The sequence below is a fragment of the Dendropsophus ebraccatus genome, chromosome 1 (genome assembly GCF_027789765.1).
Source record: "Dendropsophus ebraccatus isolate aDenEbr1 chromosome 1, aDenEbr1.pat, whole genome shotgun sequence".
Taxonomy (NCBI): domain Eukaryota; kingdom Metazoa; phylum Chordata; class Amphibia; order Anura; family Hylidae; genus Dendropsophus; species Dendropsophus ebraccatus.
In genome coordinates this window covers 69,878,877-70,455,592 of record NC_091454.1, presented here as the reverse complement: position 1 = coordinate 70,455,592, position 576,716 = coordinate 69,878,877, and the positions used below count along the sequence as shown (strand labels likewise).

The window sequence follows — 576,716 nt, the reverse complement described above, 5'->3', positions numbered from 1 at the left end:
CAATCATCAAGAGACAGGTGGACAAACAAAAACCAACCAGAGGGCAGCAGATCATGTGAAAATATAATATTTGTGTCATTCTCAAAACTTTTGGCCATGACTGTACACCATATCTGATGGGCCTAGCATGGGGCACATACAAATGCTGAAGCAAGTTTTAGGATGTATAATAATAATACTCATATATAAAATGTTAATATAAGACAATTATACAAACAATACTTCAACACTATGACTACTACTATCATCACAACATAATGACTAATAACACTATACCAGGGGTGTCAAACTCCCAGCTCCAGCTGTTTCAAAACTACAATTCCCAACAAGCCTGAACGGACAAAGCTTTAGCTGTCCAGGCATGATGGTAACTGTAGTTTTGCAACAGCTGGGATGGAGAGCTGCAGTTTAACACCTGTGCTCTATACAGCCATTAAATAAAGTCCACTATATAAACAAAATATTACTAATAATGCCACATATACAGAACAAATACTGCCATTTTATGACCTCTACCCTTACCATACAGTGACTGGATAATACCACTATACTGTGACTGAATAAAGTCCACTATATAAAGACCAATATTCTTTCTATTCATCTACCATATAGAGGTAGAGCCAGCTGTATACAGTTTCTACATATCCTAAAAGTGATTATAGTGCAGTTACATCCCCCCCCGCACCTCCATACAGAAGATAGACCCCTCTTTGCCCCCCCATATAGTAGTCAGGCCCCTCTTTGCCTTAATATAATAGTTCAGCCTTCTCTGCGCATCCATATAGTAGTTAGGCCTTCTGTGTCCCAATATAGTAATTATGTCGCTCTTTTTCCATGTAGTAGTAGTAAGGAAGCTTTGTTCCCCCATATAGAAGTTAGTGGCCCCTGTGCATTAGCCTGCCACCCTTAATTGTATGTGCTCCTCAGGAGAGCATACAGTTAAACAGTGCGGCACAGCACCCGAGTGGGCCCCCCAGGGGGCCTGCACTTACTGGGTGCTGGCAAGGGGCCCATTAAAGCCAATAAAAAAGGACGCTGGTTGACCTCAGGGGGATCAACCAAAACACTGCAGAGACACCATCACATGTCTCATATAGTTGAAAGTCCAAAAGCACCCGAATTGGTAGAGAATGCCTCTCAACGTTGTAGAAGATGGACGCACGCCCGAGAGTCTCAAATCCCAGTTAGAGACCATGTACTATCATAGAAAAATTGTCCCGACAGCATCCAATAGTGAAGAATTTTTGGAAGTTTATTCAAGCAACATACACCATAGCCCTGATGTATGTTGCTTGAATAAACTTCCACCAATTCTTCACTATTGGATGCTGTCAGGACAATTCTTCTACCATCACATGTCTTAACGTCAGTGTATTCTAGAACATTGCCCCCTGGGAAATCAAATAAGAACACTGCAGAGACACCATCACATGTCTCAATGTCAGTGAACTAGCCAGACCTTCCTCCGGGAATGAACAACCAAGCCAAGGAATGTCTCCAATCAAGGAAACCACCCATGCAAGGTAACCATCCACAAACAGCTGTTTCGGGGTATTTGCCACTCATCAGTGTGAAGTAGGAATCTGGCTAGTGGGAGCAATACCTAGTAAGTGCATGCAAAAGGACCCTGGTTGACCTCAGGGAGATCAACCAAAACACCATCACATGTCTCGACGTCAGTGTATTCTAGAACATTGCCCCCTGGGAATTCTAGAACATTGCCCACTAGCCAGATTCCTACTCCACACTGATGAGGGGCAAATACCCCGAAACAGCTGTCTGTGGATGGATACCTTGCTTAAGTGGTTTCCTTGATTGGAGACATTCCTTGGCTTGGTTGTTCCTTCCCGGAGGAAGGTCTGGCTAGTTCACTGACGTTGAGACATGTAATGGTGTCTCTGCAGTGTTCTTTTGCATATTTGATTTCCCAGGGGGCAATGTTCAAGAATACACTGACGTCGAGACATGTGATGGTGTCTCTGCGGTGTTTTGGTTGATCTCCCTGAGGTCAGCCAGCGTCCTTTTGCATGCACTTTCTAGTCATTGCTCCCACTAGCCATTCCTTGGCTTGGTTGTTTCTTCCCGGAGGAAGGTCTGGCTAATTCACTGACGTTAAGACATGTGATGGTGTCTCTGCAGTGTTCTTTTGCATTAAAGCCAATAGACATTTGTTAAGGCTGCCTGAAAAACAATAGCTTTTGCAGACAGCATTAACTAACAAAATTTTTAGTGGTCCCCCTGCCTGCGTGGGCCTGGGAGCAGCTGCCCCCTCTGCCCCTACCAAATTACACTACTGACATAACCTAAATTCCTCAACCTTACAGTGTGGAGAGCAACCTGACAGAGAGGAAGAGGGAGAAGACTGAGCTGTAACTGCTGTGTGTCAGTCAGTCAGTGTCTATGTCAATAATGTATGTTTGTACATGTTATTGGTGTCTCACATTATTGTGCATAGTGTGTAAAAGAGGGGCCCGCTGAGGCTCTGTTGCCCAAGGGCCCTGCAAAAACCTGGAGCCGGAACCCTGCATAAAATCCAGCATATCACTGTGCAGGTGAGGACACTTATCGAACGCACAAACGTAATATTTTATTGTATGCACAAGCCAAAAAGACAGAAATGGCTGTAATATTTTATTGTAATACTACTACAAATAGATTATGTCATTTACGCTCAATATATTGATCAACATAAGGATCTTTTTCAAGCTGCTTGAAAAAGATCTCAATTAGAGATAGAAATGTTGCACATTGATGGGTGAATAAAACCTTTATATTTTCACTTCATACCGGAGTGCCGCCTCGTTTAAACTATTTGTTGATCTTTTTCAAGAGTATTTGACTATAAAGTCCAAAATACAAAGAAACAAACTATTATCTGTATTTTCGAAAAGTTTAGGTGTTTGTATAATACATAATTCTGCAATAAAACTATATAAAAACATATGTTGGGAAAATAACATGTATGTTGCCCTGTTTGTAGAAGTATACGTATAAATGACAACTAGCATTAAGCATGAGGAGCTGCAAAATGAATGAACAAAAAACCTGGTAAATAGAACAATCATAAATGGGTGAAAGAATAAAAATTACTTTTAAAAAATATGAACCCCATCTAAAGAACAAGTCCCTAACTTTTGTACTATGTAAGCCACATTCAATTTTCAGTGACGGTCTAGAGCCACATTCGATGCAAAAATGTTATGGAGAAACCAGAAATCATGAAAAATATGAAACATTTGCTTCAGAGTTGGCAGTTAAATACCATTACTCTACGCTATAGTATATAAATTGGAAAATACTATTAAAAAAACTTAAAAAGCCTCATGGTATGTTTTACAATATCTGTATAATTGTGACAGACACAAGGGGAGATTTATCAATCTGGTGTAAAGTGAAACTGTCTCAGTTGCCCCTAGCAACCAATCAGATTCCACCTTTCATTCCTCACAGACTCTTTGGAAAATGAAAGGTGGAATCTGATTGGTTGCCAGGGGAAACTGAGCCAGTTTAACTTTACACCATGTTTGATAAATCTCCCCCAAGGTAACTAAGAGATTTCACAGTTCACAGAGAGGTAATTCAATGTAAATGTTATAACAGATCTGGCTTTAAGGATTATTAGAGGTACTTACCGACACTCAATAAAGGAAGGATTTACTCCATGTCATTTGTGCATTGACACATAAAGGTGATTGTGTAAACTATATAATAGCAGTGATGTCTCTAAGAAAGGATTATGGAAGTTTACCTGTAACACTATAGTTACCTTTGTTAAGATCTATCAACAGCATATAAACAAGATTCTTGTTAGGCTTGTAACTGATAATCTCTGTGTAATCTTTACACTGAATTGCTTTTTGATACATTGAAATGAATATGAATTATACTATAATAAAATATATTAATAGGCATATATACCTTTACAGTAGTGCCAGTGTAAAAATTGTGATTTAAGTACAAGGGATTAAATTCTCTAATTCTCTGTTCACATTAGATTTCATTCTTCACGGAGCTGTGATAACTGTGTTGAACTACATAAAATCAGAATGTCTGCACAGTTTTTGCCATCATAAAGCAATAGAACCCTTGCAGAGCAGAGAGCCTCAGTAGTGTGTGCAGACCGCTGCAATGGTATATAGTGTATTGCATATGACTCTTTTTACTGTATATTATATGTACTGTTTTCGTTTTACCTCAATAGTAGGGCAAGGTATCACCCAAATCACACATGGTGACTTCCAAGTGTCACTCACTCCCCGGCGCTCTACTTCCCATGAAGACATGGCCAGCTAGTTTCTATTTGCTTGAAGACAAGCAATGTTGACAGAGCACAGAGCATGTAGCCATTGTGACAGCCAAACATCAGTAACACCATACCCGCATATAGTGGCCAATCACAGCTCAATGTTCAGCACAGCGTAGGATGTGGAGTGCCAGAGAGCAAGGAAAGGTAGTATCTTTTTTATTTGCCTGGACAACCCCCTTTTAATAGAGTTAAAGGGATTATCCAGGATTAGAAGAAACACAGCTATTTTCTTGCAAAAACAGTGCCACTCTGTCCCCAGGTTGTGTGTGGTATTACAATTTAGTTTTATTCGCTTCAAGTGGAGCAAAGCTGCAAAAACACACCCAAACTAAGGACAATAGTGCTGCTGTTTCTGAAAGAAAACAGCCATATTTTTCTGAGCCTGGATAACCCTTCAAGTCGGAAGAAGCTAAACTAGAACAGTGAAAGCAGGAACTTTATCACATTGGTGCATGCAGAATGACAAAATTTGTTAAACTTAAAAAAAATATCAAGCAGAGCCACAAACACATGTAATGGCAGTGTGCATGAGTAAATAAGGACTTCATTCTGCTTATCAGTTGGGCTGCTGAGTGCAAAATCCCTATCAATCAAATGATTATAACCTAACCTTATGCTGCCTTTACTCGGAGCGATAAATCGCCCGATCGTACGATTAACGATTTCGAAGTAACAATTTTTTTTTTTAATAACGATCAGCGTTTAGACAGAATGATATTTCATACAAAAAAATTGTTTTGCGATCGTTTTGCGATCGTTTTGCGATCGCTTAAGCCTATCTCGCACATAGGTAAAATCGGGGAACGACTTGCAAATTTTTTTGCGAACGACGATTTAAGAGCATGTTCAAAGATCAAAATGAACTATTTCTCGCTCGTCGTTTGATCGCTCGCTGCGTTTACACGTACAATTATCTGAAAACAAACGAGTGCCGAGCCGGGGGCGGCGCCATCTTGGAGCGGTCCCTGGCCGGCAGCAGTAACGAAGATCCCGGAGGAGCGATCTCACCCACTAGACACCAGGGAAGTGCTGCATTCAGTAATCGGATGCAGCTGTCATAATTGACAGCTGCATCTGATTACTGTATTAGCGTACGGGTACGTCATGCGTTCTTAAGAGGTTAAACAACAATTTTCTCCATTTTGCTGCAACTAACCCTCTCCCACATTCATTCTTGCCTTTTCAGTAGATGCCGATCACTGTTTCTTATTCACACTACAAGCTCTACTTACCTCTGCTCCCTTACATAGTTACATAGTTACATAGTTAATACGGTTGAAAAAAGACACATGTCCATCAAGTTCAACCAAGGAGGGGATGGATACAGGGAAGGGGGAGGGGTGATAGGTTCTATACATATGCATCTATATTATTTTGGTCTAAGAACTTGTCTAGCCCTGTTTTGAAGCCCTCTACTGTTTTTGCTGTGACCAGATCCTGTGGTAGACTGTTCCACAGATTCACAGTTCTCATGGTAAAGAAGGCTTGTCGCCTCCGGAGATTGAACCTTTTTTTCTCCAGGCGGAGGCAGTGCCCCCTTGTCCTTTGAGGGGGTTTTACCTGGAACATCTTTTCCCCATATTTCTTGTAGGGGCCATTTATATATTTAAATAAATTAATCATATCTCCCCTTAAACGTCTCTTCTCCAGACTAAACAAATGTAATTCTTTTAATCTCTCCTCATAACTAAGATGCTCCATTCCCCTTATTAGTTTAGTTGCCCGTCTTTGTACCCTCTCCAGCTCTAGAACATCCTTTTTATGAATCGGGTTCCAAAACTGGACAGCATACTCCAGATGAGGCCGCACCAAAGCTTTATAAAGCGGTAATATTATATCCCTGTCCCGAGAGTCCATGCCTGTTTTAATGCATGACAATATCCTGCTGGCCTTAGAAGCAGCTGCCTGACATTGTGTGCTGTTCTGTAGTCTATTATCTACAAGTACACCCAGATCCTTCTCTATCAGTGACTCTCCCAGAGTAACTCCCCCCAGGACATATGATGCATGCGGGTTATTAGTACCCAGGTGCATAACTTTACATTTATCCACATTGAACCTCATTTGCCAAGTGGACGCCCAAACACTCAGTGTGTCTAAGTCATCCTGTAACATCTGCACATCCTCCATAGACTGTACTGTACTACAAAGCTTGGTGTCATCTGCAAAGATAGAAACATTGCTGTTAATTCCATTCTCAATATCATGTTGTTATCATGGAGCTCCAGTCCCCTCTGCACAGCGCTTCTGGGTTTAAGGCCAACAGGTGGTATTGGCCGTTAAGCCAAGCTGAGGCAAGACACTGCTAACGCCACTGACTGGCTGAGTGACCAATACCATGTGCCAACCCAAAAAGTTTCTCCCTAGGTACTCCTTAACACATGTAAAACCCATTTAAATAAAATCTATATTTGGATCTTATGTTTATTTTAAAGCGATGTACCGCGTTGTACAGGTCCTCACGCTGTGTCCAGTTCAGGGGTCGGCCTTTCTCGCTGTGTTTTGGAGAAAAAGTCGTTTTATTTCTGCAGCCCAGGGATGTGCTGAAAATAAAGATAGGTGGAGAGAGGTGCTGCAGGCCCAGAACATGGATGCTCTAGGCCCCATTGACTCCTCGCCTCGCCGCACAAATAAAATTACTTTTTCTCCAAAATACCAGGCCTGGGAGTAATGGTGAGTTTACACAGAGAGATTTATCTGACAGATTTTTGAGGCCAAAGCCAGGAACAGACTATAAACAGAGAACAGGTTATAAAGGAAATATTGAAATTTCTCCTCTTTTCAAATCCATTCCTGGCTTTGGCTTCAAAAATCTGTTAGATAAATCTGTGTGTGTAAACACACCATAAGGCCAACTTCGAATCGGACACGGCGCGAGGACCTGTACAATGTGGTACCGGCAGTTTGGGGGGTGCTACATTCGCTTTAATATTTATAGTCTACTTATGGCATTGGTGTTTATTAGTGCTTGGATCACAATTTATGGGGAGGGTTATAAAAGAAATGTAATTCTTTCTTGTTTTCTTTTTTTGTTACTAGGAAAAACAACTCTGATAATTTGACAGGCAGGTATCTTAGCTGGGGCTGTGCTGAATTTAGTTCACACCCAGCTGTGTGGTCATCTGACAGCCATCCTGGTGCCTACTGTTAGCATGTAGCAGATAGCATGCAGTACTATTTCTTCCTTATCATAAATACGTGTTAATAAAAAAAAACATGCATTAACCTTGACTTGATATGTCCTCTGTAAAAGACTACTCTGTTTGGCCTTAGGTACATATTCCTGGTTTATTTTGGCTTCAGTACATTATTTTCTTTGGCAGGGTATATAATATCTTTTTTTGCATAAAGCATTTCTAAATAGCAGGAGTACTGTATGGGTATGTAAAATAAATGTTTATTGGGTGCCTTTTTATTCTCATTCCTTTGTAGTGACTGACTGTACCAAGGACATGGTGCCAAATACAACAATTGCCTACTCACCTCTGTATTGGCACACAATGAAAGAGAAAGAAAACAGACAGAAAAGCTGTTAAATGCTTTATTTTATTGGTATCATCAGGACCCACAAGAAATAACTAGTGATATCTCCAGATAAGGCATGTTTGTCAGCTTGTGTTTATATAAGGGCTCTTATCAATGCAAATTGTCTTTTCAGAGAAAGGTTTAAAACAAATAGCATATAAAAAGATATAAAGTAACATTACATAACAGATCATATTATACAGTAATATTACTAAATAGACCACCGTTAACACATAAAATTTACCTATAACTTCAGGACCATGGCAGTATACACTAAAAAAATCCTGCAGGTACAGTGTCCTCTTATGATGTGAGCAGGGGACGGAACTCCCAGGCACGCCATTTACAGCATTGTGATACACTTACAGTGCAGTCTACAGCATTTCTGGGGATTCTTTCTTTTGTACGGAACAGAGGCCACCGCACACCTGCAGGATTTTTTTTTTACAGCGTACCCTGCCGCAGTTTCAGAGTCAGTACCCTCCTCCACTCCAAGGCGGGTAAAACAGGCGCAGGTCCAAGGGGTAATAGTGATATTAAATATCATAAAATTTGTTAAAAGAATTATGCCAGCGACACAACGCGTTTCAAGACCGGTCCGGTTTATTTATCAAGTGTCTAATGCCTTAGACACTTGGTAAAGAGACCAGACCGGTCTCAAAATGCGTTGTGTCGCTGGCATAATTCTTTTAATAAATGTTATGATATTTTATATCTCTGTTACCTCTTGGACCTGCGCCTGTTTTACCCGCCTTGGAGTGGAGGAGGATACTGACTGTCTTTAATCCCTGTGGGGATTAGTCGGGAGTGGCTGCGGTTCATTCACATGCTGCCAGTAAGAGTTGTGCCTTACACCAGCACAACCTGCTCAGGTGAGAGTTTTTTTTTTTTTTAATTCTTTATTTGTACCAAGACTTAGAGCAGTGTACAGTATAGGCCCACAACAGCCAACATTTTACAACTTATAAAGAACAGGTATGAACAATCAGACAATCTGTCTTAAATACAAGTAAAATTTGCTGAGGACTGTGTATCTTTGCGGCGGGGAGGGCCCACCGACCCCGCCCAAGTCCTGTTTTTACTAATATATAGGGATAAAGAACAGTAGTTAGACCCTAGAACAGGACAGATAGAAGAAGACAGAGCAACAGAGGGGGAGGGGGGGGGGGTGGTTATAGGAATCAGAGGGAGGGTAGAGGGGGGGAGGGGGGATAGGGAGAGGCAGGGGGACATCGTCCAAGCCCCCCGCACCAACCATGCCATGGAAAGATCATAGAGCGTGTTCAGTGAACGGCTCTCAAGAGGCTTCTATATTTGTCTGTTTCTTGAAACTCCATCCATGGGAGCCAGGTGGTATAGAATTTCTTATTTTTGGATTGTATGCTGGAGGTGAGATCCTCCATATACATCAGATCATTAATTTTGGAGAGCCACAAGGATAATGCCGGAGGCTCTTGTTTTTTCCAGCACATTGGAATGCATGCACATGCTGCCATCACCAGGAAGCTAAGAAGGGAGTGCTTGTAGATCCTCTGGGACATTTCACAGTGATGGAGAAGGAACAGAGCCGGTCCCATGGGCATCGAGAGGCCTGTGACTAGTGTAACAACCCGTTGGACTTCGGACCAGAAATGAGTAAGGCGGGAGCACTCCCAAAACACGTGCAGAAACGTTCCCTCCTGGTTCCCACACCTCCAACAGGTGGGATCAACCTGAGGAATCAGAGCGTGGAGCTTGGTTGGTACCCTGTACCACCTTGCGAGTATTTTATAACCTGCTTCTTGGAGTCTGGAGCTGATGGACGACCCGAGCGCCAAGCGGTAAATCCTAACTCTCTGTTCCTCTGTCAGAGTTAGTCTTAAGTCGGTCTCCCACTTAAGCATGAAAGTAGGTGGTGGCTCTAGAGGGGTGGTCAATTGCATGTGGTACGTCAGTGATAAGGTATGGCGTATAGGTTCCGTTTCCGAACACAGCTGCTCGAATGTCGTGAGAGTGTGCTGGAAGGAATGTGGGTCGGGTATGGAGGCAAGAAAGTGCCGGAGTTGGGCTACTCTCCATGGGCCTAGTGGGCTGGGATCAGTCAGGTCAGACAGCGCTATGGTTGTTAACCAGGCTTCGTCTTGAAGAAAGTGTTGTGCTCTGAATTTGCCGTGGGCGATTCAATGTTTAAAAATTTTGTCCGTCACACTAGGCGTGAACTCCGGGTGGCCCAGAACAAGAGACATTGGTGAGTTGAGTGGGACAAAGTGTTGGCGAATCGCCTTCTCCGAACAGGCAGCTAATGTGGGCCCTATGGTAGGATGGTATTTGATATCACTCAAGTGGGCTAAAGGAACCCAGGCCAACCCCTGTACTGGGACTACTGTGTAAGATTGTTCAAGCTACCCACTGTTTCCTTTCACTATTCCTGCACCAGTCCACTACGTGTGTAAGGTGGGTTGCTAGGTGGTATTTTTTAAGGTCAGGAAGCCCAATCTCTCCCAAGTCCTTGGGTCTCGTGAGCAGGGCCTTTCGAATACGTGCCAGCCTGTTCCCACAGACGAATCGTGTTTGAATTGAGGACATTGAACGGAAAAACGCCACTGGTAAACGAATCGGCAGACACTGAAAAAAGAAAAGGATCCTGGGTAGGATGTTCATTTTATAAATAGCGCAGCGGCCGAACCATGTATGCAGACCCTTGACCCATCTCTCGTAGTCGGCCTTGACACTATTAAGCAGGGGAACGTAGTTATGCTGATAAAGAGTGCTGAGATCTGAGGCTAGATGTATCCCCAGATATTTTATTGCAGAGGAGGCCCATTTGAAATTAAAGGAGGGACGCAAGTGATTAAGAAGTTGCTCTGGTAGCGAGACATTGAGGGCCTCTGATTTTGTAACATTGATTTTAAAGTTAGACAATCTAGCATAAGTTGAGAATTCGCGGGTTGGTAATGAAGAACAACAAGTCGTCAGCATAGGCTGCGGTCTTGTATGCAGTTCTGTGGGCTTGCTGACCTTCAATATTGGGGTTGTTTCTAATATAACAAAGGAAAGGTTCTAGGGTTAAAATAAAAATTAGAGGGGACAAGGGACACCCCTGCCGCGTGCAATTATGTATTCGAAAGCTATCAGAGAGAATGCCATTTACTCGTACCTGGGCGGAAGGGGAGGCATATAGGGACAGTACCCAAGTTAGAAAGGCAGGCCCAACCCCCATAGATTTCAATGTTTCCTCCATGAAGGTCCAATTAACCCGATCGAAGGCCTTCTGGGCATCTGTAGATAGTAACATAAGAGGGGAAGCCGATAAATTAGCCTTATGGATCAGGTTAATGGCCTTCATGGTGTTGTCGCGTGCCTCTCTGCCGGGCATAAAGCCCGCTTGATCAGGGTGTACAATTGCGGGCAATATATTCACTAACCTAGAGGCTAGGATTTTAGCGAACAATTTGAGATCAACGTTTAGTAAGGAGATGGGTCTGTAATTGGAGCAATGCGCACTGTCCCTGCCCGGTTTTGGGATAACTGTTATGTGAGCTCTCGTGTCGTCTGGCAGCAGAGGTGTCCCCTGAGATAGGAAGTTAAATGCAGAAAGGAAATGGGGACTAAGAATATCTAAGAAAGATTTGTAATATTGGAGGCTAAACCCATCTGGTCCGGGTGCCTTTCCCGTTTGGGACTGCTTAATTGCTGATGCCAGTTCACCAGCAGTGATAGGGGTTTCTAGGCTGTCCATCTCTTCAGTTGTTATAGAGGGCATGCCAGATTGAGAGATGTACGTACGGATCTTGTCCCTAAATGTGGGGTCTAGAGTGGCTGGGTTTTCTTTATCAGCAGAATACAATTTAGTGTAAAATTGTCTAAAAACCTCTGCAATGTCCGCCGTTCTGTGAGCTCGGGTCCGTCCCTCTATAAGGATAGACGGTACATATGATTGTTGCCGCTGTTCCTGAAGTGCCCGTGCTAGCGTCCTTTCGCACTTGTTTCCATGCTCATAGAAGTGTCGCCTGAATTTAGCTAGCTGTGTTTTTGCCGACTGCGTGAGATGGGCCCTAAGCAAGTCCCGACCCTGCAACAAAGCTGTCCGATTGTCTTCCGACGGAGTTGTTTTGTGACGACTTTCTAAGCACTGAAGCTCCCGTAAAAGACGGAGCGTTTTAGCGGAGTGTTCTTTTTTAAGTCTTGCACCGTGCTTGACCAGTATACCGCGGGCTACACACTTGTGTGCCTCCCACACTATACCCGGGAAAATGTCAGCTGTCACATTTGTAGTGAAGTATTCTTCAAGTGATTTTTTAAGGTCTGCCTGGACCACCACGTCCGTTAGCATGGACGTATTAAGCGTCCACCGCCATTGTTTGGGAATGACTTGGGGTAGTCAGATTTTGATTGTGACCATAGCATGATCGGAGAAGGTGATGTTCCCTATGTCCGCCGCTGTGAGTAGATGAAGGTCTCTATGCCTGAGGAGGAGGTAGTCTAGTCTGGAATACATGTCTCTCACTGGAGAGTAAAACGAGAAATCTCTGTCTCGTGGATGGAGAATTCGCCACGTGTATACTAGTTGGTGTTCTCGGAGTAGTGCATTAAATTTCCTAACTGTTCCCACTGATAGGTGTGAAGTACCCGAGGAGGTGTCTATCTTGGGGTCTATGGCTACATTAAGGTCTCCCCCAAAAACCACCGTCCCCTCGGCAAATTCGTCCATAAGTTCCAAGCACCGTTGGAGTACAGTGGTCTGCCCCGTGTTTGGAAGATACGCCACTATCAGTGTGTGCATTGTGGATGCAATTTTACCCTTCACCATCAGCAGTCTGCCTTCTCCATCACTGCGAGCGTCCACGAACTCCCACGGCAAGGACCGGGATAGTAAGATGCTCACGCCCCTGGCCTTGGTATCATCTGTGAAGCTGTGGTAAACATGAGGAAACCACCTGTTAGAGAGGTTAAACAAAGCTGAGGGTGTTATATGCGTTTCCTGGAGGAAGGCAGCATCAACATGTTGTGCTTTCAGAAAATTCAACAGGATAGACCTCTTACCTGGATCATGGAGGCCTTTTACATTCAGGGATCCAATGGGGATATTTGAGTGTGAGGGTAGTGACATGGTGGATAGGTAGCCTCGGAACAACGTCCGACTGCAATGGAGGGGGTAGGGGAGAGGGGGGGGGGAGAGTGGGTAGAAGAAAAAAGGAGGAAAGTAGAAACGAGAAGAGGAAACACTAGGAAGAGGAGAGTAAAGAAAAGAGGTGAGAAATTGACAAAAACTGAGAAAGGTAGTAGCACCAAGGTGCACGTAGGTCCAACCGGCCTACACTAGGAATAAGTAAAGGAGGATGTAGAAAACCGTGGGAGAGGTTTTCCGCCACAACAGCATATACAAATATCTAACGTCATGAAAACAAGTGGGTCTCTGAAAACCCCTAATACAGCGTTATTATCTAGAAAGAGGAGGGAGGAGGAGGGTTAGTAGAAGACAATTGTATAGAGCGAACATTCAACCCTTTGCCCTATTCCGTTGAGTAAGGTACAGTAACCAGCAATTATCCCAAGAACGAACTACAGTGGTAAAAGGGAGAGGAGTAGCTTGCTTAGGTTAGTGAACGCAATAGCCTGAACTAGACTGTGACTGTGAGGCTATCAACAAGAGGTATAACTAACGCTAACTTATGGAAACCAGAATGTCTTCCTGCAGTGCCTCAGGTTAGTATGATAAACAGAACATGAACCTGCGAGGGGAGGGGAGAGCAGGCGCCGCCAGGGCTATAGCAGAGAGGAGAAGAGCCCGCCCTTGTGGAGAGTAGTTAAGAGAGTCCCTAAGAATCTAGGTTGTAACAAGTCTCAATGTAGCTTGGCCTCTCCTGCAGTCAGAGGTTCATGGGAGGGAGAGTCATTAAGCCATCCTAGGAAATTCCCTGGAAAGGTCAACCAGGGGCTCCACATTAGCCGGACGTGGGTCTGGGCTGCGGGGGCGTCTAGTAGAAGGACATCTTCTTCTGGGGAGTCCAGACGGTTGGTCTTGGCGGCCCAATGCAAGCCAATCTGGTAAGGGGAACTCTGGGATGTTCAGAAACACGAACAGCTCAATCAGTTCATCCGGGTGGCGCAAGATAAAAGTGGTCGAGTCTTTTCTAATGATGACGTGGAAAGGGTGGCCCCATCTGTATGAAGCGGCGATATCGTTCCCAGCTGCTGCGCAGGGTGAGTGAGCGGGTCGGCCGGGTAGGGAGTCTTGGCGGGGGTCTCCTCCTGCTGCCGGGCATTCCAGAGGGGGGTCACAGGGACCAAAAACCGGGCTGAGATATGCTGCTGTGGACGGAGCTCCTCACATGTGCGTCTTCACAGCGCCATGTTTAAGCCACGCCCCCCAGGTGAGAGTTCTATGTGCTTACTTTCACCACTTCAGCCCTGTCTGAGTTACGCTATGGAGCGCTGTCTTATATTTTGTTTCTAGCAGTCCCAAAGTCATAGGTACCCTTGACCAGAAATGTCTTCTGTGTTACAATTTGTTTTTTTTCAACTTTATATATTGTACAATACTGACACCTTGTGGCATATTTTGATTGGGAGACTATATGCCATTTTGCACATTTTGGTTTATTGCATGGTTTATTTAGATAGTTGGAGGCTAAAGCTAAATTTACACATAATGTATAGAAATTACCTATGGAACATACTTTAAAAACCTAGACTTAAGTATGCAACAACATCTGCTTGTGTTGTGTGTCACATATTACAATACACCACAATAGAAAAATAGCACACACCATAAATTCTTATGAACTTTTCTTTATCCACAATATTTTAGGATAAACATGCACAAAGGTATATCACCCAACACTCGTGCTCATCGTCTTCAGATGCTGTGTGAGAGACAAACAAAGTCCTTTAAGGCTCCATCAGAGCTCTGTCATCCTCATGGAAGTGATCGGCGTTGCGGAGGCAGACGCCGGATTCTGCGACGTTTCGTGGAATGGATCCACTTTGTCAAGGCTTGACAAAGTGGATCCATTCCACGAAACGTCGCAGAATCCGGCGTCTGCCGCCGCAACGCCGATCACTTCCATGAGGATGACAGAGCTCTGATGGAGCCTTAAAGGACTTTGTTTGTCTCTCACACAGCATCTGAAGACGATGAGCACGAGTGTTGGGTGATATACCTTTGTGCATGTTTATCCTAAAATATTGTGGATAAAGAAAAGTTCATAAGAATTTATGGTGTGTGCTATTTTTCTATTGTGGAGTACTATTGGAGGTTCACAGGCCCTCTATTTTGCACACCAGTGTGAGAGACCCATGTGCAGCGTATTTGTGCTTTAATTGGACATATTACAATACAGACAGGTTATCCAGGATGAGAAAAACATAGCTGCTTTGTTTATAAAAAGAGCACTACCCTTGTGCTCAGTTTGTGTGTGGTATTGCAGTTCATTTGCAGTGAATTGTCATACCACACCCATCCTGAGGACATGTGTGACGCTGGGTTTTGAAGAAAGCAGCTATTTTTTTTAACTTTAGACAACTCCTTTAATAATACAGTTGCAATGTAATGAGTGAAATTCATAGCATGTCAACAGTCCACCAATAGATTTTATGATTTATATGAATGAGGTTTGTTTAAACCTATTTCACTTGTACTTTGCAGAATTTAAAATTATGTCCGTCATTTTGAGTTTAAAATAACGGACGTCATTTAGCAGCCTGGCCTTCCCTTAGTGCAATGACTGGTGTTTGGTCTAGTTTAGGATTAATAATTGGCCTTTGGATGTGGCTTAATTGAAAAGTCTATTAAATTTTATAGTAAAAACGGAGAAAGAACGGTGGAAAAAGAAAAAACTGTGTGTGAACTAATAAAAAACGTCCGATGTTTGCAAAAGACATCTGAAAAAAATGTTCATGCTCATTATTCTGACGTCAGCGGTAAAAACGTCTGTTATTCAATGCATTGTGTGCATTGGACGTCCGTCTTTCCTTTGACTTAAATGCATTTCCATTGCAGTCAGTTAAATCGGACATTATTTTAAATATCAATATCGTCTGCCTTTTCTTTATTTTTGACGTTGTGTCAACATAGCCAAACATAGCTTTTGATATCTTGGTGAGACTAACAAGTATCTGCCCATGGTGAGACTAACCATTCACGGAACGGCCGGTCTCTGAAAAGATCATCCCGCTCGGTACTGCAGTATCGGCCGGATAATCTTTAGCGCCGCAGAGTTCTGATGCGGGCGCATCCGTGCACGCCCGCATTACAACTCCCCGCCGCACACAATGGAGCGCGTGGCCGGAGCCTTCTGCTCCATAGTGGGTTTTCTGCGGCCGCTATTCAGTGAATAGCGGTCGCAGAAAACTGACATGTCAGTTTTCTACGGCACCACTAGGGATCCTGGCCGGAGTGTATACCGTTCCGGAGTATACCCTGCCATCAGTGTATACCTTGAAAACACAAAAACTTTTCTCTCTGTCTTCCCCTCCTCCCCTTCCTTTCTGAGACAGTTGATGTAAACAATTCTGAGCTGCTGTTTTCTACTGAAAACACAGAAATCTGAGTGTGAGCCTTTCCCTCTGTCTTCCCCTCCTCCCCCCTCCCTTCTGAGACAGTTGAAGTAAACAAGTCCCTGACTCACTTAATCTGCAACATTGTAGCTTCTTTGTAATGCTGGGAGGGTTATTCCGAGGTCAGGTTGTTAATAAACTGACTGTGATGAACCCTTCCAGCATTACAAATGAGCTACAATATTGCAGCTGCAGCCAGTCAGGGACTTGTTTACATCAGCTGTCTCCGAAGGGAGGGGGGAGAAGGGGAGACAGAGGGAAAATAGATTTTTGTGTTTTCAGCATAAAAAGCAGTTGCTGAGGGCTGGGGGAAGAAGAGCGCATCACATGGCTTCCAGCTTGCTCAGCCCTGATTGGCTGAGGTTGCTGGAAGCCATGTGATGCGCTCCAGCCAATGAAAAGGCAGCCTTTTCCATCCCCTGGACCCGGAAGTGAGAGACATCGCTGGACGGCGGCGACGGAGAGGCGGACCGTAGCGAATCGAGTGGGGATCGTCACCGGAGGGATGGTGAGTATGGTGTCTGTGTGTGTCTGTGTTTTTTTTTTTTTTTTTGTGGGGGGGGGGGGTCCCGCGGGAGTTGTCCTTTAGGCTATGTTCACACTGCGTAAATGTCCGGCCGCATATTTTCGGGGCCGGACATATATGCGGTAAACTCCGGGCGGAGATTTACGCTACTTGCGGCCGGCTACGTACGGACCGCAAACTTAAGCCTGTAGTCTACTTACGCTTCCCGAGCGCCCTACGTAGCGATCTGACAGCGGTCTTTTACTTGGAAATCTTCGCCTAGCCCCGGACACCCCACAGAACCTTTTGGATCGGCACAAAAAGCTGCAAAAATGAAGAAATCACCACTACATACGGGACCGCATGTAACGCTATGGGCGTAAGTTACGGCATTTTCGTCCTCAAACAATGGTCTGGTTCATTTTTTACGGCGCCGCGTACGATCCTAGTGTAAGTTCGTACGTAGTGTGAACTGTGCAGCCGTAGATCGTACACTTTACATTGTACGCAAACTACGTAAGTCTCCGGCCGCTTATTCAAGGAACGCGATACAGCCGTAAAATTGCATAGTGTGAACATAGCCTTAAAGTGCATGATATTGGTTCTTATCTTTTGAAACTTAGAGGGTGGCTTACTCACATGGTTTCCTAATGATTCAGTCACTCTCCAAAATGTATAAAAATGTTCTACCTTTTAAATTTTACTTTTTCAAGGTATACATCTACATTCTTCTTCTGTACTGAAATACACTAGTAGCCCAAACTTTCACCATTTACACCCAGGAGTTTCAGGGGCTGCTCTGTGACAAAAACACTTTCTTTTAGAATATTTTATTAGTCACTACAGATGTTCAGAAATTGTCATATAATGCATAAATTTTCCACCTAATGCTGGGTTTACCCGTAGTGATAATTGGCCCGATCGTGCGATTAACGATTTTGAAAGAAAGAATGTTTTTTCCATAACGATCAGCGTTTAGGCGAAACGATATATCGTATGGAAAAATCGTTTTGCGATCGCTTAAAGCGGCATATCAGCAGGTTCTGCCGAGAGAACCTGCTGATATGCCGCAAAAGCCCCTTTACCTGAGAAGGTCATAGCCGTTAGAACTGCTCCTCTGCGCCGCTGCACTCTTCATAAAAGCGCTAATTGCTCTTATGCAAATTAGGGGCCGAAGACCATTTCAGGATGGCCTGGGTCCGAGAGCATTACTGTCCTGTACCCCCACCCCCTCCCCTGCAGTCTAGCTCACATAGGCAGCATCTCCCCATGCTGCTCAGCCCGCCCCCTCCCATACCGTATGTCAGCAGTTCAGGATCCCAGCACAGTAGGCTGCTATCTGCTACATTTTGCATATAGCAGCAGTGTGTTTGGCGCTGTAAGCCTGGGTTGAGTTGGATGGTAAAGCTCAGCCCAGGCTCCCAGCGCAGATCGCGTTCTTGCTATATGCAAACTGTAGCAGTGAGCAGCATACTTTCCTGGGCTCCTGATCGGCATTCATGTGCCAGAAGAGTGTCCCCTGCACTGTCCCACCAGCTCGGCCCGCCCCCTCCCATGCCGCTGAGCTGACAGCCTGCTCACAGCCCGGGACAGTGCAGGGGACACTCTTCTGGCACATGAATGCCGATCAGGAGCCCAGGAAAGTATGCTGCTCACTGCTATAGTTTGCAGATAGCAGGAGTGTGATCGGCGCTAGGAGCCTGGGCTGAGCTTTACCATCCAGCTCAACCCAGGCTCCTAGCGCCGATCACACTCCTGCTATATGCAAAATGTAGCAGATAGCAGCCTACTGTGCTGGGATCCTGAACGGCTGACATACGATATGGGAGGGGGCGGGCTGAGCAGCATGGGGAGATGCTGCCTATGTGAGCTAGACTGCAGGGAAGGGGGCGGGGGTATGGGACAGATGGGGGCGGACTGGGTGGGATGGGAGGAGGCTATGCTGGGTGAAATGGACTGGAGGGGGAGGAGGGAGGGCAGCACAGGAGGGGCGGACTGGGCGGGACGGAGTGATGCTCCCGGACCCAGGCCATCCCCAAATGGTCTTCGGCCCCTAATTTGCATAGGGGCAATTAGCAACTTTATGAAGATTGCGGCGGCGCAGAGGAGCGGTTCTAACGGCTATGACCTTCTCAGGTAAAAGGGCTTTTGCAGCATATCAGCAGGTTCTCTCGGCAGAACCTGCTGATATGCCGCTTTGAACAACTGTTTACGCGGAACAATCTGCGAATTTTTTGCGAATGACCAACGACGATTTGAGAACATTTTCAAAGATCAAAATGAACGATTTCTCGCTCGTCGTTTGATCGTTCGCTGTGTTTACACGTACGATTATCGTTCGAATTCGATCGTTATCGTGCAAATTCGAACGATAATCGTTCCGTGTAAACGCAGCATTATACAGCATGATTAAAAAGTAGACCAAACTTTTTACCTGTGCTGCATTTATAGACCTATAACAAAATTAAGAAGAAGGAGTTACAAAATTTCAATGTTTTTTTTTTTTTTAACCAATAGCTGCACCAGGACGTTATTGAACGTCCTCGTGCCGCTATGGGAGTTCAGAGGGGGGTGCCCGCTAATTAAGTACTTAGAAGCAGCTGTCAAAGTTGACAGCTGCTTCTAAATACTTGCTGTTATACATCCCTGGTGGTCTAGTGGGGGGATCGCCCCCCTGCGGCGCGATTGCGGGGGGGGCGATCCCTGCATCCATACCGGCTGCAGCAGCCAAAAGTAATAGAACACCGATCTCATGGATTCATGCAGTATAACTATACTGCATGGATCTCTATGAGAGATCAGAGTGCATATACTAGAAGTCCCCCAGGGGGGCTTCTAGTATATGTGTAAAGTAAAAGAAAAATTTATTTTTAATAACACAAAATCCCCTCCCCTAATAAAAGTCTGAATCACCCCCCTTTCCCCATTTTATAAATAAAAATAAATAAATAAATTAATAAACAAACATGTTTGCTATTGCCGCATGCGTAATCGCCCGAACTATTAATCACATTCCTGATCTCACACGGTAAACGGCGTCAGCGCAAAAAAATCCCAAAGTGCAAAATTGCGCATTTTTGGTCGCATCAAATCCAGAATAATTGTAATAAAAAGCGATCAAAAAGTCATATATGCGCAATCAAGGTACCGATAGAAAGATCACATCATGGCGCAAAAAATGACACCTGACACAGCCCCATAGACCAAAGGATAAAAGCGCTATAAGCCTGGGAATGGAGTGATTTTAAGGAACATATATTTTCTTTAAAAGGTTTTAATTTTTTACAAGCCATCAAATCAAATAAAAGTTATACATGTTACATATCGTTGTAATCGTAACAACTTAAGGAACATATATAACGAGTCAGTTTTACCCCAGGGCGAACATAGTAAAAACAACCCCCCCCCCCCCCCCCCCCCCCCCAAATAAAAAAAAAACATTTTTTTTTTCAATTTCACCACACATATAATTTTTTTCTGGTTTCCCGGCACATTTTAGGCAAAAATTACATCTGCCATAGCAAAGTACAATTAGTTGCGCAAAAAATAAGGGCTCATTTGGGTCTCTAGGTGGAAAAATGCAGGCGCTATGGCCTTATATACACGAGGAGGGAAAAACGAAAATGCAAAAATGAAAACTGGCTGTGTCCCCTAAGGGTTAATATGTTTATATGTTTGTTTGTTTTTTATTGTACACATACAGGATGTTAGGAGCTGGCCGTCACGCTCGGCTCCTGACACAGTGTACAGCCGGCCTCCTTCCGCCAATGTCCCTGTTAACCGGCCAGGCCGGGTGCACGTCCCTGACAGCTGGCCCGGCCAATTGCAAGGGCGGCACGGTTTATGTTGTAGCCGCCAATCGGCAAAGGTGTTTTGCATTTACATTTATTAAAAAAAAGAAAAAAATAAAGAAATAGACTAGTTGACAAAATAGTGCACAACAAAGGAGTTGTTGGAACTGATTGAAAATTTCTATGTGTGATGTATGATGTATGTAATTGATTACAATATTAGAGCAAAAGAAGAAGTTAATTGGGGTGAAGTAAAATTGAGGGGAAACTCTAGGAACCTGTTGTCTACGTCTGTGAGCATCCAGGAGGGATCTATTAGAAGGTCAGCTGACTCGGGACAGGCCAGTTTCTCTGACATACTAGGCACAATTTTTTATCATAAATAAACAGATAATTGGTGATAGGAAATGTTTAATTAGATAGTTTATACCCCTATGCTGGCCAAACATATGTTATCCTGATAACAGCAACTAATGTGTGCAGGACAGCTGTCTAAGTGAGTTACAGTTTAACTTCTTGTAATTTGTAAGTTGATTTTTTTTAGCAAGAAATCCTCCTTAGCTAAAGTGGTCTTGGTGTATTAACACAAGGTGTGGTCAAATTACAATTTGTAGCAAAAAAGAAAAAATTAAACAAAACACAATGTTACTGCACATTGTGTAATCTACTGAATGTGCAGTTATATTTTTGTGCATTGTGTTTTATTCACTAAACATGGCTATACAACTAATCAACTCAACAATAAAGTCTTTTCCAAGCTTCCTTTAAAGGGGTAATTCACAAAAAAAAATTTCTTTCAAATCAACTGGTGCCAGAAAGAGCCAGAGATTTTTGCTTTACTTCTATTAAAAAATCTCCAGTCTTCCAGTACTTATAAGCTGCTGTATGTCCAACAGGAAGTGGTGTATTCTTTCCAGCCTGACACAGTGCTCTCTGCTGCCACCTCTGTCCTAGTCAGGAACTCTAGTAGCAACTCCACATAGAAAACCTCTCCTGCTCTCTAGACTGGAAAGAATACACAACTGTAGGACATACAGCTACTGATAAGTACTGGAATTGAGATTTTTTAAATAGAAGTAAAGTACAAATCTCTGACACTTTCTGGCACCAAATGATTTGAAAGAAAAACAATTGTATTTGTATAATAGACCCAATATTGCTTACTATTCCATCATGTGGTGTTAGTTGGATCCTAAAATTGTTATATTGAGATGAATCATGTGACATTATGGCCCATGTCACATATCATTTCACACACACAGACTCATTGATTCCTATGGCCCCATACACACAGATAGGTTAGTTTGTAGAGACACATATTAGCTTGCAGAATTAGGTACAGTAATGTAGAAACCAACAATAATCTATGCATTTGGCAGCCCTGATGGTGACTCAGGGATTGTAATCACTGATTTATAAGGTTTGCATCATAGAAAGTAACTATAGATGAGTGAGGCGAATCTGACAAATTCAGATTTGCAGCGAATCGGGCATTAAATTTGGTTCGTAGCAATTTGCGCATTCGCCAGATTCGCTTAACAAATTCGCTAAACATGGCAGCCGCACATGTTACCTCACAGAACTGTCTTTTAGCAGGAGCAAGGTATAATCCATAATCTCTTGTGCCTGTCCAATCAGCTGCAAGCCCCTCTGTGATGTCAGCAAACCCCCCCCCCCCATACCCTCCATATAAGGTGACTGGCATCCTAGAGGCGGCCAGTCGCTGTGTATAGTGATTAGGTTGCATCAGGCAGTTAGAGCAGGGAGAAAAATACAGAGAGATAGGGAAAGAGAGGAGAAGAGGGAGGATTGTGGGTGGTTTTCTGTGGGAGCAGTGAAGCCATTTTTGCAGTATACCAAGTAACTGGGTGACTGTTGTCCATTATACCAAGTCACTGGGTGCTTGGTGTGCATTATAGGAAGTCACTGGGTACTGGGGGTGCTTTATAGGAAGTCACTGGGTGCTGGGTGTGCATTATAGGAAGTCACTGGGTACTGGGGGTGCTTTATAGGAAGTCACTGGGTGCTGGGTGTGCATTATAGGAAGTCACTGGGTACTGGGGGTGCTTTATAGGAAGTCACTGGGTGCTGGGTGTGCATTATAGGAAGTCACTGGGTACTGGGGGTGCTTTATAGGATGTCACTGGGTGCTGGGTGTGCATTATAGGAAGCCACAGTGAACACAGTGTCCATCTTAAAAACTCACTGGGTGCTCATTTACCAATGTCCATTGCTGTCCTGATAAAAAATACATATTGTCCTGCTGATCCACCATTGTCAACTACTGTACATGGCGGAAGTTCAATGATTGACAATTAAAATTTTTTTATATTTTCCAATTTTGACACTGTCACAGCAACAGCTGTTGAAAAAATTGCTACTCTGTAATAGTCCCACTATTGTAGCTACTCTAATTTGCCTGTTTTAATTTAAAAAAAAAATTGTTTGTATGCAAAAGAATATTTGCGAACTTCGCGAAACGAATTTCTGAGTGATTCACTCATCTCTAAATATAACTATGCATCATCCATCAAGGGATTTCTTTTTTTTTACAATTATATTGATGTTTATAGATATGTTATTAGGGGAGAAACTAAACACATAGGTGACAGCAGTTATATACCAGTGATAAGGACAAATTGACAATTCCTTGAAGAGGTTTTCCTTTTTATGCAAATCATCCATGTATATTTGTATATTTACAAATTTATTTAAACATTTATCATTTTTGGCTTTTTTTCACTCCACATTTTAAGCTTGCTCAACCTTATGTCAGTCAAGGTATTTCATCATCGTGGGATGTGGTTTGGACATGTAAGGTTTCCCTTAGGTTGCATTCACACCTTCAATATTGTTCCTGGTCTGTGATTGTGGTCTGCTAGCTACCTCCATGATCCGCGCAAAACCGTCCGTGTTGCCATCCCTTTTGCATCCGTGTCCATGTTTGTTATGGATCTGTTTAACCCCTTGACTATTCAGCCGGGGCCTATTTTTCAAATCTGACCTGTCTCTCTTTATGTAGTTATAACTCTGCGATGCTTTTAATTATCGCGGTTATTCTGAGATTGTTTTTTCGTGACATATTCCCCTTTATGTTTGTGGTATACTTCGTTGATACACTCAGTACTTGAAAAACTTGAAATTTACATTTCTTTATATTCAAAATTCTCTTGTTCTAAGGAATGCCACATGAACTAATTATTACTGCAACATCTACAACATGTCTGCTTTATGGTGACATCATTTGGTAAACGTCCTTTTACTTTTTAGGATGCTAGAGGGCCTCAAAATTTTGCAGCAATTTTTAAAATTTTCAGGAAAATGTCAAATTCTGATTTATTAGGGACCAGTTCATTTCTGAAGGGATTTGTGGGGATATTTTAGTTACCCCCATAAATCTCTCCTTTGTAAAAACTGCACCCCTTGAAGTATTCAAAGTAACATTGCATTAGTTTATTAACCCTTTAGGTGTTTTGTAGAAATTTAAGCAAGCTAGAGGAGAAATTGAAAATTTTCTTTTTTTTTTTTTGGCAGATATTCCATTTTAATCCATTTTTCCCTCATACACAGCAAATATTAACTGAGAAATGGAACTCAATATTTATTTCGCTTATTTCTATGTTTTTAGAAATCCCCCATATGTGGCCCCAGTGCATCACCTGACTCAACCACAGGTCTCAGACATGACAGAGAACTGGTGAATTTTGGGGCCTTTTTTATTTCAGTTTTTCTTAGCCATTATACCATGTGACAGAGGCCTTGCGGTGCCAAAATATTTGTGTAAGATAAGTTGACGTTTCCATCTGTACCATTTGCAGGGACATGTGACACCCTGATCATTTTTTATTAAATTTTGTATGAGGTGGTACTAATAAAAAAACACAATTTAGCAGCTGTTTTTTTTTAATCATTTTTTTGTATGCCGTGTACTATATGTCACATATGACATGTTATCGTTATTCGTCAGTTCGATACGATTACACTGATATTCATTTTATATAGCTTTTGTTATAGCTTATGGCATTTATACTATAAAAACTGTTTGTGTCTTGCATATTGTTAGAGCTGTCATATTTTTATTTTTTCGCCAATGGAGTTATGTGAGGGCTATTTTTTTTAGGCATAAGCTGACGTTTCTAGCGGTACACCTTTTGGCTATGTTCACACTATGTATCTGTGCGGCTGTATTTTTTATGCGGCTGTAAATGTGCGGATGAAACTACGGCTGTGGGAAAAAATAGACATGCGGCTGAAAACATACGGTCATTTACTTGGAAATCTGGTTCAACTAAAAATAACAAATAAAATCTTTAGAAAGTGATGCAAACACTTCTGGATGCATCTGGGAAAGCAGGGAAACAGTTTACATGAATTGCTATTACCGGGGTTTGCGATCCTCTGCACTAATGCCGATGCCTCTCATGGTTAATATATTTAAATAATAAAACACATTTTCATTGTAATAAAGTCCCTTTCGTTGTTCAATAATTAAATTTAAACGAATCCATCATTGTGCAATTAAATATACTGTCAAAAAATAAATATATATATAAATATACATTTATTTATATATATATATTTATTTTAACAGTATATTTAATTGCAAAATGATGGATTCGTTAGAATTTAATTATTGAACAACGAAAGGGACTTTATTACAAAGAAAATGTGTTTTATTAATTTAATATATTAACCATGAGAGGCATCAGCATTCGGCATCATTGCCGGCTATTTTTGAAGTACTCCGTACGGACCGCCTGTCAATCCACGGCCGTGAATTTGCACAGTTCCAGCCGCAAACAATGGTCTTGTTCATTTTTTACGGGTCCGTTTACGATAGGGCCGTAGGTTCATACATAGTGTGCACTGTGCAGCCGTATATCGTATACTTTCCAGCGTACGCATGAACCGGAAAAATCCGGCCGATGATTTACCGCCCGCAATACAGCCGCACAGATACATAGTGTAAACCTAGCCTTAAGGTACATGCAGGGCCGCCATCAGGAATTCCAGGGCCCCATACTGCCAACTTGTCTGGGCCCCCACCTTACCAAAGGCATTTATCCAAGAAAATCTTCAACTCAAGACATACTATTTAAAGCCCATAATATGTGTTAAATTGCGAGTCAGTTAGGCCATGTTTTCAGCCTTAAAAATAACTAATGTTTTATAAAAGAATGGCTGAAAAATGTCATGTTTTTTTCCCACAAATAAGACTGACACATCATAATCACTATAATGTTTTGCCTGACTTCACATTTAATATATATAGACAATAGATGCACAAACCCATACTGTACAAATAGGCAGATACACACATGTATGCACACACACTCACACAGATACATATAGATCCACAATAGATGTATACACACATATAGGCACATTACAAGATACACAAATATACCAACATAGAGAAATTACACAGATACAAACACATGCAGATTCCATATATACCTCTACACAGACACATAGCATAGATGCAGGCACACACATGCAGATTCCATATATACCTCTACACAGACACATAGCATAGATGCAGACACACACATGCAGATTCCATATATACCTCTACACAGACACATAGCATAGATGCAGACACACACATGCAGATTCCATATATACCTCTACACAGACACATAGCATAGATGCAGACACACACATGCAGATTCCATATATACCTCTACACAGACACATAGCATAGATGCAGACACACATGCAGATTCCATATATACCTCTACACAGACACATAGCATAGATGCGGACACACACATGCAGATTCCATATATACCTCTACACAGACACATAGCATAGATGCAGACACACACATGCAGATTGCATATATACCTCTACAGACACATAGCATAGATGCAGATACACACATGCAGATTCCATATATACCTCTACGCAGACACATAGCATAGATGCAGACACACACATGCAGATTCCATATATACCTCTACACAGACACATAGCATAGATGCAGAAACACACATGCAGATTGCATATATACCTCTACAGACACATAGCATAGATGCAGACACACACATGCAGATTGCATATATACCTCTACACAGACACATAGCATAGATGCAGACACACACATGCAGATTCCATATATACCTCTACACAGACACATAGCATAGATGCAGACACACACACATGCAGATTCCATATATACCTCTACACAGACACATAGCATAGATGCAGACACACACACATGCAGATTCCATATATACCTCTACACAGACACATAGCATAGATGCAGACACACACATGCAGATTGCATATATACCTCTACACAGACACATAGCATAGATGCAGACACACACATGCAGATTCCATATATACCTCTACACAGACAGCCACATGACATAGATGCAGAAACACTCATGCAGATTACCCAGATACAAACACATGCAGATGACATATATACCTCTACTAGTACACAGACAGACACACACACATTCATCCAGATTGCACAGATATATGATCAGAGGCTCAAACACACACACACACACACACACACACACACACATTCATCCAGAAGCACACACATGCAGATTGTACAGATATATGATCAGAGGTTCAAACACACACACACACACACACACACACACACTCTCACACACACACTCTCACACACTTACTTTTTATCCTTGAGGCCCCCAGTGAGTGAAGTCTTTACTCCCAGTCCAGCCTGCAGCCCCTCCTCCTTTGCACCGACAGCAGAGCTGTATACTGGAGGGAACAGACGTCACAGGGGGCCCCTTGCATCTGTGGGAGCTGTCCCCTCTCCCTGCACTGTCTGTATTACCAGACTTTTCACAAAGTGAAGTGTGTGGGAGACCCGGGCCCCATAAACCTGTACTGCCAGTAATTCCCTGATGGCGGCCCTGAGTGACACGTCTATAGCTCAGATACAGATATCAGTGACACATCTATAGCTCAGATACGGATATCAGTGACACGTCTAAAGCTCAGATACAGATATCAGTGACACATCTATAGCTCAGATACGGATATCAGACACGTCTATAGCTCAGATACAGATATCAGTGACACATCTATAGCTCAGATACAGATATCAGTGACACATCTATAGCTCAGATACGGATATCAGTGACATGTCTATAGCTCAAATACGGATATCAGTGACATGTCTATAGCTCAGATACAGATATCAGTGACACGTCTATAGCTCAGATACGGATATCAGTTACACGTCTATAGCTCAGATACGGATATCAGTGACACGTCTATAGCTCAAATACGGATATCAGTGGCATGTCTATAGCTCAGATACAGATATCAGTGACACGTCTATAGCTCAGATACGGATATCAGTGACACGTCTATAGCTCAGATACAGATATCAGTGACACATCTATAGCTCAGATACGGATATCAGTGACACATCTATAGCTCAGATACGGATATCAGTGACACGTCTATAGCTCAGATACAGATATCAGTGACACATCTATAGCTCAGATACGGATATCAGTGACACGTCTATAGCTCAGATACGGATATCAGTAACACATCTATAGCTCAGATACGGATATCAGTGACACATCTATAGCTCAGATACAGATATCAGTGACACGTCTATAGCTCAGATACGGATATCAGTGACACGTCTATAGCATATACATCACCGGGTCCCCGTTCCGGCTTGCTTCGGGGCTTCCAGTGTCTTTACATTCCGCTCAGCCAATCAGTGCGCTGCGGCGGGGTAGCGCACTGATTGGCTTAGCGGGACGTGCCGGGAACCCCCGAAGCAAGCCGGAGTGGGAACCTGGTGATATATACGCTCCAGCCGGCGGGGGTTACCGGGGCGGGCTGCTGACAAACTCACAGTGGGATGTGCATCCTGCTGTGAGTTTGTCTGCCCATAGACTGTACAGGGCAGGGATGCACAGCGCAGGGATGCGCAGCGCATCTCGATGCGAATTCACAGCGAGAAACTTGCTGCAGACCCACCCAGTGAGTTTGTACCCTTAATAATAATAAGATACCATAACTGTCATAGTTAATAATATTCATAAATCACCTTTAATTATTCCTATATCATTTTTTTTTTATTTGGAAGGATTGTAAAGAGTTTGACAACACCTTAAAAATGCATGCAAAAATTATGGTGTTTTGAAAATGCCCATGTTTTTCTCAGCGATAATAAAGAGCATTGATCAAAAGGCACAAAATGCAAGCATTTTTTACATACAGTTTTTCTAATGTATTTTAAACACATGCATGTAGTAACAACCAAATTGGTAAATTTAATAGAATTGAACAGTGTTATGTCTTTCCATTTATTGCAATTTGGGTCTTCATATCACAGGAAGTGTAAATAAACAGCGTGGATTAATATCAAATTTGTGGACATTCTCCTTCTGAAATGAGATACAACCCAGCATTCCTACAAAAAAGAAGCAAAAAGAAAATTTTAAGCATCAGATTTTTCATTATACTCATTTTACATTGATATCTTAGTACAGGCCACAAACCATGTTGTTAGTATCATTGACACTCATTTTCTGGGCATTTATTTTATTAGAGGTTTTCTATATATTATTTTTGGACAGAAAGATTTTTTTCTCTTGCTGTTTTTGCCTCCCTGCATATTACTTAAAATTCTTCTTCTTTTTTTTTTTTTCCCAAAACATTGGGAGTTGTGGCAGCATCCCAGACTAGTCATGTTATGGATACATTCTTTAGTTTTCCTTCCTCCGTTATCAATAATTTTTGTTGCACTTAGCATTATTTCTTCCCCATATATGCAGGCTCATGTGAACACGTTTTGATCACAGTTTAATATTTGGTAGCAGGTCTACCTGCATATATGGGGTGGATCTTGCAATTATAATATAGAGAGAGGTCATCTCAGAGCAGGATATTAACCCTTTATGTGACTGTTACTTTTGTGAGTCTGGTGTGCTGCTTTTCTTGTGTATGATTCATTTTGTAATCCTGTTTTAATCAATAAAGTTTACACATTTATATATGGCATAATTGTGTCTTCATGTGTTTGATAGGATATGGTTTATTTTTCTTAAATTGCAGATGTATGACGCTTGCTTTCTGCACTGGGGCTTCCCGCTGAGGGTAGTAGTAGTCGGGAACACCCGGGTAGTCAGTTGTCAGGTCACGGTATTGGCACGAGGGGAGCTGACTAACCCACGGGGTCCTGACCATGCGGGGCCCGAGCAATTCTTCGTTGCTCCTAGTCAAGGCACCAACTAGACCAATGCCAGGGTTCAGAAACAACGGTAGTTGTGCGTTTATTATAACGGTAGTAGTCAATGGCAACAGTCTCTCTGGATGCAACCAAGATTGAGGCAAGCTTGAGTATAACTGAGAAATGGGTGATGTTGCAATAGGCTGTGATGATAGCGTTACTTTGAGCGAGAGGAAACTGGATGATGGGAGTAGCAGTCCCGGAGAATGATACTGAGCGGAATAGACTGAACTAAATACTTGCTGTTGATGAGAATAAATGATGAGAGGAGTAGTGGTTGGAGAACGACACCCAGATCTTTAGTGAGTCTGAGAATTTTGAGAATCTGGAAGGTCCCGACTGGACCGGAATACTTCTGGACAGCCCTGAGCGGGTACCGCAGGGTTGCGGCCTTCTCCCTAAGGAGCAGCAGAGCACACATCCTTCTCCCCTGAAGGTGGAGAGAAGGTCTGAGGTAGACAGGAAGTGACTAAACTAACCCCAGCCAAAGCTCGACGGCTATAGGGGTTACTATGGCAGCCGGGGAAGTCAAGCCAATTGCATCACCACACCATTGAATACCAGGTAAATGAATATATATAGTAAAATAGGAGAAATACCAGACTTGAACACTGAGGGGGTGACATAACATAACCAGTTTGCAGTGGCATTACCTTTCTAGAACAGGAACAGTCAGAATACAGGTGCAGACATACAGTTAAGAGCAAATCTTCTGTTCTGGGACACTGCATAACAATATAATATTAGGGCCCTATTACACGGAGCAATAATCGGCTGAGTCAGGCCGATTTGGCTGATTATCGCTCCTTGTAATAAAGAGAACGATCAGCCGATGAAACGATCATCGGTTCAGCTAAAATAATTGGGCCCCAACCACACATCGCTACGCGTAATAGCAATGCGCGGCCGGTGGCTGATGATTATAGCGTAAAATAATAATTATTAACTCATCTTACCGCTTTCTTAGGCATCCTCAGAGGCCTTCCGTGCTGTGTGCAACTCTACTTCTTCTCTGGTCTTTGCAGTGACAGGCCGCAGCCGCTCAGCTAATCATCGTCCGAGACTGGCCACTCAGCCAATCAATGGCCTGTCTCGACAAGTGATTGGCTTAGTGGCCGGCGGACTGGCAGAGCAGAGGCAGAGCTGCACGCAGCATGGAAGGCCTGCGAGGACACCCGGGAATGTGGTAAGGTTATTTTTTTACACTGAATGCAAGGGCTGCACGGACATCACTTACAATGTCCATGCAGCCCTTGTTGCCCGATAATCGGCCCGTGCAATAGCTCAGTAAATGAGTGCCCATTTAGCAGATCGGCGTGCATTAACTGTTTATTATCGGCCCGTGTAATAGGGCCCTTATTACATAGTACGATCCTATACATTAACCCCCCCCACACACCACATTTACACTGTCCATCACAGGCATCCATTAGCATCTGTTGAGGAATGGGATGCTGATGTATATTGGGGTGTGTAGCAGTTGGTTCCAGCATTCTGCTGGTTTACGCCAAATTAATGAAACTCTCTAGTGTGATCTGCAGGGCTAGTGAGTCTTCTTAAAGGGAATCTGTCACCAAGACAATGCTATCTAATCTATTGCCTAATCTTGAAACAACCACCGTAAGAATCTGCTTTGTGATCTTGTCTAGTTCATTCTGTGGCTTCTGTAACATAGTTATTTATGTATATAAAATTATGAGTAATTATAAAGTAACCTGCAGAGCTGTGCAGCATATAACATTCCTGGATAGTGAGCTGCAGTACACACCAGCAGAATATAACATTTACTTAACTTACATACTGTAGGTTGTGCAATATGCTGCATTATTTGCCTATGTTAATACTGTATAGGTATGTATATACAAAACATAGGACCTTTTGGTGACTTGTTTGTAGAATTGTGCTTGGAGTCTCATATCTTTAACTATCTGTATATATTACTGTCTCTGATCTTTCTCCATCATACAGGTTTATTAATTCAAAAACTGCTTCTTAAGCCATACGTTGTGGCATAGGCACAGGCATAACCCCAGTGACTAATATCTATAAAACCTGCGTTCTTTCACTCACCTTCTCTTAGCACCACAAAAACCACATTTGTTGGGATAGGTATGAGAATCAGATCCACAGACTGGTCTATAATCTAAAGTGCAAATTTCTCCAAATCCTAGGCATTCATCCTGAAGTTGTTCATCCTGAATGAGTGAGATGTAAAACACTGCTGACACAGAGGGTCACAAAGTTGAATTTCTTAGTAGGACAATATAAAACCATTATATGGGTTGTCCAGAATTTTTTCTTAGTAAGTCATTCATGATGAATAATAGGGCTTTAAATTTAATGTGATGAAAAAATTGGAGGGGGGGTTACCTTTTGTTCACATTTCTCTTCAGATACAAGCACTAGGTTGGCCTTTCTGCAATTAAAGACATTGAAATGGTATCAATACTTTTGGTTGAACATCTATTTGGTTGAAGTGCTTAATAAAACAGACAGGTCAGGAGAGACCACACATCCTCTTTAAAAGGCCATGGATTGCCTTTTTTTTTTTTTTGAACCAGATATTCCTTATTCTAATCTGGTAATGTTTTCTGACTGTAATCCTTTTTATAACATTTTCTATACATTATCATTGGCATGAGTGATAAACATGACTAAGGATACTCCTTGACCTTATAGGTCCTGTTTTCAAGTTAGCTGTTACTAATAGTGACTATTCCAGGGCAATAACTTTTTTTAATGTTATTTCAATCATTTTGGTGTCTGCAAAAAATCAACGATCAACGACACATGGATGATTTCTTGTTGGTTGTTTGATCGTTGCCAGCATTTACACAAAACGGTTTGTTCAAATTTGAACCATATAACGTCACAATAATCATCATGTGTAATAGGTCCACAGTCTGCACATATTGGTTAATACATCATGATTTTTATTTTTGATCAAATAAAGTGCTGCAAATTCTACTCTGCTTTGTAATAAGCCGGGGTGTATTATTTAACCACAGTGTAAGCAGGGCTGGCCTTACTTATGTGCGACCCATTGGGAAGGGTAAATAATTAATCTACTTACCCATCCATGCCACCCCCTACAGGGCCGACATCAGCACCCTCTGTTGATATACTACTGGGAGAAGCACACAAGGGGTATATACTACTGAGGACAGCACACAAGGTGTATATACTACTGAGAGGGCAGCATACCAGGGGTCTATACTATTGGGTCAGCACACAGCGATCTATACATTGGGGCTGCACACAGTAAATTCTACACAGGGCACCAACTACCCTATGGTTGGCCCTGGGTGACGGTGCACAGACAGAATACAGGCCATGTGGTGATTTGTTTGGAGTCTATTATCTTTTAACTACTAGTTTGCATGTCTTCCTGTCTTTTTGACAAGGAAACAATACTCAAGTTTATGTCCTTTCAGTTTTCTCTCTGAAACACTCACCTTTTCTTAGCACTGCAAAAAACACATTTGTTGGGATAGGTAACAGCATCAGATCCACAGACTGGTAAATAAATTCTAGGGCACACTTTCCCATATCCTTGGCATTCATCCACAAGCTGTTCATCCTGAAAGGGTGAGGAAGCAAGATGTAAAATACTGTTGACACAGAGGGTCACAAAGTTTTTTACTGTGCTATCAGAAAATTTATGGGGTATGCTGCTGATGAGCTCTTTCTCCCTGTAGCATTTTACAGAGCTTAGTGCTGCTTGGTGTATACATTGCAGTGGTGTTCAGTGTGTACATCACCTTCCCTGCTCTCTCTCTGCCAGTGCAATGTATGGGACAGCCATACATAAGGCAGAGATTAATTCTCTCATTTCAGTTGCACTAAACTCGTCCATGTGACTTTTCATATACAGGTTTTCTAAACATTTAAAATTCAACCTCCTCAAGTGAATCAGCCTTCATTGTACGTGTTGGTCACAAGACAAAAGAAAAGAAAATTTTTTGTAACCAAGCAAATAATCACAAGGTACAGCAGTAGTGATTCACTAAATGCTTGTTAGTAAGGTAATAAACATTGTAATGTAGAGCGTCATAATGAATGAATTGGAATTCTGTCTCTCTAAAAAAGTGCGAATTTTATGCTTTAACACAGAAAAAAAAAGATCTTTTCTGATCTTGTATTGTTCCTGCCTGTTGCCTATCTATTGTATAGCGCTCTGGAACTAAGGGCGCTTTATAAATAAATAATAATAATAATAATAATAATAATAATAAAGATTTTAAGGGTCTGTAAGAAGTAATATACAGTGCCTTGTGAAAGTATTTGGCCCCCTTGAACTTTTCAACCTTTTGCCACATTGCAGGTTTTATACATAAAGAAAAATTTTTAATTTTTCAATGAAGAATCAACAAGTGGGACACAATTGTGAAATGGAACAAAATTTATTTGATCTTTTAAACTCTTTTAACATATAAAAACCTGAAAAGTAGGGCGTGCAAAATTATTCTGCCCCTTTTCAGTGCAGCAAACTCCCTCCAGGAGTAGTCCTAAATGACTGATGATGATAAATAGAATCTACCTTTGTTTAATCAAGTCTCCGTATAAATGCACCTGCTCTGTGATAGTCTCAGGGTCCTGTTTAAAGCGCAGAGGGCATCATGAAAACCAAGGAACAGGCAGGTCCCAGATACTCTTGTGGAAAAGTATAAAGCCAGATTTGGATACAAAAATATTTCTCAAGCTTTAAACATCTCAAGAACAACTGTGCAAGCGATCACATTAAAACGGAAGGCGTATGAGACCACTGAAAATCCACCAAGACCAGCTGTCCCTCTAACCTTTCATCACGAACACGGAGAAGACTGATCAGAGATGCAGCCAAGAGGCCCATGATCCCTCTGGATGAACTGCAGAGATCTACAGCTGAGGTGGGAGAGTCTGTTTATAGGACAACAATCAGTCGTACACTGCACAAATCTGGCCTTTATGGAAGAGTGGCAAGAAGAAAGCCATTTCTCAAAGATACCCATAAAAATTCTTGTTTAAAGTTTGCCACAAGCCACCAAACATTGGGAGACACCAAACATGTGGAAGAAGGTGCTCTGCTCACATAAAACCATAATCCAACTTTTTGGCCACAATGCAAAACAATATTTTTGGCGTAAAAGCAACACAGCTCATCACCCTGAACACACCATCCAAACTGTCAAACATTGTGTTGGCAGCATCATGGTTTGGACCTGGTTTCCTTCAGACTGAGACTGGGATGGAGATTTATCTTCCAACAAGACAATGATCCAAAACATAAGGCAAACTCTACAATAGAATGGTTCACAAATAAACGTATCAGATTCCCGCTGTCTGCCCACTCCGTGCAGCGGGTGGATACAGCGGGAGGACCGCCTGGAAAACTGGGATACAGCCTATGGCTATGGCTGTATCCCAGTTTTCTAGACCGTCCTCCCGCTGTATCCACCCTCTCCACGGAGAGAGCAGACAGCGGGAATCATTGCTGAGAGTTCAGGTTCATACGAACCCGAACCTAACTCGGTTCGGACCATCCCTAGTTAGAATGGCCAAGTCAAAGTCCAGAACTGAATCCAATCGAGAATCTGTGGAAAGAGCTGAAAACTGCTGTTCCCAAACGCTCTCCATCCAACCTCACTGAGTTCCAGTTGTTATGCAAGAAAGAATGGGCAAGAATTTCAGTCTCTTGATGTGCAAACTGATAGAGACATACCCCAATCGACTTGCAGCTGTAATTGCAGCAAAAGGTGGTGCTACAAAGTGTTAATGCAAAAGGACTGAATAATTTTGCATGCTCAATTTTACAGTTTTTGTTAAAAAAGTTTAAACGAACCAATAAATTTCGTTCTACTTCACGATTGTGTCCCACTTGTTGTTGATTCTTCACAAAAAAAAAAAAAAAAAATTTACACATTTTATGTTTGAAGCCTCAAATGTGGCAGTGGAGTTGCTGTCAGTAAGTGCAGTGAGTACACTTATTACACTGTACAATACTGTACACTGAACTATTTTACTTTAAAGTGACCAACCCCTTGAAGAAACAAATGCAAGATGGACCAAGTGAATCAAAACCAATAAATGTGTGATGAAAAATCACATCAGATGTGTATGAAGGTTACAACAAAACTGAATGCTGTTAACCATACCAGGAGTGGAACATAAGCAGAGGTTAATAGTAATTGTTTAGCAGAGGTAATAGTTTGAAGACATAGGATATAAAACAAAAAAAAATAATGAAACAGTTAACCTTTGATTCACATGTCCCTTCAGACACAAGTGCTAGGTCGGCATTCCTGCAATTAAATATGAAAAATTGTATTAATGTTAACATAATCATGGCAAATATACGTAAACAGCATAGCTCACAGAGCAACACCATTTATGCAACTTTCATTAACATGTATGGGAGTTATGCAAATTGCATAAATCATCACCTTCAGCTTCCTGGCTACCTCAGGCCAGGAAGCCATGATTATCTGAGATGGGAACACCCTTTGAAATTTGTTTAAAGAGTCACTGTCGTTTTTTTTTTTTTTTTTTTTTTTTTGCAGAAATCAATAGTCCAGGCGATTTTAAGAAACTTTGTAATTGGGTTTATTAGCCAAATCTGCCATTATCTGCATGTAAAAAGCCTTTTCCCAGGTCCCCCTCCTCTCCTTTATGTCATCCACTGCTCAGAATCAGACTGTTTCTTCATCAGTCGGATCTGTCTGGTCTATCAGTCGGATCTGTCTGGTCTATCAGTCGGATCTGTCTGGAACAAAGGGTTGCACAGCGGGGGAGCTATTCACAGTGCTATTCAGAGGTCAGTGGTGACTGTCAGAAGAGAGAGCCCCTGATGTGAATGTAAATTAACTCTTTCTTGTCCTGTTTTGCTGCCTCTACTTTCTCTCTCCTTAGGAAGACCATAAAGACAGAGGGAGAGCTTCAAACTGCTTTTTCATGATAAAAATTATTTTTTTGGCTAATAAACCCAATTACAAAGTTTCTTAAAATCGCCTTAACTATTAATTTCTGCAATAAAAATTTTGACGACAGTGACAGTTTAACCCTTTGAGGACCAGGCCCAAAATGACCCAGTGGACCGCAAAAATTTTGATCTTTGCGCTTTTGTTTTGTCCTCCTCCCCTTCTAAGAGCTCTAGCACTTTCAGTTTTCTATCTACAAGGCCATGTAAGGGCTTTTTTTTTACAGGAATAGTTGCACTTTGTAATGGAGTCTTTCATTTTACCATAACATGCATGACAGAATCCCAAATATATTATTTATGAAGATATAAATAGGTGAAATCATAAAAAAGAATGCAATATGGTAACGTTTGGGGGGTTCCTGTGTCTACGTAATGCACTATATGGTAAAAGCAACATGATCCTATTACTCTATAGGTCAGTCCGAACACAACCATATGCAGGTTATACAGATTCTCTAATGTTATATATTTTTTTTTATGAAATCCTTTTTTTTGGCAATTAGTTATTAATAAATTGGGCCTATTGTGACGCTTATAACAGTTTTATTTTTTCACCTACGGGGCTGTATGAGATGAAATTTTTTCCAACATGATCTCTAGTTTTTATTAACACCATATTTGTGAAGATCGGACATCTCGATCACTTTTTATAGATTTTTTTAATATATATATATATATATATATATATAGTAACATAAAATTGGTAATCCGTGCACTTTTTCCCCTCTTTTCGTGTACGCCGTTCACCGGTCGCAATGACGCTTGTTATATTTTAATAGATTGGAGAATTACGCACGCTAGGGTATATTATATGTTTATTTATTCATTTATTTTTATATATTTTATTTATATAATGGGAAAGGGGGGTGATTTAAACTTTTATTGGGGGAAGGTCTTAGGGATAGTGTGTTAGTGATTTTAACTTTTTTTTTATACATTTTAAGTCCCTTTGGGGGACTCGTGCATTCATTACTTTTATTTTCATCACTGATCACTGCTATGCCATAGGCATAGCATTGATCAGTGTTATCGGCGCTCTGCTCATTGAGCCTGCCTATGCAGGCTTAGAGAACAGATCTCCGATCGGACCGCGCGGAGGCAGGTAAGAGACCTCCGGCGGTCCGTTTTAAAGATCGGGACCCCCGCAGTGTTACCGACTGGTAAGTGACAGGGGACTCCACCTGTCACCTATACTTAAACGCCGCAGCCGCACCGCGATCGCGGCGTTTAACCTCTTAAGGACATATGACGTACCCCTACGTCATATGTCCTCACTTGCACTTCAAAGCGGCGCCGCGCGGCGGCCCCGCTTTGAAGTGCCGCGATCCCGGGTGCCGCGAGTAGCACGGGACCGCGCCCGCTAATTAGCTAATCGGAGGCAGCTGTCAAAGTTGACAGCTGCCTCCGATTACCGGAGGCAACGTTTCCCTGGGGTCTAGTGGGGGAGATCGCTCCTCCGGGACCTTGTCCCGGAGGAGCGATCTCCGTTACTGATGCCGGCCGGGGACGCGTCCAAGATGGCGCCGTCCTCGGCTCGGCACTCGTTCGTTTTCGGCTGCAGCAGCCGAAAGCAAACGAGTGCCGATCTCATGGATCTCTGCAGCATATCTATGCTGCAGAGATCTCAATGAGAGATCACAGTGTATATACTAGAAGTCCCCCAGGGGGGCTTCTAGTATATGTGTAAAAAAAAAAAATAAAGTGTTGTTAATAGTAAAAAGCCCCCTCCCCTAATAAAAGTCTGAATCACCCCCCTTTTCCCAGGTTATAAATAAAAGTAAACAAATAAATAAATAAACATGTTTGCTATCGCCGCGTGCGTAATCGCCCAAACTATTGATTAATCACATTCCTGATCTCGTACGGTAAACGGCGTCAGCGCAAAAAAATCCCAAAGTGCAAAATTGCGCATTTTTGGTCGCATCAAATGCAGAAAAAATTTAATAAAAAGCGATCAAAAAGACGTATATGGGCAATCAAGGTACCGATAGAAAGATCACATCATGGCGCAAAAAATGACACCTCGCACAGCCCCATAGACCAAAGGATAAAAGCGCTATAAGCCTGGGAATGGAGCGATTTTAAGGAACTTATATTGGTTAACAACGGTTTGAATTTTTTACAGGCCATCAGATACAATATAAGTTATACATGTTATATATCGTTTTAATCGTAACAACTTGAGGAACATGCATAACAAGTCAGTTTTACCCCAGGGCGAATGGCGTAAAAACACATTTCCCCCAAATAAAAGAAATGCGTTTTTTTTTCAATTTCACCACACTTTGAATTTTTTTCTGGTTTCGCAGTGTACTTTATGCAAAAATTCAGCCTGTAATTGCAAAGTACAATTAGTGACGCAAAAAATAAGGGGTCATGTGGGTTTCTAGGTGGAAAAATGCAAGTGCTATGACCTTTTAAACACAAGGAGGAAAAAACGAAAACGTAAAAACGAAAATGGGCCACGTCCTTAAAGGGTTAAGGAGTTAATGTCATGCTGCAGCGTGTCATTAACGGTGAGGCAATTAGCAGCCGGCCCCCACCTGCTATGAAGTGCGGTCCGCTCCGGAGTGCGCTTTATAGCTCAGGACGTACCGGTACGTCCAGGGTCATCTGGGCACAGACTTCCAGGATGTACCGGTACGTCCTAGGTCGTCTAGGGGTTAAAGAAGCACTCTACCAATTTTCTTAATGCACACTCACCCCCAAAAAAATACATGAGCTGGTGCCAAAAAGTTATACAGATTTGTAAATGACTTCTATTTAAAAATCTTGTCTTCCAGTACTTATCAGATCCTGAATGTCCTGCAGGAAGTGATGTATTTCCAGTCTGACATGGTGTTCTCTGCTGCTACCTCTTTCCATGTCAGGAACTGTCCAGAGTAGTAGCAAATTACCATATAAAACCTCTCTTGCAGAGGTGGCAACTGTGAGCACAGTGTCAGACTGTCAATATACCACTTTCTGCAGGACATACAGCAGCTGATAAGTACTGGAAGGCTTGAGTGTATTACAGTAAATAGAAGTTATTTACAAATCTGTATATCTTTCTGACACTGCTTGATTTGAAATTAATTTTGTTTCACCAGTATACCCCTTGTTTGGAGAATTTAAAGTTTCCTATCTTATCCTTTTCTATTTAAATTTATGCATATTTATTTATTAGCTCAAAAAGTGCATCTTAGGTTTTAACAGTGATTGATACTTGTGTCCTTTCTGTTTTTAAGCTCACCTTTTCTCAGCATTGCAAAAAACACATTTGTTGGGATAGGTAACAGCATCAGATCCACAAACTGGTCTATACTCTAGAGTGCAAATTTCTCCAAATCCTTGGCATTCATCCTAAACGAGTGAAAAAATGAGAGTGAGATTGAAAACAATGCTGACACAGGGGGTCACAGAGTATGATATTTGTATATTGTGCTACCAGAAAATTAAAGTGTTTCTCTATCATTATTAATTTTAGGTAACTCTCATAACATTCATAACAAATAATAGGGACTTTACAATGAATGAAATTAAAAAAGAAAATCATGCCTGTGGCATCTCCCAAATTGTGCCTCTCTGTTTACACACCACAGTGATGTTTAGTTTCCTGCTCTCTCCAAGCCTGAGCAATGTCTGGGAAAGCCTTACACAGAAATTGATTTCCCACTATACTGTAGCTGTACATGTACAAAGTGGTACTCGTCCATATGATTGTCTAAATTAAATTATTACTTTAAAGGGCTTGTCAAGGGACATGAACATGTACATATGGCTGGGGGCACACTAGAAATAAAAAAAAAAGTGACACTCACCTACCCTGATCCCCTGCTACAGATGAGCGAACTTGCAGGATTTCTGGTTCGTATGAACCAGAAATCTTGGCGTCTGATTCACGCTGTCTGCTCACTCCGTGCAGTGGGTGGATACAGCATAAGGAACGCCTAGAAAACTGGGATACAGCCAATGCCAATGGCTGTATCCCAGTTTTCCAGGTGTTCCTTACGCTGTATCCACCGGTGCACGGAGCGAGCAGACATCGGGAATCAGACGCAGAGATTTCTGGTTCATACGAACCAGAAATCAGGCAAGTTCGCTAATCGCTATCCCCTGTAGCTGCCATTTCGGACACACTGGTCCTCACGTTTTGTGCGGTATTGCAACTAAGTTGTTTCTAGAAGAAAGTGGTCATGTTTTTCTAAGCCTGAATAACCCCTTTGAATGAATCAGAGATGTCTGTTGTAAAAACCCCTTACACCATACTGAAGCTTTCTGCCTCTGGATCTTAAAACTATAGCAGGAGAGGGGATTTTGGCATAATTTTTCATTACAAAGATTTCCTTATATAAAACTGGACAACCCTTTTTTGGATAATTCTTTGGAGCAATTGTATTGGTTATATCAAAAAATAGAACAGCTAAAGTGTAGCTAGATTACAAAAGGAAACTGACTGCTTAACTGCTCCTGCTCCCTGCGAGCAACATCCTGTCCTATTAGTTGCTGATAAATTCCAGTTTCTCGCATTCCCACTGCACATGGCCTCTGAAGTGGCCCACACACACTAAACACCTTAAAGAGGACATGTGGCCTCTCCTGACATGTTTATTTAGCAAATACTTTTATTCTACCTGAAATATCAAGTCTTAAATATCTTTTCTTATAGCTCTGTGATGTGCTTTGATCTGTTATTGTTACTAGAAGTGTATGACTAAAGAGCCAGGTTTTTGTCTTTTCTGTTTTAAGCTCACCTTTTCTTAGCATTGCAAAAACCACATTTGTTGGGATAGGTAACAGCTAGGGATGAGCGAACCGAATCGGTACGAACCAGATTCGTTACGAACTTTGCAAAAAGTTTGGTTTGGTACCGAACCGAACTTCCAAAAAGTTTGTGACGAAGTTCATTAAAACCGCAAAAGCGTCGCAAAACTGTATTGTTTTCACAGAATGGAAGGAATTATTACTCCTATAATCCCTTTTATCCTTTTATTATGTGAATATCAAGGTGTGTGACGTCACTAGAGGAACAGGAAGTGCCTGAGCGTCCATGCTCTTTCTCATTGTGTGTCTAGACTGCAGAGAGAGAGGAGCTCCGTGCTAGTTAGGGAGGGAAAGCACATAGATAGGCAAACAAGTAGATTTTTACAGGGAGGTAGAGAGAGGGAGAGATAGGCAGGGATAGGAAGTAAAAAACTTGTGATATCCAGAAAATAGTCTAACACCGATATATCACAAAATATCTTTATTACATGCTCGAAATAGTATTAAGCACAGGATAGTGGTTGGGGGGGCAGAGGCTGTGTGACAACCAGGGGCGTAACTAGAAATGGCTGGGCCCCATAGCAAACATTTGATTGACCGACTGACCACTAAACGGTCAAATGAAGTCATAACTACATAACTGCTAGCTCTGGTCAGGAGTGCTTGCAGTTAAAGGGACATTTGCAAAACCCAGGCAACCAGCAGGGCCACCCGATGCTGCAAATGATGACGGCTCAGGGGGCCCAGTGTATTGCAGGAGCAGGCCATGGGGCCCCTGGATGCGGCGGGCCCCATAGCAGCCGCTATGGCTGCTATAGTGGTAGTTACGCCCCTGGTGACCACTAATCACAATCATTTATGCCAACAACAACCTTAGTATAAGGGTATATTCACACGGGCGGGCGAATCTGCTGCAGATCTGCTGCGTATTTGCTGCGTATACGGTGTGTGTGTTTGTACCCTAACAAATATAAATGTATAGTGCGATTTAGAGCTAACCCTTATGGGCAAGCCATAGGAATTGCACACATTCGTAGGGACGTGAACTACTATCAGCAATGTATGGTGACCAAAGTAGTCACACAGGGCAATGGGTGGGGGCAAAAATCCATAATAAACATTTAGCTTCTTCATAAATAAAGATCATCCATGACTAACTTGTAATTGATAAATTAGGAAGGAAAGAGCCTTTAACAACACATATATAAAATGAAGCAATGTAAAGTACCGGGACAGAATGTAAGCATTATTGAGAACAGATATCTGATATATTCGAAGACCAGACCTGTACATTTAATTTTGACACTAACTCTAAAAAATACATCAAGTAACTGTCACACACATCGCTTCTCAGACTCACAATGATAAGCCAAAAAGCGGTAAGCTGTTAGAACTCCACCTGTCAACATTTATTAACTCATTAATGGCAAGGCGTTATCAAATACTTACTTGTAAGATTAGTCCATAAACGTCGATGAGTGATTTATCGATAACCATATTTGCCTCCATCGATTTGCCTTCACAGTTCTAAATAAGCTAATTGAGTGAATTGCTTTCACTCTTCAGATGAGAAAATACAGAAAATGGCGAAATAACCTTGGCATATACACATAGGAACAAAACACGATACATTGGTTTCTCAAAACAATCACGTGACCCCCTAGATGCAATTGTATCATGGCCAGTGAACCTGCTTCGTAGGAGTAGGTAGATTTAGTTTGTCAGAACTTTGTAAGCCGAGGAACAAAAATAGAAATATAATCATCACTAGCAGTAGTGGATTATAATAGGGGCGTTTTGGGCGGCAGCCCGGGGCTCTGAGCTCCTGGGGGGCCCATGACCACCCAAAAAGACTTATACTTTCAATGGTGTACTGTCTCCTGGCTACACTTCTGCCATGATTTGCAAAAAATCACTGTTTTTTTATGGCAATTTTGCACAAATCAGGACATCATGACATTATCTATCCTGTACTATGAACACCAGGCTAGTGCTTCCATAGTTACAGTGGGGTGGGGGGGCCCAGGCTTGGTGAACAGCCCAGGGCCTATGGTAAAGTTAATCCGCCCCTGATCACTAGTAGTCTGTTTTTAATTATACTGGCCTGTAATCGATCAACTGCTGCCTCCTCCTCAAGTAGCCTCTCCTTAATAATACTGGACTGGAATCAATCAACTGCTGCCGCCTCCTCCTGCTGCTCAACTTGTCTCTTCTCAACAATACTGGCCTGAGTGCAATCAAGTGCTGCCGCATCCTCCTTGCAAACTTTTTTTTTTTCAATATTTTTTGTCACTATTTTGGCACTTTTATTCACTATATTTTATTAATTTTATTCCTATTATTATTATTATTTTTATTTTTTATTTTTTTTTTCTCATTATTTTTGGAAATTTTTTTCCCCACTTTTTTTCATTGTAATATTAACTGCAACTAAACGAAACTATACCCTATCACACTCCCACTATTGTAGCTGCAATTATTCAGCCGTTAGAGCAAGGTTCGTTTTCGGTTTGGTTCGAACCGATCCGAAATTCACGAAAGTTCACCGGATCGAACCGAACCGAACTGTTCAAAAGTTCGCTCATCCCTAGTAACAGCATCAGATCCACAGACTGGTCTATAATCAAGAGTGCAAAATTCTCCAAATCCTTGGCATTCATCCTGAAGTTGTTCATCCTGAAGGGGGGGAAACGTGAGTGAGATGTAAAAGGAGAATATTAAAGGAGATGTCTAGAATTGTTTTATTTAAAGGGGAACTCCAGGTAGAGGTTAAAAAAAATGAAACTTCTGAAGAAGCATAACGCATTACTTACCTGTCTATCTCAGTTTTGAAACTACCAAAAATTTGTTTGGGGGTTTTTTGCTCTGTTTTGTGTTTCTGTTCTTCCCGATTTGGAATTTCCCAGAATGCAATGCTTTCCCTCATGCGATAATCACAGCCCCCACCCATTACAATCAGCCCCTGTCTGCATCATCAGCAAACACACACAATGTGAGACAGAGGCATGGAATATTTGTCTCCTAGGGGGGGATAGCAGCAGGAGACAAAGTGAATTGGCACAGGGGCCATTTTTTTCACTTCCTGGATTTCTATCAGCTACCAGTGTGGCAGAACTGTACAGATACAGTAATACATTGTATAGACACATCAATATAACTTTTAATGTAATTTTAGGCTATGTTCACACTATGTGAACACCCGGCCGTTCCGTGACCCCGGCCGGGTCACGGAACGGCCGGTCTCAGCCCGGATCATCCCGACCGGTCTCAGCCCGGATCATCCCGGCCCTGGAGCTCTGATGCGGGCGCATCAGCGAGCGCCCACATCAGAGCTTCCTATAGCCCACAGTGAAGCAAGCGGCCGGAGCCGCATGCTTCACTGTGTGAACTGACAGGTCTTTCTGCGGCCAGAATTCACTGAATTACGGCCGCAGAAAACTGACATGTCAGTTTTTTCCGGCGCCGCATGGGATCCCGGCCGGAGCGCATACGATGTGTGTACGCTCCGGCCGGGATCCCATTGAAAATAGGGCTATGTTCCACCCCTCAAAACTACGGCCGTAGTTCTGTGGCGAGAACAACGGCCGTAGTTTTACGTAGTGTGAACATAGCCTTAATAGAAAACAAGCTTTTCTTATCCGGAGTTCCCCTTTAACTCAAAAACTTGCGGCGCCCCCCGAAAGTAAGGCCATTCACCACCACCTGCCACGGCTCACCCCCTCCCTCCCGGTGCTTGTCCAATGCAGCTCACATCCCTCCCTGTGTCACTTACTTCTCCCCATCCCTCTCTGTGCCGCTAATCTCTCCCCATCCCTTCCTGTACTGCTCGCATCCCTCCCCGTGCCGCTCACCACTCTCCATCCCTCCTGGTGCCGCTCATCACTCTCCATCCCTCCCTGTGATGCTCACCATTCTCTGTCCCTCCCTGTGCTGCTCACAACTCTCCATCCCTCCCAGTGCCGCTCACCACTCTCCATCCCTCCCCATGCCGCTCATCACTCTCTATCCCTCCTGGTGCCGCTCGCCACTCTCTACCCCTCCTGGTGCCGCTCACCACTCTCCATCGCTTCCCATGCTGCTCGCCACTCTCCATCCCTCCCAATGTTGCTTACCATTCTCCATCCCTTGCGCTGCCGCTCACCACTCTCCAGCCCTCCTGGTGCCGCTCACCACTCTCCATCTCTCCTGGTGCCGCTTACCACTCTCTATCCCTCCCTGTGCTGCTCACCATTCTCCGTCCCTCCCTGTGCCGCTCACCACTCTCCATCCCTCCTGGTGCCGCTCACCACTCGCTATCCCTCCCTGTGCCGCTCACCATTCCCCATCCTTCCCAGTGCCACTCACCACTCTCCATCCCTTCCCTTGCCGCTCACCACTCTCCATCCCTCCCTGTGCCGCGCATGGTTCAAATCCCATTCCGTGCCACTTGCATCTTTTCAAAAGTTCGATCTGACCGGACTTTCGGATGGAGGACAGGCAGGAGCAACAGTAGCCAACATGGAGGCCAGGCAGAAGAAACAGTAGTCAACATGGAGGGCAGGCAGGATCAGCATTAGCCAACATGGAGGCCAGGCAGGATCAGCAGTAGCCAACATGGAGGCCAGGCAGCAGCAGCAGTAGCCAACATGGAGGACAGGCAGGAGCAACAGTAGTCAACATGGAGGGCAGGTAGGAGAAGCAGTAGCCAACATGGAGGCCAGGCAGGAGCAGCAGTAGCCAACATGGAGGACAGGCAGGAGCAATAGTAGTCATCATGGAGGGCAGGCAGGATCAGCAGTAGCCAACATGGAGGCCAGGCAGGAGCAGCAGAAGCAAACATGGAGGCCAAGCAGGAGCAGCAGTAGCCAACATGGAGGCCAGGCAGGAGCAGCAGTAGTCAACATGGATGCCAGTTAAGTCCCAGCAGTAGTCAACATGGAGGTCAATTAAGGCCCAGCAGTAGTCAACATGGAGGCAAGGGCAGGCACACCAGTAGTCAACCTAGATGCCAGTTAAGGCCCAGCAGTAGCCAACAAGAAGGCAAGAACAGGCACACCAGTAGTCAACCTAGATGCCAGTTAAGGCCCAGCAGTAGCCAATATGGAGAAAAGGGCAGGCACAGCAGAAGTCAACCTAGATGCCAGTTAAGGCCCAGCAGTAGCCAACAAGGAGGCAAGGGCAGGCACACCAGTAGTCAACCTAGATGACAGTAAAGGCCCAGCAGTAGCCAACATGGAGTCAAGGGCAGGCACAGCAGTAGTCAACCTAGATGCCAGTTAAGGCCCAGCAGTAGCCAACAAGGAGGCAAGGGCAGGAACACCAGTAGTCAACCTAGATGCCAGTTAAGGCCCAGCAGTAGCCAACATGGAGGCAAGGGCAGGCACACCAGTAGTAAACCTAGATGCCAGTTAAGGCCCAGCAGTAGCCAACAAGGAGGCAAGGGCAGGTACACCAGTAGTCAACCTAGATGCCAGTTAAGGCCCAGCAGTAGCCAACATGGAGTCAAGGGCAGGCACGGCAGTAGTCAACATGGAGGCAATGGCAGGCACAGCAGTAGTCAACATGGATGCCAGTTAAGGCCCAGCAGTAGTCAACATGGATGCCAGTTAAGGCCCAGCAGTAGCCAATATGGAGGCCATTGAAGGCACAGCAGTAGTCAACATGGATGCCAGTTAAGGCACAGCAGTAGCCAACATGGAGGCCAGTACAGGAGCAGCAGTAGTCAACGTGGAGGCAGGGGCAGGCACAGCAGTAGTCAACCTAGATGACAGTAAAGGCCCAGCAGTAGCCAACATGGAGTCAAGGGCAGGCACAGCAGTAGTCAACCTAGATGCCAGTTAAGGCCCAGCAGTAGCCAATATGGAGAAAAGGGCAGGCACAGCAGTAGTCAACCTAGATGCCAGTTAAGGCCCAGCAGTAGCCAACAAGGAGGCAAGGGCAGACACACCAGTAGTCAACCTAGATGACAGTAAAGGCCCAGCAGTAGCCAACATGGAGTCAAGGGCAGGCACAGCAGTAGTCAACCTAGATGCCAGTTAAGGCCCAGCAGTAGCCAACAAGGAGGCAAGGGCAGGAACACCAGTAGTCAACCTAGATGCCAGTTAAGGCCCAGCAGTAGCCAACATGGAGGCAAGGGCAGGCACACCAGTAGTAAACCTAGATGCCAGTTAAGGCCCAGCAGTAGCCAACAAGGAGGCAAGGGCAGGTACACCAATAGTCAACCTAGATGCCAGTTAAGGCCCAGCAGTAGCCAACATGGAGTCAAGGGCAGGCACGGCAGTAGTCAACATGGAGGCAATGGCAGGAACAGCAGTAGTCAACATGGATGCCAGTTAAGGCCCAGCAGTAGTCAACATGGATGCCAGTTAAGGCCCAGCAGTAGCCAATATGGAGGCCAGTGAAGGCACAGCAGTAGTCAACATGGATGCCAGTTAAGGCACAGCAGTAGCCAACATGGAGGCCAGTACAGGAGCAGCAGTAGTCAACGTGGAGGCAGGGGCAGTCACAGCAGTAGTCAACATCGATGCCAGTTAAGGCCCAGCAGTAGCCAATATGGAGGCCAGTGAAGGTCCAGCAGTAGCCAAGATGGAGGCCAGGGCAGGAGTAGCAGTTGTAATAGGGCAGAATAGATGCAGAAAAGGTCCTACATCTTGGTGACAACAGGACCAAATTCTACTCTGTGGTATTAGGAGCAGGTGTCACAAAGTCCTTATCTATCCATGTGGCATTCATTTTGATGAAAGTCAAACGTTCCACACTATCACAGGACAATCTGGTTCTTCTGGGACTGACAATATAACCTGCTGCGCTGAAAACTTGCTCGGATGACACACTGCTGGCCGGACAGGAGAGTATGTCCAAAGCAAATTCAGCGAGTTGTGGCCAGACATCAAATTTTCCCACCCAGTAGTCCAGGGCTTCTGGCACGTTAGGTGGCAACGTAGAGTCCAAAAACACCTGGACTTGCTGTTTAAGGTGTGCCACCATGTCCTGCTGCTGTGGGAGTGCTCCTGTTACCTTGGCCTATGGTTGCATCATGGACATCAGGCTCAGATGGTGCCGCTCACCACTCTCTATCCCTCCTGGTACCGCTCACCACTCTCCATTCCTTCCTATGCTGCTCGCCACTCTCCATCCCTCCCTATGTTGCTTACCATTCTCCATCCCTTGCGCTGCCGCTCACCACTCTCCAGCCCTCCTGGTGCCGCTCACCACTCTCCATCTCTCCTGGTGCCGCTTACCACTCTCTATCCCTCCCTGTGCTGCTCACCATTCTCCGTCCCTCCCTGTGCCGCTCACCACTCTCCATCCCTCCTGGTGCCGCTCACCACTCTCCATCCCTCCCTGTGCTGCTCACCATTCCCCATCCTTCCCGGTGCCACTCACCACTCTCCATCCCTTCCCTTGCCGCTCAGCACTCTCCATCCCTCCCTGTGCCGCGCACGGTTCAAATCCCATTCCGTGCCACTCACATCTGCAGTAGCCAACAAGGAGGCAAGGGCAGGAACACCAGTAGTCAACCTAGATGCCAGTTAAGGCCCAGCAGTAGCCAACATGGAGGCAAGGGCAGGCACACCAGTAGTAAAGCTAGATGCCAGTTAAGGCCCAGCAGTAGCCAACAAGGAGGCAAGGGCAGGCACACCAGTAGTCAACCTAGATGCCAGTTAAGGCCCAGCAGTAGCCAACATGGAGTCAAGGGCAGGCACGGCAGTAGTCAACATGGAGGCAATGGCAGGCACAGCAGTAGTCAACATGGATGCCAGTTAAGGCCCAGCAGTAGTCAACATGGATGCCAGTTAAGGCCCAGCAGTAGCCAATATGGAGGCCAGTGAAGGCACAGCAGTAGTCAACATGGATGCCAGTTAAGGCACAGCAGTAGCCAACATGGAGGCCAGTACAGGAGCAGCAGTAGTCAACGTGGAGGCAGGGGCAGGCACAGCAGTAGTCAACATCGATGCCAGTTAAGGCCCAGCAGTAGCCAATATGGAGGCCAGTGAAGGTCCAGCAGTAGCCAAGATGGAGGCCAGGGCAGGAGTAGCAGTTGTAATAGGGCAGAATAGATGCAGAAGAGGTCCTACATCTTGGTGACAACAGGACCAAATTCTACTCTGTGGTATCAGGAGCAGGTGTCACAAAGTCCTTATCTATCCATGTGGCATTCATTTTGATGAAAGTCAAACGTTCCACACTATCACAGGACAATCTGGTTCTCCTGGGACTGACAATATAACCTGCTGCGCTGAAAACTTACTCGGATGACACACTGCTGGCCGGACAGGAGAGTATGTCCAAAGCAAATTCAGCGAGTTGTGGCCAGACATCAAATTTTCCCACCCAGTAGTCCAGGGCTTCTGGCACGTTAGGTGGCAACGTAGAGTCCAAAAACACCTGGACTTGCTGTTTAAGGTGTGCCACCATGTCCTGCTGCTGTGCGAGTGCTCCTGTTACCTCGGCCTATGGTTGCATCATGGACATCAGGCTCAGATGCTGCTCATGCCACCCAAGCTGCTAGAGGAGGATGTGGAGGAGGCAGCGCTGCTGGTGTGGCCCTGGTGGGGATGGTGTGAATGAGAGCGCAGTGTTCCAAAGGCTGCCACTAACTGTGCACCTAGCTCCTCTCTATAATAATTAATTTTTTCCTCCCGTTGGGAAGGGTGAATGAATTTACACAGCTTGTTGCGATACCGTGGGTCCAGTAGTGTGGCCAGCCAGAACTCATCCCGTTGACGAATCCTTTGCAAGCGTGGGTCAGCCCGAAAGCATATCAACATGCGCTTAGCCATTTCCACCAGGGAGTGGGAAGGAGTCCCCACCTCCGTCTCCACAGCATACTGCCAATGGGTACTGCCTCCATCCTCCTCATAGGCCTGCATATCCTCCTCTGGCCCCCTTCCGGTCTGGCAGGAAGGCTTATCTCCATCTCCTCCACCCGTCTCCCCTAAGAGTTCCTGTGCGTTCAGGTCCTCCTCCTCAACTTCCTCTCCCTCCTCTTCCACCAAGCCTTCCTCCAGCGACCCAGGCTGCGACAGTGGCAAGACCTCTTCCCCCTCGCCACTGAGTCGCATCAGCATCAGCTCCAGTACATGAAGCATGGGTATGATATCGCTTAGTCTTGTGTCTTGCTCACTGACCAGAAAGGTGTCCTCCTCAAAGGGTCGTAGCAAGCGGCAGGTGTCACGCATGAGCTGCCACTGGCCGAGCTCCAGGTTACACAGGGGAGTCGCCGTGTCAAGGGAGGAACACTGGCGATTGAGGAGGTATTGGACCTACTGGAGGAGGTGGAGGAGGACCGCGACAAAGGAACCCTGCTGTCACAACGGGGTGGTGTCATCGCCCTTCCCTGGCCAAGTTGCTGGGGGTCCGCCGGCCAGATTACATTTACCCACTGAGCAGTAATGGAGATATAGTGCCCTTGCCTGTAATTACAGCTCCAGATGTCTGTGGTTAAATGTACATGTCTGCTCACTGAATGGCTCAGCGAGTCAGCAAACTTTTCGCAAACATAGCTATACATTGCCGGGATAGATGTGTTGGAAAAGTAGTGTCAATTCGGCACCTTCCACCGTGGCTCCGCACACGACATCAGTTCACGGAAAGCTGCTGAGTCGACAACTTTAAACGGCAGAGCCTGGAGCACAAGCAACTTGGACAGGTGGGCATTCAGCTTGACTGCTGCGGGATTGCTGGGTGCATATGTCTGCCTCCGGTATAGGGACTTCATGATGCCAGGCTGCCTACTGCTAGCAACACAGGGGACACCAGCCGAAGAAGGAAGTGAAGCCACACTCCCTTCCACAGAGGAGGTCTGACTCTGTGAAAGGCCCCCCTGACTACTGCTGCTTCTTGCTGCTGTTGACCGCGGGTCTGCCTGGGCCCGGATGACGAATCCGTCAAATAAGCCAAATCCTGCCGTTCCTGAATCCTGCTGTTCCAGAATGATGCTATCATCCTCATCAGGCTCCTGCCCAGCCCTCTCTCGTCTACTGGCTACTGCTCTCCTGCCAGGCCTAACAAGGGCCTGCTCTGATATCGCCTCCGACACAGCTATTCCCTGCACTTGCTTGTTCCCTGCAGTTCGCTGCTCATAGACGCCAACAGTTCCCTTGCAGGCGGCGGGTCAAAAGTTAGCGGGATGTTGCTGAGGATGTCAGATGGAGGACGTGGGAGAATTGTTGCGTGCCCGTGCCAAGTCAGGGTCGTGTCCGAGGTATCCACAGATACCTGGCTGGCTGTCTCACTACACATCCTTGTGGACATCAAAGTGTGAGCCAGCCACTCCAGGACTGTGGAATTAGACGTGTGGACATGACCCTTGTGTAACCAAAGAAGCTCAGGCCTGCCACTGGATACTCTTCCTGCGCTACTTCCTCTTATGCCCCTTGAGCCAGACTCTCTGCCCTGTCCTCTGCCTGAAACGCTTTGTGAGGTTTCCTGCTGCCGCTATGCCATGACTTTATATTCAAATTCTGATTGCTACACTTGGTAGATGAGAACAGTATTTTCTGTAATATATAGGACTAGTATACAGCGTGTGTATATATATATATATAATATATATATATATATATATATATATATATATATATGAGACTTGTAATATATAGGACAAGTATAGAAATTGTCTATATATATATAGCACTTTTTTAAAGATATAATGCTTTACACCTGCACCAGGTTTTTTCTCTCAGGATAGGACGGATGTGATATACACACTATCAATCAGAAGGGTCCAAGTATAGAAATTGTCTCTATATATAGCACTTTTTTAAAGATATAATACTATACACCTGCACCAGGTATTTTTGTCTCTCAGGATCAGACGGATGTGATATACACACTATCAGAAGTATAGGACTAGTATATCTGTACAGCACGTTTTGTTTCTGTGCACCCTTTGCAGTCCTATGCCTAATTTATCTTTTGCCCTCTCTATATTTCTCTCTCAATCACTAGATGTTTCTCCTCTCCGCTTTACTAATCTTTCCTTTCCTTTCCCACAATATCTTCTCAGTAGTCTGTAGAACACAATAGCAGCAGCACCAGCAACTTGCTTCCTCTCTCTCTCTCTCTACACACTGCGTGGTGCGGTCATGTGACTGCTCCTCTTAAAGCAATACCAACGTCACACGGGGGGGGGGGGGGGGTTAGTGCAAGATCCCTGCTGCTTGGATGTGTTCCGGGCATCATGGGAAAGCGCTTTTCCCGCCCAGAACACTTCCTGCTTTCTAGAATGGCGGCTGCCATTTTAGAAAGCAAGAAAAAAAAAATCGGAGCGGATTTCCAAAAATCCGCATATGATCGGACTTGGATTTTTGGAAAAATCCGAACCGGATCCCATACCGGCCGAACCAGTTCGCTCATCTCTACTCGCATCTCTTCCCGGGCCACTCACCACCCTCTATTCCTCTCCGTGCCGCTCACCACCCTCCATCCGTGCAGCTTGCATCCCTTCCCATGCCACTCACCACTCTCCATCCCTTCCCGTGCCGCTCACCACTCTCTATCTCTCCCAGTGCAGCTAACTGCTCGCATCCCTCCACGTGCCGCTCCTGAAATAAGACAGAGTGCCTCTTTGCGAACAAATAAAAATATGTCTTATTTTCAGGGAAACATGGTAGGTACGCTATATAGATCTTTTAAAATGACAGGTATGCTTTTTTTCTTAACACATAGCAAAATAAAATAATGAAAATGATATACCTTTGGTTCACATTCCCCTTCAGATACAAGCAGAAGGCTAGCTTTACTGCAATTAAAAACATGAAAATGGTATCAATAATAAATTTGGTTCACATTTTGCTAAGGACTTTTCTATGTGGAAGTTGTATGCAGTATTTATTGTGTTCACTATTTGAATTAACAATTTACCCACATTGGCCATGAGCCCACCAACAATCCTTAATTCTTTCCCATTAAAATGTAACTTTTATTTCCTGTTACGATCAGAAATGTTAATGCAAACTGTTCTTTAAAAACACGTCCACTAGGTGGTGCTAATAACTTGTGAGTATGAGCTTGCTAGCACTACTACCCTATAATTATTGTATGATGCGCTCAGTGGTGCTAGCTATATAATGACATGTAAAAGATATTAATATTTCATTTAGTTCACCTGCCTGTTGTATGCACTACATTTGGACACTGAGGGATGCAAAGAAAAAGTAAGAGCAAGAATTTTGGCGCAATAAATTATACAGAAAGAATAGACTTTGGCACTATGTCTGACAGGGGACTCTTATTTATTCTCCCCACTGTGTTCTCTATTTAGCTGAAGACAGTCAGCTGTAGACAGCAGTGCGGGTGTAGTGTACATACTAGTGCTGCCTGTGGTGAAGGAAAAGGCTAACCATACTCTATAGCACAGGCAAAGAAATAACTCCAGCAATTAATACGTATCAATCCCAGGCAAGTTTGCATCTTTTCCGCTTTTAGACTATGCTTACACACAGCCTTTTTTTTGGCTGTTATTTCATAATGGCCGCCACATTTGTACAAATAGCAGCCATCACAATATAATAACAGCCGATATTTGGCTTCAAGATGACGGCCAAAAAGAGACAGTGGGGGGACACAGCCTTACCCTCTTAAATACTCACCTTTTTTTAGCACTGCAAAAGCTGCATTTGTTGGGATAAGTAACCGCATCAGATCCACAGACTGGTTTATAAAGTCGAGGGCACACGTTTCCAAATATTTGGCATTCATCCTGAACCTGTTCATCCTGAAGGGGTGGGAAAGTAAATGAGATGTAAAACACTGTTGACACCGAGGGTCACAAAGTCATCCGAACCCGAACGTTTGGCATTTGATTAGCGGTTGCTGCTGAAGTTGGATAAAGCCCTAAGGCTATGTGGAAAACATGGATATAGTCATTGGCTGTATCCATGTTTTCCAGACAACCTTAGAGCTTTATCCAAGTTCAGCAGCCACCGCTAATCAAATGCCGAAAGATCGGGTTCGGATGGACTCGAACTTGAACCCGGTTCGCTCATCTCTAGTAATAAATCAACGAAATCTGCTGCAAACTCGATACATGTGAACGTATTCTTAAAGTGTACCTGTTGTTATAACTTTCAAAATCTAAATCAACAGTAGATGTGAAATAAAGCAAGTTTGCAATATACTGTAGTCTCCTGAAGGCAGATTTTTAGCCTTGTGCTGGTTGAAAAACAGAGACTAAACACAGGAATTGCGGCCAGTACAAAGAGTCACAGCGCAATGCGTCAATCAGTCACATGACTGCCTTCTCTCTGTGAGCGCTCAGATGGTCTAGGAAACACTGGATGTCCTGTTTTCTGACTCTCTGAGAAAAAAAAGAGTCAGAAAACAGGAAGTGCCGCGTTCTCCATGATAATTAAAAAATAAATAAATAATGAATGTAAATTGCAAAATTGCTTTATGTCACATCTGCTGTTGATTTAGATTTTAAAAAGGTAAAACGACAGGTACACTTTAAGCAGCAACCTATGCAGTTGCCAGAAGTGTGAATATGCATCCTGCCACCACATGTTTTCTTGCTGGCTTCTCAGTTTGTGAAAGAGTTTGTACAGTTTGTTTTTTTGTTAGTTTTTTTTTTTGTTCAGAAACAATTTAAATAAATACAGTTCAGTATAGAAAATCAAAACAAACACAGTGATACCTCAGTTCAGCAGATGGCAGCAGAGAGCACTGTGTCAGGCCCCATTAAGGCCCCATTCACACGTCCGTGTCAGTTTTTACTGTCAGGAAATCCTGATCAGGAGAACTCAAATGTCATCAGGAAGTATCAGGATTTCCTGACAGTAATCCGTTTTTACCATCAGGAAACCATCAGGAAAAACCTTCAGGATTTCCTGATGAGAAAAAAAAAATAGTTCTTAATATGGTCTAGTATGCCAACATAAGGGATGATGGGAGTTGTACTTCTGCAACCTGGATGGCCACAGGCAGCAGAAGTAAAACTCCCATCATGGCCTGTCAGCAGAGGCATGATGAGAGTTGTACTTCTGCAACCTGAATGGCAACAGGCAGCAGAAGTAAAACTCCCATCATGGCCTGTCAGCAGAGGCATGATGAGAGTTGTACTTCTGCAACTTCTGCAGCTGTCCGGTCGGGAGGGGGCGGAGTTGGTGGAAGCTGTCCGGGGCGGGGGTCGTGGCGCCGGGAGGGAGGCCTGTGCTGCCGCTGCCTGTGCGGTGGGGAGGTAGGGGTGCCAGTGGTTGCGGGGGCCGGCCGGCTCTCACTTATCCGGAATCACGGGCACTTTCCTGATGTACTTCAGGAAAGTGCCCGTGATTCCGGCGCTCCCATAGACTTCTATGGGAGCGTCCGGGCCGGAATTCCGGATAAAAATAGGACATGTCCTATTTTTTCCGGATATATTTTCCGGAACGGACACCCTTCCGGAAAAATCCGGAAGGGTGTCAGTGACTAATTAAAGTGTATGGGTCCGGAAATCCGTCCGGATTTCCTGATAGGAAATCCGGATGGTTTTTCCAGGCGTGTGAAGGGGGCCTAACACGTCCGTGTCAGTTTTTACTGTTAGGAAATCCTGATCAGGAGGCCACAAATGTCATCAGGAAAGTATCAGGATTTCCTGACAGTAATCAGTTTTTACCATCAGGAAAACCTTCAGGATTTCCTGATGAGAAAAAAAATGTGTTCCCAATATGGTCTAGTGTGCCAACACACAGCCCCTAGTGTACCTGGATGGCCACAGGCTGCAGACCTACAACTCCCATCATGCCCTTACTGGCAGGTCATGATGGGAGTTGTACTTCTGCCGCCTGTGGCCATCCAGGTTGCAGAACTACAACTCTCATCATGCCCTGCCAGCAAGGTCATGATGGGAGTTGTAGGTCTGCAGCCTGTGGCCATCCAGGTTGCAGAAGTACAACTCCCATCATGACCTGTTAGCAGGGACATGATGAGAGAAGTAGTTCTGCAACCTGGATGGCCACAGGCGGCAGAAGTACAACTCCCATCATGCCCTTAACTGGCAGGTCATGATGGGAGTTGTACTTCTGCAACCTGGATGGCCACAGGCTGCAGACCTACGACTCCCATCATGACCTGCCAACAGGGGCATGATGAGAATAGTAGTTCTGCAACCTGGATGGCCACAGGCTGCAGAAGTACAACTCCCATCATGACCTGTTAGCAGGAAATGGTGGGAGTTCTAGTTCTCTGGTGGTTGCTCTCACATGTCGGCGGCGGCGGCGGAACAGCGACAGCTTCTGAAGAGTCCAGGGTGGTTTTTCCGGACGTGTGAAGGGGGCCTCAGACTGGAAGGAATCCAGTTATTAATGAAAATAATTTACCTTTGGTTCACATCGTCCTTCAGATACAAGCAGTAGGTCAACATTTCTGCAATTAAATACATGTAAAAAGTATTAACATTACATTACGCTTACCTGAATGCTGTATGCAATAAGTAATTGGACACAGAAATGAAATTTCTCTGCGCCGGGACAGGCAGGAGGGGGTAAGTATGGGGGCTCTATCTGGGGGTCGGGTGGGTTACATCTCAGGTGTGGGGTGACAGTTTCCCTTTAACTTAACTGGGCAACAAAAAAGTGCCTGACTTATTTTGTCCAGGATAACCACAAATAGATTACCAATTCTGCCACAGCTATAAGAGACTCCCTCTGACAGATAAGAATTTTTATCCACTCTCTCATGGAAGGAACCTCCGTATTTTCTAAAGCCTAAGAGTCACTGCCATTGATGTCAAGGAATGTCTGAGTGCACCTTTTTTGGTCAAAGTTAAAGGGAATCTGTGGAGCTCGTTTTGACCAAATGAGCTGCAGATTCCCTTACACAGACACCAATACGAGTACATACCAGTGCTGTTTAAGGTGACAAAGAAGGTTAATCAAATTCTGTAGCACATGTGAGGGTATAAGCCCAGCAATTGAAATTTATGAACCTGAGGCAAGTTTGCATCCTTTCTGCTTTTACTCTATTAAGCACTCACCTTTTCTTAGCATTGCAAAAGCTGCATTTGTTGGGATAGGTAACAGCATCAGATCCACAGACTGGTTTATAAAGTCTTGGGCACACGTTTCCAAATCCATGGCATTCATCCTGAAGCTGTCCATCCTGAATGGGTGGCAAAGTACGGTATTAAACACTGTTGACTAGTGATGAGCGAACATGTTCGTAAACGTTCGTATGTTTGTGCGAACATGATGTTAATTGTTCGTGTTCACCGATCATGAACAATTTGTTGGATCATCCGAATGGCTATAACGATCATTTTCGAACATATTCAAACTTGCAAACGTACGCAACTGCTCAATGTACATTTTGCACCTGATAAAGTGTACGCACGTGCCTAAAGGCCCTATTCCACGGAACGGTTATCGTCCGAATTCGGCCGCTACGGACGATATTCGTCCCGTGGAATAGAGTGCAACGATCAGCCTACATCGTTCATGTCGGCTGATCGTTGCAGTCGCTTATTTTTCAACATTTTAATTAACCAAAGCAATTGAACCACCAATAGTTAAGTCCATTACGCATCTACACAAGACATAGCACCTACAAATAAATAATGCTGGACAATAATCTACATATATTGAAAAAAATTACTTTATTGATAGCATACATAGAAATATATATGATTTAAAAACACATATTAAAAAGGGAGCCAAAAACATACAATACATACATCAGATGGTATACGGGGCAAAGCAAATAAATAAATAGATAGTGTAGCTACTATATCTCGACCATTGATGGTATATCAATCAGCCCATAGAGGTAAGAAGGTGCATAGAAAAAATGTAAACCAATATATATAGAGCTGCAAGTGCAGTTCAGAAGCAACCTAGTACAAAGTTACATATAGTGTCAAATTCATACAGATATACTCAAACCTCAGGGTATATAATCCATGATATGTAGTCCTGCCCTGTACCACCACTCACCCAACGCTGCGTTTCGCTGTGCAAGCTTTATCAAGGGTAATAAAGATCAGGTCACTTGTCTTATTTATACAACCAGATACCAATCAAATTGCTCATATGCAGCTGACCATGCATCACAAATCATCCCACAGACCAATCAAAGAATACTTCCCATTTCCAATCTCCCACCCCTTACCAGGTGTATCCTACTTACTATGCTAATCTGCATCATTCCTATGAGACCGTCTCCGGACACGGACCGGAAGTACGTGCGGTCACATGACCGCTCTTAGGTCACATGACTTAAGCGTCATACCGGAAATGCTCCAAGTAGAGAACTCATCTATCGGTTCCCGGAAGTCCCAGTACCATGGTAACATATATACGATCCCGGTCATGTGACCGAGAGCGCACCACGTGACCTCATCTGGTTCCTGGATACATAGACGCCATGGAAACATAAATACACTCCCGGTCACGTGACCGAAACTCATCACGTGACCAAAGGGTCCGGACCCGGCGCATGCGCAGTAATACAAAAACGAGACTTGGACATAAAAAATGAAACACAAAAAAACACATACACAGCCATATAGATATTAAAAGGGGGTATATAAAGAAAGTGACTAGTGATAAAAGATGAATGAAAAAATAAGTATGATGAGAAAAATACATGATTAGTGAAAAACAGTGTTAAAGTGCAAAAGTGCAATGTGCAAAGTGTTAAACGTGACTCAAGTGAACCATAATATATTTAATTGAGCATACCTACCCTAAACTTACCCAATACAGATCAGACATTGAAAAAAACCCTAAGCATACATTAATGAAAAACTGAAAATAAAATATTAATAAGTGTACAAGTGTAAAGAAGGAAGTATGTGTATATGCATAATTATATACTCATACACAACAACCTAACTATATGAAACCCACCACTAGACTGTGTATAGCAATACAGAACTAAAAAATAAAAAATATATATAACTAAAATATATATATATATATATATATATATATACACATATAAATACCATAAGTAAATAATACAACCGTGAATAAACGACAATACGATAAAATTCATGTAAAAACATAATAAATCTAATAGATAATAAATACCAAATTATAAAGTGTAATAAATAAATATATAATTCATAAATACCGTACCCACCAATATAGAATCCACAACAGAACCACATGTCCCAGTAGATAACTAAAAAAACATCTATATATCTATATACACCATAGGTGATAAATAATTAAACTATGAATACAAAAATAAATGTAAAAATCCATATTAATACATAATTAATCTGATGTATATATACATAATTGGTAATAAATACATAAATAAATAATAATAATAGTAGTACCAATAATAATATGTATATAGTTGATAAATCACACTAAACTACACTACCAGTCTGTTCCCTAATGTATAGTTGTACCTATGATGTCTATGTTTCTCATAGACTGGAGTGATATTGTGCTCACAAAAATTTATATATAATGCCTCCACAAATTAACCCCTAGTGCATACACATAAACTGCGCAAGCAGTCAAAAAAATAGAAAGATAAATAAAATAAAGAATGTATATATATATGCATACCCCATGGGCAAGGGCCGACAGAATGGGCTAACTGGTACACCATCAATTCAAAAAAAACCTATATCCTCAAAGGAAATAAAGAAACTGGTGTGTTGTATATACCGAAGATTCAAATAGCCAACTATAAAAAGTCCAAATGACGCAGATTAGAGTGCAAATAGTCTCAAGAAAATATCAGTCCTGGATAACACGCATTAATAATGCCTTTGGGAGTGATAACATACAGACACCGGATACGGTACAGAAGAACGCGGTCAAAAATAATTTAAAAGGTTTACTTCACAAACGAATGAAGACATGGTGGAACAAAACATCATTGGAAAATTATATTCAGAAAGGTTTGATTCCACGTGGTTTAAGGATTCAAGTATTCCCATCCTTTGCGATTGACGATGATGAATTCAAACTAAAATGGGAAGAGGCATGTACAATTTGTTCAAAACAATTTCTCTCCCTAATAGTGGGTCTCAACGCTAAAGCATTGGAGAGTATGGAAAAGGAAATAGAACAAATCCAGGGTGAGTTCTATAAAGACATGACGCCAACTGAACTGGAAACTCTCAAGAATGAAATGGAACAGTGGTTTGATGAGTGGGAAAAACCAATCCAAGCTACTAAGGTTAAGAAATTCCAACGGGATCTGATGGATTTTAATAATAAGAAGGTATATCGCTGGAGGCAACCTCGTTCCAATCTCACACGTACAGCTTCCACTACATCTTTAACATCAGTTGGGGCGGAGTCTAATATTTCTTCCGTGAGTAACCAAAGTCAGAGACGAGATATCCAGAGAGTGGAGAACATTAGAAGACAGGAATATTCAAGGAAATCGCCCAGACGATATGAAGATCAGGAACACCGTGGTGGCACATCAAAGGTAATTAACCTTTCTTCCATCTCTCTTTCCCTTGATCAAATTCGTGTGCTTGAGTTGGGTCTTTCTTTCTCCCCAGCGGCCAAATTCGACCAGTTTTCGGCGCTGAAGGATTTACAGTTATTTGGTAGAAAACTATTTTTTAAGCGTATTTTTGAAAATAAAAAACAAGGTTTAATGCCTACGAGGGAGGAACAACATGCAGTGCAGAATTTGATGGATTTACTGACTGAAAATGAGACGAATATGGATGCAACAGTGACAATGGGTAAGTTTCCACAACATCTACTCCCCCGATCTACCCGGTTTCCGGTATTGGCCACATGCCCGGCCATTGATATGTTTATTAAAATGGTCACCCGAGAATTTGAATGTATCCCGGAAAATATCAGAAATGACAACTTGTCTGATAGAGAGAGAGCAGCATTACTCCAACTCTCCCGACTGGAAGGAGTGATTATAAAGCCGTCGGACAAAGGCGGAAATGTTGTCATCTGGCCTTCAGATCTGTATGAGAGGGAGATGTATAGGCAATTGCGAGATGCATCTTGCTATAAAAAACTTACTTTTAATCCTCTCTCCAAATTCAGGGAGGAGCTGCATCAACTCACATCACAAGCTGTGGAAAAGAGCATATTGAGTAAGAAAGAAGCTATGGCACTGAACATTGAGGAGCCATCCATTGCCACCATATATCTGCTCCCGAAGGTACACAAGGACCAACGAAATCCACCTGGCAGACCCATAGTATCTGGCAACAACAATCTATGTGAACCACTCGCCAAATATATTGATTATATTTTACGCCCTTTAGTGGAAGATCTGCCCTCCTATATCAAAGATACAGGAGACCTACTTCTGAAGTTTGATGGAGTGCAATTGGAGTCTGACATGTACATTGTCACGTGCGACGTGGAATCATTATATACATCTATAAGACACCAGGATGGCCTAAAGGCAGTGGAATTTTTTCTTGGATCTAGTAATATATCTCCGGACCTTTGCGACTTCACGGTGAGAGCCTTATCCTTTGTTCTCACTCATAATTTCTTCTTATTTAAGGGGTCCCTCTTCCTACAGCTCCAGGGGACGGCCATGGGGGCGGCATGTGCCCCCTCCTATGCCAACCTATTTCTGGGGCTGTGGGAGAGGGAAATCTTCCAATCAGAACCAGTGAGGGGAATAGAAAATGTCCAGATGTGGGGTCGATATATTGACGATATTGTGATGGTGTGGCAGGGTTCCATTGGGGACCTAGAGGCATTTATGACATGCTTAAATCAGAACCCATATAACATCAAATTGACCCATAAAATAAGTCGAGAAGTGATTGACTTCCTTGACGTTTCCTTACAGGTGGACACGGCAGGGTTTGTACAAACAGACTTATATAGAAAGAAGACTTCTGCAAATACTGTACTACATGCACAGTCATCCCATCCGAACCACCTGATAAGAAATATCCCAGTTGGTCAATTTCTGCGAGCAAGACGGATATGCTCCAATGATGCCGCTTTTGAACGACAAGCAATTGATCTGACCCACCGATTCCGTGAAAGAGGTTATAGTAATCGCTGCATCAAGAGAGCTTATAACCGAGCAAAGAATGCCGATCGTCGGGAGTTACTAAGACCCAAAAACAAATTAGAGTCTTCAGATTCAAAGGTAAGATTTATATCTGAATTTAGCTCCCACAGTAAGGAAATGGCTGATGCTTTGGATAAACATTGGCCTATCCTTATGACGGACCCAATACTGAGAAATATTCTTGATCCCACAGTGTCGATAACATACAGAAGATCTCGGAATCTCCGGGACCTTCTAGTTCGAAGTCACTATAATTCAGGGAGAATCCCTGGGATCTTTGGCTCAAGGGGTCCCAGATGGGGGTCAGGCCCTTGCAAAGGATGCGTAGCCTGCCCAAATATGGAGAAGACCACTGTCTTTTTTTCATCGGGTGGAACGAGAGAGTTTAAGATCTGCCATTCCATATCCTGCGAAACCAAAACTGTGGTATATTTCGCTACGTGTCCCTGTAACTTAATTTATATTGGAATGACTTCGCGGCAACTCAGGAGAAGAATCCGCGAACATGTGTTGGACATCAGAGCGGCAAGGGATGCAACAGTGATGGAGGAATTAAAGACCATTCCCCGTCACTTTAAGTCTGTTCACAACTGCGATGATTCTCTTCTCAAAGTTCGGGGAATTGAAGCTCTATACCACAGTGAGAGAGGGGGTGACATGAAGAAACGGCTCGCCCAAAGAGAGACCATGTGGATTTACCGATTGAACACTCTAGCACCGTTTGGCCTGAATGAATATAATAGTTTTGCACCATTTCTATGAAATCCTTATATGTACGTTCTTATAGTACTCCGGTCAAGAAATACTCGCTTTTTCAGGTTTGTCTGGTTTTAGATTTATATATTTTAATTGTTTTTAGTGTTTGTATGGTTTCACTTTGAATGATTATGCGTTGGCCGATTGTATTCTTTTTCTTTGTATTATTATTATTATTATTTTTTATTTTTGATTTATTTATTTATATTTCTTTATTTTTATGTTGTCCTATTTTTTCTTCTCTATCTCTTTTATAGGTGTAATATTATTGGATCCTCTGGCATGATATGCATGTATGTGGAATCCCTTTATTTACAGGAATGATATCGGACTGTAATATTTTCTTGAGACTATTTGCACTCTAATCTGCGTCATTTGGACTTTTTATAGTTGGCTATTTGAATCTTCGGTATATACAACACACCAGTTTCTTTATTTCCTTTGAGGATATAGGTTTTTTTTGAATTGATGGTGTACCAGTTAGCCCATTCTGTCGGCCCTTGCCCATGGGGTATGCATATATATATACATTCTTTATTTTATTTATCTTTCTATTTTTTTGACTGCTTGCGCAGTTTATGTGTATGCACTAGGGGTTAATTTGTGGAGGCATTATATATAAATTTTTGTGAGCACAATATCACTCCAGTCTATGAGAAACATAGACATCATAGGTACAACTATACATTAGGGAACAGACTGGTAGTGTAGTTTAGTGTGATTTATCAACTATATACATATTATTATTGGTACTACTATTATTATTATTTATTTATGTATTTATTACCAATTATGTATATATACATCAGATTAATTATGTATTAATATGGATTTTTACATTTATTTTTGTATTCATAGTTTAATTATTTATCACCTATGGTGTATATAGATATATAGATGTTTTTTTAGTTATCTACTGGGACATGTGGTTCTGTTGTGAATTCTATATTGGTGGGTACGGTATTTATGAATTATATAATTATTTATTACACTTTATAATTTGGTATTTATTATCTATTAGATTTATTATGTTTTTACATGAATTTTATCGTATTGTCGTTTATTCACGGTTGTATTATTTACTTATGGTATTTATATGTGTATATATATATATATATATATATATATATTTTTTAGTTATATATATTTTTTATTTTTTAGTTCTGTATTGCTATACACAGTCTAGTGGTGGGTTTCATATAGTTAGGTTGTTGTGTATGAGTATATAATTATGCATATACACATACTTCCTTCTTTACACTTGTACACTTATTAATATTTTATTTTCAGTTTTTCATTAATGTATGCTTAGGGTTTTTTTCAATGTCTGATCTGTATTGGGTAAGTTTAGGGTAGGTATGCTCAATTAAATATATTATGGTTCACTTGAGTCACGTTTAACACTTTGCACATTGCACTTTTGCACTTTAACACTGTTTTTCACTAATCATGTATTTTTCTCATCATACTTATTTTTTCATTCATCTTTTATCACTAGTCACTTTCTTTATATACCCCCTTTTAATATCTATATGGCTGTGTATGTGTTTTTTTGTGTTTCATTTTTTATGTCCAAGTCTCGTTTTTGTATTACTGCGCATGCGCCGGGTCCGGACCCTTTGGTCACGTGATGAGTTTCGGTCACGTGACCGGGAGTGTATTTATGTTTCCATGGCGTCTATGTATCCAGGAACCAGATGAGGTCACGTGGTGCGCTCTCGGTCACATGACCGGGATCGTATATATGTTACCATGGTACTGGGACTTCCGGGAACCGATAGATGAGTTCTCTACTTGGAGCATTTCCGGTATGACGCTTAAGTCATGTGACCTAAGAGCGGTCATGTGACCGCACGTACTTCCGGTCCGTGTCCGGAGACGGTCTCATAGGAATGATGCAGATTAGCATAGTAAGTAGGATACACCTGGTAAGGGGTGGGAGATTGGAAATGGGAAGTATTCTTTGATTGGTCTGTGGGATGATTTGTGATGCATGGTCAGCTGCATATGAGCAATTTGATTGGTATCTGGTTGTATAAATAAGACAAGTGACCTGATCTTTATTACCCTTGATAAAGCTTGCACAGCGAAACGCAGCGTTGGGTGAGTGGTGGTACAGGGCAGGACTACATATCATGGATTATATACCCTGAGGTTTGAGTATATCTGTATGAATTTGACACTATATGTAACTTTGTACTAGGTTGCTTCTGAACTGCACTTGCAGCTCTATATATATTGGTTTACATTTTTTCTATGCACCTTCTTACCTCTATGGGCTGATTGATATACCATCAATGGTCGAGATATAGTAGCTACACTATCTATTTATTTATTTGCTTTGCCCCGTATACCATCTGATGTATGTATTGTATGTTTTTGGCTCCCTTTTTAATATGTGTTTTTAAATCATATATATTTCTATGTATGCTATCAATAAAGTAATTTTTTTCAATATATGTAGATTATTGTCCAGCATTATTTATTTGTAGGTGCTATATCTATTTATTTTTCAACATGTTGAAAAACAAGCAACTAATACAGCAACAATATGCTGCCATCGCTCCGTTGAATAGGAGCATCGGCAGCAGACGCTGCTGTATTCTATGGGCTGCCAGGACGATCAGCGATCACCCGGGCAGCCCCTCACTCACCCGCTCCCGCACTCACCCGCTCGCTGCAGCCGCATTGAATAGTGGTGGCAGCGAGCGGGGAACGAGGAGCAAACGATCGCTGAGAGCACTCGTTTGCTCCTCTTAACGACCCGTGGAATAGGGGCTTAACTCTAGACCGAAATGTACCAATATATATGCAAAGGAATGCAAACGAGATTTAGACTTTGTACCTGATAATTTGTACACATGTGCGTAGACCGAAATGTATGCTTCTACTGTATGTTCGTGATTTTTTTGTGAATGTTCGGTGAACACGAACCGATCACAATAATTTTTGTTTATGTTTTTGTTCGGGATCCAAACCAAACATCGGGATGTTTGCTCATCACTACTGTTGACACAAAGACATAATTTTTGTAACTAACCAAACCACCATTACAGTAGGTAGTAATTCACTAAATGCTTGTTACGCAGGTAACAAACATTATAATTTCAAGCATCACATCCATCCCCTTTCCCTTCATCCATATCCCTATTGGTTGAACTTGATGAATATGTGTCATTTTTTAACCATACTACCTATGTAATGAATAAATAGTAATTTTCTTTTCCTGTAAAACTATGAGATGAATGCTGCTCCTTGTACACAGTGCAGTGGTGCTCAATCCATACATCATCCATACAGAGCATGGAATGAGATTCCTTTACTATGGTGTGGTACTTATACCGTGGGGTGAAGTAAAAATTGGCCATAACCAATCAAAAAAACAGTAGATGATTATCCACTTGGTGCTTTTACTCATGTAAAAGAGAGTTATATATTTTAGGGCATTACAATTAATGATATTTTTTCCTCTAAAAACTTCAGATTTATACACTGTAACACATAAAAAAAATTCTAAATTATTTTAAATATAAAAGATTTAAAATACCTCTTTGGAAGTAATACATCAAAGCCATTTATATTTCCATTAAAGGAAAACTAAAGGGAAACTTAAAGAGGCATCTAACCTGCTAATATGTCCCTATAGCCCACGGGGCGCTGAGGATGATAACCTTTCTTACCTACTTTGTAGTTTAATCCATATGCTAATGAGGCAGTTTGGTGCACCAAGGACGGGACTACAACCCTCAGTGCACTGATCAGCCCAGATTGCTCAGTCTTTTTTTTTTATGAATATTCATCTGGCGCTCTGCAGTGATGAGTGCCAGAATGATGTCATGAGTGTCACCCCAGTAATCGGTGGACAAAGGGTGGTAGTTCCACTCCCAGTGCCCCAAACTGCATCATTAGCATATGGATTAAATTACAAAGTACAAGAAAATGGCACCAAGGATAAAGGTAAGAAACGTGCCTTCATCCTCAGCGCCCCATGGACTATAGGGACATATCAGCAGGTTAGATTAACATTAAAATGACAATGGTTCTTACATTAAAAATGGCAATTGTTCTTAAAGTGTCCCTGCCATTATAACTTTCAAAATCTAAATCAACAGTAGATGTGATATAAAGCAAGTTTGCAATTTGCATTCATTATTTTTTTTTAATTATCATGGGAAAAATCGGACATCTGGAGGGGGATTTACAAAGACCGACGTACAAGTATGCCGGTCTTATATTAGTCCCTGCCCCCTTTTCCCCGCCGAAATCTGGGCCCGGCGTACGAAATCTACCTGCCTGCGAGCCGGTGTAAATCATGATAAATGAGGCGCAAGAGGAGGCCACTACCTCATCCCCGTCTCGTCACGCCCCCCCAAGCTCCCCCAGCCAGCCCATCGGGCAAGCGGGGCGTACACCAGGCATACGCCAGGGAGAAGGGGCAAATCTGCACCTTCTCCCTGGCATACACCTTGGGCGTATCTTTGATAAATGTCCCCCATAGTGTTTAGACTCTGAAAAAAAGGGACTAAACACAAGTCCTGGTCATCTGCGCGTTCACATAGAAAGCAGTCATTTTATCGTCTTTAAACTGTGACACTCTTACTGTTGTAAGTCTCTTTTTTTTAACCAGCACAAGACTGCCTTCAGGAACTGCCTTCAGGAGACTGGACCTGGATTTCAAGTAAGTACAGCTTTGTTTTACAGCCTAATTTAATTAATGTAAACTGTGTTATAAACTTGCTTTATTTCACATCTACTGTTGATTTAGATTTTGAAAGTGATAACGATGGGTTCACTTTAAGTTATCAATGTTTATTATTACAGAATCATAGTTGAAGGGTCGTTCACTGTACTTTACCGTACTACAGAGTTTTATGGTGGCGGAATATAGCATTCATAAAGGTCTATGGAGCCAGATTGCACCTCTATATGTATATATATATAGGCATACAGTTTCTTTTTCTGTAGGATTTATGAACAATGTGACCGAATAGATGTGATTTTCCACAAGCATATTCATTAATATTGTATGAACAATGCTTGTAGGAGAGAATATATCTGTGATACCGTACTATTAGGACTTTTTAGGCTGTTCATATCGGCTCCCGGAACCTGGCCCTGACAATGGAAACATTTTTTAGAGGGTTATAAATGTTTATTTTCCTCAACTGTAGTGTAAATTGTGCCAAAGTTCGCCACATCTTGGTACACCTCAGCATTTAAAGGCCAGTTGACACAGATTTCCTGCAGATTTTGACTTTTCTATTTAAATTAATTAGGAAAATTTGCATAAAATCCATAAAAAATCCACAATAAATTAGCAGCGTGTAAACATACTCTAGACATGTAAAAACCTACCTCATCAGTGCATTCCTGCCTGTACTTGATCTTGATTTTATCTTCACTTTTACTCATTCTCCTGTAAACACAAGAAAAAATAAGTACAATGAAAGGCTATGTTCACACAACATCCAAAAAAGATAAAAGGCGTCGGCTTTTTCTATTTAAAAAGACGTCCGTTATTGCTTCGATTTAACTGACTTGCCCGGAAAACCCCTTTAACCCACAGTACACACTTGACCTTTAAGTCTACACTACTTATATTTGTGACTTGAAGTTCCTATCGTTGACAATTAAAAGATTCCAAGATTAAAACTTCTGACCTATTCATAGGATAGGTAGGCAAGTGATATCTGGGCTTTCAACCATTGGGACCAGTCATGAGAACGATGATTCCTTGTCACCTATCCTATGGAGTCAATGTTTTGGTAGAAGCCCAATAGACAATGAATAAAACTCTGGCTGTTTAACTTCAGTGCTCTCTGTTGATTTCAGGGATTATTTTACCTCCATTCAACTGACTGGTGGGGGTCCCAGTGAATAAGGGATAACATGCTGAGATGGCAATACCCCTTTAACTTTATTATTATTTTCACATTATCTTAACATACACTATATTATACTTTATTGCCAAGTGTGTATACCATTGTGTGAAAGTGGTGTTATATTGCCAGGATATGACATGAAACCACTATATGTAAAAACATCCTATACTGACTCATTTTGGCAGCAGGAGACACTACGTTGATTCAAGAGTTGAATGTCAAGAAAATGGCAAGCACAAAAATCATTTTGACTAAAAACAAAAAAATAATAATACATATTCTGATGTATGACTGCACTGAACTCACATTATGTGCGAACACAGCTCACACTCGTTTGAATAAGTTCTTCCGTTTGTGCCGCACACTGGTTTACGCATTCTGTTGCAAGCCAACCCAATACCAGGTATGGGAATGTATCCATCACAGTTAGGCTGTGCAAAGAAAAGAAGCACAAAACAAAGCAAACAGAATATAGTTGTAAAAAAGGATTCAACAGTTTGAAGATTTTAATTTGAACATACCTTCATAGCAACCATCAGATTTTAGTTGTCACCTTTTCTGTTCACATACTATGTGCATTTTGGGCCTATGTGCAATACTGCCTATGTTGCTTATATTATCCAAAGTGCAGGTGTTCAGATTTTTCAGAGCACTCTCAGCTTTTATCCCAAGTTTTTCTGTTTAAACTTTTTGATTTAGGAGACCCTTTTGATTTTTTAGTTAGTTTAGTATTCTTTTGCTGGTATTACATTTGTGTTTATTAGATCCAAATAATGCAAACATATTGGGGGAGATTTATCCGTCTGTCCTTTTACATTAGCAGATTTCTTGGTCACGGGCTGCCGCAAACAAGCGCTGATCAGCAAAATCGGCCATCTTTTTTTTCACTGTTCTCCTTGAGTTCAGTGATTACTGTGTTTTGTTGACATCTTTTACATGGCACAAAAAAATCGAGCAGCCAAGCTGCATGAAGAATCCATGTATTCTTCGTGCAGCCATAGAAACTGACAGCATGGATATACATATATCTAAGCTGTCAATTTCCAGATCACACAGCACTACATACTTACCTAGTGTGCTGCTGCTGTGATGCGGCATCCCGTTCTTTGGCTCTCCTGTCCAGCAGATTTGTATTTAGGACCCACCTCCTCTGGCTTTCAATCACTTTGGTGGAGGCAGTGATTTTGAAACAGCAGCAGCTGGACGGGAATCGTTAAAATGGATGCCGAATCAAAGCAGTAGGGCACTAGGTAAGTATGCAACTGCTTGGGATCTGCAAACTGACAGCACAGATATATGTATATTCGCACTGTCAGTTTGTCTTTATCATTATTTGACTTACATCCCCTTTTAAAGGAAGATATGTGGCCAGTGACCGTAAATTTTGAAGCTGGTTCTTAAAAGAATATCAGCCAAGGATCGGGCGTTTTTCTGGTCCTCAGGTGATCACTGTCACTTTTACACAGGCCGATTATTGGCTGGATCGCTTCTAGCAACGCTCCTGTATGATTACACTGGTATACATTAATTTTGCTGTCTAGAAGATAACATGTGATCTTTATTAGGGATGGTCGGAACAGAGTTCAGTTCGGGTTCGTACGAACCCGAACCCTGGGTAATGATTCCCGCTGTCTGCCCGCTCCGTGGAGCGGGCGGATCCAGTGGGAGGACCGCCTGGAAAACTGGGATACAGCCACAGCCATAGGCTGTATCCCAGTTTTCCAGGCGTTACTCCCGCTGTATCCGCCCGCTCCACGGAGCGGGCAGACAGCGGGAATCTGCTGCCGAGCGTTCGGGTTCATACGAACCCGAACCTCGGCAGGTTCGGACCATCCCTAATCTTTATGTATCAGTTTTTCCGCAAAACGCTGTTTACTAGTAAACTTTTGCAGTTTTAACGTAACATTATATAAAATTATTTGGAAAAGCTGAGTGTGAAAAAAGATAATAGAGTGCAGAAAGATATGCCGTAGGTATAACTAAATGGAAGTATACTGAATAAGTAGTTTAAAACTGCTGACGTCAGCATTTTGTGGCTATATATATTTATGGAACATAGATATCAGGGCAGATGGAACACAAACATGATGACAGACCACTGTTGGTGTTTACAGCATGACAACCCTGATCATAACTATTCCAGGGCATCAAAAAAAAAAAAAAAAAGTTCCCTTGGAGTTCCCTTCATTACGCACTGACACTGATTGATCCCGGCTCGGCAATCTGTAGATCTGGGCTGCAGCAGCCCAGAGTAATATTGCTCTGATCTAATTAATCAGTGCAGTATTATGTATACTACATTGATCTCTATGATAGATCAGTGCAGTGGTATTAGAATTCTCCCAGGGGGAATTTAAATTAATGTATGTAAAAAAGTTTTTTTTATTAATAAAAAATCCCATGCCCAAGTAAAATTTTAAATCACCCCCCTTTTCCCATATTACAAAAATAAAAAAATAAAACATATTTGGTAAGACCGCGTGCATAATAGTCCAAAGGATTAAACGATCACATTTCTGATCTTGCACGGTAAATGGTGTAAGCGCAAAAACCCACCAAAGTGCAAAATTGCAGATTTTTGGTCACCTCAAATGCAGAAATATTGTAATAAAAAGTGATCAAAAAGTCACATATATGCAAGCAAAGTACTGATTGGAAAAACAGATCATGGCATAAAAATTTACATTGTTTTTTGTTTAATTTTTTTTAAAAGACATCAAATAAAATAAAATTTATAACAGTTACATATCGCTGTAATCGTACCGACTTGAGGAACAGAGATAACATGTTAGTTATACCATAGGGTGAATGGTGTGAACACAAAACCTCTGAAAATAAAAATAATTGCACTTTTTTTCAATTTCAGTGCACAATTTTTTTCTGGTTTTACAGTATATTATATGGAAAATTAAGTCCGTCATTGCAAAGTATAATTGGTGTCGCAAAAAATAAGGGCTCATGTGGGTCTGTAGGTGAAAAAATGCAAACGCTATGGCCTTTTAAACACAAGGAAGACAAAATGAAAGCACAAAATTTAAAATTGGCTCAATTAATCAAACATTTTTCATTTGTGAAAAAATTTGACGTATTGCATATTTTTTGCCTTCAAATATAGAAACAGCACCTTTCATTTGGGTAAAATCAGCAAAAATATTTAGGTCAGTAGAATTTTTTTTTCAAATGTAGACCAGTGTATTCGGCCTGTGTAAATGGTCCTTTACAGTAAGATTTGGAGTGTATCACTTGTTTGCTCTTTGAAATATATATATATGGGTTCTACCGCTGTGATATGCAAATATCTGTAGAACAAGGACCCCTGGGAAACTAACTCTGGAGTTATGATAACATAGCTATACTGTTTCCGTAAACCCATTTACTTCTATATGAGTTGCAGGAAAAGCGTAGAAGAGCCCAATTATCAGTTTTCGTAATTACTATAACCAGGCTGATGGAGTTGTGAGGGGCAAATCTACAGATAAGAACGGGATCCATATCCTGTAAATGTGCCATAAAATGCCCTCAAGTACTATGATACCAACTAGGTTTGTAACCAAGTGGTTATGTTTCTATGTTCACACACTGTTGAAACTGTGTTGAAACAGTCATTGCTTTAAAATAATTATTTGCAATTAAATGACAGCCATCCACTCAATTTAAACAGTGTGTGAACATAGCCTTTCTGTGTTTTCAATCCACTCCTGGCTTTGGTGCAAAATACTGACCAAAATACAGAGCAAAAATATTGTGTGGGAATATAGCCTTATGTTGCAATTTGGCACCAGAGCACAACTTTTGACCAAAAAATGTAATATAAAACACAACACTCAAATGCTGTAGCAAAATTTCTCATATATCTAGTGTGCAACCACAAAACTCAACAAACCTAAACAAAATGAGTGCTGAACATAAATGCCCCCTCTTATGTAACATGGACATGTAACTCATGTATAAAAAAGGTATTCTTGCAACAAATGTTTATGTATATTTCTGAATATATGATGGGGTTTCATTTTAGCAAAACGGGACACAGACAAAATTGAAGTGTATGACACTTAGTTCTATTCACGCCCTCTAAAAAATATAAAAATGTACATACCTCAATCTCGACATCACCAGAGCTACAGATGATACCTAAAATATAAAATGCAAACACATGAAAACACAGTAAACAGTAAACACAGAAAACAATAAAAATATTTCCATCATAGCAGAGAAATGACTTTATCTGATATTGTGCTGGACAGTTAAAAAAAGTCATATTTAAATAATGTAAGGCTATGTTCACACTATGTTTCACAGTGTCCATTGCTGTTAAACTGCCGGCCACCAGGCTACATTCAGGACATTCTTGCAACCGATAACTCTGTTTCGGCTGCAGGAACGTTCTTTTTTTTCATCAGTGACTTGCAGGCATGTCAGGTTTGCCTACAGATCGACTTTAAATTGTGTTCACTGAATATACAGAAAATTGTGTTAATAAAGCACAACATGAACAAAAATAGTGATAAAGATGACAACAATGTAATAAAAGATAAAGTACCTTTGAAACAGGTAAATGCCACAATAGCATAAACAATGATTCCTATGGGCTTCATGGTGATGCGTTACTTCAAACGTAACCAACAAATTACGAAAGTAATTTTTCTACAAGATCGCTGTGCATTTTTGTATCCTGAAGAGGTTTACTTAAGGCAGGGCTAACAGGAGACACCCTCAATACTGGGCTATACAAATATACCATTCAAATAATGTCATCACCAGCTAAGACCTCGCTTTCAATTCTCGATTATAAAGTGGTAACATTTACAAATATTTACTGTAACTTCATTAACAAGAAGACAGAGGAGTGTAAGTTCCAGCCTTAGTTATATTTGTTGTCTGTAATCTTCATCCCTTTAATAAACGGAAGATAAACCAGCAATAAAAAAAAAGGAAAAGTGATTATGATCAACATCTTATACAAAAAAGATCAAAAGTGATAAAATTACTAAAAATCATACAGCCCTATAATATAATTTACAATTAGGTCTTTTTAAAAAAGGTGACAATATGCTAAATATACTTTATGGCAGATAAAACCTTAGTGTTTGTGTGTAGATCTAATACGTTTCATAGACCAAAAAAGTCAACGTGGCAGTGCCTAGTTCTTTTACTCCACCCTGCCAGGCTTGATTGATATATGTCTCCCCATACCTAAGCAGGGAGTGATTTATCAATCAAAGAGGAAGCCACCTGAGACCTCCCAAATAACTTGTTGGGCGGGATAAAAGTGGTGAAAGGTTCCTGGTAAATAATTTCTGTGTCACTATTCAAACAGTGAGAATACAGAAGCCAAGGTCAGGTATGAAGTCAAGGTCAATATTCATCTAAAGTACAACACAGTCACAGGACAGAACCAGGAGGCTAAACTTATAACTGTCACAAATATGTGCACCTAAGATTGAGACAGAGCTCTCAAATCTGTAAACAGCCAGGCGATGGAAGCTCCTAACTGGAAAATAAACAGCTGAGCACACTAATAGGCTGTAAGCTTCTCCTCCAGTCCCAACACAAAATCTATTGGGATGGCTGCTGACGTAAGCATGGCAGGTATGGTAAGGAAATAAATAATGTTAAGCGGAATGTGCTGTTTGGGTTCCGCAACACTCTCCGAACCTAAATGTTCAGCATTTAACTCCCGGCAGCTATAGAAGTTGGATGCCACCCTAGGGAGTCCTGGATAACAAGGATACAGCCATAGGCTGGGGGCATTGGTGCGCTGGGCGTGGGACTTATAACCGCCTTATTAGATACTAGCAGGTTAGATTTGTCCAACCTTCAGATAGTTTCCCTTTAAATACACTCCTAGATGACCTAACAGTGTTAAACAGAGCTTTTAGGGCTTAGACCATGGATGGGGAACCTTCGGCCCTCCAGCTGTTGCATAACTACAATTCCCATCATGTCTGGTAAGGCTATACAGTAAAGTAAAATAAACCAGGGTATCATACCCCGGATACTGGTACAGTGGTACCTTGGTTTAAGAGTAACTTGGATTGAGAGAGTTTTGCAAGAAGAGATCACAGTTTTTCAAAATTGTAACTTGGTTTAAGAGCAGTGCTTTGGTTTAAGAGCTGCCGATACTGGGTGGGAGGGCGAGTGGGGGAGGGTCTACAGCACTGTACTCTGACCCAGGAAGTCTCCCTCAGTGTCCAAATCAGGGGTGTCAAACTCAAATACACAGTGGGCCAAAACTAAAAAATTGGACAAAGTTGCGGGCCAACCTTGATATTTAATGAAGAGTGCATGCAGCGTTTCTGGCACTGCCTATCCTAAAGTAATTTTCCCGACATGACAGTTACCCATTATTTCCCTCAAGCAGTAGGTAATCCCATAATTGTGCCCCATGTAGTAGCCACCCCAAATAGTGCCCCACATACTAGCCAGGCCTACTATTAGAGACCTACATAGTAGCCAGCCCTCCCAATAGTGTCCCATATAGTAACCAGCCCCCAATAGTGTCTTATATAGTAGCCAGCCCTCCTAATTGTATCTTATATAGTAGTCAGCCCTCCTAAGTGCCCAATATAGTAGCCAGCTCTCCCAATAGTGTCTTATATAGTAGCCAGCCCTCCTAATAGTGTCTTATATAGTAGCCATCTTTCCTAAGTGCCCAATATAGTAGCCAGTCCTCCCAATAGTGTCTTATACAATAGCCAGCCCTCCCAATAGTGTCTTATAGAGTAACCAGCCCTTCCAATAGTGTCTTATATAGTAGCCAGCCCTCCCAATAGTATCTTATACAGTAGCCAGCCCTCCCAATAGTGTCTTATATAGTAGTCAGCCCTTCCAATAGTGTCTTATATAGTAGCCAACCCTCCTAAGTGCCCAATATAGTAGCCAGCTCTCCCAATAGTGTCTTATATAGTAGCCAATCCTCCCAATAGTGTCTTATATAGTAGCTAGCCCTTAAAATAGTCTCTTATAAAGTCACCAGCCCTCCCAATAGTGTCTTATATAGAAGCCAGTAACTAAAATAGTCTCTTATATAGTAGCCAGCCCGCTCTAATTGTTTTATATAGTAGCCAGCCTTCCCCAATAGCCTCTTATGTAGAAGCCAGCCCTCCCCAATAGTCTCCTATGTAGAAGCCAGCCCTCCCCAATAGTGTCTTATATAGTAGTCAGCCCTTCCCAATAGTGTTTTATATAGTAGCCAGCCCTCCCCCATAGTCTCTTATATAGTAGCCAGCCCTCCCCAATAGTCTCTTATGTAGAAGCCAGCCCTCCCCAATAGTGTCTTATATAGTAGTCAGCCCTCCCCAATAGTGTTTTATATAGTAGCCAGCCCTCCCCCATAGTCTCTTATATAGTAGCCAGCCCTCCCCAATTGTGTCTTATATAGAAACCAGCCCTCCCCCATAGTCTCTTATATAGTAGCCAGCTCTCCCCAATTATGTCTTTTATAGAAGCCAGTCCCTAAAATAGTGTCTTATATAGTAGCCAACCCACCCCAATAGTTTTTTTTTATAGTAGTCAGCTCTCTCTAGTAGTCTTATATAGTAGCCAGCCCTCCCCAACAGTCTCTTATGTAGAAGCCAGTCCTCAAGAATAGCCTCTAAATAGAAGCCAACCCCTACTCTAGTTGTTCATGACCTTAGCTTGGACGCGTGATGAATTCATCACATTGCCAGTGTTGGTGCACTACTGAGATACTTCTAGGCCACGGACTAAAAACTGCCTGCAGCCTACGAGATTAAAATTTGGGTGGTCCAAGAAGCTCTACGGACCACCCATATTATAATCTGCTGCAAAGTCAGGTTGGCCAAATTTAACACAGCAATGGAAAGGCATGGCGGGCCAAAAATAATGGCACCATGGACCAGATTTGGCCCTTGGGCCAGAGTTTGACATGACTGTTCCAAATCATAGCATATCCACTTCAGGCTGGGGCTTACATCAGGGGACAGGACTGTGGAGGTAATCTCTTCATAGCTGTAACCCCTCTCTCCCTGTATGGAGAATGTGTCAACATATGTCCTGCTCATTCCTTCATGCTCCCTGCAGTCTCTTTCAGTCCTGATTGGTCCATGCTGAACACACGCCCCTTCCCCATTGCTGTCATGTGACCACACAGACTTCTGACAGCAGCCCTGCTTCTCTATTCTAGCCTGTTGTACTACACTACTGCATTATGGGGATCTGCAGTTCCATCCTGTATCTACAAACTGCTGCTGTGTTATCAGGTTTATGCAGTTACTATACATTATACTCCACATGCTGCTAGCTATACTGAACAGTAACTTATAATATGACATAACCAGCTGTTTCTGAATGCTTGTTTCCTTTGTTTTACATGTTATTCAGTATAAAAAATAATCTTTGGGGTGTGGAACCAACTTTCTGCATTTCAATAATTTCTTATGGGAAAATTTGCTTTGCTTTAAGAGTGGATTTGGTTTACAAGCACGGTCCCAGAACAAACTATGCTTGTAATCCAAGGCACCACTGTATAGAAGCTAAGCAACAATGTTAAAACATGTATCTTATTATTTCATTTTGGCTCACAATGCTAAAATGGAGTGGAGTCAATGTGGAGTCAATCATATTACTTAGGCTCCATCTACTGGTAAAATTGGTAGGTAACGTGCATAATGCAGAAAACTGTGATATGCATTTGTCTAACAGGGCCATTATTGTTTCGTGATAAACAAAAAGCACATAGACCAGGGCACCAGTAAAAAAATACAATTTTAAAAAGCAGATATTTAGAAAAAAAAAACATTTCTGAAGCCATATTTCACCAGTATCACAGGGACCCCTGGAACAGCCCTGACACATGTTTTGCAAGTTCTTTGTTAGGAGCTGATATAACTGACATAGCCCCTTCCTCTGACATAGCCCCTTCTGTATCTTGCTGTTGCGGTGAGCTGTTGCATTTTTCTGTGTTTTTGTGTGTTAGCCCCTTCCTCCCCTAACAACCAATGATACAAAGGGAACTTACCAAATACAGTGGTACCTTGGTTTAAAACTAACTTAAATTGAGAGCGTTTTGCAAGAATAGCTCACAGTTTTTCAAAATTGTAACTTGGTTTAAGAGCATTGCTTTGGTTTAAGAGCTCCCTGTACTGGATGGAAGTGCGGGTGGAGGAGGGGCATGGTCGGCATAGCGTGGTCTACAGCACTATACTCTGACCCAGAAAGTCTCCCTCACCTTCCCAATCATAGTAGATCCATTTCAGGCTGGGGCGTGCATCAGGGGACAGGACCGTGGAGGTAATCTCTTCGTAGCTGTAACCCCTCTCTCCCCAGACAGAGAGTGCTGCATTTATAAGGCCACATCTGTTCTGCTCATTCCTTCATGCTCTATGCAGTCTCTGTCAGCCCTTGTGTTTCCCATCCTCTCCACTCCTGCTATAATGTGCCTGCATTCACACTCAGCTATACACACTGCTGCTATAATGTGCCTGCACTTACACTCAGCTACACACACTGCTGTATAGAAAAGTTTCTGTCACTGTTCTCCTGCACAGCTCTGTGATTCTCACTTTCTGATTGGTCCACGCTGCAACCCTACCCCCCCTTCCCCATTTCTGTCATCTGACCACACAGACCACAGACAGCAGCCCTGCTTTTCTATTCTAGCCTGTTATACTACACTACTGCATTATGGGGATCTGCATTTCCATCCCATATCTACAAACTGCTGCTGTTTTTTCAGGTTTATTCTCTTACTATACATTATACTCCACCTGCTGATTGCTATACTGTACAGTAACTTATATTACATATTCAGCTGTTTTGTTTGTTTGTTTGATTTGTTTAACCCCTTAACGACAAAGGGCGTATATTTACGCCCTATTGTCGGTAAGGGGCTTCAGAACGGGACCACGTAGCGAACCCGCTCTGAACCGCCACGGTCCCAGGTGCCGCGTGTAGTCCGGGACCGCGGCTATAAGCGGGCACGGTCCGATCGCCGTGCCCGCTAATAAGGTAATCAGATGCAGCTGTCAAAGTTGACAGCTGCCTCCGATTACCGGATCTGGCGCTTCCCTGGTGTCTAGTGGCGGAGAACGCTCCCCCGTGACGTTGTCCCGGAGGAGCGATCTCCGTGTCTATTGCCTGCCGGGGTCCGCTTCAAGATGGTGCTGACCCCGGCTCGGCACTTGTTTGTTTTTGGCTGCAGCAGCCGAAAGCAAACGAGTGCCGATCTCATTGATCTTTGCTGTATAAGTATACAGCAAAGATCTCAATGAGAGATCAAAGTGTATATACTAGAAGTCCCCCGGGGGGGCTTCTAGTATAAGTGTAAAAAAATAAATAAAGTGTTGTTGTCAATAAAAAGCCCCCTCCCCTAATAAAAGTCTGAATCACCCCCCTTTTCTCAGGTTATAAATAAAAATAAATAAATAAATAAACATGTTTGGTATTGCCGCGTGCGTAATCGCCCAAACTATTAATTAATCACATTACTGATCTTGCACGGTAAACGGCATCAGCGCAAAAAAATCCCAAAGTGCAAAATTGCGCATTTTTGGTCGCATCAAATCCAGAAAAATTTTAATTAAAAGTGATCAAAAAGTCGCATATGCGCAATCAAGGTACCGATAGAAAGAACACATCATGGCGCAAAAAATGACACCTGACACAGCCCCATAGACCAAAGGATAAAAGCGCTATAAATATGGGAATAGAGCGATTTTAAGAAACATATATTTGTGAACAATGGTTTGAATTTTTTACAGGCCATCAGATAAAAGAAAAGTTATACATGTTATATATCGTTTTAATTGTAACGACTTGTGGAACATGCATAACAAGTCAGTTTTACCCAAGGGCGAATGGCGTACAAACAAATACCCCCCAAATAAACAAAATGCGGGTTTTTTTTCAATTTCACCACACATTTATTTTTTTTCTGGTTTCGCAGGGTACTATATGAAAAAAATCAGCCTGTCACTGCAAAGTACAATTAGTGGCGCAAAAAATAAGGGCTCATGTGGGTCTCTAGGTGGAAAAATGTAAGTGCTATGGCCTTTTAAGCACAAGGAGGAAAAAACAAAAACGCAAAAATCAAAATTGGCTCTGTCCTTAAGGGGTTAACATGTTAGTGAGAATTAAAAAAAATATATATTTTTGGGATGAGGAACCAATTTTCTGCATTTCTATTATTTGTTATGGGAAAATTTGCTTTGGTTTAAAAGTGGATTTGGATTACAAGCACGGTCCCGAAACAAATTATGCTCGTAATCCAAGGTAATCCACCACTGTACATGTGTTCACTATGGTTGGAATCAACCTGGAAGGATACCATCATGCCAATCGGACCATCAACACAAAAGGAACGTTGAGACACATGCCCCAAAATGACGCTGCATTTACATCTGCAACTTCAAGAAGATGGATGCCCCATAGGTTTTACGAAGACAGCAGCCGCTACAACACAATATGCATCAAGCATCCAAACATACGTCCCAATACGACACCACTTCCGGAACCACAACGAAAGTACTCCATGTAGTAGTAGTAGTTAGGTCTCTGTGTGCAGGTATCCCCCCACAGCCACAAAAGGGGGGTGATTTGGACTTTTATTAGGGGAGGGGATTTTTTATTATTAAAAACACTTTTTTACTTTTTTTTTTTTTTTTTTTTTTTTACATTAACTAGAAATCCCCCTGGGGGACTTCTATATACACAGCACTGATCACTCATAGAGATCAATGCTGTGTATATACACAGCAAAGATCTATTAGATCGATAATACATTGCTTTGGCCTGCTACAGGCAAGAGCAATGTATTGCCGAGCTGGGATCAGCTTCATTGCGACGCTGATTCCGGCCCGGCCAGAAGAACAGATCCGATTTTTTCAGCTACAGACCAACATGAGCCCTTATTTTTTGTGAAAACAATTATACTTTGCAACAACAGACTTAATTTTCCCATAAAATATGCTGCAAAACTGGAAAAAAATTATTTGTGCAGTGAAATTGGGTGTAAAAAAGTACAATTATTTTTATTTTGAGGGGTATTGTATTTACTTGTTTTTTTAAACTTTTATTAGGGGAGGGGATTTTTTTTATTTATAAAAAACACTTTTTCAATACACATAATTTAACTTTTAGTCCCCCTGGGGGACTCTTATTATTACAGCACTGATCAATTAAGTCAGTGCTGTATTGCTCTGGGCTGCTACAGCCCATATCTATAGATTGCCAAGCCGGGATCAGTGTCAGTCCAGCTCCAAAGCCCAGCCCAGTAAGAGGAAGGGATTCCCCCCCCCCTTCCCGATCCCAACTAGACACCAGGGATGGGGGACAAAGCTATTTAAATGCAGCTGTCATCAGCTGCATTTTAAAAGCTAATTATCTAGGAGCAGTGATCACTCATGCTGACTAATACATGTGGTCCCCAACTGCTAATAGCAGCCGGCAGCAGGGCTGTGGAGTCGGAGTTGTGGAGTCGGAGTTGGAGTCGGAGCTGGAGTCGGAGCTAGTTTTGGCTGGAGTCGGAGTCGGAAAAAAATGTATCAACCACGTTTTTGTGTACGGTTGAAAAATGGATGTGAGGCAGGCAGAGCTTTATTATACGTGAGTAAATGTAATATTTTAGCAATGGTAGGTTTATTTAAAAACAGCTAAAGGATGACCTTTTAATTACGCACAGATCCTTTTTAGAAAGTCAGTTCTATTGACGAGGTTCAGATTTCATTTCTAGAAAGTGAAGATTCTAATATGAAGAATTCTGATTTTAATAAAACCCCTTGTCTCCCCTTGAGCAATCTGGACGGAGGATGTGGAGACCTCTAGGGAATAAGCAAATCTCCACTTCCGGCAGAGTGTCAGTGCCAGGGCAGGACAGCTGAGCTAAACAAGTTGGGGACATAGTGAGGAAGCGAGGGGGGTCTGGCCGGTGGGCTCGGTTGCGACTGTGATTCCTGTAGCTATGGCATCAGCCGTGAGTACAGGGTATTCTAAATTGTACTGCAACTGTAGCCAAGGTTGTCTGAATCCTTCAGAGTGATGTGTATACGTGAACAGGTCTCCTATTCCGGAGCCTGTGCATTTCGATATTGTACCACCACACTACAGAGGGGACATTGGGAACACCTTTAACAGATGTGTGCAGGTACCTAGGGAGAGCTACTACCACTCCCAGCCCCATGATAAGTGCTGCAGCGGTACTGCCACATCAGCTCTTATAACACTTTGCATCTCTGGGACACCACAAATAGACCATCAGTACTGTTATCCGGTAAGGATTTATTACTCCATCAGTCTTTTTCTAAGTACAAGACTCTAATCTACACTATACTGTCTGCTTTCTCTCCTGCTGGCTGAGCTAATTTATGCTCTCTATTTCTTACTACTAGTTTGAACAAGGTTATATTTACATGTCAATAAAATAATGCTTCTATATTTATCAAAGAGGAATGGTTGTCCTTTGTGATACAATTAATGGTTACCAAAAAAACAAGCCTTGTTCTCCTTAATTAGCCCCTATTATTTGCAGTCTTATGGCTCCTGTTCCCTTTCAGCTAATAAGCTTTATTCACATCGCGGACAAGAGGAGAAAATGGTGCTGCACCTTACACCTATGGCTGATACTAATGCTTCTCAGCTACATTTAAAAACCAACTCCAGGATGTTGGTATATAATTTGATCAAACCATATTGCCCCATGTACCAGCGTGCAGGTCTCCTGGCTCACATGGGTCCCTACACTAACTCACCACCGTGTAAGTCAGCGACCGCCATCCCCGCAAGGTGTGCACAACCAGGGAAGGGAGCCTTCCCCGCCGATGGTGCTGGACGGGTTTTGGTGGGGCTTTTTGGGTTTGGTCCTGTGACATTGGGGTTGCAGGGCCGTTCCATGGCCCCCCTTCCCTGCATGTGCACGCTTTGCGGGGGTGGGGGTCACTGACCGACACGGTGTGGAGTTAGCGTAGGAACCCGTGTGAACCAGAGGACCTGCACGTTGGTACACGGGGCTATTATGGCTTGATCAAATCATATACAGACACTCTGGAGTTGATTTTTAATATAGGCCTAGCGGCATTAGTATCAGCCATAGATGGGATGTGCAACCGTTCCTTTCTCTCCAGTCCATCTTTCTATTCAGATCGCACAACTAATACAATAGCCTATAGGAAGAAAAAACATCCTCACTGGATTAATAAATACAAATTACAATTCTAAATTAAGCCTAATATTATCTTTATTTCTGTTTCTTTATAGTCTGTGTAACAAGTCACTAAACCAAAAGGTAGCGTTATAGGGATAAAATAAAAAACAATTTATGATAACAGCTACTGCTACACATTCTCCTTCACATTTTTCTTGTGGAATTTGCATAGTTGTGACAAAATGTCAACAAAATTGTACGTTAATTGTATTTACTAAATATTCTTCAGCAGCATGTAGCATTGCTTACCTGTCTAACCCAGTTCTGAAACTACCTAAATTCTTTTTGTTCTGGAGGTCTTAGTTCTGTATTTTGTGGTTGTACTTCCTGGTTGAGCAGTTGCTTAGTGCTACAAGTTCCAGAATGCATTACTTTCCCTCAGCTGTTCATCACAGTCCTCCACCCTACATAGCCCCCCCTCCCCCTTCCCCCAAACTGTTGCAGAACATCTAGGCTGTGATCATACATTACAGTTTATTGTGTTACTGAATTATTGTGGCCAAAACACGCTGTATTCTCTACCTGTAGCACTACACAGCACGCTGTATTCTCTACCTGTAACAGTACACAGCACACTGTATTCTTTACCTGTAACACCACACAGCACACTGCATTGTCTGCCTGTAACACCACACAGCACACTGTATTCTCTACCTGTAACACCACACAGCACACTGTATTCTCTACCTGTAACACCACACAGTCCACTGTATTCTCTACCTGTAACACCACACAGCACGCTGTATTCACTACCTGTAACACCACACAGCATGCTGTATTCTCTACCTGTAACACCACACAGCACGCTGTATTCTTTACCTGTAACACCACACAGCACACTGTATTCTCTACCTGTAACACCACACAGCACACTGTATTCTCTACCTGTAACACCACACAGTCCACTGTATTCTCTACCTGTAACACCACACAGCACGCTGTATTCACTACCTGTAACACCACACAGCATGCTGTATTCTCTACCTGTAACACCACACAGCATGCTGTATTCTCTACCTGTAACACCACACAGCACACTGTATTCTCTACCTGTAACACGACACAGCACGCTGCATTCTCTGCCTGTAACACCACACAGCACACTGTATTCTATACCTGTAACACCACACAGCACGCTGTATTCTCTACCTGTAACACCACACAGCACGCTGTATTCTCTACCTGTAACACCACACAGCACGCTGTATTCTCTACCTGTAACACCACACAGCACGCTGTATTCTCTACCTGTAACACCACACAGCACGCTGTATTCTCTACCTGTAACACCACACACCACACTGTATTCTCTACCTGTAACACCACACAGCACGCTGTATTCTCTACTTGGAACACTACACAGCACGCGGTATTCTCTACTTGTAACACCACACAGCACGCTGTATTCCCTACCTGTAACACCACACAGCACACTGTATTCTCTACCTGTAACACCAAAGAGCACACTGTGTTCTCTACTTGTAACACCACACAGCACACTCTATTCTCTACCTGTAACACCAAAGAGCATGCTGTATTCTCTAGATGTAACGCCACACACCACACTGTATTCTCTAGCTGTAACACCACACAGCATGCTGTATTCTCTACTTGAAACACTACACAGCACGCAGTATTCTCTACTTGTAACACCACAAAGCACCTGTAACACCCAGATTTGAATAAAGTAAAGAATTTTTTGGCTGTATGGAGGACCTCCTTATACCAGCTCCAGACTGTGATGAAGCTATGAACCTACCAGGAGCCACTCCATTCTAGTCAGTTTAGCAGTGAGACAGCTAAAATGGAGTTGCTCCTGGTGTCTATGGAGCCGGCGGAAAGTCGGCCGTGAGCGCGTACAGGCGACGGAATTTATCCGCGAGAATTCCGTAGTCTGAACCCGCCCTAACAGCTGATTACGCTCAAGAATCCACCAGGGCTGCACTATTACATAACCCAGAGTTTTCGGAGCTCAGTCTGTAACACCTCCTCCCTCCCATACCTTACCCTAAAGGGGACTCAGCTTCCAGGTGTCAATCAAGCAGGGAGGGAGGAGACATTCCAGCTTGCAGCTATTCAGGAGCTTGGAAAAGCCTCTCTGACTCTGTGAGCACACACCCTTATTTTTTTCTGTAGTACACTACAGAATTCGCGCTGGAACCTAAAGCAGAGTCCCTGCTGGCTCCACTTGAATTTCCGCCTGTCACATAGACTCAATGATATTCTCAAACGAAATTCGCTCTCCGACCAAAGGATTGAAATGCAGCCGACGCTGCTTGAAGTTTCAGTGCGCCTTCCGTAGTGTGCACATACCCTTAGGCTCCGTGCACACAGAGCAAAAGTGTCGGACATTTCCACTGTGGAATCCCTCCAGCCTCCGTGTCATAATGAGTCTATGGGGGGCTCGTGCACCTCCTGTCTCAGCATCTCTCCGCACAATGCGAACTCCAGGCAGACACCCACGCTCAGTCCATGGGGGCCTTATTTTCTATTTATTTATGTTTTCTTTTAATATGTGTTGTGTAGGACTGAGCGTGGGTGTCTGCCTGAGGTTTGCATTGTGCGGTTTCGATGCGGCACTGTGGTTAAAGCAGGAACAGGCACTCGCATCAGGATGATTATGAGACTGGACAGCTGACTGGTACTCTAGTCCTGGGTCCGTGCTAATGGGTGGCCAACGTTAACGAATTGCTACAATTGCGGAGATGTAACAACACAATATAGGTAGTTACATTTATTTTGATTTAGTTACCAATATAGATCATATGCATACATTTACATATATGGGCGTTCCCGAGACCAGTCAGAGCTTTTGAGTAACGCGATTGGTGCTTTCTTTGCGCATGCGCGGCCCGTACGTACACGTAGAATCTTGCGTTTCATTCGGGCTTGCGTTCCACAGTCTTGTGTCACACACTATGATGGATTAGCAGTGTGTTCCCGATATTGGGAGAGTGATCGTTACTTGCTCCTTATAGTCCAATAGATATATAGATTTAATGCTTTTTTTACACTGATTACACTATGTAACACAAGTTTTGTTCCCAGGTTTTTAATGTTATATTCCAATTGCTTATGTCTAAAACAAATTAAAAATTGCTTACATTCATCATAAACCTCGCTTTTGTGACCAAGGCAACGAAAATTATGAATTTTTATTATGGAAACAGACGATTTTGCATCTTCTCATTTATAGTCAGACTAAGACTATAGGCATTGCAAATTTATACAGATTACCAAAAACTGTTCAGAAGTGTGTTTTTTTTCGAGATTTATCACTATACTGCAAATTAGATTCACAAATCAATCCCCAAATATAGTTGCCCATCATGTCCTTGTTATATTGTCCCTGCTAATGGCGTTTTTAAACCGGTCTGGATTCTTTCTCAAGTGTCATCTGAGAAAAATATACAATCTGCTGTAAAAATCATTATCGACCCTGCAAATAATAAGATGTGTTTTCATTACGATCTGTTTCACTTTACTCTATTACAGCTTCTCAAACTTTTTCAAGTGGAGCCTCACCCAACAGACCGAGGCTATGCCTGGGCCTCACCAGACTGACCAAGAAGGTGCCTGGGCCTCACTATCTGTGGTGAAAGTCCATTTAAAAGTTGAAAATAATGCTAGGGCTGCCTTTCACCCATCTCCTAAGCTCTATATACTAATAAAGAAAGTACAAAATAAATAAATAATGTTGCTAAAAAGGAGATTTTTGCAAACAAAAGGACAGTGCAGATCATAGTTGCTTTGTGAAAACTGGCTCCTCAGCTGGGCCTCACCAACAACTAGGGGGCGCCTTACTGGTGAGGCCCGCCTCACAGTTTGACGTTTCAATATTCTTCATTGAAGGTATTTTTTAATTTTTACAATAACAGACATAAAGATAAAGCAGTATTTGTCGCTCAGTCAGTCTACGTGTAACAAACAGTATCTAAGCAATAAACATCACAAGTAAATAATTAAACATATGCAGGGATACAGTGCATGTATATAAGGCAGGAAAAGGCTACTTCATTGATAATGAAGGAAGTGATATGAACACAAAACATAACGCAGAGTTTTAAATTGGTGATCACAAAAAGGAACAACTTGCAGGAACTTGAGATAGGGTCAGAGGCAGGGAAAAGCAGGGTTAACAAATATGCAGGGGGAAATGTACACAAACATAAGACAAACAACAGAGAAGACAGAGACTTGTATTGCAGAATAATGTTAGGTTAGAGCATTGTTAAAAACAATGTCACAATACGGAGCAGGAGCTAATGGCAAGGAAAACATAGGTACATAATATACTGTATATAAGAAATTGTCTATATTATGCTAGTAATGATTCAGGAACATCCGTAGAGATACAAAATTGTAAATAACGTAATAACATATCGCAGGGTATCAAGTCGCAGATATTAAGATATATGTATAGCGAATCATAAATCATGAGTCACAGCAGGAGAATACCAGAATAGAATTATTTTAGGTATGCACACGGGAGATTGATGTGTACATAAATAAAACACTACTAATAAGCAGGAGAGAATTCAGGGTGACGTGGTATAAGAACATGCTGGGAATAACACAAATACCAGTGTGCATATGGATAATATAATGTAAGAAGTGTAAAAAACGCTAACGTGGAACACAAAGGAAAATGACTCACGGGTATATAGAGCTAAAAGTGCTCAAGACATATTGACAGAATAGCGTGTACTTCTAATATCTGTGTAAACACGCCAATGGGTGAGGGCACAGAGTCCGACCTATGGCACGGAGCTATGGTGATTTGAATATACTGAAAGGAAACAAAGCAATGCTGTAAGCCGACCATAATCAGTACTGGCTATAAGCAGAATTTCAAGAATTCAGTAGATGGAGTCCCTCCTCCTCCTCAATTCTCTGACAGCCAATTGAAAGTGAGTTTTGCAAGTTGATTAGTTCTCCTAATTTGGTCTCTGCCAACAAGACCCTGTCTTCTGCAGCTTGCACCGAAGATATGAAAGATGAAACAATCTTATCAACACCTTCTAAGAGCGAATCTCGAAATGATGATAGCAAATCTTTGAGAAAGGAAGTGGTCAGCGGGGTACTGGGCGACTGAAGTAAATCCAAGTGTTTGTCAGATGCCATCTTTAAAGAATACCTGTCACCCCCCCCCCCCCGTGCCGGGGTGACAGGCTCCCAACCCGTTAGATCCCCCTATACTCACATGATCCCGCCAGGTCCCGCTTCCTGAGCCGGTCGGGTCACAGAGATTTCAGCGCCCGAAGCCCGTCGCGCGCTGAGAGATGAGTCCGATGCCCATAGAGAATGACGGAGCATCGGACTCCCCATTCATTCTCTATGGGCATCTGACTCTGCTGTCAGCGCACGCTTCGGGCGCTGATATCTCCGTGACCCGACCGGCTCAGGAAGCGGGACCCGGCGGGATCACGTGAGTATAGGGGGATCTAACAGGGGGTCGGGAGCCTGTCACCCCGGCACGGGGGGTGACAGGTGTCCTTTAAGGCTTCAGTAGTCACAGAGACTGAGGAGTATGCAGGAACTAAAGCTGGTGAAATTGACAAAGAATGCTGTATGACTGTCGGAGGTGACTCACATGTCTGTTGAGGAGGAGGAGAGCAGGCTGATGGAGTATGGAGGGGTAGAGCAGAGGTTCTAGTAATGAAAGCAGGAGCATCCGGTGAGAGGGAAGAGGGAGAACTTGCTTCTGTGGTGACAACTGTGCAACCAGTGGCTGCAGAGGACCTTCTGCCGGCAGTATTTACAGCAGCTTGTACCAAAGGAGGAGACTGTAAGATCATTTGAGTCTCCAGGAAGGGAGCTGGCAGATCGCTAGAGATTCCATCGTCACTGTCCCAGGAGACATACAAGGAGCTGTGAGAGGGGGCGGCCGACAGCCTCCCTGCTCTCCTCGAGCGACAAGGAGAGAGCCCGTTCCTCTCAGCAGCCGGATCAGATGCAGCAGGCTGGCCAGGAGAGACAGGATCGCCCCTGCGGTGTGAACCTGTCAGCTCCGGAGCTGTGGGGCCGGCACCATCTTGCCCCGGGGGATCCCTCATCACCTTCTGTGTCCTCTGCTGTGTCAGCCGCTGCCCTTGCATGCTTCTAGGGCATCTTTACTGATCAGGGCATACGCCATGCCTATACGGATAGCAACTAGTGCCTTTTTGTGAGCGCATGGCTCACGCATGCGCAGCGACGACTTGACTGCTTCGCAGCCATACTTACTACAGTCAGCGTGCCATGTTTTGGCAGACGAAAGCCACTGCAGCCATATTGACTACACATGAATCCTCTGGTCAGTATCAGGTCTGTATGTCCATTTCCTGCACATGTGTTTATGCTTATTGACCACTGTATATAAGAGAGTCACCCGCCTGATAACATTTATCCCTGAGGAAGTCCTGGGCACAGGACGGAACGCGTGAGACCTTTCTGGGCCATATCTACATGTTGTTTGCCTCTCCCTTCCTGTCCATGCTCCATTTTAATCTATTTTTTGTCTTTACCCCTTCATATTGTCTGTGCAGTTTTTTGTCCTCCACCTGTGTTGCATTATCTCTATACTGGCATACACATTGCTTACACTTTTGCATTCAAGTGGTATGAGCAATGCAACATTGTGGTGATTACCCTGTGCCTCACTAGACACATTATCTTTATACCTTTTATGAGGACATTTTATACCTTTTATGAGGACATTTTATTGATTAGCTTACGCTTTTTATATACGCTTTGGGGTTAAGACCAACGTGTTACATACCGCATGCACAGGGATGGTGCAATTATTTCTGTATGTGATTATAATGAGGGTATAGGGATTGAGACATACCTTGGGCGTCCACTTAGGGTCCATTTACACAGAAAGATTATCTGACAGATTATCTGCCAAAGATTTGAAGCCAAAGCCAGGAGTGGACTTGAAAAGGAGAAATCTTAGGCTTTCATTTAAGCTCTGTTCTCTTTATAGTCTGTTTCTGGCTTTGGCTTCAAATCTTTGAGAGATAATCTGTCAGATAATCTTTGTGTAAATGGACACTTACTCCTGTATTGGCCTTTAGAATATGATCATTCATTATTCTTCAGCTTAGTGTTTTTAAGTGTTTTCAACCTTTGTGTGCTTTTTGTCTATTGTTGTGATATTTTTATGAGATTATGAGAGGCCTTTTCCTGCACCTCATTTACCAAGGTTTACATCGGTAACCAGGCATAGCCCAGGCCAAAATTTATACCAGCTCCGGAGCAGGTGTAAATTTTTGCACAATCCCTGCACCTGGCACAGGTCCCACCAGATCCACTAAGGCCTAGTTTACATATATTCGGCAGCGTTTTCCCCGGGTGCAGGAGAAAAGCACTGAAGGGAGACGCATCTCTGAACTGATCCCATTGTTTTCAGTGGGACTATTCAGTTGAAGCGTTCTTACATTAGTGCTGCCGGACTGACTGCACGTCAGAACGCTGCTTGCAGCTCTATGGGGTCAGCTCGCTCTATGGAGCGCCGGAGGAATGCCATGTACAGATTATACATCATGCATCCTCCGGCGCTCCATAGAGATGTCCCTATCCCTACCCCCCCAAATTAACCCGTGTGACCCTGGCCCCCAGCTCCTCTGTACAGGAGCAGCACCCTTTAGGACTGGGTTAGGGAACCTTGGCTCTCCACCTGCTGCAAAACTACAACTCTTATGTCTGGGCTATCCAGGCATGATGGGAGTTGTAGTTTTGCAACAGCTGGAGAGCCAAGGTTCCCTAACCCTGGTCTAGGATATGACCCCATGTATTGCTGCCCACAGTAGAGGGCTCCAGTGTGCTGCTGCCCCCTATATAGATGGTCCCCTATAATGCCGTAGAGGAAAAAACTCATGTAAATGAAATAAACGTATGAAAACTGATATTAACTGATAGTTTTTTCTGAAAAAAGGATAGAAAACCTGACAACAACTGGTGCCTTTTTGGCACCAATTGTGACATCAGTTATGGTCAATGCCTTACAAAAAAAAAAAACCCGTAAACGGATGCAACTTACATATGTAAACTAGGCCTAAGAAGCGTGTACCTCTAAGTGGATCTGAGTAAATGGGGACATGGCTTTACCTAAGACTAGCATACATGTACGCCAGTCTTGAAAAATGTCCGCTACATTTTTTTACTTTTTTTTGTAGGGTTTTCAGAAATTACTTCAACGATTAAAGTCACGGATCTCTGAAGAAAATTGCTTTGATCCGTACTGCTTCCAGAACTACCCTAGATGGGGTCCCAATGAAGAGCGCCCACAGCCATGAAGGATAGTGAAGGGCAACTAGGCAATAGCGCCTGGTGTGTGTAACCAGTGCCGAAGTATGCCGACAGTGGAAGAGTATCTGCTGTAAAGAATTTTATGACATCGGTCGTTTCACTGAAAATTTTGATTGTGTGTGTAACCACCCGGAATTTACCGATAGAATTTTGCAACATCATCCAAACAGGTACATTTTTTTTTTTCAATATTAGCTTTTATTTTTCAGTCTTGTCTACACAAAATAAAAAATGTGAGTTTTAATAGTTGACACATATTCAAGTATCAACATTATTTTATCTTTGTTTTCAGGACCTTTCGATGGCTAGCCTACTGTTCTTTTTGCGCCATGATCTATGCGGTATACTTGGAAGAGGCCATAGGGTGCCAGTTCCATCTTGTGTTCTTAAAATAAGAGATACATTTCCAAGTGAAAGAGGTGCTTACACTGGTTTCAAGTGGTTTGGTTCGTTTGCCAGTGGCACTCTCCCTACCACTTTGAATTTTTTTATATGCTATGGATTATGTGGTATAGGTTCTTGTTATTCAATACATAACTGTATTATTGAAAAAAATAATTTTATATTTTTGGGTGTTCAATAAAATATATAAAAATTCAATTAGAAGCAAAATTGTTTTTTTTTCTCCATTATAACAAAAAATATTCTTATGACATTTTACATAAATAAGGTGATGGTAACACATAAGAATAAAACAAAGGAAATTTTAATAGTTAAAAAAATTACAAAACTTTAAAGTTTACAAACTTTTTTTTAAAAAAATTACAAAAAAAATAAAATAAAAAAATGTTATTCTGTATAAATAATCAAATCAGTCCAAAATTATAAATGTTCAAAATCTACTCTGAAATGCTGAAATCAATTCTAACTTGTCCGGTCTAGGCACTGGGGCAATATTTGACTGGAAGTCCAAAAGAGTCATTTCTACCACTTACTTAGTTCAGGATTGAATTCAAAAGACTTTACTCAGGATAGGGAACCCAAAATCCTGACAGGTTTGTTGGTACATGGCTTTCACCGCCCAAGCCTTTCTTCCTTTTGAATACTCCACCCTATACCTTTCACTTCCCTCAGGATCATTGTTGGCAGTTTCCTTTATTCTGCCGAGATTGTTATTGTGATCAAGGGCTGCTAATTGCGTTCTGGCAATCATGCTGTCTATAAAAAAAAAAAAAAAAAAAAGAATCCTCTTTGGCCAATATTTTAGGCATAAACTGTGGAATACTTCAAGCTCACCTGTATGGCAGAAATGCGGTAATTAACGTAAATCTTAACAAAGATGGACTTTCAACAATTTTTCATTTTTTTAAATTTAGAAGCTGCATATAATTTGTTTCCCACCGATTTTGTGAGATGCCATACATCAAATTCATGTTTTATTTCAGGGTATTGATCTTTTAATAATTTTCGGATGCCCACATGGCGGTCTGTCACTATCAATGTGATTTCAAAATTATTCTGCAACAGTTCTAGGCACTTTACGAAGGCTGCCTTTTCCAGAGCAACTGAAGAACTGTGGGAACTAATTGTTGAACGTTTAAAAGTAACTTTTTCTTTTGGAAACCATATCCATGATAGTATAAATGGAATATTTCGCAGAAAAGCCCGGACTGTCGGATTGTTTATCACCAGTGACTAATAGTGGGTCCTGACAAATTTCTTCTATAACTGCTCCTTGTTCATTTTTCCATTCGTTATCAATTGCTGGAAATATATCTATTTTTTTATGGTCTATAGTAAGTTGTTTTTGCTATTCCTTTTACATTGGTCACTATTAATTTTTTTTTTTAATTTAAAAAAAAAATTATTGCCAGATAAAATTGTACCAGCAGAAAAAGGGATATTTTCTGCTGGATGTCCCTCCATCTTGGGTTGTGACTCCTATAAAAATTTGTCATGGTCATATTTGCATTTGACCTGGATGCTTAGATAACTTCCTTTAATACATTTTTTGTACTTGACCAATTTTCCTTGGCATGTGCGCATAGCTGGACATGGTATCAAATTTATTAATTTTTAAAGGGATGATTCAAAAACAATAAATTTAGCTTCTTTGACGAGATCTTTATCAGATTCACATAGATCTTCAAATTTTTCCAATATCTAATTTTTATCATCACTTTCTATCAAAAAGTATTCCTCAGGATCTTTATCACAGTCAGATATATGAAAACTAGAATCTGCTATGTCGTCATAAGTAGAAAATGCTGGTATGTTTTGTGAACAAGATGCTTTGACTGGTGTGGATGACAGCTGTTCAAAGCATGTCTTATGTTTCGCTGGTTGTTTGCTCTCAGCTGTAAGAGGTTCTAAATGTACTTCAGAAATTGTTGCTTGTGGATCCGCTCCCCTCCCATTCCCAGGTCTTACCTCTTCTGAAACTGTAGCTGATGTCTCAGTGGATGTAAGAAGTGAAAATTTTGATTACGGTTTGAGTTTGTTTATGCAGTTTATACATATAAAAAAAATTGGTTCCAACAGCAACATGGACCTTGCGTGGGCTACTTGATATCTTGTTTGTTTGGAGACTGGTAAGTTACAGCGGGTATGAATTCTATAGGTGTTTCTGATGTTGTAATTGTAGTAGTAGTATTAGTAGGAGTTGTAAGAGTAGACCCTGTGGTGGGTGAGCATGACGACATATCCTTGTTTAACATGCCTGATGATATATTTCTGCTTACTTCAGTATTGGCAGGCATTTTTGGTTTTCTTACGGGGTGGATCATCAGGGTGGTTTGTCTTTAAACTTTGAAGGTTAGTGTAGAAAGTGGAGTATATGATGGTATTGGTGAGGCAATACATGTTGTAGTAACAGCAGTAGTTATTTTTGAGAGTGGAAGGCAGTACGAAATGCTGGTGGTGGTTGGTGTCGTTATGTGATAGATACAGCAGGTCATTTAAAGATTTGTATCAGGAAGTTGACTTGTAGTTGGTGAAGGTGTGGCAGAGGTAGCAGTTGTTTCAAAGATGGTAGGCACAGCGTTATGCCGCAGGATCCTCTTATTACCTTCGTAATGGTATGCATCAGATGCAAAATGTTTGGAGCACAAATGATGTGTGTCACTTTTTATTCACTCAACACTTTTTCAACTATTTCATCAAGATTTCATGGATATTGACCAGTGTGCTGTAGCAAAGTATGGATCCTTTGTGGGTCTGATGGAAAGACATGCATAATAACAATGCGATCAAAATTACACCATTTTGTGGTACAACCCTTCACCACACACAAAGGCATTCTGTAAAAAATATGAATGTAATAAAATAAAATTAGTCAACTGGGGTAATGTATTCAAGGCGATTAATGTTTGAGGTAATTTAGACATAAAAATATTAACATTTATCTAAAAGATATTAGTTACCTCAAAAGTCTTTTAAAGCTGGTAGAAGCTTGAATGTTTTTTTTTTAAGTAGAAGTTATAGCACAAAGAAATTCTGAAACCAAAACAACATTATTATAAGTAGACAGTAGTTATGTTAGATAACAGTTAGTGTGAAATAAATAAAAAAAAATAAAAAATAAATATATATATATATATATATATATATAAAACAGAAGTGTGCAAATTGTATAAAAATTTGACAATATAGGAAATTAGACAGTAGGGGCCTTATTACACATTAATAATATTGGCAGATTATCGGTCCACATAATAATGATAACAACCAGCTGATGAAACGATCATTGGCTGATTGTTGTTTATTCCATCCAAAAAATCATTGGCTGCCATGCCATGTGCGCATCATTATGTATAATAGTGATGCACGGACGACGGCTGATTACTAAAAGACTGTATACATACCTCTCCTGCTACCTGATTCTCTTTTCTGCCTGCAGCCACCACTAGAACCTCCGTATCGGTCAATGCAGTGACAGGCCGCTCAGTCATGTCTTGGCCTATCACTTCAGAGACTGGCTCAGATGTTCCAACATCAACTGTAGCTGCAGGCAGAAGCAAGAAGAACACCAGGAGCGTGGACACAGGTATGTATAATGTTTATTTTTATTATTACAGTATTTATTACACTAGGGCAAGAGCTGTATGGATATCTCTAACACACAGGCATCGGGCGCTGAAATCTCCGTCACCGAACCAAGAAGCAGGACCCTTCGCGATCAGGTAAGTATAGGGGGCTCTAGCGGGGGGTCGGGCCGGGGTGACAGGGTTTATTTTAAGTAAATTAGCATATAATTATTCTACAATCTAATCTTGTGCTTCTTGAAAACTTGAGTCAGCGGTCTGTAATTATGGTTACTATCAGTCTTTTGTTCTAAGGAGAGAGTTGTGGAACAATAAAACAAGTGGACAGACTAGATATTTCTAGAGAATATTACTACTATGTCATGTAGATCATTAGATCAGATGAGGCTTTTCAAAAGAAAACTACATAATTTTTTTTTAATTATTTTAATATGGAATGGGCATGACAATATCCATATTTTTCAATTAGGGCAAGGCTTGAAGACCAAAAGAAGCAGGTCTTATAATTGCACTTTACGGTATATGGGGAAAAAATGAAGCACGAGTCATGGTGTCACGGGCAAACACATTCAACAACACTTTATTGTACTGTTTAAAAGGGGCCTGAACTGCACGCAAAGTCAGATATCAGCAAACACCCTAAAGTGCAATCGTAAAATATAACCGTAAAGCAAAGCCCAGACAAGAGCAGATAATCTATCCTGAAAAGGCATAAAGACAAAAGGAACATGCCGTAGGGTCCTCCTATTTTCTAACCCATTCCTGGCTTTGGCTTCAAAAATCTGTCAGATATCTGCATGTAAACGAACACTAAGGCTGCATTGACACAACCCGTAAAATTGTCCGTGGTTGTGGATCCGCGACCATGGACAATTTTAGGTACCATAAAAGTGAATGCACCCATTCATATGATCCGTGCTGCAACCTGTAGGACATGTCCTACTGCGGATTGCAGCATGGATCACCACCAGCAGATATAACAGGAGCACATAATGTGCGCTCATCTCGTTGCATCTACTACTCACTTGTGCTTGCCTGCTTACATGTTCACCAGAAGTGGCCTGGACTATGCTGCCACCTTCTTCTGGCTGCATAGTCCAGGCCACCTCCGGTGAGCGTGTGTAGCCGGCCTGCACGGGGGAATAGGTGAGTAGTATATGCAATGAGAGGAGCGCACGTTATACGCTCCTGTCATCTCTGCTGCCGGGGGGGAATCCGTGTGAATGCAGCATAAGAGTGCCATTTTACAGTGGCAGGTGAGAAATTTTAAAGCACTTTACAATTCAATTGAGTGAGTGGAGGTGAGGGTGGGGATTTGTTGGTGTGGTGGTGGTGGGGGGGGGGTGTTGTGTAACATTTGAAGACCCTATACCAATCTCTCTTTTTAAAAATGTATATGTATATAGAGAACAAGAGAACACCCGAACACTCAGCATTTGGCTCACAACATATAAAGAAGTTGGATGCAGTCCTGTGCCTGCATTGAAAAACATGAATACAGCCTATTGTCATAAGCTGTATCCATGTACTCAAGGCAAAGATAGGGCTGCATCCAACTTTGTCAAACACTGAGTCAAATCCAGTGACCTTGGGTTAGGACACACATACACACACTCTCTAAATAGAAAATTATATACATTGTGCAATATTATTGTTCAATGTTGCCTTTAAGGGTCATATTTTAAAATATATGGTTGTAGCAGAATCATCAAAATATGGCCAGATAGGTAAGTAATAAAATAAACCATATGGCTGTATTTTCATACTCAATCTAACCTTTATAAGATATTTGAAATATACATTTTCAGTATATAAATACTCATTTGCATTGAATTTTGATAAAGAGGTATGCTAATTAGAACATTATATTATAGTGCTGAGGGGAAGAAAAAGCGTGGCAAGCGGAGGAACGGTGCAAAAACGAAATTAGAAGCATATTACAGAATGCTGGTAAGTATGCTTCTACATTTAACTGTCATGTTTTTTTTTATTGCAGAAATCAGTAGTATAAGCGATTTTAAGAAACTCTGTAATAGGTTTCATCAGCCAAAAAAGCCTCCTTCTGTACTCAAGAAGCAATCTCCCAGCCTCCCCCCCCCTGACTTCTTATCTGTGCATTATCAGGCAAACACGTCTTCATTACAGAGAAGCCAGTGAAGACTGGTTCTGCTCTCTCCATTGTAAGCCTATGAAGGGGGGAGGGGCCGAGGGAGATGAGGGAGCAGGAAGAGGGGACATTAAGGTCAGCTGTTTGTAGACTCTCTGGGCACCTAAACCGTGGGATTCAGGTGTCAGAAAGGTCAGTGCTTACCTATGAACTTACTGAGAGAAGATTGCAGGGTGTTGTGCTTTGCAGAAATCCTCCGTGCTCAGTCACTCCTAACAGCCCCTCCCCTCTCCATAGCCACATAATGGAGACATAAATCCTGCTTCATTTGATGTGAGGGGGGAGGCTGGGAGATTGCTTTTTCAGTACAGAAGGAAACTCTTTTAGTACATAAAACCTATTACAGAGTTTCTTAAAATCGCTTGTACTGTTGATATTTAATGTTTTCAGAAAAATGACCCTGAAATGACAGTTACGCTTTAAGGCTGGGTTCACACTACGTATATTTCAGTCAGTATTGTGGTCCTCATATTGCAACCAAAACCAGGAGTGGATTAAAAACACAGAAAGGCTCTGTCCACACAATGTTGAAATTGAGTGGATGGCCGCCATATAACAGTAAATAACGGCCATTATTTCAATATAACAGCCGTTGTTCTAAAATAACAGCAAATATTTGCCATTAAATGGCGGCCATCCACTCAACTTCAACATTGTGTGAACAGATCCTTTCTGTGTTTTTAATCCACTCCTGGTTTTGGTTGCAATATGAGGACCACAATACTGACTGAAATATACCTAGTGTGAACCCAGCCTAAAGGGAATCTCTAGCATTGTTATAAGGTAATGTATGTGCTTTGCCGCTCTAACCTGCACTCCCCACAAGTTAGAGTTCAGATTCTTCTGGTGGTCCGATATCTCTCTTCACACTTCAACCGAGAAAAGATCTCTGCACGGGGCTAAATGAAGAAGGGTCCGGAACAAGAATCTGGTCTTGGCGTAGTGACAAGTGAAATCGGGACACCAGAACAATCCAAAGTTGGACAATGAGACAATACATCTGCCCCAGCCCTCTTAGCCGTCCTACACACAGTCCCATGTAACAGAGCACCCCTCAGCCCATCCAACACAGTCCCATGTAACAGAGCACCCCCTCAGCCTGTCCTACGCAGTCCCATGTAAAAGAGAGCCCCCTCAGCCTGTCCTACACAGTCCCATGTAACAGAGCACCCCCTCAGCCTGTCCTACGCACAGTCCCATGTAACAGAGCGCCCCCTCAGCCATCCTAAATATAGTCCCATGTAACAGAGCGCCCCCTCAGCCTGTCCTATGCACAGTCCCATGTAACAGAGCGCCCCCTCAGCCTGTCCTACACACAGTCCCATGTAACAGCGCGCCCCCTTAGCCTGTCCTACGCACAGTCCCATGTAACAGAGCGCCCCCTCAGCCTGTCCTACGCACAGTCCCATGTAACACATCGTCCCCTTAGCCTGTCCTACGCAGTCCCATGTAACAGAGCACCCCCTAAGCCTGTCCTACGCACAGTCCCATGTAACAGAGCGCCCCCTCAGCCTGTCCTACGCACAGTCCCATGTAACAGAGCGCCCCCTAAGCCTGTCCTACGCAGTCCCATGTAACAGAGCGCCCCCTAAGCCTGTCCTACGCAGTCCCATGTAACAGAGCACCCCTAAGCCTGTCCTACGCAGTCCCATGTAACAGAGCGCCCCTCAGCCTGTCCTACGCAGTCCCATGCAATAGAGCGCCCCTCAGCCTGTCCTACGCAGTCCCATGCAACAGAGCGCCCCTCAGCCTGCCCTACGCACAGTCCCATGTAACAGAGCGCCCCCTAAGCCTGTCCTACGCAGTCCCATGTAACAGAGCACCCCTAAGCCTGTCCTACACAGTCCCATGTAACAGAGCGCCCCTTAGCCTGTCCTATGCAGTCCCATGCAACAGAGCGCCCCTCAGCCTGTCCTACGCAGTCCCATGTAACAGAGCGCCCCTCAGCCTGCCCTACGCACAGTCCCATGTAACTGAGCGCCCCCTAAGCCTGTCCTATGCAGTCCCATGTAACAGAGCGCCCCCTAAGCCTGTCCTACGCAGTCCCATGTAACAGAGCACCCCTAAGCCTGTCCTACACAGTCCCATGTAACAGAGCGCCCCTCAGCCTGTCCTTCGCAGTCCCATGCAACAGAGCGCCCCTCAGCCTGTCCTACGCAGTCCCATGCAACAGAGCGCCCCTCAGCCTGTCCTACGCAGTCCCATGTAACAGAGCGCCCCTCAGCCTGCCCTACGCACAGTCCCATGTAACTGAGCGCCCCCTCAACACACAGTCCCATGTAACACATCGTCCCCTCAGCCTCTCCAATACAGTCTTCATCTTGTTCCTTCCTGCCTAACAAGCGCGCTGCTTTCTGCACAGTCCCACATAACACTCACTGATGCTGCCGCCTCCATCTTGTTGTTGCCGCTCTGTACAGCCTGCACATTAGTCACTGTGAATCCGCGCCCCTTCCTCCATGAGGCCCCGCCCCCACTGTGACATCATACCTAGCAGGAGCCACTCTATTCTAGCCTCTTCCGTTGTGTTTCCGGTACCCAGAGAACCGCAGCAGCTGCACGGCCCGGGGCCGGCTCGTTACCGAGCAGGAAGGTAAAGACTGGGGAGCTGGTAGCGGCTGGGTCCCTGTTAGTAGGGTAACACTCTGGTACGGGCGCTTGGTGCTGTACTGTCGTGCTCTGCTTCACTACACTTGTCATGCTGCTTTACGTCATGTTTTCCCTTTAGCTCCTTATTGTTTATAGTAAAAAGTTATTACAGCAAACAAGGGAGCTGTCAGCCATCACATGGTGGGTGGGCTCCTTGTACACCAGGAGGTGACATCACGTGACCATTGGGTTAGGCTGTTTGTGTAGCTGTAGATGCTTTGTCACTACAAGTCCCAGCAGACCCTGCAGTGCTGAGCTGCATACTATGGCACTGTGCAAGGTGTACAATTTGCCATATGTTTATGGCACAATGTTGGTGTGTGCTCAGTAGCTGAGCCTAAGCCACTGGCAGAGGTCAGGTGTAACCTACAGCTGATGCCCTTATGTGACAACCAGGATCAGAGGTAACACTGATCCCGGCTATTTATCCCACTGGATGCTGTGGTCAATGACCTCGGCATGTAAGGAGATGCCTGCACACGTCCATGATATACCGTCCACCGGCTGACTCTATGTCACAAACCAAACTCTCGACCTGTTAGGAAATGCTGCCATCATGATTAGTTATGATGGCTGAAAGCTCTGAAACAGTTAACCATTTGCTTCTGTATCGATACAGCCATGTCAGTTCAGCAGCAAAGAAAAGTTTTTTTCGGATCTCTCTAGCATAACAAATTATGATGCCAGCGTTACTTAACAGGTCAAGAGTTCAGTCCGTGATATACAGTCCTCTCGCGGACCATATATTATAGGTGTGTGTGTGTGCAGCCTTAGAGCGATAATTGGCAGAATTGGGACGTTTATCGCACCGTGTAATAAAGACTGACCAGCCGATGACAGCGATCATCGGCTGATCGTTGTTTTAGGTTTGGACCTAAAATTGTTGGGCACTGACGCTTACCTAAACACCTCACACCTTACCTCCCTGCTCCTTGTCTTTTCTCCTGTGCTCCACAGCTTCCTGTTCTTGGCGGCTGAACGGTCTGACAGCTGACAGGAGCAGGGAGAGGTAAGGTGTCCAAGTGTTTGGGCAAGGTCTGCATGGACATCGCTAACAATGTTTATGCAGCCCTAACTGCCCGATAATCAGGCCGTCTAATAGGTCCAGTAAACAAGCTAAAATGATGGGTGCAGGGCGCAGTCTGCCCGTGTAATGGTATCCTTAGACAAAGCGACTAGCGATTCTAGTAGCCCCCCATAATGTGATCACAGGGTGCCAATAGATTGTCACAGCAACCAGTTGCCTAATGTATGCCCTAAGTTTGCCTTAGGGCAGGTTCAGACTACGGAATTCTCACGGATAAATTCCGCCAAATACCGTTGCCTGTACGCGTTCACGGCCGGGCACATGTCAATTCTTTCTGCGGATAGCGGAATCAGCCGGCCCATAGAATGGTGTCTATGGAGGCGGCGGAAAGGCGCGCGGCCGTGAGCACGTTCTAGCAACGGAATTCGGTGGAATTTATCCGCAAAAATTCCTCAGTGTGAACCTGCCCTTAGAGCTCAAAATGCTCTGCTGGTGGAAGTATGGAGATGCGTTTTTATTGTGGAAACTGTAAAATGATATATAAATTCAGTATTGCAGTTATCATACTGAGCTTATGGTCAGTAGCATAAAGTGTAGTACTGTACTTAAGACACCACTGCGACCCGTGATCTGCTGAGTAGGCATTTCATGTGTGTCGGAAACCAAGAATGGTAAGGCCCCATTCACACGTCCGTGTCAGTTTTTAGGCCCCATTCACACATCCGTGTCAGTTTTTACTGTCAGGAAATCCTGATCAGGAAACCTCAAATGTCATCAGGATAGTATCAGGATTTCCTGACAGTAATCCGTTTTTACCTTCAGGAAACCATCAGGAAACCATCAGGAAAAACCTTCAGGATTTCCTGATGAGAAGAAAAAAATAGGACATGATGGGAGATGCAAACTGGATGGTCACAGCTTGCAGAACTACAACTCCCATCATTCCCGGCTGACAGGTCATGATGGGAATTGTACTTCTGCAGTCTGTGGCCACCCAGGTTGCAGGGCATGATGGGAGTTGTACTTCTGCAACCTGCATGGCCACAGGCTGCAGAAGCACAACTCCCATCATCACCTGTCAGCAGGGCATGGTGGGAGTTGTACTTCTGCAACCTGGATGGCCACAGGCTGCAGAAGCACAACTCCCATCATGGCCTGTCAGCAGGGCATGGTGGGAGTTGTACTTCTGCAACCTGGATGGCCACAGGCTGCAGAAGCACAACTCCCATCATGGTCTGTCAGCAAGGCATGGTGGGAGTTGTACTTCTGCAACCTGGATGGCCACAGGCTGCAGAAGCACAACTCCCATCATGGTCTGTCAGCAGGGCATGGTGGGAGTTGTACTTCTGCAACCTGGATGGCCACAGGCTGCAGAAGCACAACTCCCATCATGACCTGTCAGCAGGGCATGGTGGGAGTTGTACTTCTGCAACCTGGATGGCCACAGGCTGCAGAAGCACAACTCCCATCATGGTCTGTCAGCAAGGCATGGTGGGAGTTGTACTTCTGCAACCTGGATGGCCACAGGCTGCAGAAGTACAACTCCCATCATGACTTGTCAGCAGGGGCATGGTGGGAGTTGTACTTCTGCAACCTGGATGGCCACAGGCTGCAGAGGTACAACTCCCATCATGGCCTGCCAGCAGAGCATGATGGGAGTTTTAATCTCACCTGTCCTGGTCTCCTGGCCGCCGGGGGGGGGGGGGGGGGGGGGGCGGGTGCCGCGAGTGGCCGTGGGAAGGGGGGGGGAGGGTTCGGGGGGTGCCGCGAGTGGCCACGGGGGGGTGCGGGGGTGCCGCGAGTGGCCGTGCGGGGGTGCCTGGGTGACGCGAGTGGCCGCCGGGGGTACCTGCAGACAAGGATGCGGACGAAGAGGCAGCAGGAGGCCGGGGCAGAGGCGGAAGGTGAGTGGAACTCCGGACGCTTTCCTGATGTGCATCAGGAAGGCGTCCGGGGCCCGGGCGCTCCCATAGACTCCTATGGGGGCGTCCGGGCCGGATTTCCGGACGAAAATAGGACCGGTTCTAAAAAATCCGGTCCTATTTTCCGGAACGGACACCCTTCCGGTAAATTCTGGAAGGGTGTCCGTGTCCAATGAAAGTCTATGCGTCTGGATTTCCTGATAGGAAATCCGGGTGGTTTTTCCGGACGTGTGAAGGGGGCCTAAGCCCTGAGCAGCGAGACCAGCATCATTAGAATGGCATGTTAAAATAATTAAAAAAAAAATCTGGATATATGTTTTACCTTAAATAGTGGCATAAAACTTACCCCACAAAAAACTAATAAAAACCGCTGGTCCTTAAGAGGTTAAATAAGAATATCTGCCTGCTTTGCTAATGTTAAACTAATGGGCACAGCTGTATCCACTGTATCCCAAGCTGTATCCACTGTATCCCAAAAAAGTAGTGCTTCCTGTTTTGATGTCACAGATTGTATGGCGTGCCCCGTCACTTATAATGATTGGCTGAGTAGGATCACGTGGTACTGTTTCTATTGAAGAGAACAGTAAGGGCATGTTCAGGCCTTACTGCATTAGAGGTTCCATTAAGAGCCTCCCTCACATATTCTGGCAAAAATCCCGGACAGAGTAGCGCAGCATTATTTTCCCAGCAGAATGCCAGTTGCCATGTTGGAAACCCTTATGGTCAAAGAGGTCGGGTATAAGTGGGTATAAGTTCCTTGCAACCAACATGTAAAATTTTTCTAAAACCAACAAACAAATATGAAAGGCCCCAGTGTGTTTTCCCAGTACAATAAAAGCTTCATCAGGAGACCATTAAAGGGTTGTCTGGTAAAAAAGGATAATTAAGTATCTAATGATTTAAAGCTAATGATAATTCTATCTAATGATTTAAATGGCAGGGTTTGGCGTTACATCCGTCCTGGCTGTTGCATATCAGATGTAATATACAATGACACATGCCATTGATTGTGTGGGCCTTCTCCTGAATCATCCAAGTGATTAACAGCTCCAGTGGTTTGCACTAAGCTCCATACCCCTTATATCCTGATGATCGGCAGGGATGACAGGAGTGTGCCCCAAACTGACTAATATGGATTGCACTTTCAGTTAAATAGGATTTCCCATTTTACAGCGAACCTGTCATCACTTTAATGCTGCCTGGACCACAGGTTCAGTCCCTGGTGGATTTTTCCTGCTCTACCATCCTTGTTTGATTGATCTCTCCCTGTTTGGGTATAAGGAGAGAGGCTGGCAGGGCAGTCAAAAGCCCCTGGGGGACACAACGATGGTTCAGGCAGCATGAAAGCGATGACTGGTTTCTATAAAAAATAATAATAATTGGAAAAGATTTTCCTAAACTAACAGGATGGGTTCTGATCTGTTCCTTGGCTCTAAATATACAATTAACACATGGGACTGTTTTTTTTTTTTTTTTTTATTTCTTCTTACTTTGTATAAAATGTAGCTATTGTTTTCTTTGTTCTTTTACACTGTTTTGAAATTCTGTTACCTTTTGGCTCCTACTTTTCTAGGAAAATTGTTTAGAGATTAAGGGTTCAAACATGGGGCCCCGTCGGAAATCTGTGAAACCATGCAAAACAACTGCTGATGGTGTAGAGAATGGCAAATCCGGTGATCCTAAGGATTACATGAATCAGCTGTCCCATGAAGTGCTTTGTCATATATTTAAGTAAGTCTTTTCTACTTAGAATTACGTGATCTCATATTTGATAAAACTTTCTGTGCAATGTGGTTAATAATCTTGGCTGTCAATTTTCTTGTTTTGAGTCAGTATGGCCTGGAAGGATGTATTTGATGATAAATGTGTCATAAAGCATAGTTCACATCGCAATTTGTGCCTGCAGAGACAGAGATACGTCAGGAAACCCTCAAAATGATTTGCAGAGTCTCGGCTCAAATGTGCATGGACCATATTTATTTTGGTGTCCCGGGCATAGTCACATCCAGGTTATTTTCTGAGGTCAGACCGAAAAGTGGTGCAATCCATGCTGCTCAATCCAAGTCAAAACTCATACGCTCGAAAAGGCACAAATCATGATGTGAATAAGCCCTAACTTTCATAGCCCAGTTTCTATCTGAAGACTTGGGCCACATTCACATATTCCATAGGCTGTTCATAGCCTCAGACGTCTAACTATAAAAAGTGCATCCGAAGGTAGCCATAGGTTGTCTGCAATACACAGACCTATTTTGTACAGGATCACGGCCCTATATGCATATGGACCTGTAAATGTAAACCTGTAAAAGGATCACAGCCCCATAACACATAGAGATGTGTAAATGGGGCCATTTAAACCAATGGGCTGGTAGTGCTGCCTGTCTGCAATTACAGACGCCTTACGCAATGTTTGAATGTGACCTAAAGGAGTTGTTCAGCTTTAGACAACTTTTAATATGTAGCTGCTGTTATATAGAAAACAAGAAGAGCCCATGGTTAACTCGGCTTTCCCTCTGATGTCGTCCTACAGGTCTTCGGTATCCCCCGCTTATTGCAGCTGCCTCCACTTCCGAGAGGAACTAGACTTGGGAGTGATAGCCCGCTGAGCCAATTACTGGACGCCTTAGTCATTGATTGGCTCAGTGGGCTGTCACTCTCGAGACTATTTCCTCTTGGAAGTGGAGGCAGCTGCGATTAGCGGGGGATACTGGAGACCTGTAGCAGGACATTAGGGGCAGTGCCGAGAGGTAAGCTTGTGCTCTTTTTTTGTTTTCTATATGACAGCAGCTATATATTAAAAGTTATCTAACACCAGACAACCACTTTAATGGAAGTGTAAAAAGCATCTTAGGTTTTGTCCACACTAGCAGTATACTTTTGTCTCGTCACGTTCCTGTTGCCCCTGATGAGTTTAATAGCTCATCTCCACTTTTTTTCCCAGTAAAAACATAACAGCGTTATTTTCATTTGGCAGTGAAACATTGTCATCTGTGTGTGATTCAGTCTGTAAGATTGATACCTTGGTGAATAAGTTTAATGGATGTTCATTTATAAACATGCTTAGTCAGAAAACCGGTTTGTGTTTTTTTGGCTGTACATATATAGCCATTGTTACTGAGACATCAGCTGCGTATGCTGATTTAATTAAAGTTAAAATATCTCCCTCAATTAGATAAATGCCTCCCGTTAGTAGGCAATAACATTCCTAACTCGCGCCCCATCAAAATAGAAAATAATAAAACCCCTACTTTTCTTTCCTCTGCTTCCCTTGCTGAGGTCCACCTTCTTCCTTTGCTCAGTCACCCGGAGCGGTGCAGGTCTTCTTCTACAAACTGTACAATGAAATTACGTCAACGCGAAGAAGACTGGAGCATCTGCTTCTGTTTGTACATTCCGCAGTGCCCTAAGCTATTTGCATAGCACACCACAGATTGAATGTACAGGAGCAGGGACTCCGGTATTCTGCCAGACTCCTTGATCCTGTACAATACCGAGTGGAGTAAATTGTGGGACCAAAGGATCTAAAAAGTTGAAGTTTTCCCACCCCTGCAGCCATTTTTTGTCTGAAGGTCCCGTTTTAGTGGTAATTGTTGACGAAAGAAGGTAACCCATAGAGGTGGTTAAAAAATTTGAAACCTTACTTATATTAACACAAGGTATGGATTTCTTTGGTAGATATCTGCCACTGCAAGACATTATGTGCATGGAGTGCTTGTCAAGGAAATTGAAGGAAGCTGTGACTTTATACCTGCGTGTTGTCAAAATGGTTGACCTTTGTGCTGGACGCTGGTGGGAATATATGCCAACAGGTGAGCAACAGATATTTTAACATTTTCTCGGTTCTTATGGCTAGACTGTACTGTAATTGTATGACCTAATGCTAGAAGCAGATGAAAAGAGTGGTCAAATCCAAATTTACTGCCTCTGAATTATTGACCACATAACAGAAAATGCTACATAGTAATAATAAGACACCAGATATGACGGCCCAGATTTCTCAATGTGTGTGAAAAGGAAACTCATCTTTCATTTCACCAGAACTGAAAACGGAGATGTGATTGGTTAAGTTGCCGTTTACACCAGTTTCTATTTTCCTCTCCTGATCAGACCAGGGAGTTTCCTGTGGTCAATGACCGAGTCAGTCTGAGGTTTTAACATCCAGGATTGGTGGCACCTCTGATCCTGCCTGTGGCAACTCCAGTTTTTAGTGTAAGAGTGGCCGACAGCCCAAACACCACTGAATTGTAGGAAAAGACTGATTACTTGCACCGGTCCCTTCAAAAAGACAGTGGCGACCAAATAAATTTTATGGCAGACTTCTAATTTTTTCATAGAGTTAATGTTACTTATTAATGCTGCTTGTTTTCCATGTGTGAAGGTTTTACTGATTCCAGTTTTCTGAAACTACTTAAGAAAATGCCAGATATTGAACAGCTTTATGGTCTGCACCCAAGGTATTTGGAGAGGCGCAGAGTCCGGGGCCATGAAGCCTTCAGCATTCCTGGTGTGCTAGAAGCTTTGCAGTCATGTCCAAATCTCCTGGTGAGCGCCTTTTAAGCATTACCAAAAACACAGTAACCGGCCTAGTGTCATGTGAACCTGCTGTGATGTCATCTGTCATTCCTGGTTAAGTTTAAAGTTCTTTTAGCTTCAGTTTGTGTTTTATATGGTTTCGCAAGTGTCTTCCTTTGTATGTGGATCTTTTAAATCTATCTTGTGTAACTACGTCTGTAACCTAAATTGTTAGTGACCCAATTTTCTGGCTATTGTATTTTCTTTAATGTCACCAGGGGGTAGAGACATCACATCTTGAACTTGTAGAAGCTATATGGACGTATATGCCACAAGTTCACATTTTAGGCAAGTTTCGGAATCGCAATGGAGCATTTCCTATACCCCCAGAAAATAAGCTTAAAATACCTATTGCTGCAAAAATCCAGACCTTACACTTAGTAGGTAAGTATCTGGTGTTCAAAAAAATGCTCATCCCATGTTGTTTTTCTCTTCGGATGTTAAGCAGTTGTCTCCTTTTAATCCATGTACAGGAGTGAATGTTCCGGAAATCCCTTGCATTCCCATGCTGCGTCATCTGTATTTAAAGTGGGTGCGTCTAACCAAACCTCAGCCTTTTAAAGACTTCTTGTGCATTAGCCTACGAACCTTTGTGATGCGGAATTGTGCTGGTAAGGGAGGAGGCCGGGTTTCCTCTTTATGGCCTTTGAGTTGGTTAGCTCAGCACATTTTATTTTCATTTTGAATGACAAATAATTTGTGTTTAAAACTGTGTTAACAAGGTTATATTTACATGCTTTCAATTGTGGACTACGGACCAATTCATTTGTATAGCCCTGTTCACATACCTGTAGGTGTTACGGGTCCTTACTGGAGCTGTGATCTGTATTGCAAAAAACGCTGGCCTACCCTAGTACTGACCACAATTGTGACACCATTCACCTATGAATTGGTCCATGCGTCCCCATAGTTCTTGTCTTTATAGTGAGACCCAGGGTCATAGACTTGCATTACACTAGAGAGCTAACAGAGGCACAGCTAGGTGCTCTGCCTCTTAAAGAAGCAGTTCACTTTTTATTTTTTTCGCCCCCCCCGGGTAGCCGCAGTCAAGTATACTTACAGAAGATGATCGGTGTCCCGTTCCCGTCGGTCAGTTCCGTCCCGCGGTGCCGTTCACATCGGGCGCGCGCTCACTTCCGCCGGCTGCTGCGAGTCCTCTTCTCTGCCCAGTGATTATACGCCGGAAGTCACTCGCTTCCATGCATTCTCTATGGAAGCGCGTGACTTCCGGCGTTCAAATGACAAGGGAGAGAAGAGGAGTCACAGCGCCGGCGGAAGTGAGCGCGCGCCCGATGTGAACGGCACCGCGGGACGGAACTGACCGACGGGAACGGGACACCGATCATCTTTTGTAAGTATACTTGACAGCGGCTACCCGGGGGGGCGAAAAAAATAAAAAGTGTGAACTGCTTCTTTAAGGTATAATGAGATGCAGCAGGCAGAACAGGCGCTTGAAAAACCAATCCTGGGACTGAATTCAAAATAGATTCACATTATAGAAATGACTATGGGGAACACTGAAAGTATAATTTATTCATTTGGTTTTCAAATTTTTTGTTTTGTGCTAAGAAAGAGTGCCAACTTCTAGGGTCCTTTTCATCTCCTTGCTCAATACCTCTTTTGTTGGACAGTGGGAAAAGTGTCTAAAACTCATAACATGCGCCGTAATTTAAGAAATTACGTTTTTTTGGCCCAAATTTTGCCAAAATTCTGGAGCATTTGCAATGAAAAATCTACCTCTGTTTTTATTATGTGCATGTATGAAAAGGATATACAGAATTCAGGGACCTTATTTACCTAAACTGATTACCAGAAAAAGTGGTGTACAAGCAGCTGAGTGTGGTTCTACTGTGCGTGTCATTTAGGTGAATGAGACATGCTGCAGTTTTAGGGACAGCCACCCATGGATGAGCCCCTGTGGGTAGGAAATGAAAGAGACTTCCAGGTGTACTTTAGAACATTTAAAGCTAAATTCTTAACAACAAAGCCACATAAATATGTATATATAACCTTTTAAAGACTTTGTTTTATCTTTTTATTTCACTTTGTTGTTGAAGGGCCCACAAACTCATTAAAGTATGTACCATTGGTCACTGGTTTGGCATCAGCTCGTAACTTGGAACATTTAGAGCTTGTTCGAGTTCCTTTTCTTGGGGGCCTTATACAACATGTAGTGGAGGACAGCTGGAGGTCTGGTAAGTCATATCTGTAAATGGCATGATTTACTGTGCTTAATAGGGAATATTATGTGTAAAATAATATTTGTATACACTTTCAGCCAACTGTAGCAATAATATTAGATAATTGTGTAGATGTAGTGGTGGTTCTTGTAAGTATGTATTATGTTAAACCTGTTATTAGGCCACTAAAATGTATTCTGTGCATATGAGGTGGCATGTATATTGCATGTCATCATTTCAGTTTGCCCAGTCATCCTTCATGACAACATCACTGGAGGTTGACACCACACCCTACATGGATATAAAACAGAACAGAGAGGCTAAATAAGGCCCTTCCCAGTATACATTGGCAGTATTTTTCTGATCCCTGTAGAGCAGAACAAAGCTGCAATATGGACCCTTTTGCATCCTTGTTTTTCTCCTTTTTTCTTTCTTTTCCCTGGACAGCTTGAATTAGCTGGACTGCAACTGTCCACACCACCACCACCACCTTCCTTCTTTTATGCTGTGTCCTTACTCCTGCACTACAGCAAATCTGGCATGGATTTTAGTTAACCTGTTCCCTCCTGGTTACCTAGTCTCTGACCTAGTTTTTAGTGCTTGGATACTGATCGGTCTCACTCTCATGTGAGAGTACAGTGCTGGGATGATCACAGCATCTCGGTAGGTGTCCTGGCTAGAGATGAGCGAATTTACAGTAGTAACGAAGCGAAGCGCTTCTTAGGGTCCATTTACACAGAAAGATTATCTGACAATAATCTTTCTGTGTAAATGGACCCTAAATCTCAGAAATCTGCTTATCTGCCTGCTGCCTTTTAACTCACTGCTACTCCATGCTGCTCCTCCTTGGGTGCTTGTAAAACCTGGATCTGGTCCTGGGAAACTGGGAGAAGACTGTATCCAGCTTTTCCCAGCACCCAGGGAGTAGCAGCATTGAGTTAGGCTGGGTTCACGCTGTATTTTTGCAATCCGTTTAACGTATACGTTTTTAATTGGCTACTTTTAACGGACAGAAAAACGTAGTCAACACAACTTTTGAGTCCTTTAAAAAAAACATCTGTTTCTATTCGTTTATTTTTTTTATACTAGAAGTCAATGGAAAAACGGATCCAAACAGATTACTCACATCCGTTTTTTCCATAAAATGTATACGTTAAACAGATTGTAAAAATGCAATGGGAACCCAGCCTTAGAAGGCAGCAGCAGATTTTTGAGATAACTAAGCGCTGTGCTTCGTTATTACTATAAATTCACAAATTTTAGTCCTGGCTGCTTATTTTCTTCTTGCACAAATTGGCTGCTTGCATCTTACTTCTAGTAGACACTAGGAGTCGTGGCCTACTTCTTTTCAGACCTTTAGCGTCCAGAAGTGACGTGGCTCATGCAGGAGACTTGGTATGGAGGCCTACATAGGGGAGGGGTTGGCTGTACAGAGTAGACCAGGCAACTCAAGGTCTCATTCACTATTGATAAGTGAGCCCATGCTGATTGGAGTGTCACCCTTCACCTCTGAAGACCTCACTTCATTTGAGCTCTGAAGACCTCACTTCATCTTATCTAGTCTTTCCATATCTGAATATACTGTGACAACACAATGGGGGAAATTTATGAAAGGGTGTAAAATTTAGACAGGTGCAAACTGCCCACAGCAGCCAATCACAGCTCAGCTTTCCTTTCAGCACTGCCTAAAGCTGAGCTGTGACTGGTTGCTGTGGGTAGTTTGCACCAGTCTAAATTTTACACCCTTTGATAAATCTCCCCCAATAACTTCGCCATCAGGGTTCATCAAGATGGAGAAATCTGAAATAACTAACCGCAAGGAATATTTTCGTGGACAGAGTTTATTCTGGCGCCTTTCAGGGTCCACTTAAAAAGGATTACTGAATACACAGGCTGATTTCCTGAGACAGACAAGACTTATCTCTGGGAGAGAGTGCTCATTGAGTGTCATAATCTTCCAACTGCTGGTGGAGAGTGAGGGGCTGTCCAACATAGATCTTTTCTCATCTTAGGAGAATTACAAGATCCCAACATCCCAGAAATTTTCTACCCTATTAATTCCCCCAATACACCTTTTTACCCAGAGTTCTGCAGAAGTTAAAGGGGTAGTGCGGCGCTAAAAAATTATTCACAGAATAACACACATTACAAAGTTATACAACTTTGTAATGTATGTTATGTCTGAATCGCCCCCTTCGCAGTGTCCCACCACCCCCGCACGTGTACCCGGAAGTGTGTGGTGCATTATACATTACCTGATCCCGTGTCGAGCCCGTCCGCCATCTTGTGCCAAACGTCATCTTCGGACGAACGGCCGAATCGCTGCCGCCGCCCCCCCTCCGCCGCGTCATAACTGTGCTCAGCCGCGATTGGCTGAGCACAGTTATGCTCAGCCAATCGCTGCCCCGTCCCCCCTCCGCCGCGTCATCAGCCACGATTGGCTGAGCATAACTGCTCAGCCAATTGTTATGACGCGGCGGAGGAGGGACGGCGGCAGCAATTCGGCCGTTCGTCCGAAGATGACGTTTGGCACAAGATGGCGAACGGGCTCGACACGGATCAGGTTATGTATAATGCACCACACACTTCCGGGTACACGGGCGGGGGTGGTGGGACACGGGGAAGGGGGCGATTTACAGACATAATATACATTACAAAGTTGTATAACTTTGTAATGTGTGTTATTCTGTGAATAATTTTTTAGCGCCGCACTACCCCTTTAATGATGGAATATACCATATGCTAGTGGCTACATGTTGGCCAAGAAGAAGCTGGTGTAGGTTTAGCAACAAAATGAAGGTGTAGGAGCCTTTTTATCTTCCGGTGACAGTAGACCTTCTACTTTGACTTGACAATCTGTTGGTAAATGATCTTTACTTTGGGAGAAAAGTTGTTTTAGCAGTGGTCCTGCCCTGGGTGGTGCTGTCATGGAGGATGACTCGGAAAAATTGGAATAGCTCTTTGAATACTCCATTAGAGCACGAATATTCCCTCCCTTCTCTGTGCTCTGTTTTATGGTTATTTATAATACACTGACATGTGGGGGAGGGGTTTTTTAACCCCTCACATAAATTCTGCTTCCAGTCACTATAGGGCATGGTGCCAACCTCCTGTGGTGCTGTCATGGAGAATTCCTAGAAACTGAATTACCAATAAGAATTCAATTTTTTAAGATTTACTTTCTCAGTTTATTTACAATCAACAAATGCGAGTCTAACATGTAATGACATTGTGGAGACATAGGTGCTTTTTTTCCTAGTACCACTTAAACATGTTTATTATGTGATTTTCAGGTGGCTTCCGGAATTTGCATACCATTGTTTTAGGAGCATGTAAGAACGCTTTGGAAGTTGATCTTGGCTACCTCATAATCACAGCTGCTAGAAGGTAAATTAAAAGGGTGTCTAGGATTTAAAATTGTTAAAAACAACCCTCTAAAAAAAACTGGAACATTACTGCTGCGTGAAGCAATTGGCTTCTTTATTCAACTGGTGTGTGCTTACCATGTACGTTACATCAGAAACTACAAAAATGTGGTGCAAAGTTTAGTTATCCGTGTGATGAGTGTATGTGGTGAAAACTTGATTTTGACTGCGTGCAAGCCCACTTCTTGGGGGGGGGGGGGGGGGAGAAACAAGGCCAGTTGGTTGGAACAAAGTTTCCAAAACTGCAATTCCTATCATGCCCAGGCAGCTAAAGGTTTGGCAGTTGTAGTTTTACCAAAAATGGAGGGCTGCAGGTTGGACACACCAAGGTTGGTCTAAGCTAACAAGGATTATGTTTACTTACCCTTTTTTTTTTTTTTTAAACAAGGTTACATGAAGTACGCATCCAACCTTCATTGACCAAAGATGGAGTTTTCTCTGCATTGAAGATGGCCGAGCTTGAGTTTCCACAGTTTGAAACTTTACATTTGGGATATGTGGATGAATTTTTGTTACAATGTAAGTAAAAAGTTTGAAAAGCCTCCTTTTTAAATTATAATTTGCCTTTGAAGAGGTTGTCCAGCAAAAATTGACTCTTCCTCTATCCACAGGATAGGGGAAAAATAGAAGGTTGCGGGGGGTCTGACCTTTGTACCCCCCTTCCCGTCGCTCTCCGTATCTTTCTCTGCCGGGGCTGTTATGAATAGAGCCGCGGGTCCGGCATGCGACCCTCCGCTCTATTCATTCCTATGGAGCCAACAATAATGCTCTTCCAGCATACTTTGCTCTTTCCATCGCTCCAAAGGAGTGAATAGAGCCATGGGTCGCATGCCAGACCACGGCACTATTCATAACAGACCCAGCAGGGAAAGATACGGAGATCGGCGAGGGTACAGAAGCTGGACCCCCCGCAACCTTTTTTTCTGTCCTAATTTTTCCTGGACATCCTCTTTCAGGCTATGTTTCTTAATTGGGAACATAGCGGAGGAAGGCGTTCTTTTCACAATATGGACAGCTCTAATAATGATCATGATCAAATCTGTGAATTTTTATTTTACCAAAGATCAGAAACTTTTTTTCATTTATTGCCATAAAAAATCATCAATATATTGTGTTTGTACAGGTAAGATGACCAATGCAGATCTAATGAAGTATGGCTTAGCTGATGTGGCTGAGAATCCTGGCATTATTACTGATATTGGGATGAAAGCTGTAAATGAAGTCTTCTCCTGCATCAAATACTTAGTGATATACAACTGCCCCCACCTTCATAATCCCAAAAATTGGATCACAGGTACAGAATATTAAAAGTGAATTTATTTTCCACATGTTTTGTTTGTATCTATTCAGAACATTTTCACTATTTTACAGTTTAAATTGATTACAATTATGATTGTCATCAGAATCTTGAATTTGATTTTTATCCCTGCCCATGTAGGCAGGCCGCTGTTGCTCTGCTTGACATTTGCAGCAGCAAAAGTGAGCTGCTCCCACCTCACTGCCCTAATAAAGGATTGTGGCAGGAGCTCAGCTGTCACATACAGCCGGGCTGCTCTCACTACTGCAATGTCCAGAAATATTCCAGCTAGACAGCCGTCCTTAATAAAATCCACTCTTTATAAAATTGGACAAAGTTAAAACAGATGGACAATGTGACGTGTTTTACTGCATCACAATGTATCACTGCATAGATACATTGTGTGCATGAAACATATAAATAGTGCTCATAACAATTAAAATAAAAAACAAATAGTAGCTCATCTGTGTCTGTGTCCAGCAAACACCAGAGAGTAGTGCTGTATGGAATAAAGGGAAAATCCCAGACTCTCAGCTGGACACAAGACCGGTGAGTAACAACTCCATCTAGTGGTTAGGAGGAATAACGCATAGTGGGGATATCAATATACATACATCAAATCCGTCTTATAATTTACCACCTTGGGAAAACAGCGTACAGCAGTCAATTTGGACAGATGAAACAAATTTTTCACAAATATCTACCCATATTACATCAATATGATAAACTTAATAACATTCTTAAAATGGGAGTTAGTGTAGTAGCTAAGAGGGGAGTTACCATTGGTAACCTAATATCTCCAACTGTCCCTAAAAAACATAACCGCAATAGAATCTGGTTATCCCAAACGGGGTTCTTCCCATGCGATGGAAGGAGATTCAATATCTGCAAGCTAGTTAAAAAAATAAATATTTTTTGTCATTTAGAAGGTATAAAAACATATAAAATTTATTTATTAATTGCGATAGTAATCATGTAATTTATGGGATAGAATGTAAAGCTTGCAAAAAATTGTATGTGGGATGCACATTGCAAAATTAAAAGTCAGAATTAGTGAACATCTACAGACATTACAAAGAAAAGTACTGACATGTCGGGTGCCGCACAGCATTTTGTGGATGTTCACAATGGTAATACAGATTTTTTTCTTTTTTTGGTATTGAGAAAGTTTTTAAAGACGCAAGAGGTGGAGACTGGCAGCGCAAGCTGCTAAACAGAGAAGCATTTTGGATTCTTAATTTGGGTTCTCGTTTCCCCAAAGGGTTTAATTATAAGATTGATTTGATGTATGTATATTAATATCCCCACTATGCATTATTCCTCCTAACCACTAGATGGAGTTGTTACTCACCGGTCTTGTGTCCAGCTGAGAGTCTTTCCCTTTGTTCCATAGAGCACTACTCTCTGGTTTTTGCTGGACATGGACACAGGTGAGCTACTTTTTGTGTTTTATTTTAATTGTTATGAGCACTATTTATATGTTTCATGCACACAATGTATCTATGCAGTGATTAAGACGTGTATACGTCGAAACGATCACACTGTCCATCTGTTGGATGTTTTATCTTTGTCCGATTTAATAAAGAGTGGATTTTATTGAGGACCGCTGTCTCGCTGGAATATTTATGGACATTGCATTTGACTAGCCCGGAGAGTTCCTGGGCACTAGCGATGTCGCCTATACCACTTATCCATCTAGGAGAAGGTTCAGACAGACATAACAGGCATGTATATGGTTGCAACATTTTTTTAATTTTTTATATGCTCTCACGACTGCCAGGATTGCAACTGTGATCTTGGCAGTTTAACCCTTTAGACGCCGTGGTCAATAGCGAGCAGAATGGAGAAAGTGACGTCAGGGACCTCTCTACTAAGTGGGTTCTCCCACATATATCAGAGAGGTCCATGATGTCCCACTAGGACACAGATTGGAGGACCGTTGGCATCTTCTTGGCAGGAGCCTCTTTGTGCTCTCTAAGGCACTGCTCTTAGTCGGAAGGAAGTTTCCTTTTATGCAGTGTGGGCAAACATTATTTACTGGGCACCACCCTTAATTTTACTGTGCTTAGATAGAAAGTGAAGGGGCTTCATTCTTTTAAATGTTCTAATTTAAAGAGTGTTTGGGAAACCCTGATCCACATACTTTACTAAAGACCACATTGCAATAGTCTACAGGTGCTTCCAATAATATAATCTTGTAAAACATATACTGTTAAAGAATCTGTCGTGTATACACAATGCTTTCTCTGTTTCCTTACAGATCACTCTCGGTGGAACCGTTTAGTTGATCTCAGCTTGGTGCGTTGCCATGCCATTAAGCTGGAATCCTTTAGTCAGTTTGTTGAGCTTCTCCCCAGTTTAGAATTTATCTCTCTGGACCAGATGTTTCGGGAACCCCCTAAGGTTAGTTCTTGGGAGAAATTATTTATGTGTTGTGCCAGGAGCTGCAGGACGTTGGTATAACTAGCTCAGTAAGAACTGTAGTATGTAAAATGAAATGTTTGCAGCATTTATTTTATTTTATTTATTTTTTTAATGGCTACTGTTTACATGAAAGAATTTTACAGATTTATTTAAAAAAAAATCCCTACAAACCAAAATGCAGTAGTATTAAGTACCAATTTCCTGACAGGCTAGTAATATTTAATACCGGGTACAGGCCAAGGTAAGAGGAAAAAAAGCTAAAAAGCAAGACTTTTTGTTTTGTAAGCAAAATTTTATTTGTGAAACAGTAATAGAATTTGAATTGAATGTGTATTCTTTGTCCATTTCTTGCTTGTCTTAACTTCTAAAATTAAATATGAATGTACAAATAAACTGCAGAAGGCAGAAAGCTTGCCAATGGGCCTGTATGTCAATGTCTAAATGATGAGAGGCACTGCAGGCCTAGGGCACGGATGCTGTAGGCCCCGCCTCTTTGACAATGCAACAGTATCAGCGGTTGGGAGGGGGAGGGGTCATTTGTGCCTACAGATTTGCTTTAAAATATGACTGGTGGCTATTTTCCAAACAAAACCTAATCCCAAAGTAAGAAGACTCATCTGTAGACAGTGGTTTCATGGGCTTTGGCCTTTGTCAGTATTGAGCAGGGTCTTAGTTGAATGTGTGAAAGGCCTGTGATGTGGCTCTGAGGAGATATAAGGTCTCATTGAGAAGTGCCAAGCTGCTGTGTGTAGTCTTTATAGGCTTTGCAAGGTTATGATGATTACACTCCTTGATGACTTTTCTTTTTTATCAATTCTCTTTTTATTTTTCAAAATATTTATTTCAAAAGCCAGTCCTCTACATGTTAGGAATAGCACAGAGTAGAATGACTTGAACAGGTAGGAACTAGTAAATCGAGATAAACACAGCAAACAATATCAGTGCAAATGAGTGGAAAACAAAAATGGCGGAGATCCAACATGGGTAGCTTCCCAGTAAGTCAATGTCTGACCTTTTATAAGCGCCTTAAAAAAATGCTTTGAACTTATCATCCTAACCAGTGTTCTACAAAAGGAAGCGGACCATAAGTAGACAGCTGTTGTAGGGTTCTTGCCCCTAGTTTGTACAGAACAGGTTGTTGGTTGGCTGGGCGAGTGGCCTATGATTTGGGTTTGAAGGCGTATGGTGTCACCTTGAGGATACCCCAAAGCTAGCATACATAATCTTACTGAAGGAGGGAAAAAACATGCTTCTAGTGTCAACTGTTAGATTGAAAGTCTTTAAAGAAAAGTTACATAAACCATTGAAGTTCTTTGAATGTTGATAAAGAATACAGGAACTAAGGTATATTTTCTGTCTGTTTCTAGGGTTGTGCTCGTGTAGGTCTTAGTGCTGGAACAGGTATTGGCGTATCCTCAGCCCTGGTAAGCAATCAGAACTCCAATAATGAGAATGAAAATAACAACAACCACCAGAACAATAACAACAACCTGCAGCACAATAACCAACAGCCACAGAACATTCCACCACCACAACCGGAGGAAGGAAATGAGGATCCCGAGGTCAGAGCAGAAAACCACGTGGAGGAACAGCACATAGCAGCAGAAGGTATAACATAAAAGACATCCAAATTTGTTTCAGTAATTTAAGATTGGCATGTTAAGTTGGAACCCCTACTGAACATTCAGGTGTCAATTCTTCTGCTTATATTCTTATCGGGCTGTGAGACTCCAGTATTTGGTTTGATGCGTTGAATTCTTTTCTCAAATCACACTTGTTTACCCCACAATTATTTGTATATAGCAGCGATTTTTCACATTCATTCACCTTTTTGCTTACTTTCACAGCTTTAAATGACATGGAAGATATCCCGCAAGATGAAGTTAGACCAGTCGTGCAAGATAATGAAGCTGCAGGCCCTAATTTGGCTGTTATACCAATGGATGTGGATGAGGAGAGAGCAGGTAAGCTTTACAACCTTCTTATTATTTTCCTCTATTAACTGGCCACATACAATTTCACACACATGCAGTTTCATTTATGTTAAACAATTGTAATAGTTTAACCAAAAGAAGCCGTTATATATTTCAAGCAGAAGTTTACATTTGCTTAGTCAATGTATAAAGTCCACGTGTTTGTCAGAAACACTTTGTAAGATATTATTCAGTATAGTGCTACACAGGCCATTATTAAAGAATAATGCAGATTCTGTTGTGTATTACTTGTTCATGTGCCATTTATGGTTCACCTGCCATCTTGATTCCTTCCTTTGCCGTTCCCTTTAAGGGAACCAATCACCTCAAAAACGCATATATAGCTTTTTAAATGTGCTGTTAGAGCACACAGCACACTTTCTATACATGTTTCTATATACTCCCTGCCTCCCCCGTGTAATCCATAAAGTAACTTTATAAAACTGGCGCCCGGTATGCAAATTACCTCAGGTAGTCACCTGGGCGGTGTTCGGCTAGATGGTAGTCACGGTCAGTCCGGGTCCCCTGGGCGTTCCTCGGTGGTAATCATGAGCATGCGCAGTACACCCGCTTCCATTCTGGCTGTACTGCGCCTGTGCCGGAGTTCGAGGCTATTCTGCACAGGCGCAGTACAGCCAGAATGGAAGCGGGTGTACTGCGCATGTGCGGCGGCCTAAGAACGTAGGCGCGCCAACGGCATTCACGGTGCGCTCCTGAGTGACGTTGGAGCTACTGGATGATTTGAATCACGCCCAGAGGGGCGTGATTACCGCCGAGGAACGCCCAGGGGACCCGGACTGACCGTGACTACCATCTAGCCGAACACCGCCCAGGTGACTACCTGAGGTAATTTGCATACCGGGCGCCAGTTTTATAAAGTTATGTTATGGATTACACGGGGGAGGCAGGGAGTATATAGAAACATGTATGGAAAGTGTGCTGTGTGCTCTAACAGCACATTTAAAAAGCTATATATGCGTTTTTGAGGTGATTGGTTCCCTTTTAAGTTTACCTGTCATTAGAAAAAAGCTTTTTACGTGTGACAAGGACTTGCCAAACGTTTTGATCGGTCGGGGTCCGAGTGTTCAGACCGCAACTGATCAGGCAAACCAGTGGGGAGATGACTGCGCTGCCATGTGTTCTTCTCCCTGCCTCCATGTCTGTTTGAGCTGGACTGCTCCAAAGACTTACATTATGTGGCCATCCAGGTCATGTGTCACAGAAGCAGGAGAGAATGCCATGATGCTTCTGATTTTATATAGGGGACAGAGTCTTATGATTATGATGATGTTACCCTGTAGTTCACATAAAGTCAGCCACACAGGAGATACTGACATTCTGTGTACACAGAAGAGTATGTAATTTATGGGTGGCCTGACTGGGAACCACATGGCCCAACTTTAGTAAAGAAGGGGAATAACATGTGTTAGTGTTATATGTCCCCCCAAAAAAGAGTCCTACTATAAATATATATAGCTGTGTTTATAGCCATTAAATTGGCTTTGCAATTACAATTTCTTATATGAAATTCCTGTTGCTTAGGGTCCATTTACACAGAAAGATTATCTAACAGTTTATCTGCCAAAGATTTGAAGCCAAAGCCAGAAACAGAGATCAGGTTATAAAGGAAAGCCTGAGATTTCTCCTCTTTTCAAATCCATTCCTGGCTTTGTCTTCAAATCTTTGGCAGATAATCTTTCTGTGTAAATGGACCCTAAGGAGCACACATCAGAATTTTAGATGGGGCCGGCCCCCTAGGATGTCTACCAATCATGAGAACAGAGTCTAATTGTCCTCCCAAATGAATGAAGCACATTGCACCTGCTTGTTCATTGCTCTTTTCTCTCTCAATGAGGCTTGCAAACGTTGCCTAACACAGGGCTGAATGTTAGGGGTATTTTCTAAAGCATAGAGGTATAAACAGCAAGGAAATATAGAGAATTTTAAGTTCCCCAAAGCCAAACATGTTTATTACTGGAGTGTTTTATATAGCATTAAATTACCACACTTTATTAGTAAACTGCTTAAATGGAAATCTTCAGATAAGTATAGATTCTCTTTAAAGGGGTTATCCAGCGTGGGGGCTATATTTAGCTCTGGCCGGGGAGGAGGTGGCTGAAAGAAAAGACGTCTACTAACCTCCCCGATTCCAGCGGCGGCTCCTACATCGCGGCGCTCCGGTGCCCGGTTCCCGGCCGCTTCCGGGTGTCTGACATGAGCCCGAGACGTGACGTCTCAGGTCCGCTCAGCCACTCAGTGAAGGAGGCAGGATCCCGGAGCGCCGCGATGCGGGAGCCGCTGCTGGAACTGGGGAGGTTAGTGGACGTCTTTTCTTTCAGCCACCTCCTCCCCGGCCAGAGCTAACAATAGCCCCCACGCTGGATAACCCCTTTAATTAAATAAATAACAAAACGCATGACTGCCATGACACTTGTGCATTTACCATAGGTCCCAGTGGTTTGCAGCCTGCCGTAAAAGCTGCACCGATCACAGTCCACGATTCTGACAGTGAGGATGAGGATGATATTGGTGGTGGTCCTAACATCAGTGACACATCTGTCAGCAAATATTCTCATGAGGAAGATAAAAGTTTTCAGTTGTCAGAACCACAGAATGGCACAAATGATTGTGGTGAGTATTTAAAGGTTTTTGTGGGCAAAAACCATTGGTGGCCTCACTACAGAACATGTAATCAATATTTGATTGGTGGGGTACTGATATCTGGCATTCCCACAGATCAACTGATCGTGAGTCGTGGCATATGGAAGCCAAAAGCCTCTGTTCCATACTTTTTATATTAGTGGTGCTGTATAAGTTCTGTCCTGTAAGACAGCGTTTTTGTTTTCTAACTGAGAAACTATCAGAAATCATTTACCATAATACACGGAATGATAGTCATTAGTTACAATCGTATTTATAATAATGATTACGATTGTTTGTAAACAAACGATTGTAACAATGAACAATGTGAACTTACACCCAACGATTAGCATGGTCCACTCAAAAGATGCGATCAACGGCATACAAATTTCAGTTGTTTGATTGTTGTCTGCGTACACAAAAGGAAAGATTATCGCTTAAATTCGAGCAATACAACAATTTTCTGCATGATAATGTTTGTGTTGTAGGGCACATAGTTGTTTCATTTCCCACCGTTGCATGCTCTGAAAAACGTACAGGTTTTGATGTTAAGGGTACAAACCCACTTGACGTATTTGCTGCGTGAATCAGTCTTAAAAATAAGCAGGCAAAACGCAGGTTGGCTTTATACGATTGTTCTGCATTAAAATACGCAATTGCGTATTTTTGAAGCGTGAAGCTTGTTGTTAGCAAAGCATCAGTTGTTAAAATACGCAATTGCATATTTTTGAAGCGTGAAGCTACATGCGTTTTTCGCACAGGTTGTTAACAACTGATGCTTTGCTAACAACAAGCTTCACCCTTCAAAAATACGCAATTGCGTATTTTAACGCAGAACAATTGTATGAAGCCAACCTGCGTTTTGCCTACTTATTTTTAAGACTGATTCACGCAGAAAATTTGTCAAGTGGGTTTGTACCCTAAAGGACATTTTATTTTTTTTTCCGAACTTCTGGCATGTGATGATGTTATGTCCAGAAGTTTTGATTAGTGGGGGTCCAGTGCTGAGATTGTCACAATCGCTAAAACAAATATTTATATATGTTGTAAATACACATACTGCATACACACTATGGGGGGCATTTACCAAGACCGGCATACTTATATGCCAGACTTAACTAAAGCCCTGCTCCCATACAGTCTGCAGGATGTACTAAGGGATGCACACCCTTCTGTAAATCCAGCGTGACCTGCCCCTGCCGTGTGACAGGCCAGAAATCTACACGGGCTCTGGAGCAGGTGTACATATCTGCCATGATTTACACCTGTTTTGAGGCATACACTTTTATAAATCAGGTGTTGGAGGACACTGCGCCTCCTTCCTGCCTTGCTGTGATTAAGGCTTACAACACAGAAAAGGCGCAGATTAATAAATCTTCACCAAAACCTCAATACATCTAAATATATGTATATATACACTAGCCAGACCACTCTTTTTATAGCAGAGTGGTCTGTAACCTAGACAACGAGCTGTCAACAACAGGAGGGAAAGAATGGCAAGGAGGCAAGTATGACTATTAGTATAAGCAAGTATAACTGTTATTTGAGAAGAGAATAATGTATTTAATGTATTGATTTATAGATGGTCTCTAACGTTTTCCTTTTACTCTATACACTTCTTTTATTTTATTCTCTTTCCTTCCAGTGGTAAGTGGAAAAGGTAAAACCCCATTGAGAAAGAAGTGCAGCGTTGCATTCAAGAGTCCAGCACAGCAAAGTGCACAAAGTGAAGAAAATAGCTGTGAAAAGGGATGCCAAGTGACGAGTGAACAGATAAAAGCTGATATGAAGGCAGCCACTGACCCCTCAGACAGGACCAAAGCAAAAGATTGCTCCAATGAAGTGAATGCGGCAGATGGTGTTATAAATGCAAGTGACCCTGATCCCCAAAATATGGATACCGATCAGCCTTTCAATGAGAGTCTTGATTCTGCTGAGGAAGTAGATGTATGTACATGTGGTAGATCAGAGGATGTTGTGCTCAGTGCTGCTCAGGGACAAGAGACAAGTGCATTATGTTCCCATTGCTCCAAAAGTGTGAACCAAGAACAAAAATCACTGAGGAGAAACAATGGGACTTGTGACAGACCACAGCCTTCAACTAGTTGCTCCTCTCAAGGAGATGACTCTGAAAACACTCTCAGGACTCCACAAAATGGAGCAAACAGGACTAATTCAGGTATAGGGGTGGACACAAATGCATCTTCTGCAAGCAGCAGAGTACAGCAAGGAGGCCCTAATTCACACAGGCCTCTCACAAGAGCAAGAACAAGGCTGTCTCAGGTGTCTCTTATTTCTGACGGGGGTTAGTTCCATTTGTAATTTATTTCTTGCTACATGGCTTCTCATTTTTTACTGTGTCATAACCCATAAAGAAGTAGTCCATCTCTTGGTTTTAATGTATAACTATTTTTTTTTTTTTTTTTTCCAAGAATCAACACCAAAAAGTAGAAAAGCTGTAAAGAGGAAACGCACAGCAGATAAATCTACAAGCACCAGTGACCCTGTTATTGAGGATGACCATGTCCAGGTAGCTTTATGATATGTATACAGTACATATCTAAAAATGTCCTTTATTTTTTATTAAATAGTCTGTGCCAAATATAGCAGTTCTCACCAGGTAAAAATATTGCCCTAAAAACTGGACACAAAAACCTGTTTCATTTACTGTCTTTATTAAATATTTTTAGCTTCTTGCCTTCTAAGAGCCATACATTTTATTTTTCCATCTACAGAGCCTCACAAGGGCTTTTTGTTGTAGGACTATTTTTTTACTTTTTAACCCCTTCACGTCAGTAACATGTGTATATATACACGTTCCTATTGCACATACCCCGTGCAGTAGGAATGTATATATACGTTCCTGACTGACAGGGGCTTTGTGATGAGAACGGGATCGCTGCAGAGATAGCGATCCCGCTCTCATCTGAATCCAGCACCGGAGGTAATGAGAATCAGCTGCGATCCCGCAGCCGACCCTCATTAACCCCTTAGTGACCACCGATACGGCGGTCACTAATGGGCCGGTGCCACCGCTGTATTTCATCTCCCCCCACCGTGGATTCACGAAATAAGTAAAATCAGACCCCAGATCAGCCCCACTAGTGCCCCAGTCACTAACCCCCTCCCCGCGGCAGCCATCAGATCCAAGATGGCCGCCGCCATCACTGTGAACAAACTAATGTCTGTTCACAGTGATCAAAAAAGAAAAATGAATGAAAGCCCCATGCTCTCCGCCATCGGAGGTAGCGGAGAGCATGGGGCAGTGATCGGGGACCCCCCCCTATATACTATATATCCCTGATCGCTTGTGCCATGTGCCGCCGGCACTTTTTATCCCCTGCCACCATAAATGATTGGTGTCAGGGGATAAAAAGTGATACTGTGCCCCCCAGTCACCCCCCTACCCCATATACTCACCTGATCCTGGGAGGTCCTTCCTGAAGGTCCTGAAGGTCCTTCCTGAAGTGCGCATGCGCTCCGCAACCAGCCAGAAAATTGAAAGTGACAGAGACCAATTTGCTGAACTATGATTACTGTGATAGAAAATATCACAGTAATCATAGTAATACAGTGAAAATGAATGTATAACCCCTTAAGGACAGAGCCTGAAATGGCCTTAAAGGGGTAGTCCACCCAAATTTTTTTTCTTTCAAATCAACTGGCGCCATAAAGTGCCAGAGATTTTTAATTCACTTCTATTAAAAAATCTTAAGTCTTCCAGTACTTATCAGCTGCTGTGTGTCCAGCAGGAAGAGGTGTTTTCTTTCCAGTCTGGCACAGTGCTCTCTGCTGCCACCTATGTCCATGTCAGGAACTGTCCAGAGCAGTAGCAAATTCCCATAGAAAACCTCTCCTGCTCTCTAGACTGGAAATAATACAACTTCCTGTTGGGCATGCAGCAGCTGATAAGTACTGGAAGGCTTGAGATTTTTTAATAGACGTAAATTACAAATCTCTGGCACTTCATGGCAGCAGTTGATTTGAAAGAATTTTTTTTTGGGTGGACTACCCCTTTAATGACATAGACAAATTTTATGAATATGACCAGTGTCTTTTTATTCATTAATAACTTCGGGATGCTTTTACCTATCCGGCTGATTCTGAGATTGTTTTCTCGTGACATATTGTACTTTACATTTCTGGTAAATTGAGTCGATACTCATAACAAATCTTTATGAAAAAACCCAAATAATGTGAAAAACTGCATTTTTCCAACTTTGAAACTTTTTTGCGTATACAGAAAGTGGTTATACCACATAAATTATATATTAAATAGCATTAGCAACATGTCTACTTTATGTTGGCGGCATTTATTAAACTATCTTTCATTTTTTTTAGACGATAGGAAGCTTAAAACATTAGCAGCAAATTTCCAAATTTTCAGTAAAATTTCAAAATCAGATATTTTTAGGGACCTGTTCAGGTTTAAAGTGTATTTGAGGGGCCTGTATGTTAGAAAGCCCCACAAGGCACCCCATTTCAGAAACTGCACCCCCCAAACTCTGCAAAAGCATATCCAGAAAGTGTTTTAACCCTTTAGGGGAGTCACAGAAATAAAAGCTAAGTGTGTAAGGAATTAGAAAATTTTAATTTTCTGTGCAGAGATTTTATTGTAATCCAATATTTTTCATAATTATAAACCTATTACCAGAGAAATGCACCCCAATAATTATTGTCCCGTTTCTGCAGTTTATAGAAATACCCCATATGTGGCCCTATTGCGCTATTTGACGCAACCACAAGCCTCAAATATAAAGGAGCGCCCAGTGAATTTCAACGCCTCCGTTATATTTGGTCATTTTTGACCGTACCACTTCAGGTTGACAGAGGCTCTGGGGTGCCAAAACCTAAAAAACACCCCTAAAGGGACACCATTTAGAAAACTACACCCCTCAAGGAATGTAACAAGGGGTGCGGTGAGCATCTGGACCCCACAGGTGCTTCACAGATTTTCCGAACAATATGGCGTGAAAAAAGAAAAATTTATTTTTTACACTAAAACGTTGTTCTAGCCTTCAATTTTTCATTTTCTTAAAGGGATAAGAGGCAAAAAAAGACAAAAAAATGTGTAGCGCAGTTTCTCCCGAGTACGGAAATACCCCACATGTGGCGATAGAGTGCCAAGGGGGCGCAGGACGAGCCTCCAAAGGGAATGAGCGCCAATTGGCTTTTGGAAGCTGAATTTCACTGAAAAGGATTTCAAGGGCCATGTCGCATTTACAGAGCCCTCGTGCTGCCAAGACACTGGAAACCCCCCACAAGTGACCCCATTCTGGAAACTACACCCCTCAAGGAATCTAACAAGGGGTGCAGTGAGCATATGGACCCCACTGGTGACGGGCACAAATGTGGAACAATGTGACGTGAAAGGGAAAATTTCATTTTTTCACTTTCATGGCACAAATGTGCCCGTCATGAAGGGGTCCATATCCTCACTGCACCCCTTGTTAGATTCCCTGAGGGCTGCAGTTTCCAAAATGGGGTCACTTGTGGGGGGTTTCCAGTGTTTTGGCAGCACGAGGGCTCTGTAAATGCGACATGGCGTTCATCATCCATTCTAGCCAAATCCAACCTCCAAAATCCAAATGGCGCTCCTTCCTTTGGGAGGCTTGCCCTGCACCCACATGGCGCTTTATGTCCACATGTGGGGTATTTACGTACTCGGAGGAAATTGCTCTACACATTTTGTTTTTTTTTCCTCTTTTAACCCCTTGTGAAAATGATAAATTCAAGGTTAAACCAACATTATAGTGTAAAAAATGTAATATTTCATTTTCACGCCACATTGTTCCACATTTGTGCCAGTCACCAGTGGGGTCCATATGCTCACTACACCCCTTGTTACATTCCCTGAGGGGTGCAGTTTCCATAATGGGGTCACTTGTGGGGGGTTTTCAACTGTCTTGGCAACACAGGGGCCTTTTGAATGCAACATGGCCCCTCAAAATCCATTCCATCCAAATCCAGCCTTCAAAAACCAAATGGCGCTCAGTCCCTTCGGAGGCTTACCCTGCACCCGCCTGGCGCTTTATGTACACATGTGGGGTATTTCCGTACTCAGGGGAAATTGCGCTATACATTAAATGTTTTTTTTTTATCTTTTAACCCCTTGTGAAAATGAAAAAAATCATGACAAGATTAATGATTTAGAGTAAAAATTTTACAAAAATTACACTAAATGTTGGTCTAGCCTTGATTTTTTTTCCATTTCCACAAGGGTTTAAAAAAGAAAATGAACACAAAACGTGTAGGGTAGTTTCCCCTGAGTACGAAAATACCCCACATGTGGGCATAATGTGCAATATGGTCACAGGGCAAGTCACCAAAGGGACAGAGCGCCATTTAGAGGCTGGAATGGAGGATGGAGGCCATGTCTCAATTACAAAGCTCCTGTGCTGCCAGGACAGTAGAAACCCCTGACAAGTGACCCCATTCTGGAAACTACACCCCATAAGGAATCTAACAAGGGGTGCATTGAGCATATGGACCCCACTGGTGACGGGCACTTACGTAGAACATGTGCCGAGAAAATAAAAAATACCATTTTTTTCATTTTCACGTCCCAAATGTGGCCGTCACCAGGGGGCCATATCCCCGCTGCCCCACTTGTTAGATTCCATATCGGGTGTAGTTTCCAGAAAGGGGTCACTTGTGGGGGGTTTCTACTGTCCTGGCCGCACAGAGGCTTTGTAATTGCATCATGGCATCCTCTAATGGGAATGGCGGCCATACCTACTTAGCTGGGAAAAAGGGACAATTCTAATTTATTTGGGGGTATTAGGCCAATTATTAGTTTATAAGGTTGAAAATGACAGGTGTCCATCAAATTCAACCTGTGTTGATCCAGAGGAAGGCAAAAACCCCTCGTGAGGCAGACAACAGTAGCCTCATCACAGGAGAAAAATTCCTTCCCGACTCCATAATGGCGATCAGAATAATCCCTGGATCAACGTGACCCCTGAAATAGGAATAAGGGACAGAATTTAGATAATGTAGAACCCCAATGACGTGTGGTGCGCCTTGGAGCGATCCAGTATGCAGAGGCCGGGGTGATCAGGACAGGTGTCACACTGGTAAATGGTGTCCTTCCTGATCCCCCTGTTACGCCACACTCTGCACTTCTTCTGGGGTCTCCCTTTCTCCAGTGTGGGGGACGTCACCTGGAAAATGTTGTCCTGGTGAGATACGGGGTCCCTCATATGCAGAAGCGCTGGGTCCGCTCCATGGCTGCTAAATATTAGGGTTCTATTACTACTTCTGATATTTTCGGATCGTGCCGCAAGTTACAGTAGCTCGGGCAGCGAGGGACCGGAAGAGGGAATGCTGGTATAAATGTTATCCCCGTACCGGTGGTAACCTTTATCCAGCAGTGGGAAGATCAGTTCCCGGACGATCTTCCCACTTGTTCTGAGGATGGTGGGGGAGGGGGCATCTGGGGGCTGCATTCGGGTGTCCCTTCCTACATACACTCTAAGGGTACGTGCACACTGCGGAATCACGACAGATAACCCTTCGTGCATTCCGCAGTTGGCACCCGCCGGCGGACTGATGCAGGCGCACGTCTCCACACGTGTCATAGACTCCATTCTATGCACGGGCGGATTCCGCTCTGTCCAACGTGTTCATTCTTTGGACGGACGATGGAATCCGCCCATGCATAACATGGAGTCTATGACACGGAGACGCACGCCCGCATCAGTTCGCCGGTGGGTGCCAGCTGCGGAATGTCCAAAGGGTTATCCTTTGCCATTCCGCAGTGTGCACGTACCCTAAATCTGTAAGTGTACCCTGAGGTACTGTCACAGAGTTTGTAGAATTTCACTCCATACCGTCATCTCTTATTGGGACGGTACTGGCGGAAAAGACGTGTCTGGGGGGCAGCGTACGCTGTGCTACCCCCAGACACGTCACAGGATGATGAGGATGAATGGAGGAAAGAAGGATCCCTCCCATTCATCCTCACTGGCTGTTTCGGTGTCGGAGGCAATAACGTATCCCTTTGAAAGGTTCCGATCGCCGCTATTGGCTGATCTGAATTGATCAGCCTATAGCGGCGATCGTAAGCACGGGGGGTGTTAACCACCCCCCGTGCCGTGAAGCTAAGATGGCCTGCTATGATTTATAGCAGGCCATCTTCCCCGATCGCTGTGTGCGAACACACAGCGATCGGGGAAACATCGGGCGTAAATTTACGCCCTGATGCGCCAAGTACCAGGGCGCGAGGGCGTAAGTTTACGCCCGATGTCGTTAAGGGGTTAAAGTACAAAAAGTGACAAACATACAAAAAAATAAAACACACACTTTTTATTATAGTAATAATTGCAGTTTACTCCCAAATTACCCCTAACCCCCCCCCCCCCCCCCCAGATTACCCGTAACCACCGCAGGTTGCCCGTAACCACCCCAGGTTGTCCGTAATCACGACAGATTGCACGTAACCCCCCAGATTACACGTAACCACCGCACGTTGCCAGTGACCCCCCTCCAGATTGCCTGTAACCACCCCAAATTACATGTACCCACCCCAGATTACCTATAAACACTTCAGTTTATCCGTAACAATCCTAGATTGTCTGTAACCCCCCCCCAGGTTGCCCGTAACCACTGCAGGTTGCGCAGAACCACCCCAGCTTGCCCATAATCATGCCAGATTACATGTAACCCCCCAGATTGCACGAAACCACCGCAGGTTGCCTCTGACCACTGCACCTTGCCACTGACAACCGCACCTTGCCTCTAACCACCCCAAATTGCCAATGACCCCATCCAGATTGCCCGTATCCACGCCAGATTACAGGTACCCACCGCAGATTATCTATAAGGACTTCAGTTTATCCGTAACCACCCCAGATTGTCCGTAACCACCCCATGTTTCCTGTAACCACAGCAGGTTGCCTGTAACCACCCTAAATTGTCTGTAGCCACAGCAGGTTGTCTGTATCCAGCCCACGTTGCCCGTAGCCAGCCCAGGTTGCCTCTTACCACCCCAGGTTGCCTGCAACTAACCCAAGTTTCTTGTAACCACCCCAGGTTGCCTGTAACTACCCCAGGTTGCCTGTAACTACCCCAGGTTGCCCGTGACCACCCCATGTTGACCGTAACCACCTCCTGATCACCCGGAACCACCCCAGACTGTCCGTAACCACCCCACATTACCTGTAATCTTATTTTTTTAATTTTATTTTAGTAACTGCGCTATTCTAATAACTATTACTAGCTGCGGTTTTGTTCCAGCAAATTGGCGCTCCTTTCCTTCTGAGCCCCGCTGTGTGCCCATACAGTGGTTTATACCCACATATGGGGTACCGTTGTACTCAGGAGAACCTGCGTTACAGATTTTGGGGTACATTTTTTTTCTCCTGTTCCTTGTGAAATTTTGAAACTTCAAACTAAACCAACGTATTATTGGAAAAAAATGAGTTTTTCATTATTACTGGCCAATTTTGAATACTTTCCTCTAATACCTGTGGGGTCAAAATGCTCATCCTACCCCAAGATGAATTCTTTGAGGGGTGTACTTTCCAAAATGGGGTGACTTTTGGGGTTTTTCATTCTGTAGACATTACAGGGGCACTGCAAACGCACCCGGCGCTCAGAAACTTCTTCAGAAAAATCTGCATAGAAAATGCTAATTGGCGCTCCTTCCCTTCTGAGCCCGGCTGTGTGCCCATACAGTGGTTTATGCCCATATCTGGGGTACCGTTCTACTCAGGAGAACCTGCGTTACATATATTGGGGTGAGTATTCTCCCCTGTTCCTTGTGAAATTGAGAAATTTCAAACTAAAGAAACATATTATTGGAAAAATTAGAGTTTTTCATTTTTACTGTCTACTTTTGAATACTTTCCTCTAATACCTGTGGGGTCAAAATGCTCACCACGCTTCAAAATGAATTCTTTGAGGGGTGCACTTTCCAAAATGGGGTGACTTATGGCAAGATTTTACTCCGCTGGCACTACAGGGGCTCTGCAAACGCACCTGGCGCTCAGAAACTACTTCAGAAAAATCTGCACGGAAAATGCTAATTGGTGCTCCTTTCCTTCTGAGCCCCGCTGTGTGCCCATACAGTGGTTTATGCCCACATATGAGGTACCTTTTTACTCAGGAGAACCTGCGTTACAAATTTTGGGGTACTTTTTTTCTCTTGTTCCTTGTAAAATTTTTAATCTAAACGAACATATTATTGGAAAAATTTGAGTTTTTCATTTTTACTGTCTACTTTTGAATACTTTCCTGTAACACCTGTGGGGTCAAAATGCTCATCCTACCCCAAGATGAATTCTTTGAGCGGTGTACTTTCCAAAATGGGGTGACTGATGTTTTTTTTTTCCTCTCTGCTGACACTACAGGGGCTGTGCAAACACACCTGGCGCTCGGAAACTTCTTCAGCAAAATCTGCAAAGGAAAAGCTAATTGGCGCTCCCTTCCTTCTGAGCCCTGCTGTGTGCCCATACAGTGGTTTATGCCCACATATGGGGTACCATTGTACTCAAGAGAACCTGCGTTACAAATATTGGGGTGCTTTTTCGCTCATGTTCCTTTTGAAAATGAGAAACTTTAATCTAAACGTATATATTATTGGAAAATTTAAAATTTTCTATTTTTTTACGGTCTGGGGCTATGCTCACACTATGTATATTTGAGGCTGTATGTTTGAGGCTGTATAGCAACCATAACAAGGAGTGGATTAAAAACACAGAAAGGCTCTGTTCACATAATGTTGTAATTGAGTGGATGGCCGTCATTTAATGGCAAATATGTGCTGTTATTTTAAAACAACGGCTGTTGTATTGAAATAATGGAAGTTATTAACCGTTATATGGCGGCCATCCACTCAATTTCAACATTGTGTGGACAGAGCCTTTCTGTGTTTTCAATCCATTCCTGGTTTTGGTTGCTATGAGGACCTGACATGAGGACCAAATACAACCTCAAATATACATAGTGTGAACCCAGCCTAATGGTGAATACTTTCCTCCAGCCCCTGTAGGGTTAAAATGCTTATTATACCCCAAGATTAATTCTTTAAGGTGTGTAGTTTCCAAAATGGGGTCACTTATTGGGGTTTCCAGTATACAAACCTCCTAAATCAACTTAAAAAAAGAACTGGTCCCTAAAAAAATCAGTTTTGGAAACTTTTACGAAAATGTGGTAATTTGCTGATAAATTTCTAAGTCCTGTAAGACCCTAAAAAAGTAAAATATGTTTATGAAATGAAGCCAGAATAAAGAGGACATATCGGTAATGTGACTTAGTAACTAATTTATGTGATACGACTTTCTTTTTTTAGAAGCAGAGAATTTCAAAGTTCATAAAATGCTAATTTTTTTAATTTTTCATGATATTTTGATGTTTTTCACAAAAAACACACAAAGTAGTGACCAAATTTTGCCACTTATTTAAAGTGCTATATGTGACGAAAAAACAGTCTCAGAATCGCTAGCATACGTTAAAGCATCACTGAACTATAAGCGCATAAATTGAGACAGGTCAGATTTTGAAAAATGAGCCTGGTCATTAAGGCCCAAATAGGCTTGGTCTTGAAGGGGTTAAATATGCCTTTCATTTTAGAAAAAAAGTACTGTAAAGCAAACAAAAATTTGTTACCTAAAATTTAAAGAAAAAAATAATTCTGCAACTTTTATAAGATTCAGCTTTTTTATGCTGTTTACTTTGCAGCAAAACTGACATGTTATCTTTATTCTACATGTCAGTACAAATAAAACGATACCCAATTTATATTATTTGTTTGTAGTAAATAAAAGATGTTTGAAATGCAACATTCTGACCCCTATAACTTTTTTAGTTGTCTTTTGTCTATGGGGCTGTGTGATGGCTTATTTTGGGGACATGACCTTTAGTTTTTATTGGTACCATTGGGTAGATTCGATCACGATTTTTATAAGGCATAATGACCAAAAACCAATAATTCTGGTGTTTGGTATTTTTCTTTTCTTTTACACCATTTGCCATGTGGAGTCAGCAACAATATATTTTAATTTTTCTGTTTATATTTTAATAGTTTGGACAAATCCATTGTATCAGTACTAAATAGGTTTTCATTTTTTTTCCACTTTACACACCAATTGCAGCTTCATCAACTTCAGTTCAGTTTGTAGAAACATACTGCAAGGGAGGTGTACAGTAGCAGGCTCATACCTGGTGATAGCCGTTTCATGCAGGATGCACTCTTTCTGTCCTGTTGGTTCTTGGTTTGGAGCTGAGGTGTGACTAGATTGCTTAAGACTTGGTGCCAGCTAGCACCTCTACTACAATCTAGTCTTGCACAAATGTTAATGAGAACATATTCCTTCTGATCTCCTCCTTATTTATTTTGTGTAGAGGCAGGACTGGGGCAGTTGTCAGGGAGTGCAGACCTTAGGCCCCATTCACATGTAGCAAAACTAGCAGAAATCCGCGGCGGAATGCTGTTAGCCTCCCTCTCATAATGGGAGTCTATGGGAGGCGCGCGCTGCTGTTCTCACAGCATCTCTATGCCCTGAAGAATGAACATGTTCATTCTTCAGCGCGGGGAGAACAGCAGTGCCCGCCTCCCATAGACTCCCATTATGAGAGGGAGGCTAACTGCATTCTCCAACACGGAATTCCACTAGTTTTGCTACGTGTGAACGTAGCCTTACATATTAAGTACTAACTGAATAGCTTAACCCTTTCAGGACCAGTCCAGATCATGCCTTGAGGACCAGAGCTCATTTTTGAAATCTGATTAGTCTCACTTTATGTGGCTATACCTCCGTGATGCTATAACTTATCCTAGCAATTCTGAGATTGCTTTCTCATGACATATTGTACTTTTGGGTTAGGGGTTAAATTTGGTCGATATCTGTACAATTTTTGTGTGAAAAATGCCCACAATTCATGAAAAAAATGACAAAATTAGCGGTTTTCAGATTTTTTTATTTTCTGCAGTCACCATGCGGCTTTAGTTATGTGATAATGTGATTGCCAGTGTCATTACACATGCGTCAATACTGAATGTGTACTTTTTAATTAATTTTTTCTACATTTATTATTGCATTGGGGGCTATGGGAATTTTGTGTTGTGTACTTTATTAATTTATTTTATTTGTGTGTGTTTTGTTTACTGTTGTACTTTATTTTACTGTCTCACCATGGGGACATCACTATTTGATGCATTGCTTTGTAATGTGCCTGTAATAGGCAAAGCTGACCAGGCTCAGCAGGTTGCGGCAGGTGCCTGGCTATTACTGACATCCGCGACTCACCGCGGGATGACACGAGCACAGCTCCTGTTCCTGTTTCATCCCAGGATGTAACTGGTAAGTCCTTGAGCGGTAACTCACCGCAAAAAAGGATGTACAGTTACGTCCTTAGTCCTGAGCGGGTTAAGAGGTTATCCAGTTAAGTAAAATATATGTTGAGTCCTCCCCCCCCCCCCCCCCCCCCTTTCCTGGAGACTAACAATTCATTCCATACATGTCCTTAACTTTTGTCTCCTTTCCCCAGTTCGGAGCCTGCTGCTTTCTGCTAAAGACAAAGAAAACCTTGTGAGAGCTTCTGAGTCTGTCTCTGCTCTTAATCCCCCTCCTCCCCTCTCCCCTCTAGATGGCTGTAGCAACTTTGTAATGTTAGGGGGATAATCACAGTGAGTTCATCAACAACCTGACCTCAGATTAACCCTCCCAGCAAAACATATAAGCTACAATGTTGCAGAAAAAGCCTGACAGTAACTTGGACTTGTTTACATCAGCAGGGTTGAAGGGAGGAGGGGGTGGATAGGAGAGACGGACTCAGTAGCTCTCTCACAGTTTTTTGTGTCTTTAGCAGAAAGCAGGATCTCAAAACTGGGGGAAGGAGACAGAAAAGGTAAGGACATGTATGGATTCCCTCCCCCCCCCCTCCGGCAGGTTTCTCCTTTAAGGCCTCTTAACGACCACCTTAAAAACCAGTATGGTCAGTCAATAACAGTTTAACTGCACGTGACCCATATAGTCAACCTTACTGGAAATGGATTAAATAGTGTGGATAGACCCAATGACACACCTTACTCACATATTTATATTACTAGCAAAGACATGTCTCTTAGCCAAATGGTTACCCTCACCCTCACGGAGGTCCTGTGTAAGATCAAGCACTTTCTTAAGATGGACTAAATAGAAGCTGAGCAGCAAAAAGATAAGAGGGTGAAATCATTCATGGGTAAATGGAAAACCTTTGTAGTTGCCTTTTTAGAACCTTTAGAGAGAGAGAAGGTGATAAAGCCCTTCCGGGGTACAGAATGGTACTTAAAGGCACATTTGGGAAAGCTGAAGCTACCGATGCTCCCAAGATAAGTTGACAGTGGTAATTCTGGAGTGTAAGGTCAAGTGGCTTTGTTTGGGAGCCCTCAGCAAGACTTGAAGTGTGCGTGCTTGGGGGAGGGGGGAGGTTAAGGGGAAAGTTAAGGGGTTTTATTTTGTTGTTAACAAATCCTTTGTGCAGGGTATTAGTTATCTGACATATATGCCCCTGCAGGAGTCTGTGGTGTTGTATGCTGCCACGTTTCTTCAGGTCTCGTATTTTCAGTGGATACATGTATTCGAGTGCCTACTTTCAATATATCATGTGATGGAGCGCACACACCTGTGTATTTTATACACTTTGGTGGGTGATACGAATTGAAATTGTACCCTTGTTTTGTAAAATGATTTTATTGAAAAATTAATAAAAATATATGAAAAAACAAACGGTGTGGAATGCATACTATACATTAAACTATATGTTTTTTTTCTAGGTTTTAAATCTTAAATCTAAAAATCTTGTGGGTATTACCTTAACTAACTGTGGCATCACAGATTTGGTTCTTAAGGATTGTCCCAAAATGATGTTCATCCATGGTGAGTCTATTTCAGATTGCTGTTAGCGACCCTTTGCCATTAATATTACACATACTTTGTAGGAAAACAATGTAATCCTATAAATGTAAAAATACTTTGGCTACCTACTTTTATCCTCTCCACTTGATAATTACACTTAATCAATGTTTTGAAAAGACCTGTTTCACAATAATAGAATTTATAGGGCTCCATAGCAAAATAACATAGACTTCCACCACCTTATCTGAGGGATGTTCCACCAGACATCTTTTACGTGGAAACGTGTAGTTATCAGTATTATTCACCTCTCGGATGCAATAATTTGAACATAAAAGGTGCTAATGCATCTTTTTCAGCAAAGCCTACGGTTAAGGAGACCTGCTGAGATAATAGCACTCCAGACGAAGTCTGCTGAAACCTGCCACCTGGGTGCTGTTATCCCTGAGGTTTTAGAGCTATGCATTCGTGACTTTCAGTAAAACCTTTTTGTCTCTACATAAAGTGTAATAGCGCTATGTATAACAATTGGCTTGTATTTTGTAACTATACAGGCTTTGGATTTGTACTATTGCACATTATTTTATGTTCTGCCTCATTGTTATAATTGACCTTGTAATGTAACTGTTGTTCGCTCTGCACTGCAGTTATGCTGTTATATCTATTGTGAGACTCATTTTTAATCACCATTTATTATTTAAAATTTTGCATTTATTCTGTGCATTGTTTTGGTGGTAGTGTCTCATATTTGTCGAAGTGTATGCAGGTACTGTAAAGGTCAATGCTTTGTTTTATGTCTGTATTTTACAGTTTAGAAAGCTTACTTTTTTTTTTTTTTCCAGCAACACGATGTCGTGTACTGAAGCACTTAAAGGTAGAAAATGCCCCAATTGTCAATCGCTTTGATTACGCTCAGTGTAAGAAGCTTAATATGGAACAAGTACTTGACCAGATCCTTAGAATGCCCCCTGAGAGAAATCGCATTATCTATCTGCGCCCCATGCAGCAAGTAAGTTTATTTGTCAAAAAAAAAAAAAATAGGGGAGATTTATCAAACTGTTGTAAAGTAGAACTGGCTCTGTTGCCCCTAGCAACCAATCAGATTCCACTTTTCATTCCTCACAGATTCTTTGAAAAATGAAAGGTGGAATCTGATTGGTTGTTAGGGGCAACTGAGCCAGTTCTACTTAACAACAGTTTGATAAATCTCCCTCTATGTGAAGCTTTGCACTGCAGCTGGGATTCCATAGGGTTAAATGCGGTCGCCTGCTGTTGTTTAAAAAAAAAAAAAGTCTGTGATTTTTATCTGTCATCTTGCTGCTTTAGGTATACTATGCCTAAAATTTGATTTATTACTGTACCCAGTACATTTTAAGAGTGTATTTGACTCTATAGCAGTATCGGTGCATGTAATTTATATGAGGATGTTGAATTGTGTGTTGTTTTAATGTTTTTGATCATTTGACCATACTTATAAAGTTATTTTAATATAATTGGTGTACACAAGTTTATATATGCTTCAGCTTTTTCTTTCTAATTTAAATACCTCTGCCAGTTTTGAACGCAGCATCTAAATGGTTAAACAATCAGCATGGACGAACGTTCAGCAGTGGCCCCCTGATAGAGTCACAGTGTATGGACTCAAGCCTGCTCCATACACTGTTGACAGTTTTAGGACAAGCACGCTCATTCTGTGTCTTCAAGCCCTATGGAAACAGACGCAATGATGTCACATTTCTCTGTAGTTCTGTACAGATCACTTTACGGCAGCCCTCTTCTTGTCATCACAGGCAGATGAGGAAGTCTCATCTTAGTATAAGTGTAGCGACCGGTCTGAAAACTGCAAGCTTTCAGGATTATTTCATCATATGAATAGTAAATAAAATAAAAATGTTTTTCTTGCAGACATCGTTAAAAAAATGATTGCATTTCATTATTTTCATTTTCTTTGTTCTCTAAACAGGTGGACACCTTGACATTAGAACGAAAAATATTCAGTGGTCCATACCCTTATCACATCTGTATCATTCATGAATTTAGCAATCCCCCTAATGTTAGAAATAAGGTTCGTGTCCGGAGCTGGATGGACACTATAGCAAACGTGAATCAGTAAGTATATGTTGTATTCCTTGTTCCCTTACTGATACAACTAACTTATCTAAGACCAATATGTTCCATTTTTCTGAATGGGGTTTTTCCTGCAGCACGTGCATTTCACTAAACATTTAGGTTATTAGGGTGTGTGCATACTGAGGAAAACACGAATAGCACTTGCGGCGGATTCTGCAGTTCGTCCCCACGCACTCCCGCTTCACTCGCCGCCTGTGCCATAGACTCCATTCTATGGTCAGGCAGATTCTGCCGTCCACCTGAAGAATGAACCGATTCATTGTTAGGGAGGATGGCGGAATCTGCCTGACCAGAGAATGGAGTCTATGGCACAGCTGGAGAGTGTAGCGGGGACAAGTGGTGGAATCTGCCGCAAGTCCTCTGTATGTTTTCCTTAGTGTGTACATACCCTTAGACTATTGCAACAGTTTCTGCAACAAAATATGCAGTGTGATTCCACCCTTAGGCCGGGTTCACACAGCGTATGACACCAGCCATTCTGTGACCCAGCCACGTCACAACAGCCGGTGTCTGCAGTAGCGGCCAGATCTTCATTTTGTTGCATTGGGATGCGGGCGCACATGCATACGCCCAATTCATCATTGCACACAATGGAGAGTGTGCGGCTGGAGCCGCACTCTTCATTGTGTGAACTGACATGTCTGTGAGGCCGCTATTCAATGAATGACATGTCAGTTTTTCGTACGGCCGGTTGGAATCACGGCCGAACCGTATACTATGTGTATACACACCGGCTGGGATTCCATTCATTCAAATACAACGTATCTTCTGCATTAATCACGGCTGTTGTTGCAAACTGCAACAATGGCCTTGATTCATGCAAAAGATACGTTGTTTATGCTGCCTTAAAGGGAACCTGTAACCCCCCGTGCCGGGGTGACAGGCTCCCGACCCCCCCTACAGCCCCCTATACTCACCTGATCCCGCTTCTGGATCCAGTCGGGTCACAGAGATCTCAGCCGATGCAGCCCGGCACGCGCGCTGAGAGATGAGTCCAACGCTCCTAGAGAATGACGGAGAGTCACTTGTGCTTACGAATATCCAGGAACACTGAGCGCATGCACGTAATGGAGAGAACTACTTATTGCCCTTGTAATTCAGGAGAATATCTCTGAATCAGATACACAGAACAATGTAAGCGATACATTCTGTTCATCTTCTCTGTCACTAGCTTAGGGTATGTGCACACTGAGTAAATAGGACGGAAAGTCGGTCGCGTAATACGACGCTCGCGTCTCCGCCCGTGCCATAGACTCCATTCTATGCACGGGCGGATTCCTTCCTCCGCCCAAAGAATGATCAAGTTCATTGTTTTGGCGGAGGAAGGAATCCGCCTGTGCATAGAATAAGTCTATGACACAGACAGAGACGCGCGCGCCCGCCGCTGCACTGTCAGCGAGCGGGTGCGAGCTTCTGATTAAGTGACGGACTTTTCCATCTTATTTACTCAGTGTGCACACACCCTTATGCTACCCTTAGAAAGAGCAGCATAAACCTACTGACACAGTCTCTTTAAAGAACACTGCATATTCCCTCCCCCATACATTAACAAAGCATTCCACGTTTCGTTTTATTTCTCCCCTCGTTGCAGGCTGGCCCATATACTTACCATTGATGATCAGTGTTTTGCAGAGTGGCTTGGTCCTATGGTGCAGTTCAAATCCCGCTGGCACCCATGTGACCTCTTCGCCGGTTGGCCTGCAGCTAAGGAGGCCGTAAATCAGGGTATCCAATACATCTCTATGAGAGCGCTCTTACAGAGATCCATTGGAGACCCTTACTTCCAGCCTTCAATAGCTCTGTAAAAAGAAGGGATTTAGTAGAGCTGAGATGTGACAGCAAGTGGGTTCCGAACAGCGCCATAGGGCCGGAATGAAGCAGTGCCGCGGGTGGGTGATGTAAGGAGCTCTGAAAAGCCTTTAGTATTTCTCTACATTCTGAAAGTACAGACAAACATTAGAGGTACCTTGTATCTCCTTGACCTAACAGCTATCTAACAGTGTCAGTAGTTTGCAGCTTATAGATACCCTTTTAAAATGGATGAAAATCGACTATTTCTAATTTTAAAATATAATTTTTGAATACCCAGAGTTCCCTTAGAGCTAATAGTAAAAAGTTCAGCCTCCCTTGCCCAAATACCCAACTGTTATGTAATACTATACAGCTACATACCCCACAAAACTTCTGTCTGATCTGTCTTTTAGGGTATATTCACACGGGCGGGCTCGCAGCGAGATTCTCGCTGCGAGCCCGGCAGGTCCTGTCAGTTCCCATAAACTACATACTTGCTGCGGTCTAAACGACCGCAGCGAGTATGTAATTATACCGCGCTTAACCCCTTCTACTCCCGCCGGCTCCCCCGCTGTAAGCAGCATACATTACCTGTCCTTGCTGCACGGGTCCGGCGTCCTGCTCTCCCGCCCGGCCAATCAGTGGCTGCGGCTGGGCAACACACTAATTGGCCGGACGGGAGAGCAGGACGCCGGACCCGTGCAGCAAGGACAGGTAATGTATGCTGCTTACAGCGGGGGGCCGGCGGGAGTAGAAGGGGTTAAGCGCGGTATAATTACATACTCGCTGCGGTCGTTTAGACCGCAGCAAGTATGTAGTTTATGGGAACTGACAGGACCTGCCGGGCTCGCAGCGAGAATCTCGCTGCGAGCCCGCCCGTGTGAATATACCCTTAAAGTGGTTTGTATAGAGTTGGAATAATTCTAATTATCCTTTGGTTTACCCTTGCAAATAATAAGCTGTAGAGCTTTGAATTGTATTCTAGCCATATTTGAGCTAATACATCCTAGACTTCTAATCTTTTCTGATATTTTCTCTTCAGAGAGCTCATTAAATACGAATTCTTTCCCGAGGCCACTCGCACGGAAGAAGATGTAAAGAAATATCCAAAATATCCCTGGGGCCGAGACATCTACACCCTGGAAGGTAATTAACGGTTCCTTCTTAGCCAATGAATCTAGCTAATAACGGAATTGTTCATTGGTTAAAACTGGACACTCATGTGTTAATCAGATGTTGTCTTGAGTGATTGTGCTACAGACAGTTCACTTGAAGGAGCTGTCCGGAAAATATTAAAGAGTGGCTGTCATGAAATTTTTTTTTTTTTCTGGCAACGATATCAAAGGTTTTTTTTTTGGTTGAAGATGCAAAGGTAAAAAAAAAGTTTATCGATCATCTCCTGGCACTGGTCCTGCTGCTTAAACCTTTTTGGTCCCAGTGCATACTAAATGTCCCATCAGCCATTTGCTGGCCACAGCAGTGACCTTTTTCTGGCAATGATTGGCTCAGCAGGCATTTCCAATATGTTGGGACAGAGAATAAAAAGGGCAGACAGGGCTGACATTGGGTTGGCAGTAGCAGGGAATCAGCAGCTGGTGAGGTTTTCTTTTTAACACCTTCAGCATTCTTAAACATAAAAACATTTCTTTGGGTAAACTCTTCAAAGTGGACCTGCCTGCAAAACTAAATGCACTGTGCAATATAAATCATCTTACCCGGATTGCTTACTTACCACTTGTCGTGCTGTAGAAATGCCCTCTTTGGCTCTGCTATATGCCACTTTTTTCTCCCGGGCTGCTGCCTAAAATACCACACGGTAGTAGTTGTAACCATCTCCAATGTAAGCGCAGATCACTCTTTCAGGCTCCAGGGAGAAACCTACATTTCTGCACATACATCAGAGAGTATTACAGTTTTGATCTTAACAAATTCTTCCTATTTTTCAGGTGTTGTGGATGGTGCTCCATACTCAATGATTACAGACTTTCCCTGGTTACGCTCATTGAGAACTGCTGAACCAAACAGCTATGCAAGATATGATTTTGAGGATGATGAAAAAAGTAAGTTGAATAAAAAAATTGAACACCATAAATTAAAAATTATTCTGTATACCCCATGGAAGCGTTTTTGTTGTTGACTGGTTGATTGTAATTGGGGGGGATGTACAATAAAACTATATGATTTTAAAATAATTATTCTATATTAAAAAAAAACATGAACCTTGTAAATTACATTGCACTGTGTGTCTTGTCCAGATGTCCCAAATTACTACACTACATTGTAATTCAGAACTGCTTGTCAGTTCTGTAGGGTTCTGATCTTACAGCTTTCTATGCCAATTTGCCTATCCATAGAAAACTTCTGGTGCTTTGTATTTTTTTTTTAGTACACATTTACTTCAGGAAGCAATACAGATATGTGATACATGGAAAAAAATATTGTTTACAAAGCTACTTGTTTTGTTTAACGCCTTAAGGACACAGTGGATTTTGTCCTTAACCCCTTCCCTCCAAGGCCAATTTTCATTTTTGCACTTTTTCAATTTTTGCCTCGTTTTTAAAAGGCCATATCGCTTGCATTTTTTCACCTACAGACCGACATGAGCCCTTATTTTTTGCAACACCAATTATACTTTGCAATGACATTTTTCCATAAAATATGCTGCAAAACAGCAATTCGTGTTTACACCATCCACCCTATGTCAAAACTGACGTCATCTATGTTCCTAAAGTCAGTATCATTACAAGGATATGTAACTTGTATAACTTTTTATTTTATTTGACAGCTTTAAAAAAATTTTTAAATTACTCTGCAGAACAGAATATGGAGCTTCTGACATCATGAGTCATGTATCAGTACTGTAATGCGAGGATTTAAACTCATTTGGGGCTCCTGGCATCGTAATGAATCATAATTCCAGGAGTTCCGTGATTCCGGTCCATAGCACATCTTCTGTGCATGCACCGCAATCAAAGTGTGAATGCCCTTTAACATGAAGTTTTGACTGTATTAATTTGCATATTGATATACTTTTTCTTTTCCTTACTAGCTACAATATATGCACCAAGAAGGAAGGGGCAGCTTTCTGCAGACATTTGTATGGAAACTATCGGGGAAGAGATTTCAGAGCTACGACAGATGAAAAGGGGCGTTTTTCAGCGAGTTGTTGCCATATTTATCCATTACTGTGATGTTAATGGAGAACCTGTGGAGGATGACTATATTTAGACAGAACTGATTGCTGTGATCTCATCAGTTTACTTTCTCTAGCCGCATAACCTAGAGATGTGGCAGATAGAAGGTTGATCTAATGGTGATTATCATCATTTCCCGTTGGGTCCTTTCGCAGCAAGCTGCAATTATAGATGACGGTGGAGAAGTCGCGTCTGAAGACCAGCAAAGAAAATAAGTACATCAGGGCAGCCCTATGTTTTTCCACCTGCATCAAGTCTTCCTGTGAGCTTGGATACAAAGGTAGTGCTGTATTACATACGGCAGTAGTGTAGTCACGAAGCTAGATTATCAAGGCTGAATCCATTAAGATAATCTATTCAGTGTCATAGGCCCCATCTTAGCCATCTGGCTACATCATTCGCAAGAATTGAAATATTATATGATGTCATTACGGTGGAATCCCTCCATTCCTCAGCTAAAACGGTTAAGCTTTAGTACAACTGTTTAGTACTAGTTAGAATACTAGATGAATACACCTCTTCAGGTAGTGATACACTTAAAGGTATACAGGTAAGGACCAGGAAAGCTTTGTACAAGCATGTCTGTGGTGGAGGCCTGGCTGAACTAGATGTGGTGAATGATGCTAAGACCTCAAGGTATTGTACAATATAAAAAGGATAAATTAGGTTTGCAAGACAGGTGTGCAGCACTGGCAATTCTGTGAGCTGCAAAGTTTTTTTTTTTTTTTTTTTGCTAATTGCAAAGCAAAGTACTTAAGCTGTTTTTTTGTTTTTATGAATCTAAATAATTATGATTCGTTGCACTGAGTTGAAGCCGCCATCTTCTAGAAGGTAAATCATGGTTCCAAGGAGCAGCTTCTAGTTAATGTAAAAGTTTGTATTTTTTTGTAATATGTTTTTTTTTCTAATTGCACAGAGCAGATTGTAAAATGTGTGACAATGTTGTGTCTGGATTTTTAACCATCTACACTCTTCCAGATATGGTAAAACAATGTCAAGTAAAAATTACATGAACTCACGTGTCAGTGTGTATTTCATGATAGATTACATTGGTGACTTATTAAGTGTTGTTAATGTCAGGACTTGTCATTTGGTAGAAACATAGGGGAAAACTTATCAAACCAGAAAGTTGCATTTTTTTGGCATAAAATGGCCAGATGCAAATTAATTTATTCACTATTGGCAGTTTTGCGAATAAAATATTAGCATCTGGCCATTTTACGCCACCTTCGCCAGTGGGGCGGGGAGGGGGTGCGGACTTAGGGTCTGCTTAATTTATCATTTTTCGCAAAAAAAAATGATAAGGAAACCTACCCCAGCTCTGAGCTGGCGTAGGTTTCCTTGCGCACACACTGGTGCGCACAGGATTTATGTAGAGGCAATGCACCTCTACATAAATCTCCGTAGTGTCGGAGCTGCTGGGACATTTTTACGCCAGACTTAATAAATGTCCCCCATAGTGTATGCAAACATACAGTACTCCATGTGTATATGATGTCTGGCTGGATTTGTTACTAAGAAAAAAAATTTAAGTGTCAATGCACTTATGAAAAAAACTATAGACTTGTCAAAAGTTCTGATCGTTTCGAGTGTGAGTGTTCAGATCCTGACCCATCGTGAGAATGAGCGGGGAGAAGACTCGTTTCACTATGTCGGTAAAGAGTCGGGCTCATAGAATTTCATGAGTCCAACTCATCATGTGACATAGAACCTGGAGAGCACCACAGTGAGCGTGGTCTTATTCAGGCTCGTTCTCCCAATCGCTCAGGGTCTGAACACTCAAACATGAACTGATCAAAACTTTTGACATGTCTCTCTGACATAATAGACATTTTTATAATGACAGTGGCACTTTAAAATAAAGGAAATTCCAGCGCCTGTAATATACACCAAAAACCAGGGGCGGACATGCACGAGTCAGAGTTCTGTGCAATAATATGTGGACTCTCTTCTGCCAGTATGGCTGAGAACAGCATTTTATTTTTTTAAATGAAAAGGAAACTAACAGTAGGTTAGAAGCATCTAATCTGCCAATATGTCCCAATAGCTCACAGGACGCTGAGGATCCTCTGTGCCATTTTCAGAATATTAGTAGTTTATTCCCTGTGCTCATGAGGCTTAAAGGTCCCCCCTCCCTAGTACACTGATCTGGCCGTTCTGCTCTGCTACTATTCATCAGAAGTGCACCAAACTGCCTAATTAGCATTGGGAATTAACGGATAATATCACAGAAACTGCGCCAGTGATGAAGGTAAAAACTTGGCACCCCGTGTTCTCTAGGGACACATCAGCAGGTTTGATTCTTCAGACCTGCTGATAGTTTCCCTTAAACATAAATATTTTTAAGACACATTTTCTTATTGCCACTTCATTGCTATGTTCACATAATGGCTCGTGTTCTCTAGGGACACATCAGCAGGTTTGATTCTTCAGACCTGCTGATAGTTTCCCTTAAACATAAATATTTTTAAGACACATTTTCTTATTGCCACTTCATTGCTATGTTCACATAATGGCTCTTTTTGGCCATGCAAAGTAGTTAAAAAAAAAAAAATAATAATTGACATGCCACAGAGACTTGTCAAAAGTTTCGATCAGTTGGGGACTGAGTTTTTAAGCTGCAACCAATCCGGAGAACCAGCGGGGAGCTGCTGTGCACTCCTCTACCTGCTCTGTGTCTGTGTGAGCACAATGGCTACATAGGCTTACATTATGTGGCGTCCAAGTCATGTGTTGCCAGTGGAGCTGCAGCAAGGATAAAAGAATGAGCAGCATGCCTACGTTACAATGACCCCTAACAAAATGGTATAAAATCCAAGACCCTCATAGGACGATGATTGCAAGAAGTAAATGTATACATTTTGTACAGTATAAGAATAAATTACATAGTACAAAGTGAGAACATTAGAATTCTTTTCATCCTCGGCTAACCACACCAGAACTGCCTACCTAGCATGATAAATCAAGTAATTGGAAAAATGACAGACAAAACACACACACACACACACACACACACACTTCCACTGATTAAAACTTTACCTTTACTAAGAGGCCACTTTAGACAAATAAACAGGCAAGCAAAATAAGTGTTACACCCAGGGTCCACCCTAGTGTCAAGAAATAGTGCAAGGGTATAAATGCAGAAAGTCATGAAGGAGGAGAAGGGTGGTATAGATGTGGCCTGGTTTATAGCCCCAATCTGGCTTTGCCATTTGGGTCGCCCACCTTATAACAGGGTGGCCCCAACCAAGGTTGCGGTCCCTTCCTCCACTAAGTGCACAGGAAAACAAAAGAGGTGAAGTGATGATAGAATGGGAGGGTTCCCCACTGGAGTATTTTAAAATGCAATATAGTTGCAACAAGCCGGCATGGTTCCTATGTGTTTTCCCTGTTAAATCAAGTCTATTTAATTTGGGAACAATTGAAGGATTGTCACAAGTGTAAGGTGTTCCTGAATGTAAAATTGACCCACACGAGTGTTTCACAACCGATGTATGGACCTGACCTTAGGAGCTGAGCAAAGTGAACTCATGTGCATTAGGGGCACCATTAGGAGCTTCCGTTACCTTGTTGGAACCTAATAAACCCCATCATAAGTCAAAAGTAGGGATGGTCCGAACCTGGTTCGTACGAACCTGAACCCTCCAAAATGATTACCGCTGTCTGCCCGCTCCGTGCAGCGGGCGGAATGCCTGGAAAACTGGGATACAGCCATAGCCATTATCCCAGTTTTCCAGGCGTCCCGCCCGCTGCACGGAGCGGGCAGGCATCGGGAATCCGATGCCGAGCGTTCGGGTTCAGCTGAACCTCGGCGGGTTTGGACCATCCCTAGTCAAAAGGGGTCCATCAGGGACCTCTCATTTATGTTGCTTAATAGATCTAACACAACATTGTGATGTTCATTATAAACTGCAAATGTGAACAGAATTTTATGTTGATTTAGAAAAAAAAATTCCGAATATACTGCTCTAAATAAAGCAAAAACTATATACAACAGTTGCATGAAACCATCTAAACACTAGATGGCGCTGCTGTACAGTAGGCTGTTTTAGCATAAATTTTTAATTTTCCTGGCATCAAGTCATGACCTTTCATAATACAGTGTAAAATAATTTGGGTAATTGCAATTGATGTGTTCTTTCAATGCGAACAACACAGATGTGCAGCCAAGTTTTCTGGAACAACAGAAGATTGGATAGAATATTCTAGCATCTGGTTTGATTCAGTAGCTTAAGGCAGACTTGCTTAGAGGTAAATCTAGTGAAATTACAACATGATATATAGGACCTGTATCTGGAGAAAATTATCTAGTTACATATTTGCATATGTAACAAGCTGAGACTGCAGAGTTAATTTTCTTTAAAACATTGAGGTGATATGTCCACGGCCTAACTAATATTAGTATGCCGAATAACTAGAAGTGGTTAACCATGTTCTTCCAGGGGCATGCTATTTTTCTATGCATTCCTCCACATGTGCTTTCTAATACCAAAAGATGGAATCTTTTCCTTTTCAGCAAAGATCTATAGTAGGATGCAAAACCACAGTGTCAGACATGAGTGAGTAACAAGGGGACTGTCTGTTGGACATATCGGTGGTCGTTAGAACCACAGGAAGCACCTGTGACCCTCTCACTGTTATTTCCTGCAGTAGTGACATCATTTGTGTCTACTGAGAACTCTGTGCAACAATCATATAATTGCATGTTCTGTAAGCGGGAGCATTAGGCCAAGCACATGTTAATCTTATTTTTATGCAGTGGGTACAGAAAGTATTCAGACCCCTTAAAATTTTTAACTCTTTGTTTCATTGCAGCGATTTGGTAAGTTCAATAAAGTTTTTTTTGCTCATTAATGTACACACTGCTCTCCATTTTGACAAAAAAAACAAATGTAGATATTTTTGCTAATTTATTAAAGAAGAAAAACTGAAATATCCCATGGTCATAAGTATTCAGACCCTTTGCTCAGTAATAAGTAGAAGCGCCCTCCTTTTTGAGCTATTACAGCCATGAGTCTTCTTGGGAATGAGGCAACAAGTTTTTCACACCTAAATTTGGGGATCCTCTGCCATTCTTCCTTGCAGATCCTCTCCATTCCCTCAGGTTGGATGGTGAATGTTGGTGGACAGCCATTTTCAAGTCTCTCAAGAGATGCTCAGTTGGGTTTAGGTCAGGGCTCTGGCTGGGCCAGTCAAGAATGGAGTTTTTACACAAAAGGAAATGGAATTTATTCTAAAACGCTTTATCACTCACTTCAAAAGGATAGAAATCAAACCCATCATGTGTCAAGAGATTCAAATGATCTGTTGCAAACACACTGCCTGGTACCTCAATCACATAGCAAACAATTTATCAGTATATATGAGTCAAATGCACAGTTTTTACTCCAGTATATATGGGAAGTGTAAACAGAGCCTCCTAACTAGGAAAAACACAACTGTGACCACCTATTCCCATATAGCAAAGTATAAAGTCACTAAATTCACTCACCTAGCAGCGTTCACACAGTTTTTCTGAAGAAGCTGCTTTGTTATTTTAGCTGTCTGCTTAGGGTCATTGGGGGAGATTTATCAAACATGGTGTAAAGTGAAACCGGCTCAGTTGCCCCTAGCAACCAATCAGTTTCCACTTTTCATTCTTCACAGACTCTTTAGAAAATGAAAGGTGGAATCTGATTGGTTGCTAGGGGCAACTGAGCCAGTTTCACTTTACACCATGTTTGATAAATCTCCCCCATTGTCCTGTTGGAAAGTAAACCTTCGGCCCAGAGCAGTCTGAAAGAGTTTTTCATACAGGATATCTCTGTACTTGGTCGCATTCATCTTTCCTTCAATTGCAACCAGTTGTCCTGTCCCTGCAGCTGAAAGACACCCCCATAGCATGATGCTGCCGCCACCATGTTATATTGTTGGGATTGTATTGGGCAGGTGATGAGCAATGCCTGGTTTTCTCCACACATACCACTTAGAATTAACACCAAAAAGTTCAATCTTTGTCCCATCAGACCAGACAATGTTACTTCTCATAGTCGCGGAGTTCTTTATGTGTTTTTTGGCAAATTGTATGTGGGCTTTCATATGTCTTGTACTGAGGAGAGTCTTCCGTTGGCACACTCTGCCATAAAGTTCCGACTGGTGGAGGGCTGCAGTGATAGTTGACTTTTTAGAACTGTCTCCCATCAGAGATGTCCTGGATGATGTACAGGGCTCAGTCTCTATACCTGTATGTCAATTAGTCAAGATAATATGATGTAGGAGGAAAGAGGTGTGTATTGTGTGGCTCAGCTTCCAAGAACAAATGCAATTTTATAACTTTGTTAATGGCCATCAACAAAGACAAAGGCATCATTTGTTTTATCTTCCTATCACCAAAATGCCTATGTATACAGCTTTTTACCTTGTACGGACATGACAGATTCACTTTAATATCCACTCCCAAAATCTTAATGGTGCGTTCACACCTACAGGATCTGCAGCTGATTTTCTGCAGCAGATTTCATTTAAATAACTGAACACAGCATCAAATCAGCTGCAGATCCTGTAGGTGTGAACGCACCCTAAAACAGACTGTACTGTATATTTGGTTTGTGGGACACAGGTCTGTAGCTGCCATAGAGCAGGAGATTTTAGTTTTTCCCTCCACTTGCAAGGTAGACTCACAATGCGCCACAGTGGGCAATAGGGCTAGACTGGGAATAAAATGCAGCCCTGTTATTGGAGAGCACACACTTGCTCTAATTTTTTTTTTTTTTTTAATAAATTGTTTATTTATGTGAGGTTTTTCGTCATAAACATATAACATAGTTATAACCATTCAATGGTCATTAGAGTAACAAAATGCAACAATAACAAAGTAAGTACATACATGTGCCTTCAGCAGTCAGGGCGTGGAGGCTCGAAATACTGAGAGCAATTATACTGTAAATGAAAAAAGAAATAACATCCAAGCCCAGGTAAATAGATCTCAGAATTCCCAACAGAGGGAAATGAATCTCAAATTAACCCAATATGATCAGGTATCCCACAGAACGGGGTCGGCACAAACTACATTTAACAAATAACAAGAGGCAACGCAGACGTACATCAACAGGACAGGTACAGTAAGGGGGGGGGCTAGGCATTAGGCACTGGAACACTAGCTGCGGAACGGTGTAGTTCATAATAAGCGTCCCATAAGGACCACACTTTGTTGAAGGATTCCACACGGTCTTCATTAGCGGCAGATAAGTATTCACATCTCCTGACCTCCTGCACCCTGTTGATGAGCTCCACCACTGAGGGGAGTAAGGACTGCTTCCAGTATTTTGCTATTAGGCACTTAGCTGCTGTAAGCAAGTAGAGGAGGAGACGGGCCACAGGTTTTCGCATGTTCTTGGGAGGCACATTAAGTAGGTATGTGAGGGGGTCTAAAGGAATGGTCACATTGAGAATTGTTCGCAAGAAACCCTGGAATGCTACCCAGTAAGGCCTCAGAGCCTGGCAGTCCCAAAAAATGTGTGGGAGGGTGCCCACATCCGCACCGCAGCGCCAGCAGGTAGAGGGAGTGGTAGGAAACAGGCGGTGGAGGAGGTCAGGGGTATGATACCAGTGCATGAGGAGTTTGTATTGGTTTTCCTTATATGTGATACAGGAGGAAGATTTGGCTGCTTGGGACCAAATCACTTGCCACAATTCGGGGGGGATGGGTCTATGTAAGTATTGCTCCCATTTGGTCATGTATGAGTGTTGTATCTGGTTGTCTGGTGTGTGGGTGACAAGGATAGCATAGATCTCAGAGATGAGGCCCTTAGTGGACGAGGCATTTTTACAAAGAAGCTCAAAGCTCGTGGGTTTTGGGAACGGCCTATTGTTTGTGATTTCTGAGGCGAAATAAGACACCTGTTCGTGGAATAGTGCAGCCTCTGGGGGCAGTTCAAATCGCTCCCTGAGGGCTTGGAAAGGCAGGACCTGTCTTTTAATAGGACAGACTATATCCGCAAAGTGGAACAGTCTGGCCGTCTGCCATGGGAATATAGTGGCACGGTCATAACTATTTGGGAGGAGGTCGGTGTACAGAAAGGGGGTAAGTAGAGACGGTTGAGCCCTGAGAGAATGATCCCTATCCCCTTTTAGCCAAATGTCTCTAGTGTGCCGCATAGGCCCCAAGAGCCAAGCTGTGGTACCTAGGTATTGCGGGGACCATATCAATTCACTGGGGTGAATCGGAGCCATCCATAATTTTTCAATTTCGGCCCACTTACTGTAGGCCAGTAGGGACGTCCATGAGGCTACCCTCCGAAGGTGGACAGCTAAGTAATAAAGAAGTACATTCGGCACCGAGAGGCCTCCAGAAGACCGTCTCGAACACATTACAGTCTTGGCTATACGGTGGCGACGGCCACCCCAGATGAAGTGCATCAATGATCCCTGGAACCTGCGTAAAACCGTATTTGGTATAGGGATTGGGAGGGTCTCCAGTAGGTACAGAAAACGGGGTAGAATATTCATTTTAACTGCGTTAATTCTCCCAATCAGAGACAACGGCAGGGTGGACCATTTAGTAAATTGTGCTGAGACCTCTCTGAAAAATTGTGGGAAATTATGTTTATAGAGTGTTGGGAAGGATTGGGTAATGTTAACCCCTAAATACTTTAAGGTGGAAGGCACCCAACGGTAGGGGTAGGAGTGCTGGAGGAGTCTAATGAGGGAGGTGGGCAGATTAACCGGGAGGGCCTCCGTCTTATGAGAGTTGATCCTGTAACCAGACAAAGCACCATAGTCCTCCAGTAAGGTATGGAGGTTGGGCAAGGAAACCAAGGGGTTCCGTAAAGTCAATAAAATGTCATCTGCAAACAAGGACAACTTGAACTCCCTATCTCTGACCTGGACCCCCTGCACATCAGGAGACAGACGTATCCGCGCCGCCAGCGGTTCTATACTCAGAATAAATAAGAGCGGCGAGAGGGGGCATCCCTGCCGAGTCCCGTTATGAATTGGAATAGGGGAGGAAGTAGCATGGGGCATCTTAACCCGGGCTGTAGGGGAGACATAGAGAGCTTGCACCGCTTGAAGAAAAGGCCCGGAAATCCCGTAAGACTGCAGGGCTGCAAATAAAAAGGGCAGACTTAGTCTGTCAAAGGCCTTCTCTGCGTCAAGACTAAGGAGAAGGCCCTGGGAGTGTGTTTTATTCATCACCTCTATTAGGTCGATGGTACGTCTTGTATTATCACCGGCCTGTCGGTTCAGCACAAACCCGACCTGGTCAGCATGTATCAGGCTCGGCAGGAGGGCCCCCAAACGCAGTGCCAGCACTTTAGTAAAAATTTTTAAATCGGCATTGAGCAGGGAGATAGGTCTGTAGCTAGCAGGGTCTGAGGGGTCTTTTCCTTGTTTAGGGATGACTGTTATGAATGAACTCAACATCATGGAGGGAATTTGCTCATCGCCACTCAAAAATGAGTTGAATACGGAGAGCATGTGAGGCAGCAAAATATCATGGAATGATTTATAGTATGCATATGGCAGACCGTCCGTTCCGGGAGACTTCCCAGACGGGAGGTTCTTAACTACCTCTTCCAGCTCCTCCATGGTGATGGGTCCGTTCAAAGAGTCCAGGTCAGCGGGGGAAAGCCTTGGCAGGTCACAAGAGTCAAGATAAGACCGGAGGAGAGTGTTCCTGTCCAGGGGATCGTCAGGGAGGGCGGTAGGGAGAGAGTATAAAGAGGTATAGTAGTCCGCAAAGATAGTGGCAATACCAGAGGGATCATATTGGAGATTACCACGGCCATCTTTCATAACGTATGGAGCTTTTTTAACGGTTTGGTCTCGCAGTTGAGATGCCAAAAGCGTGTGGGCCTTATTGGCCTTATCATAATACTTATGTTTCGTAAATGAAAGGAGGCGACTGGCCTTAGAGACGGCCAGGTCCTTCAGTTCATTGCGTATTGCCACTATGTCTCGGAGTAGGGGGATGGAGGGAAGCCGAAGCATACGGGCCTCCTTTGTACGTAAAAGTTGAGTCAGATCAGCAGTACGCAACTGCGCGTCTTTTTTAATACGGGAGGAAAGAGAGATACAGTTACCCCGAAATACTACTTTATGGGCATCCCATAGTGTGGCCAGGGAACTAACGCTACCTTCATTTAAGCGGAAGTATTCTTTTAACCCTTCCGCCAGGGCATCCCTGTGCGGACGATGCTTCAGCAAACCCTCGTTGAGGCGCCAATGGCATATCCTGGAGGATTGCAAAAGAAGGGATAGGTCAAGGGTCACTGGAGCATGGTCCGACCAGGTAATGGAATGGATCTCCGAGGACGAGGTAGCTCTCAGGCCCAGAATGTTGCTGAGAAAGAGGTCAATGCGTGTATGAGTGGAGTGAGGATGGGAAAAGAAAGTGAAGGTTTTTTCCATAGGGTGACATACTCGCCATAGGTCATACATCTGATGTTGTCTAATCAGCCGGCGGAAGGCCATAGCTAAATGGGTTGTCCCCCGTGGCGGTTGTGATTGAGAAACTGTTTGCCTATCCCAAGTCTCAGAAGGAGCAACATTAAAGTCCCCACCCACCAGGAGTAAGGCCGGGGGGAGACGGGAGAGTTTAGCAAACACCCCCGAGAGGAACCTCATCTGTCCCTCATTAGGTGAGTAGACGTTACATAGTGTCACTGGAGTCCCTCCCAAGGTCCCCGTCAAAATAATAAATCTACCGTGGGGGTCCAGTTCGCTGGTAGAGAGTTGGAATGGACAATTGGCACCAATAAGTATAGCCACTCCTGCCCTTTTTTTGTCCTTTGGGGCTGAGAAAGCTGTGGGGTAACTGTAGTGGGCGAATTTGAAGTTGCTCGACTGGTCATGGTGCGTTTCCTGAATGAATACTATATCAGCCCGCAATGTGGTTATTTCTTTCAGAAGCAATCTCCTCTTAATATCAGAGTTGAGACCCTTCACATTAAAACTAAGTAATCGCACCATGGTCCAAACGGTCAACGCTCAAAAATGTCTTACTGTAGGCAGGCCCTAAATGGTAGGGCAAGTGAAATGTCAGGTCAAGGTCCCAGCGAGCCCTCACCTGTCGGTAGACATGGGGTGTCCGGCCAGAAACTGATCTAGCTAGTGTTCCGTTCCTTCTAATCCAGGACCAAACCACGGTTAGGAATGCCTGTGGGTACAAAAGGGAAGACATACCAAGGACAAGACCAGGGGTTGGACAAGACACAACAGTTAAGTCACAGATAGATCCGTTAAAACAGAAAACAAGAGCAAACAAGTCGTTATACCAAAGAGATAACCCGTATCTCCTCGGTGTCCGGGGAGAAACGGCCGCCCATATAAGAAAGGGCCGAAATTCAGGCCCAGCAAGGAGGAAGCAATAAGAGACCAAGGGCTCGTCATCTCTCAGCGGACTCAGGGGGGAAATGAATAGGAGGAGAGCAAGTAACTGAATAACCATAATAACTAATCTGAAACTGAGCCGCGCTTCCGGCTCCACAACACTGCCAAAACATTATATTATCAACTAGAGCGGTATTTAAGTAAGTAGTAAGACCCAAATTATAGTTAACTAACAATCAATCAAGGAACTCCTTCGAGGACCCAGTGAGGGAGAGACCGGCACGAACGGTGATAGAGTCAGTCCGGACTCCTTTGACCAGAGGATCTCGGGCGGTGCTGGGGAGATCTCTGTGCCGTACGCTTCCTCCTTTCTCGCGCCGGCGTCCACACCGGCGGGGGCGGAGGGGGCGGGGGCGCCATCTCCCAGTTCATCAGGCGTGGGGCAGAGATGTCCAGGGTGTTACAGAACTTCTCCAAATCCTCCGCCACTCTCAAGGTCGCCGATCTGCCATCTCTCCTGGCTGTGAGACTGAATGGGAAGCCCCACCTATAAGGGATCTTTAGGTCCTGTAATACTTGCAATAGCGGGCGAAGTCTCCGCCGCTTTTGTAGAGTAATCCATGAAAGGTCTGGTAGAATCTGTAGGGGGGCACCATCAAACTCTATATCTCTCAGTTCTCTTGCCTTAGCCATGATGGCCTCTTTAATACAGTAGTCAGTAACACAGCAGATAATGTCACGTGGTAGGGAGGATGCACTCCTAGGTCGTAGAGCCCGATGAGCCCTATCTAGTTGTATTCTGTGGTGTGGCGGAGCGCCTAGAATCTGGTTAAATATAGCTTCCACTGTGCATTTTATGTCGGCATCCCTGGTGGCTTCAGGGAGGCCCCTGATGCGTATATTGTGTCTGCGACCTCTATTGTCCAGGTCTTCTAGATGTCGCTGATAGTCCCCCATTATCGCTTGCTGTGCAGAAATAGTAGTGTGAAGGTCATTTACGTATTTGCGCGTGTTATCGTGATCATCCTCCACCATTTCAATTCTCAGTCTCATGGATTGTATATCCTGGCGGACTGCAGCTATTTCAGCCTTACAGGTCTCTCTCACTTCAGTGATAAGCACTCTAAAGTCCTCTTTAGTCGGTAAATTATGCAGGAACTGAGACCAAGGGGGTGCAGGCAGGGTATTAGTGTCTTCCTTATCTGAAGTGGTAGATTGAGATGACCACCAGTCTCCATGATCATCAGGAGTTGTGGATCTAGGAGGGTGAGTGGAGCGTTGGGCGGCCAGTTTGTGAGCTGCTGCGGTACATGATGCAGGCGCCGTGTCTGCAGGGCCATGTGCTGAGAGGCGTTGGGGCAAGGGCGGCAATGCAGCTGTCCCCTGCATGTAACCCCGGTCCCGAGAGTCTCTGGGGTCTTGTGGCGCTTGGTCTGATATGGCAGTCACTGAGCTCCCCACATGCTCCCGGCCTGTCACGTGGTCTGCTGGCACAAACGGGGCGGCAGATGGGCATAATCCACTCGCTCCCGCGCCCTCCGCCCCCACAAGGGCCCCCGCCGGGGCAGCATGAGATGTGCCACCTTCTGCTCCTCTCACCTGGGACTGCAGGAGAAGGTCCGTTGAGGGAGAGCCCGGGTCTGAAGCTCGGCGCGTCCTCCTCACAGGAGTCGGCGCCATCTTGGATCCCTGCTGGGAGGTCATGGGCCGCAGGTAAGTGTCCAGGGTGGCTGCAGCGGGTGATACCGTGCGGAGATTTTTCACCACTAGCTTCCTGGAGCCCCTCCTGGTCATCGCAGGCAGTTTGGGTCACGATGGAGCGGGCGGTACCGCTATATGCAGGCAGTGTGGAACGGAGCTCTCAGCTCATGCGACCGCTCACATCTCCTTCCGGTCACGCCCCCCACTTGCTCTAATTTTAAAGAGGTGTTTACGACAAAATAATACTGATGAACTATCCACAGGACTGGGAAAGACGACAGGAAAGTCCGCATTAGGGCTGATTTTTTCTTTATGTATGGCCAATTTGCATATACATATATATATATATATATATATATATATTTTTTTTTTTTTTTTTTTTCTATGTGCCTCCTTTGTTTTGCCCCGTTGGTGATGTAGGTCATCCTGATTTTACCAACTTTTGCTTTGTGGGAAAACCTCCTTTAACTGTAAATTACAGTATGTTTTCTTGTATAGTCTTCAGCTGTCTGCCACTCTGGGTAAGCTTTTCACTGTGTGACCATGCCTATGATTTGAAATGCCACAGTAAATTACAGTCAGTATATTAAAACATTTGCCGGTAAATTAAGACTATTAATCCCACTTGTCTATCATAGGGAATTTAATTTCTCTTCAGTGTCTAATGGAAAGGAATATCTATTGCACCTTGTGACCTGAAAGATGTCAGTCACTTGCAGGAGAATTTAGCGCTTCTGAATTTCTCTATAATAATAAAAAAAAAAAGCATGAAGGAGTGGGGGTTGGGTGGCGACGTCTGACATGTTATAAATAGCTTTTATTTTAGAAGGGTAATGGAAATTCCACATTCTGAATGGAATGTATGGAACTACCCATAATAGGTCATATATTCACACCTTCCCTTGGACACTTTAGATTTTATCTGGTGTAATATTATTTCACGCTATATTTTACATGTGATTTGATTAATAACAATCTAAATTCATTACAAAAAAACTTTTGTAAAAATAGTTTAGCATGTTTGAACAAGTACAATAAAAGTGCCACATTGTCTTTTAACATTCTTTTACATACAGCTACATTTTAGGCAAGCAGATATTATTTTTTGTTTTAGACTAAGGGCCCTATTCCACAGTAACGATAATCGGCCGGATCAGCCCCATTTGGGGGCACTTGAGAGAACGATCAGCCGATGACACGATTTAGGGCCAGACCTAAAATCATCGTTCCCCCACCGCGCATCGCTATGGTTGAATAGCGGTGCACGGCGGGCGACCGATGATTTGAGAAGAAGCACAGCATCATACATTACCTGTCCAGGCTTCTTGTCCACGCTGTCTTCATCCCCGGGACCGCCGCGGCCTGTGATTGGCTGAGTGTGGCCTGTCAGCTGACCGGCCATTCGGAAGATAGAGCGCGGGGGACCCGAAGCGGAGGACAAGCCCTGCAGCCAGGTAATATATTGCTGCAAGGGCTGCAAGGACATCGGTAACGACGTCCTTGCAGCCCTCGCTCAACGATCATCGGGCCATGGAATAGGCCCAGTAAACGAGCGGCGATCTAGCAGATCGCGGCTCGTTTACATCGTTGATCGGGCCCTCCTCGGCCCGTGAAATAGGACCCTAAGTTGTATTCCTTTGGGTGTGCTTTAACTTTCAAGTTTTAGGATGCAGTCTATGAATCTAAAATTAAGACCCCATTTAAAAAGAAGTATTCTCTATTTTTACTTTATATGTTTGCTTCATTTATGATCTATTCCCGACTTTGGTTTCAACAACTGAGTTTGGGCAGACACCCTTTTGGTTTCCAAATGAAGTACACCTGCAACCTTCTAATTAAATAACTGATCCCATGACTCTCCTCTAATTTGGTGCCATTGCCTGAACATGCTACAGTCATTGCTTTCTCAATCTTGGCGTAAAAACATTGTTTCATTTTACCCAATGCTATGTTCAGACTGGGATTTGTTACTGATTTTCCTGACCCATGCCAGGCATCTTTGAGCAGGCTTATATCATTAAGTCATCTCTACTGTATAAGTGAGACCTCTTGGTGCTGCTGCATTCACGTGTGTAAATATGCAATGGCTTAAAGTGACTGTACCACCAGGCCCAGGCTGAAGCACTGGAGGCGTGCCGACTCACCCTTAGTGGGAGGAAACCCTAGCCCCTCTATAATAGGGTTCCATTGATTCTAATGGAGTCACGTCATGGAGGGGCTGGGGTTTCTTCCCACTAAGGGTGGGTCGGCCCGCCTGCAGTGCTTCTGCCTGGTGGTACAGTCACTTTAAATGTTGCTTTCCTTCCCGAGGCTGATTTACAGACTATTGTCCATGGAGAGAAAGCTGTCAATGAGCAGAAGAAGGGCAGAGAACATAAACATACCAGACTTCTAACTCATAGCATTGGCATTATATCACAACATTACACTACACTACAGCAATTTGTATAAAAAATGTTGCCCAAAACCCGTCTGGGTGCACTCACCACTCGCCCATTTTCCCTGCATTTCTATGCCATTCACTTGTTCCAAACTTCTCCAAACACTGTCCGATTTCTAAGATAGCATCAAGACTAAAAACTAAAAACTTTCTGCACCCAGCTCACCTCCACCTCTTGGATAGCTAGTGAGATGGACATGAACCTGAAGACCTTCCACGTCTAAAGGGGTGGAGTCAGCACCAAAACAAAGGAAATGGTGCAATAAAGAAAATACATGTATAAGGCAAACAAGGGTATTAGGAAAATGCATTACATAACATTAATTATTTCCTGGCCTGAATACCCCCTTTAAAGCAAAAGTACCAGGTAAATTGCTTTTAGAATGGCGCTGGCACAGGGATGCTGATGCTGCGGTCCTTTTTTTTTTTTTTTTTTTTTTTTTATATATAACTGTGGCCCGAATCTTATGCACGGTGCCGGTATATTACAAGGCACCAGCCTGGGCTGAAGCACTGGAGGTGGGCCAGTTGCCCAGTGGGAGGAAACCCACGCCCCTCTGTGGGTACCGGGCCGCAGTTCAAAGAATGCATGTGATGGTACATTCGCTTTAAAGTTTTATCTGATTCCAACAACAACATTTAATTGTTATCAATGAGTGTATATAAGAATGACACTTGTCCTACCTCCCAGTTGTTTTTCTCTAGTACAGAGTCATCTGTTGTGTCAGATAGACTTTCCACTGGAATCTCCTCCAAAAAAAGGCTGAGATTAAAGTAATGCAGATCTTGTCATTAGTGACAGTTTTACTGCATTGGTTTTGAGACATGTCTGGATAATAGGACTCTGAGATTATTCTACCTTACCTGATATATTGCTTAAATTGTAACCTGAGCTCATGGGCTCAGTCATAGAAGTACAAGGAATCCAGACTGGGGAAAATTTATTGTGCCATATTAATTCATTAATCAAGTAGAATATATTGGCCGCAATTGCTATTCCTGGAGGCTGGCAGATTCCGAATTATACTGCTATGTGATGTCTACACAGCCTGAGCATTTCCGTATTTCCACAATGAAAAATGTTGCTTTGACTTGCTCCGCTATTAAATTGCTTTAAAGTAACATATTTCGATTCAGAAATGTGAACACTAGAAGAAAATATTTTTTCTTTTCATTTTTTTCCTGTTTAATTTTTTCATTCTAAAAATATCCACAGTCAAAAATTGCATCCATTTACACACAATCACATTACTAAATAAATCAAGCTCACAATTCTAACATCATTTTATGTTAGATATGTTTTCATTTCCCTCATTACATTTACATGGTCTGAGGCAGGAATATGTGTCTACAGCCTCTTAAGGTTCATAAGTAGATTTGTCAATAATATCGCAGAATCAAGTCCTGGCCCTATGTAAAAACATATTTACTTGGAGAAAATGCAACAGACATATGAAAGTAGAGCACGTAGCCTGTTATCTGTTTTATAAGTGAATGTTTAGGCTCTCCTGTTAGAAATAACATGTATAATTCATTTGCTAGTGTATACAGTGAAAAAGAGCAGGAAGCAGACATCTTCGATTGACCACTACACAATGTCTGCTTCCAGTTCTCTTTCACTGTGTATACTAGCAGCAGTGCTCCAGCAAATAGCTTATCGGTGAGGGTGCTGTGCTCTCAGGTGTCATCGTATATATACACAAACTGTGCCCTCCGTTTCTGGACCTCAGCGGAAAAATTTGAATAAATAGCAATTTTGGCTCCCTCTATGGTTAGATCAGCATGATCCCTGGCAAGACGGAGTATTGTATCCCGGTCCTGGAAGTGGAGAATGCGCATAATGACAGGGCGCGGGGGGCCCCCAGGCGGAGGAGCCTGGAACGGCACCCTATATGCCCTTTCAATGGCAAATAGACTGGACAGCTTATCAGGCCCCATTTTGTCTTTAAACCAAGTCTCGAAATAGGTGACGGCATCCCTGCCCTCTGCTTTTTCAGGAACACCCAGCAGGCGCACATTGTTGCGTCTCAGTCTGTTCTCTAAGTCGTCAGACTTATTAATAAGTAGGGACACATTATGTACAACTCTTTTCAGGTCACGCTTCACAGGCTGAAGTTGATCTTCTAGCTCGCGTTCTTTAACTTTTTTCATGTCCTGCCGCACAAGATCAACATCTTCCTTCACACTCCCTATATGTGTGTGTAGGGAGGCACTGACCTGTGTTAGGGCGGCATACACATCCTTAATGGTGGGGTTATCAGCAGGAGGTGGAAGCTGCGTGGCAGACATGGCTCCCTGCGGCCGCGGCGCTGCCTTTCCCGCCAAGCCTGCAGTGCTCTGACCTGGCTCATTCTTCTCCCCGCCATCTCGCTCGGTGCCCACATCCTGCTGCGAGGAGTCAGAGTCAGAGTCCTGCGGGTCCTCGCCTGCCCATTCCTCCGTTCTGGTGATTGTGCGATGGCAGGCAGCTGTTCCCTTGGTGCTCCGAGTGCTCCCGGCGCCATCTTGCCTCCGCGGTGTATCGGTCCCGCCGTTCTTCTCTTTGGTCCCCCGCCTCTGTCCGAACACCATGGTCTCCGTCGGGCTACTGTGCAGGTTGCAGTAGTCTTTAATCACCCCACAGACTGTTTTCTGCCGGTATAGCGCCACGGGGAGGATGCTAAACAGGAGATTAGGTGCGGGAGCTCTGGGTCAGTGCTGCTGCTTCGCATCGCGCTCAGGCCACGCCCCCCTATCGGTGAGGGTGCTGGATAGCAGACCTGCAGCAATCTGATATCTATGACCTATTTGAGGATAGGTTAACAATAAATTTTCCATGGAAAACCCATTTAATGCTCTCAAGTCAAAAGAGCTTCTTGTTATTATAATTCTTTAAATCCTCAACAGTTCTCTCTAGTTACAGCTGCTACTTTAGTTTGTAAAGTTGGGATTGTCCTGAATGCATGTTGATTCCAAGGTATATAATGGAGAAAGACTTCCACTTAAAGGGGTTATCCAGCGCTACAAAAACATGGCCACTTTTCCCCCTCTCTTGTCTCCAGAGTAGGTGGGGTTTGGAACTTAGTTCCATTGAAATAAATGGAGCTCAATTGCAAACCGCACCTGAACTGGAGACAAGAGAGGGGGGAAAAGAGGCCATGTTATTGTAGCGCTGGATAACCCCTTTAAAGGGAAATTATTCATCAGTAAGGCTGGGTTGACACAACGTTTTTGCAATCCATTTTTTTTTCATCAATTTTTGCAATAAAAACGGATGCATTTGTGTGCATCCGTTTTGATCCGATTTTCCATTAACTTCCATTATAAAAAACAAACAAACAGGAAAACGATCAAAAAGCATCCTTTTTTTTACGTACACATAAATGTAGCTGACCTTACTTTTGTGTACGTTAAAAAAACAGATGCGTTTTGATCATTGGAAAAACGGATCACAACGGATGCACACAAATGCATCTGTTTTTCATCCATTTTTTTACAAAACAGATTGCAAAAATGTAGTGTGAACCCAGCCTAAGAGAGATACTCTGTAGGAAGCCTGGAAAACAGAGATACAGCCATAGGCCATAGGCTGTATCCGCGTTTTACAGGAATCCCTAGAGCTGCATCCAACTTTTTTAACCACCGGTAATCAAATGCAGAGCGTTTGGGTTCAAATGAAACTAAGCATGCTTAAGATTCGTTCATCTCTAGTAAACTATTTTAGTATACAATTATAAAAAAAAATGCCAGTGTAAAGTTATATTTCTGCTGTACTGACCAATACAATAACAATTGCTACCTATAAAATACCAATCCTACATGTTAAACCAATCAATATACTTTATTGAATAAAAAAAATATATATAAAAAATTTACATCTCAATGTAAATCTTAATCTTAATAGTAAAAACGGAGAAAGAACGGTGGAAAAAGAAAAACTGTGTGTGAACAACTAATAAAAAAGGTCTACTGTTTGCTAAAGACGTCCGAAAATAAACATCATGTTCATTATTTTGACATCCGTGGTAAATTCAATGTGGTTATTCAATGCCTTTTCTCTATCTTTGACATTGTGTGAACATAGCCTTTGTCTGAACTGGTTATACTTTGGATTAGTCAGGTAGCTGACTATAACATCGTTATATACTGAGGGGAGGGCATTTACTGCAGCCAGTAGTACTATAGAACCCCGAAACGGCTGTCTGTGGGTGGAAGCCTGCCTTTGCAAGCCCTTGTCATGATCGCAATACTCGCACCTTGAGTTAGACATTGACAAAAGGGGCCACCCTGTTGTTTCCCTGTCTATGTTCCAATACTCGCAACCGAGTGGGACTTAAGGGGTTATTTATCAGGGTGGTGTGGTGCTCTCCCCATCATGGAGGCACCCCGTTGGCAACAGGCTAGAGATATCTGGCTATCCCGTGTTTTGAGACTCGTAACTGAGGCTCCACGGACTCTTGTTTTGCCTATAGAAGTCATAGGCAATATATTCTTTGTGGCTGCTGCACATGTACCATTTGGCCCCCTATAAGATATTTCTTTTTGGTTCGATTCCTGTGGTTACCGGTACTTATGGGATCTATGCAAATTTGTGACATGTTGTAAATTTTTAATATATGATTTTTTGATTCAATAAAGTATATTGATTGGTTTAAATTGTGGTATATTTTCTTGAGCTTACCTTTCTGTAGGATTTTAATGTAAAGTTATGTGATCCTTTTGTGCAGAAATTGTTAGAAATTTCTATAACAGAAATGACCAGTACGATTTCATAGTAATCTAATTAGTCTATGTAAAATCTGAGCCAAGACTTGTTCTGTTCTAAAGAATTCTTCTGTTCTGCAATATGTTAATATTTATATTGAAATGGGAACAGGCTGAACTTTGAAGCCATTTCTATTGCAATCCTTATTGGATCTTCCATAAGCTGTCACAATAAGAAAATATATAAAGCTAGTCCATAACCAGCTACATTGGCTCACTTTCTAGCCTAGTGAGATCAGTGCAGTGACATATTTTATTTAGCCTTTACAAATAAATAAACAGGGAAAATGTGAACAGACACTAATACAGTGTAAGTGAACGTTCAGACTTGCACAGATTACTTTGAAGTGTATTTCCAGTGTTCCATTTAGAAACCTCTGAGGGTCTCATTATAATTCTGTAAACTCTTGTTATCAAAAGGTGGGTTATAAGTTCCTGACTCATTGATGCAAGATCTGAAAAAGAGCAGCCATGCAATCTCAACTGTCATACATTAGTAGTAGTATGGATTGTCCTGATCGATTACTAAACATTAAGCTGTTATAGCAATGCTACCTTTGCCACAAATCAGCTCATGCAGGGGCGTTGCTAGGGTCCTAAAACATCCAGGGCACGGGCCCTCTAAATGCCGTGATAAACAGTTAGCGAAGGAGCCCAGTGCAGAAGTTAGTAATCGACCACTCTATAAGCCCAGCTCTATTGCCAGCACTCATAATAACTGCGGCTAATGGCCCTATTCCACGGGTCGTTTTAGAGGAGCAAACGAGCGCTATTAGCGCTCGTTTGCTCCACGTTCGCCGTTCGCTGCCGCCGCTATTCAACGCGGCTGCAGTGAGCGGGTGAGTGCGGGAGGGGCGGCGGGGAGCTGCGGGGGGGCTGCTCGGAGGATCGCTGATCGTCCGGGCAGCCCATAGGATATAGCAGAGTCTGCTGCCGATGCTCCTATTCAACGGAGCGACGGCAGCAGATCACTGCTATATCAGTCGCTTGTTTTTCAACATGTTGAAAAACAAGCGACTGCAACGATCAGCCGACATGAACGATGTCGGCTGATCGTTGCACTCTATTCCACGGAACGATTATCGTCCGTAGCGGTCGATATCGTCCGAAAACGAACGATAATCGTTCCGTGGAATAGGGCCATAAGTAGACACAGGCAGCCACCTGCCCCTCCTGTCAGGGTGACTGTCATTGGTAGTGGTGCACACCACTGCCCAGGCAGCTCCTTCACAGTTACCCCTTTACACACAGCCTCTGGGAGGTCTGCCCTAGCTCCTATCCTCTAGGTCAGTGTTTCCCAACCTTTTCTACCTCTGGGAACTCCTACCAGATAACGTTCTTCAAAATGCAAAAAACTCATTCAGTGTCTCACATGTGACCAGGGGCGTAGCTCCCTCCCCTATGCACATCACAAAGCACTGTGTGTGTGTGTGTGTGTGTGTGTGTGTGTGTGTGTGTGTATATATATATATATATATATATATATATATATATATATATATATATATATATATTTATTTATGCTTTACTGCTGGTGCACTGATAACCCCTGACCTCTGTATGGAGCTCTGCACATTTTCCTTTCCTACTTGATCCCCTACTGTGCACTCTCATATAGTAATAATGCCCCCTGCTGTACACCTTCACAATTATAATGCCCCCTGCTGTGCCCCCCATATAGTAATAATGCCTCCTGCTGTACCCTTCATATAGCAGTATTGCCCCCTGCTGTGCCCCATAAAGTAATAATGCCACTGATGTGCCCCCATATAGTAATAATGCCTCCTGCTGTCCCCTTTATATAGTAATAATGCCCCCAGTGTGCCCTCCATATAGTTATAATGCCCCCCTGATGTGCCACAATATAGTAATAATGCCCCCTCTGCTGTGCCCACTATATAGTAATAATGCACCTGCTGTACCCTCCATATAGTACTATCATCCCCTGCTGAGCATCCATATAGTAATAATGTCTCCTGTTGTGCCGCCATATAGTAATAATGCCCCCTCTGCTGTGCCCCCATATAAAAATAATGCCCCCTGCTGTGCCCCATATAGCAATAATGTCTCCTGTTGTGCCACAATATAGTAATAATGCCCCCTCTGCTGTGCCCCCTATAAAGTAATGTGCCTGCTGTACCCTCCATATAGTAATAATGCCCCTGCTGTGCCCCCATATAGTAATAATGCTCCCTCTGCTGTGCCCCATATAGTAATAATGTCCTCTCTGTTGAGCCCCCTATATAGTAATAATGCGCCTGCTGTACCCTCCATATAGTAATAATGTGCCTGCTGTGCCCCCATATAGTAATAATGCCCCCTCTGCTGTGCCTCCTATATAGTAATAATGCATCTGCTGTAGCCACCATAGTAATAAAGTTCCCCTCCAGCCTGCAATTAATCTGACTGCCATTCCCACACATACTACCCCATCTGCCCCCACACACACACACACTACCCCACCTGAACGCTTCCACACATACACACAACCCCATCTGACCTTCCTCTAAACACTACCCCACCCCTTCACACACACACACACTACCCCACCTGACCCCCCCACACACACACACTACCCCACCTGACCCTCATCCCCCCACACACTACCCCCCCCACACAAACACTACCTCACCAGACCCCCTCCACACACACACACACACACATGCTACCCCACCTTACCCCCCCCCAAAACACACGCATTACCTCACTTGAGCCCCCTCTCCCCCGGGTTACAATACTCACCAACCTCCACCAACGTGTAGGTCATCCAGGTCGCCATGATTGCCGGTGAAGGTGAGAAGCGGGGCAGGAGCTTGTCATTTGTAGAACCGCCGGGTGACTTCCTGGAGCGTGTGTCTGGTGGCAGGAGAGAGGCTGGGCAGGAGCATGGCGCATCTGCGGCTGGCCACAGCACACATGCACAAGTGACGGGTGATGTCACTGAAGCAGCGTCTGAGCGGTATGTGAGGGCAGGCAATCCAAGGTGTGGGTCAGGCCAGGGATCAGAGGCCGCCGCTGCTGTTATTTCGGCGCTGGCGGGTGGTAAGAGCAGATTTGCATTCCAGGGCTAACAAACGTAGTAAGGGTGGTCAGCGCCCAGTGAGATAGATCATACTTCCTTGCGTCCGATATAGGTTTCAGAGCACAAAGGTATAGCCCCTGGATTCCGGGGTGTATACAGAGAAGAAAAAAGACTGGATTCCTTCAGCTCTCATAAAATCATTGAACTTTATTTCAGCAATTCATAAAAACAGCCGACACGTTTCGAGCCAACCCGGCTCTTAGTCATGGCATCTTAGGTATATGCAATCAATGGGGAAAAAAGATAATTCCTCCCATAACATAGGTCACTGGAGAGTAGGAAAAACTCTACAGACCCATAGCAGCAGGAGACATGCAGATACCGCCGCAAGAGATCGCAGCGTCAACGCATGTCTCCTGCTGCTATGGGTCTGTAGAGTTTTCCTACTCTCCAGTGACTTATGTTATGGGAGAAATTATCTTTTTTTCCCCATTGATTGCATATACCTAAGATGCCATGACTAAGAGCCGGGTTGGCTCGAAACGTGTCGGCTGTTTTTATGAATTGCTGAAATAAAGTTCAATGATTTTATGAGAGCTGAAGGAATCCAGTCTTTATTCCAGGGCTAGACAGAATTCTGGCCCCGAAATGATCATGCCTAGCAACACCACTGCGCTCAGCTACATAGTGAAGTTGAAACAAGGCATTAATCTTACACATTTATGCAAGAGAGATGTGGCTAAACGGGACATGTGTATGCAGCATAACAACGGCATGGAGTCACACCTCACCATATGGCAAGTGACCGGCCGCTCCTCCGGTATAACATCACCCCGGGGGTACACCACATACCTTTTTTTCTTCAGAGTTTTTTTTATTTTTTACATGAAACAGCTTTTTACCATACTTCTGTAGTGGCCGTTTATATGCTTTAACAATTCGATTATGTCTCCCCTTTAGACATCGTTTCTCAAGACTAAACAATTCTTTTAATCTTCCTCATAACTAAGTTGCTCCATGTCACATCAATTTCATTGCTTGCCTTTGAACTTTGTCTAACTCCAGGACATTCTTTCTATGAACCGATACCTAGAACTGCATATTGCTTTGTAAAGTGCTAATTAATGTGCTTGTCCCACAATATTCTACTGGTCTTAATAAGTTCATTGATATTGCATTCTGTTCTGTAGTGTATGATCTATAAGTACACCCAAAACCGTATCTACAAGGTATCGCTCACTTTTGTCTGACATTAAACAGAAATCCTTCCTTCTCCTGTACCTTAGCGGCCCCAAAGCTGCCTGGGAGCACAGCATGTACAAATCCCCTATAAAAAATCTACAGTGTGTCCCACATTGCCAGCATAGGAAAACACAATGCCTCTGTAGTGCCCAACTAGTGTCATAAAGTCACAATAATACCATTCAAGATTAGTGGGCTTTGTGTGGTCTACTTTATGACCGGAAGACTGGGGAAGGCATAGACTGTAGGTAAAAAGACCTAGTGTGTTTTTCATGGCATGACAAAAATATATTCAGCTACTTTTGTTATATCTGTAGCTTCTGGAGACATCACTTACTGTAGGTTTGTAATATTCTTATACTTACAGGTTTGTTTGTTATTTTGTGTGTGTGTGTGGGGGGGGGTTATGGATGGTTGTTACTGAGGGTTTGTGCACATTTGTTTGGTAGTCCATCTTAAGTTTGCTTCGGTGCAGTAAAAAGCATTAGAGGAAAACGAATGTTTGAATTGGGCCCTTTGTTTTCCCAATGTCACAGTTTACATGTCAGGATACCAGACTGCCAGATAGAAGAATGTCTCTTTTATCATTCCTTTGTCTGGCTCCGAAACCAAGAATCTGATACCCTATAAAAGTTGATGGAGCACTAGCAAGGGGACTAGAGGGGACACCGGCTACAGCTGAATTTAGTTTGCAGCATCTGCATTTGCTTCCGGTGCTCCACAGTGTCTTTACAGATTATAGGTAGATAGATACAACTGCAGGTTGTCAGGGCATGCTGGGAGAGATAAAATAGTGTGTGTGTGTATATATATAATTTTTTTTATTTACTTACTTTTAATAAATTTACATTTACACTTCCTTTGGAGAATGGCTTCTTTGCACATTTTTCCCTGTGCGACTCCCATGGCCCATAAGACTCCACCTACCTTATGGTAACCTCCTCGAGAAGATATGTTATTCCTTCAGTCCCATGCTCCATATAATACCTCCGTTGAGCTCTGAGCTAACAGGTACCTAACCAGGCATACAAGAGATATTATGAAAGGGAGATAGTGTGGCATTGGCTGGCTCTGTTACAATGAAGAAAGGTGTCCAGTTAATAAATGTCTTTTCATTTCTTCAATTGAGAGACCAGTATGATGTGTCTCAGGACCACACCGACCTTTAAACAAAACAAAAATAGCATCTAAAACACTGAGAAAGTAAAAACAAAGGCATTACCAAGTGAGCTCCGAATAGTTTTATGGCTGAAGCAGGACATTTGACAGCTACTTAAAGCTTTTAATGGGTGTATTCACTATCTCTATATTATCATTTAAATGCCAGAGCCTAAAATATTATGTCTCTGAACCAACTGGGAATGTGATGAAAAGAACATTTGGAAAAGACTTATCACTGAAGTTTTTATTTCACTCTGCAGTCTTATTAATCTTACATTGAAAATGATACTGCAATACAAGTCTTTACAGCTTATGTCATTAAACCACTCTCTCCATACCCTAAGCTGCTCTAGGCCTCGCCCACATACATTTCTTCATCTGCATGTTTGGAACACCATGCCTTTCAAGCTTTTTGTTTAGACCTGTACTGATCGGGAGAATGAGTGGGAGAGGACGAGCTGCAGCCAGTTCACTCCCACTCTGTGTGAGGCTGGGTTCACGCTGCATTTTCAGCATACGTTTAACGGATCCGTTTTTTTTTAACGGACAAAAAAATTGTGTCAGCAACGTTTCCGTTTTGATCCTTTTTTTTTATGAAAGTCAATGGAAAAACGGATCAAAACGGATGCACACAAACGGATTGCAACGGATTGCAAAAACGCAGTGTGAACCCAGCCTTAGAAAAAAAAAAGAGTCCGGGCTTATAATGTAACTCTATAGAGTCCTCTCCCGTCTCGTTCTCCCGATCGGTACAGGTCTGAACAATAAGAATCGGACTGATCAAAACTTTTGACATGTTTCTAGGACATGAACAATTGTTAGTGGAGTGCTGGCTATTTCTTTGCTTTTTATGTTTCTGTGACATGTCAAAAGTTTTTACAAACGACAGGCACACTTTAAATGTAACATCTCACTGCAGCGTTTTCGGAAAAAAATTCACAAAAAATAAGATTTAGGGTGCGTTCACACGTATAGGATCCACAGCAGATTTGATGGTGCCGATTTGATACTTTGTTCAGTTATTTAATTACATTGATATCTGCGCCATCAAATCTGCTGAGGATCCTGTACGCACCCTAATGCATTTTGTAAAACAACTCAGTGGTTTCTAATGCTTCCCCTAATGATCTATTCTGCTACAATTACAAAACAACATTCCGACCATGAACCATGGGGGTGTTTTACTGCAAGAAGGACAGGTGAGCATTACAAAACAGATGGCATTATAAGGAAGGAAAATTATGACGCAACATCTCAAGACATCACCCCCGAAGCTAAATTGCAACACTGGCCATGATTAATTCAAAATATACATTACATTGAAGTCTATGGAATTCCAGCCAGAGTGCATATGCTCTGTATACACTCCGGCTGTGATTCCTTGTGGCCGCACAAAAAACTGACATGTCAGTTTTGTGCGTCCACTATTCATTGAATAGCGTCTGCACAAATCTGACTGTGCAGACAATGTAAAGTGCAGCTCCGGCTGCACTTTACATTGTGTGCTTTGGGCAATTGAAAGGCCGGCACACTGCAATGCGCCCACATTCCAATTCTAAAGAAATTAACTTTATTTCCACATGCCGTTCTGTGACACGGCCATGTCTTATGTTGTGTGAACGCGGCCATACGCGGTATCCGCACTAAGGTTGAAAACAGACATCAAGTTCAAGATGCCAATTGCCCCATGTTTTCCAGGACTCCCTAGGGCTGCACCCAACTACTTCAACCACTGGTAATCAAAAGCTGCACACACTCGGGTTCAGATTTTCTCCTCATCTCCCGGGACTCATGTTTTTTGTCAGCTTTAAAGTTCTACTGCGCATGTGCCGATATGGACAGGCCAAATGCTAGAGTGAGATCTTCTCTCCCTGCCTGTCAGTGTTCTCAAGCACAGTAGAATGCTAAAGTCAATGGAGAACATGAAGATCAAACAGCGAACACTATTATTCCAGCACCAGTATCACTCTATTTCTGCTGCTGCTGAGTTTTATTTTTTAAAATACACTTTTTTATTCTATTCCCTCTTTCTTGTTCTTTGTTTAACCCGTTTGTGCTGCAGCTAGTTTGGGCCTTAATGATCAAGCTCATTTTCAAAATCTGACCTGTGTCTAGATTTTTTTCGCTTTTTTCATATGTCTCATTTTGATCTCTTTCATTACATTTTTTTTCTAAAGGGAATTAACAAAATGCAACAATTCTTCTTTTTTTTTTTTTTTACAGCGTGGCGTGCACCATGCAGCATAAATAATGCTATAGTTTTATCCCTTGGGTTGTTGTGGCAATATGAAACATGTATAGTTTTTTTTGTTTAATGTAACAATTTATGGAGAAATACAATATTATTTTATTTTGCGCTTAATAATGTTCAATATATATTTAGGCTTTGTTCACACTACAGAATTAGGAGCTGAATTTCAAGCAGAGTTTGTGATGCTGATGTATGCTGCTGATGTATGCCTTGAAAACAGCACAGGCCTAACCCTGGTCATCCATCAGGTGGTGATTCACAGCTACAGGAGGTTTTCTACCTAATTCCTACTTGCTTCAGGAGCTTACAGAGTGTTTTTGGCAGAGAGACATCTTTTTTCTCTTTTATTTATGTGTAGGTTGAGTGTTGTACCACATTACATGTTTTGTTATTTATTTTTTTTAAAGAAATTACTCAGACGCATTGAATTATATGAACACATTTTCCCAATTGACAAAAATATGCAACACTTTATTTATATATATAGAGAGATAAGTATCTCAATGTAGCAGATATGGACAAAGTGCACAACTTGAAACAAGCCATTTTATAGTTTTATCATATACTATACATGTGTGTCTACAGACACAAATATGCTTTAATAAGGAGACCGTGTCACTTTATGAAAAGTTCAACTAGGTCATGAAAAATAGATCCGTTCATTTGTAGAGTTCAATTTACAACAAGAAATAATGACATTTATAATGAGGAAACATAAATGCTCAAAATAAATAAATAAATCATATTTATTCTCTGTTTGTTCCTTTAGGTAACAGCCAAGTAATAACATATAAGACATCAAGAATTGCAACCAAAGAATGACAACAAGAAAGGCACAGGTGGGATTTATGTATGAAACACCTAGAAATAATATGGCAAATCCTGTTGTATAGATACTACAGAAGTGAGTACATAGTAGTTCTGTAGGTCTAATGGAAGTACAGGTCCCAGCTTGCTCTTCTTACTATAAGAGCATGTTAATGAACTGTTCAGTGGCAACTAGGTGTTGTTGGTGTCCAATGAACTGTGTTAATGCCGTGTGGTGGGAACACATTCTGTTGATCTATAACAATTAGTGATGAGTGAACTTGCCAAATATTCAGGTTAGGCCAAACCCAAATGCTTAGCATTCAACTACCAGCAGCTGGAGAAGTTGTAGCCCATGAATCTCTTGGAAAACATGGATACAGCCATGGATACAGCATTAGGCTATGTTCACACAACATATTTATTCAATTAATTACAGCCGTTGTTGCAGACTGCAACGCTGGCTGTTATTAATTGAATAAATACATTGCATTTACTTCTATGGAATCCTGGCCACAGTGTATACACTCTGTATACACTCCAGCCAAGATTCCTTGCGGCCGCACCAAAAACTGACATGTCAGTTTTGTGCGGATGCTATTCATTGAATAGCGGCCATACAAGACTGACAGAGCACATTATGTGCAGATTATACCCATTGCACATATGCAAACATGCACATATTTTCCTGAGCCTAATTGATGGGGCATAAAATAGCCTGTTTATGTGCATCATAACAAAAATGGGAGTGGATTCTGTTAGGATTTAGGCAGGGAATCCGCAAATAAGTTGAGCCTGAATAAGTAATGCAGTAAGGCCAATAGGTTAAAAACTATTGTATTTTTCCCTTTACTTTACAAAAAATACTTTAATTTTTACTATTAAAATAAGAAAATAGATGAAATATGTAGGACCAGTCTTGTTACTCACTAACAAAAGGATTTATATTATATTAAAAAACAAGTATTTTTCTCCAGAAACAGTGCCTTTCTTGTCCATTGACTGTATCAGGTATTGCAGCTCAGTCCTATTCAAGTGAACTGCAATACAAAGAAGAGTTTGAGCATAACAGTGCAGTTTTTTTTTTAGATGTGACATAAATGTGAATTTATACAGGATAATAAATTATAATTTAATAAAAACAATACTCAATTTCGAGGAAACAAAAAGGTCTAAGAGTTGAGCAAACTTCAAGCAAGCATGAGTGTGCATCACTTAATTAGTGGTGGCTGCTGAAGTTGGATGCAGCCCTAGGGAGTCTTAGAAAACATGGATACAGCCGCTAATCAAATGCTACACGCTTGGGTTCGAATGAATCTCTGTGTGCTTGAGGTTTACTCAACTCTACTGTCTACCAATCTAGGTAATGCATTCTAGAAACCTAGAAACATAGATGATTGACGTCAGAAAAAGACCACCTGGTCCATCTAGTCTGCCCTTTTAGTATTTCTCTTCTTATTTTCTTTAAATAGATATTTGTTTATCCCAGGCATGTTAAAATCCAGTTATTGTAGATTTACTAACCACATCTGCTGGAAGTTTGTTCCAAGCATCTACTACTCTAGTAATTATTTTCTCATGGTGCTTCTAATCTGATTATATATCTCAATTTATTGAATCATTGTCATTGAGTAAAGGGGAGTCTAGCTATGCTTCAGCTTAAAGGAGTGTTCTAAAGTAAAAAAAAAAACTTAAATCAAATGATGGCAGAAAGTTACAAAGGTTCTGTCATCAAGTTTGATTATCTTTAGTCAGGAACGGTCTCTCTGGTGGTTTATTCCTGCTCTGGACAGTTCCTGACATGGACAGAGATGGAAGCGTGGAGCATATCAGATTCGAAAGAACTACACGACGTCCTGTACTGTAGTTATAATTAATAAAAGGCTTAAATTTCAAAAGTGGAGGTAATTTACTAATCTATATAAATTTATGGCACCAAATGATTTAAAACTATATATTTAAAAAAAAAAAAAAAAAAAAATCCCCCTCCGAAATACACTGTTAAGACATTGTAACTCAGTGTAACTCCATTCTATTAGGGGAACTTCCACTACCTAATACAATACTGTTTATAAAATAGATCGTCCATGAAGTATTTAGCAATATAAAGTGATTTGTGGCATTCCAATTATAATGTAAGAAAATATGCACGTTAATATGAACATTACATATAAAAGAACCAGAGCAGTTGGATTTTATTTTCATTTTGTTGACAGTTTTCACAATGATAAACATCCCTTTTACATTCACATTCTGAATTATTCATGGAATGGATTTACATACAAAAATTATAATGATTTGTACAAATCAGAACAATCTATGAAACCTTATCTGTGCATGTCAGGTTTATTCTGGAATAATCAACACCATATATATGGGCCTGTGTTTAGTTATAAATAATGAAATAAAGCCAGTTTTTATAAATAAAAGCTGTATCAATGGGAAACTTAAGATTATGGAATTTCCTTCATGTGCAGAGATATATACGAATCATATGGTAATATCCACATACCAGCTTCAAATCAGCTCATGCAAAATACACACAGAAGTGCATGCAGAGAGATGTCCACAATATACGTAGAGTTCAGTTACAACACTGACCGATTCATAAGATTTATACTAGGACATCTTTATGGACCACGTATCCCAAAAACCTATTACACCAATGTGCAAAACAGCAAATCATACTCAAGCATAATTTCTTGATTTCATTAAAAGCGTATGAGGGTACAAACCCACACACCGTATACACAGCAGATACGCAGAAAAAACGCAGCAGATTTGAAGCAGATTTGGTGGTGCAGATTTGATGCTGTGTCTAGTTATTTAGATCTAAACTGCTGCGTGTTTGTTGCGTGTTTGTTGCGTATTTGCTGCATATCGCAGCAGTAAATAAGCTGCATATACGGTGTGTGGGTTTGTACCCTTACGGTAAATAAAAATATATATTTTAAATATAAGTTGTTTTCTTTTTACATTGACTAGTAGCAGTAAGCAACCACATAGCCACTCTGCTGCCACCAGTGGCTGTGTCAGTAACTGCACAAGCCCTGATCCAGATCTTCGAGCTAGTGATACTGAGCCGATGTCTGTTCTAATAAAGGTTAGCATTCGAACAGTCATTAGACTTGGGGAAGCGCTACAGGAGTGCATTGGTGGTTGTGCTGCTCCTTACTGCTGCCACTTAAAACAAAAAATAAAAATTAAAGTGTCACTGTGGTTATAACTAGTGATGAGCGAATCTACAGTAGGACCTAAGCAAATTGCTTAGTTCCTATCTGTATTCTGATCATCAGTCTTTGAAGTGTGTTCAGCTTTCTGTCGCTACTCCCCTGGTGATGAAAAAGGTGGACCCAATCCTGGGAAACTGGGAGAAGCTTCCCAGGACTGGATCCGTCTTTTCCCAGCACATGGGGAGTAGTGGCAGGAAGTGAAGCAAACTTCAAAGCCAGCAGCCTGATGAGCGGAATTCAGATAGGAACAAAGTGCTTCACTTCATTCCTACTTAAATTTGCTCATCACTAGTTATGACTTTTTAAATCTTAATCAACAGTAGATGTGAAATAAAGCAAGTTTGCCATATACATTCATTATTTTTTTTTTTATTATTATTTATCATGGAAAACATGGTACTTTCTGTGTTTAAACTTTTTTTTTGTTTAAAGAGTCTAAACACAGAAAGTCTTGTGTTTTCCTGGTCTTCTGCGCTCTCACAGAGAAGGCAGTCATTTGATTAATGGACACATTGAGTCGTAACTCACTGGTCCGTCTCCATGGGGGAGATTTATCAAACTGGTGTAAAGTAGAGCTGGCTTAGTTGCCCCTAGCAACCACTCAGATTCCACTTTTCATTCCTGACAGACTTTTTAGAAAATGAAAGGTGGAATCTAATTGGTTTCTAGGGGCAACTGAGCCAGCTCTACTTTACACCAGTTTGATAAATTTCCCCCTATGTGTTTAGTCTCTTTTTTTCAACCAGCACAAGACGAAAAAGCTGCCTTCAGGTGACTGGACCTGAATACAAGTAAGTATAACTTTGTTTTACAGCATTAGAAGTACAAAAATAAATAATGAATGTATTTTGCAAACTTGCTTTATATCACATCTACTGTAGATTAAAATTTTATAAGTTATAACGACAGTGACACTTTAAATTTTCTTTTATAAAAGTTAAATTACAAAGTAATATAGAACTTTATTAAATGTAAAATAAATGTTATATACCGGAATACCCCTTTAAATGACCACTATTAGAGATGAATGCGACTCGAGTTGGATCGTTCGGCATTTGCTTCCAAAGGCTGTATCCATGTTTTCCAGGTCTCATTAGGGCTTCATCCAACTAAGTAAGCTAACGGTATTCAAATGCTGATTGATTGAGTTGTGCTCATCTCTAATCTCAATCTTTTCAACAAACTATGTATATAGCAATAGAAGCACATTTAAGAAATGTTGTAATACAGAAGTAGCAAGCCTTATGTTGATCCCTGGCATGATAGGATAAGTTAGGATAGGAGTGATAGGAGTGCAATACAATATCATGGTGCTTTACACAAACCTATGTTTAAAGGGGTTGTCTGGGCCTTACCTGGATCCATGGTGCAAAAGATTATCCTGACACAACACCTTGCTGTGACAGATTGGCACACTCAAGATAACCATGGCTTCATCTGTATCTCTTATTAGAGATAAAGAGATAAATGCCTTTTTTTCCACTTATCAGGCACCCTAAACCTAAACCCAGCATTCACTGTGAAAACCGATGGATCAGCTCACTGAAGTGTCAGGTTTCATGCTATCCATAGAAGTCTACAAACAGGTTCGAGGGAGAATGAGTTTGCTGCAGAGTGAGACTGAGGCAGAGGGACACATCCATTATAGATAGGGGTATTATTCCTCTGCATTGTAAAATGTAAGAAAAGATAAGAAAAAAACTAATATTACATCTTGATGCATGCTTTATTGATGAGCCATAAAATTGTAACTTATATTCAGGGGCAGATTAACTTTACAATAGGCCCCGGGCTGTTCACCAAGCCTTGGCCCCCCACCCAACTGTAACTATGGCTGCACAAGCATGGTGTTCATAGATACGGGATGGATTTTCCTGAAAATCATGGCAGAACTGTAGCTAGAAGACAATACATCACTGAATGTCTAAGTCTGTTAAGGTGGCCGTGGCCCCCATAGGAGCTCAGGGCCCCAAGCTACCGCCCAAAACGGACCTGTTATAAACCGCTGCTGCTTATATTACATTCACTTTTCTCTAAAAAATAAAAACCCACCAGCACCAAGTTGGTGTAAACAGCCAATAGCTTATTTTTTAGTGAATTCACTCAAATAAATTGAATGAATATTCATCCAATGGTGGTACAAGTCCTAGAAAAAAATATTCCAGAGATAAAAAAAAAATATGAAATGGGGGCTTTCTAACCCCAGTTAATATTCTGACAAAATAAGTTTGGCAAACACAGGTTTCCATTTATCTGGTGGACGTTGCAACAAAACAGAGTGGAAATGATTTGGACAAATATTGCTACCAGCTTTGTCCCAGAAAATCTGTATGGGTGATTTTAAATGTGTGTGTCCAGGGATCCCTGATATAGGGGAAAAAAAATCACTGCAGTAATGTAAAGTTTCCTTTACCCTTCTTACCCTTTAAATTTATTCTGTATGAAAGGCTGAGATTCATTGTCTCATTTATAGCTGCTCAATCTGAATGTCTTACTTACAGCCGCAAGACTTGGATAAGCAAACTAGCAGACATAGCGCTTTGGGAGTTTAGGGACAATTCTCATCCCTGTGTAACTGGCAATTGTGCGGTTGTTGGATGACAGCTGTTCCTTCTCTTTGAGCTGTCTGTATATGAAGGGAAAGTGAATAAGGAGACAATTAGTTGCTTCATACCAGGAATGGTTCATCACCCTATGGTAATTATTAAAAGATGCAACATCACCATTAGACATCAAAGACTGTATGAGGCACTGAAACTTAAACATTAAGAAGACCGTAAATAACCAAATTGGGGCTGCTGTCAACAAATCACTAAAATGCTAAATTTATCTAGGGTACTAAATTAGTGCGCAGTGACCAGAGACTTTGGTGAAAAAACAGGTAAGAAACCACCAGGCAACATAGAAATAGGAGAGGTGCTTTACTTTTATGGGATAATTTTGCTACCTTTGTATTGTAATCCCCTTGTTTCTTCCATAATAATCTCCAGCACTTTAGTAGTTCCACAAGATAGTCCCAGCCCACCAACTCAAATGATCTACACATGCCTATGCTGAGGAGTAAATGGAAAGCAATGTGATGTATTGCACGCCCAGAGTGTGAGAGGTGTGTGCCATGTGGGACTTGAGGCATTAAAAACTGAGTGAACGAAATATATGGTAAAATTTGTGGAAAACTGGCAATAATTGTGTTACCGCGAAAGTAGGTTGTATGCATGGTTGTATATGGACGGCTCCTTATAATTTATCCATCAGTAAACACAGTGATTCTGCAACCCGCTCTGTTTGCAAAAAACACATTGCATCGACAATAAGACTCCTCTTACCTTTTTGCCCGCATCAGTTTCTTGAACTTTTATGGTACGTTCACACGTACCGCATCCGCAGCGGATTTTTTGCAGCAGATCCGCAGTAGATTTCATCTATATAACTGAACACAGCATCAAATCTGCTGCGGATCTGCTGCAGATACTGTACGTGTAAACGCACCCTAAAGATATATATTTTTTTTTCCAAGCGAGAATGTTAACATGTCTATACATCAATTTATAGTATAAGCTGCATAGGAATAAAAATGACAAATACAAAGTGTCCCCCCAAGGTGTTTGTTTTCCTGACTGCAACAATGAGGTATTGTACTTGACACATAGCAGGATTGATTCAACAAATTACTGGAAATTTTAACAATTTAACAATTTTGCCAGTTTGGAGAGAATATAATTTCTGTGACCTAAATTTATTGCCACAGTTATTATAGGTATGGCATATCAACAATGTGGTATAATATAGGCCATGTTCACATAACTTCAAAAAAAGATTTTCAGTCAAAGACACACCCAATAGCCATTTAGTCCACCTGAACTAGAATAATATACCAGCAGCTGTTATCGGGGAAGCCAGACAGCTAAATGTTGTCCGTCATTTTAGACCCTAAATGACGTAATTTTAAAAAATGAGAAAATGTTGGGTGAACATAGCCATACAAAGATAATGGCCAGCTATGGGAATGTCTGCGGGAGGGAAGAGTTGAAAGAAGATTTTGTGACCTTTTGTTTAACAAAAAAAACTCTGAAACTAAATAAGAAAACCATGCACATGGGGAGAGTAGCAGCAAATACTATTGCTAAAATAGGGAAGAGAAGTCAGATTGTCTGATGCTTCATAAATACAGCATAGCATGAATTTTTATTGGACTGTCCAACAAAGGTGCCAGCTATAAGATTTATAGAATAATGATAAGGCTATAGTACTGGAAATGGTTCAAAACCGATGGCACAGCTGCCCAGAAATGTGGCCTCATTTAGTTGTGTCTCCATACCAGACTAAATTACTAATAAATGGGTAAAATCCTTTTATATGTGCATACTAGGTCTCCCACATACATTACTATTAGCAGCAACATTTTATTGTGCATGTTAAGCTGACCTTCATAAGACATCTATTACCTGTTGGCAAAACAACATCATAACACCAAAGCTTCTGGAAGATCTTTTGGATTTTGCAAGGCTGCTGAGCAGCCAAGCAGTACGAGCATACATGAGAGGGATGTGCCTCATCTACATAGACTTGAATGATGTTACTCGTAACAAAACCATACATGCAGATACTTCATATGATTTACTGTTACCAACGTCCTCAGTTCCGTTTCATCAATGTCTTTGCTTCCCGTCTGATTATTTTCATCAGTTAGGCACTGAGGGCAGTATATGTATGTGTGCATGTGCATAAGAATATGTTTACATACACTCATATATAAACTTTAGCTGAAGAAAAATAAATGTGCCATGCTGATCCAGTCTTTGGTTGGTTTTCCTTTAGGTTCTCAGGTAACACCTGATTTGCAATGCTTTATGGTCTTTAAAGTCTAAAACTATATATGAACCAGTGACCACTGTAATAGAAATCCAAATAGAAACAATGTGAATGGTCTCATTCACATATACCAGGAGGACTCAGAGTTAAATAGTGCAGGAAGAGATGTTGCAGGAGCAGAAGCACATACTGTGTGTGCAGTGTCTTCTCTTTTGCCCACTGCAAGCTTTATGGTTGCCAACAGCATGGTTGGCTTCTGATTTAGGATCCAGTGCACTGAATTGGCTAGAAACAGGATTCCTGTGATTCTGGATCCATATGGATAGGAAGTTTCTCATTCTCCTGATGATTTCCATTATACAGAACTGTGTACCTAGAGAAAAAAAATAAAACAATTAACATTAATGTAAGATATATTTATAAAATGGTCTGCCAGAGTTCTAGAACAATGGTCTAGTAAGGCATAATATACTACTGCATTATTTTCCCTTTGTACGACATCCACGTTGTATAGAGGTTTAATACAGTACCCATAGAGATTACAATATGTGGCCATATTATTCTTCCATGTGCTTCCGATGTCATGTTTCTTGACGTGTCACACTACAGAGCAACCTATCTAAGGGCCCTATTCCACTGGACGATTATTGTTCAGATTATCGTTAAATAGTTCGAATCTAAACGATAATCGTTCGGTTGAAATGCAGTTAACGATTAACGACCGAACAAGAAATCGTTGATCGCTTTACAAGACCTGGACCTATTTTTATCGTTGCTCGTTCGCAAAACGTTCGCAAATCGTTCGCATTGAATAAGACATTGTTCGGTCTTTCGCAATAGACACGAACGCAATAGCGAATAAATAGCGAAAAAAGCGATCGCAATTACGATAAGTAACGATTATCGTCCAATGGAAATGAGTGAACGTTTTCAGGTCTTTCGCAATAGCGGTCGTTTGAGATCGTTAATCGTTAATGATTATGCAAACAATAATCGTCCGGTGGAATAGGGCCCTAACATGTTGACACACAGTGCTTATAGCTCCATAGGGTACAGGCACAGGGACTCCATATGCCCTGGGCAGGCTCCTTGCCCAGTCTTAATGAGATGTGTAAATTTACCATTCACCTTTCTGCTCATAAACATGAACAGTATCTTGTTTATGGCTTTGCTTCTCATGTTCATCCTCAAAAAGGTTATCCATCCGTCCATCACATAACTGTACTTTGCCTGCATAAAAACTTCATTTTATATTACTTACCAGACTGCTGACAAAAAAGCAACACAGTGGGCTCGGAAGACTTCTTATTATCCCTAAATCACCCTATTTTATGTAATCGGATCCTCGGCACATAATATTCTGTTCCAGATATCCCCTTTAATTATTTGTGAAATGTGTGCAGGATCTGCAGAAGGACGTGCACACATAAAGTCACATGACCATAAACAGTCCCTTTTGTTACTGTTGAAAAACCTGCACAGGTAAGGTCACATGACCATACCACTGAAAGCTCTCAAGCTAGAGAGCAGAGCAGCAAAACTATGCGGGCCAGGGCCGGGACAAAGGGTAGGCCAGGGTAGGCGATGGCCTAGGGCGCCATCTCCTGGTGAATTACAGGGGGCGCAATGTAGCTCCACGTAAAAATCCCCCCACCTGACCTCACACAGCAGCATCCCTTCTCCACTCTGCTCCAGCTCCGCTACGGCAGGACCTGCGCTGCTACTCCTCTCTTCTGCTTGGCTCCGGAGCTGAAGAAAAGCTTCTAATTAATGTCACATGACCTCTGGAGCCAATCAGGAGAGGGGAGAAGTGCAGGGACAAGTGTAATGGCAGATGCCCCAACCCCCGCCCCCCCCCTCCCGACAGAGAACGATGAGGAGACTGATCGGCATCCTCAGAAACATCCTCAGTGTCCTCCTCCACTGCTACTGCTGTGTGGGTGGGTGAGTATTTGTGTACTAATGGAGTGAGTGAGTGAGTGAGTGAGTGTGTGTGTGTGTGTGTGTGTGTGTGTGTGTTAGTGGAATGTGTGACTGAGATAGGACAACTCCCAGCATGACCTGTGTGCAGGGCCGTTTTAATACATTGGTGGGCCCAGTGCGCAGCCCTCAAGAGTGGGCCCCCCCTTCCCTTTCGGCACATTGTATAATGTGCTGAATTTGCCCCCACACTGTATCAAGAGCCCCAATACATACAGTAGTTACCTTATAACACTATTTCCACCATACAGTGATTACATATTACATAAAAACTGCACTAAACAAAACAGAAAGATATCACCAATGATACCATTACATAATACCGCCACATCATGACCCCTAAAACTACAACCCTATAACAGAGTGCAGTTACATCCAGTGACTCACCGGGGGCGTCTTCTCCGATCAGAGACTGTCACCTTTTCTTTTTCTCTGGGCCACCTTGAAGTCTTCTCTTGGCTGTGAATCTTCTCTCCAGAATCTGCCAGACAAATATTTTAGGCTCCAACACATCCAGTAGTTAGGTCCCTTGTACCCCTATACAGTAGTTACACCCCTCTGTACCCCTACATAGTTACACCCCTCTGTGCCTCCATAGTTTTAAGGTGTCCCTGTAGTATATAGCCCCTCATGTGCTCCTCCAGTTATATACAGCCCTCCTGTGCGCTCCCCCATTAGTATATAGCCCCCCTGTGCACTCTCCCCAGTAGTATATAGCCCCCCCTGTGCTCTCCCACAATAGTGTATAGCCCCCCTGTGCTCTCCCCCAATAGTATATAGCCCCCCTGTGCTCTCCAATAGTATATAAACCCCTATGCTCTCCCACAATAGTATATAGCCCCCCTGTGCTCTCCCCCAATAGTATATAGCCCCCCTGTGCTCCCCCAATAGTATATAGCCCCCCTGTGCTCTCCATAATATATAGCCCCCCTGTGCTCCCCAATAGTATATAGCTCCCTGTGCTCCCCAATAGTATATAGCCCCCTGTGCTCCCCAATAGTATATAGCTCCCCTGTGCTCCCCCATAGTATATAGCCCCCTGTGCTCCCCATAGTATATAGCCCCCTGTGCTGCCCAGTAGTATATAGCCCCCTGTGCTCCCCAGTAGTATATAGCTCCCCTGTGCTGCCCAGTAGTATATAGCCCCCTGTGCTCCCCAGTAGTATATAGCTCCCCTATGCTCCCCAGTAGTATATAGCCCCCCTGTTCTCCCCCATAGTATATAGCTCCCCTGTGCTCCCCTGTAGTATATAGACCCCTGTGCTCCCCAGTAGTATATAGTCCCCTGTGCTTCCCCATAGTATATAGCTCCCCTGTGCTCCCCCATAGTGTATATAGCCCCCTGTGCCCCCCCCCATAGTATATAGCCCCCTGTGCTCCCCCATAGTATATAGCTCCCCTGTGCTCCCCCATAGTATATATCTCCCCTGTGCTCCCCAGTAGTATATAGCCCCCTGTGCTCCCCCATAGTATATAGCTCCCCTGTGCTCCCCAGTAGTATATAGCCCCCTGTGCTCCCCCATAGTATATAGCTCCCCTGTGCTCCCCCATAGTATATAGCTCCCCTGTGCTCCCCAGTAGTATATAGCTCCCCTGTGCTCCCCAGTAGTATATAGCTCCCCTGTGCTCCCCCATAGTATATAGCCCCCTGTGCTCCCCCATAGTATATAGCCCCCTGTGCTCCCCAGTAGTATATAGCCCCCTGTGCTCCCCCATAGTATATAGCCCCCTGTGCTCCCCCATAGTATATAGCCCCCTGTGCTCCCCAGTAGTATATAGCCCCCTGTGCTCCCCCATAGTATATAGCTCCCCTGTGCTCCCCAGTAGTATATAGCCCCCTGTGCTCCCCCATAGTGTATATAGCCCCCTGTGCTCCCCCATAGTATATAGCTCCCCTGTGCTCCCCCATAGTATATAGCCCCCTGTGCTCCCCAGTAGTATATAGCCCCCTGTGCTCCCCCATAGTATATAGCCCCCTGTGCTCCCCCATAGTATATAGCCCCCTGTGCTCCCCCATAGTATATAGCCCCCTGTGCTCCCCAGTAGTATATAGCCCCCTGTGCTCCCCCATAGTATATAGCTCCCCTGTGCTCCCCAGTAGTATATAGCCCCCTGTGCTCCCCCATAGTTTATATAGCCCCCTGTGCTCCCCCATAGTATATAGCTCCCCTGTGCTCCCCCATAGTATATAGCTCCCCTGTGCTCCCCCATAGTATATAGCCCCCTGTGCTCCCCCATAGTGTATATAGCCCCCTGTGCCCCCCCATAGTATATAGCCCCCTGTGCTCCCCAATAGTATATAGCTCCCCCTCCCATACAACATTGAAAAAAACAAACACTGTTACTCACCTAGGTCCACGCGTTCCTCTTCTCTTCCCTCCTGTGGCTGCACTTCCTGCGGTCACAAGAGGCTGCACTCCCTTTACCCTCGCGCCGACGCTCCAGTGACGTCGGCCGCTAGAGGGAGAGCGCGGCCTCTTGTGACTGCAGGAAGTGCGGCCACAAGAGGGACTGACAGGGAGGGAGCCAATGGCTCTCTCTCTGTCAGTGTCGCTGCTGCTGCAGCGCTGAAGCGCCGCAGCAGCAGCGGGCGGGCGGGGGCAGCGGCGGACGGGGGGGCCCTGCAGGGGGCGCCATGGAGGGGTAAGTAGATTACCCATCCATGGCGCTCCACCCTGACAGGCTGGTGGCCGGAGCCCTGTGCGACCGCATTGGTCGCACATAGCAACGGCCGGCCTGCTCGGGGGGGCCCCTTTAACCAGTGGGCCCGGTGCACGTGCACCATGTGCCCTCTGGTTAAAGCGGCCCTGCCTGTGTGGCTGAGGTAGGACACCAACTCCCAGCATGACCTGTGTGGCTGAGGTAGGACAACAACTCCCAGCATGACCTGTGTGGCTGAGATAGGACAACTCCCAGCATGACCTGTGTGGCTGAGGTAGGACAACAACTCCCAGCATGACCTGTGTGACTGAGATAGGACAACTCCCAGCATGACCTGTGTGACTGAGATAGGACAACTCCCAGCATGACCTGTGTGGCTGAGGTAGGACAACAAGTCCCAGCATGACCTATGTGGCTGAGGTAGGACAACAACTCCCAGCATGACCTGTATGTCTGAGGTAGGACAACCACTCCCAGCATGACCTGTGTGACTGAGATAGGACAACTCCCAGCATGACCTGTATGACTGAGGTAGGACAACAACTCCCAGCATGACCTGTGTAGCAGAGGTAGAACAACAAGACCCAGCATGACCTGTGTGGCAGAGGTAGGACAACAACTCCCAGCATGACCTGTGTGGCTGAGGTAGGACAACAAGTCCCAGCATGACCTTTGTGGCTGAGGTAGGACAACAACTCCCAGCATGACCTGTGTGACTGAGGTAGGACAACCACTCCCAGCATGACCTGTATGACTGAGGTAGGACAACAACTCCTAGCATGACCTGTGTGGCTGAGGTAGGACAACAACTCCCAGCATGACCTGTGTGGCAGAGGTAGGACAACAGCCCCCAGCATTCACCTGTGTGACTAGGGTAGAACTACAGCTCCCAGCATGCTCCTGTGTGTGTGGGGAGGGGGCGCCATTTGCCTTCTCTGCCTAGGGCACCAAAACTCCTTGTCCCGGCCCTGATGCGGGCTGCTGTATAAAAGTGAAGGGTCTGTTCTGGGTTCTGTGTTAGTTTAGGGGGTTGTTGTCTGTATTTAAGGCTTAATTTTTTTTATTGGTTTTAGCTGCAGAATTGAGGGGTCAAAGATTCTTGGCAGCAAACTGCAGTGGTGGGGAGTAGTAGCCATGTAATGGTGCGTTTACACGTAACGATAATTGTTTGAATTTTCGCGATAATGATCGCATTTGAGTGATAATCAACTTGTGTAAAAAGAAAAAAAAAGGGTCAAGCGACGAGTGAGAAATCATTTATTTTGATCTCTCAACATGTTCTCAAATCATATATCTTATTACAGTAAGTTATAGTCTATCTGACCATAAATATATCAACATTTTGTTGTCAGCATTCAATATTATAATTTTAATTCACCTATCTACAGCATATTTTTACCTGTCAAATATTAGGACCACTGTACAAACAATGTTCCAGGTAATTGTACAAAGTGTGTGTTTAACTAAATGTGGAATCTTTAGAAAAACATTGTTGAGCAGAATATGGTGCGTCAGTGCAGAATACACCAAGTAATGTTGAGAGTAGTTAATTGGCTCTCATGATGATTAGTTTTTCATTATAATTGCATTATTTGGCTGCAGCCGCTGATTGAAATCCCCGCACACAACTTCAGAAATCTCTAAACACCCGGGAATTAGAGAAGCTGGATATATTGTAAACTTTTCAGTAAAAGAGCAAGAGGCAACATATTTCAAGAAATAGCAGATGAAACTAGAGGACATAGCAAAGCAGAACTTGCAGAAAGTGCAGAGTGCAAACACTGCCGACTTCTTCAAGAGGACCGGCCTTCAATATATTGTCCCGGAATGGAACATGAAGGCTGGGTTCACACATGCAGCAATGCAATGAAAATGCAAAGTGAATGCATCATTTCAATGCAATAATTGATCATTTCACTGAAGTGCTGCGGCATTTGATTTTTAAGGCATCACTTCATTGCAGTAATAAGTTATATAATTGATGTCCGATCGTCATGCTTGCGTACATACCCTAAACAGAAAAGATGCCAAGTATTTGATCATATCAATAGGCAGTTGTGAACACCTATATCAGATGTAAATTATATGCTCAACAGCACGCAGCTACCCCTCTTAATTATAAAGTTTAATGCGATTACACGGAACGATTAAATTGTCACAATAACGAGCGCATTGGAGCGATAATCGGCTCATGTAAACACAACGAACGATCAAGCGACGAGCAAGAAATCGTTTATTGTAATCTTTCAACATGTTGTCAAATAGTCGTTGGTCGTTTGCTAAAAATTCGCAGATCGCTTTGTGTAAATAGTCTTTCACAGATTCACCCTATGTGACAGATGGGCTTAAGAGATCTTAAAATGATCACAATAACAATTTTCCAAACGATATATCATTCCGTCTAAACGCTGATCATTATAAAAAAACACATTGTTACTTTGAAATCATTAATCGTTCGATTGGGTGTATTATGGCTACATGTAAACGGATCATAAAAGGGTCCATTTACACAGAAAGATTATCTGACAGATTATCTGCCAAAGATTTGAAGACAAAGCCAGAAACAGACTATAAACAGAGATTAGGTCATAAAGGAAAGCCTGAGCCTTCTTCTCTTTTCAAATCCATTCCTGGCTTTGGCTTCAAATCTTTGGCAGATAGTATTTCTGTGTGAATGGACCTTAAAGGGGTAGTGCGGCACTAGGAAATTATTCACAGAATAATACACATTACAAAGTTATACAACTTTGTAATGTATGTTATGTCTGTGAATGGCCCCCTTCCCTGTGTCCCCCCGTCCCCCGCACGTGTACCCGGAAGTGTGGTGCATTATACATACCTGTCACGTGCCGACCCCCTTCCCTGATCTTCTGTGCCACCACGTCATCTTCGGCCGGCCGAAGCTCTCCGATCGTCCTGAGTGCCGGCCACCCTCTGCCGCGTCATCAAATGCTCGGGCCGCGATTGGCTGAGCATAACTGTGCTCAGCCAATCGTGGCTGAGCGGCTGATGACGCGGCAGAGGGCAGCCGCCACTAGAGATGGTCAGAGCGGTTCGGCCGTCCATCCGAAGATGACATCATTGGCACAAGATGGCGGACGGGGGTCGGCAAAAAGCAGGTATGCATAGAGCACTACACTTCCGGGTGGGGGGAAACACGGGGAAGGGGGTGATTCACTAACATAACATACATTACAAAGTTGTATAACTTTGTAATGTGTGTTTAGTGAACAATTGTTTAGCGTCGCACTACCCCTTTAAAGTTTAGTTTTCATTTTTGTGCTTTCGTTTTTTCCTCCTCATGTTTAAAAGGCCACTGCGCCTGCATATTTCCCCCTACAGACCCACATGAGCCCTAATTTTTTGCGACACCAATTATAGTTTGCAAATACAGACTTAATTTTTCTATAAAATATGCTGAAAAAGCAGAAAAAAATTATATGTGCAGTGAAATGTATAAAAAAGGTGCAATTCCTTTTATTTTAAGGGGTTTCATGTCTACGCTGTTCGCCCTATGGTAAAACTGACTTCTTATCTATGTTCCTCAAGTCAGTACAATTACAACGATATGTAACTTGTATAACTTTTATACTATTGGATAGCTTTTAAAAAATTTAAACCTTTTAAAGAAAACTAAATGTGTTTAAAATCGCTCTATTCCCATCCTTATAACGCTTTTATTGTTTGGTCTATGGGACTGTGTGACGTGTCATTTTTTGCGCCACAATCTGTTCTTTCTTTTGGTACCTTGTTTGCGTATATGCGACTTTTTGATTACTTTTACATTTACATTTTTTTCTGGATTTAATGTAAACAAAAATGTGCAATTTTGCACTTTGGCGAGTTTTTGCGCTTATGCCCTTTACAGTGCAAGATCAGGAATGTAATCATTTAATAGTTCGGGCGATTACGCACGCGGCAATACCAAATATGTATTTTTTATTTATTTGTTTTTATTTATAACATGGGAAAAGGGCATGATTTAAACTTATTAGGGGAGGGGGTTATTTATTAATAAAAACACTTTATTTTTTTTCCCCCACATACAGTAATTACAAGCCCCATAGTAATTACAGGCCGATCTCACATACAATAATTACAAGCTGATCTCCCATTGAGATCAATGCTGTGTATATAACAGAGCACCGATCCATCAGATCGGTGCTCTATTATAATGGTCTGCTGCAGACCATCTACATGGATTGCTGAGCCCCAGCCGACTCATTACAACAGATCTCCCATCCCCGATCGCATCTCGGGGGGGGGGGGGGGGGCAGTTGGAGATCCCCTACTAGACACCAGGGAGAGAGGCCACATACACTATTCAAATGCAGCTGTCAGCTTTGACAGCTGCATTTGAATAGTTAATTAGCCGGCCGTGGCGACTGATACCCGCGGTCCCTGGCTACACATAGCAACTGGGGACCGCGGGCTGCAGAGAGGGCTCATGCCGGGAGCCTTCTCTGATCCCCCTTAATGGCCACATGACAGGTATACCCGTCATGCGTCGTTAAGGGGTTAAAGATTGTCATTCAGCAGTTATGCTCACCATATGCCTTAGACTTGTGTCAGCAAAACCTTGAGGACCGCCTGGAAAACTGGGATACAGCCATAGCGGGCAGACAGCGGGAATCAGAAGCCAATTCATATGAACCCGAACCTCAGCCGGTTCGCTCATCCCTAACAGGGACTGTTCCACAGGATTGATGCTTTGCAAATATGGCAAGAAGGGGTAAAAAAAAAGATCCTGGAAACAGCCCCTGTAAGTTTAATTGGTCTTCATTTTTCTAGTAAATATTTAACTTTCTCAATATGATTTTTTCTTATGTTATACAGCATGTTAGTTTAAGGCAATGGATAAATGTGAACATTTTTATGTAAATGCCTATAGTTTATATATGCTAGACAAAATTATGCTGACCATACCAGTTCAAACAAAAGATTACAGATTTTAAATATTAGGCTGCCGTGTAAAAACGGCAAATATCCAGAGCAACCATTCAGGAGTCTTAGAAGAGAACAAAGAGGGAAGAATAGATATAAGAAATCATCAAACAACACAACTCATATCTAGGCTATGCTCATACAAAGTTGTCCAGAAATAATAGCTGTTCACACAACGTAAAGTCGGACGGCGGCTGCACTTTATATTGAAATGAATGGCTAATTGATTTTTGGGCACACCTGACGGTGCCCACAAGTCAATGTTAAAAAAAAGAATGTTCCCGCAGCCGATCCAGAGGTATCAGCTGCAGGAATATCCTAAATGCAGCCCGGCGACTGGCACTTTACTATGCAACGGACGCTGTTAAACGCTGTTTGAACATAGCCTTATATTGAAGATTTTTAGGTCTAGGTCATGCTGTTAGCCAAGGTTTTTATTTGAAATTATGGAACTGTTTCTGTTTACCCACTGTTTCTTTTAGATATATTGAAATCCCGCTTGCCACCGTCTTGGAAGAAGATATGAGATGTACTGCTGAATATTTCCAGTTTTTAATCTTTGTGAAGAAACACTTGACAGAAAGCAATAAACATATTTGTTTTTCATTACAACGCTAGTTGTGTTCAATATGTTAATTACCGTCATGTCTAAACGAACTTTGTTTACATATTGCTGACAGATATTTGAAGCAGAGCATCTGCTAAGCAAAAGAAAGTGTAAAATGAATGCAAGAACAATGCATTATCAAAACTGTGGCCATATATATTAACCAATTTAAAGGTTGCTTTTCACTTAAAATAGTGTTTATATACTGTAAATACTGGACAATATTTTGTCACTGTGCAAATAAATTAATTTACATATACAGTATGCAAATGGGGGAATATAGGGGAATGTGGTTTCCAGAAGATTAGGCAGTTAGGGGGTCAATGCTTTTGTTGGTGGGGAATTGCGAGAGTACTGCTGCCAGTGTTAATTGAAACAGTACTGTTTAAAGGAGAAGTCTGGTGAAATTTTTTATTAAAGTATTGTATTGATCCCCAAAAGTTATACAAATTACTAATACACTTATGACGGGAAATGCACATAAAGTGCTTTTTTCCCTGCACTTACTACTGCATCAAGGCTTCACTTCCTGGATAAAATGGTGATGTCACGACTCGACTCCTAGAGCTGTATGAGCTGTGGCTGCTGGAAAGGATGATGGTAGAGGGATGCTCAGTGTCCCTTCTGTGCCCTGTGTCCCTCAGTGTCCCTCTACCATCATCCTCTCCAGCAGCCACAGCCCGCACAGCTCTGAGTCGGGTCGTGACATCACCATGTTATCCAGGAAGTGAAGACTTGATGCAGTAGTAAGTGCAGGGAGAAAAGCATTTTCCGGTAATAAGTGTATATTGGTGATTTGTATAACTTTTGGGGGGCAATACAATACCTTAATAAAAATTCTCGCCTGACTGACAGTGGCAAGGGAAGGTGTGAAAGGAGACAGTACTTCTGCTATAGGGTAAGAGGTTGAAATGGGAATAGTGTTATTGCCAGTGGTGTTTAGCACTCCTGGAGAGGCACTGTGCTGTTGTGCTATAGTATAATGTGCTGCATATTGCAGTATTGTGTGTAGCACTGTGCTATTAGCTATTAGACACTTCTGGGGAGTACTCTTGAGCTGTATTGTGGTATTTGGTGCTTCTGGTGAGGTACTTTGTACTGCACAGTGGCTATTGGAGAAGTGCAGTAATATTTATATTCTAGTAAGCCTATGAAAGCCAGGTTTTATTTCATGTTTAGAGTATTTCAGGGGTTCTGAAATGAATTATTTGAAAATAATATAATTTATACTACTTGTGCAAAGGATTTTTTTTTAGAAATAATCCAAGTCCTGTAATTCAGAGAGGGTTAACATTAACATGAAAAAGAAAGAAATCTGAAAGTATAATAACTACTGCAAGATGAGTAGAATGTCAAATGCCAATAAAATCACATATTATTCTCCATATTAAAAACGACCAGTGATTGAATTATAGTTCTTATAAGGCTCATCATCATAGGATATGTAAGTAGAATGGCAGTGTAAGGAGCTTCTAAGCTCTAAATCCCCTTCCATTCTGACTCACTGCAGTTCACTCATGAATTCATCTAAACATACCAGCTGTAATTAAAGTTAGAACAGACTGCTAAAAATACACAGCAATGGTAAAGCAATGACACCATTTTTACATTGCCCCATGTAATAAAAAACAAAACAAAACAACAAATAGATCACTAAATCCTTTGCATAGTGTTTACACCATTTAATATTACTGCATTTAAAAAAAATACACTAGAGCAAGCAGTCACAGAATATTTGCATATATGCAAATTATGTGTAACAGGCAGCGGATGTTGACCGGCTGTGGCATCAAGCAGTTTGGCTTATGGTCACATCAGGGAGGTTAGTCTAAGTGCCCCCTAGGTCTTTACCCTTTATCCCACTCCAGAATGTGGAAGCTGCACTTCTGAGGCTAGAGTACACCAGGTTAACAAGCACGGTCCCAGTGTGGCTAGTAGCTGGTCCTAATAACCTGACAGTGTCAGTGTGGGGCAATGGAGAACAGGTGACATAGATGACACAGTACCAGGAATAAAACAGCAGCATAGTTAATCAGGCGAAGGGACAGGGCAGGCGGTTTCAGATACAGTTCAGAAAGTCCTAGTCGACAACAGAAGAAGCAAATTGCACGAATAGGGTCAGGCAGACAAACATAATCCAAGGAACAAGCACAGGTCAGAACACAGGATAGAAACATAATAGAAATCATAGGAACACACTTTAGCTAAGAACACAAGCATCCAACAATGCTCAGGCAAGAAGGAACTGGTGGAGAAAGTTTAAATATGTGCAGGTGTAACAGAATTGGTACAAGACAGAATTAGGCGGAGCCACGCTGGCCCTTTAAATCATTAGCAAGCAGCCACGCACCCTAGCAGGCAGTGGTGGCATTGCAATAGTGGCCAGAAGAAAGCAGCAGAGGGCGGGAGAAGTGAGAACTAAACTATACCTAGGCTGTATCCCGGAATTCCAGGGCTGTCTCCTCCCTCTCCGTGGACCAGGAAGGCATCAGGAATCAAATGCGGAACATTCTACAAGGTTTGAGTTCGATAGAACCTAACTTTATTCGGTGTTTGATCATCTCTAGTGAGAACGCCATAGGACACCAGCGGGCCTGGGACAGGTAGAGGGGAGATCGGGGAGGAGCGTACAGGACTGAGCCAGAATGGGAGAGCAGGACTTGGAACCAGCCTTGCTGACAGAGGGCTGCTGCGCAGTTACACGAAACAACTTTTTAAATAGTTCTTATTTAAACCAAAAATTCTTACATTATATACAGTATCTTAGAGCTGTTTGAGTTACTTCTTGGAAGCGCACCATTATAAAGCATCCAGTATTTCACGCTGCTATTACCTATGTATAGTAATTAGCTGCCTCTACGCTGCACTCAGAACAATAATCACACAAAACGCACCATTAACAAACTACAGTAGCAAAACATTACTGCAGCCCACACATTTTGTATTGCTGGCAGATGCATTCCAGAGAGATGGCATTAATTACAAAAATATAAGGTGATTCAATTAAGTAAATGAATGGGAAGGGTAGAATAGCACTGTGGTAGGTTAGATTTTGGATCTTGGCAATATATATAATTATCAAAAACACACATTTACTCCTACATAGTTACTACATTGTTACTTTGCAAGTAGCCAAAGTGCTATCAGGTTATTTCCTTATACTGTAATAATCACTTTCTGATTAGTAGTCAATTAATAAAGAAAGTGTTTTATTTATCTTTAGCTTGCTCTTCCATGATGGAATGTGTCACTTTCTGACTGGCACCATAGATTTAATAAGTAACCATATACCATTTAATGTCATATCTGATTTGGTCAGCAGGTGACAGTTCCAGTTTTCCCATGCCCGCAAAGAAGTGCAACAAAACTGCATTTTGAAAAATATATCGACACAACCTTAGATGTACTTTCAATAGCAATGTGCCTTGGAGGAAGTGAAGAGAACACATTTTCATGAGCACAGAGGTCCCTTCAGTAAGCTTATAGAGGGGTATCCCCCTGCCCATACCCCAGACTGTCACCGTGTATTTTCCTGCCCTCAATGCAGACTGGTCACCCTGTATCCTCCTGCCCCGACCCCAGACTGGTCACTTTATATCCTCCTGCCCCCACGCCAGACTGGTCACCCTGTATCCTCCTGCTCCCATCCCAGACTGGTCACCCTGTATCCTCCTTCTCCCACCCCAGACTGGTCACCCTGTATCCTCCTGCTCCCACCCCAGACTGGTCACCCTGTATCCTCCTGCCACCACCCTAGACTGGTCACCCTCTACCCTTCTCTTTACTGATCGTCCTCCCTGTCCCTTTTTTACATACCTGTAGCTTTAATTTTCCTTCCTCCTCCCTAGTGCAGACTGTACAGGACCTGTGGTGACATCATAGTCATGTGTTAAACTCCTTCAGTATGTACTATAATGTTACTGAATTGTCTCCTGGCTGCAGTATTGCCCTGATCTGTGCAAAATTACGGCAAAAAGCAGCAATTTTTTGCCAATCATTGCAGAACTGTAACCAGGAGATACACCACTGTAAGGGTGGTATTACACGTGCCGAGCAGGGCCCGATAATACCTGTAAACGAGCAGCGATCTGCTAGATCGTTGCTCGTTTACTGGGCCTATTACACGGCCCGATAATCGTTTGACAAGAGCTGCAAGGACATCGTTACCGATGTCCTTGCAGCCCTTGCTAAACTGGCATACATTACCCATCCACGTTCCAGGGCTGCTCCTGCCGTCCGCTTCTCCTGCCGTCCGATTCTCCCGGGGTCCCGTGCGCGCTCTAGCTTCACAGCGGCCTGTCAGCTGGTAGGCCGCTCAGCCAATCAAAGGCCGGGACCGCCACAGTAGGGCACAGGCCGGGACCTCAGGTAGGGCCCAGGTGCTGACAGATTCCTTTTAAGCAAACACAAAAGCAGCCACTTACATACAGAAATAAATAAATATATATTTATTTATTTATATATATGCACAATGTCATATTTCTATCATAAACACTCTTTAAAGTGGATTCTAAGGCACATTCTATAGTGTAAAATACTCAAGAAGGTCATGTCTATATACTTTTTACCAGGTTACCTTCTCATTTTACAATCTGCCTTCTAACCCTGCTTTCTTATGGACAGATCTATCAGTGGTGTTAGTGAATGGTGTTTTGTAGAATTCACAGCTCCTCTGTTAGCCAGGATATATCATTTCTTCTTTTTAAATAAGGTTTAAGAGCTGTACAGGATTCTTTATCAGTTCACTTGGCAGCTGATCAAGAAAACGGGAGCTTCAAAAGCTTTCTCACCAGAGAGCAATGTCTCATAAGCCTCTTTCTTTATTGTTACATTTAGCTAACCTACCCGGTGAATTTTGATAGACCATGTAGAACATGAAAAAGAATATGTGAACTGAATAAAAGCTTAAAAAAATTTGATTTCAACAATGTAATAAGTGGTGATATGTAATGAAAGAAGTCTGTATCATTACCAATCTCCGGTGAAGGCGACATGTCCTCAGGAGTGATGTTAGTATATACCACACGCTGATTTGTAAGCACATATGGTAGTACCATTCAAAGAGCTATGACATTGATAGTGTTATAGCTCAGAAAATGGCGCTGCCATCTGCACCACAGTAGGAGGAGGCAAGGTTACTGGTTGCTGGTTACTTGTTACGAGTGGATGTAATCATTGTAGATCTTTTTTGTTGTTGTTTTTACAATGCAAATAGCAAAATCACAATACAGACACATAAAAACCTACTACATGAACAATAACAGTTTCAACATATCTCTTGAACCCTGGTTCATCCATTAATCTTTTAGATAGTGAACCTTAATTTATACCTCCATAGAACGCATATCTACTACACCAGAGTCCAATGGCAGCATGCTTTACACTGCGCTAACAATTTGTATTGTGCATAATAGGTAAGGCAAGTAATCAACTATGGAAACCCATTTCTTGAAGCGGCCAGCATGCGGGTTTCCTGCTGATGTCACTTCCAAGGGGAGCCCTGAACTCTAAGGTTATTGATACAAAAGAGGATGAATGATTTGTACATGCTGTGTGCCTTAGCATTGGGTGTCCCTGCTCTGTGAGAGTTTGTATGGTCTACCACTTTACAGCTGATGAAAGCACATTTATAATATCAGGAATTTCATGAACTGAGGCATCCTATGACATATGTCATGGTTAAAGTCACCAAGCCATTTAGCACAACCCATGCTACCCCTAATCTTTGTCTATGGAGATTGTGCACCTCTGTGCTTGATTTTAGGCACCTTTTTGCAATGAGTGTGGCTGAAGTACCCAAACTCAATAGTTTAAAAAGGTGGCCACCTATATTTAGCCTTATGAAGGGAAAAATATTACAAACAGCATTTCATATAGTGGTATTTAGAAAAAGGATGCTGGAGCAAGATACACCAAATATACACCAAGGCTATTATTAATTCTGGTGCATTTGTGACTGTGCACCACAAAGTAATTTACAACAGCTGCAAGTGTGGCATAAAAATACAGGTTTTTTTTTTGCAAATAAGGCTTTCAAAGATGTGTGACTATAGTACACAGGCATATATGGTTTTATACAGAATCCCTGATAGTGTATATCATGTGAATTAATTAATTAATGCAATAATGTTTTACTATCCAGGTACAGATCCAGAAAAGTATCTAAAAGTCGGTTGCGCAGTTTTCTTTAAACAGAAATATGTAAATAAACATGTTAAGAGCACTGGGGGCATTCCTCAGCTTCCCAGAGCACAGCCCCCCCCCCACCTCTTTTGGCCACGACTACCTATGCATATTTAATTATGCACAATCAGGCTTGTCTTTAAGTAGGCGTTACTGAAGGAGGGGAGAGAGTGGGCCAAATGGTGCTAATTTACATATATATGTTTGATTAAAGTTATCAAAAAAGGCGGGACCGACTAAGGAAAGAAGACCGGCCCGGGAAAGATGAGGCACGCGGCTGCAAGGTGCTGTCAGAAGGTTTATTTGCATGACCCTGCTGATCACTTCCCTTTAAGGTTTACATGTTCATATTTGCTTCATTATTTACTCATATGTATGTCACATTATGCTTCTTTCTACTCAAGAAGAAATTGGATTTAAAGCGAGCCCTAGATGGGAGCATAATAACTATTTTTTGCAGAGACTATCTTATTTTATTACGGCATCTCTAGAGTTTTCTAGTCTAAGGCATCGCAGATGTAAAAAATGGTTATTACTTTACATCTTAAATACTTTCAGAACTGTCAATTAAGAGAGCAAGAAGGAAAATAGAGAACAGCATAAAACATACCAAACACTGGAAACGGTGCTGATTGTCAATCTTAACACGTTAACTAAAACATAAAGACCCTCCAGGGATAATCTTTCTTACATCACGCCTGATGATTTAAAAGGTTTTAGTTATCTCTGATCAAGAGAAAGATGATGATAAGGAAGGTAGGATGTTACAGCCCTATTAGACGGAGCGAGTATCTGCTGAATCAGGCAGATATCACCCCATGTAATAAAGACATTGATCAGCTGAGACCCAAGCAAACTTTCACTCATTGGCTGATCGTCCTCTTTCAACATGTTTAAAAATCATCTGCCGCTGGATGCGCATTGCTCTGTATAACAGCTCAGGTGTGGCCGGCAGCTGATGAAAACAAGGGCTGCATGGACATCGCCAACAATGTGCTGCCCTGCCTACATGATTTCCGAGCCGCGTAATCAGTGTCGGACTGGGGTATCTGGGGCTCACCAGAGGAAATGATACTGGGGCCCACCAATGAAGAAACAGTGAGAAATTACATTTCAGTCAGTAATACTGCAGGTTTTGAGCTGGGGGCCCACCGAGAAATCCTCCGGTCCTCCGGTGGGTCAGTCCGACACTGCATGTAATAGGCTCGGTAAATGAGTGCCAATCTTTTAGATCAGTGCTCATTTACCCAGTGCGTCGGGCCAATAAAAACACTAGAAATAATATCCCTAGAGACTCTATAGACTGCATTGTATACACTATATGAATACAAAAGTTAGGAAAAAAAATATACTATATTAGAACTAATGGGAGATATTTATTAATATACTCCTATGTGGTGAATAAAAAGCTGAACATTTATCAGAGTTGTGTCTCGTAATAAGCCCTGTACAGGGGTCCATTGGCTGCTTTATGGATCCATCATAAATAATATGAAAGCCATAACACTCTTTAATACATGCCCACTAGAAAATTTACTATGGTAAGTAGATACACTACAATAGACTACACTTTTGAGTCTTACAAACAAAACAGACCAAATAAAGTTGCTAGAAATAAGCGAACTTCAAGCACACTGAAGAAGTTGGATGCAGCCCTAAGGTTGCATGAAAAACATGAATACAGCTCTAGGCTATATATCAATATGGCATAAAGAAAATGAACATGCGGCACTCACCCGAACTCATCTTCAGTCTTTATAGGGGTTCTTTGTACAAAACAATCCACTGGGACATCACGCAGGTGAGGGAGGACGAACAGGGGTGCATAAAGTGACGGCCGTTTCGTGCGCAGGCGCACTTCGTCACGGCTAACACAGGGGTGTGTGCAGAGCACCACCTATATCTTCACTATACACTTCCAGCCTCCCACGAGGTCAGTCACAGTGTGCCGAGGACGCAGTCCGTGTCAGTATTAGTGCCGGTCCGTGTTTTCTTTTCTCTCTGGATTCACAGCTCTAGGCTATGCTCAGACTATGTAAGTTTTGTAATAATCACAGCCATTGTTGCAAATTGGCAACAACGTCCGTGATTACTACAGAACTTACGTAGTGCTGCAGTCTATGGAATCCCGGGCGGAGTGTATACACATAGTATACACTCCGGCCGGGATCCCTAGCGGCGCCGCAAAAAACTGACATGTCAGTTTTCTGCGGCCGCTATTCATTGAATAGCGCTGCAGAGAACCTGTCAGTGCACACAATGGAGTGTGCGGTGAATTGGGATGTCAGCATGCACGGATGCTCCTGCATCCCAATTCATCAGAAGTGATGATCGCCGGCCGTGATCTTCTCTGACACCAGCCGTTCTGTGAGTCTTACTCCATGTGAACATGGCCCTGGGCTGTATCATGTTAAACAAGACTCCTTAGGGCTGCATCCAACTTCTTCAGCAACCGCTAATCAAAAGCAGAGTGTTCAGGTTCAGATGAACCCAAGTCTGTTCAAGGTTCAATCTCTTTGCTGGTATGTTGACATATAATGTGATTGGGCCTTACAGATTTAACAGTCTTATTCACATACTACAAAATGCTTGTGTCTTGTAGTAGAAAAAAAAAATATGTACCATTTTTTAATGTCTTAACATTAAACCAAGAGCAAATTTTCGTTTTTCTAAAAAGAATCATTGCATTATAATATAACTCTATATGAATGAAGCTTACAGCAAAGAAAAGTGCATAAAGGACAGTGGGGTTGTTCAGTAATGCGATTCTCAATGTTTCAACCTAATGGGCGTGACAAATAAGTTTGCTTCTATAGGGGCTTCCTGATTCAATAGCTGAATTCATTGTATGACACATCTGGTATACTGAGTAATTCTTTTTTTTCCTGTATGATGCCATACATACAAATTCCCTATCACCTGGGTATGATTGCAAGGGTCATTATGTCTTTTCAGTACCATACCGCACAGGTTACATTCCAGCAGATGTTACATACAATAGTAGTCACACTAGTCACAGCTTGGGTTCCTCCTTGAATGATGCTTATGATATGGAGTCAGTGAAAAGGGTACAGAGGTAAATTATTTTTATGAAGGGTGGTCCCACTGAGACTACAAAGACGAAAGAAGAATGTTTGACAGGGAAATCTGCCATAATAAGGTATGATCCCACGCAATGAGTGGGAGTTTAGAAAAGCAGCTACAGCGTTAACACCGTCTATGCAGAGAAAAGCCAGATAATTATGTATTAAGTCCACCTTATAGTACTACATAAAAACACATTAATTGCTGTAGGTTGCACAGTTACATATTCAGCTTAGTTTACCTGTTTTCATAGACAAATTCCCTATGTTGAGGTAGCATAAATAGGCATATTTATAGGTCTACTACTCTCATTATAGTAATGATAATAATATTTACACCTCACAATGCTCTAAAGACCTATATGTGATAGAAAACTTGCCATACTACTCGCTTGTTAGGTTCTATATCAAACGACTTAGAATCTAATTAGACATGCAGCCTGGTTACTAGTTCTATGCACATTTCTTCTACAATTTAATTAATTAAAATAAATAATACTGAAGACAAAATCCTGCAGTAAAGGCTGAAGTATAATATAGAGAAAACAATAAGGCTCTTGACATCGCGTCATCATGTCTTCCCAGCTGTACAGACGATTTGTACAAAAGATCAATATTTAATCAATGTATCTCAACAGTAGACAGATGAGTACAACTGAGAATGATTGATATGTTACAATTGTCAATAATGCACATATAAAATAAACTATTTTCTCAGCATGTAAAAAATGCACTGAATCTCAAGTGTATTTCCATATGGATTTTTTTTGTTACTTTTGTAAAATGTTACGTTTTTTTAATTCCCTAATGGTACTAATGACTGTAGATAAATTTTCAGATTTGTTTTTACTTCGTCATTAACCCCTTAACGACATCGGGCGTAAGTATACGCCCCCGCAGGGTGGGCTTTAACGCAAACGGGCGTATACTTACGCCCGATGTTTCCCCGATCGCTGTGTGTTCACACACAGCGGTCGGGGAAGATGGCCTGCTATAATATATAGCAGGCCATCGCTGCTCGTCGGCACGGTGGGTGATTAACCCCTCCCGTGCCGATGATCGCTGCTATATGCTGATCAATACAGATCAGCATATAGCAGCTGAAAACAGCTTTCCGGGTCATCACTGACCCTGTGACCCAGAAAGCAATGGCGATTGGTGCTGTCCAAGATAGCACCAATCGCCATTAGTGTACTGTGTAAAGATGGCGCCGATGCCACCCCCACGATCGCCGTGATAGGCCGGCCAGTACCGGCCGGCCCATCATGGCGATCAAACTGTAAAAAAAACTGTTTTGTCGGGTTCTGCACCCCTCAGCTAGGTAGCTGAGGGGTGCAGAATAGGTGTGTGTGGTGCAGGTGTACCATACTCACCTGATCTGGGCGTCCGGAGCGAAGATCTGCGGTCCGCGCCGTCCTCGCGTCTTCTTCGGGTCACTTCCGGGTTCGGTCGTCCAGCGTCGGAAATCATCGTAATCGCTCGGGTCCTCGGGTTTGGCAGGCCTCGGCAATCTCCGGCAGCGTCGCTCTACTGCCCCCTAGCGGCTGATCAGTTGCTTTGGGTTAAAAAGATTTTTTTTTTTTTTCCAATTTTTTTTTTCTACTTTTTTTGCGCCCTAACGCCGCTGAGTGCTGATCAGCATCGCACATAAGTGCGCCTCTGATCAGCAACTCCTCCTTTTTGGCATAGGGGCGTTTTTTCCCCCCTATATCCTACCGCCACTGTCTGCTGATAAGTGCTGCACATAAGTGCGGCATTTATCAGCAGCTCCTTTCTTGGCGTAGGGATATTTTTTCTTACTGTCAAAAAAACACGTAAAAAACACTACACCACACTACATGGAATAAAGTTTTACACTACACCACTACACATTTACATACCCTATATACTAGTCCCGGTATAAAGATGGCCCCCAGGGTGTTTTCGTTGTGGGACGCATAAGTTATTATTGCCTCTGACACCGAAACAGCCAGTGAGGATGAATGGGGGGATCCTTCTTACCTCCATTCATCCTCATCCTCATCATCCAGTGACGTGTCTGGGGGTAGCGTACCGTCCCAATAAGAGATGACAGTATGGCGTGAAATTCTCCAAACTCTGTGAGAGTACCTCAGGGTACACTTACAGATTTAGGGTACGTGCACACTGCGGAATGGCGAAGGATAACCCTTTGTGCATTCCGCAGCTGGCACCCGCCGGCGGACTGATGTGGGCGCGCGTCTCCACCCGTGTCATAGACTCCATTCTATGCATGGGCGGATTCCGTTGTCCGTCCAAAGAATGAACACGTTCATTCTTTGGACAGAGGGCGGAATCCGCCCGTGCATAGAATGGAGTCTATGACACTGATGGAGACGCGCGCCCGCATCAGTCCGCCGGTGGGTGCCAGCTGCGGAATGCACAAAGGGTTATCCTCCGCCATTCCGCAGTGTGCACGTACCATTACAGTGTATGAAGGAAGGGACACCCAAATCCAGCCCCCAGATCGCACCAGGACAATATTTTCCAGGTGACGTCCCCCACACTGGAAAACAGGAGACCCCAGAAGAAGTGCAGAGTGTGGCGTAACAGGGGGATCAGGAGGGACACCATTTTCCAGTGTGACACCTGTCCTGATCACCCCGGCTCTGCATACTGGATCGCTTCAAGGCGTACCACACGTCATTGGGGTTCTACATTATCTAAATTCTGTCCCTTATTCCTATTTCAGGGGTCACGTTGATCTGGGGATTGTTCTGATCGCTATTATGGAGTCAGGAAGGAATTTTTCCTCTGTGATAAAGCTACTGTCGTCTGCCTCACGAGGGTTTTTTGCCTTCCTCTGGATCAACACAGGTTGAATTTGATGGACACCTGTCATTTTCAACCTTATAAACTAATAATTGGCCTAATACCCCTAAATAAATTAGAATGGTCCCTTTTCCCCAGCTAAATAGATATGGCCGCCATTCCCATTAGAGGATACCATGATGCAATTACAAAACCTCTGTGCTGCCAGGGCAGTAGAAACCCTCCACAAGTGACCCCATTCTGGAAACTACACCCCATAAGGAATCTAACGAGGGGAGCAGTGGGGATATGGCCCCCTGGTGACGGCCACATTTGGGCCTTGAAAATGAAAATATTGTATTTTTTAATTTCACGGCACATGTTCCACATATGTGCCCGTCACCAGTGGGGTCCATATGCTCACTGCACCCCTTGTTAGATTCCTTATGCGGTGTAGTTTCCAGAATGGGGTCACTTGTCGGGGGTTTCTACTGCCCTGGCAGCACAGGAGCTTTTTAATTGCGACATGGTCTCCATCCTCCATTCCAGCCTCTAAATGGCGCTCTGTCCCTTTGGTGGCTTGCCCTGTGCCCATATGGCACATTATGTCCACATGTGGGGTATTTTCGTACTCAGGGGAAATTACCCTACACGTTTTGTGTTCACTTTTTTTTTTAAGCCCTTGTGGAAAAGGAAAAAATCAAGGCTAGACAAACTGCAGAAACGGGGCAATCAATATTGGGGTGAATTTCTCTAGTAATAAGTTTATAAATATGAAAAATATTGGATTACAATAAAATCTCTGCACAGAAAATTAAAATTTTCAAATTTCTTACACACTTAGCTTTCATTTCTATGACTCCCCTAAAGGGTTAAAACACTTTCTGGATGTGCTTTTGCAGAGTTTGGGGGGTGCAATTTCTGAAATGGGGTGCTTTGTGCGGCTTTCTAACATACAGGCCCCTCAAATACACTTTAAACCTGAACAGGTCCCTAAAAATATCTGATTTTGAAATTTTACTGAAAATTTGGAAATTTGCTGCTTATGTTTTAAGCTTTCTATTGTCTAAAAAAAATGAAAGATTGTTTAATAAATGCCGCCAACATAAAGTAGACATGTTGCTAATGCTATTTAATATATAATTTATGTGGTATAACCACTTTCTGTATAAGCAAAAAAGTTTCAAAGTTGGAAAAATGCATTTTTTCAAAATTTTTCACGTTATTTGGGGTTTTTTCATAAATATTCGTTATAAATATCGACTCCAATTTACCAGAAATGTGAAGTACAATATGTCACGAGAAAACAATCTCAGAATCAGCCGGATAGGTAAAAGCATGCCGAAGTTATTAATGACTAAAGTGACACATGTCATATTCATAAAATTTGTCTCTGTCATTAAGGCCATTTCAGGCCCGGTCCTTAAGGGGTTAAAGGGGTTATCCAGCGCTACAAAAACATGGCCACTTTTCCCCCTATTGTTGTCTCCAGTTCAGGTGCAGTTTGCACTTAAGCTCCATTTACTTCAATGGAGCTGAGTTTCCAAACCCCACCCAAACTGGAGACAACAGTAGGGGGAAAGTGGCCATGTTTTTGTAGCACTGGATAACCCCTTTAATGTCATTATTTGTCATTTAATTTTTCTATCTTCTCCTATTCAAAAAAAGAACAAGTGGATAAATACTTTTTAAAGGCACTGTAGGACCTTGACCTGTCGAGTGCTTATGTCAAGTGCATAAACATTTAAATCTGTCACTTTTGTATTTTCTTCCCTCAGACTGGCTATCAATAGACATGCCATTAAAATCCTCACAGGGAGGACCAACAGGCTGTGCTGTAGTAGTAAGTCCGACTGATATTCATACTTAAAGGACAAGTGCCATGAAAAACTTTTTCCCAGTAATTGAAGCAGATTACAAAGTTATATAACTCTGTAATATGCTTCAATCACCTATCTGCCTCCCTTCCCTGTCTTTTCCCCCCTCCACCCCCCAGCAGGAAGTGTCCTGACTCACACAGACCTGATTACTGTCGTCACCGTCACCAAGCTCTTCTCTCAGCTCCTTCTCCTGTTACACCAGCCTCCCCCTCCCCTGCCTTGTCAGGTGACAGGCTTGCTCAGCTCCCATTGGCTGAACAACTGCAAGCCATCACTTGTCACATCTCACTTGCTTATCTTCCCTCAGACTGACTCCGCCACATAGGCAGCTCCCCCCTCCCCTCATCCCCTCTCTCCTGCTGCCGTGGACTCAGTGAAGGAGTCATGTCACTAGAGAAGATAAGCTGAGCAAGCAGAGTCACCTGACAAGGAGGGGAGGGGAGGCTGGTGTAACAGGACCTAGAGCAGCCCTCCTGCTGATGACTCATCCTCACAAGAAGGAGCTGCCTGGTGACGGTGACGACAGTCATTAGGTCTGTGTAAGTCAGGACACTTCCTGGTGGGGGGTGGAGGGGGGAAAGACAGGGAAGGGAGGCAGATAGGTGATTGAAGTATATTACAGAGTTATATAACTTTGTAATCTGCTTCAATTACTGGGAAAAAGTTTTTCATGGCACTTGTCCTTTAAATTGAGACTGTCACCCCCTTACTCTTTGTGCGGTTCTCTGCACCATCCACAAGCTTAGATGCTGCTCATTTAATATATACCTGAATAAAACTTGTCTATGTCTTCTTTCTGCTCTAAAATGGTCTAATTTCACCGGTAAACAGTGTCATCTAGATGACAACCCAAAAGAAAGTCCTGCCTAAACAACATACAGTGCAACAAAACCATATAGAAAACCAAAAAAAATTGCACAATGATTTAGAAGTATAACAAAGTCCTTTATTTACATGTACAAAAAATTGATAAAAACTAGGGAATTTCATGGGAAAAGACACAGATAACACAAGGCCAGAGGGGGAGAAAGTTGCAGTTGGTATACATAATATTGCAGCACTTATAGTTTCTAATTTTATATTAATTTACCACACTGAGATCTTTCCCCCTCTGGCCTTGTGTTATCTGTGTCTTTTCCCATGAAATTCCCTAGTTTTTATCAATTTTTTGTACATGTAAATAAAGGACTTTGTTATACTTCTAAATAATTGTGCAATTTTTTTTGGTCATCTAGATGAGACTTCACGGCAGTTGGGCCCTCTACCCACCCAGGAGATGGAGCCCAACTGCTGTGAAGCCTCACCTAGACGACACTGTCCACTGATGAAATAAAGTGATTTTAGAGCAGAAAGAAGACAAAATCGAGTGTTATACAGATATATATCCAATGTGGAGCATATAAGCTTGTGGATGGTGCTCAGAACCGCACATAGAGTAAGGGGGGGAAGGAGACTGACAGTATCACATTAACTTGTTTTTCTTAACTGGAATGAAAAGGCCTTTATTTAAACAATTTGGTATTGTTATTGGTATTAGTCCTATCAGGTATAAAGAAAACTTATTTAAAGGAGAAGTCTGGGCAAAGCTATTTTTTTAACAAGTGCTGGGGAGGGGGAGGATAAAAAAACAACATGCTCTTACCTGCTCCAGCGATGGTGGCCATGTACCGCCACTCTGGTCCCCGGCTGCTTTCTGGTCTGAGCCAGAACTCAGGTTGTGATGTGTGCAGTCCACTCAGCCTGTTATCGGCCATAGCAGCAGTACGCGGCCACCAGCGCTTGAGCGGGGAGATAAGACCATGTTATTTCTTTTATCCTCCCCAGCACTTGGTAAAAAATTGCTTTGCCTGGATTTTTTTTTAATATTTAGCTATAATATGTGACTGGTTGCTTTGCTGATTTAAGGGTCTGAGACAGGCGCACAACCGGAAGAAAGAATTAGAAAATGGAAAACATTTCTCAGCATGTCCACTTAGAGCACTAGTTGATGCTAAGCTATGGCCACATAGACTGACACATGTTTCAGACAAAAAACATGTCTGTGGTGCCTTATCTTTGTTCGATCTGGTGGAAATCTTACAGATGGAACAACCACTTCCCTGGCTCTATTTTCTCCTGACTGAGGAGGGCTGGGGCTCAGTTCAGTGCAAATCTCCAAGCAGATTGATCTGTAAAAGGGCCCTCAGCTTAAAGCACTGTCTCGGAACTCTGTGGAGGCCAAATATTTCTTCCTGACCTGTGAGGCTGACACAACTAACCACTGAAACAACTAGCCATTTTAGAGGTAGGAAATGCCAATACCGAATGAATGGCTTGGAATGTTTTACACTAGAGCAGGGGCGTAGCTAGGGGTTCAGCCTAGGGGGGGCGAGTGAGCCTCAGTGGGCCCCCAACCAATTACAGTATGTTACCCATAAGGAACCTCAGCAGATGACAATGCTTTCCGAACAATATAGGGTATTTTCTACAACATTATTCATAGTGAACAGAAACTGGGAACAGTGGAAAAGACTTTCTACATCTCACATATGTAACCATGTAAAAAATAAAGGGGTTATCCAGCATTGCTAAAACATAGCTGCCTTTTTTCCAGAAACAGCGCCACTCTCCTCCAAAGCTTCGATGTGGTAGTGCAGCTCAGTTCCACTAAAAGAGATTACAACAAGTTGTAATACCACAAACAACATAGAGGAAGCTGTGGTGCGGTTTCTGTTTTCTATCTAGCCATCCATCCATTCTTCTATCTCTTTTTTTCATATCTATCTGTCTAATATCTATTGGGCAGCATGAGGACTACACCATAGCTGATGGTCAATGACCAAATTAGCAACATCCGCAGAGTATACCCACAGTATTAATAGAGTAAATGTATAGTACAAATGCTGGGTAATAATAAATAGTCCCATGCAGTTCAAGGCAACTATTTTAAATAACCTGTATACAAAAAAGCCAGACTGCAACATAACTAAAAGAAATAATTACTATAAATCCATAGAAACAATACGTGAAAAATGTAGGAGAAATCAGCCCAGATAATCATGGTGTACAGGGTATATGAGAGCAGCCAATTTATGCCTCCATGTAGTATTTAGACCCAATTTTAGCCCTCATATAGTTTGCAGGGTTCCTCTATGCTCTCATATTGTAAAAAGCCCACCATCTATATCCTAACATAGTAGATTATCCCCCCTTGTTCATCCATATAAAAGATAGACCCTCCCTGTGCTTCCCCATATAGTATGCTCTCCTCTCCTTGTCAATCACCCTGCTGCATTCAACTGTATCTTCTCCTCGCATACAAGCGCATACAGCTAAATAGTCAGACAAAACATTCGGTAGCCGTGTGGGCCTCCCTGGAGCACTAAATGATGGCCAGGGGCCACCTACAGCCAATAAACATTTGTTAAGTCTGTCTGCAAAAGCAATAGCTTTTGCGGTCAGCATTAACTGGCGAAATCTTCAGTGGGCCCCCTGCCTGTGTGGGCCCGGGAGCATCCGCCCCCTCTGCCCCCACCAAATTACGCTACTGCACTAGAGCTGTTCCTTGCGTAACTGGGGGAAAAAGGAGGACTGCTTTGTCCAAAGATGCACAGATTTGTTCCAAAGAAAAAGTATCACTTGCTGGAGGGGAGCATAATAGATACCATGTAATGCCAAAATCACCTTTCTCCACCCACATGCAGCAGTGGTTAAAACAAGAAAGATTCCTGCAAAAAAAAAAAAAAAAAGCAGGGGGAACCTAGCCATTGTGTTGTTGAAACTCATGCAACAAAACTTCACCTGTTGAGCTGAAATGAGTACAGAATCACATATAACTTGAACACAGTGTCCACTATTATCTCGAGGAAGCAAGCAGGAACACTATGAAAGTGGGAAAATGGGAAGCCTAAAGATAAGCAAAGGCAACTAACATAAAATGAAGAGAACTGATAAATTAGTCTATGTCTGAGTGTCCTTCAAGAAAGAACATTTAGGAGCTTGAAACTAAGGGGCATATGTACCATTCTGCCATTATTTTGGCAGCCATTGCACATTGAGCAGTTTATGCCAGCTGCACCTTTTTGTATGTTAGCTAATTTTTTCAGCCAGGTTTATTATGTGTGCTTTTTTAGTTTTGCGCTAAAATATTTGCGCAGCAGTACTCCAGTCAGATCCTGGCGTAGTTTGATAGCCATGCGCAATATTCATCAAGACCCGTGCTATTAATGATAATGTTTGCGAAAGGACCAGAGATTTTTGCACAGCACGGAAAAAGTGTTCAAACACTTAAGCAATAAGCACTTAAGCAATTATTGAGCAAATGATACATCCCCCTTAAGAGTGTAAACAGCTTGGAGAAAAATGATGCATGAAACATGGATTTAGATCATGTCATCAGAAAAAAACTCAATTCTGTGACCTGTCAACATGAACTCTAACATCTCCTTGAGGAAGAACAGTTATTCCCCTTGACCACAGACTAATTGGATGACAGGACCTTCAAGCTAAAAACAAAAAGACTTAGAAATATAGCGTGGGCTTAGAAGCTGTAAATTAGCTTGCTAGAAAGGTTTGAGCTTGATGGAAGGTATTTAAGAATAGGAATAGTGATTGGTGTTTTCAGTTTTCTGAGAGAAGTTGTGAAAGAAGCAAAACTGCAATTAGCACTTCAAAGTCTCTTGACATCTACAGTCATGGCCAAAAGTTTTTAGAATGATTCAATGATACAGTTTTTAAAATGGCAATTTGCATATACTCCAGAATGTTATAAAGAGTAATCAGCTTAACAGCAATTACTTGCAAAGTCAATATTTGCCTAGAAAATGAACTTTATCCCCCAAAACACATTTCAACATCATTGCATCCCTGCCTTAAAAGGACCAGCTAACATAGTTTCAGTGATTGCTCCATTAACACAGGTGTGGGGGTTGATGAGGATAGGGCTGGAGATCAATCTGTCATGATTAAGTAAGAATGACACCACTGGACACTTTAAACGGAGGCTGGTGCTTGCCATCATTGTTTCTCTTCTGTTAACCATGAATATCTCTAAAGAAACACATGCAGTCATCATTGCACTGCACAAAAATGGCCTAACAGGGAAGAGTATCGCAGCTAGAAAGATTGCACCTCAGTCAACAATCTATCACATCATCAAGAACTTCAAGGAGAGAGGTTCCATTGTTGCCAAAAAGGCTCCAGAGCGCCCGAGAAAGACCAGCAAGCACCAGGACCCTCTCTTAAAAGTGTTTCAGCTGCGGGATCGGACTACCAGCAGTGCAGGGCTTGCTCAGGAATGGCAGCAAACAGGTGAGTGCATCTGCCTGCACTGTGAGGGGAGAGATAAGACGTCTGTGTAGCTGACATGCCGGGAGTGAGGAGAAAGATAAACAAGTGACATGACTCACTCACTCACTGAGTCTACTCGGCAGCAGGAGGGAGTATGGGGGAGGTGGTCCTGTAGCTGGTTATGTGCCGGGAGTCAGTCACGAGTCATTATTGAGTTGCAGAATGTCAGATGGCTTACAGTTGCTCAGCCAATGGGAGCCGAGCAAGCTAATTAGGTATGAAGGAGTTTCTTACACTTCCTGGTGGGGGGTTGAGGGGGAAAAGATAGGGAAGGAGGACAGACAGGTGATTGAAGTATATTACAGTGTTATATAACTTTGTAATGTGCTTCAATTACTGGAAAAAAAGTTTTTCATGGGAGTTGTCCTTTAAGCATCCTAAAACCATTCATGTAGGAATCGGCTCTCTCACAGTCTTGCCTAAAAACACAGCCATGAATAAAGAATGGTACCAGTATGTCCTCCAAGAGCAACTTCTCCCAACAGTCCAAGAGCAGTTTGGCGATCAACAATGCCTTTTCCAGCATGATGGAGCACCTTGCCATAAAGCAAAGGTGATAACTAAATGGCTCAGAAAACAAAACAGAGATTTTAGGTCCATGGCCCCGAAACTCCCCAGATCTTAATCCCATTGAGAACTTGTGGTCAATCATCAAGAGACGGGAGGACAAACACAAACCAACAAATTCTGACAAAATGCAAGCATTAATTGTGCAAGAATGGACTGCTATCAGTCAGGATTTGGTTCAGAAGTTGATTGAGAGCATGCCAGGGAGAATTGCATAGATCCTGAAGAAGAAGGGTCAACACTGCAAATACTGACTTGCTGCATTAACTCATTCTAACTGTAAATATATGATTTTGTTACTCATAATATGATTGCAATTATATTTCTGTATGTGATCAAAACATCTGACAAACACACATAAAAACCAGAGGGCAGCAGATCATGTGAAAATATAATATTTGTGTAATTCTCAAAACTTTTGGCCATGACTGTAGATTGGTTCTGGGAAAGAAGACATTTTCGAAGCAATCTCGCCCCAGAAAAGGTAGCTTTGTGAAGGATCTTTTTGCCCCCAAGAGTGGAATATAGCAACAGGGCTAGCTGTCGTTTGGCAAAGTGAACTTTTAAGTTAAAAGGTTCAAGGTCCTCTTGATCAAGCAGCCACAAATGAAGGGACTTCTAGGGATGAGGGCTATAAGGAAAACTATCAGGTTTGTATATCCAAACCTGCCATTATGTACCTGTAGGCCATGTGATGCAGAGCCCACCAAAGCCCACTGCACCATCCAAATCCCGCACTTCCACAGTAACAGCATCAAACTAGGCGATTTATGCAAGGTTTGCATGAGAGGAAGTGGCAGTGGGATGAGTTGGCAACAAGATGAAAAAAAAAGACACTTTGGGGAAAAAGATAGATAATAGCGAAAAAATTAGGAAAAGGCTTCTATTCTGAAAAAAATGAAGCACCATACTCACCTGTTCATTGTCTTTGAAGTGTGTGTAGCATCACCCCCACTTTCAGCATTAAGTTAAGTTACTTGCACGGGTCTGCAGCAGCAGGGCAAAGGGGGAGGTGACTCATGCGGGGAGGAAGCACAGAGCAGAAGACTATCTAGTTTTTTGACACCCTTAGGAGAGTATGGCTAACCTGGGATAAAATGTGACTAAAAATGCCTCCATCACTCCTTGCAAAGGAAAGAAATAAAATAAATGCAGCAGACCTGCAAACAGGTCATGTCTGCCTCCTAGACTAAAAGTGAAGGTGTATAGTCTACATAGGTGGAGCCAAACTTTTTCACACTTAGGGGTACTTTTATCAATGTATGCCCTTTGTGTACACCACGGAAAAGGGGCAGATTTTAGTGTTGTTGTTTTTTTTTTGTCAGGAGCAAAGGGCTGTCAGATCTACAGTATATCCCAAAGCAGCAGTTCCACAGGTTACAGTATATAGAGAGCAACAACCACCGGCACTACTTCAGGGAAGCTTACTGGAGTAGGGGTTGTTTCAACAGTGAGCCTGAACTCACAGTATACACAAATCACTGGTTGGTGCTCACTTTCCCAGAAATATAAAGTGCAATTGTTACAATCAAAAATAGAGATGAGGGAGGGCACTCACCAATTGTTGTGATCTTCTTTATTTCAGTGCTGTATAAAATAATACACAGGACATATTGGGCTGTTTAGCGGGACGCCAAGCACCTAGATGAAACAAGGTAACAGCTGGTTCGCGCGCTTGCACGCTTCTTTAGACCAGACAAGTTACAGTATATGGGTATGTTCACATAACGTCTTTCTTTGGAAGTCTTGTGGCCGTTTTTGTTGTCATTTTGGCATCAAAAGTGCCCATTTTATGCAAATGATGCCATTATATTCGGAAAATGGGCGTCAAACTGACAGCCATTCAGAAAAATGGCAGCAAAATGGCCAAATAAAGACACTTTGTCAACATAGCCTAAGAGGGAGTTACAAAGGCTCTACAACAAAAAAAGCTGAGCTTTTTTAAATGAAGATTTAGAAAACCAAATGAACAATAAAAAGATCAGTGCAAAGCTCCATTAATTCCATGAACCAATAGCATATAAGACAATGACTTATCCAACCACCCTGCAATTTTGTGTCTATGTAGATAAAAATTTAAACCCTAAGAGGACACCTTAAAGGCCATTTAATGCAAATTAAAATTTGATAGAGGCAGAAGAGTTTATGAGATTATGAAATGATTTGTTCAGCTTTGTGCTAGATGCAATGTTGTTATGGAGACCCTATGTAGATTCAAATTACAAAAGCATATAATTTTCACACATATATAAATAAAACTGATTCTATTTAAACCAGTTAAGAGGCCGATAGAGTTGTATTTGGTAAGTGAAATACTGAAATGTACACAAGGTTTCCATGACAACACTACACTTGACAAAAAGCAGAAGACGATATGTTGCTGTCAGGTTCTCTCTTCAAGTCTTAAGCCCATAACATTTATCAATCATATCTTGGCACAGAATATATTAAACCTCATTTTATATTTTATGTTTTAAAGGGGTATTTCAGGGAAAATCTATAAATTAGCAATGGAAAGGGTTAACCAAGGTTAACCCTTTCCTAATATACTTATCTGTCCATTTTTGGCCCCCCAAGGAGATCTCCGGTCCGGTCAGGTGATGGTCCGGGCTGCAACTCGCGGATCCTCTTCTTCCGGTTCGGTGACATCACCATACCGGGCCGGCGTCGGCTCTCCTATTAGCAGCAGAGCACTAAACCCTGACTGGCTTGGTAGCGTGTAGCCAATCAGGGTTCAGTGCTCTGTGTCCCCCCACCTGCTGTACCAAGTTAGCTGGGTGCTGATGTCCCCGACCCCCTCCTTCAAGTATAATCACCTCGATCTCTCCCCCGGCCCCCCTCCTTCATGTATAATCACCCCGATCTCTCCCCCGGCCCCCCGAACCGGAACCGGAAGAAGAGGATCCGCGAGTTGCAGCCCGGACCATCACGTGACCGGACCGGAGATCTCCTTGGGGGGCCAAAAACGGACAAGTAAGTATATTAGGAAAGGGTTAACCTTGGTTAACACTTTCCATTGCTAATTTATAGATTTTCCCTGGAATACCTCTTAAATGTTTTACTTTCCTGTAAATTACTTCTATTTAAAACTCAAGTACCAGTACTTTTCAGCTGCTGTATTTCCTGCAGGAAGTGGTGTATTCTTTCCAGTCTGAAACAGTGCTCCCTGCTACCACCTCTGTCCCTGACAGGAACTGTCCAAAGCAGAAACAAATACCCATAGAAAAATCTTTCGTGCTTTGGACAATTCCTGTCACAGACAGAGGTGGCAGCAGAGAGCACTATGTCAGACTGAAAAGAATAGACCACTTCCTGCAGGACATACAGCAGCTGTAAGACTTGATATTTTTAAATAGAAGTAAATTTCAAACCCCTTTAGAGTTCCCCTGTAATCACAGTACATTTCCATGAAGCATAAGGCCTTCCACACTAGAGTAAATTATTTGCAAACTGAAAAAATGTGGATCTGTATTTTCTTATGTCTTACGTACATTTCAGTCAGTATTGTGGTCCTCATATTGCAACCAAAACCAGGAGTGGATTGAAAACACAGAAAGGCTCTGTTCACACAATGTTGAAATTGAGTGGATGGCAGCCATTTAATGGCAAATATTTGCTATTATTTTAAAACAACGGTTGTTATATTGAAATAATGGCCGTTATTTACTGTTATATGGCGGCCATCCACTCAATTTCAACATTGTGCGAACAGATCCTTTCTGTGTTTTTAATCCACTCCTGGTTTTGGTTGCAATATGAGGACCACAATACTGACTGAAATATAGGTAGTGTGAACATAGCCTTAATGTGTAATGCATCTGGATATGCGGATCCGTAAAGAAAAAAAAAAGGAAAACGTTTTTAAATGAAGATAGAGGGGGAAGATTTATCAAACATGGTGTAAAGTGAAACTGGCTTAGTTGGCCCTAGCAACTAATCAGATTCCCACACAGTATTTTGCAACCAAAACCAGGAGTGGATTGAAAACAGAAAGGCTATGCTCACATACTGCTGAAATTAAAGGACAACTCCGGCGGCAAATTTTTTTGGCCTATTTAACACACATTACAAAGTTATATAACTTTGTAATGTGGTTAAATACCCGGTCTGGCCCCCTTCCCCCACTTTCCGACCCCTGACCCCCCACCCCGGAAGTTAAAGAATGTATACATTACCTATTACGGTCGTCACGGTCCTCTTCTCGTGTCGGGTGACGTCAGAGCTGGGGGGCGGTCCGGTTCTTCTTCCTCTTCGGCGTCTTCATTGAGAGTGAATGGGAGAGAAAAGGCTGCCAGTGCGCTTGCGCACCGGCAGCCTTTTCATTGGCTGGAGCGCATCACATGGCTTACAGCTTGCTCAGCCCTGATTGGCTGAGCTTGCTGGAAGCCATGTGATGCGCTCCAGCCAATGAAAAGGCTGCCGGTGCGCAAGCGCACAGGCAGCCTTTTCTCTCTCATGGACCCGGAAGCAAGAGACATCGCTGGACGGCGGACGCAGGTGACGGTGAGGCGGACGGCGGGCGAATGGAGTGGCGATCGTCACCGGAGGGATGGTGAGTATGGTGTCTGTGTGTGTGTTTTTTTTTTGGGGGGGGGGGGTCCCGCCGGAGTTGTCCTTTAAGTGGATGGCCGCCATTTAATGGCAAATAATTGACATTATTATTCACATTATTTTAAAACAACAGCCCTTGCTTTGAAATTAATGGACGTTAATGCCATTAAGTGGCAGCCAACAACTCAATTTCAAAAGAGTGTGAACATAGCCTTTCTGTGTTTCCAATCCACTCTAGCTTTGGTTGCAAAATACTGACCAAAAATACTGTGTGGGAACATAGGTCCATTAAAAATGCGTACAACATACAGATTCTGGCTAATAAAGGGAACCAATTAGCCCAATTGGGCTAACTTCGTTCCCTGGAACACTGTATAAAGCACCTGTGCAGCTCGTGGCAGCAGCTTTATACTGGAGAAGATATGTGCCGCGAGCTGCACAGCAACTTTTTACAGTACCCCAATTGGGCTGATTGGTTCCCTTTAACTTCTATGAACAAGTTTGTTCCACAAATATCTGATCTGTAAATATATGAACCGTGAAAAAGAAGGCTCCGTGCAACGTCCCATAGAAAGTAATTGATTCTATACTGTAATTACGGACCACGGACAGTGTACGGATACAAGTATATGGTAGTGAGAAGGAGGCCTTACTGTCAGACTTTATATTAAATCTTTCTACTACAGCGAGGAGAGAAAAGGAGTTAGTTTCGGCACCCAGACCCCAACAGATCAAAAATGTTGACTTCTCTATGACTTTTTTTTTTTTTAAACAACATTACTACTTTAAACAGATAGAAATGAATATTCTTATACTAGATACTAAATATAGACATTATCAACTTTTGCACAACTCTTTTGGCTTAGTTTTGTTTGCAATAGAAATGAAATAACAAGAATTAGTCAAAAACTTAGACACATAAATGACTACTGCAAAAGGGCAACAACAGACAAGACATACATCAAGAGCCAAAATAAAGAACATAATAACAAAAGCAGGGTGCTAAAAGACTTACAGCGCATGATTAGAACTCACACAGGAACTGGTCTATTGCAGAACAGCAGGAGAAACTTGGAGACAAAGGAACAGCCACTTTTTATGTAGAGGGAAAGAGCGAAGAGAGAAGACAGGTGAAAACAAAAGGGTTGGGAGGAAGAAGAAAGACAGACATTATTAGAAAGGGAATCAATAAAAGGGGATATCAGTAACACAATATGAATTATAAAAGATGTTATGTGTTACATCTACAATTGCAGTCAAAATGATTCAACCTCCCCATTGCAAATTTGGTTTATTTCTAAAAAGTACCAACATCCAGGTGTATGCAAAAGCAAAAATATAACAATGTCAAAAAGAAAAAAACAATATTATAAAGAAAGTATTTTTGTCTAATTCGAAACTAAATGTCAAAGCGTCAAAAGAGAGGAATTTTTTGATGAATTTGGAGAGTTATTATATCAGTTGTTATCCTATTTACATTGTTCTTGTTTGTGTTTGTCTTTTTTTTTTGCAAACAGCTGAACGCATTTTAATGTTGCATCTAAACCTGATTTTTAATGTGGATTAAATAATTTTGATTGCAACTGCATATCTGTAAACTCCACTATGCCTTAATCGCCCCAACAACAACATAGAGTTGGCAGATAGATACAACTAGTATAAAAAAGTTAACCAATCCAAGAACGGGCCCCATACACAATAGATGGTTGGCTGTTCAGACCAAAACTGTCATGTTTAGTCTACATTTCAAGTAACCTCTAGTACTGTGGCATGCCAGTCCAACCCTAAACGTAATTCTTCCGAAGGTCTGGTAGCTTTGGTTAAAGAGTTTGTCCAGGAAAAAACATTCTACAAGGCTGTGGTGTAAAAATACCAAACAAATTTTAGTCGCACATCTTAGGCCCCTACAGCAACAATGCTCTTGCTGGTCATCACTTCTTCTGGCTTCTTTTCGGGTGCACATGCAACAGGAACTGCCCCACTCAGCCAATAAATGACTGCAGCAGTGTCCTGCCTCAATCAGTAATTTGTCAGAATGCTGCAATTCCTGAGGAACCAAGAAGAAACAGTGACCTGCAGAGGATCAAAAGCATCAAGGGGACAGGAATAGAGTATAGCTTGTTTGTTATTTTTACACCACCCTCAGCATTGTTGCATTGTTGAATTCTTTTTCCCCTTGACAACTTCTTACCTACATCCTCCCATAATACCAATTTCCTCTGAATCTTATGTAACTAACAGCACACATTATCATACAATTCTTTCTCCCTATAATTTTTCTAAAGGTGTTAATACTAATAATAAGAAATTCATTTAATGTCTGGGTGATGTAGTTTCTGATGCAAGAAAGAAAGAAAGCAGTGACTGTATCTGATATGTCACACAATGTTACTATCCCCTTGCCATTTCAACCTTTCTCAGTCAAAAAGATATCTTTAGAAACTGTTCAACATAGGTGTGTGTGCTTAGTTTTTGTGTGTAGGCCATCTGCCCTACTCTATCCAAGCAGTTTTAATCGCTACAAATAGATGTACAGTTCTGTCTGTGCCAACCAGATGGCATTGCTTTTTTAAATCCTTTCTTTCAAAACCAATTGAGACAGTGTCATATGTAGGTTAAGTAAAGGTTGTGTCCACTAAAACACACTGAACAGCATCAATCGCATTGTAAATAACATTTCTGAATACATCAGATTTAGGAAATATACTTGTAAAAAATTTTATGCAATTAAATTTTTTTGATGTTGCTTATATAGCACCAACATATTCTGCAGCACTGTAGAGACTTTTTTCTATCAGTTCCTGACCCCAACAGTTCTCACAACATAATTGCCCTTTCTTAAAAGTGTCCCTCTTGTTAAAATTTTCTAAATCTAAATCAACAAAAGATGTCATATAATGCATGTTTGCAATTTACATGAATTATTATTATTTTATTATATTATTAGTGGTTATAAAGCTTTAAAACAAAGCTATACTAACTTGTATCCAGGTCTAGTCTCCTGAAGGCAGCTTTATAGTTTTGACTAACTGCAGGAAGTCCTGGACAGTACAGAGTGTCACAGATCAATGTGTCTGTCAATCAGATCACTGATGTGAGTTTGCACATACAGTAACTGGGACTTCCTAGTTTTGGTCTCTTTTTTTTTCTACCAGCACAAGACTAAAAAGCTGCCTTCAGGAGACCTGTATTTCTGGTAAGTATAGCTTTATTTTACAGCATGTTAACAAAAAAATAAATAAATAATGGATGTAAATTGCAAACTTGTTTTATTTCACATCTACTGTTGATTTTGAACATTATAACGACAGTGACACTTTAAAAATGTAATGTAGATTACTGATCAGTGCCAGATACTGAAACGTTCTTATTTTTATATTTTTTTGTATATTATGGAGACTGCCTTATTGCCTGAGCTATTTTAACAACATTTAGAGATATTGTTTCTAGAAAGCACCTGGATCATAGGCAATAATAGACAGTATCTGTCCCATTCAGATGAATGATAACAGTGCTTAGTGACCTTTTATAGAGGTCATTCTACAGGGAAGAGAATGTTTATTAGTGAGCTATTGTGTTCTATTGTGTTATCCATATACTGGTGTCACCTGTCACTATAAAAAACGGCACATTGATAAATGTACTGCTGTATATTTATTCAATTACAATACATAAGATGGACTTTCTATTAAAAGCGTTTCAGTCCAATGACCTCTGTTACTAATCCACTTAGAAAAATATGCATAATGTTACTAACAATGACAGGATGCTGACTCGATGTTATCAAGAAAGTAATTAGTAAAACATAACTAATCAATACATGGAAGCCCTAATTACTGTGAGGATGTCTCACTGATTCTCAAGCAATGAAAAGACTCACGGGAATAGTCAAAGACTGAGAATGCTAATCACAGAAATAATATGCTAAATAAGAAACTATTAATCATCCATAAGATCAAGGATCAGATTTATGTTAGTTCTCAAATAAGCCAATATATCAGATCACAATAACAAGCATAATATTTGGACAAAAGTTGTGCGGTAGTATAATACTACAAAAATTCTACATTTTTTTTCCTCTTTCTTTTATTAGTTCATTATTCTCCTTTTCCTATTTTTCTCTCTATCTTATCAATTAATTATCCAATTCTTTCCCAGTTTTTTTGCACATAAAGTTATATTTCATCTCCAATTCTAGTGTACTCAGTTATTTCATCACCTCTTTTTCTTCTTGACTGTTTTCTTATATCTGATTTTCTCTTCATTGCATTCACATACCCACAGTGACCAAATTTATCAATCTGCAAGAGACAAAAATCTGAAACAATTATGCTTATTGTCTCCGACAGATGGCAACCTATCACATTCCATTCTGAGAAATGAAAGTCAAGCTGGGATTGGCTGCTATTTATCCGAGACAAAAATGTGCCCAAAATCTAAACCAGTGTTTTTACTTTTTAGTGTGTTTTTTTTTTACTCTTGTCTCTTGATTGCCAGCTTTTCTGATAATGTACTGTACCATTTTGACATGTCTTTTGTTACCACTCCTGTTCACCAGTGTGCCAGATATCTTTGGTACCAGCACTTCCAGTCAATCATCTTTGCACTAATCAATTGTATAGTGTATTGAGTAGGGCCTGGAGTTTCTTATTTCGTTTCTTATGGTGTGTTTACATGGAACGATTATCGTTCGAATTTTCGCAATATCGATCGCATTTGAGCGATAATTGGCTCGTGTAAACACAGCTAATGATCAAGTGACGAGTGAGAAATTGTTCATTGTGATCTTTCAACATGTTTTCAAATCATTGTTGGTCATTCGCTAAAAATTTGCAGATCGCTTAATGTAAACGGTCTTTCAAAGATTCATACTATGTGTGAGATTGGCTTAAGCGATCTTAAAAATGATCGCAATAACGATTTTTCTAATGAATTTTCTAATGATTTTTCTAACGATTTATTCGTCTAAACGCTGATCGTTATAAAAACCAAATCATTGCTTCAAAATCGTTTGATTGGGTGAATTTTTCGATTCGTGTAAACGGACCAATAGACTATTCCTTTGAGTCTTTTAATAACTTGAGGGTTAGTGAGGCTTATACAAAATTATGGCTTTTATGTATTGATTACTAAATGTTTTACTAATTACTCAATAACATTGAGTTGGTATTCTGTCATTGTTACTAACATTATGCATATTCACTAAATGAATTGTTGACCAGGTCATTCGACCGAAACATCCTCAGAAGAAATCCATCTTTAACCCTTATGCAGCAATACACGTTACCTTTATTAAGGAGGCTGATTTCTGTTATATATTGTGTTTGACTTAAGATACAAACTCAACATACTGCTTGAGAGTACTCCGTAAAATTCTTTATAAAACCCTATAATTTGTTTATATGTTTAGGCTCCTAATTGCAATAACTGCATACAAAGCAATATACTGTATAATATGTAGAGATGTGCGAACGGGGTTCGGGTTCGAGTCGATCCGAACCCGAACGATCAGCATTTGATTAGCGGTGGCTGCTGAACTTGGATAAAGCTCTAAGGTGGTCTGGAAAACATAGATACAGCCAATGACTATATCCATGTTTTCCACATAGCCTTAGGGCTTTATCAAAGTTCAGCAGCCACCGCTAATCAAATGCCGAAAGTTCGGGTTCGGATCGACTCGAGCATGCTCGAGGTTCGCTCTTCTCTAATAATATGCTCTTAAAATCCACTCCTGGCTTTGTATTCAATATTTCAAAGTAAAAATATAAATATTAGAACACACTGCGATTTTTGGCTGAATACCCTGTATAATAGGCCAAGCAATCAAACAACACAACGGAATTCTAGCGGATAACTTATCACAGATTCTGACGCTTGTCCACGCTTCACTCTCCACCTATCCCATGGACTACATTCTATGCTCAGCCGGATTCTGCTGTCAGCCCAAAGAATTGACATGGAAGTTATCCGCAAGAATTTCGTAGTGTGCATATACCATAAAGCCATAGGTGTGCATGTATAGTCACATAGGTTGCCCAGGGGCTCTGTTCACTATACTGTTATTTGGAGGATGCCTCTATATTGTATAAAAAAAAAATCTACACTTTATGAAAAATTGGAGAAATTTAAGCAAACATGACCACAGCATTCATGGCATATATACTGAACATAAACATAAAAGCTTGATGTGGAGCATGAATATCTTTTGTGTTAACTGACTCATTTGGCATTCCTGATTGAATGATCTATACATACTCCTGTGGATCAGGTGACCTTTCAGCAGGGCACACAGATGGTATGCATGCACACTATAACAAAAGGCATCAACAAACAAGTCATTGTCACAGCAGTTACCAATAGGTCGGTATTCCATTTTCATGGAACTCAAACCAGTATCAGTGATAGTAGCTAAAGCTACTGCATAACAGGAGAAGATTATTAAATATTGTTAACAAGTAATTTTATTTATTCTTCAAACTGAGCTATTTCCCACAATAAGACTCATTAATAGTAACTACAGGTGTAACAATAGAGACCAATAAAATGAGGCTATGAAGCGTTCCATGACTTCTCTTTTCAAAATGAAGTAGCGGTGTCAAAATAATTACAAGCAATTGTATCACCATTCGAACATTTCCCCCAGGCAACAATACAAAGTACCATTGTTCGAACATTTTCCAATGTGATTTTCTTCTAATGAAAGGAAACTCTGGGAAAAGAGCATTTTCAGGTTGCAATCAATAGTCCTCATTGTGCCAAAACAAATTGGTTACAAGGTTTATTCTGATACAACCAATGGCTTCCTAGTGCATTGAGCGGGTATAGGACAACGTCATCTGGGAAAGAATTTTTGTGATTGTTTAAAGACGATACGTGAAGATACATAGATGGGAGCAGAGGACAAGGATAGATTTGTATGAACAATGGTCTCGACACAGTAGATGAACAGCAAGGTTTAAGTGACGTACATGAAATCCATTACGAGAGAACAAAAAATAAAATCTCTGCTACCTGCTGCTGCCATTTGATAATCTATTTCTATCTTTCCTGACATCTTGTCTGAGTGACACAAAAAGAGAGATACAATTAACTTCTTCAGCACTGAATGGGACTACATAAAAGCAAGGCAAATTAATTCATGGTCTGCCACACTGTACGTGCTTTCTCTACTTCGCTTCCAATCCAAATTGGCAGCCCTGGCATGAAATGTGGGATATTTCACTGCCCAAATCCTGCTGCTCAAACAGAAAACAAACAGGAGAGAAATATGCGGAGAAGAAAAGATTAGTCAGAGATCCAAACACAAAGCACCCTCCTCCCTCGTGTTTTATAGACTTCATAAGCAAACATTTCATCTGCGCCAAGCCATTACATGGCTCTCTCCCCTACACAGGACTCATTTGCTCAGGGTTTCGTTATTGTTGTAACTTGGACTCTGCTACATGCAATTACCACAGCCTGCAAAATCACAATCACCGAATCAGAGTCATAACCTATTAAGAAAACATTGCTGTCCTAGTAGCTAATGGAGCTGGGCCAAATCCACACTTGTATGTATAATACAGTACTCTTATAACCTGAATTAAAAATTGTTTAGTTTGTGCTTTGTTTTTCAAGAGGTCTTTTCCTTAGCATAATGCTCAGTTGAAGAGGTAGCAACAAAATTGTATTTCTATCAGCAGATGACATGACTAGAATAGGTTTTATTAGGCTATAGTAAAGCTCCATTATGGAATCACCCGCCAGCAGGCACAGGCTGTTGACAAACACTTTCAGTGTTGAGTCATTCGTCTTCCTAAAAAAAACCCCCTATTTTTCATGTCCTTGTGTTCATCTGTCCGTTGCATAGAAACAAATTTGCTGCACACTTTTCCATATCACAAATATAATTCCATACTGGTACATCAAACTGATGGTTCATACACTTCAATCTACTAGCAAAACCGGTTCAAGTTTTTGCCGCAGGAATACAGAGGCAGGTTGAACAATAGAACAAATGTGTTGTCATACATAGGGACTATATGTGATATGTTCAATTGCTCACAGTTACTTAATTAAAGGTGTTATCCAGCGTTAGAAAAACATGGGCACTTTCTTCCAGAGACAGCAACACTCTTGTTTCCAGTGTGGATGGGGCTTTGTAACTCAGTTCCATTGAAGTTTATGGAGCTTTATTGCAAACCACACAAACTGGAGACAAGAGTGGTGCTGTCTCTGGAAGAAAGCGGTCAAGTTTTTGTATCCCTGGATAACCCCTTTAAAGTAGTTCAATGTATTTTGCCTGTTGTCATTGTGGCAGTCCTAAATGACTTCTGCCTTCCAGCTGGCTTTGGTTGATAATAGAGATGAACACAACTGGAGCATGCTCAATCGTTCAGCATTTGTATACTGGTGTCTAAAGAAGTTGCATGCATCCCTAGGGAGTATGGGAAAACATGGATACAGCCTTGATTGATAATAGAGATAAGTGCAAGTCAAGCATGCTTAAGTTCAATTGTCAAAGCTGGTATTGAGAAGCTGCTGGGGACCGCCCCAATGACAATGATTAGGGCAGCATGAAAGTTATGAAAGGTTCCCTTTAGGCCCAGTGCACACAGAGCAAAAGTGGTGGAATTGCCTCGGTGTCATAATGACACTCTATGGGAGGCTCACTCACATGTTCATTCTTCAGTGCGGAGAGACCCTGAGAGATGCGGCGTGTGAGCCTCCCATAGAGTGTCATTATGACACAGAGGCTTGAGGCATTCCGTGGCGGACAATTCCACTGCAGAATTCCTCCACTTTTGTTCTGTGTGCACGGGGCCTTAAAGGAGAAGTCCAGCAAAAATTTTTTATTAAAATATTGTATTTCCCCCCCAAAGTTATACAAATCACCAATATACACTTATTACGGAAAATGCTTTTAAAGTGCTTTTTTTCCCCCTGCGCTTACTACTGCATCAAGGCTTTACTTCCTGGATAAAATGGGGATGTCACGTCCCGACTCCCAGAGCTGTGCGGGCTGTGGCTTCTAGAGAGGATGATGGTAGAGGGATGCTCAGTGTCCCTCCAGTGCCCTGTGTCCCTCAGTGTCCTCTGCCATCATCCTCTCCAGCAGCCACAGCCCACACAGCTCTGGGAGTTGGGTCGTGACATCACCACTTTATCCAAGAGGTGAAGTGTATATTGGGCATTTGTATAACTTTTGGGGGGCAATACAATACTTTAATAAAAATTTCACCAGACTTCTCCTTTAAGATGTTTTACAATAAGGTCCTTTTACACTGACTTATTATTGCATCTATATTACCACTGTCCTGATTGTGTTTCTAATGACTCAAACCGACAGCTGTCAGTTTAGGTCATCAGACTTGGCACTTGCTGCCATAATACGGATGCAAAAATTTGGTTGTATTATGCTTTAGTGTGATACTTCAGCCATGTGGCTGTGACATCAGCTAGAAGCTAGAAAACCCTTTTTTAATTAATACAAAGTTATAAATTCTACTTCACAAATTAATTACTTACTCTGTAAGCTGTAGTATAGACTGCATTATGCGAACAGGTGAGGTAAGGTAATGGTGAAATTAAATATTTATTTATTGTGTTAAGTAATTAATGCTTGGAAGCGTAAAAAAAAGTTAAGGGGTTTTAAAGTTTCAAAAGTTTCATGGGAGAAGTACTTTTTACAATTAAGCTGAAATGTTAAAGCTGGCAAAAATCTTGTAAAGCTATAAATACAAGCATTCTGGCACCTATGAATATTCACATCTTCACGGTAATGGAGAAAAATGATGTAACAGAAATACTTTTCTATTGTTACATAGAAACGGCTTTTACAAAGAGCACACATTTAATCCCTTTTTTGTACAAAAAAAATAAATCACAGCAAGGTTGTTGCAGATTTAGGATGTTGCTGCGATACAAGAAAACATTCTAAACATGTTATGCTTACCTCTCCATGCTCACCCACTGTCCTGATGCAATGTTGCCAGCGCCTCCCACTGTTTGCAGCAATGACAACGAGCGTGCCTCAGAGGAGACAGTGTCATATAGGCCTGGGCAGCCTCATTCTGAAATACATAGATCGATGTGCTGCCGCTGTGGTAGGTGCTGGTGCCCTCATTCTAAGTCTAATAGTGAGCATATGATTGCCTGAGAAATGCTTGGCCCCGCTCCCAGTAAAATCAGACCTCTCAGATAAAGTTAATAAACTTTTTTCTAGTTTTAGTAATACTCCGCTGGAGATGGCAGTAGCCAGATTTGTTTCAGACTGTTCATACCCCTTTCTTAGTGGCTCAAAAGTGTCTATGAGCCTTGTGTCTTTACTTGCTTTAAAACATATGGGTCATCATTAACACCAGGAGTGGACTCACGGAATAAATAGCGTCCATTAGTAGTACCATGGCTTACCATGCATAGGCTTACACAACATTATATGAATGAATATGAATACGAGAATAAAAAGGAAACCCAAGTTTCTACATGTCGGTTGTAATTGAGTAATTTGTAAAATGATAATTCTGAGAACTGTGTCACTTTAGGATGAGTAAATACTGTATTTAACCAAAAATAAGCCCTATCGCAAAAATAAGACCAGCCTTGATTTTTCAGGGTTCTTGGAGTAGGCTTGAAATATAAGCACTACTCCACAAATGATGCCTAGTTACAGTCAGCACCTCCAGCACTAGACTATGCCATGCGATTTTAATGATGTCATTGAGTAATATAAGACCCCTCCTTATTTTTGGAGAAACACAGTACTTGAGCCAAAAGCCATGTGACCGTTTAACCTATGCGCACTGACATGTGCCAATAAAATTGAGACTTTGTAGTTTTACATTCCCTCTGTTTACGCCCACTCTTATAATTTTAAGTTTATTCTATACTGATTATGGCTATGTTCAGACTTTGTAAGAGACCAGCCGTTCTCTTAGTAAGATTATCCGGTCGGTACTGCAGTAGCGACCGGATGATCTTTAGCCCCGCTGAATTCGGAGCCGCACACTCCATTGTGTGAACTGACAGGGTTTTCTGTGGCATGACATGTCAGTTTCTCGTGGCGCCGCTAGGGATCCTAGTTGTAGTGTATACTATGTGTATACACTCCGTCCGGGATTCCCTCAGCCTTCAGTACAACGTAAGTTCCGTAGTAATCACAGCTGTGATTACTACGGAACTAACGTTGTGTGAACATAGCCTATTACTGCATTTTACATTTTAATACATTTTAATCTGTAGCCACTTGGTCCCTGAGGTGTTTATGTTTTTATGATTTGGTATTAAATATTTTACGGGCTACGGCCATGATCACACATCTTTTTTAGGCCTTTTGACTACCTTTTTTTGGACGGCTCTCATTTTAGTGCGAAAATGCTGCTGGTTTATACAAATTATGCATAAAAGATTTTGGCACCAACATAAAGTCCTTAAAAAAGAACTGCTGTCAAACGGCTAAAATAGGACAATGTGTGGTTGTGGCCTTTAAGAGCATTTACTTGAGGACTGCTACTTTCGGTTTTATTTTGCTACTTTCTTTTTTTTTGCTATCTCTTGGATAGTGCAGTTAACTTCATTTTTTCTATATTGATCTAGGTGAGCTGCCTTGACTTTTGTTATTTGTGTGTGAACATAGCCTCAAGCTGGGAATAACAAATAAAAGGAACAAACTGTCAGGGTTAATGGAGTATTTCATGAGTATCAGAGCTGCTGAATAATCTAATCTTCACAGCAATTATATCACTGAGTAAACGTCATGTAAGTGTTTTGTTTTCTTTCACCTAATATCATAATTAACTGAGCCAAGAAATTTCTCAAAGTAGTATCAGGTCTGTGTGAACTGTGAAAACCTCTGCACTCGGCATACTGGTAGGATTATCAGATACAGTAAATCACACCATAGGCACTGCATTGATTTACACTCTTAAGTCAACATATTAAGCAGCAGTTGTCACACATTACTAGTGCACTGTAACATTTCCTACAGTGTGTGTAGTGCAACATGTCAGAATGTAGTATCAGATTCCATGATAACCTTCATGCAGCTGATCCATGTTAAGGCTGTATTACGTGGCCATAGCTACAACTGGTGCTCGCTTACTAAGCCTATTACATGGCTCGATGATCTGCTGCCAGCCATCAGCCACACATGTGCTATTACTCGGAGATGACAGAATTTTTTTTTTTTACAGGTTTAATTTAAGTGGTCAGCAACCTAGCCTTTGCTCACCAGAGCGCTGATCTCTTGCTCTATAACACAGTGTGATATCTGCCTCATTTGGCTGGTAATCGTGCCAAGGAATAAGGCCTTTAGTGCTAGCACTGCTTCTGAAGTGCCACTAATCTTAATGCAATCCCATAGACAGGAATCATGGGGCTGCAGCCGCATAGTTTTAACCAGTTCAAATTACATAATATGGCCACAACCACACGGTCTTTTTTTTTTGTCCGTCTGCTTTTTTCTTTTTGAGCCAAAACGCAGCCATTTTATGCAATTTATGCTTGTAATTTGCATACATCTGACTCCTTTTGGTCACCAAAATGACAGTCATCCAAAAAAAAGTCAAACGGCCCAAACAAGACTTAGTGTGGTCATGACATGTAACTGTATAAGAGAGTTCTGTTTTTTTCTGGCTTGATACATGCTATAAATCACAAAGGAGGATAACTGTATATAAATCATTGGCGCTAATACTTTACTCAATAGAAAATGTATAATTCTGTAGGCAATAAACTCCTCCTAGGGGTTGCTGCAGGTATCTACTAAAATAGCATTTTTAGAAGCAGGGAAAGCTTTTTAGTTCTCCCATCACGGGCCATCTCTTTCTCCATGGTATGTATATGCCACTGTTGCCTTGCAAGCTTACCATTAAAATGTACATAATGCAGTGTCCCGATACGGGTGGTCTTATGTAACCCGGGTAAAGGTAGTAAAGGTGGTGGTGATAGCTGCCTCTAGCACTTTCACCTCTTGGTGTCTCCCTCACCCCTGTTTGTAAGAGAATAGCTGAAGGACAAGGGTTAACTACTGTATTTTATGTTTACTGTTTCAACCAACCAATCACAGGTGCAGGTACCTCACACGCTATCCACCTATTAGACTTCTTTCCTCTTATCTCTCCTAAACTGTTCCCACCAATGAGAGTTTAGACCCAGTCACCCCTATGAAAGGGTAATTAGGTCCTGGTAGGAGGTCTTTTGTCAGTAGTGGTAGAGTGGAGAGACTAAGCCACAGCCAAAGAAAGATTTCCCTCGAAAAGAAACTACAGAAGATGCAGTGCTAGACCCCAAGAGGGGGTAACCTTGCTCTAGGGAAAATCTTGTCTACAGGACAGTCTACAGGCTTCAAGAGACTGATCCAAAGTAAGACAAGGAGCTTAAGTTGAAGTATCTTATTGATTTCTTATTGACTCTCGGGGAGTCTGCTTCGCCCAGTTGAATAGGCCTGGGGCTCGTACTATCCAACCTGGCACTCTCTTATCTAGTTGGGCAGAAAGTGGTCTTTTATACAAATGAGTACGAGTATTCTCTTCAACACAAAGTACTATTCTAAACAGTAATCCATGCAGAGTACATTGCTAAATTAGACAAGGCCCCCAAGACGGTCCTTATGCCTTCTTCTAAGAAAAGCCACAGTACACATCCTCTAAACTCAAGTACATCTCACTCAAGACAAGCTTCTACCTACTATTCTTCCAAGTCACCTGCACCTGCTAAGTTGTGTATTACTGTTCACTGTATTGCAGTGAAGTTTCTAAGTAAAGCTATTCCCTTGTGCACCTGCACACTCACGACTGTGCTATGATTACAAGTGCCAGTGCCCGTTTGTCCGGAATTTTCCCCAGAATTTTCAGTGAAGAATGAATAGCCTGTACTCTCCATACGTCTTTATGACGTCTCTCCTCAAGTACAAACGTAACCCCTATTTGTAAGCCAAAGTGGAAGTGGAACCTGCAGATAAAAAACTGTAATGGAAAGATTTGTACCTTTTCCATGATTTGGACCCACTCCTGGTATTAGCTTACAAATCCTATAGTGTGAAACCAGTCTTACTATTAGAATGATTTGATAAATAGACAAAACATCGCTGTTTTGACTGCTTGATGTGATAAGCTGAATTGTTGTTTGACAGTCTGCAGGAGTAGAAATTTAAGATGATCGCAATGCTGCCTTATTTTTTATCTTCCTGCAATAAACATCTGTACATTATCATTGTTGTGCATTTCAAAAGAATGAAACCTATTTCTTTCTTTCATCTAAACTGTTGTCACCACCAGAGACATTTACTGCTACTGCAGTGGAAAACTAGAGATAAAAGGGTTGATTAACTAAACAATACTTTATAACTGGATCCATTTTACAGTTTATTCTGACCCAAACATTGAGTAGATTTAACAGATTATTTAAAGGGGTTATCGAGTGCTACAAAAACATGGCCACTTTTTTTCAGAGACAACATGACTCTTGTTTCCAGTTCAGGTGCAGTTTGCAATTAAGCGTCATTCACTTCAATGGAACTGAGCAGAAAAACCCCGTCCAAGCTGAGACAAGAGTGGGGCTGTCTCTGGAAGAAAGTGGTCATGTTTTTGTAGCTCTGGGTTACCCCTTTAAAGAGGACCTGTGGTCAATATAATGTAGCCTCTGGTGCCCTGATGCCAACAAGGTTTTTATTTGATTGCTAGGTCAAACTGCACTGGTCATCCAGTACAATGCAATACTATAGTATTGCAGTGTGCTGTATAAAGAATCTAATGATTACTGGTACAGGTCCTCTGGGGAACTAATAAAATATTCAAAAAGTAAAAAACAAAAACAACCTATAAATCCATCCTCTGGTGGAGTATAGTAGAAGTGCTAACATGACCAGGAGGCCATCACAACCCAAAAGAACACTGCATTCTAAACACAATCTGAACACATGTGGAAATACAGTTAGCACCTGCACGTGAAGCAGGTTTCGCCTCTGAGCCCACTCCGAACTCACTTTGTGTCAATATATGATACAGAGTGTTAACAGTAACTAAAAACTTTAGGCAGCTCTAAAAACTAAGACTTCACTAAGATACTACCTACAATATAATGATTGGATTCTGTAATATACCATATTATAACTTGAAAAGGCAGGCGGAGAGAGAGAAAGCTCTGTAAGGGTGGTATTACACGGGACGATTATCGTTCGAAAAATCGCTAGATTGTTCGGATTTGAACAATAATCATTTCGTGTAATAGCAGATAACTATTAAACAACTAACAAGAATATGGTTGGCTGTTTGATAGAATTTGGACCTCTTTTTATCGTTGATCGTTTGCAAATCATTCGCATGTAATAAGACGTCATTCGCATGTAATAAGACGTCAGTAGCAACGAACGCGGAAGCGACGACAGGACGATCGCAAGAGCGATCATCGTTCTGTGTAATTGGGTGAATGATTTCAGGTCATTCGCCATAGCGGTCGTTTTTAAATTCATAAACAATGTTAAATACATATTTTATGTGCAGGCATTCTACAAGGATCAATTGCTCACAAAAAGATATATCCCATGCCATACACATTAATCAGAACCTCTTAACCCCTTAACGACATCGGGCGTAAATTTACCGATCTGAACCGCGGCGGTCCCAGGTGCCACTTGTAGCCCGGGACCGTAGGTATTAGCGGGCACGGTCCGATCGCCGTGCCCGCTAATACAGTAATCAGATGTAGCTGTCAAACATGACAGCTGCATCCGATTACCGGACGCAGCGTCATCCCTGGTGTCTAGTGGGGAGATCGCTCCTCCGGGATAACATAAGAGCGATCTGCGTAACTGAAGCCGGCCGGGGACCGCTGCAGCAGCCGGAAGTAAACGAGTGCCTAACTCATGGATCTCTGCAGCATATCTATGCTGCAGAGATCTCAATGAGAGATCAGTGCACTTATACTAGAAGTTCCCCAGGGGGGCTTCTAGTATAAGTGTAAAAGTAAAAAAAAAAGTGTCATTATTAGTAAAAAGCCCCCTCCCCTAATAAGTCTGAATCACCCCCCTTTTCCCAGGTTATAAATAAAAGTAAACAAATAAATAAATAAACATGTTTGCTATCGCCGTGTGCGTAATCGCCCGAACTATTAATTAATCACATTCCTGATCTCGCACGGTAAATGGCGTCAGCGCAAAAAAATCCCAAAGTGCAAAATTGCGCATTTTTGGTCGCATCAAATCCAGAAAAATTGTAATAAAAAGCGATCAAAAAGTCGTATATGCGCAATCAAGGTACCGATAGAAAGAACACATCATGGCGCAAAAAATGACACCTCACACAGCCCCATAGAACAAAGGATAAAAGCGCTATAAGCCTGGGAATGGATACAATATAAGTTATACATGTTATATATCGTTTTAATCGTAACGACTTGAGGAACATATATAACAAGTCAGTTTTACCCCAGGGCGAATGGCGTAAAAACACATTTCCCCCAAATAAACAAAATGCGTTTTTTTTTTTCAATTTCACCACACTTTGAATTTTTTTCTGGTTTCGCAGTGTACTTTATGCAAAAATTCAGCATGTCATTGCAAAGTACAATTAGTGACGCAAAAAATAAGGGCTCATGTGGGTCTCTAGGTGGAAAAATGCAAGTGCTATGGCCTTTTAAGCACAAGGAGGAAAAACCGAAAACGCAAAAATCGAAATTGGCTCTGTCCTTATGGGGTTAAAGATAATTACCATACTCAACAATTTTTAAAAGCAGACAATAACTATATATAGTAACATCTAAGGCATAAACCCTACCCAAAAGGAAAGCCATTAGGTAATTTTTCTCATTTAGTTCAATTGGACCTCTAGCTTTGCATTAAGGGATCCATCTAACAGAGGGTTGGGGAGTCATGCCTGGAGTGCCAAGGCTCCAGTCTCCTTATGGTACTTTTTAGTTGATCTCTCCTTTCCTTACCTTTCTCTTTATCTAAAGCCCCATCAACAACCCACTTGTTGAACCCACAGGCTAATTCTCCTGCCAGTTCTAAAAGCAAATAATCATTGGTAATGAGGATGATATCTCCCATGATGCAACAATGAGTGTGTTGCTGTTGGCTTAGGAAAACCTTTTATTTTTAACCTGCCACCATCACCAAATACACTTCCATCCAAACATCTCATAAATCGCATATTTTGGTCTTTAGAATGCCAGTATGTCATAAAATATGCAAACAGTGACCCAGACCACATTGCCCGCACGCTACCTAATTATGTAATAATTGTTACTAGATTAAAGTTTAACCATGTCAGGGAGTATTATATGCACATAATATAAGGCATCACCTGAATTCGACTCTCAACCTTCATGAGGAGTTCTGCAAGAGGGTTTCCAGAGCCAGGACCAAAGAATAATAACAGATTGGAAGCAGTAGCACAGCTGGAACAGTATCATGGTCAGGAATAGTGCCAAAGGTTGGCTTTGAGCAATCAGGATGCATCAGGCCAGAGGATAAAACAGAAGAGTAGTAAGGAGTTATCTGCAGCTCACATTTAGGAGAGACCAAGAGGGAACTGGCAGAAAATTTTAAAGACGAGAGGCTTATTACCCATATTTACCAATATACCTTGCTGTAATATTTTGCATGTACATTTATATAAATATTCTGTAAGGTACTATAAGCTATAAACGTCATCTACATATTTCCAGGATTTTATGTAATTCTTCAGCAGGCGGTTTCCCATCTGCAGAGAAAAAAAGGATTCTTCTCTTGGTGGACGATGACAGAGGTTTTGCATACTGTTACATCTTCATAAAAATCCGACGCCACAGCGGTGTCTAATATCTAATATTTCCAGACTCCAGTTGCTATTTTTGTCCTCTGGGACGCCTTTATCAGTTTCTAATGCAAGATCAAAAGTGTTTTAAATGAGACTATTGTAATACATACTGGAGCTGTAAAATAGATGTGCTTATTATTAGTATGTGATGTGTAGTGTTACCATGAAGACGTGGTGTCATTTCTTTTATACAAACATATTAAGGGTATAAACCCACACACCGTATAAGCAGCGTATTTACTGCTGCGATACGCAGCAAATACGCAGCAAATACGCAGCAAAAACGCAGCAGATTATATCAAAATAACTGAACACAGCATCAAATCTGTACCAACAAATCTGCTGCGTATTTGCTGCGTATTTGTTGCGTATCTGCTGTGTATACGGTGTGTGGGTTTGTACCCTTAAGGTGCATTACATTTCTAAATACTTACTGACACAGGTTTATGCAAATTCCATCATAGCTAGCTGGGTGCTAAAAACACATCTACACCATGTAGAAAAAAACAAGCAAAGGGCACAACTATCTGTATTTTTATAGCAAGAATAGCATAATGTGCAGGTATGTGTGCATAAAAATACTAAGAATACTGGAGGAATAAATAAAGTATCTGGACTTTCTACAAATGCACCAGAAGGAGCTATGTTTACTGGACGGAAAATAACAGCTGTTATTTTAAAACAATGGCTGTTGTTTTAACCCCTTCATGACCAAAGGTCATTGATGCCCGGATGTCCAGGTAAAATTAATGCAACGTTCCTCCTCGCCTCCTATTTTTTCACCTACAGGGCTTGTTGGGGTGTAATTTGTTGCTCCATAATCTCTAGTTTTCATTGGTATCATAATGGTGTAAAAGAAAAAATTTTGATAGCTTTTTATAAATTTGTTTCTTTTTTTTCTTTTTTTTTTTTTTACCATTTCTTTATTTGAAAGTATTTTTAACTTTTACAAACATAAATATAAAAGTATATATATACAACAACGGCAATTAGGTGTGTACATGTTCCTTACTACTCACCTATATAAGAGTACTAAAATTTCTATTTAATCAGACTGCAATGCATTTCGCAAGAATAGATGAAGGAATTTAGAACATCACACACCAGGGTAAACAGAAGAGTATACAACAAAACATGTAAGACATAACCAACTTGCAACCAACAAACATACAAACACAACAAACAGCACAAGGCACTCCCTTTCAGATAGTTAACCTAAATCTCTGAGTACGAGGGAGATGATAATATATAAAAAAGATCCATAAGGGGCCACACTATACAGTGACCCAGTGCATTGTGGATTATGTAAAAGCATTGTGGTTATTATTGAACTCCAAGTCAGAACTGTTTCTGTATTCTTTCCACTTTTCCCAAAATTAAGAGACCTTATTTTGCTTCCCCAATCTCACTCCCACTGCTGTTTCCATTGTACAGTTAAACTGAATTGCCTCTACAATCTCGGCCAATGATGGCAGTTGGTTACTTTTCCATTTTTGTGCTATTTTAGATCTAACTACTGTTAGGACGTGTATAGTTATGGATATATCCCAAGAGTCCATAGATGATAAATTCATGCTTAATAACGCCATTTCAGGTCCCCATTTCAATGGGTACTTTAAAACTCTATCTAAAAGAGTTTTTATCTGAACCCACAATGGTCTAATTGACTTCTCCAACACAATCCCGAGCAGGTGGAGAACATCTTTGCAAGACGGTGCGGGGTAAGATACCACCTATACAACAATTTACGTGCTGTTTCCACATGACTAATACAGCGGGAGTATTTATGATTGTAAAGATAGAACTCAGTCCACTGTTCCTCTGAAAATGTCTTTTGGAGGTCAGATTCCCATTTCTCCTTAAATGGTAATAGTAACTTATCTTGACTAAGGGCATTGTAAGCCTGGGATATACCATGAGCAAAATGAGTAGAGCTATAGAAAAATTTCTCATATATATTATTTTGCACTTTCTTCACGTTTGGTAGGGTTGCTACGAAATGACGTAGTTGTAAATATTTGAAAAAGTCCTGCTTAGGTAAGCAGAACTTTTCCATTAAAAAAGAAAATGAATATAACCCATGTTCATTACTTATGTAATTCAGCGACGCCATTCCTTTCTCTCTCCAACTATCAAAATTAGAGTCTGGAATACTACTCTGTATTATTTTAATAGGTAAATCCAAGTACCGAGTGGGCAGGATTGAGGGGGAAGCAGTTGCTATTTTCCAGGTTTGTATAGCTGCTTTAATGGTCGGGCATATTGGTGACCTCACACTCCCTGATATTCGAGATTTCCATAATAGGAGCTTAAAGTCTGCCACCTTAACTATATGTTTCTCTATATCCACCCACTGTTTAGATTGATCCATTAACCATAAGTATTTTATTTGTTCTAATATTACAGCATGATAATATCTTACAATGTCTGGACAACCCAGCCCTCCATTCCTTAAAGGCACACATAAGATCTTTTCTGATACTCTTGCTTTTTGGCCATGCCACACAAAATTCATTAGGATTTTCTGCATCTGATGTAAAAGGGTTTTCGGAATTGGAATGGGTAGGTTTCTAAAATAATATAAAATTTTTGGCAATAGTACCATTTTAGAGACCGCAATTCGTCCTATCCATGATATAGGTAGTTTGGACAGGGAGTTAATATCACGTTCTAGTGTAGTTGTCAGTATATGGAGATTAGTGGATGCTAATTTAGATGTAGGAAAGGTTAATGTTATCCACAAATAGGTTATTTGGCCCTCTACCCAAGGAAATGGGTGCTTTAATTGTAATGACTGCTGAAGATTACTGGGAGTATTCATGTTTAATATTAGTGACTTACTGTTATTTACTTTGTAAAAGCTAATATTTCCAAATTCTTGCAGGATGTCTATTACCCCTTTAAGAGAAATTTCAGGTGTGGTCATAATGTCATCTGCAAATAATCCGACACGATGCTCAGTCTGACATATCTTAATTCCATTAATAGTGAGGCTTCTCTAATTCATTGAGCTAAGGGCTCCATAACCATTGCAAAAATTAATGGGGATAATGGGCACCCCTGACGGGTGCCGTTGGATATGTGAAAAACTTTTGACAGAGTGCCTAAAGTATACACTTTAGCTGATGGTAAAGAGTATAGTGCCATAATTGCCTTATGGAAATTTCCCACAAACCCAAATCTATTAAAGACCTGTCCCAAGTAGCCCCAGTGCCCTGGTCGAACGCCTTCTCCGCATCCAATATATATTTATAAATTTGTTTCTGATGCATAATTAAAAAAAAAAAAAATCAGCCACCATGTTTTTTTTTGTCTCTGTTAGTTTACGCCATTCACCGTGCGGGGACAATATTGTTATAATTTATTAGATCGGACAATTCCACATGCTGCGATATATAACATATGTTATTTATTTTTTACATATTTTAATTTTTTTATAATGGGAAGTGAGGCAATTTAAACTTTCATTGGCATGTTTTTTAACCTCTTCAGGACCCGTACCGGTATGTCATGGATCCCTGTCACTTAAGGACCCATGACTTATCGGTACGCGGATCCTTTAAACGCCCGCCGCGTGATGTCACACGGTGATCGCGGGAGGATGGCTGCCGTTTTCTCCAGCAGCCCATCTTCCCTACACATGGAGGGAGAAGTTTGACCTTCCCCCCCGTGACGCTGATCGCCGTGATTGGCTGTCCAAGCATGTGAATTCCAGGTCATCTGATACTGGTGACCTGGAATCCAGCGGTGATTGGTGGTGTCCGTGACACTGCTAATCACCACCATGCCTAGGGGGGTAAGTTGGTGCCCTGCGGGGTGCCCGATCGCCCAGTTGCCGCCGGCCGGCCAATCGCGGGTGAACAGGGCTATGTAATTCATTGATCCCTCCCTGCTCGCCAAAAAGTCAAAAACACCACACACACAAAACGTAAAAACAGTACATAAAACACACACTAACACTTACACGTGTAAAAGCATAACACTTACACACCCCCTATAAGGGTGCCTTCACACACACACCGGATCAGCAGCGGATTTCACGCTACAGATTCGCAGCGAAATCAGCTGCGGATCCAGTGTCCAGTGCATCCCTGTGAGAATACATAGTCGCAGCGGGAATGACATCCTGCTGCGAGTATGTAAATTAACCCCCGCTGGCCGGAGCATACATTACCTCCTCCCCGCTCTGGTTTGCTTTGGGCGTTCTCGGCAGGGCGTCCCGCTCAGTCAATCAGTGGCTGCGGCGGGGCAGCACACTGATTGGCTGCACGGGATGAGCAGATGCAGAGAACCCAAAAGCAAGCAAGAGAGGGGAACAGGTAGTGTATTCTCCGGCCAGCGGGGGTTAACTTACATACTTGCAGCGGGATGTCATTCCTGGTGCGTGTATGTATTCTCATAGAGATGCACTGACTTTCGCTGATAATACACAGCATGAAATCCGCTGTGGATCCGGTGTCTGTGAAGGCATCCTAAAGAAAAAAACAAAACAATGGCCCACAGGTTGTTCTCAGCTGAGGAGGCATACGCCTGGATTGCCTCCGATACTGAGACAACCAGTGAGGGAGAAGAGGAAGATCCTTCCTTCCTTCTTCCTTCCTCTTCTTAATCATCATCATCTTCATCTAGTGATGACAAGCCCCCAAGGCACTGCCCCAGGAAGCCCCACAAGCCTCCTCAAGTGACCCGCCCCATTTGAAACACAGATTCCTAAATTCGTTTGGGTCACTTATAGGGGGTTTACAATGTTTTGGCAGCATGGGGGCTCTGCGAACCCGACATGGCCTTCGTCCTCCATTCCAGCAAAATCCAGCTTCCAAAATTCAAATTGTGCTCCTTCCCTTTGGAGGCTTTCCATACACCAGCTTTGCACTTTGTGTCCACATGTGGGGTATTCCTGTAATCTGGGAGAATTGCTCTACATGATTAGTGGTTTATTTTTTCTTTTAACCCCTTGTGAACATGAAAAATTCAAAGTTACGCCAACGTTTTAGTGTAAAAAATTTGTGTCTGTCACCAGTGGGGTCCATATGCTCATTATACCTCTTGTTAGATTCCTTGAGGGGTGTAGTTTCCATAATGGGGTCACTTGTGGGGGGTTTACAATGTTTTGGCAGCACTGTGGCTCTGCTAACCCAACAAGGCCTTCGTCCTCCATTCTGGCCAAATCCAGCTTCCAAAAGCCAAATGGTGCTTCCTTTTGGAGGGGCGTGTCCCGCACCCGCATGGTATATTATGTCACCATGTGGGGTATTTTTGTACTCGGGGGAAATTTCTCTTAAAGTTTTATGGGATTTTTTTCCTTTTAACCCCTTGTCAACCTGAAAAATTTAAGGCTAGACCAAGTCTTAGTCTTTAGTCTAAAAAAATTAAAATTTTTAAATTCACGGCACATTGTGTCTGTCCCCAGTGGGGCCCATGTGCTCACTATACCCCTTGTTACATTCCTGGAGGGGTGTAGTTTCCTAAATGGTGTCCCTTTAGGAGTGTTTGTTAGGTTTAGGCACCCCAGAGCCTCTGCCAACCAGAAGTGGTACTTTGAAAATTGGCCATTTGTAAGGAGGCTTCAAAATTCACTAGGCGCTCCTTTAAATCTGAGGCTTGTGGTTGTCTCAAATAGCGCAATAGGGCCACATATCATATATTTCTATAAACTGCAGAAATGGGGCAATACAATTTTTGGTGCATTTCTTTGGAAATAGGTTTTCTATTATGAGAGATATTGGATCACAATATAATTTCTGCAAAGAAAATTGAAATTTAAAATTTTCTCACACACTTAGCTTTTATTTCTGTGACTTACTTAAAGGGTTAAAAAAACTTTCTGGAATTAATTTTGAACAGTGTGGGGGGTGCAGTTTCTGAAATGGGGTGCTTTGTGGGGCTTCATAACATACAGTCCCCTCAAAAACACTTCAAACGTTAACTGGTCCCTTGAAAAATCAGATATTGAAATTCTTGTAAAAATTTGGAAAAATGCTGCTAAACTTTGAAGCTTTGTATTGTCTTAATGGTGCGTTCACACCTACAGGATCCGCAGCAGATTTTCATGCTGCGAGTTTGCAGTGATATCAGCTGCGGATCCTGTACTGTGAAGCTCAATGGGTCCCATACACGCAGCGGATCCGCTGCCTGCATGGGACCCGGCCCCTTTAACCCCTGCGTTGCCGCCGGCCGGCCGCAGCTTACAGCCCTGGCCCCCTTAAACCCCCGCACCGCCCCCCCAGCACGCCCGATCACCGCCCCGACCCACACGCACGCCCGATCACCACCCCCTCCCCCCGCATGCCCGATCACAGCCCCGAGCATACATCACCTGCTCGGGCCTTGGCTGTGTGATGCTCCTGGCTCCCCTGCACGGCAGCACTGATGCTGATGGGTAGCGAGGGGAGCATCACACGGCCCGAGCAGGTGATGTATGCTCGGGGGCGGGGCTGCGGGTGGCGGCGCAGGGGTTAAAAGGGGCCGGGTCCCATGCAGGCAGTGGATCCGCTGCGTGTATGGGACCCATTGAGGTTTACAGTACAGGATCCGCAGCTGATTTCGCTGCAAACTCGCAGCATGAAAATCCGCTGCGGATCCGGTAGGTGTGAAGGCACCCTAAACAATTGAACGCAAGTTTAATAAATGCTGCCAACATAAAGTAGACATATTGCTAATGCAAATGTAAAAGCATCCCAAAGTTATTAATGGATAAAGTGACATGTCATATTCCTGAAATTTGGTCCCGTCCTTAAGGCCATTTAGGCTCCGTCCTTAAGAGGTTAAAACCCTTTTTCTTTTACACTTTTTTTTTTATTTTTTATATGCAGTCATTAGATTGCACATACTGATCAATGTTATGCCATAGCATAGCATAGTTATGCCATAGCATAACATATTGATCAGTTCAATCGGCAATCTGTGCAAAGTCTGCCAGATATGCATAAATTGCAAATCCGACAGGACGGAGGTCAGTAAGTGACTGGCAGGGGTCCCGATCAGTCAGTGACAGGTGCTTATCCTGTCACTGACTTCCTTAAACACTGCAATTGCTATGAAAGGTATATAGCCGTATGGCTGACATAAAGGGGTTTGAATAACAGCTGTTATTTGCCATTAAATGATGGCTTTCCAATAAAAACGGTCATGTTGATGGTGTGGGAACATGTGAGACTGTTTATAAATCTGAACCATTAGTAACAACACACGCCGAAAACACATTGGTTTTTACACAAGGATGTAGAAAGTATCTGCAAAACAAATCTCAAAAGTTTCAAACTCATGGAATCAACTCGTTTTTAAAATTTTTTATTAGATTTGTTTTTAAGTAATTCGCTCATCTGTAATGTTAACACCAACTCTGTGTTGCATATTTTCACTGTAAGGGAATGTCACAGTTTACAGCAGGGATAACATAGAGGTGGCATAGTGGCTGGAAAAAACCTTTAGGAGTCATCTAATTCATATACTTCAGCCGACTTTCTCAGGATAATGTATGAAAGTGGGAGTTCTCCTTTATTCACGGGTATTGTGGTATCTTTGTGCAGTGTCCTAGAACCTTATAGTGGGTAAGGCGGGAGCTGTACTTTACATTGTGTACACAGGCTTTTTTGTGCGGTTGCTGTTCACTGAATATAGGCTGCACAAAATAGACATGTTAGTTTTTTGTGCGGCCACAAAAAACACCAGTTGTAGTATATACAACGTGTATATACTACGAACGCTGTTCTATAGAATCTAATGTTAAACCACACCGTCAATAAACAGTGGCCGTTGTTGCAATCTGCAACAACGGCCGTTATTTATTGAAAATATACATCGTGTGAACCTGGCCTAAGATTTCATTCTACCAGTATTCTGGCCAAATACACATGACTTTCTCAATGTTATATTTTAAGTTATAAAGAAAGATTTTTTAATTTAAAAAAGGATGACTTTTGTACTTCAACTCAAAGTATGATAATGTTTATATTGTACACATGAATGTGATTGATGCTGTATAACAAAAATAAAATTAGACAGCTATGAAGAATGAAGAACACTTAGCTGAAAGAACGCAGTAGGCAAATACCATGTTCAGAAGTCATATTTTATGTCATTATGTCTGTCAGTCCAGACAACATTGCAATGTTTACTAGCAGCAAGCAATATTTTTTGCTAGGCATAACACTGATTCGTGTGATTCATGTCGGTTATGAGCATTTTTACAGCATATTAGCAACGGACTGGTGAGTTGCCATGACAACAATAAGACTAGTTCTCCTTATCTATCGATTTAGTATTTCTCCAGATAGTAAACAATTTTCTAAAGGATAAAAGCAGCTAATAAAAACAAAAAAAATGTTTTGCCTTGTAAATAAAGCTTTTTTTTTTTTTTTTTTTTTAATCATCTTTCAAGTTTTGCCACAGATGAAAACTTTGTAATAAACTTTCGATCTGACCACAAAAGTAATAACAAGGAATAAGGCAGAAAAAAAAAGAAAAACAAGTAAAACCTTCTTAAAATGGACAGTGCAGCCCACATATCAATGAAACATCATGGACTAATCCGATGTATGTCATGAGGGGAGTTGGCAGAGGCACCCCTGCTAAAAGGGCATCAGAGTGCTAATTAACTGTACGAGAACTCATAGGATGGGAGTTAAAGTGACACTGTCACCCCCTTTTTGCATTTTGACTGCTCTCCACAGGTGTAAAGGGTAAATGTTACAGCTGTCATTACTTATTTTATATCACACTACATGGTGCTCGTTCTGGTAAAAAGTCGTTTTTATCACCTGTGGATTGGTATATGTGGGCGGGGCTTTGCTGCCTTTGTGCCACATTGCTCCGCCCCTAGCGACACGCAGCCCCGCCCCATCCATGACGTCATCGCAGCATTGGCCCCACCCCCTCAGCAGCCATTTGAAGGGTCAGTCTAAAGCTCTAGGCCCCACCCCCCTAGATTGTTCCACACCAATGACAGCTGAGGGGGCGGACCCTATGCGGCGATGACGTCACGGATGGGGAAGCTAAGTGGCGCTAGGGGCGGAGCGATGTGGCACATAGGCCGCAAGGACCCACCCACATATACCAATCCAAAGGTAATAAAAACGACTTTTTACCAGAACAAGCACCAGGAGGTGTGATATAAAATAAGTAATGAAAGCTGTAACATTTACCCTTTACACCTGAGGAGAGCAGTCAAAATGCAAAAAGGGGGTGACAGTGTCACTTTAAGTGCTGCTGGGAGCATTTCCTCCCAGCAGAAGTGCAAAGGGTAAAGTCACTCCTGCACCCTCAACCAAGTGGAAAGTTTACATTTATTATTTTTCCACACTCCACTGCCTTCCTCTATTTTTTTAATTTAGTGGGACTTCTCCTTTAATATCTACAGGGGGAACTTGGCTGCTGGGGATATGATCTACAAAGGGGTAAGTAAGTTTTACCCGAAGTGCTGGTGACAAGATGTTATGGATTGCTGTTTTTGCTGTTCCAAACACATGGAATACTTACCTCCACATAAATACAAACAATGTGAGCTGGAATCACTTTGGAATTACTTAGGGGATACTCAAGGGAACTACCTAATATGGTTAATTATCTATTGGGGGCACCTTTCTATGTACTGGAGCAACCTACCTACCTAACCCCCCCCTCCCCCAGCCTTAACTCACTGATCCACTTTACTGCGAGACACCAGGGGGGGGGGAAGGGATTATTACAGTTTGGGGCACTATACAATATATGGGGAAAGGTAGCCAGGGGAAGAATATAGAGCCTAAGATGTTTGTATGGCAGGTTCTGCAGAGACAAGTTAGGGCTAAAAGAAATTATCCTGGAAGTCTGAGCTGGATAGAAAGGAAAAATGAATGATGCCCTTTGTAAATGCAACTGTAAATGTACCTTAAGCTCTTATAGGGTCTACATGGTCTTTAGTTGTAATAATAGACATGGTGTGGCAGGATGTAGGGTACCATTCTTTGTTTACACTAGACTATGCACTGATCAGGGGCAGTGTTTATATTAGACTGTGCAATGATCAGGAGCAGTGTTTACACTAGACTATGCACTGATCAGGGGCAGTGTTTACATTAGACTGTGCAATGATCAGGAGCAGTGTTTACATTATACTGTGCAATCATCAGGAGCAGTGTTTACACTAGACTATGCACTGATCAGGGGCAGTGTTTATATTAGACTGTGCAATGATCAGGAGCAGTGTTTACACTAGACTATGCACTGATCAGGGGCAGTGTTTACATTGCTCCTGATCATTGCACAGTCTAATGTAAACACTGCCCCTGATCAGTGCATAGTCTAGTGTAAACACTGCTCCTGATCATTGCACAGTCTAATGTAAACACTGCCTCTGATCATTGCACAGTCTAATGTAAACACTGCTCCTGATCATTGCACAGTCTAGTGTTTACATTAGACTGTGCAATGATCAGAGGCAGTGTTTACATTAGACTGTACACTGATCAGGGCAGTGTTTACACTAGACTGTACACTGATGAGGGCAGTGTTTACACTAGACTGTTTACTGTTGAGGAGCAGTATTTACACTACACTGTGCACAGATTGAGGCAGTGTTTACAACAGACTGTGTACTGATGAGGGGCAGTGTTTGCACTAGACTGCAATGATCAGAGGCGGTGTCTATACTAGACTGTGGACTGATTGGGGCAGTGTTTACACCAGACTGTCAAATGACAAGGGGCAATGTTTACAATACACTGTGGACTGTAAATCCTGTTTGCTGCAGCAGACCTGCCACCCCCTGCTAGAGCTGCTATGGTTACTTACCATGAAGTTACCGTTATTATTTGTATTATGACTACAACAGTTAAGGTCCTACTACACATAGCGATTATTGTGTAAAGATTTCCTAGAAGACTGATCGCAAATGAAAACTAGCAATTTAGTAGCAAACGATTCTGAGGTTATTACAATTACCGATCTCTGTTATGAACGATCATTTTTACATAATTATATCGTTGCTAATCTTTCGCAGGACAACCCACACAGCATGTTTTATCGGTGAACAACTTATTAGTCAAACAGATATGTGAACAATCAGGGAACTACTAACAATTTTCCAACATGTTGAAAGACAACGATTAACTACTTTGCGTTTGTTGTTTGATCATTGGGTGTTATTATACAGGTAGATGATTGCTCATTTCAGTAATTATAATAGATTTTTACACAATAATCGCTCTGTGTAATGGGGCCTTCAGCGGACTTGTTTCTGTGGCCATGAAGACAGAAAGTTATATCATTTGAATGACACTTGATGGAGCAGTAAGGGACATAACAGAAGAAGTTGACCCCAACTGTCTTACATATAAGATATTCATAAATAATACAGACTTTAAAATAAGTTTTACACTTATAAATGATAATTACAATTAAAAACTAGATTTGAATTTCCAGGGAAATACATAGTGCTTGAAAAGAGCGCCCCTTTACCAGTGACTTCCAGAGCACCCCATTACCAGTGACTTCCAGAGCGCCCCTTTACCACTGACTTCCCTTTAAAAGAAACTTTAATCCTGGGTGCCGTCCCTTTAAGAGCGACTTGGGTCCCATTCCTTTAAGAGCAACTTGGCTTCCGTCCCTTTAAGAGTGACATGGGTCCCTTTAGGAGGGACCTGGGTCGCTTTAAAAGCTCTTAACGGGACCCAGGTCGATCTTAAAGAGACTCATTTTATAGTTACATAGTTAACACGGTTGAAAAAAGACACATGTGCATCAAGTTCAACCAAGGAGGGGATAGATACAGGGAAGGGGGAGGGGTGATAGGTTCTATACATATGCATGTATATTATTTTGCTCTAAGAACTTGTCTAGGCCGGTTTCGAAGCCCTCTACTGTTTTTGCTGTGACCAGATCCTGTGGTAGACTGTTCCACAGATTCACAGTTCTCATGGTAAAGAAGGCTTGTCGCCTCCGGAGATTGAACCTTTTTTTCTCCAGGCGGAGGCAGTGCCCCCTTGTCCTTTGAGGGGGTTTTACCTGGAACATCTTTTCCCCATATTTCTTGTAGGGGCCATTTATATATTTAAATAAGTTAATCATATCTCCCCTTAAACGTCTCATCTCCAGACTAAACAAATGTAATTCTTTTAATCGCTCCTAATAACTAAGATGCTCCATTCCCCTTATTAGTTTAGTTACCCGTCTTTGTACCCTCTCCAGCTCTAGAACATCCTTTTTATGAATCAATCTTAAAGGGACTCATTTAGCTCTTAAAAGGACCCAGTTCGCGCTTAAAGGGACCCAGATCGCTCTTAAAGGGACCCAGATCGCTCTTAAAGGGACCAAATTCACTCTTAAAGGGACTCATTTCGCTCTTAAAGGGACATATTTTGCTCTTAAAGGGACCCATTTTGCTCTTAAAGGAACATTTTTAGCTCTTAAAGGGACCCAGGTCGCTCTTTAAAGGACCCAGGTCGCTATTAAAAGGACCCAGGTCGCTCTTAAAGGGACCCAGGTCGCTCTTAAAGGGACTCAATTTGCTCTTAAAGGCACCCAGGTCGCTCTTAAAGGGACATATTTCGCTCTTAAAGGGACCCAGGTAACTCTTAAAGGGAACCATTTTGCTCTTAAAGGGACCCAAGTGGCTCTTAAAGGGACAATGGTCGTTCTTAAAGGGACATACTGTATTTTGCTCTAAAAGGGACCAAGGTCGCTCTTAAAGGGACCAAGGTCGTTCTTAAAGGGACATATTTTGCTCTAAAAGGGACCCAGGTCGCTCTTAAAGGGACCCAGGTTGCTCTTAAAGGGACCCAGGTCGCTCTTAAAGGTACCCTGGTCGCTTTTAAAGGGACATATTTTGCTCTTAAATGGACCCAAGTCGCTCTTAAAAGGACACATTTTGCTCTTAAAAAGGACATATTTCGCTCTTAAAGGGACCCAGGTCGCTCTTAAAGGGACCCAGGTCACTCTTAAAGGGACCCATTTTGCTCTTAAAGGAACATTTTTCGCTCTTTAAGGGACCCAGGTCGCTCTTAAAGGGACCCATTTTGCTCTTAAAAGGGACATATTTCGCTCTTAAAGGGACCCTGGTCGCTCTTAAAGGGACCCATTTTGCTCTTAAAAGGGACATATTTCGCTATTAAAAGGGACCCAAGTCGCTCTTAAATGGACATATTTCGCTCTTAAAGGGAACCTGTCACCCCCCGTGCCGGGGTGACAGGCTCCCGACCCCCCATTAGAGCCCCATATACTTACCTAATCCCGCCGGGTCCCGCTTCTGGAGGTGGTCGGGTGACGGAGATCTCAGCCGCTGCAGCCCGGCGCGCGCGCTGAGAGATGAGTCCAACACCCATAGAGAATGACAGGAGAGTCCAGCGCTCCGTCATTCTCTATGGGTGTTGGACTCATCTCTCAGCGCGCGCGCCGGGCTGCAGCGGCTGAGATCTCCGTCACCCGACCACCTCCAGAAGCGGGACCCGGCGGGATTAGGTAAGTATATGGGGCTCTAACGGGGGGTCGGGAGCCTGTCACCCCGGCACGGGGGGTGACAGGTTCCCTTTAAAGGGACCCAGGTCGCTCTTAAAGGGACCCAGGTCGCTCTTAAAAGGACACATTTTGCTTTTAAAAGGGACATATTTTGCTCTTGAAGGGACATATTTCGCTCTTAAAAGGACCCAGGTCGCTCTTAAAGGAACCCGGGTCGCTCCTAAAGGGACCTGGGTCGCTTTAGCAACATGGGTCTCTTTTAGAGCGACATGTGTCCCATACCTTTTGGAGTGACTTGGATCCCTTTAAGAGCGACTTGGGTACCGTCCCTTTAAGAGCGACTTGGGTCCCGTCCCTTTATGAGAGACTTGTGTCTTGCCCCTTTAAGAGCGACTTGGGTCCCTTTAAGAATGACTGGGGTCCCTTTAAGAGCGACATGGCTCCCGTCCCTTTAAGAGTGACTTGGGTCCGTTTAAGAGCGACTTGCATTCCTTTAAGGGCGACCTAGGACCCTTTAAGAGCGATTTGGGTCCCGTCCCTTTAGGAGCGACTTGGGTCCCTTTAAGAGCGACTTGGGTCCTGTCCCTTTAAGAGCGACTTGGGTCCCTCTAAGAACGACTTGGGTCCCTTTAAGAGCGACATGGCTCCCGTCCCTTTAAGAGCGACTTGGGTTCCTTTAAGAGCATTATTCGTCCGGTCCGTTTAAGAGCAACTAGGGTCCCATCCCTTTAAGAGCGACTTGGATCCCTTTAAGAGCTACATGGGACCCTTTAAGAGCGGCTTGGGTCCCAGTCCTTTAAGAGCGACTTGGGTCCCTTTAAGAGCTACATGACTCCCGTCCCTTTAAGAGCGACTTGGGTCCCTTTAAGAGCAACTTGCATTCCTTTAAGGGCAACTTGGGTCCCTTTAAGAGCGATCTGGATACTTATAATGGTAAAGATCATTACTCGGTTACCATGACAATCTTACTCATGTCAGTGAGACAAAATTGTTAAGGACCTTCCATATATTACATCTTCTATTGGCCAATAGTGGACATGTGACTGTGGATGGTGTGATACAGTGCCTGACAAGACCTTAGAGTTCCTATTGGCTGCTATATTTCAGCTATTTGCATATGTGCTGTGATTGGCTGTTAGCGGTTAGAGTGTGGCCATTATTTGGAATGGGCCATTATTTTCTATGGGAAATTTGGGGTCTGCTGCACCTGCTGCAGACATCTGATAGTGAATGTTATATGTACTATGGAAGGACTACAGCTGTGTTGTGCTGGGACTTGTAGTCCTCCCCTCAGTGACTTACCCACTCTCCCTCATGTAGTACATTGGAGTCATGGTGGCATGTGCCTCCTGGGTGAAGCACTGGAAACACTTGTCCCTCCATCCATCTCCTCCCCTGCGCTGCTCCTCACACACAACACCCTCAGCTCTGCTTAGTCACCTCTGTGAGGGGAGAAGGGAGGGGGGAGAGCGTGCTGCTAGGAGGTGGGGGAGGAGGTTTTGTTTATGTTTCTCTCTGTGTCAGGGCTGTTATCTGATCCTCCTGTCACAGTCTGTACACTCAGGACGGATCTCCAGGGAGGGGGCGTGTCCAGCAGGAATGCAGAAATAAGTCAGAGCCAGAGAGGGCTATAAGGGCATGATCAGCCTTATGTATTTAAAAAACTGTTCATTTTAGGTTATTAATGTATATTGCAAAAATTCTTATCATGCCCTAAGCTAACTAAAACTGAAAAGTCAAAATATTTTATAGTTACGCTTTAAATAACTGCTCTGGTAATGGACCACAGCAATCCAGAATCCTGCAAATTTTGAACAAGGAGAAAAAGTTTATAAATTATATGGAGGCAAAACAAAGAATCAAAGCTTTGATATTGAGTGAGTTCCACTTAATTGTTAAGCCAATAGTGAGCTGTTCATTTTATTTTTGGTACCATATTGCCAAGTCTGTGAATGATCATATACTGCTTGCTGCAGATAAAACATTTCTTCTCGACTATTAAGTGAACAAAGAGATGTATTGATTTTCACAACAACCATGGTTACGGGCAACTCATAAGGTAAACAAAAATCCTCACTGCTGCACTATGAAAACCTCTCTTTTTGTTTTTCTTATCGTACCTGGCACCTGTTTTTCTTATTTGGTCTTCTAGTTTCAGACCAGATATTTATGTTTCTCTTTCTTTCTGTAGCCTTACTATCACAATACAATATTACTTAAAGCAAATCTGTACGCACCAACCTTCCCCCAAACTACTGGTACTATTCCATTTCAACTAATGTCCAGTCCCAGGGTCCAAATATTTTCTGGAGCCATCCTTTTTTGTAAAAAATTTAATCCGGTGACGCAGTGTCAATTAGGCCGAGCCTACAGCGTCCAAGCTCTAGGTCTGTCTCTTTTATTAGCTAACTCCCTGGAGCGGGTAAAGGGAACATCAAGAAGAAAGAGGCACTGCAGGCCTAGATTACGGATTTTCTAAGCCCCGCTTCATTGACACAGCACCGCTGGATTAAAAGGGTATAGAAGAATAAATAATGCCACTAGGAACTGATGTAGTCTAGAAAATGCATACCTTAAGTTAAAAAAAAAATATTAATAAATTTTGAATGTTTAAAAAGATAGTGGCTAGAAAAATATTCACTCCTGATCAATGGAGTCTAGACTGTGCTATCTTTAAGCCCTTAACCCCTTAAGGTCAAAGCCTATTTTCGTTTTTGCACTTTTGCTTATTCCATTTTAAGTTTAAAAGTCCATAGCGCTTGCATTTTTTCACCTAGAGACGTATATGAGCGCTTATTTTTTGCGAAACCAATTGTACTTTGCAATGACAGGCATTATTTTTCCATAACATATGCTGCGAAACCGGAAAAAAATCATTTGCGCTGTCAAATTGAAAAAAAAAAAGAATTTGTTTTGATTTCGGGGAATTTTGCATTTACGCCGTCCGTCCTATGGTAAAACTGACTTGTTATGCATGTTCCTCAAGTCGTTACGATTACTATGATATATAACATGTATAACTTATATTGTATCGGATGGCCTGTAAAAAATTCAAACCATTGTTAACAAATATACGTTCCTTAAAATCGCTCCATTCCCAGGCTTATAGCGCTTTTATCCTTTGGTCTATGGGGCTGTGTGAGGTGTCAGTTTTTGCGCCATGATGTGTTCTTTCTATCGGTACCTTGATTGCGCATATACGACTTTTTGATCGTTTTTTATTAAATTTTTTCTGGATTTGATGCGACCAAAAATGCGCAATTTTACACTTTGGAATTTTTTGGCGCTGACGCCGTTTACCGTGCGAGATCAGGAATGTGATTAATTAATAGTTCGGGCGATTACGCGCGCAGCGATACTAAATATGTTTATTTATTTATTAATTTATATTTATAAAATGGGAAAAGGGGGGTGATTTGGACTTTTATTAGGGGAGGGGATTTTTTATTAATAAAAACACTTTTTTACTTTTTTTTTTACTGTAACTAGAAGCCCCCCTGGGGGACTTGTATGTAGACAGCACTGATCTTTCATAGAGATCAATGCTGTGTATATACACAGCAAAGATCGATTAGATCGGTCACAGATTACTATGGCCTGCTGCAGGCCATAGCAATCTATTGCCGAGCCGGGATCAGCGTCATTCCGACGCTGAGGCCCGGCACGGGCAGAAGAACGGATCTCCCCCCCGCGATCGCATCGCGGGGGGGAGATCCGTCCCACTAGACACCAGGGACGTGAGGTCTGAAGCCTCTAAGTGCAGCTGTCAGGTTTGACAGCTGCACTTAGAGGCTTAATTAGCCGTCGCGGCAACGGGACCCGCGCCGGCTAATAGAGGCACTGCCCGGCTGCACGTGTCAGCCGGGATCAGCGCCGTTCAGAGCGGGGTCCCGGCGGGACCCCGCTCTGAACACCCCGAGCGGCACCATGACGTATCAGATACGTCATGGGTCGCTAAGGGGTTAAGGACAAAGCTTGAAATGACCTTAAGGACCGGGCCAATTGTCACTTTTGCGTTTTGTTTTTAACTCCTCGCCTTCTAAGATCCATAACTCTTATTTTGCCACCTACGGGGCTGGGCTTGTTTTTTTTCAGGAACAGGTGTACTTTGTGATGGCATTTTTCAATCTGCCATAAAATGAATGACAAAACCCCCATTTATGGGATGAATTTGGGTAAAGAAACTGTGATTCCGCAAATTTGTGTGTGTGTGTGTGTGTGTGTGGGGGGGGTAAGGTTATGCACTCTACGGTAAAACTAAAAAAAAATTCTTTATTCTATAGGTCAGTCTGACCACAGCGCTATGCATGTTTACTGGTTTTTTTAATGTTTTACTATTTTTAATTAGCTTTTTCTTGCAAATAGGTATACTTTTTCTTGCAAATAGGTATATTTAAAATGGCCCTATTGTAACTCCTTTAGCAATTTTATTATTTTACCTACGGGGTCGTATGTCATTTTTAGTGCCATGATCTTTCGTTTTTATTAGTAACATTTTTCTAGATGTAATTTAAAAAAAAGCAATCTCTGCATTTTTATTACCGCTTTTTGTTCACGCCGTTCACCGTGCGGGAATAATATTGTTTTATTTTAATAGATCGGACGATTATGCACGCTATGGTATATTATATGTTGATTAACTTTATGATTTTTATGTGTTTTATGTAAAAATGGGAAGGGGGGGTGATTTTCACTTTTATTGGTGGAGGGGTTTGGGGCATTTTTTAAAACTTTTATTGTTTTCTTGTTTTATTTTTTACACTTTTTAAATCCCCTTAGGGGACTATTACATTATTACATTAGATTTCTCACACTGATCAGTGCTATACCATAACATGGTAGGGATCATTGTTATCTGCAATCTTCTGATTGGTCTGCTGACTGCACAGAGGAAGGTAAGAGACCTCCGGAAGTAAGGCCCGCCATTGAGGTAAGGGTTAATACTGTATCAAACAGCTAGAAAGCAGTGGGAGGCAAGTCCCACAAACTTCCATGGGTCCATTATTTAACTAGAAAACATTTTTTTTCACCATTTATGGAGTGCTGCCTTGTCTTCTCATGTTTAACCCCTAGGCGACCATGGACGTACATGTACATCCGCCTCCATGTGCTCAGAGCTCTGGACCGCCGCAGTCCCGGGTGCCGCTCCTAGCCCGGGACCGCGGCTATTAGCGTGCATGGTCCGATCGCCGTGCCCGCTAATAAAGTAATCGGATGCAGCTGTCAAAGTTGACAGCTGCATCCGATTACTGGAATGCAGCCATCCCTTGTGTCTAGTAGGGTGGATCGCTCCTCCGGGACATTGTCCCGGAGGAGCGACCCACACATCTTACTCCGTCCGGGGTCTGCACCGTAATGGCGCTGATCCCGGCTCGGCACTCGATTGCTTCCGGCTGCAGCAGCCGGAAGCAATCAAAGTGCCTATCTCATCGATCTTTGCAGCATAGATCTCAATGAGAGATCAGTGTACTTATACTAGAAGTCCCCCATGGTACCCCAAATACCTCAAGTGTTCCAGCACTGTGCACAAAAGTCATTTCTAGGGAGATACAGAGAACATTAAAAATATTAGCCAGGTAGGCTAGTGCTCAAAGAAATAGCATTTGTGGTGTTGGGGTAGGTTGGGAAAATTCTTCTAAAGCCTTTTTGGGTTCTGAGCCAGGTCGGTCAGATGACATTTAGATGAAGCTCTGAAATTGCCTTAAGAGAAAAGTGTGTTGCTAGACCATTAAGCTCCTTTCAAATCAAGATTCAGTTCAGTGCTTCCTCTATTTCTGAGATCCTGATCCTTTCTCAGGACAGGTTTTATGCTTGCAAAGTCAAGGCACATTTCTCTAAAATAATCGTTCCCTATATGTTTGTATAAGGCACATAGCCACTTCAATTAGTTTTCCCTTAATAGTCGCCTTATGGGTATGGCTATAGAATAGAATGAGTCAAATTTACATTTTTAATGGAATTAAACATTTTGTCGACTTACATAATGGATAAATTACAAGCAATCCACTAACCTGATTAACATTTTCTAAGAATATTTTTGAAATGTAGATGAATCACTTTTGGGAATATCGTGCATTTAACATATCTAATTTGCAGCTGAGTTTTGTCTACTTGTTACATATTTTATCAATTCTGAGCAACATTGCTATTTAGAAACTGCAGTTTTCGACAGAGACAGAAACAGTTGAACTGTGCAAGATGCTGTGGCATCTGGGCATCCCGCTGTGAGAGCCAAGATGAGAGAAAGTCAGCAAAAAGCTTCTGATTATGGCACAGCAAAGGCAGCCCTTCACTCCCACACAGGTTACGTCTTTTATACTAGGCCTACAGAGACATGAGGTACAAATACAACATTCTAACAAAATGTAACTGGCAATGTGATCCTCTTTTAAATGTGCTAGCAAAATCTTCAATACAACATAACTAAATATCTCATTATCTACAGACCTTTACACAGAAATAGTTCTGCAAGTAGATAACATTGAATGACATAGGAAAATATGCAAGTCGAAGACCAAAGACAGACAAAATATATACTTTTTTTTACCAGAACTGAAATAAATCAAGATAATGAGACAATTTATAAATATGAGATGGTAATTAGAAACCAAGTGTGAATATTTAGACTGCATCATGTTCATGATTTTAATGCAGTTAGAGACATATTCAGTGAAGAGGTAAAACTAGGGAAAATAAATTAATTATATAATATATATATTAGAGATGAGTGAACTGGTTCAGCCGCTTCCCGCTTCTCACTATCTTCCCACCTGGAAAACAGGAAGAATACAGCATACGACCACAGGATAGTGAATGAAATTGTAAAAAATATAATCCAAATGCTATAACTAAAACCCACAGTGCCAGGTGTAAAAGGGCCCTTAGGCTTCATTCACACGTTCGCAAAATTTGTAATTGCGGATTAGCAATTATGGACAAATTTAAAACCCATGGGGGAGATTTATCTAACTGGTGTAAAGAAGAATTGTCTTAGTTGCCCCTAGCAACTAGATTCCCCTTTTCATTCCTCACAGATTCTTTAAAAAATAGCAAGTATAAATTGTGTTAAATTTGCCACAAGAGGGGTGGTATTGCCTTCTTCATTGGTGATGGCATGACTTGTTCTGCAACAAGCCCCACCACTTTGTGAGCATGCCGGAGAGAGCCCAAAAGCCGCATAAGTTTGCACAAGCCACAGGGCAACTGTTGGGCAAACTGCACCAGGCACAAAACCTAAAGTGTCACTGTGTTATAATTTTTTAAATCTAAATCAGTAGATGTGGTAAGATTGGTTCACAAATGCAGTTACTCCATTCCTATTATTATCCACAGATACGTTTGTCACCAATATCTTTGCTCATCTGCAAATTTATATCTAATCTCATCTTTTATCACCTTGCTTTTCTATTGTTTTACTTTTTTTTTTTTTTAAAGTAAGATTTTTTGGGAAATAATTCTTATTAAAATTGGCCTATTGTGATTCATATAACGTTTTTTTTTCACCTATAGAGCTGTATGGGATGTCATTTTCTGCACCATGATCTCTAGTTTTTATTAGTTCCATATTTGTGTAGATGGGACTTTTTTTATATAACAATGTATGTAACAAAAATCAGCAATCCTGGCCTTTTCCCCCCTTAATTGCATTTACACTGTTCACCATAGGGCCTCCTGTCACTCACACTTTAAGGTGTTAATGACGGACAGCACCACGATCACTGCAGACCATCATTAGCAGAGAGGACCGGCTGCTCATAGCAGCCAATACTTCATCGAGTTCAGCTCCTGTGCTCCATTTATAGAGCCCCCTGGACCCTATGGCGTACTGTTACGGCATGGGTCATTTGGAAACAGGTGGCCATGCTGTACCAGTAGGGCATGAGTAGTATAGGGGTTAACATTTAACAAATATACATATACAGATTAACAATGACCAGTGGCAACTAATGATATTAATAATAATAATAACAACTATTATTATTATTATCTATCCAGTATATAGCATATAAAAAAAACATTATATGGCTATGTTCCCATATAAGCACACTGAGTAAAATAATGTCAACATTTTTGGGCCAGGAATGTGGCAGTGATTAAAAATTCCACACACAAAAAAAAGAGAAAACATTGCTAGAGAGGTAAAACATATATAAGCTTCCTAATGTGTGTTGTTAATTAGAAAAAAAAATAAAAAAAACAACTGATTTGTGCAAATACAGTGGTAATCTTACTTAACCCCTTCAGGACCAGGCTAATTTTCGTTTTTTCCTCCTTGTGCTTAAAAGGCCATAGCACTTGCATTTTTACACCTACAGACCCACATGAGCCCTTATTTTTTGCGTCACTAATTGTACTTTGCAATGACAGGCTGAAATTTTGCATAAAGTACACTGCGAAAACCAGGAAAAAATTCAATGTGTGGTGAAATTGAAAAAAAAAAAAAAAAAAAAAAACGCATTTCTTTTATTTGGGGGGAATGTGTTTTTACGCCATTCGCCCTGGGGTAAAACTGACTTGTTATGCATGTTCCTCAAGTTGTTATGATTAAAACGATATATAACATGTGTAACTTATATTGTATCTGATGGCCATTGTTAACAAATATACGTTCCTTAAAATCGCTCCATTCCCAGGCTTATAGCGCTTTTATCCTTTGGTCTATGGGGCTGTATGAGGTGTCATTTTTTGCGCCATGATGTTTCCTTTTTTATCAGTACCTTGATTGCGCATATACGACTTTTTGATCACTTTTTATTACACTTTTTCTGGATTTGATGTGACCAAAAATGCGCAATTTTGCACTTTGGGAAATTTTTGCGCTGACGCCATATACCGTACGAGATCAGGAATGTGATTAATTAATAGTTCGGGCGATTACGCACGCGGCGATAGCAAACATGTTTGTTTATTTATTTACTTTTATTTAAAACCTGGGAAAAGGGGGGTGATTTTTATTTACTAATTTTACACATATACTAGAAGCCCCCCTGGGGGACTTCTAGTATATACACTTTGATCTCTCATTGAGATCTTTGCTGTATAGATATACAGCAAAGATCAATGAGATCGGCACTCGTTTGCTTTCGGCTGCTGCAACCGAAAACAAACGAGTGCCGAGCCGGGGATGGCGCCATCTTGGAGCGGTCCCCGGCCAGCTTCAGTAACGGAGGAGCGATCTCCGCCACTAGACACCAGGGAAATGCTGTATCCAGTAATCGTGATTACTGTATTAGCAGGCACGCCGATGGGACCATGCCCGCTAATACCAGCGGTCTCGGGCTACAAGCGGCACCCGGGACCGCCGCGGTTCCGCCGCGCGGCCCCGCTCTGAACGCCCACACCCGCGCGAGGACGTACCGTTACGTCCTCGTGCGGTAAAGGGTTAAATTTAACAGGATTTCTTTATTTTAAGATCTTGACTACAATTTTAAGTGAAAGAGAAATGTAACAAACATTAAAATAGAAAAACAGAGAGAAAAAAAAAGAACTAAATAATCATAAGACGCCTATAGGAGACTTTACCAGGGAATTGTTTAATGTCCTCCAAATGGAGCTTTCCTTGCTCTTATAGGCTATGTTCACAGTACGTCAAAAATATTGAAAAGGCAGATGATTTTCATATTTAAAATAACGTCTGTTTTTGCCACAATTTAACTGACTGCAATGGCAATGCATTGAAGTCTATGGGAAGACGGACGTCCAATGCACACAATGTATTGAATAACGCGGGCGTCAAAATAATGAACATGATCATTATTTTCGGATGTGTTTTGCAAACAGTGGACGTTTTTATTAGTAGTTCACAAAGTTTTTCTTTTGTCACGGTTCTTTCTCAGTTTTTACTATTAAATTCAATGGATTTTTCAATTAAGCCGCATCCAAAAGGCAATTAGTAATCCCAAACTAGAATAATGTACCAGCAGCCGTCATTGTACTGAGGGAACAACGTCCGTTATTTTAGCCTCGAAATAATGGACATTATTTTAAACGGAGCTGAAAAAACGTTGTGTGAACATAGCCATAAGAAGTATTCTCCTACATCTTAAATAGTAATCTGATGTAGTAATGCAGTCTAGTAATGTTGTGTATACCAAAGTCTTGTATAAGCCTGGGAAAAAAAAATCGATCTAAACAGGAGTCCTACAGACAAGCTCTCTAATAAATCAGGATCTAAAAATTCTGACTATGATAATAGAATCTAGGTTAGCCACTAGCCACTCTTTACCAAAATTAATAATCTAACACCAGGTTGGTTTTGTAAAAGTTAGATTGGCAGTTACCAACATACCAACAGTGCTTGCGGTCCAAGATACTAGTCACAAATGCTGAAAATACAATAATAATAATACATTTATTTGTATAGCGCCAACAGATGCCGCAGCGCTTTTTTTTGTATGCATACAGTACAGAGGTACATAATACACAGTTAAATTGGAATAAATAAGAACATAAATAAAAACAAAAATAAAAAGTATAAACGAGACCTGCTCATTGGAGCTTACAGACTATAAATTTTCGTTGACACCAGGCATAAGTGCTTTATTTGTCCATGGTCCAGCCATTGTACATAGTTAGAAATACAGGATAAGCCAGTAATAACGCCAATGTCTGATGCAAGTAAACATATAAAGTGCAGGAACTGTCAGAGATAGAGCAAGGGAAACAAGAGAAGGGGGAAACCGTTTAGGGAATGTGTCTGATGAGTCTTCAGGGCACGCTTGAAACTGTGAGTATTGGGTATGAGTCTGATGTGTTAGGGTAGGGCGTTCCAGAGAATTGGTGCAGCACGAGAGAAGTCTTGGAGGCGGGAATGAGATGTTCTGATTATGGAAGATGTTAAGGTTAGATCATTTGCAGAGCGCAGAGCACGGGAAGGATGATAGGTGGAAATGAGGGAGGAGATGTATGGAGGGGCAGAGTTGTGGAGAGCTTTATGGGTGAGGGTGAGGAGCTTGAAGTGGATTCTGGATTTAATGGGTAACCAGTGCAGTGACTGGCACAGAGGGGAAACGTCGGTATAGCGGCTGGAGAGGAAGATGAGCCTGGCTGCTGCATTCAGGATAGACTGGAGAGGGGAGAGCTTAGAGAAAGGAAGACCGATTAGTAGGGAGTTACAGTAGTCAAGACAAGAATGGATCAGGGCGACAGTCAGAGTCTGAGCGGTGTCAGTGGTGAGAAATGGGCGGATTCTGGAGATGTTTTTGAGATGAAGATGACAGGAGCATGTAAGAGCTTGGATATAGGGAGTGAAGGATAGATCGGAGTCTATCATAACCCCCAGACATCGAGAGGTCATAGTGTTAGAGAGAGCGGATAGACAGTCACTGGTATTTTGCAGGAAGGCAGGGGAGATGTCGCGGGAGGAGTTGTATAGCTGGGTGTCATCAGCATAAAGGTGGTATTGGAAACCAAACCTGCTGATGGTCTGTCCGATGGGGGCTGTATAGAGGGAGAAGAGGAGGGGACCCAGGACTGACCCCTGGGGAACCCCGACATTAAGAGGTAGGGGACAGGAAGTAGAGCCAGAGAAGGATACGCTGAAGGAGCGGTCAGAGAGGTAGGAAGAGAACCAAGAGAGAACAGAGTCCTTGAGGCCAAGAGAGCTGAGCATGGAGACTTTTGATAACATCATTATGTTGGGGATAATTTTGGATCGCAGGTTGGTGTAAACGCCATTTACACCAACCTGCAAGTAAAGATATGCACTGCTGGCTTTTTTTTTTTTTTAAGTATTATCATAAACCTGCAGAAAAACACTAGACAAACTTACCTGTCTTGATTTCCTGCTGCAGTAGTTTTGACCCCACCCGGTCCCTAATGTTCTCTGCTTGTTCCCAATTCTGATAATATCCCATTTATGCAGGAAATGTTCAGCCATTTACTAGCCACAACAATGGCCTGATGAGCGGACATTTCCTCCCCAAAGGGAAATACATTATATTGACCTTAATTTAACTAATGGGACTAGAAAATATGGGATCTTTGCTCTATTACATAATTCTTTCAAATACAGATATAGCAACCATCAAAGTGAATACAGCAGGGTAAAAGTGTGGTACTGCAGTAGCAGTGTGTATGAAATCAGTGATTCTGTATGTTTCATCGCTCACAAAATGTAGTGTGCATTTGCTGGGCTGGGTGACCTCACACCTGGTCATTAAAATGTTAAAGAGTAACTGTCATGTTTTTTTTTATTGCAGAAATCAGTAGTATAAGCGATTTTAAGAAACTCTGTAATAGGTTTCATCAGCCAAAAAAGCCTCTTTCTGTGCTCAAGAAGCAATTTCCCAGCCTCCCCCCCCTGACTTCTTATCTGTGCATTATCAGGCAAACACGTCTTCATTACAGAGAAGCCAGTGAAGACGGGCTTCTGCTCTCTCCATTCTATCCTCATGGAGGGGGGAGGGGCCGAGGGAGATGAGGGAGCAGGAAGAGGTGACATGAAGGTCAGCTGTTTGTAGACTCTCTGGGCACCTAAGACACAGTATTCTGGGGTCAGAAAGGTCAGTGCTTATCTATGAACTTACTGAGAGAAGATTGCAGGGTGTTGTGCTTTGCAAGACTGCTCCGTGCTCAGTCACTCCTAACAGCCCCTCCCCTCTCCATAGCCACATAATGGAGACAGAAATCCTGCTTCATCTGATGTGAGGGGGGAGGCTGGGAGATTGCTTTTTCAGTCCAAAAGGAAACTCTTTTAGTATATAAAACCTATTACAGAGTTTCTTAAAATCGCTTGTACTGTTGATATTTAATGTTTTCAGAAAAATTACCCTGAAATGACAGTTCCGCTTTAAATGAACATGATGACTACAATACTGCATGCTTTGCCACCTACTATACAGGAGCAGGGAGTCCAGCCATTCACAGTAATCTGTATATTAAATGGCATGCTATGCCAAATAGAGTAGCATATTGCCAATCTTGTTAGTGGGGGCTACATCTGTACAAAATAGAAGAGTGGCAGACCCACCCCCAGTACACCAAACAACTTATTAGTACAGTAATACCTCAGTTTTTTAACGCTTTGGAACTCAAACTGCTTGGTATTCGAACGAAAATTTACCCAGAAGTAGTGTTTGGAATTAGAAATTTGCTCGGTTTTCAAACGTTTTTGCAAGCGTGGATGGTGGGTTGTACCTGGCGCGTTAAGCAGTGGTGAGGCTTCACATACAGTACAGTGCTGTATAAGACTGCTGGAGTGCATATACAGTGCAGTAGTAGTACAGGCAGTGCACCACCATCTCCCATACATTACAGTGCTTGGATGGGGGGGACGCTATACAGTAAAGGATGGGTGAGGAGTTGGTGACTACTGTACTATAATTGCTGGTTCTGATGAACATTTCTTATGTTTAACGTCCTGTATAGTATAGTGCTGTTCTGTACTGTACTGTAGTGATTATACTGAGCACTTAACAGTGTAATAAATGAGTATTGTAGGTAATTATTGGTGGCTGCTGGAACCAATTAATCACATTTACATTATTTCCTATGGGAAGACACTGCTCGGTTTTCAAACTGCTTGGTTCTCAAACTGCCTTCCGGAACCAATTAAGTTCGAGAACCGAGGTACCACTGTATATGGATTAAACTAATAACACAGAAATGGAGCCAAGGATGAAGGTGAGAAACTTACTTTATTTCTTAGCCTCCTGTACACTATAGGGAGATTTATCAGCAGGTTAGATACTTGTAACCTGCTGCTAGTGGTTTAATAGCCAGGTTTGGCTATAACGCCAATCCCAGCCACTGGAGGTGGAAGTCATCTGTTTTTTAGAACTGGCACCCACGCCGATGGTGGTAGCACAGCTCAAATGTTATACACTAGACATACCTTTACAATTGTGGTAAGAATTCTGCAGTTAGAATGTAATAGTACTTACATATGTAGAAGAGGATTATTAGCTTAGTCAAATGGCAGGTAAGAAAGACGCTGGGCATACAAATACATATGTGAAGTAATTATGGTAGTCCCCCACTTTTAAACTGCAAATTGGCTATAAGCCAATACTTGCTTATGTGTATCCATATCTCACACTGTATTATAATTTGGAAATGATAGCCCAATTTAAAGGCTTGTACGACATTATGTCTTGTTTTTCTCAGATATGTTAATCTAATTTCATCATCTCTTTGCTGGAGAGGCCCTGTGCCACATGTCTTAGAAATGAGATTCATGCATTCAGTAATTAAGTGATTTACAGAATAAATTTGTTTGCTACTTTGTAAACCCAAACCTGCCTTTCTCTCTGAAATACTGCACCATTAAAATGTTTTCAATGAAGAGTTAAAGCATCTGATGTTATAGCATTCAAGTAGTAATGCTTTGTATGTGCATTTCTTTCCCTGCAAAAGACTGATTTTAAAAGGGGATGGGCCACATATTTCATTTTATTTTTATTATGTGTATGGATGATAAATAATTTGGTGCAGCCATATTGAAAAAAACATACCTCCTTCCTGTATTGTCAGTACAAAGAGTATGTGTGCTTTATGGAAGGTAAATTCAATGAGTACGAAGCTGATTGGATAAGTTACTGTTGTCTGTTTATAATCCCTTCATGACCAAGGTCATTGGTGCCAGGATGTGCGGGTCAAATTAATGCAATGTTCCTCCCCACCTTTTAAGAGCCATAGGGCTTTTATTTTTCCACCTACATGGCTGGTTGCGGTGTAATTTTTTTGCACCATGCTCTCTGGTTTTTATTGGTATCATACTGGTGTAAAAGAAAAATTTTAAATATTGTTATATTTTAAAAGATCGGACAGTTATGAATGCTAAGATATGTAATATGTTTATTTATTTATATATTTTTTTACTTATTTTTATAATGGGCAAGGAGGTATTTTAAACTTTTATTGGGGGGGATTATATGTGTATTTAATACTTTTAAAAACTTTTTTTAATTACAATTTTTTTTAAACACATATTTTACTGTTAACCCTTAGAGGACCGGGCCAATTTCAATTTTTGCGTTTTCGTTTTTTCCTCCTTGTGTTTGAAAGGCCATATCACTTTATTACCTAGAAACCCACATGAGCCATTATTGTTTGCATCATTAATTGTACTTTGCAAATGACAGGCTGAATTTTTTCATAAAGTACACTGCGAAACCAGAAAAAAATTCAATGTGTCAATATGTGAAATAAAAAAAAAACAAAAACACATTTCTTTTATTTGGAGGGTATTTTTTTTACGCCATTCGCCCTGGGGTAAAACTGACTTATTACATATGTTCCTCAAGTGGTTACGATTACAATGATATGTAACATGTAAAACTTTTATATTATGAGATGGCTCGTAAAAAATTCAAACCATTGTTAACAAATATATGTTCCTTAAAATTGCTCTATTCCCATGCTTACAGCGCTTTTATCCTTTGGTCTATGGGGCTGTGTGAGGTGTCATTTTTTGCACCATGATGTGATCTTTCTATCGGTACCTTGATTGTGCATATGCGAGCTTTTGATCACTTTTATATTACAATTTTTCTGGATTTGATATGACCAAAAATGTGCAATTTTGCACTTTGGGATTTTTTTTGCACTTAAGCTATTTACCGTGCAAGATCAGGAATGTGATATTTTTATTTATAACATGGGAAAAGGGGGTGATTCACACTTTTATTAGGGGAGGGGGCTTTTTATTATTAATGACACTTTTTTTTTTACTTTTACACTTATACTAGAAGCCCCCCTGGGGTACTTCAAGTATAAGCACACTGATCTCTCATTGCGATCTATGCTGCATAGTAATACAGCATACAGTAGAGCGATGAGATTGCTTTCCTGCTGCAGCCGGAAGCAACCGAATGCCGTCCGGGATCTGCACCATTACGGTGCAGACCACGGCCGGGTGGAGACACGGGGATTGCTCCTCCAGAACAACGTCCCAGGGGGGGCGATCTCCGCCACTAGACACCAGGGAACGGCTGCATCAGGTAATCGGATGCAGCTGTCATCTTTGACAGCTGCATCCGATTATCTAATTAGCGGGCACAGTGATCAGACGGTGCCCGCTAATAGCCACAGTCCCAGGCTACATGCGGCACGCGGGACTGCGGCAGTTCAGAGCGCGGCCCTGCTCTGAACACCTGTGGGCGGCGCTGGATGTACAGGTACATCCAGGGTTGCCTTAGGGTTAAACACACAATCATTAGATTGAATATGCTGATCTATGCTATGCCATAGCACAGTACTGATCAGTATTGGCAATCTGGGCATGGAGCCTGCCTGAGAGCAGACTCTATACACAGATGGCTGATCCGACAGGAAAGAGGTAAGTGGCTTACCCCAGCCTGTCTGTACAAGTGATCGAAACCCCGCGATCAGTCAGTGACAGGTGGTTAACCTGTCACTGACTTCCTTAAAGGATTTAATGACAGGCAACTGTGGGCTGCTTGTCATTATCTCTGGCCCCGGACACACAGATGTGTGAGGGGCCGCTCACACTGCCGTGATCCCGCACACATCTACAACCCCTGAAGTCAGGAACGTTTATATATGTTCCTGCTGCATGGGGCACACCGGCAGCAGGAACATATATAAACGTATTGTGAACGTGAAGGGGTTAAAGAATTTCCATTGCTATTTACAATTCAACTTATAAAGTACCCCTCCAGATATTTTATTTTGCAGTGTTTTATTGTACTTTCCTAGGTATTACAATCCATACAGTCTTTTTAAACAAAGACATTATAAAATGGTATCATATCTTAAATTCAATTAAAACATTTGAACCAGAGTGACTATTCCCAGCATACATGAGGACGTGACCAGAAATTAAGAGTAATTTGAAAATTGAGATAATAATATTGTTAGATGTCCAAAACCAGCAAGCTCTGCAATGTACATCCAAAAGGAAAGGATGAAAAAACATTTACTTGACTTTTCAAGAACTTCAACTTTATTTTCAAGCTGATCACCATGTTCAAAGACTTATTTCGCAACAAGACAAACATGCCTGCCAGCAGCAGCACAATTCTTAGCCTTCAGATACAAATCCCCTTTGACAACAGATTCTTATAGTTGCTGTAACTATTGTTAAAACTTCCAGTTCCCCAGTTAAATGTTAGGTACAGTAGGACACAAGGACACATGTCATACCTGTCATGACATATAAAAAAAAACAAAACAAAAAAAAAAACAGCAAATATAAAGTTAACACTTGCAATATGTATGCTGATGGTTTTGATTGTGCTGCTAATTGTGCTGCTAATGCTTCTACATTTCACTCAGGGCCAGTGGGGGGGGGGCCTTCTTTTTGTTTTGTTTTTAATTACATTTGCCTTAGGGCCCTATTCCACAGGAGCGATAATCGGCCCACTCTGTGGAATAGAGAGAACGATTAGCCGATGATCGTGTCATCGGCTGATTGTTCATTTAGGTTCAGTCGTAAAATCGTTGTTTGCCACCAGTGCATCGCTACGGTTGAATAGCGGTGCGCGGCGGCGACCGTCGATTTCAGCAGAACCATACATTACCTGTCCGGGCTGCAGGTCTTCTTCTCCCGGTCCCGCGCGGCAGCATCAGCTTCGAAGCGGGGCTGTCTGAACTTACAGACTGCTCAGCCAATCACTGGCCGGAAACGCTGCGGCCAGTGATTGGCTGAGCGGTCTGTCAGTTCAGACAGCTCCGCTCTGAAGCCGATGCTGCTGCGCGGGACCGGGAGAAGACCTGCATCCCGGACAGGTAATGTATGAAACAAGGGCTGCAAGGACATCGGTAACAATGTCCTTGCAGCCCTTGTGTCACGATCATCGGGGCCGTGGAATAGGCCCAGTAAACGATCACCGATCTAGCAGATCGGCGCTCGTTTACATCGTTGCTCTGCCCCTGGAATAGGGCCCTAAGGCTGGGTTCACACTGCATTTTTCCTATCTATTTAACATATAAATTTTTTTGGGGAAAAACGGATACAAAAAAACTGATGCAAAAACAGATGCAATTGTGTGCTATCCGTTTGAATCCATTTTTCCATTGACTTCCATTATAAAAAGAAACGGATCCGTTTTTACATACACAAAAATAGTGTTGACTACGTTTTTCTGTCCGTTAAAAGTAACCATTTAAAAACGGATATGTTGAACAGATAGGAAAAATACAGTGTGAACCCAGCCTTGAATTAGTTATTTTACCCACGTAGAGGTCTTAGTCAAGCCTCAGTAACTAGTGACTACTAACGAAGATTGTTAAGTGGCAGAGAAAGATACACAGGTTTCAGTCATACACCCAATTTTGCCATGATATCATAGATTGCTACATAATAAGTACTACTACTCCCTCAATCCTGATTGTGCAGCACGGAAAGACTATGAACTCTATTGTGTGCTTGGCAAAAATGGCAGTGAAATGGGCTGTGGCCACCTTCCCTATCAGCCTCTAATCTAGGATGAGAGTCCATTGCTGATTGTAACAAGAGAAATGTGCCATTTTCTCCTTTAAGATTGAACAAACAACAATAAAAATGTTTGTGACCATAAGAGCATCATAAAAATGTTGACTCTAATGTAGTTAAAATAATAACGCTACGTAACTGTAGAAACATCATTTGCTCAAAAAAGCAAAAGTCAAAAAGTCATACATTCCCACACAGCTGTTATGATAAACTATGCAATGTAACAAATGGCTTTAAAATGATAAAAGATAGTCAGTAAGGTGAAGATAGAAAACTATGGCAGGTTAAATATTTCAAGTCAGAAAATGATAGGACAGTCAGTGTTTCCCTAGTGATCACTCTTATTACTGTACTATCTATAGAAAACCAGCATTTTACAGAACACACCTGACAAGATTCTGCAGGAAGGGAATAAAAGGGGCGGCAAGCATGTAATGCTTTACTATAACAGCAGCTGGAGCGAGAAAATGTCACTCTTAATGTACCATGTGGGAGGCATTGGAAAAACTGAATGTAAAAGGAATTCTCTAAAAATGATACCTGACTCGTTTGTAGTAGCTTTCCGTTCTCTAATAATGGTACATAGAAATATATTTCACATTGGCGACATAGAAATATATTGAAATACAGAACTGGTAATTATATAAAGCTTCATAGTCAGATATCATAATAATGACAGCTCAAGTTATCTCTCCCTGCAAATTGTCAGATGTAAACTACTAGGTTGTAACAGTAACACACACACATATAAAAGTCAGCCTGCTTAAGACACAATTCTACAGTAAGACACAATTCTACAGTAAGATTTATTGCATGATATTGAATTTTTAAGAAAACGTATCACAATGACAAATGTCCTCTGTTGTCAATTGATTAGCCTGTCTTTAACTCTTCAGTGTTATTACAGATTGGGAAATTAAATGGCTGCACTAGCCAGAATTGTCACCAACTGGGACTGCCCAATAAATAGATAACCATATGTTAAAGAAGGCCACTAGACAGGCACATCTATCTTTCTGAACACAATACACATCACAGTGAAGCTCATCCATATTCCTGGAATCCATGTGACACAACCCAAAACTAGAAATACATAATCCAGAGATGTCAAGAGTAACGTATAGGAGACATGGCTTAAAATGTAACAATGTACATCACAAATGTGCCATCATTTTGGCACACGATTTTGCCTTAAAAGGAATATTCCCACCTGGCGAGTTATACCCCATCCACACTATCCATGGGATAAGGAATAAGTTAGAATGCAGGGATTCGAATGCTGGGGATCCAAAAAATTTTAGTAGAATATGAGCAAACTGGGCCGAGGTTCGGGCTTGCTTGAACCCAAACCATCGGCATTTGACTCCTGCTGTCTTCCCGTTTCCAGGAGTCCCTCCTGGAAAACAGGGATACAGGGCTGTATTCCTGTTTTCCAGGTGGGACTTGGGCTGTCTCCACCATCCCCAAAGAACGGGAACACAGCGGGACTCGAAAGCTGATGGTTTGGGTTCGTATGAACCTGAACCTTGGCCCAGTTCACTCATCTCCAATTTTGAGTATGGGGGACCTTAAAACACAGTTAAAAGTTACTTCAGACTCATTTTACACCTATTTATTTACAACACTTTAAATTTCAATTATATAAATACTATTTTCAAATACTGACCCCTAAATTCATGATAAGCGAACTTGCCAAACACTTGGTGAGTTCACTCATCACTCTTCATTTATTCATCTTGCAAGCAACTTAAGGCAAACCCAAAAGGCAAAGTGAGAAAGAAGGGGAAAAAGACAATTGTGTAAAATATATTATGAAGCTGGTGAATGATATTATGGTACGCATATCTGAGTTAATGCAATCTGTTCTTGTGTAACTAGAACACAATAGATTTATGCTTTTTGTTTTGCATTTGCTAATGACTCACCACACATCAGACAGAGTAAGACTAACCAAATAGGTATTCAACATGATTCTCCAAACTGCAAACACACATATAGGAGAGGTCATGTCTGAAGTATTCCAAACAGTACATGATCTATTTAGATTGCATCCTCTTATTAATGTCTCCCTCTTTATTTCATTGTTCAATACAGTATTGTCTTTTGACTCTACCCCATTTGAAAACATTTTGTTATTATATGAGTAATGCATATTAATAATTCTAACAAGAATAACAGATTGCATAGCAGACAGAGTGTGACAAAAATACTCATACAATGAAAAAATTGTATTCTTATTCATTGAGTTATCAGTAACCAAGAAAAATATTGGAAAAGCTTTATAATGCACTTACCTAAGAACATGTGTAGATCCATTTATGGTTGTGGTAGAACATGGGACAGTTTGCTCCAATATGGAAGGTCTTCGATACTTCTCATCACCACAGCACAAAATGATGAGAAAGGCACGCCTGAAAGACTTGTTCAAAAAGGCATACAGGAAAGGGTTCAACCCGGAATTTATGTAACCTAACCAAAGGAAAGCTGTCCACAGTTGTCCTGGTACTGTGTAGTTTATGAAAGGGTCAATCACATTGGTGATGAAAAATGGGGCCCAACAAAGGCAGAAACATCCCATGATAATACACAGTGTCTTAGCAGCTTTGGTTTCTGTCTTCATCCTGTGAGTAGTATGTTGATCAGGATGCTGATGTCGATGGTCGGCTGGGGCGCCGGCCCGCTGTAAAACTCCAATTTGTCTGGCATGTTCACGGGCTGTGACATAAATACGATAGTAAGCAAGCACCATCAAGAAAAAAGGAATGTAAAAAGCTACCACTGAACATGTTATAGCATAGGGCTTGTTGACCATAAAGATGCAGTATGTAGAATTGGAGTCTTTGCTGAATTTTCTCTTTTCTATCTGGAAAGAAAGGAACAAAACAATAAAAAAAATGTTTACTGGTATAAGAAGCAAAATGTAACAATTTATTGAATGAACTACTTAAAAAAAAAAATCATACACCAGTCTTATATAAAAGCCCACCTATGCCAATTGTTTTATTGAGAAGCACACACCACTGTCACAGACTAAGAGGGAAAGAATCCTTGAACTGAGAGACTATTTTATCACTCTGTTAGATTACTGTATGCGTAAGGCCTACATTGCACGACCCACTTGTTGGGAGATTAACAATGACTGTGGTGACGCAACAGGTCAACAAAGGAGAACCTCTGTATTGACTGATCATTAGATTAGAAGAATAGTGCATAGTGATCCATTCTATAAAGTGAATGAAATTTAACATCATATACCAAGCCTCTCAGTCAATGTGAACACAAACAGAAGGCCCTTTAATGATATTGGGCTACTAGCCAGACATACAGTAACAGGTGTTCCATTGACCACATGCCATTACTGTGGTAATCACATGGGTAATGAGGCTTTCATTACACCAGTCCTACTTGTGTAATTATAGTGGGGGTTGATAATGTACAGTAATAAGAACAAGTCTTCATTCCAGTTACACAAAAAACTCAGCATTACATTGATTTGTCTGTGGAACCAGTAGTATGGCCATTTCTCTTAAATGTCCCAGGACAATTTCAGGTCACAGGGTGCTTGCATTACTGTGAGCAGCCTGCGCTAGCATGGCCTCCAGCTTCTCCATTGAATATATCTGGGACATCATTGGTCGGCAACTGCAAAGCTAGCAGGCAACAGTCTACACTAATGATTTGCATGCCCAGGTGCATTTAGTGGGGCAGAAAATTCCTCAGACGACCATTAGGAACCTCATGTAAGTGCACCTACTGTATTTCTTTGCATGATGGGAATATTTGACACTGAACAAGTCAATATGCTTTGAATATTTAGTTTTTATTTTGGTCATCTGCATATGATTGATATGTCTATTGTTTTCCATTATATCCCAACTCCCATTGCTTGGATATTTCAGAATACTACTGTCCAATAGTAGAAGACACTTAAGTTTAAGAATATACAACATATAAAAGAAATCTAATTAGGTGGTATGTGATGATGACTTTAATGTGGATACAAATATTACATTGTCAAACCCAATAACTGTCCTGGTCAAACTCAAAGGGTGATTACTAGTTTTATTAAAATATTATTACATTAGAACAATTTATGTATGATGACAGCATACAAATGAAGATTTAGTCTCACGTTTATTAAAACCACATCCACTTCAGCGTTCTTCAAAAATGGCTAGTGCAGAGAAAAGTCACCAAAATGTCTGGTGTCATCATTTGTGTTATTATTTTACCTTGTAGTTATTCATTAGAGAAGCGTGAATTCAAATGGGATGGAAAATATAAAGGGAGGACTTGTACTTCTCTTTCCTGTTGGATCCACTTCTGGTTTTGGCACAAGAACTGCAATGGCAATTTTCCAAAAATACTGCCATGTGAGATTCCAGCCTTACTGATCATGTAGAAAGATGTAGCTAACAAAGCTGTCATCCATATTATATGGATACAAAGAATGGATTTTCATCAGCTTTTGTCACTAATAACGATAGAGCGCATCATGGCAACAGGTTGATAGAATAAGAATCTTACTACATTCTGTTATACATTTTTTCTAATCTTGAACAAACTATCTTTAACAGGATGCAAAGAAATGAAGAAATGATGAGAATAGGACCTAACAGTAGTGGCCAATGTGGCCTATGTAGGTTCCAGCTATGTAGGCTCCGGCACTGCTTCGCAGCAGATACATGGACAATCTAACTCATTTGGAGACCAGAGTAGTAACCTTCTACAGAAATTCTAGCAGTATAGCACTTCCAACCCTTGGCTTTATGGGAAGATGGCTGCTGGTCAATTTTAATTGAAAAAAAAGTGCCTTGTATAAACCTGTATACCTTCTGTCGTAGGTTCCATTAAATCCGCTAAACCATCCCACAGAAATAAGAAGGTAAAATATTCCATCTCATTGGTTCCATCTATTTCTTCTTTTTTGGACTTAATCTGCAAGGATGAGTTAGAGGGAAATAGACTGTTCTAGATACAGTGCTGGTAGGATTGCTGCACTCTTTTTAGCCTTGTTAATAATAATCTGCCAGATTCTCTCTCTTTGTTCCTACTCCCATTCAGACAGATCTTACTATTACAGGGACTATTATAATATAGGAGACTTTCTTTTTTGCCTTTAACATTCTCATACCGGGTAATTTCTATGTCTCATTCTTATATATTTTAGCAGTTGAATGTATTTCCAAAATTAATTTAATGCTTATCTAACACTATAAATGTGGAGGATTTATAAGGGAGGTAAGGAATAGAGTATGATAATACTATTAAAGTGCTTCCAGCGGAATTACTCAAGATGGATTTATCACTTCCAATATTTTTGATATTGGTAAATAAAAAAATAATAACCATCTGTAAGATGCTCCTGGAAATTGCTTAAAAATAGACTGAAGAATGCCAATAGCATTGTGGAGCGTGAATTTACTGTTCCGCTAAGTCATTAGGCAAACACATGATGTTCTCAAAGTTAGCGCACAAAAAGTTTCAAGGGAAAAAGAGGCATCCTATGGGAAATTAGAAAAACAGAAAACACATACAACTAAATCGAATATTTCTATGATACTTTTTAGCCTTATTTTGGAGCAGTAAACAAACAGTCTATATCAATAAGTAGGGATGAGCGAATTTTCAGTTGGAACAAAGCAAATCACTTTGTTCCTATCTGCATTCTGCTCATCAGGCTTTGAAGTCTGCTCCACTCCATGACGCTCCTCCCCGGGGCTGGGAAAAGATGGATCCAGTCCTGGGAAACTTCTATCAGTTTTCCAGGACTGGATCCATCTTTCCCCAGCACAGGGGGAGAAGCGGCACAGAGCAGAGCAGGGTTATGGTTCAGAAGAGGGTGGCGTCTTATGTGCCATCTAAAAGTTAACACATAATGTGTACCTATCATTTGTAGCAGGCGGCAGGACACACTGTAAAAATCCTGTTGGCAGGCTGTCAGTTTGGGTGCGCGCAGGAGATGGATATCTTACGGCTCAGAATTTGCCTGCATTGCAAGTGTATACAGTAAAAGGTTGAGCTGAAAGAACTCTGTCTCTTGCGTGCCTGAACGGACAGCCTGCAAGCAGTATTGTTGTGGCATATCCTCCCACTCACTTCAATTGATAGGTACCCTTTAGTTTAGACTAGACTGTATAAACATGCACCAAATTTGTCAAACATCCTGAGCCACATTGATAAATCTGGTGCAATCTAAGCTTGTCTTGTTTATATTTACACAATCTTAGAATTAGACAGTTTTAGAAAATCTGGGCCAAAGTCTGCAAAAATACCCAGATCTAGACAGACACAACCTTATTTGTCTGTACCCATTCAAGAATGAATCCAGCCTAGCAGTTAAATTTTGGCATGTTTCTCGGACATGTCTTGTACACCTATAGTCCAAGAGAGGCCAGTGTTAGGAACCATGTCTCTGAGGTCAACTTGACGTGGTGAGATGGTACACTCTATTTAATCAAATGATTTGCAAAGAACCTTAGTTTAAAAAAAATCTTTAGAACAGGTTTTAATTGCATGTATGATGGAGGGAGTATATATGGTGAGTCCTGACACTTGCAGGTTACTGCAGCATTTTTCTGTTGTTGTCTATATGTTAGCCATGGCAGTGTGCAACCTGCACAGTGTGAACAGTGTAACAATGCTGGACATTTTTTACTTTTTATGTTTCTAGGACATATCAGAATTGTCAAAGGGACACTTTAAGAATTTACTGTAGATACTAATAGTATTAGCAAAAAAATATAATAACCGAGATTTATCAACTTGCCTGCGACAAAATCTCTAAGGCTATGTTCCTACGACAGGATCATAGTGGCTGCAGTCTTGTTATAATCATGACCGCAAGATATGATCATGATCCTCATTCACGGCTGTGATTATAACGAGATAGTTTCCTTTTGCCATAATAATCCTGTTGTGGGAACAAAGCCTTAGAGGTTTTTGTTAGCCTTTTCCTGCTATGATCCTGTTGTGGGAACATAGCCTACATTTGTCAAAAAAGCAAACAATCACAATTCAGCTTTGGGTTTTACAGCAATTTGAGAAATTAAAGCTTAGATGTGATTAATTGCCAGGCCTGGGGTGGCAGTGTGCCCTAGAAGGCACTCCCAGCGGGCATCTCTACAGTGGACTCCAGTGAGCAACTTGCTGTGCCATAAAGCTGGTCCTCCTCTTCTCACATCTAACACTAGCCAGGATGTTGCATGGGGTGCGGATAACCCCTCCATATAGTGTCTGCACTGCAAGTTAACCACATAACTTGGTTTAAGAGTAACTTGGATTAAGAGCATTTTGCAAGAAGACAAAGACAGTTTTTCAAAATTGTAATTTGTTAAAGAGCATTGCTTTGGTTTAAGAGTTCCCTGTACTGGATGGGAGGAGGAGTGGGTGAGGTGCATGGTCTGCATAATGTGGTCTACAGCACTGTACTCTGACACAGGAAGTCTCTCTCACCTTCCAAATCATAGCAGATCCACTTCAGGCTGATGCTTGCATCAGGGGACAGGAACATCGTGGTAATCTGTCCATAGCTGTAACCCCTCTATCCCCGGGCCGAGAGTGCTGCACTATGTGCCCACATATGCCCTGCTCATTCCTTTATGCTCCCTGCAGTCATTCCTTTATGCGATTAAAACCTGTTCTTGGCTATACTCTACAGTAACTTATAATATGACATATCCTGCTTTCTAAATGTCTGTTTTACATGTTATTCAGAATAAAAAATCATTTTTGGGGTGTAGAACCATTTGTCTGCATTTCAGTGATTCCTTATGGGAAAATTTGCTTTGGTTTAACAGTGATTTGGATTGCAAGTGCCGCCCTGGAACAAATTATGCTTGTAATCCAAGGCACCACTGTATGGTAACAGGAGTGGGATGTTGAGAAGTTTCTACGTCCAGTACTCCAGTGCAGAGCTGCTGAACTTTGACACCAGCTATCTTTCTTTAAGGGTAGACACACACACACACCAGATCCACATCGGATTTCACGCTGCGAATTTGCAAGTCCGCTGCGGATCCCTTGCTGTAATTTTCAACCAGATTACATACTGAAATCCGCTGCGGATATGGTGAGTGTGAGTCTACCCTTAAAGCAGTTTGTTTGACAACTACAATATATGGGCACACAGATGATGACCAACTCAAGAGAGTTCATGACCTCTGGATTCGTCTGCTCCAGTCCATCATTTCAGGTATAGTATGACACCAGTGGTGGTCTGAAGAGCCAAGTTGTGGTGCTAGCTGGCCTAAAAACCAGATACGACTGCACTAACAAATTTTTGTAAATTTTACATATTAAAATTATTATTCTTTTACTAGTTATTAGATACAGCCTGAGATGTTACTTTGTTTTTTCTTTTAACTCACCAAGTCTAGGATGCCAATGCTGTTCCATCCTTGCATAATCGGGAGGAAAGATATAAAGGTTGGTATAATCCAACATCCCCCAAGCATCAATGCTATCCTTAGTGGGGTCATTTTGTTCCTGTAAACCAAAGGCTGGCAGCAGATAGCGTAGTATCTTCAAAAAAAACCAAAACAAAATAGAGAAGTAGATAAAAGTACACTCTGCACATAACATACACAAGATTATATAGTGGGTTTCAGGTTATTGCCATAACACATACTAGCTCTATAGGTTATAGATTTCACATATCGTAGGGTTAACAGCAAACCTTTTTTTAAAGTGTACCTGTCATAAAAAAATTTTTTGACTTGTCATGCTGAGACATGCTGACAGTGGACATGCTGCAGCGTGTCTTCTTCCCGCTCTATCTACCGATCAGTACGAGTCTGAGCACTTAGACCCAGACTGATCAAAACATTTGACATGTCAAAAGTTTTTTTTATAACAGGTATACTTTAAGGCTGGGTTCACACTACGTATATTTCCGTCAGTATTGTGGGCCTCATATTGCAACCAAAACCAGGAGTGGATTAAAAACACAGAAAGGATCTGTTCACACAATGTTGAAATTGAGTGGATGGCCGTCATGTAATGGCAAATATTTGCTGTTATTTTAAAACAAAGGCTGTTATATTGAAATAATGGCAGTTATTTACTGTTATATGGCGGCCATCCACTCAATTTCACCATTGTGTGGACAGAGCCTTTCTGTGTTTTTAATCCACTCCTGGTTTTGGTTGCAATACTGATTGAAATATACTTACTGAAATATATGTAGTGTGAACGCAGCCCTACCTGGTAAAGACCAAACAGACTCCCTTTAAGTCAGATCAATTCCCTTGGAATGAACGAGACCATCCCATGAGCCAACAAGATACGCAGCAGATACGCAGCAGATACACAGCAGATTAGATCTAAATAACTGAACACAGCATCAAATCTGCTGCGTATCTGCTGCGTATCTGCTGCGTGTGTTTGTACCCTAATGGAAAAGAAAACTCAATAGATCTAGCGGTATATCATGATTCCATACAGATTCAATCAAAAGTCTGACCGAGTCGCACATTTCTTGAGTATGGGGGCAGGACCAAGCACAATGAAAAAGATCTACTTTTTTCAAAGAACACTCATATTTAATCAAATGTACCTGTCAAGTATTCTTTCCAAGGTGCAACGAGTATTAAAGTCTTGGAGAACATTACACTGCCACAAGAAGGGTAGTACATCATAGTAGCACTTTGAGAGTCATAAGTTTAATTGTAAATGGATAACCAGTGCTATGAATGACATGGGGTAGAAGCATTAAGATTCCCATACAGCCTATACTTGTGGCAGGTTCAGCTGTCTGTATAAGGTGTATAGGGCTCTCTAGACCATCCACTGATAAGTGATGCTGAGCACTGGAAGCCAGGATTTTATGTCCTGGAGTAAAATAAGTGGGATTTCAAGATTATTAGTATTTATTTTTAAAGAGCCCTTGATTCCAGAACGCTATACAAGCTGTGCACTTTTGAAGAAGCACGAAGAAACGGGCAAAACAGAGGAACATAGACACAGTGGTTGGCCAAGGAAACCTTTGAAATTAGTGATGATATGGTGCCCACAGAGCCCTGGTGCCAACATTATTGATTCAGTCTAGGATCACACGAAGGCAGATTACATGAGACAGAAGCATGTGAGCAAGCCTACATCTACAGAAGATCCGTGGTTAGTTCTTACCAAGTTCCTTTAAAAACTGTGTGCAAGTACCTAAAAGAATTGATGCGGTTTTACCCATACAAGATATTTAATTTATTTAGGCTTCTCCTTTGTTCTTTCACTTATTTTTACTGTATTTGGCATTTTGCAGAATACTAAATGTAATTTTGTTCATAAAGGCTTGGCACACTTTGGCTACATTCGAGACGTGACAATTTGACACCAGTAGTTTTGTAAAGTTTAGCATTGTAATGTTTAGCAGCTAGATTGGAAACAGGGAGGAGATTAGGGACACTGTAGTGTTAAAAGCATGAACATTTCTGTCCAACAGTTTTGTCCAGACTTTGCAACCAAAGCCAGGAGTGGATTCAAAAAACACAGAAAGGCTATGGGGGAGATTAGTGGCGTCGCTAGGCAGCTTTACACCCCGAATTAAATGCCTGCTACCCCGGATCTCTTCTACCCCGCTCTTGTGAGCCAGATGCGGCTCTTTTGATGGCCGCATCTGGCTCACAGATCACCCCTGCTGCTGTCCGCCTTACCTACTGGCCGCCCGTAGCGCCTGGATGTTCTCCATCCAATCAGCGGAGATCCGGGAGCGTGGGGCCACTGCGACGGACCGTGGTGCACACATCCAATCAACGCGTGCGCCACGGCCCACTGCGGCTGCCCCACTCTCCCGCTCTGAGCTGATTGAGTTGTAGGAGCACATCCAGGCGCTACGGGCGGCCAGTAGGTTTATCAGACAGCAGCAGCCGCGACTATCCCGGAGTAGGTGAGGAGGCACCGGGGGAGAGAAACAGGGGGAAGAAGCATATGGGGGAGAAGCACGGGGGGAGAAAAAACGGGGAAGAAAAGCATGGGGGAGAGAGAAACGGGGAAGAAAAGCATGGGAGAGAGAAACAGGGGAGAAAAGCATGGGGGAGAGAAACGGGAGAAAAGCATGGGGGAGAGAAACGGGAGAAAAGCATGGGGGAGAGAAACAGGGGAGAAAAGCATGGGGGAAAAAACGGGAGATAAACACGGCGGAGATAAACAGGGGTGTGAGGGGGTCAGGTGGGGTAGTGTGTGTTGGGGGGGTCAGGTGGGGTAGTGTGTGTTGGGGGGGTCAGGTGGGGTAGTGTGTGTTGGGGGGGTCAGGTGGGGTAGTGTGTGTGGGGGGGGTCAAATGGGATAGTGTGTATGTGGGGAGGTCAGGTGGGGTAGTGTGGGTGGAGGGGGTCAGGTGGGGTAGTGTGTGTGGATGGCGGTTGGGTTAATTGCAGGCAGGAGGGGAACTTTATTACTATGGTATGTACAGCAGGCACATTGTTACTATATAGGAGGCACAGCAGAGGGGGTATTATTACTATATAGAAGGCTTTTTGCATTTTGTAGAACTTTATCTGGTAGGAGTTCCCTGAGGTAGAAAAGGTTGGGAAACACTGGCCTAGAGGGTAGGAGCTAGGGCAGACCTCCCAGAGGCTGTGTGTACTGAGAGAGCTGTGAAGGAGCTGTCTGTGTCTGCTTATCTGCAGTTATTATGAGTGGCGGCAATAGAGCTGGGCTTCTGCACTGGGCTCCTTCGCTAACCGCTTTTGATGGCACTCAGAGGGCCCGGGCCCCGGATGTTTTAGGACCCTAGCAAGGCCACTGAGGGAGATTTATCAAAGGGTGTAAAATTTAGACTGGTGCAAACTGCCCACAGCAACCAATCACAGCTCCTGTTTCATTTCACCAGAGCAGAAAGCAAAGCTGTGATTGGCTGCTGTGGGCAGTTTGCACTAATCTAAATTTTACACCCTTTGATAAATCTCCCCCTATGTTTACATATTATTGAAATTAAGTGAATGGCCGCCATTTAATTGCAAATAATTACCGTTATTTTAAAACAGACGTTTTAAAACAACGGCTGTTATTTGCCGTTAAATGGCTGCCATTCACTCAATTTTAATAGTATGTGAACATAGCCTTTCTGTGTTTTCAATTCACTCTGGTTTTGGTTGAAAAATACTGACCAAAATACTGAGTCGGAACATAGCCTAACACTGTTCATGTAATTCCCATTAACCTAAAGAAGAGTTTTTTTTAACCGCATATAGTAGCTGCCTTCCAGACCACCTTAGGCAACGTAAGCAGGCCAGACAGAGGTGGGGGGCATAGATTCCAAGATAGGTATCTATCAGACATTTATGGCATATACTGTGGGGATGCTATAAATGTCTAAATGGGAGTACCCCTTCAACTCTCCCCTCCTGCTCTATGACCACAACCTGCTATTAAAGATAGGTTTCGCCTCAGGCAGCAAAAAAAACTAGAAAAGGCCCTGGCAGCTGCCACATGTAGGAGGAATTAAATAGAGAGACTTATTCACACATTGCAGATCTGATCAGTATTTTTCATATGTATTTTAAATCCAGAATGACAGGTAGGAATAAAGAACAGAAATATAAATATTTCCATTATATTTCTCCCATACTCATGATCCAGTCCTGATTATAGCTTACAAATACTACAAAATACTGACCAAAGCTGCAATGTGTGAATAAAGCCAAAGAGTATAAAGGTATGGATGTTAAAGGAGGGCAATGTTTGTGAGGGTAATGGGGGAATTAAAAATGACATTTAAAAGTTATTCCTAATGTATTATTTTTGCAAAACAGGAGTGTAGATTTAGCTGGCACCCATTAAAAAACTCTGAATTAGAAAGTGTTAAAGTTTAGTGCAATATTCATGGCTTGACCATCACTTCCATGAACAAACCACTTCTTTATCCCTCTGAAGGTTACATTTATGCTATACACAGTATTTTCTTAGAAAAATTATACCTAAAGGATGACTGTAATAAGTCTTGAAACCTAGATAATTATAAACACAGGGTAGCCAAGGACATCATTTCCTAAACCTCTGATCTTGTCCTTGACAAACTTTTTTTTTCCAACTCAGGTTAGAAAAACACCAGCCACATTCTGTACATAACAAGCCACCTCCTGTGTGCCAGGTTCCCACATCTCCAATTGCACGCTGTCATCATCTGTCTAAAACAAGTATCTTACACTTATTTCCCTGAACTTGAAGCTTGCTCCCTAATCTTTAATATATACAGTGAGAACTGCTGAACACATGTCTGTCACTGAGAAAGAGTTCCACCATTTAGGATGTTAGCTTCCATGTACAACTGCATAATGCTTTTTCTGTCACCTGTACTAAAGCGATAAGAATAATGCAGGTCCTTTTATATTGTACAAATCACTGTCACCTCTAGCGATAGATTATTCAGTCTGTGCTGTAATTGCTATTATTATGTTGGCATTTGAAGCAGACTAGAACTTATTATAACTGGCAGCTGTAATGTAAAATGGTTGCTGCTCATCATTGTACTTCCCCTACTCAGTCCGTGAACAACGCGTAAGTGTCATACGGGAATCCACAAACTCAATACAATATAATCTAATTGTATTAATATAAACTACCATTTTGTGACAGGTGATAGTATTTACATATGCAGTACATGTGTAATACAGCTTCCATTAAAGCTTTGTAATATATGATGCAATTTCCTTTATTACCATATGTCAGAATGTAATGCTTTTCTAATATGTCACGTATGGAGCTGGAATGTCATGAATGAGGAGATTCAAAATTCATATTTTATTCACTTCTGCACAGTTATTTCCTTTACACCTTGACCCTACACTGTAACATATATCTGATAACTGTCTAAATGGCATTTTCCAAATTCTAAAATTTGTTTCAATCAGAATTGTCCCAATGAGTTTCAGGATGGGTCCAAACGTTTAGTTAGGCAGACAGGCCATTTTATACAGCTGCCCTAAAAATCCATCAATATGCAAAAAAAAGAACCAGTGGAGCCTCATTTAACGTTTTAATAAAGTTTTTATTAAATTTTTTCAATTTAACAGAAAAACAAGAAGAATAATATGCAGGGATGATCATAATACAGAGTATAATGCAGGAGAATAAAGCAGGAAAAGGCTGGGCCATTGACTATGCAGTAGGAGAAGTAGACAAACATAAAAACGGACAACAAACGATGCAGGAATTTGCAGCTAAATGCGCACAAACCAGCAAAGAACAAACAGTGCAGAGTTGAAATGAAATGAAAATGTATATACCAGTGTATAAATGGTAAATATAGCACTAACTGAAACGACGTACGAGTGGCATAATGCAAGAAAATGCTGGAAGGTCATATTAGCATCATATGAATAGGCGCAATATGCTAAGAGATCCAATGGATCAAACATAGTAAATGCTGAGATGAATATGTGCGTAACTAACGTGTAAATGGCAGAAAAAAACATACCTGGAATACGTGGAAAAATACAAATGAACTGAAACTATGCATGAGCAAAACAGTGCAGGAAAATGCTGGGAAATCATATAGGCAACATACGAGTAGGCATAAAATCCAATGGAGTGAACACAGTAAATGCAAGAAAGTGCAGAAATACAATATGGAAAAATGCTGGAACAATGCTGTGCAAGAAATGGAGTGATTAAAACATAATCCTAATAAATACTGCAGGACTTAGCAGAAAATAAAAATTTTGCAAAGTAACACAGGAGTAAGAACACAAACAGCGCAGTCAACTAATATTCAATTAGTCGCACAGAAAAGGAGGGAGGGGGCACAAAGTCCAACCTATGCCATAGGCTGATGAGGAAAAATAAACCTGGAGAGTAACAATGTGGTCTGCCTGACCTAAGGATTAATATGGACTAGGAAACAAGTTCCAGGAGTGCAAAAGCTGCATAACCTCTTCCGGGTTAGTGGTCACATGTTTGGAGTCGTCTTTGAGCATTATGAGGTGTTAATTAAACCACTTATACGAAATGTGTTTGTCCCTCAAGGCTTTAGTGGAAGTGGCAAACGATTTGCGCCAACTGAGTGTTTCGGTAGAAAGGTCGAAAAATACCGTCACGTTCCGATATTCTTCCGGGAGAGTCTTGGTGTGTCTACCAGTGGATAGGAATGCAGTCTTGACATGCAGAAAGTGCACACAGGCAATAACGTCCCTAGGTGTGTCCTGGGAAAGATGCTTAGGTCTAAGGATCATCTGTGACCAGTCGATGACCAATTTGCGGTTAACAGAATGTGGCAATGTTCGCTTGATAAAACGCTGGATATAAGATGAGAGGTCAGAGGATTTGATGGATTCGAGGATACCCAGGAATTTCAGGTTGTTACGCCTCTTATAGTCCTCCAATGTAATTTTTTTACTCAACAAGTGATGGAGGCCCTCCTCCAACTTCTTGAAGGTAGCTGTTAAGGAATTGTGCGAGTTGATCTGCTCACCTAATTTGGTTTTGGCAAGCAAAACTCGATCCTCCCCTGCCCTCATGGAGGAGATAAAGTTCTGAACAATCCAATCCAAACCAGTCAGTAGAGAGTCTTTAAAGGAGGATAACATCTGCTTGAAATAAGTAGTAGTCAGTGGAGAGTCAGAGGGCTGCAACAGGTCAGAGAATATGAGGTCAGGAGCAAGAGAGGACGTAATAGAATTCCAGGTAGTTGTAGGAGATGGTCGGTGCTTCTGAGGAAGAAGAGGACAAGCAGTAATGTCACTGCAGACTGGCTTCCATGTGCCAATGACAAAAACGGGGACAGTAGGAGAAAGGGTCCCTAAGAGAGTAGAGGCATCTGAGTGCCTTACAGTAGCAGAGGACGACTGTAGGCTGTGTAGGACAGGGACTTGTGCTACTGCATTATTCCGTTGTGCTGAAGGAGGCTCAGAGTGGAAAGCCGCCGTACCACCCATAGTGACAGCTGCTGGCTCAGATGCATTGGGAGGTATGCGGCATTAAGTGGCAACGGGCTCAGGCACTGACAGCTTGGGTGGACAGTGGGAGACCGGCATTGTTTTAGTGGAGAGTCGTCCGTTCGAGGACGGCTAGAAGGGAAAGGGGCCACCCTACCCCGCAGGCTTAGTGAAGGCAGAGAGTTCGAGTCGGCGCCATCTTGTTCATCCTCTGTGTCAGAGAGAAACCTCAGTGGGTGCAGCCTCCGAACCTGCCGAGAGTGCTGTCACATTGTGGCAAAGTGATCCAGTAGATTCCCGAAGCAGGATCAATCAGTTGAGAGGGATCAAATAATGAGTTCTGGGTCCTAGTTGCTGGTTAATACTGTATTGGGCAGGAGCACAAAGTCTGTGCATCTGTTCGCTATGGCTGCAGGTACCGCATCCCCCCTACCCCCGTGGAGCCTAATTTAAGAGTCTCGAAACACAGGACAGGCCAGATATTCCTTTGGGAACGACTCAGCCAAGGGGTGGCTAATATAGGGAACCCACCAAAACCACCATATTAAGTGGCCCAATAAGTTAATGTAATGGCAAGTGAGAAAAACCAAGACCAGGTATCCATTAACAGACAGCTGTTTCGGGGTGTTGCCACTCATCAGTGTGGAGCAGGACTCTGGATAAGTGGGAGCAATGCCTAGTAGAGCCATAAGATAACACGGTTTCACTTTTATTGTGCCGTCATCCATATAACAATGTAATATTGTCAGCTTATACAGCACAAGAAATTTCCTATAGAACAATTACATGCTATGAATGAGGGCATAACAGCCTGAAACCCACTGGCCATGTAATGCGAGTGGGTGCTGAATCCTTCCTTGTGGAATATTTCTACTCACAAATAATATAAAACTGTTTGAAAACACAAAACACAAGGTAGGGCCCTAACTAGGTGACATAAGAATTATGAGTAGGTAATTGAAATGAGTGACAATAGAACATAGGGACAAGTGTGATTTGCCATGTCATGACATTGCCCTGCCCTTCACCTTTCACCAGGCCATAGGGCTTCCTAAAAAAAAAAACAGTTAGGTTCATGTATATGTGTAGAGGGTCACATTAAGATGCATTATATATGATATTACTTAGTTATCTTGTAAATATCAGTACATTTGTTACATTTAATCTATCTCATAAGTGAAATCTCATGTACTTGACCAGGTTGTCAGGTTGGTCACAGTTCTGCAACGGCAGGAGTAGTATTTTCCTTAAACTGTTATGAACAATAACAAATGTATTTAAATTGGACATGAACTATGGGAAAGGATAAATAAGCCCAGCTATATCAGTTTTACAATCTTAAAGCGACTCTGTACCCACAATCTGTCCCCCCCAAACCACTTGTACCTTCAGATAGCCGCTTTTAATCCAAGATCTGTCCTGGGGTCTGTTCGGCAAGGGATGCAGTTATTGTCCTAAAAAACAACTTTAAAACTTGCAGCCCTGTGCCAGACGGCCGTGGCCTAGATTGTGTATGCATTAGGCTGGCACACCCTCTCCATGCCTCCTCTCCACCCTCTTCATCATTAGGAATGCTCCAGGCATATTGTCTCCTATTTATCAGCTGTGAGAACACAGCACATGGGCTGGATTGTTAAGGCATCTGTGCAGTGTTCCCTGCAGAGGAATAGGAAAAATTTTGCCAGTGGCATTCCTAATGATGAAGAGAGTGGGGAGGAGGGACGGAGGGGTGGTGCAAAGTTAGGGCACAGATACTCTAGGCCACGGCCATTTGACACAGGGCTGCAAGTTTAAAAGTTGTTTTTATGACAATAACTGCATCACCTGCCAAACGGACCCCAGGACAGATCTTGGATTAAAAGCAGATATCCGAAGGTACAAGTGGTTTGGGGGGGGAGACAGATTGTGGGTACAGAGTCACTTTAAACTGTGAAAAAAAGTAACACTTTAGTTAATTGTCAGAACCCAAACATATTTAATTTGTATGCCCTTGCTGGAAAGTCCATAGAAATAAGGTGAAGGCTGGATAAACCTAAGTGCAAGATGCAATTTCCATAATTAACAGGAGATTCGCAGCAGTTGATGGAGGAGCTGTAAGTCAGTCTGCCGGTAATTAAATAAGGAGTCATAATGCAAAGCTGGAAAAGTGACTTTCAGATCTCTACAAGAGTCCAGAATGGCAGGGATTAGAATTATCATCTTTTTATGTGCAGTCTCCATATTATGTTTTGCTAGGAGGACCTGTTCATTAACATTCTATCTAGCTTGGAGAAACTGACATTCTCTAATTCTCTAATTTCTTGTCCACGTATGTTCACACAACGTTTGTTCTTTTAAAATAATGAACGTCATTTAGAAGCCTGGCCTCCCCTTAGTGCAATCACTGGTGTTTGTACATTATTCTAGTTTGGGGTTACTAATTGAACTTTGGGTGTGTCTTAATTTAAAAGTCCATTGAATTTAATAGTAAAAACAGAGACAGAATGGTGAGAAAAGAAAAACTGTGTGTGAACAGAAAATAAAAAATGTCCGCTGTTTGCAAAAGATGTCTGAAAATAATGATCATGTTCATTATTTTGATGGCTGTGGCAAAAATGTCTGTTATTCAATTCATTGTGTGCATTGGACGGCCATCTTTCCATTGACTTCAATGCATTGCCATTGCAGTCAGTTAAATCGCGGCAAAAACTGACGTTATTTCAAATTTACAGATCGGCCGCCTTTTCTCTATTTTTGATGTTGTGTGACCATAGCCTTATACAAACCCACTTGGAAATTTTTATTACAGATGTAAGAGAAGCCAAGTTAAAGGGGGAAAAAAATGAACCTGCTGTAGAATTACAGTTTTGAAACTACCAAAAATCCATTTGGGGTTTGTTCTGTATTGTGTGGCTGTACTTCATGGTTGAGCAGTTGTACACAGTACTACAGGTTCCAGAGTGTAATGCTTTCCCTCAGCTGTTCATCACAGTCCTCTACCCCACCCAAAACTTATGCAGAACATCTAGGCTGTGTTCATACGTTGCAGTTTCCTTTTGTTACTGAATTATTTGCAGTACTTTATCATTTTATTGTGTTCCCACCCAAACAACACACTGTATTCTCTACCTGTAACTGAGATATTGGAATACAGTAAAGAACTTTTTTAATTAAATTAAAAAAAAAAATTTCTCCTCATCTCCATGCACATATTATGATCAAGCATCTTTTATCTTTGAAGTTGATCCCCACAATAAGGAGTTTATCTGATATTATCTTACATGGGATATACTGTTAATGCCTTGTTTTTGTCCAGGTGGGATTGGCAGTGCCAGCTCTGATCCTTTGTGCCGTTTAGCATAATTTTATTGTGTAAGGGTCCATTTACACAGAAAGATTATCTGACAGGTTATCTGCCAAAGATTTAGGCTTTCCTTTATGACCTAATCTCTGTTTATAGTCCGTTTCGGGCTTTGGCTTCAAATCTTTGGCAGATAATCTGTCAAATAATCTTTCTGTGTAAATGGACCCTTACTGTATCATTTTTGTGAAGACGCTGCAATGACACTCCAACATGTGTGAACACAGCCCTAATTTTATTGCAGACTTTTGCACAATCAGTAAAGTTGCTACACCTTTTCCTATCACTCCTTGCCTGCTCATGTGTAGTGAGGGTCTGGTTAGAGATGGTGAATCACTCAGGGGATTGGGGGATCCAGCCAAGCCTTCTGTGACATCACGCCCTGCCCCCTGTCTGCATCATCAGCCTGTGCTCAGCAAACACACACAATGTGAGACAGAGGCATAGAATCTTTGTTTCCTAAGGTGGACAATGTGGATTGGCACAGAGGCCAGTTTTCTTCACTTCCTGCATGTCAGTCAGCTACCAGTGTGGCAGAACTGTACAGATATGGTAATACATTATATAGACACATTTATATAACTTTTAATCTACTTTTAACAGAAAACAAGTTTTCCTTATCTGGAGTTTCCCTTTAACTTTTATTGTGCCATCATCCATATAGCATTGTAATATTGTTAGCTTATACAGCACAAGACATTTTCTATTTAACGGTTACAGGTAACTGTGTAATAATATCATATTGCCTGAAAATAATAAAAAATCACCATCTCTAATGACTGTAAATAGTAAACTAACTGCCCAGTGGTGTACTCTAGGAGTCATGTAATAGTTATGTGTAACGCAACAAAGCTACATGGAAGCACTACTACCTACCTGCTAAAGGAGTTATACCTACACTCGTAACCTACGGAGGTTATGGAGTGTGAAGCTAGACTGTGGACTCGTAGCTCTACCGGAGGATATTTATTAAGTCCAATGTTATTAGTGCTGGGCTTAAAAATATCCATGCAGCATGGCTGTATTAGTAGATTCCCGTGAAGAATTAACCACTTGCAGCTCTTCTGGCATCCTATTGATACATGACACCAGGAGATCCGCAAGTTCACTAAGCAGCTTTATGCTCCATAAACTTTGTGGATTACAAAGCATAGGAATAAGCCCTAATGGTTACATGAGCCCCTACAGTTAGAAGCTCCTACCAGGCCAAATAGAAAATTAGTGTACAGAAGCAAACAAGAGAGAAAAAGGAGTGTAGATGTGTGCAGAAAGTAAGTGCCCTATGGCTGGCTTGAATAGTTATGGCTGACAAAGTTGTGAGGGCACTGGTTTGCTGTGTTATTCTGGTAATTTTACAGCTATTGTCATAGAAGCACTAACAGACACTGCTGGGTCAGCACCAGCCTTACGTGTATTAATATAAGGTCACCATAATGGATGCCACCGTATGCCATTTGTGACAGTAATTATGAGTTTCTCGATAGCTTTTCATGATGAATACATAAATACATACATAAAACACATCACATAATATACTGTACGGATGGGTTAAATGGATGTCTTACAGTGGCATGTTTTCTCATTGAAATGCTAACTGTTACTTAAAAAAAACTTCTGGAAGCCATAGTAATATGTCAGAAGCTTTTATCAGTGATCACTAAAATGAATGGTCAGAAGCACTTAGCTAAGCACTGTGCCTGTTTATTTCTGCTCAGGGAGACCGTTAACCTTAACCCCTTCCCGCAAATGGACATACATTTACATCCTGTCAGTAGGTGTGAGGAAAAGGCTCAGGGCTCTCGCCAGCAACGTAATCGGCAGCTCCCAGCTACTTTCAGTAGGCGAGTTCCACCTCCTACAGCTGGCACAGAGTGATCGCTATCCTGGGTATTTAACCATTTGGATGCCACTGTCAGAACTAATTGGTACTAATTAGCATGAACTATTGCGCAAAATATAAATAAATATAAATAAAAATATAAATACATTCCATAATAATTAAAAATCATCTGAACTATTAAAATATAATGTTATTGATCCTTCATGGTGAATGTTATAATTGAAAAAAAAAAGTCAGAATAACCTGAGCCCTATCTACAATAAAATCATAAAGATTAAAATTCCAGAACATGGGGCAAAAATCTCTTACCAAGCATAAAAATAAAGAAAAAAAGTTATAGGAGTCAAAATATGACAATTTTAAGCATTTTTTGTAGTAATATTAACAAAAGCTATACAAATTGGGTGTCATTGTAAATGTACTGACCTGAGGAAAATCGATGACATGTCAATTATACCGCAAGGAGAATGGTGTAAAATCCAACCCTGCCCTAAAATATGTAAAACTGCTGTTTTTTTATTTTATTTTATATTATTTTATTTTACTGTTACTAACATGATGGACATTTTGTCACGAGAAGACTTAGATAAACTTTAAGTTTCACAAAGATTTCTGCACATAAAACATCACTGTCAGATTTGAAAAAATACGACTCAGTCCATAACGCCCAGAGTACCTGCGGATGTTCATTATTGTCACTTTCATGGTAAAGTATTTGTGCTGTTCTAGAAAATGCCCTAAGTCTGTATGTAAAGTATTACTTTTGTGAAGGTTTCTTACAGGACATGACCTCGCAAATGGTCATGGGACAAGTGCTAGTTTGTGTGTTTTTTCCTGAGGGGATATGTCCCCTATGAATAATTTTAAGCCTAGCCTAGTGTGTAAAAGGTTGTAGTAATGACAGACAGACTGCTGTGTCAGGCTGTGGAAAGGAAGTCCGGTGCCACAATTAGCTATGTGCACATTGGGCTTGCCCATTGGAGTTTCTCATACTGGATTACTAAGTATGCCTAGAAATTGTGGTAAACTATATATTTCTTATGTCGCAGTGAGGAACCATTTATAGAGAACCACCCATGGCTAAACAAGGGGCTGCATTGACCTTGCAAAAGGGTGTCATATTACAAATTAAGATTTGCCAATAAAGAGCAATGAATTAGGGAACAGCAGTCCTGCAAGTTGTGTTAATAAGGGCTGTTGCAACCTGAACTGCATCCCCAATGGGGCAGATTAACAGCTATCACTTCATTTTTGGTATGGTTGCCAATATGTAGTGAAAGCCTTAAAGGGGTTATCCAGTGCTACAAAAACATGGCCACTTTTGCACCACCTCTTGTCTTCAGATTGGGTGGGGTTTGAAACTCATTTCCTTTAAAGTTAATGGAGCTTAATTGCAAACCACACCTGACCTGGAGACAAGAGTAAGGAAAAAGTGGCCATGTTTTTGTAGCACTGGATAACCCCATTAAATAATTTAAAGGACTTTCTCTGTGTGGCTCTGTTTACCTCATTCACTGTCACAGGGCATAGCCCGCCAACAAGCCATTGCTCTCTACCTACAGTGTTACCCCACATGTGCGCCCCTTTTAATTTTATATAGTGCCAACATATTCTGCCAAACATTACAATATGGAGGAACAGACACAATAGGGACATCTATGCCATGTTGCTATGTTAACATTGCAGCATACAACTGTAAAAACTGCAGGGAATCTTAGAATATGTTTGCACTGACTTTGGGCTGTATGTTAGAGGAATACATAAGGAGTCGTCCTAGAAGTGTACCTATGGCAAATGTCACTGTGAAGCCATTGAGTGTATAAGTTGGTCATTGGCACATAATATTTTTTTGTGGTAGCCTACTGTAACTGAACATTTACCCTAATGTGGCGTAAACATTACTTTAGTTAGTTCAAGAACATTCTGATCACACACACACCAACAGCTTACCACTTGGTACACTCTGGCAAATGGCATTCTTTTAAAAGTCTATTTATACTAATTATAATGTGAAAGATAACTTAATAATATAATTTACTGTGAACACATTGTCCATAATGCCTGTAAACCAAAACAGCAGCATGATGCAATTTCAGATAATATTATTTAAGCTAACTTAATTCTAGAACATAAATGAGTGTAATTAACAGACCTGGATCAGTAAATGCACAGAGATGGTGTACAGTGCGCAGAACACTAGAATCATTGACAATTAAAAAAGAAAGTTACCTTAAATACTTTGGTCCTTTTTGACACAAAAGTACTGCTCACATAAAATTTCTGGCTAACCCACTACAATACCATCTGTTGCTATATATTATAGTATCAATTGGATATTGCATGGAGGCATTCTATAGGCATCATATGACAATAATAATTGTGTAATAAATGGCAGGATTGTTTATTGTATTATTTGTCAGTGCACTGTATAGTATCCCAGTTTAAAGGGCTTGTCCGGAAGATAACAATTGATAACTTATCCAGAGGAAAGACTATCAATAGTACCCCTGCCAGTCTGCTGCTTGGGATCTGCACAATAACAGAGCCAGCTGGATGTTCCTGGTATGTTCTGCTTAATAACCCCCAAAAGTGGTTCAAGGAGGGAGCACTGATGAACACCTGACAGGGTCATGGATCCCCCTGTCTGGAACAATTCCTCAGAAACGCTACTTTAGCATAAATTAATTTAAAAAAATAATGCTAGCTATGACAGAAAGGTGTCAGAACATATAAGAAAAGCCAACAAAGGCTATCTCCAAAAAGGGGGAATCCGAGACCTGCTTGCATATCCTTCATTCCAGCAAAGGCAGTGTGATGCAGTGTAATGTTCTGCTTCCTTAGGTCCTAGAATTGATATGAATTTTACTTTCATACATAACACCTACCTCAGGGTATGTTCCCACTGAGCAAACATGGCATAATTCTGCAGCGGAACTCTTCGCCACTCAGCTCTCGGCGGAAATCTCTGCCAAGAATGGACATGTCATTTCTTTGAGCGGAGAACAATGCACACGAAGGCGTGCAAACCCTCCCTTAGAGAAGCAGTGTCACACTGAGGCAGGTGGGATTCCACTACATTTACATAGTGTGAACATACCCTAATACCGTAAGAGAGTTAATACTGTTCTCATGCCAATGACAATCTATTGGCAGTGGCCTTTTTCAGCAGGTGTATATGCCCTGCCACACAAAAATTGTCAGAAGATTCTTTTTAGCTGCATATTTTGCCATATTAGTGACTATGTGATTTACTGTTGCTGCTATTTGCCATCTTTGGTAAAAGGGCTAATATGACTTTTGCATGGATGTGTGCCCAATAACTAGTCTGTGCCAATAATCGGTAGAGGAATGAGCTGACAAAGCCGGCAAAGTCGCAAAGCCGACAATGATAAAATAAAGGTCTGCACAAAAATGAAGGCTTGTAAAACGAGCGCTGATCAGTGAGATCGGCAAGCATTATTAGGACCAGCTTGCCTAGGTATAGCACATCAGAGAAGAGGATGTATTTGTACTGGCATTATAAGTTTTTAATATTCTCAGGATATTCCTTCACCAGCTGGTATTTATAGCCGATTCCTTTAGCACCTCATTCATGTACTAGATCATTTATCAGACTTTGCAAAACACATTTGCTGAAGTACAGCATTCATTTCTCAGCTGTGAACTGCTAAATATCTGAAAACAAGGAACTGTAATCATCCACACTAATGAAGTAACCAAATAATGATTTCAGCTAATGTCTTTAGTCATATTAGATGAAAAAATCAATGTCTCATAGCAATGCGCCAACAGATTTAGTATTTCCTTTTAGTAGAGAAAACTGTGCAGTTTAAAAATATCTCAGAGAAGCATTTGCTATTGAACTGTTTCTTCCATAAATATTGATAACTCAAAAAGTTAAAGGGGTTTTCCAGGATACAACATTGACAGGCTAACCCTAAGATAAGCCATCAATATGTGATCGATGGAAGTCCCTGTACCAGACATGGCCACAATTACATGAGCATGTCTTTATTAAGTACCACTTCATCTTGCTTATTGATAAGGCCCTGGGGGTAGCAGCCTCCCTGGTAATACATTGGTGGCCTACTGCAAATAACCTTGTATCCAAGAAAACATCTAGGGTATTTTATTATGTAACGTTACCCTTGGGAAACCAAAACTTGTTATATTTTGATATCACAGCATACTTGAAAATACTAGTTCACTTTGGTGTTTGCTGGGGGAAGAATTTTATAGTATGTCAAATACAGTAATTCCAAGCTGTACCTGGCATAGCTCACCTTCACTTATAGTTGTTGCTATTGCAACAATAAAATCAGTTTTGCTGCATTATACAGTTGCTAAACGCAGAGCTCAGAGATCAATTGTTCACTATAATCAAAGTTTATATACCTAAACTTCTTACAAATACTCCCTTTTATGGCTATGTGAAAGTATTCAACTAAGCCTCTTTGCCATGGTGTTGGTGAAACACAAGAACAAGAATAGTCATGTGTTTTAGTTCCCAGACAGAGTATGCTATATTTATGCCTATTTTTATTGTTACTATCTCTACCTTGCTCCTAATGTTTCAACAGGAAGCATATAGTTCATAACTTATTTAGTCTAAGGGCCCGTGAACACTGAGTAAAAGAGGTGGAATTTACAAGCAGAGTCTGCGCGGCGGATTCCACTTGAACTTCTGCCTGTCCTATTGCTTCAATGGGATTTCTTATGTGTCTCTGCTCTCCGCTTGAATGAACATGTTCCATGCAGACTCCGCTCGTAAATGCCGATTCTTTTACTCAGTGTGCAAGGGCCCTAAGGCACTGGTAAAAATCCCCCCTGTGCATCTATTCAGTAACAATGCCAATGTGCCTTTATTCAGTAGCAATGTCCCCTGTGCTTCCATTCAGTATAAATGCCTCCTTGTTTTCATTTAATAATTTCTTTTGTGTCTCCATTCAATTATAATCCCCCAACATGTCTCCATTTAGTAAAAAACCCCTGGACCCCGTATAATAATGCCCTAATGCCTCTATTTAACAATAACTCTGTTTATACTCGCATTCAGTAACAATGTCCCTGTGCCCCCATATAGTAATAAAGCCCTCATGCCCTCATTCAATAATGACACCTCTTGTGCTCCTGTTCTCCTGTTTTATATATTGTCTTTCACCTGCATTCTGTAGTCTATTTCAACCAGGCTGCAGACCATATACTCTACCATTTCCCTATACCTGCTGACTGGTAATCCTATTTGTTTCTACTCTAAGTCCTGAAGGTATCTGAATACTAAGGCCATTAACAGGGCCCAGGATAGGCAACTGCTACTAAAACTACTACTGCTACTAAAACCACTAAGAGCTGGATTTAGGATAAATTGCCAAGGTAATAAAGTCATTATGGGGACCTTCTGCTCCATTTGCCAACAGCTTGATTCTAATAGGGGCGCTTTGTGTAGGGAGTGCTGGCTGCCTGTGCCCTACATGCACAACTTTAAAAAAACAATGCTGACAGAGGTGCCGTGTTCAGGGAGTTGAGAAGTGGTGCAGGGAGATAGAGGCTCCGTACACCACTGCTAAGTGATCACTGTATGAGAAGGAGGCCTAGTAATTACTTATCACACTGTCTCCATTCTTCCTGGTGACCAGACCTATCAGGCAGATGCCAGAGCGCCAACTGCTGAGGACAGCGGGGAGTGGGACAGAAATACTGCACCGGGACCACAGTATATTATACCTCATTGAGAGGGAACACTACATTATATTGCAAGGGGCACAGTCCATTAAATAATTAACTCTCATGGGGGGGGGCACAGTCTATTGTATCTTCAGGGGGGCACAGTACAATATAGCTCAATGGTAGGGACACCCATTATATATTAAGCAGTCAGTGGGATGTGCAGTGCATTTCACTGTATCTTAAAAGGGGAAAAGTACATTATATCTGATTAAGGGGGCACAGTGCACCATCTCATTAAGAGGACACACCACATTAACTCCTAAGGGACACAGGGTATTATAACTAATTATACTCAATTTGGGGCTATGCTTGTATGCTTTGCTTATACTTGCTGACTGGTAATCCTATTTTGTCCTACTATAAGTCCTGAAAGTATCTGAATACTAAGGCCGTTAACTGGGCCCTGGAAAGGCAACTGCTACTAAAACTTCAGCTGGACTTTGGATGAATTGCCAAGTTAATAGAGTCATTATGTCATTATGGGGACCTCATGCCACCATGCATAATACCTCTTAAATATAATACTAGTAAGAAGACAGAAAAAAAACAGGCAGAGCCCCTTATCGAGTAGTACAATTGTATATGAATAATCAGCTGTACGATTCAAGGCTCATCTTTCTGGGTTGTGCCAACCCACAACCACTATATAGCATATGGCTATACAGTAGTCAACAGTCGCAGCTTCACAGTGCTTTACCCAGTAGTAGTAGTAGTTGTAATCCAAATCATCTAAATGTGTCAGTATTATATTCAGGGGGCAGAGTGTGTGTCAGTATTATATTCCGGGGTACAGTGTGTGTTAGTATTATATTCAGGGGGTACAGTGTGTGTCAGTATTATATTCAGGGGGTACAGTGTGTGTTAGTATTATATTCAGGGGGTACAGTGTGGGTCAGTATTATATTCCAGGGTACAGTGTGTGTCAGTATTGTATTCCGGGGTACAGTGTGTGTCAGTATTATATTCAGGGGGTACAGTGTGTGTCAGTATTATATTCCGGGGTACAGTGTGTGTTAGTATTATATTCAGGGGGTACAGTGTGGGTCAGTATTATATTCCAGGGTACAGTGTGTCAGTATTATATTCCGGGGTACAGTGTGTGTCAGTATTATATTCTGGGGTACAGTGTGTGTCAAACTGAATATTTGGCCCAGGTGCAGGATAACCTAACTACACCTTTGCATTAGGTATTTTGTAGTTGTGCTTTGCCACTGTTGTGTTGCAGTGTTGAAATACAAATATTTACTTAAGTTTGTTCCTTTTGTACATGGACAGATCAGAAATACAGCAGGGTCAGTATGACAGGAGCTTTCACTATGCTGTCAGCTGTATCTAAAGGGCTGATGCATTGTGGAAGATAAATATCATGTGTGGCATTCCATTTACAATAGAGCAGATTTCAATTATAACAATTCATAAGTCATTGTTACAAAGCTGGGCTCAGCCATTCTCAGTACAAGAGCTGTAATAACATTCAGCAGTGGTTATTTAGTGGCAGTTCCATCATGTTCTCCATCAGTGCACCATTTGTACCTCTATGTACAGTAGTAGAAAGAAAAGTAATTAATGGTTTGATCGAAACATTTTCCCCCAGGGAGAAAAATAAATATCTGCTTTTGCTGGCATGTTGCGCAGTAAACAAGCCCTTTTCATCTATTTTTAGTTTCCTGGGAAACAAAAAAATTCTGGATGTTTTCACAGTCAATATAATGGAAATAATAAAAGAATACATAAGGACATTGTTTGAGATATATTTATTAGGAACAATAATAATGTTAGATGCTGGAGAAACCATGTACCTACATAAGTGCAACTGCACATTTTTACAGTTATACTAATAAACAGAGCTATGATGTTTATATATGAGAAAAAATGCGCGCGCTGAGGTTTACAAGGGGATGTAAATCCGTAGTGCAGACCAGACAGCCGTGCAAGAAACGAAACAATATGAATTCTATTAAAACCATGAAATTGCCGTAAGCTATTAGTAACTGTCGCTGCTTATAAACTATAAACAGCACATATGAGCGCTCCTAACATCCACAGAGCGCAGTCATTTGACTGCACGTATCCATCTTCTTTAAAATCCTGACAAATAGGTAACATAGAAAGGGTAGTATAGTAAAATAAATGTCTTGTAAAAATTACTTTCTATTATGTTTTAAAGGGAAACCAATGTAAAACCATAGTTTTCCTTGTGAAATCGTATATTTACAGCTCGTGCTGTCCTCTTTACTTGGACTGAATACGTCCCATTAGGTTGATTCCACATTGGATTTTTTTTTATCCAGTTCTGTCAAAAATGCACATTAAAACCCCCATGAGTTACATGGGCATGCTGTGGCTCCAAATCTGCAGCACCTCCCACCCATGTGGATTCAACCAAAGGGGGGAATAAAAGGGGTACTTTGTAATATAACGTCATTAAAATTAATATATACACATCTGATCAAGTGCTGCCATGCAGCGCTATGCAGAATAGGCTCCCATTCCGCCCCTTGTACTGTTTATTCTTACATAAAGTGCTGGGGGGGCTGCCCATAACTAAAGCACAATGCACCAGCCTTTCTACAGAGAGCTAGTGGTTTTTGCAGAATATACAGTGCTGTCCCTTACTGCGGCAACTCAACACAAAAAACAATACATTTTAATGACATTACAATACAAAGTAATGTAATTTTATTAAAACAACGTAGTAAAGTATACCTATCATTTTAACAAATTACTGGCATGTCATACTGGCATGGATCAGTGGGGGCCGGGGGCTGAGACCTCTGACGATCGTTAAAATGAAGGGGCAGACACTCACAACAGCCTCTTCATCTCTGTTGCATTGCTAAAGTAGCAGTCTACATAATTATAATGGAGCTCTATGAAACATACAGTAATCAAAGTAAAGGAAGTTCCATATGGCTCCATCCTAATTCTGTTGACTGCTACTTTATTGAGTGAGACGGAAATGAAGAGGCAGAGCGCTCGACACTGCGAGTGTCTGCCCCTTCGTTCTAATGATCGGAGGAGGTCTCAGCACTCAGAACTCGACGGATACATACTGTAGGTACCGGTCATTAGGTTTACCTAGTGCAATTGCTCCTGCTTCCGAAAGTTCAGGTAACTACGGATATGATTGCATAGGGCTCGTGCACATATCGGATCCAGTCTGGTTTTACCTATAGTTACCTGAACTTCTGGGGGCAAGAAATGACTGCACACTGATCTGGTGAGTAAGCCTAATGACAGATACAGTAGGCTTTAATGGGAAACTTATCTATGACATGCTCCTGCTGCACCAAATTTATTTAGGAACCTCACCTACAAAGCTTCTCCTGTTCTATTACATGATATCTGCTGACTGGACTGCCTTTTTAATATGACATACTGAATAAGGCTGGGTTCACACACAGTATATTTCAGTCAGTATTGTGGTCCTCATATTGCAACCTCAACCAGGAGTGGATTGAAAACACAGAAAGGCTAAAAAATACAAAAAAAAAACAGCACTCCTTCAGTCTCAGTGGGACTCAATCATCTAAAAAAAACTTGTATGCAAGGGATGAAGCAAATTACCGAAGGGCTATATTCACACACAGTTGAAATTGAGGGGATGGCCGCCATTTAATGGCCAATATTTGCTGTTATTTAAAAACAACAGACTTTGTATTGAAATAATGGCAGTTATTTCCCTTATACTGTATGGCGGCCATCCACTCAATTTCACCATTGTGTGAACAGAGCCTTTCTGTGTTTTTAATCCACTCCTGGTTGAGGCTGCAAAATACTGACCAAATAATGACTGAAGTATATTGTGTGTGAACCCAGCCTAACTCTGCATTGGTGAACAGATGCTCCTACTTTAGGGCAAAAAAAACATAGTTAATGAACACAAGTGGTTCAACTGGCAAGAAAGTATGGATTGTCATATAGAAATTATGGATTGAATAAATGGGGAAGTAATGAAAGTGCGGCATGACATCAGAGGTGAAACCATTAGACGTGAGGTACAAGCAAGGTGTAAAAGTAGGTATGATTTCAATGTGAATCTTGTACCAAGCTAATAGTTCTAGGAACTTATGTGCAAACTAAAACTGAAAGAAATGGTCAGCATAAGCTTTCACCTCTTTCTGTTGTTTTTGTCTGTATAAAAAAATTAACTAGAAGCCGTTCCATTTTTACTTAACAGCTATTCATAAAGCACTTTTATATTCACTCGTCTCTATAACAATAAGATCCGAAAATGTATAACACTTCTTCTCTGCAGTTAAACACATATAAGGAAGAGATCCATGTTACCATAGTGACAGAACAGATTTTTTAAAATTAGCATCTTAAAGAATTGCATGTAGCTTGAAGGTTAAGAGGTTTTGTACAAAAAATGGTATAGATAGGAAGAACAAGTTTGGGACATCAAAACACATGTTACAACTTGTAACGCATAAAAGACACTTGGTAACATTAGATGTTTTTTAGGTACGTTTACAGGTCAATTGTGGACTTTCTGAATCCATCACATACCTGTCCAGTGAAATACAGCAGAGATGGAGGATGGAAGCTGTTGTCAGAAGAACATCGAGTGATGTACGTACCAGACAAAACATTTCCCCATATATCCACTTGTCTTGTACTAACTCTATGGCTCCAAATGGCATCACCAGTACTGATACCAGCAAGTCAGCGAATGCGAGAGACACAATGAAGTAATTCGTTTTGATTTTCCTGTAAATAAAATACAAGACCCATCACCAAAATGCAGTGGAGTTACCATAGTTCATGATAAGGTACAATTCATTTTAAAGTTACCATACAGGTGATGACATTAGGTACGGAAATCAAATGATCACAATTGTTTTAAACAACCTCCCAAAATGTGATTAACATACAGTATTTGTAAATTACTTTACTTACCAAAAAAACCCTAGAAAGACAGTTCTAATGTCTTGTCCGCTCCCTGTTGTCAGAGTAAATCTGTCTCTAGTTACAAATGTAGGAGGATAAATTACATGAAATGTTTATCATGTGCAGTAGAAAGTCTTGGCTGTGTACCTCCTTAAAGGTAAATCAAGTCTTTCTTCTTATCTGGGACCCCCAATAAAGTCCATTATATGAATACTAGTGTGACTACTACTGTATATCTAAAGTGCTGCACTGCAACCCCCCTCTGCCCTTTAGCCTCTAAGTAGCAGCAACAATAGCAGTAGCAGCTCAGTGATTAGTTTAACCCTTACCTTACCGTGACCACTTCAGTAACATCTTCTCCCTCTACATGTTAACTAGTACTGTACTGTGCAAACCATCAGCTTAGCACAGTGCCAGCCTGTTCAGTCCAGTACAATATCAGGGATTAGCAAAATAACAGCAATGAGAGCAAAGTTTCACAGACCTGGCAAACCAATCACCAATGACGTGGTTTTAACAAGATAAAGAGATTCTTGTAATACTGAGCAATGGTCCCACTTTATACTTACATAAAAAAAATAAATGATTTCTATATAGGTAGCAAAGAATGCTCTGTTTCAGAAAACAGTGCTACTCATTTACTTGAAAGGTCTGAGTGGCAATACCAGGCACAGAAAATGCAAAAGAGGAGCCTGTGGAGCCTTATCAAAGTGTCTCGAAACACAGGACTAGCCAGATATCCCTCCAGGAAGGACCCAGCCCCCAGGAGGGATATCTGGCTAGTCCTGTGTTTTGAGACTCTTTGATGAGGCTCCACAGGCTCTTCTCTTGCATATTCATGTTTCCCAGGGGGAAATGCACCTAGGACTTCACTGCTTTGAGCGCTTTCACTAGCAGCCAACGGTGTTGTCGTTTGGCTGGTCTCTCTGAGATCAGTGATCTGTTTCTCTTAAGGCACAGAAAATGGACAAGACCAAGTCCATTAAAAAAAAATAAGCAGATAAGCAAACAGGAGAGTTTAGTCCCCATTATACCATCTGATTATCTGCCCTATCAGGCAGATATCAACCCATGTAATAGGGCCAGCCATTAGCCAAACACTGAGCAAATGCTTGCTTGTCTGCTGATCATTCAATCATTTTGAAATAACAAAAAATAATATGCTGTCAGCCACACATCTCCCCATGTATCAGAAGATGTTCGGCTATGGCTGATTGACGCTAAGACCACTCTAACAATCTAGCAATTGTTTGTGCAGCCCAGACAGCAAGATGAGAGTTTTATCGTCTCCTAATCAGTGTTAAATCCCAAATATCTGATGCCCCCTTATCTCTGGACAAGATCCTGTAGACCCATGTAGTATGCTATAAAACCAAGAATTTGCATTCCTAGACCCTTCTGTCTTCTGTGATATGAAATTACTTTTAAGTACCAAAACTTTCATTTGTTCTTTATTATGGAGTGGACTACAAATATGTTTGGCCACAGGTAGATATGTTTTTTTGTCTGTACTGTGTGGCCATGGGACCTCATCCTTGCTTTCAGTCTCTGTCCAGTTTCTCCACCACAAAGACCCCCAAATATAAAGGATTTAAAAAGGGAATCATCCACCAAGATGGAGCTTTTTAAAGCACTAACAGTGCTCAGTACAGGTTGTAATAATGTTGCCAACCATATCTTCTTAGAATGAAGTAATCACTTTAACCTTTTAAGGACGGAGACAATTTTAATTTCCGTGTTGTATATAGACCCACATGAGCCCTTATTTTTTGCCCCGATAATTGTACTTTGCAATGACAGACTTCACTTTTCCTAAAATATGCTGCGAAACCAGAAAAAAAAAAATTGCGCAGAGAAATTGAAAGTAAAAGGTTTTTTTTTTTTTTTAACTAGGGGCGGTTTTGTGTTTATGCCCTTCACCCTATGGTAAAACTGACATCTTATCTATGTTCCTCAGTACGATTACAATGATATGCAACTTACATAACTTACAATTTTTCTGGTTTGATGCGACCAAAAATGTGCAAATTTGCACTTTGGAATTTTTTTTTCACTTAAAACGTTTAATGTGTGAGATTAGAAATGTGATAATTTAATAGCTCTGACGAATACGCATGTGGCAATTTAAAAAAACTTAGCTGAGCGCTTCTCTCCCTGTCTCTTTTCTTGACGAAGGAGACATAGTATAGAAAGCCTATGGAGCCTATCTCCTACAGTGAGGAGACAGATGGCTCATTTTAGTGATTACTGGAGGTTCAGAACACAGATGTTGACCTGTAAAAATTATTGACATGTCTCACGTGTTAAAAGTTTTGTTTTTTAACAGTAACACTTCAGGAATCTGTAAGGTCTGTACCAGGTACAGAGCTGCAGACACAGGTAGAATAGGTAATAGGAACATAAAATAAATTATGGTAATTCACAGAGTTATAAAATTGTATTTTTCCTTGGAAGTGGAAGTACCACAGAAGTATTGCTGACATGCATGCATCTTCCCTCCCACACCCACCCTGCCTTGACCGATTGACGTACAAGGGAGAGGTGAAGCAGAAGGGATTGACAAGCAAGTAATTATCAAACACATGGAAAACAAAACAAATACACACACTTAGGGGCCCTATTACACAGAGTGATAATTGGCCGAATCGGGCTGATTCGGCTGATTATCGCTCCATGTAATAGAGACAACAATCAGCTGATGACAACGTTCATTGACTGATCGTTGGTTTAGGTTCGGACCTAAAATTGTCCAGCACCAACTGCGCATCGCTATGTGTAATAGCGATGTGCGGCCAACGGCTAATGGTTGTCCAAACACCTGACACCTTAACTCTCCCTGCTCCCGGTCTTCTCTCCTGTGCACCGCAGCTAACCTCTGAGAGGTAAGGTGTCAGGTGTTTGGGCAAGGGCTGCATGGACATCGCTAACAGGGTCCATGCAGCCCTTGATCCCGATTATTGGGCCATGTATAGGTCCAGTAAATGAGCACCGATGTAGCAAATCGACGCTTGTTTACTACAAAGATCAGGCCATAGTCGGCCTGCGTAATAGGGCCCTTAGTGTTATAGACAACCAAACGTCAGTTGTCAAGGAAGAACTTGATGGCGATGGTAAGTTAGAATTAATGCTCTTCTATAGATAAACATGTCTACATAAGATTTACTCTATGCAGCAATAAAAACCAGATATGTGGATGGATAAAGTAACTGCACAACAATATTCATGTAATGGGCAAAAGCCACTTTGCTGTGCTTTAACCCCTTAAGGACAGAGCCTGAAATGGCCTTAATGACAGACAAATTTTATGAATATGACCAGTGTCACTTTAGTCATTAATAACTTCGGGATGCTTTTACCTATCCGGCTGATTCTGAGATTGTTTTCTCGTGACATATTGTACTTTACATTTCTGGTAAATTGGAGTCGATAATCATAACAAATCTTTATGAAAAAAACCCAAATAATGTGAAAAAATGTGAAAAACTGCATTTTTCCAACTTTGAAACTTTTTTGCGTATACAGAAAGTGGTTATACCACATAAATTATATATTAAATAGCATTAGCAACATGTCTACTTTATGTTGGCGGCATTTATTAAACGATCTTTAATTTTTTTTAGACAATAGGAAGCTTAAAACATTAGCAGCAAATTTCCAAATTTTCAGTAATATTTCAAAATCAGATATTTTTAGGGACCTGTTCAGGTTTAAAGTGTATTTGAGGGGCCTGTATGTTAGAAAGCCCCACAAAGCACCCCATTTCAGAAACTGCACCCCCCACACTCTGCAAAAGCATATCCATAAAGTGTTTTAACCCTTTAGGGGAGTCACAGAAATAAAAGCTAAGTGTGTAAGAAATTTGAAAATTTTAATTTTCTGTGCAGAGATTTTATTGTAATCCAATATTTTTCATAATTATAAACCTATTACCAGAGAAATGCACCCAAATAATTATTGCCCCGTTTCTGCAGTTTATAGAAATACCCCATATGTGGCCCTATTGCGCTATTTGACGCAACCACAAGCCTCAGATACAAAGGAGCGCCTAGTGAATTTCAACGCCTCCGTTATATTTGGTCATTTCTGACTGTACCACTTCAGGTTGGCAGAGGCTCTGGGGTGCCAAAACCTAAAAAACACCCCTAAAGGGACACCATTTAGAAAACTACACCCCTCAAGGAATGTAACAAGGGGTGCGGTGAGCATTTGGACCCCACAGGTGCTTCACAGATTTTCCGAACAATATGGCGTGAAAAAAGAAAAATTTATTTTTTACACTAAAACGTTGTTCTAGCCTTCAATTTTTCATTTTCTTAAAGGGATAAGAGGAAAAAAAAGACACAAAATGTGTAGCGCAGTTTCTCCCGAGTACGGAAATACCCCACATGTGGCGATAAAGTGCCAAGGGGGCGCAGGACGAGCCTCCAAAGGGAAGAAGCGCCAATTGGCTTTTGGAAGCTGAATTTCACTGGAAAGGATTTCAAGGGCCATGTCGCATTTACAGAGCCCTCGTGCTGCCAAGACCCTGGAAACCCCCCACAAGTGACCCCATTCTGGAAACTACACCCCTCAAGGAATCTAACAAGGGGCACAGTGAGCATATGGACCCCACTGGTGACGGGCACAAATGTGGAACAATGTGACGTAAAAGTAAAAAATTTCATTTTTTCACTTTCATGGCACAAATGTGCCCGTCATCAAGGGGTCCATATCCTCACTGCACCCCTTGTTAGATTCCTTGAGGGGTGCAGTTTCCAGAATGGGGTCACTTGTGGGGGGTTTCCAGTGTTTTGGCAGCACGAGGGCTCTGTAAATGCGACATGGCGTTCATCATCCATTCTAGCCAAATCCAACCTCCAAAATCCAAATGGCGCTCCTTCCCTTCGGAGGCTTGCCCTGCGCCCACATGGCGCTTTATGTCCACATGTGGGGTATTTACGGACTCGGGGGAAATTGCTCTACACATATTGTGTGTTTTTTTCTCTTTTAACCCCTTGTGAAAATGATAAATTCAAGGCTAAACCAACATTATAGTGTAAAAAATGTAATATTTCATTTTCACGCCACATTGTTCCACATTTGTGCCCGTCACCAGTGGGGTCCATATGCTCACTACACCCCTTGTTACATTCCTTGAGGGGTGTAGTTTCCATAATGGGGTCACTTGTGGGGGGGTTCAACTGTCTTGGCAACACAGAGGCCTTTTGAATGCAACATGGCCCCTTAAAATCCATTCCATCCAAATCCAGCCTTCAAAAACGAAATGGCGCTCCTTCCCTTCGGAGGCTTACCCTGCACCCGAATGGCGCTTTATGTACACAAGTGGGGTATTTCCGTACTCAGGGGAAATTGCTCTACACATTTAGTGTTTTTTTTTTATCTTTTAGCCCCTTGTGAAAATGAAAAAATCATGACAAGATTAATGATTTAGAGTAAAAATTTTACAAAAATTACACTAAATGTTGGTCTAGCCTTGATTTTTTCCATTTCCACAAGGGGTTAAAAAAGAAAATGAACACAAAACGTGTAGGGTAGTTTCCCCTGATTACGAAAATACCCCATATGTGGGCATAATGTGCCATATGGGCACAGGGCAAGCCACCAAAGGGACAGAGCGCCATTTAGAGGCTGGAATGGAGGATGGAGGCCATGTCGCAATTACAAAGCTCCTGTGCTGCCAGGTCAGTAGATACCCCCGACAAGTGACCCCATTCTGGAAACTACACCCCATAAGGAATCTAACAAGGGGTGCAGTGAGCATATGGACCCCACTGGTGACAGGCACTTACGTAGAACATGTGCCGAGAAAATAAAAAATACCATTTTTTTCATTTTCACGTCCCAAATGTGGCCGTCACTTGGAGGCCATATCCCCGCTGCCCCCCTTGTTAGATTCCTTATCGGGTGTAGTTTCCAGAATGGGGTCACTTGTGGGGGGTTTCTACTGTCCTGCCGCACAGAGGCTTTGTAATTGCATCATGGCATCCTCTAATGGGAATGGCGGCCATACCTACTTAGCTGGGGAAAAAGGGACAATTCTAATTTATTTGGGGGTATTAGGCCAATTATTAGTTTATAAGGTTGGAAATGACAGGTGTCCATCAAATTCAACCTGTGTTGATCCAGAGGAAGGCAAAAAACCCTCGTGAGGCAGACGACAGTAGCCTCATCAATGGGAAAAATTCCTTCCCGACTCCATAATGGCGATCAGAATAATCCCTGGATCAACTTGACCCCTGAAATAGGAATAAGGGACAGAATTTAGATAATGTAGAACCCCAGTGACGTGTGGTGCGCCTTGAAGCGATCCAATATGCAGAGGCCGGGGTGATCAGGACAGGCGTCACACTGGAAATGGTGTCCTTCCTGATCCCCCTGTTACGCCACACTCTGCACTTCTTCTGGGGTCTTCTGTTCTCCAGTGTGGGGGACGTCACCTGGAAAATGTTGTCCTGGTGCGATACGGGGTCTCTCATATCGCTGGGTCCGCTCCATGGCTGCTAATATTAGGGCGCTATTACTACTTCTGATATGTTCGGATCGTGCCGCAAGCTACAGTAGCTCGGGCAGTGAGGGACCGGAAGAGGGGGTGCTGGTATAAATGTTATCCCCGTACAGGTGGTGGTGACCTTTATCCAGCAGTGGGAAGATCAGTTCCCGGACGATCTTCCCACTTGTTCCGAGGATGGGAGGGGAGGGGGCATCTGGGGCTGGATTTGGGTGTTCCTTCCTACATAACACTCTAAGGGTACATGCACACTGCGGAATCGCGACAGATAACCCTTCGTGCATTCCGCAGTTGGCACCCGCCGGCGGAGTGATGCAGGCGCACGTCTCCGTCCGTGTCATAGACTCCATTCTATGCACGGGCGGATTCCGCTCTCCGTCCAACGTGTTCATTCTTTGGATGGACGACGGAATCCGCCCAAGCATAACATGGAGTCTATGACACGGATGGAGACGCGCGCCTCCATCAGTCCGCCGGCGGGTGCCAGCTGCGGAATGCACAAAGGGTTATTCTTCGCCATTCCGCAGTGTGCATGTACCCTAAATCTGTAAGTGTACCCAGAGGTACGCTCACAGAGTTTGTAGAATTTCACACCATACCGTCATCTCTTATTGGGACGGTACTGGCGGAAAAGACGTGTCTGGGGGGCAGCGTACGCTACGCTACCCCCAGACACGTCACTGGATGATGAGGATGAATGGAGGAAAGAAGGATCCCCCCCATTCATCCTCACTGGCTGTTTCGGTGTCGGAGGTAATAATAACGTATCCCTCTGACACCGAAAACACCCTGGGGGCCATCTTTATATGGGGACTAGTATATGGGGTATGTAGTGGTGTAGTGTCAAACTTTATTCAATGTAGTGTGGTGTAATGTAGTGTTTTTTACGTGTGGCAGTAGAATATAGAAAAAAAACACCCTACGCCAAAAAGGAGGAGTTGCTGATTAGCAGCGCACTTTTGTGCGATGCTGATCAACACTCAGCGGCGATAGGGTGCGGAAAATAGAAAAAAAAAAATTGGGGAAAAAAAAAAACACTTTTTCTATATTCTGAATATCCCTGTAGCTGCTGATAAGTGTATTACACATATCAGCCGCTAGGCGGCAGCAGAGCGCAAAATCCGGAAAATGACGAGGCTGGAGCCGAAAATAGCCGAAAGAAGACGACGAGGACCGCCGGAAAGACCCGAAGACCGAACGGAATGACGGAGGACGCCGCGAACCCGGAAGCCGCCGATCAGGAGCCCGGGACAGGTGAGTAATGTACAAATACCTGCTCTGGACCCCTCGGCTACCTAGCTGAGGGGTCCAGGGCAGGTATTTACTATTTTGTGGGACTCTGATCGCCGTGCCACCGGCCCGATCGCCGTGAACGGCCGGCCGTTCACGGCGATCGGGCCGGTGGCACGGCGATCAACATTACTTTTTACAGTAATGGCGGTCGGTGCCGTCCTCGGACAGCACCGACCGCCATTTTTTTCCGGGTCATCGGGTCACCGATGACCCGGAAAGGTTCCGATCACCGCTATTGGCTGATCTGAATTGATCAGCCTATAGCAGCGATCGTAAGCACGGGGGGTGTTAACCACCCCCCGTGCCGAGAAGCTATGATGGCCTGCTATGATTTATAGCAGGCCATCTTCCCCGACCGCTGTGTGTGAACACGCAGCGATCGGGGAAACATCGGGCGTAAATTTACGCCCTGATGCGCTAAGTACCAGGGCGCCAGGGCGTAAGTTTACGCCCGATGTCGTTAAGGGGTTAAAGGCTTGGAAGTGAGCCCAAAACTCAAGAGGACGCGTAAAGACCTCAACTATCCTTGCAGTAACGGGAGATTCTTAATGCATATCATACCTTGTTAAATTTGTCTAGTTTAGAAGACCCTCTAGCTATAATTTGTTCATACTAGTAGGTGGAATTTACTGCATCTATAAGTTCCTGCATAGGGGGAATTTTCCAATACCTCAGTAAAAGGACCTTAGCTATAATAAACAGATGACAAGATCCTCCGTTCTAGCAGAAAAGTAGCCACTAATATAAACAATAAGCCAGCTGTGGAGGGAATTACTTACACCCCGGTAGAATGTGGCAAAATACCGAAAAACAACTCGACCAATACGTTGTTGCCTTTGAACAAATTAAGTACCCTTATGATTGCATAATCTCCAGCTCCTATCAATAGCATCTGCATATATATAGGTGCCTCACTTGAAAGAACCATAGATGGACATAAAGGCAGCTTGCCACTAATCAGGCATAAAGAAAAGTTGTAATGCACGATCCCAATAGTAAAAGGGGTCAGATTTCTAAAACCTAATATGCCCATTTATATTGATATACACGGGCCACAGCCCGTTCAAAAATAGGAAGATTTATGTGTCTGCTGTGATTTCTGATGGTGTCATGCCATTTACGTGGTGTCTTATCTGCAAGTATTCATAAAAGTCTACCTTAGGAATTTCGCGAGACTGGGTAAGAACCTGAAATGGTATCATTGTATCTTTCTCATATAAATGATTAATAGATACAATGCCTCTGTCCTTCCACGTGGCCAGATTTAGAATTAGTATGCTAGCTTCTCGGAGCGCGAGAGACAAAGTTTATAAGGAGGTGTATGTCTGAGTCAGTATTTCTATGGTATAATATCCATGCATTATACAAAGCTAGAACTACCAGGTTGGAGCAACCGAGTGAAAACCCTCTCCAGAAAGGCAATAACAGGGCATGATTTAGGTTATAGGGACGTACGTCTATTTTTTCCATTTAGACCCAAGGTATGGAGGTGTCAAGTTTCCAAGGCCTCTTCCTGCCTCAATACAGGGGGGACTGTGGCTAACAGCATTGGACAAGGGAGAGAGGGCTGAATGAATGTTAAGCCCTGCTTAGGTGATACTGTCCACCAATGAATTAAGTGGTTTTAGAGCATAAGTTTTATAGATGTATATATGGCTTGTGCAGCATCTAAGATTGTGCTTGGTGCAGAGAACCGCAGATAAGGGGTGTGTGTGTGTTTGTGTGTGTGTGTGCGTGCGTGCGTGCGTGCGTGCATGTGTGTGTGTGGGGGGGGGGGGGTGACAATATACCTTGAAGAATTCTGGTTTGGATGCCATATGGACCCATCACCTTATTTAACTTTACATGGGCAAGTTCATCTGCCTCTAAAAACACTGGACGTTAACCCTTTCAACTAGAGGCAATGCTATATCCATCCATATTATGATCATGAAAGTCACCTCCTGAAAATACCAACCAGAACTAACTATTCAAATGGTCAGTGCCAGTTTTTATGCTTAAGCAGAAAGGTACCCATAATGTCTCTATCCCCTGTATGTTACAGTATGCCACTTATCACAATAACAGACAGCAGATATTATACATCCTTCATTAGATATGTGCTGTATTCTGTAACACCCATGCACAACACATCTCTGTTATACAGGAATCCTAACTGCAGTGCAGAAAGACAGTGATAAGTGCAAATATGATTTTTTTTGTAAATACATATTCAATTACATATACCTATTCATTTTCCATTTTTCCTAAGCACAGGGCAATAGGAAAGACATGTTCTGCGTCTCCATTGTATTTCGGGTTGTGCAGATCACAAATTACTATACAGTGACCTAATAAGAGCTGGCAATCACTTTTTAATTGGATTGTTTCCATGGCAGCCTGTTAAATCAGAAGCAATGTACCGATTCACATTGGTAGGATTAGAATGCCACTGTGAAAGGCTCACCTGGGTGCAGATCACATCTTCCAACAAACATGAGACACAAAAGACGCCCTTCCTGACATGGGAATGTCTAACATATATGGTTATAATTTTTTTTCAAAGACCACATGTAGATGGCCTTAAGGAAATGGGTTAATTTTAAAGGGAATAGGGAATAGTTTATTTTTAATTTCAAACAGATACTGGTACACATACAGATACATGTTCTCTTGTCAGTGCAGTGATAGCTGTTGGTACATTATTGTAGTTTAGCTGGACTGATTGGGCTTTGAATGTGTCCTTAATTGAAAAATCCATTGAATTAAAAGTAAAAACGGTGAAATTATGGTGAAAAAAGAAAAACTTATGTTTGAACCACTAAAAAATACAGTTCACGGTTTGCAAAAGACGTCCGAAAATAATTGTCATGATCATTATTTTGACCCCATGCTCATTGGACATCCGGCACTACATTGACTTCAATGCATTACATTGAAGTCAAACAAATTGTGGCAATAATGGACGTCTTTTTAAATAGAAACAGCGTACGCCTTTTCTTTTTTTTTACTACTATCTGCAGCCCGGGACCGCAGAAGTTAGTGGGCATGGTGGATCGCCGCTCCTGGCTAATTAGCCATTTAGATGCAGCTGTCAAAGCAGACAGCTACATTTAAATGGCTGTAAACAGCCATCCCTGGGGTCTAGTGCGCTCGCAGGGGCAGATCCCTTCTTCTTACCAGGCCAGAGCTTAGCGTCAGACTGACACTTATCCCGACTTGGAAATCCGTAGATCTGGGCTACAGCAGCCCACAGTAATACAACACTGATCTACTATACTGCAGTGTTCTCTATGGGAGACTAAAAGTTAAAGTGTGGTTAAAAAAAAAGTTTATTTTAATAAAAAAATCCCCTCCCCTAATAAAAGTTTAAATCAGCCCCGTTATCCCTTTTTATAAATAAAAATGAATAAATAAACAAACATATTTGGTATTGCCGCATGCATAATCTCTAGATACCATTCGTGATCTTGCACGGTAAACAGTATAAGTGCAAAAACCCGCCAAAGTGCAAAATTGTCACATCAAATCCAGAAAAAAAATGTAATAAAAAGTGATCAAAAAGTCGCATATACGCAATTAAGATACCGATAGAAAGTACAGATCATGGTGTTATAAGCATGGTAATAGAGCAATTTTAAACACATTTAGTTTTTTTTAAAAAGGTGTAAATTTTTTAAAAGCCATCAGATATAAAAAAAAAAAAAGTTATACAACTTCCATATCATACTAATTGTACTGACTTGAGAAACATAGATAACATGTCAGTTTTACCATAGGGCAACCAACATAAACACAAAACCCCCGAAATTAAAACAAATTGCTTTTTTTTTATTTCACCACGCAAAATATTTTATGGAACAATTAAGTCTATCATTGCAAAGTACAATTGGTTTCACAAAAATAAGGGTTCTGTCAGGATTGTGCAGTAACCTGGTGTGAACTTGGCCTGTTGTTGCTTTTGTCCGACAAGCCCGCTAGCTTCTCAGCTTCCTGGCAATGCAGGAGTTAAGCTGAGAAGCTGCTGGGCTTGATTATTGCAGCTAATTAGTCTGTGTGATGGACTGGTTCCTCTGCCTGTTTGAAGGCTGGGAGATCAGAGCGCCGGTCCAATGAGGATCCGGACCAGGCTCTTGGTCAGCATAAAAGAAAGCTGAAGCCCTGCTGGCTAATTAGGTTCATACCCTGATCCCAGCTTCCCCTGTCTATTCCTGCAATCCCCGTCCTAACTTCCTCCTCTTGCTCGACTGTGTTACCTGACCCCTGGCTTTGACTTTTGACTATCCGACTGTTACTTGTTTTTGTACTGTGCTGTCCATTTGGTTCTGACCCTGCCTGTTCAACTATCCCATATTGTGTTTGTTTGTCTTTCTTGTTCTGTGTGCACATATCCAGCGCAGGGAACGTCATCGTGGTTGTCCACGACCGCCTAGGGCCGCTTGAGGCAAGTAGGTAGAGACAGTTGGTGGTTCAGGGTCAGGGCTCACTGTTGTGTCTGGTCCCTACCTGCCCCATCCTGACAGTTTCATGTGAGTCTGTGGGTGAAAAAATGCAAGTGCGGCCTTTTAAAGATGAGAAGGAAAAAGACAAAGAGCAAAAGGGAAGTAAAATTGTTCAGTATACAGTATTAGTAACTGTACTCACTGCACTTACTGACAGCAGCTCCCTGTGTACCCCATAGAGATAAGACCAGACGCCCCTCCTCTAGGCTGTGCTGTCCTGTGGCGAGTCTGTCCATAAGATGGCCGACATGGAGGAGCATGTGAACATGCCCCCAGTGTCCTCCACCTAGCCTGTATATGCCTATGAAGGACACTGGGGGCAGGGCATGGTCACATGCTCCTCCATGATGGTGATCTTATATACAGACTCGCCACAGAGCAGGATAGCACAGCCTGGAGGAGGGGAGCCTGACTAGCTGAATAGCTTTCAAGATGGACTTCACTGACACCAGCCATTCTGTAACACGGACGGTGTCATACAGTGTGTGAACCCAGCCTTATACTGTGCACCGACCTATTTTACTATAAAGTGGCCAACCGCTTTAATTTTAGGTAATTTCCTAATGACTAGAGCTCAGCAAATAAGTTCGTCACAATCTGATTTTTATTTCAAATCTTCACTAACTGACAAGAACAGGGAGACCTGTCAATGACAAGAACCCCTGCTTCTGTACACTGAGCAGCAAGGCAAACATATAGGGTATTCCTCACCACTCCTCACCATTGAGTGTAAAGGAACAAGAAGTTCTGCCTTTAAAGTTAGCCCTTGCTCCATTACATATTTTCCTACATTGATAGATAATAGGGTGTCAGGAGTCCCTGAAGGTACTGAGCACTGCAGCATAAAGTTATGTCAGAAAGTTATATTGAAATTATATTAAAAGTTATATTGAAATTACTTCTATTAAAAAATCTTAAGCCTCTAGTACTTATCAGCTGCTGTATGTCCTGAAGGAAGGGATGTATTTCCACTTTGACACAGTGCTCTCTGCTGCCATGTCTGTCCGTTACATGAACTGTCCAGAGCAGGAGAGGTTTTCTATGAGGATTTGCTACAGCTCTCTGTCAGGAACTGTCCAGAGCAGTAGCAAGTCTCCAAAGAAAACCTTCTTTAAAAGGAGACCTGTCACCCTCCGTGCGGCCAGATGAGGTCTGTATAAGGGGATCTAGCTGGGGGTCGGGAGCCTGTCACCCCGGCACGGGGGGTGACAGGTCCTCTTTAAATAGTTCTTGACACAGACAGAGGTGACACAGACAGAGACACTCTCAGCCTGGAAAGAATACACCACTTCCTGCTGGACATACAGCAGCTGATAAGTACTAGAAGACTTGAGATTTTTTTTAAATAAATGTATATTACAGATCTATATACTGTAAGTTTTTGACAACAGTAGATTTGAAAGAAAGAAAAAAAATGGCAGAATACCCCTTTTAAGATTCACTGGCATGTGTGCGGACAACTAATGTGTTGAGATGGCTGGAGCCAAGTTGCAATCTCTGCCTACACTCACTACATTTGCTGGGTGGGGCACTCTGCACCCAGCTCAGTGGTAGTGCAGAGATTCCTGTCCCTGCTCCTATACGAATCTGTATCAACAGCTAGTTCAAATTGAGGACTGATTCAAGCAAATCTTTCCAGAACAAATTTCATTAGGTTCGCTTATCTATACTAATAAAACATAGGAATAGGTTTTTCTATGCATTTTGATACACTAAACTACATAAAACAGGACTTCTTTACAAACAAATGTTTCTGTTTTTGTACAGATCACTAGTTATACAGAGATCACAATTTAATTACGTTGCATCCAATAATCCTGACAGGTGTCAAGCTGAGAAACCAGCGGAGGGAAAAAAAAGCCGCTAAAGGCTAATTTCTCTGATATATTTATCTAGAATTAAAGACAGGGTCGGGTCTTTATATAATGAGCCTCTAAGAATATGACAGTGAATTTCTTAGCTCTAATTAGTGGTTGGATTTCTCGAGAGGAGAAGGTGCTTTGTGGTTCAGAAAATGGACAGATCGTTGGTTTCTCAGCTCGTAAGATGTAAGTATGATGTGAGCCAAGGCTAGCTCATTGTCTGAATCACAGTGATAGGAAATCGTTCACATTAACAAATGCTCTACTGCAATCATTGTCCTATATCGAGATAACCGGGGAAGAAAACTTGTTTCAGTTCGAAAGATATATTGCCTTGTTTCTTTCCGTTTTGAGTTAATGATTTTTATATAGCTTTCTCAAATGCAATCCCATTACATGTATCAAGTTCTTGTTATTCCGTGGTACTAAGAGCCGCAGTGCTGTGCAGACAAGATTCCTGTTAATGTAAAGTTACAAGACAGTAACGAGTCCAGGTCCAAGAAGTGGCAGCAAATTTCCATAGGTAGCAAAAAAGTTCTTAACACCTAAAAGACCAAAGTATAATAACAGTATCGTCCATAAGATCCCAGTTGGGACTTACCTCAGTTGTCTATCCCTGCATACTGCCACCATCACTAGTAGGTTACCCAAAATGGTCATCAGGATGACTGCTGAGATGAAGGTGATGAGGACTATCTTCTCCCCTACACCGAATCCCTCTTGTACTCTGTTAGGAACAAGAAACAAATTGGTAAGATTAAATGTGGCACGGTATGGTGAAAATTTTTATAGCATAGCACTTACATTTCATATAAATACAGCCGTCAACATTGAAACTGCAACACCATGATAGGGAGTAATGGACATCACAGAATCCAAAGGGTTATTCAGTATTAGAAGAATCACAGCTACTTTCCGGCAAAAACAGCACCACCCCTGTCCCCAGGTTGTGTGTGGTAATCCAGCTCCATTCACTTCAATGGAATTGAGCTGCAAAACCCCACCCAAACTCAGGACAGGAGTAAAGTTGTTTCTGGAAGAAGGCAGCCATGGTTTTTTAAAGCCAGGATAATCCCTTTAATGAGATACAAATGATAAAACATAGAAACTAAATATTCAAAACTTCTCAATTTATTCAGTAGTGAGTAGAAGTGTACAGAAAGGCACGCTCTTATATGCATCGGCACACTATTTGTATTGTTATTAATGGTTATCTAATGATTCTACCATGCTGAATGCGCTTGGGCATACAAATTATCCACTGCTGGCAGGTCCCCCCTTGCAATTGCCAACAAAATGACAAATCTGTTTCCATGTCCAAATCAATGTAAGGCTAGATTCACATGTACCGGATCTGCAGCAGATTTCAGGCTGCGGATCTGGTACGTGTGAATCTGGCCTAACCCTGATCTGTTAGTGTACCTGGAATAAAGATTAGGGGTGACTGGCTACCAGACATTATGCCAGCCCACACCATAATCCTGGCAGTAGGATTGGTAGTTCATGAGGATGTGTGCAACCTGTATGGCCTAAATATGCTAATATGGCCTGCAGCATCTCTAACATAATGTCAAATTTAAGAATTGCAGTGGTTTCTTTTAGAGGTAGAATTTGGAGCAAAGCAGCACTATTTATGTTATATTTTTTTGTTTTCTGGTGTTTATCAGCACACCAAAATAAAATTATGCATGTAATTCTCATCCAGTTGTATCACATGGGAATAAGCCCTCCGTTTGACACTGGACTGGTGCATATTCCGAGGGTATTTGAAACAGAAAGCACAACAGAAATGAATAGGGCTAATCTGTATCCATAATCAACCCCTTAAAGACCGGGCCTAAAATGGCCTTAAGGACCGAAGCAAATTTTATTAAAATGAACTATGTCAATTTATTCATTAATAACTTAGGAATGCTATCCTATCCGGCTGATTCTGAGACTGTTTTCTCGTGACATATGGTACTTCACATTTCTGGTAAATTGGAGTCGATACTTATAACAAATTTTTATGAAAAAAAACTAATTAACGTGAAAAATTTTGAAAAAAAAAGCATTTTTCCAATTTTGAAACTCTGCTTATACAGAAAATGGTTATGCCACATAAATTATATATTAAATAGCATTAGCAACATATCTAATTTATGTTGGCGGCATTTATTAAACTATCTTTCTTTTTTTTTTAGACAATAGGAAGCTTAAAACATAGCAGCAAATTTCCAAATTTTCAGTAAAATTTCAAAACCAGATGTTTTTAGGGACCTGTTCAGGTTTAGGCTAGGTTCACACTATGTAACTGTGCGGCTGTATTTTTTATGCGGCTGTAAATGTGCGGATGAAACTCCGGCCGTGGGAAAAAATAGACATGCGGCTGAAAACATACGGTCATTTACTTGGAAATCTGGTTCAACTAAAAATAACAAATAAAATCTTAAGAAAGTGATGCAAACACTTCTGGAATGCATCTGGGAAAGCAGGGAAACAGTTTACATGAATTGCTATTACCGAGGTTTGCGATCCTCTGCAGTAATGCCGATGTCTCTCATGGTTAATCTATTAAAATAATAAAACACATTTTCGTTGTAATAAAGTGCCTTTCGTTGTTCACTAATTAAATTTAAACTAATCCATCATTTTGCAATTAAATATACTGTTAAAATAAATAGATATATAAAAAAATGTATATTTATATATATATTTATTTTTTGACAGTATATTTAATTGCACAATGATGGATTCGTTAGAATTAAATTATTGACCAACGAAACTGAATTTATTTCATCGAAAATGTGTTTTCTTAATTAAATATTAATTAGTACAGGAAGCTCCATAAGCCGTTAATTCATATTGCCGGCAAAAGAGCATTCTGTACTAATCATCACTTTACTTTAATGAAAACATCAAATGTTTCTTCTAATTATGTTATCACAATAGCATTATTAGAAGAAACATTTAGAATTATATGTGCGCTCAGCTGATTGGCTGATCGGCTCAGCGCACATATAATGAGCCGGTCCGCAGTACAGTCACTTCATTGTGCTGCGGACCAGCGAAGAGGACACATCGGGGTGAGTATAGAGCTCTCCCCACCCCCTCCCCAGCACTGCACCCCTCCCAGCAAGGAAGGGGCGGTCAGTTAACCCCTTTCTTGCTGGGATGGGTGCAGTCTGACATCAGTCTGGCCCCCAAGGGGTTAAGGGGGATGCAATACATCCCCCCTTAACCCCTTGGGGGCCAGACTGTAAGCAGCGATCTGTAAAGATGCTGCATACTGTAAGGTGCACAACACCGCTCACAATGATGGGTGTTGTGCTCCTGTTTGTGTTTTTTGTGTGTTTCTCCCTTTTTGTTTTTCAGATATCGGTATCCTGTGGATTACGTCGGATTCCGTGGACTACATCGATGACCAGCGTTTTTTTAATTTTTTTTTTTATAAAATGGTCAATGAGGGGTGTGAGGGTGTTTTTATTTGAATAAAAAAATTTTTTAACTTGTGTCTTGTCTTTATTTCTTTACTTTATAGACTTAGTAATGGATTCCGTCTATTAGACGGCTTCCACTACTAAGTTGGGGCCTAGTGTTAGCCGGTATAAAATGGCTAACACTAACCCCCTATTATTACCCCAGTACCCAATGCCACCAGGGGTACTGGGAAGAGCCGGGTGCCAGTGGTCCCGGAGCGTCAAAATTGGCGCTCCTGGACCGGGCGGCAGCAGGCTGGTAAGATTTAGGCTGGGGAGGGCCTAAACCAATGGCTCTTCCCACCCTGGTGTTACCAGGCTGCTGTTGTTTGGTTTTTAACCCGGCTGGTTATAAAAATAGGGGGGACCCTATGCGTTTTTTTTTAAATAAATAAATAAAAAAAAAACGCATAGGGTCCCCCCTATTTTTATAACCAGCCGGGTTAAAAACCAAACGACAGCAGCCTGGTAAGACCAGGATGGGAAGAGCCATTGGTTTAGGCCCTCCCCAGCCTAAATCTTACCAGCCTGCTGCCGCCCGGTCCAGGAGCGCCAATTTTGACGCTCCGGGACCACTGGCACCCGGCTCTTCCCAGTACCCCTGGTGGCATTGGGTACTGGGGTAATAATAGGGGGTTAGTGTTAGCTATTTTATACCGGCTAACACTAGGCCCCAACTTAGTAATGGATTCCGTCTATTAGACGGCTTCCACTACTAAGTCTATAAAGTAAAGAAATAAAGACAAGACACAAGTTAAAAAATTTTTTTATTCAAATAAAAACACCCCCACACCCCTCATTGACCATTTTATTAAAAAAAAAACATTAAAAAAACGCTGGTCATCGACGTAGTTCACGGAATCCGACGTATCCCACAGGATACCGATATCTGAAAAACAAAAAGGGAGAAACACACAAAAAACACACAAACAGGAGCACAACACCCATCATTGTGAGCGGTGTTGTGCACCTTACAGTATGCAGCATCTTTACAGATCGCTGCTTACAGTCTGGCCCCCAAGGGGTTAAGGGAGGATGTATTGCATCCCCCTTAATCCCTTGGGGGCCAGACTGATGTCAGACTGCACCCATCCCAGCAAGAAAGGGGTTAACTGACCCCCCCTTCCTTGCTGGGAGGGGTGAAGTGCTGGGGAGGGGGTGGGGAGAGCTCTATACTCACCCCGATGTTGTCTCTTCGCTGGTCCGCAGCACAATGAAGTCACTGTACTGCGGACCGGATCATTATATGTGTGCTGAGCCGATCAGCCAATCAGCTGAGCGCACATATAATTCTAAATGTTTCTTCTAATAATGCTATTGTGATAACATAATTAGAAGAAACATTTGATGTTTTCATTAAAGTAAAGTGATGATTAGTACAGAAAGCTCTATTGCCGGCATATGAATTAACGGCTTATGGAGCTTCCTGTACTAATTAATATTTAATTAATAAAACACATTTTCGATTAAATAAATTCAGTTTCGTTGGTCAATAATTTAATTCTAACGAATCCATCATTGTGCAATTAAATATACTGTCAAAAAGAAATATATATATATAAATATACTTTTATTTATATATCTATTTATTTTAACAGAATATTTAATTGCCAAATGATGGATTCGTTAGAATTAAATTATTGACCAACGAAACTGAATTACAAAGAAAATGTGTTTTATTAATTTAATATATTAACTATTAGAGGCATCGGCATTCGGCATCATTGCCGGCTATTTTTGAAGTACTCCGTACGGACCGCCTGTCAATCCTCGGCCGCATGTCCAGCCGCAAACAATGGTCTTGTTCATTTTTTACGGGTCCGTTTACGATCGGGCCGTAGATTCATACATAGTGTGCACTGTGCAGCCGTATATCCCATACTTTCCAGCGTATGCATGAACCACCAAAAATACCGCCGCACAATTACAGCCGCAAATACAGCCGCACAGTTACATAGTCTGAACCTGGCCCTAAAGTGTATTTGAGGGGACTGTATGTTAGAAAGCCCCACAAAGCACCCCATTTCAGAAACTGCCCCCCACCCCCAAACTCTGCAAAAGCACATCCAGAAAGTTTTTTTAACCCTTTAGGGGAGTCACAGAAATAAAAGCTAAGTGTGTAAGAAATTTGAAAATTAAAATTTTCTGTGCAGAGATTTTATTGTAATCCAATATCTTTCATAATTGTAAACCTATTACCAGAGAAATGCACCCCAATATTGATTGCCATGTTTCTGCAGTTTATAGAAATACCCCATATGTGGCCCTAATGCGTTGTTTTACGCAACCACAAGCCTCAGATATAAAGGAGCACCTAGTGAATTTCAATGCCTCCTTTATATTTGGTCATTTGTGACTGTACCACTTCAGCTTGGCAGAGGCTCTGGGGTGCCAAAACATAAAAACACCCCTAAAAGGGACACCATTTAGAAAACTACACCTCTCGAGGAATGTAACAAGGGGTGCGTTGAGCATCTGGACCACACAGGTGCTTCACAGATTTTAAGAACAATGTGGCGTAAAAAAATGAAATATTTTTCTTTTACACTAAAACGTTGTTCTAGCCTTCAATTTTTCATTTTCACAAAGGGATAAAAGGAATAACAACCCAAAAAACATGTAGCACAGTTTCTCCCAAGTACGGAAATACCCCACAGGTGGACATAAAGTGCCAAGCGGGCGCAGCACGAGCCTCCAAAATGAAGGAGCGCCAATTGGCTTTTGGAAGCTGGATTTCACTGGAATGGATTTCAAGGGCCACGTCACATTTACAGAGCCCTCGTGCTGCCAAAACACTGGAAACCCCCCACAAGTGACCCCATTCTAAAAACTACACCCCTCAAGGAATCTAACAAGGAGTGCAGTAAGCATATGGGCCCCACTGGTGACGGGCACAAATGAGGAACAATGTGACGGGAAAGGGAAAATGTTAAATTTTTTCACTTTCACGGGACAAATGTGCCAGTCATTAAGGGGTCCATATCCTCACTGCACCCCTTGTTAGATTTCTTGAGGGGTGTAGTTTCCAGAAAGGGGTCACTTGTGGGGGGTTTCCAGTTTTTTGGCAGCACGAGAGCTCTCTGGCCAAATCCAGCCTCCAAAATCCCAATGGCGCTCCTTCCCTTCGGAGGCTTGCCCTGCGCCCACATGGCGCTTTATGTCCACATGTGGGGTATTTTTGGACTATTTTTAACCCCTTGTGAAAATGAAAAAAAATCAAGGCTAGACCACATTGTTCCACATTTGTGTCCATCACCATTGGGGTCCATATGCTCACTACACCTCTTGTTACATTCCTTGTGGGGTGTAGTTTCCATAATGGGGTCACTTGTGGGGGGTTTTCACTGTCTTGGCAGCACAGGGAGTTTATAAATGCAACATGGTCCTCGAAATCCATTCTACCCAGATCCATCCCCTAAAGCTAAATGGCGCATAGCGCCTTAAGTCCACATGTGGGGTATTTCCGTACTCAGGGGAAATTTCTTTACATGTTTTGTTTCTTCTCTTTTAACCCCTTGTGCAAATGAGAAATGTCAAGACTAGATCAATGATGTTGTGTAAATATTACATTTTTTACACTTAAACATTGGCCTAGCCATGAATTTTTCATTTTCACAAGAGTTTAAAAGAGGAAAAAACAAAACAAAACACAAAACGTGTAGAGCAGTTTGTCCCAAGTACGTAAATACCCCACATGTGGACATAAAGCAGCATGCGGCTGCAAGACTGGCCTCTGAAGGGAAGGAGCGCCATTTGGCTTTTGGAGGCTGGATTTGGCTGGAATGGATTTCGAAGGCCATGTTGTATTTACAAGGACCCTATGCTGCCAGGACAGTGGAAAAACCCCACTCTAAACCCCATTCTGAAAACTACACCCCTCAAGGAATCTAACAAGGGGTGCAGTGAGCATATGGACTCCACTGGTGACTGGCACAAATGTGGAACAAGGTGACGAGAAACTGAAAAATTTCGTTTTTCATTTTCACAGCACAAATGTGCTCGTCATCAAGGGGTCCATATCAACACTGCACCCCTTATTAGATTTCATGAGGGGTGCAGTTTCCAGAATAGGGTCACTTTTGAGGGGTTTTCAGTGTCTTGGCAACAGAGCCTTTGTAAATGCGACATGCCATTCACCATCCATTCTAGCCAAATGGCGCTCCTTCTCTTTGGAGGCTTACCCAGCACCCGCATAGCGCTCTATGTCCACATGTGGGGTATTTCCGTACTTGGGGGAAATTGCGCTACACAATTTGTGTCTTTATCTTTTAACCCCTTGTGAAAATGAAAAAATAAAGACTAGATCAATGATTTAGTGTAAAAATTTATATATTTTTTAACACTAAATGTTGGTCTAGCCTTGCTTTTTTTCATTTCCACAAGGGGTTAAAAGAGAAAATAAACACAAAACGTGTAGGGTAATTTCCCCTGAGTATGACAATACCCCACATGTGGATATAATGTGCCATATGGGCACAGGGCAAGCCACCAAAGGGACAGAGCGCCATTTAGAGGTTGGAATGGAGGATGGAGGCCATGTCGCATTTACAAAGCTCCTGTGCTGCTAGGACAGTAGAAACCCCCGACAAGTGACCCCATTTTGGAAACTACACCCCTCAAGGAATCTAACAAGGGGTGCAGTGAGCATATGAACCCCACTGGTGACTGGCACATATGTAGAACATGTGCTTTGAAGATGAAAAATACAATTTTTTTCACTTTCACAGCACTAATGTGCCCGTCACCAGGGGGCCATATCCCCGCTGCGCCCCTTGTTAGATTCCTTAATGGGTGTAGTTTCCAGAATGGGGTCACTTGTGGGGGGTTTCTACTGTCCTGGCCGCACAGAGGCTTTGTAAATGCAACATGGCAAGCCTCTAATGGGAATGGGGGCGATGCCTATTTAGTTAGGGAAAAGGGACAATTTTAATTTATTTGGGGGTATAAGGCCAATTATTAGTTTATAAGGTTGAAAAGGACAGAAGTCCATCAAATTCAACCTGTGTTAATCCAGAGGAAAGCAAAAAGCCCTCGTGGGGCAGACGACAGTAACCTCATCACAGGGAAAAAATTCCTTCCTGACTCCATAATGGCAATTAGAATAATCCCTGGATCAACGTGACCCCTGAAATAGGAAAAAGGGACAGAATTTAGAAAATATAGAACTCCAATGACGTGTGGTACGCCTTGGAGCAGAGGCCGGGGTGATCAGGACAGGTGTCACACTGGTAAATGGTGTCCTTCCTTATCTCCCTTTTGTGGCACACTCTGCACTTCTTTTGGGATCTTCCCTTTTTTCCAGTGTGTGGGACTTCACCTTGAAAATGTTGTCCCAGAAGCGCTGGGGCCCGATCTGTGGCTGCCGAATATCAGGGTTTTTATTACTGCTTTCTGGAATTCAAGGAATTTCCCCGGGTGGCCGGCACATCGGTACAGCACAAAAGCGTTGTACATTGCTGTCTGTACCAGATATACGGCCACCTTTTTATACCACGTTCTGGTTTTCTCGTGGCGTTATATGGTTTGAGGACTTGATCTGAGAGATCAACTCCCCCCATATACGGATTGTAGTCTAGAACACAATCAGGTTTGTTCACCACAGGTGATAACCTTTATCCAGCAGTGGGAAGATCAGTTCCTATATGATCTTCCCACTAACTTTGAAGCTGGGGGGGGCATTCTGGGGGCTCGATTTGGGTGTCCCTACCCTCATATACTCTAAATCTGTAAGTGTACCCTGAGGTACTCTCACAAAGTTTGTATATTTTCACGCCATACCACGGTACTGGCGGAAATGGAGTCTTCCTTTGAAGCTCAGAAGAGACTCATCTACTGAGATGTATTTCTCTGGGATATACATCTCAGTAAATTTGGCTGAGAAATGCTCTATGACCGGCCGTACTTTGTACAGGTGGTCATATGAGGGATCATCTCGCGGGGGGCAACTTGCATTGTCGTTATAATACAAGAATTTTAGGAGGGCTTCAAATCGAAACCGTGCCATGGCCATACTGTAAAGTGGGGTATTATATATAATATCTCCACTCCAGTATTGCCGAATTGTGTTTTTTTTACTAGGCCTATGTGCAGCAGGAGCCCCCCAAATTTTGTCATTTCAGCTGCATCAACAGGGGTCCACGCCATGGGCCTAGCAAAAGAAGAGGAGGGGTTCTGGGCTATAAATTGGTGCGCGTACAGATTTGATTGCCCCAACATCAAATTTACACGGTCACCAGAGAAATAGAGCTTGAAAAAGTCTATCTCTAAGACCTGTGGGGTTAATTTGGATTCCCGCCGTTGCCACAAAGCCAGGAATCCGGGGCTGATAATTTGGGGGGTCTGGGGTCCAGATGGGGTCACCTGTCTGGGGGGCAGGGGGCGGGATGGGACGACGTGTCTGGGGGGCAGGGGGCGGGATGGGACGACGTGTCTGGGGGGCAGATAATTATGATGATGATTATGATGATGAGTGGAGGAAAGAAGGATCCCCCCATTCATCCTCACTGGCTGTTTCGGTGTCGGAGGCAATAAGCACGTATGCCTCCTCCACCGAAAACACTCTGGGACATTTTTATTCGGGGATTGGTATATGGGAGGTATGTAAATGTAATGTAGTGTAGTGGCGTAGTGTAAAACTTTATTTCAAGTAATGTAATGTGTAATGTGGGGTAGTGTAGTGTAATGTAGTGTTTTATACGTGTTTTTCACAGTAAGGGGGAAAAACAACCTACGCAAAAAAGGAGTTGCTGATAAATGCCGCACTTATGTGCAGTACTTAGCAGACAGTGGCGGTAGGATATAGAAAAAAAGGAGTTGCTGATCAACGGCGCACTTACGTTCGATGCTGATCAGCAATCAGCGGCGAAAGGGCGCTAAAAAAAAAAAATAAAATAAAACTACCTCTTCACCCCCAAAGCCACTGATTAGTGTATTATATACACTAATCAGCCGCTAGGGGGCAGTACAAGGTATCTGGCCGAAGATCGACAAAGAAAACAGACGGGAGCCGAGCGGAGACTAGGGAAGCCGACGGAAAACCTCGTGGACGCCGTGGGACCGCAGATCTTCTGTCCGGACGCCAGGATCCGGTGAGTATGGTGCCTGCACACCACACAGACCTTCTCTCCACCCCTACCTAGCTGAGGGGTGCAGAGAAAAGTAATAATATTTATTTTTACTGTGATCGCCGCCATTGGCCGCATGGGGCTGGCTAGCCGGGCCAATAGCGGCGATCTGGAGGATGGCACCGTGGCCACCTCCACTTTACACACTGATGGTGATTGGTGCTGTCTCGGACAGCACCAATCACCATTGATTCCCGGGGCCCCGGGTCACCGATGACCCGGGAACCGGAAAATTACTTTAGCAATCGTCGGCACGGGGGGTGTAATCCACCCCCGTGCCGACGAGCTACTATGGCCTGCTGTATGTTACAGCAGCCATCGTTACCCAATCGCCGTGTGTTTACACACAGCGTTTGGGTAAATCCGTTAAGGGGTTAGAACACAGCGAGAAGAGTCACAGATATGACAGAAACCCTGTTGGAATTGCCATGTATTTCACAGCACATTTTTCTGCTGTTGGAAAAATATGGTGTGTGCACATAGCCTTACTTGCTCTAAATAGCTGATTGATTGCCCTGAAAAATAAATCCCTATGCAGTAACCAAATACCTCTCAGCTTGAAAGCCCTATTTCCCTACAAATAAATGTCATAGTCATATGCATATAAAATTTTATTTACTTGCTAAAAAAGCCTTATAGACTGAACAAGTACAGCATAAAATATGCAAGAGATAATTTGTAAATATACAGAAGAAAATATGATTATTAAATGGAACCTGTTACATATCGTCTGATCTACCAGCAGCAGCAGGCTATAGAGCAGGAGCTGAACAGACTCATATATGGTTTTGTTAGAAGTCCCAGTATACCTTGCTATTTATTCTTAATAATACTTTTATTTATACAGCTCCAACATATTCTGCAGCACTTTATAATTCTGGATGTCCATACATAGACAAAAACTAAGGGTTATGGTAGTACCATAGACATGATATTGTCAGGTGTAGGTCAGTTAGCATAGGGAGGAAATACAAGAAGTATTTATTGAACAGAAGTCATTTAGCAGCAAGTAACGTCCGTTATTTGTGGTTAAAAGATGGCTGTCCAATAAAAATGTGTGTCATATGACAGTGTGTGAACATAGCTTCTGTAAGTGTGAGTTGTAGATATAGGGAGGACATGATGTTAGGGATGATAGACAGTCTGGTGTTTCATAGGAGTACAGGGGTAATGCAGCTCTAGCAGTTTAGCTGCAACAGTGCATACCCGTATATGGGCGTGCACAGCTGCAAACTGCTGGCCAATCAGGATTCATCTTCACTGGGCTGGTCTGTGCAGAGCTGAGGAACAACTGACATCACTTCCTGCATTTGGTCTTTTTTTTGCCGTTACAAGAGACCAAATGGTTTTAGTGATGGAGTCTTGATTGCAGGTGTCCAGTCAGTGAGACACCAAGTGGTCAAAGTTATAGGAAAGCTGGAAAGTGAAGTGGTGAAGTTGACATTCCTGGGTGTGAGCAGCTAAAACTTAACCTTTTTGTGCATTAAAAACTTGAAAAATTTATGACAGGACCAACTTGTTTTGCACAGTTGCGCTTAATCATGGTCCCAAGGTAGATTGTGAGGTAGAAGTAGAGAGAGAGTCTGCATGAGGTCTGTGGGAATATGGTCACTAGCTGTGTAGTGTTGTGCTATCTATGTTCACAGTATATAAATGATGACTTAAGGCCCTATTACACGGGCCGACTTGAGGAGCAAATAAGCACTCTCAGCGCTCGTTTGCTCCTCGTTCCTTGCGCACTTTCACCTCTATTCCACGCGGCAGCAGCGTGCGGGTGAGTCCGAGGAGGAGCAGCCCGGGTGATTGCTAGATCGTCCGGGCAGCCCATAACATACAGCAGTGTCTGCTGCCGCTGCTCCTATTCCACGGAGAGACTGCAGAAGATCGTTGCTGTATCAGTCGTTTGTTTTTCAACATGATGAAAAACAAACGACTGCAACGATCAGCCGACATGAACGATGTCAGCTAATCGTTGATTTCTATTCCATGGGACGATTATCGGCCGTAACTGCAGATATCGGCCGAATACGGACGATAATCGTTCTGTGGAATAAGGCCTTTAGAAAAAGCTCCTCTCTCACAGATTGAGGTAAAGTGTGTGTCTAGGGAATCCCTGTAATACCCATATATACATGGTCTATCCCATTTTCTTTCCAGGTGGATGGCATTTATCCACAAGATTTCACTGCAAAATGCAACAGTTGAGAGGTTTATTCTTTCTGTCATAGACATAGGGCAGAAGGTTAATAGTATTTAAACAGCAGGCTATAGCACACTTAATTTTCTCAATGAAAAGGATTATAGGAATCACACGATAAAAACTAATTTAAACATTATGTTTCCTGGCAGTCGGCCTTTTGAATGAATATAAATTGCCATTAGTTTTATTAGCAGACTGATATCTACTACGGTAATTTCAAGATTATTTCCCATTACAAATATATGAACCCTTGCAGAAAACACTATACTCTAGTATATGAACATCTTTTAATGTTCATTTAGCTCACAAGGCATACAATAATCCTGTCACACATGTATAAACTGACAGTTTTAGGCTATTCTCAATATGACAGCAGTTTTTTTTTTTTGTTTTTTTTTTATTTGGATGGCCGCCATTTAATGGCAAATAATGGCTGTTAGTTGCAATTAATTTTTTCCTTTAGAGAACAGTGGAAAGACTTGTCATTACAGAGACTGAAATTTAAAAGAAATCAGTATAATGTTTCTTATGTATGCATCTGTAGACTTATTAGGGAGATTGTTAGGGGGGGTCCATGGCTGGGAGTGGTGTAAAAATACTAAAAATGTTATTCTCATCTCCTTCGATACACTGTCTCACTAACACACCATACGTTTAACGGATCCATTTTTTTAACGGACAAAAAAAATAATGTCAGCAACGTTTTTGTGTCCGTCAAAAAAAAACAGATCCGTTTTGATCCGTTTTTTTTTATAATGAAGGTCAATGAAAAAACGGATCAAAACGGATGCACACAAATGCATCTGTTTTTGCGATCCGTTTTTTGCAATCTTTCAAAAAATGGATTGCAAAAACGCAGTGTGAACCCAGCCTGAGCTTTATAACCTATGAAAGGTTGGTCAATTGTATTATCAACACTAACAATTCAATAATAATAACTATTGCTGTTGACAGTGTTTATTATTATTATTGTTATTAGTAATAGTATTAGTAGTATTAATAACAACTTAACTAAAATGATGTCATTCTCTTTTTTTGCCATGAATTTTATGTGGATGTTATATTCTTTTTGTGTTGATGCTGCACGTGCAGGTTTCTTTGTAGTTTTGAAGGAGTAGCTCCTGGCACTGTTTCTATGCCAGACTGCTTTGTTTGAAAATTGTTTAGGGGTAATGGTGCCCTACAGCATTTTATTTTGTTAGCAAAGACTTAGGACAGTTAAAAGAAAGAAATGTTTGCCTTTCATGGTTTAGGAATTGCTTTGAAAATAATCTGGAGGTGTAAGATCAGGTGAACACAAAGGCCACCAATCTTAAGAGAATGCAGACACCTCACAAAGAAACTGAGTTATTGTCCAACAAAACAGTACAGAATCACTTCACAGTAATGACCCGTGCCATCATAGAATATGGGATATATTATCCATTGTTTGCTGATGCATTGGTATCTTTGCATTAAATCCGAACTGTTCAGAGCAGTAGAAAATCCCCATAGAAAATTTCCCCTGCTCTCCAGACTGGAAAGAATACATCACTTCCTGCAGGACATACAGCAGCTGGTAAGTACTGGAAGATGAGCTTTTTTAATAGAAGTAAATTACAAATCTTCAGCACTTTCTGGCACCAGTTAATTTTTAAAGATTCTTTTTTAGTGAACTACCTCTTTAAAGACCTATATTTTGAAATTGCAGCCCAGCTGCAGACTACTGGGCACATTTCTGGAGACTTGTACCCAGCAGCTACAATGTACTCAGGGTGGTTAACAGAACATCGGTGACATGACCGGTGCCCTTTAAAAAGGAAAAAAGCTTGTATGTGTATAGTGTATTGTTCCTAATATTTCTGCATTGTTTTCAGCGTGAGGCTATGTTCACACAACGTTTTACGACTCAGTTTAAAATGACGTCCATCATTTTGAGGCTAAAAGAACGGACGTCGTTTAGCTTTTGGACCTTCGCTTAGCGCAATGGCGGCTGTTGGCACATTATTTTAGTTTGAGATTACTAATTGGCCTTTGGTTGTGTCTTAATTGAAAAGTTCACTGAATTTAATAGTAAAAATGGAGAAAGAACGGTGGAAAAAGAAAAACTGCGTGTGAACAACTAATAAAAAACGCCTGCTGTTTGCAAAAGACGTCCGAAATTAACGATCATGTTCATCATTTTAACGACCGCGGTAAAAACATCCGTTATTCAATACATTGTGTACATTGAACGTCCGTCTTCCCATTTACTTCAATGCATTGCCATTGCAGTCAGTAAAATCGCGGCAAAAACGAACGCTTTTTAAAAATCAAAATCGTCCGCCTTTTCTCTATTTTTGACGTTGTGTGAACATAGCCTTACACGGTTTACCATTTGGCACTTTGCAACACCAAACTTTTACATACTGCAAGCTTTAGGAATAAGAAAGCAAACTGTCAGTCTATCCGGCATTAGTTAAAACTTTTCCTAACTTTAGATTTTCAAACTGTTGTTTTTTCAACCTGTGATTGACTTCCCCAGAACGTCCTACGCTATACTGCAGTACAATCAGCTGTCATACTGCCTCAGACTTCTTGGAGATTAGCTCAAGGGCAAATCAACTGAGACAACTGCCTCAGGCCTCAGATTGTAAAAGGGCACAATTAGCATCCACATTTTTAGATACTAGTGAACTTGAACATCATTTGTAAACTACAGATTTTACCAAGTGGCTACGGTTGAAAAACTTACATGTCCATCATGTTTAGGAGAGAAGATGTTAGTGAGGGGTGTGTTACTTTGTTTTTCCTTATTGATCCAGAGTAAGGCTACCTTCACATGTCTGTAGATTTTGTGGAACTACGGACAGTAAATGCATGCAATGGATTGTTTCCCCGAATGGCATGATGTGTCAATATCATGCCGGCATCGGGGAAACTCTTTGAATCGCTGCGGCACTGTAGTGACAAAGCTGTACGGTAAAAGAAAAGGAGGGGAAGGAAATATTTTTCTCCTGATCCTGAGTGGTGATCGGGCTGCATCCATTGAAAAGAAGAATTCTATACATTTACATTCTGTAAAAAATAACATTTTGTTCTAAGAATCTGCCCAAGCTTTTTTGAAACCCTCACCCTGTTACTGTTGCTACCAGGTAGTGTATTCACAGTTCACAGTTCCCAGCAAACAGTAAAGCAAACTAGTAATATATTCCTGTCATTACCATTTTTAATAAACTCATTATTAAGGGATTGCCATATAAAAGCTCCCACCACCTTGACTAAGAGGCAAAAGGCGATTCTATTGTGTGGCCACTTGAGATGAGGTCTCAGGTGGTGCCCCCTGCTTTTGAGGGGAGTATCAGAAACAGGGGCAGCACCTGGTCCATCGCATGGAGCGCCTGTCCTTCTAACAAGTAAGGAGCACTCACAGTTAAATAATGCATCACTGTTATTGGCAGAGTGAAGAGTCATTGGCTCCCTACCCTGCCAATAACTCTTGTGGCAACATGCTGTCTCTGGCCACAATAGGCTGCTCTCTGGCACATGAGTGATGTCACTTGTGCTGCCTTTTTTTTAACCTACATGTGGGGGGGCAACTACCAGAGGGATGCCTACGTGGGGAGGGGGCTACCTCTGGGGGATGCCTGCATGGAGAGGGGTCTGTCTACATGGGGAGGAGGCAGTCTACATGGGGAGGGGGCTGACTGCAGGAGAAGATGTCTACATGGGGGGGGGGGGCTGTCTACAGGGGGAGATGTCTACATGGGGAGGGGGCTGCCTACAGTGGGAGATGTCTACATGGGGAAGGGACTGCTTACAGGGGGATGTCTACATGGCGAGTGGGCTGTCTAAATGGGGATGGGGCTGTCTACTGGGGCATCCTCTACAGGGGGGAGCCTACATGAGCAGGGCTGTCTCCTGAGATGTTACTAACAGGAGGAGATGCCTACAGTACATGAAGAGGGGGCTGCCTAAAAAAGGGGATGTCCTCAAACAGGGCATACCAACAGGTGTTGTCTAGACCGTTCCTTTAAAGAGTAAATACACCCCCCTTGTTAATGAGATATAGGACGTTCACTACTAGATTGAACTGTACTTTTCTCTGGGATTGTGAATTCTAAGCTCAAGGGGTGAAACTGAGGAATGTCCGTCATGTGTGATTATTGTGGTGCTCCTAATCCCAAACTCTGAGCCTAAGGTTTACCCCTATTTTTCACCCCCAACCCATCTGACTTTTCAAGAAAAGGATAGTCAAACAAATTAAAAAAAAACCCTTTTTTTCTTGAACTAGGTGGGGGGCATAGCAAATAGTAGAAACTCCATTAGAATCAGGGCAACCAAAACTATGAAGGGGTATAAAAATGTTTTTAGACTGACCACATGTCCTGTTTAATAAGAGTTTATTTACAGGGTGTTTAAAGTGACACTGTCACCCCCTTTGTGCATTCTGACATCTCTACACAGGTGTAAAGGGTAAATTTTGCGTTTTTCATACCTTATTTTATATCATACGTCATGGCGCTTGTTCAAGTAAAAAGTGTCCTTTTATCAACTGCAGATTGTATTAAGTGGGCGTGGCCTCGCGGCATTAGAGCCACTTAGCCCTTAGGGGTCTAGACCTTTCGGCCAGCCTGTTCCAATGGCCAGCGAGGGGGCGGGACCAACTGTGAAGTTGTGGGCGGGGCTAAGTGGCGCTAATGTCGCGAGGCCCCGCCCACTTAACTCAATCTGCAGATGATACAAGATGACTTTTTACTTGAACAAGCACCATGACGTATGATATAAAATAAGGTATGAAAACCGCTAAATTTACCCTTTACACCTGTGTAGAGATGTCAGAATGCACAAAGGGGGTTACAGTATCACTTTAGGGTACAAACCCACACACCGTATTCACAGCAGATACGCAGCAAAAACGCAGCAGATTTGAAGCAGATTTGGTGGTGCAGATTTGATGCTGTGTCCAGTTATTTAGATCTAATCTGCTGCGTATTTGTTGCGTGTTTGTTGCGCGTTTGTTGCGTATTTGCTGCGTATCGCAGCAGTAAATAAGCTGCGTATACGGTGTGTGGGTTTATACCCTTAAAGTAAAAGGGAAGGTTATAAGGGAAGGTTCCCTGAATAAGATGCCCACTGATGGCGAGGAAGAAGGTGTTACAGTTTGCAAAAATACCTGTAGAAACATTAGTAGAACTTCCCCAGTTTAATCCAATTTCACCCCATTGCCTCCTTCTAGCCACTGGCCAGACTATAGCTCACTGTTGGAAGAAAAATATTGACTGAAACTCAAAATTAATGGGATCTTTAGTAATAAAGATCTCACCTCAATCTTTTGGACATAGAGATCACATCTTTTATGGGTCTGGGGACCCTAGGTTGACTGGCCTTCATCAATCTCTCTTTACCACATAACATTTTATTGCAAGCCCATAAATACTGCCTATGTACCTGCTAGTTGGTTTCCATCAGTGTTCATCTATTACTCTTCTTTTTACTATGTTAAGGCTATGTCCATGTTTGCTGATGTCCCTGCCTGCTTGCTTACACTGTATTTGCAGTGAAAGTTTCTTAGGATATTAAAGGGGTTATCCAGTGCTATAAAAACATGGCCACTTTTCCCCCTCTTTTGTCTCCAGATTGGGTGGGGTTTCAAACTCAGTTCCATTGAAGTAAATGGAGCTTAATTGCAAACTACACCTGAACTGGAGACAAGAGTGGGGGAAAAGTGGCCATGTTTTTGTAGCACTGGATAACCCCTTTAACCTACAGTATATAACAGATTACTGCCAAACTGGACTCTCTAACACAATGCTTAGTTAGCACATTACATTGCACTGGTGCTACTTCTAAACTGTCTGAGGCTGCTTTAACATATCTATAATATGGGTACACTATAGTAAATGTACTACGGCAGCAGTTCACAGACCTGATGGTTCAGCTAAAGCAAACAGCAGCATAGAACCATAGATGGTAAGGATTTCAGGGTGTTGTCTCTGCCTTTCTTTGAAATTAGAAGTTATTTTTATGCCTAGCCTAGCAGCGACATAGGAGGAATAAGTATACCAGTGCTGTAACCCTTAAATGTATGTCAGCAATTTCAGGTATATTGCAAAGTGTGCACCTTGACTGTGTTTATATTCAGTAGATGCTGCTGACAGACTCAGCCATATTTAGCTTGCAAATTCAATTTCAAATAAAGCAAGGCAGTATAATTTATCTCCTTATGTCAATACTTGTATGACATTTTCTCAGTATCTTCATCTTGCAGTAACTAAATTGTGCATGACATAATGCAGAACCCGCTTCCATCTCAGGAATCACAATACAGTACTTTATTGGTTGATATTTATGACTACTTAAAAACGATTCTATGTTCTGCTCTTTTGGATAATCCTTTGGTTAAACCTGGAATATTAAAAAGGTGAAGTTCATCTAGCAATAAGTGCAAAAAAAGGTATGCAAACATATCAATTGTGCAAGAATGGTCATTTTTTAGAACAAGCAACAAGGATTTTCCAAGTCCAGCTCTCCTAGACATGACAAGCAAATGCTGGACTGTCATGAGTTTGTTATACAGGCTATGTTCTAAAAAAGAACATCTAAAGCTAACAAATCAGACATGTAAGGATCGCATAAAAGTGTGACATTCTTCTACACAACTGAAAGTCATGAATGAGGAACAGTATATGAACACCATTTCTGTACTGTAAGACATGAGGAACGTCTTATTCATTTATCCAGATTATTGTATAAAATAAAGCAACAGGGAAACCAACTAAAGTGTCAGGGTTCTTACTCCTAATCCTGTAGGGCCATAGATATATACATGCCATTTTTTATCTCCATAATTATGGTTTTAAATTTGATATTTAATTTTATGAAACTGAAATATTAAAAAGGTGTTGTCCAGCGAAAATCTTTTTCTTTCAAATCAACTGGTGTCAGAAAGTTATACAGATTTGTAATTTACTTCTATTAACCCCTAGGCGACCCTCCATGTGTTCAGAGCGGGGCCGCGCTCTGAACCGCCGCGGTCCCGGGTGCCGCTCGTAGCCTGGGACCACGGCTATTATCGGGCACGGTCCGATCGCCGTGCCCGCTAATAAAGTAATCGGATGCAGCTGTCAAAGTTGACAGCTGCATCCGATTACTTGATGCAGCCATTCCCTGATGTCTAGTGGGGGGGATCGCTCCTCCGGGACGTTGCAGCAGCCGGAAGCAATCAATGTGCCTATCTCATCGATCTATGCTGCATATCTATGCAGCATAGATCTGTATGAGAGATCAGAGTACTTATAATAGAAGTCCCCCAGGGGGATTCTAGTATAAGTGTAAAAGAAAAAATAAATGTGTTGTTAAAAAACTCCCCTAATTAAAGTTTGAATCACCCCCCTTTTCCCATGTTATAAATAAAAATAAAACAAATAAACATGTTTGGTATTGCCGCGTGCATAATCGCCCAAACTATTAATTCATCAAATTCCTGATCTCGCACGGTAAATGGCTTAAGCGCAGAAAAATCCCAAAGTGCAAAATTGTGCATTTTTGGTCGCATCAAATCCAGAAAAATTGTAATAAAAAGCGATCAAAAAGTCGCATATGTGCAATCAAGGTACCGATAGAAAGTAAACATCATGGCGCAAAAAAGGACACCTCACACAGCCCCATAGACCAAAGGGTAAAAGCGCTACAAGGAACATATATTTGTTAACAATGGTTTGAATTTTTTACAGGCCATCAGATACAATGAAAGTTATACATGTTATATATCGTTGTAATCGTAACGACTTGAGGAACATATATAACAAGTCAGTTTTACCCCAGGGCGAACGGTATAAAAAAGAAAAAAAAACAAATAAAAGAAATGCGTTTTTTTTTTTTCAATTTCACCACACTTTGAATATTTTTCTGGTTTCGCAGTGTACTTTATGAAAAAATTCGGCCTGTCATTGCAAAGTACAATTAGTGGTGCAAAAAATAAGGGCTCATGTGGGTGCTATGGTCTTTTAAGAACTGTCTGAGCCTCAAAAAACACTGGGGGAGATTTATAAAAGGGTGTAAATATACACCTGGTGTAAACTGCCCACAGCAACCAATCACAGCTCCTCTTTTATTCTACTAGAGCTGAAAGCTGAGCTGTGATTGGTTGCTGTGGGCAGTTTACACCAGGTGTATATTTACACCCTTTCATAAATCTCCCCCATTGTGTCCAAAGCCTGAATGCTATGTTGCCCATATGGCTACCAGTATGTAATTAATCTTTCATCAATTGAAAATATTTTTCTTTTTTTTTTCTGGATGAAAAAACATTGAAACCCTTGTGAAAATGAGTACAATTAAGATAATAACTAACTGATGTTAATGCATTGTAAAGGGTGAATGTGAAAAATCTGCACATAATACATTTTGACGCGCAAAGAACTAGTATCAGGCACTAAGGGATGTATGGCGAGCGCTGCTGATGGTACAATTACAGGACAGGCGTGTATACCAATTCAAATCATAAGCCATAGCAGGACAAAATTGTGATCTTCCAATTACATATTATTCTTGTAACTCCAGATGCTGTATGTATACACTTTTTTTTTTTAGCCCAAACACTCTTCATTATGCCCCATACACGACATTCTGAATGTCCCTAGATTGCACAGAAATGAATTTGAAGATATGATAATGAATCAAAGCGCTACATTTCCTTTTCATAATGTCAAAGGACAAACCGTTTAAAATGGAATCTAAGTGTGAAAAGTTAACCACTGAAAACCCAACAGCCATTAACTGGCAACCATACTGTACCATTTCTCCAGTAAAGCTGAATATGTTTTTGCAAACAATACATGTGGTAATGCTATAAATGTTCGAGATAACTCTTTAAATATCAGAAATAACACAGAGAAATCATACTTTCCACAAAGAGCTTTGGGAACTGAAATAACTGTTAATTTCTTTATTTTGGCTCATACAGCAAGGGAAATGGAAGGGGGTGACCTGAATGGAGTACTTTCTTAATGACAACCATATTCCCTAAAAGACTATGTAGAAGGAGTTGTTCTCCTGAGACAACCCCTTAAGTTACAGAGAGACAATTGATATTTACTATTTGCCTATTTTTCCCTATATTATTGTTATTTTTAAAGCACCCTTGATTCCAGAGAGCTGTGAATATGATAATTGGGATAACATAAAAATTGCTAATAAAGTCAAGTACAAATGGCATAAATAAAGTAAATAAAAAAAACTGGTAGGAAGAGGGGACCTTGCCATCAATTATCCAAAGCCCTGCAAAAAAAAAAGAAAAAAAAAAGAATGAACGTATTTTAAGTTGTGTAGGTTTAACCTAGTGTTTGGAATGGGCGGTATATACAATGTCCCAACTTCGAGTGCACTAATAGTCGTTTGTACCCCAAAAGACTAAAATAGACAGTATAGGTACAGTAGGCTCATTTCCTATTTATGTTCCAATACTCGCAACTGAGAAGGACTATATATCAGGGCGGTTTGGGGGAGTGGGGAGATCACCAATAGAGATGAGCGAACCAGCCAGATTTCTGGTTCGTATGAATCAGAAATCTCGGCAGCTTACTCCCACTGTCTGTTCCCTCTGTGCAGCGGGTTGATACATCGCAAGGAACGCCTGGAAAACTGGGATACAACCAATGTCAATGGCTGTATCCCAGTTTTCTAGGTGTTCCTTACGATGTATCCACCCGCTGCACAGAGGGAACAGACAGTGGGAGTAAGAGTAAAAAGATTTCTTTATTTCTTTGCTTTAAAATCCATGTCACAATTCCAATAAATATACAAGGCACAATCTGACGCGTTTCTGGCACTCAGCCCTTAGTCATAGATAACGTGCATAAGACAAACATGTTACTTTTGTAGGGAGCCAGAGCCCTGGAACTTCCCCCACACACACGCAAGCTAATTAATTAGCTGATGCAGGTTTCACATTGATTGCATGTAACAGATGTAACTACATCAAACTACATAAATTAAATCAAAATACATACAAAAATGGTAAAAACAAATCAATAATTTAGTAACAAATCTAGTCTATGATTAAGTCCTGCAGGAAAGGATGTACCCATCCTAAGTATCCAAAAACCTTCTCGGTTCAGGAGCTTCTGTTTCCTATCTCCGCCCCGATCAGGGTTAAACACCCTTTCTATGCCAGTAATAGTGAGCGTGGATACGTCCCCTGCATGGACTGAAGAAAAATGTTTAGATTCATTAGAGGGATTGCGTACTGTAGTTTGTTTAGCACCATAAATATGTTCCCTCAATCTGTCTTTTAGACGGCGGCTAGTACAGCCCACATACCTTACATTACATGAGGTACATTTAATATATTTTCTTCCCTGGAGGGATATCTGGCTATTCCCGTGTTTTGAGACTCGCAGCTGTTTTGAGACTCGCAGGTGATGTAGTTATTGTCCTAAAAAAATACTTCCTCCTCCTCCCCACTCTCTTCATCATTAGGAATGCCACTAAAACATATTCTCCATGCTGAACATTGCACAGATCCTTAATGATCCAGCCCATGTGCTGGGCTAAACAGGTGGGGAATAGGAGGCAACACGCCTGGAGCTTTATAATGATAAAAAGGGTGGGGAGGAGGGATAGAGAGGTTGTGCAAAGTTAGGGCACAGATACTCCCATTTGGGCTTCAGGTTTAAAAGTATTTTTTTAGGACAATAAGTGCATCACCTGCCAAACTGACCGCAGGACAGATCTTGGATTGAAAGCACAGCTATCCAAAGGTACAAGCGTTTTTTTTTTTTTTTTTTTTGGGGGGGGGGGGGGGGGGGGAATTGTCAGATTGTAGGTACAGAGTCGCTTTAAACAATATAAGGTAATTCTATGAAATATAAAAATAGACAATACAGAATTAGCAATATTGTGCTCAGCTTATTTTACATTGTCTATTATAGAGCCTACTATACCAATATTAAAAAAAAAAAAAGAGAATAAATAGACTGAGAATGTGTCATTTTGTCTTGACATTTTGCCAACAAAATTAGAGAGGAGCAAAGTGAACCATACTGTCAATTCGCCTAGTTCTGCAAAAATGAATTCAGAGGTTTGTTAACAAATTTGCTAAACATGGTAGCTGCCCATGTTATCTTACAGTACTGTCACTCGACAGGAACAAGGTGTTATCCACATTCCCTTGTGCCCAATCGGCCATGTATAGTGGAGAGTAGGTTGTAGCAGGCAGTTAGTGCAAGGAGAGAAATACACAAACATAGGGACAGAGAGAAGAGAGGAGAGGAGGGTGGATTGTGGGTTGAGTTTGGGTAGATTGTGGGTGATTTTCTGTGGGAGCGGTCAAGCTAGTATTCAGTTTACCAAGAAACTGGGTGCCTGTTGTGCTTTATACGAAGTCACTGGGAGCAATGAAGACAAAGCTCATATTATTAACTCACTAGGCGCTGGAAAATCAGTGTGTTATACCAATTAACTGGCATCAATGAAGACAGCGTCTGCCTTAATAAGTCAATTTAAGGGTCCATTTTCAAAGAAATATTACCTGACAGATTATCTGCCAAAGATTATAAACAGCCAACAGATTATAAACAGAGATCAGGTCATAAAGGAAAGCCCGAGATTTTTCCATTTTTTCAAATCTATCCCTGGCTTTGGCAGATAATCTGACAGATAATCTTTCTGTGTATATGGACCCTAATGGTGCGTTTACACAGAGATTTATCTGACAGATTTTTGAAGCCAAAGCCAGGAATGGATGTGAAAGGAGGATAGATCCCATTCTTTCCTATATGTCCTTTTCTGTGTTCATAGTCTGTTCCTGGCTTTGGCTTAAAAGATCTGTCAGATAAATCGCTCTGTGTAAACACACCATTAGTCACTGGGCGCTTTAAACTGATTTACATCTCATTTACCAATATCCACTGCTATCCTTGAAGAAAACTGATATTATGCCACTGATCCATGGACGTCCACTGCTGTCCATGGGGGAAATTAAATGATTGATTGGCTGATTTTTACAAATCCACAAACCGGGGACCACGGGTATTAGCCAACACAGCCGTTTGCAGTGTCCAGCTAATTGATGATTTAAATGCAGCTGTCAAAGCTGACAGCTGCATTTCAATGCCTCTCTTCTCCTCATTAATGGTGGTATAGGGGCGTGGCCTGCAGCTGAGGAGACCGGACGCATCTCTTGGAGCTCCGTCTACACGGCATCTTTTATAGCTTTTTACCAGCCTTTTATGATTGATTCCTTCCCTGGGGACTCCGGTAACTATTGTGGAACTAGCAGAGATGCGGAAAGTTTCAAGGAAAGCAGCGGCGACCGCGCGGATACGGGCTCAGACTTCTGTCCCGTCGTCAACGACTATTCAACATGGTGCCGATACCCTGCCGGACTATCTTGCCAGGGCCTTTATCGCAGATGCTGGAGTTGCGTGGGAGGCTTCTCCGGTGTCGGACCCAGTGGTACAGCGGCGGGAGGACTGCTTTCATACTAAATCGGCTTCTAAAGCAGCCAAACGGCGAAGACATAGACTTAGAAAGGAGGAAGTCCATGCACTTAAACTGCAGGCAGTGGGTAATGACGGTATGCTGACTTCTGCACGCTCTCGGATCTTTGCCTCCCCGCTATATTCAAGGAAACACAGCCTCCTATATTGGACTCGAACTGTGACAGAGATATAGTGGCATCCCCTCGAGGCTCTCCTGTCCAACAGATAAATCAGCTTGGTGGAAACCTTTCTTGTGACCCTCCGGTTTTTACTTGCAGCAGCAACACTCAGACTTCGGAACTTAATTACTCTCAATTGCCTCATCCTCCCTTGGACAGTTTTGCACCTATTACATCTTCGATCAGCTCGGGGCACTTCTTGCCTTTATTTCAATCTACTGCTTCCTCACCTTCTCATCCTCTAGTAGAGTTGAAAAGAGACACTGACCAGCGTTTAGACTCTTTGTTCTCACATGTAACCCATTTGTCTGCGGCTTTCATCAAAGAAGCAATGATGGCATTGAGAGATTCGCTCCTCATTGGGATTGATGCAATATTATCTTCGTTTTCTTCATCAGTGAGAGCGGTGGAGGATCGGACTTTATTGGCAGAGTCAAAAGTGAGTGAAGTTATCGGTATGCATAACTCTTTGCTGGACATTTGCAAGAGGCTGGAGGATAAGTCTGCTGCTTTGCGCTGCAGGATTATGACTCTAGAGGACACTGTGAGGCGCAACAATCTGAAATTACGCAATGTACCAGAATCTATTCAACTTGCCGAACTGCCGCAATATGTTAAACAGCTATTACAAACTGCTTTACCGGAGTGTCCACCGCAAGATTTGAGCATTGATTGGGTGAGAAGGATTCCCCGCCCCACTCATCTTCACTTTTCTTCACCACGGGATGTTGTGGTTCGTGTTCACTCATTGCCCACAAAATCCGCCTTTATGACTGCGACAAGGAGTGGGAAACATCTTTCAGGCGCTTATCAACATATTGAGGTCTACTCTGACTTAGAACCATGCAAAAGAGGAGAATATCGCAGCGGCACTTCACCATAAATTCACCTTTATTGATTCCAACACATGCTTAGCAGGACATTAAGAGGACGCTCCCACCCTACCGACGTTTCACGCCTGTCTGGCGCTTTTTCACGGCATCATGGGAGAGAGGCGTTCCTCCACTATATACACGTCATTATACAACAATTAGCATAAAACCAGTTAAAAGTTTACAACACAATAAAGCTCAGAGAAAGCTACTATAATCATTCCGGTCATTCAGACCTAGGCGTCCAACCGCGTCTGTTGAAATAATATATCTTGCTTCTATCTGTAACAGTTTCTTATTTATGTCCATACCCCTTTCTGTTTTAATTCTTTGGAGTCCTGCAAATTTTAAAAGATTTTTATCAGCATTATGGACTTCCCTCATATGAGTAATTAGTCTAGGGCAACCTTTTCCTGTGGAAAGAGAACGCATATGTTCTTTTATCCTTACTTGCATTTTTCGAATCGTCTTGCCAATATAATATAACCCACACGGGCAAAAAATCACATAAATAACATTCTTAATTTGACATGTAATAAAATCCCGTATCAGGAAATCTCTATTTCCCACTTTCAAATATGCCGTATCCAACATTTGTTGGCAGATGGTGCAGTTACCGCACTTATGGTTACCCTGCGGTACCGCACCATCTAGCCATGTTCCTAGGTGTTCCTCCTTGAATACTCCCTTAACTATCTCATCCTACAGGTTTTTACTTCTGCGGAAGGAGATTAGAGGGGGTAATTAGGACTTCTCCCTCAGGTGCTCATCTTCCTTTACTAGAGCCCAATTCCGACGGATGACGGTTTTGATATGTTCCGCCATAAGACTATATTCAAAACAGAAGGTAAATCAATTTTCTTTTTTCTTATCTTTCTTTTTATGAATCAAATGGTTCCTATCTGTCCTTATAGCCTTTTCAAAGGCCTGTGTAATCACCTCTTCAGGATAATTTCTTTCCCTTAAACGTCCGATCAGTTCATCCGATTGCTGCAGAAACGAACAATAATCACTGTTGATCCTGCGCAAGCGGATGAACTGGCCGTACGGGACAGATGTCTTTACATATTTGGGATGGAAACTATCATAATGGAGGAGGGAGTTGGTGGCAATTTCTTTTCTATATCCCTTCGTTAAAATTTTGTTGTCCTTCATGAATGCTGTAACGTCTAGAAAATTTATAGATTCACCCCCAAATTCAGCAGTAAATTGCATATTCAGGTTATTATGATTTAGATAGTCTGCAACTGCTAGGAATTCTTCCCTTGTACCCTCCCATACTATCAGAGTATCATCCAGATACCTGGCCCAGTATTTGATGTTTTGTATGTATGGGTTCTGGATGTTATGTATATAGTCTTCTTCCCAAAGGGCTAGGAAAATATTTGCTAATGTAGGGGCTACCGGAGTCCCCATAGCCACTCCTGTGCATTGAGTATACCATTGGTTATTTTTTTTTTTAAACCAAATTTTATTGGCACGAGTCTGCAGAAAAAAATAGCAATACAAGATGAACAATGATACATATAACATATCAAAAAGTTCCGAACTATTCGAGTTGTTCACCCTATATAGTCCAGGTTGCATAGTCCTCATATTTTCCCATTTTTTGTGGCGTTCACCACTCTAGCGTCGTCACATCTGCATAACGCGGTGCCATAAACCATACAGAGGTCCATATAACCATTAACAACTATAACCAGCCGTTAACAAACATACAAAAACACACAAAAACATTAAAGCATAAAAGCCAAGGAGATCCCCCCTCCACCTTTTTCCTTGTCAGGTAATTTTTAGTGGACCCAGTGTGCCCTTCAAATCTTCAGTATAATACCATTCAGTATGTCTAAAGGGACTCATGAGGTGTTTGATCTCTTCCCTCGAGAAGGTGTGGATTATAAAGGCTCTCCATTTCGCAAAGAAATTTTTTGTGGACTGTTCCTTGTTGAGAAGTGTATGTATTTTATCCATGTTTACCAAGTGTTTTAGAGTATCACTAATGTCCTGTATCGATGGGACCTTGTCTATCAGCCAGTTCCGCAATAAACACTTAACCACAACCAGTAATACATTGTGAATGGCTTTATTAGCTACGAGAGGTGGTTCGGGATCATCCGACCGTTCACAGGTATAATGAAGCAAGCAGCTAACCGGATCAATCTTAACAGACTTTTGCCATATTTGCTTAACAAAATTTCCGACTTTACCATTGGTTATTAAATGTGAAACTATTATTCTTCAAAATAAATTCTAATGCTTGACAGATAAATTCTATACATTCTCTATCTTTAGAGGTACGGGACAGAATTCTTCTAATTGCTACTATTGCATCATCATGTCTAATTCGGGAATATAAATTCACAACATCAATGGATGCTAAAAAGACGTTTTACCCTATATGTAGTGTGTCCAATTCTTGTAGTAACATTTTAGTATCCCTCAGATATGAGGAAATACTAGTAAGTAAGGGGCGTAGAAACCAATCTACATATTGGGAGAGGTATTCTGAGACCGAGCCCCGACCTGCCACAATTGGGCGGCCTGGGGGATCCACCAAGGTCTTATGGACCTTGGGGAGAAAGTACCAATATGGGGTACTCTGTTTTTCAGGGAGGAGCTTCTCAGCATCCTTCTCACTCAGAATACCTCTTTCCACTGCACTTCTCAGTAGTAATCTTAATTTATCCTTATGGTGTTCTATAGGATTGGCTTTTAATAATTTATATGTGCTCAAATCCCCCAGCTGTCGTAGTGATTCTTTCACATAATATTGTTTGGACATAAACAATTAATATGCAAGCCTGCCGACAAGGGAGGGAATATTGTGGTTATTATATTTTAACCCCTTGATTGCTCTTTTCTCCCTCTCTGAGAAATTCTCGGTAGCAAGAGGATAATGAAGAGCTTTTACTTCTCCTTTTACATTCTCCGCAAAGGTATGGAGTATCGAGCCTGCCGACAAGGGAGGAAAAAAACTTGAGGATCGCCCACCCCTAAATCCCTCACACTCTATTTCATTTATGGAGTTATCAAGACCCATCAGTTCACGTAGATCTGCAAATGCTGTACGTTCTTTTATAGTAAAGTGTGAGGCTGCACTAAAGCCCAAAGGCCCAATGGTTGCTGGTGTCTGAGTGGGGTGTGTGATGATATTGTCTTGCACCTTATCATGAAACATCTTATGTAAATTCATTTTCCTTATAGCTTTCTGTAAATCAATATCAAGTTGAAACTCTTTAAACTTATTAGTAGTACAGTAATTCAACCCTTTAGATAAAGCAGAAATACAGTCATCAGAAAGACTCACCCCTGAAAGGTTAATACTGTTTTTACCTGTGGGATTCACAGGAGATGTATCTAGAGAGGTCTCCAGGACACCTTCTTCCGTTTTTTCCCTCCCCTCATAGCTGGATAATTTCTTTTTCCTTCCCCGTCGCGTACGGGGTCTAAAGGGAGTGGAACCTGGGAGGACTGACCACCTCCTGATCCCTCTCCTCTAGATAATCCATCTCCTGATTTTTCCTCCATTGTACTCGAGTCAGAGCCCGAGTCTGTAGTCCAATAGTCCATCTTTTTCTTCAGTTTTTTTCCAAAATTTCTCTTTCCTCTCTGTGTTATTCCAGGTGAATACTCTATCCAACTCATAGTCAGTCCGATCTCTCAGAAATGTATCTCTTTTCTTTGCTTTAATTTCTTCTTGAATTGGAATCATTTTATTTTCCACTTTAAGGAGTTGTGAATATTGGGAATCCAGTAATCTTATTTTTAATTCATCTTTGATTTTTTGCAAGTTCTCAGTTACTTCTTGATGTTCCTTTAGTGATTTTTTCAAGACTATACGCATCAAGTTTAGTGCGTGTATATTATGTGCTTCTTTCCATTCAGATAGAAATTCTTTATCTCCAAGATATTGTGAGGCCTCTTTATATTGGCGTAGACCTCTTGGTGCACGGCCATGTTCTTCGTAAGACTGTAGTGTTTTATTAGTCCAAAAGAGCTTGATTTCTCTCTCTGATAAGGACATAAGTTTATGACTTGGCACCAGAAACTTTACAATGCCGCCATTCATTCTCGTCTATCACCAAAATCCTCAGGGAACGGAATATCTCGTACAAATGGATCAACTCTGCCCAGTTGTTGGTTACTTATGACAACGTTAATCACCTTATTACCAACCCATCGGAGGGTCAGCGGATGCGGTGTTCCTGGAAGCTCCCTTGAGAACATTGGACTCCAGCATTTACTAACTGGTCTCTGACTAGTGTCCTACCATTCTTTTCTTTCTTTGCTGTGTCTGCCTTGGTGGCTATATATCACATCGATGTTTGGCTTTTACCTGCTATTTATGATAGCGTGATTCTGTGCATGTTTGAAGCATTTACCTTAGTTTCTCATTGTTGATAGCGTAATTTATGCATATATGTATATCACTTCTCTGTGTTTCTTATATGCGTCTATAGCTGTCAATATGATCTACATATTCTTGTTTTTCGCTATACTTGTCTATTTTCCTGCTTTTTCCTACACTGTTAAAAATCTTCTTGAAAACCCCTCAATAAAAATTATTGAAACATTAATGGTGGTATAGTGGGTGATCCATGCTAGTTACCGGGCCCATGCTCTGCGCAGTAATAGGGATCCCGGTTCGGCAATCGATTGCTCTGGGCTTTAGCAGTCCAAAGCACTAGATAACTGATCTCATGGATTTATACAGTACATATGTACTGCATAGATCTCTTTGATAGTCCAGAGCAGTTGAATTGGAAGTCCCCCAGAAGGATGAAATTACAGTGTAAAAAAAAAAAGTTTTTTTATTAATGAAAAATCCCCTCCCCTAATAAAGTTGAAGTTACCCTCCTTTCCCGATTTATAAATAAAAATAAATAAACAAACATATTTGGTATCTCCGCGTGCATAATTGCCCAAACTATTAAATTATCACATTCCTGATCTCACATAGTAAATGGCGTAAGCACAAAAAAAAATGCCAAAGAGCATAATTGCTGATTTTTAGTCACATCAAATCCAGAACAATTGTAATAAAAAGTGATTAAAAAGTTGCATATACGCAATCAAGGTATTGATAGAAAATACAGATCATGGTGCAAAAAAATGACACCTCACACAGCCCCATAGACCAAAGGACAAAAGCATTATAAGCCTGGGAATAGAGCAATTTTAGGAAAATGTTGCTTTTTTTAAAAGGTTTACATTTTTTAAAAGCTATCAAATAAAATAAAAGTTATATAAGTTGCATATCATTGTAATGGTACTGACTTAAGGAACATATATAATATGTCAGTTTTACTATAGGGCATATGGCATAAACATGAAACATTTAAAATTTCACTGTGCAAATAAATTTTTTCAGTTTCGCTGCATATTTTATGGAAATTAAGTCTGCCATTTCAAAGTACAATTAGATTCACAAAAAATATTAGGTCTCATGTGGGTCTGTAGGTAAAAAAAAATGCAAGCGATATGGCCTCTCAAACACGAGGAGGAAAAAAGTAAAGCGCAAAAACAAAAATTAGCCTGGTCATCAAAGGGTTAATTACAACATTATTACTATATGTCACACGAAGGGGATCAAACTCTGCAGAGATGAGTCACAGTTGAGAGGTGTTCATTGCCACCTGAGTCAGATGAAGAAGACAATTGAATATGCCCAAATCATATTATAATGTAGTTACATCTAGTGACTACATGTGACATCTTCTCTGATTACTCATATGGGCTGCAGAGCCTGTGTTGTACTGATACCTTCCACTATATGGGCACTTTAAGGGGGTAATATTGTCTATACTAGTCTTTAGGCTAGGTTCACGAACAGTAAAATAAAAGCATAATTTAGAGTTAAAATAAAAATAAATTATTTTTTTCTCCAAAAGCAGGTGGTAAATAATGAGCATGTTAATTATTTTGATGGTCATAACCAATTACAACAGTTACTCTATACAGTATGTACAGGGCCGTTTCTTGGGCCGGGCAGGCCGGGCGACGGCACGGGGCGCCGCCAGCTAGGGGGCGCTAGTGGCCATCCTACGGGACCTCACCCAGCGGGGTAAATAGCGTGCCAGGCAGCCGCCCACTGCGCTCTTCTGCTGCCGCCCCCCCCCCCCAGTGTCAACCCCTGCTCTTGATGCAGCCCCCGCCCCGCCTCCCGACTGCATCCCCACTGTACTGCGCTCATCACCCGCTTCTGCCGGCGACCGCTCTCATCTGCTGCCATCCCCGCCGTCCGCAATCTGACTGCACTCATCTTCTGAGCTTCTGAGCTCAGGCAGCCCAGCATCCCCTGCGCACATCACATGAACAGGCCGCCGCCATTGGACGTCGTCTCTCCCTCCAGCAGGATCCATCCCTCGCGGTGACAGGCTGGAGAAGATCCGAAGATAGAGGGACTCGATCCATGCCAAGATTAGGTGAGTATAATTTTATTTTTTTGTGCTGGGCCATGCAGGGGACAGTATAGCAATAGGGACAGAACACAAGGGGACAGTAGTACAATGGGGACAGCACAGCATAGGGGGACAGTATTACTATTGGGACGGAGCACAGGGGGGATTATTACAATGGGGACAGCACTGGGGGACAGTATTACAATGGGGACAGCACTGGGGGACAGTATTACAATGGGGACAGCACAAGGGACAGTATTACAATGGGGACAGCACAGGGGGACAGTATTACAATGGGGACAGTATTACAATGGGGACAGCACTGGGGGACAGTATTACAATGGGGACAGCACTGGGGGACAGTATTACAATGGGGACAGCACAGGGGGACAGTATTACAATGGGGACAGCACAGGGGGACAGTATTACAATGGGGACAGCACAGGGGGACAGTATTACAATGGGGACAGCACAAGGGACAGTATTACAATGGGGACAGCACAGGGGGGGACAGTATTACAATGGGGACAGCACAGGGGGGGGACAGTATTACAATGGGGACATCACAGGGGGGGACAGTATTACAATGGGGACAGCACTGGGGGACAGTATTACAATGGGGACAGCACAGGGGACAGTATTACAATGGGGACAGCACTGGGGGACGGTATTACAATGGGGACAGCACAAGGGACAGTATTACAATGGGGTCAGTATTACAATGGCGACAGCACAGGGGGACAGAGTTACAGTGGGGACAGCACAGGTGACAGTATTACAATGGGGACAGCACTGGGGGACAGTATTACAATGGGGACAGCACAGGGGACGGTATTACAATGGGGACAGCACAGGGGACGGTATTACAATGGGGACAGCACTGGGGGACAGCATTACAATGGGGACAGCACAGGGGACAGTATTACACTGGGGGCAGCACAGGGGACAGTACTACAATGAGGACAGAGCACAGGGGGACAGTATTACAAATGGGGACAGCACAGGGGGACAGAGTTACAGTGGGGACAGCCCAGGTGACAGTATTACAATGGGGACAGCACAGGGGACGGTATTACAATGGGGACAGCACAGGGGACGGTATTACAATGGGGACAGCACTGGGGGACAGCATTACAATGGGGACAGCACAGGGGACAGTATTACAATGGGGACAGCACAGGGGACAGTATTACACTGGGGGCAGCACAGGGGACAGTACTACAATGAGGACAGAGCACAGGGGGACAGTATTACAATGGGGACAGCACAGGGGGACAGAGTTACAGTGGGGACAGCACAGGGGACAGTATTACAATGGGGACAGAGCACGGGGGACAGTATTACAATGGAGACAGGGCTCAGGGGGCAGTATTACTATATGAGGACACAGCAGGGGATGCTACATACAGGGGGCAACCCACATACCTACTGACTCTACTGCACATGACACAAAAATGTGGAAGGAAGTTGTAAGTGCGGACCCTAAGATGTTTGTCTGGCAGGTTCAGAAGAGATGAATTGTGGCTGCAAGTAATCATCACGGTGGTCTGGGCCGGATGGAGAGGAAAAGGAAAGTGACACCTCAGATCAAAGAAGACGTCACCTGTGAGTCACTGGATGGGGGGGCGCTTCTATCAAGATTCGCCCTGTAGTCAAAATTACCTAGAAACTGCCCTGAGTATGTACACTGTCGGCCAATTTCCTATGGACTTCAATGGAGCGCATTAATACATTAAAAATATGGCCTTAAAACATATGCCTTTGGGCTTGTGCCACAGATCATTTTGGATGCTAGCAACGCCCCTGCCTGGGGAAATTCTGGTGGGCTTTATTTATATAGATTCTATTACTAAGTCATCCAAAATAAGCTCAATCATGCCAAATGTTACCAGATAAAAACGCCGGATACAACACCATTTTTAATACCCTGTTTTCTGAAGCAATCTCTAAATATTTAAGCATACTACAGATACATAGTATTAAGGAGAATGATCTTGTTTGAAAATTATGGCAGTAATAAAAAGCACTGAACAATTTGACATCTGTTCAAGATTAATGAGGCTACTACAACTGTATCAACTGTTGCTTCCAAGATCATAAAAAAAAATACATTATTAGGAAAGAGGAACATAGATCCACAGCAGTTTTTGGTATAAAAGAGGTTTCATTATTTTTTTGGCAGGCAATGAAAAGAAAAGATTATAAAGAAGTCAGTCTTTTATGGGAGTGTGTTCAAATTGCCTTGCACCTGTACTTCTAAAGAATTGTAGAAGTGACAGCGTCCTGTAATAGCAAGGTCAGAGCTGTAAAGTGAAACCATAAAATCATTCTCCGGATTGGCTTGCTGTTATTGTTACACACTATCGTGTGGGAATCATAAATGTTAATTAATAGAGCGAGACACATATAAAAATCTACATCTGACAAACTTATTAAGGATAGACTAAGGTTACATCCTACTGTTGCAGTTGCTGCATGAGGACAAAACCATGCTCGCACACTGTAGCTGCGATGGGGGTGACCCACTGGGAGTAGTAGTTGTCAGCGGTGAGGTAGGACCCGGGTAGCCACTTGCCAGATGTTAGGTCACGGTATTGGCACGAGGGGAGGTGACTAATCCACGGGAACCTGACCATGCGGGGCCCGAGCAATTCTTCGTTGTCCTTAGTCGAGGCACCAATAACTAGACCAATGCCAGGGCTCAGAAACAACGGTAGTTGTGCGTTTATTAATACGGTGGTTGTCAATAGTAACAGTCTCTCTGGATGCAACCAGGATTGAGGCAAACTTAAAGAGTCACTGTCGCATTTTTTTTTTTTTTTTTTTGCAGAAATCAATAGTCCAGGCGATTTTAAGAAACTTTGTAATTGGGTTTATTAGCCAAATCTGCCATTATCTGCATGTAAAAAGCCTTTTCCCAGGTACCCCCCCCTCCTTCCTCTTTTTCATCCACTCTGAAAAATCTGAAAATTGTGACTTGTTGCAGGAGTCGTCCCCTGTCTGTTCTAGGGAGAGGGGAGGGGGGAGGAGGAAGGAGGGAGTTAGCTGGCAGCAGAAAGCAGATAACAGGATTACAGGCACGGAGCTGGGTGACAGCTGTAATCTGAGCTCAGACAGGTCACTGGTGACTGTCACAGGAGATATCCCGTGAGGGATTTGTAGATTAACTCTTTGTTGTCCTGTTTTGGTCTTTTCTTTAGCTCTCTCCATAGGAGAACAATGAAGACAGGGGGGAGAGCTTCAAACTGCTTTTTCATGATAAAAATGCATTTTTCGGATAATAAACCCAATTACAAAGTTTCTTAAAATCGCCTGGACTATTGATTTCTGCAAAAAAAAATTCACGACAGTGACACTTTAAGTACAACTGAGAGGAATTGATGATGCTGCAATAGGCTGTGGTGTGGTAGCGTTACTATAAGTGAGAGGGAACTGGATGATGGGGGTAGAAGTCCCGGAGAATGATACTGGGTAGGACAGACTTAATAGGATACTTGCTGTTGGTAATGACGAAGTGACTATGACTGAAAACGACACCCAGATCTTGAATAAATATGACAGGTTGAGAGTCAGGATAGTCCGGACTGGACTGGAATACTTTTGAATAACAAATAGAGAGGATACCATGGAGTTGTGGCGTTTTCCTGAGGAACAACAGAATACACGTCCTTCTCCCTTGAAGGTAGAGAGGAGTCTGAGGTAAACTGGGAGTGTCTAACTGACCCCAGCCAAAGCTCGACGGCTATTGGGGTTACTATGGCAGCCAGGGAGATCACGTGACACCAGGCCAACTGCATCATCACACCATTAAATAACAGGCAAATAAACATACATAGCGTAATACCAGACTTGAACATTGGGGGGTTACATAATATAAGCAGTTTGCAGTGGCCATTATACTTTCCAGAACAGGGACAGTCAGAACACAAATAAAAACAGATGCAGATATACAATTAGAAGAAAATCTTCTGCTCTGGGTCACTGCATAGCCAATGGCTGTGTGATTTTTCCAGGAGCGCCTGGTTGATTGCGCAGCTATGGCTCATCCAATGTGGCTGCAGTGTTGTCCTTTCTTGAAAACAACATTAAAATATACCCTATGAGGGTGTTCGCTCTAGGTTTTTACATGCAACCTTTTAACCCAAAGCTTATAGCTTAAGGGTATATTCACACGGGCGGGCTCGCAGCGAGATTCTCGCTGCGAGCCCGGCAGGTCCTGGCAGTTCCCATACACTACATACTTGCTGCGGTCTAAACGACCGCAGCAGTATGTAATTATACCGCCCTTAACCCCTTCTGCTCCCGCCCGGCTCCCCGGCTGTAAGCAGCATACATTACCTGTCCTTGCTGCACGGGTCCGGCGTCCTGCTCTCCCGCCCGGCCAATCAGTGGCTGCGGCTGGGCAACACACTAATTGGCCGGACAGGAGAGCAGGACGCCGGACCCGTGCAGCAAGGACAGGTAAAGTATGTTTACAGCGGGGGAGCCTGGCGGGAGCAGAAGGGGTTAAGGGCGGTATAATTACATACTCGCTGCGGTCGTTTAGACCGCAGAAAGTATGTAGTGTATGGGAACTGCCAGGACCTGCCGGGCTCGCAGCGAGAATCTCGCTGCGAGCCCGCCCGTGTGAATATACCCTTAAAAAAGAGAAATCACAGCCTTTTTTATCTACTGTACATGTTCATTGTTCATGATTCTTCATGATTTCTCAAGTCAAGCATTTTTTAATGCTCCAGTGTTTGACTCAAATAGCAAGCCCCATTGAAAACAATAGGAGACTCAAGCATTTGGCAGAGCAGAGGGTACCTGGTTAACCTGAAATATTACAAAGTTAAAGTCTAGCCCTTAGGGGGTTAATTTAACTCCCGGGGCCAGACTGTGTGCTCTATTTGGGGGGGGGGGGGGGGTTGTGTGAAATTATACTTATCGCTCTGGTCTTCTATCTTCACTATCATCGCTCAATCAATCAGCAAGACACAACTGCAGCTGCTGATCTAACTGGCTGAGCGGCAATAGTGAAGATAGGAAAAAAAAAAAGTTATCTTTCTGCTCCAGCATACAATGTTAAAATCCAAAGTTTATTACAAATACATGAAAAAGTAATCAACATATCTTTACACCTCCCACAACCTGATATATTCTTAGAAAATTAATATATTCTGACAGCATCAGCATCACCTGCAATACACAACTTAAAGCGACTCTGTACCCACTCCCCACAACTACTTATACCGGTTTGTAGTTCATGTGAAATCCATTCTTCTGGTATGTTTCAGAACGCTGGTAGAGGTTTCGTTCGGTTGGAAAAAAATTTTTGGTTGAGGACATGCCGTGTCTAAGAGGGGGGGCCGAGAGTGTTCGTGCCCAGGTGAAGCGCCGCCTGTGTGGTCCTGGTCTGCGTCTCCCCCTCCTCTGGTTCCGCCCTCAAAGGCCAAGTTGTTCTTGCGCCTGAGCCGTGCTTGTAACCCCCTGGCGCCGTTGCGGGTCACGCTGCGTGCCGTCCACGTCTTGTCTTAGCGAAGCGCTTCTGCCTGGCCCGCCACCCATGTCTGTGTGAGCTGCCTCCCGTTGTCCCAGTCCTGCCTCCTTTGTCCGTCTGCGGCCAACGCGCCCCTCGCTTACGCTCTTTGCGTCTGTCCTTTCCTCGGCTTTGCAGCACATGCGCCGTTGGGCACTGTAGCGCACATATCCTGCGCAGGCGCAGTGACGCGAACTGTCTTCTCCGGCCAGTGTAAAGAGTCACTGCGCCTGTGCGGGATACGTGCACATGTGATGTGAAGCAGAGGAGAGGACGGACGCAAAGAGCGTAACCGGGGGGGGGGGGGGTGTTGGCTGCAGATGGACAAAGGGGGCGGGACTGGGAAACGGGAGGCGGCTCACACTGACATGGGAGGCGGGCCAGGCAGAAGCACGTCGCTAAGACAAGACGTGGACGATGCACAGTGTGACCCGCAATGTCACGGCAACGGCAGCAGGGGGTTACAAGCACGGTGCAGGCGCAAGAACAACTTGGCCTGTGAGGTTGGAACCAGAGGAGGGGGAGACACAGACCAGGACCACACAGGCGGCGCTTCACCTGGGCACAAACGCTCTCGGCCCCGCCTCTTAGACACGGCATCTCCTCAACTAAAGTTTATTTTTGAGCCGAACGAAACCTCTACCAGCGTTACGAAACATACCAGAATAATGGACTTCACATGAGCTACAAACAGGTATAAGTAGTTGGGGGGGGGGGGGGGTGAACAGTGGGTACAGAGTCGCTTTAAATGGTTTATTTTACAAAGCAAAGTTTAGAAAATGTAGATGTGTACCACAAATATAAATGTAGAAGGTATACATATGCTTTACATAAAGTAACCTAGATCATTGTACTGTTTTTTTTTTCCTGGATGGATCTGATCCCTTCCTGGTTTCCTCTCTGAATTGTGAACCTGCTGTTGCTATGCAACAGGGCACACACTTTCCCACAATCCCCCTCATTTACATGTACAGTGGAGACCAACTACCAGTACCTCCGGTAGATTGTAGTTGAACAGAGCATGTCTAGCCCCCCATGGTGTGTCATAACCAAGGGCAGCAACTTCTTGAAACAATGCAGGAACATGGGGGTTTATTAAAGGAAATCTATCAGCAGGTTCAAGCTAACAAACCTGCTGATCGTTCCCAGTAGCCACTGAACTTTTACCATTGCTGATCTTTTGATGCTCTTAAGTGCTTTTTGTGATATTCAATGCTATAAAATATGTAAATTTGCTTGTTAGGAGCACTGGGGGCATCCCTCAACCCTCTGGAGTACCATTCGGCCAGTCCACCACCTCAAATGCCAACACCCTCAGCATGTTCCTATGATCAAACGTGCAGCTTTGCTATGTCTATATCTATCCATTTCAGAAATGCTTTTACATTTGAAGTATCTTTCATTTCACATTTTAACCTATTCAGCTTGTGAGAGACTGTTTTTTAGTAGGGCTAAATAATTTTCCAGCATATTTGAATTTGCTGAAAAAGTGCCACCTATTATGAAGAAAAAAAAAGTGAAATGGGTTTCCAGGACACAAGAGATTGCTTCGTGTGCCTGATACTTTGGATGTCAAGTATGCACTTAAAGAAAAACCTGCAGGACTTTGAGTGACATCCTGCATAATCTTAAATGATTTGCATACATTCAGAGCCTTTTATGCAAATGGGAAGTACAGACATATACTCGAGTGAACATGAGAACCATCCTCAAATGAATAGACTTGCTTTGATACCAATGCATTAGCAATTGTGCAACTCTCCACATCATTCCCCATGGTGTTTAAAAGGGCGTTCCAATGGAAAACAAATTATTTCTAATAATATCACTTTGATGCCAGAGGGATGGTGTACTCATTTGGAATCATTGACTAGTTCTAGAGATAACCCATCTTCATTAAGGTGAACTGTTAATTTTAATTTCAAGTAGTCTAAAAAAAAAAAAAACACACAGTATGGTGAACAAATGGGCATTAGCTAAGCACAGGCAAGGCTATGCATTTCAATGAAAAGGAAGTATGATATAAATACAGTATACACAGATCAGTCATAAATCTAAAACAATGTGGGTAATATTGTGTAGTTCACCTTGTGTCTCTGAAGCAGTTTTGACCTGTTGAGGCTATGAACCATACAAGACCTCTGAAATTATCACTTATATCTGGAACAAAGATGTATCTGGCATCTGGACCTTGTGAGGTCAGGTCTAGTTTTTCCAGTACATTTACAGATGCTAGTGTGGTACAACCCCAGTGTGGGAGGTTGCAGCCAGTCACTTGCTAGGTGGTGAAGTGTGACGCCGGTTCTATGGTGGTTGGCCGAGATATAGCCGGGCACAGTGATATTATGACGTCACACCAGTGCTGGTTGGGCACACAAGCACAGCACACCTGCTTTTATTTTAAAGAGCCGGTTATACCTTGTTCCCCTGTGAACAGTGACCTGCCAGGTTGCTGTGGGGTCCCCTGGGCTTTTGTCACGGTGGTCCAGAGTGGAATAGTGACCCACCCGGACTATAGGCACTGCCACCCACAGAAAGGAGAGATGACCCAAGGCATGCCTGTGTACTGTGTTGGTGCTTGATGAGGAATCAGAGTCTCTTTATAGCAAATAAAATCTGGTTTACTCTGAAGATACTTGAATGCAGCAGATCATACAGCTTTGCATTGATATAACACGTTTCACTTGATAAGACACTTGTCAGTTTAGGATCCAGATCTGCAGTGAGAATATAAAGAGTGGTATAGTCGTGCTGACTGGGTTGCGTGCTGAGAGGTATATAGAAGAATCAGAAGAGTAAAGAGGAGGATGTCATGAGAGTCACAACCCAAGTAGTACTGTGTTTTGCCGGGATGTCGGAGGTGGAAATAGAAGAATACTTCAGAAGAGAGAGAGAATGCTTGTGCCTGTGTTTTGACTCTTTGGTCTTTGCACCACCTATTGCCCTACCAGTGTCGGGGAACCCATCCTAGTGGGTGACACAAGCCCCAGACCTTGTTACCTGGGATGAGTGGAATGCTAAGGGTTCCCTGTCCACAATCGCATTGCGAAATAGAGTTCATAGGCTTTGCTCTACCGGAACAGTTCCTTTACTTTCTCTATGGATTCTGTCCTGCACTGTGCCTCTCCTTGTCCATGGCATGGGTTGAGATGATCTCTGACATGTCCTCTCTAGTGAAGCGTTTAACACTGCATAGTGTTGAGTGTAGTTGCTTGAGAAGAAACTGTAGGTTGCATGTGCCTAGGTCTGCTTCTGAGACTGGGGACCTGGCAGAGGCCCAGGGCCCAAGTGGACTGCCGTAGAGAGCGTCCTGGCTTGCGTCCTTCCTCTACAGAGTCTAGCGACAAAAGACCTTACACTTCCTATACCCATGTGACTTCCTATCTACAGCCCCTATAAGGTGTGCTATGAATGGGTGAAGAGTGCATATGTGAGAAGTAAAGAGAGAAATGATAGGATAGAAGAAGAAAGTACTCTCATTGGTCTACAGATCCATGTGACATTTAAACAAACAATAACCCTTTCAATACTACAGCTGTGCCATATAGTATACACTTACTTATAATAGTGACATCCTATGTTGAAACTTTAACCCTACTACATCACCACTTCCATCCAAAAAGTACAGGCATTTACGAAGGGTGTAACTAATAGCAACACCCGTGGTGGGACACCACACTAGATTGGATACCAAACAAACCTGGATTTTGCAAAAGCGTTTGACACAGTCCCTCATGGGCATCTGATGGGTAAGTTAAGTTCTATGGGTTTGGAAAGTTTAGTTTGTAACTGGATTGAAAACTGGCTTAATAATCGTACCCAGAGAGTGGTGGTCAATGATTCCTACTCTGAATGGCAAATAAGGTTCAATGTGGATAAATGTAAAGTTATGCACCTGGGTACTAATAACCGACATGCATCATATGTCCTGGGGGAGGGGGGGGGGGATTTAAACTGGGAGAGTCGCTGATGGAGAAGGATCTGGGTGTACTTGTAGATAATAGACTACAGAACAGCACACAATGTCAGTCAGCTGCTTCTAAGGCCAGCAGGATATTGTCAAGCATTAAAACAGGCATGGACTCTCGGGACAGGGAAATAATATTACCGATTTATAAAGCTTTGGTGCGGCCTCATCTGGAGTATGCTGTCCAGTTTTGGAATCCGATTAATAAAAAGGACGTCCTAGAGCTGGAGAGGGTACAAAGACGGGCAACTAAACTAATAAGGGGAATGGAGCATCTTCGTTATGAGGAGAGTTTAAGGTAATTACATTTTTTTAGTCTGGAGAAGAGACGTTTAAGGGGAGATATGATTAATTTATTTAAATATATAAATGGCCCCTACAAGAAATATGGGGAAAAGATGTTCCGGGTAAAACACCTTCAAAAGGACAAGGGGGCACTGCCTCCGCCTCGAGAAAAAAAAGGTTCAATCTCCGGAGGCGACGAGCCTTCTTTACAATGAGAACTGTGAATCTGTGGAATAGTCTACCACAGGATCTGGTCACAGCAAAAACAGTAGAGGCCTTCAAAAGCGGCCCAGACAAGTTCTTAGACCAAATAAAATAAATGCTTATGTATAGAACCATCACCATCATCATCAACATGTATCATCATCCGCCCCCTTCCCTGTATCCATACCCTCTTTGTATATCCCCCTTCCCTGTATCCATCCCCTCCTTGGTTGAGCTTGATAGACATGCGTCTTTTTTCAACCGAATTAACTATGTAACTATGTAAAAAAAAAATAAATAAATTTTTAGAGGTGTTCTGACCCAGTAGTTAAAAAAAATTAAATCACAACTTGGCCCTTGTCAAAATCACTCACAGTCCGTTTTTGCCGCAATTTACCTGATTGCAATGGCAATGCATTGAAGTCAATGGGAAGACGGATGTCCAATGCACACAATGCATTGAATAATGGATGTTTTTACCGCGGACGTCAAAATAATGAACATTATCATTATTTTCGGACAATTTGCAAACAGTGGACATTTTTTATTAGTTGTTCACACACAGTTTTTCTTTAGTCACCATTCTTTCTCCATTTTTACTATTAAGTTTAATGGACTTTTCAATTAAGACACACCTAAAGGGCAATTACTCACCCAAACTAAAATAATGTGCAAACACCAGTCATTGCAGTAAGGGGAGGCCAGACAGCTAAATGATGTCCATTATTTTAGACTCAAAATAACGGACATCATTATAAACAGAGCTGAAAAAATGTTGTGTAAACATAGCCACATTGTGACTCTTGTCTATATCTTGCTTCTAACACATCACTTGCTACCTTAAAAAGGCATCTTAAGTCTTCCAGCTGCTTTATGCCCTACAGTGGTGGTGTATTATTTTTTGTCTGACAGTGTGCTCTGTTGCCACCTCTGTCCGTGTCAGGAACTGTCCAGAGCAGTAGCAAATGTCCAAAGAAAACCTTTCCTTCTTTGGAAAGTTCTTGACACGGACAGAGATGGCAGCAGAGAGCACTGCGTCAGAATGGAAAGAATATACCACTTCCTGTAAAACATACAGCAGCTGATAAATACTGAAAGGCTTGAGTTTTTTTTTGTTTTTTAAATAGAAGTAATTTACAAATTGAATAATGTTTTGACACCAGTTGAATTTTTTTCCTCTAGAGTACCCCTTGATATATACAGTACCTCCCTGTATCAGCTGCCATTGTCACAAGACACTCGATGTGATGCGCAGTTATAGCGTGCTACTTTAATGTAATGGCTGATCAGTGTATGTAGTGCTCTAGGCTTCTAATTTACTCTGTCACAGCTCAATGTGTCCATCAATCACATGACTGCCTTCTCTGTGAGCGCTCAGATGACCTGGGAAACACGGCACTTCCTTTGTATAGACTTTTTTTGCGGAAAAAAAAGAGAACACAGGAAGTGCTGTGTTTTCCATGATAACTAAAAAAAAAATGAATGTAAATTGAAAACTTGCTGTATATCACATCTACTGTTTCTTTATATTTTGGAAGTGATAACGACAGGTACACTTTAAACGGCAGTATAATTTTAATAACTAGAAAGCCTATTTAGTTGCTGTTATAGCACCATCGGATGTTTGTTCTTATTCCAGTTTTAGAATATTAGTCAACAAACAAGTGTACCTGTAGTATAAAAAGAATACAAGTTACTATAAAACACAGCTAGTTGCACACAGTTACATCACCATTTTTAAAAGCTCAGTTGTAACATTTGTGGCTGTTGTTCAGTAGGGTGTACTTTTTTGAAATGGAAAACGCTGACCACACTTTTTAGGGGAAAAAAAGTATTGAGAAGAGCAGAACCACCCCAGGGTTGCATGTCCACTGCTTTCTAGCTTCTAAAGAAAAGTTCAGATAGTCTACAAACCTGTCACAGTCCTGCCCATCAAACAGCAGGGGTCTAATGGATGAAAAGAGTTTAAGAGCAGAGTAGTCACCGTGTTTCTTCTTTACATTGTACTACCCTAATCCTATAGAACCTGCCAAGCATCGAAGAAACAATGTCCTTGGCCTTTAAGTGGGGCATGTAAGCAAAAAAAAAAAAAAAAAAAACTTGCAGTTCACATTGCACCTTTTGCAGACTGTTAAATTGTACCTGTCGTGCAATTTTCAAAAATATGATATTAATAGCTCAGTTTAAATTACCGTGTACAGTTATTAGCATCCGCACCATTCATTTATGATTACTCAGTTATCGGAGAAAGTGGAGGATCCGCCACATGTGATCTTTATTTAATGGCATAAATCTGTAAGTTTTAGTAATATCCTCTTCGACTAGAGACAAACTTGTTAATAGTTTTATGTGTAATGTATCATTTTTTTAATCTTGACACTGTATAACTGAGTATGTTCACTTTGAAATGTAGAAACAGGAAAATATTTTATTGCTCCAATTGACTTAAATAAAAGCTAAGTAATATTGATACAATTTTATGTCTACAGCTTCTGCGAAGACCTACATGTCTCCATGTTTACAGACTACAAACGAAAACTGTGTAGTCTGATACTAAGGTCACATGATAATACTACTACTACTACTAATAATAATAATACATGAGGCAATATGGTTTGGCCAAATTATATACTAACTTCTGATGTTGGTTTTAAATGTAGCTGAATAAGCTTTCGTGTCAGCCATGGGTGCGATGTGCCGCCATTTCTGTTTTTTTGGCTTGTGCATATTTTATGTATTCTGTCCCTTTTTTCATTGTGGCTAGCACTCATGCTTTGTAAGACCCATGTGATCCAAATTAGCAGGAAGCACCTGTGTACATAAGGGGAGGACCTCCTAGTATTCTCCCATTCTACCTGCAGAGGAATGGAGAGAGAGAGAGAGAGAGAGAGAGAGGTAAGAGCTTGTTCACACTTGTGTTGCTTGGTGTCCACTTTTTCCGCCTGTGGGGTCTGGGGGGGCCTTTTAGGGTCTGGTCCTGTGACAATGGGGTTGCAGGGCCATTCCGTGGCCCCCCTTCTCTGCTTGTGCACGTTTTGCGGGGATTGTGGTCGCTGACCAGCACAGTGATGTTTTTTGGTTAGGGACTCATGTGTATCAGAAGAACTGCACGTGGTACATGAGGCAATATGGTTTGGCCAAATTATATACTAACTTCTGATGTTGGTTTTAAATGTAGCTGAATAAGCTTTCGTGTCAGCCATGGGTGCGATGTGCAGCCATTTCTGTCTTTTTGGCTTGTGCATACATGATAATACTAGTGCTGCCCTCTCTTCTACCATTTATTCTACAACTACGGAGACAAAAAAAAAAAAAAAAAATCTGTATAGGACACTATAGCATCAAGACTATTTGGATCCGCAGCAGATTTCTCGCTACAAATTTGCATTAAAATTCACTGCTGATCCCTGGCCTGTAGATTCTATAAGAAGACATACTTGTAGCGGGATTGACATCCCGCTGCAAGTATGTAAGGAGACTGCCCCGTTAACCCCCTGCCAGCCTGAGCATACTGTACCTGCTCCACACTCCGGCTTGCTTTGGGGGCTCCTGGTGTCTGGAGGTCCTGCTCAGCCAATCAGTGTATGCGGTGGGGCAGCGCACTGATTGGCTGAGTGGGACGTCCAGCCAGGAACCCCCGAAGCAAGCCGGATTAACGGGGCGGTCACCTTACATACTCGCAGTGGGATGACAATCTTGCTACAAGTATGTCTCCTCATAGAAACTACAGGCCAGGGATCCACAGCGGATCCGGCCTGTGTGTTTGCACCCTAAGGCTAGGTTCACACTACGCAAGTTTCCGGCCGTAGCGCGCTCCATGAATATGCGGCTGGAGATTTACGTAGTTTGCGTACAATGGAAAGTATACAATCTACGGCTGCACAGTTCACACTACGTAAGAACTTACGCACGGATCGTATGCGGCGCCGTAAAAAATGAACCAGACCATTGTTTCGGGACGGAAATGCTGTAACTTACGCCCGAGGCGTAACATGCGGTCCCGTACGGAGTGGTGATTTCTTCCTTTTTAAACTTTGATTTGCCGATCCAAAAGGTTCTGTGGGGTGTCTGGGGCTAGCCGAAGATATCCAAGTAAAATACCGCTGTCAGATCGCTACGTACACCGCTCGGGAAGCGTACATAGCTTACGGGCATAAGTTCGCTGACCGTACGTAGCCGGCCGCAACTTGCATAAATCCCGCCCAGAGTTTTACACGTATATGTCCGGCCGCGAAAAACATACGGCCGGAAATATACGTAGTGTGAACATAGCCTAAAGGTGTATATAGCCTAACAAATATTCAGTTCAAGCATATAATGTAGAAATAGAATACTGACAAATGAACTGTGCATTCTGTGCAAATGATGGTACAACAAATTGAGAAATAAAAAGGAAGGATAAAGCCAGAATAAGAGTACAGAAGAATACAATATGCACAATATACACTAATGCAGAAAGCCCATACAGTACTGTATTTTACTCTAGGAGCCCACAATGGAATATGCTACGTCTATGTGGATCCATAGAAAATTTAGAGGCACTCCAAACTACAGTACTACACAAGATTTATCTTTTATAGTACATATCAGTGTGAGGCTTACATGTGATGTCATTTACTTTAACCAGGATGTCATGTTCCCTATGATTCCCCAAAGCAAAGCCCGAATTGGGAACCACCCAAAGATGAAGATAAAGAGGGGCATTTATCAAAATGCATCCCAAGCATGCAACACAGAAAAAGGGGCAGATTTGTCCCTTTTTTTGGTGTAAGCCAGCCGTATCCTTTGCTAAAGCTCACAGTTAAGCCTCCTGCTCTCTGTCAAAAGGGGTTATTCAGTGCTACAAAATCATGGCCACTTTCTTCCAGAGACAGCCCCACTCTTGCCTCCAGCTTGGGCGGGATTTTGCTGCTCAGTTCCATTGAAGTGAATGGAGCTTAATTGCAAACTGCACCTGAACTGGAGACAAGAGTCGTGTTGTGTCTGAAAGAAAGTGGCCATGTTTTTGTAGCACTGGATAACCCCTTTAATGACCTTTGCAAATGTGTACACTGAGTAGTAACACTTACCATTCATGTAAATGGGACTGCTCTAGTCTATTATTTTCCATGTACATGGGACTTGCTGTAATGCATATCTATAAATGCCCCCCCAAGTGAATGGAGAATTAAATAAAAACAAAAATCACAATAAGAAAAAACAAAAAAGACATATTTTAGCATCTTGTTCAAACGATCCAATGAGTAGAAATAATCTATGCAATACATAGCCTTCAATGTGCCCTGCTATATGGTTAATGCTTTTTCTCTGATGAGCATCTACTTATCTCAACAGTTCACTGTGATCAATATTACCCTCCTTATGTTGAGTACGTTAACATGTTGAACTGCAGGAGGGTCCCATAAACACTGCTTTTATATCCTAAACAATAATGTGAAACATGCTCAAGATACAAGGTTTATTCGGATACTGACACTGAGCTGCAGACCAGCTCTATAAGTGCAAGCATTCAAAGTCTTTTACTGTGACAAGTATTAATGGAATATTTGGCTCCATGGTGAGTTATATGATGATGTTCAAAAGAAGCTCTATCCCTGACATGACGCAGTGTGCAACTATGTTAATGCCAAGAAGCTTTCTGCTCCCCTAGGCTAGTAAGATGGAAAATGTGGAGGTCTAATTCCCCATAGTGAAACAAAACAAAGCCGACTTACAATAATGAAATCTTAAAAGTAGTCTGGAGTCTGTATCTTTGGAGTTTATTTTAAAATCTAAGGCTAGGTTCACAGACAGTGAAATAAAAGCAAGATATGGCTGTAAAATAAGGCAAAAATACTAACTTTTTTTTTTACAATGTGTGCGCAGACTGCCGTTTTTTCACAGAGTTTAAAATCTTACATAATAGGCCTGCAGATCAAGAAATTGGCGCAGACGGTGGAATATGGGCAACGGTTTAAAAATAGACCACGCTACCAGGATCCACGCATTTAGTCATAAACGATCATTTGCTTAAATGGCTGATTTGGTTTTACAGTAAACTATTTCTTGTTTCAGGCTGTGTTTTCCCCACAGGAAATTGCACATTTCATGGCAAAATAGCAGCAAATCACATGATTAAAGTGATTCAGTGCGCTTTATACACTTTTTAAAAAAAAAAAACAAACCAAAAAAAACATGGATTTTGAATTACTATATTCTGACTTCTCCAACCTAGTCATTTTTTCATCATAGAGGGCGTATAAGGACGTATTGTTTGCGCTATGATCTCTATTTTTTATTGGTGCCAGACTTGGGTGGATGGGGGATTTTATTTGCTTTTATTCCATTTTAGCTGATAGACGATATGACCAAAAATAAGTCTGCCTGACGCAGACTTAATCAGCAGAGACATTGGCTGCCACAGAAGCCAAGTATAACCCTCTGGCAACCCTAGCAACTGATCGGCACCCTCGTTCTTTGCTGCAGGGGTGCTGGTTCCCTGACAGATGCATTCTGTCAATATGGATTGTGGCATGCACAGAGTAAGGGCATTTGCCCACTACGGAATCCGCCCAAAGGATAAACTTGTCAATTCTTTAGGGGGACGGCGGAATCTGTCCAAGCATTGAATGGCGTCTATGGCACGGGTGGAGAGTCAAGCAGAAACATGCTTGGACAAGTGCCGGAATCCGCGTGGATTCCTTAGTGTGAACATGCCCTTAGGGCTTATTCCCATGTTTTTCCACTGACTTCCATTAATTAAAAAAAAATAAATCAAACGGATAGCTGACCTTATTTTTATGTACGTAAAAAAAAATTGGTGCATTTTGATCATGGAAGTCAATGAAAAAATTTATGAAAATGAATGCAAAGAAATGCATAATGTATGTAAAAATCTTGCAGCAAATATTTTCCAGTGCTGGTTTGCCATTCCTTTAAAAACTTCCTAGAGCCATTTCTTAAAAAAAAATAAAATAAAAAAAAATTAAAAACCCACAACCACTGCTAAAAATGTTTTTCTCCTGTGTGGTAGTGGCACAGCTCTATGCTCCATCACTAGGTGTATGTGTGTAGGTACCAGGAAATACTGATTTTTTTATTATTTTATTAATAATTCCTGACAGCTTTGATGTAATCTTTTTCTTGCCACTAATGGACTATTATTTTTTATGATTTCACTAACGTCAAGAATGCCTCATTCCCGGCAGTAGTTTTTTATGCATTAGTCACTTTATTTAATTAGTGTTTGAGAGTACACTTCTTACAAATTATACCAACAAATCTAAAAGGTCAACTACCCAGTTAACCACTGGGAAAAACAGTTAAACATTTTAGATGTTGGCATCATAAGGCAGTGATCATATTGACTTTGTGCTATTTATTTTCTTTGAATGTTCATTAAAGCACAAAGTATGTACCATAACCTTATGCAATATCAATTCAGTGCACTTGCCTGTTTATATAAGCATTTTGATTAGAATATTGAGTTAAGAATATATGCATAGTTATATTCTATAATCTGTATGGACATAAAGTAAAAAACATACATTGTGGTTGGTCATGTGTAGAACGTACTTCTAAAATGATGTTAATCTACATTTGGTTAATGCTTGCCAGTTTTAGCTATGATGCTGCCCTCACACATCATTTTTGTGTGGCGTTTTTCAGGCCTGGAATTTTTTTCTGGCATTTTTTACTTTATGTGTAATTGATCTTTTATGTGGTTTTATCGTTTTTGTGTGCTGAGCTTTTTTTCCTCTGCCATCACATGACCTAGTTGCTGGACCACAAAAGGTGACAAAAATGGCAAAAAAATGCAAAAAATAGATAATGCAAAAGTAGTCAACTTTGTAAATTCATTCCATTGCTTACTTTAGCTTTTTGGACCCTTTCTCTTCCCTTGAAAGCTCATTGCCTAAGTTCCTGGAGGATCTAGTGCCAGAAGATGAGGAGACCTGCGCCACACATCCTGGATGTGGCGAGTTTGTTTGTCTTTTTTTTATTATTGGTGGACAGCAGGGTGAGGGGGGGCAGCATGGGGGCATTATTATTATATAGGGTATAGCATGGGGACAATATTATTATGAAGGGTACAGCATGGTGGGTATTATTATGGAGGACACAGCAGAGGGGCATTATTATGAAGGGCACAGCGCAGGGGCCTTATTATGGAGAGCACAGCATGGGGGCATTATTATTATGGAAGGCACAGCATGGGGGCATTACTATTATGGAGGGCATAACATTGGAAGCATTACTACTACGAGGGGCACAGCATGGGGGACAATATTACTACGAGGGGTATAGCGTGGGGTATATTATTATTATGAGGGGCACAGCATTTGGGACATTATTACTATAGAAGGCACAGCAGAGGACATTACTATGAGGGGCACAGAAAGAGAGCATTATAACTATGAGGGGCACATCAAAGGAATATTTTTATTGCATGGGGGCATTATTACTGTATTGGGTACTACAAGATGCATTATTAGTATATGGGAGCACAGCAGGGGGCATTATTTCTATATTGTGGGCAAATTAGGGGCTCTTACTGCACATAACACCAAACAGCAGAATTACTACTGTTGTTTGGGACCCCATAAGGAGGGAGAAAGGGAAGTTGCTGGAAAAGTACGGAGCCTAAGATGTTTGTCTTGCAGATACTAAGAGATGAATGATAGCTGGAAGAAATTGTCATGATGGTCCAGGCCAGGTAGGAAAAAAAGGGAAAGTGGCGCCTCAGACGTCACCTGTGAGTCACTGAAAATTTTCCAAGGAGTGCCCCACAGTGGAAAAGGTTGGGAAACACTGCCCTAACTTATAAAGCGCAGCTGCTTGCATCGATGGATCACAGACACATGGATGCATATTGTGGCTAGATGGCAAACACTGAAGTTAGGCCCTGGCGACTCCAGCCTGGGCCCTGCCCACTCCTGCTGGGTCCCACATAATCCCTACCTGCATACTGTTATGGGGAGGGGGAACATACCAAGCAGAAGCACGGTGGGGTTGTTGTTGGAGATAGGGGGAGGGCAGGCTGACATCTTGCACCAGGGCCCTTGACACTTTAGCTACGCCTCTGGTCCTAACCCCTCTTTCTTGCAAAGCTTACTAGCTACGCCTCTGGTCTGGTCTTGCAAAGCTTACTTCTTAGCTAGAAAACTCAGACAGGGTTCACTGGGGAGCATAAGGCTTAAGCCACTTTCTGCTTGTCAGACAACCCCTTTACCATCAGCATTTCAGAAGTACTGCATATGGTCAACCATGACACAACTGCAATAAAACCACAACACAACTGTATCGTATGTTTTTACCTTAAAGAGTCACTGTCGTATTTTTTTTTTTTGCAGAAATCAATAGTCCAGGCGATTTTAAGAAACTTTGTAATTGGGTTTATTAGCCAAATCTGCCATTATCTGCATGTAAAAAGCCTTTTCCCAGGTCCCCCCCTCCTTCCTCTTTTTCATCCACTCTGAAAAATCTGAAAATTGTGACTTGTTGCAGGAGACGTCCCCTGTCTGCTCTAGGGAGAGGGGAGGGGGGAGGAGGAAGGAGGGAGTTAGCCGGCAGCAGAAAGCAGATAACAGAGGATTACAGGCACGGAGCTGGGTGACAGCTGTAATCTGAGCTCAGACAGGTCACTGGTGATGGTCAGAAGAGATATCCCGTGAGGGATTTGTAGATTAACTCTTTATTGTCCTGTTTTGGTCTTTTCTTTAGCTCTCTCCATAGGAGAACAATGAAGACAGGGGGGAGAGCTTCAAACTGCTTTTTAATGATAAAAATGCATTTTTCAGATAATAAACCCAATTACAAAGTTTCTTAAAATCGCCTGGACTATTGATTTCTGCAAAAAAAAATTTCACGACAGTGACACTTTAAGGCCATGTTCACATAGTAAAAAAAAAATAGTGAGATATAATAGAAATAAAACTTGATCATATTTTGAATATAATGATGTGCTACATTGTTAAAAATAGCAGCAGTTATTAATGCTCATATTTTAATATTCGAAGTTTTTTTTATTAATGGCCATTATTTGCCCGTATTTTTACATTGCGGGAACATAGCCTAAAAATGTGTTTTAAACACCACACCACAAAAACATATCTACTTAACATTTGGCACTCTGCACATGGAAAAGCTACTATAGGTAATTTATTAATAGCAAAAACCTCCAATCCTGTCCGCCCAACCCTTGACTTTTGATGGGTCACTCTGAAGCAAAGTAGTGCAAGCAACATGGTTCATGATTACACAGAGCCCTCAGCCAGAGACACCAATCAAGGCTCTGGCTTAGTGTCCAGTGAGGCAACTGTAGATATAAATCAGACACAAACTCAGCCAGAGCTTGTGATTCTGCTATGGTTTCTTTCTGTATACTTGCAGTGTCCCAGAACATGCAGACTACTACTCCTATTATGGCCATTTCTATTGCTGTGTCAATGCCTGTTCTGGTAAGTGTTTGCACTGCAACTGCTGCTGGTTTTCCCCTAGTATTCTCTGGTATTGTGCATTTTCATGTGTATTCTCATGTGTTCCTGTGTATTACAGTGTACAGTGGTATGCAAGGCTGTTGATCACGTGACCTGTAACCATGGTTCCTCCAATGGCTGACTAGCTCTGGCCAGGAGCAACCATGTGACCTCCCACTTCCTCCTAACAAGTTAGTCTTCCCCCTGCTTCCAAGCAAGGAGGATGTGTGTCGTCCCTCTCCTGCCTCAGAGGAGTTGTGGATCGAGTGCTCTGCTATATTCAAGTCTTCGGCTGTATCTGCCTGCTCAAGTGACCGGATTCTTCTCTCTCATCTGGGTGTCATTCCGTTATCTCTCCTCATCGCTACAAGGATTCACAGCAAGTATTATTCTCAAGCTAATCCACCCAGCAACGCTATTTCTCTCATACTCCTACTCCCATCATCCGGCACGTATTCTCACAGCCTATGCAGCACCACTCCTGCTTTATTTGTCAAAGCCTGCTATATACCCGGTTGCATCCGGACAGAACTGTTGCTACTAGTTACCTCATCTATAATAAAACCGCTGTTACTGAACCCTGGCATTGGTGTCCACTAACTGGTGCCCTGACTAGGTGCAGCGAAGAATCGCATGCCCATCATCACCCGCAGATTCCACAGACCGGTCCTACAGCTGTGCTGCCCTCAGGCCTATACCGTGACAAGTATAACCCCTGCAGCTGCCCCGGTCATTGCCCGCTCATAACACCAGCACTGCGGAAGTGGCCCCCAGGGGCCAGGGCATCGCATTTTTGGCGTCACGAACAGGATACAGACTGTGTTGTGCCAACTGTCAGTGTCCCCAGAACTGTACTGCTAATCCCCCCAGAGGCTTTGCTATTGCCGCGCTGCGGCCTGCTAAGGGGTCAAGTCAGCCGGTGACGCACTGTCTTCGCGCGCGCGCGCTCCGCCCCGGCCCTGCAGTATCCAAGCCTCTGTTGCAGGAGGGAAGGAGATTGTGCCCGGACCGCCGGAAGTGTTGATGCTGACTTCCGCCCTATTCCTCTCCAGTCCCGGACACCCTGCCTATCGGTGCCTGCTGTTCCCGCAAGCTCTCCTCGCCCCTACTTTCTTCCAGGCGCCTTACACCAGAACCCCTCGTCATGTCCACCGGCCATCACAGTGACTCTGACGGGTCCGGCAGTTCGCCGACGGCCCGAAGAAGGCTTCCCGCGGCTCCCGTTGCTATGGCTACCGCAGCGGTCCCATTCTTCATTGGGCCCAACAATCTTCCCAGTTATAAAGGAGAACCCCACACGTTGGCTGATTTCAAGGAAAAAATTTCCCGCACCCTTGAACTTGTCTCACTCTCTCCCACTCAGCAGGTGCAGTTGCTGCTAGGACAACTTGAGGGTCCCGCTGCCGAGGAGGTGCGGTCATGGCCAGCTACGGAGAAAGCTAATGTACAACAGATCCTGACCCGGCTGAGTAAAGAATTTGAGGTACAGTCACCCACGGAGGTCCGCCTTAAGTTTTATGACCGACGACAAAGGCCAGGTGAGACCCTCAGAGACTATGCACTAGCACTCCAATCTGCCTACCGGGCCCTGAGACAGGTTGATACCATAGACCCCTCGGCTGTGGAGAGTATGATCACTGACCGCTTCATAGAGGGGGTGGACTCTAGACTCATCCAGAGCCAACTGCGTATGCTAGCTGCCCAAAACCCTACAATGCCTTTCCTGGACTTCAAGACTCTGGCTCTGAGGGTGGTTGGCATCGACAATCCCTGTGCCGGCTGTACTCCAGGTTCGGATTGCCCGGATCCGGTGGGACCTATACCCCCACCTCCAGTGCCCACTATGGTTCCACCAGTTTCCGCTATACAAGCTGCCCAACAGTCTATCCCGGCTAATTCACCAGCGATCCCTGCTCTCCTTACGCAAGTGGTTGACTCTCTCTGCCAAGCCCTAAGGGGGCTACAAGGGGCCTATCCAACACCTCCACCACCACAGGACCCCTGCCCTGAGTATTCAGTTCCCGATCGGCCTCCTCCACCGAGACTTAGATCCCCTGAGCGCCCCTATTGCCGCCACTGTAGGCGACATGGACACTACCGCTCTCAGTGCTATCAGTTAAACGGGCTACCCCTGGGTCCGAGGGCCAACACCCAGGAGGTCGAGATCCAGGTCCGCAGGAAGCACAGTGGTTCTCAAGGTTCCTCTCACAATGCCCGCATGTGACTCTCTGGGTGGACGGAGTCCCCCTGGAGGCTCTGGTAGATACAGGTTCCCAGGTTACCACTATCCCGAGGCATGTGTTTGAAGAACATTGGGATCTGAGAACCCTAGGTCCAGTTGAGAAATACCGTCTGAAACTTATTGCTAGTAATGGTCGTCCTATTGTGCAACTAGGTTACTGGGAACCCACTGTCTGCATAGGGAAGCGGGAGCTAGCGCGTCAGGGTATCATTGTTACTGAGGCTCAGGGAGATAGTGGGACCGTGGTATTAGGCATGAATATTATCCGTCATGTATTCACTGAAGTGTTGGATGCCTTGAATGCCTCTATGTCTTGTGCTATGTCTCCTCAGTACAGGCAAGCCGTTCAGAAGACCATAAAGGTGCTCGCCGCTCAGCGGAAATTTGCCAATCCTCGAGGAGAAATCTGCCGTGTCCGCACTAGAGATGCTCGTCCGATCACCATCCCAGCTAACAGTGAGTTCCTCATCTGGTGCAGGGTCCGTCCAGGCCTCAACAATGCTGATTATGTGGCCCTTCTGGATGCTATTGAAATTGAGGGGCAACCTCTTGTCAGGGCCGCTAGAAGCCTGGTGACCGTCTCCAATGGTCAGGTCCCTGTCCGTCTGGTGAACCTTGGAGACTCCTCAGCTGACCTACCCAAGTTCACCACCGTGGCCATGTTATACCAACTCGATCCTGAGGACATCATCTGTGAGGAGACCATCGCCTATCAGAGTTCCATCCGTGGCACTCAAAGGGACTCAAACAGGGCTCTCGCCCCTTGGTGGGATGAACTCCATATTGGCGATGCCAATACCCCACTTGAATACCTCCACGGCATCCTCAAGGTGGCCAAAAGGTATCACGAGGCCTTCAACAAACACTCCCTCGATTTCGGGAAGACCAACCTGGTCCAGCATCGGATCAACACTGGGGACCATTTGCCTATCAAAGAGAAACATCGGCCAATCCCTCCTGCCAGCTATCAGCAGGTCAAGAAACTGCTCAAGGAGATGAAAGACTCTAACGTTATCCAAGAAAGTCAGAGTCCGTGGGCTGCCCCTATTGTCCTCGTGAGGAAGAAAGACGGTAACATCCGGTTCTGCGTGGATTATAGGAAGATAAACACAATCACCCACAAGGATGCCTATCCTTTGCCCCGGATCGAAGAGTCTATTGCTGCTTTGGGGTCAGCCGCCTACTTCTCCACCTTGGACCTCACCAGTGGGTACTGGCAGGTGCCCATGGCACCCGAAGACCGTGAGAAGACGGCCTTCACCACCCCCATGGGACTATTCGAATTCACCAGCATGCCCTTCGGTCTGTGCAACGCCCCCGCTACCTTCCAGCGGTTGATGGAAAGGTGTCTCGGCCATCTCAACTTTCAGAGTGTCCTGCTCTACCTAGATGATGTGATTGTCTATTCACGTACCTACGAAGATCACGTCCATCATCTGGCTGAAGTGTTCCAGGTCCTAATCGATCACGGCCTGAAAATCAAGCCTTCCAAGTGCCACCTTCTCAAACCCCAAGTGAACTATCTGGGGCACGTTGTGAGTGCTGAGGGGATACGACCCGATCCAGAGAAGATCTCGGCTGTGGAACACTGGGATACCCCTAAGACCGTCAAGGAGGTGAGAAGCTTTCTGGGATTTGCCGGCTATTACCGCCGCTTCATTCCCCACTTTGCCCAAGTGGCCGAGCCCCTCAATGAGTTACTCCGGGGTTACCCTCGAGAAAGCTACAACCGACGACTCCCCGTCGAGTGGTCCGAACAGCAGGAGGTTGCTTTTCAAACCCTGAAACGCCTGTTGACCACGCCTCCTATCCTGGCCTACCCGGACTATAACCTTCCTTTCCGGCTTTACACAGACGCCAGCTTCCAAGGCCTGGGAGCTGTGCTGTCCCAGGTTCAAGATGGCCAAGAGAGAGTCGTAGCTTATGCCAGCCGGAGTCTTCGGGGTGCTGAAAAGAACGATAACAATTATAGCTCCTTCAAGTTGGAGTTACTAGCCCTAGTGTGGGCCGTCACTGAAAAGTTCAAGGACTACCTGGCTGCCACCCCTGTTACCATCTATACGGATAACAACCCGTTGGCGCATCTCAACACTGCTCGGCTGGGCGCCCTGGAGCAGCGGTGGGCTTCTCGACTGGCCAATTTCCAGTTTGAAATTAAGTACCGCAGTGGCAAGGCTAACGTCAATGCAGACCTTCTGTCCCGACTATCCAAGGGCGAAGAGGCCCCAGAGGACAGCGATTGGGAAGACGTAGAAATGCCTCCCTTCTATCAAAGGTTCGCTACCCAGAGTGCTATTGATGTAGCCGGGCCTGAAACGCCTTCGCCTCCACCTAGGGCCCCGCAAGACTTGGCCAGGTGGCAGACCATCCAGGAAGAGTCCCGTGTCCTGGGGGAGATCTATGACTACCTCTCTACTGGTCGGGTCCCCATGCGGATAAAGAGGCCCTATCCTGATGTCGAGCTAAGGCGACTCTGGAGGCAAAGAAAGAGGCTCTTCTTACAGAAGGGACTGATCCTGCGGAACTCTCTTGATCCGGTCTCTGGGGAGAGGTGCCACCAGATCCTCATTCCCCGACGAGACGCTAAGATGGTGCTAGATGCCTACCATGACCGGTCCGGTCATTTCGGGGTACACAAGACGGAGGCCACTATCCGACAGCGGTTCTACTGGATCGGGATGAGGGCTGACATCGAGAACTGGTGTGCTGAGTGCCCTGCCTGTAATATCTCCAAAGCTGGGGGAAGAGAAGTCAGGGCCCCTTTGCATCCAATCACCTCCCACCGGCCGAATCAGCTAGTCGCCCTGGACCATGTGAAGCTAGCCCCTACAAGATGCGGGTATACCTACGCCCTCACCATGGTTGACCACTACCCCAAGTGGGTAGTCGTGGTACCTGTCAGGGACTTGACCGCCAAGACCACTGCTCTTACTTTTTACAAGGAGTATGTAAAGCACTATGGGTGCCCAGAGTCTCTGCTGACGGACCGGGGTCCGGCCTTCGAGTCGCAACTTTTCCAGGAGCTGTGTGCCTACCATGAATGTAAGAAGCTCCGCACCACGGCCTATCACCCTCAAGGGAATGGTCTGTGTGAAAAAGTTAACCAGGTCTTTATCAACATGCTCCGAACGGCTTCAGTGACCAAGAGAGTAGAGTGGCCCCACTTGTTGGATGAACTAGTGGAGATCTATAACAATACCACTCATTGTTCCACTGGCTACTCCCCGTTCTACCTGATGTTCGGCCGCCAAGGCCAACTTCCTCAGGACCGTGCTCTTGGAGTCCAAGCTCCTGACACCTTCAACCCCCTACCTGAAACGGACTGGGTTCGGGAACATCAGAGGAGAATCCAGGATGCCCGGGAAATTGTTGACCGGAGGATGGGGGAGGCTCAGCAGCGCCAAGAGGATGCCTACAACCTAAGGGCGAATGCCACACCACTACAAGTGGGGGATAAAGTTTGGCTAAAGAAATATCATCGCTCTCACAAACTTGAAAGCCTTTGGGAGCCTGAGCCCTATGTCATCTCCTCTATCCCTTACCCAGAGACTGATGTGTATGAAGTCAAAAAGCCTGGGCTAGCCCCACAGACGGTGCATCGGAATAGGATAAAACGTTGCACTAAGGAGGACCTACAGGGCCTTACAGCACCGTGTCCGGTACCTGCATCCACGCCTCCGGCTCCCCCAGCAGCTCCAGCTAAACCTCTCTCTCTGGAAGAAATGTTCCAAGTTGAACCGTTCCTCATGGCCGTAGGCTATCCAGCGTTCCCTGTACCCGTTTCAGCGGTTTCTCCACTTCCAATTGTGCCTCCAACGACTCCATCTTTACAACCAGACACTGGGGGTGATCTTCCACCGGTACCTGCACCAATCACTGTTGAAGAGGATCCTCCGCTGAGACGGTCTGAGCGCTCTACCAGAGGAATTCCTCCACTTCGCTACAGAGACCAGAGCCCTTAACTGTTTCTGTTGTCTAACTGTTTAATTGTTTCAGGTTCCTGCTATGCAACGTTTAAGGTTCGTGCCTGGTCCTCCTGACCAAGTTCCCTGTACTAACCAGCCATGAGCTGATGGACACTTACAATAACAAAAGGTTCTCTAGTGCCTGTCCCAGAGCCTTTTACATGGACGATGTCTAATTGCCTAAAAGAGACTCTACCTAACAGAGACAATTAACCCATTCCTTCCTAATGCACTTTCCTGTGATTGTGTGTTCCACACAGGGTATTATTGCACTTATTTCATTATTGTACTTTTTCTATTGTATTCCAGTGTTGTCAAAGTCATTTGTATTTCCTCCTCTGGGTAAGCAAAAGGTTATTTGGATAGCCTCAGAGTAGAGCGCCTCTTTTGTAAAACAGTATATTTTCCAGTGTCTTAAGTCAGATAGCTCCTCCTCTGAGTAAGAGAAGTCAGGTTACATATGCCTCAGAGAAAGTTCAGTTTATGTAGGAGTGTATTTTCTCATCCAGTCTCATTATTGTGTATTATTATCATATCTATAGCTGGAAAGATTTAGTTGAGCCAGTTCGTATGCAGATTTTCCTCAGATTTTCATTCAGATTTCTCTCAGGTTTCATTCAGATTCATGTGAGCCAGTTCTCCTCAAGACCTCGCAGTATTTGTTGTCTGTTGTGTTTCCCTTCCTTTTGTTTCCAGTATTTGTTTGCCTCTGTCTTGTCCCAACACAGTAGTTATCACACATAGTCATACCTAACCTTCACACTTGTCCATACATATCGCACTTTGGATATCTTTTCGTGTGTTTGGCCTGTGGAGTGCTTGTGTGTGTGATTGAGTGGTATGAAAGGGAGCTCCCCATGTATGTTTGCTTTTATTATTTTGTTCTTTTCTCTTCCAGGTATCCAAGACACTACTCAGACACGCCAAGGTAGTACACAGGTCTTCACAGTTCTCTTTTCCAGTAGGGTAACACATTTAACAGAAAACCTACTGTCTAACTGGCTGGAATATTGAGGGTCACCCGCCAGCAGTTAAGTTGTCCTGGCTTACACGTCAGATGGTTCACGCACTAGCTACCTGGTCGCCAGAGTACGTTAGGCACCCCTAGGTGAAGTCCTGTCACTAGGGTTTCTCATTCTCTCTCTCTTTTCACCTGTGCCTTGGGCGTGGGAAACACACACCTCATCACACTCACTCTCATAATTCATTCCTGTTGTTTGATTGTCCAGTCTATTCATGTTTGCTGCCTTCTAGATTCGCCGAGGTCGGCTCAAATTTGCTAGGGAGGTATGCAGTGTCCCAGAACATGCAGACTACTACTCCTATTATGGCCATTTCTATTGCTGTGTCAATGCCTGTTCTGGTAAGTGTTTGCACTGCAACTGCTGCTGGTTTTCCCCTAGTATTCTCTGGTATTGTGCATTTTCATGTGTATTCTCATGTGTTCCTGTGTATTACAGTGTACAGTGGTATGCAAGGCTGTTGATCACGTGACCTGTAACCATGGTTCCTCCAATGGCTGACTAGCTCTGGCCAGGAGCAACCATGTGACCTCCCACTTCCTCCTAACAAGTTAGTCTTCCCCCTGCTTCCAAGCAAGGAGGATGTGTGTCGTCCCTCTCCTGCCTCAGAGGAGTTGTGGATCGAGTGCTCTGCTATATTCAAGTCTTCGGCTGTATCTGCCTGCTCAAGTGACCGGATTCTTCTCTCTCATCTGGGTGTCATTCCGTTATCTCTCCTCATCGCTACAAGGATTCACAGCAAGTATTATTCTCAAGCTAATCCACCCAGCAACGCTATTTCTCTCATACTCCTACTCCCATCATCCGGCACGTATTCTCACAGCCTATGCAGCACCACTCCTGCTTTATTTGTCAAAGCCTGCTATATACCCAGTTGCATCCGGACAGAACTGTTGCTACTAGTTACCTCATCTATAATAAAACCGCTGTTACTGAACCCTGGCATTGGTGTCCACTAACTGGTGCCCTGACTAGGTGCAGCGAAAAATCGCATGCCCATCATCACCCGCAGATTCCACAGACCGGTCCTACAGCTGTGCTGCCCTCAGGCCTATACCGTGACAAGTATAACCCCTGCAGCTGCCCCGGTCATTGCCCGCTCATAACACCAGCACTGCGGAAGTGGCCCCCAGGGGCCAGGGCATCGCATACTCATACTGTATTTATGTGTTGAGGATATTCTGGCTTCTGACTTGGATATAAGTTCTGAGTAACCCATTGAATGCAGTCTTGGAAAATGTGTGAATTCCTCACTTTTTTTTTTACTTTGGACTGTTTTCTGACAACTTTTTCTGCCTGTCGGCCTTCTATCAGCGGTTATGGTTTATCATTACTCCCTTGGTTCCCACCTGATCTACTATTCTATCACCTGTCCAGGTTTGTAGGTTTGTTGAAAACCCATTTCTTTGACACTGTTAGGCTGCCACCTGACCCTGCAGATGCAACTTGGGTCCCTAGCAGCAAATCTTTCCAGTTTTGCAGCTGGCTTTGGTGAAAATCTTGGGGTATTCTTAGATTCTGCCAACTTTCTCATAACCCTAGTGTCTTCTATGGGTTATACTGAAAGTGTAAAAAACCAAGAGCAAGTAAAAATATAATTGTCTTAGAAGTATTTGCAAAGTAGCTCTCTAATGTCTTTGAGGTAGTTTTCCCTTTGAGTCAATGTTTAAGACGATAAGAAGCCGTAAAATGACCTTGAATTCAAGCCAAGCCAGACAACTCTCCAGAAGGAAAGATAACCTGTACACAATAGTTTCGGGGCATTTCCCCATATCAGTATAAAGTATGGCACTGGCATATCCATTTTACCAGAATTTCTAGAGGAGCATAAATAACCTTTAAGTCTCCATACATCTTATATGACAAATTACATTTTTGGCGATAGGCCTCTCTGCAGCCAGCCAGCACCCTGCTTTGTACTGCGATAACCCCGAAACTGCTGTCAGATCCCAGGAACTGCCTTCTGTAGAGTGCTCTAGTTTGCATTATATTCTCAATCATTTTCTAAGGCTTCTTATCAAAGTAAAACACTAACTATAATGCTGCATTTACACGTAACGATTATCGTGCAAATTTGCGTGATAACGAATTTTCTGTACGATATATCGTACCATCTAAATGCTGATAGTTATGAAAAAAAAATCATTACTCAGACATCGTTAATCATACGATCGGGCCAATTATCGTTTCGTGTAAACGCAGCATAAGGGAAAGATATCTCCAGTAGGTGGCAACAGACAGCTGCTCTGTATATCCTTATTCCCATAATTTTCAGTGATGCACAAATGGCACGCAAGGGGGTATTCAAACATTCAGTGAAACACAGAACCTACAACCGGGTTAGCAATGTAGTGGAATTTATTATGATGCCAGGAATGGGGAAAGTGTTTGAATCTTTGCTGCACTTTAATAACAAAGCCGCATGTGTGTATCGATACCGTGCCACAAACATTTCTTTGAAGCAGGCTAAGAGGAAGAGAGAGGCGCCATAGCGTAACCACATCAATACTCGGGTGGGAAGGGGGAGCACATATGGTTATGCTCACCTTTTTGTGTTGTACAAAGAGTACAACACCTAGTAGCGCTTATTAACGAAGACAGACGGAGTAACTGCAGCAGCCAGTCCCAGAGTTTGCTGTCGAGGATCCTGAGCCACGAGATCCCGATGCCAGAGAATGGAGATGTGTCACAGCCTCAGAGTTATGCCGGGCTAGAGTAGAAGGACCTTGTTGGGCGCTGAACGGTACTTAGTTCAAACAGGTATATTGAAGAGATGATTTATTGTCTCAGAAACAACGCGTTTTGAGGTGTAGTACCTCTTTATCAAGTTAAAAGAGACATATGATGCCAGGAATGGGGAAAGTGTTTAAATCTTTGCTGCACTTTAATAACACAGCCGCATGTGTGTATCAATACCATGCCACAAACATTTCTTTATAACAGTCTCCTTAGGTTACAAACACACTTGCCGGATCTGCGTATTTGCAGCGAGACTTGCTGCGGATCCGGCCCCTATTCTTTCAATGGACGACAAAATTGCAGCAGGGATGTACATCCGGGCTGCAGGGGGGCGGGCAGGATATACATTACCTGATCCCGGCTCCTGCTTGCTTCGGCGGTTCCCGGCACGTTCCGCCCGGCCAATCAGTGCGCTGCCCCGCCGCAGCGCACTGATTGGTCGGCGGGCTGTGAAGACACCGGGAGCCCCGAAGCAAGCAGGAACGAGGACCCGGTAATGTATAATGTCTGGCGGCCGGGGGGTTAATGGGGCGGGCTGCAGACAAAATCACAGCAGGGATGTACATCCCTGCTGCAATTTTGTCTTCCATTGAAAGAATAGGGGCCAGATCCGCAGCGAGTCTCGCTGCAAATACGCAGCAAGGGGACTCGCTGCAGATCCGGCAAGTGTGTTTGTAACCTTAAAGACAAACATTACCCCTTTTAGAGTTGCCTTTGACCTCATTCTAGAAAATGAGAGTGCCCTTCTCTGCCAGCCAATCTTTTCTTCAAGAAAAGTATGTCCTGTGTCCCAGAAAGAAAGTTAACAGGGAAGTCAAGCCAGGATCCCTTTTTTCAGAATGTCAGGGGAGGGGTGGGTTAAAGACAGGACACGTCCAAATTCCTGTCTCAATACTAGGAAGTAGTTACACACCAGGGATTGAAGCGGCGGAATGCGGGTGGGAGCCAGGGAGGTAAGTGGATGCTATGTTTTCCATGCACCCCCTCTCCTGGCAATCTGGAAAATTGAGTCTTGGCTGGACTATTTCTTTAAGTTAAACAAGCCGAAAATAAGGTGGTGAAAAGTTGTTTGTAACCTGCAGGGCTAGAGATCAGCCTGCAGCACTCTGGTTGTGCAGCCATATACCAGCCAGTGAAGAGCCATAGAATTCCAGGGTTTTAAGTCAGCAATGTGAAGCTAGAGTACATAAGGGCCTTAGCCAGGCTAAAAGATGAGCACATGCATAGTCTGGTATTGAACAGCATATCATGTCTAAGAAAGATTATCAACTGGAGAGTCAATATATATGATGGAAATGTAATATAGATGCAGCTTAACCTTTCTCGATATAAGCAGGATGCATTTCCTGACAGGTTGCAGAGCTAAAATGCCAGAGTACAATTTGCTGCCACGGGATCATCTTTTGAATTAAATTCCATTGGTTAGCTGGAGTGCTATATTAAGTGACATTTGCTGGAACCAGATTTTAAACATTCCATTAGTTAAGTGTTGGCTGAGCTGTTAGGAAGGCCACATTGACGAATAGTGCAATAAATTGTCTCCCTGGAAACAGAGGGACCGTCTTGCAAAAGTCAGCAGCAACAATAATTGTACTCAGAAATAAACTATAAGGAGATATAAGGAGATAAAACTCAAGATTACGATCAGTGTTATGAAAATATTTCACCTTGTGTATTTTATTTCCATTCAGTAAAATATTAGGTCTGCTTTACATACTGTACATTACAGTGAAGTCATTTATATCAGAATCAGTCACAGGGCCATATTTCTAATCCTGGTGTGAACTGTCTTTCAGAGATCCTGGATAACCACTTAATTTCATTGTTAAAATAAAGTGTGGCCACAGTAGCTAATTCTTGACAAAGCTTACTATTTCATACATTATCAGCTGTACAACACACATACAGTACCTTGTAGCTGTGGCTGTGCCTGGTTATGCAGCTCAGCCCATTTCAAACCCTTTTATTGCCCTATTTGTGGGGCATTGCCTGAACACACAATGGTGGCTTATGCTAGGAATATGACTAATATTTACTAGAGATGAGCAACTACACTATTTAAGATACTCGTTTTTGATCGATCACCCAACCAAAAAACGCAGTAAAAATATGTTTCTCCTCTCACCTTGCCTGTCATCTTTTTCTAGCCAATAACTATGCAGGGTGGGTGTGTCAAGCACTAGGAGCACCCTGGCATTGTGACAACAGCGTCTACATTCAGTGGCTGGCTTACTCATGTGAACTCCAGGGTATAAGAACTTGGCTTTTCCTGGTTGTCATCAGATGCCATCTTGTAGGTAGTCAGGGAGAGAGATTGAAGCAGGGAGAGTGAGGATTTAGCTGATTGTATATAGGCAAGACCCCAAAAGCCCTTTTTAGGGCTACAATTATACACAGCACAGCATTTATCTGCCGATAATCAGCAAATCAATCGGCTACCAGCACATCAGTTTATTTAGACAGACAGGCAAGCAGCTGCTGCTCACTGTAAAGAATAGGCTACAGTGTATCCATTTCTTCCTACACTGTACGTGTTGCAGGTAGTGAAGTGGATAGATTTTGGAGTAGGGACAGTGAGCATTTTAGAAGATTGTAGGCAGGAGAGACCATTAAAGGGGTAGTCCACCCAAAATTTTTTTCTTTCAAATCAACTGCTGCCATGAAGTGACAGAGATTTGTAATTTACTTCTATTAAAAAATCTCAAGCCTTCCAGTACTTATCAGCTGCTGTATGCCCAACAGGAAGTTGTATTATTTCCAGTCTGGAGAGCAGGAGGGGTTTTCTATGGGGATTTGCTCCTGCTTTGGACAGTTCCTGACATGGACAGAGGAGGCAACAGAGAGCACTGGGTCAGACAGGAAAGAAAACACCACTTCCTGCTGGACATACAGCAGCTAATAAGTACTGGAAGACTTAAGATTTTTTAATAGAAGTGAATTACAAATCTCTGGCACTTTATGGCACCAGTTGATTTGAAAGAAAATTTTTTTGGGTGGACTACCCCTTTAACCCTTTAAGGACATGGCCCATTTTCGTTTTTACGTTTTCGGTTTTTCCTCCTTGTGTTTAAAAGGTCATAGCACTTGCATTTTTCCACCTAGAAACCCACATGACCCCTTATTTCTTGCGTCACTAATTGTACTTTGCAATTACAGGCTGAATTTTTGCATAAAGTACACTGCGAAACCAGAAAAAAATTCAAAGTGTGGTGAAATTGAAAAAAAAAACGCATTTCTTTTATTTGGGGGAAATGTGTTTTTACGCCATTCGCCCTGGGGTGAAACTGACTTGTTATGCATGTTCCTCAAGTCGTTACGATTAAAACGATATGTAACATGTATAACTTATATTGTATCTGATGGCCTGTAAAAAATTCAAACCGTTGTTAACCAATATACATTCCTTAAAATCGCTCCATTCCCAGGCTTATAGCGCTTTTATCCTTTGGTCTATGGGGCTGTGCGAGGTGTCATTTTTTGCGCCATGATGTGATCTTTCTATCGGTACCTTGATTGCGCATATACGACTTTTTGATCGCTTTTTATTACATTTTTTCTGGATTTGATGTGACCAAAAATGCTCAATTTTGCACTTTGGGATTTTTTTGCGCTGACGCCGTTTACCGTACGAGATCAGGAATGTGATTAATTAATAGTTCGGGCGATTACGCACGCGGCGATACCAAACATGTTTATTTATTTATTTGTTTACTTTTATTTAAAACCTGGGAAAAGGGGGGTGATTCAGACTTTTATTAGGGGAGGGGGCTTTTTACTATAAACAACACGTTTTTTTTTTTTTTTACACATATACTAGAAGCCCCCCTGGGGGACTTCTAGTATATACACTGTGATCTCTCATTGAGATCTCTGCAGCATAGATATGCTGCAGAGATCCATGAGATCGGCACTCGTTTGCTTTCGGCTGCTGCAGCCGGAAACAAACGAGTGCCGAGCCGAGGACGGCGCCATCTTGGACGCGTCCCCGGCCGGCATCAGTAACGGAGATCGCTCCTCCGGGACAAGGTCCTGGAGGAGCGATCTCCCCCACTAGACACCAGGGAAACGTTGCCTCCGGTAATCGGAGGCAGCTGTCAACTTTGACAGCTGCCTCCGATTAGCTAATTAGCGGGCACGGCGATCGGACCGTGCCCGCTAATAGCGGCGGTCCCGGGCTACACGCGGCACCCGGGATCGCGGCACTTCAAAGCGGGGCCGCCGCGCGGCCCCGCTTTGAAGTGCTAATGAGGACATAGGACGTACCGGTACGTCCTATGTCCTTAAGAGGTTAAAGACCTTATCAGTGCTACAGCACAGACAGCATGTAGCTGCTTCCTCCATTTGATAGTGCATAGACTGTCTAGCAGCATATCAGATAGTGACACAGAAGACAGTCACGCAACTTACTGTATAATTATCTTGCATAGACTATTTTGCCCCAGTAATTGATGCCTTATTAAAGCAGTAAAACACCTGGCACTTGTCGCCTGATGGCACACGTAAATGTTGAGATATAGTATATACTCCAGTGTAGGCATAGTTTAACCACAAAAAAAAAAAGTCACTTTTTTGCGCTCTGCACCTTATTGAAACTGCGATTAAGGCATGGTAGATGCACCCAGGCATGCTCTCTCTACTGTCCCAGTTGAATTCCCAGAGGTTTGTGCATCAATTTCTGAGGTGTCATTGTGGACTTGGAAGTTTAAATTCGACCACTTGGAGGTCACCAAAAAACAAGCATCTTTCTTTTATAGACTTTAATGGGGTTTGATATTCGTTCAAATGGTCAAACATTGCATTCTGTTCGAATCTAATTTAAAGCTTCAAATATTTCACTATTCGCTCATCTCTAATATTCCACCCCTCAAAAAAAAAGGAAAAATTTATATAATATATATCTATATCTATATATATATTAATATTACACACACACACACACACACACACACACACAATTCAATTTAGTTTAATATGCAAAGAAACTCCTGAGACACCATCACATGTTTCTGAATAATCAGAGAACTAGCCAGACATTCTAGCGGGAATGAACAACCAAGCTGAGGGGGTTTCCAGGCAATAAAACCACCTTCTAACAAACCACAGTTAAGCATGACATGACCTGAGAAATAGCCAAGCAAGGTATCCATCCACAGACAGCTGTGGAGCAGGATTTTGGCTAGTGGGATCAATGCCTAGCAACTGCATTTAAAAGGAATAATGTTTGACCTCAGGGAGATCACCCAAGACACAGTGGAGATACCATCACGTTTCTCAACATCAGTGAATCTAGGAATATTGCTCTCAGGAAAGGTCTGGCTAGTTCACTGATGTAGAGAAACACGTGATAGTGTCTCCACAGTATCCGCAGTAAACATGCGATGGTGTCGCCTTGGTGTTTTGGTTGATCTTACTGAGGTCAACCATGAATCAATTCAATTCCATTTAATAGCCTGACTTATGCTCAGGCCCTTATTGCCGCATTACTATATACATTTCACATTCCACTGTGCTATTGTAATGACAGGAGTCGCGGATCCACTGAGCCGCTGCGAGTGATAGGGAAAGCTGCACCAGGGAGCTGTGACTAAATGGCCACTTGCGGGATGCACTTGCTGTGGCAGGCGACCCCCAGGTTGCTAACCCTGGCTTTGACTTGCTAGCGGAGGCAGGGGAGGTGCGGCTGAAGACGCATAGGCAGAAAGCAGGCAGGATCGTAGCAGGACTCACAGCTGGAACCAGGGCAGGAGTCAAAGGCTGGAGTCCTGGACAGCAACCACGGGCAGGAATCACGGACAGGAAAGCTGGGACTGAAGCTCCAACAGGGAAAACAGGGCCGGGACAGGTTTATATAGGGAAGTGCCTGTAAGCAGTAACCAATTAAGAGCAAACTGCCCCTATAAAATTTCACTGAGCCGTAGTAGCGCGGCCTAGGAGATGAGGACAGAGAAAGTAGGAGCACGGATGGGTAAGGTGCTCCAAGGGGGCCAAAATGAGATATATGTGGGCTCTGGCGTTCACACAGCACGGGTGCAATGGTCCAAAGCATGGGTTGCTGGCGCAGCTGTGGCGGCACCCCCGGCCTCCACCTCTTTCTTGCCTGTAAGAATTTCTTGATGAGTTTCCGATCCAGAATGTTGGCTTCAGGCTCCCATGACCACTCCTCAGGACTGAAATCCCACCAATCAACCAAAAAGTATTTTCTCTCTCTAACTATCTTCAAAGCCAGGATGTCCTTGACTGCATGCGGAAGACAGATGGGCTTCCTAAGAAAAATACTCCTCCAAAGCCAATTTGATGGCCAATAGCTTATGGTTTCCTATGGTGCAGTTCTACTCATCAGGAGAAGCCACAGGTTTTAGTCTTCCCTGAAGAGTCCTTCTAGGTGAGAAGTGCTCCAGTGCCCACTGAAAAAGCATTTCAACTTAGAAATGGGTTGTTCAGCTTCAGTCGGCCATTGCTTAGGGACAGTATTCTTCTTGGTCAGGGCCACAGTCAGCGCAAACACAGTGGAAAAGTGGGGAATAAACTTCCGATAATAGTCTGTGTACCCCAGGAATCATTGTATGGCTTGAAGTCCAGTGGGGAATTGAGGAACCAGCGACAGCTTCGCTGGATACATCTGCAAATCAGAGATGATGTACCCAAGAAAAGGAAGGCTAGAGGTATGGAACATGCACTTCTACAACTTGGCATAGAGGCATCACAGCACTTGACATACATGACCCACATTGGTCTGCAGATCTGGGGAATAGGCTGGAATGTCGTTGAGGTATAAAGGAGATTTCATAAGAGGTCTTTGACAAATTTCTGGAAGACCACAGCAGAGTTGCATAACTTGAAGGGCATGACCAGGTACTCGAAATGCCTATCCCTGGTGTTTGCTTTTCATTCGTCACCAATCACCAATTCGGATCAGATTGTACACACCTCTGAGATCTAGTTTGGTAAAGATCCAGGCTTCCACAAAGACGAAAAAACAACTTTAAGATCAAGGGCAGGGGGTACAGGTTCTTCACAGTCACCTTGTTGAGACCTTGTTAGTCGATACATGGACTGAGAGACCTATCCATCTTCTGGATGAAGAAGAACCAATCACCGAATGGAGAGGAAGACTTGCAGATGAAGCCTTTCTGCAGGTTCTACTTGATGTAAGCAGACATAGCTTCCTTTTCTGGAACTGAGAGAGGAAGAGGTCGATGGGGCAATCATGAGGCTGGTGCGAGGTAGCCTTTCAGCTTCCTTTTCCAAAAGGACATCTGCCAAATCTTAGCCGGGAGGCCAGGCAACGGCTTGGAGGAGTCTGGTGGTGACGAAGAGGACCGAGTCTGAGAGGTCTGCCTACATTGGTCAAAGAAATCTGTGCCCCAAGCTAAGACCTCCCTGGTCTTTCAGTTGAGGCTGGGGGCGTGAAGCTGTAGCCAGCAGAGACCCAACAGGACTGCCAAGAAAGGGTGGGGCAATATATAGAAGATGATCTTTGCTGAATGCAGGGCACCCACCTGAAGAATCACTTGTTCAGTTTGGAACTGAACATCATCACTCAGGGACTAGCCAGTGACAAAGGAGATGGTCAGAGGTTTGGAAAGTTGAACCACTGGAAGTTACCACTTCTGAATCAGGGATACAGTGATGAAGTTGCTAATAATCACTGTAAAAATGGAGCTGAGACTGACTGGCAAGGACAAGCATGGAAGGGATATGTTTACACCCAGGGAGGCCTCTCCTACATGGCCTCGGTGTGAGAGTTTCCCGACTGCTTTGGGCATTCAGGGCAGTTTAGGCAAAAGTGGTTGGGACTGGCACAAAAGAGGCACAAACTGTGATCCTGACAGTGAGTTCTCTTCTCTGGCATCAGGAGAACTCTCTTCACCTACATGTGCTCCTTGGACACTGGCGGGGACAGGAGTTGCTGGAGCTAGCAGGTCCCGCTTGGACCCCGCTCTGAACGGCACCGATCCCGGCTGCAATGTGCAGCCGGGCAGTGCCTCTATGAGCCGGCGCGGGTCCCAAACTTGACAGCTGCATTGAAGTGCTTTGTAAACAACATCCATGGTGTCTAGTGGGACGAGATCAGTTCTTCTGCCCGTGTCGAGCCTCAGCGTCGCACCGACGCTGATCCCGGCTCGGCGATAGATTGCTATGGCCTGCAGCAGGCCATAGCAATCTGTGACCGATTACAATGATCTTTGCTGTGTATATACATAGCATTGATCTCTATGAGAGATCAGTGCTGTTTATATACAAGTCCCCCAGGGGGGCTTCTAGTTTAAGTAAAAAAAAAGTGTTTTTATTAATAAAAGTCCAAATCACCCCCCTTTTCCCATTTAATAAATATAAATTATTAAATAAACAAAAAAATAAACATATTTGGTATCGCTGCGCACGTAATCGCCCGAACTATTAATTAATCACATTCTGATCTCGCACGGTAAACTGCATAAGCGCAAAAAAAATTCCAAAGGGCAAAATTGCGCATTTTTGGTCGCATCAAATCCAGAAAAAATGTAATAAAAAGAGATCAAAAAGTTGTATATGCGCAATCAAGGTACTGATAAAAAGAACACATCATGGCGCAAAAAATGATACCTGACACAGCCCCATAGACCAAAGGATAAAAGCGCTATAAGTCTGGGAATGGAGCGATTTTAAGGAACATATATTTGTTAACAATGGTTTGAATTTTTTAAAAGCCATCAGATAATATAAAAGTTATACATGTTACATATCGTAATTGTAACAACTTGAGGAACATGCATAACCAGTCAGTTTTACCATAGGGCGAACGGCGTAAATGCAAAATCCCCGAAATAAAAAAAATTAGTTTTTTTCAATTTGACAGCGCAAATGATTTTTTTCCGGTTTCGCAGCATATTTTATGGAAAAATAATGCCTGTCATTGCAAAGTACAATTGGTTTAGCAAAAAATAAGCGCTCAAATAAGTCTCTAGGTGAAAAAATGCAAGCGCTATGGACTTTTAAACATAAAATGGAAAAAGCAAAAGCGCAAAAACGTAAATTGGCTTTGACCTTAAGGGGTTAAAGATGCTTTTGCAGGTCGCTGCCACTGCCTTCACTTGCTAGCCGAGGCAGGAAAGGTGCAGCTGTAGACACAGAGCAAGAAGGCAGGTAGGATTGCAGCAGGACTCTGGGACAGCTGGGACCATGGCAGGTGTCAAAGGTTGGAACCACAGACAACAGTCAAGAGCAGGAACCATGGGCAGAAAAGGGCAGGGACAGGTTTCTATAGTGTGCAGTAAACAATTTAGGGCGTACTACCCCTTTAAACATCACTGTATCGGCATGCGCGCCATAGGAGAACCAGGGGAGAAGGTTGCTACCAGGCCGCAGCTATGACAGGCTTCTGCTAAATAAATACATATATGCAGGAAATTGACTACTTTAAACCCATTAAACTGAGTAGTATGACAGCCACTATGTGGCGGTATAAATCAGCATCCCTTCTTAATATGTTTGAGATATAACATCAATATACTAGGTAAATGCGATATGAACCTGGCATCAGTAATGTGTGTGTGTTTGTGTGTGTGCATAGTTAGCATTCTCTATTCACCACTATTCTGTAAATATATATATATATATATATATATATATATATATATATATATATATATACACACACACACACATACACATATATATATACACATATACACACACACACACACACACACACACACACACACTGCACGATACCGCTTCTCTTGTCCTGTATACTGCGTGTAATCTTCAGTATCTGTTCTTATTTTGTATATATGGATACTGCACAGTATCACTTCACTTTGATCAGCTTGTGTACCAAGAACTTCTGTTTTAAAGCCTTCATTTAAAATATTTTATGTAAACATTTAGTGTTTGTAATGTTTATATTTAGGAAACTACTGCATGATATTTAGATATAGAAAATCTAGCTACTCACTACATGCCACCATGGGTAAAGAGATAAGAATGATAGACTTCAAATGCAAGTCACTGCTTCGAACATTTAAAATGCTGCATACAGAGTTCTATTTTGCGAGGCACAGTTTATAATAGATTGTCGGTTTCACATAATTAATAATATTCTCATAGCGGGTGGGAGGGGGCTCCTAATGAAGTGTTCCATGATGTAGGCAGCTTTAAACTTGCCCTGGTCTTTACCCGCTAGAACAACGAGAACTGAAAATTACATATATATCCTGCAGAGAGAGAAACTGCTTTAAAATGTCATATACAAGTTGTAAAGTTGTATAATGGCCAAACATAGTACTATTCCTTATGTATAAACATGACAGCTTATTTTGAAGCTTATCCTGAAGTTTGATGAAAGAGTAAAGACCATAGTAGTGTTAATATTGAAGAAGAGTAATTTTATCACTTGTAAAACCTTACTTATGTATTACATTAAATTGGTGTGACATTGCTATATTTTAGTAATACATGTATAATTTTACAGATTTTTCAATTTTATCCTCTTGAAAAGTGTCATCCAGTATTATTATATGGCATGATCAGGAAATAACTTTAGCTTCATTTAGAGGAGAAGACTGGCGAAATAAAAAAAAAATTACAGTGCAGGTAGGGGGTGCGGGAACATAAAAAATGCATACTTGCCTATCCCCATGCCTCCACAGTGCTGCATTACTGCTTCTGGGTCCCTGCCGGCCTCCTCCTGCCTGGTTGATAGTTTACACACTTAGCCAGTCAGCTGGCTGAACTGCTGCAGTTACTGACTGGCTGAGTGGGCAGACGGAGGTCACTGGAGGATCGAAGGTTGCGTGAGGGACAGTAGCGGGATATCAGGTCTGAGATGTACGGAGGGGACAGGTTGTGGTCGGCCTTGTACGTCATGGTCAATAATTTAAAGTGAATACGTTGGGCAATGGGGAGCCAGTGGAGGGATTGGCAGAGGGGAGAGGCAGAGGCAAAGCGAGAGGAAAAGTGGATTAGTCGGGCAGCAGAGTTAAGGATAAACTGGAGGGGAGTAAGGGAGTTAGATGGAAGGCCAGAGAGGAGGATGTTACAATAGTCCAAGCGGGAAATAATGAGAGCATGTGAAGGGAGTAAAATAAAAATTAGTTAGTGAAGTGGTACTGTGGGGGCACTGGGACAGGTAAGCATACATTCTTTATTATAGTCCCCCAACCTGCCTAGTCCCCCCCTGCCTGCACTGTAGTTATTGATATCGACAGTTTTCTCCTTAGAGTTCCTAATTTAGTTGGGGAATATATTAGGCAGAACAATTATCAGATATTGAAGTTGATTTGGTTAGAAGCAGGAAAAAAATGGACAAATGTAAAGGTCTATGCAACACTGATAACAGCTAAATTGTAATGATAGATTGCAAACAGCAGGTCTCGTGGGGTGATATACCAAATGTGGTCATAGAAAAGACAACTGATTTGTGGCGCCTGGGTCATGGGTGCCGAAAACTCATGTGCTGGTTTCAGTGTTATGGCTGATTATTTTATGTCTAGTGTGCAAGAATGTTTTTACTTTCTTTCAATGAAATTTCAATGAAATTTGACAAACGCCCCTCTGTCAGTCACATTTCTTTGTTTAATCAAACTTTGTCAAAGGAATTACTGTTTGCCATTCAGCCATACCAAATTTAGTCTTGCAGACTCATATGCTCATTTGTCATTACTGACACAGTATTTCTCAAGCTTGAAAAGCATGCTCAGCTAGTATCCATGTGATCCATCTCTAGTCTTATTTTCCTTATCCATATCTTCTTTTTCATACACCTAAAAGCCCAGACTGCTGACAATAATGTATTTTCCTTGGTTATTGACTGAACTCATAAATGAATACTTTATTGCTGTCAAATATTACAATCTTAGATTTTTCTTATGAACTGAACTGAAGCATTGACTATAGTACTGCGAATCTCAAGATCCAAAAGAATATGAAATTAACCCTTTGCCACTCTAGGGCGTACCATTACATCCAGGCAACAGTGTAGTCGATGCTCTGGTACTGGTACCTCTTGGTGATCAAGTTGGCTTAAAGACAGAGCCTACCCATCAGTGGTGGGATCAAGCTGTCAAATACAGTCACACTCCTGCCCAACAGGCTGGCTGGCCAATGCTAATTACAACTCTAGATGAATTTTATGAGGGGTTACCAAAATTGGGGCACTACAAAAATTTTAATTTTTGTTGCCCAATACTGAAATGTTTCCTCAATTGTGGAGTCAAAATGCTAATATTACACCCCAAGGTGTATAGCTTCAAAAATGGGGTCACTTTTTTAAAGGTTTACAATGTGCTGGTACCATGAAGGGGCACTGCAAAGGTGCATGGTATGCAAAAACAGTAATTGATGACTGCGTAGTACTCAAGTACCCCAACAAAAACCCTGAAATTAAGAAGCTCCTAGAATTAACAAAGTGCTCCTTTATTTTAGACACCTGTGTATAAGGCAAGCAGTGCACTAGGGCCACATGTGGAATATTTCTAAGAACTGCAGATTTGGGGTGATCAATATTCATTAGAATTTTTCTGCTGTGTTACAATAAATGTGTAGAGAACTGAATACTACGACTCTCATCATCCATTGGAATCCTATCTGTGTTTGAGCCGCTTTGCGCCAGACCTCCGGGAACCCCACACATTTTGTTTAAGATGAGTGAAATTACTTTGGATCTCTTTACAGAACTATTCAGATTACCAGACGGGGAGCGGGCGACAATCCTTTTTAACCAAGCTACAGGTGGTGATGGGCTTGTAGCACGACTGCTAAAGGTGAGTAACACTGATCTTTAGAATTTAGACATCTAAGTTGCTGCAGTATCACAATACAGTATGTGCTCCGAGCGCTTTCTTTTCTTTTAGAAAAATACTGATTGCAACAGACAATTGCTAAAAGAAATTACTCAGAAATTAAAAACTTTTCAATTGGATATATTTAAACATCACAAAGTGAATACCACATAAAATTAAGCTACATTAGCAAGTTCCGTAAGTTTGTCATTTGTAATTGCGTATCGATAATTATAGACAAATTTAGGGTCATTACAAATCTGTAATATGTGAATCAGACAAAATTTATGGTCCTAAAAAACTACTGAAAATGTAAATGTAGACTAAGGGCCCCATTTCATAGAGCAATAAACTGCCGAATCATCGCTCCGTGTGATAAAGCCGATGATTAGCCGATGACAACAATCATCAGATGATGGTGTCTTTAGGTCCTGACCTAAAATCATCGGCCGACGACCACACATTGCTACATATAAAAAAATATAAATATATATATATTACACTACCATTCAAAAGTTTGGGGTCACATTAAAATGTCCTGTACTTTTTAATGAAGATAACTTTAAACTAGTCCTAACTTTAAACAAATACACTCTATACATTGCTAATGTGGTAAATGAATATTCTAGCTGCAAATGTCTGGTTTTTGGTGCAATATCTACATAGGTGTATAGAGGCCCATTTCCAGCAACTATCACTCCAGTGTTCTAATGGTACAATGTGTTTGCTCATTGGCTCAGAAGGCTAATTGATGATTAGAAAACCCTTGTGCAATAATGTTCACACATCTGAAAACAGTCTAGCTCGTTACAGAAGCTACAAAACTGACCTTCCTTGGAGCAGATTGTGTTTCTGGAGCATCATATTTGTGGGGTCAATTAAACGCTTAAAATGTCCAGAAAGAGAGAACTTTCATCTGAAACTCGACAGTCTATTCTTGTTCTTAGAAATGAAGGCTATTCCATGCGAGAAATTGCTAAGAAATTGAAGATTTCCTACAACGGTGTGTACTACTCCCTTCAGAGGACAGCACGAACAGGCTTTAACCAGAGTAGAAAAAGAAGGTTGAGGCCGCGTTGCACAACTAAGCAAGAAGATAAGCCCATTAGAGTCTCTAGTTTCAGAAACAGACGCCTCACAGGTCCCCAACTGGCATCTTCATTAAATAGTACCCGCAAAACACCAGTGTCAACATCTACAGTGAAGAGGCGGCTGCGGGATTTTGGGCTTCAGGGCAGAGTGGCAAAGAAAAAGCCATATCTGAGACTGGCCAATAAAAGAAAAAGATTAAGATGGACAAAAGAACACACAGACATTGGACAGAGGAAGACTGAAAAAAAGTGTTGTGGACGGATGAATCCAAGTTTGAGGTGTTTGGATCACAAAGAAGAACGTTTGTGAGACGCAGAACAAATGAAAAGATGCTGGAAGAATGCCTGACGCCATCTGTTAAGCATGGTGGAGGTAATGTGTTGCTTTGGTGCTGGTAAGGTGGGAGATTTGTACAGGGTAAAAGGGATTCTGAATAAGGAAGGCGATCACTCAATTTTGCAACGCCATGCCATACCCAGTGGACAGCGCTTGATTGGAGCCAATTTCATCCTACAACAGGACAATGACCCTAAACACACCTCCAAATTGTGCAAGAACTATTTACAGCAGAAGAAGGCAGCTGGTATTCTATCGGTAATGGAGCGGCCAGCGCAGTCACCAGATCTGAACCCCATTGAGCTGTTGTGGGAGCAGCTTGACCGTATGGTACGCCAGAAGTGCCCATCCAACCAATCCAACTTGTGGGAGCTGCTTCTAGAAGCGTGGGGTGCAATTTCTCCAGCTTACCTCAACAGATTAATAGCTAGAATGCCAAAGGTGTGCAATGCTGTAATTGCTGCAAAAGGAGGATTCTTTGACGAAAGCAAAGTTTGATGTAAAAACAATGTTATTTCAAAAACAAATCATTATTTCTAACCTTGTCAATGTCTTGACTAGGGATGGTCCGAACCCGCCGAGGTTCGGGTTTGGCTGAACCCGAACGCTCGGCATCGGATTCCCGCTGTCTGCCCGCTCCGTGCAGTGGGTGGATACAGCGGGAGGAAAGCCTGGAAAACTGGGATACAGCCTATGGCTATATCCCAGTTTTCCAGCATTTCCTCCCGCTGGATCCGCCCGCTGCACGGAGTGGGCAGACAGCGGTAATCATTGCTGAGGGTTCGAGTTCGTACGAACCCCGTCCGAACCAGGTTCGGACCATCCCTAGTCTTGACTCTATTTTCTATTCATTTTACAACGTATGATGGTGAATAAGTGTGACTTTTATGGAAAACACAAAATTGTTTGGGTGACCCCAAACTTTTGAACGGTACTGTACCTGTCCTCGTCCGCAGTGCTTCTGCCCAGCATTTTAACATTTATTAGCATTTAATTCAAATTTATTAACATTTGCATCTCACTTAATCGAATATTAAGATGAAAATCTATGCCAACTTGGAGATTAGATTTTTTAAGCATATTGTGCAGCAGCCTGTGGTAGGCTGGATTTAATCAAGAGTTGTGAACCCAGAGAAATTTAAAATAAGTGCAGTTCAAAAAAAGTCAGGCATTGATACATCTACCCCTACTGTACGTGTGTGTGTGTGTGTGTGTGTGTGTGTGTGTGTGTGTGTGTGTGTGAATGTGAATGTGATACTACAATCAGTACCTGGCAAATCTAATGAGACCACACAGGGCTGGTACCTGTATCTTTGAGACATTTATAGAAGGTTGTGTGGATATGCCATATATAGCCCAGATAGGAATACCCCTTTAAAAAAAAAAAAACAACGCATAGAACAGACACCACTGCCATTCATCAGAGCCCATAATGGGATTCATCAAGGTGATAATCTGGAGATGTAGTTTTGTGTAATATCTTTAAATGGTCAATGTTGTTTTAAATAACTTCCCTCCATTTGTTAGGGGAATTCTGTCTCTAGTAACAGACACAGCAAGACAAAACACAGAAAGTGGGGGTAGAGCTTAGCATGTGCTATGTTAGAGGGGGAGGAGAGAAATACTTTGGGGGGAAATTAATCATCTGCAGTGTATGTACCGCTCTGCTTATACTGGCAAGTACATATTATGTATTTATGTCAGTAAAACTTTAAAGTTTTACTTTCATGCTCTAAAGGTGTTTAGATTTGCACAAAAACTTAAGAAGTCGCACATAATAAGTAGCACTTTCCAGTAAGAGGAGCTACAAATATACAATTTCAGGCTGTCGCTCACATTTTTCACTTGGAAAATTAACTGTGCAAAAATGATCAACTTTTTGTTATGAAAACACGGCAAGACCATTGATGAATTCCCCTTCCTTGCTGCGGTTTTGCTGTATGTACACTGTAAAGTATGGATACTTGATATGGAAACAACACTGGAGATATTTCCATATAGCAACTGTGCTTAGATAAATGATAGTTAGTACCTGCATACGTTGCCTTCCCAGTATATACCTGGGCATAGTTCTCCTGTTGTGTCCGCCCATTTGCCCATGGTGATTGCAGTTGATCTCAGTTTACAGTCATTAAATGGGTTGTCCAGCAAAAATCTTTGTCTTTCGGATAAACTGATATCAGAAAGTTATATAGATTTGTAATTTACTTCTATTAAAAAATCTCAAGTGTTCCCATACTTATTAGCTACTATATGTCCTGCAGGAAATGGTGTTTTATTTTCAGTCTGACACAGTGCTCTCTGCTGACATCTCTGGTCGAGACAGGAACTCTGTCTCGGTTTTATATGAATCCCCATAGAAAACCTCTCCTGCTCAGGAAACCTCTCTGCACTGTGTCAGACTGAAAATAAAACATTTCCTGCATCATATACAGTAGCAAATAGGTATGAGAAGACTGAAGATTGTTTAACATAAGTAAATTACAAATCTATATAACTTTCTGACACCAGTTGATTTGAAAGAAAAAGATTTTCGCTGGGCAACCCCTTTAACTTCAACTACTTTGGAAAATCAATGCATACTGCATAGCTATGATAGCCTGAAGCTGTCCAGATTGGGAATGCTCCGGCCAGTAGCCATCCCCCATAAAACATGTACACACACTAGACTTTCAGAACTGGATGACATCACTCTCTCCTATGAACAATCCTCAAAAAGGATAAAAAAAAAAAAAAAAAAAAAATCAAACCTACACGTTTCCGCCCACTGGAGAGGAATTGTTGAGCACAATGCTAGCTACTAATATAGCCACTGCTAAATCTCAACAGGTTGGTATTTACTTCTTGTAATGAAGAAGAAACTTAAGTCAGTTTCCTCCCTCCTACTACCCAAATAGGAGTTTACTGCAATGTATGGAGGCCATAGAAAAATATACAGAAAACAATGGTGTAACTGTACATTCACTCTGGGGGCATCCCAGTATGGCTCATGAGTTATATATGAACTGAGCAATGTCATAGCTCTCGAGACCTTTGGATTTTATAATACAACAACACTATTTAAACTGTGGTAGCAAATAAACATCAGATGAACTAATAATGTCAGCATAACTTTACCTCACATTACTATCAAGTTCTTCCATCACAGTCAGTAGGCATGGAGGGCTTGGAAGTTGGTGCCCTTGTGATCAAGCTTGTCCTGCAAAGACATGTAAAAAAAAATTACAAATGTTAAAATCATCTGATTATTAGTTGTGCAATAAAAATAATTATAAAGCTTTATTTACATAGCACATATATTCCACAGCACTATATAATGTAGATGGTACATACAGACAAAGTCATTCATTACACAATAATAAAAAAATATACAATTAATAATGGCGCTGCACACAAGACCTTACAATCTATATGGAAATGGGAATGACACAACAGGCAAAAGGCCCAGCGAGTTTCTGTGCATCAAGTAAAACACAGTATGGCACAAGGAGTACAGGGAAAATGATAAGTTAGGGGATGATATTCTGAGGAACAATGGTTATAAAAAGACTCAAATTACAGGATAAAATGTGATACACCCGACTAAAAAGACTGTGGATGTAGGGAAATAATGTGATTGTATGGGATATGCAGTGTAGAGAATGAATAGCTTCAATATATCAGCAAGCATAAAAAGAAGAAAAATGACTACAAATTAAAAGAGTCAGACTGTTTCTACTGTATTGTAATCCTTTAAATGTTGCATATATGTAATATTGAACTTTGTAATCACATATTTTCCTTTTAAACCTACTTTAAAGCTCCTATATGTAAGCATTGCAAATGTTGACACTAAAACTAGTACTGTATGTTCGGGATCATCCAAATTTCTATTCATGTCTGTGGCCAACTTGTAAAAACTTAAAAACTGCCCAACTTACTTTACAGACATCAGTTATGCAATGCACATGGTAGACTGGTGGTTCTGTATCCACCGTACATGTACCCTTGGGGAATGCGCCAGAGCCTCAAGGGGTATGCTAACCAATTTTGAAAAATCTTTGACTGCTCCAGCATTAAGCATTGTTCCCATTGCTGCAAACTCTCTCAACATTCCAGTAGTTATTAATTACTGGGAGGTTGCTTTGTGAGCTAACATGACTAAAGTGTCACTGTTGTTATAGCTTTCAAAGTCTAAGTCAACAGATAGTTTGCAATATACATTTATTATTATTTTTATTTCTTTTTATCATGCTGTAAAACAAAGCTATACGTACCAGAAATCCAGGTTGAGTCTTCTGAAGGCAGATTTTTAGTGCCAATGCGTCCATCAATCAAATGATGGAGTCTCTGTGAGCGCACAGATGACTTGGGAAACACGTGACTTCCTATGTTTAGACAACTTGGGGGGGGGGGGGGGGGTAGTCAGAACACAGGAAGTGCTGTGTTTTCCATGATAACTAAATAAAAAAATAATGAATGTATGTTGATTTAGATATTTAGACATTATCTAGATGTACTGTCTATTGCAAGTTAACAGTTGAAAGTGATCAGAGCACACTGAAGAATCACACTAACACTCTTATGGTCAAAGTAGATCTCGTTATTCAAATAGGGCAGGCAGTATATATATATATATATATATATATATATATATATATATATATATATATATCCTGGGGGCAGGTGTTCTTCTAAGGCTCGTATCTTTGTTTCATTGGCTGTGGTACAAAAAGACTTACTTATGTAACACTAGTGTTCACTTATGTAAGCTTTAAGGAATGTAAATATTTCTAAGTGTTTAGAAGGTTAGCGCCATATTGTAATGGCTTTAGTAAATATACAAAATATGGCCAAAAGGCATACAATCTATTCCACTGTGTGTGTTCTGGGGTCTTCTTCACTTGTTTACCAACTTAACTTTATATACAGGGGGATTAGGGGGCGGGGGTTGATCTTGGGTCTGTATACAAAGCTGTGTCAAGGTATGTATAAAGAGAGATCTGGCCTTGGATCTACATCTTTATTTAGGAAGGTGTGGGATCTGTATGTATTTTGGGAGCAGCAGAAAAAGTGACCTAAATTTGTAATTTAAATACCACAGTTTTGGGAGCTGTTCTGCATAAAGGGCAAATGGAAAACTTGTGTAGCCCTCTGTGTGCACAGCTATTTTCTACCTTTTTTTTAATCAGAAGTCACAAAATAGACCCCACTGCCACTGGAGCCCATGATGGGGTTCTGTTTGAGACAAAAGGGAAAGTGTTTCTTCTTATAGAGAAAGTCATGAAGACTAATAGACCATTTATGCTGTATAGTAAATTCCTACAGGAAGTTTCTTTGCATTTCCTTGTTCTGGCTTTTTTGGCGCTTTTTAAAACTATATTCTGGCCAAACTGACCAATATTCTGGCCAAGCCACTCAATATGTCAGGTAAAGATAAGACAGCCCAATGTGTACTGAATTTGGGCCAAATATGCAACATTCAACTAGTAAGTTACTAGCCAGTTACAGACATGTCAGAGAAGCCTACTGACAAGCACATTTCAAGAAATATCTGGTATCTCTGCTGTGAACATACTACATTCTCTTGCTGCCAGCCCTTTGAGAAAATTGCCAGATGTCAAGTATGATTTCTGGTGTAGACTGTCTTTTTGAAGCCATTCTTTATTTTCACTGATGGTTTGCCATAATTGATGACTGTGTTGTCTTTCAACATCAATAACTTTAAAGGCCACAGGCCTTTAAACGTCCACAACAAAAGGAAATTTTCCAAAAAATTTACTTTCCATACATTTGGTCTTGGTTCATAATCTCTCTCCTGCTAAATGTAGCATTACTTTCTTGCAGGCAAATATTAAGTGAGCTGCTTTATATTTAGCAGGTAGCAGCTTGGCTTCTTTTATCATGTTCACTTTGTAGCAGTCAGGAACGGCTTTGGATTTAGAACTGAGAATCTTTTTCCTGATGACAGATTAATTTAGATGCAAAGATTTGATAAGTGTGTAATCCTAGTGATCCCAGGAGCCAAGCTATAAATTGACGTATATCGATTACAGAGGAGTCACATCAAAGGTCCCCATTTATCTGTGAGGCATGCTCCCAAAGCATTTCAATGATGCAGTTGTCTGTCATCACAATTAAAAGGTTGAGGTTTATTCCACATAAATAATAAAAGTGTCTAATTAAATGCTGTAGGACTATTCAGTGCTCAGAATGAAAATGACTTGTAATAGAGTTAGCTTTCTAGTTCGTATTTAAAGGCACAATTAATGGCTTTCACAATCACTTTCAATTGGATAATTAACTTTAATTGCATCTTTTTGAAGTGGACCACAGATTCAAAATCATTTGCACAAATACATGGAATTATATATGGGTTAAGTACATATTTTGTTTTGCTGAGTGATATGCAACATTTATTTTTCTGTAAATGAATTCTAAGCAAGAGGAAAAAAAAACCTCCATCTGAAAAGGAAAAAAACCTCATGACTATCCCTTCTGGCTGATCATTCGATTTTTTAGGTTCTTTTTTAGGAATTTATTTACCTGGGGCAATTCCACTGAAGATGCAATGCAAGGTGAGGAGAAGGTGTGGCTTCCTCCCGCGCTTAATTTTATCAAGGTTTATTCCTGGAAACAAGCGTAAAGCACTCAATGTACACCTACTTCAAAGCAGGTGTAGATTTTTGAACAAAGTCTGTGAGCAGCGCAGGGCTGGCACACTGTGCACACTAAGAATGTGCCTATTAATAAATCTGTCCATGGAAAAGGGGGCAGAGCTTTAAGACTGACGTGGCCAGTTTTGATAATTGTCCCCCTTTATATTGCATCAACTTAAAGGGGTATTCCACTAAAACATAACTTTTCATACAGTATGTTGTAGCTCATACTCACACTAACAATTAATCCCATACTTATTATCTATTCAGTCTCTCCAAACCCCAGTTCTGAGCTTCTGCTTTCTGTGGAAGACACAAAAATCAGTCTGTGAGCTTGTCTCTCTTCCTCCTCCTTCTCCACCCTCCCTTCCGAGAGGGCTTCTGTAAAATCCCCGGCAGGCTTTATCTACAACTTAGCAGTTTCTTTGTAATGCTGGGAAGGCTTATCTGAGGTCAAGTTGCTAATGAACCTACTGTGATTAAACCTCCCAGCAGTACAAAGCATTTCTGGGGGGGAGGGGGGGGTCAGCAGAAAGCAGCAGCTCAAAACTGGGGAAAGGAGACTAAATAGATAACAACAAGTGTGGCAGGAAATGTTAGTCTCACCATGAGCACCATGGGAGAAAGGACTGTGGAGTCAGAGCTGGAGCTAGTTCTGGCTGGAGTCTAAGTTTGAAAAGTGCGGGCTTTAGTTCTCTGTGAAGTCCCAGCCAGCCAGTGACTGAGGCAGGGCACTTCTGCAGTCACTGACTGACTGACCAGGGAGTTCTTGTGGTGTTGTGACTACACAGGAACCCAGGACATTCAGGAGACTGGAGGTTGACAGTAAGCGTTACCTTCTACATGTTAGATATACAGTTCTTTTGTACCAGGGTCTGTAACAGGTTTACAAGGCTGCCAGATGACTCCAGATATCCATAATGGATGTCCAGTATCCCAGCACCCATACTGCTGCATACTCTTGTCTAATTGAGCATTTTAGATATCTGTATATTAGTTACAGGGTTAATAAACTGAGGTAAGATAAAGACTCTTTATTTTATGCACAATCCATACCTACTATATAATGTTTAGATTGTATTATACAAACCTATGTGCACCTGACAAAACTAAAGTGAAGATTCAAAATTCTAAAATAGAAGTGAGGTTTTTTTTGTAAGAAAGTGCTCTCTGGATGCCTCTAAAATGTTCCCTTCCAGCTCAGAGGACACATCTAGATGAGGCGCCAATATATGCCCATCACAGTCAGCCCCAAATTCCACCTGCGTTTACCAGTGACTGCTCCTTGGCAGGAAGGGTTGTACTTGTGCAATTCAATGAGCCCTGAGAAGACATTTACTTAGAATCCATTTTTACTAACAATTATGGCAGATTGTTTCCTTTCAGTGATTTCTGATGTAGAGCTGACAAGTGGAAAATGATGTTGTACTATCAGCAAGTACCATACTTCTTTCTCCAAGGAACAATTTGCTCACAGTCAGTATTTGCCATTAGTTATGTCCTTTTAGCCGTAATTGTCAAACACACAACAAAGATATTTGACACAAATATATTCCACAGATATCTGTGTAGTTCATGGACTAAAGAGCATGTTGGCATATAATCGTATCTGCTATGTTTACTAACTGACAGCTAAAGCAATACTGAATGATAGGCTGGGGAAATTTTTATTACATGCAGCACAAAAGAAGAGGTGTTTACAGTATAATATCGATGGCTGCATACATCCTTTTTTGTTCATCGGAAATGTGTACTTTGCTTTACAACTCCATTACTATTGTTTTCAGATATTGTAAGAATGTTTGCTACCAAAAGCTTTCAATTACTGTACATTTACCGGGAATCTCTCAGAGTATTGTTAAATACCTACAATACATATCAATAGGCCCTTTTAATGACCATAACTTTTTAAACTTTTGTGTACCAGCAGCCTTTTCTTCTCCCATTCACTGATGTGGAAGACAGTGAAGAGGAAGGAGACCAGGCCTGCCCCCTGCTGTGACGACATCGACCCAAGATGGTGCCTGGGAGAAGAGGACGGGGGTCGACCGTTATTTGGTATGTATACTTTATTTAACTTCCAGGGGGGTGCAGACAGCTTATTAACACACATTACAAAGTTATATAACTTTGTAATGTGTGTTAATTAAGCAGAAAAAGAAAAATCACCGCACTACCCTTTAACATGATAAAAAAGGGGGGGTTTATCCCAAAGTTTGCATTTTTGTAGAAAAAAAACACAGATCTACAGAAGGGTCGTTTCAGAGTTAGGATTATTAGGGTATCTGACAACCTAAAAACTAACCTGCTGATATCTCCCTATAGCGCACAGTCAAAGTGCTGAGGATGAATGTAAGTATGCTAATTAGCCATTTTGGTGCACTGGGGGCGGGACTTCCAATTACACTCCTCGAAGTCTGATCAGCTGCAAGATAAGGTGTGAGGACACATGCTGCACAACATTTCAGGACAAACCACTTTTTCAAATGAGAAAACAGAACAATCTAACAGGTTTTTGCAGAAACAAGTCTCCTTTCTTAGCTACTAGAGGAGATTAGCGTTAGGTCTGCTTATCTCGAATAGGTGGAAGCCTAAAATAGTGTGCTTTACTTTGCCGCTGTCAATCATAATCTATCCTTCTTCCCTATAGACTATAGACTTATAATGTACTGGTTGGATAAGAGAGCTAGAAAGTAAAACGTGCTACCACACATTTCTCCCAGCTTATTCTCTGTATCAGTGGGGTTCATATTTGTCAGACCCCGACCAAACAAAAACTTTTGATATGTCAAATGTTTTTCTAAACCACAGTGCCCCTTTAAGCTTCTTGGCTTCCAAACTTCATAATTATGAAAGTAGAAACAGTTTAAATGAACCAAGATATACTAGAAATATATATATACACTGTATTTTGTACCATTCACCAGCATATTTTCTAAATAGAGTATTTGCTTTGATATCAGAAATTTCATTTAACTGCCTGCTTTTTAGGTCAGGGTTGGATATGTTATTTAAATAATTTCTGATGAATGGCTTAATTCCAAAGCAAAAAGTAATGCCAGTAAAGAAAAAGTCATAGTTTAAAAACCTTGAAAGCCATCTATTGGCTAGGCATGAACTGTACAAGCAGCAACATAGCTAATTACTGCATCTGCTATTTATGCATTCATTAATTACAGGGAAATAAGGATTTGGCTTTTTGAATATTGAGCGAGAGATGAATTTTTTCTGACTTGCTCAATTTATGGCAATTTTCATCTCTTCTGTAAATTTAGTTCTGAGAGCTGGATTACATCAACTCCAGCAAAGAAGCTTTTAGACATAACTGACAAATTAATTATGAAACAGAAAAAATCCTGCACACACCTGCTATAGCTGTCAGGAGTAAAGCTTACCAATAGTCTATGCACATAAATATGATCCAAGGGAATGGTCTTTTGCAAAGTATTTACACCCCGACTCTGTATAGTTCTGAGCACCTGTTGGGCACAGAAATGACAGAACAGTCCCTGAAGATTTTATGCAACCAAGTGAAAAGACCAGTCTAGTTTTAAGGGTACCATCACACATGGTGAAAACACAAATTTACAGGAACAACAAGGATTAAGGAATATTGCAAATCTCATTCACATACTTTGAATAAAAGCCTGAGCAGAAATTGGCCTGTGTTGTGCATATTAATTCCATAGCATGTTAAAGGGGTTATCCAGTGCTACAAAAACATGGCCACTTTTGCGACACTCTTGTCTCCAGATTGAGTGGAGTTTGAAACTCAGTTCCATTGAAGTAAATGGAGCTTAATTGCAAACCACACCTGAACTGGAGACAAGAGTGGGGCAAATGTGGCCATGTTGTTGTAGCGCTGGATAACCCCTTTAACCCCTTAACGACATTGGGCGGAAGGCAAGGAGCACCATTTGGATTTTGGAGGTTGGATTTGGCTAGAATGGAAACTGGAAACCCCCCACAAGTGACCCCATTCTGGAAACTACACCCCTCAAGGAATCTAACAAGGGGTGCAGTGAGGATATTGACCCCTTGATGACGGGCACATTTGTGCCATGAAAGTGAAAAAAATGAAAATATTCCCTTTCACGTCACATTGTTCCACATTTGTGCCCGTCACCAGTGGGGTCCATATGCTCACTGAACCCCTTTTTAGATTCCTTGAGGGGTGTAGTTTCCAGAATGGGGTCACTTGTGGGGGGTTTCCAGTGTCTTGGCAGCACGAGGGCTCTGTAAATGCGACATGGCCCTTGAAATCCTTTCCAGTGAAATTCAGCTTCCAAAAGCCAATTGGCGCTTCTTCCCTTTGGAGGCTCGTCCTGCGCCCCCTTGGCACTTTATGTCCACATGTGGGGTATTTCCGTACTCGGGAGAAACTGCGCTACATATTGTGTCTTTTTTTTCCTCTTATCCCTTAAAGAAAATGAAAAATTGAAGGCTTGAAAAATTGAACGTTTTAGTGTAAAAAATAAATTTTTCTTTTTTCATGCCATATTGTTTGGAAAATCTGTGAAGCACCTGTGGGGTCCAGATGCTCACCGCACCCCTAGTTACATTCCTTGAGGGGTGTAGTTTTCTAAATGGTGTCCCTTTAGGGGTGTTTTTTAGGTTTTGGCACCCCAGAGCCTCTGCCAACCTGAAGTGGTACGGTCAAAAATGACCAAATATAACGGAGGCGTTGAAATTCACTAGGCACTCCTTTATATCTGAGGCTTGTGGTTGCGTCAAATAGCGCAATAGGGCCACATATGGGGTATTTCTATAAACTGCAGAAACTGAGCAATCAATATTGGGGTGCATTTCTCTGGTAAGAGGTTTATAATTATGAAAAATATTGGATTACAATAAAATCTCTGCACAGAAATTTAAATTTTCAAATTTCTTACACACTTAGCTTTTATTTCTGTGACTCCCCTAAAGGGTTAAAAAACTTTCTGGATATGCTTTTGCAGAGTGTGGGGGGTGCAGTTTCTGAAATGGGGTGCTTTGTGGGGCTTTCTAACATACAGGCCCCTCTTATAAACCTGAACCGGTCGATAAAAATATCTGATTTTGAAATTTTACTGAAAATTTAGAAATTTGCTGCTAATGTTTTAAGCTTCCTATTGTCTAAAAAAAATGAAAGATCGTTTAATAAATGCTGCCAACATAAAGTAGACATGTTGCTAATGCTATTTAATATATAATTTATGTGGTATAAACATTTTCTAAATTATAAGCAAAAAAGTTTCAAAGTTGGAAAAATGCAATTTTTCACGTTATTTGGGTTTTTTCCATAAAGATTCGTTATGAGTATCGACTCCAATTTTCCAGAAATGTAAAGAACAATATGTCACGAGAAAACAATCTCAGAATCAGCCGGATAGGTAAAAGCATCCCAAAGTTATTAATAAATAAAGTGACACAGGTCATATTCATAAAATTTGTCTCTGTCATTAAGGCCATTTCAGGCTCTGTCCTTAAGGGGTTAAAGGGGTTTACAGGGTTAGAAAAACATGGCCACTTTGTTCTAGAGACAGCACCGCTCTTGTCTCCAGGTCAGGTGTGGTTTGCAATTATGCTCCATTCACTTCAATAGACTGAGTTACAAAGCCCCACCCAAACTGGAGACAACAGTGGCACTGTCTCTGGAAGAAAGTAGCCTTGTTTTTGTAGTGCTGAGAATTTTTACCATTGACTTTAACCCCTTGCCTCCGCAGCCTGTTTTGGCCTTAATGACCAGGGCCTATTTTGCAAATCTGACCTATGTCTCTTTATGTAGTGATAACTCTGCGATGCTTTTAACTATCGTGGTTATTCTGAGATTGTTTTTTGGTATACATTGGTTGATACACTAAGCATTTTTTTTGTAAAAAACACAACATTTGAACCAAAATTACAAAAATTTACAATCCTTTATATTCGAAATTCTCTTTTACTAAGAAAGATAGTCATGCCACATGAACTAATTATTACTGCAATATCTACAACGTCTGCTTTATGGTGACGTCATTTGGTGAACGTCCTTTAACTTGTTAGGATGTTAGAGGGCTTCGAAATTTTGCAGCGATTTTTCAAATATCAGGAAAATGTCAAATTCTGAATTTTTTAGGGACCAGTCCAGTTCTGAAGTGGATTTGTGGGGCCTGTTTGTTAGTTATCCCCATAAATCCCTCCACTGTAAAAACTGCACCCCTCAAAGTATTCAAAGTAACATGTCATAAGTTTATTAACCCTTTAGGTGTTTTGCAGAAATTTAAGCATGTTGGAGAAATTAAAAATTTTCATTTTTTGACAGATATTGTATGTTAATCTATTTTTTCCTCTAACACAGCAAATACTAACTGAGAAATACCACTCACACTTTATTCCCCTTATTCCAGTGTTTCTAGAAATCCCCCATATGTGGCCGCAGTGCGTCACCTGACTCAACCACATTCCGCAGACATGACAGAGACGTGGTGAATTTTGGGGTCTTTTTTTATTTCAGGGTTTTTCTTAGCCATTAGACCATGTCACAGAGGCCTTGTGGTGCCAAAATATTTGTGTAAGACAAGTTGACGTTTCCTTCGGTACCATTCTGTGACATGTGACACCCTGATCAATATTTATTAAATTTTTTTATGAGGTGGTACGAATAAAAAACACAATTTAGCAGCTGTTTTTCACAATTTTTTTGTACGCCGTTTACTGTACATCCCATATGACATGTTATTGTTATTTGTCAGGTTGGTACGATTACAGTAATTTCCATTTTATATAACTTTTGTTATTGTTTATAGCATTTATACAATAAATACTGTTTGTGTCTTGCATATTGTAAGGGCAGTAAAATTTTATTTTTTCGCCAATGGAGATATGTGAGGTTTTTTTTTTGCGGCATAAGATGACGTTTTTAGCAGTACACCTTTTGGGTACATGTGACATTTTGATAGCTGTTCTCTATATTTTTTAGGGGGCGGGAATAACAAAAAATTGCCATTTTGGTTAGTTTTTTATTTATTTTTTGAATGGTGTTAATCTGGCGGTATAATTAATGTAATGGGTTATTAGGGCTCATTACAGACGCAGCGAAACCAAATATGTGTATCTTATTTATAGGGGATCATTTATAAAGAGGGGATGGGGAATGTGTATATTTATTTTAATTATTTATTTATGTATGTATTTATTTATTTAATTATTTATTTATGTATTTGTGTGTGTGTGTGTGTGTGTGTGTGCAGTGGCGTAGCCACCGTGGTCGCGGGGGTCGCCGCCGCGACCGGGCCCGCCACAAGGGGGGCCCGCGGGGCCCCCCGATCAATCACTCTTGTGACCGCAAGCATTGTTTTGCTTGCGGTCACAAGAGTCTGGCTCCGTCTTTCCCACGGCTGCTGCGCGGCTGCCGGGGGTGTCGCGTCTTACCCCCGGCAGCGCGCGCATCCCAGAACTCCCTGCGCGCCTTGGGCCCTGACTTCCGGTTTCCGGCGCGCAGGGAGTTCTGGGATGCGCGCGCTGCCGGGGATAAGACGCGACACCCCCGGCAGCCGCGCAGCAGCCGGGGACAGATCGAAGGAGTGAGGATCAACGTGGGAGCGCGATGTCAGGTGAGTTAAGTTTCGGTTTTTTATCAGCCTGTACGGGTGGGGGGAAAGGAGGGGGGCATCTATGAGGGTGGGGGGAAAGAGGGGGCCATATATGAGGGTGGGGGGGAAGGAGGGGGCCATCTATGAGGGTGGGGGGAAAGGAGGGGGCCATCTATGAGGGTGGGGGGAAAGGAGGGGCCATCTATGAGGGTGGGGGGAAAGGAGGGGGGAATCTATGAGGGGGGGGAAGGAGGGGGGCATCTATGAGGGTGGGGGGAAAGAGGGGGGCATTTATGAGGGTGGGGGGAAGAGGGGGGCATTTATGAGGGTGGGGGGAAGAGGGGGGCATTTATGAGGGTGGGGGGGAAGAGGGGGGCATTTATGAGGGTGGGGGGGAAGAGGGGGGCATTTATGAGGGTGGGGGGAAGAGGGGGGCATTTATGAGGGTGGGGGGAAAGAGGGGGGGCATTTATGAGGGTGGGGGGAAAGAGGGGGGCCATCTATGAGGGTGGGGGGAAGGAGGGGGCCATCTATGAGGGTGGGGGGAAAGAGGGGCCATCTATGAGGGTGGGGGGAAAGAGGGGCCATCTATGAGGGTGGGGGGGGAAAGGGGACCATCTATAAGGGAGGGAGGAAGGGGACCATCTATAAAGGGGGGGAAAGGGGACCATCTATAAAGGGGGGGAAAGGGGACCATCTATAAGGGAGGGGGGGGAAGGGGACCATCTATAAGGGAGGGGGGGGGAAGGGGACCATCTATAAGGGAGGGTGGGGGGAGAGGGGGCCATCTATGAGGGTGGGGGGAGAGGGGACCATCCATAAGGGAGGGTGAGGAGAGAGGGGGCCATCTATAAGGGAGGGGGTAGAGGGGGCCATCTATAAGGAAGGGGGTAGAGGGGGCCATCTATTTGGGGGGGGGCAACATAGGGGGAGAGGGAATACACAGAGGGGGACATATATTATTAGGAGGTCACATAGAGTCAGGGCTACCCACTAAATGAGGGTGTAAAGGGGACAGTACAGATGTGCAGTGTGTAGAGAGATGGAGATGGTGTCAGAGTGTGGAGCCTAATATGTCTGTCTGGCAGATTCTGTGGATTCGTGGCTCGGAGAAGTTCTCATAACGGCCTAGGACGGATGGAGAAGAAGATGAAAAGGAAAGAACTCCGATCAGAAAAGACGTCTCCTGTGAGTCACCTGATATATCTGCACTGTAATGTATATGGTGTATAGAGCCTGTGTAGAGCTGGGGCCACCTCTACATGACTGGATGAGTTGATTTAGTATACTGGATTTGGTCAGTAACAATATGGTGGTGATGGTAGTGGTTGTGGTGTGGCGGTAATGTTTCCTCCCTATATACTGGTAATATTGGTCTCAGTATACAGGATTTGGTCGGTAACAGTATGGCGGTAATAGGTAATATCTGTCTTGGTGTGTGTGTGTGTGTGCGTGTATATATATATATGTATATATATACACACATACAGTGGTACCTTGGTTTAAGAGTAACTTCGTTTAAGAGCGTTTTGGTTTAAGAGCTCACAGTTTTCAAAATTGTGACTTGGTTTAAGAGCATTGCTTTGGTTTAAGAACTTCCTGTATTGGGTGGGAGCGCGAGTGGAGAAGGGGCATGGCCTGCATAGCGGGGTCTACAGCACTGTACTCTAAACACCTTCCAAATCATAGCAGATCCTCTTCAGGCTGGGGCTTACATCAGGGGACAGGACTGTGTGTGTGGGGGGGGTAATCTCTCCATAGCTGTAACCCCTCTCTCCCCGGACAGAGAGTGCTGCATGTATGTGCCCACATCTGCCCTGCTCATTCCTTCATGCTCCCTGCAGTCTCTGTCAGCCCTTGTGTTTCCCATCCTCTCCATTACTGTACAGTACAGAATAATACATATATTTGGGGTGTGGAACCAATTATCTGCATTTACATGATTTCTTATAGGAAAATTTGCTTTGGTTTAAGAGTGGATTTGGATTACAAGCACGGTCCTGGAACGAATTATGCTCATAATCCAAGGCACCACTGTGTATATATATATATATATATATATATATATATATATATATATATATATATATATATATATATATATATATATATATATACACAACAATAGCATCACTTGGTCGTGAAAGGAGGGGGGGGGGGGCCCAAGTTGGCCTCTCGCACCAGGGCCCAGGAGACATTAGCTACGCCCCTGTGTGTGTGTGTGTGTGTGTTTTTTTTACTTTTGTAGGTATATATATATAAGCTGTGCTGTAATGCATTATACAGTGAATGAGTGTCAGTGTCACACATACTGACAGTCATTCAAACAATCAGGTCCCTGCAGCTGATTCAAACAATCAGTGCAGGGACCTGATCATATAGAACGGGGGGGGAGTCGTACCCCGGGGGATGGGGACGGGGGACAAGGGGAGGGAGAGGACGGAACGGAGCACAGGGGGTAGGCACGGGGGAGCACGAGCACGGGGGGGGGGGGGGCACAAAGGGCAGCACGAGAGAGCACGAGCACGGGGGGGGGGGGGAAGCACAGGAAAGCACGAGCACGGGGGGGGGGGGGGAAGGAGGGAGAGCACAGAGGGGAGCACGGGGAGGGAGCCGAATCCGGAGGGGAGGGGGACAAGTAGAGGAAGAGAGAGGAGAACGGGGGAAGAGAGTAGAACGGGGGGAGCTGGATCGGGGCAGGGGGAGCCCGGACATTACAGGTTGAAGGAAGGGGGGCTTGGGGAGAGTATTACAGCAGTGGCGACAGTAGGAGGCAATGTGCTGTAGCCTCCTCCTGCCTTCCCATCAACCTGCTGCACAGAATCTCCCCATAAACACCGCGGTCAGTGCGACTGCAGCGTCTATGGGGTTAACTGCCCGGGGGGGGGGGGAGCACGGCTCCCCTCCGGGCAGTGGCAGCAGAAGGAGACTGTGTGACACAGCCTCCTCCTGCTGCCCGATCTCAGCCAGGGACAGTGGGGGGAGGCAGAAAAGTCCTCCAGGGACGTCATGATGCGTTCTGCCACTGCTTTTCATGACGTCCCTGGACGTCATATTGGGGGAAGGGGTTAAAGGGAAGTCAAAATAAACAGGAGTTGCATATTGTGGGAAAAGTGGGATTTTTTGCCCTAACGTTCTCATTTTTACAGCAATATTTTTGAAGGGTACTATGTGTAAGTGCAGATATGTCAGTAACCTTTTTTTCTCAGAAAGGTACAAATACCAAGCAAAGGGAATGGAAATATCATAACAGCAAACTGACATTCAATAAAGAATAAAGAATGTTTCGCGTCCATATTATATTAAATAAAGAAATTGGATCAGTCTCCTTGTTTTGGTTGTGATTCTAACACTGTAAATAGAAACTGGAGACTAAAGTGTGAAGAGTTGGGGAAAAATGGGTTTCCTGGCGAGGAGCCATAAGGGGAGTGGCTGCGAGAGTTTTGGAGAGCTGTGGAGAGTTTTTTTTTAAATTTTTTATTAAAGTAGGAAGTGGGTTCCAGCATAGTAGAGGTAAATAGGCCACTGCCATATACTTGGCAAAAAAATGGCTGCTGGTGAGGGAGAGAGGGGTGAGGTCTTTGTGTGAGTACAAAGATGGATTAGTATGTAAAGGGAAATACCTGGGGGAGGGAGGAGGCAAGCCAGGGAGAGGAGGGGGTGGGGGTCATAGGTATAAAGGGAAGGAAGCCAGGTCAAAAGCAGGAAATCACAATCTTTCATCCGAGGTTATGACGAGCGTGTTAGGGGCCCCTTGGCAGGGACAGTTCTGCTTTATGGTAGTGCTGCTGTCAAGGGGGAGGGCGTGTCTGGTGGACAATCCTCAGGAATGGACTCTTTTAGATTTCTGGATGAAGGGTCGTGATTTGCATCTGGATCCGTGTTTGTTAATGTTGAAATAAAATGCAGCCTATGCTGCAATATTTTCCTCCAAAGTATGTTGTATGTATGTATTTGTATTTACTGGGGTTTGTTTTGTATAGGTTCTTGGGTTATTGTAGGAGTGCGGTTAGCAGGTCTGACAGACCAAAGGCTTCTATAAATTCAGATAAGTTTTGAAAGTCAACAGTGTGCATGATCAGGGCCTCACAGTACAAACTCTTCAAGCTTAATGCAGAAAATAAACAAATTTCCATCTTAACTTCCATTTCAAGACTTTCCTGGGCCAAGAAGCACCTTCTGTGGACAACTGAAAAGTTGTAGAGCCTTATGAACCGATATACTTTATCTAAACTTCACATCTTTGGTACATTGACACAAATCAACTTTCTCCTACAAAAACATGGTGTAAACATGAAGGAAGAAGCATGATGGTGTGGGCTCTTGCAGGATCCAGAGTTGGTAACTTGCAAAGGGTGATTGGCACACTGGACATAAAGGGCTATCACAGCATATTGGTGAGCTATGCAAAACCCTCTGGCGTACACCTACTTGGCAAGTGAAGTGTTGGGTTGATCGAACCTCAGGAAATCCCAGGTTCTATCGAACTCGAACATTCACGAACCTGTCTGAATCCCAGAATTCCAGACAGTACCCGGCAAGTCTCCTCCTTTCCTATGGACTGGGAAGACTTCAGCAATCAAATGCGGCAAGTTAGCGAATCCACTTAAAACTATCATTAGCCATTAGCTAATTCTGAATGATAGAGACTATAAAATAAAACAAAGAATTCAAACTCTGCCCAGGTACAATGTCATCTAAGGAGAACAGGAGCCTGCAGCTCTATCATTCCCACTAATGTAGGCTGAAGTAGTACAATAAATAAATATATTCTTCACTGTCCTTTTGGAAAAAGATTTTAAAGCATTCAGGGGATTTTACTAGTATACAGAGAATAACACAACTCAGGAGATTACAAAATGTATTCTTGTTTTTCTGCTCGAAACAATAGGCTCTTATTTTGCAAAAAGAAAACAGAGTCTTTGAAAGAGTTTCTTAATTAAATGCAGTTTTAGCATTTATTGGTAATAATTCCTATTCCCTAGGAAAAATTTATTGGAATATTACAATTTTTACTTGAGAGAACTGGGCAGTTTTGTAAGCAGACCTAGAACTAAGCATTAAAAAAATAAGTAGAGACTGTGCTCTCTAAGAAGCCATTATGGCCCTTTTAGAAAATGAAAAACAAAAAAAAGTACAACTAGTTTAAAGGGAATGTACCATCAGGCCTGGGCTGAAGCACTGGAGGCGGGCCAATCCACCCCCAGTGGAAGGAAACCCCCGCCCTCTATAAAGTGGCTCCGGTAGAATCAATAGAGCCACATTATAGAGGGGTGGCGGTTTCCTCCCACTGGGGGTGGGTCTGCCTGCCTCCAGTGCTTCAGCCCGGGCCTGATGAAACATTCCCTTCAATGCTCGCGTTTGAAGAATTCATGAAGAGCTGTTAGCTGACAGCTCTGCAAGTGGAAGTAGTACTGACCTCCAATAGCATCAATTGGGAATTATTTTAACAGTGGCATTAAGTGAAAGTGTCAATCATAATAGGAGTCTATTTCAGTCAGGAGTGTTTCTGTTAAATATGTATCATGTGAAGACATATGTCCACTAATGTAAATAAGTCTAAAAATAACAGAAATAAGCATATACAGGAACAGTCATATAAAAGACCCCCAGCTGCACATTTAGCATTCAATTCACAGTGAAGCAAATGATGGCAAAAATGAATCTATAAAAATGCATTTGTATTTTCTTTTTATTTGGATTCTGATTTAAACTTTACTTTAAGGTTTTTGGCACTTATCAAAACCTTTTTCCATAGTTAAAATGGCGAGACAAATGGGTATGTCCTTTTCTTAGTAGTTCCATATTTGGGCTGCATATCCCAGCCTTCTCTGTACACAGCCATCTCTATGGTGACACAAGTGTCCCCTCGCTGGATGAGGCTACGATTAGCGAACAGGTAGAGAAGATCCTTCCTTGTGTCAGATCTTCAAGTCATTAATGCTAGGTGTGCGGGGAAAGTAAATGTATTCAAGAGCATTTACATTAACTCTTCACAACTAGTATTAATGACATAACTGTTTTGTTTGGTTGCATGATACTCTTATTTGTTTTGTGTAAGGGTAAACCTATTTGTGTATATATATATATATATATATATATATATATATATATATATATATATATATATACATACATATATATACACACACATACACACAGTACACATCATGTTATAATGTTAACTGATGTTGCCAGTTCTGTACTTGACCTGAGAAAAAGGCCAGATTGGCTTGGAAATTGGAGTTGTTTTTTTTAAATAAAAGATAAACCTTGAACAACAAGAATCTAGAAGAAGCAACAGCAGCGCTGGGCCCCTCCACATGGGCTCTAGTGTGCACGGGATGCCGACACAGCTTTAACAGTGGAACCATGGTTTTAGGGTAGAATTTTTAAAATGAAGAACTGTGGATTCATAGAGGTCCTGTGAGTACACAGATGAGTACATAATTTATGGACAATATATGATGTCCTCCATGTTTGAGTTAATATGCTAGGAGAGCCCTTCTATTGGTTTGTATTTTTACATTTTTGTTTGCTTTCATGTGTTGAGACATTGCCCCAATTATTTTCAAACCAGCAGAAAATGAGGTGACATATAACACACATGCATACAATTACTGCATTCATGTATTTTATTTTGCTGTTTCCTATATATTGGCCGACTCCAAAATGGATAGCTTAAAAATGTAAGAAGTCTGCATATTCTAGTGAAAGGTCTAGTTTAATACCATAAGGCACTGATATAAATACACGTCTATGTCAGCCTACAGTATCTAAATAGTCTGGCTGACAAAAGAACAACAAATACACATTACTGCCAGTGTTGCACAGAGAGCTCTCCCCAGGGTGTGTTTTAACTTATCTTTGTATTCTCATGTAACATAGATCTGGCATAATAAAGAATAATACACTCTGATGAACCATTATTACACTGAGTGGTTTACTGCTGTCTTCTTGTTTTCAGCACAGGTCCTTTCCTTTATGTCAGTACCTCTTCAAAGAAACCTAAAGTCCCATGTTTTTTTTTCAGAAGGTTACATACATAACACACAAGAAACAGCCATCATGGCAGATTCTACTTGCACGCACCCAAGTTACACAAAGACATCTCTCATTCATTCAGGTGATGTGTACTTATTCCGCGTACTATGTAAATATCCACGAGAAAGATCCATATTTGCTTTTCTATACCATCTAATGTTGTATACACATTTAAAAACTTGAATTGAATTTTATAGAGGCCTTTATAAAATGCATAGCACATACCACCTACTACTGAGTTTCTTAACCCCTTCAGGACAGAGCCAATTTTCGTTTTTTGTGCTTTCCTTTTCTCCTCCACGTGTTTAAAAGACCATACGACTTTCATTTTTTCAACTACAGACCCAATTGAGCCCTTATTTTTTGCGAATTTAGCTAAACCAATTATACTTGTAATTTCACACCAATTGTGTGAAATTGAAAAAAGAAGATGCAGTATCAAGGGGTTTCATGTTTACGCCGTTTGCCCTATAGTAAAACTCATATGTAATCTATGTTCCACAAGTCGATACCATTGCAACAATATGCAACTTGTATGACTTATTTTATTTGATGTTTTCTAAAAAAAATGACAACCTTTTTAAAAATCTGAGGGGGACATTTATGAAATGTCCGCCCAAGGCGCACACCTGCTGTATCCCCCAGCGTGACCCCTCTCTAAACCCACCTTGCAGGTCATAAAGGGGTTAAATTCGCTGGTACTATACATTTTTGCAAAAAATAAAATAAAAAAAGAATTAAAATGACAGTTAGACTTTAAGACCTTTTCTCAGGCATCACAATTCCAAATTACTGCATTTGTAGCCATAGTAATATGAACCCATTATAAAAACATAACATCAGCATTACTTTTTGTCATACATCAAAGAAAATCAATTTTCAAGTGCATTGCCTATTTACTGTCATGTGGAAAGTCAATAAAATCTTAAAGACCAATGTGTTTTATATACAATTCAATTCTTCTAATTGTAAATTAACAAAATTTTGTTTAAGGACTGTATCTAACACTCGAAAAATCAATACAATGTACTGCAAGTATAAAAATATAGCAGCATCTTTAGTTGCTTATTGATGAAAAGAGACTTTCTATAAATAAAATGTCAATTTAAGGAGGTCGTCCATGGAAAACTTAACCCCTAGACGACTGGTACGTCCTGGTAGTCTGAGCCTACACGACCCTGGGCGTACCGGTACGTCCTGAGCTATGAAGCGCACTCCGGAGCGGAGCGCGCTTCATAGCAGGTGGGGTCGGTTGCAGTGAGCGGCCCGGCTCTCACTGTTAATGACAGGCTGCAGCGATCGTGCGGCAGTGTGTCATTAACCCCTTAAACACCGTGACCGCGGCATTTAAAGTGTAAGTGACAGGGGCAGTCCCCTGTCACTTACTACCGCTGGAGGTCCTTCCTCCGTGCGGTCCGACCGGCTTTCTGCTCATTGAGCCTGCCACAGGCAGGCTCAATGAGCAGAACGCCTATTACACTAATCATAGCATTGTACAGTGTATGTAAGTAACAATTGTACTGTATGTATAAGTCCCCCAAGGGAACTTAAAATGTATATTAACCCCTTAAGGTCAAAGCCAATTTTCGTTTTTGCGCTTTTGCTTATTCCATTTTAAGTTCACCTAGAGACGTATATGAGCGCTTATTTTTTGCGAAACCAATTGTACTTTGTAATGACAGGCATTATTTTTCCATAACATATGCTGCGAAACCGGAAAAAAATCATTTGCGCTGTCAAATTGAAAAAAAAACTAATTTGTTTTGATTTCGGGGAGTTTTGCATTTACGCCGTTCGTCCCATGGTAAAACTGACTTGTTATGCATGTTCCTCAAGTCGTTACGATTACTATGATATATAACATGTATAACTTTTATTGTATCTGATGGCCTGTAAAAAATTCAAACCGTTGTTAACAAATATACGTTCCTTAAAATCGCTCCATTCCCAGGCTTATAGCGCTTTTATCCTTTGGTCTATGGGGCTGTGTCAGGTGTCATTTTTTGCGCCATGATGTGTTCTTTCTATCGGTACCTTGATTGCGCATATATAACTTTTTGATCACTTTTATTACATTTTTTCTGGATTTGATGCGACCAAAAATGCGCAATTTTGCACTTTGGAATTTTTTTGCGCTGACGCCGTTTACCGTGCGAGATCAGGAATGTGATTAATTAATAGTTCGGGCGATTACATGTGCGGCGATACTAAATATGTTTATTTATTTGTTTATTTACTAATTTATATTTATAAAATGGGAAAAGGGGGGTGATTTGGACTTTATTAGGGGAGGGGATTTTTTATTAATAAAAACACTTTTTTACTTTTTTTTTTACATGGACTAGAAGCCCCCCTGGGGGGCTTGTATATAGACAGCACTGATCTCTCATAGAGATCAATGCTGTGTATATACACAGCAAAGATCGATTAGATCGGTCATAGATTACTATGGCCTGCTGCAGGCCATAGCAATCTATTGCAGAGCCGGGATCAGCGTCATTCCGACGCTGAGGCCCGGCACGGGCAGAAGAACGGATCTCCCCCCCGCGATCGCATCGCGGGGGGGGAGATCCGACCCACTAGACACCAGGGATAGTGTGCATAAAGCACTTCAATGCAGCTGTCAGGTTTGACAGCTGCATTGAAGTGCTTAATTAGCCGGCGCGGCAACGGGACCCGCGCCGGCTAACAGAGGCACTGCCCGGCTGCACATGTCAGCCGGGATCAGCGCCGTTCAGAGCGGGGTCCCGGCGGGACCCCGCTCTAAACACCCCCCGCGGCACCATGACGTATCAGACACGTCATGGGTCGCTAAGGGGTTAAAAAAAAAAAAAAAAAAAGTACCCCAAAGCCCCTCCCCTAATAAAAGTTAAAATCACACCCCTTTCCCCATCATATAAATAAAACATATTAAAAAAAAAAAAAAACATAATATACTGTAGTGTGCATAATTGTCCGATTAAAATATAACAATACAACTTGAATAATTGATTGCCAGCTCAATCAGTGACTGACTAAAAAGTGACAGCCAGTGACCATCAGCGAGACCAGGAGTAGTGCTAGGGGTCACGAGAATAAGTATACTTAGTTTTTTATATTCTCGCACCCTCCTGCCTTTTTAATCTTCTCTTTTGAACTTTGACTTCAGTTCAGCCTCCCCTTGCATTCTTCCATCCCTGGGCTTGTTCCTGGTCTGCTGGCTTCCACTGACAGCAGAGAAAGCGAGTTTGGGGGGGAGGGGTTGGTTTATTGTGTTATGCCAGAGGGAGGCTGTAGGCAAAAGGTTATTTTTCCCCAAACAATGGGGAAAATGTAACAATTTAGAACACTTTTTTGGAGTAGAAAAGTCGCAAAATTTTGCAAACCTGCATAGCTGTGCAAAAGTTTGCGACTTTTCCGACATACACTGATCATGCCATGATTTATCATGTGTGACTAAGTAAAATGGTCGCACATGGGTCGCAGACTGACTCCAAACTAGAGGTTGTGCATTTCACCACCTAATGTGGAGTGGTATGCTCTGTGGGTCGGGTGCAGTGCACCCGATCCACGGAGTGTAAGGGGTTAAGAAGTGATGCTGTAGCATCACTACTAACCCTCTGGGGCTGTACATTAAGGAGGGGTGCATAGCGCACCCCTCCTTACAGTACAGGAGCAGGGAATCCCCTCATAAAGCTGGTATTCCCTGCCCTATGGGTCTCCTACCCAGAAGCAGAAAGCTTCTGCTTCTGAGTGGGATAGTTGAAATCCCTGCACAGAAGTTACAGTCTGGCTCCCAGGGGCTTAGGCCCCTGGGAACCAGACTATTCTGGCACTGCACCTGCACCAGCAAGGAAGAGAGTTAAGTGCCCCCCTTCTTTGCTGAAGTAGATGCAGTGCGCTTTCCATGAAGGGGGGGGGGGAGGGTTTGATGGTAGGGGCTGGGGGTTACCTGCTGCTGTTTCCTAAGCAGTTGGCAGAAGTCCCAGTATGTCCCGTAAACCCCGCTCACATGATAAGCTCCGACCCTTGTATCAGCCGCTCCAATACAGGGGGTGGGGCCTACCGGGACTGCTTGCAACTGCCGAGGAAGCAGCAGCAGGTAACCCCCAGCCCCTCCCATCACTCCCCCCCCCACCCCCCCAAAGCTCACTGCATCTGCCCCAGCAAAAAAAAAAAAAAAGGGGCACTTAACCCTCTGGGGACCATACTGCTCTGGCACTGCACCTGCACTAGCAAGGAAGGGGGTTAAGTCCCTGGGAGCCAGACTGTAACTCCCATGCCCATGCTGGAGGTCACCCAGCTTTCCCAGTAAGGGATTTTGTGTTTTCTTTCATTAAATTACAGACTTAGCTGGTATAAAATTACTAACACTATCCCCACCCATTATTACAACAGTACCCACCACACCAGAGACACTGGGAAGATTTGGGTGCCAGTAGTTCCGGACATCAAAACATGGCACTCCTGGAATGAGCGGCAGCAGGCTGGTATGATTAGGCTGGGGAGGGTCAAGAGAAATTACCCCTTCCACCCTGGTATTACTAGGTTGCTGCTGTTTGGTTTTTAACCCGGCTGGTTATGAAAGTGGGGGGAACCCTATGCGTTTTTGAGATAAGCTCATCAATCACTGATCAAGGGGTGTGCTGACACCCAGCACCAGCACTAAACAGTGAACAAGGACTGAAGTTGCCTCTGTTTACTGTGTAAGGGTATGTTCACAATCAGGCGGAATTTTGCCTGCCTCAGTGTCTCATAGGCCATTTATGGGAGGGCGCACGCTAGTCCGCTGCCGCGGCCCTCTGTTAGAAGAAGTGACATGTCGCTCCTTCGAGCGGAGAGACGCGGCAATGGAGGAGCGTGCGCTCTCCCATAGGCTATGGCACAGTGAGACAGGCGGAATTTACTCAACTCTACTCAACTGCTTCTGACCTTGTTCACTGTGTACTACAGGCAAAGAACAGCTGATCGGTGGGGGTGGGGGGGGCGCAGAGAGGCAGTGACTTATGACCTATCCGGAGGATGGTCCACCCATGTGTTTCACTCAGAAAGCTACAACTAGAAGACAAACGGCTATGTTCTTTTCTTAGTGGTTCTGTGTCATTGAAGTGTCCAATTGCTGGATGAGGAAGATTACAACTGCAGCCTGTGATTAGCAAATAGGTAGAGAAGATGTGTCAGATCTTCATAACAAAATAGTCCTCTATATCCCAAGGACTATTTTCCTCAATTTTTTCAACAATTTTCTTTCTTTGAAATCAACTGGTGGCACAGAGTGGCAGAGATTTGTAATTTATTCTAGTACTTCCAGCAATAATTAGCTGCTATATGTCATAGACAAACTGTAGATATTTAAGACATACAGTTGCCGATAAGTCCTAGAAGACTTGAGTTTTTTTAATAGAAGTAAATCACAAATTTCTGGCAACAGTTGATTTGAAAGTTTATTTATTTTTTGTGAACTACCCCTTTAGGTTGTTGGACCACAGGGAGCACATAAGATTACACATCTAACCTGGTATGTGTGATTTAATTGCTGCCTAACCAGATTTGTTTACTAAAAGGCTGTATGTGTTCCAAAACAGCACCTCTCTGTTCTACGTCTGTCAATGCAGCTGAGTTATTGTGGCTCTGCTGCTAACATAAAAACAGCAAGAAGGAGAAAAGTAGCACTGCTTTCAGTGAAAAAAAGGCAAGTAATCAAGAAATCAAGAAGCCAAGTGACCTACTAGAATGCTTTTGCAGTTTGAAAGGAAATGGAAGTATGTCCACACAGTATGTCCACAAGTGTCCACAGCATGAACCAGTGGTAAAAGTCATCAGTGATTTACAGCATGTTCTGTACATTATTGATGTCATTTATGTTCTTTTGGGTCACATTGAAAATAACATTTCAATTTAGCTGTATCTATCATTCAGTATAAGCAATAGCTTGCAATAGGCCCTTTGAGGACAGGGTAAATGACTATCTTGATGTTAATCTTTCACCTGTTTACAAAATGACTAAATATAACAATGACATAAAATCCATAACAGGGATATTTGTTTTTGTTTGAGCACATACAGAAGTTTAAGTTACAAAATAGAAGTTACATATACTGATGGGCTCTTATCTTGTCTTGAACAAATATTAAGTACTCAACTTGCGTTTATTTTGTTGATTTACACCGTTCTAGTTAAGCACTTGAGCTGAAGGTTCAGGATTATATTCTGGGGGATCCACAAATCTTTGACTCAAATAGCAACATGCCTGTTTTACATGCCAAGATACTAATTGTACTGTGAAACCTTGTTTATTGTATCAAAAAGTTTCACATTATGTAATCCATTACACAGTATACGTGAAAAATTTTGGCATACACCCAGTGCACAGAGTGATCCTATCCTTGCATGTAAAGAAACTGGCCCAGATGGCAAGACTCGGACAGTAGTTTGAGTAACGGATGGCACCACCATGATTAACGCACTGCTACCAACAAGGTCGGATAAAAAAATATTTTTTTTATATGGGAAGAGGTACATTTGCTTTAAAGAGCTTGGCTTTCAAGTTGCTCTTAAAGGTCTTGAAGGTGGGTGCCGGAGCCGTATGTGTCAGGGTAGTGAGTCCCAGTGTTTGGGGAAAGCTCAGACAAAATCTTAGAAGGGGTAGTGTGAGGTACGAACAAGGGGGGAGCCTAAATGCAGGTCATGGAAGGATCAGTGGTTTTGTGAAGGACAAGTCAAAGATGTATAGAGGGGGCGAGGACAGCCTTGTGTATCATGGTAAACAATTTAAAATGAAATTGTTGGGCAATGGGTAGCCAGTGAAGGTACTGGCAGAGAGGCAAAGCGAAGGGAAAGGTGGATTATTGGGCAGGACAGTTGAGTATAAAATGGAAGGGAACAAGGGTGTTAGATTGACTGTCAGATGGGGAGGATGCTCCAGTAGGCTAAGCGGGAGATAATCCAGGCATGTACCAGCAGTTGATAATAATATCTCCACTTGTAAACAGTCTTTTCTTTTCTGGGATGACTTTCTATAAGATTTTGGAGTGTATCTGTTGGACTTTTTGCCTATTCATCTTAATTTTGGATTAGAAGTCCAAGCTTGAAATCTCCATTCATCATAAGGCTATGCTCCCACTATGGTAATATGGTAGGGAAAAGCGCCCATCTCATTATATTGAGGGCTGCAAATAATGATCATGAACATTATTTGCAGTTGTCAATGTTACGAGACGGATGTCTTTTCACACTATGATCATTTAGTGGGAACATAGCCCAAAGGATTAAAGTGTCACTGTCGTTAAAATTTTTATTGCAGAAATCAATAGTACAGGCGATTTTAAGAAACTTTGTAATTGGTTTTATTAGCCGAACAATGAATTTTTACCATGAAAAAGCAGTTTGAAGCTGCCTGTATGTCAGTCTTTATGGTTTTCCTATGGAGAGAGAAAGTAAAAGCAGCAAAACAGGATGACAAAGTTAATTTACATTCACATCCTGGGCTCTCTCCTTTGACAGGCACCATGGACCTCTCTGACCTCTAATTAGGGCTCTAAATAGCTCCCCTGCTGAGCAATCCTTTGTTCTCAGCTCTCAGCTCCTTCTCGCTCCTTCCCCCTTCCCTCTTCATAGACCAGACAGATCCGACTGATGAAAAAACAGTCGAGATTTTCTGATTCTGAGGAGTGGATGACAGAAAGGAGTGGAGGGGGGGACCTGGGAAAAGGCTTTTTACATGCAGATAATGGCATATTTGGCTAATAGATCCAATTACAAAGTTTCTTAAAATCGCCTGGACTATTGATTTCTGCAAAAAAAAAAAAAATGTAACGACAGTGACACTTTAACCCTTAGACGACCCAGGGCGTATAGTTACGCCATGGAAGTCTGTCCCCAGACGACCTAGGGCGTAACTGTACGCCCTGGGTGTTTCTCCCGCTATGAAGCGTGCTCCGGAGCGGAGCGCGCTTCATAGCAGGTGGGGGCCGGCTGCAATCAGCAGCCGGGACCTCACCGGTAATGACACGCTGCAGCGATCGCGCTGCCGCGTGTCATTAACTCCTTGAACGCCTCGATCGTGGCGTTTAAGTGTAAGTGACAGGGGGAGTCCCCTGTCACTTACCGATCGGGACCCCCGCAGTGTGACTGCGGGGGTCCCGATCGTTGAAACGGACTGCCGGAGGTCTCTCACCTGCCTCCGTGCGGTCCGATCGGCGATCTGCTACACTGAGCCTGCACAGGCAGGCTCAATGAGCAGATCGCCGATAACACTGATCAATGCTGTGCCTATGGCATAGCATTCATCAGTGTAAAAATCCAAGTAATGTATGTAAAAGTCCCCCAAAGGGACTTCAAATGTGTAAAAAAAAAAAAAAAAGTTAAAAACACTAACACACAACCCCAAAACCCCTCCCCCAATAAAAGTTGAAATCACCCCCCTTTCCCATTATATAATCGCTGTTACCATATAGTGCATTACGTAGACACAGGAACCCCCCAAACGTTACCATATTGCATTCTTTTTTGCGATTTCACCAATTTATATCTTCATAAATAATATATTTGGAATTCCATCATACATGTTATGGTAAAATGAATGACGCCATTACAAAGTACAACTATTCCTGTAACAAATAAGCCCTTACATGGCTTGTAGATAAAAAACTGAGAGTGCTAGAGCTCTTAGAAGGGGAGGAGGGAAAAACAGAAACACTAAGATCAAAATTTGCGCGGTGCACTGGGTCATTTTGGGCCTGGTCCTCAAAGGGTTAAGGTTAGGGTTCAGTGCATACCAAGTTCTTCCACATCAAACTCACCCAACATGCTGCAGCACATTTCCCTCTACTAGAACTAAGTGGCCTATGCTGAGCAACAAATAGCATTATCCCTTTTCCTACAAGCTTTACAGCTACCGTAGTACAATGCAGTTTGATAAATGCCAGGATAACATTACACTCCTAATTCAGACTCATCCATCAGACTTCCAGATAGAAATGCATATTGTAGGATGACAAATCATGCCTCTTTATGTCCAGTGGTGGTATACTTTATACCACTCCTTTCTATGTTTGGTCATGTAAGACTTACATGCAACTGCTGAGTAAAATGCCAGATGAGTTTTGAAACTCTTCAGTTACGAAGTCATCAAAATGATGGTGGCTATTGTGTACTGTGACTCAGCTACAATGACAACATACATTTTCAGAGCAGAGTAGCTTCTAAACTCTTCCACTTTTTAATTATACCATAGTGGCATCTTAAAATACCATGCTGGAATTCAGGAAGCGCTTTAGAAAACCCTATTTTACATATTTTTATACAGACTGAATTGGTAGGGGCATGACTATTTTTGCTATTATGCAATTTTTTATTATAAAAAAAAAGAAATGTTGACATGAAGTATTAGGCCAGGTTCACACTATGTAAAAACAACGGCCGTATTTCATAGCAATGGCCGTAGTTATGCAAGTAACAGACATTATTTGCACAACTACGGCGGTTGCTATAAAATACGGCTCTTGTTTTTACATAGTGTGAACCTGGCCATATCCAGAGGGAAAAAAAAACCCAAAAACACGACAGATCAAAAGACTATCCCCAACATCGAGAATCCCAGGGCTCATACCCCTAAGGGTGGAGAAGGAAAGAGCAAGGAAAAGGAAAAATAAATAATTAAAATTAAAATTTATAAATGTCACAAAAAAAAAAAAAAAAATCACACACCTCAAATATGCCTCTCTTGTTGGCTTAATTGGTAAAACTGTGGCTGCCATTTCCAATTTTGTAGCTTTGACACTAGTCTAAAATATGGTTATTCATAAAGCATCACCTTGTTCACCCATCTCTTCCATTTGCAACAATGTTGGCAGAGGCCCCGAGCATCAATGGCGCAGAATGATAAAATTAACATTTAGAGAATAAATGCCAGAATAATTCTGAGCATCTAAACGGAAGGTCGTTCTTAATTGGATCTACATCACTCAGAATACATAATATTGGGTCAGCAGGGACCACTCCAGCTAAGGTTGAACATCCCAGACACCCTTTTAGCGCCATTTCTTGGTTTTAACCTACTAACAAAAAACACAATAGCCCAGATTTATCAATCAGTCTGAGGCAAAGATGTGTCTAAAGAGACAGCAACCAATCAACCACAGCTTAGCTTTTGTTTCTCCAAATAGTGGTTGCTGTCTAAGACAGACATTTTTATCACAGGCAGATCTATGCCAATGTCTTAAAGGGATTTCCAAGATTAAAAAAAAACATATCTGTTTCTTTTCCAAAAAGAGAGACACTCCTGTCTTCTGAATGCAGCTAGCTGCACGCAAAAACTGGAGCAGCCCTTTAAAGGGGTAGTGCGGCGCTAAGAAATTATTCACAAAATAACACACATTACAAAGTTATACAACTTTGTAATGTATATGAATGGCCCCCTTTCCCCTGTTCCCCGCCCCGAAGTGTAGTGCATTATACATACCTGATTCGTGTCGACCCCCGCCCGCCGTCTTCTGACAGTGATCTAATCTTCGGGAGGCCGGCCGACCCGCTCCTGCCGTCCCCCCTCTGCCGCTTCATAACTATGCTCAGCCGTGATTGGCCGAGCACAGTTATGCTCAGCCGCGATTAACTGAGCACAGTTACGACGCGGCAGAGGAGGGCCGGCATGAGGGACGGCAGGAGCGGGTCGTCCGGCCTCCCGAAGATTACATCACTGTCAGAAGACGGCGCGTGGGGGTCAACACGAATCAGGTATGTATAATGCACTACACTTCCGGGTCTACAGGCGGGGGTCGGGGAACACGGGGGAAGTGGGCCATTCACATACATTACAAAATTGTATATCTTTGTAATGTGTGTTATTTTGTGAATGATTTCTTAGCGCCGCACTACCCCTTTAAAGCACTCAACCCCAACCAGTGGCTTAGGGCCCACATGTGGCTCTTAAGAAACTGAAAACGAAAGGAAGGGAAAATATGCTACATAGTATAACATTTTTATGGTCTCAAGCTAAAAAAAACTAATACCTTTGGCTTAAACTTAGTTGCAGCAGCACCTCTAAGCCCTGGTTATCCTCTTCATTGCTATTGTGGCCTTTAGACCCCCAACATGTCTTGTGGCCTTTAGACCCCCAACATGTCTCTCTCTAGATCAGGGGTCTCCAAACTGCAGCCCTCCAGCTATTGCAATACATTTCCAATCATGTCTTGATAGCCAAATCCAAAGCTTTAGCTGTCCGGGCATGATGGGAATTGTGTTTTTGCACAGCTTGAGGGCCTCAGTTTGGAGACCCATGCTCTAGATGTTGCCAGCCGCACATAGCACGGTGCAATAGAAGCCAGTGGCGTAGCCACTGCGACCCGGCCCACCAGCGAGGTTGGCCCGGCGGCTCCCCTCCTTGCCAGAGCACTGCCCTGGCGTGCCCCGCCAGCCGCCGCCAGTGACATTGATCGATCACTCTTGTGACCGCAAGCAGTGTTTTGCTTGCGGTCACAAGAGTCTGTGTCGGACGGGCTCCTGGCTGATCCTGGCTCCCTGGGGGATGTCCGGAATTCCCGGTAGCACACGCACCAGGGAGCTGTGTATGCAGCGGCTTTTACTTCCGGGTCAGGGAGCGCTGACTCAGAAGTAACAGCCCTGGCGCACACAGCTCCCTGGTCCTGCGACGGGGGACCGAGGTGTTAGGAGAGTTGTTTTTTTGTTCATTTTTTTAAATCTGCTTTGCGGGGGACAAGATTGGGAGGGGGGCAGATAAGAGGACAACAAGGGGGCCATCTACAAGGGGGGGTGTAAGGGGACAACAAGGGGGCCATCACGGGGGGGGGCATGTATAACAGGACAACACAGTGGGGGTATCTACAAGGGGGGCAACATAGGGGAGGCATCTATATGGGGGGACAACATAAAGTAGGCATCTATATGGGGGGAAAGATAATGGGAGCACGTATAAGGGGACAAAGGGGGGCATTCTATATAGGGGACAACATAAGGGGGGCATTCTATATAGGGGACAACATAAGGGGAGCATGTATATGGGGACAACATAAGGGGAGCATGTATATGGGGACAACATAAGGGGAGCATGTATATGGGGACAACATAAGGGGAGCATGTATATGGGGACAACATAAGGGGAGCATGTATATGGGGACAACATAAGGGGAGCATGTATATGGGGACAACATAAGGGGAGCATGTATATGGGGACAACATAAGGGGAGCATGTATATGGGGACAACATAAGGGGAGCATGTATATGGGGACATCTATATGGGGGACATGTGTAATTGGACAACACAGGGGGCATTTTTTAGGGGAGAACACAGGAGTGTCATCTACAAGGGGGGCAAACTATAAGGGGTACAACACAGGGGGTCATCTATAAGGGGAGGCAACATAAAGGGGCCATCTAAAAGAGGGGCACAACACAGGGGCATCTGTAAGGGATACTACACAGAGGGAGCCATCTATAAGGGGTAATACACAGATGGGCAGTCTGTAGGAGCATCTATAAGGGGGCCATCTGAAAGGGGGACTACACAGAGGAGGGGTCGTATACTATAAGGGATACACAGAGGGGACCATCATCTATAAGGGGGGCATCAACTATAGGGGGACTACACAGAGAGGGGCTCCCAAGGAGATGCACATGGGGCCATCTATATGGAAGACTGGGGCCATCTGTAGACAGAAGGGGGCATATTCTATAAGGGGGATCACTTAGTGTCAGGCTACCCACTAAATGAGGGTGTAAAGGGCCCAATAAAGATGTGCAGTTTGTAGAGACATGAGGATGGTGCCAGAGTGAGGAGCCTAATATGTTTGTCTAGCAGATTCTGTGGATTCGTGACTCCGAGACGTTCTCACAATGGCCCAGGGCAGATGAAGATGATAATGAAAAGGGAAGAACTCTGATCAAAGAAGACATATCTGTGAGTCACTTGATGTAACTGCGCTGTATATGGTGTATAGCACCTGTGTAGGGCTGCGTTCCTCCTCTATATGATTGTATGGGTGATAGTGATCTGTGTACAGTGGATCTTATTCAGTAGCAGCGGTGGTGTTAGTCAGTATGTGGTGGTGTTATTTCTTACTTGTTATCTGGTACTGTTTTTTTTATTGGATTTAGTATACAGGATTTGGTCAGTAACAATATGGTGGAGATGGTAGTGGTTGTGGTGTGGCGCTAATATTTCCTTCCTATATACTGATATTATTGGTCAGTATACAGGATTTGGTCTGTAACAGTATGGCAGTAATATGTATGGTGATAATAATATTTCCTTCCTATATACTATAATTATTGGTAATATTTATCTATCTATCTATCTATCTATCTATCTATCTATCTATCTATCTATCTATCGCTTTGCTTAGTCAAGGAAGGGGGGGCCCCAAGTTGAACTCTTGCACCAGGGCCCAAGGTACATTAGCTACGTCCCTGATAGAAGCATCAGAGTTGTCATAGCATTACTAGTACTTGGTACTATGGTTTTTACCATGGTAAAATCCATATCCCTAGGCCATATTGTAAATTGTATTCTTTCCTTTTTTAGTGAGATTCAACAGTACCTTGCATATTTGAAAGTGGCTTATGGCCTCAAAAAGATGAAGACCACTGTACTTAAGCACAGGGTATTGATACATTGGTAAGGTAGGCAGCCATTCTCTCTTCTAAATGTTTTCTTTACAAATTATTTTTCTATTTCACAATATTTTTATTTGCCATCTAACTTTACCTTTTTGCTCAGTCACTTAGGGGGAAATTTATCAATGGGTGTAAAATTGAGACTGGTGCAAACTGCCCACAGCAACCAATCACAGCTCAGCTTTCCTTTCAGCACTGCCTAAAGCTGAGCTGTGATTGGTTGCTGTGGGTAGTTTGCACCAGTCTAAATTTTACACCCTTTGATAAATCTCCCCCTTAAGAGTTTCCCTAAACATTGGCTGAAGTAAGGCCTGCCTGACAGGAGTAATAAATCCACAGGGCAGCTCTGAATTTAGAATAGAGATATGTCAGATAGCCTGGCCGTTACCCTTAAAACCCTCTACAGGAAATCTCCAGTTCTTTTTAGCCTGCTTTTTTGGCCAGCCATCATTCTGGCACAAAAATTTGGGCATATTATGTGAATTATGGTTGGTAAATCTCCCCCTATGTTCCCAAATTACAAAGGGTGTAAAATTTAGACTGGTGCAAACTGGCCACAGCCACAAATCACAGCTCAGCTTCGGGCTCTGGTTAAAAAAAAAAAAAAAAAAAAAAAAAAAGAAGAGGAGCTGTGATTGGTTGTTGTGACCAGTTTGCCCACCAGTCTAAATTTTACACCCTTTGATAAATCTCCCCAATAGTCTTACTGTGTGAAGCTGAGTTCAAGGCAAGCATACTCTAGTTTGGTGAACACTTAAAGGGGTACTCCAGTGTGGGGGCAAAGATGTGGGGAAAGACGTCCACTCTCCTCCCCGGTTCCAGCGGTGGGTCCCGCATCACGGCGCTCCGGTGCCCGGTTCCCGGCCGCTTCTGGGCGTCCTACACGGGCCCGAGACGTGACGTGACCGGGAACCGGAGCCGGAAAAGTATCCCCACGCTGGAGTACCCCTTTGAGTAAGGGGCAAATCTGAAGTAGCCTTTAAAGAATATGTTGCCAGGACAATAGTGGAGGAAGGAAAACTCTGGCATGCACTGGCTCTTTAAAAGGGGTAGTGCGGCGCTAAGAAATTATTCCCAAAATAACACACATTACAAAGTTATACAACTTTGTAATGTATGTAATGTATGTGAATCGCCCCCTTCCCCGTGTTCCCCCACCCCCGCACGTGGACCCGGAAGTGTAGTGTACCATACATACCTGACGCGCGTCGTCCCCCGTCCCCGATCTTCTGTCAACGACGTAATCTTCGGGAGGCCGGCCGAATCGCTGCAGCAGTCCCTGATGTGTCCCGTCCGCGTCATCAGCTGCTCAGCCGCGATTGACTGAGCACAATTATGCTCAGCCAATCGCGGCTGAGCAGCCGATGACGCGGCAAAGTGGGGCCAGCATCAGGGACGGCTGCAGCGATTCGGCCGGCCTCCCGAAGATTACATCATTGACAGAAGATCGGGGACAGGGGATGACGCGCGTCAGGTATGTATGGTATATTACACTTTCGGGTGCGGTGGAACACGGGAAAGGGGGCGATTCATATACATAACATACATTACAAAGCTGTATAACTTTGTAATGTGTGTTATTTTGTGAATAATTTCTTAGTGCGGCACTACCCCTTTAAATTGGCTAGAGCCAAAATGCATACGCTGTAAGGGTGCCAAGGGCAACTAAGATGGTGGAAGGGAAGATCCTGCAAAGCAAATCTAGTAGGCAGCAGAGATCAATGTGAAATTGAAGATGAAACTGAGGTTATTGCATGGTATCGTCAACTGCTTTATTTTTGCTTTGAACCAGTATACATACTTTCTCCTTGAGTAACATTTCATCAGCGTGTACTGAGATATTAGAAACAGAGACAAATGCTGCCAAATCACAATAGCATACAAAATGTTTTCAAGAAGTAATGCTATTACAGTTTATTTTATTACTTATTCCACTGGAAGTTCTGTATGGTAGGGATAGGTCCTGTGTATCATTCTGCCCCTTCTCTCTTTCCCATCTGCCCGAGATGAGGAGAGGTACAGTTGGATTATGTATATGTACTTGGGAAGGTGGGGGAGTGAGGGGAAGAGAGATGATGGGACAAGGTAACATGCAGAGCATATCGCTGCCATACAGAACTTCTGTCAGGGGGGTTAATAACAGGAAACATGTGAAAAAGTGAAATATATATATATATATATATATATATATATATATATATATATATATAGCTGATTTTAGGGCGGGATATGGGGGGAGAAGAAAAAAAGGGTTACTAGTGTGGTATTCATGACTAGTGATAGTTTTTTTTGTGGCTGTTACAACAAGTGTGGCGTGTTAGAGTCTAGGTGCACAACATGTGGCTCTCCAGCTGTCTAGTTGCCAAAGAGCATGGAAATTGTACTTTTGCAACAAAGGGCCGCAGATTGTGTTCCCATATAGACTTATTATCACCAGAAGCAACAGCAGGCACCACTGCATGAGTGCAATACCTATGCATGTAAACAATACAAAAAAAAGGGAAAAGCACATGCATACAATTGGTTGCACATCAATCCGCATCTGAATTCACTGCTGCGTGGAATGGAGCGTGTGGCCGGAGTTTTGACATATCTACTGCTGCTGCTATTCAATTAATAGCGGCTGCAGAAAACTGACATGCAAGTGTTTTGCGTGGCCGCTTGTGATCCCAGCCGGAGCGTATACTATCGGGTACATGTATCAAGCAGTGCACCTTGTGCTCCTTAGCAATTGACGTATGTGTGATGTGCACAGACCTTCGTCAGATTTACTTAACAGTGTAGCTCGGTCTGTGTGTGTATATGACAGCTTGCGCCTGTTTTTTTTTTTCTTTGACTTATTTGGGCGTTGTTATTCCTAAGAATTTTCTTAGCTGTAATTTATCATGTGCACATTTTGGAATATTCACATATTTGTTCGCATCTGTTCTCCAGTCCCAGGGTAGCGGAACTCTCCTTGCTAATGCCCCTATTCCACAAGTCGTTTGGAGGAGCAAAAGAGCGCTATTTAGCGCTCGTTTGCTCCTCGTTCCCCGCTCGCTGCCGCCGCTATTCAACGCGGCTGCAGTGAGCGGGTGAGTGCGGGAGGGGCTGCTCGGAGAATCGCTGATCGTCCGGGCAGCCCATAGGATATAGCAGCATCTGCTGCCGACGCTCCTATTCAACGGAGCGACGACAGCAGATCGCTGCTATATCAGTCGCTTGTTTTTCAACATGTTGAAAAACAGGCGACAGCAACGATCAGCCGACATGAACGATGTCGGCTAATCGTTGCACTCTATTCCACGGGACGAATATCGTTCGTAGCGGCCGATATCGGCCGAATACGAACGATATTGCTCCTTTAAACGACCCGTGGAATAGGGGTTTAAGGTGAATTCATGAATGCCTGCAGTACATTGCGCAGCGCCAGGGAAGCTATGGCAGGTGATTTATGAACCAACATGTGAATATTCATAAATACTTGACTAGGCTGCAAACATAAGTCAGTGCACAGTGATAAAAATATTCGCAAAAAAAGGTGCAAATAATAAATGTCCCCCTATGTGTATACACTCCGGCCAGGATTCCTGCAGCACAATGGAAGTTGAATATTAATCACGGCTGTGTTGCAAATCGGCAACAACGGCCGTGATTAATACTAAACTTACGTTGTGTGAACATGGCCCAAGGGTGTAAACTACATAAAAAGGTGTGGGAGGGAGGGACATGTTACTATATTTGTGTTTACTTTCACTTTCTTCACTAATCTATTATTTTGGGCTACACTGTAGGGCAGTGGTCTGTATAGGGTAGCATCAAGGGGCTTATTTATATCCATCTTAACCCCTTACCGGCCGTGGGCTGCCTGGGCCTTAACGCAGGAGGACATAAATGTATGCCCTGCCAGGGGCCTGGGCAATGGAGCGGGCTCAGGAGCTGAGCTCGCCCCATAGTGGGTGAGAACCGGCTGCTATCTGCTTAATAAAAATAGTAAAACGTTAGAAAACCTAGTAAACATGCATATTGCTGTGTTCAGACCGACCAATAGAATAAAGGAAAATTATCAGTTTTATTGTAAAGAGCATTATGTAAACATGGCAGCCCCCCAAAATTTGCGGAGTTGCATTTTTTGGACCCAAAATCACCCGATAAATGATATTTTATGAAGGATGCCTTTACAAAGTAAACCTGCTCCTAAAAAAAACAAGCGCTCATATGGCCCTCAAGGTGGAAAAATTAAAGAGTTATGGGTCTTATAAGGCGAGGAGGACAGTTGGCCTGGTCCTGAAGGCCATTTTAGGCCCAGTCCTTAAGGAGTTAAAGCGACTCTGTAGCCACTGTGGAACCCCCCCAAACTACTTATACCTTGTTGTAGCTTAGGCAAAGTCCTTTCTGGTGGTATGTTTTGTAAAACAGGTTAGGCTTTGATGAGGCAGAAAATCCAACTTAAAGAGGACCAATCACCTAAAAATCACTGTCCCTATTATCAAAGGAAATCTCTCCCTAAGTCTATCTATGAAGATACAGACTGCCTGTGCAGTCTGTATCTTATCCCTTTACCCAATTCTCTTGATTGCTGAACGAAGGACGGGCGCCGCCATCTTGATGATTTCACTTTGCGTTTCACCGCTGGAACGCAAGTGACGTATTCAAGATGGCGTCGCCCGGCCTTCCGGCACCGAACAAGAGGATCAGGTAAAGTATAAGCTACAGACTGTAAAGGCAGTCTATTTATGAAGATACAGATTGCCTTTGCAGTCTGTATCTTATACTTTACCTGTTCCTCTTGTTTGCTGCAGCAAGGCCGACGCCGCTATCTTGATTACGTCGCTTGCGATCCACCGCTGGAACGCAAGTGACGTATTCAAGATGGCGGCGCCCGGCATCAGACTGCAACGGACAAGAGGATCAGGTAAAGGCAGTCTGTATCTTCATAAATAGACAAAATGAAGATACAGACTGCTGTTGCAGTCTGTATCTTATACTATACCTGTTCCTCTTGTTCGGCCCGGCTGCCGCGATCTTGATTACGCTACTTGCGTTCCACCACTGGAACGCAAATGACGTAATCAAGATGGCGGCGGCCGGCCTTGCTGCCGCTGTGGATGACGGGAGCTTCCTGTCTCGAGCCGGCTCTTTTGAAAAGAGCCGGCGCGAGACAGTGAATTGAAAAGTGAATAAAACAAAAACGTGGCCAAAAAAATAAATAAAAGTATTTACAAATGTTAATTAAATAAATAATTACATTGAATTAGAAAATAAAAATTTTTTAAATTTCTTCCGTGATTGGTTCTCTTTAAGTAGCGGGGCTGCCGTGTCTAAGAGTCGGGGCCGAAGCATTCGTGCCCTAGTGCAGCGCCGCCTTTGTGGTGTTGCTGGTAGTCTCCCCCTGCCTTCCGTGCCGCCCCCTGCCCGCCTTCAAAGGGTTCATTGTAAATGCGCATGCAGCATTTTTCGAGCTCTAACGCCGCTGTAGTGACATGGCCGGGTCCGCACTGCCTCCTTTGGCCGTCTTCCACGACGTTTGGCCCAGCCCCGGCTCCACAGTTGCTTTAAGGCTATGTTCCCACACAGTATTTTTGCTCGGTATTTTGGCTAAAAACAAGCATGGCATATTTATTTAGTCACATATGTGACTAGTTTTATCAGTACCAGTCATGTGAACCGTCAAGTAAACTGTCATTTGCCTATTTATAAGTGTAACTTTGCTTTTTTTTTTTTTTAAGTTCCGTAAAAGATATGGGTATCAAATATAAACATGTAAAAGGAAGTTTTTTGCGTGCACCTGTCATAATTTAAATAAATCCACATTTTAATTATCAGGAAAGACCAGATGGCATTTGTTATTATGTATACACTGGATGTTACTGTGTTTTGAGAAGTGCAAGATTTTTATAATAAACCTTCAACAAGTCATTGATAGATTTGCTTCAACCGAGTAAAAGTCAGTTAAATAAAAATCTTAAACTAAACCTTAACAGTGGTATACCTGAAATATTTTATGAAGTGAGAGAGATACTATGGAGTACAAAGGGCATAAACAGTTTGTATTTAGTAAGGCAGAATATTGCCATGTCACCTGAAATATACTGATCCAATGCAAAGATGAAAGCAGCTACAAAAGTTTAATAAATTCAGTGTGATTCTTTTGTTGTAAATCCACTGCACAGAAGTTGCTGGGAATTTCTTTGTTGATGTTAATAAATAGAAAATTATATATATAGTAAATATAAAATAGACTAACTACTAAAAAATGGCAACTGAAAACTCAAGAGGTCTCTGATCCAGACTGTTCCACAGCAGGATGAATATTTACATTAATAAAGGTCTAGCCAAATATTCTGATATTTCTATTGTCTAGGGCAAGCAGTCAATGCAACGTGGCTTGTTTGCGATGCAACATCAAAGGCTCCATTTGTCACATCCCTTTCATTCATAGTTCTATTGGCAACAAATGAAAAAGAAAAGTGCCAGGCTGAAGATGTATTTATATACACTGTGGCCTATAGAAATAATAAAAAGTTATGGTCTACGAAACACCTCAGTTTCAACCAACCACTATCTTGACTAAAGATGAGTGAACTTTTCAAAAGCTTTGTTCAGCAGGTTCTCTGAAAGGGGTTATCTGGAGGGCAGAAAAGGTGCTACCTGCTCTGTGGAGCTGCACTTTCTTTCATTGGCTGTCTCAGAAGAATTATCCGATACTTTCGAGACAAGAAGAGGGTGGGTACATGTTGATGCAATGTTCAGTAGCTGCCCAATGTTACCAATGTTACAGCAACATTGGGCATTTCTTGGACATTGAATGCAGGTGTGGTTTAGCAACAGGCTCCCATCCCCATCTTTTATGGTCAGTATTATCCTAGAGGGTCAGAGTGAGGAGGTGCAACACTGGAGAGCAGAAAGGGTAGGACCTTTTCTGCTCTCTGGATATCCCCTTGAACTTTAAAGTCCAAACCTGAACTTTAATAATGGCAGTAAAACTCATACATAACACTGTCCAGAAACCATATATAACTGTGTTAGGTCATCTAGGAGTGTAGCTAAATACTTTTGAGCTGTTTTAAAGGCACAGTTAAAGGAATACTCTGGCCCTTTAAATTTTTTAAAATGTTTTGTCCCTGGCTAAGAACATAATAAGCATGCTATTCTTACCTCCCCAAGCCCCCCTGGTGTCCTCCTGCGGGGTCTGCGGGTCCCACCAATTGCTGCTGCCACCACTGACAGCCTGCTCCGCCAATCACAGCAGCCAGTGATTGCCTGGACTCAATTTGGTCCCTCTCTCTATTAAGGAACCAAAATGTAATTTCTCCTATTCTATATGTTTTGAAGTATGGGAGGAAACCCATGCAAAAATAACATACAAACTTCTTGCAGATGTTGCCCTTGCTAGGGTATAAACCCTAGTGCTGCATGGAAACAGTGCCACAGAGCCACAGCGCTGCCTAAACATGGTACCCGATGGAAACTTGTTTAAAAACACACTGCACTAGTGGATTTTTGTATGAACTTAAAAATTAAGAAAAATAGTTTGAAAAAGCATAATTACTTATGGGTGACTGTGTTTTCATGAGCCCATGACAGCACCCCTAGAGAGGACCTCCCACCACTGACAGGAAACCTGGGAATATAAAAAGGAAGAACACCTCTCTGCCACTCATTTCTGAACCAGTACTCCAAATGGAGCCACGAGCATACAGCCCATAAAAATAAGGAAAATACAGACAGAAAATATGGAAACTAGGGATGGGAATACATCAGGGGTGCTGTCATGGGCTCATGAAAACACAATCACCTGTAAGTAATTATGCTTTTACACCTACACAAATGTAACAAACATTTTATATTGCTGCGTGTGGAATGACCCAAACTATTAAACTGTGGCATTTCTAATCTCGCACGGTAAATGGCATACATGTAAAAAATGCCCAAGTGCAAAATTGCACATTTTTGATCACATCAAATCCAGAAAAATTTAAATAAAAAGTGATCAAAAAGTTGCATATATGCAAGCTACAGATAAAAAGTACAGATCATGGTACAAAAATGACACCTTACACAGCCACATAGACCAACAAATAAAAAACTGTTATAAGGATGGTTATAGAGGAATTTTAAAGACATTTAAATTTTTTTTTAAAGCAGATATAATAAAGGTTATACAGGTTACATTTTGTTGAAATTGTACTAATTGGAGGTACATAGATAACGTCAGTTTTACCATAGGAACAAACACGAAAAAATAACCTAAAATGAAAAAAATTGTGTCTTTTTTAAATTGCACTGTGCAAATTTATTTTCCCGGTTTCGCAGCATATTTTATAGAAAGACTAAGCCTGTAATTGCAAAGAACGATTGGTGTCTGAAAAAATAATGGCTCATGTGGGTTTGTAGGTGAAAAAAATGCATGTGCTATGGCCTAAACACGAGGAGGAAAAACCAAAAATGCAAAAATGAAAGGGGTTAAGGAAATAGTATACTGAACTCCAGATGCTTTGCAAATTTAATGTAATATGGATCCAGCTTGTTCAGCCCAACAGGCTGCTATTGACCTATGGATCCAGCTTGTTCAGCCCAACAGGCTGCTATTGACCTAGTGGAGTGAGAGGAAAAGTAAGAAAAGAAAAAGAAAAGAAAAAGAAAAGAAAAAGAAAAGAAAAGAAAGAAGAATTCCCCATACTGGAATATGCAAGGGGGATGGCCTGTTTTATCAATCTACTTAGTAGGGTTATCACAAGCAGGGATGCCATCCTATGGGTCAGAGTCTTTAATGGAAGATACGCTAAAGGTTCAAAGGGGGGCCCTGTCAAGGCATCCAAAACTAGGTTTAGGTCCCATGGGGGTACTGCCACTCTTCTAGTAGGATTTATCCTGCAAGCTGCTGTGATAAATGTCTTAATGAATGACAGTCTGCCAGTTTTCCTTGTCCTCCCTCGATGCCTTGTCCTCCCTCACCTTCCTGATGACCCGTGAGATGAGAGGGAAGGGAGGGAAGGCGTATCCCAGCTCATTTACCCAACAGCTGTACATATATTCTCACAGAATTGGGGAGTCTTGTGGAATCTTTTGGAGAAAAACATTTCCACCTTCCCGTTTTCTCTGGTGGAGAACATATCCACTGTCGGTAAACTGAACCTTTTTGCAATGAGGAAGGAAGGAAGGAAGGAAGGGCATTTGTTGTGATAAGTCTTGCATCACCCAGAGAAAGACACATTGAGGCGAGGGAACCAAGCTCAACATTCTTAGATTTATGTTCCATCCCTGCCCCCTGATAATGTCTGACTCCTGCAGTAACTGCTCCTGTAGGACCTGGACTAAACCTGCTACTATCAGGGAGTTGTTTAGATAGGGTACAAGGAAGATGTCTTTTGATTTTATATGTGCCGTCATTTCTGCCACTACCTCCTTGCAGTCCCTACCTGCTTGTGAGATGCGGAATGGCCCTTTTCTGTAAATGCAGCCACTGATTCCGTACGCACACCGCTAGCCTCAGAAACTTTTCATGGGATGTATGAATTGGCATGTGGTAGTAGGCATCCTCTAAATCTATAGTTACCATCCGAAAAGTTTTGTAGGAAAGAAACTGTTTAACGCTTTTAAATTTATTATAGTCTGGAAAGACTAATACATTTTTTTCTTAATCGTGAAGAGTGGTAAATAAAACCCTCTCCCTACCTCTGGAAGGAGGAACAGAAACCAAAAGTTTTTGTGGCTTACTTTAAGGGATCCGACAAGAGTCCGGTGGGGAAGAAACTGTTCCCTGGGGGCCTCTTGAACTCCAAGAGCAGTCCCCAGGCTATGGAACTCAAACTCTATAATCATCTTATTTATTTTCAAATATTGTAAGCTCTGGGTAATAACTTATGATGGTGTATCTAATTGACACTCTTTGACACCTCTATGGTCACTGCACTGTGGTTATTCACTAGTAAAAGTTGTAAACAGCTATTTCTCTACACTTAACACTGATAAATGATCATAGCAGTCAGCAAATTTAAAACCTCTGGGACAGGAGAAGGTTTCTGGCTGCTCTACTTTGCAATAAGGTGTGAAAAATAAAACAGGCAAGATGGCGAATTGCCTGCATGTGTCACAATGCTGGTATCCTGGGGAATACTGTAAATAAATGTGACAATAAAATCCTAAAGTTACAATTAATTTCCAGGATGACCATAGTGTGTCTATTGTAACTTCAGAACGTAACTTTATGGAAAAGTAGCAACTGGCTCCAATAGGTACCAAAATGTCAAGTCATAAAATGAAAAAATAATGTCCAGTACATACTGTACCTGGAAAAACAATGAAGATGTCCTCACCTGTTTCTAAGGAAAAAGCTTATCCTGGAACAGGTAAAAAACATGCAGTACTGTACATTATTATAGAGAGAAAGTGTCAGACAGTGCATACAATTTCGTAATAGAGGTATATTACTAGTTAAAGACTAAGGGCTAATTCACACGTCCGTTGTTCTAATTGCGGACAGAATATGAAAGCAATGTTATCCTATGGCCCCGTTCACACGTCCGTACGTGTATTACGGGTCCGCGATCCATGGCGCAAAAAAAATGGACATGTTGTTATGCTGACTGTTTTTTTGTGGCACGGATCACTGGGGTAATGATGTGTGAACGTGATGTCCGCGGCCACGGACTGCACTACGGGTGTGTGAATGTGGAGTCAGTCTCCCTCCCCTAGAAAGTGGGAGGGAGACTGACTTCTCCTTCCTTATGTCACATAGCCATAACATCATTGCAGATATTTCTGAATACAGTAATGAGCATCAGGATGACAACATACACTGCTGAAGGACCTGTGATGATGCCATGTGATGTTGGGAGGAAGGAGTCAACCTCTTTCTTTCTAGAAGAATCTGGCAAAGTGTATGGCTAATGCTTATGTTCAGACACGGTATTTCCCAGAAGTGGATTGAACAAAACTTTGCAAATATTTCCATTATAGTTTTGCCCTGTCAGTTAGTCAGTCTTTTTTTCAACTAAAACTATGTGTGAACATATACCTGGTAAGCCACAAAACTCCAGAGTATTGTAAATCACCTAGAGGCTATGTTTACATAACTTCTTTTTATGCAAAATAACAGATGTTGTTTTATAACGAAAGCCATGATAATGAACATTATTGACGTCCGTGATTGTAAAACAACGGCCGTTACTTTCAAAACAATGGCCCTTGTTTTGCACAAAAAGACATTGGGGGAGATTTTTAAAAGGGTGTAAATATACACTGGGTGTAAAATGCCCACAGCAACCAATCACAGCTCAGCTTTCAGCTCTAGTAGAATAAAAGAGGAGCTGTGATTGGTTGCCGTAAGCAGTTTCCACCAGGTGTATATTTACACCCTTTCATAAGTCTCCCCCAATGTGTGAACATAGCCAGAAGAAAGTCTAAAAGGCGAGAGCTGCTGAGGGGAAGAGAAAGAGGAGGGCGAACATACACTAGGAAAGAGTGGACAACCCTGATTGGTATAATTGTTTCCTTTTAGGTTAAGCTAGGTTCACACTGCATTTTTGCAATCCGTTTTTTCATGCATTTTTTGCAAAAAAACTCATGAAAAAAAAAAACCTGATACATCTGTTTCGTTCAGTTTTTTTATAATGGAAGTCAAAGGAAAAACGGATCAAAACAGATGCTCACAAATGCATCAGTTTTTTACATCCATTTTTCATCCAATTTTGCAAATAACGAATGAAAAAAAAAAAAACGGATTGCAAAAACGCAGTGTGAACCTAGCCTTACCAACATCCAGTAGAATTGATAAAAAGAGTGACCAAAACTAATGTATTTTGGGACAGTCCTCCTTCAGTACTTGGTCGTTGTAACGCCTGGAGTCATGGATCCACTGAACCGTCACTAGCGATGGTATTAACCACACCAGGGAGCGGAGTCTAAGGGGCCGCTGGTTTTCACCAGAGCCCGCCGCAAGGGGGGATGGACTTGCTGCGGCAGGCGACCCCCAGGTCGCTACCCCTGGCTTGGTTGCTAGTGACAGCAGGCGAGGCGTGGCAGGAGCAGTAGGCAGAAGATAGTGCAGGCAGAGGTCTGTAGGCTTAACCGCAGGTGGCAGGCAGTGCTCAGGAACAATGGGTAAGCAGCGGACAGGGACTAGGGACCGTGACAGAGGACAGGGACTAGGAACAGGGACTGAGGTCAGGAACAACAGGGAGCTGGGCTAAACGCTATGGGAAGCATGTAGAGGCTCCAACACGAGGGACAGGGCATGCTGGACTTTATAGGGAGTGATTGTGTGCATACACCAATTAGGGGCGTACTGGCCCTTTAAATCCGCGTGCCCCAGGAGGCGGGGAAGCGCGCGTCGGCCGGCACAGTTGGAGACAGGAGCGGGGTGAGGTAAGGCGCCCCCCGGGGCCGAACAGGCAGCAGTGCCGGGTCCCTGCACATGGACCCCGGCGGCTGCATGGGGAGGAGAGAGGAGCACGGGCCGCCACCGCGGCCGTAACAGTCGTACCCAATTACATAAAATTCTGTGAAAAAGGTCAAGAAGCTGTAGGAACGCCCCCAATGTTTGTCCACTAAAGATGTGTTCTGTGTTTTTTTCTAATTATAATTGGAGATGAGGTGGTTTTATGTACAAGCTTAAATGGACAAAACATAGAAAAATATCTCAAAAGAGGAACTTTGTGCTTATATCGTACTTACACTTCTGGCAAGGTGTTAAAAATCAGTATTTCTGGACCCACATTCTGATCCATACTACAAAGCAACAATGTCAGCAAACAGATATGAGGAACATAACAATGGCCAATTGGGCCCCTGTAATTACTTTATTGGTGCTTTCGGCAATTATATTACCATTTTGTGTATTTTTCTTATCTTGGCAATTTTAAAATAAACTTGTAAAAGGTTTTTTTTTTCAGTTCCTCCATAGGATTTGAATACGGACCTAAAAGTCCCATGTTATGTGTCATGCATGCTAGTTAACCCTTCAGGGTGGTAATTTTAATGCTCTGGGAACCCCCCTACATGGAGCACAAATATTTTTCATTCTCTTTAATTTAGAGCACAGGACCAGAGCTTGACTGCTTGCTAACACTTCATTTCCTTTACTTCTCTGACCAATTGTAGCACAGTATATACTCCTCCGTTATGTCATGACATTATGGTGGTAAAACTGAACAGGCTTGCACTTTGCTACAGGATGACTTACACAGTATAATATTATAGAAGGCATGTGGAGGGGGAGAAGGGGTTATGGACTCACAGGCTTTACAAGTTGCAAGGAAGGGGTTCTACTATGCACTTAACTGCTGCTCACAAGCTAAAGTGTGTGTATTGGAGGGGATAGGGGGTTGAGATTACACCTAGAACACTATGGATATACACAAGTATTTACACAAGGGACAGCTGCCCTGAGCTTTATGGACAGTAAGTGATGAGATTTATATCTTAGGAACAGTGTGGATCATTGTGAGCAGGCAGACTGGCTCAGCTTTCCAGTACATAGCCCAGGCTCACTCTCCCCCTCTCTTGTACACAGCAATAGCTAAACTCCCCCCCCCCCCACTTTCTGTGTTATGTCCGAAATTAGCCGTTAAACTGCGTGTAACAAACTGTATACAACTGATTGCATGAAAAAGAATAGCTAAGACTTTAGAGCTCTTTATGGCATTAGGTCATTTTTGATAAAATAGGTGATTTACAAATATAACGATAAGGAAAATATAAGGAATTAAATGAAGGAAAGTTGTTTAAAACAACGCAACCATATAATTACTTTAAATGGGGGACGGGTCCCACCATGCACTGCAATCATACAGCAGATGAGTTACATACATTCTAGTTTGGCTGTTTGCACCAAAAGCATTAAAAATAAAAATATCTGTCAAGGAATAAAATAAACAGTTCTAGACCAGGAATTGTAGTTTTTGTGTAAGCAATGTTATCCATGTTTTTAGGTTTTTGTGTAAGCAATGTATCCATGTTTTTAGGTTTTGTGTAAGCAAAGTATCAATGTTTTTAGATTTTTGTGCAAGCAAAGTATCAATGTTTTTAGATTTTTGTGCAAGCAATGTATCCATGTTTTTAGATTTTTGTGTAAGCAATGTATCCATGTTTTTAGATTCTTATGCAAGCAATGTATCCATGTTTTCCAGGCAGCCTTAGGGCTGCATCCAACTGCGTTAGCCACCAGCAAACCAGAGTTTGGACAAACCAGAGTGTGCTCCAGGTTCACTCATCTTTATTCTAGAATCTAGATCAATTCATAATATCATGTGTTGTGTCATGTGCTGCATTACAATGCATGTCATTCACATTATAATATAAAGTGTATAGCTTCTACTGCCTCCTTTCAATCCTCATTCACTACTAACTTGCCGGGACACCATCCAAAAGGAAGCATTAAAATAACTCATTTAGTTATTAAAGACAACAAGGAAACAATACGCTACAGAGCCATTACGCTAAAAATATCATAATGGCTGTAATGATTTATAAGTGCACAGCAAGCAAATAAGGTGGATCTATGTATTAAATGGATTTACAATGACGTTATAGTAGTGTTTATCTTCTATATTTGGATTGCTCAGTGCCAGATGACTAGCAACACAGCCAAGTTCTAAGGGCTATAAGCTTACAAACCATTGTGCAGTCTGTTATACAGCACAGAGCTTGTGCTCCAGACAAAAGAAGTTCTTACACACCCTTAATTATCTGGATTTCAGTTAGAGAAGATTATCTCTCTTAAAGAGTGTTAAACAGTATACAATATACATTTTTTGGCTCATTAAGACTCAAGTGTGTATAAGAAACTACTAGAGCTTCAGGAGAACTAAATACATTATAGGAGACCTACCAGACTAATATGTAATGGAGCCCTAATGTATAAAAAATGTCATGTTCTTTGTACTGAAATATGAAGGCTTGTGGATACAAGCTCAAAACTTGATAGCGGCCAAGTTAGATCTAAATATATTTGTCTAGATACGTCAGAAAATTTGCAAAATTGTAATTATTTCAGGCATATCTTTTTATCTTTTAAAAAGTACTGGAAATTTGTAGCTAAACACTTTAGGAAACCAAAAGATAGAAGAGCGACAAATTGTTTAAAGAGTTATTGTTAATAAAACACTGGCCAACGGACTTCCAGTTCCGGCGCGTATGGGATGGCAGCAGTGTGAGTGAGCTCCTCCACCCTCCGCTCATAATATCGCTCCCCGCTCTGACTCCTGACATTACCGACCCTGCCGGACCACATCTCTGACTTCTCTAAGTGCCGAGGAGTCGGAGGCACCACTTCATTAAGCGGGGAACCAGTTATACACCTCCCCATAAGCCCTCCTTCATTTGCCTCACAGCTCTGTCACATGGACACCTAAGATGGCGCCGACACGAGGTGCTGCTGCTGAGGCACACAGAGGAAACACATACCTCACAAACCCCAGTGCCGGACCTCTGTGACACCATAATACCAGGACTAAATATGTCTTGCAAGGCACTGGCAATTCAAGTGTCCAAAATGATATTAAATGACATAAAATCCTCTCTTGAGGCCACTATAGTTTCCTCCCTAGCAACCATACAGGGAGATATAGCAACGCATACCTCACAGATTACTGAACTTCAGGAGAGAGTCAGCCTGTTAGAAGATGAAATACATTCTACAAAAATAAAACTACACCAGAATATGAATGTCACAGCTTCATTGCAAACATTGACTGATGATCTAGAGAACCGCTCTAGGCGCAACAATTTACGTATTATAGGTTTACCTGAATCCATTCCAGCCATGCAATTACATGCTATATGTTCTCTAGAAATCCCAGGTCACATTACTGTGGAAAGAGCGCACCGTGTGGGACCCCCACCAGCGAAACAAAAGCAAGATGCAAATAAAAAAAACAGAAACCCAGACAAGTGATTGTCAAGTATTTGAATTATAATGATAAAAACAACATTTTACAAAGCTTTAAAAAATCTACAGTTGATGTTGCAATTCGTGGCCACAAAATCCTCATGTTTAATGACTACTCCGCAGCAGTGGTTCAAAAACGTAAAGCTTTCGCACACATTTGCTCAACATTGGTGAAAAATCAAATACGATTTGCTCTTCTTTATCCTGCCATACTGAAAGTTTTCAAATCGGATGGTTCAGCCTCTCTTTACAGTACTCCTGAGGAAGCCATTTCTTCCCTTAAAAATGTAAAGGGTCTCACTTCACCTATTCAAGACAAGCACAAGAGATGACGTTTGGATGGTCCTACTGACACGGTAGAAAAAATGGAATGATTATGAACTCCGTCTCTATTCTGTTGGACCCTATGCTGCTCATTAAAACTGAGTATTTTTTCTCTATTTAGCCCTATATATGTTGACTAAATTATTAGGGACACCTTGTTACTACATTATTATTTTCTTTAGTCTAGGTAGTAATGCATTTGGTGGTGTGTGTGTCTATGTGTAAGTATGTATTTATGTATGTATATATGTATATGTGTGTGCGCACATGTATATGTATAATTCCACCTTGTATGGTTTTAGGTTTAAGTACAACTTCTTTAAGTACTAATCATTATATACTGGCTCTCCCTTTTATTTTATTTTATTTATTTGCTTCCCTGTGACAACTCACACATTTCTCAGGAGGGTAGGGATGTGTATGTCTTTAATTTTAATATATGCTCATTTAGTGGAGCGGAGGTTGATGCGACCTCTCCACCAGTTATTTCTTTCTCTTTATTTCTTCTCGATAATGCGGAGTTTGCGAATGCTCCGAACATTGGACAATACGAAAAAAGTGAAGTCCACATCTCACTTTATTCACTTAGTTTATATTGTTAACTGTTTTATTCTTAGGTATATCACCTTTAGTTTGTCTGAAAATGCTACATGCTATCCTCTTTTTCTGCCTGAAAGGGTTACCCACTATATTATTGTGCTTCCAGGGTCTCTTCTTAACACCTCCTCCTCTATTAATATTTTATGAAATTAATCACTTGGAATGTTAAGGGACTACGTTCCCCATCTAAGAGGACTTCTATACTGAAACACCTTAAGAGACTTAGGGCCAATATAGTATTATTGCAAGAAACACATTTAACTGAATCGGATTATTTTAGACTCAAACGTTTTTGGGTGGGTGATGTTTATGGTTCACCAGCTATTAACCGTAAAGGCGGGGTAGTTATTCTTACACATAAAAATTTAGCCTGTACGGTATGATCTCAATATCAAGATGATGGTGGAGACCTAAATACTGTTCTTAATACAACTGTAGATAGAAAAAGAACTAAGACCCCTACTGTATATACTTCATCAGATAATAATTTATCCAACTTCCTTAATTCTACCTCCCTATCTGATTCTTGGCATCATCTACACCCAGATGGTAGAGAATACTCTTTTTACTCTCACTCCTAAACTGCCTGGTCAAGAATAGACTACTGTTTAGTGTCACCAGACTCTCTTGGCAGAGTAGAAGACTCTGAAATTCATGATATGGTAATTTCGGATCACTCCCCTGTTAGTTTACAATTAAGAGACATTTTTCAGAAGGGATCCGATACTATTTGGAGATTTCCTTCTCATTTAGCTAGTGATGAATCATTTATCAAACTATTAAAAAAATGGTGGTCAGACTTTTATTCTAACAATGCTCAACATACACAATCCCCAATACTTTTCTGGGAGACTGCAAAAGCAGTTCTAAGGGACCAAATCATTTGTTATGTGGCTGCCCAGAAACGTGAAGCACGTAAAAACTATCTTCAACTTTCCCAAGATCTAAGCTCTACATACACTCTTTTCCTGTCTTCCCCTACAGAAGACAATAAATCTAAATGGACAGCAGCTAGAAAAGCTTTCGAAATTGCACAGGAAAAACTCAATGCTATATATAGAGATCAATACATATGCCGTTTATTCCGCTATGGTAATAAATCAGGGAAAATGTTAGCTAACCTTGCTAAAGGACGAAGAACTACTACACATATCCCTGCTCTCAAAGATACAGCCGGTAATATACAAAAAGATCCTAAAGTCATATCACAACCTTTACAACAATTTTACCGCTCACTATATTCCAAAGATAGGCTTGATCTAGCTGCTGGTAAGAACTTTCTAGAGTCATTAACTCTACCTTCTCTTGATACCCCTTCTCTTGATTCTCTCAACGCCCCAGTCACATTGGAGGAAATTACTGCCACTATCTCTACACTTAAAAATAACAAAGCTCCAGGCCCTGACGGCTATAGTGCGGAATTTTATAAATCTATGTCTTCTGTCATCTCCCCCACTCTTCTTTCTACTTTCCAAACTATTCTGACTGACCATCACATGCTCCCCTCGGGAGATACTGCATATATCAAAATACTACACAAACAGGGGAAGGATCTGCCATCTCCTAATTCGTACAGGCCAATCTCTTTAATAAATGTAGACCTAAAATTGTTGGCAAAGATTATGACCAATAGATTGGCAGACATCCTACCATCACTAATAGGCAGCCATCAAGTTGGCTTTATAAAAGGACGTTCTGGTGTCACTAATATAAGAACGGTACTAGCGGCCCAGTCTGGTGTCCAATCTGGGGGTCGTTCCAGCCACTCTCCAGGTCTGTTGGCAATTGACGCCGAAAAGGCTTGTGATAATATCAGCTGGGAGTGGCTGGACATGACCTTAAAAAAATTTGGTATCAAAAGGTCAATTCAAATATTTTATTTCCAAAATATACACATCTCCGAAAGCTAGAATTCATACCCCGGGTTTCCTTTCAGATAGCTTTCCCTTACGAAAAGGTACCAGACAGGGTTGCCCCCTATCCCCTCTATTGTTCAATTTGGCGATGGAGCCTCTTGCTAGATATCTTATTTCTTCTGACTTTTTCTCAGGCATACGGGTTGGTTCCCAAGTCATCAAAGTTACATGCTTTGCTGATGATACTTTAATATATTTAGATAACCCAGATCTACATGTTCCGGCAGTATTAGATGCCTTAAAATTTTTTGGTTCCTTCTCTGGGTATAGAATCAATATACATAAAAGTCAACTTCTTTACCTAACTCCACATAAGAGGTCTACTTCGGGTCCTGCGGGGGTCTCCATCGCTAAATCCTATATTACTTATCTTGGATTAGTATTAGTATTACTTATCTTAGATTGGCAGAACTCCCTCCTCACTATATTCCCTGAACTATCGCCCTATAATTAAGAGAATAAAACAAGATCTCCAGAGAATTGTCAATTCTAGGCCGTACCCACTTAATCAAAATGATGTGTTTTGGAAAACTGTTATATCCAATGCAAACAATACCCCTTTTACTCAAACATTCTGACGTTTCCCTACTCTAATCATATTTCACTAAATTTATTTCACTAAATTTATTTGGCAATCAAAGAGACCTCGTATTGGCTATTCCACTCTCTGTCTCCCTACTTCTAAAGGTGGCGCTCAATGCCCAGATATTAGATTATATAATTTAGCCGCTCTCTTTCGCCATGCTAAAGATTGGATTATGGACACGTCATATTTCTCCAATATTTTAATTAAGAAAGCTTTAGCAGCAACTTGGCCTTTACCCACCCTGCTACATGCTAAATTACCAGAACTACCCCCAGAAATTAAGAGAAGTGTTATCTTTAAAGACACCATTGCCACATGGAAGGCGATACGAAAATTATATGGTTTACCCTTTTGCCTATCGAAAAGATTTCCTCTGTGGCATTCACCACTTTACCCACCTGACTCAGACAAATTGGACTACTCGGAGTGGCAGAGTGCACGTTTCTTCTGTTGGGGATCTGCTGGATACTAAATTCCACCACTTTCTTATCATGGGATATCGTCAGAACACGATTTAAATTGTCCTCATTTCATTTACCTCAATACGATTCTATAATTGAATTTCTTACTTCCAGAGTACGGGACATAGCAGAAGCAGAAAGTGATATAGAATTTGATAATCTATTCCCAACACCACCGGTACATAATTCTTTATCACATACATATGGAGAACTTAGATCACACTCTCAAAAGAATTTATCTAGACAAATTTTTTTTTAAAAAATGTTACTCCGTAATTTTTTCAGAGGATCTGACCCAACAAATATTAAGAGGATCTCAGCTAGTGCATTCTGCCACTCCTAATGTGGTTCTACGTGAAATACATTTCCGCTTTATACACAAGGCTATATATGCCTTTAATATTCCTTTTTCCAACTCCCACACTGCTCACATAAACAGTTGCCCGAAATGTTCACTTCCTAAAGCAGACTTGTTTCATTGTGCCTGGGCCTGTGGGACTCTGTGCGGCTCTATCTTCTGTCCACTTGGGGCCATGCCATACCACTTCTCCCTCTTAGTTATCTTTTTCATTTTATTGATAAAGACTCTACTACTCCCTCTCCTAAATTACTTACTTCTAAAGGAATTCATTTAACTCTATTAGTTTCCCTGAAATGTTTATTAAGACACTGGATACTCTACCAGACATTTCTGAGGTAATCTCCGCTCTGAAGGAGATCTTTCATTGGGAACTTTTGGATGTATTGCGCACATCCAAAATCAACAAAAACATTTATGTCCAAATGGACACAATTTCTAATTCATGATTTTACTATAGAAGAGAGAGACTCTGGTATTGCATGGCCGCCCAAAAGGGAACTCTGGGAGCACTCCAAATATCAGGATCTGACCCAACAAATATTAAGAGGATCTCAGCTAGTGCATTCTGCCACTCCTAATGTGGTTCTACGTGAAATACATTTCCGCTTTATACACAAGGCTATATATGCCTTTAATATTCCTTTTTCCAACTCCCACACTGCTCACATAAACAGTTGCCCGAAATGTTCACTTCCTAAAGCAGACTTGTTTCATTGTGCCTGGGCCTGTGGGACTCTGTGCGGCTCTATCTTCTGTCCACTTGGGGCCATGCCATACCACTTCTCCCTCTTAGTTATCTTTTTCATTTTATTGATAAAGACTCTACTACTCCCTCTCCTAAATTACTTACTTCTAAAGGAATTCATTTAACTCTATTAGTTTCCCTGAAATGTTTATTAAGACACTGGATACTCTACCAGACATTTCTGAGGTAATCTCCGCTCTGAAGGAGATCTTTCATTGGGAACTTTTGGATGTATTGCGCACATCCAAAATCAACAAAAACATTTATGTCCAAATGGACACAATTTCTAATTCATGATTTTACTATAGAAGAGAGAGACTCTGGTATTGCATGGCCGCCCAAAAGGGAACTCTGGGAGCACTCCAAATATCTTAAGCTTTTCCCTTTCTCTGTTAAAGACAATTCTCTCCATTCTATTGGTAGTATATTTGAATATCTGACATCTATACCATGTTTTAAGGTGATATTATAGGTTACTGTTTTTCTACCTATGTTTTTGGTAAGACTACGTTGTATTGTATATGATAATATGTCTTTTAAAGGTTATTACAAAGGCTCATAGAATCTGTATGATATTGTAAACATACAATCCTTTGTTGCCTGTGAGCGACTTTCTTTTTGAGCGACTTTCTTTTGTTCAAATATCACATAAGCCACTAATAAAATATCGTTTAAAATATCGTTTAATAAAATTAGCCATTTCTTAATGATTTTTATGTACTTAATTCAAATATCACAAGGAAAAATGTTAATTGGCTCTAGTTTCTATGATATCGAAGAGTTCTCATATTACGGTTTTGTGAATTGTATAGAATACAGTATAATAGCCAACATATTTATTACTTCTGCAATCATAAGGAAGCAAGTTTACTGTTCATAAACTTTTGAAATATATTCATAGGAAACTTCGTTCTATCTGAAAAACTACAATTTACAGGCATATCTAAGAATTTTTACTAATTAATTATGTTTATTGAACTCTGGAATCTAGGTCCTTATTCCATGGCTTCTCGCTGCATTTACACGTCTTTTGAATTCATACATGGGATTGTCTCTGATAAGGCCTAGTTTACATACATGCGTCCATCCGTCGGCGTTTCAGTAGAGAATCACCGGAGGGAAACGCATCTCTGAACTGATCCCATTGTTTTCAATGGGACAGTTCGGATGATCCGTTCTACAACTGATGCCGCCAGACCAACAGACAGACCATACGTCAGAATGCTACATGCAGAGTTCTGACGTACGGACAGCTCAGTTATCTGGCACTGCCTTTACTAAAGTGAATGGAGCGCCAAAGGCATGTCATGCACAGATGCATGCATTATGCTTCCTCCGGCTTTTGCCTCCGGCACTCCATAGAGATGTCCCTGTCTGTGCCCCCAATAACCCTTGTCACCCTGGCCATGCAGCAGAGTGCCCCCTTGCTGGGGGGGGGGAGCCCCCCAGCTCCTCTCTACAGTGCAGCACTATAGGACAGGGGTAGGGAACCTTGGCTCTCCAGCTGCTGCAAAACTACAACTCTCATCACGTCTGGGATATCCAGGCATGATGGGACTTGTAGTTTTGCAACAGCTGGAGAGCCAAGATTCCCCATCCCTGTAGTAGGAGATGCCCCCGTGTATTGCTGCCCACAGTAAAGGGCTCCGGTGTCCTGCTGCTCCCTATATAGATCGCCCCCTGTAATACCCAAGAGGGAAAAAAAATGACGACAACTGATGAAATAAATCTATAATAAAATAAAAAAAAAAGGATCAAAACATCCTTTTTTTGACGGACACAAAAACGTAGCTGACACTTCTTTTGTTTCCGTTAAAAAAAAAAAAAAAAAAAAAAAAAGGATCCTTTTTTATAATGGAAGTCAATGGAAAAACAGATCAAAACGCATGCACACAATGCATCTCTTTTTTTTTCAAAAAAAGAATGAAAAAACAAATGGATGAAAAAAACGGATTGCAAAAACAGTGTGAACCTAACCTTACCCAGATACCTTTTTTCCATATTGGTCATTCTAAGATGATGCAATATACCAGTTGATGATGCAATACTGATGATGCAAACTTTTCCCAATATTGTATCACAGGCTGTGAGAAATATAGAAAGTAAGTCTATATCTTAATTATTAGAGCCAATTTCAAACTTTGATCATCATTTTCCATCTCAGCACCCCAAAATTAGTTAAGTTTAACTGTTTTTATGTCGGAACCTTTTTGGCTGTTGACCAGTGAATCAATTGACAAGTCTAATGCTGGGTTTACACGGAACGATTATCGTGCGAATTTGAACGATAACGATCTAATTCGAACGATAATCGTACGTGTAAACTAAGCCAACAATCGAACGACGAGCGAGAAATCATTCATTTTCATCTTTTAACTTGTTCTTAAATCGTCGTTCGCAAAAAATTCGCCGATCGTTCCGTGTAAACAGTCGTCGCGAAAGAGGGGAGCCGGGAATTTCAAACGGCTCCTCTTCAGCCAATCAGTGCTGAAGAGGAGCTTTTTGAAATTCCTGGCTCCCCTCTTCAGCCAATCAATGCACTGAAGAGGGGAGCCGGGAATTTCGAACACCCGCTACGCCGAGCAGGTAAGGTATGCTCGTTGCCGGAGCGGCGGCGGCAGGGGGGGGTGATCAGAGCTGGAGTGGCGATCAGAGCGGTGGGGGTGGCGATCGGCCGGCGAGGGGGCTGCTGATGAGCGGGGGGCCAGGCTGCGGGCGGGTGATCTTAAAACGATGGCAAAATGATTTTTCCATATGATATATCGTACTGTCTAAACGCTGATCGTTAGATTTAAAAAAATGCTACTCCGACATCGTTAATAGTGCGATCGGGCCAATTATCGTCCCGTGTAAACCCAGCAGAAGGGTCCATTTACACAGAAAGATTATCTGACAGATTATCTGCCAAAGATTTGAAGCCAAAACCAGGAATGGATTTGAAAAGAGGAGAATTCTCAGGCCTTCCTTTATGACCTGATCTCTGTTTATAGTCTGTTTCTGACTTTGGCTTCAAATCTTTGGCAGATAATCTGTCAAATAATCTTTCTGTGTAAATGGACCCATAGAGACAGGTCAAGGTTTTGATCAGTGGAGGTCTAGGTGCTAAGAGGCCAATCAAATTCATAAAATGGACAGGTACAAGCACTCAGCTGAGTGCTGTTCTTCCTGCTGTTTTTTCTCTGCAGGACATAAGCTCATAGGGGCACATTTAGGCTATGTTCACACAATGTCAAAAATAGAGAAAAAGCGTCCGTTTTTGTAATTTAAAATAAAATTTGTTTTGCCATGATTCAACTAACTGCATTTAATGCATTAAAATCAATAGAAAGACTGATATCCAATGCACACAACGTATTAAATAACGGACGTTATTGTCGCAGACATCAAAATAATGATCGTGACAATTATTTTTGGACGTCTTTTACAAACAGCAGACGTTTTTTATTAGTTGTTCACACACAGTTTTTCTTTTGTCACTATTCTTTCCCTGTTTTTACTATTAAATTGAATGGACTTTTCAATTAAGACACAGCCAAAGGCCAATTAGTAACCCCAACTAGAATAATGTACAAACACCAGTCATTGCACTAAAGGGAGGCCCGACAGCTGAACGATGTCCGTTATTTTAGACTTACAATGACGACGCCATTTTAAACGGAGCTGAACAAAAACGTAGCATGAACATAGCCTACTAAGGAGTCTAATGTGTGTGACTATTCTGATACTGTAGTCACAGGCTTGTTGACAGCTTCTCCGGTAACTGTGCTTAGGGAGAAGCCAATCAATGACTGTCAGGTAGCGGGCACAACATTATCTAATGAATAAGGCAAATGTACAACGCCAGGCGTGTGCTGTGGGCTTCACAGAGATTTCACTATAATTATATATATTATATATATATATATATATATATATATTATATATATATACACACACATATATATACACATATATATATATATGCAAAAAAGGGGTCCGTGGAGCCTCAGTTAAGAGTCTCAAAACACGGGAATAGCCAGATATCCCTGGGATATCTGGCTATTCCCGTGTTTTGAGACTCGTAACTGAGGCTCCACGGACCCCTTTTTTGCATATTTAAATTTTGTATGGGACAATCAATGGAGACTCGTAAATGAATACTCCATTGGAATTTTTCACTGTTCTCCCTGAGTTCAGTGATTGTTGTGTTTTGTTGGTATATATATATATATATATATATATATATATATACACATACATACATATACACATACATACATATACACATATACATACACACACTATATTATATATATTATATTATATTATATATATGTACACATACCTACACTACCGTTCAAAAGTTTGGGGTCACCCAAACAATTTTGTGTTTTCCATGAAAAGTCACACTTATTCACCACCATAAGTTGTGAAATGAATAGAAAATAGAGTCAAGACATTGACAAGGTTAGAAATAATGATTTGTAGTTGAAATAACATTGTTTTTACATCAAACTTTGCTTTTGTCACAGAATCCTCCTTTTGCAGCAATTACAGCATTGCACACCTTTGGCATTCTAGCTATTAATCTGTTGAGGTAAGCTGGAGAAATTGCACCCCACGCTTCTAGAAGCAGCTCCCACAAGTTGGATTGGTTGGATGGGCACTTCTGGCGTACCATACGGTCAAGCTGCTCTCACAACAGCTCAATTGGGTTCAGATCTGGTTACTGCGCTGGCTACTCCATTACCGATTAGAATACCAGCTGCCTGCTTCTGCTGTAAATAGTTCTTGCACAATTTGGAGGTGTGTTTAGGGTCATTGTCCTGTTGTAGGATGAAATTTGCTCCAATCAAGCGCTGTCCACTGGGTATTGCGTGGCGTTGCAAAATTGAGTGATAGCCTTCCATATTCAGAATCCCTTTTACCCTGTACAAATCTCCCACCTTACCAGCACCAAAGCAACCCCAGACCATCACATTACCTCCACCATGCTTAACAGATGGCGTCAGGCATTCTTTCAGCATCTTTTCATTTGTTCTGCGTCTCACAAACATTCTTCTTTGTGATCCAAACACCTCAAACTTGGATTCATCCGTCTACAACACTTTTTTCCAGTCTTCCTCTGTCCAATGTCTGTGTTCTTTTGCCCATCTTAATCTTTTTCTTTTATTGGCCAGTCTCAGAAATGGCTTTTTCTTTGCCATTCTGCCCTGAAGGCCAAAATCCCGCAGACGCCTCTTCACTGTATATGTTGACACTGGTGTTTTGCGGGTACTATTTAATGAAGATGCCAGTTGGGGACCTGTAAGGAGTCTGTTTCTCAAACTAGAGACTCTAATGTGCTCATCTTCTTGCTTAGTTGTGCAACGCGGCCCACATTTTTTTTTTCTACTCTGGTTAGAGCCTGTTTGTGCTGTCCTCTGAAGGGAGTAGTACACACAGTTGTAGGAAATCTTCAATTTCTTAGCAATTTCTTGCATGGAATAGCCTTCATTTCTAAGAACAAGAATAGACTCTCAAGTTTCAGATGAAAGTTCTTTTCCTGGCCATTTTGAGCGTTTAATTGACCCCACAAATGTGATGCTCCAGAAACACAATCTGCTCAAAGGAAGGTCAGTTTTGTAGCTTCCGTAACGAGCTAGACTGTTTTCAAATGCGTGAACGTGATTGCACAAGGGTTTTCTTACCATCAATTAGCCTTCTGAGCCAATGAGCAAACACATTGTACCATTAGAACACTGGAGTGATAGTTGCTGGAAATGGGCCTCTATACACTTATTGCACCAAAAACCAGACATTTGCAGCTAGAATAGTCATTTACCACATTAGCAATGTATAGAGTGTATTTGTTTAAAGTTAGGACTAGTTCAAAGTCATCTTCATTGAAAAGTACAGTGCTTTTCCTTCAAAAATAAGGACATTTCAATGCGACCCCAAACTTTTGAACGGTAGTATATATATATATATATATATATATATATATATATATATATATATATATATATATATATATGTATCTCATGTATTTTGTTATGTTATAGTGCCCAAAAGGGGCAGCATAATATGAGTGACAGGTTCTCTCTCCATATGCCCGTATAAGAGTCTTCTATGAGAGCAGTTCTCCTTCTTCCATTATTTCATTATGAGTCCAGAACCTTGTAGCAACATTGTAGCAAATGAAGCTTAGGGTGTCAGCAGCAGGCTGACCATTAACCAGAATTAGAAAGTTTTAGCCATGATAGTTTAGAGAAGACACCATGCCCCTCCCTGAAAATCTGCAGTCATGCCATCCAAACCTTCGTCATGCACAGCTATGCTGCTTCTACAGTTATGTTCTGTACTAGGATTTGTTTTGGTAGTTAGGGATTTCACATGAAATCTAAAAACCAATATCTTATAGACCCAGCTTTGAGGTCTGCCTGTTTTGTTCTGCTTAAGGCTATGTTCACACAACATATATTCTTGTAAAAATACGGCCATTGTGGCAATCAGCAACAATGGCCGTACTTTTACGAAAATATATGTTACCTTGCTGTCTATGGAATCCTGGCCAGAGCGTATACACATACAGTAGTATACGCTCCGGCCTGGATCTCTATTGGCGCTGTGGAAAACTGACATGTCAGTTTTCATTGATTAGCATCCGCAGAAAAACCTGTCAGTGCACACTATGGATTGAGCGGCTCTGGCTGCATGCTCCATAGTGTGCAGTGGGGAGTTCCGATGCGGACGCCTCTGTGCGCGCACACATCAGAACTCTGCAGCGCTAAAGATCATCCGGACGGTACTGCAGTACCGGCCAGGATAATTTTTTTCTGAGACCAGTCGTTCCGTGACCCGGGTGGGTCAAATTAAAGCGGGGAAAAAAAACCAACAATTGAAGGGAATCTAAAAGACCCATGTATTATTGCTCATGCTATCTTTACATCTGATATTTACTAGGCTTATTATATTTACTAAATGACCAGAGCACCTGCTCCTTATGTATTCATAACAATATAAATACAGATGTTGCAAAAAGAGGTGGTAGGTAATGAGCATGTTCATTATTTGGGTGGTTGGATGGTTTGGGTGAATCAATAATTAAAGCAGTCTGCATATTGTCTGATGGAATTCTCACCACAGGATTGGTAGATTGGTAGGCAATAGTTCCAGGCATCACATTTAACATTGCCATACCATACCAGAACAATACTGCTATACTATGACTGCATGACACTGCCGTACCAGACCTGGAGATGGGAGACTAAAATAATAAAAAGAAAAAAAAAGTTGTTTTTTTCCCTCTGCATCTTGGTGCTGCCCCCCTGCTAGGTGCTGCCCTAGGCACCGGACCATGATAAATCTGGCCCTGGGCGTGTGTACTACTGGCCAATTTTCCATTGTTTTTAATAGAGCTCCATATTTTAGCTTAAAGCGTAACTGTCATTTCAGGGTCATTTTTCTGAAAACATTAAATTTCAACAGTACAAGCGATTTTAAGAAACTCTGTAATAGGTTTTATGTACTAAAAGAGTTTCCTTCTGGACTGAAAAAGCAATCTCCCAGCCTTCCCCCTCACATCAAATGAAGCAGGATTTCTGTGTCCATTATGTGGCTATGGAGAGGGGAGGGGCTGTTAGGAGTGACTGAGCACGGAGGAGTTCTGCAAAGCACAACACCCTGCAATCTTCTCTCAGTAAGTTCATAGATAAGCACTGACCTTTGTGACCCCAGAATCCTGCATTTTAGGTGCCCAGAAAGTCTACAAACAGCTGACCTTCATGTCACCTCTTCCTGCTCCCTCATCTCCCTCAGCCCCTCCCCCCTTCATAGGCTTATAATGGAGAGAGCAGAGCCAGTCTTCACTGGCTTCTCTGTAATGAAGACGTGTTTGCCTGATAATGCACAGATAAGAAGTCAGGGGGGGGAGGCTGGGAGATTGCTTCTTGAGTACAGAAGGAGGCTTTTTTGGCTGATGAAACCTATTACAGAGTTTCTTAAAATCGCTTATACTACTGATTTCTGCAATTAAAAAAAACATGACAGTTACGCTTTAAGTTATTAGCATAGATAACATGGCAGCTAGAGATGTTCTGAAGGTCTCTTTAGCTGCCATAGTGAATCTTACACTCTTGGGCAAGCTGTACATACAGGGCACCAATTAGACTTGTCAAAGCAATGCATTGATCAGCATACACAATCTAATGACTACATATTAATGTCCCCTAGAGGGGCTTAAAAAGTAAAAAAAAAAGCTGTGCATGGGCAAGGCACATAAAGCCACCACAGCACTTTCTTTAAGGGGCTACACTACAGCTACAGCAATCGGAATCTGATGAAGGTCCAAATGACCGAAATGTCATATGTATATGCAATACCTTGATTGCTTATAAATTAAATTTCACAAGCAACTTTCAACTGTTCTGGAGAGTACCTCTCTGTGTACTTTCCATTGCTGATCAGTGTCCCGTAGCGCAGCTTTATTCCAGTGGTATGGCTCCACTTAGATCCTGCTTGAGGTAACTCTTTCGAAGGCTGGAGGTTAGGATCTTTAATGCAGCTCTATGAGTACTCTCATAGACAGATGTATTGGAGAGTATGATCTTCAGCCTCCTGAGCTGCAGGCCAGACGGCGAACAGGTCATGTGGGTGCCAGTGGGATCTGAGTGGAGCCATACCGCTGAAATGACGCTGCACCATGGGAAACCGATAAGTAATATTAAGTATACATGTCAGCTTGCTGCCGGGGGAGTATAAAAAAGTGGAATGCTTCTTTTAAGTATTGATACTACAAGGCATACAACTTTTTTTTGTAATGGCTGTAAGAAAATACAAAATTGTATTAAAAAAGCTTAAACAAATTGTGAATTCTGGGGGGAAAAGCTCTCGCTCTAAAATGAATTTTTGTTTATTACATTTCTAGTCTTTATTAGCCTACACAGTGATTTCAGCTTGAAAATACCAAACCCTGGTGTTATTATATTCCTCAAGGATTATTAGCTTGCATCACATTGCTGTCTGGATTTCTTAAAGCTTTAAAAGGTCAGTAAAAAAAAAAAAACTATCCAGCAATTTTCCACCAAAAATAAAAAAGTTTTCGTAGCTAATAAAATGAGTAAATTCTCTAGTTTATATTTTTAATAAAAGACTTTCTTCACCATAGCAATAAAAGGTCACTAAATTGTAGAGGGGATCTGCATAGTAATTTGCACAGTATTCATTTACATATTGTTTACGCGTTCTCATAAATCCTAAACTGAAATTTTGGGTATTTTGCATTGAATAGAAAAAATAATTCAATTGTACTCCTGTAACTGTAATTTATAGTTTTATACATATATATTTTAATGGTTATGTATATACATAGTATATGTAATATAGAGAACCTTAAAATAGATATAGCAGCTGGCACTACTCATCAGGCTTCAAACGTTATGTTGGTATGCAATGACTGGGGGTGGATATAATAGCTGTTGCTGATGGGTGCTCACTCTAATAAAGACAGTGAATGTACATAATACAAAAAAGAAGAAAATAGAGGGCACTCACCATCTTGGGCAACTTCTTTATTTGGTGTACAGCACTCTTAAAACATGCAGGTATGCTAGAGCAGGTGAGGACGCCTAACACTTTAGTAACATTAATGAGTGTTTAATGTCCTCACCCGCTCCAGCATACCTGCATAAAGTATTACAGTCACTAACATGTTCTCAAAGATTTTAAAATTATGGCTGATCACCTGATGGCCATAAAGGGATTTGTTACCATACAATGTTTTTTTTACAATGCTTGTAAAGACATGTTGGTGGTATTTTTTTCTGCCTTTAAGATTTTACAGTCCAGCCTTTGTATTTAAAGGTGAAGAAGTCCAGTGAAAATCAAAATTACAGTGCCAGCAGGCGGCGGGGGAAACATAAAAAGGTATAGTTACTGGACTCCGTGCCCACACTGTGCCAAATCACAAGGCTCCTGTACCCTACTGGATGTAATTTTCTCCTGGCTTTGATGTACGCCACGAATCAGCTGAAACTTCGGTAAAGGTTGGGATATAGCCCACTCAGCCATTCAGTGACTGCAGCAGTGTCCCGCCCCAGTCACTGACTGGCAGAGTGGGGCATCTGTCAGCTGCCAGCTGGGGGAGAGATGAAGAATGCCGGCAGTGCTCCATGAGCGGGACGCAGCACTGAGTGTGTACAGGGAACAGTAGATATACCTTCTTTACTATGTTCCTCCCACCCCCTGACTGAACTGATTTTTTCCCCGCCAGACTTCTCCTTTAACCCCTTCTGCCAAAATAAAGTCCAGCAACGTCATGATAAGAAGTAACTGCCTAATGACGTCCCTGGACGTCATGCTGTACCTGCCTCCCCCCACTGTCCCTAGACACGATCGGGAGGCAGGAGAAGGCTGCCGCACATTGCCTCCTTCTGCTGCCTCTGCCTGGAGAGAAGTCGCGCTCCACCCAGGCAGTTAACCCCATGGACACCACGATTGGCGAGACTGTAGCGTCTATAGAGAAACCCAAGGGAGATTCTCTCCCTCTGCCTTCGCGCAGCTCTGGGGGTAACCATAGCAACCCAGAGGCTGCCCAGTATGTCTGGGTTCATTTGACTTTTAACAATCAGGCCTGACCGTATGTAGTGCAGTGTTAGGCTAGGTTCACACATCGTTTTTTCATCTCCGTTTAAAATGACATCCGTCATTTTGAGTCTAAAATAAGGGACGTTATTTAGCAGCCTGACCTCCCCTTAGTGTACTGACGGGTGTTTGTACATTCTAGTTTGGGGTTACTAATTGGACTTTGGATGTGGCTTAATTAAAAAGTCCATTGAATTTAATAGTAAAAACGGAGACAGAACGGTGATAAAAAGTAAAACTGTGTGTGAACTACAAATAAAAAGCATCTTCTGTTTTCAAAAGACATCCGAAAATAATGATTCATTATTTTGACGCCCACGGCAAAAACGTCCGTTATTCAATACGCTGTGTGCATTGGACGTCTGTCTTCCCATTGACTTCAGTGCATTGCTGTCAGTTAAATCTCGTTATTTTAAATATGAAAATCAGACGTCTTAATATTTTTGACATTGTGTGAACATAGCCCAACACTGACAGCTCATACAGTTATAATGCATTACAGCACAGATCGATCTGTGCTCTAATGTATTATACATAATGTAAAAAAATAAGTAAACAAAAAACCTGAAATAAAAAAGCCTCAAAATTTACCAGGCCTCTGTCATGTCTGAGGCCTTTGGTTGAGTCAAGTGACGCACTGGGGCCACATATAGGGGATTTCAGGAAACATTGGAATAAGGGAAACGTTAAGTTGCATTTCTCAGTTAGTATCTGCTGTATAAGAGGAAAAAAAAATGATTAAAATGGATTAGCTGCCAGACAAATTAAATTTTAAAATTTCCCCTCCAACTTGCTTAAATTTCTGTGAAAGGCTATGTTCACGCAACGTTCAAAAAAGGAAAAAAAAGCGTCCGCTTTTTGTGGTTAAAAAGACGTCCGTTATTTTATCAATTTAATTGGCTTGACTAAAATGCACTGAAGTCTATGGAATAACGGACGTCTTTCACACATTGTACCGAAAGCGTCTGCCTCAAAAGACGTCCGTAATTCAATACAATGTGTGAAAAAGACGTCCGCTATTCCATAGACTTCAATGCATTTTAGTAAAGTCACTTCATGATGCAATAACAGACGTCTTTAAAAAAACTGACGTTTTTTTTGGACGTTGTGTGAACATAGCCTAACACCTAAAGGGTTAATAAACTTATGAAATTTTACTTTGAATTCTTTGACGGGTGCAGATTTTACAGCGGAGGGATTTATGAGGGTAACATACAGGTCCCACAAATCAACTTCAGAACTGATCTGCTCACTAATCAGAATTTGATATTTTCTTCTACATTTGAAAATTTGCTGCAAAATTTCAAAGCCCTCTAACATTCTAAAAAAAAAAGTTTTTAAAAAATAAATCACCAAATTATGTCAACATAAAGTAGACATGTTGTAGATGTTGCAGTCATAATTATTTAATGCGTCATTACTATCTTTTTAAGAAGTTTTTGTGCAAATGTGTTTTGTTTTTACAAAAAAAACTACTGTGTGTGTCAACAAAAGTATACCACAAACATAAAGAGGAATATGTCACACACAAAAAAAAAAAATAATAATCTGAGAATAACCATAATAGTTAAAAGCAACACAGTGTTATTATTACACAAAGAGAGACTGGTCAAATTTGAAACATAGGCCCTGGGCATTAAAAGGAGAAGTTCGGCAAAAATGGTGATGTCACAACCCGACTCCCAGAGCTGTGTGGCTGTGGCTTCTAGAGAGGATGATGGTAGAGGGATGCTCAGTGTCCCTCCAGTGCCCTGTGTCCCTCAGTGTCCCCCTGCCATCATCCTCTCCAGCAGCCACAGCCCGCACAGCTCTGGGAGTCTGGTCGTGACATCACCATGTTATCCAGGAAGTGAAGCCTTGATGCAGTAGTCAGTGCAGGGAAAAAAAAGCACTTTATAAGCATTTACCAAGAATAAGTGTATTGTGGTGATTTGTATAACTTTTGGGGGGCAAAACAGGCTGCGGAGGTGAGGGGTTAATGGTGTATATAATAGTTTAAATATATTAGGACCCATGTTCACAATACTTGGACATACACTAATTATAAATAAAAACATTTTTTAACAAAATATGTCAATAAAATGGATTAAAAAAAAAAAAAAAAAAAGATAAAAAAGTACTAAAATCTACCATGGAAGGTGCCTCAGAGGGTTAATGCTCCTTCATCAAATATGGACATCAGAAGATAAAGTAGCTAGCTACCAAGGAACTGCTGACTGAAACTGTAAATGCTAGCAGATATTAGGCACCAAAATAGTCCAAGTATAGTTACAAGACAAACGTTAATTAACTAATTAGGCACAATTAAAAAGGATACACAGGCAGTAGTGTGCTGGTAACAAAACACATAACAGTAGTGTTGAATAAAAAGTATTGACACAGTAAATTACAAGTTACCTGTCAGCAGGACTCTGGGAGAGGTAGGGCATGTCTATAGTACTGAGGACAATACTAAAATGCTAGGTTCACACAATGTTTTTTCAGCTCAGTTTAAAATAACGTGCGTTATTTTAGGTGTAAAATAACGGACGTCATTTAGCAGCCTGACCTTCCCTTAGTGAACGACTGGTGTTTGCACATTTTAGTTTGGGATTACTAATTGGACTTTGGGTGCGGCTTAATTGAAAAGTCCAATTAATTTAATAGTAAAAAAGGAGAAAAACCGGTGGAAAAAGAAAAACTGTGTGTGAACTTCTAATAAAAAAATGACGAAAAGACGTCCGAAAATAATGATCGTGTTCATTATTTTGACGCCCCCAGCAAAAACGTCCATTATTCAATACATTGTGTGCATTGGACGCCCGTCTTCCCATTGACTTCAATGCGTTTTTTTAAATATGTTGTGTGAACATAGCCTATTAAAAAGGTAGAAGGCCCATGTGCAAATGACTGTTAAAGCCCCATTATACCAAGCGACTAATCGGCTGTATTTGGCAGATTAACAACCGTTGTGGCCAATAATCGCTTGGTGTAATAGCTGCTGTTAAAATGCAACGAACAGCTGACATGCACACGATGTTGATTTTTTTTTTTTTAAACAAAGACTGTCTATGTCCTATAGGCTAAAACACCGCCCACACCCGCTCACTGTCGGCGCGTGTAATAGCGCTGACAGTGAGTGGGGAATGAGAAGCAAGCGAGCGCTGGTCTGACAAGTTTGCTTGCTCCTGCTGACAGCCCGTGTAATAGGGGCTTTACTCTCTGGATTGTAAAGTGCTCTTATAAATATTAACAGATGGGAACTAGGGATGAGCGAATTTACAGGACTAGCGAGGTGAAACATCGGCTGCCTTTGAACTTGGTGCCGCTTAATGATGCTCCGCTCCGGGTGTCTGGAAAAGCTGGATCCAGTCCTGTGAGAAGTTTCCCAGGAACGGATCCAGATTTTCCAGACACCTAGGTGAAGCAGCATAAATTTAAGAAGCAGCAGGCTGATAAGTGGATTGCCAAGCTAACGAAACGCTTTGTACTGTAAATTCGCTCATCTCTACTCCTCAGGTTCTTACTGATGCAATGGACTATAAAAAACATTAGTTCAAAACAAGTTAATCATTTTTGTGTCTGAACAGTTCTTCAGTAAGACATAGCTTAGTTACTACTAAATAGGGATTCTTGGAAGTAGACTAAGCTATTAATCCTCAATGAAAAGACAAATAGATATCAAGTTTCTTATTTTCATACTGGAGTGGCTGTGGGAAATGCCATATTTAGGAAACTGGAAAGTAAAAATATTTTGCAGAGAGTTCATTTAAAATAGAACATTTAGGTAAATGTCCCATTAAGTGTGCGTTCACACCTACAGGATCTGCAGCAGATTTGATGGCACAGATTTGATGTTGTGTTCAGTTAATTAAATTAAATTAAATCTGCTGCAGGAAATCAGCTGCGCATCCGGTAAGTGTGCACGTACCCTTAAGCTAAGTCTAAATAACATTGATACCGATAAGCTGGAAGCCACTATGAAAAGAACACTCCAGTAAATGAATAGATTTCATGGCCTTTATGGTAATTTCAACATCAAAAATCAATGGTAAATGGTTTCAAAATAAAGCAGGTAAAGCCCTTGGAATTAACAGAATTTCTGCATTGGTTATTAACCCCTTAAAGAGGTACTCCAGGGATTTTTTTTTATACAGTATTGCTCACACTTCGTAAGCTACGTGGAAATCACGGCCGTTGTTACAATGGCTGTGATTGCCACAAAACTTACGCAATGTAAATATATACTCACATTTGGTTATTATTTACACTCAACAATCCTACCTTCTTTTATATTTCTGCATTATGTCTATGTACCTTATTTGATTTCTAGAGTACTAAACATAACATGAATCAGTTATTTTATGTCTAATGCAGCAAAAAGGGGATGTATGTATTTGCTTTGGAAAAGGTGCTGTCCTTGGACTTGGGAAAACAGTCCCCCCCCCCCCCCCAAGAAATACTGTGACCCTTCATAGCATTTATAGGATGCATCGAGAACTACAGCTTAAAGGGGTTATCCAGTAAGAATCTTTATTCTTTCAAATCAACTGCTTTCAGAAAGTTATATAGATTTGTAATTTACTTAAATTTAAAAATCTCAAGTCTACCCATACTTATCAGCTGCTGTATGTTCTGCAGAAAATGTGGTCTTCTTTTCAGTATATACAGTGTCCTCTGCCGACATCTCTGTCTGAAACAGGAACCAGAGCGGTAGTAAATTCCTATAGAAAACCTGTCCTGTTCTGGACAGTTCCTGTGGTGGCGGACTGAAAAGAAAACACCACTTCTTGCAAAACATACAGCAGCTGATAAGTACTGGAAGATGAGATGTTTAAATAGAAGTAAATCAAACCAGTTGATTTGAAAAAGAAACCCCTTTAAGGCCCTATTAAATGGGCTGATAATCTGCTCAATCAGGCCGATTCAGCAGATTATCACTCCATGTAACGAAGACGATGAACAGCTGAAAAAAAGATTAAGCAACTGATTGTTGTCTTTCAACCTGCTGGGAAATACTGTGTGAAATAGCAATGCGCAGCCAATGGCTGACAACTGTGTAAAAAAAGTAATAAAGTTTATACATACCTGTCCATGCTCAGCTTCTGTGGTAAAGTATGGTAAATAACAGAATCACAAAGACCCACCAAAGTGCAAAACTGCTGATTTTTTTGTTACATCACATCTAGATAAAATGTAATAAAAAGTTTTTTCTAAGTAGTACCATAAAATAAAAGTTATATAAATTTGGTATTTTTGTAATCGTACTGACAGTTTTACCACATGGTAAGTGCGTAAAGACAACAACCCCATGAAAGTTGAAAAATAGCTTTTTACAGTGCAATTATTTTACAGTTCCGCTGCATATTTTATGGTAAATTAAGTGTGTTATTACAAAGTACAATTGGCTTTGAAAAAAATAAGAGCTCACATGATTCTGTAGGTGAACAAATGAAAGCGGTATGGTCTACAAGGAGGAAAGAAACTAAAGTGCAAAAAACAAAATTGTCTCATTAAGGGGTTAAATGGCTCAGAAAATTTGAGAAAATTATGTAAAAGCTTTATGCTTCTAAAAGGTTAAAATGACAACTCCAGTGAAAAGCTTTTCCCAGTAATTGAAACACATTACATTATAACTTTGTAATATTCTTCAATAACCTATCTGCCACCCTTCCCTATCTTTTTCCCCTCAACCTCCCCCAGGAAGTGAAGTAAACTCTCTTATCTAATGACTGTTGACCCCAGGCTGTTCTGTGGAAGCCATTCTGTGACAATGACATCATCAAGAGGCAAACTGGTCTAACGGTGCGTTTACATAGAGAGATTTATCTGACAGATTTTTTAAGCCAAAACCAGGAACAGACTATAAACAGAGAACACTTCATAAAGGAAAGACTGAGATTTCTTCTCTTCTTAAATACATTCCTGGCTTTGGCTTCCAAAATCTGTCAGATAAATCTGTCTGTGTAAACACACCATAAGCCCTGTTAGGTCAGCCTCCCTTTGTCAGATGACTCTGGTTGCTCAGCTTTGATTGGCTGAACAAGCTGTAAACCATCTAACATTTATACAGAAGCAGTTAGACACCACAGGAGACAAAGTGCATCATGGGAAACCCCAAACAAGGAAGTGAATAAAAAAATGACGCCACCAACTGGAGCTTAAGTTCAGTTTTTTTTTTTATCAGCGCCAGAGTTGTCTTTTAAGTAACATCAATTAAGATAATTGGAGGAGTTAGTTTTTTGCTTGACATTGTGGGAAAATCTAAAGAAATCAGCCAAGCCATCACAAACAGAATTAGGGACGTCCACCAGTCTGGTACTTCCTTTGGAGGAAATTTCAAACACCTAAAAGGTCCCACATTCAACTGTTCAAACAATAATGTGCAAATTTAAACAACATAGAAGCAACACAGCCATCACAGGAAATGTATATACATAAACATCCAACAGTATTTTGTTTCATCATTTTATTTCATAGATCAAACTGTTTTTAGACTTAAAAAGGCAGTCACCTAGCTAGAGATGGCATCCCTCCTGCATTTCCAATTGTACTTCTATTAAAGCAGTCATATTTTCCTCTGCTCATATTTATTTAGTTTGGCAAATTCCCCATGGCACAAGTTGAGCTATGACAAAAAAAGCATGTCTTTCATGTACATAAAACACAGCCCAAGGGACTCTCATCTAGCAGGTCACTCTCTGCGCTGCTGCGGCTGCCAGTCTCCAAATACTGGGATTTGTTTTTCTCCAACTCCAGTCTTGTCAAGATTAGTAAATGACACTGCAGGTACTGCCATGTTCCTGCCAGACACGCAATACTAAGAGACAGCTCCTGATGCTGTTTTACCTGAAACAGGATTCAAACTCTCAAATACTAGTAGAAAGTTTTCATGCCAAGAATGCTTTTATTATCTTCTGGTTTATGGTTGTTGTTTTTAAACATAGATTCTCATATTACCATTCAGTATTAAGGAGCAAATCTGTGAATTTATATAGATAAACATCTTTTTATAATTTATATAACTATAAAAATGACACGATACTTCATTCATTGCTATTAGACTGGAATCACACACGCAGTTCTTTAGGCAGGTTCTGATTTGGAAATGGATCCAAGAAGAGGGTAACAAAAAAACGGAAAGACATACTTCTCATCTCTTGTAACAGCTACTGTATTTAGTTTAAAAAGCTGCCAAGAAGACTGTTATACTTGCTTTAGAATAATTCTAGATTTATAGTAAATGTTACCTTGGAAAGAAATGTAATTTTTCCCCCCAGTCCCAACAATCCTTTTCTGTTCTCCAGTGCTCCGCCTCCTTCCTTTGCCTGTCTGTGCTGACACTTTCGCAGTTAAGAGGGGGACCCAATGTTACCAATGTCCTGGTTTCACCTGCACACAAGGCCAGAATATGCTCCCTCCCCTTTTTCATCTGCGCAAGTTATCAGCAGGAACGGGCAGATGGATTAAGTGGAGCGGCTGAGAGCAGAAAAGGTAGGACTAGAGATGACATATCAAAAGTTTTTCTTGGTTAGGGTCATAGTGTTCAGACCGCGACCGGTCAGGAGACCTTCTTAAAAGGGTACCTATCCTTTAGCTGGTGGGGCAGCTTCTACGCTTACATGTTCTGAAGTGAGCGGTCGACAGAACTGCCAGTAGATTGCATTGTAAAGCCCTTACAATATTGTTCTATGGCGCTTCCGGCACTTCTGTCGATCACTTGCTTCAGAAGAAGACAGTGTACATGCCGAAATTTTGACAATGTATCCTGCCCCACCAGCGAAAGGATAGGTACACACACTTCAACGTGTTCGATCCCAGCTTTGTCAAGAGACCTGGAGGGGCTCCAAATGCAAGTCTATGGGGCCATCAATGTCTCAGACACAGAACAAAGAGGAGCGTGCGGCGATCTAGAGATGTATACAGTACACCTGGTGACAAATATTTTTAGTGATCTGAATCCATAAGAGCTTTTACACCTGACAGAGATGACACTTATAGGTCTGAGTTCTAAGAATTGCATTCTCTCTCCCAAGTAAGTCTTTTTCAATGTCTTCTAGTAACAGAGAAGCACCTATACATAAAACATGTCTAGGTATTGGTTAAGGGATTATTTAGTTTCTATTTCCATGAATATGATTTTTGTGAGACATCCAACAGTACAAAGTGTACATAAAGCATAATTACAGCTTCTTACAGATGTGCCCAACCTTATATTTCCTATATTTCCTCTAATTTATCATGAAACAAGATCAACACAATATCAGAACATGCTACCTGAACACTCAAAAGGCTTCACTTAAGGCCCTATTCCACGGCCGATACAGCAGATAATCGTCCCGTGGAATTGACAGCAACGTTCACCTGACATCGTTCATGTCGGCTGATCGTTGCGTCATTTGTCTTTCAAAATGTTTGAAAGACAAACGACTGATACAGCAATGATCTGCTGCCGTATCCTATAGGCTCCCTCCCAGGCAGCCCCCCGGCTCACCCGTTCACTGCTGCCACGTGGAATAGCCGCAGCAGCTAGCGGCAAACGAGGAGCAAACGAGCGCAAATAGCGCTCGTTTGCTCCTGTCAGACGGCCCGTGGAATAGGGCCTTTACATTACAAGCACTGGGTGCCTCCACAGACACACAAAGGATATACTTTAATCACCAGAATGTGTGTCAGTGTCCCAAAAAAATATTATTATTATTATTATTATTATTATTAATAATAATATTATTAATAATAATAATAATAATAATAATAATATTAATAATAATAATAATAATAATATTAATAATAATAATATTAATAATAATAATAATAATAATAATAATAATAATATTAATATTATTATTATTATTATTATTATTAACCCCTTAACGACATCGGGCGTACCCATACGCCCCCGTTGCCTGGGCTTTAACGCAAACGGGCGTATGGGTACGCCCGATGTTTCCCCGATCGCTGCGTGTTCACACACAGCGGTCGGGGAAGATGGCCTGCTATAATGTATAGCAGGCCATCTTAGCTTCACGGCACGGGGGGTGGTTAACACCCCCCGTGCTTACGATCGCCGCTATAGGCTGATCAATTCAGATCAGCCAATAGCGGCGATCGGAACCTTTCCGGGTCATCGGTGACCCGATGACCCGGAAAAAAATGGCGGTCGGTGCTGTCCGAGGACGGCACCGACCGCCATTACTGTAAAAAGTAATGTTGATCGCCGTGCCACCGGCCCGATCGCCGTGAACGGCCGGCCGGCCGTTCACGGCGATCGGGCCGGTGGCACGGCGATCAGAGTCCAGCAAAATAGTAAATACCTGCCCTGGACCCCTCAGCTAGAGAGCCGAGGGGTCCAGAGCAGGTATTTGTACATTACTCACCTGTCCCGGGCTCCTGATCGGCGTCTTCCGGGTTCGCGGCGTCCTCCGTCATTCCGTTCGGTCTTCGGGTCTTTCCGGCGGTCCTCGTCGTCTTCTTTCGGCTATTTTCGGCTCCAGCCTCGTCATTTTCCGGATTTTGCGCTCTGCTGCCCCCTAGCGGCTGATATGTGTAATACACTTATCAGCAGCTACAGGGATATTCAGAATATAAAAAAAAATTATTTTTTTTTTCCCAAATTTTTTTTTTTCTATTTTCCGCACCCTATCGCCGCTGAGTGTTGATCAGCATCGCACGAAAGTGCGCTGCTAATCAGCAACTCCTCCTTTTTGGCGTAGGGTGTTTTTTTTCTATATTCTACTGCCACGGTCTGCTTATAAGTGCCGGACACAATAGCGGCATTTATCAGCAACTCCTTTGTTGGCGTAAGTTTTTTTTTATACTTACTGTAAAAAAAACACGTAAAAAACACTACATTACACCACACTACATTGAATAAAGTTTGACACTACACCACTACATACCCCATATACCAATCCCCGTATAAAGATGGCCCCCAGGGTGTTTTCGGTGTCAGAGGGATACATTATTATTGCCTCCGACACCGAAACAGCCAGTGAGGATGAATGGGGGGGATCCTTCTTTCCTCCATTCATCCTCATCATCCTCATCATCCAGTGACGTGTCTGGGGGGTAGCGTAGCGTACGCTGCCCCCCAGACACGTCTTTTCCGCCAGTACCGTCCCAATAAGAGATGGCGGTATGGTGTGAAATTCTACAAACTCTGTGAGAGTACCTCAGGGTACACTTACAGATTTCGGGTACGTGCAAACTGCGGAATGGCGAAGGATAACCCTTTGTGCATTCCGCAGCTGGCACCCGCCGGCGGACTGATGCGAGCGCGCGTCTCCCCCTGTGTCATAGACTCCATTCTATGCACGGGCGGAATCCGTCGTCCATCCAAAGAATGAACACGTTGGACGGAGAGCGGAATCCGCCCGTGCATAGAATGGAGTCTATGACACGTGTGGAGACGTGCGCCCGCATCAGTCCGCCGGCGGGTGCCAACTGTGAAATGCACGAAGGGTTATCTGTCGCGATTCCGCAGTGTGCATGTACCCTTAGAGTGTATGAAGGAAGGGACACCCGAATCCAGCCCCCAGATGCCCCCAGATGCCCCCTCCCCCCCCCCATCCTCGGAGTTAATGGGGAGATCGTCCGGGAACTGATCTTCCCACTGCTGGATAGAGGTCACCACCTGTACAGGGATAACTTTTATACCAGCACCCCCTCTTCCGGTCCCTCGCTGCCCTGTAGCTTGCGGCACGATCCGTAAATATCAGAAGTAGTAATAGCGCCCTAATATTTAGCAGCCATGGAGCGGACCCAGCGCTTCTGGATATGAAGGACCCCGTATCGCACCAGGGCAACATTTTCCAGGTGACGTCCCCCACACTGGAGAACAGGAGACCCCAGAAGAAGTGCAGAGTGTGGGGTAACAGGGGGATCAGGAAGGACACCATTTTCCAGTGTGACACCTGTCCTGATCGCCCCGACCTCTGCATACTGGATCGCTCCAAGGCGCACCACACGTCACTGGGGTTCTACATTATCTAAATTCTGTCCCTTATTCCTATTTCAGGGGTCACGTTGATTCAGGGATTATTCTGATCGCCATTATGGATTCGGGAAGGAATTTTTCCCCTGTGATGAGGCTACTGTCGTCTGCATTACGAGGGTTTTTTGCCTTCCTCTGGATCAACACAGGTTGAGTTTGATGGACACCTGTCATTTTCAACCTTATAAACTAATAATTGGCCTAATACCCCCAAATAAATTAATAATTGTCCCTTTTCCCCAGCTAAATAGGTATGGCCGCCATTCCCATTAGAGGATGCCATGATGCAATTACAAAGCCTCTGTGCAGCCAGGACAGTAGAAACCCCCCACAAGTGACCCCATTCTGGAAACTACACCCCATAAGGAATCTAAGAAGGGGGGCAGCGGGGATATGGCCCCCTGGTGACGGCCACATTTGGGACGTGAAAATGAAAAAAATTGTATTTTTTATTTTCTCGGCACATGTTCCACTTATGTGCCAGTCACCAGTGGGGTCCATATGCTCACTGCACCCCTTGTTAGATTCCTTATGGGGTGTAGTTTCCAGAATGGGGTCACTTGTCGGGGGTTTCTACTGACCTGGCAGCACAGGAGCTTTGTAATTGCGACATGGCCTCCATCCTCCATTCCAGCCTCTAAATGGCGCTCTGTCCCTTTGGTGACTTGCCCTGTGCCCATATGGCACATTATGCCCACATGTGGGGTATTTTCGTACTCAGGGGACACTACCCTACACGTTTTGTGTTCATTTTCTTTTTTAACCCCTTGTGGAAATGGAAAAAAATCAAGGCTAGACCAACATTTAGTGTAATTTTTGTAAAATTTTTACTCTAAATTATTAATCTTGTCATGTTTTTTCATTTTCACAAGGGGTTAAAAGATAAAAAAAAACATTTAATGTGTAGAGCAATTTCCCCTGAGTCCGGAAATACCCCACATGTAGACATAAAGCGCCATGCGGGTGCAGGGTAAGCCTCCGAAGGGACGGAGCGCCATTTGGTTTTTGAAGGCTGGATTTGGATGGAATGGATTTCGAGGGGCCATGTTGCATTCAAAAGGCCCCTGTGTTGCCAAGACAGTTGAAACCCCCCACAAGTGACCCCATTATGGAAACTGCACCCCTCAAGGAATGTAACAAGGGGTGTAGTGAGCATATGGACCCCACTGGTGACGGACACAAATGTGGAACAATGTGGCGTGAAAATGAAATATTACATTTTTTACACTATAATGTTGGTCTAGCCTTGAATTTATCATTTTCACAAGGGGTTAAAAGAGGAGAAAAAAAACAAAATGTGTAGCGCAATTTCCCCCGAGTCCGTAAATACCCCACATGTGGACATAAAGCGCCATGCGGGTGCAGGGTAAGCCTCCGAAGGGAAGGAGCGCCATTTGGTTTTTGAAGGCTGGATTTGGATGGAATGGATTTCGAGGGGCCATGTTGCATTCAAAAGGCCCCTGTGTTGCCAAGACAGTTGAAACCCCCCACAAGTGACCCCATTATGGAAACTGCACCCCTCAAGGAATGTAACAAGGGGTGTAGTGAGCATATGGACCCCACTGGTGACGGGCACAAATGTGGAACAATGTGGCGTGAAAATGAAATATTACATTTTTTACACTATAATGTTGGTTTAGCCTTGAATTTATCATTTTCACAAGGGGTTAAAAGAGAAAAAAACACACAATATGTGTAGAGCAATTTCCCCCGAGTCCGTAAATACCCCACATGTGGACATAAAGCGCCATGTGGGTGCAGGGCAAGCCTCCGAAGGGAAGGAGCGCCATTTGGATTTTGGAGGTTGGATTTGGCTAGAATGGATGATGAACGCCATGTCGCATTTACAGAGCCCTCGTGCTGCCAAAACACTGGAAACCCCCCACAAGTGACCCCATTCTGGAAACTGCACCCCTCAGGGAATCTAACAAGGGGTGCAGTGAGGATATGGACCCCTTGATGACGGACACATTTGTGCCATGAAAGTGAAAAAATGAAATTTTTCCCTTTCACGTCACATTGTTCCACATTTGTGCCCGTCACCAGTGGGGTCCATATGCTTACTACACCCCTTGTTAGATTCCTTGAGGGGTGTAGTTTCCAGAATGGAATCACTTGTGGGGGGTTTCCAGTGTCTTGGCAGCACGAGGGCTCTGTAAATGCGACATGGCCCTTGAAATCCTTTTCAGTGAAATCCAGCTTCCAAAAGCCAATTGGCGCTCCTTCCCTTTGGAGGCTCGTCCTGCGCCCCCTTGGCACTTTATTGCCACATGTGGGGTATTTCTGTACTCGGGAGAAACTGCGATACACATTTTTTGTCTTTTTTTGCCTCTTATCCCTTTAAGAAAATGAAAAATTGAAGGCTAGAACAACGTTTTAGTGTAAAAAATAATTTTTTCTTTTTTCACGCCATATTGTTCGGAAAATCTGTGAAGCACCTGTGGGGTCCAGATGCTCACCGCACCCCTTGTTACATTCCTTGAGGGGTGTAGTTTTCTAAATGGTGTCCCTTTAGGGGTGTTTTTTAGGTTTTGGCACCCCAGAGCCTCTGCCAACCTGAAGTGGTACAGTCAGAAATGACCAAATATAACGGAGGCATTGAAATTCACTAGGCGCTCCCTTATATCTGAGGCTTGTGGTTGCGTCAAATAGCGCAATAGGGTCACATATGGGGTATTTCTATAAACTGCAGAAACGGGGCAATAATTATTGGGGTGCATTTCTCTGGTAATAGGTTTATAATTATGAAAAATATTGGATTACAATAAAATCTCTGCACAGAAAATTAAAATTTTCAAATTCCTTACACACTTCGCTTTTATTTCTGTGACTCCCCTAAAGGGTTAAAACACTTTCTGGATGTGCTTTTGCAGAGTTTGGGGGGTGCAGTTTCTGAAATGGGGTGCTTTGTGGGGCTTTCTAACATACAGGCCCCTCAAATACACTTTAAACCTGAACAGGTCCCTAAAAATATCTGATTTTGAAATTTTACTGAAAATTTGGAAATTTGCTGCTAATGTTTTAAGCTTCCTATCGTCTAAAAAAAATGAAAGATAGTTTAATAAATGCCGCCAACATAAAGTAGACATGTTGCTAATGCTATTTAATATATAATTTATGTGGTATAACCACTTTCTGTATACGCAAAAAAGTTTCAAAGTTGGAAAAATGCATTTTTTCACATTTTTTCACATTATTTGGGTTTTTTTCATAAAGATTTGTTATGAGTATCGACTCCAATTTACCAGAAATGTAAAGTACAATGTGTCACGAGAAAACAATCTCAGAATCAGCCGGATAGGTAAAAGCATCCCGAAGGTATTAATGACTAAAGTGACACTGGTCATATTCATAAAATTTGTCTCTGTCATTAAGGCCATTTCAGGCTCTGTCCTTAAGGGGTTAATACATTCCCTAATTTCTAAATGAACTGAATTTGTTTTAATTATGTAATGGATATCAAAGAATTCTAGTCACAAGCACTTACATTACAAGCACTGGGTGCCTTCACAGACAAAAAAAAAGCATATACTTTAATCCCCAGAATGTGTGTCAGTGTAAAAAAGAATAAAATAATAAATAAGATTCACTCATTTCTAATTGAACTGAATTTTTTAAAAATAATATAATTGATATCAAAGAATTCCAGTAAAAAAAAAACACGTATTCATTGGATACATGGGTGATATTGTAACAAAACTGATCTAGGTCACTAGACTGCAGAATCAGCTTTCCCCTTTAGCACTTCCTGGGTTTTAGCAATGGCTCCCAGTACACAAATGCCTCCCAAAGTTATGGCAGGGCAAAATAAGGAGATCAGACAGTAGCTGTGCAAGGTTATTTTACAAGTACCCTCAAAGCCAGAAACAGTAAAATGGCAACTCACCATAAGATGACGGACGCTGATGTGGTAGCCTTGCAGGATAATGATAATGTAAAAACAATAAACTGAGTGGAGGGCAACCTACGGATAGGACAACGGGGGGGGGGGGAAACAAACAAAAATAAACAGTCATTTTATTGAGACCGTGTCTCTTCTGCATAGGAATGCTGAGTTATTCAGATCTGTCTCCCTACTGGCCCCGTCCTGTGAGCAGTGGAACGGAGCTCTCATCTATAGATGGTGTCCTATGGAGGAGCATGTGTCGTACACGTCCCTCTGCAATCTCTAAAGCTCAGGAAATAAGTGCAAAGTGATGTTCAAGTCACACACACCCCTCCACAGGACGCCATCTATGAAGAGCCACCGCACAAAAAGATGGTAGACAGAGATGCATACCGCAGCAGTGCAAAAAAAGGCACTTATAATAGTGAGTAACTGATAGTGTTTTTCTATAAGTAGCAGACAGGTGGCAAACTCCCTCTAAAAAGGATGGGTAAGGATTTTAAGCCAGACACACCAAGAACCCAACATCGAGCCCTTATTCAATTATTAGAAACTGCTGCTAGCGACTGTCTCAACATTAAAAAAGCAGGAGAAACAGCAAGAGTTCTCCTGCCATATATAAACACATATGGTGATATTGTGCAGGAACAGTCAAACTGCCCCTTTGTATGGTCATGTGGCTGGGGAACTTTACAGTGGAGTTCCTCATTCTTATGATCAGCAACAGTTGATCTAACTTTTTTAAATCCTCTTTCTATTGGATATGTGCTAAATGTTTGTGGCTGCAATACACCTTTCCAATTTAGGGCTATGTACGGTTGTTTTAGACGTTATGGACTTTATTTGCCATTAAATGATAGACCACAATGAACCGTACTTTACACTGTGTGCACAGGCTATTTTGTGCGGTCGCACAAAATAGACCTGCCAGCGCGGCTGCAGAAAACTACAGTGTGTATGCACTACAGGCGTTGTTGCATACAATCAAATTTAATGCCGCATTGGTCAATATACAGCGGTCGTTGTTGCAGATTGTTTATTGAAAAAATACATAGTGTGAACGTGGACTACGGCTATGTTCACACTATGTAAGTTCAGCAAAAATAAAGGCCGTTGTTACAACGGCCTTGATTTCTGCGGTGCTTGCGTAGTGCTGTAGGCTGAGGGAATCCCGGACGGATAGTACACATAGTATCCCTAGTGGCGCCATAGAAAACCGACATGTCCAAAAACCCTGTCAGTTCAAACAATGGAGCAAGCGGCTTCGCCCGCATGCTCCATTGTGTGCTGTGGGGAGTTCTGATGCGGGCGCGCACTGACTGCAGTACCGGCCGGGATGATCTTTTCTGAGACAGGCCATTCCGTCATGGATTGGCCAGTCTCATACTACGTGTGACCATATCCTACAACTGTAAAACCTGTTTAATTGAGAAAACCCAGAAGTCAATATAATAGATACACACACACACACACACACACACATACATAACTGAAAGCACATAAATAGCAGAACTTAATCCCATCAAAGAGAAGATAAACAGACAGATTAGGGAGAGTAGTAAGAGTCATTACACTGTGATACATATATCATTTTCATGTAACCATTTCTAAGCTGTAGTTACACTAAACAACCCTTATTCAATATATTGTGAGTATTCTATTTGGAAAAGTAAGAAGCGGAAAATCTATTGTGTTAAAACTAGTCCCCAGAACTGATGATCTATCAATGATTAGTGATTATAGTTGGATCACCCCACAACAGCCTGAGTCTTTATGACTACAACATATAATGGGCTCTTGCTCTCCTGGCTTCCTAACTATTTCACACAGATCTACCTACTGTTTTAAAGTAAATAATCACATATAAAGCAGCAACATCACCGGTATATATTTTGACATCAGATAAAACACAGCAATATAACCACTAAACAGTATACTATAGACTATGTTCACACAACGTTTTTCCCTCTCCGTTCAAACTGACATCCGTCATTTTGAGTTTAAAATGATGGACGTAATTTCACTATTTGGCTGCCTGTCAGTGCAATGATGGCTGTTGTTGTAGTGCAGGTAGACTAATTGGCCTTTGTTGGGTGTGTCTTTAATGGAAAAGTCCATTGAATTTAATAGTAAAAAAAAAAAAAAATTGTAAAAACAGTGAAAGGACAGTCAATTAAATTCAATTAAATTGTGGAAATAACGGACGTCTTTTTAAATAGAAAAAGGTAGATGTCTTTTCTCTTTTTTTGACGTGTGAACATTATCTTCAAATCCAAGCTCCTCAAGCGCTAGCTACATTCTCTGTACATTTGTTTTTAATTCCTTGAATAAATCATTTAGCCTGCAAAGAACTGCACTCGGGTTTAAATTAATTGGCCATAGATTTATAACACAACAGAACAGCAAAGTGGCTCTAATATCCACAAAGCTTGACAGTAAATGTTAATAGCCAAAATTGTTGACTAAAAGTTAAACAACTAAAAAGATGGAGATGATTTAATAGTGTTTCTGAGGCTTATCCAACTCCCAAATTCCACTTTCAGATCCCTGTAATGCACAAAACAGAAACTTTCATGCTTTCACCCAGCATTTGGAGTCAGATTTCTTGCTTGTAAAAATGGTAAATTTTTCTTGTATTACATAGTACAGATATTAAGAATAACACACAAAAAAAACAGACCCCATTACCTTTTCCCTCATCCTCCTAACTTACTAAGAAAAGTGCCCCTCCATTCTTTTACAAAATAAGGTGCTAGAAGGAGGGGGCATAAATGCATGTTACACAAGTTCATGTTGACATGGAGGAGCATGTACACTTCACAGATATAAAAGAAGTACAGTACTCTTCTTCATCTTCCACACAGGGGATTTGACTTAAGACTTATGACTATGGCATCCAAAACCTTAATTTTTGCCAAGAATGTAGTTGCAAAGTGACTACTCATTTTACTTTTGACTCTTTTTGAATTTTTACGACTTGCCAAGTAAAGATAATCAGTAGCTTATCTAAAACCTAAGCTCACATAGTGTTACCAATCACATCTGTCAACCTGTTTATATCCTCCCCAGTATCTTATAGCTTCTTTGCACAGCACTGTGCCTAGTAGTCTGCGGTGGGGAACCTTTTTCAAAACAACAAGCTTTAAAGGGGCACTCCGGCCTGGGGGCTTTTTTTTTTATATGGCCGGAGAGGAGGTGGCTGAGGGCAACGACGTCCACTCACCTCCCTGGTTCCAGCGGCGGGTCCCGTATTGCGGTGCTCCGATCCCCGCTGCCCAGCCCCTTCCTGGTTTCTGACGCGGTCTTGAGACGTGACGTTTCAAGTCAGCTCGGCCTGTTAGTGAAAGAGGCGGGATTCCGCCACTGAGTCCCCCACCAATCCATTAATCCCAGCAACAGGGAATGAATCTGTTCCCACAGTGTACAGATAAAATCAAATAGAATAATCAAATAAAATTATGGTAATTAATAACAGTCGCTGTTTTGCAACAACGGCCGTCATTTGCCTTTTTTTTTTGTTACATTGTGGGAACATAGCCTAACCTAGTGGTGCACAACTTGTGGGCCTTCAGCCGTTGGCAGAACTACTATTCCCATCATTGTCTGTCCACGTAAGATGGGGATTGTAGTTTTTCAACAGCTAAAGGGCAGAAGTGTGCATGAGTGCTTTATCATTATAACAGACTGTATAATACACTGTTCATTAAAAGAAATTAGTTACCTATAAAGCACATTTTATAGCAAGTACAATAGCTACATTCAGTTTGTCAGTTTCTTAAGAACATCTTTTTACTGCGTGTGTCAAACATTTGTCTTTTTTCCCATTGGAAATAAAAAAGAAAAAAAAAAAAAGTCTACTTCCTTTATATTCACTCGCTGGCTCTATTCACCTTTATCTCCGACATTGCAATAATGGAGACAATATTTCACAAGGCAACAGCTGTCACAGCAGTCAGAGGAACAGGGCAAACTTATTATTCCTAGGGTGAGCTTCATAACATACAATTAGCAGATACCCCTCTTTAATCTTACTCAACCAATCTCCCTTTACAGAAAATGGGTGACATATCAAATGCTATAAGGCCATGCTCAGACAACGTAGTAATGATAGCTGTTCTTTAGTGGACGGCCAGCATTTAACACTAAACCAAGGCCGTTGTTATAAAACAACGTCTGTTATTAATGATCATGAGCATTAATAACGGCAGTGGTTTTGCAACAGCCGTTGTTTGTACATTGTGTGAACATAACCTTAACCCCTTCAGCACCGAGGAAGTAACTGTACGTCTTTTTTGCAGTTACCAAGTTACCGCTAAAGCAGTGTTTCTCAACTCCAGTCCTCAAGACCCACCAACAGGTCATGTTTTGCGGATATCCCATACAACAAACAGCTGTGGCAGTTACTGGTGCACTGACAATAATTATATCATCTGTGAAATCCTCAAAACATGACCTGTTGGTGGGTCTTGAGGACTGGAGTTGAGAAACACTGTGCTAAAGGATGTACAGTTATGTCCTGTGATAAAGTAATCACAGGAGCTGCGCCTGTGCCATCCCGCGGGGTGGGTTCCGCCTGTCAGTGATAGCCAGGGACCCACCGCAAGTGTCAGCGCTGGAGCCGTGCTCCTGTGCGGACAGTTGACTCTATAGTGGATTGCAACACCTATAGTGGAGTATAGAGAGAGTATTATCGCACAGCCTCACTGGTTGCCATGAAAACAGGAAGCTTCACTGAGGTCTTCTGTATCATAGCTATGGAAGCTCATGGCTAAGTCTCATGAGCAATGCCTATGACTGACAGGTTACAGTGTAATGAAGATCAGCATTGCACTGTAATCTGCCAGTCATCAGGCAATCCCATGAAGTCCCTATGTTGGGAAAGTAAAAAAGTAAAAAAAAAAACACACACACACACACACACACACACAAATAAAAATGTATAAAAACACATAAAATCCCTATAGCCCCCAATGCAATAATAAATGTATAAAAAAGTACACATTTTTAGTATTGCCGCATGCGTAATGTAGGCAATAAAATCACATAACTAAATCCGCATGTTGACTGCAGAAAATAAAAAATAGGCTAAATTTGTCATTTTTTCCTGAAACGTGGGCATTTTTCCACACAAAAATTGTATGAATAATGGCCAGAATTTACCACAAACCTAAAGTACAATATGTCACCAGGAATTTTTTTCAGAATTGCTAGGATAAGTTATACCATCATGGAGGTATAACCACATAAAGTGAGACAGTGAGACAGATTTCAAAAATGGGCTCTGATTCTCAAGGCACTATCTGGACCGCTTCTGACAAGGGTTAAACAATTTTTTTTTCAGTGATCTGAATATGAAATCACTGAAAAAAAAAGTAACTGTTGCTACAGGAAATCATTTTGCAATATGTTAAAAGTAAAATTAAAAATCAATAGTTCTTATATTAACTATGCCGATTAGTGTCAGGAAAAATATATGCTAATATAAAATAGAATTAAGTTTTCTATGTGTTTATAATCTTGGAATTTATTTTATAGATATAGGCTCCCACAGCCGAGGCAAAATGGCAGTTATTTCATAATTCCCGGAGCGCTGTAGACTGCATTGTAAGTGTAATACAATGCAGTCTATAGCGCTTACAGGAGTTCCATTCAGCGCTCGCTTCAGAAGAGACAGCATATCTGCACAATTTTTTTAGCATACTGCGCACTGGCCAAATACTGGTTAACTGAAATTATGCATGGTATATGTAGGTATAATAATGAGGGGGGACACATGGTCATCTATGAAGAAAGGATAAGAATATGTTCCTATACAGACACCAAAAGCCAGTAGCAGCCATGCTTGCATAATCGATATGGTCACATCTTTAGGATATCACTCTTTTACTAATCTAATGATATATAATAGTACTTCCTCAAGATCACTCTTTGCTTCAATTACAGGTCTTATTTGAGCATTAAATATAAAGATTGCTAAGGCCAACCTCACAGACATCACGCTAGTGAATAAATCTTTGCCATAATAAAATTATCTGCAGTTTGCACTACATTTTCTGTACATTTTCTCTAAAGCCAGACATTAAATTAGCATCACTGTACATTATAATATGCCATAATGTATATCCAAGGTTCCTAACCCAGGGCTCCAGATGGCGACCAAAATGGTCGCCAATGCGACTAATATTTTGCAAATGGCGCCCAGATTTATTAATCTGGGCGCCATTTGCGACTGGCCCCGGCGGCGGCGCGCTGTCTCTAAGTCCGGTCCCCGGCTGATGCGCGGCTGATGCGCGGCTGCCGGGGGTGTCCCGTCCTATCCCCGGCAGCGCGGCGCATCAGTGAGCTGCCTGGGGCCCTGACTTCCGGCACAGGAAGCGCGCGTCAGAGACGCTTCCTGTGTCAGAAGTCACAGCCCCGGCGTACACTGACGCGCCGCGCTGCCGGGGATAGGACGGGACACCCCCGGCAGCCGCGCATCAGCCGGGGACAGCGTCCGAAGAAGAAGAGGATCGCCGGGGGAGCGGGTTGTCAGGTGAGTTTGTGTGTTTTTTTTTTTTTAAATACTGCTTAGCATAGAGGAGGAGGGGGGGGGGGGGGCATCTATAATGGGGGGAAGAGAAGGGGGGGGCATCTATAATGGGGGGAAGAGAAGGGGGGCATCTATAATGGGGGGAGAAGAGGGGCCATGTTCAAGGGGGGGAGAGGGGGCTATCTATAAGGAGAGGGGGCATCTATAATGGGGGGGAGAGGGGGCATCTATAATGGGGGGGAGAGGGGGCATCTATAATGGGGGGGAAGAGGGGGCCATCTATAATGGGGGTAGAGGGGGCCATCTATAAGGGGAGGGGGCCATCTATAAGTGTAAGGCAAACTGGCTGCAGACACTGGGAGATAGATATATGCACAATTATTATTATCAGGGCCCCTCAGGTGTCTGTATTGTAGGGGGTCACTTGCATTAGTCACTAGGTGAGAGATATATCTATCTATATACACATCTTGTGGGGGTCACTATGGCTGCAGTCATAAGTCTAGCTCAGTATGTATAGACTGTTGCAAGCTTTTAAAGGGAACCTGTCACCCCCGGTGCCGGGGTGACAGGCTCCCAACCCCCCCGTTAGAGCCCCCTATACTCACCTCATCGCGCCGGGTCCCGCTTCTGAAGATGGTCGGGTCACGGAGATCTCAGCCGCTGCAGCCCGGCGCGCACACTGAGAGATGAGTCCAACACTCATAGAGAATGACGGAGCGCTGGACTCTCCTGTCATTCTCTATGAGCGTTGGACTCATCTCTCAGCGCACGCCGGGCTGCAGCGGCTGAGATCTCCGTCACCCGACCATCTTCAGAAGCGGGACCCGGCGCGATGAGGTGAGTATAGGGGGCTCTAACGGGGGGTTGGGAGCCTGTCACCCTGGCACGGGGGTCAACAGGTTCCCTTTAAGTTCAAGTTCAGAAGAGTAAGCCTCATTAAAAGGCTAGCCAAGTGAAGCTGAAGTACTGAGTCAGACTGTATATGGTTGTCAGACTGTATATGGTTGTCAGGTTGCAAGTTTCCATGTTGAACATTTTCAAACTAAGAAAAGAGAGAATCTAAAGGAGGAGGAGGAGGAGGAGGAGGAGGATGCTGCCGTGGCCTCTGCACACAGTAAGTCCCATGTAACATAACATTAATTTTACATGGTTTAAAATGTTGGCGACCAAATATTCTATTTGGCGCCTAAATTTTTCAGGTTAGGAGCCAATGGCTCCTAGGTAAATTTTTTAGTCTGGAGCCCTGTAACCCTATTCAGCTCAAGGTGCATATTCAACTGTAAACAGAGGTAATGAATTCAGATAAGATAATTGAATCTATTGACACTAATCACTAATTCATTCATTTTATCAATATACAGTATAAAAAAAAAAAAAAAAGAAAAAAAAAAAAAAAAGAGCCAAATCTGCTTTCTTTGGGAATAACTTTTTCAAAATTCCAATACAGAAGCAGGGACTCATGGGACATTTGCCTTGATCTTTAACTACTTCACATCTACAATATGTATATATAAGATCGTTTTGCAGAAGCCTTTTAATGTGAATGGGCCACTCCAACGTGAGCAGTCCCACACACAGCAGTGTAAACAAGTGTAAAAAAATAAATAATAAAAATATGTAAAAAATAAATCGTAGCATGCAAAATTGTCCGATCTATTAAAACATAATATTGTTCCTGTACAGTGAATGGTGTACGCGAAAAGAGGAAAGGTAACCCCAGGATTGCTGATTTTGTAACTTATATTCAGAAAAAAAAAAAAAAAAAAATAATAATTATATAATTAATATATATATATATATATATATATATATATATATATATATATATATATATATATATATATATCAAAATTTCTCTTTTACTCCAATATAATACCAATAAAATCTAGAGAGCATGGCGCAAAAAAAATAAAAGTTTAGTCTTCAACAAGTGAAATGCTTTTCAATTGGGTTGCAATCAGGTGACTGATTTGGTCATTCAAGAATATTCCAATTCTTTGCTTTAATGAACTCCTAGGTTGCTTTGGCTTTATGTTTTGGGTCATTCTGCATCTGTATTATGGTCAGTTTGTCAGCATTTGGCTGAACACCGCAGAATTCATATGTCTGCTTCTGTCCTGTGTCACATCATCAATAAACACTAGTGACCAAGTGCCACTGGCAGCCATGCATGCCCAAGCAATCACACAGCCTCCGCCGTGTGTTACAGATGGTGTGGTATGCTTTGGATCATGAGCTGTAACACATCTTCACCATACTGTTTTCTTACCATCATTCTGGTGGAAGTTTATCTTGGTTTCATCTGGCCAAAGAATGATCTTCCCGAACTGTGCTTGCTTTTCTCTTCACTATAGAAATTTTTCTTGGCTCATCCACCACGGTTGTCTTCTATGGGCATCAAGGTCTTTTTGCATTGATAAGTTCACCTGTGCTTTCTTTCTCAGGATATATTAAACTGTAGATTTTGCCACTCCTAGTATTGTAGCAATTTCTCTAATAGATTTTTTTCTGTTTTCACAACTTAAGGCTATGTTCACACAACGTAACTTTTCGTAAAAGTACGGCCATTGCTGCAATCGGACGTACTTTTTATGTAAAGCTACGCTGCTTAGCCTTCTATGGGATACTGGCCGGAGTGTATACACATAGCATACGCGTCGGCCTGGATCTCCCGAGGCGCACAAAGAACTGACATGCCAGATTTTTGCTTCCGCTATTCAGTGAATAGCGGCCACAGAAAGCTCTGTCGGTTCATTGTGTGCTGTGGGAAGTTCTGATGCGGGCGCACACGGATGCGCCCGCATCAGAACTCTGGGGGCCGAAAGATGAACTTTTCAGAGACCGGCCTAAGAGACATGGCCTAAGGATGGCTTGTTCACCTTCATGGAGAGCTCCTTTGACCGCATATGTTCTTCACATTAAAGTCTTCCAAATGCAGCACCATAGGGCTGGGCGATAGTGGCATAAATCAATATCGCGGTTTATCGCACATGTAGCCGCGGTAACGATAATTGAATGATAATTATAACACGCCCCTTTTTGCAAACCACACCCACGTGCCATGCCAAACTGGCGATATTTTGATTAAAAAATAAGTAAGAAAGAACTGACTGAGCAGCAACCCGTGGTTAGTCTATTATCATTATTATTTGTCATTAGGGGGTCTCAGCAGAGACCTGGACATGTGCATACAGGTATACAGCCTCTACAGTAAGTGTATACACAGGGGGTCACATAGGGATAGGGGTGTGTGACTATATGCGGGGGGGGGGGGGCGGCGATAGGTGTGTATGACTATATTGGGGAAATAGATTGGGTGTATTACTATACAGGAGGTTGGGATGGGGTTACAGGACTATACAGGGGGCACATAGGGATAGGGGGCGGATAGGGGTGGTCGGATAGGGATGTATGACTATACATAGGGGGCGGATAGGGGTGTATGACTTTACAGGGGGCACATAGGGATGGCAGGCGGATAGGGGTGTATTACTATACAGGGAGGTGCATGCTGGGACCTGTTGTCCCCTCAGTAACAGTACAGGGCTGTAACATAGAAGGAATGAATGTGTTGCAGCAGACATGGCTTGGCACTTGGGCATTCTCACCTGGGCCCTGCTGTTCCTCCAACTCTCGCTCTGATACCGGCGTCCCTGCACGTGAAGCGCTCACGCTGGGCCACGTGTGTGTGTGCGCGGATGCTTTGACTGGACAGGTGTGGGGAGAGGGCGCTCTGACAATTAGATAAAATACAAAAATACCGCAGATACCGTCCTGGCTAAGTTGAGGATGGTTTACCGATGCCAGTGGCGGTATTGGTATTTTTGCGGTATACTTCCCAGCCCTACAGCACCATACCTCAAATCAACTCCAGACCTTTTGTCTGCTTAATTAAGAATAACAAAGGAACTGCCCGCACATGCTCTTGAATATGTTGAATAAGTAAACTGGTAAAAAAGGTGTCAGTGTCCAAATATATATTGACCTAACTGTAAGTGGCAATGCTCTATACAGTACAGTCACTTGGTCTATAGGGTGCTGTTGGGAACTGACGTTTAAAGGGAAACGAACAGCAGATTAGGAGACTCTAACCTGCTGTTATGTCCCCAGAAGAATATTCAAGAGACAGATCAGTGCGCTGAGGGTGGTAGTCCCGCCCCCAGAGCACCAAATCGCATATGTAAGTAAAGATATATATTTGCATATGTAGGCAAAAGTTTTACAAACATTACCTTAATCCTCAGCATCCTCTGTGCTAAAGCAAGAAGTTTCTTTTTTTTCTATTTTAAGGGTGCCTTCATACCTAGCGGATCCGCAGCAGATCTCACTTCTGCGCATTCGCAGCGAGATCAGCACATACTCGCAGCGGGAATGACATCCCGCTGTGAATATGTGCTTTAACCCCCCGCTGTCCGCAGCCCGCCACCGCATCCCCGGCCGCATCAGCCCATCCCCGGCCGCATCCTGCAGCCTGCCACCAAGAGCATACAGTACCTGCTCGGCGGCGCGGCTGCAGTGAGGCTGCTGGCTCCGGTCCCACTCAGATCAGCTGAGCGGGACCGGAGCCGGGAGCCTCACTGCAGCCGCGCGGCCGCGCAGGTAATGTAAGCTCTCGGCGGTGGGCTGCAGGATGCAGCCGGGGATGGGGGATGCGGGCGGCGGTGGCCTGCTGGAATGCGGCCGGGGATGGGGGATGCGGGCGGTGGCGGGCTGTAGGATGCGTCCGGGGATGGGGGGGGGATGCAGCGGCAGGGCTGCGGACAGCGGGGGTTAAAGCCGTATATTCACAGCGGGATGTCAATCCCACTGCAAGTATGTGCTATCATAGGGGTGAAAGATACTGGATCCGCAGCTGATCTCGCTGCGAATCTGCAGAAGTGAGATTCGCTGCGGATCCGGTAGGTGTGAAGGCACCCTAACAATGTATAAAGAACAGTAGAACAACAACTCTGGCGTCAACCCAGATTTATTGTTCCATTTATACTTTATTTACTACTGGTAAATAAACTAGTTAAAACTGTAAAGTCATACTTTGCAGGTAAAGTCTAGACCTACAATGATTGTGGGGCTAAGCATTTTGTAGATGAACTTGATGATGAAGATTATACGCTTCAAAGAGGGACTACTTGTGGTCATAAATATTACTGACTTTTCCCACTTAGTATATGGACATCTGATGCTCTGTGACAACAGTGAAGTGTAGTGCCCGTTTCCACATTTTTGCGTTGCCTATTCACAAGTTCCAATGATAATGTGGGATACCTGCTAAGGCACTGGTCTTAATTCCAGACTTTTTCTATTGTATTTCCTGGTGTTTAGTAAAAAAGAAAATAAAAAAACCTCTGCACTACAAAAATGCTTGGTATGCCTGTATTCCCATATTATTACTTCATTTTTACTATACCTTCGTTATTTCATAAAGCTTAAGGGCCTTTTACATGGGCCAATTTTTGGCTATGCTAGAAACCAAAAACAATGATTTGAGGACAGGGAAAATGATCCTCAGCTGATTGTTCATTTACACTGGTCTTCAAAACTTCCTGTCGTCTGACACACATCTTCCTGTGTAAACAAGAGATGTTCACAGTGATGGATTCCTAAAAATTATCAAAGCCCCATTCTCTTCACCATCAGAGGTGGCAGAGAGCATGGGGCAATGATCGGGGACCACACGGTGTGGTCCCAGTACAAGCTATCACCGGTATATACCACTGATCGCTTGTTCCAAATGGTGTAGGCACTTTTTTACCCCCGTCACCAAAGTCAAGTGAGCCAAATCACCTGTAACCACCCCAGACAGCCCGTATTCACCCCAGACAGCCGTTAAAAAAAAAAAGTTTGCTGAGGCCCGTGGGCAAGAAACTGCTGCATGTGAAAGGACCCCAAATATGGCAGTAATGCTGGGTAGCTTTTTTTATTTTGATGTCTGCACATTTGCATGTAACACTTGGGACAGCACAGTTTTACTTAAGTGAGCAGGAAGTCATACAGGGAAAAAGGTCATTTGGATGTGTGATATAACATTTGGAATATTTCCAAATTATTCGTTTTAGAAGAACAATATTGTAAGGCTGAGTTCTGTGTCTCCTTGATATTCTTTTCCCATCATTTAAAAAGAAAAACCATAAAGAAAAACACTTCCTCTAACATTCCAATTTACTTTATTTGGTCTTCTTATGACAAATAACTGGTTTTAGCAAGCCTCCAGGTTTACATGTTTATTCTGCCTTGTCGGTTTCTTGTAGTACACCAATCCATAATTCTATTTCTAAGTACTAATTGTCTTTAAAGAAGCCAATCTAAAAGACATATTTCATGTAAATTTTATGTTTCAGTGCGATTATTCAGCTAGACCATTTATCTACAGTATTTGATAATAGTTTCTAGAACATGAATAATATCGTTAGAAAATAATAAAAGACTAAAGAATGAAATCAAGGTCAAAACTGAAATAAAATAATATTTTTCATGGCTTGTCACGAAGATAATATCTAGGCTTCATGTAGTTCTATAACCAATTTACTTGGGGGTTGTCAGCAGGAGGGTCACTGCAGATGCGTTACTTCAGTTTAGTATGTACAATATAAATGATTTATGAATACTCACAATAGAAATATATTAAAACTAATTTAAAAAAAAAAGTAAAGAAAAATCTCTAAGCATGGCACAAGCTGGCAGCAAATACGAAGATATACGTGTTACATATAGCATTTCCATTTGTTCAGGATAGTACTTCAGAAATATATTATACAAAAACGTAGCACGCAAACCTGGCTTGTTTGTATAGAGTACATGTAAGTTGGGTTCAGATTATGAATTTTAGACTGGTTTAGCATATTTTCACAATGTAATAAGGTGCCTATATACATTCAATAACGGTCGGCTAAACATGTTTGGCCAGCAGCAATAACTCCCATTCCCCCCCCCCATACATGAGTATTCAGGTAAGCCTCGGCTAGGGTAAGGCAGTTAAGGTACAACATGCTTGTTGCTTTTCTTCCCAGCCATCATCTTTCAGGGGAGAGTCAGGGCCCTCGCACCCATTACAGAGTTGATTGGTCTCACTAAAATCGGTGGTATCAGTCGACTTTTCCCTAAAGTAAAGTAAAGGACCTTCGTGTGGAGGGATGATTTGGAATGGAAGCTTATGGGGGGACCATAATTTATGATGATAAATGGTGGATGAGGCCCTTCAGGGAGCTTAGTTGAGTGTATGGAGCACGGGTGGTCTATCTGAGTGGGCTTTCCTGTGCTCCAGGAAGGAATGGTTGGTGGGAAGGGCTCTGCTGGGCAGACGGCTCCAGAGATGGGGCGGTTCGGCCAAAGAGGGTACCCTGAATGGATGGAATTACCAGGTAAATAAAGAACAGAAGTATATCTCTGTAATTTGTTTCTTTTTTTTTGTGTTTTTTTTTTTTTTCCTCTCCTCTTTTTCTTTCCCCTTCTTCGGGGGGTGAAATGTATGCAAGGGGAGCGGAGCTCTGCTAAGGGACAACCGAGTCTGCTGGCTAATACTTTATAATTTTTCAATTAAGTTAGTTTGTTGTGTTCTCCCGGCGGTGTCTGGATTCTGCAGTTAGTATAGTGGTAAGATATAGTGATGGTGTTAGTAAACTGGGATATACTGATGGTAAGGGGAAAATTTTAGATGGTACCTGGTAAAGGGATGGATTGAGTCCCCTGGTGAAATCCCCTCCGGACCTAGGTCTCGCTGTGAGTCTTCTCTAATACTGGTCCACTGATAGCAGCTGGGGACCGTGGCTATAAGCCGGCATGACCTGACATGCTGTGCCATCTAATTAACCATTTAAATGCCGATAAAAAAGACATTCATGGTGGTCTAAAGGCAGATCAGCTTTTCACAATGCGATCAGGAAAAGCTGATCTGTTACCTATTGGACCAGGCCTCAGCTATGTAATGACGCTGTTCCCCACTCAGCAATCAATAGAGGCTCCCTTTAGCAGCCCCTAGTATTTGAAAGCAGATAGAATAGATCAATACAGTACACATGTACTACATTGATCTTTATGAGCAATCATGGTATTGCTCAAAGAAGTCCCCTAGGGGGACTAGAAGTTATTAGCAGCAGATTCTGATTTCTTCGCATCACAAAAATCATAAAAAAAAAAATAGCCGAATGTACAGTAAATAAATAGAAATATGTTATGCATTCTGGAATGTGATGCCAAGCATTTTTTATTGCATTAAAGCAAGAAAACACAAGCTATTGCTATAACTGTACTGACACAGAATGAAAGCTAACACATCGGTTATATAACAGTGAATGCTCAAGAAGGGAATTCTGAAAAAAAAAAAAATACTAAAAAACATTGCAGAGCTGGTATTTTTTCGTCCACTACAAAACAAAATGAAAAACTTTGTCCAGTAATTTGTACTCCACTATGGTGGCATTAAAAATACATGTTATGTGTTTCAGAATGTGGGGATGAAAAAAAAAAAAAAAAAGAAATGCGTCCTGAAGGTCAAATTAGGCCACCTTCTGAGGATGTATTAACTACAGTATTTTCCTGCGTATAAGACTACTTTTTATCCCAGGAAAATCTTCTTAAAAGTCAGGGGCTGTCTTATATGCCAGGTGTCTTCTTTCTTGCTAAAAAACCGCATATGGTGGGGGGAGCTGAAAATGTTCGCATCCCTGCTGTATGTGTTGACTGTATGAAGGGCAGAGCAAGCTGCAGGCGTCCAGGGTATAGAAAAGAGATACAATAGAGTGGCGCTGTGCTCAGAAAAACACACTCACTTGTCTGGCTGCCCTTGTATCCTACCAGTATTAATGTACCTCCTCTCTCGCTGTTGTATGATGCTTTTTATATTTTTTATATTTTTTTATTTTTTATTTGGTGTGCGTTTTGAGAGGGGTAGTCTTATACACATAGTTACTTTAAATAAAGTTTTAATTGTTAAAAAAAAGTTCTGATATGTCATAGCCCCATCAGATTGCTTGAATGCAGGGACAGAAGCACTTAGCAACATGCCCCCTTTATTTTAAACTCTAAATAGCTACTGTGAACAGTGTATGGGACTTCCTTACACTGGAAGTCCCATAAACTTCCATTATAAAGCTATGTTCACACAACGTATGAGACCGGCCGTTCCGTGACCCCTTGACGGGTCTCGGAACGGCCGGTCTCTGACCGGATCATCTCGGCCGGTACTTAAGTACTGGTTGGGTGATCTTTCCGGCCGCAGAGCTCTGATGTGGGCGCATCAGCGCGCGCCCGAATCAGAGCTTACCATAGTCCACAGTGAAGCCTTCACTATGTGAACTGACAGGTCTTTCTGTGACCGGAATTCACTGAATTCCGGCCACAGAAAACTGACCTGTCAGTTTTTTCCGGCGGCGTATGGGATCCCGGCCGGAGCATATACAATGTGTGTACGCTCCGCCCGGGATCCCATTGCAAATAAGGCATTGTTCACACGGCGTAAAACTACAGCTCTAGTTCTCGACGCAGAACTACGGCCGTAGCTTTACGTTGTGTGAACACAGCCTAATTCTACAGACTGCTCGTTGTAGCAGTTTAGACTGTAGATAAAGAAGCAGAGTGTGCGCTGCTAAGCACTTCTACCCTTTCATGCTTGCATATGATGGGGCTATGACATGTCAGAAGTTTGTTACAATGAAAAGGTTACACTTAAAGGTTATGTTCACACAACGTCTTTTTTAGGCAAAATAACAGTCATTGTTTGATAATGACAGCAGTAAATAATGTTCATAAACATTGATGGCCATCATTGCAAAATAATTTGATTTTTTTAATGCGGTTATTTTGCATAAAAAAAGATGTTGTGTGAACATAGCCTTAAAAAGGGGTATTCCCCCCCCCCCCCCAAGATCTATAAAAAAAAAAAAAAAAAAAAAATGCTCCCAAACCTAGCTGGTCTTACTCACCAAGTCCCCCTGAGTATTTTGAGCCGTCTCCCATATTTCTAGCTGCAGCCAATCCTGAGCTGAGAGGGCGATGGCGATGGAGCAGAGCTGAGAGGGCGATGGAGCAGAGCTGAGAGGGCGATGGAGCAGAGCTGAGAGGGCGATGGAGCAGAGCTGAGAGGGCAATGGAGCAGAGCTGGGTGAGTTGCAAGGGGGTGCGGATGTCGGGTGGCCCGGCGCTCTACTGCAGTCACCGGGAGAGCTGCGGGGGGGGGGGGGAATTTATGGTGGTCGGGGCGCCAGGAGATCACGCACGGGGGCGGGGGGGGGGGGGGGAAATGGGGGGGGACTGCGGGCAGACGGACACCAAGAGATCGTGCTGGGGGACGGGGGAACTGCCTTAGAGGGCTGGATACGGTGCTGCTCTAAGCCGGGGGCGGGCGCCCGCCGCAGGTGCACAGGAGCTCCACGGACTCTACTGAGGGAGGGATGGGGGAGCCGCGGACGCCACCAGAAGATCGCACTGGGGGAGGGGGTACTGCACTGACTGGGTGAGCTACGGCCGGGTGGCGATGGGGATCCGCTGCAGAGCCCGGAGATCGTGCACCTGGGAGGTGGTGGAAACTGTGCGGACAGCCTCCGGGAGATCACGGGGGAGGAGGTTGTGGCGGGGAGTTCGGTCATCCACTGGGAGATCGCGCGTGGGGGATACACAGGTTGTGTGGCAGATGAGCTCCAGGGCGAAGGGGGGGGATACACTCTGCTGTGAGGGAGGGATACAGTGAACAGCAGAAGCTGCGGTCACTGTCCTCCCTCTCTTCAGCGTGCTGGGTTAGAAGCACTAGCCTGGCCCATTGAAGAGACTGAGGACACGTGATGCCATTTTGGAGGGTCAGGGCCTGGAGCAGGGAGCGTGTCGGAGTGGACTGAGAGCTGATGACTCTATGCAATCCGTGGAGGCACCTAGATAACAGCAAAAATGTGCAAAATCCATAATATATAGTGGAAAGATGGAAAGCTACGAGTGAGCAACGTATTAATGCAAAAATAATTTTGTTGGGGGGGGGGAAATACCCCTTTAATAGGTCATTTTGTGATGACACAGTGCTTTTAAGGGCTTTGGTCCTGAGAGCTGCAAAATTTTTAATTTGGAGACTACTCTTCTGCTTGATTTGTTTTAGATCTAAAAAGTTAAACACCTTGAACGCTTTATCATGATCCAACATAATCCAGTCCATTAAATAGAAAGAAGGTTGAGGGCACTCACCAGTCTGTTGCAAAGTTACTTTATTCCAAGGTGCAGTTAACCTTAACCTTCTTTCTATTTATTGGACTGTGTAGCTGTATGAGTCTTCTGTTTACGAGGAGCCCCCGTGCCACTGATTGGCATTAACCCACTACAAGTCCATCAAGCTGCACACATTATACCATATAGGAGTAGTGCCAGTGAACTCTCATTAACCAACTAAAAGGCTATGCTCACACAACGTTTTTTCAGCTCCAATTAAAACGACGTCCGTTATTTTGAGGCTAAAATAACGGACGTTATTTTGCTGTCTGGCCCCCCCTGCAATGACTGGTGTCTGCACATTATTTTAGTTTGGAGTTACTAACTGCTTTTTGGGTGTGGCTTAATTAAAAAGTCCATTGAATTGAATAGTAAAAACGGAGAAAGAACAGTAACAGAAAAAAAATTAAAAAAAAATTGTGTGAACAACTAATAAAAAACGTCCGCTGTTTGCAAAAGACGTCCGAAAATAATGATCATGTCCATTTATTTGACATCCACGGTAAAAACGTCAGTTATACAATGCATTGTGTGCATTGGACGTCAGTCTTCCCATTTACTTCGATGCATTGCCTTTGCAGTCAGTTAAATCGCGGCAAAAACGGACGTTTTTTTTAAATAGCAAAATCGGCCGCCTTTTCTCTATTTTTGACGTTGTGTGAACATAGCCTAATCCAGTAATGCAAAAAGTGTTGTGCATATTGTACAGGCTCTTCTCCCTTATCGAGATCAGAAACCATTCAGTCCAACAGATATGCAATAACAGGAGACACTTGGCGGAAAGTAGTTTTTTTTTTCTATTTTACAGTTTTGTGCAGGACACATGCTTACATAAGAAAATACAACACCATATTCCAGACAACTGGCAAGAATTTTCACACCCTATGGCTTTTTCAAGTTAGGAAAGTGAACTGGAAAGGTTGCCAAGCCTGCTGCTACATTGCCAGTGCGTGATATTTGATAATTTTTCGGCAATACAAGTAAGTGAATAGTACAGAAATTCTCACATAACCCAATTGAGGCTGGTATTGCATTATACTGATTTGAAATGTCGGAAAAGTTGATTTGTAGTAAAATATTGAACAGTAGACAGCGCAATCTCTACCTATACAATATAAAGAAGCAATTTTCTGGTTTTACTTATTTCTGAGGGGGGGGGGGGGGGGAGATTTATTAACAAATTAAAAATAAATACATTTTGATCCAGAGGATGTTTACACTTAAAGGGAACCTGTCACCCCCAGTGCCGGGGTGACAGGCTCCTGACCCCCCGCTGAAGCACCCTATACTCACCTGATCCCACTTCTTGAGCCGGTCAGGTGACTGAGAAATCAGCGCCCGAAGCCTGGTGTGCGCGCTCCTCAGATGAGTCCAACGCTCATAGAGAATGACAGGTGAGTCCGACGCTCCGTCATTCTCTTATGAGCGTTGGAGTCATCTGAAGAGCACGCGCACCAGGCTTTGGGCGCTGATATCTCAGTCACCCGACCGGCTCAGGAAGCGGGACCAGTTTGAGTATAGGGTGCTCCAGCGGGGGACCGGGAGCCTATCACCCCGACACGGGGGTGGGGGGGGGTGGGGGGGGGGGTGACAGGTTCCCTTTAAATCTTAGTTTCTGTTTACATAGGGATGGATGGATGGATGGATGGATGGATGGATGGATTTTCTGAGACTTTGGCCCTATAGCTGTGGAATTTTTTGGGTTGCAGTGTGACCTCACTCACTTACAGTGTATGGCTATGTTCCCACAACATCAAAAACAGAGAAAAGGCGTCCGATTTTCATATTTAAAACAACGTCCATTTTTGCAGCGATTTAACTGACTGCAATGGCAATGCATTAAAGTCAATGGGAAGACGGACGTCCAATGCACACAATGTATTGAATAACGGAGGTTTTTACCGCAGAAGTCAAACTAATGAACATGATCATTTTTTTCGGACGTCTTTTGCAAACAGCTGACTTTTTTTTATTAGTTGTTCACACACTGTTTTTCTTTTGTCACCGTTCTTTCTCTGTTTTTACTATTAAGCCACACCCAAAGCACAATTAGTAACCCCAAACTAGAATTCTCACAGCATAATGAAAATCCACTGCGAGAATGCAGAGCCATAGGCAATGACAGTACTGAGTATTACAGCAGATCAGATTTTCAGCAGGGATTGGACCAATGTAAACATAAGTGGTATTACTGCATATGTATTAAACCACAGTAAAAAATAAAAATCACATGGGTATGAAAAGATTCCAACGGCATCTAAATAGATTGAACATGAAAAACAACAACTTTTTAACCACATTGGTTCTTTCTGACAGGGTCTTCAATAAGTGATAAAGACCTAAGTATAGAAGAAGTGATACCTTTGTTGGCTAACCCCCCCAAAAAAAAATAAACGACAAATGAAAGTAAACAGGTCTTAGGAAGAGGTCCGTCATGTATTAATGTCTGAGGAAGAATGTACGTCATTGGATAGCCTTAATAAAAAACAAAAAAAAAAATTATATGATAATACTCATTTATTACACTGATAAGTGCTCAGTATAATCAGTACAGTACTATACTATACAGGACATTAAACATAGAAATGTTCATCAGAACCAGCAATTATAGTACAGTAGTCACCAACTTCTCACCACTCCTTTACTGTATAGCGTCCCCCCCATCCAAGCACTGTAATGTATGGGAGATGGTGGTGCACTGCCTGTACTACTACTGCACTGTATATGCTCTCCAGCAGTCTTATACAGCACTGTACTGTATGTGAAGCCTCACCACTGCTTAACTCGCCAGGTACAACCCACCATCCACACTCGCAAAAACAAACGAGCAAAGTTCGAATTCCAAACACTACTTCTGGGTAAATTTTTCATTCGAATATCAAGCAGTTAAGAGTTCCAAAGCGTTCGAAAACCGAGGTATTACTAATCTATCTATCTATCTATCTATCTATCTATACACACACACACGCTTTTGAAGGTATGACTCAAAAAAAAACAAAAAAAAAAAAAAAACCATTGCTCCTTTTTGACAATTCATCTATCAAATAGAATAAAAATGAGCACAGACTTAACAATAGTCATAAAGATAGTATAGGATCATGAATGGAGTATAGGATCATGAATGGCATAACATATTACCCACCAGATAGGTATGACAAACTGACAGGTCCCCAAGCAATAAATAAAGCACAGATATAGAAAAAGAGGGACTGATGGGTAAAGGCAAAATACAGATTGCACATGCACTACGGACAAATTTTTTACGGATTGCTGTTGAAGTTTGCGGACATTATATACAGTACAGCTCTGAAAAAACTACTGAACATATGAATCAGGCTTTGGATCTTGCAAGACCTCACTTTAATTCAGATCATTTAAAAAAAAAAAAATGTTCCTCATTGTATCTTCTCAGCCTTTCAGAGCCAAAGAAAGGAGGATCTGACAGCCTCAGCACATGATAGCAATGAACAATTTGACTTTGAAAGCTTCATGGCATATAAAGCTCTACTGACCCCACACTAGATGACTGCATGGCTAGTGGAGGATTGCTTGCACGGATACATACTGTATCATCATCTTGCCCTTTTCTTTACCCCCTCCCTTTTTTTTTCAGATTTGCATAAATGGATAGCCCAATAGAAATCTATGTTCCCTAAATATATCCGTAATTGCGCATCCACAATCATGGATACATTTACAGAACGTGTGAATAAGGCCCAACAGAAATACTTAATGCAGGTTATTTTTAAAATATATGTTGTTTAAAAATATATTGAAGTTCAAGAACCAGAAATTTTAGAAGAAAACTGATCGGGTGTGAAAATTATCTAAATATCATAGCAAATTGATTAGAGTCAGCTCACGAGGTATCAAATACAGAACATCTACTTGCAGGTGGCACAGGGTATGGCTTATACCTAATCTTGTTGACATCAGAGGCGAGGCATTTTATTTTTCTCTTTCAAGCAACTGGTGACTCAGAATAACAATGAACATATGATATGACTCAGTAGTCTATAATTTGTATTAAAAGTTTACACAATTGCAGAACTTTTGGTGTGTATGCTTTTATGTGAGTTTACTGAGAAATTTGAAGAAAAAAAAACAAAACGAAAATTAAATAAATATAAACTAGAACCCAAAGGAGAGTGCCAGCTGATTGAAATATCATGATCACTTGAAGCGTAGGTTACTTCTGTTATGACAAAATTCCATGCCATTTATAGAGTATAGCTATGTTCACACAACATTCTAAAAAGGAAAAGGGCGTCCGCTTTTTGCGTTTAAATAGACATTCGTTATTGCATCATTTTAATATGCTTGACTAAAATGCATTGAAGTCTATGGAATAACGAACGTCTTTTTTACACATTGTACTGAATGCGTCCGTCTCAAAAAACGTCAGTTATTCAATACAATGTGTGAAAAAGATGTCCAGTATTCCATAGATTTCAATGCATTTTAGTCAAGCATATTAGAAGGATGCAAAAAGCGGACGTCTTATTCCTTTTTAGGACGTGGTGTGAACTAAGCCTGACACTAAAATACTGCAAGACCATTCTACATGGAAAAAAAAAAAAAAAAAAAACAACACACAAGCATGTTACCTGTGCTGAAAACTGGTACTCCCACCATTACCTATACCTAATCCTGTTGGAGGTATTAAGGAATCAGACCAGGGAGGGTAAAGATGCCCATACACCTTATATTAAAATAATAAAAGTAGACAAATTCAACCAAAATGATAGTCTGTAAGCTGAAATTTATCAATAAATGATCATTTTAGCCAAACGATGACAGACTCTTACAGTCTAAAAAGAACTTGGCCAAAACGTTTTCAGACAATTGTTTTTGATCTTTAGGGAATGTATATTATAAAAAGGTTTCTGGTATATTCTCAAAAATGTCATTCGTCCTTTCCTGTGGTCACTAATCACATAGGGGTAGTTTAAACAACTTTCACGGCCAGTATGGCACAAAAGGTTTATGGCTGTGTCTATGAAAGGGTTGTTTATCAGAGGATTGTTTGTTGAACCAGAAACTTACACATTAGATTAAAAGTAAGGCCACCTTGTTTTATGTGCTCAGGTCCAAGAACAGTACACTTTACATAATCATACTCCATTTTACTCCATTTAAGATTTTCTTTAAGGGTACAAACCCACTTGACGTATTTGCTGCGTGAATCAGTCTTAAAAATAAGCAGGCAAAACGCAGGTTGGCTTTATATGATTGTTCTGCGTTAAAATACGCAATTGCGTATTTTTTAAGCGTGAAGCTTGTTGTTAGCAAAGCATCAGTTGTTAACAACCTGTGCAAAAAACACATGTAGCTTCACGCTTCAAAAATACGCAATTGCGTATTTTAACGCAGAACAATTGTATAAAGCCAACCTGCGTTTTGCCTGCTTATTTTTAAGACCGATTCACGCAGCAAATACGTCAAGTGGGTTTGTACCCTAAAAAGGCGTATTTCCATCTAAACTTTTGTTAGGTAATGGAGAATGCAAAATAAACAATTTTGCAAATGCTTTAAATTAGCAAATTTGCTTTCTTTTGTAGTTTCTTCGTCTCCCTGTAAAGTTGACAGCTCATTGCCTAGGTTTCCAACCAACACTCTACTCTCTAAAAACTGTGGCCAGGCTGTTACGTCACAAGGTGGCTGGGATCTTTGGGAGCGGTATGTATTTTCACTCCTTTCTATGTCTCCCACTAAACTTACATACATCCTTAGGGATTGTATGGTCCCTGGAGACATATGTAACCTCAGCAACAAACACAGCAATGCCTAGTAGACTCAGCTCAGCACTGCTGCTTTCTGTGCTTTCAACACTGTCTCAACACTGGATCAGAGGAAAACTGAGGGGGAGAAAATTGCCAAATATGTATATTATACCTCATTTCCAGCATGTATGAAAAGGTCAACCACCTTTAAAACTGGCTCCCTAAACAGTTCTCATGTGGTGTACTAGTGTGAGAGCTAAGGACATCTTGTATAGCAGCCCAACTGCTCTTCTGTAATTAGAATATAAACAGTGTTTGGCCTGATTCCTCAATACTAAATAAACTCTATTATTCATATGCACACATAAGGAGGCCGCAACATACACATGCTATTTATGTCTCCCACACGCCAATTATCTTGAGAGCAGAAAACGACAGAATCTACATTCAGAATACCCTGCATATCATGTACACTGTCTCACTGCTATATGTTATTTATTCTCTGTAATGACAAGAGATAAATGCTGTATGGTTGACAATGCTACAAGTGTCATTGTCTTTGTGCTTAAAGTGACTCTGTACCCACAATCTGACCCCCCAAAAAACGCTTGTACCTTCGGATAGCTTTTAATCAAAGATCTGTCCTAGGGTCCCCCGTTTAGCAGGTGATGCAGTTATTGTCCTAAAAAACAACTTTTAATCTTGCAGCCCTGTGTTAAATTGGCATGGCCTAGAGTGTGTGTGCAATAAGATTGAGACACCCTTCCATCCCTCCTAATCATTAGAAATCCTCCTAGAACATTTTCCCCTACTCCTCACCTGTTTGCACATGAGCTGAATCGTTAAGGCACTTGTGCAGTGTTCAGTGTTCACACAGGTGATGAATAGGAGAAAATGTTCCAGGGGCATTCCTAATGATTAAGAGGGCAAGAAGGAGGGATGGAGGGGTGTTGCAATCCTAGAGCATGGGTACTCTAGGCCATGCCAGTTTGACCCAGGGCTGCAAGTTTTAAAGTTGTTTTTAGGACAAGAACTGCATCACCTGCCAAACGGCCCCCTAGGACAGATCTTGGATTAAAAGCAGCTATCTGAAGGTAAAAGCGGTTTGGGGAGGGGGGGGGGGGGTCAGATTGTGGGTACAGAGTCGCTTTAAAGTCTCAGATCGCCCAGGACCTAATGTATTTTCTACTGTATTTTCTGACATATAAGATGACTGGGTATATAAGACAACTTTTCTTATACGCCAGAAAATGTTAACCCCTGGCTGACCACAGCAGGGTTTACCAGCTGCAGCCCTGCTGCACTCATGAAGGGGTTAACTAAAGCAAGAGGCAGGAACCCCCCACCACCGCCTGACTCCCCCTGGCTGCAGGGCTCCCAAAGCTCTCCCGGCAGACGAGCGTGTCCCAGCTTCTTGACAGGTGAGTTGAATTTATTTTTATTTTTTTTTAATAGTGGTCATCGCATACAGTGGGAATGCAGATGTTTTAACTTCCCCACCGTATGTCACCGTCCCATACCTAGCGTATAAGACGACTGCCGAATTCTGACCAGATTTTTGGAGGTTAAAAGGTAGTCTTATATGCCAGAAAATACGGTAGGTGGTTTCATTTAAAAGTTGTAACATGACGCCTAGACATTTAGGTTTATATTTATGTGCTCATTCTGGTGGAGTGGATGGTCCTACTCAGTGAATGGCATAAACAAACAGTTGCCGATCACAGAGTAAGACCACCCACTTGGTCTAGAATGAGCAGAGGTGAACATGAACAAATAATGTAATAAATCTTTTCCCTACCAGCTGATTGAGAAGTATTTTTAACGTGGCAGGTAGGTTCCCTTAAAACAAGCCATGAAGTAGGAGCAATCTTACTGTCATGTCTACTACTTTGGTAAATTTTATGGGGAAGTTAATACAGCACATTAAAGCCCCGTATCAAACAGAACATCAGAAATGGCATCAGTACATTTATAAGGGAGACTTTTTTTATTTCATCCTTTATAATGTTAGTGAGTTAACATAATTGAGTGTTTAGCATTAGATCTGACTTTTTTCTATTGCTAGACATTCATTATTATAACAGCCCGTACATGCTGACCTGAATTATCTCAGATGGCGAGACATCAGGAGACACATCACTTCTCAACTCCTGGGTCATACCACTTTGCCATGTACAATTTGCCCTACAGGCCAGATTTAATATTTAAAGACACTGGGAAAAGTGGGTGTATATTGAGCACAGTCCTGATACAGCTCTGCCACACCAATGTACGACTCATCTGGACCAGATGTGGTATGGAGGCTTAAAACAGAGGGATATAAATATTAATTTGCAATTAAAAACCTGAATGTGTAAACACACCTAAGGATTGTCTAAAACATTTATTAAAATTATATAAAATATATATATTATACATACACACACATACACATACACACATAAAGAACATAAATGGGGGACATGTATAATCCATTCCTGGCTTTCTATTTAATAGTTGCAACGTGAAAAACCTGAATGTGTGAACACACCCTAATTAAAGACCATTTCCAGTTATAAAAATAGGGTTGAGTGTGTTACATGAAAGTGATCTTTCTTGTGCAAACTGATAATAAACATCTGTCAAATATGCACCAAATAAATTCATCGAAAACAAGTAAAAGCTAGACACATATACTTAATGAGGGGGAATTGGTCAGGACCGGGGTACCCATGCGCTGGTCTTAAATTAAGCCAACAAAAGCCATCCCAATGCCCTTTTTGGATTTACCAAGAGGTAGGCGGCAGGCACAGAAATCCACCCTTGCTCCAGAGCAGGTAAAGATTCCTGCCATGATTTACGCAAAATGATGAATCTCCCTTAATAAATTTACCCCAATTCTGAAGGAGGACTTAGAAAACTTTTATAAGGTTGTTTCCCCCCCCATCTGTTCACATATAAATACTTATGCTTTTATTTTATAGTATAATCATAGCCTTAATGTTCTTGTTCAAGTATCTTTGTTTAGCATATTTCATTGGTTCAACCCTAATCATGTGACTAAATATCTGATCTAATTACAGAATAGCGGAGGCATACTAATAAATGTTTCCCCTGGGTACTCTGTCACTAGATGATTACCAAACTGTGTTGGTATGTTAGAGTGAACTGACATTCTATAAAAATGTTTCCACGTATTGTAAATAGGCAGTAAAATGTATGTTATTCCACCGAACAAGGATATCCATAAAATATATTTCTATTCATTCTCTCATCTAAAACAAACATTGCTTTGTTGACCATTCATTGTACTACCATGGTGTTTCCATAGAGCCAGTGTCATGTCATAGTAACTCCGGTAACACACTCATTTTAAAGACTACTGAGTGTTATAAAACACACTTGATGGGCAATAGGTGTGACACTGTTGCATAGAACAAAAACCATTAGGAGAACAGCTTATGCTATAAAACATTGCATATGTTCTCATATGCAGGTTTTTGGACTGGAGTACATGTATAAACATGGCATCTTGGCATTTCTGGGGCCCCAAGCAAAGTTATGTCTGGGGCCCCCCCCCTCGACACGCATTCCAAAACAATAGACCGCTGTGTGTTGCCCCCAGTAGTATAAACCCCTTGTGCGCTACTGCCAGTAATATATACTCCTTGTGTGCTGCCCCCAATAGTATATACCCCTTGTGTCCTGCCCCCAGTAGTATATACCCCTTGTTTGCTTCCCCCAGTAGTATACAGACCCCTGTGTGCTCCCCCAGTTATATATAGACCACCTGTGTGCCTCACAAGTAGTATATAGACCCCCTGTATGTTCCCCCAGTAGTATATAGACCCCCTGTGTGCACCACCAGTAGTATATAGACCCCCTGTGTGCTCCCCCAGTAGTATATATCCCCCCTGTGTGCTCCCCTACGTGGATATAGACCTCCTGTGTGCTCTCCAAGTTGTATATAGACCCCATTCTGCTGCCCCAAGTAGTATGTAGACCCCCTGTGTGCTGCCCCCAGTAGTATATAGACCCCCTCTGTGAAGCCCCAGTAGTCTATAGCCCCCTGTATGCTCCCCCCATTTATATAGACCCCAGATGTGCGCTCCCCAGATGTGCGCTCCCCCAGTTAAACAGACCCCTGTGTGCTCCCCCTCCCATATAGTATATAACACAATAAAACAAACACTTATACTCACCTGGGTACGGGAGTCTCCTCTTCTCTTCACTCTTGTGGCCGCAGGAAGGGTTTTCCCTGTGATCACAAGAGGCCGCACTCCCCTTGTCCTGGCGCCGATGCTCCAGTGATGTCACTGGAACGTCGGCACCACAAGGACAAAGCTGCCACTTGTGACCGCAGGGAAAGCCCTTCCTGCAGCCACAAGAGTGACTGACAGGAAGGGAGCCAATGGCTCCCGCCCTGTAAGTGCTGCTGCATGTAACTATGAGCGCTCATTACAAGTGCTCATAGTTACAGTTCAGATGGCAGCAGCGAGCGGGGCAGCAGCCCTGTCCAGCAGTCTTGAGCACAAGAGCAGGGAGTGGGAGCCCCCCTGGATGTTGGGGGCCCCCAAGCGATCGCTTGGGGTGCTTGGTGCCAAAGACTGTGTATACAGGAAAGACGTCTCGTCAAAATTCATTCTCGGCTTTAGCTTTAAAAGCCACATAAACCTTATTATAAAAACAGTACAAGAAATTGCACATACTTATAAAACAAGCACCATAACGAAAATTTTCCTTCTAAATATTAGGCTATGCTCCCACCACAGGGTCATAGCAGGAAAAAGGCGGTCATCTGTTAATATTGACGGCTGAAAATAACGATCATGATCGTTATTAGCAGTCGTCATTGTCCATAGACGTCCGCCTTTCCCTGATATAGGATGACACGGTCCTGTAATGGGAACATGGCCTAATCTGAGAGACAGATATAATCAAAAAATATTTGACAGCAAAATACAATTTAGTGGGCATATTGAACAAATATGCCCAATGACCAGCTCTGTGGCAGTTGCAGTTTTTTTCTTGTCTTTTCAAGCCTTCTGTGGTTAAAAAAAAACAAAAAAAAAAAACCTACTATAATGTGCTTGTAAAACTGCTATTTATGGACCCCTATTTATAGATTGGTAATTTATTTCTATGAAAAAATCTCCAGTCTTCCCATACTTATTAACTACTATATGCCCTGCAGGAAATGTTTTATTTTCAGTCTGACAGTGCTCTCTGCTGACATCTCTGGCCCAGACAGGAAAGGTTTACTATGGGGATTCATAGAAAACAGAGACAGAGTTCCTGTCTCGGCCAGAGATGTCAGCAGAGAGCACCGTGTCACACTGACCAATAAAACAACGTTTCCTGCAGGGCATATAGAAGTAGATTACAAATCTATATAACTTTCTGATATCAGTTAATTTTTGCTGGACAACCCCTTTAAGTTTTTTTAAAAAAGGAGCAATGCCATGAAGCTAACAAATCAAGGGCATGCAAGGGTGTGGAGGAACATAATAAAGAAGGTATACTTACCTGTCCACGTGCCCCTGTAGCGATTCCTTAAGGTTATCCAACAGCTGCCGGCCTCCTGCAGCTCCTCCAGCTGCAATGTCACATACTCGCCTAATGGACTGCCTGGTCAGTCAATGAGTGACTGAGGCAGGACACCTCTGCAGTCTGACTGGCTGAGCAGGCAGTCCCTAAGCCAGCTGTGGATTTTTACATTTACAGACTTTTTACTTTTTTTTTTTTTTTAATTTAAATGCATAAAGCCCTTGCAAGCTTAGGCCATGTTCCCACTACATAAGTTCCGTGTTAATCACGCCCATTGATAGCCGTGATTACTACGGAACTTATGTAGTGCTGCCTTCTAAGGAATCCCGTCCAGAGTGTATACACATGGTATACACTCTGGCCGGGATCCCTAGAGGCGCCCCAAGAAACTGACATGCTATTCAATAAAGAGCGGCCGTAGAAAACCCTGTCAGTTCACACGATGGAGCGTGCAGCTAAGGCCGCACGCTCCATTGTGTGCAGTGAGGAATTCGGACGCTGGAGCGCACAGATGCGCCCGAATTAGAATTCAGCGTTAGTAAAGATCATCCGGCCGGTACTGCGATACTAGCTGGAATGATCTTCTCAGACACCGGCTGTTCCGTGACCCGGCCCGGCCACGGAACGGACGATGTCTTACAAAGTGTGAACATAGCCTTATACTGTACCTATGTTTTCTTTATGGATTCAGAGTTGATTGATGGATTCAGAGTTGAGCCCCAGTTGAAGGACTAAGTCTGATGTGCCATATATTAATTACTCAGTAAGTTATAGACAGGGCTAGGGTGTTTTGTTTGACCAGTTGTGAAAATCATAGCTGGTTCACTGAACTTGGGAGATCCTGTGCCATTGTGAATTAAATTGTAACTGTCATTTAGAAACAACTTTGCAGAAATCAAATGTACAAGTGATTTTAAGAAACTCTGCAATATTGTTTATTAGGCAAAAGATTGTTTTTTCTGTACTCAAAAGCTGTTTTCCAGCCCCGTCCCCTATCTATGGAGGGGGAGAGGTCAGGGGGAGATGTAAGCAGGGAGAGGGAAGAAATAGCCTGTATATCATGGGTCTCCAAACTGCGTCCCTCCAGCTGTTGCGAAACCACAACTACCATGATGCCTGGACAGCTAAAGCTTTGGATCTGGCTGTCCAGATCATGATGGGAAATGTAGTTTTGCAACAGCTTGAGGGCCGCAGTTTGGAGACCCATGCTGTATATAGTAGCCCGCACAACACAACATCCTGCAAACTTTCCTTTACCAAGTTCCCAGACCAGCACTGAGCAGTCTAACCTGTGAATTCAGTGTTTTATGTGGCCAGACAGACAAATTGCAGGACTGGTTCCCTCCTCTTCCTACTCACTTCTTTCCTTAGCCCCTCCAGTCTTCATAGGTTATAATGGACTCAAACACATCTTCACTAGAGATGAGCAAACCGGGTTTGGGTTCGAGTCCATCCGAACCCGAACGTTCAACATTTGATTGGCTGGGCCTCCTGAACTTGGATAAAGCTCTAAGGTAGTCTGTAAAACATGGATACAGCCAATGACTATAACCACGTTTTCCACATAGCCTTAGGGCTTTATCCAACTTCAGCAGCCACCACTAATCAAATGCAGAACGATCGGGTTCGGTTGGACTCGAGCATTCTCGAGGTTCGCTCATCTCTACTCTTCACTTAACTCTGCAATGTTTCCCTTCATTTTATACAAACGAACACTGGGCTTAGTTCATAAAAAATATAAATGATATTTATTATATATACACATTGGTACCAAATACATATTACATTTCATTGAAGTAAAATATAAAAAAAAATGACCACAATTATTAAAAAATTTTTTTTTCATATAATATATATATATATATATATATATAATAAACCGGTGTCAGCAGGTATACCTAATCATAGAAAGTGCAATTTATAATCGTAACTTATGTCCTAACTTCTATCTTAATATGTTGCACAGGGATATATATATCTCTATCAGGGAGCTAAAAGGTCTTCTAATATCCCATATGCTTACATTTAGTCTTAAAGGGATCTAAAATCAGCATACTATTAACATCTAGTTCTATTGCACTTACCCATGCTGCCAGAACACCAGAAACAGCCATCCCTATGTACGTTTCGTATCTTCCTCAGGGAACGGTTGAACTCGAGCAGTCTCGAGGTGCGCTCATCTCTAGTCTTCACTTACCTCTGCAATGTTTCCCTTCATAATGAACAGAAGTGAGGGGGGAGGCTAGAAAACAGCTATTCGAGAACTTAAAGAAACTCTTGTCACATAAAACCTATACCAGAGATGATGATGATGATATTATTATTATTATTGATATTATTATTATTATATTATTATTAATAATAATATTATTATTATTATTAGACTCACAAAAACATTAAAACACGACTGTATTCCAAAGTGAGCACTTTTTTGAAGGGGGGGGGGGGGGGAGGTATAACTCCTAGCCTTGACACACCTTACCCTACCCCTTCTTGGTACCAAAACAATACCATTATATTAATTCAGTGAGAAAGACCACCAGGGCCAAAATATTATTTCTAGGCTAAGCAGCCTTGCAGTACAATCAATCATTTACTTAATTTTACGTTTACACAGATAAATAATTCACCCAATCAATCGTTTAACGATTTTGAAGCAACGATTTGGTTTTTATAATGACCAGCATTTAGACGAATAAAATCGTAAGAAAAAAATAGTTATTGTGATCGTTTTTAAGATTGCTTTAAGCCCATCTTTTATATAGGGTAAATCGATAAAAGACTGTTTACAGGAAGCGATCTGCGAATTTTCAGCAAACGACGATTTAAGAACATATTGAAAGATCAAAATTAACGATTTCTTGCTCGTCGTTTGATCATTTGCTGTGTTTACAGCATACGATTTTCGCTCAATTGCGATTGTTTATGCAAAAATTTGAACGATAATCGTTCCTTGTAAACTCTACATAAAAGACTATTCAATTCATAATTCAATTTGTAATTTACAATTCATAATTTTACTAACTCAGTTTATGTAGTTGTCAAGAGAATCGGCAGGGTTAAAAAACGCCCTACCTATGTGAGCAAAGAAAACTGAGCATGTGCACCTCATTATCCTGATCCCCGCTGTTCTATCCCCTATGAGGCCTGCCTCATTAAAGGATAATATCATATGGCACATAGGCAGTCGAGGGTCTTTGAACTCTCTGTTCCATCTCTCTGATGCTTTGTAAATATGTCCATGATCTACTTTAAGGGATGTCAATCAGCAAGATATGCTAGTACTATGCAAACATTATGGGATTGCAGCAAAATATATATTTTCATGGTAACACTATGTATCTACCGCAACTTCACATTTCAGTTTCGATATGAATATGTGAACAGCAAAGATGATGGAAACAACTAAACTAATAGTCTAAAAGTATGTTGACAAAATTATTATTTACAATGCAAATTAGTTCAACGTTAATTGAATCTCTAAAAATTCCCCCTAATTTCATGCAGTTCTTTAAAAAATTTAAAGCTCATATTTATTTAACGTTGTATCAAGCGAGTAAGAAATGTTTAAATAATAACTGAAAAACCTTTGGGTCTCTGGCTGAGCGATTTAGTTCACCTCCAACCCCAAACACAACAAACGCTGTGCAATGGAACCAGCTCTGGCAAAGTAGTGGTGGTGGGAGCACATTACAGTAAAAAAAAAAAAAAATTTAGAATACTCCTTCAAGAGCTTAAATGGGCAATGTCCTAGAGAAGGGGTGCCAAACTCAAATACATAGTGGGCCAAAATAAAAAAAAAAATATATATAAATAAATAAAATGCGGTGGTCCTGGCACTGTCAGAGCAGCATGTGGTGTTCCTGATACTGTCAGTGATGTGCGTCTCCCAGCGCTGTGCACTATAATAAATTATGAGATAAATTGCTATGATATGATTAAACCCCAACCCATGTAATAGCCAACCCCCCAATTTTGCCCCATGTAGTAGCCAACCCGACCAAAATTGCCCAACATATTAGCCAGCCCATCCAATAGTGCCCAAATAGTAGCCAGCCCTCCCCTGTAGTCATAACTCGGACGAGATGACAGCAGGGTTTCCCCCATAAAAGTCTATGAGATCCGTGTTTTTCATGGATTGCACAGATCTGACATCTGTGCAATCCGTGAAAAACATGAATATGATCTAATCAGTGTAATTTAAAAAAAAACAGATCCGTGAAAAACACGGATAAAAAAACAGATGTTTTTTTAACGGATCACAGAGGCAATGACAGGCTGAATTTTTTCATACAGTACACTGCAAAACCAGAAAAAAAAAAAAAAAAGTGTGGTGAAATGGAGAAAAAACAAAACAAAACAAAAAAAAAAAAAAAAAAAAAAAAAAAAAAAAAACATGCATTCTGTTTATTTGGGGGGTATTTGTTTTTACGCCGTTCACCCTGGGGTAAAACTGACTTGTTATACATGTTCCTCAAGTCGTTACGATTACAACGATATGTAACTTGTATAATTTTTATTTTATCTGATGGCCTGTAAAAAATTCAAACCATTGTTAACAAATATATGTTCCTTAAAATCGCTCCATTCCTAGGCTTATAACGCTTTTATTCTTTGGTCTATAGGGCTGTGTGAGGTGTCATTTTTTGCGCCATGATGTGTTCTTTCCATCGGTACCTTGATTGCGCATATGCAACTTTTTGATCACTTTTTATTACAATTTTTCTGGATTTGATGTGACCGAAAATACGCAAATTTCCACTTGGGATTTTTTTTGCTTACACAGTTTACCGTGCGAGATCAGGAATGGAATAAATTGATAATTCGGGCGATTACGCACGCTGCAATAGCAAACATGTTTATTTATTCTTATTTATAACATGGGAAAAGGGGGGTGATCCAAACTTTTATTAGGGGAGGGGGCTTTTTATTAATAACACTTTATTTATTTTACACTTATACTAGAAGCCCCCCTGGGGGACTTCTAGTATATGCACACTGATCTCTCATTGAGATCTATGCTGTATAGTTATACGTCATTACGGCGCTGACCCCAGCCGGTCAACGCCGGACCCCAGGGATGAAGCTGCATAAAGGATTCAGATGCAGCTGTCAACTTTGACAGCTGCATTTGAATCCATAATTAGCGAAGATCGGACTGTGTCCGCTAATTGCCGCGGCCCCGGGCTGCATGTGGCACCCGGGCTCACAGCAGGGTCGCTGCGTGGCCCCTCTCTGAACCCCCCCCCAGGCAGCCGCAGGGCGTAAATATACGCCCACGGTCGTTAAGGGGTTGAAGGGGAACTCCACATAAGGAAAACAGGTTTTCTATTAAAAGTACATTAAAAAAGTTATATAGATGTGTCTATATAATGTATTACCATATCTGCACGGTTCTGCCAAACTGGTAGCTGTTTGAAATCCAGGAAGTGAAGAAGAATGGCCTCTGTGCCAATTCACATTGTCTCCTACTCCCACCTTAGGAGACAAAGATTCCATGCTTCTGTCTTACATTGTGTGCATTTGCGTTGAGTGCAGTCTGATGAAGCAGACAAGAGGCAGGCAATCCCTGAGTGATTCACCATCTCTGACCGGCCAGAAGCAGCTGCTGCACTGATTTTCCTGCAGAAGTGTGCAGTGAAATTAGGGCTATGTTCACACATGTTGGAGTTTTATTGCAGTACTGCAGCGTATCACAAAAATGATGCAGTAACACAAGTAAATTATGCTAAATTGCAGAGAGGATCAGAGGCGGCACTGCCAATCCCACCTGGAAACAAGGCATAAACAGTATATCCCATGTAATATAATATCGGATAAACTACTTATTGAAGGGCTCAAATTCAAAGATAAAAGTAAATTCAAAAAGTTCTTTACTTTATTCCAATATCAGTGTTACAGGTAGAGAATACAGCGTGCTGTGTGGCGTTACAGGTAGAGAATACAGCGTGCTGTGTGGCGTTACAGGTAGAGAATACAGCGTGCTGTGTGGCGTTACAGGTAAAGAATACAGCGTGCTGTGTGGCGTTACAGGTAAAGAATACAGCGTGCTGTGTGGCGTTACAGGTAGAGAATACAGCGTGCTGTGTGGCGTTACAGGTAGAGAATACAGCGTGCTGTGTGGCGTTACAGGTAGAGAATACAGCGTGCTGTGTGGCGTTACAGGTAGAGAATACAGCGTGCTGTGTGGTGTTACAGGTAGCGAATACAGCGTGCTGTGTGGTGTTACAGGTAGAGAATACAGCGTGCTGTTTGGGTGTGACCACAATGAAATGTTAAGTACTGCAAATAATTCAGTAACAGCAGTGAAACAGCAATGTGTGAACACAGCCTAGATGTTCTGCAACAGATCTTGGCGGAGAATGGGCAGGGTGGAGGACCGTGAGGGAAAGCATTTAATTCTGGAACCAGTACTGCATTCTGGGAACTGCTCAACCAGAAAGTTCAGAAACACAATACAGAACATTAACACCCAAAACAAATGAATTTTTGGTCGTTTCAAAACTAGGATAGATAGAAAAGCAATGCTATATTCTTCTGCAGAAGTTGTTTTTTTTTTTTTTTTTAAACCTCTACCTGGAGTTCCCCTTTAATGGTGTTTTAGTGGTATGCTGGAATCTGCACTACTGCAGCCCTAGTGCTGAATCAAGCTTTCTGAGAAAGGCAAACTGACCTTGTAGCCAATTACATTTCACTGACACACTGAGCTGTTACTTCCAAGGAGAGAGGAGTAAAATTCTCTCAAGTTTGATATTTCACAACCTCATCTTACATCATAGATTACAATGGGTAACATAACATTACCAGAAGGAAAACTCAAAGCAGTTGGCTGGTGAATGATATAGTAATTTGTCTAGTTTAGTTTTCTGCAATATATTCATTAGAAGTTATATACAAAACAATTATCTTATAGTGAAAATTATGTTCACTTCCTAGTATGCTTTAGTGGACTAATGTAGGTTAAAAAACCACCAACCTGTAGTCAAACTTATGTGGGATAACGACATTATAGTACTAGTTCAGGTCATGCTAAATATATTGTATTGCAGGTTGTATTATAGCATTACTAATATTTTTACTGACAAAGCACTACTCCACTTTACCATGAATCGTTTTATTTTTTTGTTTTTAGTTTTAAAGGGAAAAATTATACACACACATTCCCTAATGGAGTTATTCAGGATTTGGTAAACATGCCACTCTTGTCTAAAGTTTGTGTATGGTATTGTAGCTCACTTCCTTTGAAGGTAAAGGAGCAAAGTTACAGTACCACAATCACAACCTGGAGACAGTTGTGGTTATTGCTTTTGGAATAAAGTGTGTATTTTTTATATTTATAAATCATGGATAAAGTAAATATGCTTGGATGATGAAAATATTATTGCTTAGGCTAGGTTCACACTGCGTTTTCAGCATCCGTTAAACGGATTAGTTTTTTTTAACGTCCAGAAAAATAGGGTCAGCAACGTTTTTTGGTCCGTTTTGGTCCACCAAAAAAAAAAAACGGATCCGTTTTTTTATAATGGAAGTCAATGGAAAAACGGATGCACACAAATGAATCCGTTTTTTGCAATCCGTTTTTCATGCGTTTTTTTGCAAAAAACGGATGCGTTAAACGGATGCTGAAAACGCAGTGTGAACCTAGCCTTATACTGATGTTAGTTTGGAAATATTTATCATTATTCAGTGCAATGTGTATTCTTCTTTGACTCCTGTAAAGATCCAGCGGCTCCTAAACATGCTGTAGCAGTCCCTCCTTCTTAAAGGGGTTATCATGAATTAGAAAGGCACGGCCATTTTCTTCCAAAAATGTGCAGGCATGTTGTGTGTGGTATTACAACTCAGCTCCATTTAAAGATTAAAATAATTACTTAAAGGACAAACTCCCACAAAAATTTTTTTTTGCTCATTTAACACACATTACAAAGTTATATAACTTTGTAATGTGGTTAAATACCCGGCCTGGCCCCCTTCCCCCACTTTCGGACCCCCGACCCCCCACCCCGGAAGTTAAGGAATGTATACATTACCTATTACGATCGTCACGGTCCTCTTCTCCGGGGCGGCATCTGGTGACGACGACGTCAGAGCCGAGGGGCGGTCCGGGTCTTCTTCCTCCTCGGCGTCTTCATGCAAAGTGAATGGGGATGAAAAGGCTGCTGGTGCACATGCGCACCAGCAGCCTTTTCATTGGCTGGAGCGCATCACATGGCTTCCAGCTTGCTCAGCCCTGATTGGCTGAGCTGGCTGAGCTTGCTGGAAGCCATGTGATGCGCTCCAGCCAATGAAAAGGCTGCCGGTGCGCAAGCGCACTGGCAGCCTTTTCCATCCCCTGGACCCGGAAGTTGGAGACATCGCTGGATGGCGGACGGCGGCGACGGAGAGGCGGACGAATCGAGTGGCGATCGTCACCGGAGAGATGGTGAGTATGGTGTCTGTGTTTTTTTTTTTTTTTGGGGTACCGCGGGAGTTGTCCTTTAAAATTGATTTTGTCTTGAGAAGAGAAATTTAAGGGGAGATATGATTAACCTATTTAAGTACATAAATGGCCCATCTACAAAAAAAAATATGATAAAACAAAAAAGTTCAAGGTAAAATCCCCTCAAAAGATGACACTTCCTCCAACCTGGAGAAAAAAAGAGTTCAATCTCCAGAGGCAGCAGGTTTTCGTTACAATCAAACAGGATCTGGTCACAGCAAAAACAGTGCACAATTTGGCTATGTTCACACAACGTCAGAATTAATGAAAAGGAGGCAGATTTTCAAATAAAATAAAAAAAAGGCCGTTTTTGCCGCAATTTAACTGACTGCAACGGCAATGCATTGAAATCAATGGGAAGACGGATGTCTAATGCACACAATGCATTGAACATGATCATTATTTTTTGACGTCTTTCGCAAACAGCGGACTTTTTTTTATTACTAGTTCACACACAGTTTTTCTTTTGTCACCGTTCTTTCTCCGTCTTTACTATGAAATTCAATGTACTTTTCAATTAAGACACACCCAATTAGTCCAGTTAGTAACCCCAAACTAAAATAATGTACAAACACCAGTCATTGCACTAACGGGAGGCCAGGCTGCTAAATAACGTCATTTTAAACAGAGCTGAAAAAACGGTGTGTGAACAAAGCCTTTAGATCAAGCTTAGGCATGTTCTTGGAACAAAATAATGTTTATGCTGAAATACAGAATTTGTCAATCCATACATACCTCTTCTCTTTATTCATTCCCTCCCTTGGTTAAACCTAATAAACATATGCCTTTAACCCTTTGAGGACCAGGCCCAAAATGAGCCAGTGGACCGCGCAAATTTTGATCTTTGCGCTTTTGTTTTTCCCTCCTCCCTTTCTAAGAGCTCTAGCACTTTGTTTTCTATCTACAAGGCCATGTAAGGGCTTGTTTTTTTACCAGAATAGTTGTACTGTGTAATGGTGTCTTTCATTTTACCATAACATGTATGACAGAACCCCAAATATATTATTTATGAAGATATAAATAGGTGAAATCATAAAAAAGAATGCAATATGGTAACGTTTGGGGGGTTCCTGTGTCTACGTAATGCACTATATGGTAAAAGAGACATTGCAGCCTGCCCCCACCTGCTAAGAAGCGCACTCCGCTCTGGAGCGCGCTTCATAGCTCAGTATGTCCAGGGTTGTCTGGGCACAGGCTTCCAGGACATACCGGTACGTCCTAGGTCGTCTAGGGGTTAAACCTTATGTAACTTTAATAGAACTGAGCTGCAAAACCACATCCAAACTAAGAAAAAAACTGAAAGAAAGCGGCCATGTTTTCTAGGCCTGAATAACTCATTTAAAGGGGTAGTGCGGTGGTAAAAAATTATTCACAGACAAACACACATTACAAAGTTATAAAACTTTGTAATGTTTGTTATGTCTGTGAATGGCCCCCTTCACCGTGTCCCGCCACCCCCACCCGTGTACCCGGAAGTGTGGTGCGCTATACTCACCTGTCACGTGCCGACACCAGTCTCCGATCTTCAGCGAGTGACGTCTTCTTCAGGCGGACGGCGAACAGCTCCGACTGTCCCGAATGCCGGCCGCCCTCTGCAGCGTCATCCGATGCTCAGCCGCGATTGGCTGAGCACAGTTGTGACGCGGCGGAGGGGGGACGGGCGGCAGCGACTCGGCCGTCTGTTCGAAGATGACATTTGGCACAAGATGGCGGAAGGCCCTCGACATGGATCAGGTAATGTATAATGCACCACACTTCCGGGTACACGGGTGGGGGTGGTAGGACACGGGGAACAGGGCGATTCACAGACATAACATACATTACAAAGTTGTATAACTTTGTAATGTGTGTGATTCTGTGAATAATTTCTGAGCGCCGCACTACCACTTTAAATAATTTTAGGCAAAAATTGAGAACGACTACAATTTTTAAGCATTGAAATGTCTACACCCTGTGGTAGTTTTAAGTTCATGCTGTGTTAAACTATATTTCATGGCAGTGAATGAATGGGACACACTGTAGACTATGACAACAACCTTACTCCTGCTATACAACAGGGTGCATTCAATACATGTCTTAAATAGTCTGGTAAGCATTTACATTAGCAACATACTGATTTGGTTTCAGGGTGTGTTCACATGTTGCGATTTTATTAAAGCGATTGTTTCCTTTATGTGTGTCCTTTATTTATGATCTCTTCTTCGCTCTCATTTTTAAGAACTTCAATTAAAAACCTGAACATGTCCTCATTCTTGCTTGCTCCCCATTCCAGCTCGCTGTAAACGTTATTAAACGCACTAACAGCAAGCGGGGGAAGAGGGTCAGGCGATCGTTAGCGGAGCCCATAGTAGATAGCGCCGCAGTCTGCTGCCGCCGCTCCTATGGCTCGGTGTTACAGCAGCACATAGTTACTATCTGCATTGTTGGTCGTTCAAGTTTAAAGACAAAGATCAGCCAACTTGCAAGATTGTTGCCTTTTAACATTACTATTACACAAACCGATAATTGGCCATAACGGTGAATGAAAATAAAAACAATGTGTGAATGGATGGGGTAAAAAACATATTTTACAAAAACGGGTGGTAAATAATAAGCATGTTTATTATATGGATGGTTGTTCTCAATTAGAGAGGATATTCTCTACATTGTAAGCACTGTCGCCCAATTTTCTGTTGACTTCAATGGAGCAGTTATATTGAAAATACTGATTTTAATCTATTTTAAAAAATTACGGTGTGTGAATATAGCCTTAAAATGTGCTTTATTATGATATTACCAGAATACAGTATGTAAGAGACATAAGAATGAAACAATTTATAAAGCGGCTCACAACAGTTTTTGACATAAATTGCACAGCCAAATTATGTCGAATAAGAATGTTAAAGAGTTAATCTGAAAAGTGACAGCTAAATGGAGGTGATTTTTGTGAAAGCCTTACTTTTCTTAAAATACAGAATATTTGCCATTTTTTTAACACTTAAAAGGGCATGGCTTTGGCATAAAAAGGGGCATGGTTTAATTACAGTGAGGTGTTAAACACATTATATTAAAAAGTTGTGGTGGCATACAAACCACACAACAAAAAAGTGCAATAAAAACAATATGGACAAATTCTTTACACGCTGCAAGACAATTTAAAACATTTTGTGCAACTCGAACAGGCTTCAAGGTGAAAGTGCATACTTGAAAAAAAAAAAAAAGAAAAAAAAAGTGTGAAAGGTAGCAAATGATAAAATAAGCGGTGAGTACAAAATTACTTTACCTTCTGTAATTAAAGACAGTCTTTTGCATGCAGGCCTAGGTGTCTGTACTTTTATTATATGATATAAATGTTTATATTTTATTCATAAAATTTCCATTGGGGAAGTGATGGAGAACAGGAAGCTTATGAACAGCAGGACCTCTACTGTCAGATCAGCAGCGGCAGGGGATCAGAAGCAGTTGAGTTCATGTTCTTAATTTTTTAAAGTAACATCTGCCATGTTGTTCCCACAACGTCTTTTTTAGGTGAAAAAACGGCCGTTGCTTGATAATGAAACCAATTAATAATGGTCATGATCATTATTTAAATCTAATAACGCCCAATGTTTTAAAAATAACATCCGTTATTTTACCAAAAAGATGTTGTGAGAACATAGTATAAAACATTAAAGGGGTTGTCCGGTGTTCGGCATTTAATTTTTTAAACATATTGCTGCTGGGGCATATAAAACAACATGTTATGCATATAGAACAAAACATGTTGGGGGAGATTTATCAAACATGGTGTAAAGTGAAACTAACTCAGTTGCCCCTAGCAACCAATCAGATTCCTCCTTTCATTCCTCACAGACTCTTTGGTAAAATGTAAGGTGGAATCTGATTGGTTGCAAGGAACAACTGAGCCAGTTTCACTTTACACCATGTTTGATAAATCTCCTGCACAGTGTTTGTTTCACTGCTCAGTTTACAAGACAGGCTCTCCTGTATTTGCTAAGGATCCTTGTGTCTACACATTGCAGATGCTGCTGCCAAAAGTGATGTAGAGGGAATGGAGATGTATAGCCAGTGCCCTTTCAGCTCATCACTGATACAAAGAGTGGAGTGAAACCATTCTGCTGCAGCATTGAAACCAACCAGTTGCGCCTATGGCTCAAGGACAACACTGATGTGATTTCAGCATTACGGGATTAGCGAGTCTCATAAATGACATTTTAAAACAATATAAATAACTAACTTTTTTGTCCCATGGCAGTCCCTTTAAATCCACCTTGTTTATTTTTCTGTTAAATTTTATTTGCTGTCCAGGGTTAAAGAATAGACTGCCATAAATTGAAACATATTGACAGATTTGCAAGGAAACTTTTACTGTCACCATATGTGCGCACTTTCAGCTACCTCCACTTCTAGATAGAAACAAAAGTCCAAGATCTCATATGCACAAAATTGCCCTGTGTGAACTTTTGCTAGAATGTTAAAAATGAAGTGCCACAATGTAGCTTGTACTGTAAATAAACTCACCTGCCAGCCGAATTGCTGCATTTAGGACAATGAACACTGGGGAGTAGTACTCATACTGGCGAGACACTGCTTGTACTTGTTGCAGAGACAGCATCTGGGCACTGCCATATGCCAGCACTTATTAAATCAAACACTTGGATATGTGCAAACCTCAGGGGTTAGTTGTAGATGACGAGGAAAGTCAATACACAAACATTACTATGCCTCTGTGTGTCAGCTTTTAAGGAAGTCACCTTTATTACCTATAACCCAGGTATAACCAACTATGCTTTTCTGCTTTCTACAAAACTTACATGTACTGTAAAATAAACTAAATATCACAGTATATATAGCAGAGAATGCTTCCCACAGGATGCAGGAGGCTGAAACCACTAACATTGCAACTGCAAAGCCACAAATCATAGAAAGAACCCAAATAATAGAGACTGCGTGGGAGAATATACCATAAAAAAGGGAGCACTGGGGATATGTAGAAATTCTTTAAATATAACACACTCTATTATGTAATTTAATGTGTCGCATGGCACATCTTTTAGTTGTATATGCTCATTTAAAAATAAAAATGATAATAAATTTCTCTATTTATCCAGACTAATTGCTGGGAAGAGGTTAATGAAAAGCCTCAGTATTTATGAAATGCCAGGAAGTCAAGTGATGCCACCTTATTTTATTGGTGCCAGGCAGCTAGACAAGGGAGGCACTGCCTCTTAACATGCAATAACACTAAATGAAAGTGCAGATTAAAAAAAAAAGAGCTGCTAATGCTGCCCATACTCCATATATAAATGATAAATCCTTCCATGTTTATTCATGGCCAGACAGAGAATCATTCTTTAAAACCGTAAAAGAAAAAAATTGGTCTTAATTTCCTACAAAATTCTTCTAAATCAAAATTTTCTGGACTAATAGTAAATTGAGTAAACCCCCTGTGCAATCAAGAATGCCCAGCCCTGCAGACATGTCAGCCTACCAGATGGTCAATGGCACAGTATGCATCGCCGCACACTTAGGCCGGGTTTACATATGTCTGGCAGTGCGGCGGCGGCGAAGGGAAACGCATCATTGAACTGACCCCATTGTTTTCAATGGGATCGTTCAAAATGTGCGGCGGTGAAATAGTGGCCGCCGCATCGGCGGACCATCGGTGCGTTAGGACGCATCTTGCAGCGTCCTGACGGACCGCCGCTCCGGCGATGTGGCGCCGCACCAATTCAATCGAATATAGCGCCGGATGCCTCGCCGGGCAGGACGCATGCCGTTCGGCTCTGGCATCCGGCGTTCAGGAAAATAGCAGCACAGTGTAAAGAAATAAACATCTCTCTCCCCCTGTGTGCTCTCCCCCTCCCCTATAGTCCCCCCCTTGGTCCCCCAGTAGTATATCGCCCCCCCTGTTGCTCCTCCAGTAGTATATAGCCCCCCTGTTGCCCCCCCCAGTAGTATTTACCTTCCCTGTGCGCTCTCCCCCAGTAGTATATAGCCCCCCATGTGCACTCTCCCCCTTCCAATTAGCCCCCCTGTGCACTCTCCCCCTCCCATATAGGCCCCCTGTGCGCTCCCCCAATTAGTATATAGCCTCCCTGTGTGCTCTCCCCCAATAGTATATAGCCCCCCCATGTGCGCTCTCCCCCTCCCATATAGCCCCCCTGTGTGCCCTGCCCTTGTAGTATATAGCCCCCCGTGAGCTCCCCCAATTAGTATATAGCCCCCCTGTGCGCTCCCCCGCAAATCCCATTGAAAAGGGCAGGAAAACATACTTGGAAAAAAAAAAAAGTCAACTAATGAGAGCAACTTTTGACAACTGATGGTTTTTAATGAAAAGAAGGATAGAAAAACTGATGGCAACTGATGCAAACTTATATATGTAAACCTAGCCTTACATTCTCTGGGCCAGGCACTCTGAAACCAGCCCATTGAATGTTGAGTGATGGGGCATTTTAGGCGGGTGGGGAAGGGGGGGGGGGGGGGGGGGTTCCTGAGCTTAGATCAGTATAGTAACTTAAAGAAATAAAAATCCTAAACTATAACAATCTGTAAATAGTACAGAAGAATCTGCAATTTTTCACTTTATACTTACTTGCATTCCCCAGCTGTAAACTTGAAAACGTGAGCATGCTAATGCATAAAGATGTCTAGTAAGTTTAGAGATATAATGGGGAGGACTACTTAGACTCCTGCATTTGCATACCTATAGTAGGGAAATGCGTGTGGGTAAAAGAATAAAATAAAAAAATAAAAAGACTTTCAATAGGCGTCTTAAGCTTTTTACATATTCCTGTAGTTTAGAGGGGTTTCAGAGGTGCCAAAGTCTTTTTAAAATTATTAGCAATTCCCCATGGTGCTTCTGCCTCCATTTAAAACCGCATAAAGGGGGTCTCCTGTGTAATCAATAAAAGGCTGTCACACATCGTCCTTTACTTGCTAGCTTACTGACGTCATTTACTTGCTAGGATTGTGCTGTAGACATTATTTTTGTTTGTACCGGGTTCAAAAAGCAAGTTCAAACTAGATTTGCATTTCCAGGGAAATACATAGTTCTTGAAAAGAGCGCCCCTTTACCAGTGACTTTCTTTCAACTTTAATCCTGGGTGCCGTCCCTTTAAGAGCGACTTGGGTCCCATCCCTTTAAGAGCAACTTGGCTCCCGTCCCTTTAAGAGTGACATGTGTCCCTTTAGGAGCGACGTGGGTCCCTTCGCTCTTAAAGGGACCCAGGTCGCTCTTAACGGAACCTAGGTCGCTCTGAAAGGGACCCAGATCGCTCTTAAAGGGACCCAGGTCGCTCTAGCGACATGGAACTCTTTAAAAGCATTATGAGTCCCATACCTTTTGGAGTGACTTGGGTCCCTTTAAGAGCAACATGCGTCCCGTCCATTTAAGAGCAACTTGGGTCCCATCCCTTTAAGAGCGACTTGGATCCCTTCCCCTTAAGAACAACTTGGGTCCCTTTAAGAGCGAAATGGCTCCAGTCCCTTTAAGAACGACTTGGGTTCCTTTAAGAGCAACATGCGTCCCGTCTGTTTAAGAGCAACTTGGGTCCCGTCCCTTTAAGAGCTACATGGGACCCTTTAAGAACGACATGGCTCCCGTCCCTTTAAGAGCGACTTGGGTCCCTTTAAGAGCGATCTGGGTACTTATAATGGTAAAGATCATTGCTCAGTTACCATGACAATCTTACTCATGTCAGTGAGACAAAATCGTTAAGGATCTTCCATATATTACATCATCTATTGGCCAATAGTGGGCATGTGACTGTGGATGGTGTGATACATTGCCTGACGAGACCTTAGAGTTCCTATTGGCTGCTATATTTCAGCTATTTGCATATGTGCTGTGATTGGCAGTTAGCGGTTAGAGTGTGGCCATTATTTGCAAGGGGCCATTATTTTCTATGGGAAATTTGGGGTCTTTAAACGTAAATTTCTTAAAAACGACAAATCCAATCAAAACGAAAAATAGATAGCACACCACACACTGCCGAGGGCTTTGAAACGCAGTTTCAACGGAGTCTGCGTGCAAAGCGGTTCGGGCAGAAGGATTACAATATAGTGCTTTTCAAGTACTATAACTATGGAATCCAATAAATATTAAAACATTGTAAATAGTTGTATTTTTGTTGACCAAACTAAATACTTCTTCCCACTGGTCTCATATAACAGTATAAAAATCATCTGCAATAAAAGCTGTTTCGTAATCCGCACAGAATATCTAATTATACATGGAAGAAGAATGGGGAATGACAACCACAAGGAGAAAAACAGATCACCTCTCCAATGATACAACCAAAGATAAATAAAATATTATAGTAATAAAGGGCAGTAAAACAATATTGCTGGACATCATTAGAGAAGTATAACAAGAACTCAAAACAGGAAGTGCTATTTATACTATATGAATAGGAAATATAGCTGTGAACCTGGTTTACCACATACATTCACAAGCTTGGTTGTAGTGTTGTACTCAGATAGGAAAACAGATAAAACATAATAAATATGCAAGTGTAACAGTGGTTTTATTTTGCACTGATTTTTTAAAATTAATCCTTTCCTAAATTCAAATTGAAGCTACTTTCTAGATAAAAATGTCCTACAATTTCAATGCTATTGAGTCTGTGTAAGTCATTTATCTTTTAGGTACCAGAAAACTCAGTCAGATACCTCTGTATTTTTTACAGAGAATTTCTGTTCTTCCCCTCCCTTTTCTCAGTGTTTGAGTAGCAGGGAGGGGAGGTGGTTATACACAGCAGACGACAAGAGTGTTGAGAGCGTATATAGAGGGCAGCTCATACAGACTGTAGAGAGGGAGGGAAGTACACCAAGGGCAGTATACATAGAAAAATCACATGGACTATGTACAATTGTAGAAAGAAAGCAGACTGCAGACTTCTGAGCACACACTCAGCCGGTATTACTTAAAGAAAAATCAGGCTTACTTAAAAAAAAATATTTTTTTATACATTTCTAGGTTAAACACCACAACTACAGAGCTAGAAGAAAAGAAGCTGCAGAATTGTTATTCTGTGTACGTGCTAAAACAGACGACAGGTCAGGAGAGGTCACATGTACTTTTTCATACTAATCTATTAAAGTCCCCGAGACACTAGAAAACAAACATCCGTACCTGCAAATTTTAGCAGGATCAGCCAGTTGGGAACGGGTTCCTTCCAATTCTCCCAAAGAGTTGAACTAATCAACTCTGTGGAGCCACATGGTTCTTTTTGGTAGCCAAACCAAAAATCAAAATTACTACATTAGTTATTACTTTAGTAATAAAAAAAACATTTTGGCTGCTTTTTTGACCATTTTAGTCAACATCTGGTCCATTTTTTTAAATTTAATGCATCATCAATTTGGCACACAGTTCTGGTGTAAAGTAAGCCAGCAAAAAGTTGTTCCCAACTCAGTCTACAGCTGTAGACCTCACATGGTCACTGGTCAGGCTTCATTGTAATCCAGAAAGATGTGGTGCACAGACAGGGATGGTCTTGGTTTAAACTGTTCAAATTGTCAACAGGTACCTGCTAGTTGGAGACCCAGCACTCATTAACCATTCACCATCTATCAGCTATCTTTCTGTCTATCTGTGTAGCCAAGTACGAATAAAAGATGTTGATGGGACCATGCCCCTGATTTGACATGGTTTGAAAAAGAGAAGCGGTAAGGCAGTATGAGGGTGTGTGCACACTACGGAATTGCCGCGTATAACATGCGGTGTATTCCGTCGCTCGTCCCCGCACGCGGCGGCGCGCATTTCTGCCTGTGTCATAGACACTGTTCTATGCAAGGGTGGATTACGCATTCCGCCGAAAGTAGTGACATGTTACTTCTTTCGTCGGATAGTGGAATGAGCCGGCCCATATAACGGTGTGTGTATAGAGCCGGCGGAAAGGCGCGCGGACAGCCGACGGAATTCCGCGGATATTATCTGCGAGAATTCCATAGTGTGCACGCACACTCAGACAGCGCAAGTCACACTGTACACAAGTGCTAAACTGCTAGATCGGGGCTTGCTTACAGAGCCTATTACACGGCTCAATAATTGTGCAGCCAGGGCTGTATGAACACTGCTAGATTGTTTGTCTAGCCTTTGCTTTAATCAGCCATCGACCACATATCTTCTGGGAGATGTGTGGGAGCTGACAGATTGTTTTTTGACAGGTATTAAGTGTCGATCGGCCCACAATGGAGCGTTTCCTCTTGTTTCAGCTGCTGTCCTTACTACACAGGGCGATATTTGATTAATTTGGGCCTTATTACACAGGGCGATATTTGCCCGTTTGGGAGATAACTGCTCTGCTTAATAGGACCTTAAGATTTTGAAAATGTTTATAATAACATCTCAATGTTCACATTTCAAGTGCATTTTTGCCTTAAATAAACATAGCCTATGCAGGATGCAATAGTTACTATATGAGGGTTTCCTATTAGTACATAAAACCTGCTGATATGGTACTACTAGGGGAAGAGATACAGATTCCAGCAATGATCTTTTCTCATTGGCGTCTCCCTCTTTGGCAAAGGAAATCTGTAAATTAGCCTGTTTGGTGCACTGGGTGCCTGTAAGGCGCCAGACTGGTAAGATCTGGGCCTTGGAGGGAGACATCACTAGTTGCACAAATGACAGACAAGCCGACGGCTAATCAGAACAGTGCACCGAGGGGTCAGGCAATGCCCCCAGTGCACCAAACGGCCCAGAGTACCATTTACATATCTCCTTTCACTAAAAATGCCCAAAAATAGGCAACACAAAGGAAGATCATAGCTGGAATCTGCATCTCTTCCTCTACAGGTACAGATCAGCAGGTTCGTATGTAAGAACATGCTGATGGTTTCCCTTTAAACTAACAAAATAAAAAAAATAATAAACACAATGTTGGCTCCCTACCTAATATTTACTCAACTTTCAGTTTTATCTACACACAGGAGCCATTACACCTCATTAGGAAATATACAATAAAGGAATAATTTCAAATCACAATGTAATTCCATAAAACATTTCTATTGTCATTACGTATGTCGATTACTCTGTGTTTCTGGTTATTTAATAAAGGAAGATTGTCTTGAAAGGAACAAAAGAATTTTCGATTACATATACAGTAGCTGCTCATCACTTACTGCATGCTGGAATTAGACTAACATTTAACAGCGGGTGCTGGGGGGGGTCTAAAAAGAAATACAATAATCTTATAACAACAATGATGATGACAATAATAATAATAATAATGGCAACAATAAAGCTGTATGATGAGAAAAAAAAAAAAAAAAAAAAAAAAATTATTATATATATATATATATATATATATATATATACACACACACACAGACTACTAGAACTGGCACTTCCAGCCTGGACTTGCATAAAGCAAATTTATGAATCTGTGTATTGATTTTGCTGGTGTACTACTCACTTTATGATATAGTCGTCACTAATAAGTATGACATCACATGTCAGTATCCCCCCTCTGATAATACGTAATGTGGGTGCAGTGAATGCAATATGTGTGTGTGTGTGTGTGTGTGTGTGTGTGTGTGTGTGTGTGTGTGTGTGTGTGTGTGTTATACAATCCTGTACCATAATAAATAGCACATAATAAAACCAATATATCCAATGCCCTTACATAGTGAGTAGCACATCAGGTGTTCTAGAACATAGCAGAATATATAGCTGCCTGTGACTGCAGATGCACGGAATCCCATCTCCCTATATCCACACATGTGCAGGCAGTTCAGATCAACCTGAGGAGCTTACACTCATATGACCTCACAGACTGCAGTGGAGATTTCTTATCCTATGACACAGTTCTCACAGCAGAAGTCTGAACAGGAACCTGTTATTTTCTTGGAGGGCTGAGCACAGACAGCACTGTCACTTTAAGAGCAAACCAAGCCTGACATTCCATGAGAAGTAATGAAAGTATACAGGACCCCAAGTCTATTGAATGTCATGAATGCAGCCCCTTTAAGGAGCACATGATAAAGCAGTCTTACCATTGCAGTGTGGGTGCAGAGAGGAGTCCCAAATGCATGTTACCACTGGCTCCTAGCAGTCCTCATCCTTCCCTGGACTCACGTGTGGCTGTACATAATGTCCGCTCACTTTCCTCCCTGCTTTATCCCTGCAGTCTCCTCATTCCAAGAAGTCCACATTAACCCCTGCCGTCCCGTCCCTCAGGAAGTTCCCAGCACAGAGTACCTGGAGCTGTGCCGAGACTAGTGCACTGGCAGCTGACTGACTGAGCCTCCACTGCCGCCTTGTATACACATTCATTCAGCCCGCCAGCCAATGGGAGCGCAGCAGTGCAGAGACGATGCTCAGTGGCTTTCTTATTCGTCCACTGACTTAATCAGGGCTGAAGTTGCTTTCTTACTCACTTGCTTCTTATTCACAGCAAATGGAGTTTCCTTATATTACTGGTTTCTTCATGAAGACAGCTCATCTTATATTCAATTACATTGAACTCAAATGTCCTGAGGGGATACAAATGAAATCAGCCTGGAAACACTAATAGTTGGCACAGATAGGCTGGCAGCAATGTGGGCACCACCAGCCAATCTGGCGTTATTACGGGCAACCTGCGGTGGTTACGGGTAATTTGGGAGTAAACCGCAATTATTACTATAATAAAAAGTTTGTGTTTTATTTTATTTGTATGTTTGTATGTTTCACTTTTTCACTTTTACACTTGTGCTTTTACACTTTTTTTCACAGTATTACATAGTCTGTTCACAGGGATGGCAGCGGCCATCTTGAAAGTGATAGCCGCCAGGGGAGGGGAGGGGAGGGTTAGTGACCGGGCCACTAGGGGGGCTGATCTCAGGTCTGGGGGACACATTTTTCATCTCCCCCCCCCCCCGCCGCGGATTCACGGTGGGGGGAGATGAAAGCATACGGCGGCGGCAATGCCGGGACGGACCCCACACACTGTCCCAACCCCTCAGCTACCTCCGGTAGCTGGGGGGACGGGGTGGGGGCCTTGCCAGTGCCGCAGCCTTATTCTCTGCCATCGACATAAAAAGTTAATGGCAGGAGAATAAGGCCCATTAGTGACCGCCGTAAAAAGCCGTATCGGTGGTCCCTAAGGGGTAAAGGATGACATCCACACTAGACTTGTGAGCAGGTGCCCAGGTATGAACTTCATCAGCCGCAGGTCTCTCTACCTGGTCGAGAAGTATCTTCACCTGTTGCTCAGGAGACAAAGACAAGAACTTTAATGACCTGCACAATTTCTCACTGCAGTGGGCGAGAGTAAGTGGGGCATCCTTGTAATAAGGCAAGTTGGCATGGTACAGGAACACTGAGGCAACATGTACAGGAGGTGCAGACACGTTCTGTGAGGCTGGCTGGTCTGGAGACAGTGGTGGTGGAGAAGGGCCAGCTACTTGCTCATAATCACTGTCGGACGTTGACTTGATGGTGCTTAGAAGGGAACTGTAGCTGACACTGGAGAGGAACTGCAGTGATGGTGGTTTGAGCTGAAAGAAGAACTCCACTGCACACAAATTGAGATTACCGGTAGTAGTCACAAAGGTAAACTAGTCACATATTGGGGAATCTATTAATCACAATAGGGTATGCAATACAGGCCCTATATAGAAATAAATTCAGTAGCCCACACATATATAGTAATGATAATAGGTAAAAAGGCTTACTGATAATAAGTACAGACCAGAGTCCACATGTTTCGCTACCCAAATCTTTGTCAGGAGCATTATGTTTCGAGTCTAAAAATCATCAGCCATCGACTGTGCAATGCTCCATGTAATAGTGAATATCACGCCGTCTAAAAGGTCCCTTATCCACATAGACAATTTTTCATGAATGACAACACCATGTACATTAGTCATTCAACTACCAAATAATAGCAGTATACAAGGGGCAAATATTACGATTATACATACTTTTACTGACCAAATCCTGCATACTGACTACAGTAATACCAGTATACAAGGAGCAAATATTACCACCACACAATGATATGTCATGGTTGTACCTGATAAACCTTTGGATGTGAGTCCTAGTCGCTGGCTACGGCTGTTGTGGCAAAATTTATGTGCTTGCTAGTCATTCTCAGGTCAGCATTTCAGGTTAACTCCTATTTATTCTCTGGGAATATTTCTTCCAGCAGGTATACTGTCAACACCCTGCCTTGTATAATAATTGACAGCCTGGTCTGAGACAAAATGGAAACCCCACGACTATGGTTAACAAGACGGGAAATGTCCTCTTTGTGAACCATAATCCAAGGAATTTGTGTCTGGATAATCCCGTTCATGGGGCATTGGTTGCACATTTTCTTTTGGTGAGGCATTAAAGAGGAACTATCAGCAGGTTAGATGAATCTAACCTGCTGATATGTCCCTATTGTACATGGGGCACAGGGGAGGAAGGTATGTTTCTTACCTTCCTCCTCATCGCTGTTCCATCTCCTCTACGCATGTCCTTTCCATGTGTGTTACAGCACAAGCACTCCAACAAGCACATGGCCATATAGGCAAGGTTTACTGAGCACCTTTTCTCACATATACTTTGTGTAACTTCAGGGCGCGCTGGGGTCATCCTCTTCCTCCATCCACTTAGGTGTCTCCAGGCCAGAGATGCTTTCTGTTGGTGTTTTGAACACCTGGCCGCATACCTCCTCCTTCACCACCAATTTGTCCATGAGGAAGACCTCATTCACACCATAGTCGTTGCGGCTAACCAATAGAGTTTCCTTGATCAGTACCAGCAATCGCCAGACATCATGTTGTTATCTTTAAAGATGACACCGAGCTGTGTAATACAGTACGGTCTATGGAAGATGTGCAGATGTTACAGGATGACTTAGACTTACTGAGTGTTTGGGCGTCCACTTGGCAAATGAGGTACAATCAGGGCCGTATTTGCCACTAGGCACCCGTGGTCCGGTGCCTAGGGCGGCACCCTGCGGGGGCGGCACCCGCAGGGAGCATTTTTATTATTAAAAAAATAAAAACCTCCATAGGCACCGGCCCACGGGTGCCTAGTCCGCGCCGGGAGGGGGAGACGGAGCGGCCGGGAGCAGGAGCAGGATGAGCAGGCAGGCTGGATCCCTCCCCCCAAGCAGCGCCGAGGTCCGGGGTCCGGGGTGCGAGTCAGGGGGTGAGCTTCCGGCACACACAGTCTGACAGAGGCCGGAAGCTCACAGCTGCAGCCCTGCGGTCCCAGATCTTCTCTCCTGCTCGGCGGCGCTCACGTGATGTGACGTCATCGCCGAGCAGCAGAGAAGATCCGGGACCGCGGGGCTGCAGCTGTGAGCTTCCGGCCTCTGTCAAGCTGTGTGTGCCGGAAGCTCACCCCCTGCCCTGGACCCCGGACCCCGGACCTCGGCGCTGCATGGGGGGAGGGAACCAGCCTGCCTGCCCATCCTGCTCCTGGCCGCCCCGTCTCCCCCCCAGCCTCTCCCCCCTGCCCCCCAGCGTCTGCCCGCCCCCCAGGCCCCCTGCATCCTCAGCTGCTCCCCTGCTGGGGGGCAGCTTCTCCCCCTAACCTCAGCCTCTCCCCTGCTGGGGGGCAGCCTCTTCCCCTTCCCTCAGCCTCTCCCCTGCCCCCCAGCCTCTCCCCTTAACCCCCCAGCCTCTCCCCTGCCCCCCCAGCCTCTCCCCTGCCCCCCAGCCTCTCCCCTGCCCCCCAGCCTCTCCCCTGCCCCCCCAGCCTCTTCCCTGCCCCCAGACTCTACCCTGCCCCCAAGACTCTCCCCCTAACCCCCAGACTCTCCCCTGCCTCCCAGCCTCTCCCCTGCCCCCCCAGCCTCTTCCCTTAACCCCCAGCCTCTCCGCTGCCCCCCAGACTCTCCCCTGCCCCTCAGCCTCTCTTCCTAACCCCCAGACTCTCATCAGCCTCTCCCCTGCCCCCCCCAGCCTCTCCCCTGCCCCCAGACTCTCCCCTTAACCCCCAGCCTCTCCCCTTAACCACCAGACTCTCCCCTGCCCCTCAGACTCTCCCCTTAACCCCCAGACTCTCCCCTGCCCCCCCAGCCTCTCCCCCTAACCCCCAGACTCTCCCCTGCCCCCCCAGCCTCTCCCCTGCCCCCCTTTCCCCCCCTTAACCCCCAGACTCTCCCCTGCCCCCCAGCCTCTCTCCCTAATTCCCAGACTCTCCCCTGCCCCCCCAGCCTCTCCCCTGCCCCCCAGACTCTCCCCTTAACCCCCAGACTCTCCCCTGCCCCCCAGACTCTCCCCCTAACCCCCAGAATCTCCCCTGCCCCCCAGCCTCTCCCCTTAACCCCCAGCCTCTCCCCTGCCACCCAGCCTCTCCCCTGCCCCCAGCCTCTCCCCCTGCCCCCAGCCTCTCCCCTGCCTCCCCAGCGTCTCCCTGCCCCCCAGCCTCTCCCCTGCCCCTCCCAGCCTCTCCCCCTGCCCCTCCCAGCCTCTCCCCCTGCCCCTCCCAGCCTCTCCCCCTGCCCCCCAGCCTCTCCCCCTGCCCCCCAGCCTCTCCCCTGCCCTCAGCCTCTCCCCTACCCCCCCAGACTCTCCCCCTAACCCCCAGACTCTCCCCTGCCCCCAGCCTCTTCCCTGCCCCCCAGCCTCCCCCCTGCCCCCCCAGCCTCTCCCCTGCCCCCCAGCCTCTCCCCCTAACCCTCAGCCTCTCCCCTGCCCCCCAGCGTCTCCCCTGACCCCAGCGTCTCCCCTGCCCCCCAGCCTCTCCCCTGGTCCCCAGCCTCTCCTCTGCCCCCAGCCTCTCCCCCCTGCATTCTTAGCTTCTCCCCTGCCTCCTAGCCCCTCCCCCTGACCCCCAGCTTCTCCCTCTGACCCCAAGCCTCTCCCCCTGCCCCCAGCCTCTCCCCCTGAATCCCAGCTTCTCCCCTGCCCCCCTACTGCTCCCCCTGACCACCAGCCTCTCCCCCTGAACCCCAGCTTCTCCCCTGAGCCCCAGCCCCCCCCTGAACCCCAGCTTCTCCCCTGCCACCCTAGCTGCCCCTCCTTGCTGCTCCCCTGCCCCCCAGCTGCTCTCTCTTTCCCCCAGCTGCTCTCCCTGGCTCCCCCAGCTGCTCCCCCTGTCACCCCCAGCTGCCTCCCTTCCCCAGTCACCCCCAGCTGCCTCCCTTCCCCAGTCACCCCCAGCTGCCTCCCTTGCCCAGTCACCCCCAGCTGCCCACATTGCAGACGAGTTGTGGTCGGAGAAGTCTTCATGATGCTGCGCCAGATGGAGAAGAAAGCAAAAAGTTAGCGACGGCAATTCGAGAAGACGTCACCTGTGAGTCATTAGTAACTGCACTGTAATCACTTCTATAGTGTGCAGAGCCTGTGTACCATTGGGGTCTCAATAGGTCAGTGTATTGTTTGCGGTAGTGTACTGACACAGCCCTGCGGTCACTACAGTACACTAGCGCAAACATTTAAACTAGGACCCAACTACAAGAGTTGCAGGCACTACAACTCCCAGCATATGCTGAAGGCTGTAGACTGTCAGTAAATGCTGGGAATTGCAGTGACTGCAGCTGTTGTAGTTGGGTCCTAGGTGCATTATGGCATATAACTATACATAGATCTGTGGGGGGCTCAGTGTGTGGAAGTGACCCCAGAACAGCACTAATAGGGGATAGAACAAAAACATCTCCCCCTATCCCCTATTAGTGATGTTCTGGGGTCACTTCCCTACACTGAGCCCCCACAGATCTATGTATTTTGATCTCCCACAACGCCTCCAGGACCCAACTACAACAGCTGCAGGCACTACAACTCCCAGAACAGTCTGCAGCCCTCAGGATATGCTGGGAGTTGTAGTGCCTGCAGCTGTTGTAGTTGGGTCCTATACACTGTATGCTTTGTGGCATATAAGAATACATAGATCTGTGGGGGCTCAGTGCAGGGAACTGACCCCAAAAGATCTCTAATAGGGGATAGGGGGAGATGTTTTTGTTCTATCCCCTATTAGTGCTGTTCTGGGGTCACTTCCCTGCACTGAGCCCCCACAGATCTATGTATTCTTATATGCCACAAAGCATACAGTGTATAGGACCCAACTACAACAGCTGCAGACACTACAGCTCCCAGCATGTACTGACAGTCTGCAGCCCTCAGGATATGCTGGGACTTGCAGTACAGTGTAGACAGATGTATTGCTGGACCTTCAGAGCTGATGGTTGTCACCCACAGATTGCAGCCACCAGGAGACTATGCACACACTGATTTATTACAGGGTTGTCCTCTCAGAGACTACAACTCCATGCATACCCTAAGAGCTGTATAAATGGAGGGTGTTCTGAGATTTGTCACAGATACAGATAAATTCAGGAAAGGAGCGGGTCAGCATGTCGTGTCTCACTGGTTGTATATTGGTGGGCTTCAGGTACCCCAGTCCAACACTGGACAGAAGCAGTCCCCAAACTAAGACGTCCCCGGCCTCCTTCCTTCCTCCATCACGTCTGTTTGATGAGAACAGCGGGCATCAAGCAGAGTGGCACCCAAGTGCGCCTCTGCGTGCAAAGTGCCTAGGGCAGCATGAACTGTAAATACAGGCCTGGGTACAATGTGGATAAATGTAAAGTTATGCACCTGGGTACTAATAACCCGCATGCATCATATGTCCTAGGAGGAGTTACACTGGGAGAGTCGCTGATGGAGAAGGATCTGGGTGTACTTGTAGATAATAGACTACAGAACAGTACACAATGTCAGTCAGCTGCTTCTAAGGCCAGCAGGATATTGTCATGCATTAAAACAGGCATGGACTCTCGGGACAGGGATATAATTTTACCGCTTTATAAAGCTTTAGTGTGGCCTCATCTGGAGTATGCTGTCCCGTTTTAGAGCCCAATCCTTAGAAAGGATGCCCTGGAGCTGGAAAAAGAACAAATACAGGCAACTAAACTAATAGGGGGAATGGAGCATCTCATTTATGAGGATAGATAAAATAAAAATACATTTGTAGTCTTGAGAAGTAATGTTTTAAGGGAATCTGTCAGCACCTGGGCCCTACCTGAGGTGCTGACAATGTGCAGTTGTTGTCAGTCCCCTTGCGAGTATGGTGCTTTTTAGTAATTTGTTTATGGAGTGGATTATGCACAGGGCTCCTACTGCTATCTCCTACATTAACAAAGAGTCAAAGAGGAGCTGTGGTTCAGCCTTTGTGCCTTACTTTAGCACACCACTTCTTTTTCCTCCCTCTCCTTCAGGAATAATGAATGATGTCCGGCCTCCTGCTCACCCGGCTGTCAGTCAGTATCTGCCAACAGAGGACTGATCTGCAATCAGATATAGTTGAACCTCCTAGCATGTGTTGGAGCTGCTCAAATCTACCAATAATGCACAATAGTGCCGCTTCCACAAAATTAAGAGATTAAATTTCTATGCAAATATGTAGTTTTGGTGCATTGTGGGGTTGGGACTACCCTGATCCACGGTCAGCTAGGAATATCAGCAGAGCTGGATGGCCGGGGTGGGTCAATGCAATGAGGGTCGCTATTTAAAGGAGAACTCCCACAAAAATTTTCATTAAAGTATCGTATTGCCACCCAATAGTAATACAAATCACCAATATACACGGGAATTACGGGAAATGCTTATAAAGAGCTTTTTTCCCTGCACTTACTACTGCATCAAGGCTTCACTTCCTGGATAAAATGGTGATGTCACGACCCGACTCCCAGAGCTGTGCAGGCTGTGGCTGCTGGAGAGGATGATGGCAGGGGGACACTGAGGGACACAGGGCACTGGAGGGACACTGAGCCTCCCTTTGCTTTCATCCTTTCCAGCAACCACAGCCCGCACAGCTCTGGGAGTCGGGTTGTTACATCACCATGTTATCCAGAAATTGACATCACCATGTTATCCAGGAAGTGACATCACCATGTTATCCAGGAAGTGAAGCCTTGATACAGCAATAAGTGCAGGGAAAAGAGCACTTTATGTGCACTTCTTGTAATAAGTGTATACTGGTGATTTGTATAACTTTTGGGAAGCAATACAATACTGTAATAACATTTTTTGCTGGACTTTTACTTTAAAGGGGCAGTTGAAATATAATGGGGAGAGGATTTGTTCTCTCCCAGGTGGTCTTTATTTTAATCAGTGTTATTTTGTTGGTCTTTTTTTGGCATAATTAATATAAATACTCTAGACTTTAAATTAAAACTACAAACTGAGTATTGTCCACAGCAAAAATTACCACGAGGAACTTTCCTATCCAAGTACCAGTTTTTGTGCTAAGACACTAGTGAGACAACTGTTAACTCAAAGGCCTTTTCCAAGGCTGCTATGTGGCCCGTCGCCTAAGCTGACATGACTTGCAGCACCCGGTGGCCTCCCAAACAGGTCCTTTTATAGATTCTAGATTTTCTGCTGCCTGAGACGAGACCTGAAATGGCACCCCCCTCCTCTCATGCCCACACTGACTCATTATCTCCCCCCCCCCAAGCCTATTGAAAATCATAGGCGGGTGTGCACAAAACCTGTAGCTTTTAATAAGTGCATCCTGTATACACAATCCAGCTCCACCATAAGTCACCCTGTCCCAGCATTACCTTCCATCCTTGGTAAGGACAAGACAGAAAAAGTTTCCAATTCTACCATAGTGTAAACTATTTTTCAAGGGTACTGATCACTTGTAGTGTAGTGATGTGTGACACGTATAACAATTCCTGCAAAGTGCTCAAGCACTGGAGGCGGGCCGGGCGGCCCCCAGTGGGAGGGAATTCCCACTAGTGAAAGTGCTGCTTCCATAGACTTACATGTGTCCCTGAGCTTAGGTCTCTGTTATATGGAAAGTTGTAGCTCTATCTCTGTTTGCTGTCAGTAAATGCAGGCATATATATCTGTCATTGTGTCACAGCTCTGTATATTGTAAGTATTATCGATGTTCTTAGAGTCTGTATTGAACTAGAATGTTTTCATTCACAGTCAGCAAGCAGAGATCTAAACCTACACTACACCCCCACCTCCGGTAAACAGATGCTCCTTATGCAGGATTTATCTGCTAGATCGCCGCTCGTTTACTGGGCCTATTCCACGGCCCGATGATCGTTAAGCGAGGGCTGCAAGGACATCGTTACCGATGTCCTTGCAGCCCTTGCAGCATCATACATTACCTGTCCAGGCTTCTTCTTCGCGCTGTCTTCAGCCCTGGGTCCTGCACGCTCTATCTTCAGAATGGCCGGTTAGCTGACAGGCCACACACGGCGGTCCCGGCCTGTGATTGGCTGAGCGCTCCGTCATCTGACTGGGCCATTCTGAAGATAGAGCGTGTGGTACCCGGGGATGAAGAAAGCGCGGAGAAGACGCCTGGACAGGTAATGTATGCTGCTGCTGCTTCTCAAATCGTTGGTCGCCCACCGCGCACCGCTATTCAACCGTAGCGATGCGTGGTGGGGGAACGATGATTTTAGGTCTGTCCCTGAATGAACGATCAGCCAATGACACGATCATCGGCTGATCGTTCTCTCTATTTCACCGAAAAATAATCGGCCGAATCGGGCCAAATGGGGCCGATCCGGACGATTATCGTTACTGTGGAATAGGGCCCTTAGCTACACTATGCTCCTGTCAGCTCTGCTACATAAAAGCTAGAATGGAATACAAACTAGGGTGACGTGATGCAAAATCAGTGAAAAAAGTAGTTCTGTCTTTACTGTGCAATAGTAATAACAGCAGTGGGCAGGAAAGAAAGCTGGGGGGGGGGTAGGCAAACAGACTATGCATGATGGGAAATGTAGTTTTACATTCTGGAAATAGATCTGCTTATAGAAAACGTATAACTCAGGAATGGCAGCAGCTAGAAAGACAGGATACGGCTCAAAATACTCAAGGGGGACTTGGTAAGCAAGAACAGCTGGCATTTAATTTTTTAGCTCTTAAGTGGATAACCCCTTTAAACATTGAATAAGCATTGGGAATCATTTAGGTGACGAGTGTCTTGTGTAAAATGTTTGTCATTTATGTTTAATAAAAGTCAATTTAGACTTAACAGAGGTTATTATATTTCACAGAAGTGCAGTAGTAGATGTAAGACTTTATACACTGATTACTCAATGTCCACTTGCAGATGACCCCCAGTATCATCCAAGTATGAAGCATTTTACATTCCAGCTGGTGGCTTGAAATCATTTTTTCTTAATTGAACATTCTTATTAAGTCATTGCATCCTGTTCACCAGAATGTTTCTTTTTTATCCTTCACACTGTGCTAAAGTGATCTTTAGATGCTTTGAGATATGGTTTGAAGTTGCTGAAAAAGCCATTTACTCTCTGTGAATGGTATCTGATATTCCAGCAGTATTTATTGTCAGCTTAGAAATATCTTTATATAATTTGCAGTGAATGCCAAGTAATTAATGGCATTGTATCTACACAGTGATTATCTGTGCACTAATAAAGAACATGTTGTACTATATAATTATACTAAGAATTTATAGTTTGATATGGAGCGAGCTGCCCTCTATAGCTATAAACCTGTACATCTGTTATATTTAATGCCAATGCTGTTTGTATTTAAGGATGGCTATGTACAAAAGAATTGTGATACCACATCAAATTTAAAGGTAATGTATCAGCTCCCGAGCCCTAAGGTGCTGACAGTGTCCTTTAGCTGGCAATCCCCTAGTAAGCATGGGGCCTTTTGGCAATGTGTCCATGCAGCGGATAATGCACAATCTCAGGTTTCCTAATGTAATAAAGAGTCAAACAGGAGTTGTTTGTGCCGCACTCTGGCACTCCTTACCACTCCTTTCTCCTCCCTCTTTATGAATAATTAATGCTGCCCGGCCTCCTGCTCGCGCAGCATTCAGTGTCTCTGATTGCAGATCAGTCCTCTGTAGGCAGTTTTTGTTTGAAACATATAGTTAAATCTTTGACCCCAAATGTGTTAAAACTGTGGTCTAGGGGTCAGGGCTGTATTAACAGCTGCTGCTGCCTTAGGCACTAAGCCTGAAGACGCCCCATCTTCACGCACCTATTGGCGATACCAGACCTGACCAATACCCCCCACCCCCCTGGAAAAGATACCAGATTTACTGGCAAGTCTGAACGGGAGAAGGGAAACTAAAAAAAAATAAAAACTAAAAAATTAGTTTTTTCTGTCCCCCTGCTCCCTGGTGCTGCCCTCCTGCAAGGTGCTGCCCTAGGCACCGGACCACGGGTGCCTAATGGTAAATATGGCCCTGCTAGGGGTAACTCACCTGTCTACAGACTTGACAGCAGTTCATTCTTTGGTTTAAATCCCCTGATGGAAATTAAATAGAGGTCTTTATTTTTTTCTCTCATTATCGTAATATTTTTAAGTCTATGTTTACACACAGTATTTTTGCTCAGTGTTTTGAACAGTATTTTGCAACCCAAACCAGGAGTGGATTGAAAAGCAGAAACGCTATGCTCACGCACTGTTGAAATTTAGTGGACGGACGCCTTTTTATAGCAAATAACGGCCATTATTTTAAAACAACTGCAGTCATTTTAAAATAACTAAAAATTTTTGTCATTAAATGGCGGCCATCCACTACATTTCAACAGGGATTTGAACCAAAGAATGACCTGCTGGAAGGTCTCTGACAGGTGAGTAACGCCTAGACCACAGCTCCAATACATGTAGGCTCAGAGATTCAACTATATCTGAGTGTTTCTTTCAGATATAAACTGCCTACAGAGGACTGATCTGCAATCAGAGACACTGACAGCTGAGCGAGCAGGAGGCTGGACAGCATTGATTGTTTATGAAGAAGAGAGAGAAGGATGAGTGGTGAGGCATGTCAGAGTCTGGCACAAACTACTCCTGTTTGACTCTTCATTACAGTAGGAGAGCTGAGATTGTGCATGATCCACTGCATGGACAAATTACCAAAAGGGACCATGCTCGCTAGGGGACTGCCAACTACAGCACACTGTCAGCACCTTAGGTAGGGCCCAGGAGCTGACAGATTCCTTTTAAAGAATCAAGGAATGTATGGTTTATTGTGACAACATAGAATCAATTTACTGTTAATCCTGATCTAATTGTAGTCCAAAGCAGTTAAAATGTAAAGATAGAGATGCTACATCCTACACAATCCAGCATAATCTAGATTCACATATCCTTTATTCGGCCTATAAATACTACCCAAATCATTATCTAACTTTTCTGTACACATTGGGGGACTTATTTTAGTACTGTATACTATTTTTCTGCCGAATCCTGCTTTTGACCACCGAGCTTAATTTCCCAACTGGAAAAAAGTACTGTCTCCACTCTGTGTACGACCTTCCTGAATGCTGCAATACAGTCCCACATTTGGGTCACTACTCAGTAGCGTAATTTGGTGGGGGCAGAGGGGGCAGCCACTCCCAAGCCCACAAAGGTAGGGGGCCCACTTAAGATTTTGCTAGTTAATGATGTTCTCAAAAGCTATTGCTTTTGCAGACAGACTTAACAAATGTCTATTGGCTGTAGGTGGCTCCTGGCTAGCAACCAGTGCTCCTGGGGGGCTCACACGGCTACCGAATGTTGTGTCTGATCATTTAGCTGTATGCGCTTGTATGTGAGGAGAACATACAGTTGAATATAGCAGGTTGATTGAAAAGCATTGGCTCCCCACCCTGCCAATCACTGTTGTGGCCACAAGAGGCCGTTCCCTCCCTTAGAGCTGTGGGACCTGAGTGATGTCATTTGTTATAGAGGAGGAGACCTATGTGGGTGGGTGGGGCTAACTCCTGGATGTCATCTATGTGGGTTGAGGTATGGGATGTGCTGGCTAACTGAAAAGGAGGTACCTAATTCAGAGATACAGTCTACTCACAGTGGTGGTGGTGGTGTCTAACCACCAGGACGATTACCAGGGAGATTACAGCTGGGGAAGGGGGTGGCTGCATGGGGAATACATACCGGGGGGATTACTTACACAAGATGGTGCTAGAGGGGATGCCAACATGGAGGATACTACCTTTTGGGGGGTGGGCGGGGTTTCCTTCACAGAGAGGTCTAAATACTAGATAGATGCACAGAGGGGAGTCTAACTTGTATATGTGGGCACAGAGGGCCCTAACTACTACTACATGGGAACAGAGGGAAATAATAACTATATTGGGTCACAGAAGGCCTAACTACTATATGGATGCACAGAGAAGCTCAACTTCAATATGAAGATACAGAGGGGTCTGACTACTATATGGGGGTACACAGGGAGGGTCTATCTTTTATATGGAGGAACAAGGGGGATAATCTACTATGTTAGGGTATAGATGGTGGCCTTTTTACAATGAGAGCATAGAGGGACCCTGCGAACTATATAAGGGCTAAAATTGGGTCTAAATACTACATGGAGGCATAAATTGGCTGCTCTCATATACCCTGTACACCATGATTATCGAGGCTGATTTCTCCTGCATTTTTAATGTATTGTCATGTATTGTTCCTATGAAGTAGTAAAGTAATTATTCCATTTAGTTATGTTGTGCAGTACTCTGGCATTTTTGTACATAAGTTATTTAGTATAGTTGCCTTAAACTGCATGGGACTATTGTTGTTACCCAGCATTTGTACTATACATTTACTCTATTGGTACTGCGGGTATCCCTTTTGGATGTTGCTAAATTGGTCACTGTCTATCAGCTATAATGTAGTCCTCATGCTGCCCAATAGATATTAGACAGATAGATATGAGATAAAGAGATAGAAGAATGGATGGATGGTTAGATAGAAAACAAAAACAGCGCCATAGCTTCCTCTATGTTGTTTGTGGTATTACAATTTGGTTCCATTCTCGTTTAGTGGAACTGAGCTGTACTACCACATCCAAGCTTTGGAGGAGAGTGGCGCTGTTTCTCGAAAAAGGCAGCTATGTTTTTGCAATGCTGGATAACCCCTTTAATTTTTACATGGTTATTAGAGATGAGCGAACTTTTCAAAAGTTTGTTCCGACCGGACTCCCGTATTTTAAAAAAAAGTTTGGTTCGACCGAATTTCGGATTTCTTCGGATTTCATAGTTTAAAGCATCTATATAATACGGGGGTAGTGTATTTGGTTGAATTTAGGGCTCTACATGTCAGTAACATCATTATCTTTTCAATATCTCAAAGTCAAATTTTTTTTTAGACTTTAACCCTTTAAGGACAGAGCCAATTTCGATTTTTGCGTTTTCGGTTTTTCCTCCTTGTGCTTAAAAGGCCATAGCAGTTGCATTTTTCCACCTAGCGACCAACATGAGCCCTTATTTTTTGCATCACTAATTGTACTTTGCAATGACAGGCTGAATTTTTGCATAAAGTACACTGCGAAACCAGAAAAAAATTCAAAGTGTGGGGAAATTGAAAAAAAAAAACGCATTTTGTTTATTTGGGGGAAATGTGTTTTTACGCCATTCGCCCTGGGGTAAAACTGACTTGTTATATATTTTCCTCAAGTCATTACGATTAAAACGATATGTAACATGTATAACTTATATTGTATCTGATTGCCTGTAAAAAATTTAAACCATTGTCAACAAATATACGTCACTTAAAATCGCTCCATTCCCAGGCTTATAGCGCTTTTATCCTTTGGTCTATGGGGCTGTGTGAGGTGTCATTTTTTGTGCCATGATGTTTACTTTCTATCGGTACCTTGATTGCGCATATACGACTTTTTGATCGCTTTTTATTACAATTTTTCTGGATTTGATGCGACCAAAAATGCGCAATTTTGCACTTTGGGATTTTTTTGCGCTGACGCCGTTTACCGTGTGAGATCAGGAATGTGATTAATTAATAGTTCGGGCGATTACGCACGCGGCGATAGCAAACATGTTTGTTTATGTATTTATTTATTTACTTTTATTTATAACCTGGGAAAAGGGGGGTGATTCAGACTTTTATTAGGGGAGGGGGATTTTTACTATTAACAACACTTTTTTTTTTACTTTTACACTTATACTAGAAGCCCCCCTGGGGGACTTCTAGTATAAGTGCTTTGATCTCTCATTGAGATCTCTGCAGCATAGATATGCTGCAGAGATCCATGAGATCGGCACTCGTTTGCTTTCGGCTGCTGCAGCCGGAAACAAACGAGTGCCGAGCCGAGGACAGCGCCATCTTGGACGCGTCCCCGGCCGGCTTCAGTTACGGAGATCGCTCCTCCGGGATAACATCCCGGAGGAGCGATCTCCTCCACTAGACACCAGGGAACGGCTAAATCCGGTAATCGGATGCAGCTGTCATGTTTGACAGCTGCATCTGATTACTGTATTAGCGGGCACGGCGATCGGACCGTGCCCGCTAATACCTACGGTCCCGGGCTACTCGCGGCACCCGCTCGGAACTTCCTTACCGGCATCAGGGCGTAAATTTACGCCCGATGTCGTTAAGGGGTTAATATTCACCATTAGGGCTCGTTCACACTGAGCAAAAGCAGCTGAATTTCTGCGTTGAATCAGCGCTGAAATTTCAGCCGTTAAAATAGGTGCAGAGCTAATTTCCATTGTGTTGAATGGAAATTCTGCTCTGCAGTTCACACGGTGGAATTTCCGCACTGAACTAATCCGCTTTCCGCCAGAAGAATGAACATGTTCATTCTTCCACTAGCGGAAGCCTATACAAACCAATGGGGCTCTGATTTTCTGTTTCAGCGTGGAATACAAGCGTAATACAAGCGGAAATTACGCGCTGAATCTGCGCGGAAATGGGTAAAAAAGGGGGGGAGAAGGATTCTAGTATATATTCTGGTATAGTCTAGTTTACTCGCCAAATACTCGCTGAATTTCAGCGCTGAATGCATGCGGATTCAGAGCGGATTCCTCGAGTATTCCGCGCTGAATTTGTCAAGAGCTGATTACGAGCTGAACACTTTCCTAGCGGAATACGCAGGGATTCTGCTTACATTCTGCTTATATTCTGCTCGGAATTCAGCGTCAGTTGATTTCAGGCGGAAATATTTCCTTGCGTAATCCGCCCCTTTTGCTCTGTGTGAACGTAGCCTTACAGGGTCTATGCAGGAAATTCACCATTACAGGGTCTATGCAGGAAAAAGGTCACAAATGCAGTGAAGGAGCAGCAGTAGTCATTGGTGGCCATGCACAAGGTATATATTTGTGTCTCAGGAAAACACATATGTCATATACACTCTCGCAGGGGTGCCACTACAGTACTTGGATATCTGTATACCACGTTTTTGTTCTGTGCACCCTATGCTCTCCTAAGCCTAATCTATCTATCCACCTATCTATCTTTCGCCCTCTCTATTTTTCTCTCTCAATCACTATATGTTTCTCCTCTCCACGTTCCTAATAATCTTTTTGGCTTTGCATTTGTTGAATATCTTCTCAGCACTGACAAGCTGTGTGCACTGGTAACAGTCTCCTTCCTCTCCCTCTGCAGACTGCGTTGTGCGGTCATGTGACCGCTCCTCTTAAAGCTATACTGATGTCACGGGGTGGGCTAGTGCAACATCCCTGCTGATTGGATGTGTTCCGGGCATCATGGGAAATCGCTTTTCCCGCCCGGAACACTTCCTGCTTTCTAAAATGGTGGCTGCCATTTTAGAAAGCAAGAAAAAAAAAAATCGGAGCCGACTTCCAAAAATGCAACCAGACTCGGACTTTTTGGAAAATCCGACCCGGATCCCATACCGGCCGAACCGGTTCACTCATCTCTAATGGTTATACATGTGAAATGTAGAAAGTCTTTTCCACTGTTCTCAGTCCCTGTTCACTATAAATAATGTAGTAGAAAATACCCTTTATTATTTGGAAAACATTGTCATCTACTGAGGTTCCCTATGGTTAACATAATCAGTTGGGGGCCCACTGAGACTCACTCGCCCCCCATAGACTGAACCCCTAGCTACGCCCCTGTCACTACTACAAATCCCATGTTTTACCTAATTGGCATACACAATTTAATAGAATGTGTAGTTCCACAGTTTGTCCACCAGAGGGTTTAGACTGTATATAATGCAGTACATGAGAAAGAGGCTGACTCAGCCTTAAGCGGGCTGCAAATTGCACTACATTTTCCTGGCCAACTTCAGCGAGATCGAAAAGAGTCTGTGCACAAGAGGCATAGACACCTTCTTTCACTCTCTGTCTGGGAAAACAGCTGAAAATTTTCAGAAAAGCATGGCATGAGTAAATGTTAGGAAGTGATGCTCTGCTGGGCTGCAGAGATAGAAGATGGGGGGCTCTTCACCAGTCCACAATTTTTTTGGGATGGTGTGGACTGGGGATGCTGGTTTTGGTGGTACTGTTGCTGCAATATCTTTCCTTTCAGGGGAGTCATAGGGGCTGGCCACTGGGTAGGCTGATGAAGAGGCTAAGACAACAGAAACAGTAGAGGAAGCCTCATATGTTTGCTGGCTTTTCTGGTGTCTGATCCACTGCAGCTTATGCTTACCATTTAGATGCTTTATCATGCATGTGGTGTTTAGGTTATTTAAAATTAACACTTTGAGGGCCTGCTGGCACATAATACAAAACAACTGGTTTGGGCGCGCTCAGTACCTTGGCGCGTTGGCCAGTACCAGCCAAGGTAACGGCCACAGGCTGTACACTGTGCTTTTGCCCGCTGCGTCCTCTTTTGCTCTATTGCTTGGGCTAGGCGATCACAACTTCTTCCTCTGAATGTTCATGGCCTTCAATCCAATCTTCCCTGTTGCCCTCCTCGACTATCTTCACACAGCTGAAAGTCTGCAATTAGCAGTTAAGTTTTAACATTGTCAGACATGGCAGGTGATGGTCCTCTGCCCATTTGCATTAGCCTTCCTATGTCTTCAAACTCCCTCATAAGTGGTTGGACATCAGTGCATTGCAGATCTTCAACTGGGGCAGGTGGATGGATCACTAAATTAGTGGGAGCAGAGTCGTCAAAGAGCAATAGTGATTGTTCCATTACCTGGGGCTCATGCCGTTTAGAAGATTTGCAAAGGGGTGAGGTGGAGCGTTCGATGCTTTCAGCAGCAGAGGAGCAGGTGCAGAGGAGCATGGCACTCTGTGCCATGAAATCGAGCAAAGCCTCTACTTTCTATTAACCGACCATTCAACAATCAGTATTGGGTCCTAGTAAGAGGCACTGTAATCGCTGTTACCTGCCTGCACTAGAGGATACTATAACAACCAACACAAAAGCTGGACAGTAATGGTCTGCACCTTCACATATTCACACAATATTTTTATTAGTTAATGCACATAAAATAAAAAAACAATTTAAAAAATAAAAAAAAGTGCAGAAAAAAAGTGCAAAATTTTATGTAATAGATACAAATACATAGAGCATCATCAGTGCAAGTGCATATACATCCAATGGATGTATTTGTCTCTCAGTGTACACTGAAGATTGTGACCTCTGCCCAGACACATACACAGTGACGTCATTCATCAGTGTCTGCACTGCAGGGAAAGGAGGCTGAAACACTAGTGACAGGATGTTTTAAAAGAATAAGCTTTATTTTTTTTTATTATTGAATTCCCCCCAACCAGTATGGGACATGCAGTGATCTAACATTTAGTGATGGACACAGTAAAAAAAGCAGGATTGATGATCACTAAATATAGCTGCCTTTCTGCCTCAGCAATCACAACCTTTGCCTATGTAAGATGCAATAGACCAGTTTCATAGGCAGCCAATTTAACCTATCAATATGTTTTTAGAATGTGGGAGGATAGTCAATTATCTAAAGGAAACCAGTACAAACATGGGCAAAAACAAATTCTCCATGCAGAGCTGTCCTTGGTGCTGTAAAGCAAGTGTTATCCACTGACCCACTATGCTGTTGATATGATATTGTTAAAAAAAATTCTGTAATGAGGATAATACTGGCTACATTATAATAAAATGTTCTGCATCAGAATTAAATATTTGCCATATAAATATATAAATCTTCATAGAGTATCATTTCTCCATTAACAGCCATGTCTTTACTGTGGTGTATGAAACCTATTGACTTTAATAATGTGCTTGCTATAAATAGTCCTATTACTGTACACCTAAGGAGGCAGAGAGAAGATGCTGTGACAATTTGTACTCTGTCTAGGTTGGACAGCAGGAGAAGTGGCAGTATATATCGAAACAGCAGGCTAGGTTTACTGCTGGAAGAGCTACTTGCTTGTAAGCATATTTTCACATATATCACAATCAACCCCCTCCCCCAACATGCAGTTCAGATGGAAAACCCTGAAGCTCCTTGGAGCCTGCTTAGAGGTTCCCTATAATCAGAAACACCAATATGTGTAATTTAAAATTTTTATGTGTAATTTAAAATTTAAAATTGATATTGCTTTTGATACATAAATTATTTACCTGTAGACTAAACTTCATAATAATTCCATGTTAAGACTGGGTTTACACACTGTAAAATAATAATAATAAAAAAAATACATTTTATAATGTGTTCTATTAAAGTCTATAGAAAAATGCACACATTTTTACACAAAAAAACATTTGTATTTCCAATGTTGGAATAGGTTTTTTTTCTGTACAATGTGTGCACTCATGGCAATTTTTCCACAGACTTTCAATAAAACATGTTATTAAAAAAAAGAAACAAAAACAAACAAACCTTTCTATTCTTTAAAAATTAAACTATACCAAATACATAATACAGTATGTAGGATTTGAATAAAAAGGCAAAGGGGAACTAGATGAAAAACTGTATGTCCAGGTACAGTATTTTATAAATGTAAAGTATCTAATCTCCAAAATGCTCATGTATGGATAGTAGTTAAATGTTTTGACTGAATAATGCGAATACATTTTAACTGTTCAAATGTCAGAAAGACATTTCAAAAACTTTGATCGGTCAGGATCTGAGTGTTCAGAATGAGCTGGCAGAAGTCTTTCCTCAGTGATTTCTCTTGTGTCATGTGTGACGGTCACGGTCTCTCTGAAAGGTCAAAAGTTGTTTTTTTTTTTTATAACGGGAACACTTTAAAGCAAGCAAGAGATTCAGTGTCATTGTTTAACAGGCTGATTGGCATAACAGGACAAGGCTTCTAAATATAAGCAGTTCTTGTAGTGCATCCACACAGTGTTGTCATCGTCCTCATACCAGAGAAATGTATTTGTAGACCTTGATTCTTCTAGATACTTTATAATTCTAATCCATGTGATCATTAGGATAAGAAAACATATAAATAATTTTTCTTAAAGGCTGTGGATAACTTTACTTTTTATCTCATATAGAAAGAAGATACTAAAATAAATAAATTGTGAAGATATAGTATATTACCTTCCCTGCTGATTTAATATTATTTATGGTGTAGGGGTGTGCTGTGCGTCATGATGTAGGACGCAACCTCCGCCTCCTCCCTCCGAATGCTGGGATTGTGGGTCTATGAGCTTCGGCTGCCCAGCGGAGTGATGGCCTTGAGGCGTCCACGTGCATGCCTGTCCTGGTTGTGGAAGAGGAGCAAATGTCCCGGATGAACGGCCTGTAAACTTGCTCAGGAGCTTGTTGGCGGAAGGTGGATTGCCTGGCGATGGAGCGGATCGGCCAGGAGAATATGCTTGCTGCTTTTAATACAGGCACGCCGGTCAGGCGAGCAACGGGCCTCCTGGGGTCCTCGGTGTGGTCATGTGATGGATAAAGGCCCCAGTGTTTAGAAGTGCGCTGTGTGTCTGCCGCTCGGAGGTGTCATCAAGGGACTGGAACTGCTGGTGGAGAACAGTGAGTTGATCCTTCCTGAAAGGCGGCAGAAGGAATGCCTGGTGAATGTGCCATAGTGGGGTGGGGTTCTGTGTGTGTGTGGGTGGGGGGGGTATTGGCTCTGGGAGCGGGGGGTGCTCGGGGAGGTTCTGGCCGGCTGGCCACGGCGCAGATGGCGCTGTCCTTGCCCCCCTTGGGCCCCCCCCTCGTTGTGCCGGTGCCTATCCTTCTCCCTCATTGGGACTATCGCTGAGATGTGGAATAATGTGCCAAACCCAGTACTGACATTCCTACTATATACTGTACATGTCCTTTTCACATTACAGACTTTATAGCGGACATCCAAATGGCAGACTAAGAAAAGGGCTGCTATATTATATTGGACCACTTTCTGGGTGTGCAGTGCCCTGTGTAAGAGCCCGTCTGGAACTATATTGCCCTCCACTCCTTGAGCAACAGTCCAAGGTACTCCCTCCTGCTATCTTTATTTAATAAGCGCCAGTTATGCTGCTATGTTGACTAACATCAATACCTCCGGCATTTACAATTAACCCCTCCCCCTGTGACTGTCTTTCTGAATACTCGTGTCTGTTTTCACTCACCTAGACCACTTATGCCACCCAAAGCACAACAGAGACAATCGGGTGGGAATGTATTCCCTGAGGACTCGGGGAAAGCTGCGAAAATTGAAAAATACCTCAAGTCTCCAGTTGTTACAAACAAGACACGTAATACGAAAACTACCTCTCCGAATGTTGCTGCGATGAATGCGTCCAGATATGAGGTACTATCGGAGGGGTGCGGTGAGGAGGAGGGGGCTCCATCTTCCCCCCCTACGGAGGTATTTAGTAATATTTTCTTAGAAGTTAAAACATGTAGCAAGGCCATAACAGATTTGACTATTACGGTTGGAGCACTGTCCGCTGATATAGCTTATATTAGAAATGACCTAAATAAGATGAGAGAGAAGGTTGGCTCTTTGGAGGTTAATATCCCGCCCCTGGAGAGGGAGATGGGAGTTCTAAAAGTTAAAATCAAGGACCATGATAATTTGATACTGGAGTTGGAGGATCGCTCCAGGCGAGTGAACATTCATATGATGGGTTTTCCTGAGGGATCTGAGGCCAATGATCCCTTATTGTTTTGTGAAAAATGGTTTTTGGAGACATTCGGCAAGGATAACCTATCCCCATTGTTTGGTCTGGAGAGGGCCCATCGTGTCCCATTTAAGCCCCTCCCACCGGGAAGCCACCCACAGACTATGTTGGTTAAAGCGCTGCTGTCCAAAGACCGTGAGGCTATACTAAGACTTGCTAGACAAAGCGATGACCTGGCATATAACGACGAGCGCATTGCATTGTACCCAGATTTTTCAAGAGACAGGCAGAAAAAAAGCCAATCTTTTAAAAACATTAAAAAGAGATTCACCAATGAAAATTCAATTTTCATTGTTATTTCCCGCTAAGCTCAGGGTGGTAATAGTTGGAGGCTATACGGCTGGACCGGTTTAGGCAACTGTGTTTAGTCAGTTTGTGCTGGGATGGGAGGGGGGAGGTCTTGTGAGGGATGGTGTTGAGGGGTGGGTCCTTTCGGAGATGTGGTAATTGCGGAGGGATATATATATATATATATATACTTATTTATATTTGTTTGTTTTATTTTTTGTTATGTTTTGTTTAGATGATGACCCGGAGGGACCTTAATTTTTTATTTTGGAAAGTTAGAGGGTTGGGGGCCCCGAATAAGAGATGCACGTTTTTTCACCTTGTGAATAGACATCTTCCTGCTATCATATGTTTGTTGGAAACGCATTCCACTGAGGAATCCGTTCATAAGATCAGGAGAATATGGGCCAGTTATGAATATCATTCTATGTTCTCCAGCTACTCATCCGGTGTGTCTATATTTATACACAAAAATATACCGTTTGCACTACTTGACAAGAAGTTAGATAATCGGGGAAGTGTTGCCCTGCATTGTAAGGTATATTATGTAGAAATTGTCTTAGTTGGTGTATATATCCCCCCTCCATTTTCTCCTCAGGTATTGATAGAACTGATACCATTTATTAACCCCTAGACGACCCAGGGCGTATAGTTACGCCATGGAAGTCTGTCCCCAGACGACCTAGGGCGTAACTGTACGCCCTGGGTGTTTCTCCCGCTATGAAATATTAAAATATAAATATAAATATATAGTCCCATTTTATTTATAATTAATTGCCAAAAAAAAAGATTTCATTTAAAAAAAATATATAACATTAGAGAATCTGTGTAACCTGCATATGGTTGTGTTCGGACTGACCTATAGAGTAATAGTATCATGTCGCTTTTACCATATAGTGCATTACGTAGACACAGGAACCCCCTAAATGTTACCATATTGCATTCTTTTTTGCGATTTCACCAATTTATATCTTCATAAATATTATATTTGGAATTCCATCATACATGTTATGGTAAAATGAATGACGCCATTACAAAGTACAACTATTCCTGTAACAAATAAGCCATTACATGGCCTTGTAGATAAAAAACTGAAAGTGCTAGAGCTCTTAGAAGGGGAGGAGGGAAAAACGGAAACACTAAGATCAAAATTTGCGCGGTCCACTGGGTCATTTTGGGCCTGGTCCTCAAAGGGTTAACAGCAAAGGGGTAATCCCACTATTCTTAGAAGGCGACTTCAACTGTGTAATGAATGGGTTGACTGAAAGAAGGGGCAGCCAGAGGACTCCTCAGCCCAGACAGACCTCCCTGGCAAAATTGGTATCTGAGGTAGGGTGGCACAACGACTGGAGATGTCTGTATGGGCCTAGGGAAGTTTTTTCATGTATCTCTGCATATGTACCTGCTGCCTCACGTATCGATATGGTACTCTGTAATGACTCTGCTAGGAATTGGCTACAAAATATGTCATATGAGGTTAGGTCAGTCTCCGACCATTCTCCTGTTATCCTGAACCTCTCCGGTCCATGGAACAGTTTACTGCCTGTAAAAGGGTTTAAATTCAACACCCACTGGCTGTCAATAATAGATAGACAACCTCGTTTGAGGAAGGAATTAAAGTCATTTATGGAAATTAACAGAGGGTCAGCAGACTTATTGTGTGTGTGGGACACCTTAAAAGCCTTTCTTAGGGGGCTATTGAGTATAGAAGTTATCTGTAAGAAAATATTTTCAGAAGTTATCTGTAAGAACGAATTTCGGAAGCAGGAGGATGGTCTGAGATGGAGGGTGGCAGAGGCAGAGAAGATATACGGTCAATACCCCGCAGGGGATAACTTAGATACTCTTAGGAAATGTCAGAAGGAGTTTGCGGAATTTCTCCTAAATAAAGACCAGCACAGAATTTTGTTCTCTGGCCAAAAAACACTTTCTGTAAGGGGGTAAACCAGGGAAACTACTGGCCAACATTATTAATGCACAACGAGATAGTAACTATATAGCTGCTCTTTATAACAAACAAAACACGTTAGTAAGCAAACAGGAAGAAGTGGGAGATATAATTTATGGATTTTATGCTGATTTGTATACTGGTCGGGGGAGTGAGAAAAATGTGGAAAATTACTTGCATGACATTCATATCCCTCAGTGTTCGGCTGAACAGCGGGAGATGTTGAATAGTCCATTCACTGTTGAAGAGCTGAGGCTATCTCTGCTTAGCTTCTCAGGTCGATCAGCTTCTGGTACTGACGGGTTGCCCTTTGCAATATACAAAGAGTTTGCGGATTTATTTTTGCCAGTTCTATTCTACTTGCCAGTATTATTCTACTAAATGAATCCTGTCTACATGGTGTGCTCCCTATCTCAATGAGAGAAGCTAGTGTAATCTTAGTTAGGAAAAAAATAAAGACCCTCTTAGGGTGGAGTCACTCCGGCCAATCTCCCTACTAAACACGGATTACAAAATAATTGCCAAAGCGTTGGCCAGGAGGTTGGCAGGGGTAGCCCCACACCTGGTGGGCAGGGAACAGACAGGTTTTTATCCTGGATGTCTGTTTTTAATAATCTAATCAGAGTTCTTGACAATATTCAGCTTGACACTGAGGTCCCCCGCTCCATCTTGTCATTAGCCTTTGACAGGGTGGAGTGGGTTTTTTTATGGAGGGTCATGGGAAGATTTGGGCCTGGCGAAAAATTTATCTCTTGGGTTAAGTTATTGTACAATCAGCCTAGGGCAAGAGTGGGCTTTAATAACGATTTTACAGAATGTTTTGAACCCTCAAGGGGCACCAGACAAGGGTGTCCACTCTATTTGCCCTATACCTGGAGCATTTGGCGTGCAGGTTACGGGAGGAGGAGGGGATTAGCGGATTCGGCATGGAGGGCCCTGCGGATAAATTCCTACTTCCTACTCTATGCCGATGACATTCTGTTCTTCCTCAGAGACTGGGAGCACACACTACCAAAAATTATTGAAATTATTACTGCAGATGTAGCCTGTGTTAACTTGATCACAATGACGCATTTAACTCAACTTTTTAATTGACTTAACACAGCTCCCTGACAAAATTGTTGCGTCAGGGATCATGTTAACCGTGGCTACATCTGTATGTTTGGCTCTTATACTGGACTAGATATAAACTGGGAAAAATCCTCTCTACTCCCTTTGGACGACTCGAAGTTGGATGTAACGGCCCCGGTACTAATAATGCAGGCAAAAAAGGCTGGATCTAGCTGAACAGACAAGCTGGACAAAGCTATCAAGAGCCCAGAGGGAGGGGAGAGACCAAGCTATAAGGGAACAGAAGTCCTGAACTCCAAGCTGATAGGTAGAGCAGGAAAAACACACAAGAGAATCACAGAAAGCCAGAGGTGAAGAGACCTGTCAATCAGAACACAGCAGAGACAATTAGTAAATAGACCACAGCAAAGAAAGAGCATGGAGAACTGAGAAGACATGGACCGGATCACAGAAGACATAAGCAAAGAACATAAGAAAACCAGGCACAAACTTAATGCCAAAAGCGCAGTCTTTAGCGCAGAGGTCGGTTCTTCACCGCAGAGGGTGGCAATGATGCCTTTTTGGGCACGATCATGACATTAACCCCCCTTTTATGAGGGGCCTCCGGACCCTCACCAGACCTAGGAGGAAAAGGACCTCTTACAATACAGGTCTCAACATCGCTAGAAATCTTGTCGTCCGTCTCCCACTCATTAAAATCAGACTCCAAGTGATGGACAACTGGTCTCCTGACAGATCTCCCATAACTGCTCAAATCTATACCAGACACAGAGCCAAATTCTGCCTTACATGAGGACACAGACACCAGGATATACAGAGCCAATTTCCACATTGCATGAACTCAAAGATATTGCATCCTCAGTGTGACACAAAGATATATCATTGGCAGGTTCATCGACTGGATAATGCACGTCGAAACGACCCACAAGTACCTGTGCACCAAGATGACTATCCCGGTTGTCATCTGGACGCTGATGATCTGGCCTCGGGGGTCGCTTGGTACTGTAGCTGATTAAATGTCCACTTTCTCTGCAATAAAAACATAGTCTATTCCGTCTTCTGAGTTCTTTACGGGCCAGGGATCTATTTATTTTGCCCAGTTCCAGAGGTTCCTCCATGGTGACCAGAGGATGAGACATAGTAGGCAAAGGTTTGGAGGGGACAGAGTAAGGAACATCAATGACACAGGGGTGGTCTTGGTGTGGTCTTAGTGTGCGATCAATGTTAATCGCCAGGGAAATGGCCTCTTTAAGGGAGCTAGGGGTGGGGTGACTAACTCAAGCTTCTTTAAATGTTACAAATGTGTTCAGGTCCCCTGAACACTTGTCAGACTCCTTGAGAGTGACCACTGGGGTGGCAGAAGTGGCAGCTGGTAGCTGCTGGGCCAATAACTGAACTTGCTTGGCCAGCTCAAAAACGAGGGTAGCAAGACCCTCAAAATGGACAGATAACTCCTGTGCTGAGTCCATTACTGGCCACAGGTAAGGAGTAAAAAAATTTTTAAGGCTCTTGATAATGTCAGGTCCCCGGGGAACGAAGAAAAAAGGACAAGAGGGCCCTATGGCTAACCCCCCCCCCCCCACACACACACACACTGTCCCTACCTACTTGCAGTGCAGGTCCTAAATGACCATCCGCAACTGGGCATCAGTCCCTGCACTCACATAAGTGCAAAACACAGACAAGACACAGTTCAGGCAAACAAGGTACAATGACAGTAGACAAGGCAAAGTCACACGGAAGGACCAGACCAAGAAGGCAGCGAGGAACAGGGGACCAAACCAATGGAGGACGAAAGCCAGAGATGCAACAATGTAAACAGAGAACCAAAAGCCGGAGATAGTAGCAAGAGGAACTAAGGACAGAGCAAGGAACACTGAGGACTAAGCGAGGTAAACAAAGCAAGACACAGAAAGGCAAAGACAAAAGAAAAAGAACCAAAAGACAAAGAAAGGCAAGAAACAAGCAAAGGGATAAGGAAACAGACTGCAGGCAAAAAAGGCTGGATGTAGCTGAACAGACAAGCTGGACAAAGCTATCAAGAGCCCAGAGTGAAGGGAGAGACCAAACAGAAGTCCCGAACTCCAAGCTGATAGAGCAGGAAAAACACACAAGAGAATTACAGAAATCCAGAGATGAAGAGACCTGTCAATCAGAACACAGCAGAGACAATTAGTGAATAGACCACAGCAAAGAAAGAGCAGGGAGAACTGAGAAAACATGGACCGGATCACAGAAGACATAAGCAAAGAACATAAGAAAACTAGGCACAGACTCAATGCCAAAAGCGCAGTCTTTGGCGCAGAGGTCGCATCTTCACCGCAGAGGGTGGCACTGATGCCTTTTCAGGCACGATCATGACAACTACCACAGGTATTATATTATTTGCAGGCATCACCTATCTGGATTCCAGATAATTGGTTTAAGAAACTGTAGGTTATGCTCAACTACTTATGCCCCTATTCCACGAGTCGTTTGGAGGAGCAAACGAGCGCTATTAGCGCTCGTTTGCTCCTCATTCCCCGCTCGCTGCTGCCGCTATTCGACGCCGCTGCAGCGAGCGGGTGAGTGCGGGAGGGGCTGCTCGGAGGATCGCTGATCGTCCGGGCAGCCCATAGGATATAGCAGCATCTGCTGCCGACGCTCCTATTCAACGGAACGACGGCAGCAGATCGCTACTATATCAGTCGCTTGTTTTTCAACATGTTGAAAAACAAGCGACTGCAACGATCAGCCGACATGAACGATGTCGGCTGATCGTTGCACTCTATTCCACGGGACGAATATCGGGCCGAATACGAACGATATTGCTCCTTTAAACGACCCGTGGAATAGGGGCTTTAGTCTGGGGCAGAAAAAAAGCAAGTATTAAATACACTTCTTGGACACTTTTGCAGGGGGAAGGGGAGTTGTCTTTGCCAGAGTCTGGCAAAGTGGCAATCCTTATTTGTTAAAGGTATTGGGAGGAAATTATCAGGATGCCTTAGAGGCTGTAGAAGCTGTATTTGGAAATAGGAGCTCACTTACACAATGTAGATTATTTAGTAAAATTTGGGATGCAATTAAGAGAATTTATAAGATTAATGGTCACATGGTTTTGACCCCATTATGGGGAAATACAAAAATAAAGGAGTCTCTCATCCAACATCAAGTCCTTCAAAAGTAACCTGAAAACCCACCTCTTCAAACTGGGCTACAACATACAATAACTCTGCATCACACTTGACTGGCTGCACTTTACCTTACCTGTTTCTCTCCCTATACCCTATAGATTGTGAGCCCTCGCGGGCAGGGTCCTCTTCCCCCATGTACCAGTCTGTCTTTTGCCTTCATGTAATGTTTTCTGATCTTGTATTGTTCCTGCCTGTTGCCTATCTACTGTATAGCACTCTGGAACTAAGGGCGCTTTATAAATAAATAATAATAATAATAATAATTTTTGAAGATTGTAGATTCACAATTTGGGGTATTAGATTCACAGAAGATATGGTATTTGCAGCTTAAAAATGCTTACACTAGTTCGGGAATGGTTGAATATTGGGTGACAGAATCTCATTAGTCTGTAGAACAACTAATTAATCCTGCTGAAACTGGTGTACGGTTGGGAAATATATATCGACAGCTGATTCGTGAAAGAGATGCTAGTCACCTGTTTGAAGATCGGGGGAAATGGGAAGCCAAATGTGGTAGCATAAAGGATGAAGTATGGAGGCTGGCCATTCAAAACACGGCCAGGGCTTCGGTAAGTGTCTCCTATAGGGTGATCCTTCTCAAAATATTTTACATGCTATACTATTCTCCTAAGGGTTTGTTCCTAATGGGAAAAAGATTATCTGTGGTATGTCCAAGATGCGGTGCTGAGGAAGCAGATTTTTTTTCACCTTCTATGGTCCTGCCCTAGAATTCAAGTATTTTGAACAGCCATTGTGAGACACTTGGAGAGAATGGGTATGGCAGTCGGAAAAGATGAAATGAAGATATCATTAGGAGGATATGTGAATGATGAAGGGCAAGGATCTCTAAGGAATAAGGTCTTTGCTATTGCCAAGATTCTAATTATAAGAAGATGGTTTGGGGAGAACCCCCAGGCCTAGATGAATGGTTAGCCCTAGTTAAGAAGATTAAAAACTATGAGTTTGGGTTGGCTAAGGGGATTAAAGAGAAGGTAATTAATGAACATGCACGACTATGGGAAGGGTGGGTAGAGTGGACTCAAGACGAGAGACTAAGAGATACGAGACCACTTAACTTGTCAACGTTATAAGTATGAGGTGTATGGTTATTGATTTATCTATTTATTTATTTTTATCTTAGTTATTTATTTATTTATTTTGTTCTTTCTCTCCTTCTGCATCTCCCGCACCTCCGAGGGTGGGTGGTTGGAGGGGGGTGAATAGGGTAAAGGGGGGAAAAAAAACAACAAAAAAAACATTATTTATTGGTAGAGATGAGCAAACTTAGGGCTCTATTACACAGAGAGATTTATCTGACAGATTTTTTTGAGCCAAAGCCAGGAACAGACTATAAACAGAGAATAGGTAATAATAGTAAGAATAAGATTTCTCCTCTTTTCAAACCCATTCCTGGCTTTGGTTTACAAAAATCTGTCAGATAATCTGTAGGTGTAATAGGGCCCTTACGGTAATTTCCTTGAAAGCTCAGCGTTTAACTCCTTGAAGCAGGAGATGGCTGATGTAAACATTGTAGCAACTCTGTAATGCCAGAGGATTAATCACAGTGAGTTCATCAGAAACTTAACCTCAGATTAAACCTCCCAGCATTACAAAGAAGCTACAAAGTTCCAGATAAAACCTGTCAGGGAATTGTTTACATACGCTGTGTCAGAAAGGAAGGAGGAAGGGGGAGACGAGACAGAATGGAGGGAAGGAGACTGAATAGTATGGAAGAAATTGTTAATCTCACTATGAGCAGCAACATATGAAAAGTTATGTTTTAGTTGTTTGTGCAATTACGGGCGGTGTTATGAAATATGGCCGTGTTTTTTACGTAGTGTAAACCCAGCCTATGGCTGTATTCATGTTTTCCAGGTAGGTTTAGCCAGGGCCGCTTTAACCAGAGGGCACATGGTGCACGTGCACCGGGCCCACTGGTTAAAGGGGCCCACCCTGAGCAGGGTCGGCCTTTGCTCTGTGCGACCATTGCGGTCGCACATGGCTCCAGCCACCAGCCTGCCAGGGGGGCGCCATCGGGATGGGTAAGTTACCCATCCATGGCGCCCCCTGCAGGGCCCCCCTGCTGCGCTCTGCACTGTAGCTATGAGCGCTCGTAACGAGCGCTCATAGTTACAGGCGGCAGCAGCGGCACTGACAGGTCGGGAGCTATTGGCTCTCTCCCTGACATTCATCCCTGTGGCCGCAGGCAGTGCTTTGCCTGCGGTCACAAGAGGCCGCTCTTCCGTAGTGGTATCGGCGCTGAGTGACGTCACTCAGCGCCGACACCGCGAGAGGGGAGAGCGGCCTCTTGTGACCGCAGGCAAAGTGCGGCCACCAGGATGAAGTGATGAGAAGAGGAACGCGCGGACCCAGGTCAGTATAAAGTGTTTGTTTTTTTATTTGCTATATGGGAGGGGGGGCACAAAGGGGGGCTATATAACGGGGGGCAGCACACAGCGGGGGGCTATACTACTAGTGGTGCCTCAGGAGGGGCCTATATACTACTGGGGGGGAGCGCACAGGGGGGTATATATAACAGGGGGAGCGCACAGGCGGGTATATATAACTCGGGGAGGGCACAGTGGGGCTATATACTACTGGGGGTGCACAGGGGGTATATATAACTTGGGGAGTGCACAGGGGGGGCTATATACTACTGGGGGGTGCACAGTGGGGTATATATAACTGGGGGAGTGTACAGGGGGATATATATAACTGATGGAGCGCACAGGGGTATATATATAACTGGGGGAGCGCACAGGGGGTATATATATAACTGGGGGAGCGCACAGGGGGTATATATATAACTAGGGAGCGCACAGTGGGTATATATATTTATAACTGGGGGAGCACACGGGGGGTATATATAACGGGGAGCGCACTGGGGGTATATATAACGGGGAGTGCACAGGGGGGTATATATAACTGGGGGAGCGCACAGGGGTATATATATATAACTGGGGGAGCGCACAGGGGGTATATATATAACTGGGGGAGCGCACAGGGGGTATATATATAACTGGGGAGCGCACAGTGGGTATATATATTTATAACTGGGGGAGCACACGGGGGGTATATATAACGGGGAGCTCACTGGGGGTATATATAACGGGGAGTGCACAGGGGGGTATATATAACTGGGGGAGCGCACAGGGGGTATATATATAACTGGGGGAGCGCACAGTGGGTATATATATATAACTGGGGGAGCGCACGGGGGTATATATATAACTGGGGGAGCACACAGTGGGTATATATATATATATATATAACTGGGGGAGCGCACAGGGGGTATATATAACGGGGAGCGCACGGGGGGTATATATAACTGGGGGGAGTGCACAGGGGGGTATATATAACAGGGAGCACAGAGGGGGGCTATATACTACTGGGGGGTGCACAGGGGGGTATATATAACTGGGGGGGGCGCACAGGGGGTATATATATAACTGGGGGAGCGCACAGGGGGGTATATATAACTGGGGGAGTGCAGAGGGGGGCTATACACAACTGGAGCGCACAGGGGATGTATATACAACTGGGCGGTGTACGGGGGGTATATATAACTGGGGGGCGCACGGGGGTATATATAACTGGGGGCGCACAGGGGGTATATATAACTGGTATATATAACGGGGAGCGCACATGGGGGCTATATACTACTCGGGGGCGCACAGGGGATATATATATAACTGGGGGATGCACAGGGGTTATATATAACTGGGAAAGCGTACTGGGGGGAGCACAGGGCAGCACCTATTGGTCTATAGTACTGGGGGCAGCACACAGGTGTCTATATACTACTGGGGGCAGCACACAGCTGTGGGGGAGCACAGAGGGGTGTAACTACTATATAGGGTTACATAGGGGGGTATCTACTGTATAGGGGTACATAGGGGGGTAACTACTGTATAGGGGTACAGGGGACCTTACTACTGTATGTGTTGGAGCCTAAAATGTTTCTCTGGCAGATTCTGGAGAGAAGATTGACAGCCAGGAGAAGACTTCATGGTGGCCCAGGCTGGATGGAGTGAAAGAAAAGGTGACAGACTCTGATCCGCGAAGACGCCCCCTGTGAGTAAATGGATGGGCCCACTCTTGAGGCCTGTGCACTGGGCCCACCAATGTATTAAAACGGCCCTGGGTTTAGCTCTGCATCCATCTTCTCAAGGCAGTGGTATTCAAATGCTGAGCATTCTGGTAAGTTTGCTTGTCTCTATTTATTGGTAATGACAGTGCCTATTTAAAGTGACACTGTCACCCCCTTTTTGCATTATGACTTCTCTACACAGGTGTAAAGGGTAAATGTTGCAGTTTTAAATCATACGTCATCTTTTATCATCTGCGGATTGTGCTACCTGGGCGGGTAGAGAAATCATAATTAGTGATAAGCGAGCATGCTTGTCCGAGCTTGGTAGTCAATCGAGTATTAGGGTACTCGATGGTACTCGTTACTCGGACGAGCATCTCACGATACTCGAGAAAATCTCATCATCAGTTTTGGCGCTATTTCTCAGCCAATAAACATGCAGGAGACTCTTTGGTACATCCTGCGATCACGTGGGACTCATACATGTCGATAGCAGCAATTGGTTGGCCAGATAAGATGACCCTTTCATATAAAACGCGCAACCGAAAGTACTCGCTTCAGACGCATGCTGTGAGAGATCAGGGACAGAGCTGCTGCTTCTCAGGAAGAGTGTCAGTGTAGAATTTAGCGTTCCAGTAGGCAGGGAATACTAGCAATATAAACAAACAGCCCTTTTCACGGCTTCAAATCGTTTTTTAATAGTATTACTACAGACTGCTGGCTGGGACTTGCAGTGCTGCTACCACAATTTAACCAGCACACTGTGGTGATCGGCTGCTGGCAGAAAGGGGACATTAGGTGTTGCATGCAGACCCCTAAGAAGTGCTCAGTGTATTTTTTTATTTTTTTTATTTTGGGGCTGGTGGTCCTGCTGTACTACATTGTATTGCTGGGATTTGTAGTACACCTGCATAGAATTTCACTGCTCATTGTAAGGGGGTATCACAGCGTGTATCTAGGTCCAGCCACTATCATATTGTACCGTACAGCCCCCCTAAACTAGTGGGTACTACACTGTATTGCTGGGATTTGTAATGCACCTTTATAAAACTTCACTGCTCATTGTAAGGGGGTATCACAGCGTGTATCTAGGTCCAGCCACTACCAGATAGTACTGTACAGCCCCCCTAAACTAGTGGGTACTACACTGTATTGCTGGGATTTGTAGTGCACCTTTATAAAACTTCACTGCTCATTGTAAGGGGGTATCACAGCGTGTGTCTAGGTCCAGCCACTACAAGATTGTACCATACAGCCCCCCTAAACTAGTGGGTACTACACTGTATTGCTGGGATTTGTAGTACACCTTTATAAAACCTCACTGCTCATTGTAAGGGGGTATCACAGCATGTAACTAGGTCCAGCCACTACCAGATAGTACCGTACAGCCCCCCTAAAATAGTGGGTACCACACTGTATTGCTTGGATTTGTAGTACACCTTTATAAAACTTCACTGCTCATTGGACGGGGGTATCACAGCGTGTTTCTAGGTCCAGCCACTACCAGATTGTACCGTACAGCCCCCCTAAACTAGTGGGTACTACACTGTATTGCTAAGATTTGTAGCACACCTGCATAAAACTTCACTGCTCATTGTAAGGGGGTATCACAGCAAGTATCTAGGTCCAGCTACTACCAGATTGTACCGTACAGCCCCACAAAACCAGTGGGTACTACAAGTATTTTTCCTGATTTCTGTATTTCATACGCAAGGCCTATCTAATTTCCATACTGTGCAGTGTTCATAAAATGGTGAACCCCAGGGGTTAGGGTCGAGGACGAGGGTGTGGGCGTGGAGTTCCAAGTGATGCCATTGCCGGAGGCCATGGTTCTGGGCAGGGTGACACAGCAGCACCTGTTGAGGAGGTAGCAGTGGCACACTACTACTGCTGGGCCTTTACTGGCATCCATGTTGACTACTGCTGTGTCTGCCCTTGCCTCCATGTTGGCCTCTGCTGGGCCTTAACTGGCATCCATGTTGACTACTGCTGGGCCTTTACTGGCATCCATGTTGACAACTGCTGTGCCTGCCCTTGCCTCCATGTTGGCTACTGCTGGGCCTTAACTGGCATCCATGTTGACTGCTGCTGACTACTGCTGTGCCTGCCCTTATCTCCATGTTGACTACTACTAGGACTTTACTGGCATCCATGTTGACTACTGCTGTGCCTGCCCTTGCCTCCATGTTGGCTACTGCTGGGCCTTAACTGGCATCCATGTTGGCTACTGCTGGGCCTTAACTGGCATCCATGTTGACTACTGCTGGGCCTTCATTGCCATCCATGTTGGCTACTGCTGCTTCTCTGTGTGCTCAATGCCATGCACTGTCTGGCCTAATTTTGAGGAGGCTCACGTGCTTCCTCACTCACTTTTAATGGTTCTCTGTGTGCTCAATGCCATGCTGTGTCTGGCCTAATTTTTGGGAGGCTCACTTGCTTCCTCACTCACTTTTAATGGTTCTCTGTGTGCTCAATGCCATGCTGTGTCTGGTATAATTTTTGAAAGGCTCACTGGCTACCGCTTCTACCTTGTTCACTCTGTCCTTACCGCCATGCTGTGTCAGGCTAAATTTTGGGGTGTTTAATCATATGCTACCTCTGTTTTAATGGTTCCCTGTGTTCTCACTGCCATGCTGTGTCAGGCTGAGTTTTTGGGTGGTCCATATGCCTACCTCTGTTTGAACCAGGCTGTTGCACAGAATTAGGCATAATGGTGCCATTAGGCAGCCTCGGAGGCATGCATACATGCTGCCCCTGCTGTTTCCTGTCTATTTCCGTTGTGTTTCCATCAATTTCTGAGGTTGACAGGTTTTCACACGACCTTCCCTCTAGCGAACTTGAGTCTCCTGCAAAAATACTCGAGTCTCCCATTGACTACAATGGGGTTCGTTACTCGAGCACTCGAGTATCGGGAAATACTCGTTTAGAGTAACGAGCACCTGAGCATTTTAGTACTCGCTCATCACTAGTCATAATGGAAAAAGGGGGTGACAGTGTCACTTTAAGCAGTCGATTAGAAACTGATCATTAAAGAGACAAAAATGTTATAAAAATGTTTCATCAGGATGTGTGTGGTAGTGCATCTTGGCTTTATTCACTTCAGTGGAACTGAGCTGCGAAACCACACACTAACTGAGGGCAATGGTGGTGCTATGTTGTTTCTGTATGAAAGCGGCCATGTTTTTCTTAGCTTGGGTAACCCTTTTAAGGCATACAACCATTACAGTAGTAAAACAAATGGTTAATGAATACATCTATTGCTGGATAGCAAGTCTTAATCATAATGTGAGAATAACTTCATAAAACATTGATATGTTTTGTTAGATCTGTTATTAGTGTTGTGATACAATCATCTACCCATGAACTCTATGGAGTTCTGCAAAGGCGTACAACTGTCACTTGAAAATTAATTTTCTTGTAAAATATACTCCCACATCTTGGACTGAGCAGTGTTCATAACACCTGCTCTATGTAAGTGCTGCCAACAACACTTCACAAAGCCGTATTCACAAACTTTGTCACCTATATTATAAGAAGATAGAAGGCCAATCTATTATTAGACCATCCATACTGCTTTTTCTGAAACTTTCTTCAGCATGCGTACTGATCCGTCTGTTAAAGGATAAGTGCTTGATGTTTAAAGATAATAGATGAAAATTAACTAGTTGTTTAAAGGGTACCTATCATTTCGCTCATGTGGCAGGTTACCCTTTTAAAGCCTCAGCAGGTTCTCAGTCTGCTTCAAAAGTGTGTACGGAACTCCCAAAAGCATAGACTTGTATTGTTATACCCTTAGGATGTGTTCACACTACGTATATTTCAGTCAGTATATGTATATTTCAGTCAGTATTGCTGCCAAAACCAGGAGTGTATTAAAAACACAGAAAGGCTCTGTTCACACAATGTTGAAATTAAGTGGATGGCCGCCATTTAATGGCAAATATTTGCTGTTATTTTAAAACGGCTGTTATATAGAAATAATGGCCGTTATTTACTGTTATATGGCGGCCATCCACTCAATTTCAACATTGTGTGAACAGATCCTTTCTGTGTTTTTAATCCACTCCTGGTTTTGGTTGCAATACTGACTGAAATATACTGACTGAAATATATGTAGTGTGAACATAGCCTTAAAATGCAATGCTAAGGCGCTTCTGATGGTTCTTACACAACTCTCTATAGGATCAGACTGCAAACTGGGGTTTTAAAAGGGCATTCTGCTACCTGAATGAATTTGTAGGTACACCTAAAAGGAGCTAGATAGTCTACAAAAACTGTCGATTGAATAGGCCTGGGCTGTAAAATTATGCACTGCCTATTACCTGTGTAATGAAAAGCTATACAATGATTTTAAAAGTATCTGTCACTTAAGGTGACTTTTCAGCATAGGGAGCAGCACTATTTCTGGCCTTTCTAGCACTTGTACATGGCAATTTCTCTGCTTGTTACCACCCTGCAAACTCCATCTATATGTTTGATTTTCCTATGCTCAGATGCAAACTAGCCTGGATCTTTCCTATCTGCTTGTCAGCTATTCCTGCCCACTCATCCCCCTTGGCCCTTCCCCCCTTCATAGGCTTTATTGACATTTTTCCTTTACGGCCCTTTGACACGATCAGTGCTTTATTGGCGGTGATCAGTGCTTCACAAGGCACAACTAATTTGTTATTAAAATGTGTTGTTATTAATAAATGCATTGTTATCAACCACACACCCCCTGTTTAGAAAAAGAGGTATACGGCCCATTACAATAATTTTACAGGTAGAACAAAAAAATCAATCGGTTGATAAGCAAGGAGAGAAAACAGACCTAGAATTACAGAAAGAAGTTCTGTTGCCTAATTAGATATACTACAGAGTTGCTTATATATGGTTGTACTATTAGTTATTGCAAAGTTGTTTGAAATGACCATTACTAGAGATGAGCGAACCTTGAGCATGCTCGAGTTGATCCGAACCCGAACTTTCGGCATTTGATTAGCGGTAGCTGCTGAAGTTGGATAAAGCCCTAAGGCTATGTGGAAAACATGGATATAGTCATTGGCTGTATCCGTGTCTTCCAGACAACCTTAGAGCTTTATCCAAGTTCAGCAGCCATCGCTAATCAAATGCCGAACGTTCCGTTCGGATGGACTCGAACCCGAACCCGGTTCGCTCATCTCTAACCATTACACTTTAGGCTATGTTCACACACAGTCTTTTGGTTGGTCTTTTTTAAACCAAAACCAGGAGTGGATTGAAATGACAGAAACTGTGCAACGCTTTCCATTATAATTTTGCACTTTTTATTATAATTTTGTCAGTTCCCCTTCTAGTTTTGGTTGAAAAAGGACTGACGGGAACACTATGTGTGAACATAGCCTAAAGGTACACTTTCATGCTCCCTGAACCACAAATATTTAGAGCAGTCCCTCGTGGCTTTCCTCTGTCCCACAAGTCTTGATTCATAGATCTCTCCCTCTTTGGGTATCTATCAATTAAGTATGGTGGGATGAGGAGAAGCTGCTGGGGACTGTCCTGATGACTCATAACTTGTAAAGTAATGACAGATTCCCCGATTGCTGATAGTGAATGGCAACATAACTGTTTATGCTTATGGTAGGTTTTAGAAATATGACTGACAGTAACGATCTTGTAAGGTCTGAAAGTTATAACATAAAAGTTGCTTATCTTTTCAATATATTGTAAATATGCTTTATGCACTAAAGCATCTGCATCTTCTGCATCTTGTGAGATATTGATATATTTTCTTGGCTGTAAGTAATTTGGATGTACAGCATTGGCTTTAGAGAGTCAATTTGAAGGGAAGATTTATCTTCGATATGGTTCTTGACAGTAAAGACAAACAACGCGTAACGTGTCAAACTCTTATTGTATAGATTGCAGTCTATTGTGCTACCACAAAACATAAAGATATTATAAATAGTGTCATTATATCGCGGCACACTCTGCAAAACTGAAAATTCAGCGAAAGTGCTTTAAAGATATATCATGTCACATCTCTGGACCATTCTGTGATGTTTTCTGTAATTCCTTGAGGCTTTTTGTAGCCAAAAAGAGTGAGTCACCCATTGTAAATCTTAAGAATGTGTAATTAAATGATTTAATATATAACATGGTGCATCCTGCAATATTAACTCCTTAATGAACTGAATCTTACACTATTGCTTACTATATGCAAGCTTCTGACTGCAAGGGGCTTTTGATGTGTGCGAGCCCGCTGCAGTGAGAGCGGTCCCGCACACATCTGTGTCCAGGGAGCCAAGGATAATGACAGGCAGCTGTGATCCTGCAGCTGCTTGTCATTAATCCTTTAAGCGCCGCAATCTATAGCTGTTTCTCCCATTCTACCTCCGCTGCAGTGGTGAGTAGTAAGACCTTATTCACACTTGTGTTGCTTGGTGGTCTCTTTCTCTGCCCGCGGCTCCTGCTGGGTTTGGGGGGGCCTTGGGATTTGGTCCTGTAACAGTGGGGTTGCGGGCTATTCTGCCCCCCCCCCCTTCCCTGCTTGCGCCCTCTTTGCGGGGTTGGCGGTCGCTGACCGACACAGTGTTAGTTTAGTGTAGGGGACTCATGTTGGCCAGGGGACCTGAATAAGGTACATATGGTTTGGTCAAATAATAGACCAACATCATGGCGTTGGTTTTTAAATGTAGCCGAAAGGCATTGGTGTCAGCCATAGGTGTGAGGTGCAGCAACTCCTTTCTCTCCATGTCTGTATTTTACAATAAAGCCATGTTCACACAGTAAAGACACCAGTGTGGGTTGTGCTCCTGTGATTTTACTTTGGCTCTGAGTTCCTGACAGCAGTGCTGCCAATACTGCCCTTATGGCAGCTTTGCCCTTGTTAAATGCTCTGGCTGCTACTTTTGAGACAGACTTGACTGGTGACCCAGGGGTGTCAGGTGCTGCGGTGCAGGGGCTGGTGTTGCGGTACTGCTATGGCACTTGTCACATAGCTTGGAGTGGTATAAGCCCTCTATAGGTCCCAACACATGCCTGTTAAGTAGTTTAGTCCTTGTAGTGTGATATGCAGGATAGGGAAGCCAAATGTTATGGATAGCTTAAACAAAGAACACTTTACTTGCAGCTTTCATAAAGGTACAGGCAGTGCTGTTTTATGAAGTTTTATGAAGTTCAGTCACATCAGTGCATTTTTGTACTTGAAAGCTTGATTGCCAATATTTTCCCTTTAAATAGCAGGGAAGGTACTGTTTTTTTGTTTTTTTTACTTTAGGTGAGGTAGTCCTTGGTTTGCAAAGTCTTTAATACGTTGGGAGAACTAGTTTAGACTTGAGAGGAGGCAAGGGGGCTACCAGGAGGCGGTCTGTCTAATTAGTGCAGAACTCTGTTGGGCAAATTCTTACAACCTAGGCTGCAGTTGCATGACTTGTATATAGAATAGAAAAACCTGCAGCTCTAACTTTCATACTAATGCTGGAGAGATCAGAGAGATATTGTATCTATCTATTAGTCCACATATATGGAGATTACAAATAAAAAGCTATTTCTCCTCTCTTGAGCCAAAGATTTCTTCCTCTGGAAAAGGTATCAAAATCTTTTCTTTTGTAATGTAAATTTCTGAAATAAACACAAGAGGGCAGCAAAATCATTTTACACATAAGTAATGTCAGCGATTATTACCAAAGTCTTGTACAATGAAATGCATACAAACAATACACAACACAGCAAATCCATATAATTTATATACGAATAGTACATGGGGGATCTAGCATAAGGTCATAAGGGTAGTTCTTTAATTTATTGTTAACTTTACAGTTGGGTAGTAACTAGACTAAATATATTGAGAAATGTTAGAAATGGTCAAATACTATTTTTTTTTAGATAAATTGCTTACTTGGCAATACCAGAATTACCTTATAGCTGAAGGAAGCACATATTCTACCAGGAAATACTGTCATCCTATATGTAATTTCTCCTTCCTTACAGCATTTCCAAACATGAGAGTGTGGAGTCAGCAAATGCAACACAAATAGAAGAAATAAAAACCTTGATGGCACAGCTGTAATAAAAAAATATCTGGGAAAAAGCCATTTATGAGCTTTATTTGCCACATTTACTGTGATTTTACTAAATGCCGCTGCTGTTTGAAGACATTGGGGATCACACAACAAAAGAAAAAAGTATGTCATATACAAATGGGTGGCACATCCATAATAAAAGTCTGTATCCTCATAAATATGAACAATAAATCTTTATTAGTACATGAAACTACAAATGCAAGACATACACATTAAGACATTGGGGAGATAATCAAAACTTCCTGTGCCAAAAACATGGTGAAATTCCAAAAGGTGGCTTACAATACATTTTCAGGCTATGTTCCTACACAGTATTTTTGCTCAGCATTTTGCAACCAAAACCAGCAGTGGATTGAAAACACAGAAAGGCTCTGTTCACACACTGTTGAAATTGAGCGGATGGCCGCCATTTAATGACAAATTTAAAGTTTTAATATAACAGTAATTATTTCCATTAAATGGCAGCCATCCACTCAATTTTAATAGTGTGTGAACATTTCTGTGTTTTAAGGGACGGCTCCAGGTTTTTGCGGACCCTCGGATGAAAGAGCCTCAGCAGGCCCCACATCCATCCACTATGCACCCATCATTCACACACTATGCACAATCACTTTAGACATCTCTAATGTACACAAACCCACATTATTGACACAACACTGACTGACATTGACTGACTGATACAGACAGACTCGCACAGACACTGACTGACTAAGACATTGACTGACAGTGACTAACTGACTGACACAGACAGTAAATGTCTGACACTGACACACTCAGACACTAACACAGTGCTTACAGCTTAGTCTTCTCCCTCTTCCTCTCTGTCAGGCTGCTCTTCACACAAGGTTGAGGACCATGTGATCAGGTCCTTCACCCTTTTTTCTCTCTGTGCAGGTCCTGCTCTGTCTCCTGTGTCTTCTGATGTTCAGCCCCTGACCCTGCACTACAGTGAGTGGTCTAAACATTAATACACTGGGCCCCTCTCCCTTTCTGGGCCCCTGGAAGCCCTGTGTGTTTTCAATCCACTCCTGGTTTTGGTTGCAATTTACTGACCAAAATACTGTGTGGGAACATAGCCTCAAGGGATTGTTTTTAGACATTTTTGCACTTTACTCACTTATCAAACATGAGTCTGGCCCCCTGTAATAAGGGGAGTGGCCTATATATGTGGCAAAATTTTGCACCACTTGTTGATGCTCACTTTTGGCATAATACATAATACATGGTGCAAAACTCTAAACTGCTGACACTGTTAGATAGCTGTTAGGTATGGTATCTTCCATATATCTGTCTGTACTTCCATAACATTAAAAAATGCTTTTATTCTCTAGTTCAGAGGGTCAAAGAGGCTTTTCCAGCTCCTCACAGCTACAAGTTAGAATGCCTCCTTTCTCCCCCTCTCTTCTCTATACCTGCCTGACTAACAATCAGCTGAGCCCCAAGCAGGTATGAGATGGGGAACAGGGAGGTGTTACAGTTTGCAGTACTTCGGTTGCTTGGGAAAGTCTTATTGACACTTTACAATAAAGATAAAGGCCTCTTTTTCATGTTTCCAGAACCACAGACTGGTGTCAGAACTCACTTACCTGGTCAGCTTCCAGTCTGCAAGGAACAATGCTCTGCAGCTGTCCCTCCAGGCTTGAGACCACACCCAGTGAAAAGTTCTGTTAGAGGCTTTTGGAGTGATAGGTAAACAGCCACTCTGGGCAGTGGGTGTGTCACATGGACCAGTAGGAGTGCCAGCAGCCATCCCCAATAAGCTGTGGGGGCGGTGTCCAGGCATTCCATTTTTACCTTATTACTGTCTAGCAAGCTAGCAGAGATGCGCGAACCGGGTTTTCGGCATTTGATTAGCGGGGGCTGCTGAACTCTAAGGTTGTCTGGAAAACATGGATACAGCCAATGACTATATCCATGTTTTCCACATAGCATAGCATGTTTTCAGCAGCCACCGCTAATCAAATGCCGAAAGTTTGGGTTCGGATGGACTCGAGCATGCTCGAGGTTCGTTCATCTCTAGTAGCTAGGGATGAAGGCTGTGGGTGAGATCAGGGCTCATTCCTTCTCCCTGTCGTGACAACTGGCCAATCTGATTTTCGTCCGATGGTAATATGTTTTGATACTGCATTATTGCTGCATGACATATAGGTGCTTAAAAAAGAACTATATTGTAATCCGTATTCTTCTTTCACTTCTTCTTTTTCCGCTTCTTCTTCAAGCTATTCTTCTGTGATTAATAGAGCCTGAAATGCTTTGCGCAAGACTCCGTTCAAACAGTGAGAGGTGTGCTATTTTTGGTCTTGATCGGATTTTTTGTTTTTATGAAATTTACGTTTAAAGACCCCTAATTTTCCATAGGAAATGATGGCCCATAGGAAATAACGTTCATACAGTAAAGCATTAACAGCCAATCGCAGCACATATACAAATAGCTGAAATGTAGCAGCCAATAGAAAGATCTTGTCTAAGGTCTTGACAGTCAATGCCTGACAACATCCACGCAGTCACATGTCCACTATTGGCCAATAGAAGATGTAGAAGATGGAAGGTCCTTAAAGAGGTTGTCCAACATTTTTTTCTTATTGGAAATGTAAATAATTTGTAATCTGTCCCTTTCCCTGAGTGGTTTTCTCTCACCTTTTTTCGCCTCTGTGTCCCTGGGCCACCTCCTCTATTGCTGCTTTTTGGATTTGTGTTTGTTTACATAAAGAACTTTCAGGTCACAGGGGTCAGCAGTGACATCACAGCTCTGCAAGCCTGTAGATACACCCCTTCTACCCATAGGCAGGTAATGTCTGTATTACTATAAGTGTCTTTTGAGCAGCATGGTGGCTCAGTGTCTGACAATAAGTTATGTTATCAAATAAATTAGTTTTTTCACACTTTTATCTGTTGCAGGACTACAAACCCCAGCACACATCTACATGATAGGAGTTGTAGTCCTGGATTACATATACACTACAGTAGCCATCCTACTGGTGGGGGGAGGGTCTCAATGAGGCAGGATTCTGTTACAAGTTTACCTCAGCAATAGATTAATAGATGACATGGTGACTGCCATGAGGTGAAGTCTCCTCTCTCCTCTCCATATTACACACAGCAGCAGCCTCTCTCCTTTCCATATTACACACAGCAGCAGCCTCTCTCCTTTCCATATTACACACAGCAGCAGCTCTGCCCTAACACTGTACATCTTTACACTACAATAGTAACAATATAAGGCAAGATGTAGCAAAGTCTGTGCAGGGGAGCAGTTACCCATAGCAACCAATCTGATTGCTTTTTTCATTTTTATAATGAAACCTATAATCTGACTGGTTGCTATGGGCAACTGCTTCCCTGTTCCTCTGCACAAGTTTTGATAAATTACCCTCATACTTCATTTATTTACTGTTTATAGCTCCTACCTATGCTGCAGTGCTGTACAGAGATTGTAGTCTATCATGCGGTCCTTACTGCTGCAGTTTCTTCTGGGCTCTACATGTTAGGGGTGTGGCTAAAGAAATATATGTATAACGCCACCCACCTGATGACTCACTGTTTCCTCACTGGCAGGAACAGGAAACAGAAAGTGAACAGAATTTCACAGGAAGTAAAGAAAACACAGGCAGAGTGGTCATGTGACTGAGCCTGAGAACACAGTAAGCGCTCTAAATAAAAAATAGAAGTGTATGTAGAATATGCCCACAGAGGTCAATGCAATGCTAGTTTATTGAAAAATCCCGGACAACCCCTTTAATGATTTAGTAAGATTGTCATGGTAACCAAGCAATGTTCTTTACCATTATAAGTAGCAGAGATCAGTCAGTGATGTAGCAGAAATCAGTCATTGAAGTAGCAGAAGTCAGTCATTAATGTAGCAGAGCTGATACCCACGTGACACTGCAGAGCTGAGTCAGTGTTGTAGCAGAGCTGATTCCCGCATGACACAGCAGAGTTAAGTAGGTGTTGTAGCAGAGGTGATATCCCCATAACACAGCAGAGGTGAGTCAGTAATGTAGCAGATCTGATACCTTCATGACACAGCAGGGCTGAGTTGGTGTTGTAGCAGAGCTGATACCCGCATTACACAGCAGAGCTGAGTCTGTGTTGTAACAGAGCTGATACCGCCTTGACATAGCAGAGCTGATGCCCGCATGACACAGCAGAGCTGAGACGATGTTGTAGCAGAGCTGATACCCACATGACACAGCAGAGCTGAGTCGATGATGTAGCAGAGCTTATACCTGCATGACATACAGTAGCAGAGGTGAGTCGGTGATGTAGCAGAGCTAATACCTGCATGACACAGCAGAGCTGAGTCAGTGTCTTAGCAGAGCTGATACCCACATGACACAGCAGAGCTGAGTCGGTGATGTAGCAGAGCTTATACCTGCATGACATAGCAGAGGTGAGTCGGTAATGTAGCAGAGCTTATACCTGCATGACACTGCAACGTTGAGTCAGTGTTGTAGCAGAGCTGATACCCACATTACACAGCAGAGCTGAGTCAGTGTTGTAGCAGAGCAGATACCCGCATGACACAGCAGAGCTGAGTTGGTGTTGTAGCAGAGCTGATACCCACATGACACAGCAAAGCTAAGTGGGTGATGTAGCAGAGCTTATACCCGCATGACATAGCAGAGGTGAGTTGGTGATGTAGCAGAGCTGACACCTGCATGACCCTGCAACACTGATTCAGTGTTGTAGCAGAGCTGATTTCTGCATGACACAGCAGAGCTGAGTCAGTGTTGTTAGAGAGCTTATACCCACATTACACAGCAGAGCTGAGTCAGTGTTGTAGCAGAGCAGATACCCGCATGACAAAGCAAAGCTGAGTCGGTGTTGTAGCAGAGCTGATACCTGCATTTCAGGAGAGCTGAGTTGATGTCGTAGCAGAGCTGATACCCGCATAACAGAGGAGCTGAGTCGGTGTTGTAGCAAAGCTGATACCCACATGACACAGCAGAGGTGAGTAGGTGATGTAGCAGAGCTGATACTTGCATGACACAGCAGAGCTGAGTCGGCGATGTAGCAAAGGTGAGTCAGTGAAGTAGCAGAGGTGAGTCAGTGATGTAGCAGAAGAGAGTCAGTGATGTAGCAGAAAAGAGTGATGTAGCAGAGGTGAGTAAAATTAGCTCTTAAAGTAATGGTACCAAAGTCACTCTTAAAGTTCCGGTATCAAATTCCTATAAAGGGAGGGACATTACATAACTCACTCTTAAAAGCACGGTAGATAAGTCACTCTTAAAGTGACTGTACATAGGTCACTCTTAAAGAGAGTACTAAAGGCACTTTTAAAGGGACAGTATTAAAGTTGTCCTTAAATAGCTGGGGCCAAAGTCACTCTAAAAGGGACAGTACTAAAGTTGCTATTCAAAAGGTGGTACCTAAGTCACTTTTAAAGGGTCAGTACATAAGCTGGTCTTAAAGGGACAGTTTATAGGTCACTTTAAAGGGTTGGCACAAAGTTGCTCCTTAAGGGACTGTACCAAAGTTGCTCTTAAAGGAAAGGGAATCAAGGGTTTTTTGAGTTTCTAAAGTTTTTCTTAAAGGGAAGTCACTGTTAAAGGGGCACTCTTTTCAAGCACTATGTATTTTCCTGGAAATACAAATCTACTTTGTTTTATTGTTTGTCTGAGACTGAGCACAATACCTTTGTACCCTTTGTATATCCCACTTTTGGCATCCCATAGTTCAAATGAATTTACCACTCACATCGGAAAACGTCATTTCTTATATCAATAAAAATGTAATGTATGTATGAGATTGTAGTTTGATTGACCTGCCACCCTGCTGAAAAATACTGATAACTATGCATTAAAGGACAACTCCCACAAAAAATTTTTTTAGCTTATTTAACACACATTACAAAGTTATATAACTTTGTAATGTGGTTAAATACCCGGTCTGGCCCCCTTCCCCCACTTTCGGACCCCCGAACCCCCGCCCGGAAGTTAAAGAATATATACATTACCTATTACGATCGTCACGGTCCTCTTCTCCCGGGCGGCATCTGGTGACGACGACGTCAGAGCCGGGGGGCGGTCCGGGTCTTCTTCCTCCTTGGCGTCTTCATAGAGAGTGAATGGGACGGAAAAGGCTGCTGGTGCACATGTGCACCAGCAGCCTTTTCATTGGCTGGAGCGCATCACATGGCTTCCAGCTTCGTCAGCCCTGATTGGCTGAGGTTGCTGGAAGCCATGTGATGCGCTCCAGCCAATGAAAAGGCTGCCGGCGCGCAAGCGCACTGGCAGCCTTTTCCATCCACAGGACCCGGAAGTCAGAGACATCGCTGGACGGCGGACGGCGGTGACGGTGAGTATGGTGTCTGTGTGTGTCTGTGTTTTTTTTTGGGGGGGGGGTCCCGCGGGAGTTGGTCTTTAAGGCAAGGAGCTGGTGTGTCATTCAAACGATATTACTGCTCATTGGTTAGTAGTATTATTTTATTGTGCTGCAAGCAGTTGTAATTATTATGCTTTATATTACATTAGATTAAATGACAATTCCCCTCCTGGGGACAGAATTAATCTCTCTTCTCATAGGTGTACTTGCTTTAATTCAATATGAGATTTTAACCTTATTATGGTGTTTTTTATTTTTTAGTCTGATTAAAAAAAAAGAAAAAGGAAATACTCTTGTAATATGCCATTACCTATAATAATATAACCATAGTTTGGTTAGTTGCTGTTTTTTATGGAAGAATTTTCACTATTTCAGTTTGCTATGGGCTATATAAACGCACCTCAAATAATGACCTTACTACTGCCGCTTGTCATGGCAGGATAGGCGTTTAGTCTATTGCCATCAGTTTCCCTTTCATAAGTCAGAATGCAGTTTTATTAATAAATTGGCTACAAAAACATTGCACTGTACATTTCTCATGAGCATTCTATTTGATCATCTCACTGAGAGACATAAAAGAAATAAAAATGCCCTAGGGTTGATATTACAGGGCTTGTTATATATTGTTTTACTTATTCTCTTTCTTATCAAACCTTTTGTATTAGTATAGTTTCCATTATTTGGAAGACATAAATCGTCATCTTCCAATGTGAACAACAACTATAAACCATGATCCCCAGCATAAGTTGTCTATGCTCGCCAAATTGTTGAGAGCATGTATGACTTCATTACGGCAGTGAACTTTTAAATAACCTTGGGGATAGGATACATAAGCTGCACTAACACTAACCGCCCATATGGATGCCATTTGGTTGGCAATTTTATCACAAAGACACATTTTAAACTACAGAGACTGAAGCGCTATCCCTTTTGACATCTCTGCACAGAGGACGGGTCAGTGATAGAGGGGGCGGAGCTTTCAGGAGGCTGCAGAACAGGGCTGAAATAACCCAATGCTTTTAGTATGTGTCACTTACAGTACTCGTTCATATGATTTGAAGAAAACCTTTTAGAGACTGGCCAACTGCTTTAACTGATCAGTGGAGGTCAGACTGCTGGAATCCAAAACAGAGGTCCTTTCCTTGAGGAAAAGAAGTTGCAACATTTTGCTTACTCTCCACTTTATTCCCTCTTTTGGGACTTATAAAGGTACAGATGTAACCTGCCACATCATGATCCATAGTACATTAAGATGTTGTGAGTTTAAAGTGGCAAAAAAATTTAAATAAATTATTAATAATAATAATAATAATATATCAACTGGTGCCAGAGAGTTATACAGATTTGTAACTTTTTTCTATTTAAAATTTTCAAGCCTTCCTGTATGTATTAGTTGCTTAATGCTCAACAGGAAGTGGTGTTTTCTTTCCAGTCCGGCACAGTGTTCCCTGCTGCCACCTCTGCCCATCAAAGGAACTGTCATATATATAACAAATTGGGAGGAACCAGTTAAGACTCATTAATGTTTTTATCTTCTGTGTTCCTGTCAGTGCAGCCTCTTTTAGGCCATGTTCACACATTGTAAAACACTGGCTTATAGATTGAGATTGTAAGCCCTCGCGAGCAGGGTCCTCTTCCCCCATGTGCCAGCCTGTCTTTTGCCTTCATGTAATGTGTTTTGATCTTGTATTGTTCTGCTTGTTACCCCTATCTATTGTATAGCGCTGTGGAATTAAGGGCACTTTATAAATAAATAATAATAATAATAATAATAATAATAATAACTGGCCATTCGGGTGCATGCTCCATTGTGTATAAAGTAGGAAGGCTTCTAAAGTCATATGTAGCAGGTATACTATATGTATCAGATGTAGAGCAAGATAGGAGATTGAAGGAATAGGACATACTGAAAGATCAGTTTAAGCTGTCGGAAAATATGGGAGTATATGGTGTTGAGTGTTAATGCTGTATGTGGTGCAGAAAAAGAACTCCAGTTTTTTTAAATCAGTAGGGGCTATTAAATCGGTGATGGAAGCTAGAATAAAAAAAAAACATTGATAATATATAAACATTTAATAGAATATTGATTAAGAACTGCAAAAAAGTAAACAAGCAAGGAAATTGGAATCATAGGAAAAAAAGTTTGGATTTGGATTTATGGAAATGTTAGTAAGGTCTCCAAAAGCTGGAGTCACCAATTGGTGCAGTTCAATATAAGTCATCATATATACTATACCCCCAAATTTCTGTTTAAGATTAAAAAAAGAGAGGACAACCACGAAGGCGATCCCTGCACTAGTATAGGTGTCACACGGCACAAGACAGATGAACAAACACAAAGGAAAAGTCGACAAGCCAAAGTCCAAACAAAACAGGCAACGTGGTACAAAGTCAGGTAACAATCAGATAGTCAAAGGTCAGGCAGAAGGTCAGATAACAGGTCAAACAAGCAGAGGGATTAGGAACGGGGATCGCAGGAGTAGACAGGGGGAGCTGGGATCAGGGTATGAACCTTAATTACCAGTGCTGAGAAACTGGCTCTGCTTTCTTATATGAGGATAAAGAGCCCGGTCCAGATCCCCATTGAACTGGCGCTCTGATCCTCAGGGATCCAGACAGGCAGAGAAAAACGTCAATCAAAAAGACTTGCTCAGCTGTGGCAATCAAGGCTAGTTCAGTGTAACCCTTGCATTACCGGAAGCTGAGAAGCAATCGGGTGTGTCACACAAAAGCAAAAACCAGGCCCAGTTCACACCAGGCTACTGCACATTCCTGACACCACCAGAAATACCACCAGGAGGAAAAAAAAGATTTGATGTGGGCCCCCCCAATCCCCCCAACGCCTCACTCTGTGGCTCAGTGGGGTACAGTGGGGGGTTTCAGGTTCATAGGGGTCAGGAGTGGTACTAATTATGTCTGCTTTTCTATTAAATTGAATAAATGTATTACTGTATTTTTTTTGTATTGAATTTAATTGAAAATAAAAAAATAAAACATAAATAAAAACTAATGAAGAAGACAATCAATGGAAACCTCTGTGAGTTTAAATGTCGGCCATACTAAGGCAAGTTTCATTTGCTTACAAAATATTTTCACTGTTTATGTTTCTCCACCCTTTCTGCTTTGTAAATGGTAATTAAAATTACTATAATATGTGATGACAGATTTATTTAACTCTGTGAAAACTAAGAGATGTTTTACCTTTAAATAATGTTAAAACATTGGAAACCATGCCTAAACAACATTCTTTGGGATCAACACAGGTCAAGCAACCTACCTCAGATATACCAAGATCAGGGCATCCTTTACCTGTAAACTCTATTGTACACATGCAAGCATTTGTTTCCAGCCTATGTTTATTACATAAACTATGTATAGATTTATCCGACTTGTTTTCCATATGAAACAGTTAAACATCATGCAGTGTAGTACCCCAAAATAGACTAATTTGTTTCCGATTCCGTCAGCCTCCTATGTACGTCATGAAATTCCATGACACCTGTTGTGAGAGAAAGGTCTATCTTAGGGATGGTGCCGGTGCGAGCCAGGCCACTGAAACACAGAGTCTTTGATATGCTATTTCCTTTTGGATGAATAGATCAAAATATGGTAATCACTCGAGAAGCTTTTAGAAAATCCTTCATTCCATGCTGGGCTGTTGCCATGGATACCGTTCAAAGGGTTTCGCACTAGTTGTATCTTGTCACTGACTCTGTACTGCATTTGGGTGCTGCGCAGGTCTTTCTGTTGAAATTTGGGTGCTTGTCAGAAATGCTTTGACAGCAAGAAAAATGAAAAGAGCAAATTCATATTTTATACCAGATACAATAATGATTAGAAATTACAGAGCATGTAAGTTCATTACGTCACACCTTTGAGTCAGTGTTAATTTGATAAATGGATCTTTATTGTGCCAATGAAGGGTTAAACTAATTATACAGCAATATTAACCCCTTAAGGTCAAAGCCAATTTTCGTTTTTGCACTTTTGCTTTTTCCATTTTATGTTTAAAAGTCCATAGCGCTTGCATTTTTTCACCTAGAGACTTATTTGAGTGCTTATTTTTTGCTAAACCAATTGAACTTTGCAATGACAGGCATAATTTTTCCATAACATATGCTGCGAAACCGGAAAAAAATCATTTGCGCTGTCAAATTGAAAAAAAAAAAACGAATTTGTTTTGATTTCGGGGAGTTTTGCATTTACGCCGTTCGCCCTATGGTAAAACTGACTTGTTATGCATGTTCCTCAAGTCGTTACGATTACAACGATATATAACATGTATAACTTTTATATTATGTGATGGCTTTTAAAAAATTCAAACCATTGTTAACAAACACGTTCCTTAAAATCGCTCTATTCCCAGGCTTATAGCGCTTTTATCCTTTGGTCTATGGGGCTGTATGAGGTGTCATTTTTTGAGCCATGATGTGTTCTTTCTATCGGTACCTTGATTGCGCATATACGACTTTTTGATCACTTTTTATTACGTTTTTTCTGGATTTGATGTGACCTAAATTGCGCAATTTTGCACTTTGGAATTTTTTTGCGCTTACGCCATTTACCGTGCGAGATCAGGAATGTGATTAATTAATAGTTCAGGCGATTATGTGCCCAGCGATAGCAAACATGTTTATTTATTTGTTTATTTAATAATTTATATTTATAAAATGGGAAAAGGGGGGTGATTTGGACTTTTATTATAGGGGAGGGGATTTTTTATTAATGAAAACACTTTTTTACTTTTATTTTTACATAAACTAGAAGCCCCCCTGGGGGACTTGTATATACACAGCAATGATCTCTCATAGAGATCATTGCTGTGTATATACACAGCAATGATCCATCATATCGGTGATAGATTGCTATGGCCTGCTGCAGGCCATAGCAATCTATTGCCGAGCCGGGATCAGCGGCATTTCGACTCTGAGGCCCGGGCCGGCCAGAAGAACGGATCTCCCCCCCGCGATGCGATCGTGGGGGGGAGATCCATCCCACTAGACACCAGGGACGTGCAGTACAAAGCACTTCAATGCAGCTGTCAGGTTTGACAGCTGCATTGAAGTGCTTAATTAGCCGGCGCGGCAACGGGATCGGTGCCGTTCAGAGCGGGGTCCCGACTGAACACCCCCCGCTGCACCATGACGTACCAGGTACGTCATGGGACGCTAAGGGGTTAAACTTGCTCTATAAAACTGATACAATCCTTAAAAACACAGAGACATCAAGGTACTTAGTTGGTCAATTATTGCAAAAATGCCTCTGCTTGCTGTTCATCCTATTTAGAGTAAAGGCCGTGTCTGCCACAGTTACTAGTAAACCCAGTATCAGTCTCTTATCCACAGCAGGGCACAGAGAGCTTGTTAATTGCCTTCACAGCTTACAGACTACTGGCACACCTTATATAGACCTTCTGTGCCAGCTCATGAATCTTGGCAATACAGCATGACACCGTGCCACTAGACACCAGGGATGTGCAATACAAAGCACTTCAATGCAGCTGTCAGGTTTGACAGCTGCATTGAAGTGCTTAATTAGCCGGCGCGGCAACGGGACCTGCGACGGCTAATAGAGGCACTGCCCGGCTGCAGATTGCACCCCGCTCTGAACACCCCCCACGGCACCATGACGTACCAGGTACGTCATGGGTCGCTAAGGGGTTAATTACCTAAGACCTTATTTACATCTGATTTAGGATCTTTTAGCAGAGATTCTAGCAAAAATCCAAGAGAAAGGCCTTGTGCATACAATGCTTTTTGGTCCAGTAACATGCCAAATAGCATATCAGAAACCTGGTGTCCAGCATGCAGAGAATACAGCACAGGCATCATTTTCATTGTTCTGCTCATATAATGTATCACTACCAGGTATGGACTGTTAATTTGCAGAACCAAACAGGACCACACCCACTTCAAAAAACATAGCAAGCTGCAGCTCCACTATTGCAAATCAGCTTAATTGACAGGACCATAGGTAGAGTAGAGCCACTGAAAGGGCAGGGAAGGAAACAGATAGTGAGCCTTAATCTGGTCCCACCAGATGACCCTTGCCTCAACAGTCCTAGGTGACTGCGGACAACCACAGTGACGGTCCCTACTTGCAATAAAGTGATAAGACAGAACAAGGACAGGACAAACTTACATACAAGGGGTAGTCAATAGGCCAAGGTCAAAACCAAACGGGCAGCAAAGTACTGTATAAAAGAGCATCCAAGAGAAAAGTCAGGTAATTGAACCGAAGTCAAGATAAGCCAGGTAACAATAGAGGAAAGAGATATGAAGATGCACGTGTAAAAACAAGTCTAATACCCAGCGTGGATAACAGGGTAATGATTCACTTTACAGCAGGTCAGCGACTCGGTCCAAGAAGTGACCGCCCACCTCATCCTCCACAAGAACAAGTAAAAGACATAACTGAGTAGCAGAGACACGTGCAAGTCACCCAATTCAGATGCAGCATAGCTGCTGCCATGCTGAGCCATGATACGGACCCGCGTGGTACCTGCAGCATGCGGTTGCCTGGTTCATGTGAATCCAGGGCAGCGCTCCTGATGTTGTGGAAGACGTTGCTGGAGCATGGCTAGGTAAGGATGTAACATCCATTCACTTGAATGAGGAGAGCGCATGCGCGCGGGGTCTATGGCGGACGTGTGCTGCTAAGCTCCGCACTCCCGCCCTTCGCAGCAAAAATTAGCCTGCATCTGCTCCAGTCCGGTCTCTCTCTCCCCTGCACGGCACGGTGAAGGTCCCCAGAGGTGAATGGCGATGAGAACGGGGAAGAAACTGAGTCGGCAGCCCCGGCCATGCCGTCCTCTGCAGCTGCACAGCATCGCCGGCCCTCTCCTCCTCAGAAGCTAGGAGACGCCATCTTGACTCGGCACGCGGGTCCTCCTGCATCCCCAGAATGGAGGTAACTCCTGCCCAGGGACCCATAACACCCCCGGACCCCAGATCTACCAGCCCTACTGACCTCTTTGGGGAACAGTGCTCCCAGGCCTCCTCCTTAGACAAGGTGATGGCGGACATAGCACGCAGCCAGTCCAGCAGTGACTTGGCCCTCAGCCAACACAGCCCTAGTTAGCCAGAGGGAGACACGTTGAAAAAGATATCCTTACTTTTGTCTGGGGTCCCCGCCGCTGTAGGGTAGCCCAACGCACTCTTTATACTAGCCGTATCAATGGAGGCCTTGGTTTACCTAATCTGATTAAGTATTACTACGCTGCCCGCCTGTCACCAATCGTTTTCTTGCACCGGACCTTTGCTCGCCCGGGCTGGCTTTACATAGAACAATTTGCCTGTCCGACTGTTCTTATAGACTTGCTGCCCTGGATTCCCATGCGGAAACGACCCACAATCCTGTGCCCACTCCTTTCTTCGAACCTGGCCCTATGGGATCGTCTTAGCCGCTCTTTTGGTTTAGTTTCAGATCATACCCCCAGCAGCTCCTTTGTTCGCTAACCCAGACTTCGAGCCGGGACGGCGTCCAGCTGCCTTTAAATGGTGGTCTGACAAAGGCCTATATAGAATTGGTAACTATTTCTATAGACAAGGTATTTGTCCTAGAGAATTTTTAGTTTCCCTTCATAAAATGCCTGACTCTGAATACTTCAGATATAATCAGATCTTACACTTTCTCACCGCCTTGAAGCACAGGTCCACAGGTCTGGCGATCTACCTCTCTACCCGAGAATGGTAAGATGTCGCTTCCAATACAGCTAAAGTATCCATTAACGCAGCCCTGGTTGAGGCTAATTACAAAGTCTTACTACGCTGGTATTTGATGCTGACTCGGATAGCCAAAATGGTCCCTGATTATTCTCCCTTATGTTTTCGCCACTGTGGCGAGGAGGGTTCTATGTACCATGTATGGTGGGCGTGCCCAAAGGTCAAATGATTTTGGACGAGGATCTTTAATATGTTATATTCTCTGACACAATGCAATATACGAATGTCTCCGTCTCATGCTCTTCTAAATGTGAAACTTCCAGGGACGCCGAAGGCCACCCAACAATTTGCATTCTTTCTTTTCTTGGCAGCGAAAATTGCTATTGCTACTTCTTGGAAGAAAGCGGTTATTCCTCTTGAGCTAGTGAAAGTGAAACTTAATTGGATTATGGTCAATGGCCGACTACACGCTATTTTATATGACAAGGAGGAGAAATTTCATAAGGTCAGGCGTCCCTGGATTTCATATTTATCTGATAACCCTTAGGGGTGGTAGTGGCGGTGTGAAATTGTATTATGTACAGGGCATTCTATGAGGAGGAGCAGGGGACTATGTGAGTCTCCCCTTCTCCCCTTCCCTCTCCCCCCCTCCCTATTTCCTTCTTTTCTGGCTGGCTCTCCTTTCTCAACCCTCTTTCCTTCCTTTATTCACTCTTTTCTTTATTACCTCTGGTCCCACTCAGGTGATGGAACCAGGGGGTTTGTTTTGGCTATGTTTGGCCGGAAGTTCTAAGCATGGTTACGTTTGGCCTCCGTAGAGGCCCCAGTTCGGCATTGCAGAGAGTTTTGTGAATTGAATTGTTATGAAGAGTGCTATATGAGTGTTTGTTTCAATTTATCTGAGTTATGTTACATTTACTGCACAGTTATTCTGACCTATTGTTGTCTGCCCAATTCGTTTGCTTATTTGTTGTTCGTTTATTTCGAAAATTTATAAAATTTTATGAAAACCATTCACTTGAATGAAATTGAGCTGCATAACCATACCCAAACTGGGGACAAGAGTGCTACTGTTTCTGGGGGAAAATGTGCATGTTTTTCTAAGCCTGGAAAACCCCTTTAGGGTGCGTTCACACCTACAGGATCTGCAGCAGATCTGCAGCAGATTTGATGCTGTGTTCAGTCATTTAAATGAAATCTGCTGCAGAAAATCAGCTGCAGATCCTGTAGGTGTGAACGCACCATTAAACTACATGTAGGTGAAACCACTCTTATTGCAGGTTAAGTGAAAGTTTATTACTAAGTAAACATGTTTTGGTTCCTTAGTTAAACCAGAAATAATAGTAGAGGGCAACGATTCGGTCCTCCTGGACCTTTTTAAAGCCACCAGTTTCTGTCAGAAAAGTAAAGAGGCACTCCACCAGATTCAGACTTGTACCTAAAAAGTACTGGTACCTAAAAGTATTAATACCTAAATCTTGGTGGCTCCATGTCATTTTCACACTCTATTGTGACTATAGAGACCACTAACATATACACAGCTTACCAAATGGTGATTGAAACCCTACTTTGCCTTTTACCCATTGACTTTTAAAACATAACTTTCAACAACCTTTCAACTTTAAAAACTGTTCAGTAGTGCAATGCGTAAAGTACATCAAAGAACTGAAAACTATCTATCTCCACCAGCCGGCATTGAACTGTTGAATATGCAGAATGTGCAAATCCAGAGTTATGGCATCTGCAAACAGCCTACCTCCTATAGACTAATGACTACCTAAACCGATTGGTATACCCCCCCCACACACACACACACACTGAAATGTATCATCCTACACAAGGCCGTTCTCAGAGAGTTTAACCTGTGTCGAGTTGCACATTTACAGAGAAAAAGGTTTAGTGCAGGAGGAACATTTCCCTATACAAGGTCCACCACATATTACAGAACTAAACCGTGACACTGAACACATTTGTCTGTGTATCATCAAGATAAATAAATCAATGCGTGGTAAAGAGAGTATTTGACTCATGTATTTGACTTACTATATTTCCCTGCGGAATTTCCCAAGACTTGAATAACAAGAATCTTGACACTGGAACAGAATAACAAATACTTTGGGAAGTATGTACCAGACCTATTGTTATATGATTGGTCAAGGTCAGGTGGCATAGAGCATTCAAGCTTCACATACAACATTACATGGATAACATTCACTTTCCCCAGGAAGTCTTCTGTTGTTTTAGGATTACAAATGATGGATAGTTAATTCTTTTGTTTAAAAAGCAAGTTACTTATAAGGCTAGGTTCACACTGCGTTTTCAGCATCCGTTTAACTGATCCGTTTTTTTTTAACGTCCAGAAAAATAGGGTCAGCAACGTTTTTTGGTCCGTTTTCGTCCGCCAAAAAAAACGGATCCGTTTTTTTTTATAATGGAAGTCAATGGAAAAACGGATGCACACAAATGAATCCGTTTTTTGCAATCCGTTTTTCATGCGTTTTTTGCAAAAAACGGATGCGTTAAACGGATGCTGAAAACGCAGTGTGAACCTAGCCTAACTATTATTTCTGAGGAACAGTAAAGGCCCTATTACACGGAACGATATTGGCCGATATTGTAGCAGTCGTTTGTCTTTCAACATGTTGAAAGACAAACGACTGTGATAGCAGTGATCTGCTGCCGTCACTCCGTGGAATAGGAGTGGCGGCAGCAGACTCCGCTAACTTCTACGGGCTGCCCAGACAATTTAGCTACCTGGGGCCTCCCATGCTGGTGCTGCGTGTGATAGCTACAGCAGCGAGCTGACAGCGCTCGTCTGCTCCTCCAGTCCCCCCGTGTAAGCTAAAGCTTTGGCTGTCCAGGCATGATGGGAATTGGAGTTTTGCAACAGCTGGATGGCCGTGAGTTTGACACCTGTGATCTAATGTTTACATTTTATTAATTGCTAGAAAAAGTTTACAGTGCTTTGTGGGTATGAGGTGTCAATTTGTGTGTTCATTGGATTTATTTCCCTCGTTTTATTGTTTATGGGAAAATCATTTCATTTTACTAGAGCAGTGTGAGAAATGAAAGTTAAGCTGTAATCGGCTGCTTTGGGCACGTGAAGCAGTTGGTTTAACCTCTTAAGGACAGAGCCAACTTTCGTTTTTGCATTTTCGTTTTTTCCTCGTGTTTAAAAGGCCATAGAACTTGCATTTTTTTCATCTAGAAACCCACATGAGCCCTTATTTTTTGTGTTACTAATTGTTCTTTGCAATGGCAGACTTAATTTTTGCATAAAATATGCTGCAAAACCAGAAAAAAATTATATGCGCAGTGAAATTGAAAAAAAAACAAAACTTTTTCTTTGGGCGGGGGGTTCGTTGTTACAACGTTTGTCCTATGGAAAAATATGTTCCGCAAGTCGGTACAATTAAAACGATATGCACCTTGCATAGCTTTTATATTATTTGATGGCTTTTAAAAATATAAAACCTTCTAAAGAAAAAAAATGTTCCCTAAAATTGCTTTAGTACCATGCTTGTAACGCTTTTATCCTTTGGTCTATCGGGCTGATTGAGGTGTAATTTTTTGCGCCATGATGTGTTCTTTCTATTGGTACCTTGAGTATATATCTGCGACTTTTTGATCGCTTTTCATTACAATGTTTCTGGATTTGATGCGAGCAAAAATGCACAATTTTTTGCATCTTGGCGGGCCTTTGCGCTTACGCCAGTTACCGTATGAGATCAGGAATGTAATAAATGAATAGTTTGCGTGATTACACACGCGGCGATACCAAAAATGTTTATTTAATTATTTTTATTTATAAAATGGGAAAGGGGGGTGATTCAGACTTTTATTAGGGGAGTTTTTTTTTTTTTATTAATGAAGACACTGGGGTTAGGGTTATTACCCCTGGGGGACTTCTAATACAGGAGTGGGAGGATAAAGGACAAATGAGAGTGAGAATTAGATAAACCAAGAATGGCTTTTACTGTAACAGAATCTCACAGCTTGGAATTCAACAACCTTTTGTTCAAGGC

The 576,716-nt window shown here is 42.4% G+C and overlaps 3 protein-coding genes and 1 long non-coding RNA gene across 6 annotated transcripts; 1 reads left to right on the top strand and 3 right to left on the bottom strand.

Annotated features, from left to right (window-relative positions):
- Positions 1-28,704: 28,704 nt before the first annotated feature.
- Positions 28,705-73,831, bottom strand: LOC138793787 (serine protease inhibitor dipetalogastin-like). The gene is made up of 14 exons (XM_069972479.1): positions 73,726-73,831; positions 73,282-73,316; positions 69,492-69,616; positions 68,659-68,719; positions 57,542-57,666; positions 56,886-56,931; positions 54,183-54,307; positions 53,287-53,332; positions 40,097-40,206; positions 36,142-36,187; positions 33,362-33,486; positions 32,277-32,322; positions 31,977-32,101; positions 28,705-29,087 (listed from the first exon to the last, which is right to left on the bottom strand). Exons 1-14 carry the CDS (start codon positions 73,778-73,780, stop codon positions 29,039-29,041), a joined length of 1,119 nt encoding a protein of 372 aa, XP_069828580.1. The 5' UTR covers positions 73,781-73,831; the 3' UTR covers positions 28,705-29,038.
- Positions 73,832-93,692: 19,861 nt separating this feature from the next.
- On the bottom strand, positions 93,693-95,455 carry LOC138774383 (uncharacterized). Its single transcript, XR_011360301.1, has 3 exons — positions 95,439-95,455; positions 94,998-95,070; positions 93,693-94,874 (listed from the first exon to the last, which is right to left on the bottom strand). It is a non-coding gene; the product is annotated as an uncharacterized lncRNA (long non-coding RNA).
- A 4,814-nt stretch (positions 95,456-100,269) lies between these two features.
- Positions 100,270-144,514, top strand: FBXO38 (F-box protein 38). Its single transcript, XM_069972469.1, has 22 exons — positions 100,270-100,378; positions 104,957-105,114; positions 107,059-107,192; positions 107,762-107,925; positions 108,174-108,339; positions 108,429-108,566; positions 110,013-110,150; positions 113,429-113,522; positions 113,949-114,079; positions 114,684-114,854; positions 117,118-117,260; positions 118,649-118,889; positions 119,129-119,245; positions 121,703-121,885; positions 123,540-124,199; positions 124,327-124,424; positions 136,653-136,755; positions 137,574-137,740; positions 138,695-138,840; positions 141,695-141,798; positions 142,599-142,712; positions 143,702-144,514. The coding sequence occupies exons 2-22, from the start codon at positions 104,987-104,989 to the stop codon at positions 143,878-143,880; spliced, it is 3,519 nt and encodes a 1,172-aa protein (XP_069828570.1). The 5' UTR covers positions 100,270-100,378; positions 104,957-104,986; the 3' UTR covers positions 143,881-144,514.
- Positions 144,515-176,711: 32,197 nt separating this feature from the next.
- Positions 176,712-518,625, bottom strand: HTR4 (5-hydroxytryptamine receptor 4). Of its 3 annotated transcripts, none has more exons than XR_011363343.1 (8): positions 518,393-518,625; positions 390,919-391,000; positions 311,138-311,263; positions 296,012-296,212; positions 273,093-273,246; positions 267,018-267,586; positions 180,202-180,941; positions 176,712-178,382 (listed from the first exon to the last, which is right to left on the bottom strand). XR_011363343.1 is itself a non-coding variant. In XM_069972462.1 (8 exons), exons 2-7 carry the CDS (start codon positions 390,942-390,944, stop codon positions 216,153-216,155), a joined length of 1,137 nt encoding a protein of 378 aa, XP_069828563.1. In that variant the 5' UTR covers positions 390,945-391,000; positions 518,393-518,625; the 3' UTR covers positions 180,852-180,941; positions 216,137-216,152. The 3 variants fall into 3 exon arrangements, 2 of the variants coding, with proteins under 2 accessions (XP_069828554.1, XP_069828563.1); XM_069972462.1 differs by lacking the exon at positions 176,712-178,382 and adding an exon at positions 216,137-216,213 and having other exon boundaries at positions 180,852-180,941; XM_069972453.1 differs by having other exon boundaries at positions 176,712-180,941.
- Between the last annotated feature and the right edge of the window lie 58,091 nt (positions 518,626-576,716).

What these genes read in the sequence shown, in the direction of transcription:
- LOC138793787 (XM_069972479.1), bottom strand. Translation starts at nt 73,780, where the DNA reads ATGAAGCCCATAGGAATCATTGTTTATGCTATTGTGGCATTTACCTGT. An exon ending in TTTTGCAGTGCTAAGAAAAG is followed by an intron (nt 32,323 to 33,361) that starts GTGAGTGTTTCA and finishes CTTTAATTGCAG; the next exon opens with AAAGGCCAACCTAGTGCTTG. An exon ending in TTTTGTGGTGCTAAGAGAAG is followed by an intron (nt 29,088 to 31,976) that starts GTGAGTGAAAGA and finishes TCTTTTTTGTAG; the next exon opens with GAATGCTGGGTTGTATCTCA.
- FBXO38 (XM_069972469.1), top strand. Translation starts at nt 104,987, where the DNA reads ATGGGGCCCCGTCGGAAATCTGTGAAACCATGCAAAACAACTGCTGAT. An exon ending in GGAGGACAGCTGGAGGTCTG is followed by an intron (nt 110,151 to 113,428) that starts GTAAGTCATATC and finishes TGTGATTTTCAG; the next exon opens with GTGGCTTCCGGAATTTGCAT. An exon ending in ATCTGCGCCCCATGCAGCAA is followed by an intron (nt 137,741 to 138,694) that starts GTAAGTTTATTT and finishes TTCTCTAAACAG; the next exon opens with GTGGACACCTTGACATTAGA.
- HTR4 (XM_069972453.1), bottom strand. Translation starts at nt 390,944, where the DNA reads ATGGAAGAACTTGATAGTAATGTGAG. An exon ending in TGCTGTATTTCACTGGACAG is followed by an intron (nt 273,247 to 296,011) that starts GTATGTGATGGA and finishes TTTTTTTTGAAG; the next exon opens with ATACTACGCTATCTGCTGCC. An exon ending in GCATTGGCATCCTAGACTTG is followed by an intron (nt 267,587 to 273,092) that starts GTGAGTTAAAAG and finishes CTTTCTTTCCAG; the next exon opens with ATAGAAAAGAGAAAATTCAG.